The sequence below is a fragment of the Emys orbicularis genome, chromosome 7 (genome assembly GCF_028017835.1).
Source record: "Emys orbicularis isolate rEmyOrb1 chromosome 7, rEmyOrb1.hap1, whole genome shotgun sequence".
In the NCBI taxonomy this organism is placed as follows: Eukaryota; Metazoa; Chordata; order Testudines; family Emydidae; genus Emys; species Emys orbicularis.
The window spans coordinates 5,290,311-5,832,283 of NC_088689.1; the positions used below are offsets into that span (position 1 = coordinate 5,290,311).

Genomic DNA, 541,973 nt, shown 5'->3' on the forward strand with positions numbered 1-541,973 from the left:
GAGGTAGGTCAGACATTTTCCATCCGGTACCTGGCTTGACATGCAAAGGCTTTTGTGTTTGAAACTACTGAGGTCAAAAGGTGAGGTCAGATTTCCACCACACTCTAGTGGGTCAGGAAGGAGACAGAGTCTAAAGATGAGGGAAAGGAAGAATAGGGGCTGCTTCACATCACCAAACTGCTGGGACTGTCAATAGCGCAAGCCAACCTACTATCTACTCAAGTTGGAAATAGACCAGGTTTTGCCATTGCACGAATGTATTAGCAGAATTTGTCCTTACTTTCATGAATACAGTGAGTTCATTAACTGAACAAAAATGCAATGGGTGGGGGGGAAAACAACAACATCAGGGACACGAAATGATCAAAACACTTTATTTTTGTTCTTAGGGCATATAAGAGGAGATGTAAACAAAATACAAAAAAATTATCACAAACCAAATCTTACAATCTGCAAGCATTTGAAGACGGAGTATCCTTTCCCCCACTGGTCCTCAAAATACAGGAAGCCTGCTCGAATTTTAATAAGCAACAACCCTGACCCCTGAAAGTCCCTCAGGGGTTTTGCCAAGTCCTAAAACCAAGGGCTAGATTTCTCTTTTAAAAGAGCACTGCATCTTTGTGATAACATACTTAAAGACAACATAAATATTACAAATATTAAGATATTTAGCACCACCTTTGGTCCAAGCTATCAATGAACTGGGAGATGACCACAAGTACAGTCTACTTAGCAAGCCCTCTCTGCCTGAGACATTAAATATTGTAGTTTCACACTGCAAGAACTTGTAGTAAAACTGAGAAGACAGCCCTAAAACTTTGGAAGTCCCTCACAAGCCTCTGCGGATCATGCACGGGTGTGGAGATGGCTGCTGTTCTGATGAAACGGTGCATGCAAACAACAACGATCACTCAAGACAGTATAAGCAAAGCCTTGGAAGAGTCTGAAGCTTTGTACAATAGGACATGCCCATGGCTCCATGAGTCCTCAAGCTGCTCTAACACTGCAGATGGTCTAAATCGCTCCAAACTTTAGCGGAGAAAGGGCTGGACAACAGCTTCTGTGTGCTGTTTCCCCCTTCCATCAGCATCCTGCCATCCCTCCCAACAGCACAGGTTACTAGATGAGGGAGCCAGAAGCCTGGAAAAGGAGCACAGTTTGGCGCCTTTGGGCAATTCAGAAGATTTAGCCCAGATACTTCAGACAGACATTTGTTTATCAGACATTTATTCCAAACCCTGACTGGACAGTCTTGATAGACACGCAATATGGAGCTGCATGGCTTAGAGTTTTTTCCATCTTTCCACTCAAATCAAATACACAGATGCCAAAGCTGGCACTATCATGGTACAGGACATGATCATGTTGATTTGTGACATTTCTTGGAGGAATCTGGGTCCATAAGCCAGACCGCCATATTTTAGGCTTATCATGGCCAAACAAACATTTTTCAGACTGACTCTTAAATAGAAGTATCTTGATTTTCAAAAGGTTCTGAGCACTTACAGCTCCTGTCCAATGGGCCCTGAGGCTGCTCGGCACCTCTGAAAGATCAAGCTGGTATTATTAGATACTTATATATGGATTTAGGAATCTAAACGTAGGCAACACCAGTCTGAAATTTTTGGCATGTGTATTCACATACACAATAGTTGCCATATGGCATGTTTTGGACTATCTTTGACAGAGAATATGGCTTATAGTCTTCATTTAATAAGTAATGCACATAGAGTTTTAATCGTTAATGAATAAAACACATTTTCACTTGGCTGTTCCAGAAGACACTCTGCTAGAAAAGTGAACACACCAACACTGCTTATCCCAAAAGAACTGCAATAGGAATTGGTCAAGTACTGCTTGGCAAGATGTATTCTGTGAATGTAACAAATCAAAAACCTGATACAAGAAAGGAGGCCAATGTTACAACTAGTGCACATCTTAGTCCCACCACAGGCCAGTGGCACGCCTGAAGATCGGCTGAACCCTGAAGATAGCTGCAAAAATGTTTGGACCTCATAATTCCAATCACAGTTATTATGCTTGATTTGTATCATATCCAGTAAAGAAACGACGAGGAAGCCAGCTCTGGATCAGACAGTTAGGGTGAGCCAGGAAGAATAAAGGCTAAAAAAAAAAAAAAATATCAAGACCACCCGATGGGCATGGACCATACAAGGATCATGTTTTACCAGAGGCAGGGCTATCGCCACCTTGCTCGCAGCCAGAGCAGAACAATGAGACCATCACTATCCCTTCAGTGGGAGTTGACACATGTTCAGAATCGGACCCAGACCAGCAAAATGACTTCTCATTAGAATAGCACACTGGATAAAGCATGCTCGCTGACTGGCCGGCACTAAACCACAGCGGGAAGACACACAACATTTACTTGGGGGGGTGGGGGGGGAAAGAGTCAATTTTTCCACTCTGGATGCAGTCCTTGTTCTTTGCAGGTAAAACAAATTCCTCTTCGCCGATCAAAACTCCGTACTCTATACCAAGGTGTTTAAAAGGCAGACTTGAAGGCTGATCAAATAGGCCTTTAGTTTTCTGTCATTTCAGACAGAGATTGGGAAGGTGTTTCACAGTGACCATTTCAAAAAATCATCATTAGCAAATGGTGACGCCACCTGGGAAGTACATTTAATCACAGAACGTGTGTGTGTGTGTGGGGGGGGGGGGGGTGGGGTGGTGGTGGTGGGGTGTTTTCTGTAAGTCACACAACTGATTTACCAGTTGGGAAATCAATTTAATGGACACAGTGTTGCCAACTGTTTCCACCTGGCAAGTCACTATTGCAGAAGCAGGTCTGCTGCACAAACAGTTCCATCTCTAGCAAGTGATCAAAAGAAAAACAAACACACTGCACTTACCACGTCTAGGTCTAGCTCCACCCCTGCTACAGAACATTATGGGGCAATTGCTGATTCCATTGAAGTCAATATCAAAATACCCATCAGTTCCATAGGATCAAGATGTGGCATTAAGATCAAATATCTACTTAATAGGCATTATTCACCAGCAGGTGAAACTCTGCTGACTACAGTGGAGCTGCGTCAGTGGACCAGCAGTGAATCTGGAATGGTTTCTCCTGTATTTTTCTTCCTCCCTTGGGAATGAACAATAAATACCATCACCGCTTTATTTCACCTCTCCCAAAACAAGCTGAATTAACTCCCGCCTTTATCCTCTCTTTAAAAGTCTCAATTCTTCTCTTTCATTTAGACTGCAACAGAAGCCACATCAGCTTCCAGAAAACTCCAAACAGAACTGTTTTCACATACAAAAAAATAAATCAGCTCTACCACACACACCAGGACCAGCCACACATTTCTCTATCTCTTGCCACCAACATACTCTCAAAGCCTCTCTCTCGCAGATGGTCACATTCCCACCCATCAGTTAATGGAAACCTAGACCAGTACACTGCAGCGTCGAATAGTTATGGTCACATTCAAAACGTCAGCCACCTACAAAATCCACAGCATGGTGTTTACAACCAAGCCCCACACAGTGTTTGGACTTTTATACTTGCTCACATTTTCAAACACTACATTTACATCTGGACTGAACAGGATACGTCAATGCTCAAACTTTGTGCGTAAGTCAATCGGCGCGCTCCCATGTTTAATGTTAGGTATGTGCTTTATGGCCTTGATTTATCAAGGCACTTAGGCACCCAAATCAGAGTCCTGACGTTCAGGACTACTGACCTCCCACAGCTCCTACTGATTTTAATGGGAATGTTGGCTGCTTAGTACTTCTGAAAACAAGGCCACTTATTTAGACACCTAAATATGGATTTAGGGACCCACGTTGAACAATTCTGGCCTAATTCTCAAAGTCCACACAAGCAGGCGATCAGGTTGAGGGTGAGACTCATTTAGGTAGATATGAAATTTCAAATCCTGAGAAGTGGAGGATTATAGGCTTAATCCTCTTCAAAACATTGCCATCTATGGTAACAAACAGATGTTTGCAATTAAACAATTGTAAAATAAGGAGAGAGCATTTTGATGAATGACAAGAAATTAAAGACTGAGCACTTGGATAATCAAGTCATAACAAACAAACAACAAAACTGCAGCTACTCTGTACACAATCCAGGGATCGTGTAACTCTCAATTCAGATTCCCAGAATAGAAAAAAGCAAGTGCAGTGAGAGACAGACCATGCTTCCAAAAATACTCCTTACACCCAAATTCACAAGTATTTCCCCCCCTTTTCAGCATGCTTACCCAGTACCTCATAAAACTGAGAAATCGCCTAGAGAATGGAAACAATTAGTAACTTGGTCCTTTTCTGGGTTTGTCGTTTAATAAGAAAACACACCGGTAATCAATCGTTCCACCAATTGCTTTGTGTTTATTTATTGTTTTTCATTCTCCTTTTTCAACTGCCCCAATTAAGATGTATTTATGAGACAATTAGAGTTCTTTTTTGGTTCAGGAAGATGACTGCTTCTAGAGTGGAAGGAATTGACCCTACTTGAATGTTACGAGTTCTAGATTCAGAACATAATTTGGCACATTTGAAGTTCAAGTTCTGGACTGACACATGGGTATTTGTTCTTGCCGTTTGTTTCCCGGATGACTGCAGAAACAGTACAAGAATAATTTTCAAATAAGAATTTAACTGTTTGCATAGTGAAGGCTGCCAAGTGCTTAGAGTTTATATATTACACTGATCTGTAGAAGTCAAAGGCTTACAGCTACAGATGAAATCATTGGTGGAACCTAAAATTAAAAGTAAATATTAGAAGCTTAAGTTCTAGAGATTTCAAAAAGATTCCCAAATGCCCACTGGTTTTCACAGCCCTTCTTACGGTGGGAGAAGAGAAGCAGCTACCTTTGTAACCAGCTAACTCTCCTGTACCAGAAGAGGAAGACCACAACGTACAAGGTATAAAAGCCTCAGACAGTTCCCAGCAGCGTCCCTAGCAAAGGGCTCTTTCACAACAGTACGAAAAGGGACTGCCGGGTTAAAGATCTGGGAATAGACCATCTTGCCAGCTTGGACCTTCTGATGAACCTCGACATTATCTAGATGCACAAGGCTCCTTGATTAAAACAAATGCAGAACACGTTGGTCTTACCTCAGCGGATCATGAACTTCAGGATAGAGGTTGTCATTTTATCATGCTGTGTGAAACTGAACATTGGGCAGCAATAAATCATACTGTATAACAGAGCAGTGATATATTTAAAAAAAAACAACATAGTGAAAGCACCTGCAGTGTCAAACCCAATAATTTATGGCCTTAAGAAGAAACATCCCTGGTTCAAATTTTCATCTTTATCTAATCGCCTCCCTTTTCCCCCGCCACTACCATTGTCCAGTTACCTCTCTAGTCTCTTAACAAATTATTCTTCTTATTCTCTCCCCACCCCTGCCCTCCACCAACCCTTGTTTTGATTCAGTAACAAACAGGAGTCTCAACACAGGACAGCAGTGGCTTATGCTGCAAAAGGACAGGTCTGTAAAACGCCAGTGTGAAGCTTTAAAACCGTTAATTTATTTAAATTGCACTCTCCAACTAGAATTAAAGCTACCTGAATGCAAGAACAAACTATGAACACCCTGCGTGGGACCAGCCCAACCCTGTGAATCTAAAATGGAAGAGACCAATTTATTCTGCCTATGCCCATGCTGAGCCTGACCCAACAGTCCCCGTGGGAAAATTCCCAATGGACAGGCTTTTTATTTCAACAGTTTTCCTCCAGAAAACAGCAGAACTTGGGCTCCTATAGTGAGGATATTAGTGACAACGATTTCCCAACCTCAACATGCACGCACACACACAATTTACATAAGCCCCTCCAAAAAAAAAATGAGGGATCTAACTTTGTAGCAATTACGGACGCCTGTTTTTACAGAAGTCTCGGCATTTGGTTACAAGTTGGGTCTGAGGAGGTGGAAAAACAGCAACCTGTAGGCCTGATCCCAAGCCTTCTGAAGTCAATGAAAAGACTCCCATGAGCTCCAGTGGACTCTGGATCAGGCCCTCTGTACAGTACTTGATCCGGAGATTATAATTAAACAAAACAAATACTGAGATGTATAGATGGACGACTGAGAGACAAAACACAGGCACTGGGACATGGACGCTAGGGCCATGAAACATTTAAAAGACAAGCTCTCCAAACGTCTGCCTGGTTTATCTCTCTGCTGGCACCAAAAACCTAAAACAAAAATGTACAATAATTTACACAGACACATGTTTGTTTTCAGATCATCCAATCCGTACCTGTTAATTGGTAAAGTTATATACAGTAACCCCTTCTCCAGCAGACAGTCAGTCTCCTGGATTTTTAAGGGGAGATCTGGTTTGCAGGACACCAGTCACTAGCAGCAGAACTCCAGTCGATATTAAAGTGTTAAGTACGACCACCTGTGAAGGGGATCATTGTATGTCATCTTGTTAGCAGTTTTCGAATCAGAGTCTCAATTTTGCTTTGAAGTTCTGGGGAAGAAATTCCCACCAAAAAAGTCAAACAGCAGAGTTACGTTAAGGCTTCGTCCTCAGGGCCTGACTCTTAGTTAGACTGGTTTTATTTCAGGGTAACTGCGTGGGTGTTAGTGGAGTTACTCTTGATGTATGGTAAGTATGAGAGGAGAATCAAGACCTCTCCCCACAAACTGAAATGAGGTTACTCCGTTAAGCTCTTAGTTCCTGCCCTGAAAGGATACCTACAGGATTTTGGAAGTAGATGGTCAGCTGAGCTCAGTTTTGCTGTTTAAATGCAAAGGACTCGCCTACAACATGACCAGCTTCTGAGAAGAGCATAAGTAATAGCAGGGCAGCAGTGAACTGGGGAGGGGGGGTGGGGGGGAGAGAAAGACTAAGCTGTAGTGCAAATCCCCCAAGCATATTAACCTGGGCAACATGAAGTATGTTCAATGAAGTCAGAGCCCGAAGCTCTGGTTTTCGCATTTCATTTGAACATAGTGAAAATAATCCAGTTTTGCAAGGATATGAGATTTTGCAGTTTATTTGAAACTAGAGCTATTTGGGTGAAAATGAGTTCATTTTCCACTCAAAATAGTCCCCCAGATTGAAAACTTGAATTGGAAATTTCAAAAAGGAAGAGTGTCAAAATTTCAGATCCAAAAATTATTAATTTTATTTTTTTCACATCAGAATAGGAAGTCAAAATGCAAACTTTCCTGTTTCAGTGCAACAATCCCACTGTGAAATTTCACAGGTAAGAAGTCACCACAGAGAGAATAGTGAATTATTTTTGGTTTGACAAAAATGAAGGGAGAAGTCACATGGCCCTATTAATAAACACAAAGGACAGGACATGATTGAAACCTAGGCCTAAAGCATGAAGAATTTTATCCCTTTCTAAATTACCATAAATTCTGAAGTTTAGCCTGGGGAATTTGCTGAAAAAAATATGTACTAGAGAAAGAGAAAGATCTGGCATAGATGATACAAGGATGTGTTTAAAGGGTAATACAGGTATCATGCCTAATTAAGGGCACTCTTACATATTCCATCCATTGCTCTTGCAACATGCATGTATAATCCCTGCATTTTTGCTAATAGGTGTTTTGCTTATGAAACAGTCATTCTATAAAAAAACCCAACAGTCAACAATCCATATGTACCCGAGTTGTATTTCCTTCCAACTGACCCCCCCTCCCTTCCGATTCCTCCAAAATTTTCTTGAGTGCATGACTTAAAATTACAGATGTTTCACACTGTGCGCTCTACTCCACGTCCTGGATGAGGGGCCTGTTTATTCTGTGAATATTGCACTTATCCACTCATTGGATTTTTTTTTTTCTTGAGAATGCAGAGTATTTGGGGGGAAAATGTAATAAAAACATTAGTAAGATACAACACAGCAAAATACGAATTATTAACAAGCTGCCTAAAAAGGCCTAAAATTAAACAGTACACATTCTACTCTGTTAATACTAGTAACATAAAAATAATGAATGCTTTACCAAATTCCCTTGTATTTCTCCTAAATGATAAAAGCAGTAACTTTTCTTTTTAACTGAGGAAAGCAATGAATATAGATTACAATAACATATGCTGCATTAGGATCTGAAAGTGATTAAAAACAAATTATATAATGCCTTCGTCAAGAACTAGAGCATTGCTATAGAAGGAATCTTTTGAAGCCCAGATTCTGATTTTAGTTATACCAGTGTAAATATGGAGTAATTCCATTTACACCAGTTCAACTGTGAACAAAGTTTGGCCTTTAGTTATCCAAACCTTGCTAAAAGTCGAACTATGGTACACTTTTTTTTTTTTTTTTTTTTAAGTTGACTTGCAATCAATATGTATCAGTTAAAATACCAGGTAGTGTATATTTAATGTCTTTTGCATTGAGATTGGGTTTTACAAACATCAGTCATTGATGCACATTTTGCAAGGCATAAAGGTTAAGCCAATTAATAGGAACTGCCTTTAAGTGGGTAAGGCTAAAAAGTTAAAAGTTAATTTGGAAAAATTCTTTTGGGGATTAAGAAAGCTTTTCCGGCATTATATAAACCTCAATAACAAACTCAGAAGTGCTCATTATTATTAAAGTTGCAGTATACAGCAAGACAAAAAATTTCACATTTGTAAATTTGGTATCATTGAACTGCATTTTGGACTTTTGCAGGTTCAATTTCCACATTTTACTTTTTGGAAAGCATGGCTGGCTGATCAAAGCAATCATTTAGCCCAATAGAATGGCAGCATGCATCTCCTCCTACCACAAGAGGGCACTCTGACTCCACAAAATACTTCAGTAGCTCTCCAGATTTTTTTTTTTTTTTACTTGCTTTAAGTTTTTTTTTTTTTTTTTTTAAAACACCACGATAGAATTATGTATTTGCTGTTATAAAGTAAGGTTCACACATACATTTAAAAATTGTTCAAAGTCACAGTGTCAGTTTTGGTAAATTCAGTACAAAAAATTAAAGGGCCATGAACTCTTCCTTCATCTTCCCCGAGTCACCCTGCCAATTTTTGTTGTTTTACAATCAAATTTTCCTATTTCTTTGGGCCAGGAAGGGGGGGGGGGGGGAAGGAGCTTCCCTCCTCTGTCACTTTATGAAAGATCTTAACAAGCCGAGGGGGAAATAGCTGGCTACATAGGGAAACAGTGACTGACTACACAAAAAGTGCTGCCATCAAATATAAAACTCGACACATCCTTCTCTAATTTCTTTCAGATCCAGTGTTCTTAAAGTGGGGGAGGGAAGTTTGGCGACAACAGTATGTAGACTAATGTTGTTGCTTTTGTAAAACATCCTTTTAACCTGAAAATTACGACACCACCATCGAATTTAAGTGAAGCCTAGATCTGATCATTCTCGAATAGCGGGTCATCTGGCTCGGATGCTTATGTGGCTCAGATGCATGTCTGAGCCACAAATGCTCTCGTTTAGATTCAAGTGCATTTGTCACTTTCCATTCTGTTGGGCATACGTGGGTGTCGTTTTTATGGGGAGGGGGCTATTACCCAGAATCTGAACTTCTCAACTCTGCCTTCTCCTATGAAATCTGAAAGAAGCTTCACAGGAGTAATCATCAGTTGGGGAGCAGAACAGATGCTGGAGAAATCCCGTGCAAGACACCAGCATTTGCAGGTCCTGATATCGTTCTACACCACAGCCAACTGTGCTGTTGATAACTGGCTGGGCACAATGTACACACAAAGACCAAGACCAAACCAAGTCCCTCAATTAGGGCAGAACAAGCAACTCTGGTTTAAGGTGCAGTGGGAAATATTTAGGGAGGGATGCGACACCATGACTTTAGTTACAAAGTTTAACAATGGCCCCGATTCCAATGGCCTGAGCCTGTGAGTACCACCAGGTCATAGCGGGGTTTGAGCACCTCAGTAATTCCACCACCTCATTCAGGGCCCAGGCTCGTGGAGGTGTTCAAAGCTACCCTGACACCCACGCAGAAAGGGGAAGATTTGGGTTAATGAAATCAATCCAGTCCCAGTGCAGGCTCCAATGGCCTCAGAGGTCTCCTCCCACTCAGAGATTCTTTGCATTGGTGGCCTTTCCCTTGTTGGATACAAGCTGAATATTCCTAAATGGTTTGCTCTCTAATCAGAAATGTCTCTCTCGGCAAGAACTCAAGTCATGCTGTTCTGTATTTTGAGAGTTCAGTGGCTCATTGCAGAAGTATTGGGAGCTGTGTTTTTTGTCTCCTCGGGAGAGGACAGCATGAAAGTGCTGTCAAAACAAAACTTTAGCATATTTTTAAATAATTATAAATTAATTTTAATAAATACATGCTTTTTTTAAAAAATGAACAATTATATACTGCACCTTTAAATAATGCACTTAGTTCGCTGTGTTGACTTCCATTTTGGTTTTTTTATTGTTAAAGTGCATTAATTCAAAATAATGAACCACTTCCGCATCATTATTGTTAAAGTAAATCAAAACAACATTACACAAGTCACTAAGTCACTACTGTTAGTACTGCAATCTAGCAGATAACTATGTATTGCTCTATTTAATACTGTCCAGCAGAAGAATAGAATACTTCTATTATAATCTCACAACAGCTCCAGCAGTCTTTAATGACTGCTACCATATTAGTACAACTAAAAATGGGCAGAAGCATGAGAGATGGGACTGCAGCGCCTCAGACAGACATCCAGTAAGATGTGGTTAACTGGGTATATATATAGTAAAACATAAGGCAGAGAGAGGACTCTACACATTTTGATATGGGCTGTAGTGTAGATACACCTCCCCCTCACGACTTACGTTGGATCCAAGTAGAACACCCTCCCCCACCATTACTTGTGGACATAACGGTTTCCACAGAACTCCATTCGCAGCCTTTGATTGCAACGTAATGGTTTTTCAGCTAGCAAAGGTACGTTAGTCATGTCGACTGTAGGCATCTTTCCCTCAAAGTTTTCGTGGTGATTAGTTAAAAAACCCCAAATCACAAAAAAAAATAAAGACAAGAACAACTTGTAAATTGTGTTTTTTGTTTTGTTTTGGCAGAGAAAACACTCTACAACACACTCAATACTGTGCTATTTTAGGCCCCACCCCAGGTTGGGTTGCAGCTAACTGAATCATCAGACCTTTTATCTTCCCAATGCCAAATGATAATTGGTATGAAGTTTGGCTGGAAAATAAAAGGGCATGTATCATTTTGTGTAATACACCAGCAGTGAAATAATTGATTTTCCCCCTTTAAAACAGGACACAAAAATGCTGCCTCTTATTTAAAGAAACTGGACATTGATCTTCACTTAAATGGTTAACGAGCCCATCAAAAACTGCCAAAAGCAAGACTTCGAGTACAGTATGGATTTATAGTGGCTGATGCTTACAGTACAATAGCTGGCTACCTCAGGAACAAGTCTGTTATCCAAGCCCTTTCCAAATGGTTGATATTCCCCGCCCCGCCACCCATGGGTCACGTTTTAAAGCATTAGAGTTATAAATAACATGAAGGAAAAGTGGGGGTGGGGAGGGGAAGAGGCAGCTTTTTGGTTAGTCACATTGTAGCCTTAATTGCTTTGTTATTAGATCTCTCTGAGCTTGAAAATCCCATACGTTCTTTGCAGTACAAATGTACTTTTTGGATTCAAGTGGGAATCCAATCACAAAATTGACTCCTACTTTAGTTTTCACTTAAAGAAAAAAAAAAAAAAAAGTTTTTTGGTAAACCAATGCACAATTAAAAAAAGATACCCAGAATGCACAGGAAAGACAAAAAAAAAACAACTCCCCCAAAATATACAAATTAAAGATTGTGCAGACTGAATTCCATGGCTTCTCCACCGCCCCCTTTGTAAACACTGATGCTGCAACAGGTTATGGCTGTTTCTAACTTACAGCTTTGTGGGTCCTGTGAATGTGCTCCAATTTGTATCTGATAGTGAAAACAGGAGTAATGCATTTGATTGCTTTTCTTCTTGGAGGCCTCAGAGGCATTTTGAATACTTAAAAATTGTGACAATTTGGAAAAACCCAGCTCAGGAAAGAGAATCAACCTGGATCTCTTGGCAGGAGTCACCACACTGAACTAAACAAGGAGTATTTAAAGTAATCATTGTTCACAAAGTTTTGTCCATAGGTTTGTTTTTGTGGTGTGTTTGCAAGCACCTGGTAGCCCTACAGGCCATAAGAACACCTGGAGTCTCAATTCAAGAGCCTAGAGACAGAACAAAAGGCAGCAAAAAAAACAAAACAAAACCCCCAACGCCTCCTGAACGTCATTTCTGAGGTTTAGTAGTAATGACAAACCGCGGTTGAAGTCAGAGACCAAATCTCTCCACGATGAAAAGGCTCCAACGCTGGAACTGACTGTTGAGAAGAGTGAAAAATCTGAGCTTCTAGAAAGGGCTGGGGTTCTCCTCTGTATTTTAGAATCAAATTCCCATTCACTTTGCACAGTTAAAAGTTGTGAAAAACACATTCAAAACTTCTGGATATTCCATGTGGAGATGAGAGGAAGGAGAGAGGAAGCCGAGATTCTAAAATGTCTAAGTTTGGCACTAAACTCCCCCCAACAATTTCCTCAAGTGGATGCATCAGTTTGTATCTCTCGCAAAGGCACACGTTTGGTTTCCTACCATTAACAGGAAAGATGGGATATCAAACCCTGTTACACACAGATTATTAACAGCTTCCAAAAAAAGGGCATTTGACTATGCTGTATCTTTTTCTTTGCTTCAATTCCTTCAGGCCACGTTAACCCCATAAAGCTCTGCAAACACAGCACAGCTTAATCAGTCAGTCCCTGTGCACGAACTAGAGCAGAGGGGGGAAAATTTTTGTGGGTGTAGCAATTTTTTTTTTCCAGATGTACACAGCAGGAACAGTATAAATTAGGGAATTTAAAGATATTGCAACATTAATTTTTTTTCTCCAAATAATTTGAGGGCACCCAGCCTTTAAATGGTTTCCCACCATCCATGATCTGACAGTACCACCAACCATTTGGGTTTCTTTCCAGGACCTCCATGCAGACACCTTCCTGAAACCCTGCCGTCTCCTCATCCCCCTCATAGTCTGCAATGGAAACGTAGATATCCTTGAGGTTGTTGTGGATGAACTGGGATTTTTCAAGGGGCTTTGGCCGGACAGTGGACACTGGGATTCCATTGCGCTGAGTGGATAGGTTGGAGGTTGTCTCCAATCCCTCTATGCCCGATTGATCAGCCGGCTTTGCCTTCGAGTCACCGGGCTGTGATCGCGCACTGCTGAAAGAGGAATTCCGGCGGACAGCCCTTAGATGGTCTGTAGTAGTTAAGGATTCGTTCCTGCGCAGAGAGCAGGACAGGTTATTATCCTTTGGGGGCGGGGAGACGAACACAGACTGTGGCCTCACTGCTAACTGTCTCACTCCATTCCTCATTTTCACAGCCCCTGAAGTTTTGGAAAAGCCGCCAGGGGGTTTGCTTGGAATGGGGGGCATTGCTCTTTTGCTCTGGTTGATGGTGTTCAAAGCCTGAACTCTTTTCTCTATCTTCTCCAAGCTGTTTGACTTGCTTTCATTTCTTCTGTTCCTGGCCAGCGAGATGTCGGTCTCTGAGGTTTCTCGTTGTTGGTTATCGGCAAGTACCAGGTAATGGGAAGGAGCCCACCCTTCCATATCTCCATACTTCATGTACCACCATCCACTGGCTTGCTTTTCCAACACTTCCACTTCCACTCCTGCTGGGAAGCAGAGTTCAGAATCCTGAACCTTTTGGTAAGAGTCAGAGGTCACATAAAAACATTTTGTGTCATTCTCTTGCTCTGTCTTGGCTGGATGGTTAGAGCAGAAAATGGCATGGGAAGGAGATGTAATGAGATCTGCGGAGCTTCTTCTAAGAGAGTCGTCTTGGCTCTCAGGAGCTATTTGTGGAGGGCTTTCGGACTCTTCACTTCTCGAACCTTGAAGTCCACCTCTGAGCTGCCCAGTTGGCCTCAGCTGACGCCTTAAAGTGCTGATATCCATTTTTTCTTGGCTCTGAGAATCTGCCTTATTGAGGAAGGGTTTAGGTCTAACCATTGGCTTGGCTTTGGTTGAGGGGCTCTGTCCAGGCTCCTTCTTTGCACTTGTTCTTGGCATGCTACGTAAGCCAACATCTGAGGCTGATCTAGGTTTTATCTCATCGTTCTTGGAGTAGTGACATTTTCCAAGATCGGGCTGAAGGCTTTTGTCAGATTTGAGCTTCAGGAGTGATGATTTGGGAGAACTGGAGCATGGAGAGTTTCTTCGGATGAGAGAGAGAGAGGAGCTTTTTTGGGAATCCGAGTCTCCGCTGGATTCTTTACATGATGAAGTGTCCTCCACATAAGGTCTGAATCCCTCATTTTCATAGATGATCTCTTCTTCACGAGCAACATCCTCTGAAGACTCACCAACTCTGAACTTTGCCCTCTGCAGGGATGAGACAGGGGACGGCTTGAGTGGCTGAAACAGACGTTTTTCCAAGGAACTATCATCTCCATGGCTCTCATTCGCCTCAGACTCTGAGTCAAAGCCAAAGGCAGGCACATCGTACTCCGGTTCTTCATATCTGAGCTTTTGTGGGGAGTCCTGGGCTTCTCCTGATGAAACAGTCCCAGGAGCTGTACCTTCTTCTGCGTCTTTTGGTTTACTGGGAGGTGCTGGGGGAGGGATCTTGGGTCGGGTTAGAGTACTGGTTCTTCTGTTTAAATTTGGCTTCTTCCTTTTATCAATGTAAGATGCTGGAGCCCACCCTTCTTTCTCTCCAATCTGTACATACCACCAGCCACCAGAGTTCTTATCAATAACCTAGAGGATGATGATGAACACTGCCATTAGTCTGCAGAGTTAATGGGTTAGGATTTTTTTTTTTTCTTTCAAGCCATTATTTAACATTGGTACAATGCTCTACCATTGCAAAGCATTATTATTTTGTACGGTTGCACCGCTTAGGCTCACCTCTGCCTTTTGTCCTCCACGAAAGCTTATTCCGTCAGAAATACAAGACTGGAATTCTGCAATGGTGTAGTATTCCACTTCCACTGACGGCGGCTCAGGTGGTTTAGGCAACTGGAAGCCCTGTGGCAACAAAGGAAAGTCTTGTTTAGCGAGCAACTAACAATAAAAGGCTGAATGTGTCAGCATGGACAGTTATTTGACATTTTTCCAATGCTGCTGAACAAGTGGCATTCCTTACTCCTAATTTACCTCCTAGTGATAAGCACCAGGCTTTCTATAACAAAAGGTCTGCAGTGTTGTTGTAGCCGTGTTGGTCCCAGGATATTAAAGTGACAAGGTGGCTGAGATAATCTCTTATTGGACGGATTTCTTGAGAGAGAGACAAGCTTCCGACCTTACACACAGAGCTTTTCTTGAGCTCTTCCTCCCGAAGAAGAGCTCTGTGTAAGCTCGGAAGCTTGTTTCTCACCAACAGAAGTTGGTCCAATAAGAGATCTCACCCATCTGGTCTCTAACAAATGGTAACATGTGGGCAAGGCTTAAAAAGGGATAGCTTTCTAAACTATGTACAATTCTAGTACCTCCTTCACTAACTATAATAATCTTGATAATTTGCACTTAAATAGTGCTTTCCATATTCAAAGGGTTTTACATGGGAGTTTCCGTTCTAGTCAGATAGATGGTCCATTTAGCCTGATATTCTGTCTGATGGTGGACAGTACCAGATGGCTTCAGAGGAAATACATATGGGAAATTTTGTGCAACAACAGGCCCAAGATAGAACCTGTTTCCCAGATCTCAAGGACTTTAAGTGATCCAGATTCACTAGAGCTGCACGTAAAAATCTAAAAGCCGGTAATTGCGATTTATTAATGGGAATTAAAAGGAAAAACAAACATACATATCTGTGTCTTTCACCATAAAACCTGAGCACCTGCCACACGTATCCCTTGACTGAAACGGCTCACAACTTCTGGATTTACTTTTGTTTGTAGCGGAGTCTCTCTTGCTCAGAACAGGAGCAATGCTAAAATACCAATGGCAGTTGGATGGATGTCAGAACGGGGGCCCTAGCTCCCGATTTCTTTATGTAACGGAGAACAAGCAATTTTGTTCAAACCCCCATGTTAACCAACCCTAAAAGCATAGACAATTTTACTAGGTTCCTCTCATATTTTAGACTTAAAAAAAGAAACTGGGAAAGATTCCGTTCTCTAAGCATTTATATATCCATGATTAGCTTAGCACTCTATGGAATGACATGACTCATTATTAATGAAGCACAAAAGAGTCCTGATGGAAAAAACCTGAAGGGATTTTTGGTTCTTTAAAGACAAAATCTGCTCCTTGCATTAAAAATGTGACTTACACATACAGGTCTGAATTGTGACAGAGTTATGAAGACAACAGATAGTTGCAGCAAGATTCTGAGCCAGAAAACTGAAGAAAAGAAGCAAAATACTGTACCTTAACGTACTACTCCATTGATTTCTAAACCACCCTCATAGTAAGAAACATGCATCATTTTAACATAACTGCCGGAGGCATTTTGGCCCAAGTATTAACCTTGCCTAGCAATGTTTCAATTCTGCATTTCAGCACTGTGCATGTTAAAATATAGTATAGGATGCAGTATAACAACATGCCTTCAGATTTTAGAATGGTTTGAATTTAAACTGAGCTAATTGGAAACAGCAAACATACTTGATGCTTCACATGTGTTTTGTTAACATGGAGTTAATTAAAGCATTCCTGCCAAAATAAAAACTAATTGAAATAATTAGTGCAAAGGAAACAAAAGTCAGGAGGAAAACAGCATAAATATTAACCATACTGAGCTCTCAGTTAAATAAATGTTCGGAAGAGAAGTTTGAGATCAACACATAGGAAAAAAGAATTGGGAGAGTTGAATTCCGCACATTACACAGTGAATCCAAATTCGCATTGCTCCTGTTCCGAGCAAGAGAGACTCCGCTACAAACAAAAGTATTTGATTGACATAACTTCTGTCGAATGGGGTTACTAGGTCTTCCTCATATTTAGGGGACAGTTCTGCTTTTCATAGGTCTGCCCTGAGTTCTGCAAGTCCAAATAGCAGGACAATTCCCATTTCCCTAGTACCTGTCCTCTCACAAGATACCAAACAGCTTTAAAAATTAAACAGATGCCGCAGCATTACAATGTAGCCACCTCGAAGGTGGGCAGCAGTTTCTAGCTGCTATAGGCATGATGCGCAACACTGCAGGAAAGGTGGAAGGGACAATTTTGGCTAAAAGGTAATTGGGGAAGTCCTTACTCTTTTGAAAGAGCCCTGGGCACTTTAGCATCCAGGTGCAGCAGACAGGATGTTAAGGTTTTACTCCTCCACAGAACTCAATTTATCTACTTTGGAATTATAAAAGGGCAGAGTCAAGACTATGGGTTGCAGGAAGACTAAGCATTTCAATAACGCTCAGACCACCGACCCTTCTCGTGGGGGCGTTGGGGGAGGGAATAAGCTCAGAGAATCAAGGGTTTATTATTGGTCCTCATTGTCATGTGAGATGTTACACTGACATGACATAGCAACTAAAGATGGTCCAACACTTGGCATCCAAACCCCTTTTACATTTAGGCCAATTAGATTCAAAATGTTCCCATCTGAGATTGCTTTCCACAATTTTTTTGTTCATAAGATGAAAAACTAGAAGGAGCCTATATCCTGGTTTCAATGTGTCCAAAGTCTCATGAGATTTCATTCTGAGTTGGTAGAAATCTTATAAGAGCAGCTCTCAAATTTGCACATTTTTCAAAACAAGAGTTTTTGAGACTCGGGTGCTTTGTACCTGAACCCTAGCTGGGTGCTCTGATTAGGGTCTGAACATAGAGTCCTTCATGCGAGCTCATCTCAGGGCATAAAGATGAACAAAAAAGAGGAACATAACAATGCAGTTCTTTTGTCCCATTGGGAAATGCCAGTCCTGGTGACTTGCTAAAAGCCCACTTCACTGGCGTAAGAGGACAAGCCATTCTCCAGTAAGGAAAAATAAATCTATAAATACTATTTGTGCTCTTGTATTTGGAGCCATTCATTGTTGGGGCTGGTCTACACTGGGGGAGGGGGGGGGGGAGAAATCGATCTAAGATACACAACTTCAGCTACGAGAATAGCGTAGCTGAAGTCGACGTATCTTAGATCGACTTACCTCCCTTCCGACTCTCGTCCTGGTGGAGTTCCAGAGTCGACGGGGAGCATGTTCGGGGATCGATTTATCGCGTCTAGACGAGACGTGCTAAAATCGATCCCCGATAGATTGATTACTACCCGCCGATCCGGTGGGTAGTGGAGACGTACCATGTGTCCTTATGCCCTCTTTTAAAAAGGAAAGATTCAAACAGGGCAAGTTTACACAATGCACTCAATATTTTGTGCATGGTTCTGAATTATGCCACAATCCCAGCAAGATGTAGTTGGCTACTGAAAATGTGATGGCTGTTCCTTAAGAACTTTGTTCCCAATTGAACTACATGGCCCCACCACTGTAGTATGTGAGCACTGTTACAATTACCATTATATAGCTTGAGTATCATCCCTTCAAAGGTTGATCCTATTATGCTTAATAATTAATGGTCCAATTGGTCCCAATAGGAGTTATGGGAGCACAGCACCACACAAAGTTGGGCCTTCAACTTTGTACATAAAACACTGAAAGGGCAGTTTTATTCCAAATGAAGAACATATTTTTCCATGGGAAAAGTTACCATGGAAAAATGTTTCCACACAAAGCCCAATATGACTGAATTTATATTAAAAGTTGTTCCTGGGTAAAAAATTGCCCCAAAACAAAAACGGAGAGATTACAAAATTTTTCATAAACAAGGTTTCTCCCACCCTGTCCAGTTTCACACCTCCCTAATTGGAGTTATTTTAAGTGATAGCTGCACTTTAATATTTAAAAATAAAGACAGAAAAATCACACACCCAAGAATAGCGCTTACATGTGAAGCAAGTTTTTTTCAAAACATGCACTGACTCAGATAAATGTCCCCAATGAATATTGAGCAAATTCCAGAATGTGCATTTTATTCTCCATTATATGCAGTGTGTTTAAAAAAAAAAAACTCTTCAGAAGCCCTGTGTAGGGGGAGAGCGGGTTCCTCTAAAGCTTTGTGTCTAGATGACCGTCGCAATAGTTAAGAATTAAAAACAAACAAACAAAAAACACAAACCAGACTGGATTCTCTCCGTGGTGGAGGCCTAGTTCTTAGATTTGGAGAGCCTATGGGGGGAAAAAAAAGTTTTAAAAGTTAATTTTATTTAGCTGGGTAAACTGTGCTAAGCAAAAGCTTTTTGAAGCTGCCAACTGTCCTAGATAGCTAAATTAGTCATTGCTGTTAGAAAGTTCCATTATTTGCAGTGATCAAGGTATTTCCAAGAGTGAGTATAGAAAAGTATAAGGGAGCACTGGAGATTACAGAGGTAACCGTAGCAATTTATTGCCAATATAAATTAGCAAATTTTCAAAGGCCACCACTGTACAATCTTTAAAAAACACTGGGCTGTATTCTCTGCTGAAATAACTCCATTGACTTCACTGGACTTGGGCCAGCAGAGAAATTGGCCCTGTATCTAGTTTTTCCATAGTAAAAGGAATCCCTTAGAACAGTAACATTAACACTGCTGTTTTAGTCCCCACGTATCAAAGCTCTTTGCAAAGGTTGGGCAGTATCATTCCCCCCCCCCCCATCTCACAGAAGCAGCAGCCAAGGCACAATGGTTACGGTGACCTGCCCCAAGAGAACATTAAGCAAAAGAAGGAGTGGGGAACAGAAGCCAGGTGTCCCAACTTCTAGTCATCTGCTCTGGTCACCAGAGTGCTGTTTTAATAGAGGTTTTTATTCAGGGTCTCACTTTAGAACCAACTCTGAGGAAAACCAGTGGACTTGTGTGAACTTCAGAATTGTTTCCTAGGACAAGTTACTGTACCAAGCATAGTCCTGCGGTTGGTGAGATGAAACTGTACTGACGCTGGAGAATGAACACATCTTGGAATCACCGCAAAACTACAAACACGAGTCCTGATCCTACAACTGAATCCCTGTGAGCGGATTACTTTTGCTCGCACACAACCTTGCTGACGTACTCCTCACACTGCACATTAATCCTTGTACAGTTCTGCACTTGCAGCATTATCACTAGCCCAGGGGTTTTCATTCTTGTGCGTTCTGGGGAACATGCATTATCTTATGCTCTTTTATCTCCTATCACTAGGAAGGCAAATAAATTATTCCCTTATAGGACCAACATGAGTGAGCTTCCTGGCTGACAAAGTAACAGATGCTTGTAGACACAGTGCAGTAAGAGGGCAGCCCTTAGAATCATAGAATATCAGGGCTGGAAGGGACCTCAGGAGTCATCCAGTCCAACCCCCTGCTCAAAGCAGGACCAATTCCCAACTAAATCATCCCAGCCAGGGCTTTGTCAAGCCTGACCTTAAAAACCTTTAAGGAAGGAGATTCCACCACCTCCCTAGGTAACCCATTCCAGTGCTTCACCACCCTCCTAGTGAGAAAGTTTTTCCTAATATCCAACCTAAACCTCCCCCACTGCAACTTGAGACCGTTACTCCTTGTTCTGTCATCTGGTACCACTGAGAACAGTCTAGAGCCATCCTCTTTGGAACCCCCTTTCAGGTAGCTGAAAGCAACTATTAAATCCCCCCTTGTTCTTCTCTTCTGCAGACTAAACAATCCCAGTTCCCTCAGCCTCTCCTCATAAGTCATGTGTTCCAGCCCCCTAATCATTTTTGTTGCCCTCCGCTGGACTCTTTCCAATTTGTCCACATCCTTCTTGTAGTGTGGGGCCCAAAACTGGACACAGTACTCCAGATGAGGCCTCACTAATGTCGAATAGAGGGGAATGATCACATCCCTTTATCTGTTGGCAATGCCCCTACTTATACAGCCCAAAATGCCGTTAGCCTTCTTGGCACAAGGGCACACTGTCGACTCATATCCAGCTTCTCGTCCACTGTGACCCCCAGGTCCTTGCTTCAGGGAACATGCTCTATATTGAACTCATGCTCTACAGACTCAGGGTGAGGCTACTCCAGCATGGCCCCTTCAGCAAGCAACATGCCACAGGCCTCCCCACAAAGATAAATCAGGAATTCTTATGAAAATGATGGCAGTCCAGCTATATATTCTGGTCTTACTTATTTGAGCTCTTTGTGGTGCGATCCTCGCTACAGCAGGGGATCCCTGAGCCAGTTTCGAAGCCTGCTTGTCTGAGGTCATCATGGCATTGCCATTAGAGTCATTGCACAAGATGGGCAAGCTAATTTCTTTCTTTGTGATGTGGGATTCCGCCGTTTCGTTTTCCGCTTGGGTTTCCTTGTCGCTGGATGGTTTCTTGTTCAGCAGGTTACTGATCTCCATAATGTTGCCTATAATTTCCACTGGCCCAGTTACGTTCTTTTTCCTAGACGGAAGATCGTCTTTAGCTTTCTTCAGGTAGGATGCTGGGGCCCAGCCTTCTTTACCTAGATGCCTGCGTATATGAAAAGAAAATATCGTTATCACAGACCGGCCTTTGTAGTCCTTCCAGATACAATGGCTAAGGCAAAAAATGACGTAGACAATATCTTAGAACCACAAGTTGGGTTTTGTGTTATGTTTTTGTGGTCTCAACTCATCCACTGTCTATAATTAGTCACCTCACAGTCTACTCAGCTAGCAAGGAACAGTGAAGTATTTTAAACAGAAGAGTTACCTCTTGCTTCAAGGAAAAGTGGTCTCTCCAGATCAGAGAGGAGCTTACTCCTGAGGCATAAGGGAAAATTTAGTAGTAGGTTGGCTGCATGCAGCTTTTACACGAAATGGGATAAAAAGACGATTTTAAGCATGGAAGTGCTGAATACCCACCAGGTTGATGAAAATTCTGAATATACGATCTGTTCTTTCTTCCAAATTGCATCTCTCATGCCCATAATGCAAAGGACAAGTTATCACAATTAAGGGTGGCATTCATCCCAACGCATAGGCCTTCCCTGACCTTGTGCATTCCCTCTGTATTGGGGTATATTTCACTCCCATTTTCTTTATATCCCTGATCCTATGTGAAGCATTTTACAGAATGCCTCCTATCTACAGCAGGTGTGAACCGTGGCCTGCCTTTGTGCCATTGTAAAGGTGGAGCAACTATTTGATTTGAAAAAAATTCAAGCTCAAAACCGAATAAATAAATAAATAAATAAATAAATAAATAAATAAAGGAAGTCTGGGACTATTTGAAGGAGGATTTTAAAAAAAAAAATTTAAATTGAACATAGACCAAATACAAAAAATGATCCAGGAGCATAAAGCTGAACGCTCACACTTTCCCAGGCTGAAGTTTGTCATTCTTCCACAGCTGGTCTTTTGGGAAAGTGGTTTTTCTAACTCCTGCTATTACTGACACTTCATCAGCGATTCCAGATTACAATCAGGCTCCAGGGAGGAATACGTGGATAACGCCGATTTCCCTAGTGAAACCCCAGCTTGCTCCAGAGTAACTCAGTGAACCCCCGCTCTCTTTAATCTCCCAAGGTAGCTGGGGCAGATGCTTGAACTGTAAGTGGGGATGCGGGCACCGTTTAATTCCCGGTGCTCAGGAAATTTGCAGGAAATAAAAGGTTAAAATGGCAGGGCTCTGAGGCTTCTATAACAAATATCGAGATTCACTAGAAAGCAAAAGAAGCGATTGGTAAAATACAAGGATAGTCAAGTAATTCTCCTTCACACAAGTGAGCTTTGACATGAAGAGTCAGATTAGCTCTGAGGTTTCTTTTAGGCTATGCGACTTACTCTGTTCTGATTTACGGAGTCAAAATACTGACGGATATCATTAGGAGTCCTGAGCAGGGATCAAGTGGAGAATGTGTCTTTAAGTAAGGATGGTATCTAAAAAGCTTTACTTGGAACACCCATTACAAAAGCCAGTATTTAGAATATTTAACGCAAGTCTTAGCAGCCTATCCTTAACTGCTGTAGAGGAAGGACAGGAGGGGGAATCTCCCATGTTTAAATCCACCAGCCAGCTTAATCTAAGGTTTCAAAAGACCTGGTTTGGCAAGGGATTGCATCCTCAAAAGAGCAAAGTCAAACAAAGGACTGGTCTCCATATCTGTGGCCCTGAGTCTTTGCAAGTGACCCAATTACTGCTATTCGCCGCAGTATGTCTAGACAAAGTGGCAACGATTACATCCACCTCGCGACAGATACACAATCCGGCTTCTGAATCTTCTCTATACAGAAGTGAAAATCTAGGGCTACGCAATCCAGTCCCTGCTTTCTAACACTTCAGCATGCAGCAATTATGGTCCTTCACTAGGGCCATAGCCAACTACAGCGCACAATTTGGAAACGATCATTGATTTTTGGCACACTGGGCTCCCTGAAGCAACCAGTATTAGAAAACCATACCAGGGATTCTTAGAAGTCTGCAGACTCAACCCAGAGGTAATGGAAATCTTTTTATATGTGAACTGAATACAGCAGGGTTTGAACACACCAGGCACCGTAGGAGGATTCCCATAAAGAGAACGGGAATTCAAGATTTGCCATGTGCCAAATTTGGGTGAGAGTTTTCTCCCTCCCTGCTTTCTCCCCATCACCATCCAGGCCCTGAATAAGAGTAATCCTACTTCATGCCAAGGAGGGCTAGAGGCAGCTCTCTTTGGAGCATGTCTCAACTGGTCTCAGCATGAAAGGAGTATCTCAAATACTGTCCAGGCACCTGCTAAGGTCTCTTGTAAACAGCAAGATGTGGTTACGAGCAACCCTCTCCTCATACTCTCTAGCACAGGGGATCTCAACCTTCCCCCCCCCCCCCCGAGTCACCCCTCCCCCCGCCCCGACATGCTATAAAAACTCCACGGCCCATTTGTGCCACAATAACTGGTTTTCGGCATATAAAAGCCGGGGCCGACATTAGGGCATAGCAAGAAGGGCAATTGTCTGGGGCCCCCATGCCACAAGGCGCCCCGCAAAGCTTCTTTGCTCAGGCTTCGGCCCTGGGTGTTGGGGCTTCAGCTTACTGCCCTGCTTGGCAGACCCCCCTGAAACCTGCTCATGGCCCCCCAGAGGGCCCCGGACCCCTGGTTGAGAACCACTGCTCTAGCACACTTCTGAACTGGAACCCCAAGACCAAAATTGACCGGCACTGGAAAAATCCATATCCAGAGCTAAAACTTTCTGGCTTCGGCCTGTCTTCATAATGAATCTGAACAGTATGGATTTGCATCTGAATTCCACGACTTGGGCCCCTCTCTACTCCCCCCCATAAGTGTTTTGAACAGAAAGCTCCTGGGTAGGGTTATTGCGAGCATACTCTTCCCCCACCCCCCACAATCCTCTGGTATTTTGAAGATTTCAAAATCTCTGGAGTTCCTGTTCTTTGTGGACTATGTATTGTGCTTACTTGGGAATTATGTCAAGCTATACAGTATGTGATCTGATTTCAAACGTATCCTGGAGTAGAACTCACATTACAAATTCAAATAAGAGTACGCACTGCATAGATCTAAGTCCATACAGGACTATAAGAGTTGACATTTTTCAGATCAGAAAGGTAGCACTAATGGATAAAGACTCTGCGCTGGTTTGTTCATTTTTCTATTGATTTTAGATTTTTGGATTGCAAAACGCAATCCATTTGGCTCAGACAGCTTTATGTGACCTTATACCGTTTCAATCTATGGCTGGTCACTGGTTAAGCCACACAAAGCTACTGACCACCTAGCTACTGGCTGCAGGACTGTCTCCCCATTGGATCTACTTGTTATGTTGAGTTAGTGTAACCTAACAAGTAACCGGCACTATCAGGCCAGCAAAAAAACCAAAGTACTTAGCCCAAGTGGTACATATATTTCCCACGAGCACTGGAACAATAAATATTTAGTAGTTCCATCTGAAGATCTCAAAGCGTTTATACTTCGTTAGGGAACACTCGTTCTCCCTATGTCACAGGTAGGGAAACCGAGGAACAGAGATTAAATGTCATAACCAAAGTCATGTAGGAAGATAGGGGAATAAAATCCAGATCACTTGACTCTCATGGTAGGTCTATAACGCAGTCAGGAGGTGTGACGGCAGCACCCATAGATGTACCTGAGCTAGCTTTTCTCCCTGGAAGCATTGCTCGGGGGGGAAAGGCAGCACAGGCTAGCCACTGGAGTACTTACCAAGGGTCCCAGACCAGCTTTTACTTGGGTGCCTAACCCATGATTCCACTCATGCTGCCACAGCTTCATTGCTATTTTTAGCGAGCTAGCTCAGGTATGCCTACCTGTGCTGCAATGGCACCTCCCATTGGAGGCCTCAGGACCGGCTCAAGGCACCAGCAAACCAAGCACGTGCTTGGGGTGGCACAATTCTAGAGGCAGCACTTGCGCTCTCGGAGGTTTTTTTTTTTTTTTTTGGTGCTCGGGGCAGCAAAAAAACCTAGAGCCGGCCCTGCTGGCATACCCTCAGCCCTGGGCCTTTACTTACATTTGCAACCTGTACCAGGTATTTCAAATCTTATCCTGTTTTCCTTCCAATAGCACTTCAGGTTTACAGCAGAGCAAACGCCCTCTCTCTCACAAGAGGTCTAAAATTCATAGTAGTCCAGGAAATCAAGGGCACGCCAACAAAAAAAACCCCTGATCAGCAACTTGTAGGTCAAAAGAAAGTGACAACCCTTATCTGTCAGCATCAGAAGAGCTCCAACACCTTCCAGATGGTAACTGATATAAAGCAGCATCTAAATAGTTGACCGTAACTTCAGCTATTAAGCATGTAATATGATCATGCAGGCAAGAGACACCGATCCACGGCTGAACTCAATAAAGCGGTAATGAAGATTCCAGCTCAGAGTCTTCAACACACACAAGTCTAAGTGCCTCTCAAGTCACAACATGAAACAGGGCAAAGAGAGGAGAAGAAATACAAGTGTTTCAATGCAACAGGGATTAAAATACAATTGTAGGGTTACAGGATTAGGGGCATTGATTTGGCTTCACAGAGTAAAAAACCTTTTTTTGTTTTAATATTACATGAAGAAAAAAGATTCAAGTTATAGGAACGTTAAAAAAAAAAAAAAATCAAAAATGCCTCTGTGTCTGAGCACTGGTTCCCTTAACATCTGCTTTCCAGCTTCAGAGCACTGGAATTACTCCAGAGGGAAGCAAACTTGGGGGGGGGGGGGGGGGGGAAGAGAGAGAGAGAGAAAAGAAAGACAGGAAATGAGGATCAGCACAGGGCCAGGAATTTTGGGAAATTATATATTTAAGGTGGAGCTTGTTAACATCTTTAAGGTAGACCCAATTAAAAATAAAACTCCAGCAACTTGCTAAACTTTAATACACACTTATTCTGTTCCCATATTATCCAATGGAACAGATGAAATGGCAACCGGATTCATACGGACTTCCCCCTCCCTAGCCTTCCCCTCCAAAATACAAAATAAGGAGCATTTCAATTTAAATACCCAAACACTTGGACTGAGGTATTGCTGAATACTAGGGAGGCACTGTTCAAAGCAGCTCTACAAGTATTCTTAAAGGCCTTTAAAATGTTTTAAAATCAATGTACAATGTTGGTGAAGGCTTTCAGTTTAATAATCCTGGACAACAAAGTCCTCTTTAAGCCACAGAATGGGTACAGTATCGGGTAGTGGCAGGGAAAGCTTCGCAATGCGGCTCCAATTAGTGTTTCTCTTGGAAAGGGTACTTCGGTCCTTGGCCTTTGATAGAAGCTACCAAACAAGTTACTAGTTTGGCATTAACTGTGGTGTGGCTACTAAGACCCACCAAATCATTTCAAATTCAGAAATGCTCTGAATCCAAATTGGATCTGCATAATTATGAGGAGACACAGATTACAAAATTTGGGTCATACTGAGCATCCTCAATCCTCACTGAGTCAAGAACATATAAAACCTTCCGGGATTGGGTTTCTGATCCAAAAGTGCAATTAAACCCACTGAAAGATGTTAGCTTGGGCCTAAAGACATTTCTGCTGTAAAAGTTTAAGTAGAGTAACAAGGGGTCTCCTCTTTTTGGCAGAGTTAAGTGTAACAAGAAAAATTTAAGCACAAAACAGATCCAGCTAGCTGCTTGCAGCATTGATATTTATAAAGATGAAAAGAAGCCTACAACAGTAATAAGGAAACATTTAACCAGGAGACTAGTTCTAGTTAACCAGACTAGTTCTGAAATAAATCAAAGATTTTTATAATAATGTTTCCCAACAAGATTGCATGCTTGGTTCTTCAGTCTTCAACTTTGGATTCAAGTCCTGTGAATGATTAATGGGGGGTGGGGGGGAAGAAGTGACCTGACCAAGCCTGGGCATTCCCTGCTCATAATGTCTAGAGCCCATTCACTCCTGCACGACTTTAGTTATTAGCCACCTTGTTAGGAAGATTCAAAGAATCTAATGTGTTTATCATGCATGAAGCACTAAATGTAGTTCCAACTGTGCTTTCTCAATCATGATTCATGTCTCTGCTGCCTTTAGTTATAAACCAAGCAGAATCCAACTAGAAAAGCAAAACAATAAAAACCTATTCTAGATGCAAAAGGATGAACAGGAAGGACATCTTATAGGGCTCATGAATTACAGAATTCTCCTTAAACCACCTTTATACCTCTATTTTCTATTTAATCAATAGAAATGGTCCCAAACACCACTCCCAGGATCTGAACACCCCAAACTTTACAGGAGCACCCGAAGACCCCAGTCATGATTGGGGCACTACAGTACTAGCTACTGTATACACCTACATGAAGAGACCATTCTTGACAAGTATTGGTCCCAATACATTACAGCTCTATACAAGATGTGCCTAGGCTATGGTTGTCTTGTACTCCTTTCAAGGGAGTTTGGCTGTCCTAAGGGGAAAATGCTGTTTTTTTTCAGAACTGCACATCTAATTTGCGTGCGTGATATCTGTATCTGTTTGTGGCATATAGTTTACAGTTGCATGCAATGACTAACTTGCAGAGGCAAATAGCTGAAAATCTGGCCCCGTGTGATATTACTGTTATTATTTGCAGTCTGATGAATGCATCAGTCTCAGAAATGATTTATTCTGCAGCCAGCGGGCTGATCTCCCAAACCCCTAAAAAAAAAAAAAAAAAAAAAAAAAAAATGAACTGCCCCAAGCAACTTGATAGATTACAAACCGCAACCTTCCAGCATTATTTGGTGAATCTGGTTTTACTCCTTTGCAAAGACACACAACTGACTCACACAAAAAAGACTCGATCAGCTGCATGTCCATTAACATGATCACTTGTATTAGATAAGTGCCACTTGCTGACTGGGATATGGGTTTTTAATTTGAAGGAAATCTAAAAGGTAAGAATTTTCTACCAAAATATTGCAGGTCTACAGACTTCACAGTCCATGTTCCATTCCTACAATCAATACCAAATATTGTTTATTGGTCTTCTGTAACTTTCCTTTATATTTCTGCCTAGTGTGCATTCTGGATAATAATGCAGGTTTTCTTCTTTAGACAGAGAATGATACAGGATGCGGATGTGAAGCTAATTATCAGAAGGCCCGAAGATCATAAATGCTGTAATAAATCTGCCTGCAGGAAGCTTTTTACCTTATGTACCACCATCCTTCCAGGTTCTTTTGGATGACCTCCACGGTGACCCCTTTTTCAAACCCAATCTCATCCTTCCCTTGGCTGGTGTACGGTTGGATTGTGACATATTTCTCTTCTGGTAGTGGGACAAAAAAAAGACAAACATCAGTTAGGGGTAGAATTAGTCCAGCTGTTTTTCTGTTCTGCTGCTTTTCAACTGGTTGTGCAGCAGTTACATGGAGCCATTGCAAAGGTGGAGCCCTACTCAGCGGCCCACTAATTAGGCATGCTTACGGCATGACAGATAATTAGTTCCTTGACACGGCCCGGCTGCTGACAAATCACAATGTGCTTCCATGCCAGTAACTATGAGGTCTCAGAGAGGCCTCCTTCAAGTGAGTAAGACAGCGAGAGTAGGATGTCAAGCTGGCCTTAGTTTGCATACAGTAACTTGATGGAATCAGCATGGCTGCCAAAGCAGCCAAGCGTCACTGAGGGACCTAGAGCCAGTTGGCTCTTCCGAGCGTGCATATGGATGCATTGGGTATTGGTATTACAAAAACTCAAGCACTGGCTGCTGAGAGCAACCCGTACTCCTGCCCAACTCAGAGGGACTGACCTATCTGTTCTCACACCTCTGGAAACAATGTGGCTCTACAGGGATAATCATGAAATGGATGTGTGTTTAAAAAAAAAAAAAAAAGCGTAAGCACAGAGTAAAGTTTTTGTACTTTATTACATAGCACCTCCAAGTGCCTCACAAATGTTCGTTAAGCCTCACACCTACGAGAAGTGGGTACGTGTCGTCAACAGAGAAGGGCCAGAGGCAAACCCTTGACCCAAAACACCCACACACTTTTGGAAGTATGGCATAGGATTGGAATGTAGCATCCCCTGCCCGTCTCCAATTATTGCCCCATTCTACACGCGGGAAAACTGATGCACTAGACTGGAGCTGAGTGGCCCAAAGTCACATAGTGAGTGGCAGAGCCAAGAATAGAAACCAAAACAACCTTCATTCTCAGTCCCTTGCTCTACCCACCACATCATGCTGTCACCTTCAGGACACTGAATGCACAGTATTTTCATCAGTCTCATACTCAGCATTTTTGTAAGTTAGTCTCAAAGCCAAACAAATTTCCTATTGCCAGGGACGCTTGCTGAGCATTGGCAGGGATAGGAAATGGTGCCAAAGCATCATGCTGAACCCAGGATAGGATAGGGGTAACTGCATATTTAGTAGCTACTCCTATGAATGACTAAAGGGGAGAACAGCTAGGCTCTAAGGGTATGTCTACACAGCAACTAGACACCCAAGCTGGCACATTGCCAGCTGACTCGGACTCATGGGGCTGTTTCACTGTTGTGTAGACTTCTGGGGGCAGACTGAAGCCCAAGCTCTAGGACCCTGAGGGGTGGGATGGTCCCAGAGCTCAGGCTCCAACCCAAGCCCGGAAGTCTACACAACAGTGAAACAGCCCAATGAGCCCGAGTCAGCTAGCATGGGCCAACCGTGGGTGTCTAGGTGCTGTGTATACACACTAAGGGTGTTCCACGCAGTTCTCTTAACTTGTTAAAATGGTGGCCACTACATTGGAGGGTTAGAAATGGGAAAATGAGTAGGGGTCTCTCTGAAGGAGAGAGGGCAAGAAACTAAGTGAATCCAGAGTTCCTGATCATTGCACAAATGGCAAATGAAAGGAGTGGGGAAAGGGTTGCAGCAGCTTAAGGCAAATGCTCTTTTGAGAGGGAGTCAAATAGAGACACCTCCATCTGTTAAGTTTTGTGACTCAATTATATTTTGTTGCTGAGTGAAGTAAGGAAAATGTAAGGGGGGAAAAAAAATCTTTACTGAGACAAAGAAATACCTCAGAAAGAGAATAATGTTGGCAGAACATCTGATGGCTGCAGAGTCAGAGAAACTGCATCTTTAAAGACAACCTTCCTCGCCTGGGTCCTTCTGATTCCGATGTATTGAACTCTCAAAACCTTCGCTTCCTCAAGAAAAAAAAAAACAAAAAACTTCTGCTCCCAGGGAAGCTGCTTTAGTAATTTATTATGGTAACTCCTACTAAGTGACTCCTAAAGTATCATTCCTAAATAGCACGGTCAGTATATTGTACTTTCCCTGAACAATAACTGGGCTTTAGATTGAGTCTCGCTGCTGCCGTTGCAGCTAATCAATCCAAGAATCAAATCATGGGATGGAGAGAGTTTTCCCCAGATGGCTGTCTGGTCTGTGGAATGGCTTTGGTTACATAGGGAGACAGTTTCAAAAAGCTATACTGCAGAATGAGTGGGTTAAAACTAGCTAATTTTTGAGCTTGGAGGACCATCTGCATCTCCACTTAATGCTTTGATTTCTCGGTGATTAGAACTTGCCTGGAATATATGGTGAAGGCAGGAAGCCAAGTGACTTCAGGCACCTGAACCACTGAACACCATCCCAGAAATATATTGCCTAGGGTATCTTTCTATCATTCTCCTATAAAAGTCACAGCAAAAGAGCTAAACCATGTGTTTACTGGAGATTATAATCATAGGGAGTCTGACATCACCACTAGCCAGTCAAAGCTCCACTTTGTGCATCTCTCCCCCCATGTCGTAAAGCCCCATTATACTAGAGACTACCAGACCACACTCTTGCCACAAGAGTTATGACAAAACCGTTTGTTTATTTTATTCCCCCTACATGTAAACAGCAGTCCCTGCTGTAGCTGGAGGCAATCTTTTTATTTAATTAGCTCTCCATTCTGGGTGTCCCTGCCTTGATTCCTCTTTGTGGTCAGAAGAGTCTGACTCTTTGGAAGTTCGACCCATTATCTTCTGCAGAAGACAAGGAGAAGTGGTCAGAGGAGAGGTGTTCCTACCCAAGTACTTGCGGATATTCCAACTCCCTGATCCAAAGGAACCTGCTGATCGACTACTTTAAGCAGCAATGACCAAATATCACATCAGCCTTTCTAGTGCTGTCAAACCTAGCCATCCACATGGGAATGCAAACCAGGGATGATGGTACTTTGCCATCAGACCGCCATAGCACTTTACAAACCTTAAATCTCCAGGTCTCACCAGGTGAGGCATCATTTACAGGTAGGGAAACGGCAGCAGCAGAAGGGTAACAGTCCCAACAACACTACTAAAATACCCATGTTTAAACATGATTATAGCCTACCTGGGTTATGGCCATGGCTCCTCTTTGCCTAGGACTGTGACTACACTACTTTTCACCATTGCCCTCACAGGTGCAATGACACTGGTGAGAGCTCTAGTACAGACAAGGCTTCAGTGGCTCCCAGTATGTTAACCACCACATTGTCCAACCCCCTCTCAGCTTGGGGGTGATAATGCTGGCGGTGCCTTGTCTATACTAGGACTCCCACTGTTGCTACTGCCAGCGGAGCAGGGAAAGCTTAGAGAAAAGTCTTAGTGTAGGCAAGGCCCACGTGTATAGAACAAGGTCCCATATTAGAAGCTTAGCCTACATGACTCCAGTATCAACACATTCCCCTAACACAGCCATCAAACTCTCTTCCCTTCCTTTAGAGCAGGCAAAAGGAAGCCCTGTTAGAGCACGAAGTGGCCATCACGGTGTTTATTTGTACTGTAGACCAGGCCTATCTGACTTGCCCAAGTAACTGCAGCAGAACGGAGAATAAAACCCAGGCCTACCAACTCCCCGCTTCTGTGCTCATAGCCACGCACCCGGCTTTCCCTTCCTAAAATTCACTGAAAATAACCCTTGCTTGGACCTCCCCCCACCACACACACACACACACACACACACACACACACACACACACACACAAATTGAAGCTTTCCAGTCCCAAAAAACCCTCTGGTGAACATTATCCCTCCACCTCCATTAGTCTTCTATTTTAATGCCCCTTTGAACGGAGTTCTGGCCTCTGGCCCATACCAGAAACTGAAGTCCGGAGAGGCCACAAGAAGGGCAGTCTGCATGGCGTCTCTGGGCCCAGCTTTTCAAGAGGTTTGGATGGTTCAGCTAAGACTCAGGTCTCAGCGCTGAGCATGTGCAATTTTGCGGATTACAAGTTCTACCACCCACATTTTCAGCCTCATTACTTTGCTTTAGGTCATCATTTGAAGAAAGATTCTTCAGAATATATTCCCCACCCCACCCCCCAAACCACAGGTAAATGCTAAGGGGAAAAAAGTCAAGGAAAGTGTTCGAAAAGGAAGAAAGAAGAAAAGTGCTCTCAGAAGGCAGCATGTTGCAAAGGAGTTCAAAATCCATTTAGAAATTAAGGTTCCTATGATGTATGTTTAGCAGATCTATTTTTAAGCCTACAGTTCAAAAACAGGAAGCCATCATTAAAGTTTCCCCTTGCAGAGTGCTTTTTCAGCAAGAATTACAATCATTTCCAAGGTTGCAGACATTTGGTTTCTGTCAGTGGTGAAGGGGCGACCATAAACACACATACATGAGGCTTTTAACCTCAACTGCACTCTTGAAGTATGGGCTCACTTATAACCCGAAAGTCGTTCTGGTTTGCTTCTCCTAAGACTAACCCGAGGAGGAGGAAATGATGTATAAAAAAAAAAAATCAGTTGATTCACATGGACACATTATTTAGGAGAATGATCAGGGAGGCATCCAGTATTCCGAGCTACTGATCAAAACGCTTAAGCTATTGGGCATTTAATGATTGAGGCACTGTGTTACTGGAAAGACAAACATGGATAATCCATTCTCTAGAAGAACAAGCAGGAGCACCCTCTGTACCTCTTGGAATTCCATCACAGTTCTGGACTGTCATTTCATTCAGTTGGAAACTGCAATTCTAGGCAACAGCATAAACCCTTAAGATAGCAAACCACACACCGATCCTCCCACAAGTCTCTTGTGCTTAGATTTTCATCTCCAAGTTGTGGCAATTCCCAGACTCTCTGGTGCAGTGTTTCTCAAATGCGGCTACTATAGCCACATGTGGCCATCGGGGGGGGGGGGGGGGGTTCCTACAGAGAGCCTCCTGGGCAGAGTTGGGGGAGAGGGCAAAACAGCAGCCCCTCTCAGCAGCACCCACGGGCTCCAGGAGAGGGCTTCGCCCCCCCCCCCCCCATCTTTCACCGCAGGACTCCAGGGGTGGGCTTCAGCCCCCTCACCCCTCAACTTCAGTCATGCGCTTCCGTGTGCAGGCTTCAGCGCCCGCCTCCCATCTTCGGGGCTCCAGCAGTGTGCTCTGGGCTTCGGGATCCCCCCGCCCCCTGACTCCAGCCATGGGTCTCCAGCTTTGGGCTCCAACAGGGTTGGCCTTTCTGTGCACAGTGGTCAAGAGGTAGGGAGCAGGGTGAGCGGGGAGGGGCAAGGGGTACCAAAATACAATTGTACATTATTTTTATTACTGAGTCTGTAAAAAACCCTACATAAATAAACTACAATGTTTTGGACAGGTATGTGTGCATATTTTTGTTTTTCCTAAAGTTAAATTAAATAGGAAAATTTGTCAGAGTGGCCACACGCAAGCGTTTGCGGCCACACAGACCCCCTGCTCTAGTGCATCAAGATTTGATCACTATGGGCATGTCTACACTGCAATGTAAGCCCAGGGTTAGTAGAACTTGAGTTAGCAGATGTTAAGTGTTGATGGCTAGAATGATGTTGCCTCAGTAACGTCGTTCTGTGCTTCTTGGAGCTCCAAGGTTATCAGTATTAGCAGATAGTGCTGCATGTTAATTCAGCAGACCTTGATGTTACAGATAAAGAAAGACTTCCTGCAAGGTTCGGTGACAAAAGTAACTCATACAGTTTTATTGTCCTCAAAGCACAGTTGTAGTGCTCTGGCTCCGTGGTTACAGGTACACTAAACACGAGTGCCCAGTAGCAAGGAGGGGCTCAGGCAGCAGCTGGAGTTTCTGCTGTCCCCCAGGCCACACAAAAGGATTGAGGCGGGGTACCACAACATTTATAGACTGAGACAACTGGGAAACACAACTTGCATATTACTGTACGTATTTCAAGACATCTGTTTGTTACACCTCCCCTGGTTCCTGATATCGCGGACAAACCATCTTTATTCATTGTTCGGTCAAACCATCTGATCTTGTACTGGATTGGGGTGTATCTGTACTAGCCTTCTGAAATGTATTATGTAAACATCTAGTGTATTATTTTGCCAAGGCCAGGTCGACTCTGGCCCACAGTCTTTGGTTCAGGCCTCAGGTCCTGCACCAGGCCTGCTCTCTCTACTGCATCCCTCTGCTTTTGGTCTTTTTATGGGGAGGATGTTTACCCATCATCACAGAAAAGCATACTGTATGAACTGAAAATGACTCAGTGGGCTAAATACTGTTTCTTGCCCATTTTGCTTTACCCATGCATACATTCATGCCCTCAGCGTCCAATGGTCTGAACATGGTTTTGCGCAATTTGTGGACAGTTTCCTTTTTCCAATTGTTTTTAAGTCTCCTATTGTGGGCCTGGGAATGCTCCAGGACTTTAGTTGAAAGGTGTAGGTTTAGAGTTGTTCTGAAATACTGGGATAGGTATTATTACAGGAGTAAAACAGGAATTTGGAATAGTGACATTCCACATAAAGCTTTCATATATCAATGTACTTAATTTATTAGTACACGGTACTGTCCATTCATATTAAAGGTTGCCATGATCTGGTAAGTTTTGCTGGGCAGGAGACAGGAGCTACTACCTTATGTTCTATTGGATTGGCCTGAATTATTGTTGCCACACACTGGAGTTGTGATGTCAAAAACATTCTTGGCATAACAAGCTGTATGCAGTGCTTTTTAGGTTTGCATTGCTTTAGGATAACCTACTCAATCTAAAAAAAAAACAACCATGGACAGTAACCAATTGACAGCAATATTTGATAAAGATTCAATATCCGTAATTTGACACTGAACAAAATTGTTTTGAATAAGATGTGCCTTAATTAGGGTGCAGTGTCACTGACCCCAAATTATGACAGTTATTAACAGGAAATTTTTCTGTACAAATGGGAAGCGCTACACTGAGTTGGTCAAACTTTAACACGGGGGGGGGGGGGGGGGATATGAATGCAGAAAACCTTCTCCTTTTATATACACATTACTCATCTCATCCGGACAGTCAAGTTTGGTGGCATATCAAGTTTTCCCACACTGCACCACAAACAAAGGTCGAGAGTGGCCACATTTTGGGAGGGCGCGAGGAAGTCTGGGATATGGGTGGTTGGACTGAGGCCCACATAATGCAGCAGACGCTGGAGCCTGAGGTTGGGACACAGTTCAACAATTCCTAATCTGGGGTTACCAATGAGTGTAGATGCTCAAGCACTAGGTTAACAAACCAGAGTCTGCTGCAGTAGAGAGCTTGGAGCACTGGGGCAGGTGCAAGACTGAGGCCTGAACCAGAGGCTGTGAACGCCAGTACCATCTTCCCCACCTCGGCTCTATGCCTTTTTCATGCTGTCCCCTGCATCTGGAACAGCCTCTCTCCTCCAGGGTGCCAAGCAACACGGCACTTTTCCCAATGCCTCCAGAACAAAAAAATTGCTCACCACCTACCCTGCACTCGTGCTTTGCCAAACAACATTAATTTAGTTCCCAGGACAACAAACTACCCCTTTTCAATTTGAAGAATAATCTCTTAGTACTAACAAGATGTATGCCTGACAGCCGTTGAGCCATGTTCCTCTTAAGCTGCATCCATTCCTTTGTCTTCACTAGAAGCTCTTTGGGGCCAAAGCCTTGTGTCTGACGTGCCATGTATTAAACAATTCCTCTCGTGCCTGCAAGGTGGGCAACTCGCTTTCATATTTATAGATCCACAAACTGAATCCGTGGCAGACCTAGAACTGGAGCTCATGAGTTCCTGGCTCCAAGTTCTAAACTCCTACTGTATCTCCAGAGTTTTAAGAACCAAGTCAGGGAATAATATCCTTTACTTAACTGATGTCTCTCTATGCATCACTGTCATACGGTGACCTGATCCTCACTTGAAATGCTGGAACCAGGAGAGGGGTTGGTTTGGGAATTATCCAATTAAGATTTCAAAGAAAAATGCAAAGGCTCAAATCCTGCATCTTCCAAACCACAGAAGAATTCTCTTTTAAAATAAATACTTTCCCCTCAGTCAGCAGTCTAACTCTCTCTCTCCCTGCGCCCGCCCCTCCTCTTTGTCAGACCTACTTCTGGAAAAAGTCTCTCCTTTCCAGAAGGCAACATTCATTCAAAACGGACTTTTGTGCTGATTATTTTTGATTTTTTTTTTGCCTAACTGCTCCACAATGATCAACAACGCTGCTAATCTGGAGACCAGCCTCCCCTTACCACCTCTGCTTTTCCTTTTGATGACGTCTATTTAACACAGAACGACTAAAAAAAACCCCAACACACAAAACTGGGGAAATAACGAGATTTCTTTTAAATTCTGAACTACTGCACATGGTCTTTCCTCAATAGGCAAAGGGGCAATAAAACGTGACTATTTTCCTTGGATCCCCAGTGAGAAAACAAGAAACTGAGGCCAAAATACTGAAATTGCACTGTGCAAATCTGACTCTTAGTGACTCAAAGCATCCTTATGCAGTGGGCCAGAGAGGCTACATAAAAACCCGAAGGGATCAACCAGGCTTTTTAAGGCAACTCAGGGATAGGTGAACATGCAAAGCGTTTGTTTGGTTCTCAAAAGTACTTATTTACACATGTAGCGAGCTGGAGTGGCCTCCCTCTGACCCAGAGGGGGAGGGACCACTCTGCACCCAGGTGGGCAGAGGCAGGCCAGGCCCGGCCCTCATGCCCGAAGTTGAGAGGGGGGGCAGGAAGTATAGAGGCAGGACCTCCTGCTCAGTTGGGAGGGAGCCAGGGAAGGAGACAGGCCTCTTGCCTGCTGCAGGTCCTGCGACTGAACTGGGTAGCACCCTGCCCCCAGAGGGCAGAGGGGAGCTGCTGAAATTGCCGGCGGCCGAATACCCCGAGGATACAGAGGGCTCTTGGACACCGGAGCAACTTCCCGGATTGTGGTAGGAAGTAGCCCAGGGAAACCAGACGTTAGTTTGCTTTTGCTGTCCGTGCTCAGATCAGCGTGTTGTGGCTGGATCCTTGCTGATCCACTAGCAGAGCCCTCTGCCATTGTAAAGCGCTGGGCTGGGACCGGGTGGATCTGGGTCTCTCTACCCCCTGCAGCTGCCCCACCCCTGGGGCGGCCACCTACCTACCTTAGGCCAAGAGGCCTGTGTTCGTCTGCCATCTGCCTGAGCCAGGAGGCCAGGCAAAGACTGCATATTGCTCTGCCCTGGCTGAGGTCCAGGGCCTCCTAGCCCGCAGTCTTTGATTCACTAACTCCCACTGGTGACTGGGCAGACTCCCCAGTGACCCAATGAGGCAGAGTGGCCTCCCTCCAAGCCAGAGGAGGGGGGGCAACTGCTAACACACTACAAGTCAATACTTTAAAAGTGCAGAACACCGTACAAAACATTAGCAAATCAATCCTCACAACCTGCCTGTAACAAAAATCTACCTGGAGGTTTCGCAGTGAGTCGGTCTGGAACACACTCCTACTAGATGAATAATGGGAGAACCTCTTAACTTCTCAACATAGGACCTATATTACACAGTAGTCCTGATTCCATGTGGGAAGGGAAAGTGTGCAAATGCACACTAGCCTGTTCCTTAAAGTATTATCCCCCTTTAACAGGCCTAGAAAAAGAGTGGTTAACGGACTGCCCCAAAACCGCAGCCAGAGTCAGTGAGACCCAGGATTACAGTCACAAGAAGTCCAAGCTCTGAACTCATTTCAATAGACCACATTGCCTCTTCTCCTCAGTTTCTTGCTTTTTCACCAGTGTCTCCAAACTTTAATCTCCTTTACTGAACAGCCTGACTAGTACAGCTACTCTCCAACCATAGCCTATAGGATTAAGCTCTAAGAACAAAGCAGACTAGGGTTTGGAAGGGACACGTGTTGGAGAAGATCTCTTCCATACACAAGTGGTTCTCAAACATCTTTGATTTGCTTAATTAAAAAAAAACCCAGAATTTAAAGACGTGTGTGTACACACACCATGGGAGCACAATACAGAGCCTGCTCAAATGCAAAGTAAACAGGAAACAGTCAGAGCAATTTTGCATTCACAAATCAGGTTCATTCTGGGGAAGGTTAGCCACATACGGTGATCACCATTAGTGTGGAGTAGATCTGTTACCAAAAAAACAAAAAACAAAAACAAACCCAAACAAACCAACAAACCCAAACAAACCATTCAACCAAGTTAGATTCAGGATTACATTATGGTTCACTGAAAATTCTGTGCACAAAGCTGATAAGGCAATAACTAGCCGACTGTCAAATGTCAGATGTAGAAGAACGGCGGTAGACTGATTTTCACAGTTAACATACACTGAACTGCCACTGCAGAAACTGCTTCTTGTGACGTCACCCTGTAAGCAGTTCCTAATCTGTAGCCTACATAAACAAATATTCTACTCTGACGTCCGGAAGTGTGCCCCCTCTCGGAGGAGGCAGGATGAACATGCATCATTTGCAAACAGATTGTCCTTTTAAATCAGACACTGTGGAAGACATTTTTCTTCTCATCCCCCTATTTTTGATATTGCACCTTCTCTAGTTTTTTTTTTTTAAGCTTTCTAGCTATGAAGTGTAACTCACAATGTAAAGTATAAGCTCTGCAGCTGTGCAAAGAGCATTACCCAACAGATTGCATTAAGCCTGGGCACATCACACACAGTATGTCCACCAACTGTTTTACAAAGAAAGGTCCAGCAACAAATGCTGGTGCTCTCTGCAAGAGCAAATTACAGCTGTCATCTTTGCAGAGGTCTTGGGCTTAGTGAAACGGGTGCGACAAGATATTTTTAAGACATTTACGGTCTTTGATCTTTATTCATGGATCCAGAAACTTCATTAGCAGTCCTCTGTGATATTAAACTTCCTCAACTTGATTCAAAATAGGCATAAGAAACTGGTCATATATTTACCTCGGGGTATTTCCCTTACTACTGGAGGGTCCTTTGCAAGAAAGCTAGATCCTTCTTTAAGAGTTCATCTCTTCCTGCTATTTCTTTCTATCTACTGAAGCATAACTGCTCTTATCACCACAGCATCGGAAAATCATACAAGTTATTTGTATCGTAGTGGCAGCCACAGCATGCCAGGTAGTGGCCACACATACCTGCTCTGAATGGCAGAGGCTCCATCTCTTGAACTAAAGCAGAATCATTTAGCTCTTTGCAATAGCGGGGTTATGACACAACCCTAAGTAATTCTGACCCCATACAGCAGAGGCCAGTAGAACACATACAAACTACACCTCTACCCCGATAGAATGCTGTCCTCGGGAGCCAAAAAATCTTGCCGCGTTATAGGTGAAACCGCAATATATTGAACTTGCTTTGATCCTCCGGAGCGCGCAGCCCCCCCGGAGCGCTGCTTTACCGCATTATATCCGAATTCGTGTTATATCGGGTCGCGTTATATCGGGGTAGAGGTGTACCCAGTGAATTATGATTGTAGGGAACAATCCTGAACTGTTTGGAAGCAAGTTTATATTCGAATTAACTCAAAAATGCTACATTTTCCTTAACTTGTGGCAAAGAGGTACCAAGTAAAATATATAAAAAGTAACTGTCTGCAAATCAGACCTTTATGAGGCCCTATAAAAGCAACAGGTGGAGAGAACGGATGTGAACTGCTGACTTTCTCCTTCAGCTGTTTGATCTGAAACTACCTTAGCTAGGTCAACAGTAGTAGCAGAGCTTGCTACAATCCTCTTAGACCCCCCCCCCCCAGAAGAGGGCAGAACCCATTACAACGCCTTCTTCAAAATATTTTTGCCTTCTGAGTCTAAACAAAGTGGCCAAGGTTTTCAAAAAAAACTAACTAGTGATTTTTGGGTGGACAATCTGTGACCCCTTCAATGGGGCATCATTTTCAGGAAGTGCTGAGCACCCACCATCTGAAAGTCAACCCCCCTTTTCAGGTGTCTCAAGTTAGACACCCAGAAGCTGGAGTATCCAAAAGTCACTAGTCACTTTTGAAAAATCTTGGCCTTTAGAGACAGTCTCCAAATTCAAATCCAGATTCTAGTTTCTAAACGATTACTATATTATAGGTTGGGCTGGTAGAACGGCCTATTTAAGTTTGCCCAACACTTCCCCTTACAGCACCCTGTTTTCAGTTGCTGATTACTTTGCCAAATCATTTCGGCTGAAATTTTCCACACCAGTGGGGTCTCAGGCTGATTTCTTTTTTAAAATATCAGCTAAAACAGTCCAGCTGTTTGCCAGAACAAGGCTAGAGAAAAACACGTTGTTTTGCTTAGGTTAACAAATTCTGGCGACCTTTTCTTTGACTAGAGCTAGCTCCTCAATGCTTTGGTGCAGGGACAGGGAATTTGGAGGGGGTGTGGCTTTTGTGTCAGGTATAGGTCTTTAGCGGTCCCTGTGAAAATCCACCCAGGCGTTGCCAAGTTAAAAGCCTTTGAAAAATTGCGGTTTGCATATGCTCAGCAGAGACATACTTTTCAAGCTAAATTCCTGGGAAACTATAGGTGCACTGAGCATGCGCCAGCCCTGGGCTGAGCTAGATTTTCCCTGCAATTGCAGCACTAACCTGCTGCAGGCTGTGCTGGGTCCAGATCTGGACACCTCAGCTCAGAGCAGAGAGACCGTCTCTCCTGGGTTTTCAGTGAGGAAGCAGCCTGATTCAAATGCAGAGGGAACAAGAGCTGGTCATGGGGAAGGAGGCAGGGGGAGTAGATTAGGACAAGAAGCTGGAGACACCGGGACTGGAGGCTAGCAGGGAGGGGAAGAGGGAAACCAGGAGTTGGGGGAGACTGGGACTGAGAGTTGGGGAATGGTGGCTGAGGGGGGAAATGAGGAAGAGACTGATCAGGCTAGGAGCAGAGGACTGGCTAGACCAGGACAAGGAGCAAGGGGAAAGGAAAGGAAAGGAAAGGAAAGGAAAGGAAAGGAGATTGGGCCTGGAAACCAGTAGGGGACAGGGAAAGGCTGGGCAAAGAGACTAGGATTTGAAAGCTGACATTAGCTAGGGAAGGAGCCTATGACTGGGATGAGGAGCCTTGAGTGGCGAAGAGACAGGACAGGGACAGGTTGGAGGGGATGGGGAAGAGAGGGTCAAGCCTGGTGGGAACGGGCCCCCTTGTGCGTCTGCATTATGTGATCATATAAATTAAAGACGATCATAATGCAGATGCACAAGGGGGCCAAATTAAGATTGCACAGGTACATTAATTTCAGCATTTCCTAATTCTTAGTGCTTGATTTTGCAAACTTAATAGTCTTTTAATGTCATTTTTTGCGTGCAATATAATATATAGGACATGAAATGTATCTTTGTTCAGTTTGAAAACTGCTGTTATTCATGGGAATTCAAGTTTCTTGGTCAGAGAGAGACAGAGAGAGAGGGACTAGAATTATCTAGTAACGGCTATGTACATTCAAACTGAAAACACCCTCTCATTCTCTGCAGCACAGAAATAAGTGTTTTGGTTTCGGCATCTTCATGTCTAGTATGTGCACTTATATTCTTCAGAGGCTTTTCATTGGCTCAGGGACCCCTTTGTTGGGCAAGGAACAAGATCTGGTCTTCTCGTGGTATTTTTGGCTCCTGGATGCTGGAGCTATGATGAAAACAACATGTTTTTGCTTTTGGGAACTACTGAGGGGGCCAAAATAATACAACAATCTGTAACCAACCACACACATTCGGTGACAACTGGGGTTTCCTTCCCTGTATACAGAAACATCCATGTTGCAGTGGAATCTAAAATCACAAGTTTTGCTCTCCCTCTTCTCACCCACTAGCACCTTTAAGAGCATTCATTTATTTTTAATGAAGATAGGGTTTACTTGTGCATAGGTCTGGCTCCATTCCCTTGCAAAGGTCTCCTCCAAGCAAAGAGCAATAATAGAGGAAAGTCACTTTCATTCCTTCCATCCCCCAAGTGCATTGGGTTGACACCAAGAACCTGCTGAGTCAGGACTATCCCACAGAGAGGTAAATTTTTTAATCCACAATTGTGGTTACTTCATCAGCGTCTTGCAGTTCAAGTTCTTAGGAAAAATCCAATCATAATGTCAATGTTAGCATTAGGTTTAAAAAATAAAAAAAAATAAAATAAAAAAAAAGTCTTCAGATCATGGGAAGGCCAATAAATATCATTCCAATCTCTATCTAAACCTTTCCCTAAAAGGGAAGACTGAATCCTTGAGACCAAGTTCTCTTCTCCAATATTTTTTGGGGGAACCTCTATAGAAATGGGTGGTTGAAACTGAAACCACAAAGAGAAAAAACCACCAAAAGGAGGACAGTCTTTGTGGCATTACTGGCCTGACCGGAAACATCAAAAATCTTGCCAGAAAGCTATACATTCTTTAGAGGTCTCAATTTTCTGGATGAAGTTTGAAGACGCATCCAGGTGCTCATCCAAACCCAATCTGATGCTTTTGCAGTTCACACATCCCTGTGTTTCCGGATATTTTCTCCATTTTTCTGATAAGGAACTGTAAAAGTATCACTTCTTTATTTGTTTAAACTTAGAAAAGAGAGTAGAGATGTGCCTGAAGCAAACACCAGATCGGCCTGCTCCCAAATTGGGTGGGGAGTCAGACTCCACGGCCAAGTTTTGCTGTTGGCTCATCTCTGAGTGGGCTGAACCAAACTTTGACTCCAAATACCCTCAAATTCAATACTTTGTGATATTTGAAATCCACATCTGAATTTCGCAGCTCAGGCCTAAGTCTATCACCAAGTAAACAAGATTGGGTCAACCAATGACATGCCAATCATTCCCTTTTGGCATGCTACATGGCAGGAGATGATGAGCAGTAGCAGAAGCTCAGCTTTTGTGCTTTTAAGGGGACTATGCCACAGGAAGCTATTCACCTCGACTCTGCTGCCTGTTGACTATCCCGCCCAGCGTCCATCGCCGGTCCAGGCGTCTCAGGTGAGCCTTGCGTCGCTTAGAAACTAGTTTGGAACATGGATGGAAACATAAAAAAAAGAAAAGAAAAATGATGGAGGGGTGGGGAATAAAAACAACATAATTATGAGAACTGGGCTTGTTAGCAAGAACGGATTAGGTGGAATGCAAAACTCTTGGGTTTTAGTTTATACAATACAGGAAACAAGTTAACTTCTTGAGCCCCAGGAACGTACAGCAACAGAACTGTCATTGCATTTACTAGTAGTCTCTGCTATTGGCTTTTAAAACAAAATTAGAATTTTAGGTTTTTACACCCTGGATTAGATAATGTGTGTCTAGGACTTTGAAAAGCTATTACTGCTGTTTCCTCTACTCAGATGCAAGATCTTTGGGGCCTATGCTGTCTTACTATGTATAAAGTCTGGTACAATGGGGCCTGGACCTTGTCCGGGGCCTGGACCTTGTCCAGGGCTGTGATATATACAGTATTGCATTTAGTAGTAGTATTTTAAAGTAAGTAATTTATATGACCTGTAGGAAGCTATTACCGTATATACTCGATCATAAGCCGGTTCGTTTATAAGCTGACCCCCCCAAGATGGATAAGTAAAAATGGAAAATTTTTATGACCCATTCGTAAGCCGACCCTATAATTCAGGGGTCAGCAAACTTTGGCTCCCGGGCCATCAGGATAAGTTGCTGGGGGGCCGAGATAGTTTGTTTACCTCGAGCGTCCGCAAGCACGGAGGTAAACTTAAGTAAACAAAGTGTCCCGGCGTGTTACCCTGACAGGCCGGGACAGCAACTGGTGGGGAAAAAAAGTTTTGGGGGGTAGGAGGGGAAGAAGCTTGGAGTCAGGGGAGTAACCCCTGTGACGACCCCCCGCCCCTAGCCTGGAACCCCCACACTCTCCCCATCCCATCCCTTCCCACCTTATCTGGGATGGGCCAGGGGAGGATGTCTCTGACCTGGCTGGAGCTGCTCCGGCGGGCCAGACCGGGCGACACGGCCGCAGAATGTTCCAGCGGGCTGGGCGGCACAGCCTACTCTCGGGGTGGGGCTGAGCGGCACAGCTGCAGCCTGCCAGCCCTGGAGCTACAGCTGCTTTAGATGCTGGGGGGAGAGCAGCGTGGCCAGAAATGGAGAGACTCTGGCCCCGCCTCTTCCCTTCTGGCTGTGCTGGCTGTGCTGCCTGTCCTTGCTCCTTCTGTTGCGGGGAGGGGCTGTGTCCCACCTCTCCCTCTCTATACCCATTCATAAGCCGACCCCCTTCTCTGGTGCTTCCCTTTTTGACTAAAAAAATTCGGCTTATGAACGAGTATATACGGTAAGTCCTACTATGCTCTTCATTGTAGTACCTGAGCACTAACATGCTATTACTAGTATACGATTTTTGTATTTATTTTTTTGAGAAAATGCGTTTTCTACTACAAACTGATTTTTTTAAACATACTTTGTCCAGGCAAAATATGGTTTAAAAATCAGGAAGCTTTCCTAAATATTGACTAGAAACGGATAGTTAAAATTAAACTGAAATGGAAAGATCTGAACATTCCCATATTTTGGGGAAGTTCAGCTCCCGATCCACACTCCTTGGGTCAGGCCCATCAATTTATTTTTAGAGCCTCAGTTTTCTACCATTAAAATAATAATCTTTAACTCTCAAATTTCAAGAGGTCAAGAAGTGAACATGACAGAGTTAAGAATTAGTTTCACACTCAGTAACAATAGTTTATGCTTTAAAATTATAACAAAGAAAAAAAGACACTTGTGAAAATGAGATTGTTAAAATAGCTGTGCACAGAGGACACTTCTTGCTTGAAATGCCAGAAAACACAGTTTACCAGGTCACATACATGGGACAGTCCTTCAGTTCACTCTCTTGCTCATGTATTGTGATTTTGATATAGTAACCACTAAACTGGGAAGGCAAGACAAAGGCATACCCTTTGTCTTTCACATAAAGGCTTCCATACTAGTTTGGGCATAATAAAAGGCATTCATTGCTGCTATAAAGAAGGTATGTGAGGTATATTCTATATTCCTTCTTCCAAACATTAAGCTTCGAAACAGCTAATTAAGTGCAAAATACAACAGCATGGATTTACTGACGTTGGGTCAAATTTTTAAAAAGGTGCCTTAAATGACTTAGGAGCCTCAATGACAGTGAATTTCAATGGGACTTCTGAATTATTGATATTTTTACCTAGTATCCAGTAATGCCTATGTTCAGTCAGTCTGGGGACATCCTGTATCAGTAACCAAAACTGAGAGCATGGTTCTCCATGACCATGCTGTAGGGGGGATCAAAATGGGGAGAATGACAGAAAACAGAAGAGAAGAGTGATTTGCTCATGGAAAGCACAGAGATATTAAAAAGGAATAAATAATTAGTAACCTAAGTTTTCAAACAAGCATCTTAGTGACTTCTCCCACGCTGCCCCTCACACTTGGGAGGAGCTCCTTGTAAGCTACTGCAAAGATACCTCATGATCTTGCTTAAAACTTTCCTTTTCCATGATACCAACAAAAAAAAATTAACAGTGAGGCTGCTGGTCTGATGAGTACACAGCCTGTCATGCTGACCAATATTATCTCATTGTTTCCTGTACTCTGCCTTCTGTCTGTATCCACCTGTTGTCTCTGCTCTTAAATTATAAGCTTGAGACAGACCATCTTTTTGTTCTGTGTCTGCACTGTGCCTAGCAGAATATACACCACTAGAGTTCCTAGGTGCTACCTAATACAATTACTACTAATAATCAATATTATCACCCTGAACAGAACTATCCAGAGAGCGGGTGCGCTTATACCACTCCTGTTGGCTTCAGTGGGAGTTTGAGTGCGCAGGGAAGAAGTGGCAGGAAATACAGGCCATTGCATATTCTTGGAATCCTTAGTTCTGGAGCGTTGGCTCCTCTGAGTAATCAGAGGTTTTTCCCACCCCTGTCAGAAGCCAAGTTTGATTCCAGCTGGAATCAAAGAGTTCTAAACCAGGGGGTTTTATGTGAGAAGGAAGAGAGGGACTCAACGGTCTGAATAGGAGAAGGAACTTTTTTTAAAAAAAAAAGTGTTGCAGTTTATAGGCCACAAAGTTTTGGCCAAAAAACTAAATTATGTTACAGGAAAAGGCTTACTTTAACTCTCTTGGGCTTCTGAACAAGGGATTTACAACTCAGGTCCTAGACAGGAGACTAGCGGTCTTCACACCTTGCTCTTAATGTCATTTCCCCCCACCAGTTTAATTTAAGATTATCTAATCTACATTTCCTTGCATAAGGCTTTCATTTGGCTGTAATTATGCTAAAGGATGGAATACTGGAGTACTGCAGGAGGTAAAGTGGTGGTTGGATTATAGTCAAGATAGATCAGAATTAAAAACTAAACCAAGAGTAAACAGAGAGTAGGGCAGTGTTAGAAAGCATTAATCAGAAAGAGAAACACGAGAAAGAGATAACTTAAAGGTTTGGGGGAAAGAACACTCAAGTTACAGTTTTCATTTCTCCAGATACAAACTGAGGGATTTGCTCAGATACTCTACCAGAGAAAGGAATAAATCAAACAAGAGCTCTGCGGACATGCCAGTGAACACAAGAAACTCCCTATTCTATTTAATCCAGCATTCCTGTCAGCAACAGTGGTCCATAGCAGATGCTACATGGAAAGGTATAAAAATCTTTCCACATAACAGAGATATAATCCTGTCCCTTAATGACAATCTTTTTATATCCTGGACCTTGAAGGCCCGTAGTAGAAGTGGGCTCAAACCAAAAATACTAGCTCTGAACAGCCCTGAGCTCTGATGAAGTTTGGTTCCAGTGCTGAATTTTGTTTGCTATAGCTAGGGTAACTGCTGATGTTACTCATCAGTATAAGCATCTAATCATTTAAGAAAAAAGTCTTCCTAAAATATTTGTTTCAATAATATCCTGTGGCTGTAAGTTCCACAGGTTTATCGTCTGTTACATAAACAGACTTACTTTGATCTCTTTTTAAATGTTTTTCTTACATTTCAGGAGAGAAAGACAAAGCTCTGAGAATCAAACTCATTTGCTCTGACTCCAGTTGGAACACTGGCTCTCTCCTGGCTTGGACAAGCCCCTTAGCCTTTTTATATTTTTACTTTATCATCCCTAAATGTGTTGCCTCTCAATTTCATTGGCGGTCCCCTTTTTTGTGCATTATGAAAAAGGGTAAAAGGAAGAGACCACTTTATCTCCTCTACCATTCCTTACTTCATAAGCCCCTAGCATATGCCCTCTTATTTGTCTCTTAACTAAAGCATATGAAACTTTTTACTCTCCCCTATGCTTCTAATCATCATCATGCAGCCATTCTATTATGAGGCAAGGTAAAGAATGGCCTCGATACATAAGAAATAGGAGGAAAATGAAGAACAGAAGTAGTCTGATTATGTGGTTATGACATAAAAGGAAAGAATTATTAAAAATGTAGAGAAAAGGAGAGCTGGGGCACATCAAAGCAACAGCAGAGATAACGTAATATTTGTCATGGGAATTGAAGTGAGACCGAAAAGGCAAAGAATAACGTCTCGAATTTCAGCAGATCCAATTCTGGAAGAAGGCAGAGTGTGTTGAGCATAATTGATGAGAGCAATACAAAGAAGTGAGGGCAGAAAGGGGAAATACAGGAACCTTTCAAAGAAAGTTCTGTGCCTCAGGGTTACATGTCCCATCTGGCAACAACTCTGAAAAGTAATTTGAACAGGGTAATATGGATGAACAAGGACATGTAGAAATTAATCAAGGGTATGAAAGGCTTAAGCAACTACGAGGTCTGAAACATCTAATGTGTCCTAGGAGACAAGGAAACGGGGAGATTTTAGAAGAGACAGACATGAAATGTGTGAACACAACTTCAGTGAAAGCAGCTAGCTCTTGTTTTTTAAAACATTGTGCTGTTCCTGCTGAAGAGAACACATCACACCAGTCTGGTTCATTGACTACCTGTCCACTTTTACGCCCAATTCAAGGTCATAGCCTCTGTCTACGACCCCTTAATGGCCTTGCTTAGACCAAGGAAAGTTGTTACAGGGCCATAGAAGATTGGGATAAACCAGAGTTCTCACCCTTGGGGCACAGTATAAGAATCTATTGTGTGTGTTTGTTCCTAATAGATTGGCAGTCACCCCAAAGCATGTTCAGATAGGAGGTTCAAAGACAGGAATGAGAGCTACACTTCCGTTTTGTTTGTATGTGGACATTTACATAAAGAGCACCCAGGTACTACAGTGATGGATTCTTTAGAATTGAGTAAATCATAATAAAACAGTGTCCTTTGTACACAGTTACTGCATGAATATTCCATTAAGAGGTGGTTAAGTTTTCATAATGGAGTAGGAGGACACGCGTGTAATCATACTATCCCATTTTAGGAGCTTGATTCAAGTATTCCTAGCCAAAATGATGCAGCTAGAATACATGTAAGCCTGCTTCTTACCATGACAAGTGACTCTTCGGCTTTAGTGGAGTGAGACCATTCTAAAACACGATTTACCCTTCCACCCACAGCCACAAACAATGAAATCTAATTCTAATGGCAATTAAAAAAATATATATATATATAAATAACGTAGATGTGCTGAACTTCTGTAGAGAGAGAAAAAGTTATCAAAGGTGAGGAGCAGAATTCACTCTCTTCCTCCTGTTGAGGATCTCTAATAAATATTAGAATTATCTTCAGGAGACTCTTCTCCTCAAACAAAGACACTCACTGTTCTTGATAGAAATTCTTCACTGTGCAAATTTTCTCCCACAATGGCAGAACGTGGATATCCAAGATATGCAAGGACACAGGCTGCTCAGACTGAAGGCCTTGAGTGTCATTTGCTACCATTAACAAATGGCACTCTTTGCTTTTGAATCCCCTGGTGCACTCAGCTAGCCCAATAGGAAGAAATTCAGGCCTGGTACTCAAGTCTGATCTCTTCCATGGCAGTGAATTTGCAGTTACTAGATAGCAAAAGTGACCAGTGAACTGACTTAAGAATCACACTCATGCAGTCACTGCAGTCGTTGGTCTTTGGTAACTTGTTTTCAAAAGAGGTCTGATTTCTGAAATCAAGAGGACTAATTGAAAGATTCCCCTAGATACCAAAGAATTCATACCTTCCCCAGCTTTGGATGTGTTAATTTCTGAATCATCTCTAGTTCCATTTTGGGATTCCAGGTATGTGGCAGGGACCCAGCCCTGTTCCTCTGCTGTGCTCACAAACCACCAACCTGCAAGAGAGAAAGAGAAGTCATCAGCATTGGAAGTAATAGCCCCCTAAACAACTCTGATGCTCAGCAGGATCCCAGCAAACAAAAACAGTTACAGGTCTGCAAGTCAATGATCTGGTGCCGAATTCAGGTGCCCTGCAGCAGTTTAGAAGCAGACATCAATAGCACTATTTAGCATTTCTACTGTACTATCAGACGATTGCACAGAGCTTTCCAGAGGTGCCCATTATTGCCCCCATGCCACGACCACATGGGGAGCCAGTAGCAGAACTCAGATCAGAATTTAGATCTGCCCCCACCACAGTCCCTGTTCCAATAACTAGCATCCCATTAGCAGATTCTTTGATCCAACCACTTAAAACAAGTCTTAGTGACACAGCTCTAGTCAACACATTTTAAAGAGAAAACAGCAGGGGCCACACAAACCCTAGCACCAGAAGGCAAAAAAATGCCCAACAACCTTCAAACAATAAAAATCAAGGAGGAGGAGCTCGGTGGAGCTTGAAAGCGTGTCTCTTTCAGCAACAGAAGTCTGTTCAATGAAAGATGTTACCTCACCCCCATCTGGTCTCTAATAAAAATCAAAGGCAGTAGTTTCTTAATCCTTGCACCAAGGCTTCTGTAAAGTCGCTTCAAAAGGGGATACAAAATATTAATAAACTTAATGTTTCTAGAGCACCTCTCCCCTTAGGATATCAAAACAGTAATTGAATTCTACACCGTGGAGGTATTGTTGAGTAGTTTATGCTATGGAGATGGGGAAAATGGAAGAATAGAGAGGTTAAATATATTTATAACAGTTATGCAATGATTCAGTAGTGATTTCAGTCTGTAAAGCCTCTATTCCAGCCTCCTTCCAACCCCTTTAAGACCCACTTCTACCATGCCGCCTACAGTAAATTGCCAGCTAATAATGGCTAGTTAGAGCCATTTCTCCAATCCCCCACTGGGGATTGGAGAAATCCATTTATTTATACCATAATAAAAAACACAAATATGCATGTCTCTGAACCACACACAGATTAACTGGGTCACTGTCACTATTATCCTTGTCCTCCCTCCCTCCCTCCCCTATTGCCTCTTGTTTTCTTACATCTGCTGTGTATTTGATTACACTGTAAGATCTTTTGGGCAGTGACTATTTTCATAAATATTTTTACAGTGCCTAGTGAAGTGGGGCCTCTGGGTGCTACCCTAAACACAAACTTCTCATGCCCCACTGTAGTCACTAGACAATGCTGCCATCCAAACAAAAACGGTGATATTCATAAGAAAGGGGACTAAATAAATAGATACACCATTCTATAGCAGCTTGTGGTATTAGAACAACTGTTAGTGCAAAGTATTTCAGATATCCTAGTTCTACAGTCTCCAGAGAGGTATGAAGGAAAACACACAGCTACCTTCTGTCTGTCTACCTCCCAACACTTTACAGACCAATGAATTATGTGCATTACGGTAGCTATTAGAGACCCCCATCGATATTGATGCCCCATTGTGCTGGGCGCAGCACACACACACACACACACACACACACACACACACACACAGTGAAGGACAGTCTCTGTCTGCCAGAGCTTACAATCAGAACAGTGGTGGGAACCGCTGGTGGAATGCTTACAACTGAGGTTCCAGGTGTGCACAGCCCATTCAGTGAGGTGCTGCAGGAACAGGTTGAGTTTATGAATAGGACCGTACCAAATTCATGGTCCATTTCAGTCAATTTCACAGTCATAGGATTTTAAAAATCGTTAATTTCACGATTTCAGCAATTTAAGTCTGAAATTTCAGAGTGTTGCAATTTTAGGGGTCCTGACCCAAAAAGGAGTTGTGCAGAGGTCTCAAGGGTATTGGGGGGGAGGGTGCGATACTGCTACCCTTACAGCTGCTGCTGCCTTCAGAGCTGGGCAGCTGGAGAGCGGTGGCTGCTGTCCGGGAGCCCAGCTCTGAAGGCAGAGCCGCTGCCAGCAGCAGCGCAGAAGTAAGGATGGTCCGCTATGGTATTGCCACTCTTACTTCTCCACTGCTGCCTGCAGAGCTGGGCCTTCAGTCAGCAGCCGCCACTCTCTGGCCGCCCAGCTCTGAAGGTAGTGCAGAAGTAAGGGTGGCAATCCTGCGACACCCTCTCCCCCCGCCCCCCAAATAACCTTGCAACCCCCTGCCTCACCCTTTTGTGCCGCCCCCCCCCCCCCCAATTTGAGAAACACTGGTCTCCCCCGTGAAATCTGTATACAGCAAAGCACACAAAAGACCAGATTTCATGGTCTGCGACACATTTTTCAAGGCCGTGAATTTGGCAGGGCCCTACTTATGAAAGAGGCTGCAGAGCCTATTGCCACAAGCCAGCTCATCTAGGACTTCAGTTCTCTCTCTTAACTGAAGCACATTTTCAACGTGGGTGTTAAAACCCCCCAGTGCTGGTTCCAGGTCCAGCTACGATGGAAGATTTCACCAGAAGGATATACAGGTATTAAACCCACTCGTTTCTATTCTATAGGACTGAATACACTATGCACCCCAGGAAACCATATCCACTGGCCAGCCATTCCACAGCTGCGATGTAACACCACTCAGACCTCAGACATGGATTTCCATTTTCTGGCCCAACAGAGATTTGGAAACTTTACTTCACAACATTCATGGTCTGAGTTTAAATTTAGTTCTCCCTTCCCAGCAGGAGGTAGATTTTCCCTGACATGGTGCTCACCCATGGCAGTGGATATAGAGAAGTTAACAGAGCCAAGTAATTTCAAAAACAGACTTTTGTTGTTTGGTTGGTGTGTTTTTTTTTTTTTTTTTTTTAAGCAGTAGCGTATTAACATGGGTAGCATATGAAATGTAACATACATTTATAGTGAACACACACACAATTAGTATGCCAGAAGCTAACAATCAGCTGATACTAATTAGACTGGAAGAGTTTATATAAACCCTTCCTCCAAAGCAGATTAAGAAGATAATTGTGCAAAGGACTAGATTATAACTTTATAATATTATAAATTATAATAGAAGTCAACTTTTGAGTGTGTGCTCTAAACCTTAATACTGATTTAATGAAAGCGTATTTTATATTCCATTTCTTAAAGCTCTGGTTATTTCTCCTCCCCCCACCAGTTTGGCTTAAGTTGCTTCCAGGCTCCACTGCCTCCTAGCACAGCTTGTAAATTCCTTGAGCGAGACCCATGCTGCTGTTAGTGCCCCCAAGAGGAGCTTTCAGATGAAAAGCTGTCATGAAGCACCTGCACCGCTAAGCATCACCCACAATCCCTGGAAGGCCTCCGTAAAACCTGAAATAGAAGATTTGACTCAACATTTATGGAATTGGCTAGTTACATCACAACTTCTTACCCTTCCTCCCCGCCCACTGAGCTCCAACACGACGGATTCATTTTTCTTCAAATATGGTTTGATTTTTAAGTCTCAAATGGAGATTTGCATTAAAAATTAGCAAGGCAACACCATCATATTATCCTGTTAATACATTTACATCAAGCCCCATCTTAAAGCCGGTTAGGTTTCTTACCTCCATTACTCCTGTTGAGAGCTGTTCCAGAACCTCACTCCTCTGATGGTTAGAAACCTTCTTCTAATTTCCAGCCTAAATTTATTTATGGCCATTTTATCCCTATTTGTTCTTGTGCGAACGCTGTCCTTCAAACGTAAATAGCTTTTCTCCTCCCTGATATTTATAGAGAGAAATCCTATTCCCTCTCAGTTTGTTTTACTAAGCTAAACAAGTCAAGTTAAGTCTCTCATAGGACAGGCTTTTCATTTCTCTGATCATCCTAATAGCCCTTCTCTGCCCCTTCTCCAGTCTGAATTAATCTTTCTTGAATTTGGGTGACCAGAATTGTACACACTACTCCAGATGAGGTCTCACCAGGGCCTTGCACAATGGCATTAATACTTCCCTATCTCTACTGGAAATACCTCTCTTGATACCTCCTAGGATTGCATTTGCACCTCCACCCTCCCCCAAGTTGCATCACATTATAGTAGATCACAGGATGACTGAGCTACCACACTCAGGTCATTCTCCTCTGCCATTTCCAATTGAAACCCTCAGCTTATAACAGAAATTGTTGTTGTTAGTCTCTAAGTACACGACCTTACACTTCATACTATTAAATTTCATCTCCCTCATTCACTTGGGGGGAGGGATAGTTCAGTGGTTTGAGCATTGGCCTGCTAAACCCAAGGTTGCGGAGTTCAATCCTTGAGGGTCTATTTAGGGATCTGGGGCAAAATCTGTCAGGGACAGTAGCTGGTCCTGCTGTGAAGGCAGGGGACTGAACTCAATGACCTTTCAAGGTCCCTTCCAGTTCTATATATCTATATACACACACCCCCACCCACCTCTCTCATTTCTATTACTCCAGTCCTCAAAAGGTTATCCAATTCTTCCTGTAGGATATTCTGATCCTCCTCAGTGCGGACAATACTTCATAACTTTGTCTTATCAGCAAGTTTTATTAGAACACTCCTACCTTTTATGCCAAGGTCACTAATGCAAATATGAAATAAGATCCGTTCCAAGGCTGATCCTTGAGGAACTCCATAAGAACATAAGAAAGGCCGTACTGGGTCAGACCAAAGGTCCATCTAGCCCAGTATCTGTCTACCGACAGTGGCCAATGCCAGGTGCCCCGGAGGGAGTGAACCTAACAGGCAATGATCAAGTGATCTCTCTCCTGCCATCCATCTCCATCCTCTGACGAACAGAGGCTAGGGACACCATTCTTACCCATCCTGGCTAATAGCCATTTATGGACTTAGCCACCAGTAACCACCCTCTAGCCCAACAGTTCTCCTTTCAGCATAGCCCACTGTGATCTCCCTTTTAGCCAGTTCCTTACTTACCTTACAATTCTTGTACTAATCCCCATATTCGCTTGTTTAATAAATAATTTCCCAATACTTTACTTAGGTCCAAATAAATGAGATCTAGCATATTTCCCTTGTCTAGTAAATCAGTTTGCTTATCAAAGACAGACATCAGATTAGTCTGACATCTGCCTTTAGTAAGCACATGCTGCATTTTCTCCCATTTTCTTTAATTATTCTTACTGTCAATGTTTGTTCTAAAGCCTGACCTATTATTGAGGTCAGATTAATGGGTCTGGAGGTGCCAAGGTTGATTCCCCCTCCCTTCCTTAAATAGTCAACCTCACTGGCTGCCACACATTGTTCCCCCCATCCATTCACTGTGATGCCGCAACCCTTCGGGAATTCTAGCGGATCGTGGAAAACTAACATCTCTCCCCAGCCACCAGGACTTTAACAACATCCCCCACCACAGCTTGAAGTCACAAACTCTTCTGGACCCACGCGTTTAACCTTTGCCAATGCAACTTCAACCCTGATGAAGCTTGGAAAGCTGAATGGAGTTCACAGGAGTCACAAATAAACATCTCGTGAAAGACCTGACACAGAAGATCCCTGGCTTTGATCTCCCGCCAAGCTCATGGGCAACCCTAAACCGCATCCGTGCAAATCATGGCAGATGCGGATACCTGCTGCACAAATGGAAAATGAAGGACGCTCCAGTGTGCGACTGCGGTCACTCAGGACAGACCATGGAACATAGAGTCAATGCCCAATTCACAAACAGAAAGGAGGCATCACAGCATTACCCTCTGCTACTCCCAACACAATTACCTGGCGTAACCATCGGAATGTAAAATTATAGTTGTTGCCCTACCTCAGCCATACTAAACACAGGCACCATGTTTATGCTATTCTCCAGTCATGTGGTACCACCCTAGATTTGACCGATTTATTAAAAATCATTGCTACTGGACTTGCAATTTCGCATGCCAATTCTTCCAGGATTCTGGGACTGAGATTATCCGGTCCCCCCTGGACTTGAGCACATTAGGCTTGGAGTTTTGCTTCTATCTCAGATGTGATACAGTCTTCACTTCCCTATGCTCATTCCCATTAGCCACCTTGCCTTTGCCCCTCTGCTCTACATCACCACCCTGGTTGAAAAGGGAGGCAACCTCTGCAACTATAGACCACGAGCAAGCCTGCGGCCACTTCTACAACTTCCACTTCAGTTGGAGAGGCACTTCATTGCTCACAAACTGAGAGCTGGCCTGATGATGGCAAGTCCAAGCTAGAACCCCTGTATGTTGCAAATTCCCCTCTAATGTAAGGGCCGACAGACGCTTAACCAGAAGGTAGGCAAAACGCAGACTAGTTTCACAATGCAATCCACAGATGGAGACCACAGGTTCAAGAAGGCAACATTCCATTTAGATAACAGAGCACTGGATGCTAGCACTGAAGTTTCACAGGCCAGAGACCCCTCAGAGAGATTAGGACAGCTGCCATTTGCTCCATTTTGTGCAAATTACATGGGGCTTGCGGGCTATGGGCAAGTAGCCAAGATGGCCCTCAATTGAGCGAAGTCTGGGCTACCATGGTGCAAACTGATATGCTTCCCCCCTACCCTGCCTGTTACAGGAACTGTGCTAAGAGACTTATTTTTCTAAAGCAGAATCAAGTGATGCATTTCTTTTGTGTGTTTTTTCCTCTGTTCAGGAGTTTAGCCTGACTTCACAATTCATTATTAAAACCATTCTACAGGAACATCTGCAGAGAATTATGCTAAGTTATCTCTGTGCGCTGCCAAGACAGTACGAGGCTAGCTCTTGCGCTCACACCATCTGCAAAAATTACACAGTGCATTGTGACTTGGATTAACCCTTACAGGCTCATCCTAATCTCAGACGCTAATCAGAATTTAATGCCAAAGATGGCATAACTCTGAGGTGTGCTCCAATACTTCTTTTTAAATTAATTTTAATAGTTTTGTTCACAAAAGGTAGTGGCTGGAATCCGACATGCATTCACAAACCAAGGACAGAATCAGCAGCAATGCAAGCTTCCCCCACACACTGCTCGTAACAGCATGCCTCAGTCCTGACCCGGGACTGCTTATGTCTTGCAGTAGGTAGGGGATTTTGTCCCCATGCCCATTCAACCCTTTGGTCTGTGCTGAGTCTGCCTACTAGGGTGACCCTGATCGATAACGGTGATGGTGGGTCTTGTGGAATGATTAGAAAATGGAACCAGACAGACAACTCATTTCATCTAGCCACCTAATAGGTCAGGAACGTGGGCTGGATCTGCATTGGTTACTTAGGGATAAAAGCTCCACAATCTATTACCTCAGTCATTCATTCATGGCTACCAACTCACATGTGTTAGGATGGCAACGCATGAAAATTCAGTGTCTCCAAAAATTTGTTTACCATCAATATTAGGAGGATCTATGTTCCCACTCTTACCCCTTCATATAACGCAAGAACGAGGGGTCACCTGATGAAATTAATAGGCAGCAGGTTTAAAACAAACACAAGGAAGTACTTCTTCCCACAACATCGTCAACCTGTGGAACTCATTGCCAGGGGATGTTGTGAAGGCCAAAAGAATAAGTGGGTTAAAAAGAGAATTAGATAGTTCATGGAGGATAGCCATTGATGGATCTATTAGCCACAATGGTCAGGGACGCAACCCCGTACTCTGGGTGTTCCTACACCTCTGATTGCCAGAAGCTGGGAGGAGGATGACAGGGGATGTATCACTTGAAATTGCACTGTTGTGTTCATTGCCTATGAAGCACCTGGCACTAACCACTGTCAGACAGACAATGGGCTAGATGGGCTAATAGTCTGATACAACATGGCCATTCCAAAAGTTTAAAAAGGGGGGGGGGGAGAAAGGAAGAGAAAGAAAAAATAAGGAAGTAGGTCATAAAACAAAACACAATAGAATTAAAGGGAAATTAAGGGGGAAAAAAGTTTACTTTTTACATAACATTAACATGTAAAACATTAAAAAAAAACCTATAAGAAAAAATAGCCTGGAAAATCCCTATCTCCATCCCGACCTTTGGATGGGAGGATTTAAAGACCCAATCCATTTCCAACACCATCTCCCCTTTGGATACTACAGGTCTCACCCACTGAATGAAAAAAAAAAATTGGCAAGTTTAAGGCCCACTGTGGTGATGGATTCTCTCGTCTCTTCGGCGGATGAATGTTCAGTTAGTATTGACAAATTCTGGGTTTATTTGTTTTTATGGCTTCTCACATTGGAAGTGAGTTCACTCCTGGATTTGCAGATGCAGTTACAAGTGTAGTAGTTACGGGAAGGGCTTGAGGTGTTAGCCTTAGGATGTGCTCTCTTCTCCTGCAAAAAGACCTTACAAGCCACTCCTCAAAAGTGGATGCAGCCTCATGGCACAGACTTCTCCATCTGGGTCTGTCCAGTGCAACATGTTCCCAGGTTTCAATGTCTAGCACATTTTGAGGTTGGCTTTCAAAGTGTCTTTGTATATCAGAATGGGTCAACCCTTAAAGCAGGTTCCCTTGCTCAGTTAGCTATAGAATGCTGCTTTCGGTATATGGGAAGCCTCTATGCAGACCAGGTGTCTGACCTGGTAAAGTGGAGCCCTGATTAGCCAAGGATTTCGCAGGCAATTTTGACACTGACTAAAATTCACTCACTAGTATTCTTTCTTTGAGAGAGTGGTATGTTTTTAGAATTTGACACAGTAAACAATAATTATACCCCAAAGGGGGCTGGCCAACATATTTTAAAAAGAAGCACGAATCTCACCTACAGGAGCGAGTTACATGTATTCTTCTAGTCAACGCTACTTTAAAAAACAAAACCCAGAAGTTTTGGGAACAAGGTATGTGCTAGAGCAGCAAACTGAAACATTTGACACATGACTTGCATTTAGGAAACTGCTCCCTTTACAATAGGTTCTGCTGACCTAGACCATGTTATACAGGATCAACTGTTCTTAAGTTATTTCTTATTAGAGGCAATCAGGACTCTTCAAAACCTGGCATGCAGGCCTTCTCTTCTGACTCAGACATTTTCCTTCAAAGATGCAGGGTTTCATTCAAGGCTGAGAATGACTTGACCAATCTTAAGAGTGTTTTCGGGATAATGATAATTCCAAGATACATATAGTTATTTCAGATACTTCTCTTCCTTAAAAGAAAGTATTAGAGAACTGTTATAGAACTTCAGAAAAAGGAGCGACGTAGAAGGGAACAGATGAAGATTCACTGGTTTGGCACACAGATCTAGCCTAAACTCTCAGGGCAATCCCTTCAGAGAATATGCAGGAGCAACAGAGGGTGTGGAAGTCATGAGCATCAGAAATGGGAAGTAGAGAGAGTTCAGCAGCATTAAATCCACTCTCACACCCACTTCTTAGTAATCTAATCTTTGTACATTGATGGAAATTTCCATGATCTCTGCTAGCTAAATTCTGCTAATAAGGGGACTGTCAATCCAGCAGCTTTCATCAGCATTAAAACTAATACAACATATAAAACAATGTTTTTAAAGTGACACTTTCTCCTTAGGATTTTGCCCAATCAACCCAATTATTAAGCAGACGGATCTCCATTTTTTAAAATGGTGTTTGGTGCAAGAGCACTTTTAAAACAAGGAGCTGGCTGCGGTAATTTAGGAGCAGAGGCTGGACCACGAGTCACTGTGCAGAGGAGGTGTCTAGCCCTAGAATAAATTATTCAACTTAGTGAAATAGTAAAGGCGGCTTTCATCTCTGAAATACACACCACCACTTCACAGGCTGCACTCACTGCAGACTTGGTTATGGCCAACTTTGAGATAAGAAGCTTTTTTTTTTTTTTTTTTTTTTTTTTTTAAATAGAAGGAAAAGTTCTAACACCGGGGTGGGAGGGAAGACACAAGCAATGCTTTAGCCACAGGGGGAGTACTTAAATATCAGCCACAGGGATGCACAACTGTTTACATCCCCATAATCAACCCCAGAAATCCAAGATTCAGCTCCATGCCATCAGTCAAGCTCAACTGTGCTCCAGGACCCTTTGTGCCAATTCCCAAAGCATTGGTGTCAAGTGCTTAGCCCTACTACAGTTCTTTCCATCCTGGGATCGCAAAATGTTTCAGAAACGTTGATTACAGACTCACAACACCCTTGTCTATCACCATCTCCATTTTCCACATGAGGAAATAAAATTTTGCCCAAGCTGACGCAGCAAGTCAGGGTCAGAGCTGGGATTAGAACCCCTGACACCTTGTGTTCAACTCACTAGCCCATGCTACCAGTGAGTCCCCATGATGTTTCGAAGGTTGTGCTGGCTCATATGGCATTTCATAGGCGGTTCCCCATGGATCACAACAGGTTACAGGGTGCTGCTGGTATGAGAGACGGCAGGGGTAGGGAGTGGGAACATCTCTCTCCTCTCCTCCCCCTCGCCGCCACCACCACCACAAGAAACCGCTAACCCCACTGGGAATCATAACTGACAGGTCAAGAAACCTTGAGCTGCTGCCACTACACCGACAATAATGGGTGGGAATGACAGGACAATTACAGGGAATTTTAGAGGGGGCAGGGGAAAACAAATAATCAATCAGAGGGCTCATATCTGTTTTGAATGTAGCCAAAGTATTCTTTTTGGATATCACCACCACCACCACCACCACCACCAGCAGTATTGCCATTTGAAAAGTAGGCTACAAGTCTCCAGAGCACAGCTTTGCAGACCGGTACCTACCGGGTAGTCATGTTATACAGTTTCCCCAGTTACAGGACAGTGTTTTTTCACCTGGCAGCAGCCAAGGTCGCTTACATCTTGACCAAGCCTTCTATACACACATTGCTCTTTACAGAGCAGAGATAGGTGCTCCCAGGACATCCTATGAGCCGGTTATGCACACAGTGAAGAAATCACATCCATGAAAAACAGATGGAGAAGCACAACCCTGCTCTTTGCCATAAAGTTCAACAAACAGACATTCAGCGGGAGGATCTGCAATGTAGCAGGAACATTAGCCTGAAAGCATCCAACCCTCACAGAACACCCTCAGCAGGAAACACACGCAGAGTCCTCTTTGAAATATTGTTTTCTCTCTCTCTCTTTAGGGAGTATTCAAAAACAAAGCTGTGTTTTAACACAGAGCAGAGTCTAAAGCAACTTTGCTTAATTTGGTGATGGAAGCAGTGTTTAAAAAAGGGGGGTTTTGGAGAGGGGGAGTCTTGGGAGGGCTGGTTTTGCTAGGTTTGCTTGTTTTGATTGCCAGTGAATGTTTTGCTTTATGGAGCTGTTAACTGTTAAAAAAGGTGGAATGAAAGGCCAAGAGCGGAGATCAGGGTCTATGGTTCTCCAGCAACAGAGAGGGAACTGCATTCCTTACTCTGCTTTAGGGGTTACTGAGGTAGTGAACAGCAGCAAGGGAAAAGTCAGAATCCTGAACTCAGGGCATTACGGGTAGGAGAACAAGACATGGTGTTTTAAAAAATGTTTTAAAAGCCTCTTAGATGTTTGGTTCCAGATTCGGGATCTTAATCCCTCCGCCTCCCCACTCATTTGTCCTCTTGCTGCACCTCCACTGCCCACATGCACCAGGGCCTCTGTTTCCCTTCTGTTACTGTTCTCAGATGTGCCTTCACTACCTCTTACCCTGGCTGTTATAATTCAGCTCTGACATTGACAGCTGAGCTGGTGTGGGAGGTATGCGGTGCATATTTCACCCCGTGAGAGGATGACCACTGCAACGTGAGCTTCCCCTGGAGGAATGCTAGCTGAATTAGCCAGATTGCTTTCAGAGATGCCCAGGACTGCAGAGCCCTGCCCATATACTCTGTGGGTTTTGGCCTAACATCCAGCTTGCTTGGATTTAATTTCTCAGAGCGTTTCAGTACATGTATATTACACTTCTCCCCTTGATATGTATATTTTATCCTACCCCTGTTTTACAGAAACTGAAATTGCAGTTCCTGGTAGTTCTGGAAAATTAAGAGTGCTTTGAATGGGTAGAAATAGAAGAGACTGGATGATATACAACTCTTAACTGCGATAGTTTATGGAGTTACGGCACTAATAAAACAATTAGTCTTGCATCTGAAGGAGCGAGGTTCTTACCCACGAAAGCTTATGCTCCCAATACTTTTGTTAGTCTTAAAGGTGCCACAGGACCCTCTGTTGCTTTTTACAGATTCAGACCCCTCTGATACTTAATAAAACAATGGATGTTTGTGAAAGTATTAAAAACACAGTCCTGGAAATGCTGCAGCGTCATGTTAGAGTCATGTCAAAATAGCCCCAAGCACAATACTTGATGGGTTTGTAATGGTATCAGAAGCCAGAGATGCACTGACAGCCTTATACATATTTTATTAATTTGATGAATCACAGACATAAACAAAGGAACAAAACAGACGCTTATATTCTTCAAAGTAAATCTTACTAGCCATTGACAAATGTGACTGACTGGTGTCTGGGGATTTTAAGTGATAAGAAAAGTTTGTGGATCAAACAATTGGAATGCGAGATGCAACCGAGCCAATTTCCATACATATGAGAATTGGCATGTATTACCACAAGGGTAAAGCTGGTCTGTGGGAGACAGAACTTTCTCAGGGGCAGGTCTGAATCTATGGAATGAACTCTCCCAGGAATTAAGGGCCATCACAAACCACCACATCTCCTGCCCTAAGTGCAAGGCACATTTCTTTGACTTTACTCAAATATATACATGATGCTATGCTAATTTTAAAAACCAACCCCAAATAATCAACCAACCCACCAGAAAAAAAAAACAAAAAAACCCTACCAAAACAAGACACTCCATTACATGTGCTTCTCCCCACAGGCAGCGGATGAGAGGAAAAAAAAAAAATCTGTCGCATATTTGGCCACATTATTTAAACGCACTCCTGGAAAGCACTCAAATTCTACAGCAAGAGTGCAGTACAAGAACCTATACAGAATAGAAGACCGCACAGTCCTTACATACACCAGACCTGTACACCTTGCCGCCACTAAAAAAGACAAGTCAGTGCACTGCCCACTATACGAATTGCTTTTGCCAAGACTGGCTTGCAAGCCTGATTAATCCCAGTTCCTAGCAAAATGAAAACCAAGGCTTTCCTTCAGACCAAGCCTGTACGCTGGGCTCCCTAAGCCAGCGGCACAGTGAAGCACCACTGGCCAGCTTGTGCAAGGCCAACTGCCAAAAGACATGGGTCTGACTTCCAAGGTCTAGCCAGCACTGCAAAGAGGGCTGTATAGGCCAGTTGGCTGTATAGGCCAGTTGGCATCAGGTGGTGTCACAACTGGGGTTTTCCCCCCAGTTTTCCAAAGGCTCCAGGCATCTCTCAATACCCTCTGGGGGGAAAAAACAAAACAAAAAAAAACTGTTCTTTGGACACTAAATATTCTTGAAATTAAAAAGAAAAAAGAAAAAAAAGCCAAACCCATTTGTATGACACAGGCTACATTCCACATAACCCAAGTCATCTTCAAGGAGCAGATCACTGCCTTTGCTTGCTCCAGGAACAAAAGAAACGAAGAAAATGAGTGTTTTAGTCATAAAGGAAATAGCCTATCCATCATGGCATGCACAGAGCTATCTTTAGGCAGGCACGCTACAATGTGTGAGCAGGCTGGCTTCAGCCTGCTGCCCATGAATGGCAAGTATTGTACAATATTTGTAGTAAATAAGATCCATTCATAGCAAAATGATTTTCTGGAAATACTGTACATGTCCTTGTATATTTGCCAGCTAAGTCCTCACAGGCAGTACCCGGTACCATGGACAAATCCAACGTAGTCACTCTGGATGAGATATTCCTGTTTGTTGGCCATTAAGGGGGGGAAACGCGTTCTTTCCAAAGAGGTCACTGAAAATAGTAGCACTCCAGTAGCTAATGAGGCAAGTGTACCAGGTACTGTACATCAGGCAACCACGCACCTTCTATGCTGCTATACGTCAGAGGTAGAGTACATCCCATAGGATACCCAGGGGTTCTCAAACTTCATTGCACCGTGACTCCCTTCTGACAAAGTCACTACATGACCCACCGGAGGGGGTGGGGGGAGAAGGAGAGCCCATACCCCCGGCGACCTTTTTAAAATGGGGTCAACCCCACTTTGGGGTCTCGATCCACAGTTTGAAAACCACTGGGATACACAGCGGGGGAAGGAGCAAGAGTACACATGTAGTTGGGCAGTACGAGAGAAATTAATCAGCTGACAGGAGTCATTTCCCTCCCCCTTGATTAGAGCTCTCCGACAATGTACTTTTTGTCCAATTTGACTGGAGCTGGGACTCTTGAACCCTGAACTCAAACTCTAGCTTGTCACATGGTCCCACCATTCTCTTCATAATCCACTATCTTCTACAATGGATTTTGAAATGACAGATTCACATGCACCTTTCAGAATGGTTATAGTAGCAGTCAGTAAAATTAAGAAGGCTAGATAGCACAAACTGATTTCACGCATGCACAAGCTTTTCACTGGTGGAGACCTGGGTTGGACCAAACTTGAAATAAGTCTAATGGTCTCAGTTCTTTTTTTCCAAATTTGTCTTTGCTCTGAAGAGGCCCCATGAGTAAAACCACAGGGGATGCTGGCTGCAGATCACATTTTATGTGCACAGGTAAAGTGTTATGGGGAAGTTTGCAGAGCACTTTCCCTGTGCTATCCTTGGCTAGAGCCAAGTTCCTTCTGTCTCCTACTTCCAGAAAACTAAAATATATTTTTTGTTTGCTGTATGTATAAGTGTTTTTGCCAATAGGTTGATCTTGCTTGAACTGGAGAACTACACAATAATTTCCCCCCTCAGACAGCACTGCATTTCTCTTCTAGGTTGTGTATTTACAAAAATACACACATTTTTAAAGTGTGTTCTATGCCGAAGTGGCTCTGCTGAAGTGGGATTATGGAGTTCCATATCTATTACATCTCAACGATTTCCAGATCAAACGTGCTCAGCTCACATTATTCCTCCCCCACCTGCCAGTCCTACAGCTTTATCTAGGATCTGAGAATCAAGCTTGGTCCTTTCCCTCTCAAACACCACCAGTAATAACTATCCATATGTCCAAATTAGGCTATTGACAACATCTGTGTAGCACTACTGCCTTTGACAGGTTTAACTGGTACAACAAAGGGGAGGAGGAAAGCAATGCAAGCTCTCCCTTGCCTCATGGCCACACTGTACTGCTAGCTTGTCCCCACAGCTAACCTGGAAGCACCATTTCCAAGGATGTAAGCAGTTCATTCTTCATACTCATTCATTCCTTAACCCATGTGAGATTGTCAAAGTGACGATCAGTGTCAGCTGTAAAGGTTTCAAAGCCATAGGCATAAGCATCTGCTAGCAACACAGCAAGGAGGAGGGATAGCTCAGTGGTTTGAGCATTGGCCTGCTAAACCCAGGGTTGTGAGTTCAATCCTTGAGGGGGCCACTTAAGGATCTAGGGCAAAATCAGTACTTGGTCCTGCTAGTGAAGGCAGGGGGCTAGACTCAAGAACCTTTCAGGGTCCCTTCCAGTTCTATGAGATAGGTAAATCTCCATTATAATAAAAAAAAACTAGGGAAGGAACTACAGACATCAGTTCAGAGGAGGGAAAATAAACCAAGCCTCCATCACATGATCTAATGAAGGCTTTCCATCAGTCATCAGTAGTAGTTGGGCTTTTATGGTTTCTGTAGGACACAGCAAGCAAAAAGAGGGTAATAGTCAAAACGCAGAAAAGTTATTTCCTTGCATTGATAGATTAATCTGAAAGCAAACATACATTCCATGTTCTAACCTTCATTAGGAAAACATAAAACTTTTAAACAAGGCTTGCAGTAATCTCATCTAAGGATTACAAACTACTTCCTAATGGTTAAAAAAAAGCTACACAGACCCCAGAGCCAGCTGATAAGAAACAGCCCTCATTTACTGTATTAAATAACTGGTATTTACTTCCTGTATACGTTGACACAATCACTCCAGTTGTAGTCTCGTTTAAAAAAAACCCAGCAAGTGATGTACCATGGGTTAGTTAATGGCAAATAAAAATGCAGACTATGTAAAGTGCTTTGAGATCTTTGGATGAAGCATCCTACCAAAGTGCAAACCTCAAGCACCCCAGGGAGGGAGGGAGATAAGGAGTATATTGGGATCCCACGCCTTCCCACGAAAGTGCAGCCTTAAGGTGGATTGAGGGTGCTTTATAAACAGAGCAAAGCAACATTATACAAAAAACAGTTTAAGTCAGGAAATGAGGAATGTAACATACAACTGCAATAAGGTAAAACTTAAGGAGGAAGGATGCAATTAACCCAATTGGGAACGTGGCTGAACACTGGACATACACTCTCTCTCTCTCTCTTAATGGCCACAAGCTGCTGAGGTCTTGGATTTTCCTTCCCTCTCAAAAGATGGTGGCTGGTAGCATCCCAGAGCACTACCAGCTCTGAAGTATAATTTTAATGCAGACTTGGACAGATGGCCACCTACCAAATCCCTGTTCCTACTTCCTGAAGTGTTTGGCTGTTCCTTGAAGATCTCCCATCCAAATATAGCTCCTGCACCACCCTGCTTAGCTAGCAAGATTACAAATCCATGTGGTATGTTACCACAAACACTGAAGTAAACCTAATTGAATGGTCGGCTTTTCCTCTAACTCCACTTCATTGCTTTTCTTCTCAGCTCCATTCCAATCATGTTCTCCAGGGGCCTTGGTGAGCCTTGTCTCCAAGAGCTGACTACACAAAGTAGGAAGTGACAGCTTAGGAAATGAGTGCCAGAGTGATGACTAGCAGCCTACAGAACAGCCAGCAAGTTAGCAAATACTAATTAATGAACTGGGCTGTGCTGAACAAAGACATACGTAGGGAGTATAATATGGCCATGCCCAAAACAGCTTAAAAACCCAATTCCATTTTTTTCAGACCATTTTCTAAATTTAAGAATACAGCCAGATACTATAGTTGGAGATGGGCACAATCCAAAATCATGTTGCTGAACGTCCCTGAATTGTGGGCAAGTGGCGATCCAAACTCTGTGGCATGTGCTTTATCTAACAGTCTGAATTTTTAGGGTTCCCAGCATAGAAGTGTCCTGTGAATAGCACATATTACAAAAGCTATAGCAGCGGGGTGTGTCTGCAAGTTGAGATAAATAAAAACCAATAGAGAAAGAAGGGGAAAAAAAGGGCAAGAAGAAATGGTAAGACTGATGAAAAAAGGAAGATTTCTGTGTTACCTGTAGCTTTACATTCTAGGACTTTCCAGGTCAGACAGCCTTTACAATGGGATGTAAAAAGCGGTAAATGAGCCCGACGAAGGGAAGATTCAAATTTACACGGGTACGATTGAAAAAGCCTGTAAGGTTTGCTGGGGTACCCTGTTCCACAGCACCCTTCAACCTATACTGCATCAACAGCGGGGAGGGCGTTGACTCTAGTGTTTGAAAAAGGGTGAATGGAAGACCCTGTAATAACTTTTCGAGCCTCCTAACAAGAAGTGTGTGATCTCTCGATCCCCAAAGTCACTGCCCTTTTCACAGAGGGCACTGTATTTAAATGAGCTGTACCTGAGGCTTTGAATGCCTCTGCTACATACATCTTTTTTCCTGAAGGCTCCGATTACACATAAAACTTACGCATTCTTTTACTTCATTAGGATTTTGGATTAAACCAAAAAGGTCAACTATACCAATTTCTACTATGAAGAAGACTGACATTGGGGATGGAGGCCTGATTATTTCACAGTACTCCCATGTTTGACAGAACATGTAAGTAAGGTTTCATCGAGAGCATGCCAAACTCCAAAATCCTCTTGGACAAGAAGGTGCTGAGTAGGCAAGATACTTTCACTACGAGAAGATGACACCTATGAACTTTGAAGCTGAATGGGGCTGGTCATAGGGTAGCTGGTCTGTGGATATACTGAGCCCAGCTCCCCTGGACTGGAGCAGGTAAGCCTAATCCAGCTAATTAAAGAGGGCTGGGTTACACCTAGGCCTGTAAAGGGTTACTAGTAGGCAGCTGGGAAGAAAGGACTGAGGCAGGCTGAGCTCTGGGCAGCAAAGGCCTCACTGGAGTGGAACTAACTCCTGTAGCGAGTCCCTGGAGCAACCCTTCGGCTGTTTGTTTTTTTTAAAACCCACCAATAGGCTTCAGAGATCTTCTGGAATTTAGAAGTGGGGTAAATCACATCTCTCAGGATTCTGGTTTCAGCCATCTGCAGATTCTGGAATGTACCACTGAGTCACATTTTCTTTGCAACCAGAGGCAAATAATTATTTTTAAAAATTGAAGTTTTAGGTTTCTTAGAAACTGAAGGACTGATAGCATGTTATTTGGTGAAGAGTGCTATCACTATTCCTAGCATTCATTATTTTGTCTTCCCATTATGAACTAAGATTTCAGTGGGCTCATCCATGTAGAATCTAGTAGGCTTTGAGAAGGTTTCTTCCACAAAGCCACAGTGATGCAGTAATTTTTTGTTATACCTGCTCCACATCCTCACAAACTGAGTGCAATAGCCTGGCCTTTCAGAAACACTTATTGTAGCAATCAACCTTACGTGCAATAAGTCAATATTTAAACATTCCAGTTTTCTTGCTGCCTCGCCACATTTGATCAATCAAGAAGCCTGAATTGGTAGTAAGCAACCACAGAATGTTTGCTGGCAGTGATCTGCTAGGCTGATATTCTGGTGCTAAACAGAGGTTAGTGAGACAAATTAATGAAACGTGGCACCGATATGCTGCCAATCTCCATGCATTTCACAGAGCGGAGACAAGATAAATATCACCAGGGGGCTTTATTTATTCCTTTTCATTAGGAATAAATCATCCATGACATGGGGGCAAGAGTAACAGTGCTTGAATGAATAATAAAAAAAGTTTACAAGCTGCCGATCACACACATGCAATATATAATATAGCAGACAGCATAGCAAGGCGAGTCTAAACATTAGAAGAGATGGCCTAGAGGCACCAAGTTTATTCTTTTAAGAGGGAGTCACTTCAAATGAATTCTCTGGGGTGGGGTGATGGTGGTGAAGATTGTGTTTGTGAAAGTGGGGAACTAAGAGCATCACCTCCTCCCCTTTCACCTGATACACATTGAGGTCAGTGGAACAGGGGATTAGGCAGAGCTGGATTTGGCCATGTTTCCAAACCCACACTCCTTACCTGCACCACCTGCTTCTATTCCAATCCTGGGCCTGCCACCTCCACCTCTAAAATGCACCTCAAATTCTGACAGGCAGCTAGGGTTGCCAATTTTGGTTGGACATATTCCTGGAGGTTTAATCAGATAATCTAATTAAAGATTAATCTTTAATTCCTGGAGACTCCAGGAAAACCCCAGAGGGTTGGCAACCCTATATGCAGCACCCCATTGGTATTCAGCTTCTAGGCCTTTACTGAGCAGCAAATGGGAACTGTGCCAAGTTGGGTGTGAATTTTCCCCTTCGTTTGAATACATGTGCACTGTGGGAGTAGAATGAAGCCACCAGATTCAGGTCACTAGTTGTGAGATAGTCAGTGTTTGAAATCAGATAATCCAATATTTTCTTCCAATTCACAGGCTACATGTAGTCCGATGAACAGACAGCCATCTCCCCTAGAAGTATCGAGTATGTGGAGGGAATTAACAGATGCCTGTATTCTTTAAGTTATACGGGAACAATGGCATTTGACTGGCTGAATTTCAGAGTAGAATCCATTGAAAACAGACAGTTCCCTCCGCCCCCTGCACTTCTCTCCACATGAGGAGGAGGAGGAGGATGGGTCTTGTGGTTAGAACACTGGAGTTCTGGGTTCAATTCTCAGCTCTGCCATAAACCGCCTGTGTGACTTCAGGCGGGTCACTTAATCTGTTTCAGTGCCCCTCCCCTTCCCCCAGAGGTGGGGGGAAAAAAAAAAAAAAAAAAAGGTAATACTTCCATCTCCAGTCTTGTCTATTTAGATTTTAAAGCTCTCTGGGGGCAAAGCCTAATATCACTGCTTGCCTCTCACACACAAACCACAGAAACACTGTTCTGGCAATTTAAAACAAAAACGACATCTGACTTGTAAATAAGGAATTTGAATAGGTCTACTTGATACAACTGTAATTAAAACCCAAGAGCTCCCAAAGTCTACTCAAATGCACATCATAAATGGGGAAGTGTCTGGAAGTTTGTTCCAAAAAACAAAAACAAACAGAACACAGTATTTACTTTCCTATTGAAAAAAACAGCCTTACAGGAGAGGTCCCTTTACCTTGGGACTGCAGGATGTGCACAACAATGCATTTCTATGAGAGCCAAGTGGAACTAGAATCTACTACATCATTAGCACCTGGTTTGAAATGGCTGTAGTCAACTAAAGTGTGATCTCCAATTACTCAACTTGCTGGAGGTGTGTACAAGGATTAGTCAGTGGGGACAAATCAAACAGATGAGGACCAACAAAGACATTGCACTAGGGGAGGGAGATGTCTCTTTAGGTATCAGTCATGGCAGATGAGACATGTTGAGGCTGCTGGCTAGACAGACACTGTAGTTCTCTCTGGGTCGGAGGCTGACCAAACGTATCACATGCTGCCAAGTATCACCACATGGGATCGCTCTAAGTTCTAGCTTGGTGAAGGTAGTCATGGAAAGACTGCTGACAAGAGACTCCCACGGCTGGGGAGGTGTTATTTCCACCTCTAACCTACACTGGGGCTCCAGCAAGGATCGGACAAATGCTTTAATTTTCATCAGAATACCACAGGAGCATCACCAGCAAACAGGCTCTGAAGGGAGTCACTTCATGGGTGGATTGACCAGGTACCCTTTTTAGGAACTACTGCTTTCAGGGCTTCACAGGTCCCTCCTTTCCCTGATAAGGCAGGCCCTACCAAATTCACAGCCATGTAAAACATGTCATGGACTGTGAAATCTGGTCTTGTGTGTGCTTTTACCATATACTATACAGATTTCATGGGGGAGACTGGCGTTTCTCAAACTGGGGGTCCTGACCCAAAAGGGTGTTGCAGGGGGGTTGCAAGCTTATTTTAGTGGGGTCATGGTATTGCCACCCTTACTTCTGCACTGCCTTCAGAGCTGGGAGTGGTGGCTGCTGACTGAGGGCCCACCTCTCCAGGCAGCAGCGCAGAAGTAAGGGTGGCAATACCATACCGGGCCATCCTTACTTCTGCTGCTGGCAGTGGCTCTGCCTTCAGAACTGGGCTCCTGGCCAGCAGCCGCCGCTCTCCAGCTGCCCAGCTCTGAAGGCAGCGCCACCGCCAGGAGCAGTGCAGAAGTAAGAGTAGCAGTATCGCAACCCCTCCACCCACCCCTCCCTGCCACCACTGCACAACTCCTTTTGGGGGGAGGATCCCTACAATTACAACACTGTGAAATGGACCAAAATGGACCACGAATTTCATAGGGCCCTACTGATAAGTGAAGCTGTAACCACTTGGTGTGGAGGGGAAGGAGTCCGGCACAACCCAGGTTTATGGTCTACTGCAGTGTTTCTCAACTACCATTCCATGGACTGGTACCAGTCCCCATGATCTCCCGGACACAGTTTAGGAAGGCAGCAAGCCGGTCCCCAGTATCAAAAAGGTTGAGAAACACTGGTTCTAGTGGACAGAGCACTGGACTTGGACTCAGACCTGAATTCTAGTCCTATCTCTGTCACTGGCCTGTTCGCAGGTCATGTGCCCCCTGTGCCTCAGTTTCCCCCCCCTCCCCCATATCTATAAAACAGGGAGGATACTGACCTTTATAAAGCACTACTGTAAAGAGATATACTGATGACTATATAAGAACTGTGATAATAATACAATACCTAGCTATCACCCCTGGCATTTGCTGGCAATATCATTATCCTTGCTGTTAGCACTAGCAAATGCCAGTGGGGAATTTCACTCAAAATGGTTGCTTTGAATAGGATTTGATTGACAACAGTACTTTAAGCAGACCAGTCTCGATTCATGATAGTTGCTATACAACTGGGGGGAGGGATAGCTCAGTGGTTTGAGCATTGGCCTGCTAAACCCAGGGTTGTGAGTTCAATCCTTGAGGGGGCCACTTAGGGATCTGGGGCAAAAATCAGTACTTGGTCCTACTAGTGAAGGCAGGGGGCTGGACTCGATGACCTTTCAAGGTCCCTTCCAGTTCTAGGAGATGGGATATCTCCATTAATTTAATTTAAACTGTTTCTTAGGTTTTCCCTGGTCAGTCACCTTGAAGTCATTTACCGTTTGGCTAAAATATGTTCTCACTCCTGAAAAATCAAATATAGATGAAGCTTTGAAATTGGAACAGCAAAATCTGAATTTTTGCATTTAACTTAGCACTCATGAATTTACTATCCAGCCTAAAAAGTGAAAGGCCAAACACACTCGCTATAGCCAGGAAGGTCCTGTACACTTCCCCCCATTCACTTATACCCTTATTCTGCAATGTCACCAGCTATTCAAACTCTCACCCTCTCAAATGAAGGTAACAGCTGTACCAATTTCTATGGCAGTTGGGTGATGGGAATGAATGTCCAGAAACTAGAATCAACTGGAAAAAATATTTTCTAGTGGTAAGAGTATTCACTGTTTCTAAGAACCACCCCACTAGAGGCAAGACCAGATTCTGAGCTGAGCCAGAGTTGACAGAGTTACTCCAGATGCAGACCAATATAATCAAGATCCAAATCTGCACCATAAAAGCAGAAGTTTGCCAGTCTACCAAAACCAGCTGCCTCTTCCCACCTCTCAAAGACTTCATGATGAGGAGTTGTAGTGATTACTAAAATTTCATTATTTTTAATCATACAAGAACATAAGAATGGCTGTACTGGGTCAGACCAAAGGTCCATCTAGCCCAGTATCCTGTCTACCAACAGTGGCCAATGCCAGGTGCCCCAGAGGGAGTAACCCAACAGGCAATGATCAAGTGATCTCTTTACTGCCACCCATCTCCACCCTCTGACAAACAGAGGCTAGGGACACCCTTCCTTACCCATCCTGGCTAATATCCATTAACGGAATTAACCTCCATGAATTTATCCAGTTCTTTTAAACGCTGTTATAGTCCTAGCCTTCACAACCTCCTCAGGCAAGGAGTTCCACAAGTTGACTGTGTGCAGTGTGAAGAAGAACTTCCTTTTATTTGTTTTAAACCTGCTGCCCATTAATTTCATTTGGTGGCCCCTAGTTCTTGTATTATGGGAACAAGTAAATTACTTTTCCTTATTTACTTTCTCTACATCACTCATGATTTTATATACCTCTATCATATCCCCTCTTAGTCTCCTCTTTTCCAAGCTGAAAAGTCCTAGCCTCTTTAATCTCTCCTCATATGGGACCCGTTCTAAATCCCTAATCATTTTAGTTGCCCTTCTCTGAACCTTTTCTAATGCCAGTATAAGTTAAGCAATTAAAATAAGCAGTCCATTTCGTGATGATTATCCTTGCTTTGTTCATCAACTGGCTGATTTGCCATGGGTCTCCCAGTCACTAATTTGCACCAGTGAGATTCTACAGTATTGTGTAAAGTGATGAAGGCTTTATTGCACGAATTTGGGATGGCCACTGTAATGGGACAGTCACCTCTGGAGCGCCTCACTCCATCACATTCCTTTTTTGTCCCTGGTGCACCCTGCAGGCTGACAGCCAACTTGGCAGTCTTCAGTGACCTGTGGCCAAGTCAGAGTCCAAATGAACCCCTTCTGGGGTATGAAAGAGTCCAACAAATAAGCAGTCTATTTCCCCTCACTAGGGTCTTCAGCCCCAGCTCCAGGGCCTTTCAATTCAGGCCTTGGGGCAGGCTCCAAAAAAAGACCTGCCCCTTCTTGGGGTTTATGCCACGTTACCTGTGGCTGGTAGGGGAGCCTGAACCTGCCCATTGCTCTGGGTTTAACCCAGGGACCATACGCACAGCAGCCATATACTGCCTTTCCCTGGGCCTCTTCCTACCAGGGTCCTTTTATCTCCAACACCACCCTGGGGTCAGCATCCTCAGGTTCTTCTCCATCTCCGGGCCCAAGGAGCACCCATCTTTACTCTTCTGGTACCAGCCAGGAACTGACTGGCTAAGGCCCTGCAGTCCCTTTTATCAGAGCCTGCTGGGCTCTGAGTGGCTGCTTCTGTAGGCAGGCCCCGAGGACCCACCTTCACTGCTCCTATACTGTTACTTGGCTGCTTCCTACGGCGGGGTACAGCAGGACTGTGGGGCCTCCTGTAGGGAGCTGCATAGGCTAGGTACAACCTGTCACAGCCCCATGTACATTTGAGTACAACTGATGGCAGGGGACAACCCCTACAGAAAGATTAGAGAAAAATTAATTTTCATCTAAATTTTCCCAACCAGCTCTTGTGATGAGCAAGTTATCCATGTACTCCCAAGTTGTTGTTGTCGTCTTTTTTTTTTTTTTTTTTTTTTTTTTAAAGCAGCACATCTGTCTTTTCAGGAAACTATATACCCCCTTTTGTATTTAATTCCAGGATTAGGAGCCCCTGTTCTGCTAGCACCCAGATTTGTTAGCCATCTGGGCCTGTCTGAAATGATGGGTGGTTGAGCTCAGATAATGGATGTCACCCAACAAAATTTTTTTTAAATATATTTATTTATTTATTTTTGGCGGGGAGGTGGAGAAGATTCATAGGAGTTTAAAGCCCTAAGGGACCATTAAATCTAGTCTGATCTCCTGGATATCATACGCCATTACATTTCATCCAGTTATCCTTTGTACATTAACCATAGGAACAAATCACGCTCACTGTTTAAAAAAAACAAAAAAAACAAAAACAAAAAACCCGCACCTTGTTACTAATTTGAATTTGTTGATCTTCAGCTTCCAGTCAGATTCTTGTTATGCCTTTCTCCACTAATTAAAGAGCCCTTTAGTATCTGAAATTTTCTTCCCATTAAGGTACTTACACAATGTAATCAAGAGTGGGAAGAGGGAAGATTGTGGCAACATTGCAACAGAAATTTAAGTTATGGGAAGAGTTCAGCTTTTGGTCTTTATGTAAAAACACCTAGGGTGGAAGACAGGAATGGTTACAATTAAATAAATATCATAGCTTATTCAGAGAATAAATTTCCCAACGATTCAAAGCACCAAAACACAAACACCCTCTAATATCTAGACAGCCTCCTAAAACATGTATATTCATCATGTAAATGACATGAAGGTGGACAGATCCAGAACTTTATAACTCCTTGTAAATCTAACGGTTGCATTAAGACATTCCACATCCTCAAACTCTTTATTTAGCTACATTTATAATTTTGTTTTTCCAATTTTTGCCTCAGTTCCCATTCTGAAGACACTTTTGGGGGCTGGGGGGGCAACTTTTTCCCAGTAATCTCAAAAGACTTCACCCACCCCCAACTGTGCTCTATCCACCTATCTAGATAATTCTAGAATCCTCACCATTACAGTATCTGAAGTACAAATGAACACCCAACCAAAATCTCAAACTTGAACATCACTAAAACTTTGGTGGGAGGACAAACAGATCCCCATTTTGAAACTACCTCTTCCCGGTAAGATAGGGTGTTTTACTTCAGAATTCTGGCTCATCCTGAAATTTTATGATCTGCTGATCCAAACTATGTTGTTTGCCGCATCTGTAATCTGAGAGAATGAACAGTTTTCGGCTTAAAAAAAAAAAAAAAAAAAAAAAAAGTGGGAGGGGTCATGGGGAAATAGCAGAGATACTCTTCACAGTGGAAAGGTGAAAAAAGTATCTAATCAGCTTGCTTAGTTTGCACTATTTGCATTTGGTTTCTTTAATCCCTAGCCTCCGGGAAGATGACGGTCACTGGATACTTCCCAACGTTAGGGACATTAGAGTTCAGTTATTACAGGACACTCGCTGATACAGCCCACTGCTCGGCATTGGGGGTCTAGAGAATTACTTCTGTTAGTTCAGTTCACTCAGACATTCTGGTCAGTTTACTGTGATTCCAGGGTGTTTGTTTTGCTCCGATAGTCTAGTTCTGCATCAGTTCATTCTAGGATTGAAGAGATGCTGCACACAACTCCTGTCTTTGCTGTACATACATCCCCACAGCCCTCGCCTTCCATTAAGGAGCAGAATCAGCTCACGGCTGCCTGTTATGCCTCCTGTACCAATGAGGCCCCTTATAATCAAAGGTCAGGAGAGGGAATTCACTCTCAAAAGGAAGGCAGGTGTTTCCATTACTGGCCTTCCCTCTCCTTCAGGAGTCAGCTCGAATTTCCATTAAGGGTTCTCTCTTCACTCCACCAATGTACAGTTTTGCTGAAGCAGTACCCTCCAAGGCTACCCTAGCCGCCCACTCTGTAGTCTCTTATAGGGAGGCCACATTTGGGGCCCAAATCACTAGATGGTGCCCCTTTAAATAACAGGATTGATAATTAAGGCTCATTCTAGAAACATCCCTGATCAGGGAGGGGGACTTAATAGGGTAACAACCCATCCCTAAATTGGGCAGGACAGTCTCAAACTGTACATTTCGAGTCCCGGTCCTGGGCTGAATGACTCTGGGACAGCATTGGTCCTCGATTCCCTGCAGCACCACTCTGCACCTGCCTGAGGCTCAGGTGTGACATCAGCCTCTTCCTGGTATGTGTGGTGGTGGTGGGAGTGGGAGGGGCTGAGGTGGGCATTTGCCACCACGAGGTCCCACCCCTGGCCAGAATCCTGAGGCGGGCAGTAGTAAGAGCCGTCCAGGGAGTTCAGGCCACTGGTGGGCAGCCCCAGAGTCCTGGACCCTCCACCTGCACTGGGGGGCAGGGACATGGGCAGCTCTTGGGATCAGCAGCCCCCCCCACCCAGAGAGTTGGAGGGTCCGGGACTCCCCACAGCAGCTCAGAGTCCCTAGGAGAGTGTCTTACCACTGCCCAGCTCTGGCTTCTGGCCTGGCCAGGGGGTGAGGCTCCTGCATGTGTTCCGTTTTTGCATTTTGAAAAGGTGGTGACTCTAGGACTTAAGCGCTTTCCTGAACTGATGCCAGAAGATGAGCAAATCCACATTCTAGATTTCAGAGAAAGAAATCACTCCCTAGATCACCATGAAATTGTCGGACCACCAATGAGTCCATCAGATTTCTGTTCTCACCTCCTGACGGAGCTGGAAAGAGGAAGTAAACATGTCTCGGTCAGTCAGTACTTATTTATGGAATGCATTTTCAACCCAGTTTGCAAATTTTCTGAGATACAGCTGGAAAAGCATAATGGTTGCACCAGGTGATGTCTTTGAAATTAACGATGAAGATGCTGATAAAGGAAGTCAAAAATCCAGCATCAGCTCTTCTTAGAGTAGCTAAATGGCTGGCAAGGGGGAGAGCAGGAGACAAGAGGAGTTCAAGGGTTATTTAATTCTTTGGATTAGACAATTGAAAAAAGTGAATTAGTCCTTTGTACTGACGGTCACTTTTGAAGAAAGTGACAAGGTCAGCAGTGGCGCCCTCTGGAGTGCTGTGCTCATGTGTCGGTATACTAATTGCCGTTGGCCCTTCTGTCCTCTCAGTTCCTTCTTGCTGGCAACTCCGACAGAGGGGGGCAGAAGGGCGGGTAATGGAATGGACATGAGCAACACCTTTCAAAGAGCAATAGTTCCCCAAGGTAGGTAACCGTTTTTTCTTTGAGTGCTTGCTTATGTCGATTCCATTCTACCCGACTCACAAGCAGTATCCATGGAGGCTCAAAGTTCACGGTCGTGCGGCTTACAACACTGCTCCACCGAAGCCAACATCGTCTTGGGCCTGCTGGGTAATTAACTTACTAACGAACACTACTTAACACTGACTTACTAGCTACTGTAAGCAAACAACTATGTACAAGGCAAACAACGGAGAGTCAGAGAGAACTGCTAGTCACTTGCAAGGCAAGGAGAAGGCGCTCCAACCAACCGTCACGGGCGCTAAGAAAGAACGGAGAGGGTGTAGGGCCAGCGGAGCCTGATATACCGACACATGAGCGCGGCACTCCAAAGGGTGCCACTGCCCACCCTACAGATACCACTAAGGCAAAAATCTGATGACTGTGCATGTGGGCGTGTGCACACATCTAGAATGGAACTGACACGAGCAAGCACTTGAAAAAGGAAAAACGGATCTACAAAATATTTCTAGGTTTAAAAAACTGGTTTTCCATAATTTTTCCCCTTGATAGGCCAAACATCTGGTGTGATAAAGTTCGCGAGGGTGGCTACTTCTATGTACTAGCCTGTTACTCCCAAATTTCAAGAGTGAGATCAAGCCCTCGTTAGACGTTACGGATTGTGGGGATCTCCAGTATCGGGCTTAATGGATATATCTGTCCCCATAAAAAGCCACCATGAAACTTAACATGATTATTTCACGTGAGTCCCTCAGGACCAAATTAGCAGGGGCCAACTGCATTGCAGGAATGAAACACTGATATGCCTGTTTCCACATATTGCTAATGTAACGCAGAAGAGTAACTGGGCAGCTACAAAATAACGCAGAGTCACATGGAGTCTGAAGACAATTATTTCTGCCGTTTATCTCCTCTGCAGGGTTGTTGAAGGATCCTTCAGCATTGCTATGGCAGGAAGGCTGCTGCAAAAAGCTACCGCTTGCTTTTTGTGGTGAAGGTGGCGAGATTGAGACTCCTCATTTCTCCTAGCAGAGTTCCAGAGCTGAGGCACCACAGAAAGCAGTTTGCAAAGTGCCCTGGGCTACAAATACCTGGCTTTAATCAACACTATTAGTCCCATGAGCAAGAAAAAAACCTCACTCCGAAAAAGTAACAGGCTTCTTATTGCCCGATAAGAGTATTGATTTAAAAAGGGGTTCATTTTAAGTAGACTTGACCCAAGAAAGTACTCTGTTTCTAAAACACACAAGGAAACCACTGCATCTTTAAGAAGGGAAACTAGCTAACTGAACTTTGGTTTGACGCCTATGAATTCAGAATATTCTGTCACAACGATATCCTGCTGCCAAGACATACTCCAGTTCCAAGTGCAGGCCTAACTCAGTCCAAACCAAACACATGCATGGCTAGAAACTCTCTCTCTCTCTCTCTCTCTCTAGATTAGACTGCTCTTCTAAATACAGATATACTAAATGCATTTGGGGCACCCCCATTTATATTAAGGGCACATTCCTTGGCCACTCAAGTCTATTCAACACTGCTTTAAGAAGCCAATCATAGTTCCTGTGCTCTTAAGAAGAGGACTCTAAACTGGCAGATAAAAGCCATAGGCCTGAGACAGTTATAAACGAAGATTCTGCAAGCGTGCCGATATTCTCACTCACAGAATCCAAATTCCAACAGGATTAACACACTGACTGCCTCATTGCTCTGAATCTGTAGGAGACCCACAGCAAGAGGCTGGTTTACAGAAACTGAACCACAAACAGAATATTCTCTGCATCAGATTCATTTACATTTTTAGCTCTCTATTTGGGATTTGATTTAAAGAAAATAGTTCTGCTCGAAGTAGGATAGTAAAGTCCTCTTGCATCTTAGAACAGGTTGCTGTCTCTTCAGAAAAACAACTTGCTTTCTGAATATCTGAATGCAACTTCTGTATAACAACAACAATGGATGTATTCTGCAGACGGCACAACTATAGAATATTTGGGAGGGAGTCACTGAAACAAGAATATATGTCATGTTTCCAACAGAGGTATAGTGGTAGCATAATTTGTATAACCAGCCTGAAATGCACCACAGTATTTAACTGTCAATACATAATGAATCAGGTAATGTCCACTGACGCGTGATATTCCTTAGGTAGAGGCCAAAATGATTTAGCAGTAGTGTAATGTAGGGACTAATGCATTTTTCATCTGAGAATGTCAAAGTGATTTACAAATAATTACAGTTCATAACACCCTCTGCTCAAGGCAGGAGCATCTCTTATAAACACCTATCTTCTAGGTGGATTAATTAATTTTAAAATTAGGCAGCTGCACAACAGGAGTGTCACCTAAGGCTCACAAATACAAACAAAAACTCAGGCATGGACAAGTTGAAGTAATTTGCCAAGTGGACCCAGTGGAAGAGTAGGAACAGACTGCAGAAGTGCTTTCCATCCCACTTAGGTGATGTGCCAGACCCGCCCTGATACAGTCTGGTCTAAATTAACAAGGGTAAACTCTTTCTGGCGCCTTTCCTCCCCACCTTATGCTATCCCTCCCACACTGACACCTCGGAATGGTCTCAGATTTCCAAACCAAAGAAGATCACTGGATTTCCCATTTATGCATATCCAAAGGGGAACAAAGGATGCTGAAGAATTCAGTCAGACTACATGCCTGGATTAATCTCTCCTACTATTGTCTATAATTTTCCTTGACAACTTTGAGTCTTTCAAATTTACAGTCATTCCCAGCAAAAAAAAAAAAAAAAAAAAAAAAAAAAAGTCCATCCTCAAATAAACCAGCACCATTTTCCCCCCTGAAAGCAAGAAAAAAAAAAAAAAAAACAGAGAGCACACAGATGTTTGGCATGTACGTCAAAAGCTAGAATAGTCAGTACAAAAACCCCTCACCATGGCAGGAGCTCTCTAAAGACTAACAGTGCATATGATTTTGTGTACAAATAAAGGTTGGTTCCAAATGGGTGCACCATGTACCAAATGAGCTGAAAAGGCAATAAAACCTGCACCACAGGGAATTGTATCACTATTTCATTATTGTACTGGGACTATAGTTCAGGAGATTGAAACGGGATATGGAGCCTTTTACTTCTAGGTGACTGGCTTGAATCTGGCCTAGGCAGGTAGAGTAATTCAAATAGGAGAGCTGTTTAATTGCCTGTGTGAAACAAGTTGGTCTCAACCCAGCTCCACCTAGCAGACAGGCGTACACCCTGTTTAATACATTTGGCAAAGCTGTACTTCCCTTCCCCACCCCACTGGAACACACTCTGCATTGGTTGGCTGCTGCATTTCACTGGCGACTGACTCACATTTAGTGAAACGCTTTGGGATCCTTCAGGAAGAAAGGCAAAGGAGAACTGCAGGACATTGAAATAAAAGACAAAATTCATGGCTTCAGCACATACTCTTCTTCAGAAAAATAAAGGAGGACTGATATGTGGGAGCACATTCCATCTCCCAAGAACTTTTCCATTAGGAATCCGGGTTGCTCCTTCCTGACTGCGTGGCTCAATAGCACAAACGTATGTTCCTTCCATGGTGCTGGTGCCACAAACTCTGCAGCAGTTTAAGTGGCAACTGCTAAAACCACCAAGCTTTGAATTAAAAGAAGAGGACCTTTAGTTTGCTCTTAAGGTTCATGGCAAACCACTGAAAGGCAAGTGAGCTCCTGTGATCTAGTAGAAACGCAAGCAGACACCCCCCCATGGCAAGTTCTGAAAAGTGCATCTTGAATAAAAGGTAGAATCTGGTTCACATTACAAGAGGAAATTCTATCATGTCAAACATTATGGCCTGCTCTACACCTAAAGCTTAGGTTGCCCTAGCTACATTGCTCAGAGGTGAGAAGAAAAATTGGTTATATTAGCACTTGGTATTAAACAGGTAAAAATATCACATTGCTTAGGATTTCCTCTGTTATGTATCTGCAGCCTACACAGCTGCTCACCTGGAGGTTGATCTAAGTTTTCAACATTCAGATAAAGTTTTTGATTTGAAAAAATATCCTTGCTGCCTTCTAAACTCAAGAGTAAAACTTCAAAACCAGAGTATTTCAATAAGCTTACATGCAGAATTTCATAAGGTAGTTTGGATATGTACCACAGGAAGATAAGTGAATGTGAAAAATATTGTCAATAAAAGGGTTACCCTACCTAGGATCATTCAGTCATTCCTTATAATCAATCACGCTCCAGCCTGCAGATGAGATTATAGCCAGCTTTGATGTACAAGTTTCAGTGGGAAGAGGCTACATTCTAGGTGAAGAAAAAAAAAAAAAAGGGGCCCAAGATGCAAGGAATTGTAGCAGCATTGGGGGGTTGGGGGGGGGGGGGGGGAAATGTAGGAATAGCTGCTTATTGGGAATATATGCACTGAGGACCCAGCCACTGCCACAGGCTGGAGGAGGAGGGGCAGAACGGAACAGTGTATCCTGCTGCAAGGTGTGTGTGGGAATATATTACTTCTGCACACAGCATACCAGAGCTGGTAGGAGTGGAGGTGGGATTTTTATGTTTTTGAAGTGGTCATTTTTCAAAAGCTTTATGGAAGAAGTAGGTTTTCAGGAGGGATTTGGAGGAGGGGAAGGGATGATGGTGAAGCTTATCTGAAATATGTGTATGCTTTATAAAAGTGTTTCATCATGAAAGATGAAACCACATGCAACTATTCAGACTTGCTAATATTTGCTTATGCCGTATGCTCTGCCAAAGGACTCAGATACAGCCATGCGTTCAATTGCTTAAACTAGTTCTACAGAAACCTAACGGTTGCAACCTCTATGAATCAAGTGATTTTGAATGCAATGAATTCGGGGGGGAAGAGGAAATCAAACTGGCAAGGACAGACATGAACCAAAATCACCCCCTCACATTTTGGAAGATTTGGATCTGTATCTAATGCCTCATCTTGGACCCAGCTGTAGCTCTTAAATGTGGTTCAGGTGCCATATAGATATTTACAGCTTATTCCTATAAATGCTATACGAATGTGAATCTTCAGCGAGATGCTGCGAAAGAGATTAAGTGATGGCTGAAGTAAATGTTGAATCTCGTCTATTTAGTGGATCACCTCCCATTTGATCCTCCTTTAAACAAGCAGGGGCGTGGAGGAGGAAATTTAGTGCCCGATTGAGAGCCTTATCTATTAGGCTTCTTTGATAATCCCAATTTTAAAAAGGTATTGAAAACTGGGGGCCTAACTCTTAGGCTCTTTGGAAACATCAGCCTGAAGTCCTCCACCTATTCTGAGAACAAATACACCAACAGAAGCAAGTCAAGTTCCCCATACCACCCCATCAATGCTTCAAGTCAGGTGAACAGATCATAGCTAGGGTGAATGGCAAATTTGGTCTCCATGATAACATCATAGGCCTCTCCACCAAGACTAGCAACTTTGGTACCAATTATGATGCGGAAGGAGGGAACACCTTGACATGCACTTCTCTTCCACAAGCCAAAGTCGTCAGTAAGTGTACATCACCAAGTAGAACAGGGCCCTGATGTGGTTGAGACCACAAGGTATTCCCCCAGTCTACAATATAAAGAATAACCATGACCAGATAGAAAGAAATTCTCATTACACTTGACCTATTGCACAACTGTATTACAATTAAATTCCATTAGCTTTAAAGAATGAATGAATAAAATAGCCACTTTAAAAACAAGTAAGTTTGCCCAACACAATTTTAGATGTTAGAAGTTGTAGGTGTCTGCACAAGTTCCTTATGCCCCTTTCCAGGAGCAGGCAAGCATTCTGCCTTTACCGGAGACAGTAAACACAGAAACAAAAAACATGGGATATACATGAAAATATACTGCCACCAAGAATGACCGAATCAGTACATTCATCTTACTAGGTACACAAACAAGCCAGTACCTCAGTCCTACAAACTGGCAAGTTTTCCTCTGAAGTAGAACATAGCCCCAAGGTAGCTTGTCATCGGCTCTAGGGTCCTACTGATTAAAGTTTGATGTCCAACTATTAGTGGATGAGAAGGTAAAACTGAAGCAGACAACAAGAACCTCCAACTAGAGACTGTCATTGGCTCCGAGATACAAAAGGACACAATGGACCATCCCAGTTACAGGCTCAGATAGAAAGTTGCTGGCTTGAAGCCTGCACTGATGCCCTGGTACTTCAAAAGCAGTTCTTATCTGCCAGCGTACTAAATTTTGACTACGCTGCTACGGCATCTCTTCGGAGCCAAACACACAAACACTTTTATATTTGTGACAGAATTTATGATTTCTTAACTCTTGCTTGGCACTTAAGAAAGCAGATTTCATTTCTGCAAGTGTCCAAAAATGACAGTTTCCAAGCCCTCCAAACCAACAGGGAGAAGAGATTAGCCTAGGAGGAGAGGCCCCTGTTCAGCACTGTCTTGTTGGGTCTGTCAACTGGAGGGTTTCCTTAAACATAATGAGCCTCTTTCGAGCCATCCATAAACTCGTCCATTTCTAGTCACACGTGCATGTTGCTTTATGCTGTCTCCTAGTAATGTCAGCGAAGTGTTTCTTTTCGATAAGCACCATGTTGTGTTAACGAACATCCAGAGGCTAATGCGAGGCATGAGCCAGTGACAATGAGCACAATGTACTATGCTTCTTGGGAAACTTGAGCTTCCAATTTTGGTTGGAATGTAAACAGCGTTGTAACTTTGCATGTCACTAGAGACAGATGAAAAGGAGGAGACATGGAGCCAAATCTGGCTCCCAGTTACAGAAACCTAAATCCAAGATGATTTGTTGACTTCAGTGGAGTTCTGATCTACACTCAGTTTGGCCTGTGGTACCTGCCCCACCAACTTTACATTAACGAGCTGTGTGTTAAGAAGGGAAGAGACAAAGGAAGGGGTAGAGGAAAGAGGAATGAGAAACTTAAAATAAAGAACCATAATTCATTATATTCTGATTTTCCCCCAAACTAGGAAGACTAAGGGCAGGTCTACACTTACTTCCTGGTCCAGCCGTAAGCAATCGATCTATCGCGTCTTGTCTAGACACGATAAATCGATCCCGGAAGTGCTCACCGTCGACGCCGGTACTCCAGCTCGGCGAGAGGAGTACGCGGCATCGACGGGAGAGCCTGCCTGCAGCGTCTGGACCCGCGGTAAGTTCGAACTAAGGTACTTCGAATTCAGCTACGTTAATTTGCGTACCTTAGTTCGAAGTGGGGGGTTAGCGTGGACCAGGCCTAACAAAAGCAAGAGAGGAATAGGCACAGGAGCAGAAGTAAATGGGATTATTAAAACAACAACAAAAAACACCTAGGTAGAAAGAGTGGGTTTCAACCACCATAAGCATGTGTCATAAAAAGGCCTGTTTTAATGTGCTTTTGCTTTTAAATGCACGAAGGTGCTATGCACAACATGCTTTGGAAATGTTCTCAAAGGTGCTCATCAGCACCTTTTGTTCCCATTGAGCTCAGATAGCATTTCTGAGGCCTTTGCACTTTGATATATATATATATATATATATATATTTATTTTATATTTTTTTTAAATCCATGCCTGACAGTGTCAGTTAAGATCTCAGAAAGAAAGGAAGACAGTTGTCCATCCCAACTGCTCCTTTGTTTTCTCTAACTTGCCCAGAGTTAGTCATATGTGCACAGGACAACAAAGAAAAGTAGCAGCACAGGAGGGGAAGTGAATGGGTTATTTCCATCTAGATAGTTACAAAACCTCCAAGGCCTCTCCAGACACTCCTCCTATTATAGTGACCAACCATCACTAAACTACTGAGGAAGGTGTTTGAGTTAAGGCACAAGTCGGCCTAGAGCACGCAAGCTATTCAACACTGCTACTTACAAAGATTCTCACTTCCCCCTTTATCCTCAATCCCACTTTCCCTTCAGCCCATTTCACTTTTACTTTACAAAGTCAGAGATAAGTAATTCTGACCTCTGTACTTGCCTCCTACTAAGTCCTATGTACTAGAGTTGCAAAATTTGCTCTCTTAAGTGGAGACAGTTTAGCCAATGTATGTCAATGCTTAGCTGTAGCAATTCAGCCTCTCTCCTGCCAATTCACTGGTAAGACAAAACACTAACAAAGTTCCAGTGGACAAACTGGCTCCAGAATTAGACCTTATAAGTGCAAGCATAGTCCATACACTCAAGACTAGTCAGAGCTTTGGAACAGCTAAGAGAAAAAAGCCTACAATTTCCCATAGTCCGAGATGACTGAGGCAAACTTCCAGTCCTATCCAATTTACAACCTTGGTTACATTTAGAACTAAAAAATAAATAGAGCCACATTTCATTAGAGACACCAGGTCTTGCAAGCTGAGAAGTCTTCAGTGATGACCATAGCTGATCTGAGAAGCAAGCACTCATCAGTCTCACAGGGAATTCTTAGCCATGCAGAGGTTATGGCAGACACTGGAGAAACACACGTTATTTAATAAATCTGCCATCAATATTAGCTAAGCTTGGAAAACTTAAAGCTGACCGGTCTTCCAAACCAAAAATTTACTGTATGATCAGTGAAACGGATTGGAGAGGACACTAGGGCTTTAAGCAACAGCTTGTTGTGACAAGGGTAGAGGAGGAGGTTGCATTGCTGTAAAAGCCCCTGGAAAAAACGTTACAGCTGACTCAGCCAAAATTCCCATGAGGGAGCACATCCTGAAAGCTGTAGTCATGCCAGCCTTTTGCAGGGCATAGCATGGTTTCCACTAGCTGATCTGGTGGGTGAGCAGGACCACGGCTGTGTCTTCAGCTCACCATGTGCTCTGTGGGCAATCAAGTGCCACCACTAACCTTATATACTGCTTTGCAACATTGGGTGCATCTGGTGCAGGAACACATGAGAAAGGCTCTGTGGTCCACTCAGTCCTGGCCTCTTTGCTAACACTTGCAAAGTAAGGTGCCAAATGTGGTGCTGGTTTCTGTGATGTAGATAATAATCCACTAGGAACCAGCCTGAGAGCAGTAATTTATTTCCCCACAAAGGCCACTCACAACATAGTTTCAAACCAGTGTCTGCGAAGTATCCTATGAACTATCCCTAGAGTCATCTAGTCTCTTAATCCCCACCCTTCTCCCCACAGACAGCATTCTCACGGTGAGAGGAAGGGATGGGTTGCAAGGGAGATCCTTTGGGGGGTAAAAAATTTCCTTCATGTGGCTGGTCCTCAAACCTGGAAGTTTTGGCGGAGGAGAAAAACAAAAATATCCTCGCCAGCTTCCAACTGAGCAGAACATCTCACACCAAGCCCTGGCTGCCCATTTGTCATTTTTAAAAACAAAAATCACAAGCTAAAAAACACACACTTGACGCCTAAAACACACCAAGATGTCTGGAATCGCTGGCTGTGTAATTTAACTTGTTGTTAAGGAAAATGGTTGCCTGCTGCTTTTGCTCCTCCCAAATTTGATAAACATTCCCACGAGCACTTGGCAGTCTTATTTGTCTACTAAATGGGGGAGTGGGTAGGAATGGGGTGGAGTAACTGTTCTGTTTTGTGTATGTATGTGTGTGGAGGGGGGGGGGGGGGAGGGTATTTTATGCTTTCATGTTACAAAGTTTATTGCCAAAAATAGTCACACACTTACTCTAAACATTCTGCCCCCTTCCCCAGTTTCCTTGTAGTCATTGTTCTACATGTTCTGTTTGCTATTAGATCTCCCTCCCTCAGTACATTCCCATTAATGTTAGTAAACTTGAGCTCTGCATTTCCCCCCCCTCCTGCTGTCTGCAAAACTGAAGAGACAGGTCCCAGAGGGATTATCAGTCTCGCTTTCCTGACATGCGCACAGGTTCACCTTCACTCCCGTGAGTCAGTCTGCATGGTGGATCTCCTCACCAACTGAAATGCAGACTTCAAAAATAAATGGATTAGTCACTAGTTTAATCCTAGGGTTTCAAATTCATCCTGCCTACCCTCCAGAGGTAATCCAGTCACCTTGAATCAGTGCAATGAGGAGACATCAGCTCAGTCCATCTGTGCACCCCAGATCAGATGAGGAGTCTCCAAGGACCATCCAGGTACTACACAAAGCAGCGTTGGCAATTCAGTGCAGCATTCCTGCCCCCAAACCCTAAGCCAAAAGTCCAGCATGGTAGTGAATAGCACCTCCATCATTCGGGTGCCACCTTTTTGGTGGAGTTGTAAGGTAAATGTCTACCAGCAGAACTTGTGGTTTTTAAAAGACTCCCATGGCACTTTTTATAAAGATGGGGTATTTTCCCCAGTGTTCTATGCAGTTTATTGTTCACACCTAATTTCTGTCTGCTTTCCTAATTTTGCCATGCAGTTTCAATGCACTCTGGTATTTATACTTAGTCTTCCTGTCTCTAAACTTGTGAATAAAGTTGCTATCCACGCTTTAAAAGCCACTGCTTATCATCCCACAGGTGACTGCATTTCACCGGTAGGTAAGGACACCTATGCATCTATATTGTTTGAAATTCTATAGAGGGCTTCAAGGCTGTGACAAGCTGAACAGAGTATCAAATCATTTGAAGGACAACAATGGTATTCAAAGCAGATCACTCTGTCTTACCAGGAGGTAGTTGTACACCTATAGCGAGTGAATTCATACACAACACAAATGAAGCATAGGAAGTGTGTGTCACTATTACCAAGAAATTAAGAACTCTCCCAATGCAATTATAGCCCATTTGAAGTTGGGGCCTCATAGGTGAAGTTTTCAGATGATGTGTCATAGTACCAAGATACAAAAAAGCTGTCCAGGCAATGAAAGCAGTAAAGAGAAACCAGCCAGTATAATAGAGAACCAAGGCAGCCATTTCCATAATAAACATGAGCCAGAATCACTTTAGTTAACACAACCATGATCCAAAACTTTTCTACCAAAAGAAAAAGTAAGGTCTTTACAATCAATCAAGAACACTAGGAAGTTCAAGGTTCTAACCTCAGACAAAAAAAAAAAAAAAAAAAAAAAAAAAAGACGCCTTAAATCTCTTAAGTCACACCCCCAACTCTGATTATTCTATGAATTTAATAAGCAAGGTGATTACTTTTACAGGTTTTGCTTCATTTGTGAAGGGCTGAGTAATTGGGTTGTGGGGAAACTGAATATGAAAGGGGAAAAAAAAAAAAAAAGGAATTTCTGGTTGTAACTGAAACTTGTCTGTTAACAATTATTCCTTCCAACTTACTGCCAAGATAATATTAGAAACTGCTTATTTTCTGTACAGCTTGGGGAAAAACAGTCACCCTATGCTTTATTAATCTTGTCCTCAATTGACACAACAAATACGCACCATCAGTCTTTTGTTTGGATAATTTTTAGGCCAGTTTTTCAAACTATCAAACAAAACAAAACTTGCATGTGTAATCAGAATAATCACTTTTCTGATTAATAGAACAAAAGGCAGAAAATGTTAGATTGCCTATGAGAATCTCTGATTTAACAACCTCACTGACTTGCATCAAAAGCTTAAAAAAAAAAAAACCCCACAAACACAAGACCAGGGAAACAATGGTTTTTCAGCTGCTGTAACTCCAGAAATCTAATCTCCCCAATGAAATTACAGAACTGACTGGAAGTCCTTAATATCCTCTGATCTTCTTGGAGCTAGTCAGTTTCTTGCAGCATTGCTGAGCTGGTGACCTATTTGGCGGATATAGGAAACCCAATCAAAGTGTTCTAATATGAAAAGCACATTTTCCTTGGAATCATTTTGCTTTGGGAGGTTTCATGGTTCCAAAATTGGCAGTGTCTGTATAAATAGAGGAGGTAACGAGTAAAGGTCCAACAAGGGATGCTATGTGCAATTATTTTTCCTTTTAGGTTACCATCCTGGGCCATGAGCAAGAATGCTTAGTGAAAGCTGCGTGCCTTGTCTAACTACCTACCTACTTGGCCATGAGGGCAACACAGTCTAGAATGGAGACTGTTAGAAGGTTGGGAAGCAAGGAGAGAACTTAAAAGCAAGATGTGGAATACCTAGTTAAGAAGTCATCTCGCTGCATGAATCTTAGAAGACAACAGGATAAATGAGAACTTAACATGTCTGTGTTCTAGACTGCACGTGGGAGGTATTGTTACTTGCTATGCTAAGTGAGATAAAAGGGTGTGTACGTACTAACAATGCTGCAGTGTCTTTACTAAATGCGATCATTGAGAGGTTTTAAAAAGTGAGGCAACAATGGCCAACCTCTACTAAACGTGTCTACCGGTTTAATCATTGGTAGGTAAAAGCCACCTGTGCATATATATATTGTTTACAATTCTCTAGGGAGCTTCAAGGCTAGGGCAAACTCTTCCTATTAAAGGCTTTAGATATAATCAAATGTCAATAATTTTTGTTCTCACGGTGCCTACAAAATGACAATGTTTTAAGATTTTTGGCTCTTCGTGGAAGGAGTGGGGGGAAAAATCTTGTACAGACTTAAGTGTCCAGACAATAAGTTACTGTAGGCCATGCTGTACAAGGCCTGAAAGGCCAGGAAACAGATACAGAAAATCCTACAGGGTGCCTACTGCTGAGTTGTTTCTCCTAAAGCTTCCCTTAAGAAGGTAGGAAAGTATTATGGAAAGAATCTCAGCCTGTGGACCCAGGGAATCCACAAGGAACTCTTCAACACTGCAGATGCCAGAACCTCCATGCCCGGAAGTGGGCCTACACCCTTCACATTGCACTGTGATGCCGCCCACTAATAGCATCAAAAATAGAAGTTGGAGGGGACGTTGGGGGAGTTCCATCCTCATTTGGCAGCCACAAAGTCACTGCTGGGAAATCCATGAAGTCTTATGGGGAACAAGCAGCTCCCAGGCGCCAATTCCCTCCTGCCCCTCACTCACACCACCAAAAAAATGCAAGCCGCTCTGACCGTGCAGATGGGCTTCTGAGAGGAGTTGTACCACACCGAGTTCCAATCCCCACTCCTGCAGAATTACAGCACTTCAGGCATTAATTCCATTATCCTCCTGTTACACAGCTGGGAGTGAAGCAAAGGAAGGGCCCTATTCATGGGACTGGAGTCTCAGGCACCTATTGAGTACAGGGGGGAGGGGGGGGAGAGACCAAAAAAACCTAACAAACACTAAAAAATTTGGTGTTCAATACACTTGGTGGCTTGCCACTAACAACAGCCCTCTTCATCCAGCTTGGTAGGGCGTGCCCCACAGAAAGAGCTGAAGTCAGCTGAAACAGAGACAAACACATTCAAAAGTCAAAATGTTTGACTTTAAATGCCTCCATAACGAGATACAATTTGTATTCTGCACAAGCCAAGAGAGCAACACACAAGACCATCAATACGACACTGGCAGTTTTTTTTTTAAAAAAAAAACTCATCTCCAGAATGAGCTTCCTGTTTAAAAAACGTTCTTAATGAAGCAATGGAACTAAAGCGGAGGAGAGTAGCGATAAGTAGGATTTCCTGAGAGACGCCAATGCTTTAGAACTTCGAGATCCCATCACCTCTTCTTCCATACCTCTATATTTTTGCCTCCCTTTAATTTTGTTGGATAAGCAGATAGGAGTTAAATTACGTGGGAAACAGTCACTAGCTTCCCTACCATAGGCAGAGCTTACCCAAGGAATCCAAGAAAAAAACCACATTAATAATCAAACATTAGTAAGGCTAGCTGTTCTGCAGAGATGCACCGAGGCCGATCTAAATGGGTTATGCATCATTCTGCATGGACCAACTCAAGCACCAAGCAGGACCCACGTCACTTTAACCATCATTCTGATGAACTGCTTAAACTATGACCATTTCTGCTAGTGCAGAGCATGCAACCAGGCAGTCCTGGGGGACGTGTTCCTGGTAAAAATATTTGCAGTGCATAATAGTGATATCAGATAGTTACAAATGGTTATTAGAAGTTGATTAAACACCAAGGAGTGAGAGGAACTATGCACCACAATTCAAGGTAGCATGACTAGGACTTATGGGACTCAACCCATCAAAGAAAAAAATTAGGTCAAAGTCACTGGAATACAGAAAAGCCTCCCAAGGGAAGAGAGGGGAACCACACAGCACTGGTCACTTAAAGTTTGCACACTGTCTTATCCTGTCTATTTGTAGAGACAATCCATCACTGGCAGGGGAACAGACAAATCTCATGGTCACCAACATGAGAGTCCATTGTAACTCTTAAATCCTAAGATTCCATATTGTTCCATCTGACAGATGACATTAATCCAAGTATTTTAATTGATAAAAAATTGTAGGGCAAGAAGAACAATGTCTGCTCTATTTGGGATAGACGGGAGAAAGCTTTTTTGTGTCATACCCCACTGCTCTAAGATTCCTGTTTTGTCCTCCTCCTGTGCATTCCCTTCAGATCTTTGAATAAAAGAGCCATGCTCAAAAAACCTTCAGTTCTTGAGGGTGTTACGCCAAGATGAAAAATATCACAAGACTGTTGCACAACGAGACACCATGACACATTCAAAATGAACGACTATCTTGCATCACACTGGTTTGTCTTTTGCAATTTTGGTAGTACTTTAAAGGTCGAACTGAGATCAAGGACTCATTTTGCAAGGCACCATAGAAACACCAAAATAAAAAAATATCACAAGACTATTGCACAACAGTGGACCACCATAACACATTACATTCTGAATGTTCATTGTGTACCACACTTGTTTACCATTTGTCATATGGTAGCACCAGCTGAGATCAGGGCCTTATGGTAGGCGTTATAGAAACATACAGGAAGAGTTTCGGCCCCAAAGATTTACAGTCTAAGTAGACAAGACAAAGGAAGCATTGTTATTCCCATTTTACAGATGAGGAACCAAAGCACAGAGAGATTAAATAGCTTGACAACGGTCACAGAGGATGTCTGTGGCAGAGGTAGGAATTGAATCTAGGTTTTAGTGCCTTAACCATGATATTATCCTGGCTAAACTTAAGTGGTCAAACAAATTCCCCAAATATACACCAACTAAAATAAATGGTTGGAAGAGAAAGGGTTAACCTCTTCCGTTGCATATTTTGTAGACTTTCACCCCACTGCTTCCAGCTTAAGTCATAGCCATTAGACAGCCTCTCTCCCACTCCCGAATAATGGCGCAGAGGAGAGAGGGATTGATTATTTCCTCCTTCTGACCAGCCAATTTCTAGTGTGCACATAAAGATCTCCTCCTCCTGATTCAGTGCTTTTCAAATAGGCTGCTGTAGCAGCATGAGGCCAGTTTCAAGATCCTCTCCAGTGTGGCAAACAGAGCATGAGACAGACACTAAGCAGCACTGAGTGTACTTTGGCTAAACACAGCCTAGACAGCTATAACAACTGATGATGTCCAGAGAATCCATGTCCTCTAGCTGCTGGGTGCCAGAGCATTTAAAGAAAATGGAGGCAGATCTGCCTTCACTGCTTAGGGCTGGAAGTCATCCCAGATTTGCCAGCAATGTTGCCATTTTGAGGGCGAATTCAATCAGCCTAGCTCGAACAACATCAGAATGGTCCTACAATATCTTAGAGCCTATGCAATATCATACCATGAGGCTTTTGTCTTGCAAGACATTAAAGGTGTTGATCCTTGTTAAACTACCTGGTTTAGCCAAGCAGAGGCAGCCATAACGCAGACACGTCTTTCATTTACTCAAAAACTAGATCCCTCCTAACTCCACACTGTCCATAACTTTATTCTGACAAGGAGTTAGCAATTCATGCCCACTGAGAGAACATATTTGCAACAGGTCCAGGTCATTCATCCCAAATACTGAAGTGTATTCTTTATCTTCCCCTTTAGTAGAGGGGCTGGACAACATCTCTAAGGAGTTAAATGAAATCTTAGCCATTTACGCAAACCTGCACTTCAGGTGGGGGGATCTCTAGTGGTGCTGAAGAAGGGGCCGGAAAGTCTACATACATTGAAGCACTTCTTGTTCTTATTTTTAAAGAGGCAGATTATTAAATTATATTTCAGTAACACTTAAAGGACATAACTGAGAGCCCCATTGTGTTAGGCACTTTACACATAGTCCTAATCCTGAAAAGTGTACTGTCCTTTCTACTATCTAAATAGGCCAGGCAGGCAACAGAGGGAGGACAAATGGATGCACAGAGAAGTGAAGTGACTTGCCCAAATTTTAACACAGCAGGTAAGTTGGGACTAGAAACCAAGGCTACATCTACACTACAGGGGGGGGGGGGGGTCGATTTAAGATACGCAAATTCAGCTACGCGAATAGCGTAGCTGAATTCGACGTATCAGATCCGACTTACCCTGTTGTGAGGACGGCGGCAAAATCGACTGCCGCGGCTCCCAGTCGACGGCGCTTACTCCCACCTCCGCTGGTGGAGTAAGCGTGTCGATTCGGGGATCGATTGTCGCGTCCTGATGAGACGCGATAAGTCGATCCCCAAGAGATCGATTTCTACCCGCCGATTCAGGCGGGTAGTGTAGACCTAGCCCAAGTCTCAAGTCCCAGTCCAGGAGCACGTCCACTCAACCATACCATCTCTCATGAAATGTGGACTGGAGAGTAAGCAGAGAACCAGGGACCCCGATTTCCAGAAGAATATGCAATTGCACTTGAAACAGTGTTTGCGGTCTCACACACACTCAGTAATTCTGCATGCAAATGTATTACACACACAACTGGCGGATGTGCAATTAATTTCATAAGAAACTGTGGTAACTGCATTTGCGAGTTTGCGTGCTGCTGCACAACAGAGTTTTCCCAAAAATCCAGCGCTGCACCCAATTTACTTCAACAAAACAACAAACAGGTTACTTCTCTACATAAATTGAAGAAACATTCTGGCTCTTTGCTTACTGTTCTCCAGTACTGTATTACACTGCAAGCTTGAAGACAGATGTTTGCTAGCGTCTACACAGCACTATCGGGTGCACGGCCCAACTTGTGTTAGTTGCATGGTTTCCCTGGTCTGTCTAGTCCTCACCCATTTCCTTCTCCTCCGTTTTGAAGATGTAAGGTTGGGGTGAAAAACAGGAGTACAGGACACAGAATTTTAGGGATGCTAACCATAGCAAGTTATGAGGCAGGATCTGCAAGAGGAGTGCAAGAATGTACAGCCCACCAAAAGAGGGAGGTTGTTCCAGGAGCAAAGGAGAATGTGAAAGTGACAGGAATCTTCCCTGGTAAAGGCAGGACCTTTGGATACAAGATCTACAGGTCAGCAGAAGCCCAGGCACAACAGTGATTATGAACAGGAGGGGGTGGAGCCTTGCCTGACTGTTCCTTGCTCCATATTCTATTCCTAGGGGCCAATCTGCCCTGTGCACAGATCATGGAATCACAGAAGATTAGGGTTGGAAGAGACCTCAGGAGATCTAGTCTAGCCCCCACAGATGGGATGCACTGTGCCCAGGAGCGGCGCCAGGATTTTTGCTGCCCTGGACGGCAGTGCTCCTCTTCAGAGCATTCGGCGGCGTGGGTCCTTCTGTTCCGCGTCTTCGGGGCGCTTCGGCGGCAGGTCCCGGAGTGAGTGAAGGACCTGCCGCCGAAGCGCCCCGAAGACGGAGCGGAAGGACCCCCGCCGCCGAATTGCCGCTGAGGATGGCAAAATGCCGCCCCCCAAATCCTGCCGCCCTAGGCGACTGCCTAGTGGAAGCGCCGGCCTTGACTGTGCCACATAGACAGGAATAAACAAGACCAAAAAAAACGCCAACACCCCCCCCCCCCCCAAGACTATTCTAGACAGCAGTGTGGGGGTTGTGGGGAAGGGAGAACAAGGAGACAGAAGGTCTCAGTCAGGGGAGGCAAAGTTTTGGTGGAGGCAGGCTCTGTTTAGTCTTAAATGGACCCCTCCTTTATCTTTGTATAGTTTTCCTAATTAAGCCTGCATCCATCAAGAAGCACAAGTGAACCTGCACAATGATAAAGTAGAGCATATTCCCAGGTATACATAAAATCCATTAACATTGTAGGGGACAACCATTAAGTCTTGGAATTCCTAGATTAGAAAGCCATTTGGAACAGACATTTACTGAGATAAAAACACACTCCAAAACGTAACTTCATATTGCCACAAGGTAATCTCAGCAAGCTACAAGAAAAGAGCAATTTCCCTTGCCAAAAAACTCCCTTGGGTCCCGATAAAATTACACTAGCCATAATAGGTTTATTTTACATATTGTGTGTAATATAATATTGGAAATAGGTCTGCAGTTATGTAATTGCAAAGGAAACAGCTATGGGCTTGTTCAGGCCAGCTAAAAATGCCATCCCATGTTTCTACCACCACAAAAGTAAATCCCAATGGATTATGTATAAAGAGCCCTCAATCCCACCCCTCTGATCAGGAGAGAAGAGGAGGAAGAGCAGTATGAAAGGCGGTTGATAGTACAGTTATACTTAACGGTCTGTCAGGGTTTCCATTACAAATAGCATTGCCACAATTTAGAACTTGACCATTTCAAGCCACATCCAAACAAAACTTGGCAAGAATAAAGTCAGCACAAGTCCAATTTCCCCCCCCTCCTTCCTTTCTTTAAACAAAAGTTCTACATATACTGATTCGGTCATTTGTACTGTGACGACTGGCAAACAGCAGAAAATTTGCTGCACGGGTTTTTTGGAGTAGTTAATTTAAACACCACACAGACCAAAAAAAAAAAATATGCAGCCTATCACAGAGCTCAATTTTGAACAACAACATTCTGCAGGAAGATTTTTACTAACATGCAGACTCAAAACATTTAACAGATGCAATAATGAGATGGAAGAGACAGTACCTAGGAAAAAGCTGTAACTCCAATGAAGATTGATTTTGAATGTAAAGTGCTGTAATTTTCTTTATGCACCTATGGTGAATGATAGAAAGGAAATAACTGCACATATCAAGGGGAGACTATACCCCAAATATACACATGGGGTAGGATAGCTTCCATTACACTGAAACCCAGAGGTCAGAGGAAGGTCTCAAGACAGATTTTTTTATGAACCCCAGGTGGGCATTTACTTTAAGTACCCCAATGTCCATAAAAGTGGACACTGACAGCTGCAGTGATACTCAGCATGAAGTGACCCACAGGCTTGATATAACATGGCTGGAAGGGTCTCAAAATGTGTCTCATTGACCTTGCATCAACAGTGTGAAAGGGGTTTTCAGGTTTACGACCTGGACATCTCTTGAACTTGCACTGGGCACAGCAATGAAGACGTTCTCTTACCAGACACTATATTTTACTATGGTTGATAAAAAGCAAAATTAAATATTAGGTATGGGCCCTAACCAAAATTATGGGTGTGGATGTGCCTAAACTTTGGGAAAGTTAAATTGCAAAAAGTTTGGATTCAAATTCCATCACTGGTCTATGGAAAAAAATGTTGCTTTGAATGTTGTCTTTGACTATTTAAGTGCAACACATGATTACTCAGTGATGGTAGCCTTCCAATGGCCCTCAACTCTGCTGAGGTACCAAAGTAGTTTAGCATACACTATCCAGCATTGATTATTTGATGTGCTGAGTACGTTCAATGCCCATTAGTTCCAATAATAATGGAGGGCACTCGGCAAAACTTACAGAATCTCACAGGTTTAGGCCCAGAGTTCTCATCCTTGATTGTTACCTTGTGGCGTGAAAGTTGTAGTATTCTCAGATCACAAGAGAAAGCTTTCTAAAGGCAGAGTGGTTATCAAGGTCTACTACACAGACGCATTGAAACGTTAGATGCCAAATCCCAATGGCCAAGAGATTGTAATTAGAACTCATTAAAATTGCCACATTCTGTTTTCAGTTCACCTGATGGTTGCAAAGTATTGCTAACCTCGCCAGAAGGGTACAAATAATACAGAATGTGGTAGCCCTAATTCAGGCTCTAGAAGAGTGGTCTCCAACCTTTTTATGCCCAAGATCACTTTTTGAAGTGAAGTGCTGCCCAGCGGGAGACCACACCTAAGCCCCTCCTGGAGCCAGCACCCCAAACCTCCCTCCTGCACCCCATCCCCCTTCCCACGCTGTGAACCCCTCAGCCCAGAGCCCCACCCCACCCCCGAGGCCACACCCCTTCCAAGGCCCTGCCCACCTCTCTGTTGCTTGCTCTCCCCCACCCTCACCAGACTGGGGAAGGGGTTTGGGCTCTGGGCTGAGGGGTTCACAGCGTGGGAAGGGGGTTGGGGTGCAGGAGGGAGGTTCGGGGTGCTGGCTCCAGGAGGGGCTTAGGTGTGGTCTCCCGCTGGGCAGCACTTCGCTTCGCTGCACCACCACCAACCAAGGTAAGGCAGGCTCCCTGGCAGTTCCCTGAAGGGACCAATATGCCCCCCCCCCCCCCGGGAAGAGAAAATGTGGCTCTGTGCAATGTCCCTCTCTGCAGGCACTGCCTCCAAAGCTTCCATTGGCCACAGTTCGCCGTAGCTGGCCAATGGGAGCTTTGGGGGCGGTGCCTGCAGAGAGGGGCAGTGCGCAGAGCCACATGTCCCCCCACCAGGGATAGCGGGGGCGCGCTGGCCACTTCCAGGAGCAGCGTGGGGCTGCGGCAGGCAGGGAGCCTGCCTCAGCAGCAGGCAGCCCCGCTGCACCACCAGAGATTGCAATCGACTGGGAGAGTCCCCATGATCGATGGATTGGTGACCACTGCAAGAAGGTAGCTTTGCTATGACCGCTGGCAAAGGACAATTAAAAGCCGAAGCTCAGCCAAAGATAAAATGGACAACACCATATATAAAAAGCTCTACTTCAGAACGTTGGCATGCAAGATACAGACCCATTCAGCTAAGAGAGCTGCCTTGGGCTTTTTACTAAGGGAACAAATAGTTCGTTTTACAAAGCTGCTCTCTTTCTGAGGGGAAAAAGCCATGCAACACTTGATATTTCTGTGTGGTATCAACACAATCTTATTGGGACTATTTTGATTACTGTGATTTAAAGAAAAAAAAAATCTAACTACCTATGCATTTCATAGCCAGCTTTCCTAAAACACCACTAAGGGTACGTCTTCACTACCCGCCATATCGGCGGGTAGCAATCGATTTATCCGGGATCGATATATCGCGTCTCGTTAAGACGCGATATATCCATCCCCGAACGCGCTCACCGTCGACTCCGGAACTCCACCAGAGCGAGCGGCGGTAGCGCAGTCGACGGGGGAGCCGCGGCCATCGATCCCGCGCCGTCTGGACCCCAGGTAATTCGATCCAAGATACTTTGACTTCAGCTACGCGAATAGCGTAGCTGAAGTTGCATATCTTGGATCGATCCCCCCCCCCCCCAGTGTAGACCAGCCCTTAAACAGAGCCAGACGTGTACTGTATGGGATTTTACAAACTACATTAACAGTCTTTCGTCAAAGGTAGTAGGAAAGCAGTAAGGATGTCTAATGAACAAGATGCTCAGTCCGATAAAAGTTTGAACCACACAGTTAACCACTATCCAAACTGTTTGTGCATGTGGGTTGTTCAAAACTAACATCACTTCAAGTTACATTCAGACTGGTTTACTAGGCTTTCACCTGGACCAGAGGGAGAGAAGTGAACCTACCTGATGCAATCAGGGTCTGAATGAATCCAATTTGATTCTATTTTCCACACATTTACCAAAGGCACATACCTATGGATTGCACCTTTTTAAAATAAGGTTCAAGAATACACAAACCCAAAGAAAACTGGAATCACACTGTCCTGAAGAAAATAATCCATATACCAACTAGTGATGGACAAGAGGTTTTAGTTTGGATTTGACTTTAGTTTATCTATAGGCCACAACTCACCAGAATTTCTGGGGGGGAGGAGGGGGAGAAACAGGGGAAGGAGGTTGTTTTGAGTTTGAAAGAAGTCTCTCCATTTATTTTGTTGGCTGCTTTTCTTTTTTGTGCGCAACTTCTCAGCTTTGTATTTTCACCCAACTCAGAAAACACAAGATTCCCTGGAAAAAGCCATTCCTGTGGTATTTCCAACCTGGCCCAAGTCAGGAATTGCTGAAAAGTTTGAGATGAATTTTGTTCTTGGGAAAGCTGCAGCCCAATTTCTCAGCCAGGGATTTAGTCGAACATCCAGACCTAATGATGCTTGCCCACCACTAATCATCAACTACCTCTGTTCTTCAGGAGAGTGACTATAAAACTACTTGAGTGTTTCTCCGTCTTTTTAGGTCAGTGACCGAGGACCCCTTTATTCAAAGTCAAAACCCTTTACGTCTCCCTTACACATACTATAAAAGTAAAAGTCAAAAATGTATCAACACTAAGCCTCTAAAAGTTATGTGTGGGTTTTGAGACGTTGACATGGAATATTTGACTATGAAGAGTAAGAGTGTGCAGGGAATAGGGGAGAGGGAGAGGGATTTTCCTTGCTTTAGATTTTTTTCTTCCCTAAATTACAAAGTGTTTGGCTCCTGGCAAACCCCTCCCTGCCCAATTGGCTTTCATGACCCTCATGGGGGTAATGACCCACCGGACTATTCTATTGGACTTTACAGATGATTCTTTAAGAAGGGACTTTAACCCTATTCCCTGTGATTTTATTTCAGTGAGTAAATGGAGCAGGATATGGCTCTAAAAAGGCACCTTTTCATAGGAGTTGCTTTTCTGACCATATAATCTCACTTAACACTGACATTCCATCTTCGCAACAACCATGATCTTTAATACCATATGAACTGAGTTTCCTCGGCACAACAGGGAAGGCTGAATTGGAATTCCCTTGTTTTTCTTGCTTAAAACCAGACACCCTTGAATTGCTGAACAGTCCAAATCTCCTTGGTGGTTATTTTTGGAATCCAAAATAGAGGAGAATGTATCATGAAGGTGAAGGAGAGCTGCCACAATAAGGGGTCTACATACTGCCCTTAGGATGCACATGGGTAACTCCCATCACCACTGGCTGGGAGCTAGTGCATTGGATAATTAACAGAACCCCTATCTTAACACAATCAGCACAGTGGCTATTTTATGGCATTTTTCCCTCCTTCACCCATAATCACCTCTTAATAAGTAGATATGTGCTCCTTATTAGTGCCTCCTTATTAGTTTTGCAAAAACACATAGTATTGTATACCCAAAAGACCATATGGCTTCACTAGCAAGCGTTTGCATATTTTCCAAACACACACTACACCTTTAACACCGCTCTAGTCACCTGGCAGGCTAACAGTTCCTCGAGTGCATCACTTGCACACAGACTCAGATTATTAGCTTTCCGTAAAATTGTGGAACTGCTGCCCAGTGAAAATATTAGCGTTCGGGACGTACAGAACTCACTCCAAACCAATCCGGAGGCTACTTTGAAAGGGTGGATGTTTGACACAGATCAGGACATCTCTCTGTTAAAGCCCGATCCTCAGAAAAGCGGAGCATCCACAACTCCCACTATAGGCAATGGGAGTTGCTGGTGTTCATCTCTGAAGATTAGGACCTTGGTCTGTGAACATACCTAGAAGTCTGCAATGGCTCCTCTGGGTAAGACATGAGAAAATAGGTCTTTGAACTCAAAATCTTAGGCAACCGTTTTGTTTTGATGTGTGAGGAGGGGCCAGGGGAGAGGGGGCATGTGCAGAAACAAGCAAATGGGCATGAGGCTAGCCAACAGTTAACCTTTTCAGCGCTACATAAGTACACAGGCTTCTGAAGCATTTCATTCAACTGTCTGAAAACAGACTTCCAGGAGGCAAAGCCACTGCACATCAACCTTTGACCAAATCACTTACCATTCGGAAAATGAAATTTTGGCAACTGGTTATTCTAGGAGCAGCATAAGAAGGGAATTTTAGCCTACATTGCTAGCAGGGAGGCTCCCATTCTTTGCCTGAAAAAGGCCACACCAATACTTTTGCAAGTAGCAATTTTAAAGTTTTATTGAATCTATGTAGTCTCTCATCCCTTTTACGTTTTGGGCCAACGGTTGAGCTGTCAAGCCAAGTCTTCATCCCAGAATAAGTTTTAACAGCCGTGTATAAATCCCCCCAAAACAGTTGTTAGTAATGGAAATGCTGACAAACCCTTTAAAAAAAAAAAAAAAAAGTGACAGCGGCGCAACGTATTATTCTAAGAAGCAGTGGAACCTTCTCTCCTCCCGCCTTAGTTTTCTGTTAATGTACATTGGCTAATTAACAAACAAGCTTACGAGACATTCTTACAGCAGAAGGCAACATTTTGGCCCCCAGCCCAAACCAACAGGGGGAAACTTCAACATCCTCAGCCAGACAGTACCAGATGGAGCTAATGTATAGTTACATGAAATGATGAGAGAACGAAGGAAGGGAATGAACCACCAAACTATTAGAGAGAAAAAAAAATAGGTACAAGTGTCTCACCGCTTTCGTTTTTCTCTATTACGTCCACGACTTCCCCAGCCTGAAGGCTGATCTCCGAGTTCTCCTGTTTCTCATAGCTGGACACCACCACATATTGCTCCAGGATCATGGGTTCAGAACTAGCATCAGCACCTGGGGAAGGGAAAAAGCAAGCTGTAAGCCAGCTTCCAGCCATGGCTCCTCGAGAGCGACCTCCGTCCATCCAATTCATGATAGGCCAATTTGTCACCGCCGTCAAGCCAATCAGAACAAAACCTTGGCTCGCAGCATATCCCCAAATGGCTGGCCATATAGAAACAGCTTCCTCTGGCCCACAACCCAGCAGCACAGAGGAACATTAGAGATGAAGAAAAAAAAAGTTTTAAGCATAGTGAATTAATCAAAGTTTCATGACGGATTCTGAAAATAAACCTCTTCCCAACATGGTTGCCACAATCCTTGTCCCCATTCAGATAGAAAAATCCCGGGTAGAAGCAGCATAAATCCACAGCAGAGCTATTCCCCCCCCAGGAAACAAAAAGAAAAAATAAACAGTTCTCCCCTCGGAGGCTCAGCTCCTTCTCCACTCTTGAAGGCTTGAGCTGCAAGTCAAGAGGGGGCTGCGGATGCCAATCATATTCATGTGCACTGCAGCCCTTAAATAGAAACACATGAGCAGAACTGAGTAAGGGAAGGGGTGGAGGAAGGGAGAGAGCGAGGGGAGGGCACACACACAGAGAGAGAGAGACTGTTTACTTGAAACAGAAGAAAAGTTACAGAGCCAGATTCTTATTAACACAGCCTCCCCCCCCCCCCCCCGCCAGCCTTTTCCAAGCATTTTGCACAGTCGTGCAAAAAAACAAAAAACCCACAAGAACCCTCCAATTATAAGAGATGCAGAACTCCACATACTGCCTTGTACGAGATGAACAGCGGAAATCTTTACACAGTCTGATTCTCTCTCCCTTCCAATGTTTGTTTATTTTTTAAAGAAGTTTGCAAGCTAGCATGAAATGCTTTAATTATTTCATCTTCTCCATGCTGGACTTTTCAACTATCAGGAGATATTTCTTCCCTATTCCTGCACATTCCCTCCCTCCCTGCCCCCCACCCCCAAACACACCAGCATCCCTCTGATTGGTTTCTTTTGGTTTTCTGAATAATGCAAATCATATGTTTTCAAGCCAAACTACAAGACAGGAGAGTTCCACCGCCAGGGATGGAGGGAGAGCTCTCTGCCATGTAGCGAGCTGCAGGAGACGCAAGAATCTCCTTAATTCATCACTCAACTGCAACATCGACAAAGCGCACAGGGCCACGCCACCGCCGAACAGACAGACACAGAAAGGCCACACACACACACACACACACACACACACACACACACACACACCCCACTGCAGAGAGAAAGGCTATGAAGGCAATTTTAAGCCAACAGTTCCCGTTTTAATTTAAAAAACAGAAAAAAAGAGAAGGATGCTATCCTTTTGATGTAGATCTCCTTCTAAACAAAGCATCAAGGATCACCTTGTTTAGACACACTAAACCAGGGATTCTCAAACTTCATTGCACCACGACCCCCTTCTGACAACAAAAATTACTACATGACCCGGGGAGGTCGGGGGGGGGGGGGGGAAAGAGGACAAAGCCAAAGGGCTTCAGCCACAGGTTGGAGGGCCTGTAACCTGAGCCCCACTACCCAGGGCGGAAGCCCTCTGTCTTCGGCTTCAGCCCTGGGCAGTGGGGCTCTGGCTTCCGCTTTGTTCCTAGCAAGTCTAATGCCAGCCCTGGAGACTCCTTAAAATGGGGTCGCGACCCACTTTGGGGTCTTGACCCACAGTTTGAGAACTGCTGCACTAGCCATATGAAACATTTGACAAAGCTGCAATAGATTGGAGTCCTAATGGGTTAAGCACTCTATGTAGCGGGGATTCCTGGTGTAATCTAAAGAAACAAGACAGGCAAAAGGTGAGGTGGGAAAGTGAGGCAAAAGAACTCTCCCAAGGTCATACAATGGGTCAGTGGCAGGATCGAGATAGCATCTGGGACCTCGAGTCCCAGTTCAATGCCCTATCCACCAAACCAGGTAATCAATGGAATATTTAATTATTTAAATCATTACAACCAGGAGGATCACGATCAGCATGGTTCTTACAGTGCCTGCACATCCATCTTTGTTTAGTATGTAAATTGATTCTACAGACAAAGTTAGGCCTAAAAATTTCCCTTTCCTTTTTTCTGGCAGGTACCTAGTGCCTCATTCAAATGCCATTAGTCCAGGCTTTTCCTGAAACAATACTGATTGCCTCTCTTTGGCCCAGGTTTAAGAGGTTCAGAATAAAATTCCTTAAGTGTGTCCAGCTAAACTACTCACACAGAGTACACACACATATACAGAGTCCCGGAGCAATTTTTCAGTATATTTTTTTTTAAAAGATTTCGTTTTCTTGCCAGTGAATTTTCTGCTCACAAAAGCAATGAGTGGAGTATCATCAAGAACAGGATGATTGACTCCTGATGTGCCTATCAATATGTAGGGCAAAAAGCTGTGTGATCATAGGGGACTTCAATTTGAAAGACATGCAACACGAGACCTCCAGTGTAAGTATTAACACATCCTTGGAATGTCTAAATATTAGATAGGACACTTTTTTTTTTTAAGTTAGGAAAAGTGTTGCAGCCAACATGGGGGAATTCTATACTAGACCTGTCTTGACAGATCTAGAGGAACTGACCAGAGAACTGAAAGTTAACGGTAACATAGGTATAAGTGATCATGACTGCAAATTTATAAATGTGATCAGAACAGAACAGAGTTCAGACCAGTGATTATATGGTTTTTATTTATATACTGTGACAGACCCAGACCAGTGGGGTACAGGAGTCTGGTAGAGGGCAAATATACCGGTCACTGAATGAGTAGTTTTCTGTTCCCTGAGTGACCAGAGCAGGGGCTGCACTAGAGTAATCAGGAACCTGCTAGAACCAGTTAAGGCAGGCAAGCTAATTAGGACACCTGGAGCCAATTAAGAAGACGCTTCTAGAATCAATTAAGGCAGGCTAATTAGGGCACCTGGGTTTTAAAAGGAGCTCACTTCAGTTTGTGGTGGGAGTGTGAGGAGCTGGGAGCAAGAGGTGCAAGGAGCTGAGAGGGTGTGCTGCTGGAGGACTGAGGAGCACAAGCGTTATCAGACACCAGGAGGAAGGTCCTGTGGTGAGAATAAGGAAGGTGTTTGGAGGAGGCCATGGGGAAGTAGCCCAGGGAGTTGTAGCTGTCATGCAGCTGTTACAGGAGGCACTATAGACAGCTGCAGTCCACAGGGCCCTGGGCTGGAACCCGGAGTAGAGGGCGGGCCTGGGTTCCCCCCAAACCTCCCAATTGACCTGGATTGTGGGTTCTTCCAGAGGGGAAGGTCTCTGGGCTGTTCCCCAACCCACATGGTGAATCTCTGAGGCAAGAAAATTCGCCAATAAGCACAGGACCCACCAAGATAGAGGAGGAACTTTGTCACAATATATAGATTTATTTTACACACACACACACACACACACACACACACACACACACACACACAGCTTTAAAAGGGGCATTGTCACAAAACTGAAAGCCGTTAAGAGTCAAATCATCTGGGAGGAAGAATTTAAATCAGAAAAATGTGAATGATAATTGGGAATTATTTAACAACACTTTACTAGATGCTGTAACAACCACAATCCCACACTTGAGGAAGGCGGCGGTGACCCTACTGGTTTAAAAAACAAAAACAAAAAAACCACACACACAACAACCTAGTTTAGAGGGGAAGTAAAGGCATCTATAAAAATATATATAACTAATGAGGGGAAAAAAGGGAAGTTAATAGTAATGAATATAAATCAGAAGTTAGGAACTTTGATAAGGAAAGCAAAGGGACACAGATATCTATCACCATCAGAGTTAAGGACAATAAGAAGGGAGGTTTTTTGTTTTTAAGTAGAACAACAACAAAAAGACCCTCAACAATGGTACTGCTTCATTACCGGCAGAAATTGCAGTATTTCCGATAAGAACAAAGTAAAAAAGATATTCAATAAGTACTTCTGTATTGGGGGGGAGGGGAGGCTGATGTAGTCGTACCATATGATGACACTCCTTCCATTCCATTAGTATCTTGGGGGTGGGGGGAAGGAGGGTTAAAACAGCAGCAGTTGAAGTTAGACATTATTTAAAATCAGCATAAGAGTTTTAAAAGGATGAGGAGCTCACTGGACCATTAATCTTAATTTTCAATAAGTCCTGGAACAGTGGAGAAGTTCCAGAAGACTGGAAGAAAGCTAATATTGTGCCAAATTTTTTAAAAAAGGAGTAAATGGGATGACCTGAATAATTATAGGCCTGTCAGTCTGACACTGGTCCCAGGCAAGATAATGGAGTGACTATGTGGGACTCTATTAATAAAGAATTAAAGGAGCATAATATAAATTAGTGAGAATCAACATGGGTTTATGGAAAATAGATTTTGTTAAACTAAAACTAACTTGATATTTTTTGATGAACTTACAAGTTTGGTTGATAAAAGTAACAGTGTTGACGGAATGTATTTATTCCTGTAAGGTACTGGACTTGGTACTATTCCATGACATTTTTATTTTTATTAACAATCTAGAAAGATAAAACATGGCACACATTAAAATGCATTAAAAGCTGACTGATAGGTCTCAAAATGTAATTGTAAAAGGGTAATAGGCCTCATGCGGATGTGTTTCTACTGGGGTCCTGCAGTGATTGGTTCTTGGCCCTATGCTATTTAAACATTTTATGGTTTTGTGCAAGTCATTAATAAAATAAATTAAAAAAAAAAACAAAACCACACACCACAGATAAAGTTTGCAGATAATAAAATATCAGGGGAAGTGGTAAATACTGAAAACAGATCACTCATTCAGAGTGATCTGGACTGGGCACAAGCACACTGTTTTAATATGCCTAAATGTAAATGCATACAACTATGATCAAAGAATGTAGGCCATATTCACAGGATGGGCAACTATCCTGGGAAGCAGTGACTCTGAAAAAGATTTGGGGGTCCTGCTGGATAATCAGCTTAACACTCACTCCCAGTGCAACAGTGGAGCCAACAAAGCCAATGCGATCCCGGGATGCATAAATGGGGAAATCTCAAATAGGAGCAGAGAGGCTCTGTATTTGGCAATGGTGTAACCACTGCTGGAATGCTATGTCCAGTTCAGGCATCCACAATTGAAGAAGGATGCTGATAAATTGGATAGGGTTGAGAGAGCGAGAGAGAGAGAGAGAGAGAGAGAGAGAGAGAGAAACCATGAGAACAATTAAAGATTTAGAAAACTTGCCTTATAATAGGTTACGTAGACGCAAGGAGCTCAGTCTAACACGGGGTCGGCAACCTGTGGCACGCAAGCCGATTTTTACTGGCATGCTACTGTCAGCCGGGGTCCCAGCCACCGGCCCCGCTCAGCCCGCTGCCGGCCTGAGTGAACTGAACCCCCTGCCGGCAGCGGCTGAGTGGGGCCGGCGGCTGGGTCCCCGGCTGACAGGAGCCGGCGGATGGAACCCCAGACCAGCAGCAGGATGAGCGGCTCAGCCCACTGCCGGTCTGAAGTTCCGGCTGCCAGCCCCTTGCCAGCTAGGGTCCCGGCCACCGGCCCCGCTCAGCCTGCTGCCAGCTAGGGTCCCAGCCACCAGCCCCACTCACCTCGCTACTGGTCTGGGGTTCCAGCTGCCTGGCCCCCTGCCAGGCAGAGTCCGTGCCTCCAGCCCTGCTCAGCCCTCCTGCCAGCCAGGGGTACCGGCAGCCAGACCAGTGTACCGGCAACCAGACCAGGGCTCTGCTCCTGGCCTGGTCCCAGCGCTCTGCAACCCTTATAAAAAAATTACACTACAATTCGCTTAAAAACTTCATATATTACAGTAATCGTTAAAACATGTATAATGTTAATACATAGGTTTGATGAAACAAAAGTAGTTGTACTTATGTGCCTGTGCTTAATTTGTGTTTTTGATTTACCTGCTTAAAAAAAAAAAAATCAAATCTCATGTCTTGCACCCCCCCCCCCAAGGGGTGCATGCACCCCAGGTTAAGAACCACTGCACTAAACTGATTTCTACATTTTAATTTAATTTTAAATGAAGCTTCTTAAACATTTTAAAAACCTTGTTTACTTTACATACAACTGTAGTTTAGTTATACATTATAGGCTTAGAGAGACATCTTTTAAAAAAAAATGTTAAAATGTATTACCGGCACGTGAAACCTTAAATTAGAGTGTATGCATCCGAAGAAGTGGGTTGTAGCCCACGAAAGCTTATGCTCTAATAAATTTGTTAGTCTCTAAGGTGCCACAAGTACTCCTGTTATTTTAGTGTATAAATGAAGACTCGGCACACCACTTCTGAAAGGTTGCTGACCCCTGGTCTAACACAAAGATGATGATTGGGGGGGAGGGGGGGGGCGGGAACGGGACGGACGACTTGATTAGTCTATAAGTACATACATGAGGAACAAATATAGTTAATAGGCTCTTCAGTCTAGCGGAGAACAGTATAAAACAATCCAATGGCTATACACTGAAGCTAGACATATTCAGACTGGAAATAAGGTGTAAATTTTTAATGGTGAGAGTAATCAATCATTGGAACTGCTTACCAAGAATCAGGGTCGATTCTCCATCACTGACCACTTTAAATCAAGATGGTTTTCTAAAAGATCTGTTCTAGGCATTATTTTGGGGAAGTTCTATGGCCTCTGTTATACAGGAGGTTAGATTAGATTATTACAGGGGTCCCTTCTGGCCTTGGAATCTATGAAGTCCAGTGCAGGTAAGTGCTATGCAAAATTTAATGCCATGTACCTCAGACCAGATTTGCAACACTGCCTGCTATTCTAATCCTAGGCCCACACACACAGTGTGCCAACTCTATCCTGACTGAAAGTAACCTCCACTAACCCAGCTCAAGGCTCTCCTGGAAGAGTGTCCATCAACTGTGCGGACATGTGCCTAATTCCATGGTAGTTTTCTAACATGAAGCAATAGCCACAGGGGACTAGGATGAGATCACAAAACAAACAAACAAAGTCACTTACAATTAGGGTGACCAGACAGCAAGTGTGAAAAATCAGGACGGGGTGGGGGGGGGTAATTGGCACCTATATCAGAAAGGCCCAAAAATCAGGACTGTCCCTAGAAAATCAGGACATCTGGTCACCCTGCTTACAATCTAGTCAATATCAGAAACTTGGTAGCCTCTCAGATATTAGAGGCTACTGCAGGACTGTGCTTTGGTAGGAAAGTTACAAGAATAGTAGAAAAAAAAAAAGTACAATATTTACTCAAGCTACACCATATTTACTTCAAAACAAGTAGTTCTGTTTAAGCAAGTTTAGTGCAGATAAAAGCCTGGGACACAGAAGTAATCAAATTTACAGAGCATCAATACATGCTTCCCCACACCATGACTTCCTAAAAGGCCTCTATACAGTCAGGGCGGGACTGATTTTGCCATCAGTCAGGCTACCTCACATGAGTAAAAGCCATCAGATCACAAGGCACAACTGTTAACTGAGAAAATATGGGTTCTCTAACCAGAATCGCAAGTCACCACTGATACAACATTTATACATGCACCTACATGTGCAAATTATGAATAATTTTGAGGGCGCAATCTGCGTGGGAAAGTAGTGATTTGATCAGACAGGGGTAGTATTTTTACAGTTCTTGGTGTCAGCCATAGGATGACAGTAGTGGATTTTTCTGGACAGTGACTTCCTTTAGATCATGAACAGCACAGCTCTGTACAGGAACGACTTTTCTTTCTTAAAGTATTTTGGCAAATTTAACAAACAATAGAAATTACCAGTTCTGGGGGAGGTAGGGATGGACAGGGAGTCAGATAAAGCAGAGACCCACGTCCACTTTGTATTTCTCCAGACCGGAAATTTTGAGTTAAAAACAAAAGTCCAACACAATCTTGGGTCCAGTGGCAGGAATGGTAGCCATTATGACAACCATCCGTGCTGGATACAAACACAACAGGGCTGCTCCAGGTTATGATGTACATTGGCAAACACCCACATATTATTCATGGACATTTTAGCCAGAAGACAGATTCCAGAGGAGGAGCTTTGCCAACTGAATTGAAAGAAGTGTCACTTCATGAAGCAGCATTTAGAGGCCTCTTCCTTAACTCCAGATCCAGAAGTCAGATATGGCTACAACAGTTAAGCCTTGGATATGCAACACCTGGACTTCCTCCAATCACAGGTTTGAAACCTGGTAGTTCATCCTTCTAAGGTAGATACCGTAAGCCAAGCCCTAAGTAGTTGTTTTCATGCGGATCCATCTTAGGGCTTGTGCATACAGTCCTGGCACAGAGCGCTAGTGGGGTACGATTTGTAAAGAATTCTAACATGTGGTGCCCTAACTTGCCTGCTAAAAAGATACCAAATTCACAATGCTTTACAAATCACACCCTCTGGTGCACTTTGCTGCACTGTGCAGACAAGCCCTTAGTACAGCGATTGGCGCAATACAAGAAGTTGATAAAAAGAGGAGACTTAAAACAGGCCTGTTTAAAAAAAAAAAAAAAAAAAAAGTGCTATGGGACCTCTAATGAGGGTGATGGATCCCACATCTCTATGTCCTTGGACAAAAATTTCCTCCTCCCTCTACTGTTGCGTAGAGAATCAGCTGCTGCCCTCCAACCCAGAAGTGGATGCATTTCAAGACATGTTTCATTTACATCCAGCCTGCAGAAGGCCAAGTGGATTCAACTTTTTGACTTCAACGGGAGAGAAAAAGAGTACTCAGCACCTTGCAGGCCTGGGCCCATTGTTTGTACTCTGGGACTCCTCCACAAGAGGCTATGTAAGAAATATTTCCCTCAGTAACATTTACAAGGGGGGGCTAAAGAGGCGAGGCAGCCCGTTCCCAGAACCAGAGCCGGAGATGCTTTCTCGGTAGTAAAAGCCACAGCCAGCTTACATGCCTTCTTCCTGTATGTCAAAAGACCCAATGGTTCCCTCCCCAGATGCCAAAGCCTCGGATACTCCCCACCCCATAACAGCTTCTACCGAGCAGTCGTGCATAGTCTGTGCAAAAAACTGTAGCACGCTGAAAATTTAAGATCTGAGGGAGTGTAAAATGATTTGAAACCAACAGCAAGATAAGTAACTTTGCACAGAGAATGCACTATTTATTAGACTGGATCGGCAATGGTGTATAATTCCAGCGTCCATGCGCACAGGTTTAGATCTGGACTTGCCACACAGGCCCTAGCGCCTCATGAGAATCACAGGTTGACTGTCCAACCATTCAGTTTAAATTCTTCACCTCTGTAGCCCCACTTAATCTAGTTTGTCAAATGCAGGAGAACACCACTGCTAAATCACTAACAACTGGCAAGCAGGGGGAAAGAAACTCAGAATCTGCTTGATGAACCAAGACATTGTTTCCACCTTCACAAACTCCTTTGATCCCAGCCTGCAGGCCCCCCCCCATAGCAGGATGCATAGTTCAGAACAGCAGTGCAGAGTTTGCTTGCCTGTGAGGTTATTTTCATCTTGTGTCCGTTCCTGGTTAAAATCCTGAGGATGCCTGTTCTCTCCATAGGGCTCAGCTTTACAATCCATCCTGGGATACTGAGGTGAGGGTGGGGTGAAGTCACCCTCCAGGGACTGGGTAATAGTCTCATCAGAGCGTGTCTGTACCACTCTTTCAAACAGATGGCTGGCTGCTAAACGACATATCCCCAACCTGTCCCCCAGCCCAAGCAGGAGAGCATAGTTACCTCTGCAGCTCTCAGCGACAGAGAGACCTACTACTGACCTCAAGTCTCCTAGAGAACAATGCAGGCCAGTAGTACCAAGCCAGTTCTTCCTCTGCGGTGATGCAATAGCTAACATACTATGGTCTGCAATGGCCAATCATTTAAGCCATCAACAGGACACAAGGTTGTCTGGATATGGAAATGTGAGAACCCTGATCTTTGCCAAAGTATTTTGCTATCAGGCCTATAAAATGTGTCAGCTCTTTTAATCCATACCACGCATGGTTTTCATAATGCCCTTTTATGATCATCACGTACCAAGTGTTTACAGATTCCAACTATAAGAATTAATATAAAGCTGAGCAGTAAAATCTTTCAAGAGAAGCCAAACAGAAATGGTCAGTGAGCACTCTCTAAACAGGATTTTTACTGGAAGTAGCTGGTAGTGTTGCTATTTTAGGGGTCTCACTGGCCCTACTGGATACAACTGTCATTTAATCCAGGTGTTCTCAACCTTTTCCCCTTTCTGAGGCCTCCCTGAACATGCTAGAAAAACTCCACAGCCCACCTGTGTCACAACTGTTTTTCTGCATATAAAAGCCAGGGCCGGCCTTAGGGGGTAGTAAGCAGGACAACTGCCTGGGCCCCCACACCAGGAGCCCCCACGAAACTACATTGCTCCGGCTTTGGTTTCAGCCCCGGGTGGAGGTGCTCAGGGCCCCAGGCTTCAGCCCCATGCAGTGGGGATTCCGCTTTCTGCCTTAGTCCCCAGTGAATCTAACACTGGCCCTGCTTGGCAGACCCCCTGAAACCTGCTTGTGGACCACCGATTGACCCCATGCACATTTTCTGCAAGGTATCTGGTAGTATATACACAATGGGTGCCATTAAAAAGGTCACTAGTTTCCACATTAAGAGTTGGATCTTGGTGCTTACCCATACTGAGCAAGCAGTAACTTTGGTGTCTCCGATCCAGCATCGTGGCGACTTAATAAACTTGGAACTTTTTTTTAAAAAGGTAACCCCTTCAGCATCTTTGGAAACAGTTGCAGGAGGAGTCACACACACACACACACACACACACGAAACAGGAACTGGGTTGTCATAGGGGTTTCTTTAACTCTATTCCTCAGTGTGTTTGTGTATATAGATAATATTATAATTATATTATATTATATATGGGGGGAGGGAGTTCAGACATAATTTATTTCAAAATAGCTGGCAGAAAGTACCAAATAATTGAAACGGGTATGATTATGTAGTGTTACTTTGGCAAATAAAATTTGCCCAGTTTTAAAAATTCTGCACACAATATTTTAATTTTTTGGTGGAGAATGCCCTCGGGAGTCATTCGCAGGTCAGGATTACCACCAAGCCACTGTTGGAAGTTGTACACCCCCATCACAGGAGGGGCACCGTCTAGAAAGACAACTGGGTAGATAAGTTTGGTGTTGGGTTTTTTCTTCCTGGCATAGTTATATGGGCCACACAAAACGTTCATTTCTTTCACAGGTGTTCTCCTAAAAGGCCCCACCATGTACACTGCCCCCATCAGAATATAGGACTTGTTTACCCAGGCAATGCTATAGCAGAATAATTATTCCACTACAGTTATGGCAGTCAATTTTCCCAAGTAGACAAGCTCTATTAGGTATAAAATCCTAGAGGAGATAAGCGATGAAAGTGGAAAAAGCATCTAACCAAAGCCAGGGAAGGAGACATTTAAAAGAAAGCATAACACTTTACAGCGGTTGGAACTAAGTAAGCAGGACAGACCATCTCCAGCAGTAAAAACTAACAGTACCTTCATCTCACAGCTTTGGAGTCTGGGACCTGAGCTACAGCAGCAATATTTTGATCAGCAAAGCCAGATAATGGTATTAGTGATTCTATACCGAACAGAGCCATTTGCTGTGATATTCTGGTAGGAGACTGGAAGTTGTCTGGTACGGGCATGCGGAGAGAGGGGAGAAGTTTAGGATACCGCATACTGCGGCGCAGTGTGGAAAGATCTCTGTAAATACAGGGAGCATTAAACACTTTTCCTAATTTTAGATTTTAATAAGTTACCCAATATTAAACACAAATTTTCTTAGTAAAATGGGTCCTGAGCCATAAAGTTTAGGGCCAGATCAACAGTTCAGGATCCTTATTAGAGAGAGTGTTTTGGATTTGGGCCTGGGCCCCTTTTCAATTGTTTAGTAACAAAACAACAACCTTCTCCAATTGTTTAATTGGTTCCATCTATCAAGCAAATTATTTATAGAACATTATTTCTGGGGCATCTTTTGTGATCTCAGCCAAACAATTGAATATAGACGGAGATATTTTTGATTCCTAGAAGATAGATTCAGAATACAGGTGACTTTACCCCACCACTGCAATATACGAATGGCAGAGACACCGGAAGCGAAAGCGTTCCACATAAGCACGGGGTTTGGACTCATGTGTTCGCGTCTAACTCTTAAAAAGAGAGAGATACAGCCAGCGCAACTTGAACGGAAAACCTGATGGATTCGACTAATGACTGTAGAACATACAGTCTCAACTTAAAGCTTCCAACACGACTTCCTGAATCGTTTTAACTGCCAGTCCCCCCGTGATAAATAAGCCATCTCACACGCACACACTCCCCTGCCCCAATCAAAAAGCACGACAGTGTGCACACAGAGGACTGCACAGTGAAGTTTAGAACAAAGAGGCTATAACCACAGACAGCAGTGCCACCTCACCCTCCTCTCCCATATCCAACACCTTGCCTAGGAACAGTGTCCACTCTTCCCTGCTGTCCCTTTGGATACTGATGCAGCAATCTGGTAGAGTTACTACAGCCCGGAGCTGTCTCATCTCCCTCTGGGACCCTTTTTGTGTCTGCTATGGAGCAGCTGCAGGGATACCAAGCCAAATGCTGCATGTGCCGCTGGGGAGAAGGGCCAGCCTGGAGTCTCCTCTAATCTGTCCTTGAGGGATATACCTAGCCCCCAGCATATGGGACGTGCAGAACGGATAAGCTGGTCAATTTTAGAAGTTCTGCAAAAGTGACAAATCAGGATATTCCTTCAAAAATTTAGGACAGGCAGCCCTAAGGCAGGTGGCGAGAAGAACAGTGCACGGAGGCGAAGGAGAGAGCATATGGTGTAACTATGCAGAGCTAGCCAGATTCAACCCTGGGGTAGCTTCATTAAAGTCAGTGAAGTTACACAAGGATTGAACTTGGCCTCGTTGCCATCTGCACCGATTTCTTCCTCAAACAAACACTCAGTTTCTTTCCTTTCCTCCTTTATGCTTTTTGCAGCATTTTCCAATAAAGTCTTTACAGGAATGAAAAAAAAAGTTAAATATTGCCCTTTGCCAAGATTAGCTTGTTAGTTTTGGGACTTTATTTTTATCTGCTGGTTTCTAAGACAGAGCCAAGAAAAATTAGAGGCGGGGGTGGGGGGTGAAGGGGGAAAAGGGCTAGATTTGCCTTCCCCCCCACCCCTTCTTGGAAAGTTGGCTCACACTTTATGGAGTCCAAATGACTAGGTTACAGGTAGAAAAAGTTAAGAAAACTTTCCTTAAGTATTTTGCACACAGATGTGCTAAACCACTTGGACGTCATTCAAGCAGCTGCCAGACAGGGTCTCCCACCAGCTTAAAATCACCTAAGTACTTAGGCATTTGCCCTAATTCTGTTTGCTGCAGCAATGTGTTCATATTGGATTCCTTAGAGCAGTGTTTTCTGAAGTGGGGGAGTGGGGGAAAATGGAAGATCTATAGTTAAAAGCCATCTTAGAAAAGCAGCTGGCAGGGTATAAGGGAAGGAAGGGTTACAATTAGTTTCTTGCTCCTGAATGGAGGTGGGAAATGTTGCTTTCAAGTATAAGGTCTGATTGGGGGTAGGGGGGCTGGTGTCAGACACACACAACTCCCAGTGACTCCACAGGAGCAAAGAGTGCTCAGCACCTCTCAGGATGTGGCTCATAGTCGGCATCCAACTAAAAAGAAATGTTTTGTTTCCAGAGTTAAATCTGGATCCGGTGTCCCAAAAGGAATGGAATACATTTCATGGTGGAGAGTGCTCTAGAATTTCAATGCAAGGGTCTTGACTACAAAGAGCAGAGGGTTAGAAAGCATCAGGGATGTAAGAGATGCATGTGCTTCCTCTGCCCATGCACCATGTAATGTATTGCAGAGTGAGTGCCGTACCAGGCAATGCAGTGAATCACTCACATCTGCTCCCTAGTAGACCCAAGTTCATAAAACCACACCCACCTCCTTCCCTTTTCGGTCAGCCCAGAAGACCTGGCATCTAGTTTACTGCTTTGAAGGTAGCTACATAGAACGTTCGGTAGGGTTTTATCCAGTCTAGTTTTAAACTATACCAACCTAAGGGGTTTCCCCCACCTCTTTCATCTCATTCTCACTGGGTACACCTACATGGAGAGAAGACTGCTGCAGCTGGCCTGGGTCAGCTGACTCAGGCTCGTGGTGCTAAAACTTGCTGTCTAGACGGTACAGGCGTGGGTTGGAGCCTGAGCTCTGGGACCCTCTACAAACTCAAGCCAGCTGACCCAGGCCAACCACAGGTTTATTCCTGGGTAGACATGTCCGTGGAGTCTTGTTTTCTCACTCCCATTTTCCCCATGTAGCTCTTCTAAAAGTTTACTCTTAATTTCATTCTGTTGTTCCTAGTTAGACACCTTCCATCAGCATACATGTACTAGGGGCAGGGGTGCAAGGTGGTGGGTACAAGTGGCTACATGTAATTTACCCAGATTAGTCAATCCCTGGGTGAGCATAGGAGTTAATTTGCCTCAATTTGGGATTCTATGGGGGCCAAAAGCAAGTGCAGTCCACACTGAAGTCAGTGGCAGCTTAACTGAAGGTGAATTTGGCTCTAGGAGCAATGGCAAAAATCAAAACAGATACAGGAGGGCCTTCCAATCCATTAATTGCGTTTCCTGTAACAGCCTCCTCCCCTCTCCACCCCAGTTACGCTGCATACGTTTCCCACACACTGAATGCAAGTGATACTACTTTGTCACTTGCACCCAACATGCACATCACACCATTGTTTATACCAGTGCTGAATCTGGCCTGGAGACCTGCAGGATCTATACTGGTTTTTAGACTGTACTTACCCAAAGGTTGTCTTTTTTTTTGGCACAGTCAGATGCTGAGATGGATACCTTATTTTGTGTGCACATATCAACAAGGGAGATATTGGGGAGGGGGGGAGGGAGGGGGGAGAAAAAAAGGTTGCAATGACTGGGTTTGTTTTCTATTAAGTGCTGACAAAGATAAATTGGTCTCAAGAATCCCATTTTTTCCCCCCCCCCGGTAAAGACCCCTGCCTTCGGATATGCACGTGGTTTTCAACACAAGCCACGTGAGAGCATCTGTGGGTAGAATTTGGCCTCTACTAGTTTGCAGATTTTCATCTCTCTAGAAAACCCACCTCAGTTGGCCTGGTACCCGCAGACAGACAAACACACACAAAAAACACGTCTTCCTGCTCAGTGAGATAAGTAAAGGAGATGCTTTCATTTTTAGGCCACCACATTATCTTCCTTCAAGCCCCTCCTTGAAGTCTAGCTAGGCTGTGATGCCTCCAGAAGACTGCCATGTGATCATGGCTAGGCAGGGGGTGAGCAGCAACTCCAACTACGGATTGTAGCTAGATGAAGCTAAACTACGCACAGAATTAGTCCATAGGACCAAATCCTATTACTATTAATTCACTTCCCCCCCGCCACGCCCCGCATTTGCCTTGTGCACCTGTTCTCTCTGGTCTTTGAGAATGTAGGCTGTTTGAGATAGGAATGGTATTTACTACATTTGTAAAGTAAATAGCATAGTGAATGCATTACTTGGTTGAGGCCTCCAGGTACTACCTAGAACATGAATAGATTAGTCCAGGCCTGCACAACAATATGTGGCCCGGGGGCCGCATGCGGCCCGCGTGGGCTCACTGTGCGGCCCGCGGGGGTTGAGTAGGTGGGCTCACTGTGCTGCCCGCGGGGGGGGGGTGAGTAGGCAAGCGGCGGGTGAGGGAGGGGGGCTGAGTAGGCGAGCGGGCGGGCAGTGGCGGGGAGTGAGTAGGCGAGCCGGGGGGTGGGGGGCTCAGGAGGCGAGCGGGGGGGCAGTGGCAGGGGGGCAGGTGAGCCGATGGCAGGGGGCGAGTGGGCGGGCAGTGGTAGGGGGTAAGTAGGCGAGCCGGTAGGGGTGGGGGTGGGGCTGAGGAGGCGAGCGGGCAGTGGCGGGGGGGCAGGTGAGCCGGCGAGCCAGAGGGGTCGGGGGCTGAGCAGGTGAGCGGCGAATCAGTGGCTGACCTGTTCTACTGATCTAGTCTGGCTCCCATCCCCTCTCCCAGTGCCGGCTCCAGGCACCAGCAAAACAAGCAGGTGCTTGGGGCGGCACATCTCTAGGGATGGCATTCTGGAGCTGGCCATCATAGGCGCTGACTCTGGGGCATGGGGAAAAAGTGCCCCCACCGCCCCAGCTCGCCTCCGCTCCGCCTGCTCCCCTAAGTGCGCCGCCGCCGCTCTGCTTCTCCCCCCTCCCTTCATCCCAGGCTTGCCTGTTTCGCGCAGCAAGGCTGGGAGGGAGGAGAAGCCGAGCAGCAGGGCGCTCGGGGGAGGCGGCGGAGGTGAGCTGGAGCGGGGAGCGGTTCCTCTATCCCCCCATTACTTCCTGCGCACCCCCACCCTAGCTCACCTCCGCTCCGCCTGCTCCCCTGATTGCGCCACTTCTCCGCCCTCCCTCCCAGGCTTGCCGCATGCGAAACCGCTATTTTGCGCAGCAAGGCTGGGAGGGAGGGAGGGAGGGAGGGAGGAGAAGCCGAGCGGCGGGCACTCAGGGGAGGCGACGGTGGTGGAGCTGGAGCAGGGAGCGGTTCCTCTATCCCCCCGTTACTTCCTGCGCCCCCCCACCCTAGCTCACCTCCGCTCCGCCTGCTCCCCTGAACACGCCGCTGCTCTGCTTCTCCGCCCTCCCTCGCCTGAGAGGGAGGGGGAAGAAGCGGAGCGGAAGCACACCCGGGGGATCAGGCGGAGCGGAGGTGAGCTAGGGCGGGAGGTCGTGGGGGGCCCGCAGGAAGCAATGGGGGGAATGCAGCACGCCAGGGGAGGAGGCGGGGCTGGGGATTTGGGGAAGGGGTTCGGAAGAGGTGGAGTTGGAGCGGGGCTGGGGGTAGGGGGGCACAAAAAAAAGGGGGGGCGGCCAAAATTTTTTTTGCTTGGGGCAGCAAAAAACTCTAGAGCCGGTCCTGCCCTCTCCAAGGGTTGCAGCTGTCTGGAGGCGCCTGCCTTCCACGCCTTCCTCATTCACACTTCATTCATTCAACAGGGCAATTGATTACAAAGTGGGGGGGAAGATCTTATTCTACTTCTAGCAAAAAGACATTTTTCTTTTACCTTAATTATACTACCTTAGGGGCCCGCTATAACATATTACCGAGGTTCAATACTGCTGTTTCGGTGGGGCGGCGCTGGGGAAGGAAGGTTTGTTTCCACGGGGCAGGTGGTGCTAGGGTGTGGGGGGGTGTTTCGGCGGCACTGGGGGGGTTGTTTCCATGGGGCGGGCGGCGCTGGGGGAGGTGTTGTGTTTCAGGGGGGCTGGGTGGTGCTGGGGGGGGTTGGCGGCGCTCGGGGGGGTTTTGGCCCTCAGCTGTTTTCTTTGGAATAATATGGCCCTCGCCGCTTTACGAGTTGTGCAGGCCTGGATTAGTCTATAGTAGCAAAGGAAAGAATATTAAAATGGGTTAGTGTCCAATGCTTGGCTAAAAGCTGAGTACTCCTGGAGGATGGCAGAGTGAAGAGATGCACATGACCAGGAGAGGAAGTATGGCAGGGATGCAACAATCTGACCAAATACCACTTAGGCAACCTAAGTCCAACTTGCATGAAGTGGAGCCGTTGTCAAGACTCTGCATTGACCAGGATGGGGCTTGCATCTGAGCAAGATGGAGTGCCATGATAGTCCGGGACCTATGATCTTTGTGCACTACAATGCCATGGGCTCAGGGGGCCATACCTGTCATGCTCTACAAACTTGTAGCGCTCCCCAAATAGCCACCTTGTTCAGAAGACACTCAGGGGGGAGAGAGAAGGGGGGTTTAAAAGTCAGAGGAGAAGCACAGAAATACGGATATCGTGAACGGATCTGTACAACAGGTGGTTCTGCACAGTTACCCCTTTAAGGCCATTTGCCAAGTTCATCTGTTTTTTGTTTTTGGGGGTTTTTTTGGGGGGGGGAGGGGAAGAATACTTTAGTGTTCTTAGTGAGGGGATAAAATGCAATGCCAACTGCTTAACCCTTGTGAGCAACTCTACAAGAAACAGGTTAGTAAATAGATTTTGGTTTCAAGCTTCCAAGAGGCTTCTATTAAGGAATGTTTGAATGACTGGACATGAGGGAAATCCTTAATCCAGTTCACAAGCCAAAATGTTTTTCTTTTCCCTGCAGTGATGTACCAATCTCCAGTAATGCACATATTTCACAGTTTCCATCCTCAGTCGTCACTTTGGAGGCCACCTGTTTGTTATCCAACAGACCATGCTCACAGAGCCCACTGTCATAGCATCCAGTTGGCTACCAGTCAGAGGGGCTTCGAAGTGTAAGTTTCCCTTTCAACTAAGTTTGTTAAATCAAGTAGGTCAACCTCGTCGGGGGTGGGGTGGGGAGGAGACAACTCCACTCCTGCAATAACTCCCCCAGGTCTTAAGGGGGGGAGGAGGAAGGGGAAGAGTCCTTTCTGAGCATGGCTAGGGCAAACACCAAACAATTAAGCTTTTATACAGAGGAGTAAGTGGCAAAATCCCTAACATAATTTTGGCAGATTAGAAGGGTGTGTGTGTGTGTGTGTGTGTGTGTGTGTGTGTGTGTGTGTGTGTGTGTGTGTGTGTGTGTGAGAATCAAACTAGATCAATGAATGCAAGATTTACATGAGAAGTGCTGCAGAGAACCTCTCCAGGAAAAAAGTTCTCATCTGTGGAATAAAGCCTCTTATAAAATTACTTTTACTGACCTCAGTGAGACAAACTTCTAGCTGCTCCACAGACACATGGTATGAAACCCTAGATTGGAGGAATAAAATGTATTGTTTTTGGCCAAGGCTTGGAGTTTTTTAAACTAGTTGATGGAAGAAGACCAACCGTTTTGTGAAGAATTATTTAATTCATTATAAATATTAAAGGAGCAGAGGTTTTGTGGGGAGAGAATTCATATTTAAGAATGTAAAACATTCTAATGCAAGGACCCGTTATGAACAATGAAAACCATCAGTGTTAGCATTATTTTAATAGAGTCATACCCATTGTGCTGAAGTCCATCCATGCAGGGTCGAGACCTGCTCCATTTGCCCCTTAAGATAATACATGCTAGAATGAATCAGTCTTTGCCGTGTCTTCTCTAGCATTCCCCTGTGATTCTTGCCCTTTTCCTTTTGTTTGTGAAGGCAAAAAGAGCATTGCTTCTGGGAATCTACACCAATGCAAGCATTTGCCTGGTCTATGGAAACTAACGACTGGTAGAGGATTGCATTAGATGCTTAGACCTTCTCTCACTAATGAGAAACTCTGCTTTTCATTTTAGACATATAAGGCACTTCCTCCCAGCCTTTGGCCTTATGAGAAAGTGCAAAGTGTCCTCCTCACTTGAGAATTATGCAGCAAAGAGGAGTTTGAGAGATGCCATATTCTTCTGTATTAGAAAATACCTACATTAACACATCTTTCACTTGCTGCAGAGGAGTAGGAGAGCATTTCCATATAGAACACACTTCACAATGGAAGGAGGCCTGCTTTGAGCTCCATCCACCTGTACTGTCCTTTTCTCCTGAACATCTGTCTAACCACATTCCCAGGTATAGCTTCTAACTCTGCTTCTGGAAGCCCATTCCCCAGGTTAGTTATCTGCTACATGAAGACATTTCTCATGAACTCCGTTACCGTGTGGTCTAGCTGTTTGACCAGGGGAGCGAGTAACAGTTAACCCCCACAAATTCCCAAGCCAAGACGAACAGGCACTTTGTGGTGTTTTTCATCCATTTGCACAGCTGTCTCCCACGAACATTATGGTTTCAAAGTGTGATGCCACCCAACCACCCAGTGGATTTCCCCCAGAGTTGGGGACATTGGATTCAGATATAAACATTCCCAGAGTTGAGATTCAGGTCTAGTACAGTTTCACAGGGCATTCCTGTGAAGTCTACTGTGCTCTTGGTCTTGCAGCGTGTAGTGCACAATAGCCATTTCACAGCACCAATACAATTGGAATGGTGCAGCTTAAGGGGGGGGGGGGAAGAAGGGGAAGAGACAATTTCTGAGTGCACCCGACCCCCAATGTACTTTGTCGACTTCACCTCTTCCTTCCCCAGTGCTAGTCACATGAGTGCACTAGAGTCAGACTCCCATCCCCTGGCAGTGACAATATCACCTTTAAGGGTTAGAGCCCATAATGAGCCACATTTTCTTTTTGAGGTCTATATATTTGAGAAGTTGATATACAGGTAGGTTGTAAAGCCTAGGAACTTAGAAGGTTAGACCATAGTAAGATGGCCTCCCTCCACTTCACACACAAAAAGCCCGAAAATACATTGTCTGAACTAAGCACTGATTTTAAAATGGTATTTTCTTGCAGTGGCATGCTGAATACTAACAAAGAGTTAACCAAAAATACACACACACACACGTACCTGTAACATCCTTCCTTGGCGTCTCAGAGAAACTGGACATCCAAACTTTAAAGTCCAAGAAGAGGGCAGCAGTAAAATAAAAAGAGTAATTAGAAAAACAAGCAAGCAGTTTCATAGCTCTGCAGAAGAAGAAGAAGAGTTAAAATAGCTTTGAAAAAGAAAGGTTAAAAACAGTCTGAGAAGAGAAGCTGATGGTGATTAAGCTATTATCAGAGTCACAGCAATTCATAGGTTTAGGCGAATTACTGAAATTTAGAAAGTTTCACATCTGACCAGTATGAACACATGACTAGATCCACACAAGTCAAAAAAGATTCACATGCAAACTTTCCCGTTCATTCCAAATATTGAGATCCAGGCATAATGACACTGTGGGAAACCCCAGTTGAGTTACATGGAGTGTAAGTCAGGGAACGTCTTGACCCATTAGGTCTCAGTCCTCCTGCAAAAGAAAGGTAACTCATGCTCCATGGAAAGAGTTTAAACAGCCTAAAGAAAGATGCATTTCAAGCAGGCATTGAACAAAAGCATCAAGCATTAGTGAGTGAATTTACAGTAAAAGCGCAGTAAATAGGCAAAAAGATTGTCTGGCAACAAGGTCAGATTTATGCCCTATTCAGAGGGAAGAAATATTGGGTTTTAGGATGCTGGAAGCAGTCAGTCTTTTTCAAATATGCCTTTTTGGGTTGAGGACATTGGAAGTTTATTTTTAAAATCAGCAGATCTACTCCTTGACCAGACATTTGTTTAAGCCAGTTTGAGTGTAGACACTGACAGCCAGAACTAGCATCTCAGACAGAAACACTGCCCCCATTGGAGGTAGGCAGGAAGAGCAGATAGCTTTGAGAAAAATTTCTTGATATAATGAACCAAATTCATACATGATTTCTTAAAATAAGATCTTGCGAGCGACTTAACATGACTTATAATAGTTCCAGAACGCCACACAAAGTAATATGTGGAATTCCTTGTGTTATATTCTGGCACACGATGTAATGCTAAGAACGGTTTTGCTGCTATGAGACTGATGGAGCCAAGACACCACTTGAAGGAGACAAAAGCCAATACACATTAGGGGATTTATTTGCGACTGGTTGTTATTTGGAGTCACAGGATAATAATATTCTTTGAACAGGCCTTTGGTCCCTAGTCTGTGCTGGCAATTCACCAGTTACACAATGCAAAGCGGAAGAAGTCCCTTTCAGTGGGTTCTCCAACTGAAAATATAAAGTCAAAAACATCGCCTAATTAATACATTGCTTTTCCATAGCACTAAGGATCTCTAAAGCTCAGAATGCCCACTGAGGTAGGTAGATTAGCCTCACGGTGTGGAGAGACACTAGAGCATAGAGCGGTTTATGGAAATTACTAGGATCAACAGGTTTTCAGCAGAGGCCCACTGACTCTGGAACTCACTTTCCCATTTGACCCAACAGAACAAGAGCCTACCCTTCACAGCAGCTTGTGATGCCTTTAGAGACCACAAGACTCCACTAGACTGGAGGGAGATTCTGGATTTGCCATGGATTCTTTGAGTGGCTGTGACAAGCCATGTTGCGGCTCAGTGCCTCAGTTTCCCCCATTTATAAAATGGAAGTAACAATACTTCCCAACTCAAAGTGCTTTAAGATCTACAAATGAGAGGTGCTATTGAGTGTAACAACTAAATACCAGCAGCATATTCAAGCTTTTGCCTGTGGATGGTGATGTGTGGGTGTGAGAGAGAGATGGAGAGTCTTAATTACTAGTTTGTGCATATACATCCAGTGACGTTAAGATGCCTAGATACATAAAAACTTATTACCATATGCAGATTACTCTGGATAGACAGACACAGGTGACAGAATTCTAAGTAAAGCAACAAAATTATTTCATCCAAAAGAGAGGCAGGGGAGGGCAGAAGAGAAGGGGAATTTCAAACAAAGTTTGCACTGAGCCAAGCCGACACTGGAAACTAAAACAGCTGAAGATGAAAAATATTTGGAATAAGGAAACGTCTATCATGGCCTTACAGTTATACTGGAGCTACGTGCTCCAGCAGAGTGAACTTAATGGGAGCCACTTGGTGGCTCTTATACATGAGCCCCACCAGTTCAGAAGTCACTGTTGGTACTTAACCCAGCTTTTCATGCAGTTGGGGAGCACCTGGTGCTTATTTGATGTAGGATCTTTTTAGACTAAAGCAACTTTTCCCTCTTGGCTCCAGCAGCTGATCCAAGACTGAAGACAAGAGAGAATTTAAAGGAGTAGTTGGGTTTCTTGGATTCCCACGCATAAAAAAAGTTTAAAAAAAGGATGAGCTCTGTCATGCAAGAGAAGCACTGGATAGCAGTTAGAAATAAATGAGAGCACTGCTGAAGAAGACAACTAGCATATTTCAGCTGCTCCGGCACAACACATCTGCTTAACATTAAACTGCCTTCTTGGGGATTTTTTTTTTTTTTTTTAATTCCAAGACGCTGAAGGCTCTAATTGCTCCCAGCTTCTAAACCTCCCCCAACAAATAACAAAAATACCCAAGACCGCAGTGATGCATGCAGCCTCACAAGGAGAGTGTTTGGGGGGAGGAGGGCAGAGGCTGGAGAGTTCTGCAACTGTGCCAGCAAAACAAAAGTCATAACGAACAGCCCAGGGTTTCCCCTTTAGGGCAGAGTTTTACTGGAATTCTGCACCGGGCTTGGTGTCAATTTCAAATGAGACTGGTAATGGTAAATGAACAACCCCCTAACTTTCTTCCCTCTGCTTCCCCTCTGTTACGTTGCTGAAAGGCCAGTTAGGCACCAATGACTTAGAGAACCATCATTTGGAAGCGAAGTTAAAGTTGCCTGCTAATGCAATCCACTCCTAATATATTTGGGGCCTGATCCTGTTCCCATCCAATTCCTTGGGATTTTTACTGCAATTTCAAATGGGGTCAGGCCTTTAAAAAATAAAAAAATTATGGAGTTGGTTTCCTCAAGAACAAAGCAATGGAGCGGAGTGGCTTGTGAGTAGCATTAGGAAAGGCTCCCCTTCAGTTCAGGGATGAATTTCACAGAACCAGCAGTGAAACAGGAGAGGCACGTCTCTGCTGGAAACAGCTACTGACCTCCAGTCCGATTCAGATCGCTGCCTTGGTCTACAGGCAGGTCAGCGCTGCCTTCTCAGGTGGAGACTAAAGGAGTGGGGGGAGGAGAGAGAAGATACTTTATAAGATTTAATTAAACTAGTTGCCATGGCAGATTGAAAGACAGAAGCAGATTTTATTGCAAGTTCACCAAGAAGCCTTCTTGATGCCTTTAAGACAGGCTTTTCTGGTGTTCCTCCTACTAGTGGTGGTGATGGAGAAGTGGGCTGTGACTCCTGGGTTGTGACACTAAGTTTACAATACACCTCTACCTTGATATAATGCTGTCCTCGGGAGACAAAAAAATCTTACCGCATTATAGGTGAAACCGCGTTGTATCGAACTTGATTTGATCTGCCAGAGCGCACAGCCCCGCCGCCCTGGAGCGCTGCTTCACCGCGTTCTCCAAATTTGTGTTATATCGGGTGGGGTTATATCGAGGTAGAGGTGTATACAGCCCCACCTTTCTCATTTCAATAGAACTAGTCTGTTAGCTCTGTCTTGCCAGGTGTAGTCAAAGAAATTAATGCTACATTCACATGGCTTTTTGCAAAAGCCAGATAATATCTGAAGCATTAGAGAGGGGCCTAATTGCAGGGCTTAGAGACAGACCTGATCTTTCCCATCATTGCTTGTTCCCGTTTGTATTGCAGTAGCATCTAGGAGCCCTAGTTGTGGACCAGGGACATGTTGCACTAGCAACTAGGCCCTGTCCAGATAGATTTAAAAAGAGAGACAAGCCATCCCCCAAAGACCTTACAACCTAATCTGGAGACTTCTACCTTGTTTGGCACACAGTGGAAGGCAACAGATTTTGATTGCTCTGGAGGAAACATAAGGCCACCCATTAGTAGACCCAGAGCTCCTGTAGGGAGTCTCCCATCTCATTCATGACCTTTCAGCTGAACTACAAAGAATGCCAATTCAAAGGAAGATGGTGGAACGTCTGCTCTCCCTTTCCCGGAACAAAGCTGAGGTTGAGAGCATCTCACACGGCAAAGTCTCTTTGAAGCAGCACCTAAAATCTCCAAAGAGGAGCCCCAACCAATCATCTGTTGCTGGATGGATAGCAGCCATGTCAGACGACCATTGGCAGGGATAAAAGGTGAGGAAGACAGGAGTAATCTCAGGGTGCATTTTGAGAGTCAATCCACTGAAGTACTAAACAGAAAGCAACAGGTGGAATAAGGAAACTCATTTGCACTCCTTTTCCTGCTCATCATTAGCTGTTCCAGGGTTTCTTTGTTGTTGCTGCTGCTGACAGCACGAACAGCAGTGCTCAATGTGCAGCATACCATCACTATAATTTTCCTGTACTGCATTTCAACAAGAGTCCGATTGCCAGAGATCTTCACATTAAAGGGGCTATTGTCCTTTTGACACTGGAGCTGAAAAGGTAAATCCCCTACATGTCACTGGAGGTTAAAGACCTCTGCACATGCAAAATTAATAGACTAGAAGTGCCCATCATGAAGCCCTGCCCCCAAAAAACAACACCAGCAGGGAATATTAGGGCCAACTTGCCATTGGCAAGTTGCACACCCAAAGCCAGGCAGGGGAAGAATGAGCAGGAGTATCCCCCGTTGAGTAAGTACGTACAAGCACATTTAAGGGCAAGTGCTGGCATTTGAAAATGGAGAAGGGGCAAGCTCTCCACCAGTTCCTAGCAAATGGTGTGTTCTAAGGGGGCCTAAACCTGCTCCCATTGAAATCAGGGATGAGAAATTACTGGACTTCAGGTCAATAATAGATGATCAGACCATGGGGCAATAGCATCCCAGTTGCAAGTACATCCATTCATTCCAATACCATGTACATTCCCAGCATCCCTCCTACACACACCCCCATCATTGTTAGTTTGTGGAAATATGTTGATAAACCAAAAAATGGCTCAAAAACCGCCCTGCACAATAAGGTTGTACACAGGCCATTAATGTTATGTACCACTTGAGCCAGGGAAGCTTCATTGGTGGTCTAGCAGCTGGCAAGGATCCTTAATAGGCCTGCAACTGATCCAAACCTGGCCACTCCTTCGGCTTGGTCACCTCTTTTTACAATAGAGAAGTGTGTTATCAGATACCACTAGAGGAACAAAAGAAGTCAGCAAAAACTGACCAAAGCTATTAAGATGGACTAATTTTCAGGAAACTATTACATTAGACACTCACAGCAGGGAGAAGAGAAAAATCAAGGTCAGGAGAGAACTGTTAAAAATCTGAACTTTGTAGCTCAGGCCCATTTCTACTCAAGTTGGGCTTGGTATACCCACTTTCAGTTATAAAGTCTAACCTCAATAGAGCAGCTCATGGCCAGCTTCACCCTGGTGTCCATATTTTCAGCAATTATTATTGTTTGTCTCAAAGCTGATCACAAAATGTTATAGAAGCCCTGTTACATGGGCACTAAGGTGGACTCTCTTGCAGGGACTGAAACCCAGGTCTACATAATGTCAAGACAGGGGGATTAAGGACAAGCAACAACAACAACAAAAGATTTAATCTGATTTTGAATCTACTTGAACACTATGGGTTTGGGAGTTTTACTCTTAGTCAAGTGTCATTAGGGTTGTACTCTACTTGAGAGATGGGGAAAAACAAAACAAACAAAAAAAGCAGGAGAAAAGCTAGGAATGTAGGGGTTTAAAAACCAAAAAACACACCATGTTGACCAAACTAATTACATCATTTATATCACATTAACCAATGAGATCTCATTTTTTTGAGCAGAGACCTACACCAGACAAGTTTTCTACCATCTTTGTTCAGTGTTTGCAGTGTCCTGGTCCCCAGCTGGAGCTCCTGCTACTACAGCACAAATAAATGTGTCTTTTCTTTTTTAAATACACCATCTTCCATTAGGGTGACAAATGAATTTTCCTTGCCATGTGGTAGAGCCAATGCATTGCATTTAGTCCCTTCTGCTGCACCTACAATGGCAACGCAAGTGTTTAAAAGCCATCCTTAGTGTATGTTTTTAGAGAGCTTCTTTAAAATGGGGCATTCAACTTCCAGCAGGTGTGAGAGACTAAAGGCAGATCTACACAGCACACGCAAACTCAGCCAGAGCCAATACCTAAAAAAGCGGCATGGCCAGGCTGTTGCCCCTGCTACTACCCCCAGGCTGCTATTTTTAGGTTCCAGCTTGAATGGGCGGGTGCATGTACGTCTATCCAAGCTGGAATGACACTTCCCGGCTGCTGTGTAGACATAGCCATATGCTTTTGTTTTGTAGGGTTTCAGAATTCTCTTGCGTCCTGTTTTAATGAAACAAGAGAGTCTAGTATCCAAATATAAATAAAATTTAAAAAAGGGATGTGGGGGGAATACAGTGCTTTAAAGCACATATGGCCCCCTCCCAAAAAAAAAACAAAAAAGGGACAGGATCCAATACCCCCCTCCCCCAAAAAACCCCAACCACATTTAAATAAAGGAAAGGCCTACTGATGGCTATTCTAGCCTTCCAGCTGTAATCTTCTGAAGAACAGAACCCCGTAGTCCTATGCCAATACTCAGACTCTGAACACTAACAAACTACTGATACACCATATCACTAATCAATTACTCACATTTTGAATTGAGACAATCTTGCTGACGTTTCAGCAGGCAAACCTTGGTCAAAGGAGTATTTTACATTACTCGTTACAGGATGCTTCATTTTGATCTTATTTACTGAGTTTAGCCTCATCTCAAATAGCCTGTGCTGGGATCATTTGTTACTCTGGTCTGCAAGTGTCTTTTGTTCTTAAAATACAATATAGATTTTGTTGCAAGAAGCGAGACCAGAACTCCCAACAAATAGGATTATTTGTATTGTCCAGCCAAGAGCGCATCTGTCCTCCTCAAACAGTAGCCTGCTATCCTGTAAAACACTGGTTCAACCCCACCCCCACATCTGATTGCAGACCAGTTTCAAATAACTTCCACTTGCCACGTAAACTGAACTGCCTAGCGTATATTAGACCCACACACAAACCACTTGGAAAATATTCACATCTGGCTTTCACATGACCAAAGCGTGCCTCGGAAATTCATCTGTGTAGCAAACTCTTACAAGGGAGAAACTCGCAACCAAAAAAATCCCTACCAGAGAGTCTAAACGAAGACAGAGCAAGAGCAGATCATGTGCTCTACATACTGTAGAAAAGGAAGCACAGCCCTAGTTTAACATCTGTATTTTAGTGACCATGTTCAGTTACTGTCTTTACTGAGAAACCAAGCTGCACATTAAAGGAAATTAAGACCTAAACATTTGCTTTTACGCTTGATTTGCATTATGCACTTTGTGTGTAATCCTAAAGAAAGCATCCTAATCCAATTTGAGAAAATGGAAAATCGGCAGGATTATTTTGTTTTTGTCTGATCACCTTAAATCACAAGTAGCTGTCTGACAACAGTGAGTATGGGGGCTCCACTTGCCATATGGTTGATGTATTATGCTAGTGTGGGTTCATATTCAAGGGCATTGATAATGTTGCCATTTTAGGGTCCAAGTGGTGACACCGATTTTTAAAAAGAGAATCTGGATAACTTTATGGCCATCAGTAACATTTACAGCTATGCAAGCTAAGCGGAAATATTAATCTGGGCAAATGCCCATTACTTGCCATGGATGAGAAGGCAATGCCAGCTCTCCAGCTTTGCACAACAGAGCAGGTGTATTTGGAGAGGTTTTTAGGTCTCCCTCTGGAGAGCTAGATATTGAAAACTGCAGAAAGATGGAGTACAAGGGCCAATGTTCTGATCGGGGGCAGTAACCCTTGCATTATGAAAAGGTGCAAACACTAAGGGTGTCTACACTGCAAAGACGGTGACCCATGGAAGTGAGTCTCAGAACCCAGTTCAATTGACTTGGGCTCCTGCTACAGGGCTAAAAATAGCAGTGTAGATGTTTGGGCCTGAGCTTTGGCTCTGAAACCCAGTATGGGAGGAGGTGGGTCTCAGAGCCCAGGCTCCAGGCTAAGCCCAAACATCTACCCGGCTACTTTGAGCCTATAGCGCAAGCCTGTGTCAGTCGACCTGGACACTCACTGGAGCAGGCTTTTTTGGTAGTGTAGACATATCCATAGACAGACAAGCCAACCTTATTTTCCACTGCCCCTAGAATGAACAGCCACACTTTACACTCTCCCAGCTCAGACCCAGCACAGTCTGGATTCAGGCTAGGTCATGGGGTAAGAACAGCTTTAGTGCCACTGATAGGTGAGCTCTTGTTGTCAGTGGATAGAGGACAGACATCCATGCTCCTCCTCCTCCTGGGTCATTCTGCAGCATTTGACACTGATGAGCATGAGACATTGCTGTCTCAACATGAGGCAGGGGCCCAGGGGAATGGACTCAAGAGAGACCATGAAAATGGTCCTTCCTGGAGGGAATATACCCAAAGAGTAGCAATGGGAAGCTACACCTGTGCCACTACACCTCCCTCACCCCCAACTTGTGAAGTTCCACAAGGATCCATTCTCTTTGGTCCTATTCAGCATCTATATAGAGCCATTAGTTGAACTGGTAAGCAGACAAGGACCTCAAATGCCAGCAATAGGCAGATGACACACAGCTTTACCTGTCCTTCACCTTATACACAACCAAGATGAACCCATGTTTGGGGGAGATCAGCTCATGGATGAGCAACAGGTTGAATCTGAGCTAGACAGAGGTGATACTGGTGGGCAAGGAAAGCACTATGAAGAATTTCACAGCCACAGTGCAGTCTCCTTCAGTGGGTGTGTCCTTCCAACAACTAGTCAATCTGTCTAGCGTTTGAGAGCGTGCCTGGATTTCTCATTAGCAATGCTGTCTGCTATCTAACCTGGCAGACAATGACCCAATCTCTGTTGCATATACACCTTTGACACCTCCCATCTGGACTAAAGCAAAGAAAGCTTAATGCTCGCATGTATATCAGCTCTTAGGAAATTCCAGCTAGTACAGAAGGATATAGTACTTCTCAGTAACATGGGCAACTGCAAGCACATCAAACCTGCCCTCGTCTATGGGAAGTCAACGTAGCGAGAAGAGAGTCAAGATCAAGGTTTTAGTCCTTATCCTAAAGGAACTGGGGGCATGTCTACATAGCCCACAGCGGGGAGCGTCCCAGCCCAGGTCAATAGACTCGGAGTCATGGTACTGCACTAAGAACAGCTGCATAGACATTGCATCTCAAGAGACGTGGACTTCAGAACTATTTTTAGTGCAATAGCGCAACCCCAAGTCTGCCAACCCAGGCTGGGAGGCTTACTGCTGCTGGCTGTGCAGATGTACCCTGAGTGGCTTGGGCCCAGGAGACCCGAAGAAAAATCTAAAGCTCCAAGATGGAGTCAGTGGTCGAGAATTCTGCTCTTCTGGTGCTCATCTGTGCAGGAGGCAGGACTTTCCAAGACTGTGGAACAAACTTCCACAGGAAAGAAGAGCCATCATGAGCCTCAGCACTTTCTGCTCCAAATGTTTGGCACACTTCAATACACACAGAACAGTGCAGACAAGAGAGAAAAAAAAAATCTGATCCCACTCTCACAAATTCTCCATGGGGAGAGGATCAGAGAAACAAGAAGTCACGTGACGGACGTTAGTCACATGAACAAGAGCGCTGTGTGGCTCAAAAGCTCATCTCTCCCACCAACAGAAGTTAGTCCAATAAGAGTTATTACCTCACACACCTTGTCTCTCTAATATCCTGGGACTGACATGACTACAACTGTAGTGCGTACAGACATTAGTCACATCTCTCGATGGTCAGCAGGAAGGCACTCAAGATACCATGTAAGAACTTATGTTATAAGAACTTGCTACTGTTGTCTCCACTAGTTTATATAGGATTCCTAAGGGAGCACCATGGACAAGTTGTCATGAAGTTGAAAGTTTCCTTTTGCAACAGATCCATGGAGTTTGAGGCTCTCTGCAACAGTGTCTGTCTCATTGGTATCCAAGCCCCAAGTCTGTGCTCCATGATTCCTTCATCCCACTCAACACCCACCTTTTCACTCCTCATACAGTAGAAGGACTAGCTGCAAAAAAGCTTGGTTGCCTAGAATTGTTCTCTTTACTGTGCACAGTTCAGTCAATGGGGACAGACATTTACCTTGTCTTAGTCCCCAACTCCTCCCATAGTGAAGTGGAAAAACCCATGAAGTAAGGGCCACCCAGGAGAAGACAGTGATCCTGTATATTCAGCAGGCCAGACTGTCAGGAGCAATCTAAAGTGGCATGAAATAAAAGAGATCGTAGCAGTGCCTGTGTTTTCAGTAGCCTCAGGCAGATGGCCAAAACATCTCATTTAACCAAGTAGTTTAAAATCTGGTATATAAGAAGGATCAATTTCCGTGCACCGAATTACTGCAGACAGGACTCTGAATGTGTCAGTTTGCTTAAGTAGATCCACATCTCCACTAAACAGTAACAATGCAAATCACACACGGCGTGCACCACGACTGAATAGCCTGCCCAAAATTCTTCCTCCGAAAGCCACAATGCTCCAACATTGCAAACTCAGACTTAGCAGGGCACTCACTGTAAATTGTGGAAGGAGGGTCACTCACTGTACTCCTCAGAAAGTTTGTACTGCAGGATAGGAAACCAAGGGCCTGAAGACAATGTTTGAGCATTGTTCTATAGAGGATCTGCCCTGGCCAGGACAGCTACACCAGAAACTGGAAGAACAAGTTGAACTTAAAACACACAAACTCACCAGCTGAGGAAGGATCCTATTCTGTTAAAGGTTCTCCGAGATCAAAAATTTTTCTGTGATTAACAAAGGTCTTAGAGACCCTCAAAAGTATTGGATTGACAGGGTGCATGAAACTCTTGCGGATTTCAATGGAAGTTAAGCACTTAAATCCAGTTGAGATCTGAGCCTCCGTGTTTGATGCCAATAGATGCGGAGACGGGCCAAGCACCCTCCAGTCCCATTGGCAATCACCATCTTGCAGTACCAGGCAGATATTGTTCATCTCAACTAGTTTTTGTATGTTGCTGTTTTATCTGGCACTGGTTGTGCACACTTTCAAATCCCTTCTCTCATTAATTCCTTGCCTCCCCCACTATTTTTAAAATAAAGAGAAACACTTGGACAAAAATATTCTGGCAGCGCCTGCTGGATTTTGTTTTTAATTCCATACAGTGATTACAATGGCTACACATAGCCAAGGAGCTAATCCTAGGATAAATTATTTCTTCACATTCAAAATTACTGTAACAAGTCAGATCAACAATTGAAGAGCAAGTTAGGAAATTCCATTTGACAAGACTGAGCAGCCCATCTACCCTCACTGACCCAGACCAAATGGCACACCATGAAGTCCAGCCCACCATCTCTCTTTCTACCTTGCTTTCCCACAACATAGGGAAGACAGGCAGTCATTGTGCACAAGTGATTTATGGAGACACAAAGGTGAGCATGTGCTTCAGGCAGGGCCCCCAGAGGATTCAGGGGGCCTGGGGCAAAGCAATTTCGGGGGCCCTTTCCATAAAAAAAAAAAAAAGCTGCAATACTCTAGTAACATGCATTTGGAAATGTAAAAAATAACCAGTGAAATACATTCAAAAATTAATTTTTAATAATTTGAAAATACACAAAATACATTTTGGGGGGAGGGATAGCTCAGTGGTTTGAGCATTGGCCTGCTAAACCCAGGGTTGTGAGTTCAATCCTTGAGGGGGCCACTTGGGGATCTGGGGCAAAATCAGTACTTGGTCCTGCTAGTGAAGGCAGGGGGCTGGACTCGATGACCTTTCAAGGTCCCTTCCAGTTCTAGGAGATGGGATATCTCCATTAATTATTAATTATTATTATTATACATTTAAAAACATTAAATGCTTTAATGGTATGTATACATTTGCAATTACATAATGGGCTGTCGCTGGGTGCTGGTTGGTGCCAATGGGCTGTCTCTGCCTGGGGGTGGTGCTGCTGTTGCCCAGGGCTGGGTGGGGAGCTGGGGCTCTGGTTTGGGGGGGTGCCCAGCTCACAGGGGCTGGGCTCAGAGCTGGGGGTCAGGGGAGTGCCTGGCTCAGAGGGGCTGGGCTTGGAGCTAGGGGTCAGGGCTGGGGGGGAGGAGAAGAGTCAGGGGGGTGCCCGGCTCAGAGGGGCTTACCATGCTGCTTACTCCTGCCTCCCCTCTCTCCCACAGCCTCAGCACGCCGCGTCCAGGAGCGGCCCTGGACAGCACTGCAGCAGCGTGGCTCCACAGAACCTGAGCTCCCGCCGCTCGGCCCAGAGCTCGGAGCCCCACCCCCTTACTACGCGGCTCCCAGCGGGAGGAGCTCAGGCTACGCCGCTGCAGTGCTGTCTAGGGCCACTCCTGGACGTGGTGCGCTGAGGCACTGAGGGATGGGGGAAGGCGGAGGCGGGGGGGGAAGCCTCTGACATTCTCGTGGGGGCCCCTGCGGGACCTGGGGCAAATTGTCCCACTTCCCCCCCCCCCCCCCGGGCAGCCCTGGATTTAGGGTGCAGTGATCCATGTCAGACTGCAGAAGCCTTGGAGAGATTAAAACACAAAGCCAGAGCTACACTGACTCATCCTCAAGCAGATTTCAACAGCCTACAAAATATTTTCTATTTTTGCTGTTTGTGTTTCAATTCTCAAATTCACCTGTTTAGCCTAAAACACTCCTCTCCAATGGGAGAGGTTCCCCCCCACCCCCAAGTAGGGGAGGGGAAGTGAGACAGCGAAAGGAGGTTGACTAGCAGAGCAAAACAGAAGGCAGGTCTACACTTCAAATGCTGCAGCTGTAGCACTAAAGGGAAGAGATTACCTATGCCGATGGAAGAGCTTCTCCCATTGGCAAAAGTACTCCACCTCCGAGAGGTGGTAGCTATATAGGCGAGAAAATTCTCCTGTTGATTTAGCACCGTCTACACTGGGGGTTACGTCAGTTTAACTGCATTGCTCGGGAAGTGGATTTTTCAAACACATTGCTCAAGGGATTATACCAACCTAATTTCCTAGTGTAGACTTGGCCTTCACTTTTGCTTTTAAGCAAAAACAAAACAAAAACACAACTTCTTTAACTCCCTCTTTCTCCTCCCATGTCAGATTTTAGTCGTGAGCCTCAATTTTTAACCTATCATTTACAAAGGAAATTAAAACATCTACCTCTTAATCAAATGCAGATGATTCTTGGTCTAGAGTTATTCACTGGCAGGGCTGACCATCCTGATGGGAAGACCTAAATGTACTAAATCCCAGACCCAGGGAAGACTTAATTATCTGTGTTTCATCCACTCTAATTAAAGAGCCCCATCTGAAAGTTTGAGAAACCTAAGATGCTATTTAGCAAGTGTTAGCCTACACCTTTATTGCTGTCCTAACTGGGACAGCTCTAAATGATCTCTGTAGAACAATGAACTATGATGAGATAATCCTATTAGTAATAGTCCTAAGTGCTAGCCCTGTTCAAGATCCTATCAAGGGAGCAGCACCCTTAAGAACAAAGGAAGGTGGGCATCAGTTTATATTGACAGGTTTCAGAGTAGCAGCCCTGTTAGTCTGTATTCGCAAAAAGAACAGGACAGGAGTACTTGTTTTTTCTCTTAATTATTAGTCTCTTAGAGTTGGTAGGGCAACTCCCACCTTTTCATGTTCTCTGTATGTATATCTATATGTTCCATTCTATACATCCGATGAAGTGGGCTGTAGCCCACGAAAGCTTATGCTCAAATAAATTGGTTAGTCTAAGGTGCCACAAGTACTCTAGTTTATATTGAGATTACATTTCTACAAACGAATCATTCCCAGGTAAAGATCACAAGGATAGCAAGCTAGGGCTAGACTTTCAACTTCAGCTCTAAACAAACAGGTTTCCACTATATGAGGCAAAAAGGGGAGCTCCGGTGTAACAAAACCCTGATCCCTACTGCGTGTCAGCTATTATGTATGGACTATAGGACAACTTCACTCACACACAGCCATCTCGGTCCCTTTGTGGATCTTTGGTTTGTAACGGCGATGAAGGATTAAGCACAGAAATGTTTGCTACTACCATCATATTCATCTCCCAAAGCCCTCAAAGAGAACAATTCAAATAGGAGTCAAGAAAATAAACCTTTCATTAAAGAGAGATTTTAATAGAACAGAAGATGCAGAGACGGGGTGTGTGAGAGAGAGGAATGGAAGTTATACCTATTACCCCTAACAGGAAGAAGTTATCCTGAGATGAGAGTTTCATTAAAAAAATTAGAGAAACTCAATTCTAGTGGAGCTAGTGCTTAACTGTCAGCACGTGACTAACAGCAAGTGCCAGTTGAGAAACACCAGAGGTTAGATTAAGTAGGGTTACCATATTTCAGCAAGCAAAAAAAGAGGACGGGAGGAGCCCCGCCCTAGCCCCGCCCCCGTCCTGCCCTAGCCCTGCCCCTACCCCTCCCACTTCCCGCCCCCCTCAGAACCCCCAACCCTCCCCCCCGCTCCTTGTCCCCTGACTGCCCCCTCCTGGGACCCCTGCCCCTAACTGTCCCCCAGGACTCCACCCCCTACCTAAGCCTCCCTGCCTCTTGTCCCCTGACTGCCCCCTCCTGAGACCCTCCCCCCATCCTAACTGGCCCCCTAGGACCCTACCCCCTACCTGTACCCTGACTGCCCCAACCCTTATCCACACCCCCACCCCCAGACAGACCCCTGGGACTCCCACGCCCCATCCAACCACTCCCCACCCCCTGACAGCCCCCCCCCCCCAGAATTCCCAACCCATCTAAACCCCTCTGCTCCCTGTCCCCTGACTGCTCCAATCCCTCTCCCCACCCCTGCCCCCTGACAGCCCCGCCCCCAGAACTCCCACCCCCCCCCCCGCTCCTTGTCCCCTGACTGCCCCCTCCTGGGACCCCTGCTCCTAACTGCCCTCCAGAACCCCACCCCCTACCTAAGCCTCCCTGTTCCTTATCCCCTAACTGCCCCCTCCTAAGACCCCCCCCCCCAACTGCACCCCAGGACCCTACACGTACCCCGACTGCCCAAAACCTTCTCCACCCCCCCCCCCCGTCTCGACTGCCCCCTCCAAAATCTCCCTGCCCCTTCTCCGACCCCCTGGCCCCCTTGTTGTTGGCCTTCGCCTAACGTCTCTGTGAACTTGCTCAGGAATGACCTGAGCCGTTTGTCCCGGCACGCTGGGCAGCAGTGGAGGAGGAGCTCCAGACTGCCGGAGGCGATCTGCGAATGCAGGGAGGGAGTGATCTCAGCTGCAGGGGAAGCGGAGGAGGGGCTCTCTCTGGCTGTCGGAGCCCCATGTAAGTGGCACCATCCAGCCGGCTGCCCTGTTAGCCGCGCGCGCGCTGTGCACGGGGGGGGGGAGAGAGAGGAAGGTCCGGACATTTACAAATTCCCCCCGGGACGCTATTTTTAGCTCAAAAAGCCAGACATGTCCGGGGGAATCCGGACGAATGGTAACCCTAGATTAAGTCCATAGAACACGTATACCGGGGTGGCCAAACTTACTGACCCACCAAGTTGCATACGACAATCTTCAGAAGGCTGAGAGCTGGGGCGCACTTGACAGGGCTTGGTGTTTCAGCCCCGCTCCTGCTGAAGCCCCGAACCCTGGTAGACACGCCCTGTGGGACTGAAGCCCCGAGACCTCCGCCACCCCACTGGGTAGAAGCCCTACCCCACCACCCTGCTGCAAGGAGAGGTCCCGAGCTTCCTTCCTCCTCTCCCTGCTCACCCCAGTCTGTGTGTGTGTGTGTGTGTGTACACACTTGGAGGAGGAAAATAGTGACAGTAAGGTTCTTAGGCTCCCATCCACAAATCTAGATCAGAAATTCCACACACAAAAAACAAACAAGTGTTATACTTATTTCATTAGTTTTTCAAGTAGACACCTCATTTCAAGTAACTGGGGTAAAATGCTCACAGCTATTGTTTTCGAGCCATCTGCAGCCAGGTGAATAAACATCAGGACTAACTTACAACCATTTAAAAATTAAAAGAATGAGGAGTACTTGTGGCACCTTAGAAACTAACAAATTTATTTGAGCATAAGCTTCCGTGGGCTAAAACCCACTTCATCGGATACATGCATTTTTTCATGTTCTCGGTGTGTGTGGGTATATCTTCCCACTGTATACATCTGATTGAGTGGGCTGTAGCCCACGAAAGCTTATGCTCAAATAAATTTGTGGCACCTTAGAAACTAACGAGTACTCCTCATTCTTTTTGCTGATACAGACTAACCAGGCTACCACTCTGAAACCTGTCACCATTAAAAATTAAAGGAAATTTAGAACACTCATGATTTAAATTGGGTTTTTTAAATTCACATCAGAAGTTCTATTTACATGTGGATAGTCTTAAATTGCTAGAGCGGATGTTAAATACTTGTTTCTTTCATTTCCTAATTGTGAATAAAGTTTATATAGCGAGTTATTCTACTAAAGTTTCACACTTGAAATGCTCATCTGTACTGAAAGAAGTCCAAAGTCTCAATGCCCTTATTGTAACACCATCAGAAACTGACAGACAAATTTATAAGCAAATTGCTATATTCGCAGCCAACACCCATCTCATCCTAAAGAAAGGATTTTAAAAAACAAACAGTCTGCCTTCCAAAAACAAACTTACTCTGCTTTCTTGTGAGCTTTATCCTCAAACAAAACAAAACACAACACGACTTTGCATGACTGATGCAACCATAAATATTTGTCACCCCTAATTTAAGTGACATCTTGAAGCATCATACTGTGATAGAAATGAACCCTAGAAAAACAGGCTGCGTTCAAGCCTACTGTGTGACACCAGACAGCTAGGACTAATTGCTGAGCAAGCAGCAGGTTAACCAACTACACTTTCAGGGAATTTGCCAAAGTTTTATGGCCAAATGGAGTCTTCATTATGGAACGACTTGGGGGTTCATGCCAGCTTTCTCTTGCCCCTAGCCTCCGATTATGCCAGGACCCAGATGCTTTTGTCAGATCTGCCCAAGCCTCATAACAGCTTCTGGCATGAGGCAAGCAAGAGGAAAAGGGCAGGACCATCTTACCCTAGGAATCTCACATTTCTTTTGGCCAACCACACAACAGAATAGCTCCTCTTAGCTTACTCACCACCATAGGAAACGGATGTGCCCTACAAATGCTTTAAATCACTTTAACCCTTAGCGTACTGGCTCATCCTAAGCAGTTCCACAGTGCACAGATGGGAAGTTGCAAGGTTTGGATAATGTGTTTACACACACCAATTTAGGTTATGCTGTGTGCAGCTAGCCAGTAACAGATTTAAAATGCGATCCTTACTTGGATTCAGAAAAAAAAAGCTAAACGGGACACCTGCACAGAACCTGAGCCTGTTTGAATGATAATGGAGGTCAGCTGCTTTTCTCATATGCTTGGGCATATGGAAATTTGGATGTGCAAAGAAATTCCTTCCCCTTTTGCCTCACGGGACCTTGGGTGAGACCTAATAGGGATCATCCATTATAAACACATGGGATGTGCCCACCTGATCCATTCCTTGAAGCTGCATTGGAGCCCCATGGGATGTGCCCACCTGATCCATTCCTTGAAGCTGCATTGGAGCCCCCTAGGCACCAATTGATGACAGTCCTTCAAGGCTGCTATTAGTTTAGTGACAGCTAATTCCTCCCAACCAAACAGTTCAGAAGCAACTTATTGCACCTGAGATGCCACAAATCCCAAATAAGAGCAAAGGTGACTAGTTTAGGTCTGGATCAGCAGTTCTCAAACTGTGGGTCAGGACCCCAAAGTGGGTCACCAGGACTGGCTTAGACTTGCTGGGGCCTGGGGCCAAAGCCAAAATCTGAGCCCCACCGCCCAGGGCGGAAGCCCAAGCCCCACTGCCTGAGGTCGAAGTCAAACCCTGAGGGCTTCAGCCCCGGACATGGGGCTCAAGTTGCAGGCCCTGAAGCCCTTGGGCTTTGATTTTGGCCTCCCCTCCCAGGGCAGTGGGGCTCAAGCTTTGGCTTTGCCTATCCCTGCTCCCAGGGAGATGGGGCCTTAGGCAGGCTCAGGCGTCGGTCCCCACTCCTGGGGTCCTATAGTAATTTGTGTTGTCAGAAGGGGGTCAGAGTGCAATGAAGTTTGCATGATCCAGACCAGGGGGTTCTCAATCAGATTCATGCAGGCAGATCTGTGCAGAACCGTAATGACTTCAGCGGCATTCCATCCACGCAGACTGGATGGCAGGATTGGAGCATATGTAATTGGACTCTTTCGGGCAGGGCCTGCCTTTTTGTTCTGTCTTTATATAGTGTCTAGCACAATGGGGTTCTGGTCTTGGACACAGGTCCCTAGGTGCTTACATAATACAGAAAGACACACACACCCCCTCAAAAAGCAGACAGCATCAACATAAGACTCACTTTCTTGTTCTCCCGTACCAGTGCAAAGAAGCTGTATGTCAGTTCAGAACACCACAAAGCCAGTGTCTGAAAATTTTAAGAGTTGGGAAAACATTCATTAAGTTCTGAACTCATCCAATCTCCCTCCCCCGAAAAAGTCTAGGCTGATCTGGGGGTCTGAATAATGAGCATATGTTTGAAAAATAAGAAGGCAGTCAGTGGTCTTCCAAGGCATTCATAGAATTCCTATTGTGTCTTCCATACTTGTATTAGTGCTCCAAATGCAACAGTTGCAGAATTCCAGCGGGACCACACTGCGCATAAGTTAACATTCATGGCTAAAAGCCTTTTTACAGCACACCATCCAGTCAAGCCTCAAGACTTGTTTACTGTTCAGTTTTTGCTGGAGGGCTGTTTATATATTTTTTTACTTCATGTTGAGGGAGGGATATGGTTTTTTTGCACTTATTTGGAAGAGCTGCTTTTTAAACGCATGTTTTTAAGCGGTTTTGTCATCTTAAAAAGAATTCGGCCACACGTGCAATAAAAACAATTTTTGTCTGTCCTATTATCTGTTCAAATGTTGTCATAAAGTGTACCTTAAGAAAGGATACAATTGCAAGCTAATCAGTTCTCTCACGAGGTGCATCTTTCAGCCAGTTCATGAGATTACTTGTGTTAGCTCAAGTGGCCACAAGTTGTAATATTCAGTCTCCGTTCCATAATATTTAACTCTGAAAATACAGTTCACCAGTTTATTTGTTTTAAGGTGGTGAGGGACAAAGGTTAGAGAGTGAAAATGTCCTTGACTTCGTAAAGAGATTTAATGTTGAGACAAACTATAAAAAACAAAACCTTCAAAAGACACCTCCACCCCCCCCCCAGTTATTTTTAATTATTCGTTATTTTGAGGATACTATATTCAGACTGAGTCTGGTGATCATAGTTTATTTATAATTAAGTCAACATGTCAGAGTGGGTTTGTAGGAGCATTTTACCTCATGTTGTTGTTCTTAATATGAAGAACCCAATTTATTCCAAATGCCAAGAAAGTTAAACCAGTTTGTTCTAACAGATTTGCACAGTATCAGTCCAAATGCAGTACATTAAACTGATGCCACATGAGCACCCAGATCTCTTACCCCTTAAGAGAGCAGGCACTGGGAGAGCTGTCTGGACAGTGCTCTCAGCCACTTGGAAAGGGGGAAAATAGAGCATTTTTATGCTGCCCTTGGCCACAGACATTTGCCAGAAAGTGTCACCTCCTCAACTAAGGTATAGCAATAAAAAGGGAATCCCAGAACATTGCAAATCCTGACATCAAAAAGCATCAACCAATATCATATACCAAAATCAATAGCAGACATTGAAGCAAAGGGCCAACAAACGATGTTATCGCATAGGAAACAAGTACCAAAAGGTGGGAGCTGGGTACTGAGAGTGGGAGAAGGTGGAACACACAGACACAGAATTCAAAGCTCTGACCTGACAGGGACTCAGGAGAGCGTCAACTCATTGGCATCTTATTTGTGGCATCCCAAAGAAGGGTAAAGTGGAAACGGTAGTTGAAGTTACAGGATACATTGGTCCTACTGCTCTGTTGCCTTTTTGAGCTCACAGGGACCAGCCCGGACCTCCATTCCCTAACTACCTACCCAATTCTTAGTAAGGAGGAGTATCATCATTCCCTTTGTATAATCTGGTAAACTGAGGCAGAGGGTCAAACACCTCCCTAGTGTAAGTAATGACAAAATTACACCGAGGGGGATTGCAGCTCAAGGAATAGAGGCCTAGATCAGTGGTTTTCAACTTTGTACCCGAATGGAGTTGCAGACCACTTTGGAAATCTTAGACAGTCTGCAGATCTCCAGGGGTCCATCGACCATAGGTTGAAAGCCACTGGCCTCAAACAAAGATATTTAGGAACCTAATTCCAATTGATTTCAATGGGAGTTAGGCGCCAGACCTAAGTGACGTGCTTGAGGTCGCACAGCAAGTCAGTGTGACATTTAGAACAGAAACAAATAGTCAGACTGCTAAGCCGCGAAACCTCAAGGTTAGGAATCTAGAACTCCTGGCTTCTGCCACTAATAGATGTATCAAGGACTCACTTTAAAAATAAAAACAAAGCCTCTGCAAAGTCTAATTGTTCACAGACGTGCTTTAATTGGGGCTTTTTAAGACACGGCCCTTTTCCAGTGTTCAAAACACAAGCTGCAGTTGCTCTTTAGTTCACAAAGAAGTGTTCACTTTAACTGAATATGGATAACGTAGCCCTAGCCAACAGTGCAAACACCTATGAAATGAAGGTGGCACAGCAATGCTTGCCCCAGACTCCTCGTTTGTCCTTTTCTGTTGATACAGAGGCTTGCTGAGGGCTTTTAAACAACTTCTTAATTGTGACTTTTTTTTGAAGAGACATGTAGGTTTTGTAAGACAAGCTTGTGAACAAGGAAGCTCAAAGAAGTGTTTCCTTGGTTAACAAGCAATGGAAATGTTGATCGTAAACAATTCTTTTGCAAGATTGGCAACCCAAACACTGCAGCACTGGGTTAGGGCACGAAGTGAAACAGACTGGCTAAAGAAAATAATTCCCTCCAATCTACGATAAATGCAATGTGAAGCAACAGCAAAAAGTGACCAGTAAATTGCATATGTTCTAATAATCGAAGATGTAAAAAAAAATTAAACCTGGAATTTTAACCTGAGTGTCACTTTTGGGGGGGTTGGGAAAGGGAGAGAAACAAAAACAAAAACACCACCGCATGTCCTGGAGTGCCTTAATCTTTGCCATATACATTTATGTTTTATGGAAGTCTGAAAAAGAACAGAGTTACAAGATAAAGTCTGTATCTTAACATATCATCTAGTGATCTAGACATGGGCCGGTGAGCTAGGAATGCAAGGTTTGAATCCCAGTTTTAACACTAACTAGAGGGGGAAATCCAAGACTACCAATAAAGGGAGAATGCCATTTACTAACCTACTTTCTAAGGTGTTAAGAGAATTGACTGGCCCACTTAAATCACATAGTTAATTGTTGCTAAAAGGGGCATTGGAGGTGTTGAATGTAATAAGCCTTTATTCTAGAGTGGGAGAGGTTTTCAGATACAATATAACCCAGATATTTTTTGTAGAGTTTTGATAAAAAACTGCCACACACGCTATGATTTATGACAGCAAGCCAGTACCTCATTGGTTCCACCGTAACCATGAGATATCACTTAATTCCCTAGCAGGGTTTTCTAAATAATACGGCCATTCTAGGCCTGTGTAGGCAACAGGCTGGCAGTTTCATACAGCACTATCAGTGAATCCATAGGACAGCAGAGCCAGATGGCAGCAGCCCATTAGTGTATTAGTTTACTGCAGAAGTGCAGCATAAATCATTCATAATTTAACTGACCAATCAATCCAAGCAATGTCGTTCTCCAAGAGGAGTGTGACCTTTTTTACTCCCATGGGATCTGCATGGTAGGTAGGGAACTCGGAACTACCATAATACCACTTGAAGAAAAAGAGCCACACCCAGACCAACATTTCCAGAAATGGCTATTGATTTGGGGTGCCTACTTTGAGATCTATTACTGAAAATATCAAGTGTAATGTAGTACACGCAGAACTCCCTGCAGGTGCTCAGAAGCTCCAAAGCCAGGCCTACCACTTCCAGTTTAGGGCAATCGAACTGAGTAACCCATAATCATAGGTCACTTTTGAAAAAGTGTCTGGAAAAAAATATCACTGCAGGTCCTAAGGGAGGGAGAAAAAGAGGATTGGATTTATATTAGGTTAGATAATATCTTTTATTAGACCAGTTTCTGTTGGCAAAAAAGAAGTTTTCCAGCTCTTCCTCAGGTCATTTATAGGGTCAGACTGGAATTACAAAAGGTAACAGCAGCTAGGATACAAAACAGACACCCCAACCAGAGCCTCAGAGCCAGTCTACACCCCAAAGCTTGGGACAAAGAGTACCTCACACTGAGGTACTCACAAGGCAAGACTATTTCAAGCACAACACAGGATCCCTTAGGAGAGGCAACTTGGCAGGGCGGGTGGCCACAAAATAAGGCTCAAACTGAAAGAGAACAGTATCTCTACTCCCCCATAAAGAAACCTGACAGCGCTTGGATCATGCACAAGTACAAATCGATCAGAAAGAGGACTTAAATTTAAGGCAGCTGCCTTCTTGGACTGGAGAAAGAGCTATATAAGTGCAATGAGCAGGGGGCTAGTCATTTTTGTTTCAAAGGCAGTTTAATATAAAGACAGTTTTCTCTCTGCACAGCTATAGTCTGTTTGATGCCTCTGTCTCCCACCGTCTTGAGCAGGAAAGAGTCAAATCACCACACAATTTCATGCAACAGGAGGTACATGGAAGGTTCTTAAAAATCTCTCTACACAGCCATGCATTATATGGAGAATCTGGTCTCTTACCTGATTTTCTTTTTGAGGAGCCATAGTCCCTGAAAAATAGGCAACAACAGATCGACATGGTTAGTGTTTGAAATGCGGGGAAAGAAAAGGGTGTTTCCCAGACTCCCACCCATAGACTCAAGGACTCATCCTCTGCTTTCCCTCCTTTAAACTGGAGGCTAAGGCTGCAAGGCATTTGACACACACAGACTTATACACCCTGATCAGCAGCAGCTCCTCAGCGGCAGTAGCAGCAGCTGGTGCTTCTGCTGCACTAGGGGGGCCAATGGGCCATGTGATCCAAGACAGAGCAAACCATCTACAACCAGCAAAGCAGGGGAGAAGAGTGTCATTTTCCCTCCTTTAAATCAAGCTATTTAATGCCCAGTTGCTGAATTAACCCATTACATTCCCTTGCAGAGGTAAAAGCAAGTCAAACGCTTTCTGCAAAGGTGTGGTTGCTATAGGCATATCTTGCATTGCCCACAGTCCCTTCATTTCAAATGCTAATTAACAGCTGCATAAACCCCAGCCCCTTCTGGTTATCTCTGTCAAACACTTGTCTTCTCTTTAAGAGGAAAACTTAGTTCCTTTTTTGTTGTTTTCAGGATAGAGAATGTGGCTTTTCTTCTGGATCTACAGATCAAAGGAAGCTGGTGCCTTTGCTTACAGTATAATATGTGAAAGTGCTAGATGTTGCTATCACAGAAAAGAGGAAGAAAGTGCTGAACAGAGCTGGGAGAAATTGGAAAAAAATGTTTTAGAATAATTAGAATGAGGGTGGAAAATATTTTACTATGGTAATTACTTCTTCCCACTCTCCCAGTGTCCTCTCTGTATCTGTCTCTTAAACCCTGACCATGAAACGGGATGTGTAGTCAGGATCCAGGGGTTGCCTGCTACAGATGCCACTAGAGGATTGAGGTTGTGACGTTGTGCAGTCTACATGGTTTTATAAAAACATGATAATAAGTGAATATAATGTAACTGGGATAGTTTTATAAAAAATTTGATAATAAGTGACTATAATGCAAATGGGATATGCTTTGTGCAAAAGGTCTCTTGTAAGGTATCATTACAAAGCTCATAAGCTACTGAGTGTGATCATCCTATTTGTAGAAATGTACCACTCTTGTATCTAAAACTAGAAATATAAAATGTAACTCTGAGGGCCTATTGTAATTATGTAAAGTGTGGGCCATTAATGATGGTTTGGAATCTTGATGACTCCCATTGTCTGCAGATGGCTGTTTACCTGTGAGTCTCCCTGTATATGTGTGTGCTGGCAAGTGAGTAATGAAGTCTTGCAGTGACATGTGATCATGTCACCTGAACTGGAATCCATCTTTAACCTGGTGCTTTTCCAGTGAGGGGAGGGGGTGGAAACCCAGAGGGACAAAGGGTTCCCGCCTTATGCAAAAGATATATAAAGGGGTGGAAGAGAACAGAGAGGGAGAGGAGCCATCATGGAGAATCCCCTAGCTAACACCTAAGCTGGAACAAGAGCTGTACCAGGGGAAAGAATTGTGCCCAGGCCTGGAAGGTGTCCAGTCTGAGAAAAACTTACTGAAGCATCTCTGAGGGTGAGATTATCTGTATTTAGTTTGATTAGGCATAGATTTGCGCATTTTATTTTATTTTGCTTGTGACTTACTTTGTTCTGTCTGTTACTACTTGGAACCACTTAAATCCTACTGTCTGTATTTAATAAAATCACTTTTTATTTAGTAACTTACTCAGAGTGTGTATTAATACCTGAGGGAGCAAACAACTGTGCATATCTCTCTATCAGTGTTATAGAGGGCGAACAATTTATGAGTTTGCCCTGCATAAGCTTTATGCAGGGTAAAACGGATTTATCTGGGTTTAGACCCCATTGGGAGTTGGGCATCTGAGTGCTAAAGACAAGCACACTCCTGTGAGCTGTTTTTAGGTAAACTTGCAGCTTTGGGACAAGTGATTCAGACCCTGGGTCTGTGTTGAAGTGGACTGGAGTGTCTAATTCAGCAAGACAGGGTGCTGGAGTCCTGAGCTGGCAGGGAAAACAGAAGCAGGGGTAGTCTTTGCACATTGGGTGGCAGCTCCCAAGGGGGTTTCTGTGATCCAACCCGTCACAGAGGTCTTTGTCAATTCTTTGGGCCGCGACTGCCTTGTTCGTTGTCTCTTGTACAGCACTGTGTATTCTATGGGGACATTAAAAAAGCTGGGAAACACCAAGTATCCCAACGCCGATTATGCAAAGTTCAGAATATTTGGGAGATAATCTGAAATGTGGCATGCTCCCTAAAATCAGAAATGTGCATAGAAATGAATTTGGTTTTCCCAAAGGTTTTGGATCCACCCCCATGACATTTGGATAGCCAGGATTTACTTCCGGTGAAGAAGAAGAAAAATCCCAGTTTCTTTTTGGATCCCTTCAAATTTTCCAGTCTCACGTATTTCTATAAGACACAGTTTTCTCATGAGTCACTTTTGCAATTGTTTTGAGGCGAAGCCCCTACCGTTCATAAACAAACTGGTTTTTGCCCAGAAGCAACATTGTTTTTTGCCTACTGTCACAGGGATATACTGTGGGGCGGCGGCTGGAGCACTATATACTTCATCTGTTCTGGGCTGCCCACTAAGGCACGTGCCAACCCAAGCCTGCCTTTATTCAGTGACCTTTTTAGCCTACCAGCTACGAAAATGATGCTTAAAATTTTTGATTGGCTCTAGTTTTCAAGATATGCTATTGGGTCAGTATATACGACCCTTGACTTGGGAATGGCGGAGGATAAGTGAGTTATAAAGGGAAGGGATCTCAATTTAAACCAGAAATGACTAAAATACATCTTTGACTGGATCTATGAATAAATCTATGACTGGGTTTGGACAGTACTTGCTTTTTAGGCAAAACAATGAATGATGCAATCTGAAGCTGGTATTGCGTCATACATGATATGAATTGCATCATGTTATTCCTAGAAGTCATGGATGATGCAATCATAACGAAGCTTACATCACTCTGCTGAACAAATTGCCCTATATCAGCTCTAGAAATCATAGAGTGTCGTGCTCTCTTATTTGTCAGTGTTTGATTTTGCAAAGGGACACATTTCTGTTTAGCCAAAGTGAGCAGAGATGCCTCGTACTTGTGTGAACAGTGCAGATAACTTCTGCTATGTTTGTGGTGAAGTGACTTTTGCATCACAAAAGCGCAGTATAACCACTATGGTTAAGAAAGCCTATCACCTTTATTTTGGCTGCAAAATTAGACCAGCATTGTCAAGGAGTGCCCGCTAACCAAATTCAGCAGTGGGCTCCGAGAGCTCCACTTGGCCACTAGGAATGCTATTGCTTGGCTCGGCGAATATGCAAACGCTAAATAAATACACTCCCTGGGAAGTTGTGGGCAGCTCCTATAAGTTAGAGTTACTCTTGGGCCACCACTGTACTCCGTTCTCGGTGTGCAAAGCTGATGACTGCCGTGCAGGCACTGACTCAGAGCTTCCTCAGAGTTACACAGGGAAGTCTCCACAGCACAAACCAAACAGCCAGGCTCACAAGCAGAGAGTTTTAACAGATTCACACTCTGTGGCTTGAGCACAGAGGGGGGCACAGGACACAAAGGATGGGGTTGCACAAAATGTTTACACATTTTTCATGAGTCATTAACTAGAACAGGGGTCGGCAACGTTCGGCACGCGGCTCGCCAGGGTAAGCACCCTGGCGGGCCGGGCCAGTTTTATTTACCTGCTGACGCGGCAGGTTCGGCCGATCGCGGCCCCCACTGGCCGCGGTTCGCCGTCCCGGGCCAATGGGGGCGGCGAGAAGCCGCGGCCAGCACATCGCTCGCCCGCGCCGCTTCTCGCCGCCCCCATTGGCCCGGGACGGCAAACCGCGGCCAGTGGGGGCCGCGATCGGCCAAACCTGCCGCGTCAGCAGGTAAATAAAACTGGCCCGGCCCGCCAGGGTGCTTACCCTGGCGAGCCGCGTGCCGAACGTTGCCCACCCCTGAACTAGAAGGTGAAAATATCTGAATTCCAAGTATCTTTCCTTTTGGTTCTGAAAGTTTTGCCCACCTCGAGTCCGGAATCCTTGGTTCTGAATGGTATAGTCCATATATGCCATATATCCCACCCCTAACCCCAGGAATTCCCACAAGTGCCCATTGTCCTACTGTGGGGCAGTGGCACTACGCACTCCATCTATCCTGGGGTCCAGATTAGCTCCAGGGGAAGCTGTGGACAGCAGCTGTCAATTAGAGTTCCTTTTGGGCCACCACTGCACCCTGTTCTTCTAAGCTGCATCCCCTGAGCTGTGCCAATGAGGAGCTTCAGACGCAGACCCTGTATGGATCTCTTGGAGGGACTTTCATACTGGAGGCAGATTTGCAGGAAGGGTGGCCAGCACATCCCTCAGCCAGTGCCACTTCCCGCAGCCCCCATTGGCCTGGAGCGGCGAACCGCAGCCAATGGGAGCCGCGATCGGCCGAACCTGCGGACGCGGCAGGTAAACAAACCGGCCTGGCCCACCAAGGGCTTTCCCTGAACAAGCGGCGGCCCTAGTTTGAGAACCACTGGTCTACACAGTTATTCTTGGAGTGCTAGCACAAGCCCCGTTAGCCCAAGTCTAGTGACCCAGGGTGGGCAGCTCACTGCTGAGGGCTGTGTAGACATACCCTTGGAATCAGTAAAAGAAGGCACAGCTTCTATTCATTTAGTACAGATTTGTGACCCTGATGTTATTCCACGACCAGAGAAAATAGCATCCGTAAAGTGTGAGGTGCAGGGAATAGTTGCCATAATTAAGAACGTAAGAATGCCCATGCCATGGTCCATCTAGGCCAGTATCCTGTCTTCTGACAGTGGCCAGTGCCAGATGCTTCAGAGGGAATGAACAGAACAGTTGAGTTATCGAGTGATCCATCCCATTGTCCAGTCCCAGCCTCTGGTAGTCAGCGATTTAGTGACACCCAGAGCATGGGGTTGCATCCCTGACCGTCTTGGCTAATAGCCATTGATGGACCTATCCTCAATGAACTTATCTCCCAGTTATACTTCTGGCCTTCACAACATCCCCTGGCAGGGTGACTGTGCGTTGAAGCAGTAGTTCCTTATGTTAGTTTTAAACCTGCTGCCTATTAATTTCATCGGGGGACACCTAGTTCTTGTGTTAGGTGAAGGAGTAAATAACACTTCCTTATTCACTTTCTCCACACCAGTTATGATTTTCTAGACCTCTATCATATCCCCGCCCCTTAGTTGTCTCTTTTCTAAAATGAACAGTTCTAGTCTTTTTAATCTCTCCGTGTTTGGAAGCTGTTCCATACCCCTAATAATTTTGGTTGCCTTTCTTTGTACCTTTTTGAATTCTAATATATCTTTTTTGAGATGGGGTGACCAGAACTGCACTCAGTATTCAAGGTGTGGGCATATCATGAATTTATATACGGGCATTATTATATTTTTTGTCGTATTATCTATCCCTTTCCTAATAGCTCCTAATTCACTATGAGTATTGCTGTGGGAAGTGACAGACCAGGTATTTCATCAGCAGAAACAGAAGCTACTGGGAAAGTAAACAATCTTCCAATCCATTTAGCGGTGTTTGTCATCTCTATTTCCAAAGGAGGTGAAACAGTGGCAGACACCAAGTGGAGGAAGTTAATCTGTAGCTTCCAGAGCATTTAATACATGAATACATAAATTAAAATCAGTTCGCATTTGCTGGCTTTTGCCAAGGCTTGTTTAAATATGTTGTAGGCCTCTATGTTCCCATGCTCCTCAATTCCTATGAGTCTTTGAGGCTATGGGGAGTCACTGGCACTATAGGATGGATGTCATTTCAAATAAACCACTCCAACTATCATACAATTTCCTATGAACTGGCAGACCGCCAAAACCACTGAGCTCCATTCAGTAACTTAGTAACAGGAACAATAACTTCCCCCTTCTGAAGGTTGAGATGGTGTGCATATTGGATTACCAACGATTGTTGCAGTTCTTAGAACCATTTGCTCAATGCTATTGACATCAGATTCTGACATTTAAAAAAAACACAATACACCAAAATACCTCTCTCCCACTCTTTACAGTGTCACCATCTTCGCCTTAAGAACGTGCCTTAAAACTTGAGCTGTTCCTTACTGATTTTATTCAAGAGCCAAACTGACATTCACTCTGGGGCTTTTTAGACAAAGCATGATTCCAAATCCACTGCCCCTAGGACTACCACTAGATACTGACTGTATTATAGTCACACGTAGGAGTCCTTGTTACAATCAGGGCTCCACTGTCACATAAGAACGTCTCAATTTTTGCTTTACTTTAATCCAGTGGCTCTCACACTTTTGTACTGGTGACCCCTTTCACATAGCAAGCCTCTGAGTGTGACCCCCCCCCCCATATAAATTAAAAACACTTTTTTATGTATTTAACACCATTATAAATGCTGGAGACAAAACGGGGTTTGGGGTGGAGACTGACAGCTCGCAACCCCCCATGTTATCACCTCATGACCCCCTGAAGGGTCCCAACCCCCAGTTTGAGAACCCCTGCTTTAATCCTTGCCCAGTTGGAATTTCAATGAGAGAATGGGGTAAAGCTCATAACCGTCCTGCTCTGAAAGCAAAGGTCCTACCTATCCCTTCAGCTAAAGAGGGATTTCCATTAGCTTTTAGAGGTAGACAGTTTATGATACACAGTTGAGCAATTCAAATTCTGTCCATCAGGTGGTGGAGCGCACTCTGACACATTTCGCCTCTCTCGGTTCGTTACGCTATTTTGTACCTCAAGATACAGAGTTAACAAATCATAAAGAGCACATTTGAACGCTTCCCCCTCTCCCCAAGACAAATAAACAGATGAAGGCTTTTTTTTTTAAAGCATCTTATTCATTTCTTGATATAAATTGTTGCATTGTGGACCCTCTTGAACATGAATCTGCCCTTTCTGAACAGAGGTCCAGCTTTCAGTAGTCTCAGAATGGCCCCCATTGTGATGATATTGAGACGTCTAAGAGTCCAGAATTCCTTGCCGCAAGCAAAAAAGTACTTGAGGGGGGAGAAAAAGTCTGGTGACCTGACTTCAGACACAGGGATTTCTTGTTGGCCTGAAATCCTCATTTGCCGCTAAGAGTGTTAAGGCAACATTGTGTAATCAGCTTCATAAGAGAAAGGAGGCACCACTGAAGAGGTGATCTTGCCTTTCTGTCATCTCTCTGTTATCTTCATAGTGTTACTCAAATGCTGGCATGGGACAAACTAGCACAGGCTTATTTACCACACATTTTTGGCATGGCTACAAGTGGTTTCTGACTCTGTAGTATCACAGTTGTTGCTCCATTACGCTCACTGGGACAAATTTGACTCCAGCCTTACTCATTGAAGCCAACAGGGTGAAATCAACCCAAGTTCTGCCCATGAAAGGCTAATTACAAACTTGGGGACCAACTGTACCTCCAAGATAACACATGGATCAGGGGAGCCTCCAAACATGGCTACCCCTCTCTCACTCAGAAGAGGAGGAAAGGGGCTCCGACACCCCTGCGGCAGTGTACTCTCTACCTCAGTGGCTCTCAACCTTTCTCGACTACTGTACCCCTTTCAGGAGTCTCATTTGTCTTGTGTACCCCCAAGTCAGGGCCAGCTCCAGGCACCAGCCCACCAAGCATGTGCTTGGGGCGGCGCCTGGAGGGGGGCGGTGTGGCGGGGCCCTGGCCGGGCTCGCCGCCCTCCCCCCGACGCTCCGGCCGGTCGGGGAGAGCGGGGCCCCGGCCGGGCTCTCCGCCCTCCTCCCGGCGCTCTGGCCGCCAGGGAGAGCAGAGCCCCGGCTGGGCTCTCCACCCTCCTCCCGGCGCTCTGGCCGCCGGGGAGAGCGGAGAGCCCCGGCCGGGCTCGCCGCCCTCCTCCCGGCGCTCTGGACGCCGGGGGCTCTCCGCCCTCCCCCTGGTGCTCTGGCCGCCGGGGAGAGCGGAGAGCCCCGCCCAGGCTCTCCGCCCTGCTCCCGGCGCTCTGGCCGCTGGGGGCTCTCCGCCCTCCCCCCGGCGCTCTGGCCGCCGGGGAGAGCGGAGAGCCCCGGCCGGGCTCTCCGCCCTCCCCCCGGCGCTCCGGCCAGTCGGGGATTGCGGGCCCACGGCCGGGCTCGGCGCCCTCCCCTGCCACGCTGGGGGGGCGGGAGGGGGGCGGCGGGTGGCTTTTTTGCCTAGGGCGGCAAAAAAGCCAGAGCTGGCCCTGCCCCAAGTTTCACCTCACTTAAAAACTACTTGGATACAAAATCAGACATAAAAATACAAAAATGTCACAGGATGCTATTCCTGAAAAATTGCTGATTTTCTCATTGTTACCATATATTTGTAAAATAAACCAATAGGAATATAATTATTATACTTACATTTCAGTGTATAGTATATAGAGCAGTATAAACAAGTCATTGTATGAAATTTTAGTTTGTACTGACTTCACTAGTGCTTTTTATGCAGCCTGTTGTAAAACTAGGCAAATATCGACATGAGTGGATGTACCCCCTGAAAGACCTCTGCGTACCCCCAAAGGGTATGTGTACCCCAGGTTGAGAACCATGGCTCTTTCCTCCAGATCCTCCAGGTCCAGGGATCTGTATGTAAGTGGTAGTTTGTGGCAAGTGACACACATTGTCCCCCTCCTCTCCCAGTTCTGAGGGGATCCCCAGATCAGCCACCAACGGTGGGACCTTGCCTGTACTTCCAGGAGCAAGAGTCAGGGGAAGCAGGGGTCACAGAGAGGCAAACAGCCACAGGTTTGAGGGATGGCTGCTACAAGTGTGTGTGTGTGTGTGTGCGAACCCTTCCTCCCCCATCCCCAAAAGAACTAGGAAACCTCAGAGATTTCCTACAACAAATGCTTCCACGGTGGGGGTGAGACTGGGTTCTGGGTAAGCACTTCATGATTTAGCCCAGTATGAAGAAATTCAGAACGGCCACTTGCTCTACTTATTTTCATTTTATTTTATTAAGATCAAGTGACTCTCCTGGAGGAAGACTTGGTATTAAGTGCTCAGCGTTCCGCACAGATATATGGCACTGGGGCACAGTGAAAGAGCCCGGCCTCACAAGCCATCCCAGCCAGCAGTGAGAGAGGGCTCTGTAGAACCAGGAGGCTTTGGGAATATTGTGACAGTCAATTAAAGCCATGTGATCCCTCTCCTGTACGGGTCACCCAGCACTAGGAAATACAACATGGATATTTACAGCAGGCTTTTTCCTGGAGAGAGGCAGTACAAAAACAAGGTCTTGCCTAAGAATCACATCCCCATCTGTTTCTGCTTTGCCCTGTTTATCCCATCCCATGGTGAGTTTCTCCACAGGAGATCAAAACGTATTTACCTCACCAAGGGCCCCACTTCTGCAAGGTATTGAGTGCCTCCTGAAAGCCGACCTCCCAGCTGTCCCTTATGAGAGCGCCAAATTTACCTCCGTCCCACAGTGGGCAAGGACGTGTTGCTTTATTACTGTAAATTATTTATAGCAGAAATACTAAATGTTAAAAACAAGGCCATGACATTAATCATTGTAATGCTCCCAAAGCTGCTGCTTTTCCAGTTGTGCCCTTCACTTGGGGTCTTCAATATTTGAACAAATGCACACACATGCACACAGTCTATATAAAAATATGCAACTTATTACTATTAAAAACGACTTCCTGGATGTTAGAGAGACAAGGTGGGGGAGGTGATATCTTTTATTGGACCAATTTCTGTTGGTGAGAGAGATGAGCTTTTAAGCTTACACAGCGCTCTTCTTAAAGCTTGTCTCTCTCATTAACAGAAGTTGGTCCACTAAAAGACAGTACCTCACCCACCTTGTCTCTCTCTAATATCCTGGAACCAACACAGCTACAAGACCACTGCATACATTACTGGATGTTAGCACGGTAAATTAACGTGGAACTTTATAAATAACTTTGGCCAATAACCTCTCATAGAAATCTTAATAATCTGGTTAAAAAAAAAGTAATAGGGCAGCAAGTTTTTGAATTTTTTGCTTGATTTTCATTTGGTCTTTTTTGATTTCACAAGTTTGCAGCTGGCATTCTAGTTATGGTATAATGACCTGGGGGCCGCTTGTAGAACTTAAGGCTCTAAACTGTGAGCCTCCAGGGTGGCGACGTTAAGAAGAAAATTTGGATTTGATTAGGAGTTGAAAATGTGGTCCCGGAGCCCTGCCCTGCCATTTTGAAACAGAAGTGTTTGAATCAGCAGAATCATTATATGGGGCCAGTATATCTGCAGTCTCAGGAGTAGGGTTGCCAGGCGTCTGGTTTTCGACCGGAATGCCTGGTCGAAAAGGGACCCTGGGGGCTCCGGTCAACTAAAAGTCCAGCTGGCCGCAGTGGCCGGCTTTGCACGGCTCCCGGAAGTGGCCAGCATGTCCTGTCAGCTCCTTGGTGCAGGGGTGGCCAGAGGGGCTCTGTGCACTGCAAAAACGGTAGCCAATTGGAGCTGCAGGGGTAGTGCCTGCAGACGGGGGCAACGCAGCTTCCCTGGCCGCCCCTGCGTCTAGGAGCCAGAGGGACATGCCAGCCACTTCCGGGAGCCACTTCCTGAGGTAAGTGCTGCCTGGAGCCCACAACCCAAACCGCCTCCCACTCCCCAACCCCCCACCCCAGCCCTGAGTCCCCTTCCGCACCCAAACTCCCTCCTGCACCCTACAGCCCAACCCCATGCCCCAGCCCTGAGCCCTCTCCCGCACCCAAACTCCCTCCCAGAGCCTGCACCCCACACCCGCTCCCGCACCCCAACCCCCTGCCCCAGCCCTGAGCCCCCTCCCGCACTCCAAACTCCTCAGCTGCGGCCCAGAGCTGCTTCTTGCGCCCCAAACCCCATCCCTGCACCCCCTCATCCCCAGCCCCACCCCAGAGCCCAAACCACCAGATGAGGCCTCACCCCCTCCCGCACCCCAACCCCCTGCCCCAGCCCGGTTAAATTGAGCAAGTGAGCGAGGGTGGGGGAGAGCGAGCAATGGAGGGAGAGGGGATGCAGTGAGCAGGGGCGGAGCCTCAAAGAAGGGGGGAGGACAAGGGTGTTCAGTTTTCTGCAATCAGAAAGTTGACAACCTTACTCAGGAGCAAATCTGATGTGAACTGAGCATGCTCTGAGTGGCTGCTGTCCCTTTGCTGCTGCAGCCGCTCAGCAGCACCCCGGCTTGTTATCTTCCAGGTGGTTTCTTTGTATTTAAATGGGATGTTCTTGATTTGTTATTTAAATTAGAGTGGGTCTATTTAAACAATGAAATCTGAATTTAATACAAAATATGTTAGGCCTAAATGTAGTGTAATCTCTTAGAACGTTTACATAAAAAAGAAATATGCTGAATCCATGAGCCTCTGTCAAAAATGTTGAGTTAAAGGCTGCTTTTCTATATATAAAGAAAGAACTGGGAAAAATATCTAATTTTTGAGGTCAAGCTTTCTAAATATGGCACAATAGGTCATGTACTGTATTAAAGGCTTATTTTGTTTAATGAAATTTTTTTTACATGCTTTTTGTGTGTTTCGTTAAATTCCAGTTACCATTCTAATTCAATCTGATACAAATCATAAGCAAAAAGTTAATTATCTAGTAAATAAGCAATATATCATTCACCACTTTCTAACATCCTAAAAATGCTTAACTACTTAATAGGAATCTGAAAATATTAAGCTATATAATTGCTTAAATAAATGTATACAGTTATAGCATACCCGCCTAGGTAGCAAAAGTATGTACCAAATCTAGTGTAAAGGCTCTATTTAGTTATAAATCAAGAAGCTTTAATGATTATATTAGCGGATGTGAATGCACCTTTCTTTAGAAAATAACGGAAGTACAAATGAAAAAGTTGATTAAAACTGATGATTAAAATCACTCATATAAATCGCCTTGATTAAAATCAATCGCCCCTGAAGGGAGGAGATTAGTTCTGCATGCTCAACTGCCTGCTTCCCTGTGTTTGCTCCAGTTATAGCAGGACAGAAGCTGGAATTAGCTTTGCCTGAGATTAGAGGAGGATCTAGCAAAAGATAATTCCCTCCCCAAAACAGCCACCCAGGGAGGCCCAGGAGGGGGGAAGGAGGAGAAGCTGTGAAATAGTGACAGCTTCCTGATTCTCTGCCCCAGCCCAGTGTAGAGCAGCCTAGGGGCTGTTCTACTTTGCACAAACAGGCTATTGCCTACAAAGCACCACGCCAGCTGGGGACAGCCAGAGTCCAACCTGCTCCAGTCATGCCTGACCCACCCCCTGCACCATGTTCTGTGGGCAGGCGGGCATAGGCGCAGTGGGGAGGCAGGCATAGCGACTCACCCACTCCAGAGCAATCCTCAGCAGGCTTGTGTTCTCTTTGCACTGCCTCAGGCAGCACAGCACAAAAAACAGGGCAGGAATCTGCCCTCGAGTACTGATTGTGGCATCCTGACCTTTCCTGAAGAAATACGTTCATCCCTCAAGCAGAGCCCAGAGATGGTGCTGCTGGGATTACAAAAAAAGGTCCATTGAAATGTCATGGAAATGACACCCCGAGGAGTGAGTCGGTCATGGGATACATAGGCATAGGTCCTCAGGCTGAAAAAATCAGGCATTGCTGGGTTAGAACAACCTACATTATTCCTCGTGCTTAAGTTGTTCTCTTTGTTGGGTAGATTCTTGCTTAAGTTCACCTATTGTTAGATTTTTGGGATGACTGTAAAAGCCACTGTTGAATTTCAACTATATATAACCAGGCCATAATGAAAAGCCTATAAAGGTCTTTGATCAAACCTTAATGGGACTTACAAAGAGGAGAACCTATAGTGCTCTGGGGGAAAGGTTTCCTCATCTTGCCTCCTTTAGAGAGACTCCATGAGCCCTTAAAAGCAATTTAAGCCTGATTTATGTTAGCTAAGTGATTTTTCTGCATGTACAAACTACAGGAGAAGGGCTCTCATCTCAAAATGCTACTGTACTTCGGAAATTACCAACAAATGCTATAATGCCCTCAGTGCCTTTGACTTCCTCAGTGCAGTGGAAACTAGCAATTTAAGTAAATACTTCACCATTCCCGATTGTCCCATACGCCACATCCAGCATCCGACAGGATACAAGCTATATGGTATATTTTCCTAATGGATACTGAGTCTCTTCTGTCCATTTAAGCTGAAATATGTATTTATATTTTGAAAGATGTACAAGCGAGCAAACACCCAGTTTGTTAAGAAAGAGGCATCATTTAGAAAAGGTCTGTATGGACTCAACAACTATCAGTGCACATTCAACAAAAGTGAGTCACTTTATCACCATTTTATTGATGGGGAGATTAAAACATGTTAAGTGATTGGGCCAAGGTCACACAGCAAGCCAGAGGCAGAGCCAGGAAGCCAGATCTCATGAATGCCGACTCTGTACTTTAACCTGCATTTAGTCAAATGCATAGAGCAGGGGATGTCAAAAGGCAAATCAGCTCAGGCCCCACCTTCCATTGTGCGAGAGGCAACATTCACATAGGAGTTCTCAAACTGGGGGTCAGGACCCCTCAAGGGGTCGTGAGGTTATTACATGGGGGGTCGCGAGCTGTCAGCCTCCACCCCAAACCCCGCTTTGCCTCCAGCATTTATAATGGTGTTAAATATATAAAAAAGTGTTTTTAATTTATAAGGGGGTCGCACTCAGAGGCTAGCTATGTGAAAGGGGTGACCAGTACAAAAGTTTGAGAACCACTGACATAGATCAACTATTAATGAAATACTAGGATACTAAGCCGCACAAACATTAGGGCAGGCTGGAAAAAGGCAGGTATTTTCTGTGCAAAATGTCAAAAGAAATGAAAAAAATCAGTTTCATTCCAAAAGTTTTGCAGGAATTTTCAGGTGTTCAATTAAATGAAAACCAAAAAATCTCAATTTTATTTCCCACTCTCCTTTTCTCCTCTTCCTTCTACCTTCTACGGTGGAAACAAGAAAGAGGGGATTAACCCCCCCAAAACACCGGAATGCTTTTCGGGCCGGCCAGCAGGTTCAACAGCACAAGGAGTTCACTGCTCCCCCCTCACACACTTAGGCCATGTCTACACTGGTGGCAGTGTGTCGGGTATGTGTAGCTACAGGCCGCAATGAAAGGCAGGCTGCATCCACACCGTGGTGTGTAGCTATACACGGTTGTGAACGGTTCTGGCAGCTGGGAGGCAGCAGGAAACGACACTGCAGTACGGATGTGGGAAGCATTGCCTGGGTGTGTAGACAGCCACAAAAGGTACATAGCCTGGGGGTTCAGGTCTGTACTCTACTCTACTCTCCTAAGCCATGTTTCACCATCTACACTGCTGCTTATACTCCTGCAGACGTACCTTTAGCCCCAGAGCTGCCTTCGGGCTGCTGCGTGTGGGGCATTTGTCACCAGTGGCAAGCCCCTAGAGGGCAGGTATAGGGGAGGCAGGAGCCCGTCTCTCGCTCCGTGCAGGGCCAGGACAACTGGGGAAACTGAGGCAGCCAGTGGCGAGAATCAGGGGCAGCCGGAGCTGGGGGAGGAGGAACATGGGGCAGTCTGACTGTGAGAGGCAGAGGTGAGCAGGCTGTTGAGAAGCGGTGGGAGCCTGGAGCCCTGGGGGCCCATTTGGGTGCGATCCTGAAACAGCATCACCCCTTCTGCCCCTGCTTCTCCATAAACCCCCAACCTCCTTGAGCCTCCCTTCCCCCCACTCCTTCCCCCTCACATCCCTGCCTGCAAGGCCCCGAGGCTACCAGGTGCCATGGCCAACTCCTGTGTGCCGCCTCCTCCCTGGCGGCTGGCCCCACAGGCAGCCCATCTCCCTGCACTCAGTGGCACCACAGGGGCCCGTGGTGCCAGAGAGGAGTCACTGCAAGGGAAAGCCTGTGGCCCTGTGAGATGAATAGCTGGTGCTGGGATGAGCACGTGGGGGAATCTCAGCAGGAATCCCAGGCTGCCACTTTTAAAGACTATAAATGAACAAAGTAACAGAAGAGTGATTGGCCTTTCCAGACACTGTCCAGGCCTCATGAGTCTGAGAAAGCCCGGCAAAGCGGAGAAAATGCTATGTACTGTGTCACACGATTTTAAATTGCCTCATGGTGACATATCGTATGGTGTCTGGCAGGGTGGTTTGGGTTTCTTCTCAGGCCTTTTAAGGGTAAGTCTGCACAGGGATAAAAGCCCCACAGCACGGCCGCGGATGACCTGGGTCAGCTAAGCCGGGCTGGCGGGGCTTGGGCTGCAGGGCTACAAATTGCTGTGTAGCCATTCAGGATTGGGCTGGAGTCTAAGCTGTGGGTCCCTCCACCCTCACAGGGTCCTAGACTACCTCAAACTCAAACTCAAACATCTACACAGCAGGTTTTTAGCCCCGGAGCCCGGCGAGCCTGAGTTAACGGACCTAGGCCAGCCGTGGGTTTCTGATCCCTGGGTAGATGTACCCTTATTAACACGTTGCTTACACTTCTCTCTCTCTCACTGCTCCTGCTTTGTTATTGACCACATTATGTGCAACAGAAGCTGCACCTTGAGAGAGTAGGGGTGCAGACAGCAGATGGCCGTTGTGTGAGTACAGATTTCAGGCTGCTAAATACCTCCACTGCCCTGACTGGTTTGATGCTCTCTTTTAGTGGCAGATCCTGCCTCTCACAAATGAAACCACATCAGGTGCATTTTTGAAAATCAGCTGTTGTCTATGCAGCCCTGAGAGAGGTAAATGATCTTCCAAGATATGTAGAAATTCATTGCGTGCATTGAAGGCAGGATCAAGCTCATTGTACGAATTCTGATTTCTTCATTCAGTGACTACAGTCCTTCTTTTCTTCATTACATCTGACCACCCTATCAAATCTGATCTTCCGTTGTCAGGATAACAAAACCCAGCACACAGTAAACAGTAATTTCCTATGTCTATTTATCTCAGCAGCATGTCCTGAGTTAACCGGCGGGCAATATCAAATACCCTTGCATTTGATTATAAAAGCTACACAGCTCCTCTATCAGACAACAGTTTTATTAGCCATGACATTGCTATCGGCTTGCTTCTACAAAGTAAAGTGCAGAAGGACCCTTCAGTTTATTACTCAGAGTAATAAATAACAGTGCAAGAAATTTATCACAAGTTCATGAACTCTGGAAGTTTTTTTTTAAAATCACTATTCTTCGAACCAAGCTTTGCCAATAACAGCAAAACTTTAAAATATATCAGAGCATCCAGTAAATTGTGCTGGATTGCCAGCTACCTTCGGCTGTCTCTGGACTGATTACAGACTGGCGGCACACAGCATGCAGACTTAAAAACATCCTCTTTGGTTCTAACACCAGCAGAGCAAAGACCGAAATTGCCTGGAGGAGCCTTCGCAAATACTGTATCATATTGGGATGCGGGAGCTGGTTTAAAATTCTCAGTCATAAACCCTTACTAACCCAGGTAATTACACAGTACAATTTCCTAAGCCTAAAATCTCTCAAATTGTGGAACACTTTTTAAGGCAGAGTTGCTCTGTTACCCTGTCTCCTTCTAGCCCCACCAATTAGGATCTCACAATCTCCCTGCAGTGAATATAGATCTAATTTATGCAAAACTGTAATATCACCCGTGGCTGTGACTGCATTGTTTTTCCCCGCCACTTATACGAATGCCCTGTGTGAAGGACTTCACATTTATTAAGATCAAATCTTGTTTCTTTGGGACTCCACTGTCCTAATTTCTCCAGATTACTTTACAGTTGGTTTCTATCCTTCTGTACCGGTATATTTCCTACCACTACATTTTCGCAGTCATCAGAAAATGTGATCAAAAAAAGAAACACCTGACAATGAAGAAATCAGCAGGCAGACAGGGGCATTACTTAAAGCTGGATAGATTAAAAACAAGCAAAGACACCTACCGAAGTCGCACTGGATTGGCAGAAGGGGACAGTGCTTGCATCAAGCGTCACTGTGCCGAAAGGAGCATCATGGATCACCTAGAAATCCACTGCAGTTTCAGACCCACTGATTTAGGGCATTTTTCAGAATGCCCCATGAATGGTGGTGCTACCTTTGGGTGAACAGGTATGCAATCAAAGGGACCTGTCCTAATTCTTTGTCTCACACAAGAAATGGTGTCGAAAAATATAGATTATACTAGGTCAGTTCATCTGAACTGTGGCCTCATTCTCTGCGATAGAACCAAAGACAGCACCCTAACTGGCATGTCTCAGTTTGGGTTGGTATATGGTGCCTGTACGAATGGACGCTCGGAAATGGGTCCAGACAATGATGCTGATGTTGACAGCTAGCAATGTAGAAAAGTAAGATCATAGAATCATAGACTATCAGGGTTGGAAGGGACCTCAGGAGGTCATCTAGTCCAACCCCCTGCTCAAAGCAGGACCAACCCCAACTAAATCATCCCAGCCAGGGCTTTGTCAAGCCTGACCTTAAAAACCTCTAAGGAAGGAGATTCCACCACCTCCCTAGGGAACCCATTCCAGTGCTTCACCACCCTCCTAGTGAAATAGTGTTTCCTAATATCCAACCTAGACCTCCCCCACTGCAACTTGAGACCATTGCTCCTTGTTCTGTCATCTGGTACCACTGAGAACAGTCTAGATCCATCCTCTTTGGAACCCCCTTTCAGGTAGTTGAAAGCAGCTATCAAATCCCCCCTCATTCTTCTCTTCTGCAGACTAAACAATCCCAGTACCCTCAGCCTCTCCTCATAAGTCATGTGCTCCAGCCCCCTAATCATTTTTGTTGCCCTCCGCTGGACTCTTTTCAATTTTTCCACATCCTTCTTGTAGTGTGGGGCCCAAAACTGGACACAGAACCCTAGATGAGGCCTCACCAATGTCAAATAGAGGGGAATGATCACGTCCCTCGATCTGCTGGCAATGCCCCTACTTATACAGCCCAGGATGATTGTTATCATTCACTTAGCAGCCTATGCTAGTATCTTCTGTTACGAAGTGTGACCTCCTCACCCCAATGGAAAGTCTCAAAGGGACTGTAATTAAGAATTAGAAAATCACACCAATCAAAATAATATACTTAGCCAGACCTGGAAACACACCAAATGGTGCGGAGAGACCGTTTCGACACTCTCCAGCATTATATACAATCTGTACTATCACGGAATATACGACCAGGGATACACAAATCTTTCTGACCACACAGAATAATTTTCCCTTTCAGACAGACAAGCTGAGCTTTGACACAAATACTTATGATGACCTGGGAGCATCTGAAATGTAATGAAGTTGGACCCGAAAGAAAGTTCCAGAACAGGGGCTATCTCACTCTAAATGCACCCTGCAATTTCAGCTACTATAATTTTTGGCAGCTAGAATTAATGTTAGATAGGATCAGCACTTCGGATCAGCAGTCAGTCACAAGCCTGCCGCTGATGTAGTTGAACTCTGCCTCCCATCTCCACTGAAGCTCATTGCAATTCGCCTTTTATAACACATACCTCACTATAGAGCACAAAACCATGCCGCAGGGCTAGTTAATGGACTTAGCTTGGGCCCTCACTCCGCATGCCAGGGGTTCAGAAGAGCACCCCAGGCTGTATGTCACTCTTAAGCAACTTCCTCTGGCCAGCTGAGGAAGCTCCTTGATGAGCTTCAGTGGAAGCCAGGCCCAACGTCTCTGTGTCGGAACGATGTAATTTGCCTGACTTTCTTCATCTGTATGATGAATTGCAGGTGCAAATCTGAGCTTGTGCACCTCTATCTGATTTATACAGAACACTCAGACACAAACGTTGCGGGCACAACATGGGCTAATAAAAGGGAGGCCGCCTGTCTGAAAACGTAGCTGGGATGGGTTGTATAAACTCCACACTGGACAGGAGAGAGTTAAGGATCAACTCTGGGCTCAGGAGGCCCTGCCACTCCGCCCAGGCTGAGCATGCTTGGGATGGAGGTGGGGTTTAAAAGGCAGCCAGACAGCTCAGTCGGGGCTGGCATACCAGGGAGAAGGACGTGCTCTGGGAGCTCCAGGAGAGACATAGATGGATCTCGCACCAAGCAAGGGAACAGATTTCAAAGTAGCAGCCGTGTTAGTCTGTATCTGCAAAAAGAACGAAGCTTATGCTGAAATAAATTTGTTAGTCTCTAAGGTGCCACAAGTACTCCCGTTCTTTTTTCAAGGGAACAGAGGAGCTGTGGCACTGGAGATTGGGACCAGGGAAGGAAACCCGGAAGGCAGAGCTCCCCAGGGACGGCCAACTGGGATGCAGAGGGAGGTAGAAGTGACCCAGGGAGTCTGATTTGAGGCTGACGCAAGGCACCGTGGCGTGAGCAAAGCCAAACCAGCCTCCCAAGGCCCTGGGTCAGAGCCTGGTGGAGTGAGAGGGCCCGGGCTCCTCTACCCCACCTGGGAACTGCACCCACTCGGTGAAGTTGCTGCCCGTGAACTGCACCCAGTTCATGGGCGCACTTGGGGGAGGGGGCAGAACTGGACAGGAAGAGGCGGGGCGGGGGCAGAGCGGGGGTGGGAAGAGGCAGAGTGCCGTGGGGCCTTCGAGAAAGGGGTGGAGTGGGGGCGGGCCCTGGGCCAGAGCAGGTGTTGAGCACCCCCGGGGAAAGGAAAAAGCTAGCATATGTGGTGCACAGAAGACAAAAAGCAACATACTTCTATACAGTAGCCACATCTACCTAGTGCAGAGGTCCCCAAACTTAGGGGGCATGGAGGAATGTTCGAGGGGGCATGGCAGGGCCTGAGCCAGTCCCCATCGGGGGCGGGGAAGAAATGCCACACAGCCCAGCTCTGCTCCCAGCTCTGCTCCCAGCTCTGCTCTGGCCCTGCCCCCACCCGCGGACCCGGCTGCATGCCCAGCCTTGGCCCCCGACTACGGCCCAGCCACAGCTCTGTACCTGGTCCCGGCCCGAGACCTACCCCCAGCCTCAGCTCCATTCCCAGCCCCGCTCCTGGCCCCAGCCCTGCCCCCAGCTGCGGCCCCAGCCTCGGCCCCCTTACCCCTGTCCGCATCCCTTGACACCCTCCCCCCGGGAGCCGTGACCCCACTACCGGGGGACCCTGAAAAATTTGGGGACCACTGACCTACTGGGCAAACTCAAATCCCTAATATAAACACCCCACAAATTTTGGGGAACCCAAATTTGGATCCAGATTTAGATGCAATTCACGTCCCTCTGCAGTGAAAGAATGAAGTGATCCAATTCCTTCTGTATAAATCCCTGAGCAATTCTTAATGCTTATTACTTTTCATTCCCATCAGGCCTTGGAACACATTTTTTCCAATGCCAATTTCTTAGTCTGTGTCCTGGTTTCATAAAAATGTACAGGAAGGCTGGCAGAATCTAATTACTCCCATCCAGTTGGCCGGCTAAGGAAGAAGACATTTTAATTAAGCTAAAAAGAAAAGTTATGAGTCTCCCCATTCCTTCAAAATGAGCTTTGATTCAGCAGGTATCTGAGGCCGGGAACACAAAGAGGGTCTTTCTGTCTGTTAAGGCGAAATGAGCATTTGCAGTTTGTAACTGATGCAATTGTTCACATTATCATTTATCTTATCGGACGTGGGTGAGGGGAAAAATGTAGTCAATTGCAGGAATTACAGCACCCCCTCCCCTTTTCTTTTAAGCTGTCACTCTCTCTGTAACTCACAACACTAGAATGTTGATGAGGTCTCTTTGATCCCACGGACTGTGGTTCATTTCTCTGCACTTTTTCCTTCCATTGTTACCCAAAATGCCAGAAGCTGGATCAGAGACAACAGTACCATATCTTTCCCTTAGAATCTGCCACGTTACCATTCTGACATTACCACTGCATGTGAACCTCGGGGTTAAATTCTGTGCTCAGTTACACCGCTGTAAATCCAGAGTAACTCCACTGAAATTCATGCTACTCTGGATTAACTCTGGTACAATGGAGAGCAGAATTTGGGCATATCAGCCCTGAGAAATCTATCCTACAACGGGGTTAAAACTCAGAGCACAAAGCACGTCATGCTGCCAATAAGCGGGTTATCAGCACTCTGTCTATATTCATTCCTCAGACTGAAGCTACTTCCCTATATGTACTGTACCGAGTGCTACAACATCTATATTTGGCAGTGCTGTGTCACTGTAAGCGTCTTGGTTACCACCCTGCCCAATGTACTTGAACTCTGGTTCCCACGTCCACTGAAGCTCAATGCAATTCTCCTTTAATAACACATACCTCACTACAGCACACAAAACCATACAGCAGGCCCAGTTAATGGACTTAGCTTGGCCCCTCTCTCCTCATGCCAACCTTCAGAAGAGCACCTCATGCTATATGTCACTCTTAAGCAACTTCCTCTGGCCAGCTCACGAACGCTACTGATGAGCTCCAGTGTGAGCCATGGCCTGCTTCTCTCTGTCGGAAGAATGGGAGATAGGCAGGGAATGCACAAAAATGCTTGCTTGGCTCTCAGGAAAAGGAAGAGACAGTGGGCTTGACCCAGCAGATCCCATCAATTTCAATGGGAGCTCAGGGCACTCAGCACCTCACAGAACTGTGCCTAGAGTATGCAAATGCGCATGTGAACTCCCACGCATCTTGAAACGTCGCTACCTGTCAAATTGAAAGCACCGCTGGTCACTAAATGAATGTTCTTGACTGCGTAAAAAGCAAACCCGGCCCGAGTGGCCGAACTAAGGCAACAAGAAATCTCACTCCTCCGTTTCATCCATCTTAAAAAAAACAACAACCAAAAAACGCAAGCCCGGCTGTGCATCTCATCCATTAGCAGTGTCTGGGGAGTTCCACAGAGCCTCATCTCGCAATTAGATAAAAGCTCTTCCCTCCTAAATCACTGTCCAGATGAAATCCGACGGCTGGAACACTGAACTGAGCATACATTAGAGGCCAGGGCACAGCTCCGAGTGTCAGTAATTTATGTCTCTTTTGTTTATCCTGAAAAATGTGAGCTTTTACATTAGGGGATGTGCTGCTTCATTTATTTACCATAACCAACGACTCACCAAGAGCCTCTCCTCAATGAGGACATGGGGCAGTGAAGGGGCTCCAGAGAGTTTTACCTGCCTAAAGCATTTTGATAACAGCACAATTAAAATATTGAGCCAGATACCTACATGCACCAGACCTGTACTTGGCACATCTGGGGAGGTGCAGGGGACAGGTCTTAGGCGACTTCTATCCTCCCAGATCCTGAGGGTGTTGCAGGCCAGGCCAGCCCATACTGCAAACTAGAGCAGTCTCAGGGCTACTCTAACTTGCACCAGTATATAACAGCTCCCACGGAGTATGTCATACTTTAGCCTGCCCCCTTCCCCCTCCCCCCTCCTTAGCCTGCCCATTCCCCTGCGTAGAATCTGGGTGTCCCACAAGGGAAGGGAGAGAGAAGATCCATGCACAGAGGGTCCCGGTAGCAAGCAGGGTTGTGGGAAGAGGCTCACAATCGTCCTCTGCAATAACTAATAATAAAATGAAAATACAGTTTGAATAAAAGAAAGTATAGCTGCAAATGTAAATGTGTTTCCGAACATAGCTCTGTCAGTGCTTCCAGTCAGGGAGTTGGGCAGATGCACCTCAGGAACCAGATACCTGTCCAATTGGCAGGGTTATTATTAGCTGTACCCATTTCAAAGCCATGCAGCTCTCTAATACCAATCTATCTAAGATGCTTATCCGGCCCCCACTACCGTGGTATCTGAGCACCTCACAACATAATGTATTTATCCTCCTAACACTCCTGAGAGGCAGGGTAGGGCTATTATCCCCATTGCACAGATGAGGAACTGAGGCACGGAGATTAAGTGACTTGCCCAAGGTCACACGGGAAGTCTGTGGCAGAACAGGGAATTGGAACCATGTCTCCTGAGTCCCAGAGTAGCATCCTGACCACTTCTTCTCATGAGCCATTAGGTAATTAAAAATACATATTAACTTCCTCCAAGAAGAGCATCACAGCTCTCTGAGCCAGCAGAATAGAGTGGTGTGTGCGAGCAAACACGCTGAGAGTATGAAAATCTTCTGTAACTTGGAGAAAATGCCTTCCAAATTCCAGTTTAGAAAGCAGAAGCTTTTCTTCAGAGCAGTGGAGACCAAACACATTCAGTCTCAGTGGCTTGGAGCAGGAGACAGAGCCTGTTTAAAGAGGAAGGGGTCCTTTTCTAGTGCTTTTTTTCCTACCCTGTTTAAAAAAGATAATTCTTTTACATTCACCCGTAGCTTATCTCTGGATCCCCTCAAGGCAATGCCAGGTCTATTTTAGAGGGTGTGAGCATCAAAGGCACATTTACAGTGAAAGACACTGTGAACAAAGCACAACGGGTTTTGGTGTCTGCAATTTCAAGTGCCGATTTAGCGAATGTTACAATAACAAGAACAAGACTAATGATCTGATGGCTCGTCAGAGATGTTAGTAGGTCAGCTATAACAAGGATGTTACATCTGCAGGACCCAGACTTTCAAGCACAGCTCTGTTTGCGTTTCTTCTGGGCTTTGATCCTCACCAGCCATAAGTCAGATCTAGCCTCCCAAATGCCAGCCTCATGCTGTGGGTTTTCTGCAGACACACTTTAAGCCTTTCTGGTAATAAGGCTGCCTCTGAAATATGGATGTTCTGTTCTAGCTCCCATCAGAGTCCATTAAAAAACACTCAGCTAGGTGCTTTATCAGGAAACAAGTCCAGGAGAGACGCAGCGTTCAGCCCAGATCAGGATTTTCTAAACAGCTGGTAAAGAATGAGGATGGCTAAGTAAACTGATATTTAACCAACTGTTGGGGAGATTGTCTCATTAAAGAGGAGCGGAGTGAGCTCATCTCTTGCCTTCTGTTATATTTCAGCTGAAGTATGCAAGCAGGCACTTGCATTACATTGGATTCTGCATTTAAGCAAACTAACGATGTCAACACTCCATCATCTGGTTGCTTTTTTCTCTTCTTCCCGGACTCCTTCCTGATACTCTCTCTAGTGTTCTCAAGTATGTCTCATACTCACTCGCTCCTGATCTAGTCAGTTAACATTAGATACTAGAGCTGAGTGTAGAATTAGTCACAAATTATTTTATTGACAAATTTAGCCTCTTTTCTGTCCAGCGAACAGTTTGGAAATGTCTTGAATAGTCTCATTATTTGAAATTCTTTGCCAAATAATTTGGCCTGTGGACTGTCCACAAGCATCGAGCTGTGAGTAATTGATATTCAAAACTGGAGCTCTGTTGGGTAGTTCTGATAGGACACATGCATAGGTCACATGCAGCGTTGCCTCTTCTCATGGTTTTATTGCAAGGTGTTTTTTCAAAAAGCCTCAGCTTGTGGAGTCACGTGATTCCATGAAACTCTCTGCTTCTATTTCAAAAGAAATATAACTTTCTAGCCCGCATGATTGTGGAGAAAAGCCTGAAAACATGAACCCTGATGGCTCAAAAACCAGCAGACACATTAACAGCACCCAGAATTGGATCTGTGACTGCATGGATTCCTGCAGAGACGGTCATTTCATCCTATGGAATGGTGGAGTGGGGACCACGTTGCAGCTCTGTATTGCAACCCTGAATGTTCTTGGCAATTGGGAAGTGAATCCCCCCCCCCCCCCCCCCGCAGCCCAAATATGGCCCTATGCATAGGATATTTATGTGTACAGTGGGGGGCTGGCTCTGTACTCAGAAAGGCATTTACGCCATAGAACTGAGGGTGCAGCTACTGTTCTGGAGGATTTAGCTCTCTAACTGATACATTTAGAGGCAACAGCAAAGCTACATCAAAGGCAGCTTGTTTCATTAGTACTGCTGTTTAAATGATGTTATGTGAGCCCAGCAGTGTGGCAGCTGAGCACACGACATACATTGAAATCAAACTGCTCGCAAATGAGGACAGCACAAACACTCACGGTCAGCCCACCCCCATGTTCCTTCCACCCCAACTCACCGGAAGGAAAAGCTTCCTTAGTGACAGCCCAGATTTTAAACTGTACTTGACCAAAAGCTATGCTTCTCACCAACCTGCTAACGGTCAGTGAAATAGGGTCCTGAGGGAATATCCGGGTGAGAGTTTCTCAACCAGGAAACCTCCTCCACTGACAATGCTCCACCTCCGCTCCTCCAGAGTTCAGGTCTAGGCAAGAGCACTAAGCTATGGCAGAGGCCATGAGGACGTCAGAGAGTTTGGAACGTTTTTGTTCTGCGTTTCCAGCAGGGTGATTCAGCGGTAGCCAGGTTTGCCTGCAGTGGAACTTGTGATTAGAACAAGACTCTAAACTAACGAGATTCAATGGAGACAGCTGGAGAAGCCAAGCCATCCGGTTTATTTAGCATCTGTTGTGCTGGCGTACCGTACATACTTCCCAACTGTCCAGCTCTGCGTCTGTAATTTCTGACCAAAGCCATGTGGATCCTATCTTCATAGGGATATTTGTCTTTCCCTTCCTTCTGCAAGAAGTTAAAGAGCAGCTGATGCCTCGAGGAAAACAGCCTAGTTAGAAACAGAGTTGCTGCTTCTATAGCCTGCATTTCCATACTGTTCTTCCCCCGGCTCTTTATTAATAAGGGCACCTGCATGAAAACAGGCTCTTTGTTGCTCTAGAACTGATCTGCTCCTTGCAGCTCATTCCCCATCCCCAGTTAAGGACATCACGGATTGCAAAATCAGAGGACGGGGACTCCACGTGAGATTTTTGAAAGTCCCAAAGTGCCTGAGGGACCCACGAGTCCCACTGAGAGTCGTTTTCAATGGGACCTCTGCTCCCACCCTCAAACAATAATCCTGTTTTCATGCAAATATCCCTCACAGTAAAGCACGTGGGGAGGAACATACTGAAACTATAACGCAGAGGTGCGGAGGAGGAGGGGGGGTTCTAAATGGAATTATTGCAAAGACTTCCCAGAGGAAGCAGCAGCTTCTTCCAGTGCACTACACTCTGTGAAGTGACAAGGAGACCTGGGACTTCTCTTTCAGGGACTTCAGCGGTGTCTGCACTTCTATTTTCAGCTGTGCTTGACAACTGGTGAGAAACACCCGACTCCCCTCCCAGTTTTGGACGATGTTGTCCTGTTGCTGTCTGCGGGGGTGGCTGTGCTAAACACCCTTTTTAACAGTGTGTGGCTGACGCCTGCAGTGGCCATTTTAAAAAAAAATCAACAGATGATTAACATGCTTATCCTTGTCCCTAACAGTAGCCAGCCACTGACTCCTGCCCCCCTTTGTCTTGCATAACTAATCCAGTTCAGGGAGATCTGGCATCAGTTTATTTTCCATTTAACATACCACCACCGAACATCATGCGGTCTCTCACTGTCTGCAACATGCAGTCTCTCAGATCAGCGGATCATCAACAACACAAGGGTGCCTATTCGCTGATTCCAGTGGCGGCTGGTATATTGTCTATACTAACAAGGCAACAGTTCTCAACCCTGGTATGAGAGGTGGAGCAGGGATGGTTGCCGTGTCGTCCAAGGCAGCCAGTTTCTTAGCACAGACATAGAACTGTAGAAATGTAGGACTGGAAGGGGCCTCAAGAGGTCATCTAGTCCAGTGGTTCTCAACCCGGGGCCCCCTGGGGGTCTCGAACAGGTTTCAGGGGGGGCCACCAAGCCGGTCCAGTGTTAGACTCCCAGGGGCCCAGGCAGAAAGCTTAAGCCCCACCGTGGGGCTGAAGTCTGGGGCCCCAAGCCCCGCCACCCAGGGCTGAAGCCAAAGCCTGAGCAATATAACTCCATGGGGGGCCTCCCTGGCATGGGGTGCCAGGCAGTTGCCTTGCTTGCTACCCCCTAATGCCGGCCTTGGCTTTTATATGCAGAAAACCAGTTATTGTGGCACGGGTGGGCCGTGGAGTTTTTATAGTATGTGGGGGGAGCCTCAGAAAGAAAAAGGTTGAGAATCCCTGTTCTAGTCCATCCGCCATTGCTGAGACAGGACATGGCCTTCCAGACCAATTGTACGCAGTTTAAGAGTCCCTACGAAATACTGACTGTCACCTCGCCAGTCACAATAGCAAACGGATCCTTCTTCTGAGCACCGTTCCCCCCTTCTCAAATGAGAAGCCAAATCCTCATATTCCGAGCAGAGATGGGCCCAAAGCAAAACTCCGGGGATGTCAGCCACTGCAGCGCTGGTCTAGCCCTAATTCAAATACCACTGCATGGATACTGCCAATAATACTGCGTAACAGAGGTAACAGGGCTGGCCATTAAAATTAATAGTGTTAAATCATTCCTGCTGCAAACCATTGACTTCAACAGAATTACACCAGGGATGAATTTGACTCCACTATTTTTATTCTTCTTGAGTTTTGAGAAAAATAATCTACTTTCCAGACCCATATGCTTAGTTTATGCTCACGTCTGTCTGCCAATGTCATCTAATCTAATCTCATGCCTGTCTGTCTATCTAATCTATCCTATTGTCTCTCTCTTAGTGGCATTACAAAATGCTCCTCTTTACTGTTCAAACAGTTCCAAGAACTGCTCACCATTATGTTTTTCCCTATAGCAAGAGCAACCATGTACTTCCAGCCTGGATAACCCATTTTGTATCAGGAATACAATAAACAAATAAAAGCAAGAAAGAACAAAAATAAGGTCCCCGGGAGAGAGCGGAGTGTGTGTGTGTGTGTGTGTGTGTGTGCACGCACACAATCATCTTCCCTGTAATGGGCTGCAGCTGAACAAAACATAGCAGCTGCCTCTGCAGCAGAGGTGAACTGTCTCCATTTAAAGGTGCAGGACACAGAAAGCAAGCCATGATGGATACATGTTACGTACCTGTCATCGGAAGCACTTGTTTTAGCTCAGGCAGGGCATAGGAGCAGAGATAGGCGGGGAAACCCTTATAAAAATATAGAAGATAAGCTCAAAGGCTTTAGCCCCCTTACGGAACATGATTACACTCCTATCTACACTACAAATTAGAACCATGTGTTGCAGCCAGAACTCATTCCCCAGCTGTAACTCTGATGTAATTGCAAGGAGCACAGTAACCTTAAAAACCCATAAATCCAGACCAGAGCCTAGATAATAAAGTAGATTATTTAGCAGGCAGCGAATTACTGGTTCTGATGTTTTATACTTGCCAAAAATAGAGATAGGCACAAGAGACAAAATATGAATCCAGATCTCTAACCTGCCCAGAATTCAGCTGTGTTCAGATCAGGGGAGCTGATTTGATCCATTCCATGGAGCGCTAACTGTGAAGTCCAGAACCACATATGCATTTGGATTCTTTACTCCCCAGCCCCAAAGTTCCAGTGGATTCCATTCTGGGGTTTTAGTCCAGACCATTAAACAGACAGGGTCCCATTCAAGAAATACAGATCCTGATCTAGTTTCAGACTCTAATCCTCTGAAAGTTTGGAAGGTGTTTAGATCTGGGATTTTGGCATCTATAGATCTCAGAAGAGGCTGCTGATTTCTCAGGGTGGAGAACAGAGGTGATCAATGTTATTTCCCTTCACCCTAAATGCATGGCTGACACTCACCAATTTTCAACACAACCAGCCATGTCTTAGCTAAACGATCCAGCCTTGAGGGAGCTACGAACTAGTCTTACTGCAAACTCAGCCACTAGGCAACAGGCACCATCGGACTGACACAGCCTGCTGGTATGCCTCAAAGCAATGGAAGAAATGCTGCCTGACAGCTGGTTTCTGTCTCTCCTGCTTTGGCCCACATCACCTCCCTGCTCGAATCTTTTACAGCCGCAGCCAGACATATACCAACAATGTATCAGGATGAGTAACTGGCTGAAAACAAAAATAGAGAGCAATCAGGAGCTCCAGCAAGATGCATGTAAATCTACTAAAAGTGGCATGTTTCCACAATAAACAATCCGCTATCGCTTTGCTCTGTTCCCACTTAGCGGTCTGTTGAGAGAAAGAAAGAAAAGAGGCCAGTTTGCAGGGCTCTGAATTTAACGTGTCACAATAAAATTGGGTCCAAAAGCTCGCACGCCCTCTGGTGGGCAGAATTTCTGCACACCGAGATATCGGTGTTTTATACAAGCCGCTCAGAACAGGAGCTCTGGGGCACAATGGCTCTGCATCCCGCTTTTTAACTGAGGTCCAGTTTTTAGCATTATCATTAGTCTTTACTTGTACGGTGGTAGTGCCTGGGAATCCCAGTCCTGGATCAGGAGCCCATTGTGTTAGGTGCTGTGATTTTACTGTGAATCTCAGGATACTTGGTGTTGTTCTTAAAGTCCCAGCTCCTAGATTGTGAGATTACGTGCCATTCTCAGTTCTCATTTGCAGAAAGTACATGCCTAGCCCTCCCGGTTGCAGAGTAAATCATGGAAATGTGATGTGAGGGACCCAGGCCTGCAGGTCCCTGGGCAGGGCTCAGATGACAGCCACTATGCAGCAGCTGGCCTAAATGACTGGAGAACGGGGCCAGCAAAGCTCTAGCCTGCAAAGGGCCCCTCCCACAAAGCTTCTGATTGGCTGGGAAGCTTTATTTAACCCAGAAAGAGGCCTGGGAAGTTGTCCGAGCAACTAGAGGAATCTTTGGCTGGCTGCTATCATGGACCTGCCTGTTCCTGCCCTCCTTATCCCCATCTGTTCCTTGTTCCTGCCTCACTCCAGGTCCCTGATCCTACACCTACCTGGCTCTGGCCCTAACCTTCAGCTTGGCACCTGACTCTGATCCTAGCTCTGGTTCCAGGCTTCTGACTAACCATTAGGCCTGACCGCCCGTGCCCTTCTCCCTACATGTGACCCCTAAAGGCTCAAAAATCAGAAGGCAAAATAAGAAGGAAGTAATGTTTATTATCATTTTAAAATCTCATGATTTTTAAGGCAATCTCATGATTTTTGAATGCTAGGGGCTGGCAGTACTATAAGCCGCCCAACGCCCCTGTCCATATTTTACAAAGGGAGACATTGAAACACAGAGTGATTCAATATCTGCAGCAGAGTCAGGATTAGAACTCAGAGCCTTCCTGGCCCATAGCTCAACCTGCTAGGCTCTGGTACCTATCCAATTTGGCCCCTTCTAACTTTTTAGCAATTCTTCTAACCAATTAGGTACATGGATGCTTGAGCAATGACCCTACCAATCTCATAACTAATGTGCAGCCCAGGTCAGCAGAAAGTTCTGTTAAATAGCCTGCTTTCCCTCAATTAAATCTTCAGTAATGACAATCATCAAAGGACCAATTCAAGATTCCTATTTTTGTCTATGCCACTTTAGAGAGAACTGGGGCAAAAAGAGCTCCCATATCTTGTAAAGCTATCAATCAATTCAGCTTTTTGGTTCTCCATTGATCTCTATGTAGAACAAGCCTTTTGATGTCTTATTCATACTTTCATTTCCTTATTCTATATTAAAAAGGGATATGAAAATGATGACATTTTAAAAGTGTATATATAATTATTAGCACTCATACTACAGCACCCATACACAGATCATGAAAACTGATCTATGTCAATTCAAGTTCTCCTCTTTTGCTTTAAATTAAGTAGGTCAGACAGATGCTGCAGAAAAAGGAAGTGAATTCTGATGTAGAAAAAGAGACTAAGGCCTGGTCTACACTATGACTTTAATTCGGATTTAGCTGCTTTAATTCGAATTAACGCTTGACCCGTCCACACAACGAAGCCATTTAATTCGAATTAAAGAGCCCTTTAATTCGATTTCTGTACTCCTCCTCGACGAGAGGAGTAGCGTCAAAATCGGTATTGTTAATCCGAATTAAGGTTAGTGTGGCCGCAATTCGATGTTATTGGCAATTCAATGTTATTGGCTACCCACAATGCAACGCTCTGGAAATCGATGCTACTACGGTAGCTTGGACGCACACTACCGAATTAATGGTGCCTAGTGTGGCCGAATACATTCGAATTTATAAAATCGGTTTCCTAAATTCGAATTATATAAATTCGGATTAATCCCGTAGTGTAGACATACCCTAACTAAACTTTTCGGAAAGCACTGGCTACTAGACAGAGTCAGAGAGATTAAAAGCTATGGACAATTCTATAGCTCATACAGTACCAGGCCAAATTTCATTTGGGATTGTAGTGCGGGTGTAATTGACAATAGAGTTTGGCCCAGCGAAGCAAAGGAAATTGAGACAGTGGTAAACTCAGTGATGGTCTTACTTTTGTGAAAAACTCAGCCTCAGATATACCGTCTAAAACACACATACAAGATTCACAATGCATGCATAAGGTTTATTCAAAGCTGCCACCCCTAGCAATGCACTTGTTGTCCTTGGCCAGCTGCAGTTGCTGATTTTCTGAATTTTATAGGACATATCAGAAGTGCTGAAAGGGACAAAAATAAAAACAAATCCGAAGAGACCAGCACCTTGGGCAGAGGTTCAGTATCTAGATGGGAAAGGACTTAAGTGCTCTGCAAATACCACAGGCACAAAAGTCAGATTCCCAGCCTGGGCAGAAAACTTCACTTCAATAAATCCAGAAGCAATCAAGCTAGGCACATGTCCTTCAAAGCTGACAATGAAGAAACGAAGGGCCTGTGTCGCTGACTGAAGTGGAAGTGGTGGGTTCCCAGCACCTCGCAGGATCAGGCCACATTTAAGTAACTGGATCAAAATTCCCAGCTCTCCCCAGGCAATATTTGATCTTTTGGGGATTATAGCCGCTGGCATAAATTAGAGCAGTCCCCAGGTTGCTGTAACCTAGGTTGGGTCAGAGAATCAGGGAGCCATGACTGGTGATTGGTTCTCAGCTTCTTCTCAGTTTTTCCTTTCCTAGGCTGCTTTGGGTGGCTGTGGAGGGGGGTGGAGGTAGGTGCTCCATAAGCTCAGGCACAGGAGGTCTAGGAACAACTAACCTGCTCTCCCTGAGGCTTCCACAGCCTGGCTGAGAAGCAATCAATGAGCAAAGTTACTCTCCTCCCTCCTCTGCAATGCAGCAGGCAACCAGCAGGGGCGCTGTTGTAGAGCTGCATCAAGGAAGGAAGAGCAGCCTCTCAGAGTGCTGCTGGCTCATACAGAAGCTGCTCTGGGTACTGCCGGGGAAGAGGTGTGAGGCAGCGCCCCCTACAGCAAATAGACTGATTCAAAACACTGCAGTTTAAAAAACTGCAAGATGTGGCTCAGGGAACACATTTTCAACTCAGAATCATATACACATTTTCTTCTTAACACAGCAGCCCCCCAGGACCACAGATCAGAGAGCCACAGCCAGGATACCACCAGAACGGATCATATCAAGCAATCAGAGATAATCAAAAACAGCCCCAAAAAATTAGGGTAGATAAACATGCCTCCCACTAGGTGGCTTTCAGTCTTCTCCTTAGTTCGCTCATTTAGACCCCGATCCTGCAATCAGATCTACACAGGCGTCACCTGAAAATCGGTATGCAGATGTTTGTTCTTTCTGAGCAAACGTATAGGATGATTTTGATCAGAAATGCCTTCATGCTGTGCAGGCTTTTGAGCACTTGGTGGTTAAAAATCCAGCCCCGGTGATGAAGGGGAGCAGAGAAGCATGGCTTTCATTTCTAAAGAGCTAGTCAAAAGTCTTGACCTATAGTGCAAAGGAAAGTGGACCTGTGCTCTCCATTTCCTCTTCTGTTTGGTTTATCTCTAGAACCTTTAGCCATTGTCCTCAGAGCATGTTAACATGTTTGTGGTATCAGAGTGGGCTAAACAGAGCACAAAATTATGCTCTGGGAGGATGATGCTCTTGGATTTGCAACTAAGCCCGAGGTTACCATGCCTAACCTTCTTTCCATTATTAATACGTTTGGACTCCTCTCGGGATATAAAATGAATTGGGGTAAATCAGAAATATCTGGCATTAACAAACAGGCCCACAAAGGGTCTTTTCTCCAATTGGGACTTTCAAGGGCAATCCTCTTATATTAAATATTTAGGAACACTGATTCCCCAAAATATTCAAGACTTCCCTAAGATAAATATAGAATCAATTATTGCCAAATTGGCAAACCATCTGGGGAGGTGGAGTTCACTAACCCTCAGTCTGGGTAAAATTAACATACTGAAAGTGAATGTCCGTCCCAGGATTTTGTATGTCCTGAGGGGTCTCCCTATTTCTATTTCTCAAATTTATTTTAAGAAATTCAATAATATTTTCAGAATGTTCCGTTGGGTCACTGGCAAGAAACCTAGCTTGGCTCTGAACAAATTACAGCTCCCCCTAGCTCTGGGAGGATTTTGTTTTCCTAACCTGGAAAATTATCATCTCTCTTTTTTGTTAAGCCAGGCATTATTGTGGCTATTAGTAAGGTTATTTTTTAGTCACAGGTATTTTTAGTCAAAGTCATGGACAGGTCACAGGCAGTAAACAAAAATTCACGGCCCATGGGCGCTGGGAGGTGGTGTCCCGGGACCCCGGCTGGTGCTTGGAGTGGGCGGGCGAGGATGCGTGGCATGGGCCCCCCACTGGTGCTGGGGGGGGAGGGCGGGCAGTGGTCTGTGGCCCAGTACTGGACCCCCACTGGTGCTGAGGGGGGGTGGGAAGCGGCGCGCAGCCCGGGACCCCCGCTGGTGCTGGGGGGCTAGGTTGGGGGGGCTGGCAGGCTCCCTACCCGGCTCCGACTGGCATGTCCCTGTAGTTCCTAGGGGGAGGGGTGGCCAGGGGGGCACAGCACACTGCTCCCACCACAAGCACGGGCTCCGCAGCTCCCATTGGCTGGGAACCACAGCCAATGGGAGATGCGGGGGCGGCGCCTGCGGGCAGCGTGCGGAGCCTCCCTGGCCACTCCATCTAGGGGCTGCAGGGACATGCCAGTGGAAGGTACCCCCCTCAACCCCCGGTAAGCGCCGCCACACATCCCAACCCCCTGCCCCAGCCCTGAGTCCCCTCCCACACACACAAACTGCTGCTGCTGGCCCTGGCAGCCCCTGAGCCAGCACTGGCCAATGCAGAAGTCATGGAGGTCACAGAAAGTCATAGAATCCATGACTTCCGTAACCTCCGTGACAGACACACAGGCTTAGATATGAAACCACCTTGGTTTCAGACTGAACAAGGATGGGTATACCTTCTCCTCCTTTCAGGCATGATTTGGGAGTGTCCTGGTACCAGGAATTTCTGGTATGAGGAGGGTCAAATGACCAATTAGATACTGGATGCTAAGTTGGAGCCTTTCCCCTTAAAATTCATTCTTGAATATATTCCTGATACCTCGAGATTAGCTACTAACAAGGCAGTGTGGTTCCAATATGCAGTTTTGGTCATTAAAAAATTAATCCTGCAAAAATGGAAAAGTCGATCCCCACCAAACATTGATGTCTGGCTGGGTGATATGGCTGAGTCCTTGCAGCTAATGAACGACTGGGCATTCTGCAGAAAATGAATGCCCAAAATATTAAAAGCAAGTTGGGCTGACTTTTTAGAGGTCTATGATTAACGTAGACTCTGAAGATAAGATATGTCAGTTCCCCTGCCCTCCCTTTACCTTAACACTGTTTCTTTACTTTGTGTATTATGATGAATCTGGTATTTTGGTATTGTAGTTGTATTTGGAAAAAATAATAAAAACGTATGAATATTATATCAAAGGAAAGTGGACCTGGTGCTCCCCAGTAAGCTCTCTGAATATTTTGCTACATCTTTGATTCACTGCAGCTTCTGGACATATTTCAGCACAACTGGCATCCTCTGCTCGGACAAAGCAAAGAGGCAGGTGGTGGTTTTCAGAGCTGTGTGGGCAAAAGCAAACATCCAGACAAAGAGCTGAGAACTGCCAGCACCTAACAGGATCAAGCATGAAATTTGGTTCCAACAAGAGCTGTCAGACTCTTGGTTTCACAGCTAAAATTCAAGCAAGCAAACACCTCTCCACACCCGGAAATTCTGAAGCTCTGTCCTGGGGGAAAAGTGGCTGAGAAAACAGGCTACAAAGGCCAGATAATAACTTCCACTAATCCATTTACAAGAATCCAGGCTAGTGAAGGGGGATGGAGGAGAGGTTTGTGATCAATACAGCTCTTCAATGTTGGGGAGACCTTTTTAGTCCAGTGTTGATTATGGAAAAGAAAAACAGAGTGTTCTAACCAATCCATACACCTATGCATTTTTAATTACGGATCCAAGTACTGTTATTTATAGTATAAAATTAATCTACAAGACGGTATGTCCACTTCCTTCCCCCACCTTCTGTTGGTCACATTTTTGATGCAATTGGTATTAAATAAAAATAATTTTAAAAAAAGGATGTCATAACAGAAATAGGAAAAAAGGGACTATTACCTAATAAGAGGCCTCGAGGCAAAGCTCTTTGACATCTGTTTATAGCAAAACGTCACAGCTCTACCGCTCTTGCCTAGAGGAGTTCCCTGACTCTATGAACTGGGTGCCTAGAGAAAAGGTCAGCTGACACTGATGAGAAGGGCAAGCGAGTGAGATGTGGGGGATGTTGGAAGAAAGCAGAGTTGAAAATATTCATGTTGATGAAGTGGGAATTTTCAATAATATTTTTATCAGGCCCATGTGTGCCTCAGTTTCCCTCTGTACTTCGTATGGCTACCCAGTGGCTGCAAAAGGGCTAAAAACCGCCCATGCCAGTGCAATCAGCCAGCCCACCTGTGATGGAATCCATTTTTGTCCCTCTCTATCAGTCCCAGAGAAGAGCTGCTCAGTCTCTTCAAAAGCCAACTTTTATCCCCCCCCCCCCCCTGCTGAGTTCACATGCTCCACCTGCCGGAGTTTCCCGAGGATTGGTGTCAGGTGTTGGGGCTCCCACTGTCTTTCCAGATCCTTCATTGAATGGGTCCATTTCAGCCAGTCCTTTAACAACCCAATCTTACCACCCCAGACAGCTACATGACACACACACACACCTCATGTCTCCTGCTCTGCCCCAGTCAGCAAGATTTGTCAAGAACAAATCATGCCAAACCAACTTAATTTCCTTCTTTGATAGGATTACTGACCTAGTGGATGGGGGGGAAGCAGTAGACGTGATATACCTTGATTTTAGTAAGGCTTTTGACACAGTTCCATTTGATACTTTCATAAGAAAACTAGGGAAATATGGTCTAGGTGAACTTACTATAAAATGGATGCACGACTGGTTGAAAGACCATATTCAAAGAGTATGATTTACTGTCGAATTGGGAGGGTGTATCTAGTGGGATCCCGCAGGAGTCAGTCCTGGGTTCAGTACTATTCCATATTTTCATTAATTACTTGGATAATGGAGCACAGAGTGTTTATAAAATTTGCAGATGACACCAAGCTGGGAGGGGTTGCAAGCACTTTGGAGAACAGGTTTAAAATTCAAAATGACCGTGACAAATTGGAGAAGTGGTCTAAATTCAACAAGATGAAATTCAATATAGACAAGTGCAAAGTACTTAAATTAGGAAAGAAAAATCAAATGCACAGCTACAAAATAGGGAATAACTGTCTATGTGGTAGTACTGTTGAAAAGGATATGGGGGCTATAGAGGACCATAAACTGAATATGATCTGTCAATGTGATGCAGCTGCAAAAAAGGTTACTATGATTCTGGGGTGTACTATAAAAAGTGTTGAATGTAAGACACAGGAAGTAACTGTCCCACTCTACTTGGCATTGGTGAGGCCCCAGGTGGCGTACTGTGTCCAATTCTGGGCACCACAATTTAGGAAAGATGTGGACAAATAACAGAGAATACAGAGGAGAGCAACAAAAACGATAACAGGGTTGGAAAACCTGACCTATGAGGAAAGATAAAAAACTGGGCATGGTTAGTCTTGAGAAAAGAAGACTGAGGGGGGACCTGATAACAGTCTTCCAATATGTTAAGGGCTGTTATAAAAAGGACAGTGATCGATTGTTCTCCATGTTCACTGAAGACAAGACAAGAAGTAACGGGCTTAATCTGCATCAAAGGAGATTTAGGTTACATATTAGGAGAAACTTTCTAATTATAAGGGTAGTTAAGCTCTGGAAAAGGCTTCCAAGGCAGGTCGTGGAGTCCCCATCATTGGAAGCTTTTAAAAACAAGTTGGACAAACATCAGGGATGGTCTAGGTTTACTTGCTCCTGCCACAGCACAAGGGGCTGGACTTGATGACTTCTCGAGGTCCCTTCCAGCCTGACGTTTCTATGATTAATATTGACACAAGTCAAGGCATTTTTCCCAGATCAGCCTTTTTGCATTTCTTAACCTGGAAAGTGATGTAACACAACCTCTTACCACAAGGTGGTGCTAGACGACTATAGATCCCCCAATAATAGCCTCTGTCACATGAGCTTCCAAATGACAACAAAGGGGATACAAAAAGTATAGCTCAAGATACAATCTAACAGGCTGTCAATGCCACATGTAAAAAAATGGGAATAGATTAACATTCACCACCAAGCTTGCTACAAAGGTAAAGTACGATGTTGAAAACAAAGCTTTTGCATTTTGTTTGACATTTCTATAAATGGCTCACGTTGCAGATTATCTGTGGAATTCTACAGTTTTTCATGGGTTTTGTTTATTTGATTGTTTTGGCAAAAATCAGAATATCAAGGATCTGGTGGTGATTATTTATTTGTGCTGTGATGGCCTATAGGAACCCCAGTCCTGGATCAGGACCCCGTTGTGCTTAGATGCTGTACACACAGACCAAAATGGCAATCCCTGCCCCACAGAGTTTATGAAACGGGGATAGATTTCCTGAGAAATTTTACATGAAATCTTCCTCACTTCCACAAAGTTTTCCAAAGCCCTCTGCTAAGTTTGGAATGTGCTGTGGACAGGCTGAGCCAGGTAACTCCTATTCAAGTCAGTAGGTAAAATTCATGAATGGCTTAAGTCCCATTTCAGCCCACAGGCCTGCAAAGGTTTTCTTCTAGCCCTCTGTGCAGTGAGGGACTCATGCAGCTTAAACCCTGCCTAATGCTTTGAAAATGCAGCCCTTTGTGCTAGTCCCAGCAAGGGAAGAACTGGATGTTACGAGTCAAAAGGCTGCTCCCCCAGAAAAGTGCTCAGCAAAACATAACGCAGATGGGCTAAAATATTTAGGTCAGGATGTTAACATTTCTCAGCACTGGGGAGTGGAAAGACAATGAAAATGGGGACATCTTGAAAGCTTGTGTGACACAGTGGGAAAGCGTGTTGTATCCCCTCTAGTGGCCAGTCCGCCTAAGAAGACAAGAGCCTACTGTCGCTACTAGTTAACGGAGGTACTCCTTTAGTTCAAGTAGTAGAGATTTGTGCTGCAGTGTGGAAGGTCCCACCTTCAACCCCTGTTGATCACCCATATGAGGGGGTTATTGTAGTTTCATGTAAATAGTTAGTAGTAGCAAATATTGACCCCTAATTGAAGGGCTTTTACCCAACTTTTCTCAGTGAGACTCACACTTTTGGGGCACTTATGGATTCCCAACTGCTCTGAGTCCTCGGTGGATGACCCTATCATTTCTCTAGACCTCACCAGACTGACCTAGGCCTCTGCCACCTCCAGACCAGATTACTGCCAGGCAGTCTGTGCGGGGCTGCCTGCTCGGACGGCAGCTACAGCTGAGACCGCATGCAAAGGTCCATTTCTTTGTTACGCATGAGGAGCACAGGGCCCCATAGCCTGCACTGGCTTTGATGGTCAAAGTTGGTGTGGCTTGCATTGTAGCTACTAGCGAGACAGTCCCTTTCCTTCGCGATTGCTGGGATGAGTGGGTACTCTCTGTATCCAAGGCTCTAGGTCTGAATGTGTCTGAGAGCTGGTGGCTGGGCATCTTTGGGGGGAAAGACTCCTCCTTTCTGGGTTCTTGTACCAAAGTCTAGTGGGCCCTAGCTCCGTAGCTGCCTGAGGGGCTGTCACCGAGCCGGGTTTGTAGCTGAGGCTTAGGTTTCTGGACATCGTTGTTTCAATGAATGTGCTTTTGTTTTCTATTCCTACATGGTCCGGGAGCTCTCCCTGCATTTGCTCTGCTGGAACCTCCCGGGTGAGGCGGCTGATGCCCAAACCCAAGCCTCGGTTGTTCTTTTAGAAAGAACAGAGCACAAGCCCACGTGTGCCCAGGCGAGGCATTCGGCATTCCTGGGCCATCCCAGCATGACGCTTGCCACAGTAGGAGTCACTGTGCAAGCGCCACTGCTCCCACCCAGCCTGGCGCTAGGCTGCCTCGCTCTCTCATGTGACTTTTAAGGCATTTTCCTCAGGGCTGCCAACCCACGGGATCTCTGTGTTCAGGGACGCTCCGGCATCTGCAGGCAAAGCTGGCAAGTGGTCAAGTCAGGCTGTAAACCGCCCACTGGTGTGTCACTGGAGCCCCAGTGCAGAACACAAGCTGTACCCGGGGCTAGGCAGAGGACGGCTGGAAGCAGGGCGGATGGAGTCCTCCCCTGCTGCTCCTTTAAGTGCTGCACTTGTTTGCTTTTGATCAGAATCAGCCCTGTGTTTGGCTTCAGAGGAGGAAACAGGTTCTTGTCACTTTCTCCCCACCCCTCGCTCCCATTTCAGGTGTGTCTGTGGGGGACTAAAGTTTGCAGCCCTGGGGTTTGTAAAGGAAAGGAGTAAGCAGGGAATGGGTTTCCACTCTTCTTCTTCTGAATAGCTGGGAGATAGCTGCAGCGGGAACCCCTGGCCAAAATTCACTTGGAAGAGGTTTAAATAGTCATGTGCAGGAGCCACTGGACCCAACTTGGCTGCGAGGATCCACAGCCCCAGGGAAATGATCCGCGTCTCCCATTCAGATTCAGATCCTTTACAGTCCCTTTCCCGTTTGTTCCTTGCAGGAGCATGCAAAGAGCCCCTGCCTTCCAACTGCACACGGCTGCTGGGTGAAATGGTTTCCCGTTCCAACATCCCATTCCAGAAACAATAGACGCTGTTTCGTGCCGGGGTGCAGGGAAAGGAAATCAGGTGGTTTGCACTGACAGAAGGCAGTCTCACTTTACCATCCTTCCCCCCCACCCACTCTGTATTGGGGCTGCTAAATATTCTGCACAACTAGCAACACATGTTATGCAGAAACACACTGTATATCATAGAAGATCAGGGTTGGAAGGGACCTCAGGAGGTCATCTAGTCCAACCCCCTGCTCAAAGCAGAACCAACCCCAACTAAATCATCCCAGCCAGGGCTTTGTCAAGATGGGCCTTAAAAACCTCTAAGGATGGAGATTCCACCACCTCCCTAGGGAACCCATTCCAGTGCTTCACCACCCTCCTAGTGAAATAGTGTTTCCTAATATCCAACCTAGACCTCCCCCACTGCAACTTGAGACCATTGCTTCTTGTTCTGTCATCTGCCACCACTGAGAAAAACTGACCTCCATCATCTTTGGAACCCCCCTTAAGGTAGTTGAAGGCTGCTATCAAATCCCACCTCACTCTTCTCTTCTGCAGACTAAATAACCACAGTTCCCTCAGCCTCTCCTCGTAAGTCATGTGTCCCAGCCCCCTAATCATTTTCACTGCCCTCCGCTTGACTGTCTCCAATTTGTCCACATCCCTTCTGTAGTGGGGGGACCAAAACTGGATGCAATACTCCAGGTGTGGCCTCACCAGTGCCGAATAGCGGGGAATAATCATTTCCCTCGATCTGCTAGCAGTGCTCCTACTAATACAGCCCAATAATCCATTGGCCTTCTTGGCAACAAGGGCACACTGCTGACTTGTATCCAGTTTCTTGTCCACTGTAATCCCCACATTCTTTTCTGCAGAACTGCCGCTTAGCCAGTCGGTCCCCAGTCTGTAGCTGTGCATGGGATTCTTCTTTCCTAAGTGCAGGACTCTGCACTTGTCCTTGTTGAACCTCCTCAGATTTCTTTTGGCCCAATCCTCCAATTTGTCTAGGTCACTCTGGACTCTAACCCTACCCTATCTAGTCAGGATCATTAGATGTTTCTCATGTTCCTAAATGTTTGACTTTCCAGGCTTGGGAAAAGTTCAGCTGACTAAATGGGTCGCCTTAAAAGCTGCTTAAAAGCAATGGGATAATCCATCCTGTTTTGATCCCCACTCCCTCTCCAAAGCTCTTCTTAAACTGTAACAGGTGTCATCCTCCCAGCCTCCGCTACCTGCATGTCTAAAGCTGAGATTGCACATCTGCACTTTAATGCAACAGCAGATTATACAAGACACACAGAGGATCACACATGTGCCTATCACATGCAGAGACTGGAGGTCAGAAGTTGGAGATTTTCACTGTCTGCCTATTAAATATTTCACTCAAAAGGCCAGATGCCATTTCATGTGTCCCGGTTGCTCCTATGTTTGTCAGATCCCACCTATCTGTAGGAGAAAGAAATCCACAACACACCCACCCTTCAGCCCCACTGCTATTCCTCTCCCTCCAGCCCAGTCCTCCTCACAGGGTCCTGAGATTACAGAGGGGGTCCTATCCTGCAGAGTTAGCTGACCCCTGTTTCTCTGCTCCACCAACCTAGGGCCATTAATGCACTATTTTTATCCCCTCCATATGAAGAAGTGTAAGGGGTCTTATAACTTTTGGACGGCTGGAGACCTGCAGCTGCACACAGGCAGGGGGCTAGGTGGAGGCCGCAGCATCGCTTTGAATGGAAACAGTGGACTGAAACATGGCTGGGTTGAGCGAGGGATGGGGAGGGGGACGCTTTCTGAGCTGCACAGTCAGCACTTTGTAATGTTTCTGTTTAGCGAGGAGCTCTGCACAGGCAGGTTCAAACTCTTCCTGCAGGTCAAAGCAACTACCAAAAAAAGTGTGTCAGTGGAAAACAGGATGCACAGAGCAACACTGAGCTAAGCTGAATAATAAGCCAGCCCTACCTACTGCTCCAGGGAGTCCAAAGACGTAGGGAGGAATTTATCCCTGGGGTCACTCCCCTGACATCAACAGAGCTACCTCCAGGATGAGTCTGTCCCAGAACTTACACAACTCCCCTGAGATGGTTGACTTCATCACCCTGAGAACCTCGCAGCAAGAAGGGAGAGTCAAAGCAATTTGTTGTAAGATCTACTCTGAGGTCCAGGCTCTGTTGATACCAATTGTGGGTGAAATTCACCACTGTGCAGAGGAAGCACAAGGCCAATGCACCTCAGAAGTCCCAGTTATATCCTCCTGATGTCCCTCTTTGAGAACTTAAGGAGTGCACAGTGTTTCTGCTGGCTTTGCCCAGGGGTGGACCTCAGATTCCTACTTTACTGAACTCCAACCAGCAATGCAGAACTGAGTCTGCCAATGCCTCGTCTGCGCTAGCCAATCAGAACCAGAATAACGCACCTGGTGGTGCACATCCAGCTCATGTTGATCTATCTAATGGACAGCAATAAGCTCAGGTCAAATAGAGGAGTCAGAAGTGAAAGGACTCTTAGCACTAACTGTTGGCATATAAGAGACCCTGTGTATTTATGTTTTAGAGGTATACCGTGGGCACTGAAAACCCGCCCACCCCCCACTAAATCCAGTGGGCACTGGTTTGAAAGATTCTACCAGTTTTAATGAAATCCCCCATTTGAGAGATCAGGAACCCACAGTCTTGTTTAGACCAATGGCACCTTTTAAGGGGACCTACCCAAGTGTATATAAGCTAAGCCTGTGCCAATGTGCTAGATCCACCAGTCTAGTCTGGGAAGCATAGTGGTTAGAGCAGGAAATGGGGACTAGAGATTCCAAGGTTCTACTCCAAGCTCTGAAACTGACCCACTGTATCACCTCAAAAAGGCCAAACTGTCCTGGCTGAGATTGTGCCTCCTTTTGGAAAACCCAGTGCAAAGGCCAGGAAACTCAGTGAGTTCCCCTTACCGCGTTCCCTCAGCATTCTTCCAATCCGGAGCCGGATTTGCCCTCTGCAAATGAGCACGGTGTTTGGCTACAAGGATCTCCAGAATTTCAGGGGAATTAAATGAAGCCAGGGCATCCATCTTATTGCAGGCTTGTGCCTCCATTCTGGCTTCACAGCCTGTAGGGGCTATACTGCTGGGAGTCGTAGGTCCTCTACGGCTCCCACACACCCCTTCTAAGGGAGTTTCATAGCACAAAGGGATTCTGCAAATAAATTAATCCAAACTAAGGGAACAAATGTCAACGTGCTTCTCCACATACTCACTTGCAGCCCTCCTCTTCTCTCTCAACCCAAAGATCCAGGACCCCATGAGGAGCTCCCTACAGAGACGGATCACTAGAGTTTTTAAACCAATTTTTTTTCATCCAAATTGAAAAAATCAAATTTGTCATTGTTCTTCATTTTTTCTCCTTTCTGCCTTCCCGCTTCTCTGAGACAAATTGATAAAAAGAGGGAAAAGGGAAGAAAAGAAGGGGGGAAGGAAACATGAAAAAATGAAAAAACAAAATTTTCAAAAACAAATGTTGGATAATTTTTCCTGAAAACCAAAAATTGTTCCTTTTCAATAACCGTCGAACAAAACTGCGTGAAATTTTTCTTAATTAAAAAAATTTAACCATTTTTTGTCTACATGCACAAATCACCCAGGCTCACTCTACTGCTCTGTGTACTCACCTCTAAACTGGGAAGGAAAGGTATTTATTTCCCAGGGGGGTTTCACTAAGCATTTTGAGATTTGATAACAATACTTTGCCTCTTCATCCAAGCACTATTCAGATAGTGAATTATGAAACCTTACAACCCCCAGATGAGTTACAGTGAGTGCTATTGTAACTCATGCTGGCTTGATGTGGTGCTCTGTCCCCCTCTAGGGGCACCTACAGATTAATGAGTCTGCTACAGCCTTTGCTAAAATCCATGTGGCTTTCAGCTCATGTATTTAGCTTCAGAGGTCCCATGTTTGATCCCACCCACCAATGACTGGGATCTGTCAGTTTAATAATTTTTTTAATTAATGGAGATATTCTATCTCCTAGAACTGGAAGGGACCTTGAAAGATCATTGAGTCCAGCCCCCTGCCTTCACTAGCAAGACCAAGTACTGATTTTGCCCCAGATCCCTAAGTGGCCCCCTCAAGGATTGAACTCACAACCCTGGGTTTAGCAGGCCAATGCTCAAACCACTGAGCTATCCCTCCCCCTCAGTGTTACACTATCATCCGTGTTTCCCAAATGGCATCACTTAGGTGCTCACAGATTCTAAGTCCAGGAGGGACCATTATGATCTAGGCTGACCTCCTGTATGGTACAGGCCATAGAACTTCCCCAACGTTACACAATTGCTATACAGTGTAAGGAATTATATGAGTGCAACTATGCTTGTTATCATTATGAATGCTCCCAGATTAGATTGTGGTGTTGCCATAACCGATTATAATACGCACCTTAATTTCAGCCAATGCTCTTACTGAAGGATGGTATGTAGACTGAATAGGAGAGGAAGGAAAGCATACAGTGCATTTTACACTTAAAGCAACATGAGCTTCAACTGCCAACTGCAAAAGCAGTTTCCCCCCACCCCCATTTCTTTATTTGTTAGTTATCTGTGCACCAGCCTGACATTTGATCCACTACAGCAAGTGTATCTGATGCAGGTCTAGATAGTCAGTCAGTCCACCCCCGCTGTCCCCTTCATCAGCCATGGAAACTTTCAGCAAACAAACATGGAGCTAAGTTTTGCCCTGACTGCACCCCTTGCAATGTCAGCTGGCCTGACTCTGATCTCCTGGCCATCCTGGGTTAGGCAAGCATCAACCTGAGATTCCTGCTTTTAAACTGAACTTGGTTTTATTATCTGCTCTGACTCCCCTGTCCCCCCATCTCCATCTGTCCTTTTCATCCACTTGTTGTGCCCACATGAAATCCCAGTGACTTCAACAGGTCTCCACATGAGTGCAGCAGTCAGTCTGCATGTTGTACATTGTGAGATTGGCCCATACGTGGTGTGCTCTTTGGGGCAGGGAGTGCCTCCTTTGTTGATTGTCTATGTGGTCCCTAGCACAATGGAGCCCTGATCACGGTAAGTCCTTTAAGTCAATGGAGTTGCTCCACACCGGTATGAGATCAGAATCTTAGGCCACGTCTACACTACCCGCCGGATTGGCGGGTAGTAATCGATCTATTGGGGATCGATTTATTGCGTCTCGTCTAGACGCGATAAATCGATCCCCGAATCAACGCCCGTACTCCACCTCGGCAGGAGGAGTAAGCGGAGTCGACGGGGGAGCTGCGGCGGTCGACTTGCCGCCGTGAGGACGGCCAGGTAAGTTGAACTAAGATACTTCAACTTTAGCGTAGCTGAAGTTGCGTATCTTAGATCAATCCCACCCCCTAGTGCAGACCAGCCCTTACCTTAAAGGCATCATAAGGGGATATAAATGAGGGCAGAACCTGGCCCTTTATACGGGAGTTTCAGAAAGGGAAGAGCTTCACTGCTAGGAATTCTGGACTGAATCTGAACCGTGTAATTCTTAATTCCACCCACATCAAATGTTAGAGCAAACGGCATTTCAACAACAAAATGCTCGGTGCCACCAACAGCTTTAAAGCACAACCAGGAAGCTCATCCCTAAAGCACCAACAATTTCTGCCTTATTTCTAATGATTCCCTTGGAGGCTCTTGTGTATCTCAGCTAAACGCAGTAACACAGAATTACACTTATTCAGACCATATGTATAAGTGCAGCAAGAGCCCGTAAAAGCTTAACCAGCACAATAAACATTTGGAAAAGCACAGTGACCAGATTTATGGTCCTTGGAAACCTACCAACATGACCCACCAGGATTAGATGCTTAGGTTTTTTGATGTAAGCAAAAAGTAAATAAATAACTCCCCCCTCCCTTCCTCTCTGCAAAGGACCCCCAAAGCCCAATCCTGCATTGGAATATCACGTTTTTTCCATCTTTTCTGATTCCCCAAATGTGCTAGTTGAAATTGTGCACACAGAGCAGATCCTGGCAAGCAGGAATTTATTTAGCGCCCAGGACTCCAAACCCACATCCCAGAACATACAATAAAACAAAGGGGAAAAAAGAAAGAAAAATAAGAGGGTTTGACCCTTAATTTCCACTAAAGGAAGGATTAACCTTGCTGCAGAAAGGGAGCTGGACTCTGCCAAATTCAAGCTGATTTTCAGCGCTAGTTCACCAGCATAAGAGCAAAGGGGTAACTTCAATGCCACATACTGAAATGGAGTTCAGGGTGATGGTGGGACGGGGTGGCTGCAAAATCATGTTATTCCATCCCTGAGAAGCTGGAGTTGTTAAATCTTGAATGTTTATTTAAACAAAGCAATTTTGGGTTAACAGGACAACTATGGAGTGGTGAGAAACAAAAGTTACTGTCATTCCCCACGCAGAAGACACTGATTCCCAATCATTCCCCAGATTACTCAAGCATTTGCTCACCCACTTTTCTTCTCCTTTATATTTCATAAAAGTTGTGAGGAATAATAAAAATAGTTCACACTTATACAGCACCTTACAGCTGAGGAAAGTGCTTCACAAATGGGAATTAATACAGCCCACAGCATCCCTGTGAAGCATGTATTTATGATCCCCCTAACAAAGGGGGAAAACTCAGACACAGATGGGTTGAGCGATATACTCTGGGTCACACAAGCAGATCACTGGCTGTGCTGAAAATGGAACCCAGGAGTCCTGGCTTCCCATCTCTTGTTCTAACCACACTTCTCCGTTAAAAGTGTCTGGGGCTGAACCTTCTCTATAGATGTTAAATGAAAGATGCACAAGAGGAGGGCATCTGAGACTGCTTTTAAGAGATTTGCCTCATTCATTGAGACAAAAGAGATGGAGTAACTGAGTGTTCAGGTCTGAGGGAGTGCCTCACCGCCCACACATACCCACCCTGAAAATGTTTTTACAAGTTTAAGACAAGCCACTACATAAAGTTACACAAAAGGAAGACTTAAGTATGACGACAGCTTTACTTACATGAGGCTCAGTGCATGAAGCGGCCCTCGTTGTTAAAGAACCAGCTCAGAAGCACAGCGCTGCTTTGCTTATTAAAATACACAAAAAGGCTATTTGTGTTTATTCGCTGTTTGGGGAGGTGGGCCGTGCATTTCAGCAGAGAACAAAGGCTACATGCAACATTTCGTTCTCCCTCCCACTTCTATTTTTCAGAATCAGGGACAGATTTACATAGACAAGGCTTGGAATCAGAGCCAGTGATAACAGCTGAAGACAAAGTGGGTCCTGTGGGAGTAATGGATGCAATGAAGTAAGGATTAGGAATGTGTGGAAAACCTAGCACACCAGAGAAAAGCCTTACCAAATCTTAAGGGGGAGGCCGGCAAGGTGAAGATCTGCCAGAAGCAGATGTGTTCGTGTTTACAAATCACCAGGCATGACAAAGTTAGAGATGGGGAGCACAGAGTTTTGGGAGTAGGGAGGAAGAGAAGAAAGCAATGTGTATTTTCCATACCTGTAAGGAGTCCCACATCTAAAACCAGCCAGCTAACTACAGATGAACCTGACCATTAGGTCAGGGGATCCAAACCACACCTCTGCCTTCTATTGCTAGTCAACATGTAGCCACCTCCCACACAGTCCCCTCATGGCCAAAGATGTCTCTGCAGCCCTCCACCTCTGTTTCCCCTCTTCAGGGCCCCTTAAGCACATCACACACAAACTCTTCTTAAGTTTAGCAAAAAATCTCCCTGGGGTTGGATTTATTAACATAACAAAATACTCAACATAAACGTTCTCAACTCCCCCATCAAGTCGCTGCTCTCACTCTTCCTGCTGGAGGTCTCCCGGCCTTCCTTGCCTGCAGCCTCTTCCCTGAAAACTAAGGATTCCCTGCTAGAGCCTACTTGCTCCCAACAGCCATGCCCTCTGCTTAGTCCTCCCTGAGCATTCCCCCCGCTTTGCTCTGTAAGGGAAATCACCTGACTCCTACTCAGGTGTGTCTACTTAGTAACTAAGGTTAGCCTGCCCCAGGACTCTAGCCCTTAAAGGAGCAAGCCATTGTTGTGTTATAAGATTCAACCCAAATCTCCACATCCAAACCACAGAAACCTGAGGATCTGAAAATTGCAGCTCAGGGACAAAAGTTAATTGCAATTAAGAAGCTCATCAGTCATGGACATAATGAATAAGTTATCATAGAATCATAGAATATCAGGGTTGGAAGGGACCTCAGGAGGACATCTAGTCCAACCCCCTGCTCAAAGCAGGACCAAGCCCAACTAAATCATCCCAGCCAGGGCTTCGTCAAGCCTGACCTTAAAAACCTCTAAGGAGGGAGATTCCACAGTTATCTGGGAAGATTCCAAGGTTATCTGGGAAGGCAGCAGAAGCAGAATGCAAATAAGCTCAAGAGAGACCTAGAACTGACTCGGGAGAATGACCTGGAGATGGAATGTTCTGGTGGAAAAGCAGGAAGTTGGGCTTAGTCGGGATGGCCCTGGTTAATTTCTTACGTTCTTATAAACCTTACAAACTACTTAAGCACTATGAGGAGCTAGAATCTGCACTCAGAACCATACATACTTATTTTTGTGAGCTGAAATACATAGCTTAGGCTCCGTAACAATCTTAATCTCCCAAAGTGCACTGCACTCCAGGTACATGTCCAGCATGTTTCGGGTGCTGGCATATCATAAAGGAAAAGTGGATTGGCCACATGGGGGAAATTCCGATTTCTCCTATGCAGCTGATTGAAGTTCATCTCAGGAGAGTAAACTAACCGCAACTTCAGGTGAGGTAGTTTGCACGTTTACAGTTTTGTGGGACGAGTAACGTATAGGGTAATATATATCTGTTAATGTAAAGGTCCTCCTGTGAACATCTGCACTCAAGAAGTGTGTGTTTATTTGGAAGAAAGGTGGATTAGTGGTAAAGCAGAAGACTTAGGGGACTCCTGAGTTCTAGTCCCATGCTGACCTTGGATAAGATACTGAAACTCTCTGTACATCACTTTGCCCAACTACCAAATGCTCAAAAAATTAAGGTTAACTTGATCCTCTCCTATGGCTGTGACACCAGTATATGGAGAGCTCTGTATCAGGGAGCAAACCATTTAGCCCTGAGTGCTATTTAACCTGACCACTTACATGGATAACTAATTCAAACAAAGGAAAGTAAGTTTAACAGCCCTAATCTGATGTAACTAGTAGTCAATATTCCTACGTTCTATTCCTAGCTCTGCCAATGACTTGCTCTCTGACCTTTGGTAAGTCACTTTACATCCCAGGGCTTGTGCTTCCCCACCTGTAAAATGGAAATAATACTCCACTATCTCAGAGGCAGGCTAGGAGTATTAATTCATATTTGTCATTCATATTTGTAAAGTGCTTTGAGATCCTTGGATGGAAGGGCAGTGGAGTATTAGTATTATTATTGCTATTGCATGAGTCATATAATACTTCCTTTTCAGTTTTATTCTCAGGAACAATCCCTGGGAAGATTTTGGTTCCACATAAGAACAACAAAAAAATGTTTTTTTGGCAGCTGGTGGCAAGAATAATCCTGTTCCCATATGTTTTGTGCTATTTAAAGGGAAACTGTACCTATTTTAGAAAGAACAGCTCTCTGCACTTTCAAAAGACAAGTGTTTGGTATCTGTCATCATGAAGAAACTCAGAAAGATACACTGGACTTCATTTTACAGTATCCTTGGACATTTCTGAGTTATGGCAAATTGCGGGTGAGGCGTTCCTTTCAGATGGCTCACAAAACCATCGATGACAAAACACAACAAAATCCCTTAGGAGTAAGCAACAGGATTTGTAATGACTTTCAAGTATAGCACGTTCATTGCAGGGCGTGTGGTTGCAGAAGGAGTGAGTCAGAGCAGAATTTCAACTATAGGGGGCAGTGTTTTGCGCCATGTTCCACTTACGTCAGACAAGCTTTTGAGGCTGTGATTGTATGGAGAGTGTTTGATGCTGCGTGCTCATAATAAGTGAAGGAATAACATTCTAATCAGAGGAGAGGATTTTTAAGAAGTAACTGGGGTTGCCACTGCACTAATAACATTTGGCTCTGTATAATGAGCAACAATTGATGGTTGTGGATTTTAAGCAAATGAAATGCATCTTAAATGTGATGTAGGAACCCAATTCAAACTCAATTCTACATCACTTGTATCTTGTGCAATCCCTGTTGACTAAAATGAGATTGCATAGACGTAGATGATGGTGAAATCTGGCCTACAAAGGATTTCTACAAACTATAGAGAAGGTTCAGTTCTACAGTAACACCAGGAGGCGGGGTGGGGTGGGGGAAGGGAATGAGGTGTACGTTTAACAAACAAATCAAAACCTTTTCTCCCTGATACTTGGTGAATGCCTACAGCATATGGTCTGGAGAAGGTAGACTGGGAACTTCTTTTCTCCCAGTTTCATCGTTCAATTCAACGGACAGGTAGCATATTCAGTACTGACAAAAGCAAATACTTTTTCACACGGTGCATAATTAAACTGTGGAACCCATCACCACAACAGGTTACTGAGGCCAACACCTTATGAAGATTCAAATAGGGATTTGATGTTCATATGTTTAACAAGATTAATTAGGGTTATAATTATTATTTAATTGCAGTAGCACCTAAGGGCCCCAGTCATGGGCCAGGACCCTACTGTGCTAGGCTCTGTTCAAACACAGGACAAAAAGACGGTCCCAGCCCTAAGATACTTACAATCTAAGCTTAAAACAAGAGCCGACAGGTGGATACAGACAGGGGAACACAAGGAAATGAGATGATACCAGTCTGCATGATGGGATTCTCAGTACACTGGTCGCCTGACCGTTCTCGAGTTTTGTGTAGGCATCACGTCAAAGGAAAGTTTGAAGGGGGGATTTGAAAGACAAACACGAGTTACTTTTGAGAATGTCTATGGGGAATTCATCCCAACCACGAGGGACAGCCTGGGAGAGAGCATCTAGGTGCTTGTCTGAAAATGTAACAAGTGGGCGAGGAAGGTTGGCATCATGAGCCAATCAGAGGTAGGAGTCAACATCTTGAATGAAAGAGGATAGGGAGGGTGGGGATAGGCTGAGAAAAACCTTGGAAATGAAGACAAGCACTATAACAGTTAATGCTAACATGGAAGGCAGATAAAATCTCGTGTTTCATGGCTTAAACCTGTCTCTAACGCATAGGGCTCAGAATGAGACCCTCATGAGGGTTAGATTATCCCACATTTCCCAGCTGTGAGGTTTCTTGCACCTTCCGATAAAGCATCTTGAAGCTATTCACTGTAGGAGGAGTCTGAACTAGATGGATCATGAGTCTGATCCAGTCTGACAATTTCTGTGTGGGTTCTCACAACAAAAATTTTGGTGGCCTCAGAGTGCGGCCACCAACTCTCGCTGGTGGCTGCTCTGATACATTTTCCTAAAATAATTATCTGTAGGAAAAACAAATAAATATGCACATATACATGTCCAAATCATTGTCATTTATTTATGTAGGGGTTTTTTTTTTGAAGACTCAATAATAAAAATAATGCACAGTTGTATTTTGGTGCCCCTGGCCCCCAGTAGATCCCCCTAGTCCCCACTGCATCCCCTGGCCTCCCATTGCCCCTTGGGGCCCCACTGCTTTTCCCCCATTGCCCCGAGCTCTCTTATGCAGCCTCACACCCCAGGCTCACTCCACACCTTGCCTCTTGATCATGGTAAGGCCGGCCCTCCTGAAGTCCCGCCACGCTGGACTGAAGCCTGGAGTGGGAGCTCCATGGCTGAGCAGAAGGGAACCGGGGGGGCTGAAGGCCAGAGCCCTGCCACCCGGGGAGCTGAAGCCCAGGGTCCCACTGCTAGAGCCCCAAGGCTGAAGGGGGGGAAGCTGAAGTGGATTAGGGGGGCGGAAACCAGCCTCTGGCTGAAACTGGGGGGGCAGGGGAAGTAGGGTACAGCCTGCCCCCAGAGCCTCTGGCTAAATCAGGGGAGGGGAGCTGAAGCCCTCCCCTGGAGCCCCTGGGTGCTGCAGGGAGGGGCCACTGCTTTGCCCCCTCCCCCATCTCTGTCCAGGAGGCTGTTGTGGCCGCAGGAAAACCCCCGGTGGCTGCATTTGAGGAACACTCATCTACAAACAGACTGGGTGAGACGAGATTGGTGTAATTTGAAATATGTATCAGTGTCTATATATTTGTATGTATCTATCTACTTATAGCTGTACCTATATAACAGGGAGTAAACCACCACTCACACTAAGCCAAGATTTTGACATCTCTTGCATCCTGCATGATGCAACAACAGGGTTTTCAGTGGCATGAAACTGAGATGTTATCTACGGGGACCCCTGAAGAATTTAGAAGCCCAAGTTCATTGAAATTCAATGGGTCTTGTGCTCTTATATCCCTGAGGTACTTTTGAAAATCTCCCCCATTCTAGTTTACAGTGTTGTTTTAGGTGTGTTGGTCCCAGGATATCAGAAAGACAAGGTGGGTCAGGTAACTACCTTTTATTGGACCAACTTCTGTTGGGGAGAGAGACAAGCTTTCGAGCTACACAGAGCTCTTCTTCAGGGCTGGGAAAGGTACTCAGGCCTGGTCTACACCAGGAAATTAGGTCAGTTTAACTAGGTTGCTCAGGGGTGTGAAAAATCCACACCCCTGAGCAATGCAGTTAAACTGACCTAAACCCGGGTGTAGACAGGTCTCCTGTCAACCTAGCTACTGCCTCTTGGGGAAGTGGAGTACCTACACCGGCAACAGGACTCCTCCTGTCGGCGTAGGTAGAGTCTACACGGAAGCGCTACAGTGGTGCTGTCATAGTGGTTTATCTGTAGACATACCCTCAGAGTGTCACAACTAAACAACAGGTGGAACAGATTGTTTAGCATAAGTAGTAACTCATATTCTACAAGATCATTCAATGTGAAGTGGCCCGTTAACACCTCTCCAGTCACAGGACAAAAAAGGGGGGCTGGTGGGTTACAGATTGTTGTAATAAGCCCTAAATCCAGTGTCTTTTTAAGACCATGATTTTTAGAGTCAAGCAGAATTCTGAATTTAAGCTCCCAGGGTCTCGTTAGAAGGCGTTGTGTAGGTTTCTTTTGGAGATGAGGACGGAGAGGTCAGCTACAGAGTGACTGCTTTGTGAGACGTGTTCGCCCATGGGCGACAGGTTGTTTTTGTCTTTTATCATTTGCCTGTGTGAATTCATTCGAGAGCGCGGTGACTGTCTGGTTTCACCCATGGGGTTGTTACTGGGCACTTAGTGCCCTGGACGAGGTACACCACATGTTGAGATAGGCATGTGTAGGACCCAGGGATCTTAGCAGGTTTGTTGTGGAGGGGAAACAGCCCCTCCTGGTTGCTGTGGGCTGCTGTGGCACCAGGCCATGAGACTTTCTCCAGTTGTGCTCTCAGTGCTCCCGCTGCTGGCACCCAGGCAGGTGGAACAGAAGGAGGAAGCTGCATGGCTGGAATGCAGAGAGGTGAGAATTGGGGGCGGTGAGGGGAATGACATTGGCAAAGGAGGTTGCAGGAGCCAGAGTGTGGGGGGAAGCCAAAGCATGGGGGGAAGCGGAGGGGTAGGGTTGGGCAGAAGAGGAAGGGAGGTGGCTGGGGGGGCACATAGGCACAAACAAGGGAGGGAAGGAGCCAGGTGATGGGGGTGTTGGATAGTAGTTGGGGAGGGTGGGGAGAAGGAGCCAGGCAATGTGGGTGTTGGATAGTAGCTGGGGATGGGGGTGGGGAAGCAGGAGCCATGATATGGGGGTGTTGGCTAGTAGCTGGGAGGGCAGGGGTCAGGAGCCAGGCGATGGGGATGTTGGACAGTAGTTGGGGGGGGCGCAGGAGCCAGGCAATTGGGGTGTTGGATAGTAGCTGGGGATGGGGGGGCCAGGACCCTGGGCGTGTGCATAGGAAGACGAGGGGGGTGGGAGGCGCAGGAACACGGACAACCTTAATTCTGGCATTTCCTAACTTTTGAGTACTTGACTTTGAAACCTTAACTTTCTTTTAGCGCAGGCTTCCAGAGGTGATCGAGATATACACCCAACACACCAAACAGACAGAGACACAGATGAATACAAGCCACAAAGTTCGGACCCGGATCCGAATTCCCCCCAAATTTGGATGTGGTTTGATCTGGGCTCATCTCAAACTCACACCCGAAATCTGGATGATGAACTCGTAAAGAGATTGATTGGTGTTAACATGTGCTGGTGGCATCTGTTCGAGTTACTCCCTCTAATGAGAACAACGATGGGCTGGAAATCTACACCGCCAGTATACTGGGTAGATCTGTCCCACACAAAACAGGTCAGTTGGGACCTGTTAACCAAACCATCCCTTGTTGTTTCATTCACTTTCAAGAGATAATGACAGGGTTTTTTGGGGTGTCCTAAATAAAACAAAAGAGCTTTGCACGAGGGTAAATACAGAAGAGTAAACGTGCTTTAGTTTGTCTATAATATTAACAGGGTGATTATGTAATTTCTTTGGCTCATAGATGGAAAGACTCTAGTTCTAGGACTGGATGGGATTTTCCTTGAAGTCATCCCTGAACTGTATGAGTTATTTTCCTGGCTCTCCCCAAAACAACGTGGTTTGCTTTCTGAAAAGCTAATGTCCAACTGTTGAAATGTTTTGCCAACCAAAACATTGTGGCCTTATCCTGTTTTAATAATCTAAGACATCAATCTCACCCTCAACAGTCGTTTGATGTATTCTGTACTCGGCTGAAATAACCCCTTCAGACTTCACTTAGCTTGCATTCTGATTGAAAACTAGTGCCATGCATCAGGCCGACAGCGTTCTCTGTGAAAAATTTAACAGTGCATGTGGTAACATATATTTATTTCCACGTATTGGGGAGCGAGCAACCACATATTCCAGCCTTTTTTCTTTTTTCCCATTGCTCAGAGATGGGCCTGAGGCCAAAACAGAGCTGCTAAGCTTGTTTTCTATTTAAAGCGTTCATTTTTATTAATAACCCTTTACAGCCTACACACCAGCACCGCGGGAGTTGCATTTCCGTGTTATGTCATCATGAACCATTATGTATTTAATTCCTGTACCCACAAACCCACATGGACGTCATTAAACACGTCCCATACAGTATTAAAACTGTGTTCTATAAAGTGCAATTAAAAAAATAAGATCTATGAAGTGTAGAGCTTTTCCCCCTAAGGTCATGGGAAAATGAAGAAGTAGGCAAGTGAGAGGAGACTGTGGGGCAGTGGGTTAGCTCACCAACTTTCCCTGTCTGGGGATCTACATTCTAGTCCTCCTTATGTCACAAATGAAGATTAATTACCCTATAAATGCTTCAAAGCAGATGTAACAAATCTGTGTTTTGTGGACAACAGAGCTCGTTGCTATATAAATCACACATGGAGTATTGGGACAAGAACCTTGGTCCTTCTATTCCAATCAATAAATAAGGCCTCTACCACTCTTCCCATTAATGGAAGTCTCTAATAGTGGGAAATAATAGCAGGCTTCTTACCCTTTCTAAGGGCCAGCTACTTAGAGAGCACCATCAGACACCCAAGTCCAGTACACTGTGCAGGGACCTTGCCTTGTAGAGTGCCAAGCGCAATGTCAGTGTTAGATTATGGAGAAGGCTTTAACAATGGTTTCCAACGCAATGCTAAACATGCCCTTGGCTGTGCTTGCAGCTAAACTTCCTTCGGCACTCATTATCAGCAATGGGTGAGTTTCATAGTGCAGACAAGGGTTGAGATGAAGGTTATGAACTGTTACAGTACTGTAGCATTCCCATGGGAAAAACCCCCAGCATCCTCCCCTTTCCTAGCCACTAGGGAGGGATTGGCTTCTCATCTGGGTTTGACCCTAATCAGTAGGCTCCAGCCACCTGTTTTATTGGTCTTTGTCTCTTACGTTTAGTCCTTTGGCTGTTAGTGTCTGGTACATTTTTTTAAGTCACCTGTGTGGGCGATTGGGCGCAAGGGGCTGTGTGTGAGGATGAGAGGGAAAGAGGAAGAAATGGATGGAATTAATTAGAAAAAAAGATTTACAGAAATCCTGGAGAGGAGAAGAAAGGAGAGAGGAAATCCTGGGGGAGAAGGCAGAGAACACATTCTGAGGGAAGAAACAGATAGTTGATGGGGTGGAAGGAAAGAGAACACAGCAGACATTGAAGACAATGCAGAAAAACATACTTCATTACCAATGATAACACCAGAAAAAGGGGAAGGGGAAGAATTTAAAACAAGAACAAGAGAGATGGAGTCAGTTACATTTTAAAAATGTATATGGGAAGTTATTTGACAAAGTGTTACAGGTAAACACAATACATAATACACAGAACGTAGCTGTTGTAGTCCTTTGTATTTTAAAGTGTGAAGGGGCATGTGCTACTGAGGACAGTAACCAGCACAGGGCGTTTTCAGTATGGCTAGTAGGCTTGGTCATTGGGACTAGGGATGCCAAGTACATTTCTCAAGCTCCCCACCCCCACACTCACACAAGGGGGATAGAATATTTAATCATTTTGGTGGTAGAGTTTCTCAGGCTAGGTCTACACTACGGCGGGGGGGGGGAGGGGTCGACCTAAGATACGCAACTTCAGCTACGTGAATAGCGTAGCTGAAGTTGCGTATTTTAGGTCGACTTACCTGGCTGTGAGGACAGCGGCGAGTCGACCGCTCCCACGCCGCCGTCAACTCCGCTTCCGCTTCTTGCCGCGGTGGATTTCCCGAGTCGACGGCAGAGATCGATTTTATCGCGTCTTCACTAGACGCGATAAGTCGATCCCCAATAGATCGATTGCTACCCGCCGATCCGGCGGGTAGTGAAGACGTGCCCTCAGACTTGTTTTGTGGTTACAAGGATTTTTTTTCAAGGCAGGGCCAAATGTTTGTATATCAAGAGTATATACCATCAAGTTGCCCAGCTATTGTCATAAACTTTTCCAGGTCTTCTAGAAAGCTGTCACTTACCTCTTGCCTAACTAATTATTTCAGCCATAAGGTTTTATTTATCATTAAGCAGGTTTCCTACACAGTGGCTTTATAATCCCAGTTAATCTTGCTACAGTAGAGAAAAAGAAAAGGAATAAACATATATATAATTAAAATTATCTAATTGTGTGTAGTTTCATAAATATTCAGCAATTCTTTAACCTGATTTAGGTTCATTTGCCACTGTCCTTTCATTGTTACTTTTGAAGCCATAGTGATGTATGTACCTGTTTGATCATCGAATTCTCTCTGAATGTGTTGCAAGTGCTAGTTAAAACAAATGTACTAAAGGGCATTGGTAAGTGATGGTATCCGACAGGATCTGATACCGAATACGGGCACGGTAATTGGTGCTGATTGGTTTCGTGCTTATTATTTTGCTTCAGTGAGCCTGTGTTCTCTTCCTGTCAAGATCATTAAATGAAGATATTTATGCTGTCGCCATTATACAGTTATGAAAAGCGTGCATGATTTTTAAAGGTCACCTCAAAAGATTTTTTTTTAATTGGGTTTGTGCCCTTTTGGGCTTTTTTATGATGTATTAAGAAGGCCCGAAAAGTTTTTTCACAAAAGTTTTTTTTCCATGCTTGTCTTTAAAAAAAATCTGTAGATTTATCAGGAGTGTTGAGTTTGTGCTTCCCTGGTTTTATTGCAGGGCCATTTGGGGTTTCCCCTAAAATAGGCATTACAGTAGCAATCCCCAAACTTTTGAGGGTCGTGCCCCCCCCCGCCCCTGTTCGCGGCTCCCTGGACCCAGGGCTGTAGGCTCCTGGGGGCGGGATGCAGACAAGGGTAAGGGGACTAAGGCTGGGGCCACAGCTGGGGGTGGAGCTGGGAGCAGGGCCGCGGCCAGGACCGATGTTGGCAGCAGGAGCAGGAGCGGTACCACACCTGGGCTGCGGTGTGGGCTGGCAGCTGTGCCCGTGGCCAGGTGTGGCTCTGCTCCCAGCCCCACCCCCTAACTCGGACTGGGAATGGAGCTGCAGCCAGCAGCCGAGGCTGGGGTTGGGGCCTGGAGCAGAGCCATGCCAAGGCTGGGGATGGGGCCAGGCATGGGGCTGGGAGCTGGGTACGTGTCTGGGGGCAGGACCGGAGCAGAGCTGGAAGCAGGGAGGGGCTGGATGGCGCTTCCTCCCCACCACCAGTGGGGGCTGGCCCGGGCCCCACCACACCCCTCGAGACGTTCCTCCACACACATACACACCCCGAGCACCTGCTGTACCCTCAGGCCACCCCCCTCCCCAAGATTTAGTCAGGGGTATATAGTACAAGTCATGGACTGGTCACGGGCTGTGAATTTCTGTTTACTGCCCGTGACCTATCCATGACTTTTACTAAAAATACCCGTGTAGCCTTAGTAAGTTACACATTTAACTTATGCAGTTTTTTGTGTGTGAAACATCGTATTTAAGTTTATTTTAAGTGAAAATAAAGTCCAAGGTTTTTCTGAGCACATATTAAGCTGGGCAAAGAACTGTCAAAAAGCAGCATTTGTTTGTTAGAGCCAAAAATTCTCCACTCTCTGATATTATTTATTCTGTCAGGGGCTAGGGTATATTTGAGCAGTAGGTTGAAGCTCATGAATTTTATGTTCTCACAAAAAAACCCAAACCCTTGCTTCTCATCAAACTGCAAGGCTGGAGATTTCCACCAATGGGGATGCTGAACAATTGTGACAATGCTGCAGTGAAAACAGTCACAAGAAGGCAAATGAAAAAAATTAAGTTAAGAAAGTAATAATTACATACACTGGGGACCGTCATGCCTCAAAGTGAAGGGGGGAGGGGAAAGATCCTTATGATGTTCACTTCATCCCTTGCCTAATAACCCACAGGCACCTAACTTTCAAAGTATCACATTTTTCATACTGTGGAAGCATCACAAAGCATCCTTCATCAGCGTGGCCCTTTGGCAGCTCTCCTCCTCCAAATGCAAATGCTACATCTGGAAAAGGCAAGAATCCTCTCTCTCAAGCCTGAAAGCCTCCTTTTATCTCCTCCCCTCAGCAGAACTCCCTCTTCTTTCAACCACTCATTCTAACATACTACTTCATTGAATGGATTCAAGGTTTTCTCCTCAGCTACTCAGTATCTGCCTCGTCTTAAAGCTGCAGCACACACCTTCAGAGCCCGTGCTCTCTAATTCATTCTTGGCTAAACATCTCTAAAACAAAGTTACCGGTACCATCAATTTCCATGTGAACAATGGATATGGATGGGCACTAGACAATGAAGGTTAACAGAGTCGCTTGTAAGGGCTGGAAGGAATTGTCTGTCATTGGCTGGTATTGCCTGTACATCCCACCCGCGCCTTGCTCCTCTCACTCTCAGAGCTGACACTACTGCATCATGAACATTAATAACATGGTTACTGTGTACACCACAGAGGCTTGCTCTGTGCATTGTGAGGACCAGGGAAACAATAGATGCTTTTCTGCTGATCTCCTGCTGGAAACATAAAGCCGTTTGCAGGGATGCGAATCAGCCTCCTGGTTTTATCCCCAGTATCCTCCAGAGCCCTTAACTGTAAAGATGGGTTTCATTGTGAAGGAACTAAAGATATTGGCCCTGATTCAGCAAGGCACTTAAGCCACGTGTGTAACTCGCCAACGGGAATATTAAAGTCACACATGTGCTGAAGTACTTTGCTGAATTGGGGCCAGAAAGGGAAATCTTTGTGCCTGATTTTTCCCTTTCTTTATTTTTAAGCCATACTGCTGCACCCCTCAGCTCATACATCAAATGGAAGCGAAGTACAGCACATTGGTCCACAGTAAGAAGTCAACATGTCTCCACATTTATTGTACCATGGCATCTGAGACAGTTCCCTGCTCTTGCAATAGGAGATAAATGCAGTATCTCAGGTATCACTGTGGTAGCTGTGGATAAATGTAGACTTTTAAAATGATAACCGCTCCATCTTCTTATTTATTTTTATTATTAAATATTTATACAATGCCATAAACTCGTACTGCATGTTAAACACACAGGGCTACATGGTCATGGTACAGTTCTTACTTGTGTTGATGAGCCCTTCAGTGAGGCTCATCTAAGCAAATAACATTTGCACAGAGCTGCCCCAAAGAATATATTATCTAAGATAGGCAGGACAAGATGTGCAGAACCACAGTTCCAGGAAGGGAAGGTGAGGGATGCTTATCACTGAGAAGGTAGGAAGGATGGATTCCTGGAAGAAATGGGCTTCAAGGAAGAATGTATAGGAAGAGAGAATCATAGAATCATAGAATATCAGGGCTGGAACGGACCTCAGGAGGTCATCTAGTCCAACCCCCTGCTCAAAGTCGGACCAAATCCCCAACTAAATCATCCCAGCCAGGGCTTTGTCAAGCCTGACCTTGAGAGGAGGGAGGATGCTGGGCAGATCGGTGTGTATGTTAGACATAGGGAATGGCATGATGGAAAGGATTAAAGCTGAGAGCAGGAGAAAGAGGAAGGGATTGGTATGGCAAGAGCAGTGAGAGCTTCTGGGAAAGGAGAGGAGTCTGGAGAGGAAGGCAGAAGTGAGGTTATGTAGTTTCTTGAAGGAGATTGCCAGGAGCAGATGAAAGGATTCAAGGAGAGAGTGGCATGGCTGGAGAAGAGGATGGAAGAGTGTTTCAGGTAGATTGGAAAGGTGAGGGTGGAAAGCAGAAGGTTACGATCATCACTGTGAGAGATGGACAAGGCAAGGCCAAGGGTTCTGGCATGGGAACTGGGAGGGCAGTATGGATTTTGGTTATGAGAAAAAGGAAGAAGCAAGAGGATTTAGCTGCGGGAGAGAGACTGACAAACGTGGAGACTGGATTCTTGGTGTATCCCCAGAGCATGTTCAGCAGGAAGCAATAGTTCAAGCTCTTCCCCCAGGCTGCCCCAATTAGTCTCAGCCCCTTCCCTTGAGGAATCATCTGCAGGGTTGTGGAGTGCTTCAGACTCTTTGGGCCTACTCACTCTCTGGCCTCTCTGCTAAGCAGAGCCGATAAAAAAGTCCAAATTTTGATTTTTCATCAAAAATTTCTTTCAACAAAAAACATGAAATAAATTTTTTGCAAAACATTTTCCTGAAGAAAATCGCCCCGTTTTTTGACCGGATTTAAAGCTGGTGCACACTGTTCAAATGTCAATGGAAAAAACAGGATGAACTTCACCAAGAAAATTCCCATTTTTCAACCAGTTCTACCACTGAGGCTCCCAACAAGAGAGAGAATGTTGGTGATGATCCAGGCACCAGAAACAGGACTGAGACCAGCAACTCCTTTGACATGGGACACTGAGGATGGTAACATTTGGTCACTGCTGACCTGAGCTGAATTCAAACCAGTGACAGGCTCCATACCTCCTGAGTCAGCCAGGCCCCCAGTGCATGATTGGGTGCACTTAAAGTTAACAACTCTCTACTTTAGCTTGTCCCTTCCCAGTCTCTGCAATGGGTTTCTTTTCATAAAGCAACATGGACTTGTTTTCAGGTCCCAACACCCGCCATTTCTATATGTTTTATTTTAACGCACTAGATAGCTCAGGTTACCAGTGATATTTTGCGGTGGTTCCCAAATGAGCCTTAACTGCTCAGATTTTTCAAAACCCACAAGCCCCTAATTGAAAGCAAATGTAATCGGACATATACAATACTCTGAGGTTCACCACAGTGCTCTGCAGTCAGCGTTACTGGAGAGGTTATTAAAACTTCTTGGAGTTGGGACACAAATACAGCTTGCAAGATTCTAGCAAGGACCCAGAATTTATTAGGTTAGGCTAAAACATTGCAAAGTCACGGTCAATCCTCTGTTCAGAATACATCTAAGTTCTGTTTAAAAGAACATCCTTCCTGAGCTTAGCCCAATTGCTTTACGAGCAGTGACTGAAAAACAAGACGGGAATTCTACTTTCTAAGGGACTAATTCTGTTGTTATTCCCTACCTCACAGTGTTGTGAGGACAAAGGCATTGAAGACTGTAAAGCACTTTGATCTACTGATGACAAGTACTATATAAGAGGAGGTATTATTGTTGTTATTACACCAGGGAAAGGCGGAATAGGCCCTCTGATTTCAACTGAGTTATTCCAGATTTGCACCAGTGTAACGGAAAGGATAAAATAGCCCTAAAGATGTAGAGTAGCCTTCAGCCCAGACATAGAGTCACAGCCAGAGATAAGCAGCAGCAGATCCATTCCATAAGCCTCCTGAGCAAAAATGCTAGAATTTTCTAAAAGCATTTTAATTGAATTCCCACTGGCACTTGAACCTGCACTTAAAAGCAGGTCTAGGGTTATCTATGAAATTTCAATTAAATCAGAAGCTTTGATAATTTGATAACTCACCCCATAGTCTGGAGTCAAAACAGGCTGTTATTTGATCTCTGTTTGTGTTTCGGGGGACAGCACGCATGAAAGACGGCCGTGCAGACGAGTCAAAAGATGGATGGTGTGGCAGCTATTTCACCAATAGATCTTCAGCATGTCTCCTACAGCCCAGACAGTGGTTATCTACCAACCGTTTGGGGTCTGTTATCTTTTGCATACAGTATTCTGTAAGTCCCTTAGCAGGCACCCCATTATCTTGAGAGAGACAGAAAGGCGGAGAAGCTACAGCACTATGTCAGATGCACGCACGACTAAAGAAACTGCTGCTCTGTGCCAATGTCTCTTGTGGGGGACAACAGCCTTTTCTTCTCCTAAGTGCTGAAAGCAAAATGAAAATAAATTGAACCCCAGGTTGAAATACAAAATAGCTTAAAAATGGAGAGCCCAATCCAACCTGTGCAAAAGTCAATGAGAATCATCTTTCCATTAACTTCAGTGGGATCGATGGATAAGGTCCTAAGTGTGAAACATACAGATGGTCAAATACACTAACATCACTGTGGCTGTGTCAGCAAAAATAGCTAACTGACTTAAATCACAAGCTGTAACTCTGACCAGACGGCTGACGAAGGGGCCTTGCCTTGCCTTAAACTTCATTCAGTGCTCTTCACACCTAGTGCATCTTCTTCTCTCTTTGAAGGGAACTGCTGAGGGCTAAATGTTATGCAGGAGGAAGCTCAGATTCCAAGAGGCCAGGTGCATTCATACAGTATAATCTACACAGGCCTGATGCAAAGCCCTTTGAAGTCAATGGGAGTATTTACGTTGATTCCAATGGGTTTTGACTCAGGTCCTCTCTCTATTGGATTATATATTTTATATATGTATATACTCCAGCATAGAAACACCATGAGGTGTAACAGTTAAGGCTGCCCAAGCGTTAAAAAAATAGGAAATCCCTAGCTAAGTAATACCAGACATGCTACCCAGCAATAAATCAACAACAGCTTAAAGAATATACAATCTTCATCTGACTCCATTCAACACGTGGGTCATCCATCACAGTCATAAGCAAACGCCCCACTGAAAATGTCTGTCCACAGCCCCCGCTCTTCCAAAAGTGGGAAATGAGCTTCACTCAACAATATTCCAGTAACATTCATTTAGATATGGAAATGGCAAATTGGTTTCTTCTCCATTAAACAATGCATTAGTAACCTGACCTGCCAGGTCTTGTTTTTCAAAAAAGCAGGGAATAAATAGCAGCAAGAGCTGTTTAGGTTGAACATTAGGAAAAACTTCCTACCTGTTAAGGTGGCTAAGCACTGGAATAAATTGCCCAGGGAAGTTGTGGAATCTATGTCATTGTCTAACCTGCTCTTAAAAATCTCCAAACACCTGTCAGGGATGGGCAAACTTTTTGGCCTAAGGCCACATCGTGTTTCTGAAATTGTATGGAGGGCCGGTTAGGGGAGGCTGTGCCTCCCCAAATAGCCAAGCGTGGCCCGGCCCCCGCCCCCTATCCGACCCGCCCTGCTTCTCACCCCCTGACAGCCCCCCCGGGACTCCTGCCCCATCCAACCTCCTCTGTTCCCTGTCCCCCGACAGTCCCCTGGGAACCCCTGCCCCATCCACCCCTCCCTGTCCCCTGGCCGCCCACCGCCGCCCCATCCAACCCTCCCTCTCCTTCCTGATTGCCCCCCCGGGACCCCTGCCCCCATTCAACCCCCCTGTTCTCCGCCCTCTGACTGCTCCAACCCCTATCCACACCCCTGCCCCCTGACTACCACCCCAAACTCCCCTGCCCTCTATCCAACCCCCCTGCTCCCTGCCCCCTTACCGCGCTGCCTGGAGCACCGGTGGCTGGCGGCGCTACAGCCATGCCGCCCAGAGCACCAGGACAGGCAGACGCGCCGCCCAGCTGGAGCCAGCCAGGCCACCGCGCAGCTCAGAGCACCGGGTCAGGCCACAGCTTTGCAGCTGCACTGCCCAGCAAGAGCTCGCAGCCCCACCGCCCAGAGCATTGCGCCGGCGGCGCAGTGAGCTGAGGCTGCGGGGGAGGGGGCTAGCCTCCCGGGCCAGGAGCTATGGGGCTGGGCAGGAGGGTCACGCGGGCTGGATGTGGCCCACGTGCCGTAGTTTGCCCACCTCTGGTCTACATATTACTTAGTCCTGCCATGAGTGCAGGGGACTGGACTAGATGACCTCTCGAGGTCCCTTTCAGTCTATGATTCTATGATTCTATGGGCGGGGGGCGGGGGGGGGGGGGAGGCTGGTAAATCAATGACATTAAATGCTGCTACGTTCCTGAAAGAAAAATTCAACCTACCACCTCCTGCCTGGCAGATCATGAATTAATGCGTGACGTGATCTATCTAACACAGACAGGAAATGCAACGGGTGTAATTAACACCCTAGCAAAGGTTCACCTAGCTACACAAAGTCAGATCTGGCTAGGAAGTCCCCATCACTCTCACTTCCCCTCCATTCCAGGCTTATCCTAAAGTGTAAGGAAAAATAACTGGCACTTCTCTAAAGCCTTCCATCCAAAGATCGCTAAGTGCTTTATCAATAGTAATTGATTAAGCCCTCTCAATACCCTCTGCTCCACGTAAGAATTATTGTCCCTGTTCCTGTGTTTTAACTATAGGGCCCTTGAAATACACCTAACATTGTTCTCCTGCTGTTCAGTTCTCCCACTATCAACCTGTTTCAATGACTTTTAGGAGGTTTTAGAAGACCTTGCAGCCTGTTTTAGCTGGATAAAATATTTCAGGAAGTGTTGGTTTGAGGGTAATGAATGCCAGACATGTTTCTCAATGTGAAAACCTGTTTGGGTGGTTTTGCACCTTGATTTTGATGAGCTTTGAATCCAGCTATTTTAGTTCCTTTCCTGTCCTCATTATCCCACATTTTCTCTATTGCTTGCTCAATTAATTCTACCCTTTGCATTCTCACCTGATTTCAGATACAAAGAGAACTGACAGAACATACTCTCTTGACAGGTTTTAGAGGTAATATTTCTTCCAGGATTAGCAGATAATTTTTAACAAGTATTATGATTGCTAAGCTCTAGATTTACATTGCAGCATAGCACCTTGTATATAAGGATCAGAAAGCACTTTGCAAATATGACTCAAGCCTCAGAACGCCCCGTGAAACGGTATAATGACATTTATATTACGAATGGGTAAAAAGAGGCAAGAAGGGGTTAAGTGGCTTGCTTTAGCCACTCAGCTACACATGAATTCTGAAGTTAAGCACAAAGTACAACTATTACACTATCACTTTATATTCTAGGGAAAGGCATCGGCAGAGTATCAGCACTGATTGTTTCTTTAAGGATATACTAAAAATCTGTTGGACGGGGAAAAGCCACTTGAACCAACAAGCCTATTCTTCACTGAAACTCCACTTCTCTGCTTTCTCACTGGACCTCTTCAATCCCCACCTCCACACAAAAAACCAAGTTGTCTCAAACTCATTTATACTCATAAATGTTATGGATTTACTAACCTCCATACTATTGTTATGTTTGGGTCACACAACATACCCAGCAGGCCAGTTTGCAGCACTACTGATGAGGGATAAACATATCTGAGCCAGATTCTGATCTCAGTTACTCCGTGCCTTCAGATTTACTCCAGTATAACTGAGAGCAGAGTCCATCTTGTGGCCATTTATAGCAAGCCAGACCTAAGCAACCCTAATCCATTGCCGAAAACAATGCAGGATAAAGCGACTCGAAGCTGGGTTGTTGGATTTTTGCATGTCGATACCAAGAATGCCCTCCAGAAGACATGCTATTTCATAACAGCACTGGAATATGAGCAGTGATGGTGAGTGGAGTAGTCTGGGTGTTCTTTGTGGGATGTCGTTCTATTCTTTGAGTGAAGCAGTTCTGCCTAAATTCCCAAGTTATATCAACAGGCACAGACATTAAGGAATTCAGCCTTAAGAAGGCCCTGTGAGATAGATAAGAATTATGCTCCCCAATTGATAGTTGGGGAAACTGAGGCATGGAGCTGTGAAATGACTTGCTGAAGGTCACACTGAGTGAGTGGCACAGCTTGAAAGGGACTCTAGTGGTGAAATCCTGGCCCCAGTGAAGACCACGGCAAAACTCCCACTGACTTCAGTGGGGCCAGTTTCACCCCAGATCTCTCAGCTCCCAGTCCTAAGTATCAAGCATAAAAATTATCCTTGCTCCCCTATACACTTACACTATACCTTCTTCTGGGACAATCATGTCTTTGCTATGAAAGCACGAGCAGATCTGCATGCAATATTCAAGATGTGGTGTAACCACTTGGTTGTACAATAACAGTCAGAGGTGCTGGAACAATTTGTATAGTGCAGGTGCTGAGAGCCCTTGAACCAAACTGTAAACTCTGTTTATAATGGAAACCACTTCAAGCCAGGGGCTGCGGTAGCCCCCCAGCACCCCTAGTTCCAGCACCTATGAGAACAGTGATAATGTCTGCTATTCCTCTCTTGATACAGTCACTTATCCAATTGACCTTTCTCTCTCCCTACCCGCCTCCCCCCACTTTTTTGGTTGTTTTGGGGTTTTTTGCTGTTGTTGTACCTATTCCATTTATTTTGTGTCCTCGTTTCTTCCAGGTTTATTATTTGATGTTTATCTACATTTGATTCCATTTTTCATTTACTGGCCCAGTAACTAAAAGATTCAAATCTTCTCTCAGCATAAGTTGCATTATTTGCTAATACCACCAATCCTGCAGTCAGCAGCAAACTTCAACATCTTATATTGGATGTTCTAATCCAAATCATTTATACACTGTGAACAAGGTAGTAAATCCCATGTGAAACCAACACTGAAGAGCCCCTGTAAGACATTGGCTATTTCCTTTTTTTTTTTTAATCAAAGAGACACTGTCATCCCCTGCACTGTGTTAATTTACTTTAGATAATCTTCTAAGTGAAACCCTATCAAAGATCTTGAAACTATGAGTTGGTAAAAGACTAAATACACTATTTTCAAGTATCTTACTGTGCTTCTGAGACCCAGCTACCAGGTTTCAGGTAAGAGAGAGTGATCTTCTAGTCTTGAGGTCATGTAGATCAGAAGGGTATTAACCACGTTTTAATTCTGCAGCTCTGGAATGCCTGACTTCTCAACCATCCAAGTGTCACTGAATTATCATCTTATCTGATGATGGGTAAAATTTTCAAAAGCACCTAATTGACTTAGAAACCTAAATCCTATTTTCAAAAGTGAATTAGGCACTCAGATTTTTAAAGGTATTTAGCATTTAAAGACGCTTACATAACTTTAAAAATCTGGCCTTGAGGAGTCTATATCTCATTGAAAGTCTTTGGGATTTAGGTGCCTATGTAATTTAGGTGCTTTTGAAAATTTTAACCTAAGGGTCAGATTTTTAAGGGTATATAGGTGCCTAACTCCCACTGGAATCAATGGAAGTTAGGCACCTAAATAGCTTTACAAATCTGGCCTGATGTCACTTCTGAAAATGGGATTTAGGCTGCTATGATACTTAGACCCTTTTGAAAATCGCACCTTATGATTTTATCTTTATAGAAATTTAAATCAGTTTGTTCTGTATTGTATTTTATGATCAACACCATACAAATAAAAATGTAAGTTATTATCATGACGACTGCTGAATCTTATAAGTGGAACGAATTTCCCTAATATAATACGTAGTCCTACTTTGAGTGTAGGGAACTGGAGTAGAAAACCTCCCAAGGTCCCTTTCTTCCAACACTTCTATGATTCTCTGAATATAAAGATATGTGTTACACACCCGTAATGCATTTCGGCTAGGTGCACAGCTTAAAAATAACTGACATAGTGATACTACCGTATAAATTCCAATAAAATGAGAATGCTAACTGCGGAAAATATTGCATTATGCACTACAAACAAAAGTTGAAATGGCAGGCTTTTGCATAGCACATCTGTACAGAGACACAAGCATTGAATATTTCAGGAAACATAGTTGTAAAGGGGTCAAATGAATGACAACGCATTAGCATAATACACTGATAATAGAACAGAGAAATGTGTTTTATAACATTAAAACTTGCAGCAAAAGTATTATAATCATTCTGTGTTTAAGGGTCACTATTTACTAGCATCCAGTTCTTGTTACACTACAAATCAGGCTCCATCATTGCTACAAAAACAATCATATTTAAACACAACCTTAGACCATGGTTATGCACAGGAAAAAATATGTTATATTATTGAATTGTGCTTTAACATTGCTGTACACCTCTAAGTTAAAACACGGCTCCTTAACATGGTTACTGTAATGTCTTGGCAATATACCCTCTATATTCCTGACCAGAACTTTGTGACAACCAAAGAATAGATTGCCCATGGAGAATCCATCCTGGATTTTACACTGAGCTTACTATATACAGGCATTGGACTTTGGGAGTTTGAATGCTGCATTATGCAATGCAGACATGATCAATAAAAGCTCATGATTATATACCTCACCATTGTGCCTCGGTACTTTATTACATGAACTTTAGTTATTGAGTATGTTATATACTTCAACCCTCCCTTAAAATTATATTGTCTACTACTTAATATGTTCCAAGCTCTCCTGGATTTGTGTACTGTTTGTAAAACCCTTTACTATTATCAAAAGATTCTTAGATAAGAAACTTTGCTATAAGTGCAAAATATTATTTTTTTATTATTGTTGTTGTTGCTGTTATAGGTGGGCCAAAATAGAGAGCTGTAATTCAAGGCTATTAGAATTTCTGGGCTGGAGTATGTTTTTCAGAAGTGAATTCCCAGATCTGAACCTGCCCTCTTTGTTGAATCCAAACCAGAACGGTTTGAACTCTCCTGTGAACCGCATGTTCAAGTTGGCAGAAAACTCACAAAAGTAGCTGATCATATGTGATTCCTACCATGCAAGACGGCAGAATTATTGCAAGGTCATTTGCTCTCTTCAGACCTCTGTTATTTTGGGTACAAAAATCTCTTGGAGATGTTGTTCTTGTCTAGTATGGACCCTTGCCTAAATTCAGCTTTGAACTCAAATTGCAAAACCTAGCCTAAAATTAATCCATTTCTGGATTAGTTATTTATCATCATCAGCTGAAGTGGTATTCAGATGAGCAGCATTTCATTCATTTAGGATGGTGGAAAAACAAATATGTGCCTTCCTCTTTAATACAAAATAAATCCTACAGTAATGATTCAAAACTCTACAATTTATTGGGCACAGCCATTTGCACACCTAAATATCTGCTACATCTGCTTTTGCAGGTGCAGCAAAAGTTCCAAATATGTAAGTTTGCCAAATATATACATTTCAAATCTAAATAGTTATAACGGTCTCCTTCTTTCCTTATCTGCCAAAAACTACAGTTCAAAGGTCACTCCCCCCATGCAACAGTCCATGTGGTAGTAGCAAACCCTAATGCTTTGTAAGGCATGTTGGGAATGCAGCTCTAGGCTCTGCTTTATGTGTTAGTGCTATCATCAGCACTTGCAAGAGTGAAGGCTACTAAGGACCCGTTTTCACTACAGGTATCATCCTGGTAGAGGGGGCGTTGTTACAGCACTATTCAGCTTTGCAGTGTAGATGGAACCTTAATTGTGTTCTGTTACAGAACACAAGGAAGACCCCGTCTATACTGCAGAAAGGAACCCTGTTGTAAACAGGCCCCTTGACTCCGTTATAACATTAGCGCTGATGGGTCCTAATTGAATTTGATGGGATGGCACCCTGGGGCCTATGCTGTCCTGTTCCAATACTATCCCTATGGCACTTTCCAAGCCATTTGCCTTTAAGCTTCATAGAAGTTTTCAGAAGTATGGCAGGGGGTCAAGAGAGCTGATGGAGATACCTTATTCCACGGACACAGGGCTCAAAAACCTTGGGAGGTGACCCAAAAGGTGGAACAGTAAAACTAAACAGGGAGCTCGGGTCAAACTGCTTCATGCAAAGGGTAATGGGCCTGACTGTCTCAGAGTTGCTTAGCACCAGCATCTATCATTGTCTGCAGTAGGATTTCCAGGTGCTCAGCACTTCTGAAAATCAAATCAAATAAACATCATTATACTGCGTACCACAGGAGTGTGCGGCTCATTGCAGCTGACTGCCCCAGGGAGCTTGTAAACCAAAGGAGACATAACCCAGAAAGGGAAGGCAATAAACAAGGGGGTGAAGGAATGTCAGAATAAGAGTTCTGAGGAGAGATCGGGAAACAGGCATGTTGGGCAACATTTTCAAAAGCACCTAAGTAATGTAAGAGACTAAGGTGAAATCCAGATGCCATTTAAGTCAATGGAGCGACAGAAGAGATTAGTGGCAATTTTTTCCAAAACACCTACTTAGGAGTGTCTTAGAAGCCTGAGTTATAGTCTCAAAAGTGACTTAAGGCCAGAATAAAGGTATTTAGGCACCTGACTTGCATTTAAATCAATGGAGTTAGGCACCTAAATAATTTTAAAAGGCTGGCCCTTGAACACCACGTCATGCCTAAGTCTCATTGAATGAGGCAGGGGTAGTGTGGACAAAACAGTATGTGATCACGAAATAAAAGACTGTATCGTGATGCACAGCATATTCAAGGGGGATTAATTCAGGTTGCACAGACACCCCTAATTCTGGCATTTCCAACCTTTCGAGTACTTGACTTGACTCTTATTCTTTTAGCATTGTTTTTTGTGTGTAGTTTACATATAAATTAAAATTGTGACCAGTATCTCCATTGAAGACCAGAGGAAGTAACTGAAGAAAAAAAAAAAGAATTATTATATTAGGGTCCGAATCCTGCCCTCCTTTACACCCATGTAACCCCAATGACCTGACTGGGGTTTATGAGTGTAATTGGGAGTAGAATCTAACTCCAAGAGCCCAGGTGGTGCCCCACCTTGTTTCTGCAGAAGACAATTGAAGGGCATGATACAGGAGCAGGAGGAGAGGATAAATCCGGGATTTTTTACTGTTCTTTCTGTTCTTTTGCACACCGACGGCTCAGGGTCAAGTTCTCCACGGAGATGCCCTTTGCGTAGATCCTACACAGCATTCCTGCAAGCCATAGACCTCCTTCCCTTCCCCTTCACTCAACAAAGAAAAATACCAAGCTGTTTCCATTGGCTTCTCCATTGTGGTTTTGTAGGGGCTAACCTTCAATTTCAACAATACATCTTTTGTGAGGAGCTCCCAGCAGAAACCTTAGACAACTTCCCTAAGATCTGTTTGCTTACAGAAGACGAGGTAGGATTTATTTAAACCTGGCTAGATTAATGTCTTGCAGACATTAGCAAAATGAGATTTAATCAGGCTTTTCTCTATACTTTCCAATGAAACAAATCACATTCATTATCACGTCGGAATAAGATACAAGTACTGAGCTGTGAAACTTTAGTCTTTTGTCCTGGGGAGAGTGGAAGGAGGTTGAAAGAAAATGGGATCAAAGATAACAGCTAGGACTGTCTGAACATTCAGACTGGCAAAGGCTGTAGAAGAGCCGTAGGAAGGGAGGAAGGACTGTGCAGTGCTTTGAGGGCTATCCTGGAACTTGGAAGACCAGGGTTTAATCCTTGCTCTACCATAGGCATCCTGTGTGACCTTGAACAAGTAAATTACCTTTTACAAATGGAGAACTGATGCACAGAGAGACTAATAGCACTGCCTTCCCTTGTAGGGAAACATTAAAGACTGTGGGGCACTCTGATGCGGACTATATCAGTACCTCAAGTAGGCAGGGGTGTGGTCTAATCATTAAAATTAGGATTCCTGGGTTCTATTTCAAGCTGTCATTGGCTTCCTCTGTGATCCTAAGCAACTTACTTCTCTTCTCTGTGCCTCAGTTTCTCTACCTGTAAAATGGGGACAACATTTTCCAGCCTTCTAGAGATGTTTTAGAGTTAATTAATGTTTGTAAAGCCCATTCAGGTTCTTGGATGAATGTTGTGACAGACAGTAAATTCCAAGTGCAATGAGCCCTTAACGCGGACATATCCTCCTACTTTTTAAAATAACTTAGCAGTGCAGAGCTAAGCAGTGAACATACAATCATGGCTTTTTTAACAGTCGCCCCAGAAATTCTCCTGAAGAGGCCTAGCTGAAAAGACAGGTTTACTCTTTTTGTAGATCTCAGATTATAAATCTGAAGAAAAAGAAAAGACTATGCAAGGTTAGTGTGAGTGCAAATTCTAGCATTTCCCTACGCAGGCACAGTTGTGTGCATACAAACGGAGACATTGTTTTGAAGATGAGGCCCTTAAAGTACAAATCTCCCACTCTTCGACACTGGGCTGGGAACTGTGGGCCTGAACAAAAGCCTAGTGGAGCTGATGCAAAAACTCCCATTGACCTGAGTCGGCTTTGGATCAGGCTCCACATTGGTTGAACTGGTTTAAAACCCAAATGGCTCTAAACATGTTTTGGCCCTATCTGCAATGGCCATGCAAACAGTGTTGAAACCAAATTAGCCCGGCACGGTTTACAATCAATGCAGCACACAGGTTTGAGGCCCAGTGTGGATGGGGTCAAGATGTTTTTAGCAGGCAAATATCACAAGTAATACAAAGTGTGGGTGTGTTGGGGCAGTGAGAACAGGGGAAGAGGAAATATCAGCTAAAGCAGCAGCATTGTTAGTAAATATAATTGTCAATTTTTTTTCAGGAGGAATTAGCATCTCTTTAAATAAAATGTACACCTCTACCCCGATATAACGCGACCCGATATAACATGAATTCGGATATAGCGTGGTAAAGCAGCGCTCCAGGGGGGCGGGGCTGCACGCTCCGGCAGATCAAAGCAAGTTCAATATAACGCGGTTTCACCTATAACGTGGTAAGATTTTTTGGCTCCCGAGGACAGCGTTATATTGGGGTAGAGGTGTACTAGTTCTCAGATCCTTGGCCAGGTCTCTGTTTGAATCAATCTATCCATCCCAAGGTAAAAGCTACGACTCTGTTTTATCTCTAACCAAAGCTTTGCCCTCAACCTTTGCTTTGGCTTCCTGCTTCCAGCAAATAAACTCTCCAGAGACAATTTTGGTTCAGGATCATACTCCAGTAAAAAAACGAAATATCTTCAGGAAGGAGTACAGTTAAAGAGGCAGCTGCTAATAATGAGACAATCTCTAAGTGGCAGGATTTCCATCTGCTGCTGAGACAATGCTTTCAGGAGCTTAATGACTCCTTAGTGATAACAGGCAAGTTAAAACCAACAAACTGGGAAAAGTTCTCTCATTAGAATTATCAGCAAGAAACAATGAAAAAGTGGGCAGGGAGCTTCCTGAAGAATGGAGACAAGACTTGTGTTTGGGAGTGTTTGAATCCCCCCCACACACACACTCTGGCTTATTTTTACCTAATTACAAGGCCATTTCCCAGGTAGCATCTGAAAGCTTAGAAAGCTGTTCTCACATCCATTGGAGGTAATAAACCAGAATGACCTTCAGCTTCCTTCCGTGCAAACAAAAGCACCGTGTGGCGCTGGAAATCAAATATGACACTTACTCTTTCGGAGGGTTAATGTCCTCTGGTCGAGCCTCAAAGAACCTAAAGACTTCATCACACTGTGAAATGTGAGGAGGAAGTCTGACCAGTGCCTGTAAAAGAAAGGAGGGAGGGGAGAGGAAAGTGTTTAGAGAAATCAAGCTTAGAAACAGGTCCTTAAATATACAACCAAGAGGCAAGAAAAGGAACAATGCAAAATTCTGGATTGTGTCAGCAGAATGATGTTAGAAGAGCAGAGGAAATAAACAAGAAAAGCATCATGCCAGGGTGCTTCCCTGAAAAGAAAAGTTGTGGCATGTGTTAGTGCAAATGGGTTATGCTGTGTGCCTGAACAAGCAGAGGGGCTTGGGGATGGCTGGTTTGGTTTTGGACACATGGGGCAAAATTCCATTTTAGCTATTCCTGTGCAAGTCCATCTTACTTATAGTGTAAACTCTTCAGGGCAGGGACCGTCTCTTTGTTGTGTTTGCACAGTGCCTAGCACAATGGGGCCATGGCTACTAAGTATAAATACATAATAAAATAATAAATACGTAAACTACAAATTCAAAACTCACTAATATCGTGGAGTAATTTGCTCCATAAACCCTCTCATTTATGGAGTGAATGCAGGACTTGCCAATGAGTTTCCTTGCAAGTTAACAGGAAAAAAAGTGATTAATTGGTTGGAAAGACAGGCAGAGAGGATTTTTCACAACCTGCAATGTATCATGGACAAGTACAGTATAGGGTAGCCGTGTTAGTCTGGATCTGTAAAAAGCGACAGAATCCTGTGGCACCTTATAGACTAACAGATGTATTGGAGCAATAGCTTTCATGGGTGAATAATGCACTCTGTAAAGTACCGATATGCAGTGCGCATTACACTCAACAATAATAAATGCAATTTGTGGGATAACATCAATTATTTTTAAGTCTATTGAAAACTAAGCATTCAAATAGATAAGACAAGCACATCACGTAAAGGCCAAAAATGTCTTAGGTATTTGCTCTCTAGGTTCCATGGCTTGGTTCTCTCAGAGAAGGTCAAATATTCATCTAAAATGTGAGAGGCAGCAGAGAAGAAAGAATCAGATCAGTGCTCTGATTTGCACATGATTCAGAGATTTACAGAGGGAAGTGAACAGCATAAGGGGAAGAGAGGGCTGGGATTAACCCTCTCCTTTGCTAAGGCATGTTGGAAGTAGGCTACGTGAACAGTTAAATATAGACAAAGCTTCTTAGAGGCATTGTAAACCTGTTCAACAGAATGAGTCTGTCTGGCTCTTAAGTCAGTTGAAAATAGGGCAAAAGACCTGAACTTCCTTCCAGACAATCTTGAAAGACAGATGAAAAATCGCACTAGTACTAACTCATGGATATGGCTGGGCGAACTGGGCTTGACTAACCCCGTGATAGATCTGATTGATCTTAGTCAGACACACATCTGAAACAAAAAGCCACGGTGGTGCGATTCAGTTAACTGCGTTGTTCTACGTCTAACCAAACTTCTAGAAGCACTGGAATTTGTTTCCATATAATTGCAGTGGGGGAGGAACAGCAGAAAATTTAAAACGTAATGACTTAATACTGCATTTCTGTCCCCTGAATTCTCCAGCTACAGTACATGTATCCCTGACTTGAAGAGGTCTGAAATTCAAATTCAAGGGCTTCTTAAGAGTCTAGGGTTTTGCTTTATTCTACTTGAGGCACATTACAGGTAGGGGAATTATATTAGACTTCAGTGAGTTTGTGAACCAAGTGACACTGGCCTTCGGTGAAATGCAGAGGAGTGCCAAACAGTGAGGAAGCAATGCTGGGCTGCCCAAACTGGAAACGGCATAGCTGCTGCAGTGCTGAGAACATGACATCGAGCACAGATCATTCTCTCAATATATCACATAGAGAACTGAAAAGAAACAAATGGAAAACGAAATGCTTTGTCTTGGAATAAAGATGCCCTAATCTCGGCTGTTGCACAATTAATAATTGATGTCTTGTTTTAAACTAAAAGAAATAAAGTTGTGTGAGTTTTGTCCTCATTGCGTATAAACACACACATACATATGGCAAATCAGAACCATTATCCAGAAGACACAATTCCGGCCCAGGAATAGCAGTAACTGTAGAAATTTGAAATTGGATTCTACCCAAGGGGGGAGGGGAGAAGCATAAGAGTAAGAGAAACGTCATTGGATTTCACAACACAATGAACATAATGAAGACACAAACACAAGGTTAAAGCACATTTCATTCAGCTTCAGCCTTCAAGCAGAAGGAGAGGTGACTTGATCTAGTGGACTGAGAAAGGGAATGGAGCCCTGAGAGCTTGTGCTGTCTCTGCCACTGACTCCCTTTTGACTCTGGGCAAGTCACTTAACCTCTTTAGACCAAATTCAGAGGAGATAGGTAAACTAGCTACCCATATCTGGAATAGGGAAAGAAACCCCTATTTTGCTGGGGTGCTGAAAGACTTAGTTATTTAATGTCTGTTCTGTGTTTCGAAAAACTATTGTTGTTTATGGGCTTGACCTTGCGACCACTGGAGTCAATGGTGCAGCTTCCAGAGACTTCAGTATTGCAGGACTGAGCATGGTAAGCACTAAGTATCATTAACAATAAACATAAATCCCCAAGTGTCACTTGGCCCTGCAAGTCTAGAGTGGCTCCTTCCTGAGGCGACTGTCAGAGAGGACAACATTTTGTCCACACACCCCTCCCACAGGGCCATAGCAACAAAGAACGTGGCCCCCTCCGAACGGTGTTCCCTTCCGAACATATGTCCGGGCGGGGCCCCTTACAATGCAGAAACTGGAATGCGGTATTTATTTTATTTTGCCACTTTTAGGGGCCCCCTTCCTTGCGGGGCCCCCTCCGGTCGGAGGGTATGGAGGGCGCTCGCTACGCCTCTGCCCTCCCAATCAGGAAAAGGCTAATGATGGCCTTTGGGCTGAACCGGTTCTGAACAGACACACCAACAGAGCCTGCTCCATTTGGAGCAAATGAGCTGAAAAGGGAGGGTGTGTCACAGGAAGGGGTGGCAACCAGGAGAAGAGATACTGTGCACCAGAGGCAGCTGACTCCTGTAACACAGCCACTGAGAGGAGGCCAGTTTGCGAACCTCTGCTGCCCACAAGGACTCATCAGACCACATACAAGCTGGCGGGTTTGAAGATAAGCCCTGACCTGGGATCAAGCCATACCCCATCTTCATAAACAAGCCAGATCTTTACACACTCTTTTGAAACACTTGGAGACCAAGTGCCCCCATCATAAGAAGGATTTTGAGGGGGGCAGAATTTATGAAAATGCCCAATGTAACCTAAAGAGAGCCCAGCCTATCACAGAGTGCCTAACATAAGGAACCTACATAAGTGGCCTTCACTTGAATGGGAGCTATTCATGGAAATAGGAGCATGTGGTGGATTTTCAAATGGGCTAAGTGACTTAGGAGCACAAGGCCCATTGACTTTCAATAGGATTTGTGCTCAAGTCATTTAGGCGCTTCTGAAAATCTCACTCCCAAATTTATGTCCCTATTTTGGGAAATCTTGGGTCATCCACAAAGAAAACCATTGGCTCTACCTAGTTTAATATGTGGAGATATACACCTATCTCATAGAGCAGGAAGGGACCCTGAAAGGTCATTGAGTCCAGCCCCCTGCTTTCACTAGCAGGACCAAGTACTGATTTTGCCCCAGATCCCTAAGTGGCCCTCCCAAGGACTGAACTCACAACCCTGGGTTTAGTAGGCCAATGTTCAAACCACTGAGCTATCCCTCCCCCCATTTAGGTGGGACATTTCAAAAGCACCTCAATGACTCTGGAGCACAAGCCCCACTGAAAGTCAGTTTTTGTTAGTTTTTTAAACTACAGCTCTGACTCTGTACTTGTTTTAACACCCAAAACTCCTACAGAAATCAATAGGATTTGGGGATGCACAGAGGCTGTAGGATCCGGATCCACGTAATATCTCCTAGAAGACACTGCTGCTGGGAAAACTCTGTGTAGACGGGGCTGCTGGGGCCTGGGAGGCTACTGCAGCACTAACCACACATTGTTCTGCCCCTTACAGAGCTCCCTTAGGCAACCATACAATGCACCAACCATTAGCTACACAAGTCTAATGAGATTCAAGACAGTTAACAAAGAGCAACAGTTTGAGGAAGAGAATAAGTCCCAGGGCAAAGATACAACAGAGCAAAGGAAGGACTGCAGGACAGGGTCAAGGAAAGGAGGGAGTTCAAGATAGGGAAAGAAAGAGAGGAAAACAGATGGCAAGGGAATGAAAACAATTGGGAAGGGGCAAGGGGTTGGAAATGGGGGCAAAATACATCATTAGAAGCAGCAATCATCCCAAAGTGGTAAAGGATTTGCACAGGAAAGATGAAAGATAAAAACGCTAACACATGGAATTCAGTTTTTCACGCTTGCAGAATATTATCAGCAATGACATGTTTATCCGTGCCGAGTATTGAAAGCAGTAATGAGCAACTCATACCTCACGCACACAGCCATATGCCTTCAGAAAAAGGTGTTTATGGCTTTATTTCAACATGCAATTTTCTCGGTAGAATGCGGTTTCCAGAGAAAACTCACAGAACAATGGCCAATATCAGAAAGCGTATTAGAAGTGATGCAACATCTGCCAGTTCATATCCAGTCAATCTTCAGTTATAAAGGCTTTTGGCAAATGTTAATATTTACATGGTGCCATCCGTGTGCATGGTGCTGTATGTTAGATGGAGTGTGTAAAACAAAGAACAGATCCAGGCCCACAGGAGCTTATTGTCCGCCAGCACAGAAAGTGCAATTCAACATAATGCAAAACCACAAACAGACCACAGAATGGAGAGTGTGTGTTACGGACAGAACGTGTCTGTATGTGTGTGAGCATGAGCGTGGTTTTGTATACATATCTGCATATGTGTATGTATAGACACATATACTTACAAATATACACACAGATGTGTTTTACAGACATTGGTATACAGATGTGTGCATGTATGTATATACATGTATGTATACAAATGCATATTATAGGTGCAGCTGGTAGTGCTGCATATAGTTAAGGCTGTTTGGCACTTCCCATTATAAGAGCCTGTTTTCAATTTCTTACAATTTTTCAGTCTTGAATTATTCAGGCTGAAATTTTCCATGCTGGGTGTCTGCCTTAGGCTGAAATTTTCTGGAAAGTTTCAGGGAAAATGGTTCAGCTGTTTCTCCGAATGAGGTAGAGGTTTTGCCATGATAAAAAAAAATTGCTTACCACTGTTTCACTAAGAACTTCTAGCGCCCCCATGCTTTGGAGCAGGGGCTTGAAATTTGGCAAGGTGGTTGTCCTTGTGTCAGGAATGTGCCTTTTGCATCCCTGTGAAAATTCACCCAAATGTGTCCAAGCTACATGCCTCTGAAAAACTGCCATTTGCACATGCTCAGTAGAGACTTCTTAAAGGTTGGCAGCTAAATTCTCCAGTGATTCCATCTGCACTGAGCATGCTCCATCCTTGCAGAGTTCCTAAATGCCAAATGTACTGCGTATGCGCCATCCCCATAAAGCAACTGAGCACACTCCTCCAATCTGGCACTCCAGGGGACTGATCAGGACTTTCCTTGAAATTGCTGCTCCTGGCTGCCAGGGGCTGCTGAACTCAGAGAAAAACTGTGCTTTCAATACTCCCCCTGCTGGTTTCCAGGCAGCATGGAGTGGAAGCTACTGGGCTTGAATGAAGAAGGGACAAGGGCTGGATTGAATTACTTTGTTAGCTCAAATGGCAGATATCTGTGCTGTGGATCTAATGGTTCCAACTCAAATGATGACCCACGTGAGTGTCAATATGATTCCATACAATTACGTTTGTTTTTTCAGTTTGCTTTTTTAAAAGCTGAGAAAATCACACACAATAAAATTACATGAAAAGAACATTAAAATAGCAAAGTCAAGGACTCTTATGGTATGTATATTTATAAAGACAGTAGAAGACCTAGTCTAAATTTTCTGATTTTTTTTTTTTAATTTTGACAAAAATTTAAGATAAATTTTGACTTTTTTCATGAAAATGTGACACATTTTTGATCAGCTCTAATTATTATTAATTTTTCATTTGGTGCTCATTTGGCTCTGTAGTAGACACAAACAGAAAGACTCATATGTGTAAGTCTTGGCAGAATAATGGCCTTAAAGACTGACATAGAGCAGAGAGGATCGACTGGGAAATCTAGAGGAAGGTAATTTTCTTTTTTTAATTATGATCTCACAACATGTGGATAATGTGCAACAAGCAAGATCAAATTTTTCTCACTTGGAGCTGCCAGTATTCAGCCCCTCTGAAATCACCCACTTTTATTTAGGTGTGAAAATACGAGATTTAAGTCCTTAATTTAGGAAAGTACTTAATGCTTACTTAAACCCATTCCTAGTCAGGTCGGCACTGAAGCACGTACTTTTTAAGCACATGCTTAAGTCAATGTGATTTATGTACGTGCTTAAGTGCTGTCCTGAACAAGAATGCTTTCCTACATTGGCAACTCCAAGTCTGAAAATGTTGGTCTGAGTTTTTCAGAGGGGGTTGAACAAGAAGAGCATGGTGGTTTTGTGAACCACAACTCAGAGGTCATTCCATGCATAAGGCACAGTATGTATTGGACACATGCTTACCAAGAGATGTATTTTGGCCATCAAAGTTTAGAAGTCCTATTAAATAAAATGCTCCTCCCTCCCCCGGCAGAGCAAGAATATGAAGTTGCTCTTTATTTTAAATTGGCAAAGAATCTTAGATGCAAGAAGGAAACTGGTTCAAATGAGCCCAGAGGAGCACAATTCACACTAAAGTAACTGAAAGTCTATGGTTAAGAGTGAAATCATCCAGAGATATCAATTCCAGTGGGCAACAAATATTTACAGGCAGAGTTTGCCTAGTCTGTTAGATTACTTTCTAAATTAACCAGCAATACATTCAGAGTGCTGCAGTTTATGTTCATAGATGAGAAAAAGCACTGAAAATATTTCCCTCTGCCCCTCTCCCCTTTTCACTGCTTCTTAAATGCTTCTTACTGCTGTGCCAAATATTGGCCTAATTATCACAGTGCAGCTATTTCCCTGAGCTGTAATAAAACAGTGAAATATCCAGAGTCCTTGGGAGGTCTCCTTGGTAGTGGGCAGTGTGGGAGTCCAGTGTTCTCAAGTTCAGAAGGTACGCACTCTTGGGGGCTGACATAGTACATTTTACAGACCTCCCTGTGCTGCAGCGGCTCCACACAAATGCTCAGACATGCTTTGTCTGGCTTTCATTGTTTCTGTGTCTGTTGAAAAAAATCAGACCCCACATCTCAAACGTGCAAACCCTCCCGCCCGGAGAGAGACAGCTTGCAAACTCAAATGATAAAAAAAGAAGAAGAAGCTGTAGCATTCTTATCACGCATTTGCCAGGGCCTTTCTGAACTTCTGCTTTCCAGGACAGGTGATATGGAGGAGTAAAGCTCATCTGGCAACAATCAGCCTGAACTCTGGGTTTGAGCCTGCCATCCTTACTCACGCTAGAGGTGCTACTGATTTCAGTGATGCTGCAGCTGCAAGCAGCTGTCATAGAGGCAGGCCTTTGTCTTATTTATTGATTTTAATACCCTGGGTCAAAAGTCCTCCACGACAGCTTCACGCAATCGCAACCCTAAATCATCACCTTTCAAGGCTCAATATTCAGTTGCATCCTAATTTTTAGTTCACAAAAGGTGAACTTCATCCCTGTCTGTGCCTCACTTGAATTCCATTTAAGCTATTTTGGGGGCTAATGTGGGACTGAAGTGGTGCATAATTGATGAACACTTCTCCGTGTTTTATGTTATTGCGGTGTAGTTTGGGATAACTGTTTTAAAATCAATACATGCAGTGAGAAAGGAAGAAAGATATAAAGGAGTTAACACTTCTGAAGTTGTGGGGCTAGATCCTAATTTCACTGAAGTCTGTGGAAAACATATGTAGCAATAATTGCTGCTCGGGAGGAAACAGTTAATATTAGTTAATACTGTTTTATCCACAACCTCTTTCCCCTTCCCTGTATCAACTACTTTTCCTGGTTGTTATGCTCCTCATTCACAGCCGCCTAACATTCCTGGTCAATTTCATACTGGGGGGAATTCAAAGATTGGGCGAACATCCAGGATTACACAGATCATATACAATGGATTCAGAAACCCCTTACACTGATCTATAGCAAAAACCCCAGAAAATACTCCTGATGTCTAGGTCTTAATAAGAACCAGGCATGAAATACTGCCCCCATTGAAGTCAGTGGCAACATTCTCATTGATTTCTAAGGGGCCAGGATTTTACCCCAGCTAGGACCTAACAAGAATCTCTCCTTCCCTCCCCAAACCTTTGTCCAAAAACTCTAATGAACTTTTGAGGCTCAAAATGTTTGCTTTTCATTATTATTTTCAAACACCTCTGGACTTCCATGGTCTGGAAGTGGAAGCTGTGGAACAACATAAGACAGCCATTCCTTGTATGAAGGAGGAAATTTGAAAAGAAAGCCGTTCTTGTGAGCTTTGCAGACTCAAAAAGTTCGGCAAAGGTGCTGGTTAAAATCTGTAAAGCCCTATGTGGTCTGGCACCCAGTTACTTCCTTAGGCCTCTATCCCTATGTCCTGCTGTGAGATTCATGAACCACGGTGTTGCTGTCCTGCCAGCCGACAGACAGACTAACCACTGTGTCACTCTTGCTACCAGTGACAGGGGTAGAAGGTTCTAATGCAAGTGGCAGAGTTGATCTGGCTTAGCCTACGACTGGGTCTGGTGATCTTCTGGGCAGGGTATAAGAGGAACATTTTTGATCAAGCTTTTCTGTGACCTGCAGATCATTTTTGCAGCAGGCTCTGCATATTTTAATGAATTTTGGTCATTTTTAGATTAATGTAAAAGACTGAGGCAAAGAGCACCATTAATCAATCAATACGTTAAACGAATAGCCTCTCTTTGGAGAAGCATCCAAGCTTCCCCAAACTGAGCCATAGCTGGATATTTGCCCATTAGTGATTCAAATCTGTTCTAGCATTAATGAGAAGCCTGATGGAAATGAAGGAGGTTCATTGTGCTCAGCTAAAAGCTAGTGACAGTCTGAACGGACTTCTCCATTAGAGAACATACATAATGACAAGGATGGCTAGTGGTGGTGATAGCAATTCAGTTCTAATGATAACTGCAACAACGGTTGCTGTAATATACTCCTCAGACATGACCGATGATGTAACCCTAACCCGGTACTGGTCTGTCTGCTTCTCAGACAATGGCGGCCCAGATAACCAGCTTCCAGTTCATCAAGGTCAGAGGTCATGTCTGCACTCCCCAGCGTAAACTACTGCCTTCATCATGGCATGCCTGTTTGGTGAACCCGTGACATTATTTCTTACTGCACGTGTCTCATGCAGTTCCTTTCTGAACAAATAATGCCAGGAATACAGTACAAGCACACATTTTTAAAGATAGCTATTAGGCCATTATTAGTCAGACACTGCATTAATTGTTGCATAAAAAGCCTGATCTCATGAGATAAGACTTTTTTCACAGTTTTCTGGACCGGATGATTCAGATGACAAGGACTTCAATAAAGCAGAATGTCTGCTCCCTTTCCACATGCCTCAGGCTCTATGGTCTCCAGTGATCTGCACCCAATTTGGATAAGCAAATATCTGACAGGAAACATTTTTGAGAATATATATTTTTCTCCTCCACCTGTCCATCTAGTTTTCTTAAAAGGGAAAAAAAATCACAGGAAATAAAAGAGGAAGTCTGGGGATTAGATTATGCACTTTGGTTGACATGGCTGATCCCACCTTAAAACCAGCACACCAGTCTTGCTCTGGAATACCTTTTAATTTAGTGTCAGAAGATTAATTATCAACAAATCGCAAAATCAGGATGGACGAGGCAGATTTGGTCACCAAACCCACCCTCAACTTGCCAATGCACTGTTCCTCCCTGCAATGTATTTTCCAGGGCTTCACTCAGTATTGGAAACACTGTCAAAAAAATAGTAAATCATTTATCTCTAGCTTCATGCAAAGCAAAACCTGGTCTAATTGGAATATTATTGAACAGGTGGGCAGGTATGACTTATCAAATGCCATATTTACTACTCTGCTCCAGCCTCTGAATCACCCATGAGGTACACTAGGACAACCCCAGGATTCAACTCCAGTGGATTTAATTGCTAACTACATCTCTTTGAAATGCTCTAACAGGTTCACGGCTTATACCATTGGCTAGGAGTATCTGTGCCTGTCATGGGCCTGTTTCAGCCTGGCCACATATGGCTGCATCTTTTAGCTTAAGTGTCCTCAAGAGCACTATCTTCAACTCTTCTGAGCTCCCTGGGCTGCGTTACCACTGACTGTAACTGTAAAACACAAGAGGATTCCTAGTGCAGGAATTCTACCAGGACCAGACAGGCAGAGGAATTTTGTCTGGCAGAACCAGAGCTCAGACCAGAGTTTGAGGCTAAGATGAAGAGCGCTGACACCGCTAGTTGGGCACAGAATCCCTTATCTGATAGTAAGATTCTCGACACGGAAGGTATGTAGGAGTTAAAGGTCTTCTGCAACACTGGAGACTATGCTGGTAAAAGAAGCTCCCTGGAGCAAAACTCTCCCATCTTTGGCACTATTCTACAGTAGTTTTGTCTGAGGAGCCTGTAGGTCAAAGGGATCCTCTGTGCTCAAGTACACTGCCACTCCTCCCCCCGCCCCTTACTTGCTGACATTTTAGGAAGGGCAATTCTCAGCTCACCTTTCTCCTCTCCTTTTTCACTTCCCGATTTTTTCAAGCAGACCCTTCCTGGGGACAGGCTCTGCAAGTCTGATGTAGCCAGTTCAAACTCTCTAATGGCAACAGCGGGAGATTTCCAGCGCTGCACTGGCTGCTAGCCATGGATATCTTTGATTGATCACCTGGCAGAGTTTTCCATCCGTAACCCGCCGATACTCATTCTTCTGTGAAGATAAAGTTCTTACCCTGCAATATTCGTCAATGGGCTTCAGTCTCTTCACAGCTACATCTCGAATATGACTCCTCCGGAACAGGATTTTACCTGCAAAGGGAACACATAAAAAGAGGGGTTTAGGAACGTGGGTGGCACTATGGTATAATATGATAGCATGGAGTGGAACAATGGTCTAGTGCCCCATGCAGAAGACAAGGAGTGAGAATATTTGGGTTCAGTTCTGGGCTCAGCCACAAATCTGCTGTGCTGACCTCGGCTAAGGCCAAGTCTACACTACAAACTTACATCAGTATAACTATGTCACTCAGGGGTGTGAAAAATCCAGTTACACCGACCTAATCTCCGGTGTAGACGGCGCTATGTCTATGGGAGAGCGTCTTCTGTCGACATAGCTACCGCCTCTTGCAGAGGTGGATTAACTACGCCAATGGGAGAAACTCTTCCGTCAGCGTAGGAGCATCTTCACTAAAGTGCTAAAGTGAAAATGCCACAAATATTCCTTTCTAAGCCTCCTCAGAGAGTCACAATTGGTCTCTGCTTCCCCCTTTGCTCCAGGGAAGAAGTAAGCTGCTCCAGCTGTATACCTGGTACGAGCACGACTTAGTTCCCCCTCTGCAACAGCTCAGCGGTGCGGGCCAGCGCAGTGGGTGAGAGCAGGGCAGCAGTGGCGGATTAACGCACAGGCTTGTGTAGAAGTGGGGGGGGGGGCTGTGGCCCTGCCCATTGCGGCCCTGCCCCCTGGCCAGGCCAGAAGCCAGAGCCGGGCCATGGTAAGAGCTGCCCAGGGAGCTTGGGCTGCTGTGGGGAGCCCTGGACCCTCCACCTGCCCTTGGCTGGGGGCCGAGGGGCAGCATTATCACCTTATCAGCTCTCCCGCTGAGAAGTGCAGCCCCCGCTGTCACTGATCCACGCCTGCCCGAGGCTACTACGCCCATTTAAAAAGTGGGGGGCATGGCCCCTGTGGCTCCCCGAGTTCCAGCATCCCTGGACCACCAGGGTGTGTGTGGGGCAAATGTTCTTTGTGCCCAGGGCCCCAATAAATCTTAATCTGCCTCTGCACTCTCACCCACCTATTCTCTGCCTACAGCAGCTACTCTCCCCTCTACACAGACTGCAAATGCAGGTAACTCGTGCAGAGATCTATAGAGAGCAATCAAATAGTAACTCAACAGGCAAGTGGTACGTTCAGCTGTATCTTCTATCATCTCAGCCATGACACTGTATTATTTTTCTTTTTAAGTGAAAAAAAATCATAATCCTGATGTTTGTAGTGGACGAAACTTCTGCAAGCAAGTGAAGCTTAAATAAATTGCTGGGTCTTGTGTTAAACTGATAAAACCAGAATTTATCGAGATGCTCTAGGAAAATGAGTTTCCCACAGAAAAAGATGTCATGGAGTTGGTATTTTTTGGCTTGAAAGGTATATATTTTCACATCCTTTTTTGGTGGCTTTCTTCCTTTTTTCTCTCATGTTGAATTTTTTTTTAAACACATTGAGACAAGAATAAATTATACGTTCTCCTTGTGGTAGAACATATTTAGTCCACGAAGCTTCCATGTAAGACATAAACTGGTCTTTTCACCAACCTCTTTTGCAAACTTATTCCCACTGGACAATGAAGAAATGAAGGACAGTGGTTCACAGATGATAGGATATGGAAAATGAGGAGGAAAGGGAATCTGATCCAAAACCTAAATTCCAGAATTTCCTTTGGCCAAGCTTATAGCGCCTCTGAGAAGTTGAACAGGACCATGTACCTTAACAATTGGGAGGAGCTAAAATTCATGAGGATGCTCCCACTTTTTCCCTGCTTCCTCCCAAACTATCAGTCTCAACGACCTTAACAGCATGGTTAGTTTTGTTCCAGCCAAGGAAAGGTGGATGCCTCACCCCCCAAGAACTAAAAACACATGGTTCTCATTAATCTTGACACATCTTGCAGGGGAAAATTGTTATTTAATCATGTACGTGTCCACCCCATGAGATTCTGCCGTTCTAGGATGACACCGTGGCACACTTTATGATGCAATGCCATGCTATAACAAGGCCCAAAGGACACTGGAGAATCTTCACTCACCCTGAAAGCTAACTTTGCCAATGCGAAGTCATTTAGCAAAATAATTATTCTGCTGGCATGTGGGGTCCTATGTTGTGTCCTTTGCCCTATCACTGACTTGCTGTGTGACACCAAGCAAATCACAACCTTATTGTGTTTCAGTTATCCCATCTGTAAAATGGGAACAACAACATGTATTTGCGAGACTTTGTTATTAGAAAACCCTCCATGAGGCTCAAATGAAAGATGCCAAAGGGTGAAATTATTATATCTCCTTTTTTTTTTAAACTAATAATGGAGAATAAAATAGCTCCTTTCACAGCATTATAAAAGCGTTGGTGTGGGCAAACTTTTCATTTCTTTGTGAATTTTATAAATGTGCTGTAAAAAGTAAGCAAAGCTCCAGCTTTCCTGTTTTCAGTCCAAGCCACAAACTGAAAGCCAGACTGGTGACCATATAAAAATATAAAGGAACCAAAGACTTAAACACATTAAAGATCTCTTGTAAATGTAATTCAGCTTTGCTAAAAGAGTTTACAGGGACGCCCGGTCACTGCCAACATCTTCAAAGTAATGTAATAAATGAAAGACTGGAGCATAAGAAACAAGATAAATATAATAAGGAAGGTTATATTAAACACAGAGTACAAAAAAGACCCCCAAGATATGATGAGTCTTAATTCATTCCTTAAATGGAGATGGAAAACGTCAAGATGATCGCAGTGCTAATATGAAACAAACCCCAGAAGGTGCTTTCATTTTTTTACCCGGGTTCTCTCTATGCAGAATGTGCCATTAGAAAACACCAATATTAGTAGTTAGCAAAGGTTAGAAGTGGGTTATAGGCCTGCCTTCCTCGTTACCCACTACCAAGAGAGTATGAGGATAGGAATATTGGGTTATGGAGCATTCTGAATGGTACTAGCATCACGGACGGCTATGCTGTGCCTTTCAGTACAGTAGCCATGCTAGGGAAGGGAGCAGAAGAGACAGGGATCTCAGCAAGGTTGACCAACCACTCAGACCCCGAATTCAGAGGTGTGAAGTGGCTGAGAATGTGGGCTTCTAACCCCAAAGATCCTGGGAATCCTTGGGGAAAGGGAGGCCCCGCTCTGAGGATGCAGAGGCATCTCTAGGGAGAAGCACCTTCTGCAGGTGCCTTGCCAGCCCCTCTTCTTCAGGTAGAATGCTCTCCTTTCCAGTGAGAGTTAATGGTGTTTTCCCTGTTCCTCCCCCCTTGCACCTTGACCCTCATTCCCAAGATTCTGGGGACCCATGAGGTCAGAGAAGGGGAGAATGATGCAGCAGAGCTGGAACCTTCCCCCTTCAGTGCACCCCAAGAGCAGGTACAGTGGATCTATGCTCACGGAACCAGTGGGGATGTTCTGGCCCTAAGACAGGCATGGCCCATCTAATGAAGAGGCTTGACTCGGGTGACAATTCTGGTAATCCGGTTGTCACATGGACAAATAAGCAGCAAACAGAAAGGTGAGCAATAGGGCCAGGCAAAGCCCTAGGAGGCTGGTGAGTCCCAAGGCAGGACTGAGGGCCATGGATAAGCCGCTAGCAAACTGCCAGGGGCATGAGGCGACTTTTGTTAGGAGGTGATGGACAGAGGAGTTTGGTCATATGCAAGTCACTTATTTTTTGGTCGTTTTCAGCATCTGTAAATAAAGCCTCAGCTTATATGCGAGTACATACGGTATATATTTCCTCTCAATGAGGAACAGAATTTTACTGCAGCTCTTCTAAATCTGTCTACAGGAATCACACCCCCATTTTACAGAATGCTAAACAGCTTATGACTCTTACTACAGCCCTGCTAGGCAGCGAATGATAGGCCTGTCTCCATCTCAGATGGTAGCTTAGAAGCTGACTGTGCTGTACTGGGCAAGTATTTCATTCACAGATGTCCCAGACTTGGACAGGACCCTGGAAGATCTGGAAGATGCATTAAAATTGACGTCCGATTGGGACGATGGGGAAACCGGGGGGGATATGTCATTTGCAGGCCCCGTACAGCTGCAGCAGTTCAGTGTTAGGCCTGGATTGCTTGGCGCAGACATTTCAGTAAAGAAACAGAGTCCTCAGAACGGTCTGACGTGTATGAAGGACAAAATTTAAGGTTTGTGTTAGGATTTCTGAACATTTGTTGTTATCATCATTGTCGGAGAATAATAGTTCTCACTTTTTGTTTGGGTACAGCAAGTCAGATACTTTATTAACTCTCACAATTGCAGTTCCTTCCTGTCAGTTCTTTCTCTGCTTCCACATCATTAAAGAAACAACATGGATATCACCTCCTTGGGGGTATGATATGTAATGAGTTCTTGATTCTAAAGACACCGCACAACCACAGACACCCTAGGAAGTTACATCAACACACTCTACGTTAAAGGAAGATTATTTAGGTTGCAAAGTCAAGCACACAAAAGTTACGAAATGCCAGGTTTATGGTTGCACATGTAACCTTGAGTATTCTCCTCCTGGGCATGTGTAGTCTTTAATTACATGGTTTTTTCCACAGGACCTCTGCCCTATTCGGTGAACCACATGGATGTTCAAGGAGACACAAGAAAAGCTGGCATTTCCTGACTTGTACAACCTTAATAATGTTCTTTTAATACAGTTTTTGCCCTGTGTAACATTGTACTTTGGGTATCATGGACTTTCATACACTCCGTGTAAATCAGTGGCAGATGGCGGACCAGAAACAGACAGGCTAGGGCCCCGAGGCTTTCATAGGCGTCCATATGGCTCTGCTCTGATTGGTAATGTAACAATACTAAAGTAAGTGGCAGCAATACTAAAGAAAAGCCAACATGATGTCTATGCAACCCCAGGAGTACACGGTCCATTTGCTTATCACACTGGACCAGTCCACATTAGGATGAGATTTAATGTTCCATTTACTGGTTCCCATAGTTGGAAAGTTAAACACTTCTGGCCCAGCTCCATCACTTAGTAGCACTGTGGAGACTAGCATGGAGAGGGAATCCACAGTATATCAAAACCAGAAAGGCAGGGCTAAGCGAGAAAGGAAGCATTTCAGCCCAAAACAACTTACAAGAGCTGCTGAAAAATAGATCCCAGACATTGCTGTTTAAATAGGAAATGTACAGTATGCAGCCCCTACTATTGCAATGAATCCCACCCAGCTAGCATGCTGTCACACCACAACTGCAACAAAAAAAAGATGCAAAATGCCTGGAGATTTTCACATACCTCCAAGAGAAATGTTTTTTCAATCACTTTTCCCCCTGGGAGATAAATATAAATCCGCAATCTAGCTGATGCCACTAACCCCTGCTATATAGTTTTATACTGTATACGGCTTATAGAGTTTGACGTTCCTATTATATTATTGAAGGTACTTTTGCCACAACTTTTGATGATAGATCTAAGGACACTGATTGTTCCATGCAAGGAACTTTTTCATGATGGCACCTTCACAAGGGAGGGAGTAGTTAGGCCCAGCGCACTATCTATCGAACACAAAGGAAACTAGTGCTTACTCTGTGTTGTATGTGTCCCTTTTTAGCCTAAGCAGAGCCACAAGACTTCAGAGAATCTTATATGAAACTTACCATTCAATAAATATGTATCCTAAGCAACTAGTGTGATATTTAGGGATATGTTAAAAATAATGTAATATTTCATCTGATTTATGCTTAAAATAACTTGGGCTGCAGCCAACCTCAGAATCTGAAGCTTTAGAGGTCAAGTCTGTTGCTGCCTCCTAAAAGCATCCAATACACCTTGCTTTTGTTCTTTCTTTCTCTCTCTCACACACGCACGCCCACACACACAGGCGCGCGCTGTTGGTCCTTTCTTTCTTTTACCTCTCTGAGGAGTTGGGAGATAAAATGTTTCAGTATGATGCATTCAATCTAAGGTCATCTTCTCAGAGTGAATTCATTCAATATGGTCTATCCACGTCTCTTCTCAGTTACATTGCAGCAGTGGAAATGAGACAAAAATGTGGCCCTAACATTGGCACAGCATCTCTTTCTTAGCTTCACAGCTTCCCCCGTGGTAACTGAAACCTTCTTTGGGACTAACGTATTTTATTTTTATGAAGGCTCTTATTCCATCTATATCTGTTTTCATTATGTTTATGCACTGAAGAAACACAGATGTGCAACTGGTTTTGAGACACAAACTTCCTTTACACCCCCTCACCCTTTTCAAACCATGACATTCCCCCTAAAGCCCTGCAGGCAAACACTCAAGCATCTGTTCCCAACTGGCCATTAAGTAAGCAGAGCGTTTCAACCCACAATGGCATCCTTGAGATGAAAAAGACACGGAGGAGGTAACGTTTTGGGGGCAGAAGAGTGATTTCACGCTTCTCATGGAAGCACATGCTGTTGTCAGTGAGATGCATAGAGGGAGGCAGCCACTAATCTTGCAATCCAGATACAGCATCGTCTCACTTTTACATGACACATCCTGGCCTCAGTGGATTTCACTGATGACTTCCTGGAGTCGAACAACCAGTGTTGGGGTCCCAACAGGGACAGCATTCAGTCCTGACAAAGAAAGGAGGGGAGGAAGTTTCACATATGTCCTGCTGGTGGAAGGGGGGGAAAAAAACGGTAGGAACATCTCATGGAGTCAGAGTTGTTGGCTAAGCTCAGCTGTCAAAACTGTTGCAGCTGATAAGTGCTTTCAACAGTCAGTGGGAATTACTAGTGAGGGTGATAGCAGGCTATGAAGACAGTTTGGGCAGCCAAAAAAACAGCGTCAACACAGCACAAACAATAATAATCCTAGAGCTAGATAGAGCACGTCAGAATCAGTCTGTCTGTGCACGTAGATCCTGCTTCCACAGCACGCAAGCTGCAACGTCAAAGCAAATAATTGAGAAGTCCTAAATAAAGCATGGGAAACACAGAGTGTAAGTTGATTATAAAAAAACATGCCCCGTAGAGAAACCTCCCTCTGCTAAAAGGGAATATATTCTCCAATGGGCAATTAAAATGGAGAGCCAGAGAAAGCAGGGAAGCGTGGCTGAGTGATCTGAGTGCAGGACTGAGGGCAAGGACCTCCTGAGCTCCAAGTTCTACACTGACCCCACTTTGTTGGATAGAGAGAGCCAGTTACAAGAGGGAGAGATAGGTCAGTAGTTTGAGCATTGGCTTACTAATCCCAGGGTTGTGAGTTCAGCCCTTGAGGGGGCCATTTAGGGGAGCTGGGGTAAAAAAAATAGTTGGGGATTAGTCCTGCTTTGAGCAGGGGGTTGGACTAGATGAGGTCCCTTCTAGCCCTGATATTCTATGATGTTTAGCCTCTCTGGATGTCAGGCTCAGCTCTATAATGATTTAGTTATTGTCTGTATGGTGCTTTGTAATGGTTAGCCACTCATTATTCATTTTAGAATTTCTCTAACTGGCATCACCCAAAGAACCACACATTTCTGGAAACTCCTCTAGTCATGACTCCAGCTACAACTCTTTGCCATCCCTCCAAAGCAATAGCCTCTCCATATCAGGAACGGTGGTGAAGACAAATAACACAGAGCACAAGTCAGACCTGTGTGTGGTATAAAGCTCCCCTTGGCACTCCACTGCTGCAGGGCTGCTCCCTGCATGCTGGCCCCTACATTAACTCCACATCACCAGGGAACCATTCTTTCGCTAGGGTGATCCTCCCTGGGATAGTTCCGCAGCTTCGCTGCCAGGATATGCTGCAGTGGAAGAAAGCATCCACTCCACACCAGAGGAGCTCAACTTTCACATGGTCACAAGTCCCCAGATTCCTTCACGAGAGCCGAAGCAGCTCATCACACAAGGGAGCCCAAAGGATGCAGAAATATTCACTTTCTTAAGGCTGACGGTAACATGACTAGAGTTTTCTTCTGTCGAGTTCTTTTGTGTGGGGGCCTGGGCAATTCTATGCTCTGCTCAACATCAGGAACATCATCTCTTCCTCATTCTCCCTCACACATAAACACGCATGCACACACGCAAGCTTTTCTTAAGAGGCTCCAAGGACATCTGCCCAATCGCAAATAAACTACCTTAAAGACAAAGGAAAACTACTTTCAAGACAAGGCTGCTAGGCATAAGGACAATTGCAACGTGAGGGGAAAGGGGAGACAAGTTGGGCAATTTCAGGCCTTAATGAAATACTTTTCCTGCATGTGCGTCTCTCCTAAGAAACCTATTTATTTCCTTCACTAATACTCACTACTTAATAAGAGGCTGAATTCTGGAGCTTTCCCACTCCGGTCCAAAGGGAAGGTGCACATTGCATTGCAGCCAGCGCCTCCTCTGACATTCTCTAAAACAATCCATTTCCAAATGTCAAGGCACGGTAGATTAACATGTGGAAATCACTGGGGTTTAAAACCCAGTCATGCTAGCAAGATCTAATCATGAACACCACAGGGGAAAATGTCTTTGAATGTGTCCTACCACATGCTGAAAGAACCAGCTTCTCTCCTTTGTCAGGTCATATGAAAGTCCTGCTTTCATCCATATGCCATGGTTACTATTACACAATCAGTATTTGCCAACAGGTACCACAATAGTGGCATCTGAGATACTGCAGCTTTTCCTCTACTAAGAACAGGAAATGCCCACAGTGTGGTTCCTGATAGTAAGTGCTGACTTTCTAATGAGGACCAGAACACTCATCAATTGTCTTCAAAGCTTCTGTTAGGCACACTGAGCTCTTTGTCATTATGCTACATCTAACTACGAACCAAGTACCATCACGCTCATTTGGGGCTTGATCCAAAGCCCATTTAAGTCAATGGGAGCCTTTCCATTGACTTGATGGCATGGTCCATCAGGTCCTCGATGAGTCCAAGCTGCATCTATTGAAGTGCAGACCCAGTAGCCTGACGGGACCAGACCTATACAAATATTATCATTGGATAGGGTGTTCTTCCCACTGCCTGTGTGTCTCATCCCCTTCAGATTTACCATCAACAATGAAGTCAGTCTGACACTACAAGTCAGAGACACTACCTCATAGTCAATGGGTCAGTGCCAACAAGGCTGTCAAAGAGTCTTTGAGCAATGTCCACTGAGGTTGATGGCCCCTGTGGCAAGGTCACTGAGTGGAGACTGGTTTGGTTAACAGCATCTTTTCCAGTGTAGTTTGGCAATGGTACATGCATAGTAAAATTCTGGCCACATCCTTTGGCAAGATTGGCAATAATGCAGCTAAAGAGACTCCACCCTAGAGTTGGTTGAGCACAGGAGGTGTGAGTAATAATATTTCCATTCCCAAGGCATAGATCTTAAAGTACTTTACTAATGTAGTTCAGTCTCACAACAACCCAGGGTTGGGGGAAATATCCTTAAAGATGTATTACAGGTGGGAACTGAGGGGCAGGGACGTGGAGTAACTTTGTAAGGTTACAAAATGAGTAAATAGCAGGGCTCGGAATAGAACCCGGGATTCTCAACACCAGTCCTTCACTCTATCCCTAGACCACGGGGCCTGTCTGAAGGAGAAAGAAACACTGTGCAGATCTACATTGGCATTCAGTTCATGAAGAAAAGACCCTTCTTTTTAGTAATAGTTTTACTCTAATCAAAAGCAAGCTCTCCGATTTTTGCCATAAATTAGGCTGGATCATCCTCTAGGGAAGAGCAAAATTAGGTCATCTGTGAGGCACATGTGCTAAGATAAATCCAATTCAGCAGCAATATTGGCAGCAGTGTAGCTCCTCAGAGCAGTTATGGTATTTGGGAGGTGGCAATTACAGCATGAATTTAAACAAACAAACAACTGGGTAGCAAGCATAACTGGACGCCTGTGCTCGTCAAGCCCTGGAAATCAATAAAAAGCGAGGAGTTTGAGCTGTGCAAATATCCATACAAAGCAGTGTCCAGAAATGTAAATGCCGTGCGCTTTATGAGACAGAGGTCTCTATTTTTTCTCTTAAAGGAAAGTGCTGTCCCCAGAGCATCTTCCACATTAAGCCTCTGATCATGGCCAAGCCTGAGTTTCAGAGCAGCTAGGAAGATCTGTGAGCAAACTATTAATCAGTTCACCTACTACTGCCAACTAAGACGAAATCTGGGGACCATTGCTGGAACAACGCACTTTGTGTCTATGTTACTGCCTCTGACGCCAGAGATCAGCTTGCGATCAGTTTAAAATCTCAGTCAAACTGCACCATTCCCAATTTACGGTGGCCAGATTTTTGGACTAATAACATGCCTCATATGCATGGGATTTCATACATTAAAAAGGCAGCTCTCTTAGGGGTTGATCCTAAGAGATCAATAGCAAAGCTGTTATTGATGTCAATGGTGCAGGATCAAGCACCTAATGTTTGAAGCTTGGGCAGCAACTTCCTGTGTGCCTGGACAGTGCCCTACCCACTGTGGGTGATAGCGGGATACAAATAATCGCTAAGAATATTGCCTGTGGCTGAGGGAAGGTGGGGGTTTGTGTGGGAACTCAGCGCGGGTGGATGTTGCGTGTGGATTTTTACTGGGTGCATGTGGGAGGATAGGACAGCTGGATTGGTGTGGAATTGAGGGGGCTTGTCACTGCAGTGGGGGTTCAGGCAGAGCCCATCAATGTGGGGCAAGCCTGTGAAAAATTCCCACAATTAATCTAAATGCATTTTATTCTTTTATTAGTCAACAGTTCTATTAACAGCTCTGCCAAGACATCAAGGAACTATCTGAGCCCTACATTGACTATCCACTCTATCTAGGTTTTCATACTGTACCTTCCATTGTGGTATCTGATCATGGTACTTAATGGGATACCACAGCCAGTACCAATAAAACCCTCCTAATCTCTCCGAAAATAACTCTTCTGTAAAATGCATGGCCTATACAGAATCCACGATGGGGTGGGAGCAGTATAAAGATTTCATAGGTACATGTTTGGGATGATCAGCATAACTCACTCATGGCTTCTTCATGCATGAAGTAACACAGACATCCTTAACTAATGCCGACAAAACCTTCCCACCACCAGTTACATGACTGTCAATGGGCATTGCATATGCTCAGCACCTCTGAAAATCAGGCTTTGCCTCTAGGTGCCTTTGGATTCAGTTAGGTGCCTAACTTTAAAGAGTGAGAGCTTTGCAGGACAGGGTGCCTAATCTAGGGTGAAATACCTGGAGGTGCTGAGCACCCTCAACTCCCATTGACTTCAGTATCTCACAGGATCAGGCCCTTAGGTTGTAAGCTTCTTGGAGCAGGGAATCATCACTTAATGTATGTTAAGTGTATTGACAACTATTGTGCTGTCCGATTAACCAAGAATTAATCATTAACCATGCAGACTCTTGGCTAAAGAAAATTCCTTCAGATCTACATTTTCTCTGGACTGAAATATAAACCCTTTCACTTGCAATAAGGAACAAATGCAGTTGATCTAAAAAGAAGTCCCTGGATTTGCTCAGAAAGGCAGTAGGTTCTAGCAGAGTGGGGGGAACAACGCACTTTCTGTGCCCAGTTTCTGTTCCCAGTTCTGCTGCTGACCTGCTCACTAACCTTCGGCAAGCTGCCCAGTACTTCTGAGTGCCTCTATTTTTGGGTGTCCAGCTTCTGACAACTAGAGGGTTTGAGCACCCACAACTCCGGCTGGAGTCAATGGGATCTGTGGGTGCTCAGTGCCTCAAAGTCAGGCCACAAGTAACTCAAGATGGGTACCCAAAAACTGATGGAGCCCAAATTATTGGACAATTGTGAAATGGCTGTGTCTATCGCTCTGTGTCTCAGCTTTCTTACCTGTAAAATGGGGATAACAATGCTTACTGGCCTTTGAGAAACACTTTGAGACCTGTACTAGGATGAACTATCCCAGTGTTACGTGCCATCTACATAAGCACTTGTCCATACAAACAATTTGCAGCAAGCTGGGGTGTAAAGCTTCCCTGTACTAACCTGCCACACACTAGCTGTCCGTGTGGACCCGGCTGCCAGACACTAGAAGTTCCCCAGTGCTCTTTAATCTACTTCTGTTTCAGAAGGCAGTAGAACAAAGTGCACTATGGAACTTTTAGTGCGTGGCAGCACAGTTCACAGGGATTATTTGGCCATGTCTACACTACACAACTATGTTGACCTAATTTATGTCAGCTTACAGCCACCACAGTTATTAAATCGCTTGTGTGTGCACACAGTTGGCTCCTAGTGTCAGCGGTGAGCATCTTCACCAGCAGCGCTTGTATCGATCATATTGTCAGCATGGGGCAGGTGGGACGGCTCCATGAAGTCTTGTAACAGTTGATGTAAGCAACCTAATGTCATCGACCATGACTCTACCCCGCTTGGGGAGGTGGTGTAGACTGGCACTTACATAGTCAGGAGCCAAACTGAAGTGAAGACACTTCCACAGCTAGGTCAACGCAAAGCATCTTACATTGATCTAACGGTGTAGTGTGGTCTGGGTGCACAGCACGCTTATGTGGGGTGGATTTATACACCAGCCTGCCAGGAACTAAGTGTTCATATTGACAAGCCCTAAGAAATAGTGCCCTTCAGATGTGAGTCCCTTTTAATCTTCTGAAGTGCTGCTGTTAGCAGGAGCCTCCTGGGTGTTTTCCAGATTGTTAAAGTTTGCCGTCTCTGATAGAGCCACTTCGCTGACAGAGTAGGAGCTGTACATGATTAACAAAGTGCCAATGTTAGACCAAATAAGTCCACCCCAAATTGCACTGTCACATTTCAACAGCCTTTCCCACTGGAAGTCAAAGAATAAAAAGGCTCATTCAGGGATTAGCATTCTGACCAATTACTCCCCCCTCAAAAGGAAAAGGGCCTTGAGCAAAGGTGACAGGGGGACTCTCGACCTATAGACTCTTTTGTCTTCCTTTCATGTTTAATACGTCCTTTTCACTGCCTGAGGAGGAAAAAAAAAGAAAAGGACTGTAAACAGATGCGTTTTTGTTAAGGTTTGGGGTTTTTATAAGGGTTGCTGCTGCCAGTGTGATAACAAAAAATCTCTGTTCTCAAAACTAAAAGAAAAATCTCATTGAAATTAAGAGGACCAAATATCAGAATTAGGAAGGAGAGCTAATAATTCCCCTTGAGTATCTTGATTAATTACATCTGAAGCACCGATGCAGGGCACAGAGCAGCCAAACTGGACAGGCTGCTAACAAAATACACACCCAAACAAGCCAAGCCTTCTCTCCCAGCATCACCACACAGGAAAAGCAGCTCCCCAAACGCTGTTTGTCTTTGTGTCCTGGCGTGCTGTGCCGTGCAGCGTTGGCCATAGTTTATAAAATCCTAACACCAGGGACCTCACATAACTCTCGGGGTGGTCAAGGCCGTAGACTTGTAGTCTCCAGGTAGAACCCCACTAGTGGATGTATGCCATCACCTCCAGGGCCACACAGAACAATGCCTCTTGGAGACAGACTCTCACCCTCGTCCACGCATTCCGGTGTTATAATTCAAGAAAATGCTCATGTCAGTGTTGACAATATTATACTAAAAAGAGACACGAGTTATTATGTATTATATTATTGTCAGAGATGACCCATAACTCTTGATGGTGGTGGGGGGCACAATTTAAAGGGGGGAGGGACATGACAGCCCCATGCTTTGCCTTTGGACCTTTTCCCACTCCCCCTGCGCCTCTCCCGTCTGCTCCAAGCCGGCACCACCTTGCCCCCACTCCACTCACAGCTCCTTCCCCACTCATGTCTCCGATCGCCTCCCCACGGCGGGCACAGTGTGGGCTGGAGTGGGCTCTGGACACCTACTGCCAAGCATTGTTAAGTGCAGCTGCGGGTGAGGAAGGGACAGAACTCAGAGGTCTTTCCGGCGCCCCCTCTGGCAGAGCTAGGCTGCCAGTCCTGTCTCTATTCCCAGCTCTGGGCACCTCCTAGTGGGGCTCAGCGGGAGTGCTAGGTCCCAGTGCCTTCCCAGGCATGTCCCCTTCAGCCGCGCTCAGTCCGACTCCCACCCTGGCAGAAGTGGGGGGATGTGGTGGAAAAAATGACAGAATGACTCTGTTACTATAGTCAGCAAAACACAGTGAATCTAACTCCCTCCAACAGTTACACCCCTCCAACATCACTGAATTCAGTGGGGTTCGATAAGTGCACCCACAGGCAAAATGTAGCCCTATGTCTGGTTATTATTGTTATTTATATTTGTATTCTATTCTGGTAGCACCTGAAGACCCCCACCAGGGTGGAAGCCCCTTTGTGCTAGGAACTGTACACACAGAGTCCCTGCTCTGAAGACCTCACAATATAAAAGGCAAGACAGACTAACAGACGTAGAGAAACACCAAAAGAGTAACTTGACCCATAGTATGAACTTTGCAAATTACAGTGAAATGTCTCCCCATTCATATACAAGTTCCACGCTGCCTCTGTGTCCACCTGCCAGTTCTTTGTTCAGTCAGTCTCCTCCTGCATTTCCTTGCCACAGGAAAACAGTCGCCTAATTCTGAGACACGCAACCAAAGAACAACTCCCCACTACATCACAGTGCCAAAAGCGTCCCTGGGTCCGTGCTGGATCAAGCAGTGGATGGAGGCTGTAGTCCCCCCCTTCACAAATACTCGGACAGGGCTCAGACTTCACTTAACCCTCACAGCATGTTGTGTAACTTCACAGTCCCGATCTGATTTGAAAGTGCAATTCAGGCTCCTCGGTCTCTTAATTAGCGGAAACGTCCGTGCCTATCACCCTAGAGTCATTGCAGCAAGGGTGGCAGAGGAGTGAAGCTGCTAATTCTACTGACAGAAAATATCTGGAGTCTGAAAGGGGTCAGCTTTCGCAGCGCCCCCTAAGAGCTTTACCAGGTATGTGGGTAGAACACGTTCCCACCAATTCACTGCCAGATCGAGGTGGTGGCCTTCAGTAACCTGTTGTATGAACAGAGAATCCCAGACCAGGTGACTTCAGCTGGATGTTGGGTCTCATTAGATACCTGGGCAAAGCAGTGATTTTGAGTGATGCATACCCTGCGCGTGACAGGCCAAGGACAAAACGCTCTTTTTAGTGTGTTTGGGGTGGGGTTCAGACAGTCAGGGTTTGCCCTGGTGTAGCTACCACTATACTATGCCCCAGTATAGATGGGCTGCATCAGTGAAAAAAGAAATGCTTGCATTATTGCCACATAGCCTAGTTCCAACTGTTGTGACTGCAGCAGCTGGTGCGATGGGAATCCCCTTCTTGTATGGGTATGCCTGGGGGTGATGTACCCTGTGGTTCCCCTCAACAATACCCCCACCAGCTGCTCTAGCGGTGCACGAGGAGAAGGGAGGCAGAGCCAAGCTGCTGTTGCTGGACTGAGAAGATGCCCTGTAGGCCCTGCTGCCTGCTTCTCTTCTTGCCTGGGCCTGCTAGCCCAGCCCCAGCTTCGAGTCTAAAGAGCTGGCACTGGGAAGGATCTTGGAGCTTTATTCCTGCACCAACCAGGCAAGGGAGACCTGCTCCTCCAACAGCACTACAGGAGACACGTACACCCTACGGGGACCCATTCCTCCACTGCCCACTTCTCTAGGGGACCCACCAACCAACCACCAGGCAGCCCAGGGCTGCCGTGTGACTGATGCTTCTGCTGTGAGAGCTGCTAGTTTGGGACCCACCTCGAGAAGTCTCCGGGCAGCACAGGAAGGTGGAAGCCGGGTGGATCCTGAGCGCCCGGAGCAGGAGGGTGAGTGGGGGAAGAGTGAGAAATCAATGGATATTTTGCATTGAGGAAAGAGTATTCTACCCAGGAAGCATCACATGTATCAGTGACTGAGACAGATTATTTTCGAGGAGCTCTTCATTAACATATGGGCAGGTCATCGCTGCAGCCTATCTTACGCTTGGCCTGGAGCTAAATGAACCCACTCACCGCTATGAAGCAGCAGTAATTACACTGCACTTTTGTGGGGGGCAGAAGGGGAAAGAGGGTTTCAAGCACCTGATAGCAGGATGCTATCCTGTTATATCAAGCTTTTTTATTTTGGGGGTGTGGTATGGAGGGAGAATCCATGCTGCTATTAAAACCCCATTCAACACTTTCATAATGAAAAGGAGTCCATTGTACCTATGGTACTTATACAGCTCCCCATCACCACAGTGTCCAAGCACCTTGCAATTGTTATTGTACTTTTTCTCACAACAACCCTGTGAGGCAGGGCTATTATCTCCATTTACAGATGGGGAACTGAGGCACAGGGAGGTTAAGTGACTTGACACGGTCACACAGGTAGCCTGTGGCAGCACAAGGAATTGAACCCAGATCTTCTGAGTACCAAGCTAGCGTCCTAACTGCTGGACCCTTTTTCCACCACATTTTTCCCCTGGGCCCAAGGCACAACATTCAGATCCAGATTACAAATGCTCCCAAGTTGGAGGCTGGTCATTTCCAGGATTTCAGTTAAGCTCACTGGCAAGATTCAGGTTTAGGCTGAGATTTCAAATCCCTCCCCTCAAGAGTCCAGGGATGCTCAGACCCATCTTTACTGAAGCCCAAGGAGAATGGCTTCTGTTTGTAATCATATTCCATTTTTAGTGCTGCCTGGAAAACAGGCAAGGAAAAGGCTCAGGGAGGGAAGGAAAAGCAAGCTGGAAAATAACACTTCAACCAGCATCAAAGATAAACAAGGTGTTTCTGAAGAGCCAGAGGTCGCCGCATTGCAGCTAAAGAGACCGTGTGCCCCTTAGCTTTCAGTGGGAAGTAGAACACGAGGCCACTCAGTGTTTCTTTAAGGTCTGCAAAGACTAAAGAAAAACAGAACCATTTCTGGAACCAGTAAAGCAGCCTTCTCCAGTAATCGTATGACTGGAAACTATGATTCCCCTGAGTCAGGCACCCGAAGGAACTGAGTAACATTCATTAGTCAGTGACTTTATAGTTATTATTTGGGACTGTCAACTTCTGGGCAGGATTTAGACTGAAAGGATATTCAGGGGCCAGGTACTTAGAGGCCATGTCGCTATTTATAGTTGAATGGAATTTAGTCTAACCCCACCTAACATTTTTCCACGATTTGCAAATTTTTTAAAAAATCACTTTTTTTCTCTGCACAGAAACAAGAGTGGGTCCCTTCTTGTGTGTGAAACACTGCAGGATTAGAGCATTTATTGGAAAGTGGGAGGGGGGAGAGCGAATGTCTTTTTCTAACTAATGGGGTGTAGGGAGCAGGGTGATGGTGAAAAGGATAAGGCAATTCTGCAGGCCCAATCCCAAAGGCATATTCCATGACGGACTGCATCACCTAAGGCCAGAGGCACAAAATGCTGAGGCCTGGGGTTTTCATTTACTTCTTTATTCTAAGGATTTTCCTGGCAGTTCACTGGTTTCTACCTGTGCCAGCACAGTACAGCATTTTTTCGGTAAGCGGATGAGTTGTCAGAATGAGAGCAAAGTTAAAATGGTCATATTTTCAAAAGTGACTAGTGATTTGGGGTTCCTCCATTTTTGGGGTGATGAACCTGAGACACTTTAAGAGGCCTAATTTTCAGAAACCGTGGAGCACCTGCTCTCTGAAAACCGAACGCTTCCTCTTCCACTTATACTTCCTCACTGTTCAAGCTGCGAGGGAATGTGCTAGGTGCTTCCAAGCCAAGTAACGACTTCAGGGCCTGATTCACCATTGTGTTACTCCCACTTCATGCTGTGTAACTCATTGGTTAGCCAAATGCAACACCCAACTGGAGAAATGCTAGTGTTGACTCTCCTTACCCCTAAAAGTTTTGCATCTAAATTCAACATAACACGAGGGAGGGTCATAGATGGAGGGGAAAGACAGAGAGAAGGGAGAGAATGACTAGGTGATAATAATGGTATCATGGGATTACTCAAGTAAGCACCTGATCCAATGTCTACTGAAATCCAAGGGAGTCATTCCACTGACTTCAATGGAAGTCAGGCTCTTACTTGTGCAACACATCTTGATAGTTCCCTAAAAAAGTACTGTTCAGATTACTATTCCTTCCCTTTCTTTCACATAAATGACAGACAGCTAGAAGGGAGAGGGATAGCTCAGTGGTTTAAGCATTGGTCTGCTAAACCCAGGATTGTGAGCTCAATCCTTGAGGGAGCCACTTAGGGATCTGGGGCAAAAATCAGTAGTTGGTCCCCCTAGTAAAGGCAGGGGGCTGGACTCAATGACCGTTCAGGGTCCCTTCCAGCTCTATGAGATAGGTATATCTCCATGTATTTTTAACTGAAACCACGTTTGCTCCCTAACCATCTCATGGATAAGAACATAAAAACGGCCATACTGGGTCAGACCAATGGCCTGTCTAGCCCAGTATCCTGTCTTCCGACAGTGGACAAAGCCATGTGCCCCAGAAGCAATGAACAGAACAGGTAATCATGAAGTGATCCATCCCCTGTCGCCCATTCCCAGCTTTTGGCAAACAGAGGCTAGGGACACCATCCCTGCCCATCCTGGCTAATAGCCATTGATGGACCTATCTCCATGAATTTATCTAGTTCTTTTTTTAACCCTGTTATGGTCTTGGCCTTCACAACATCCTCTGGCAAAGAGTTCCACAGATTGACAGTGAATTGTGTGAAGAAATACTTCCTTTTGTTTGTTTTAAACCTGCTGCCTATTAATTTCATTTGGTGACCCCTAGTTCTTGTGTTATGAGAAGGAGTAAAAAACACTTTCTTATTTATTTTCTCCACACCAGTCATGATTTCATAGACCTCTGTCATATCCCCCCTTAGTCATCTCTTTTCCAAGCTGAAAAGTCCCAGTCTTATTAATCTCTCCTCATATTGAAGCTGTTTCATACCCCTAATCATTTTAGTTGCCCTTCTTGGTACTTTTTCCAATTCCAATATATCTTTTTTGTGATGGGGTGACCACATCTGTACACAGTATTCAAGAGGTGGGCGTACCATGGATTTATATAGAGGCAATATGATATTTTCTGTTTTATTAATTATTTCTTAATAATAAATAACAATAATAATAATATTTCTTTTGTAATGCTTCACAACATTCTGTTTGTTTTTTTGACGCTGCTGCACATTGAGTGGATGTTTTCAGAGAACTATCTACAATGACTCTAAGATCTCTTTCTTGAATGGTAACAGCTAATTTAGACCCCATCATTTTATCTGTATAGTTGGGATTATGTTTTCCAATGTGCATTACTTTGCATTTATCAACATTAAATTTCATCTGCCATTTTGTTGCCCAGTCACCCAGTTTTGTGAGATCCCTTTGCAACTCTTTGCAGTCTGCTTTGGACTTAACGATCTTGAGCAGTTTTGTATCATCTGCAAATTTTGCCATCTCCCTGTTTACCCCCTTTTCCAGATCATTTATGAATATGTTTGAATAGCACTAGTCCCAGTACAGACCCCTGGGGGACACCACTATTTACCTCTCCATTCTGAAAACTGACCATTTATTCCTACCCTTTGTTTCCTGTCTTTTTACCAGTTGCTGATACATGAGAGGACCTTCCCTTTATCCCATGACAGCTTACTTTACTTAAGAGCCTTTGGTGAGGGACTTTGTCAAAGGCTTTCTAAAAATCTAAGTCCACTATATCCACTGGATCCCCCTTGTCCACATGCTTTTTGACCCCCCTCAAAGAATTTTAGTAGATTGGTGAGGCATGATTTCCCTTTATAAAAATCATGTTGACTCTTCCACAACAAATCATGCTCATCTATGTGGCTGATAATTCTGCTCTTTACTATACTTTCAAACAGTTTGCCCGAAACTGAAGTTAGGCTTACCGGCCCATAATTGCCGGGATCACCTCTGGAGCTTTTTTTAAAAATTGGCGTCACATTAGCTATCATCCAGTCATTTGGTACAGAAGCTGATTTAAATGATTGGTTACAGACTACAGTTAGTAGTTCAGCAATTTCACATTTGAGTTCCTTCATAACTCTTTGGTGAATACCATCTGATCCTGGTGATTTATTACTGTTTAATTTATCAATTTGTTCCAACACTTCCTCTAATGACACTTCAATCTGGGCCAGTTCCTCAGATCTGTCACCTAAAAAGAATGGCTCAGGTTTTGGGAATCTCCCTTATATCCTCAGCTGTGATGACTAATGCAAAGAATTCATTTAGTTTCTCTGCAATGGCCTTGTTGTCCTTGAGTGCTCCTTTAGAATTTAGGATGTAAATTCTCAGTGCTATTTCCCCAGAGGGATCAGTGAATTAGTCTTATTCGCAGGTGATTTCTTCTGTGGCTCTGAGAATTCTCTGATTTTGTTTTAGCTGACATGTTAATTTAGTTTGTTTTAACTGATGAGTTTTATTAATGTACTTTCATGTGCCAACAGGCTATGACAAATGAATTTGATACCTTTAAAAACTGAATTACCAGTACATTCAGCTTTAGTACTGAAGAAAGGAGGTGGCTGTAACAATCATTTCAAACAATATCCATAAGGAGGATCTAATGTTTCTCAGATATTTTTGAAGTCATACAGATCATAAAGAGATCAAACTCCTGCAGGTGAACTTTGCATATAGCTAGAAAGCCTGGGTGTGACTCATCAGGGTCATTTCTGAGTCAGCTCAATAGCTCTAGAATCAGGCTATTCCCCGGAGGGAACCAACATGAGTGCAGAATCTGCAAATACACCCGCAGCCTGCTGAGGCCTTTAAAAATCCTCTGGGGAACCCCGGAAACCTTCTTCGGTGATAGGCAGGAAGGAACATTCTTCCTTGAGTCCTTACGTACGTCATAGTGTGTTAAGAACACAGAATGGGGAGTGCGACATTTCCATATTAAACAGAAGTTTCTGAGAGATGAATCTAGCCCTAGTACCAGTATAAATGAAGAGTAACTTGACTGATTTCAATGGAGTTACTTTGGTAGAAACAAGAGCAGAGTCTGGCTCTGTGTTTCTATGGAACAAAGAGATTACAATCAGTGTGTGCAAATAAAAATGGAGATTCGAGGGAAAAAGACACAATATTTTACTAGTGGGATGTTGATTTTCTTGAGACTAGTAAATAACTGCATCCCTTCTCTTATATTCATAATTAACACAGCCAAGAGAATGGGTACAATTTTCAAAAGTGCCTAAATTACTTCATCAGAACTTTTAAAATTGGGAGTTGGGGTCATAACACAAAGGCACCTTCAAAAATTTACCCAATCGTTTTTAAATCAGCTTTGTAAAATAGTCCTGGGAAATGTAATAGACCAAGCACAAAACCGACTTGCCTCCCTTTAGCAATTTGAGAATTGGGATTAGGATATGTACTCAAATAATAATTACTCAGCCTGGGCAAGGAGAATTTTGCCAGACTGCTTCCTCCTCTAATATTCTAGAAGAGAAGCCAGTGTAATCCAGTGATCCCTTAATACTTAAGTTCCTACTCCCTACTCCATCAATATTGCACTAGCTTCGGATAAGCAGACAGTACAAAGGGTTACAATGGAGGAGGAGCCTATGGTCAGAGCTGCTACTTGAAGTCCAGGGAGGACAGTCTTCCGCCCTGTTCCTCCATACATCTGGTGTTCCACATAGCCACATCTGGCTTTGCTTGAAGAAGTCCCAACATTACTCAAGCTCTTTTATTATGCATTTATTACAGCATTTATCTGGAGGGAGTATACAGATGCAATTTCTCTCCAGGAGACTGTCAAAGCTGCTGCCTGGATCAACCAGTACGGGGCATTAGTAACATGGGAAGCCATCCCCAAAACTATGAACTACTGGTTCATAACACATGAGTGCCGGTAGCAGTGTCAGGCAGATCAACTGGATTCCTAAAATCTCACATCATAGTGCACGCCCTAATCCAGGAGGCTAGATAACATTCCCCTTCTCCAGCTTCTCCTGCAGTCCTCCACATCTGGTATAGCTCCATGGACCTCTTATTTCATATTCACTGTCTTTATATATGCACTCAAAGCTTTTATTTTGGCCACCATCATTCAAGCGGAGGGAGATTAACTGTGCCTTCCTCTCCTTGGAGTACCATTGCTGACATTCTTTCACTGCAAGGAGGGATCTTTGACAAGATCTACCCCCGTCCCCTCAATCCACCCTCTCCTTCCATCTAGGGAGACTGAGCATGCTGCATCTGCAGCAATCGCAGCCCCAATGGCCATAGCTGCAAGAACGGTTTCCCCTTTTGCAATACAATAACTGAACCCTGCAGTAATTAAACAGTAGAAGAAAGTCCTGCTCCAACTTCAAAACATTTAGCCAGAAAGGAGGGGCGGGGGAGAAGGAGAGGAAAGCCACCCCATTTTGGATGGTCTAATTCCCTGCATTTGTTTAATTAAAACAGGATAACAACAGGTTTCTACCCCAGCAGTTTCTAAGGGAAACAAAATCACTCTACATGCTCGGGGAAATAAAAAAGAGGGAGGAAAACAAATAAGAGTCCTGCCAACTCCAGGGCTTAATGAAAGATTAAAATTGAGGAGCTTTTTAACAATGGAAGCAAAGCAGGTTTTGGATGGCTTCTACAGCTGGAAACCCTCTCTCATTCTGATCCATACGGAGTGTATGGCACAGAGGAGGTCTTTAAAAGGGGAGAGTGTGTTGGCCCGGGTAAGCAGAAACTTTCACTCAGAGGTATGGACTGGTTTGTTATTCAGAGTTGCCAGAGGTGATATTGTTATCTGCTGACACCAAAAGAACGGAACAAAGTCATACATTTCTTTGCAGGAGAAGTAGCCTCAAAGAAGTCTAACCTGATGATTACTGCTCACTTCCAGAGAAATGGAGATCTACTTGATGATGAATGGTATAACCCACGAGAGAACTCCTCTTCTCTACCAAAAAGCACCTGCTCAAGCAGAACATGTGAACAGGTTGATCAAGGAATCTCTACAGCCAGCAGGCCTTCATTTAACCCTTGGAAAGCAGCCATACAGGAATGACTGTGTGCCTAAAGGAGAACACCACACGAGCTGTTCTGGAGCCAAGATAAATTAATAACAGAGAAAAATTAAAACAAATAGTGTAGGAACAATAGATGGAGAAGGAGCATGGAGCTAAAGCACATTCCTTTTGAGCAGGGGAAAGTGTCTGAATGAGTTTTCCATTCCATGCACACCCAGGACTGTTCAGGACGCCTCCCTATGATCGTGGAGGACAGGCCTGAAGTCGGGGATGAATGGAACATTTCTAAACTGGAGAAACCCTGCTGTGAGGCGGGTTGGTATTATCCTCATTTTGTAAAGGGGGGAAACGAGGCTCAGACATGTATTGACTTGCTCAAGGTCTCACAGTCAGTAAGTGGCTGAGCTGAGATTAGAACCCACATCTCAACCCCCAAGTCTTGAGCAGAAGGCAAACAGAAGGATAGCTGATCTGGGTGAGAAGAAACAGCAACAAGGGGGAAGGCTCTGTGGCAGTTGTTGGGGTCGGGGGGGTTGGTTGAGGTGAGGAGAAGCAGCAGGAAGGCAGAGAGCAGACCCCAGTCCCCTCTCCTGGTTAGGGGGCTGAGTGGGGAAGGTGAGTTGGCTCTCTGGGGATCCGGCAGCAGGAGGCAGCCTAAGAGATTGGTGAGGAGCAGAGAGCTCAGCACGGGAGCAGGCTGTAGCAGCAGAACCTGCACAGACCTTACAGGTAAAGGGCAGAGACTGTGGGGTGCACCACAGGGAAAGTAGCCTGTACAACACCCGGATGAGAGCATGGAGAGAACCCTAACAAGGCAACGGACTGTGAACTGAAATGCCTGCAGCATTTGCCTCTCAGTTGTGGTACACCTGGCACGCTAGCAGATAACCACAGCACTCGATGACCCTCCAAGCCCCCTGGGTGGGGACAACCACACCTTATACTTAAAAACACTAGCGAGAGCTTGAAGGAGGAGTCTAGTGAGAAGAGAGGACTGCAAGATGGAGTCTGTGTTACTCCACGTATTACTGCATGCTGTTCATTCTGCCTGACCACAGACAAAATGCAAGGGAAGTGCTGTGAGGGATGCTGCCTAGAGATGGCAGACACACCGAGCCCTATGCCAACGTTGCTCTGGCACAGAACTTGTGTAACCCATACACCTCCTGGCCAATCGCTCTCCCGTTGACTCCTGTACTCCACCTGATTGAGAAGAGTAAGGGGAGTTGATGGGAGAGCGTCTCCCGTCGATATCGCATAGCGTGGACCCCACGGTAAGTAGATCTAAGCTACGTCGATTTGAGTCATGCTATTCACGTAACTCAAATTGCATAGCTTAGATCGACTTTTCCCTTTAGTGTAGACAAGGCCACAGTGTTTTCAATGGGATTACTCATGTGTTTAAGTATCTGCACAATAGGGGCCCTAGTTTGCGCCGAAGGAGTGTCTTTTTTCTACAGTAATCTGAGTGGTACTTGAAACACCTAATAATAAAACAGCAGCAGTGGTCTGGGCAGAGCAGAGTGGATTAAAATCAAAAGTGTTCTGCATATCAGTAATTTAGGAAAATTCCCGAATGGCATCTGTGCAGTCAGGGAATCTAAAACATCCACAAACACAGGCTTCTAATATAAACATGCAAACACAAGCGTAGTCATATCTAGACCTTGCTGAGCCTATACTTCCACTGAGATGTATTGCACCAAACTAAGAACCAGATTCTGAGGTCAATTACACTGCTGTGTATCTGGTGACACTCCACTAAAGTCAGAAGTGTTATTCCAGATTGACAAAAGTGTAACTGAGATCAGAGTTGACAACTGACAAAGACTAAAGGGAGCTATAGTCGAATGTTATTATTGTAAAGTATTCAGCCAGATTCAACTACAGTATGTGACATGGTGAGATTTCATTTCAAGGTGAGATTGAATAGTATCAACCACTGTATTGAGCATAACCACTTACATACCATTAGAGGAGGAGTCTAATTTAATTAATATCAAAGACAATGTATTAGTTTAATATTGATTTCAGGAGGAAAAAAGGATGTGACATTCTCTCACCCTGACAGATGAATTCAAATCATTGCTATATCATACCTTTGCAGTTTCAAGTGAGACAGGGTAAAGCTCATCAACCTATGTAACTAACTCTGATTATTAAAAAGAAATAATGTAAAAAGAATCTCATTTATTTTTCATTGTTAATCATATTTGTTTGTATTTTGTGCCTTCCTTTCAGCCTGGACTAGGATAAGAAAAAGTCACCTTCACTTTTGTTAATTTCTACTGAGTTTCACTTGAAGGTTCTAATGCTCTAGCACAATGTTGCAATGTTTGTACTGCAAATATTTCAGGGAAATATTTTTGTGTGTAAAAACAATGTTCTCCACTGATATTAAAAATCATGGAAGCATTTCAATTGGTCTTAGGATCTGGTAAATGCTTGATTTTACAAAACAATTTTGGACCAAATTTAACATGACTGTATCATCTTAAAATATTTAATCCAAATCAAAGGCTTTGATTTACAGGCTCTGTAAAATCTTTCCCTGAAGTCCAAGAAACCTTGACATATTTTCACTAACGTGCTTTCCTTTTCTTCTTAACTTGGGCCCCTTTCCAAGAAAAAGGTGTCACTGAACAGTGATGGGATTTAATTTCCAATAGCAGACACAACCCGCAACACAAAATCCCTTGTATTTAATCACCAAATGATGCTTTAGTTAGTATTTCTTGGGGAACAGACTTGAACCAATTTGCTCCTGATAAAAAGAAAGTATCTAGTCCTGAGGTATCTCTGTTGCCACATCAAGCATTTGCAGACTTCTACGCTCTATTTTAACCTTCCAGCTTTTATAGACCCATTTTAGTGGCTGTTTGGGAAAATTGAGGGTGTCCAGACACACCAAGGGAATTTTGGTTTTGTTTTTAATGACAATATGTATCACATCTTATAGTAAGTCCACAAATCGCTGATATTTCACATCACCGAGATCTCCTGTACCTCACTATGCTGTGGATATGCAGTTTAGACAGCACAGCTATGGGTACAAACATAGACAAATTGGAACTCGGTGTAAATGCACCACAGTCTTCTCTCCACCCACTGAGTACACACAGGAGAGACTTAAATGCTGCCCAAAAGTTTAGATGCTATGTCAAATGTACACACCGTCTGCATGGCACTGCACCAGATACCATGGTTGATGCGGGCTAATGAAACGACAGAGAAGCATTTATAGACCAAAAGCTTTAATTCGCCCTCTCTTTGACAGAGCTGGAAAAATTAAAAAATTTTCTAGGGCAAGCAAGCAAATAAATAAATAAAGGAAATGGGAGACAGGATTATGTTGAACAATTGCATGATTGAATGAAAATCTTTGCACTTACCAAGGGTCTCTCTGAACTCCATCTAGTAAGCTACCTATTCATACTAAATCTGCAGTTCACACTAGCTTTCATTTTTAGGGCTTACTGGGGAGGGGAAGATGGCTGCTGTCCACGGACACTGCATGGCCATGCTGTCTGAAGCCACATTAACATGGAAGCTTTTCACCTTCATGTCGTGGAATCCACTTCTTGAGGACATTCTGGGGTAGGGTGGGGGATCGGCCAGAGAGACGACTCTGGCAGCATGGCTTTATTGAAGCTTGTAGCATGATGGTCCAAAGACCAACTGGCCTAGTGATCAGGCTGTGGTCCTACAATTTCAACTGGCCTAGTCATCCCAGATGCGGCCCCAGCTGTGACCTCATTACTTCTGTGTGTTCCAACTGCTCCTCCCCAGAGGTTGTCCCTATGGAGGAGGGGAGGGAGAGAGACAAGGTAGGGGAACCCAGGCAGCATCTTTCTCTAAGCTACTCGTGTCCTTTTAAACTATTCCTCCACTGGGAACGTGCCCTGCCCCCGCTACGGGGCAGGGCCTCCCTAGCCCCGTATTGCTCTACTCCCAACCGTGGGTCAGTTTGGGGCCTGTAGACCCCATCACACAGCTGCAATACCAGCGAGGTAGGAAAGAACCGTGCGGGCAGAAAACCCCTGTAGAGGCACAAAAGAACCCCTGGCGCAACACTCCCACCCCATCGTGCGCACTTGGGGGGGGCGTAGGTGCAACCATAAACATCCCTTCCCCTCCCAATAGGAACAATGCCAGGGACACACTATGAGATGAACTCTCCTCTGGGTTACTTTCATGTAGGGGACAACCTGCCCTATATTACAAGCACAGCTGGTCAGAAAAATTTGACCCAAACCAGAAACAATGCATCATTTCTGTCCCATGTCCCAGCTGGCTCCTTTAGAGCATGACTTTGATTCTTCAGACCCTCAGGGAAGCGGAGAAAAAGTGGGGAAGCTGGGGTGGGAGAACCACGGGACACTTTCCCTGTAAACAGAGACCTCCTGCTAGGAAAGGACTGTCCTGTGATAGCCTCGGTTGTTCTCCATGAAGCCTGACAGCTCCAGAGTTAATCCCTGGCAAATTGGAGGAGGAGGGGGTGACATTGTACTAAAGTAAATATTTATGTAGCTGGGGCCTTCCTTCCCTTCCTCTCCCCATCCCGCTTCTTTCCCTTTCTTAAAATGTCATAGATCAGCTGTTTTCATAATTGTTCAGGAAATAAACTCCCTGCTAGCTGGCAGCTTAACACTCTACGCAATATCTTACTGTGACTGCACCATTCTCCACTCCTTATTGCTCCCCAACGCACCCATTCCCTTCTCCCCCCTCCCCCCCCCACACCCCCACAGTGGTCTGTCACCTGAGAGGATGGACTTGACTGGAAAGGAACTCACAAAGGGCTGAATCTCAAAAGGGTCAATGAGTGGCACAGTGTGATATGACACTCACAAGTCCTTCCGGTAGGTCTGATTTAGGAACCGGTGTTCCCTTGCTCTATATGCCTCATCTGATCGCAGTCCTCAAAGAGAGTTTTCTTTGCAAGTATAGAGCCTGCTAACAGACCCCTCAGCAGCATACCACAGCCTCCTCTCTTTACTGATGGCAGAGTCAGGAAATTCAGGTATTTTTCAAGTGTGTATCTTTTCCTCTGTTCTTTTGATAAAGGCTGGTTCTGTGGAGATGTAGCTAAAACGATTGTTATCCACAGGAGAGTTCTCTGGGCAAGAGGAAGTCTGACATACACAAATCTGAATACACTGCATTATGCTGGAGATCAGACTAGATGATGACAATGATCCCTTCTGGCCTAAATATCTACAAATCTAACAAAATAGTATAAATACACCACTGGCGACAGTCCTGCCCTGGCAGGAAGCTGCATCAGATGCTCCAACGGGTCTCTCCTAGCTCTGGATTTTGGCCCTGTGATGGAGTACACAAACATTGGAGAAGAAGGGGTTAAGGAGCTGCTTTGGGCCCAGGTGGCCCCAGCCTGGTGCACCTGCAAAGTCTGCACAAGGTGGAGGTGGAGCTTAAAAAGGAAAGCAGAGCAGCATAGTGGCAGGCAGGCAGGGGAGGGAGCTGACCTGTGCGCTCAACTCCTGGGAAGGAGCACCCCAGGAGATTTTGCTGCCTGCTTAGACCCCCCCCCACCAAGCCCTATCCCCCCACACTCAGACCCCACCACCACCTTCACCTGGGCCCCCTGCAGAGTCCCATTGCCCCTGCACCCAGAACCCCACAACAAGCCCCTGTGCATCCAGATCCCCCCCACACCCAGACCCCCCACTGAGCCGCCCGCACCCAGATTGCCCCACACAGAACCCTGTCACCCCACACCTGGATCCCTCCACACTAAGCCCCTCCACACTTGGATCCTGCCGGGCTGAGCCTGCCTACCCACACCTGGTATGGCGGGGCAGGGTCCCGGGATGTTTCTGGGGCAGGCCTGGCCCTTGTGCTGTGTCAGGGTGAAGTGCAGCCTCACTCCCGAGTCCCTGTCCCAGGAGAGAGGGGAGCTGCAGGATGATCTTCCACCTCCATGCAGCCAGTGGCCTGTGCTCCCCACTGCCATGCTGCAGCTCCCACATTTATTTACTGACAAATAAAATTTGCAGAATTTTAAAACATTGTGCACAGAATTTTTAATTTTTTGGTGCAGACTAAAATGAGCACACGAAATAAACCTGTGGTATTGCAATGGGACTCAGCACATTGACTCCTCTTTCCATACCATTTCCCCATATGGATCTGCACCTGACGGACTGTGGCAAAAGGTTCGTCTGGAGGAGAGATTTGAACCCAGAGATGAAGATAAACCCTTCCATAAAACCACCGGTCTGAGGGTTTCATGCACGCACTCATAGCCTGGCTGCACACCACCCACTTTAGATTAGACTTTCAGAGGGATTTTTAGAAAATAATGATAGCAGTAGATGGGCTGCCTGGGGAAGTGATGATCCTGATGCAGCTCAGACTGCTTTTCAAGTCTATAATCTTGTTTACGTACCGCCTTTAAACCTATGAATCAAAATTCAACCCCATTTCTAAGTTAAAAAATAGGCGGATTTCCCTAAGCAATCCGCCAACTTGAGCAAATTAGACATCTCTCCCCTTGCCTTTTCAGTCCTGAATCTAATTCATTGGAAACATTACGAAAATCCTTATTAGTTTCTGTATTTTTTTTAAAAGATCTTTTTATTGTCTATTTTCCCTTAAAACTATGGCTTGGCAATCACAAAACTGTGAGCATGAGACCCAAACGGTACAGCAAAGACACGTATCCTGTTCAGTGTCTGCACACCCACCAGATCTCAACCTGTGTATAAAGGGCAGGTGCAAACCCAAAGAAAATATTCTAAGGTCACTGCTCTTCCAGCAAAACTGTTATTACCGGACTTCACCTGCCCCTCTGTAGCACTGTAAGAGAAAATGTCAATTGCTGAAAAATGTGGTTCAGACCTGTGGCATATGACATTTAAGGGCTTGTCTACACAAACATTTATTTCTTGGCAAGTTGCGGTGTGAATTTACCCCATACTAGCCTGCCACTGACTAAGTATCCGTGTGGACCTTGCTGATGTGCACTGACAGTTTGTTAATGCACTTTGATCTAGTCCACATTAAAACAGGACCAGATCAAAGCGCATTAAGAATTTGTTAGTGCCCAGCTGGAGGGTCCACATGGACAGCTAGTCCACAGCATCCTAGTTCAGGGTAGATTCACACCCCAGCCTGCCACTAACTCATTGTTTGTGTGGAGAAATCCATAGCTAGTACCATGGCCGCACATTTAAGGGAGGTGCAGTGGATTATAAATAAATCTTTCTCCCCTTCTTCCCCAAAACCAAATGTAAACATATAGCACTGAACAGAATATTGTCAATTGGACCCTCCATAAAGCTGTTCTCTTTAGCCTAAAACGATAAACCCACTCTGCTCTGCTGTCTTGATGATCAATGAATTTGAAATGTGTCTCAAAAAAGAGGATTAGAGGAAGTCCTGAAGTCTGAAAGTTAAACACAATGGAAAAGCCGGAGGGGATCAGACTATTACAGGTTTGCAAGGATTTAAATGGAGATGTAGGCCCAGAGCCTCAGCTGGTATTAATCGGCAGCAGAACTCCCCTGATTTCATGGAGCTGCGCTGGGTGAGCCCAGCTGAGGAACTGGGTCAAATAGTGCAGGTTTTTTAAAACAGGAATGACTAATGGATAAAATCTGAAAACTTCAATAAACCATTTTAACAATTAGGCCCTGCTCCAGCAATTGGTTGCATGTGAGCAGACTGTGGGACTGGCAGAGAGCCCCGCTGACTGCAACCGAGCTCCATGTGGGCACAGCAGCCTCCCCGCCTGCCACACATGGCAGGATCTCAGCCTTAAACAATAAACAAACTCTCTTATCAATTCCTTCGCTGTGAATCTACTTCTCAGTCCAAGTCCTTACAACATTTAAAGCCACTGAAAGATTTTACTATGCTTTTGAACCAGGATCGGTATGCAAAGGGGAATACTCTCTTCTGTTATTCCATTACATGGTACTAATGAGGATTCAGGTTGCTGAGACACAATCCTTTCCTTCAGAGAGAAGGAGCTGCCGTCTGAAAGCTATTTTTGCAGGTCCCTCAATAAGTTGCCAAAGGCATCACATGACCCTACATGCACAATAACTTTGTCTTCCAACTATAAAGGACTCAAGATCTAAAAATACTTCCGCTAAGTCTGGAATGAGTGAATTTTTTTTCTTTTCAGATCAGCAATTCCACAGTCTGCTTCACTAAATAATGGTCATTTCCTCCCAGCATTCTTTGCTTTGCCTTCAAGCTCAGAAGGGACAGGAAATCCATTCTACTCTCATTAGAGAAAACAGGAGATGAATTTTCCACAATAGTTTCTTAACAAGGAAGAAAATTCTACTTTATCAACCAACAGGTACTTCTAAAACTGCCGCTCACCAGAGGGCGAAGAGAACATCACACTTCATTAGACCATAAGAAAACTAGCGCTTGAACTTTCCCAATATCTAGCAGGCCTTTCTAATATAGAACAACACTATAACTAATATTAGCAATATAAGGCTTAGAAAGAACGGAACCATGAAACCGATACACACATATTGTCAGTGGAAGCAGAACGTACACATTAAAGGATGCTATTTAGGTTGATTTAGGCCCATATGTTATTTTAAAAACACACATACACAAACAAACACACAGAAGATATGACCAAATCTAACTTCAATAGCCATTTTATGGTGTTTTTTTATAACTTTACATTTCAATTAAAACAATTTTTTTTCCAGTGGCTTAAAAATTCCTCTGCAGTGTTTGGAACACTCTGCTAGTCTAAGGTGCCACAAGAATTCCTCCTTGTTTCTGCTAGTGCATGAGGACCAGGAAGTGAAAGTGAGTTTAAACAGAAGTGAAACTAACTAATCTATTTTCATTATGCAGACTCAGTGAAATGCAAAAAAGTAAACGATCAATGGGAACAGCAAATCAGATTTTTAAAAAAATACTTTTAGTTTATCAAATAATCCAGGGTTTTATTATTAAAACAAATAAAGAAATATATTTATTTTTAAATGTTAACCTGACATTGACCTTTTAAGTTAAGAAAAGAACCTTTAATAAGACAGCTCAATTGAGTCTTCTTTTGTAATTTCTAAGGGTCCTTTTCATTCAAAACTCCCACTGAAAGCATTGGGCATTTTGCTTCAGTAAGGTGTGAAGAAGGAATGCAGAAAATGCTTCCAAGGCAATGCAGACACTCAACTTCAGCAACGTTTAACAAATTATAAAAGGGCAGATTCTAATTTTAAAGGATTTACTCCTGAGTTACATCAGCATGAGATCAGAATATGGCCCACAGCAACCAAACATCACCGTAATTCTAGCCATTAGGATAACCTCATGTCATTTCTATTTATGTATGAAAATACCATCTCAAGCAGTCTGAAAATAATGCTCCATCTTCTCTCACCCTGCATAAAAATAACAGGACTGTGTCACTTAATAAGTAACAGAGAGAAAACGGCTGGTGTTCACCGTGTATTAAATCCTGCTGCAGCTGCAAACCTGTTCAAGTTCTTCACCTCAGCTTCCTCTTCCCCATAGAAAAGCCATTATTGAAAGAAAACATGTATAGCCACCTGGGATGCAGTTCATTGGCAGATCTACTTTTCTGCTGCAGCCTGCAAGTGAGGAGCTGAAACTGAGTCAAGAAAAGTTCTCACACAATATTTATTAGTGGTTATTCAAGCTACCTTTGCATTGTTCAAAACAGGGAGTTACCAGACTTTGCTGCAAACATACTCCGCCTATGCCATCATTCACCCGATCCAACTATTTGGGCGGGTGCAAGTCAACAGCTCATTTGTTGCTACAGTCACACCTTTCTCTGCTCTCCCAGGCATGAGCCTTCTGAATCATGTAGTGTAACTGAGCTGTAGTTTTTTTGCTTCCCTCCCATGGGACTTGGGCGTTAACCGAACTGGTTATTAAACAACAGGTTAAGTGCATTTCACTGTGGAAACAATAAGTAGAGAGGGGAAGAAGGGGAAAAGACTGGGATTTTCAATGGAGCCTAAGGGATTTAGGAGCCCATCACACAATGGTACTTAATGGTAGATGGGTGTCTAACTCCATTGGCCTCTGTTGACAATCCCAGCCCTGGCCCTTAGGGTACGTCTATACTTACCTCCGGGTCCGGCGGTAAGCAATTGATCTTCTGGGATCGATTTATCGCGTCTTGTCTAGACGCGATAAATCGATCCCGGATCGATCCCGGAAGTGCTCGCCGTCGACGCCGGTACTCCTGCTCCGCGAGAGGAGTACGCAGCATCGACGGGGGAGCCTGCCTGCCGCGTGTGGACCCGCGGTAAGTTCGAACTAAGATACTTCTCTTCAGCTATGTTATTCACGTAGCTGAAGTTGCGTATCTTAGTTCGAAGTGGGGGGTTAGTGTGGACCAGCCCTTAGTGTCTTCTCCATGGCTATTCCCATGTAGAGACCAGAAAACTCTCCAAGTCTGCTTTGGAGTTTTCAATGCATCCCGTGAGGGGGGACTTGGGGTTGGGGAAGACTTCCCTGTAGAAGTGCAGGGGGTTGGACTCCCCAGACCAGCAGATTGGGATGGCCCATTCTTCACACTGCACATCCCTTTCCTTTGCGCAGTACCAGTCTGCCAATTAGTGATGGGAAGCTCTCAACGTTCAGAGGTTCAAACCTGACACGCATCTGAACTTTCGAAGTATAGGGTCCCCCTCTGTGACACAGAGATCGCTTACCAAAGAATGCCCTGTACTTTGCAAACCGCTTTCACCTCACCCGGACATGCTCACGACACCAAACATATGTCGTGCAGGATATTTATTCATAAAGAGTAACACGTAAGGGATCTACAGAAAGCTTGTAACTTGCCAAGACTCATGTTCCTCTGCAATGGACTGAACTTTGGGGGGGGCAGGGAGAGGGGGACCTGCTTTAATCAATAGGAAAGTGTAGACCTTTTTTTCCCCCCATATTATAAACATTTGTTTCCACCACTCTCTCTTGTTTCTAGTTAAATCTTTATTTTTTCTTAAATAAATCTCCTTTTGTTTTATTGTAAGAGCTCACAAGTGCTGTGTGTTATACAGTTTAAGGTAAAACTGGTAAACTGAGGTACACTGCTCCCTTGGGGGAGAGGATCTGAGATTTCTCTGAGTGGCCAGTGTTAGGGGCTGGATGTCACAGGGGAATGATTCAAAGGCACTCAGGAACTGGGATGCACCTATTGTTAGCCCGCCTGGCAAAGGCAAGGCTGGCATAGCCCAGAGGAGAGTGCCTGAGCAGCTGAAGGGCTTGTAGTGTCAGCTCCCTGACACCCAGCTACCACAAGAAAGACGCCCTCTGGCAGTAGGCAGGGGATAACAAGAGGACTCTCAGTCCTGGGTATCCTGAGAAGTGTCACACCTTCCCTCCTACAATCCTATGGGATCTTCCTCTTCCTGCAAAATCCTCCCCAAAACAGGCATGCAAATACCAGGAGCCGGGCATCCTACTGCTCCTCTGGTCCAGCTTAGCATGCCTGTATGGGGCTTCCCTGTCACTTGTGCCCCAAAATGAGCACTCCCGATTTCAGAAGTCTCGCGTGGGCTGTGATTGTGGTACAGTGCACTTTCAGGTACAAGCAATGAGGAGAAAGCCCTAGACACACCTGTCAGATTGAGCCTGGGTCTTGGTACTTTCAAGGATGAGTCAAGACACTAATCCTTAGGCACAGCTTTTCCTGAGTTGTGGATTTGAGCCGGCACCAGCTGCAGGTGATCCTGATTAACAAGGTGGGGAGGAGCACTGGGGTCTCTTCCCAGGTAACTGATGTGGCACCTGAGAAACAAATCTAAAAATAAACAAGCAGAGGCATAGTTGCAGTGGAACTAGAAGAAGCGTGGCTGGGTCCTGCCGCCCAGCAATGAGAAATAGATGCACCTATTCATATCTATCTATACTGTTTAGTTATGGCTAGCTAGGGTCAGATTCTGTCCCCTCTTACACCCATACATCCCTAATTAAATCACTACGATCACTGGATATGCAAGAGGCCAGAAAATGGCCTGGTGAATTTAATGTTATGGAGTGACTGGTTCCTGGGGATGCACAGATCTGGGATTTTAGTTGGGGGCCTCCCGCCTCAATTTTAAGAGAAGTGCTGACAAAGAAACATCTTCTTGGCCACACTGTTTTAGTGATTCTCCTCCCTTTAGCGGGAGGAGTAAAAGAGGACAGCGAAGGGACAAAATGCCTCTTTGATGCAGACTCCACCTCAGAATAGCAGGGAGCTGTGGAGGGGAAGACTGGAACCTAATTGATATGCGGGTGTATCCTGAATTGCCACCTCGCCTACGTTGTTGGGTCCAGCCTGCTTCCGAGCCGCCATGGCTCCCTGTGATATTCAGCAAGGTGGGAGGGAGTCAACTTCCCAACAGCGGGGAGGAATCTGGGAATTAAAAAGCCAGTCCCCCTTGGCTGCGTGTTTTCCTTTGCACAGAGCAAGGAATGCGAAGGGGAGGAAGAGGAAGGGTGGGGAGGGCCACCTCCCTTTTGGCAAGGCTTACACAAACAACCTCTACATGTCTCTGCAGGGCTCAAGTGTCACACAGGAGGGTTCAGGGCTCATTTGAAGCCCGGGCTCAACTTTTTCTTGTGGGAATCGGTGCAAGATACAGAGAGTCTCAAACTGGAGTGTGGGCTCAGCGTCTGAGTACCCATAAAGCTTGAGGGTGTGAGCCCATCTCTAGTCCGGGATGTGGCACATCTGAAAGACAAGCCATCTTCTTTACTGATGGCATGGGGATCTGTAACTGAATAGCCAGAGCGATCAAATTATCCCCCATATTCATGCCCTACGGCATCTTTCAAGGCCTCTGGAAAGCACAGTGGAACATGTGTGAACAAATGGAGCTGACTTCTGTCCGTCCAGGTTCTTACACTTTCTCTGACTGGTGCTTACGCTTATTGTCTACAGCAATGGAAATCTCCATGATTCATCTAGCCTTTGGGGCCACTGCTGCTGGAGTTGACACTGAACAATATGGTCCCTTTCTGCATGCATTCACCACTGCCTTCGACAGGCGCCTGACAGACCCGCCCTTGCCTTCCAAAAGCTGAGCAAAAGGAGCGGCTCTTGTAGCTGATCATCTTTCTGGAGCCAAGTTTCCTTGGGTTGACGTGATTTATGCTGAGATCTGTGTTTCTGGAACCGGGGATCACAAGCTTGCAAACCATTACCTTTTCTGTGTGTTGCAGTAACGACAGGAGTATGTGACTTAGGGCTTGTCTATGCTTACTATGCTGCCGCTGCGGACCTGTAGCACTTAGTGAAGAAGCTCTCCCGTTGGCGTAGGTACTCCACTTCCCCGACAGGTAGTAGTTATGTTGCCAGGAGAAGCCCTCCCACTGATATAGCGCTGTCTACAGTGGGGGTTAGCTCGGTGTAACTGCATTGCTCTGGGGTATGGATTTTCCACAGCCCGGAGCGATGTAGTTGTACTGACATAAGTCTGTAGTGTAGATCAGGGCATAAAGGCAGCATATTTTGAACACCGGCTGACATAGACATTAATGAATGCTGTTATAATGGGCTTGTCCACAATCCCCTCACTAGAGCTGATCAACATTTTTCATTTGAAATTTCTTTTAAATGAAAACCATCTTTTTTTCCATGAAAAGTTTTCATTTTTTTCTCTCTCTCTCTTTTTTTTAAGTTTTCCAGCTTTTCTATAAAAAAAATCAAAAAGTGGAAGTTTTCCCTGTCCTCTTATCCCCGTACACACACAGTTGCTCTCATATTCCCCCCGCACCCTTTTTCCAGTGGTGAAATGGGAAAATAGGGTGCAAAGGAGACAACAGGAAAAATATACACCAAAAAAAATTTGATTTTTTTTTTTAAACTTTCAGGATATTTTGAGAAATAACCATACGATTTTCCTGACAGCTCTACCAATGGCAGTTTTGCCATGGACTTCTGTGGACCCCTTATGAACAAAAAGCAGCATCTGTACCACCCCTGGCTGATCATCAATGGAATCAGTGCCGGAAAGCATTTGCCTGGAGAGTTTGGTGTACGGGAGCAGGGGGAGAACTGAAAATTAAAAGAAAAAATGGAGGGGGGGGAAATCAAACTCCAGTCCCCAGTGAACCCAATTCAGACATTCCCAGGCTGACAGAATTCAGAACTCTGTGACACATTGCATGCAGTTCAACAAACCAGCTATGATCAGCAGCCATTCCATCACCCTCCTCTGGCAGGAACCAAACCCACAGCAAAAGGATGCTGTCCGAACAACAAAGACTAATTGCAATCTGTACAGACAAAGGGACGGGGAGCAGAATACAACAGACAAGCAAACTGACTGGAGTGGCAATAGGTTTTTTTTTCCTGTCTGTAAATTGAAATAAATAATTCTTATCCCCATTTCACAGATGAGTAAACTGAGGCACAAGGTGATTATGTGACTTGCTTGAGATCAAACAGCATGTCAGAGGCAGAGTCAGGAATTTATTGGTATTATTATTTTTACAGTATTCAAATACAGGCGGGCACAATCTACAAGCAGATAACTACTGTCCCTTCCCCAAGCTAATGTTAGAAGTGATACGATGAGTGAAGGTAACAAATAGTAGTGAGGACATGGATGAGGAACAATAATGATACTGCAATAAAAACACAGTGATGAGGAGTCCTGACCTGCAGTCTTCGCCTCTAACCACTAAAGAAAAGTCATTCCCAAATCTGGAAATAGAACTCAGGAGCCCTGACTCTTAATTCCCTGCTCTAGCCACTAGAAAATATTTCATAACACCAGCACGCAGTAATCAGCAGTCCTGCTTTCCAGCCCCCTACTCCTACGGCCCACTGCCTCCCAGAATAGAGCCCAAACTCACTCCCCCCAGCTCCGACCACTAGAGTACACTCCCTTCTAGAGCTGAAAACGGAATCCAAGATTCCTGACTCCCATTCCCGTGTTCTAGCCACTAAAGGATATTCCTTAATTCTAGCCCGGTTGCTACAGCAGGTGATTCACATAAATGCAATCTACCCATCCACTTCAGCCTTAATCATCAACTACTCTGCCTGTTCTGCTGTCACTAGTAATAAAATGGCTAAGTGTGACCCAGTGAGTCAGTCTCTTACGAGCCTTTTTCCACTGGAAAGTGACCTAGAAAAGGGGTCCCTTTATTCTTTGCACCTGAAATCATATAGTTATTGGGAGAAGGCACAACCACATTACTCGTGGTTTCGGGTTTTTACATCCAGGAATATTTGTGCTGTCATATGCTCCATTCTTTCTTATAGGGCCTGATTTGGAGCTATGCCAAGGACCCTCAAACTACAAACCGGAGCTTAGGGCACTCAACACCATGCAGAAAGAAGCACTCTGCACCACGCATGATCAGGCCCATAATAAACAAAGGGGATCGTGATGCCCTTGTAAAAGCAGGTTTTAAATACAAGCCTCTTCCGTGCCTGCTTTTTAATTAGGACAGCTGATAGCCAGGTATTTGTTTCAATAACCAGCCGCTTTGGCTGTAGAAATACCATGTGTATTCTAATTACAGCAGCTCGTTTATTTAACATAGTTTGACGTTGTTTGACATTTAGTGGAGTCACTCTTCAGAGCAGCTTGTTCCCTTACAAAGCTTCGGCACTGGTAAATCAAAGAACGGATCAGCAGCAGCTAAAAAAGGAGGAGGGGGCGAACTGACATTGAAAGCAGAACGGACATAGCAGCTCCTTGTTTAACAAACTACGGCAGAAGCATCTTCGAGTCTGGCAGCATCTCCATGTGGGACACCAAGTCAGAATGAGTTTGTTTTCCTGATCTGATTTTTTTTCGCCCTTAGGGAAATACAACAATATCCTACCCTAGAGTCCTTGGAGGGTGGAAGGGTTAATGCTGTCGTATGACGGATAGGTTGGTCTCTACTCCTCTGTAAGGGTCACCCGTCAATATCTCACCACCACCACCAAGGAATGGAGGCAAATTTTGGGAATCGGCGAAGTGCCTATCTAGACTTCTTTGAGGGCAAAGCACAATAAATTGGTCAATGCCTGTTGAATTACAGGATGAATAACTGACCTGCAGAGACAGATGTTAACATCTGTGTCAGCTTGGAGCATGAACATTAATAATTCTCCCATATAGAGCATTTTTCATCTGCAGATCCCACAACACGTTAGAGTAGGAGGGAAGGGTAAGCATGATTAACCATGTTTTACCACTGGGGGAATGGAGAGATAATGTGACATTCCCAGCAAGTCAGTGGCACAGCGGGGGATAGAACCCAGATCCCTGACTCCGCAGTGCTGTGCTGTAACCAGAAAACAACACTGCCTCCATCTGGCTGCAAAAGGTCTGTAGGAAAGAGATGTGTTGTGTGAGGAAAGCCGGTGCTGCCTTGAACACACTGCAGCTTTTCAGAAGGTCTGTGGAGGGTGCTGTCAGGCTGTGACTCCGGCGTTCACGGCATATGCATTTGCACTGTACTATTTTAAGGCCCTGCTTCCCTGCAAACCACTCAGCTCTTCTCCCTGAACAACTGCAGCAGCTGCTCTGCCTCAAATTGCATCAGTGCCTGCAATGTGTTCCTAGATAGGCCTGACCCTCCCACTACGACTCTGATTTAACTTCACTTTATCGCCCCTCAGGGAAGACATGGGATCCCATTTTTATAGCTAAAGGCAGAGTTAACCTTTTAATGGGCTTAGCCCCCTCCACTTTTGTGAAATTCAATGCAGCCAGCCAGACTTCCAACCAACAGCCAAAGCCATCTAGTCAAACAATAGAAAGCTGGTCTGGAACGTGCACTTCAACAGCAAACTGTGTCCTGGACCTTGTCTTCCAGGTGCCATCCTGATCATTCCCCTGTGACCTCGGCTGGAAGTGGTTGTATGAAAGTATGTGAAATTACTCTAATGAGAGGCTATCTGTCATGCTCCTTACTCTTTCACTGAGCTGTAGAAGTGATAGTGTGTCAGGGCAAACGGGATATTTACTGGCCAGTATCTCAGAAATTCTCACGCACGTAACCTTTTGTCTATTTCCTTGATCTCTTAGTGGGGAGTGGAAACCATAATTATTTATTCTTTGTTAAGGAGCACAGGTGCACTCAGAACTGTATGAGACAAAGAAAGATAAGGTCCGTTGGCCCAGAGAAACTATGGGCTAGATTCTGTTCTCCCTACTCAGGCTGAATAGTTCTTAACTTCACTAAGAGTCCCGCTAGGGTGACCACCTTTTCAAAATGCAAAAATGGAACATCTGCAGGAGTCCTGCCCCCTGCTCCTCCTCTTGCTCCTGAGGCCCCGCCCCCTGGCCAGGCCGGAGCTGCCCAGGGAGCCTGGGCCACTATGGGGAGTCCCAGACCCTCCACCTGCCCTGGGCGGGGGGCCAGAGTGCACAAGAGCATCCATTGGCCCATGTCCCTGCCCCCTTGGGCTTCCTGGGCAGCTTTTACTAATGCCCAGCTCTGGTTTCTGGCCTGGCCAGGGCCTCAGGGGGAAGAGGAGGAGCAGGGGGCAGGGCCTTATGGTGTGGGGGGGGGGCACTAAAACCCACCTCAGCCTCCACCACCACTGGGAAGAGGCTGGCGCCGCCCCTGAGCCTCAGGCAGGCGTGGAGCAGTGCCGCAGGGAATCAGGGAGAAATGCTGTCCCAGTCATTCAGCCCAGCCCTGGGACTTGAAATGTACAGTTTGGGACTGTCCTGAACAACTAGGGACGACGGGTCACCCTAAGTCCCGCAGAAGTCAATGGAGCTACATGTGGTGTTCAGTGCTGCCCAGCGTGAGTAAAGAGTTAGGAAACTGGGCCTAAATGGACACCAGGAGCTGCGTCAGGAGAACTAGATGACGGTGGCCATCCCGTGGAGGCAATGTTTCCTGGCATTATGGGTTTGCATTTGTGAGCCTCGTGGAAGCGGGCATTTGAATGAAGGGAGGGTGGATACCTGGCACCAATGGATGGGGGGGGGAGAGTCCAGCGATATGGGGAAGTGTGAAGGTCGGGAGAGCAGGTGAGCAGCAGGCAAGGTCAGGAGAAGGACATGCAGGGAGTCGGGAGCTGGACTCTGTTAATGGAGCAAAGGGGGACTATGAGCTGAAACAAAAGCAGAGAGGTAGAGGGAGGCGCTATCATTTCGTGTCTCTGTCTCTTCTAAGCTTTCCTGAGAGCAGCAGGAAATGTCACTTTTGCCCTGTTTTCAAATAAGCCTCTTTGAACACACGAGGCCCAGTTTGCCCTCTGTTGGGGATGCACAGCTCCCTTTGGCTTCAGTGGGAGCTTCACGGGTATGTCTGCAGGCTGAACTGGGCCTACCCTGTAGAAATATGAACATGCAGTTGCATTTGGTTTTGCCCATACATGTTGTAGACCAGGGGTAGGCAACCTATGGCACACATGCCAAAGGCGGCACGTGAGCTGATTTTCAGTGGCACTCACACTCCCCGGGTCCTAGCCACCAGTCCGGGGGGCTCTGCATTTTAATTTAATTGTAAATGAAGCTTCTTAAACATTTTAAAAACCTTATTTACTTGACATACAACAATAGTTTAGTTATATATTATAGACTTCTAGAAAGAGACCTTCTAAAAACGTTCAAATGTATGACTGGCACGTGAAACCTTAAATTAGAGTGAATAAATGAAGACTCGGCACACCACTTCTAAAAGGTTGCCGACCCCTGCTGTATACGCTTTTCCACATTGGATTCACCTTGATCCTGGTGCTGTAAGCCATTCTCACGCTATGGTTCTCCTTGGTTCAGGCTCTCTCTTGCATTGCATACAATCGGTGTTCCCCACATTCACACCACCGTAGCCCCTGACTAGTCCTTCAGAATGAAAGAACATGGGATTTAGACTTCTTGTATTTTATTCCGTAAGGGCCAGAAAAGGGACTGTGTAAAAATGGCACCTTCTTACCTAACAACTCAGCTCCCTGAATGTGCCTATTCGGGATAGCATCTGTTTGCTTTACCAACTCATATACGCTTTTTCTTCTTTCTTCACCTGCTGTCACTGCCTATTCCACTATGGGAAAGGGAGGTGGATCCTATCCTGGCTTCTGCATCATCATCAGAATTGTCAACTAAGTTCCAGGTGCAAAACCTTTATTACCTTTGATGATCAGAGTCGGCCAGTGCATAGCAGGACTTTAGGATCTACCTAGTCTGCTCAGAACTTCTCTAAATATAGGACGTCAGTGACATTGTCCAGTGGGCCTTACTATTAGAAAATGCTTCGTAAGGTCTAACATAATTTTTTTCTTAATTCATTAAAAACTTGTTATGTTCATTCTCTTTTCCCTCCATAAAATATTCCCTTATCTAGTATTTACAGAGAGTCAACACATCCCCGTCCCTGTAGCAGCTTGTGATAGGAGAGAGGCCATCTGTAATGAATATAAAGAGCTTTCTTTATTGAGGCTGCTGGACACAAACAGACGCGTGGTTCACTCCGAGTCCCAGCATGGCTAACGCAGCCTGTGATTCGTTAGTGTCACCATAAGCTGTGTGCCTACATCCTAGCCTGGACTCAGCAGTCGTGGAATGTGTTGCTGACTCCTTACATTGCCCTGTTCAAGTCCATCATCAAGGCATTACCTGGTAGAAAGGGGATGATCCTCTGCTTGGGGTCTTTCTGGCCTCCTTCAATGGGGAATTTATCCAGAAGCTGCATCTGCAACAGAAACAGAAATACATTTAGATGGTACATAGGGACACTCTGTCCTTCCCCCTCCCAGTCTCCTCTAACTGCAGGGATTATTTCTCGGAACGTCTGTGGTTTTACAGAGGATTGATAAATGAGAGAAACGGCCAGAATGAGTGACAGTGTCCGAGTGAGACTGTATCATAAGGTACAGTCACTCCAATAAACGGATGGTAGGTTCCTTTGTACGCACTGGGACAGGGCCGAGGCAAATATCCGAATCTGGCCTTTCTGCAGTTCTAAAATTAGGTACTCATCCTTCATTACAAAACAAATGCCTTGTCTCCAATCCCCGTTCTGCTCCCTGATTGGTGAGGATGAAGGCTCCACCTGCCCTCTAGGACAGACCACCCACCTGGCTAGAACTGCTGCTCAGAAATAAGACCAGAGATTATTTTAATAAAACACTGAATCTGTCTTCTTGTTGGCAGAACTATTCCCACTGGGTTTGTTCCCTTAGACAGAGCACTCCTGCTTTCCCAGGGACAGATACACTGGGCAGAGGAGTTTCCAGCCCTTCTGGAAATGTTTTCCACTTCACTGTAATCCCTGTGACAACAAGTGAGATAGCAGGAGAGAAACAACTGTAGGGAAGGTGAATGCAGAGAATCATCAATGCCCTGCTTGCAAACACATGAAAAAGAATACTACAAAGGGGGACAAGCACAGAATGTATACAAGGAAATATGATGCAAATGCACATAGGGTGACGTTCACCCCTGAGCACATGGCCTGTGGACGCCTGAAGTCTCACTTATGGTCTACTTTCAGAGTACTTTCTCTCTGAACAGAGATTAATTTCACCCATAGAGAACATTTACAGCAAACTAAGACATTAACCCAGCAGATCCCCAACTCATCCATGTTATTATTATTAATCATGCTTATTACAGTAGTGCCTGAGGACCAACCGATGGCTCCATGGGACTGGTGTTGTACAAACACAGTCCCTGAGCCAAAGCACTTGAAGGCACTAAATCTGCATCATATGGAGCAGATTGCAATCAAGCCACCCCTTCACTATAAAAGCATGGGCTGTAGAGACTCCATGTTGCAGTACTGGAGCTTTCCAATGGCTTTCCACTCAGATCAAGATAAAGCAATAAATGCTGGGACCTGTGATCTCCAGGTAATACACGTCCATTTTAATGATGGGGATCGGGTTCATGACTGACTCCGAGGGGAGAGCACCAAGCAACAGGTCTTGCAGCACTTCACTGTTCCATGGAGAACCCCCAGGAACGGTCTGCCACACGGATTAACCTAGACCCAGTCCAGGACTATACGAGATCTGACAAAGGAGGAAGGTTGCATTAACTTTTCTGAAAGTCCCATGCCTACCAACCATCTGGTGTGTCCTCAACTTTAACTCAGTCTGTGATGACGTCAGAATACATACACTAAGCTATACAGTCTTTTTAATCTTCTCCCAGATTTGGGGCTCACAAAGAAACCCCCATTGGGTCCCCCATTCGACACAAACCCCCTAAAAGCTTGGGCTAGGGGAAATACCTTGCAAACCTTGTATGAGCCTCTCATTTCACCTGAACTGAATCTACTGTCATACAGATCAACAAAAATATTTACAATGGCAGTGACAGCTAGACTCCGGGGATCTAATTAGCACTTAATATAAAAAGGATACATGTCCAACCAGCTAGGGTATGGGAGCCAGTAACATTTGCTACCTGAACAGATTTCCTTTTTAAAAAAAAATCCCAAAAGCTTTGCAAACACAGCCAAAAAAAAGAAGCAGCTTTTTTTACACAGATTCCCTCTCTTCTTCTACCGCACAGAACATCTTCAGCATTCTAAGCACATGGCACAGCAAAAGAGTAGAAGGAACATCTGTGCAGGAGAAAAAAATAAAAGATCCTACATTTCCCCAACAGTGAGCCAACCTTGTGAATAAATAGTTTGTGGCTTTAGGGATTGTTAGATAACTTGCTTTTCTACCGATGGAGAAGGATTTTTTGTTGTTGGAAATTTTGTTTTCTCCTAGGTAGAAGTCAGGGTGCCTGGGGTCGGACATGAGTAGAAATTTCATTTAAAGGGGGAGAGGGGGCAGCGGGAAAAGCCACTGTATAACTTACAGTTTTGCTGTCACTACACTTTTAACCAGGAAGATGATTCTTATTTTACTCCAGAGTGACTGACTCAAGCTGGAGCTGATACAAACTCCCAGGGTTATTCTTGGAGTTAAATTAGCTTGGCTAATGCCGGCCTTTTTAACCACATCAAGAAGGTCACAAAGTGTATAATTTAGCACTATTTATCCAAAGGGCGGATATCAGCAAAATAGATACAATAAACTACAGCTGGAGAGTCTGGCTAAACTTTCCTAATCAACATTTTCCTCCCAAGCTCTTGCTTCTGCCAGGAGAGCTCTTTCTAACAAAGATGTGACTGGACAGGGATGGATTTACGCACAAGACGGCTGCTGGGGGCTCTGCGCTTGTGGGGGCGCTTCCACACATGCAGCAACTTGGTGTGTGTTGCAAACATACCCCTACCACTTGAGGGGAAAAGGGAAGTAACTAATGGTCAACCCATTGCTCTCATTCATGCATGCGGAAGTACACATGGTAAGGCTTCTGTGCTGCTAAATATTAATGAGATGGTGGGAAACCAACAATGCAATGGTAGAAGCTAAGAGAGCGTTTATGATCCCTGCACTGCAGGAAACTCACTCAGGACATTAAAAAAAGAAGGTTACTCACATGTAACTGGAGGTTCTTCGAGATGTGTGGTCCCTATCTGTATTTCACTGAGGGTTTACACATGTGCACCATGTGTCCAGAGCTGGAGAATTTGAAAATAGTAGTGTCCATTGGTCCATGCATGTGCTCTTGCTTCGCCCCATGGTTCTGTCTGAGGCAATAAAGGGTGGGGCGGACTGACCACGCCTTCAGTTCCTTCTCCACTGCAAATCGAACAGATCTGCAGCAGAGGGGAAGGAGGGCAGGACCACACACATCTCAAAGAACCTCCAGTTACACGTAAGTAACCTCTTCTTCTTCAAGTGATGGTCCCTATTGTATTCCGCTGAGGGTTATTAACAAGCAGTACCTAATTCAGAGGAGGGTGCCAGGAAGAGTATGGAATGGTTGAATGAAGAAACAAAGCCTCCAGCGCAAAATCCTCCACCAAGGCGTAACGTGAAACAAAGGTATGCACCGAACTCCACTTGGCTGCCCTACATATGCCTGGAAGCGGTACATTGTGAAGTATGGCCGCAGTGGATGCTTGTGCTCCTGTGGAATGGGGTCTCACTCCAAGGAGTGGAGGCAGTCCTGACAAGCGATAGCAGAGTGTAATGCACCCCGAAATCCACTAGGAGATCCTTTGTGTGGAGATTGCCTGCTCCTTAACCCTCTCAGTTATATGATAAACAATCTAGGGGACTTCCTGATTGGTCTCCTCCTCTGCAAGGCCCTGCAGACATCAAGGGAGTGAAAGGCGCCACTCTTCCGCTGAGGCGTGCGGCTTCGGAAAGAAAGCAGCGTATGGGTTGGTTGAGATGAAAGTAGGATACAACCTTTGGTAGAAACTTGGGGTGCAGGTGCAGGGAGACTTTGTCCTTCTGGAACGTGGTGAAGGGGAGGTCTGCCATAATGGCCCACAATTAACCTACTCTTCTTGCAGAAAAGTAATAGCCTTTAGGAAGGCGACCTTCATGGAAAGGAGGAACAGAGAGCATGAAGCCAGTGGCTCAAAGTGCACTTTTGTTAATGCTGAGAGAACGAGATTGACATCCCACTGGGGGGCAATAGGTTGTGAGTGGGAAAGTCCTGAGGAGACCTTTCCAAAACCTAGTAGTTAATCGATGTGTAAATATGGAGTGCCCTTCCATGGGGGGGGGGAGGGGTGTCTTGTCTTTAAGGACAGTAGGTAGTCCAAAAAAAGGGGAACGTCCACTTCCTCAGGGGCAAATCCCTTCTACTGTGCCCAGGAGGCGAAGCGTTTCCACTTGGCCCAACAGGAACACCTTGTGGACTCTTTTCTGCTGCTCGAAAGGATGTCTTGTACTGCCGACGAACATTCCCATTCTAGAGAAGATGCCCATCCAAATACTAAGCTCTGAGGTGAAGCATCTGTAGGTTGGAATGTCTGATTCTACCGTTGTGTTGCGTAAGCAACTCCGAGAAAGAGGGTAGGGGAATCAGGTGAATGGGCCAACATGTGGAGAAGGTTGGGAAACCAAAATTGGAGAGGCCAGAACAGGACTATCAGGATGATGATGACCCTCCCCCATCTGATCTTGTGGGGGACTCATGGAAGGAAAGGAAGGCATACTTGATCTGGTTCGACCAGCAGAGGATGAGGGCATTGCCTTGAGAGTGGATCCCGATACCCCGCCATGAGCAGTATGTATTGTATTTGTTGTTGACGTGAGAGGCAAAGTGGTCCCCGGTTAGAGTCCCCCATTGACTGAAAATGTCATTGACTACGGTGTCGTGAAGTTCCCATGCATGATTGGCCATGAATTTCCTGCTGAGAGAGTATGCAATCACATTCTGACTCCCCAGAAGATGGGCTGCCGACAACAGGATCTTGTGGACAATGCACCAGTCCTACAGATGGACTGCTTCCACACAGAGCACAGTCGACCTTGTGACCCCTTGTTTGTTGATGTAATAAACGGTGGTGATGTTGTTGGACACGATGAGAACATGATGGGAGAGAATAGATGGGAGAAATGCTCAACACTCTCCATACCGTCTGAAACTCTAGAATGTTGATGTGCATTCTGGATTCTCAAGGAGTCCAAGTGTCTTGCGTCATGAGCTTGCCCACATGGGCACCCCATCTGGCAAGTGATATGTCCGTGATGATCGTTCTGTCCAGGGAGGACGGGAGGAAAGGCATCCTGGCACAGACCTGCCTCAGGTCCATCCACCACTGGAGGAACGAGAGCACTGCGGGGGATATTGTCAGCAGAAGGTCCATGGTATGTTGCATGGGTGAATTGACTCTCTGGAGCCATATTTGTAAAGAGTGAAGGCAGAGACAGGCGAAGGCAGTGAGGTATGTGCAGGCCGCCATGTGGCGAAGCAGGGATAGGCAAGTCCTGACCAGAAGAGGAGGACTGTAGGCTACTCAGGTGATGAGTCCCTGCAGAGTCTGGAACCTCTTGGTAGGTATTCCCATGCTGAGACTGTGTTGATCAAGGCCTCTATGAAATCCAGGGACTTGCTCAGTCCATAGTATGGGATTAACCCCTTCCAGCCCAGTGTGGGACAGGTATACCCCATCACACCTTCCCAAACAAGACATGAGAAGGCTGGGCTCTCCAACTTAAGAAGCGCCTCCTGGAGGTTTTCATGAGGCCCCAGTCGGATCTGGGCCAGGGAAAACCACCACCCCCTGTACACTGGCCTGAGACAGCCAGGAGTGTGCCTCTGGCTTCAGAGATCACGTCTGGCTCTGCCAATACAGCCACTACCGACCCTGTGCTGGGGCCTAGTCGGGAAACAAGGAAGCATGCACTTCAGCATGGCAGTAAGTCTACCTCCAAATTGAAGAAGGATGTTGCCCTCTCCACGAATTCCAGCCACAGGGAGACAGAGCATTCCAAGATGCACAGATAGGAGCAGAAACCCCGCAGACCGGCAGACTGGGTACTGAGCCACGCATGCCCTTAATGTCGGCTTCCCTTAAGCCTCTGCTCCAGTTCTGGCTACGCGACAGCACCAGAGCCACATGAACTCTTCGCTCTAGGGGAACTAAGATCTCCACACCTTCCTCTACCATCTGTGCCTAACGAGGTACCATCTCCAACCCAGGACTTACTTCAGGTGAATCACGTTTCAACGCATCCCCCTATGGTCATACGGTTCCACCAGTTCCCCGGTACCACCACTGTACCCAGGAATTGAGTGTTTCTCATCGGAGGATTCCGAATCCGATGGAGCACAAGGACAGGACCACCCATTCCCTACCACCGCTATGGATACCCTAAGCGACCACAAACTTCTTGGCATCACTGTCGTCTTCCCCAGCAGGGCAGCCACTGGTATCCCATTCCATGGGGCTCTCCATAGCATCTGTCAGATCTGTCCTGGATGAAACGTGGGCTTCTCCCAAGCAGTACAGGCAGCGTTGGCGCTCGTTGCTGATCTGCATAGTCCAATACTGTGCGTGGGTATTTGGGGGGGAGGAGTCAGAAAACAGACTCCCCCAAAGTCTTAATTTTTCTAAAAACTACTAGTAAAGCTAAACTATGTAAAAAATACAGTAAAAGACAAGAAAAAAATGTATAATTCTAAACCTTTTTTTCCCTCCCCCTGACAGTGCCTCAGAGACGAGAGGATACGAGTAGCTATGACTTGGACCATGTGGTGATGAGAAGGAACTGGAGACGTGCTCAGTCCGCCCCATCCTTTATTGCAGAGGTGGGCAAACTTTTTGGCCCGAGGACCACATCGGGGAATAAAATTGAATGGCGGGCCATGAATGATCACAAAATTGGGGTTGGGATGCAGGAGGGGGTGCGGGCTCTGGGGTGAAGCTGGGAATGAGGAGTTTGGGGTGTAGAAGGGTGCTCTGGGCTGGGACTGAGGGGTTTGGAGGCTGGGAGGGGGATCAGGGCTGGGGCAGGGGTGCGGGAAGGGGTTTAGGTTCTGGCTAGGGGTGCAGGCTCTGGGGTGGGGCTGGGGATGAGAGGTTTGGGGTGCTCCAGGCTGGGATCAAGGGGTTTGGAGAGCGGGAGGGGGATAAGGGCTGGGGCAGGGGGTTGGGGCGCAGGGAGAGGCTCAGGGGTGCAGGCTCCAAGCGACGCTTACCTTAAGCGTGGTGTGGCCCCATACCCAGTGCCCCGGCCGGAGCGGGGCCGAGCCGCGTGGTGCGGCCCACGGGCCAGCTTAAAACAGCTTGTGGGCCGAAACCGGCCTGCAGGTCATAGTTTGCCCATCCCTGCTTTATTGCGTCGGATGAAACCACGAGGCAAAGCAAGGGCACGCGCACAGACCAACGGACACTACTACTTTCAAATTCTCTGGCTCCTGACACAAGGCACACGTGTGTAAACCCTTGGTGGAATACAATAGGTACCATCACTCGAAGAAGAACTTGGCAGCTCGGCCCACCTCTAACAAAAATTAAACCAAATATGGAACTATACAAAGAGACAAAGGATAGATTCTAATACACCGAGCTCAGGGCTGTGAGCCAGGAACTTCTAGTTCCAGTCAGAGCACGCTGCCCCTGAACTGATTAGTGGCCATAAACAAATAAATCCCTCTCTTTCTCAAGTCCCCCATCTGTAGAATGGGGATAGTAGTGCTTGATTCGCTAGCTTTTGGGGGGTGGGGGGGGTTGGCTTAATTAAATGTCTGCAGAGAGTTTTGAAGATGAGAATTACTAGACACATGGCAAGTGTTCTCATACTATAGGAAATTATTATTCTTACACATTTAAACATGGCAGATGCAAAAATACTCCCCCTGAAGGCTCTCACTTGAACAATACACATTGCTATTTTCCTTCAAAATGGGTGAACTTCACAAATGTCCTCTTGTTCTCATTAATGCAATTTAATTTTGCAACACGTCACACTGTGTCAGAAAGTACATTAGTGGGAGCAAAGGCAATGTCATAAGGACACAGGGTGAGAGAAAGAGGGGAGTGGAGACTGGAAGAGACAAAAGGTTGGCATTAGGTCTGGAACCAGTTGTAGGCAGCATGGAACAGGTGAGTCTGAGCTGCATTTTTTGGAAAACAATCAGGAATCAATCAGGGAGGTGTCCTAGGCTGGAGTTGCTCATAGTCACATCATTTTATTAGCATTAGCAATGAATGGGTCTGTACCTAGAGCACGGATTATGATCCCATTGCTGCACCTCCAGCTATGACCAATGAGATGTGCAAAGAGAAGTCTGTGAGCATGACATCTGGGTGGGGGATCCGTTTGGAAACAGGGAGTGTATGTGGAAAGTGGGAAATGAGCATATGGAATCATGCTGAACAAACACACGCAACTTCTGCCTTTTGATATAACAGATGTAGGGCCACAAATAATTCACCACCAAAACCACCCACTCCAGGCTTCACCTCTCCGAGTTATTTTGAGTGCCCAGATGGACTTCCTATACAAGCACTGCTCATCAGCATTGTGGTTTACACTGGGCAATCTCAGCATTGCAGCTGTGCTAAAAGGTATTTAGATGGAAAGCCTACAAACAGCGTGGTCCAGATTATGAACCTGTGACTCACAATGGCAAGCATCAGGGGGTAGCCGTGTTAGTCTGTATCTACAAAAACAACAAGGAGTCCGGTGGCACCTTAAAGACTAACAGATTTATTTGGGCATAACCTTTTGTGGGTAAAAACCTCACTTCTTCAGATGCATAGAGTGAAAGTTACAGATGCAGGCATTCTATACTGACACATGGAGAGCAGGGAGTTACTTCGCAAGTGGAGAACCAGTGTTGACAGGGCCAATTCAATCAGGGTGGATGTAGTCCACTCCCAATAATAGATGAGGAGGTGTCAATACCAGGAGAGGAAAAGCTGCTTCTGCTTCTGCTTCCCAAAAAGAATGACCTTTTCCATGCAGCTTATGGCCAGTAAATTAAGACACCCACGTGACCAATTATTATAGCACCTGCCTTCTTGCTGGTTTCTTTACACCTGGAATGGATGCAGCTTTACTTACAGTTCAGATAGCATAAAGACTACCCAGCAGGCTATGGTACCACCTAGTTTTAATGCCTACCAACACTAAGTGATTCTTTCACACAAATCAGTTCCTTTTCAGCAAATTATAAAACAGCCACCGGTGAAAAGAAACGCAGACACAATTCGAGCCTGTCGTAAAGCAATGCAGAGGCACTCTCACATTGCAGAATACTGTGCTTTTTAAGATTAGGCATGAAAAATAACCAGTTTAAGAAATTAAAACCATGGCCACTAGATTGAAAGAAGCAGATTTCTGGCACGCCCCAATTTATTGTATACTGTATTTTCCTCTCTACGGGATGCAAACTGGTTTTGTGCATTCAGATGAGGCAATAACATTTCACCTCCAACTCTACTGAAGGCATCAAGAAAACAAGGGACTTCAGGACTCAGTTATACCCAGGCCAGCATGGGTCCACAAGCTGAAGAGAAGAGGGCTCCGGACTACTTCCCCAGCTTATACCCATGTATGGGACAGGCATGATGGCAACCCTTTACAGTGCTTCTGCCATAACAAGTCCTACTAGAGGGAAGGTCCCATCCCCTTCTGTGGAGACCAATGAAGTTGTCATCACACTAGGGCACAGGTCGCTACCTGCGGCTCCGGAGTCGCATGCGGCTCTTTGGCTGCCCCCTTGCGGGCAGCCGTTTTTTGAGGGGGTGCGAGGTGGCTGCTGGCACATCTCTGCACGCCTCTGCTGTTCCCGGCCAATGGGAGCTGTGAGGACGGTGCTGGGGGCGGGGGCACCGCATGGAGCCACCTTACCCACCCCCACCAGGGGTGTGCACAGACATACCAGCAGCCAGCCGCTTCCAGGAGCAGCGTGGGGCCAGGGTAGGCAGGCAGCCTGCTGCGCCACTGGCCGGGAGCTGCCTGTGGTAAGCGCCTCCTGGCCAGAGCCTGCACCTTGCACCCCAACCCCCTGCCCCAGGTCAGAACCCCTTCCTGGACCCAAACTCTCTCCCAGACCCTGCACCCCCTCCTGCACCCCAATCCCCTGCTTTGTAATCAAGGAAGACTGGCACCCTGCAGAGAGGTGGGAGGTTTGCATGCAGGGGATTCGGAATCTGATACAAAGCCAGGCTGAGGTTCTCATAAGCACACAATCCACCGCAGCACGGGTGTAGTTACTGTGTCGTTTCGGGTACGCAATGCTCCTGGCACCCCGTGATTCAGAAGGGCAGAGACCACTCAGCCCCCAGGGAGCACACACATATTGTACAGTGACCTCGCATTACTGTGACTCCCTGCCAGGATACTGGCCTTATTCAGTGCCTCACTTGAGGGACTGTCACGTCACTGCAGGCCCTGCAGCAAATGCATTTGAACAAACCCAAATCTGAATGCAAGTATTTGCAGGAGAGATGGGTCCAAACTTATTTGTATGTCAGTAACATCAGTAGGCCCCAACTCAGATCAGGGCCCCATTATGCTAGGTACTGTACAAACACAGGGGGTGCTTACATTGCAATCAGAAGTGTGATTGCAGCTCTGCTAGCTTTAATCTAGCTACCCTGGCTAAAGATATCAGTGAAGATGCAGCAGCGTGGACCCAGCATGGTTTAACACCGTGGCCACATACCCAGGCTGTGGGCAGTCTAGTACAGTCCTCGCTGAAGCACCTAGATGCTATTGGTGAGTAGTAATAACTTTAATATGTTCAACTATTATTAGTTGATCAATTCTAACTCTACGAGTAGCTTTGCGTGTGATGCGGCTCTCGAAATATTTCAGTCAAAGACAAAAACATAAAAATGGCTCCTCTTCTTTGAAAGGTTGCCGACCCCTGCACTAGGGGGACGGAGAGAACACACACACACACACGACACCTTGTGATGGGGTAGCACAGCGGCCCCACTTCCCCTCCATTCCTACCTGAGTCACAATGAAAACACACACATAATGCCCCCAGAAGCTCTGGCTGAGGTGGTGTATCTCCACACCACCCACTACAGCAGATTACATGCTACAATGGAGCTTTAAGATTATAACTTATTGAACAACACAACAGCACTGATTTTCAGGGGGTTATTTTTACATTATCTCATTTGTTTCTTCCTTAGCCCAAAGAGTTTTTGCCACTTATTCACATTCTCTCCTGCTGTCCCAGGTCCAGAATGATGTCTGCTTTGAAAGGCCGGGCCAGCATTAGCTTCCTGCTTCCCAAATCCTTATTTAAAAAGAAGTTGTTCATTAAAAACCTCCATCTGCATACAGAAGGACTGGAAGCAGGGATATATGGAAACAGACACCCGGAGTTGTGCATGGATTCTTGCATCAGATAGATATTGTAAATTATACTTGGGCATCCTATGTCATTGAATTAATAAACATAAGGGCTGGAGATGAGCATGTCTGGCCAGTAGTACTAAACTGTATTCTGAAAAAGGCAACCATACATCTAGAAGCTTGATAATTAAGGTCCAGGGCTAACAAATGAAGAAGGGTGGATAAGACATCAGGCTGGTAGTCAAGAGACTTGGGTTGAATTCTACCCTCTATCACAGGTTTGCTGTTTTCAGAGTAGCAGCCGTGTTAGTCTGTATCCGCAAAAAGAACAGGAGTACTTGTGGCACCTTAGAGACTAACAAATTTATTAGAGCATAAGCTTTCGTGGGCTACAACCCACTTCTTCGGATGCATATAGAGTGAAACATATATTGAGGAGATATATATACACACATACAGAGAGCATGAACAGGTGGGAGTTGTCTTACCAACTCTGAGAGGCCAATTAAGTAAGAGAAAAAAAAACTTTTGAAGTGATAATCAAGATAGCTCATTACAGACAGTTTGATAAGAAGCAAGTGTGAAAATACTTACAAGGGGAGATAGATTCAATGTTTGTAATGGCTCAGCCATTCCCAGTCCTTATTTAATCGTGAGTTGATTGTGTCTAGTTTGCATATCAATTCCAGCTCAGCAGTCTCTCGTTGGAGTCTGTTTTTGAAGTTTTTCTGTTTTAAGATAGCCACCCGCAGGTCTGTCATAGAATGGCCAGACAGGTTCAAGTGTTCTCCCACTGGTTTTTGAGTATTATGATTCCTGATGTCAGATTTGTGTCCATTAATTCTTTTGCGTAGAGACTGTCCGGTTTGGCCAATGTACATGGCAGAGGGGCATTGCTGGCACATGATGGCATATATCACATTGGTAGATGTGCAGGTGAACGAGCCCCTGATGGTATGGCTGATGTGATTAGGCCCTATGATGATGTCACTTGAATAGATATGTGGACAGAGTTGGCATCGGGCTTTGTTACAAGGATAGGTTCCTGGGTCAGTGTTTTTGTTCAGTGATGTGTGGTTGCTGGTGAGTATTTGCTTTAGGTTGGGGGGTTGTCTGTAAGCGAGGACAGGTCTGTCTCCCAAGATCTGTGAGAGTAAAGGATCATCTTTCAGGATAGGTTGTAGATCTCTGATGATGCGCTGGAGAGGTTTTAGTTGGGGGCTGAAGGTGACAGCTAGTGGTGTTCTGTTATTTTCTTTGTTGGCCCTGTCTTGTAGGAGATGACTTCTGGGTACTCGTCTGGCTTTGTGACCTTGAGGAAGTCTATGACCTTTCTGTGTCTCAGGTTGCTCATCTGTAAAATGGAGATAACACTACTCTCCACTAGCAGGGTGTTGTGAGAAGTAATTAGGGTTTGTAAAACACTTTGAGCCTGATTCTGTGCTGTCTCATGCCACTGTAGATCAGGAGTAGGCCATTGAAGTCAATGGAGTTATACCAGGGATTCTCAAACTGGGGGTCGGGACTACTTAGGGGGTCGCAAGGTTATTACATGGGGGGTCGCAAGCTGTCAGCCTCCACCCCAAACCCCGCTTTGCATCCAGCATTTATAATGGTGTTAAATATATAAAAAAGTGTTTTTAATTTATAAAGGAGAGTCGCACTCAGAGGCGTATTATATGAAAGGGGTCGCCAGTACAAAAGTTTGAGAACCACTGATTTACACTAATGTATAACTTTTGTCAGAAAAGCAGAAGGGTCAAGTATTATGTTTACTCCTTAGATTCTCATATCCTCCATGGGCTTCTATATCAGTCGTATGTCTCAAATTCTGGTTAACCAAAGTGTACGAGGGTCTTTTAGCTTCCCACAATTTCTTATAGAAGGTAGTTCTCAGATGTTTTCTTAGAGATTGCCTTGTGGACCCCCTCACAATCACGTAACATAACAGGAAAATGTTTAATGTACTCTTAGCTTGTTAATACAATTTAGCAGCTGGAAAAAATGAGGAGGAGCCAGGACCATGTGGCCAGCCAGCTCTTCATAGATCACTGACCCCACCAACATGCTCAAAAGAGATCCATTCATTAGTCCCAATTATGGGCCAGATCCTTAGCCAGAGTAAATCAGCATAGCTCCAGTGACTTCAGTGGAACTACCCTGACTTACACCAGCTGAGGATCCAGCCCTCTGACTTCAGTGGGAGCGGCACAAGTGTGATGAAGGGCAGAACTGGTCCCATTGGCTAGATACTGATGTCAGTAGATTTTCGCTAGATTTGCACCTCATGGGATCCAATTCTGCTCTCCCTCTCAATTCCCCTCTCAACAATAACAAGGAACCAATCTATTCTCACTGCCGCCAGACATGGGGATGTTTGGCTAACTCCCGCCAGTGTAAAATCTGCAGAAACACAGGACTTCCCAAACACACCATGAATTACCTAATGTTTGAAAGATGCTTTGAGATCTTTGGATGAAAGAAACCTGGCACAGACTAGTGGTCCTTCCATGCTGCTGTTCTGCTTCCACCAGTGGCCGATACCTGATGCTACAGATACTCCACCTCTTCCAAATGTAGTATCCGGATATACAACACTAAACTCAGGGGTCATTGTAACACGCAGCCACGTGACAGCAGTTCTTCTCTTAGAATAGAAGAAACAGAGGGCTAGAAGGGACCTCAATCAGTCATCAAGTCCAGCCCCCTGCACTGAGGCAGGACCAAGTAAACCAGACCATCCCTGACCAGTGTTTGTCCAACCTGTTTTTAAAAACCTCCAATGACGGGGATTCCAGAACCTCCTTCAGAAGCCTATTCCAGAGTTTAACTACTCTTAGAGTTACATTAGATACACCTCTACCTCAATATAACGTGACCCGATATAACACGAATTCGGATATAACGCGGTAAAGCAGTGCTCCGGGGGGGCGGGGCTGCGCACTCCGGCGGATCAAAGCAAGTTCGATATAACGCGGTTTCACCTATAACACGGTAAGATTTTTTGGCTCCCGAGGACAGCGTTATATCGAGATAGAGGTATATTAGGAAAAACTTTCTAAATCTCCCTTGTTGCAGATCACGCCCATTACTTCTTGTCCTACCATCAGTGGACATGGAGAACGATTGATCACCATCCTCTTTGTAACAGCCCTTTACATATTTGAAGACTGTTATCAGGTCCCCCCTCAGTCTTCTTTTCTCAAGAAGAAACATACCCAGTTTTTTTTTAACCTTTCCTCATAGGTGAGGTTTTCTAAACCTTAGATCATTTTCTGCTCTCCTCTGGACTCTCTCCAATTCATTCCCATCATTCTAAAATGTGGTGCCCAGAATTGGACACAGTACTCCAGGGGAAGCCACGCCAGCGACAAGCAGAGCAAGACAATTACCTCCCGTGTCTTATATATGACACTCTTGTTAACGCATAAAGGCTAATATTATCCGAGGGGGTAAGCTCAGCAAGAATCCCTGAGAAGCAGCAGCAACTGGTTTCCCTTTAAAAAAAAAAAAATCTTTTAAGCAAAAACCTTCAGGGTTTCCAGCTGACATGACCAAAGATTACAGTATTAGGATATGTTCTGAATTAAATATAGTGTGATTCACGAGAAACAGTCAAACAAAAGCAGGGAAATCCATGTAAAATAAAAAGAACAGCCACGTAAAGGATGGGGTAATCCCCAAAGGGATTTTTAGGTCTGAAAATTTTCCACAGAAATCTTGGAACTCTTACAAGCGATACAGCATCAAAGTGAAATGGTTGGGTCCCCCCCCCCATAATCCATCAAAAAAGAGCCCACTAAGAAGGCCCGTTTCCCAGCTAAAATGATTTTTCATCTTTCATATAGAAATGCTAATTTTTCTTAAGTTCTAGGAAGCAACTGCAGTACTTGTGGCTCAACCAGCTTGTAAGACATTTGGAGATGCTGGTTAAATATGAAGGATGCATTTGGTCCATCTGTCAGTGACTTCGCAGGACAGAAGCACTGTACTTTCACCAAGCAGCTAGTGAGTGTCCCATGAACGTAGCTTAGCATCCCCGGCACACAGTGAGCCCTGTGTGACCTAAACAGTCACAATAATTACAGTTTGGGCAAAAACTATTTCATGCTTTTTCCATCAAAGGTCCTCATTATTATAACATTTGAGCACCTCACAATCTTTGATGAATTTATCTTCACCCTTGTCACATAGGGAAGTGCTGCTATCCCTGTTTTACAGGTGAGGTACAGAGAGACTAAGTGACTTGCCCAAGATCAGGCAGGACATCTGTGGTGGAGCCAGGAATGAACTCAGCTATCCCAAGTCTCAGGCTAGAATCCTAACCACTGGACCATCCTTTCCCAGTCTCTTTTAAAGATGAACTGGATTCCTGTCACTATTTCTAGAGTATAAGTCTTAAGGTAGAAAGAGACACGCCTAGGGTCTTCTACACGGGGCCAAAAGGAGGTTGGAGTAAATGGGGAAGTCACCAGCACAAATGCAGCTGTGACATAAACCATGCAAACCATGCCGTAAATAACACATTAATAAATAGGCGAGTGTTAAAATGGGCACAACTAGCAAAAGATGATAACTAAGGCTACAAGTCAGTCGTGGAGGTCACGGATTCCGTGATTTTACGAGACCTCCATGACTTCCTGAAAATTCCAATAATTCAGCCCCCGGCGGCAGGACTCTAGCTTGAGCCCCACGGCGCCAGGGCTCTGGTTTCAATAAATCCGTGATTTACTGTTTATTGCCCACGTCCTGTCAGTGACTTTTAATAAAAATACCCGTGCCAAAATCGTAGCCTTACCTATAACTTCCATCAATTGGCATTCAGTGCATGAGAAAATTGAACAGAACCCACATCAAGAAGGCAGAAGGAGTATGAGGTGTAGGAGAAAAAGCAACTACTGGGAGTGTGTAAGATAAAGGAGTTCATTACACACACACTATGCTACATTCGTACCATCCCCTACTCTCCAGGGGTGCCAAACTGATGAACAGGCACAACTCCCATTGACTTCAGGGGAAGTCGCATCAGTTTGTGGCAGGGTTGAATCTGGACATTCGCTACATCAAGTCAGTTCAAGTTACAATCACTGGGCTCGGATCTTTTTCTCGCTTACACTGCTGTAAATCGGGGTAACGCCGCTGAAGTCAACTGGTTTTACCCCTTATGGAATCGTGCCTGCTTGTTCATCCAATGACTGTCATACCGGAACAGAGTTACACAGAGGCCAGGTCTACACTAACCCCCAAATTCGAACTAAGGTACGCAACTTCAGCTACGTGAATAACGTAGCTGAAGTCGACATACCTTAGTTCGAACTTACCGCGGTTCAGACGCGGTCCACACGCGGCAGGCAGGCTCCCCGTCGACTCCGCGGTACTCCTCTCGCCGAGCTGGAGTACCGCAGTCGACGGCGAGCGCTTCCGGGATCGATTTATCGCATCCAGACCAGACGCGATAAATCGAACCCGGAACTTCGATTGCCAGCTGTCGAACTACCGCGGTAGTGTAGACCTGGCCAGAGTTACTATCCTGTGACCAATTTGCACCTAATGTGTAACTTACACCTCCATTTATGACACTGCATAATTTGACTTAAAGCACAAACTTTGCTCTCATGTACACCCTTGTAAATCCAGACCAACTCCATAGATTTCAATCCAGTTACTTTGCATTTACACTACCGTGACAGCAAAATTTGGCCCAGATCGTCCAAGGATAAGCCTTTGCTCAAGACTGGTCACCTTCCCATTATGCCTTGTGTAATTTGTAAACAAATTCAAGTGAATTGAAAGGGGCTGGATTAATAGCAGTGGAAACTGATGTCATCTTTTTAACCCCTCAGGTAGGTACAGCATGGAAACAGCAGATGTTAGTTTCTTGGGGTTCTTCAGCTACCTGCCTTCACTAGGAAGCTTCAGATGGCACCGCAAGGTACAAAAGTACAGCATGGAAAATGCAGCATACAAATGGGAGTATGGAGAAAGGCATTACAGCAAGCTTCCTTATGCTGGTCCAACAGCCATCTCCTTCCTCTCTGCTCTGGAGTTCTGAGTCTTCTATAATGAAAAGAGACCAACAACCCCCAGTTCAAGATGGCCAACTTCATCATAGGCTGTAGGATTTGATTAATCTAATCTAATATCTATTGGGAAATGGTTTGCATCTCTTTATTCCCATGAAGATCATGGGATTTGAACGGTAACCATTGACCCTGAAAATAAGCACTAAGGGACGGATGCTGCTCCACTGAAAGTAAACAATAAAACTCCTCTAGACTTCAATGGAAGCAGGATTGGGGCTCAAAGACCTCATGAAGGGGCTTCAGCACTTAGGAGCCTATATCTCATTGAAAGTTGGTAGGGCTTAGGTGCCTAGGTACATTAGAAAATTTGACCCTACATATTTTTAAAATTCCTAACTTTTTAACCAACCTATTAAAACATGAGCATAGCACCCCTGAGCCTCAGGATTATTATTATTGTTAGTGTTAATAAATAATTTGTTAGGGGAGCACCCAAAGCCCTCAATTGGAAACAAGGCCCCATTGGGCGGGACACTGTACAAACACAGAAAACAAGACAGTCCCTGCCTCAAAGAACTTACAATTGAAAGAGAGACAAGAAGTTCAAAAACCCTAACCGAGCAGAGGCTCATTTTACAGAGAAGATGCTTTGATTTCCATCCCAGGCCATATTCCTCCCTATGGGGCGTGATGCAAAGAAAGCCCATTGAGGTCAATGGGAGTTCACTGCCTCCAACAAGCTTTGGACTGGGTCCTTGGAAAATCTGTGGGAGCACTGAAAAGACAGCTTGCAGCTGGAAGTCAGGGGCCAAAAGGTGTGTCTTACAAACGGGGTGGAGGTGTTTAATAACATATTTGCCGTTATCATAAATTACACTCCAAACATTCAATTTAGCCTGATTTTCGGGTTTGTTTTTGTCCAGGTCTTTTCCTAACGTCAGAATGTTCAGGTGAGCTGTTTAAAAAAAAGTACCTATTTAAGAGAGCATCTCACAAAGGGGCTACACTAAACTGCACTGAAGTGTTATGATGGAATGACTCCTCCAACGCCAATGAGGTCACCCCAGAGTAAAACTGGTTTCATGTGGTGGAGAATCAAACCCCAAATATATAGCGAGGGCCTGGTGCTTACCTCCCACCCATTTTATAATGGTGTAACTCTGCTGATTTCAATGGAGTTAGGCCTGGACTACACACAAAATTAAACCAGGTTAGCAGAAACTGATTTTTTTTAAACCAGTGCAAAACTCTAGTGTGAACATGCTAAAACACTCGATTTAAACCTGGTTTATATCCCCATTGCCAAAATCAATTCCTTACCCTACTAAGCTACATCAATATAACCTATTCTTAACAAGGTTTAAGAGTGATCACACAGGGGTTAGCAGTGGTTGAACTAAATCCGTTAAAAACACACATTTAGTTAAACTGCTGCAAGTTCATGTGGGGATAAGGCCCTACTCCTGATTCACACTGCTATCAATAGGATTAGAATCCGGCTCTGAATGGGTGAACGTTAATGAGTGAACGTTTTCACAATCTACAAATCCGCAACAGCCTGTTAGCTTGACTTGGGACGTGGCTACACTTACATTTTATAGTGCTCTAACTTGCTGGCTCTGAGGGGTGAAAAATCACCCCCCTGAGCGCAGCAAGTCTGAGCGCTTTAAAGCGCTAGTGTAGACAGGCTCTGAGCGCTGGGAGCCATGCTCCCGGAACTCAGAGCTATTCCCCTCGTGAAGGTGGATTACCAGGAGTGCTGGGAGAGCTCTCTCCCAGCACTCGCGCATGACCACACTCGCACTTCAAAGCACTGCCATGGGAGCGTTCCCGCGGCAGCGCTTTGAAGTTTCCAGTGTAGACGTACCCTTGATATATGCCCCACTGAAACCACAGCTAACTTTAAACTGACATTGAAAACAGAAAACAACAGCTTAAAAACACAATGGCACATTTTACTTTGGCAACTCCAACTGAAATGGTATCTGTCAGCTTCCTAGGATGCTGATCATAGCTGTGGGGGGTTAGACTGCCCAACTAAGTGTGACTCTGAAAAAAACATGCCTGCCAAAGAAAATATAGCTGTGCATTTTAACTACGTACTCCAGAGAGTTACCTTCCCCGCACCCGCTTAAAAAAATCTTAAAATGTTTTGCCTGAGGGCCTTGTTCCAAACATATACATCTCCTGGCTTTGGGGTAATTCAGAGAGGAGTTCAGACAAAGAATCTTATCACTCGAATGGAGAGATGCAGCTGCACATGTAACCGATATTCTGCTCTGGGCCTTATGGGAGTTTTATAAAGCAGCCAGCAGGGTGATCATTTTTAAAAAGATTTTAGTTCCAGCTGCAAGTCTTTATCCCCCCAGTTTTAGGTGTGTTGCTGGCTTGTATGTGTTTTGTTCTGTGCAGAACTGACATCACTTGCTTAATAGGCTTGGGAGAACTCCTGAGGTTTTTTTAACTTTTACAGCACTGACAGATGGGCAGCCAGAGTCATTGGGGCTGCCAGGTGGGGAAGGAAGTTGACAGCAGACTGAATTTCAAGGTCCCACACTAAGTTTTATCTGCAGTGAGAGCACTTGCAAATTGGAACGTAACAATGAATACACGCTCACTCAGCAATTGTCACTTTTCTAGGTTCATTTTTGTCACCCATCGCCATGGTCTACTAGCACCTACGCACATTTCTAACCGCAGTCTCATCTATTCTGAGGGTTGATGTTCAGTGGTAATAATAAGAACAAAATCATATTGGAAACCAGTCCAGTTTTCTGTTGCTGATCAAGTGCATTCACTGTGACTACTTGTGTTTGAGTATACCCAAATTATGCAGCTAACATAAAAGGAAAATTATATCTTATTATTGGCATGATTATCAAACATAGGCTTCTTAGCAGGATGTCCAAATCCCAAATTGGTTTGCTCAAATCACTGCCTCAACCCTACAGAACGGGTATTTATGTGCAATATTGAGTTCTGAGGTCTGTTCAACAAGGTGCTCGGGTTTGAAATCTGGGCTCCACAAATTGGTAGTCAGGATGTAGGACTCTGTAAGGAAGTACAAAGCTATTCTGCTGACTCAGCCTGGCAGACAAACCAGGACAGTCTCATTAGATCTACACAGGAGCATTAATAGCTGAGTGTCTCTCCGAAGCAAGAAAGTGCTGAAGGGAGGGACAACATGTCCTGCTGGGAAAACCTTAACCGGCCCCCCTTAGAAAGGAGACAAGGAGAAAAACATAAGGCTTCTAAGAACAGTCCTGCCTTGGAGCTGTGTTACTTTATTTGAGAATGAAGGCAAACCTTGGAAAGTGGGTGAGTTTGGACAACAGCCATTGTATATGTGCTGTCAGGAGCAGGGTGGTCATAGCAACTGTTTACAGGGCGTCTGTGTTAAACTATACATGCTCCTCCACTACTCCAGAGCTTTCATTCAGAAGAGGGCCTTTCCTCCCGGGACACATTGCTAGTGGACCAGATGGTGTATGGTATCAATTACAGTCCGGGTGTATTGGCTGAATATTAAAAGCATTGATGGCGGTCTATGATAAAGACGTTATAGGTTTTTAGCCAGCTGGCTTTTAAGTCGCCAAGTCTTAAGTCAAGAAATATTGTCATCACTGTGAGTTTTCCAACCTTTCACTAAGATTTGGGTGGGACGAGCTGCATACATAGGGATAAATCACCATGAGCCGTAACCTCATCTGGTGTAAAAGGGCATGGTGCCAATGAAATCCATGCAGCTGCACCAGCCCTTTACACCAACTGAGGATCTGGTCCCATGTCTTCTCTGGTTTTGTTCCAGCCAGTTTCACTCAATGATGTTCCTAGAGAGATCTCACTTGCTACCCAATGGTTGAACCTTTGTCCTTTGTGACTAGTTGAATCAAATAGAGGAGGTACAAGGTGGTGAGAGTGCGGATAAATCAGGACTAAAACGTCAGCTGTCTTCCACAAGAACAGCACAGGCCACTAGGAAAACGTAACACTGTGTGGGTGTTTTACCAAGGATGCACTGGATGATGCCAACAATCCAGCTGCAAAATTATCTTGCTTAATTAGGTTCTTCTTTGGGGCAAACTTGGCTCAAGTAACTAAATATATTACGTACCCACACATATATAATATAAAAATGCTCAGCCAGTTGCAGGTGACTCAAACCCTAGATCTCTGGCTGGCCTGAGGTGTTTCTTCCCCACATCATCACATGCACTATAACCTTGTATGTTCAGGAAGAGAGGAGGAAAACCTGTTGAGAGTGGGGGAGGGGGGTGTTTTTAAAAAACCCTAAATTTTCAACAGGTGCAGTGACGTGATTAAGTCTGCTTCCAAATATCGGTTTTCTGTAGAGCCTGAGTGACATGATGTAGATATGACGTGGGGTGGGAGTCTTTGAAATCTCACCCTTACTTTGAGCCTGGTAGATTAGTATCAATATGCAAAAGGATTTGGGGTGGGAAGATGCTCCTACTTCCAACACAGGCAGCAACAGCCAGATGGTGGAGAGAAGGGGCACTGCTTTGCTTTCTATCCCAGAGAGTGAGAGCACCTCTGGGAAATCTAGACTAGCAGGGGATTAACTCATTATCACCATGGTTTAAAAAACAAAACAAAAACCCAACCCATAGGCTTGAAAATAAAAAACAAACCATGGCCCATCCCTATCTATCGGGCTAATTAAGCAAACTGCCGGACGATTTCTCTTTTAGCTAGACTGCTATTCTGCGTACAGAGGAGTTTGGTCTTGAGTCTGAGAACACGATTTAAAAACCGATGCTTTCAACGAGAGATGGGTTGAAAATGGAACCGTTTATTTATAGCTCTTCCAAATTTCAGTGGAGGAGGAGGAGGGAGGGTTCTGATTTTAATTCCCTAGATCTGAACCTGTCCCTACAATTATTGCTTCCAGCTCTGATCCACACGAAAGGAATCAGTTTATAAGATCCATCCGTGGTAAGGTAAGATACCCATCCCCATAGCATCTGCACATCTCACAATCATTAATGTATTTATCCTCACCACACCCCTGTGAGGGCAGTGCTACTGTCCCCATTGTACAGATGGGGAACGGAGGCACTGAGAGATTAAGTGACTTGCCCAAGGTCAGACAGGAAGGCTCTAGCAGTGGGGAGAGCTGGGTTTGGTTCTTGAGTCCCAGTCTTCTGCTTTAACCACAAGAGATACAGGAAGGAAGGACGATCTATTCTTCTCCGATGGCCCCAGAGAGATTTAATCACCCTAAGAAAACAAGAGCAATGTACACTATACCAACAAGCCACTAGTCTTGGGGTTGAACTATTTGGTTTGCCTCAGATGTGAGCATTCCTGGTCTTGAGAAGAAGAGCCTTGTGATTTCCTGGGTTTCACCGCACTGACGCCTAGAATTTGATCCCAACCTGCCTGATCTGTTCCTGTTGGCAGCGCTCCGTACTATTGACACAAAGGGGGAGAGAGGGTATTGTCTAGCAGCTACAGCAAGGGACTGGGAGTCACTAATCCTGAGTTCTTCTCCCAAATCTACCAATGATGATTATTGGGTAGTCCCTTCACATCTCTGTCCCTCACCCTGCGCCATCAGTAAAATGCGGAGGATAATAATACTGCTTCCCTAACTCAGAAGGGTGTTGCTAGGCTGAATTCATCTGCATGTGTTCAGACGGAAGTCGCCTTTAAAAAAACAAAGTGATTCATTTACCCTAAGTTCTTCCGGGCAGGACTGGCTCTTCCTATGAGTTTGTACAATGCCTGGCCCCAATCGTCACTGGAGCCTGGAGGCCCTAATGTAATATAAATAAAATAATATAATAACTATTACCAAAGAAAGACAGACTCCTACCCTTAATTCACGCAGTCTCCTGGCTTGTTTGAGGTCAATTATTTAAAAAAAAAAATAAAGTAAGAAAACAAACTGTCTTTTGTAAGATGTACTTCACTCTGACATGGAAACTACACAGCTCCTAGCATCAAGAGACATGCAGCAGAGGGAGCCCTGGAGTATTAATTAAATGCGATTGTTCGGTGTGGCTAATTTCCACAATCTAACCCCATTCCCCCAGAAATCATTCTCAGAACCAAGACAGCCCAATCTGAGGAGCCCTCTGGAAGGTGTTCACCATGGCCTTCATTCTGAACCCAAAATCAAATATAGCATATCACAGCAAATACTTCACTGGGGTGTTTCTCCTCCCCACCCCCCGCTCTCCTATTTGTTGCTACTTAAATGGAATAGCAGGTGTTCAGACCACAAGCTCAGCACTGTCTAAGCCTGTGGGATGACTGAAAACCCTTGGAATGTCTTTCTGGAGTGCTGCATCTTCCCAGCGACCTGACTCAAAGAGGAAAACCAGATTAGACATGAGAGGGGTGGATAAAGCTCTGGCTGCAGACTCCGTTATCAGAGGGCGCTTCCGAAGCCCTGGACCCCTGTGTGAGCATGACTGTCAGGCTTCTGGTGGAGACCTTGGCTCCCTTTGTCCCACCCAGAGATGTTACGGAGGTCGTATGTGTTGGGGGGACCTGGTTATAAAACATTAGATCCTCAGTATGGTTAAACATGGCTCAGTTTTCCAGCATAGGCTTTGTTTTTACTGACACAAAGATGTCTTTTTACAGCAAGATAACGAACACACTAGTTATTTCACTGTAAGGTCCTATAGGGAAACAAGACACCTGTATTGTTTACTGCAAGGTAGGTAGGCGGGGTCAGCTATGCTGCCCCACCGGTGGTTGTTCTGGCCTGGTTTACCTTGCGGTAAAACTAAAATGCCTTGTCTCCACTCTGATTTTACTGTGGAATAGCTAATGCGCATTAGTTATCCTGCAGTAAAACATACACTCCTTTTTTCCAGTGACGATATAGCCAGAGATGGGATTTAGCAGAGTTCCCAAACTGTGCTGAAGTAACACTAAAATCCAGGGGTCAGATCCTGTGCTAGGTCTCCAGGAGATGTAGCATGTAAAGGCACATCCCAGGAGAATCGGGGCCTTCCTGATTCTGGGCAGCTGCAGGGTGCAATACAGCTTTCCTTCCCTTAGCGTAATTCAAAGAGCCTGGAGCAGTGGTTCTCAAACCTGTGGCCCAATCAGCACACAGCTGCGGCCCATGTGACATCTTCAGGGCCATACAGGGAGTATGTATAGTGTGTGGATGTGGCCCACATAACACTTAGAGAGCCACATATGCGGCCCACAATGGTAAATAGGTTGAGAACCACTGGCCAGGAGGCTGCTCAAAGTTACAGCAGCCATTCTGCTGATGCTGATGTCTTGCAGTGCAAGACAGAATGGCTGAGGCACAGGATGGCAACCGTAAACATTCAAAAACCATGAGATCGGCTGAAAAATCCTCAGATTTTAAAAATGTAATGTTGGTTTCTTTTTAATTTCCCTTCTGGAGCTTGAGTCTTTAGGAGTTGCAGTTTCGAGCTTATCTCTGCAGCCATAAAGGCTAGAATCTTCCTCTTTGTTAAAAGGAAAGCTGAGATTCACACATAAACACAACTCCAGAAGCTGCAGCTATAAGGAAAACAGCAAATATCGCAAGATGGGTGATTAACTGAGGTTTGGTCCCATCCAGATTGCAAGGCAAAAGAGAGTTTTTGCTTGTGTCTGAAGAATACAGAGTTGCAACCAGATCTTCTAACAGCGACGGAATTACAGTACAGAAGGGACCTACGTGATTAACACACACTACACACACACGCATGCAGGAAGCTTTCTGTTGAAGGAAGATGAATGGGGGTTGTGATACTAAGTCAGACTGCACTGTATCAAAGCACCGTGCATGATGTAGGGGGAGAGGGTCGGTGACCTGGCTGTGGACAGAGCCTCTTGATTTTCCTCTCCTCTGACTTTAATTAAGCTCTTTATTGTAAGCAAAGGAATGCTGAGAAACAGAGGGGGCAGCACTGGATAAAGGCGTTTGAGCCCAGTCCAGCAAAGATGCTAGTTTTATTGACAAGGATAAAATATCTTCTCTGATTTCAGGGAAAAAGCAAAACCCAATACCCTCCCCATTCCAAATGAGCTGTTTCACCAGACTGTCTGCTCTGTGTGTACAAAAAGGCCTCTCCCATATCAAGGCAAGTGTGGACAACACAAATATTCAGTTAATAATTAACAGTGAAATCCACGAGGTGTGGCAACTCAAACTGAATCGTAGGTGGAGACTAGGGAATGGATGCAGCCTAGTGCAAGAACCAGGAACTTTATGACTGTGTCTGAGCGTGCAACGCATCAGCCCATATTTAATTGATGTTCTCAGCTGATGTTACAAAGCAAACGCAGTGCCTGTAATGGGAACCCAGAGAGCTGTTTTGTAAGAGCAGCTCAAGCCTTGGGTTGTGGCTCGTGCACTGTACTTCAGAGCACTAACCTGTTAAACAGATAATTTGGGTGCACCAGTGCTCCACCTTCCTTGTTCCTGTATCAGACCTTCAGTTCAAAGGGATTTCACACTGCAACTCTGCATGCATATCTCTGGGCAAAATGTTACTGGTTGAAACCAGTCTGTTCTTTTAGTAAGTGTGTTAAAATGGGTTTTACTGTACATCCTCCTAGTAGCTCTGAAGTTTCCCTTTCCAAGTCATGCTTGGCCTGGGGGACCAGAGATCAGAAATCAAATTAATCTGGAGATTAACGCTGTTTCATTAGCAGTAGGTAATGCGGCAGGCAGGCAGTGTTGTGGGAAGGAGAGCTTCACAGAGCATCCCTAAAGGCCAGTGTTACATGCTCCAAGATCCTCATGTCCTACCAAACTATATCCCTCCTGAAACACGACCCTCTGTTACACTTATCATCCTATAAAGACAGCATCACCTCGTTTTCTATAAAAGCACAAGGATCCTTCCCTGGCTTTTTTCTGTTCTGTGTCAGCAAGCACAGCTCCATCTCTTTCCCAGAAGATGCAACAGCACGCACGTCATTGTAAGATAGCTTGTAATAGAGATGAGACACTGTTCATTGGTAATGAAAACAAAGGGGATTCTTGACTGAGGCTGCTGGACTCAGACAGACCCTGTGATTCTCACTGACTCTCTAGATCCCTAGAGTAACACACCCTGTGATGCCTAGTGTCATCAAAGAGAATCTCCCTAAATCTAGGCCTGGACTACGCAATCTATAATTGCGGTGCTGACGACACTACACTCCTGACTCAGTGCAACCCAATGTGTCCTCAACCTGTCTTGCCACAATGCAATATCGACCCTTCTTGGTGTGTAAATTCCATTTTCAGTTTCACACCTGATCATGAGCAGCTAATTCTTTTTTCCCCTGTGAAAAGCTTGGTTCAGTGACAAACATGCGAGTCCAATTCCACCACCCAGGGCAGAGAATCTCTCTCTGAGCTTTTCCTCACCTGCAGCCCTAAGACAGGAATTTTTGCACAGCCCCAAAAGCTTCAGCCCTGACTCTGTTGAAAGGAAAAAGCAAAGTTTATTTCTGCCACACAGTGACTTTGGCAAACCAGAATGACTTTCTGCAAGGAATTCCAGGATTCAGCTGTTTAAAGGCGGAGATGAACTACTGTGAGGGCTTTGCAACTGAACATCCCAAACCAGGCACCAACTGGTGCATCACTGTACAAAGCTAGAATTAAACTAGGAAACAACTCCTCCATTCCCTACACATTAAGGGCCAAACTCAGCTCCCAAGAGCAAAACTCCCACTGAATTCAAAGGAGCCAGTATTTAGCCCCAAGAAAGAAATGCATTATTTATATTTCTGCGGAGTACTTCATTTTTCTTGGGTCACTAACTGCTGAGGTTTTGTTTATTCATCAAACCTTTTTAAAAGGACTCTGAAAACAGAAAAAGGCGAAGTGGTCAGAAAGGTTTGGCTTTACTACTTTACAGCAGCAGCACTGGGCTCTTTCCGAGCACTTTTCATCCAAAGACTTCAGAGAGTTTTATAGACATTCATGAACGCACCTGCTCATGTCACTGGGGCAGTCGTGTCCCCATTTTAAAGCTCTGTCACCTTCTACTTCTCTAGAAAAAGTCCCTGAAGTCAGTCTGTGAAACTTATTTTGAGGTGAGAGTTACGCTGGATTTGAAACCAGCTTTCCAAAGGTGAAAGGCAAGTATATTAACTTACTGTGCTTCCTATATCATCCAGCACACACCTGCCCTGGCTTGCAGCCAATCAAAGGAAGTTCCACTTGCTGAATAACTACTTGATCAAACCTTAAAATTCACAGGGCCCTCGCTCTACTTTTAATTGCAGTTAGCAAACGTCTCTCCTAGAATAGGTGTAGCAAAGAAAACTCATTTTAAAATACTCTCCACCTTCTGTTCCACCCCCTCATTCATTGACAATCTTCTCTGTGTAAGCCCCTAAAACCTGCAAGATCAAAATCCATCCTTATTTAAAAATAAAACGACAGCGTTCGACAATAGTGGTCCAATGGTGGTCCAACAGGTGCAATAATGCAAGTACTGTAGAATACTGTAGTCTATATATTTTTGTTGGAAGGCACTACTGATAAAAATCAATGAAGCAAAAGGCAAAAGACAGCTAGAAACCCTAAATAATATATTTGTTACATGAGTAGATGAAACACCCGCCAGCACTCTGGGCAACATTTTGCTCACAAAGGACTCTGGCAGACAGACCCACAAACACCAGAGAATCTTATTACTATCTGAAAATGCATCGATTGCACCTCTGCTGCTTACACGGCCTACAAGAGTGGGTTTAGCTTTCAAACTCCACTTCCCCCAATGTGCAAAGGCCACAAGAGTCCTATGTGAGAGCCATGGCTGAGTTGTCAGAGTCAGAGACAAGCCACACGATAAAAGATATCGTGAAATGATCTGCTCCAGCAGAGCTGGTAACAAGGAAATACACACTATCAGATATAATTCAGTAAGATGCATCACTAAACTCACCTTAGCCCTATGGAAGAACTTCTTCCCCTTAATCATTTTCCTTAATCCTTTCCAGCTTGGTATTGACTTGGGGTTTTTATTTTCTTCCCAGTCGGTTCTTTTCCTCTCTCTCATTCACACACATTCCTTTCATGGTTTACCCTTAAGCATATCATCCACCTGGCTGAAGGCAGCAGCTCTGCAGGTCACACTGGTTTTCCCAACACACCCTTATCAACGAAGTGCAACAAAAACAAGGTGCATGCTACATTGCCTTTACCAGCTTGGCTGTCCGCTTGATCCACAAGCCTGTGGCTCAGTTTGAGTTTGTGTGTGAGGCAGAGGGAGATGGACTGGAGTTTACTCTTGGTTACACCTGATGTAAATTGTGTAAAGTCACTAACTTCCATGGATTGACAACAAAGTATCAAAGAACAGACTTTGACCCAGTGTTGTTTTAACACTGCGAAATGTGCAGAGATTGTTTTAAATACATGGATCCTTTTTGCATTCTCTGGTTAGTTCCTTTGTTATTTTGCCAACCAAAGCTTTGTCAGCACTGGGAATTGGCCACAACTTCAGCCTAGGAAGACAGTAGACAGGCAAAGCTGCTCTTGACACCAAAGGGGCTTACTCCTGCTTAAAACCATGGTGAGATCTACTGGTGTAAACCACCGCTTTCCTTGTCTGCACTTGTGCAGCTACGTTGGTGCCTGGCCATTGATCGGGGCAGATTCCCAATGGAGACAAGATTTTGCCAAAATTCCACTGAAAAGCATAATCTTCCACCCCTCCTTCACTCCACCACTTCTGCAGTCCACCTAGGGTCCCCTCGCACTACTATACACAGGAACCCATTTACATGTGAGAGCAGAAGGGAGAGAGCTGCTCCTTATTTTTACCTTGTTCCCAAACGTGGCGCCCTAGGGCCAAACTGTGAGCCCTTCTGAGCACCAGCAAGTCCTGCTGAAGTCGATAGGAGCTGCAGGGGCACAGGATCTCTCAGGATTTGGGCCTGGGGATTAACCAGTGCTGGAGCATGCTTTGGGAACACCGCAGAACCATGGCATGGTCCCATTATACTGCAAGAACGAACCATGTAAGTCTACCAGGCTGCAGCCAGATCCCCACCATGAATGTCACCACAGAGCAGGCAGGCCCTAACCACCAACGTCCTCTGACCAGCAGCACTGGTGGCAAGTGCTTCAGAAATTGAACTCAAAACCACAATTGCCTAAGGAGGTTTGTGTTTCCCTCCCAGGAACCTCTCTCTTGAGCCTGGCTTAGTTTGAAACCATTGCCCAGCCCCAGTTACCAGCACTGCAGTTTTCTCTCTCCTTGCATGACTAAGAACAAAGGAACACAAGAGATCTGTCTTAAGTCGCTGCACTTCTTGCTGTCTCTCTGGCCATGTAAACATCAACGGTTTATCCGCCTTGATGATACATCTGCCGCATTGCTCCTGGTCAGGAAAAAGCAGAAACTAATCCAGTGTCCTGCTGCTGGGCTCAGGCAAACACTTCAATACTGTGAAACTAAGGGTCATTCTGCCCTGTGTGGGGAAAAACTGCCCTGGAGAAAGCAAACCCCACAAGTTTCATCTAGCAGCATTTCCAACCTGTCGTCATTCCAATAGGGAAGTAAAGCCCCACAATTCCTCAAAACACTCTCCAGCACTTCTGCACTGTTCCCCAGGTACCCAGCCGCCTTCGCAACACAGTTCCAAACAGTGCTATGCTACGTTGCCATGACTTCTTCACCAGTGATTGATCTAGAGTCTCTAGGGGGGCAAAGAGGCAAACCCCAGCGGATAATTCTCCAATGGAAATCCTCACGAGTTTGTGGGTACAGGAAGGGAGGAATGTGTCTTAACCCGGCATCATGGTCCAGTGTATGTGGTGGGGGAGGGAGTCAGGGAAGAATTCACACTCCTACATCCCAGGTGCTTTACCGAAAATAAAGCGTAATTACTCAGGTTTCATGCAGGTGAAGGGAACAACCCCCAGCTCTTAAGAGTTAGACCCACAGCGGACAAAACACTAGGAGACAGACCGACATTCCTAAAGCAGCTAATGCTATGTAAAATCCAGAGCTGGAAGAAACACTCTGTGATCATTTTGTTTATCCTCTAGGCTAACCCCTGACGACAGCAGAGTAAGGATCTACAGTTCCTTCTAGGCCCAGCCGTTAAACATCTGATACTGTAAGAGTGCAGAGCTGGTGGGGAAACAGCGATGGCAGAGCCCAGCATAGCCTTTCCATTCTAGCTGGGGCAATTTTCTATTTACACGTCATGTAAATAAACTCCCCGTTACCCTTCCAGGGCGAGTTAGGACATTTGTAAAAACCACCAGCTTCTCTCATCCTGAGCCAAGGGATGTGAGCGTAATGGGCAGTTTTCATCTCGGTCTCTATACACTTAATGAAAATGAAGGGTCGTAGTCCTGGCACAAAAGCAGAATTGTGTTTCAGGGGCGGGGGTGTGAACTCCATGTTATTTTCCAGCAGTATAAATAACTGAAAGCTAAATAGGATTGCCAGAGTGCAGGGCGGGTACGGGGTGTGTGCGGGTGTCTGTATTGCAGCAGAGATGGCTGAGCTCTGGGGAATTGGTGCTTCTGTGCTGAGGGGCAACAGAAGCATCCCAGTCAGGATTTAAATTTTCATAGAGCTCAAGAGGGGACGTGGGAGGAAGAAAAGCCTAGTCTAAATGTCTTGTTCAAAGGAAAAACAAGGGATGAATAAACAGCATCCTTAGAGCTCATCACCTGAGTGTGAACGTCACATCAATGTTGTCTTTCCCACTCTTCCCTGGGATCCAGTCACAACACAACAGTCCTGCAGGAACTGAGTTTACCCAACTGGGCTCCCAATGGTCCCACAGGCATACAAAAACCAGAACAAGGTGAACAAATAGCTGAGTCCCATCTACACTGCAAGACCTGCAAAAGGTGTTAACATAACCCAGTCACTGTCCAACACTTAACAGTTGGAAACAAAGTTCGGGGTTTGGTATACAGAGACGACAGCCTGCTTAGTACCATGGCAAACACACCATTAAAAATCCTTTTAACCTTTCATTAAAGAAACAGAAAAGAAGGAAAAACAGTTAAAGCATTTGAAATGTAAAGTATTAAGGCTTTTATGTTAAAAACATGTTTTGTTCCCTTTCCCAGGAGAGAGTCTTTAGACTGTTTGACAGTCGCTCAGATGGTATTGAAGAAGGCAACAATGGTCCTTTTGGGTAAAAGAGAAGAAGTTAGTTGGATGAGCTGGAGCTGTTGTTGCTGCTGCTGTTGTTAAAGTCCAATCCCATTTAGTCTCAGGTGGTGCTTGGGATTCAGCTGGCGCCGACAGAGGTGGTGATGTGATCTGGATTCCTCTCTCTGGCCTGAGTTGATCAGGGCATCTCTCAGGATTAGGACAAAGAAGGGCCGGGGTCCCAGGAGACAGTGGGGGTGGAAGCCATGATGGTGAAGCTCGCTCTACTAACCTCCATCTGTTCTTCTCTCTTTGTTTTAAGAGCCCCAAAAGGGAGTGATGTATGGAATAGCCCATCCCCTCATTAGTGTGTCCACCAATCAGGCTCAGTATTCGACACACTAATTTTGGTTCATTAATTTCCAGTTTCGTATCTTCTGTTTTTACCAAGTTTGATTTTAACACTGTCCTTAAGTTACGTCAGTAGGCCTTGTTGTTTAGACTCAGTATTTGTGTCCCTTTTGTACCACTTCCCTTCAACATTTGTTATTATAATTTATTGTAATATCGTATGAACTTTCACTCACTTTTCACCATTGATCTTACAATTCAGGTACATTTTTAGGTCCAATAATTATGACAATCAAATTGTGCTTCAATATTTTGGGGGGACTAACTTGATGTAACCAGGTCTCCCAACACAGTAATAATGAAGGAGTCGATAGTATAATGAAGAAAGTTTAGATGGAACCTTAAAATACTCCACTGAAGAAAGACCTGATCTGTCCTGGCTTTTAGCCCATTTAGTGGTGATTTTGTAGAATGCTACATTTACAACATGAGACTATGACGTAGCCAGAGGGTAGGTGGACAGAGGTATACCAAAAAATATGGTTCATAAGAGCTGAGATTTTCACTAGTGCTTTTACATTTCCCTTAGCAAGCCAATTTATTAGGCATTTACATTTGTGAAGTATTTAATAAAAAATAGTAGCAGCAACTACAATAAAAATAGGTCCAGATCTTCAACTGGTATAAATCAACTCAGCTCCAATGAATTCAATTAATCTGGAAGAGGGGATTTGCATTATTAGAAGCATTTCCTTTCACTGTTAATGGATTTTAGTGCACTATTATAGTTGGATGCATCAGGGCAAGGGTTTTGCAAGTATCTGTATAGCACCTAACACAAAGTGGCTCTGGTCGGTGACTGAGGCCTCTGGTGATACTGTAACACAAGCAATACTACTAGAAATGTACTTTAAAATAGGTAATTTATCTAACCAAACCAAATAGAGCTGGGTGAATAATTCATAACAAATAATCCAATTAATTTTGCCACATTTTGTGTTTGCAAAATATTAACAGATCACGATACAGCTTGGAAATTATTCCATGAATAAATTTCTGCAAAGAATTCTTGGTTTGTGTATTTTGCATGGAGAGTTCATTGAGTGTCTGATGCTGCATATTCAAGCTGGTGTCACTGGATGCATGGTTTACAGGGTAATATATCTGTCCCCAATGGGATGAGTTTAACTCTTTAGAATCAGGGTTCTGGTTCTGAAAAGTCACAATTCATAAACTGTAAAATCTGCTTTTCACTAACATTCTGCAGTATTTTCTTAAACTTTTCTAGCTGGGCACATGTGTATGGGTGAACTCTCGTTCACTGGGGAATTCACACACAAAGGGGCACAAATGCCGGAGAAGCAAATTCATTTACAGATTGCAAAGAATATTCACATAAGATTTCTTCAGCTTTCGCTCAGTTGTAAAAATAAATACTTTCTTCTGCACATGTAAACATTTGCTAACGTGGTGTCATACCACAGTGTTCTCATCTGAACTAGAGAAGGAATCTGAGCCAGAAGCTGGCATCACATTTGAATTTTCTCAAGAGTTCGGGGCTGTTCAGATCTAGAAACTTTGGTTCCGGCTCATCTCTAATTCTAATAAAGTAAAACAAAACTCACTGCTCTCTTTTTAAGCAATGGAAGTTAATTGCTCCAGACCTCTGCCAGTAGCTTGCAGTTCACAGCATAAGGTGTTTCTAAAGCACTAGCCTTATTAAATATCATAGAGCGCAGGATTGTTTATGTTTGAAATGGCCAGATCCCCATTAGCAAATTGCAAGTGGTACCAGGATGTAGTGTTGTTTGCATTGTGCTGTTTAAAGTTTGCATCACAATGTCCTGCTGTAAAGCAGGCCAACTGCTCTTTGTTATTATTACCTCATTTCTGAGATTTCCCCTTATTGTATCTGGCAGATCTTCAACTGGAGAAAGCCCCAAACTGAGCTGCCTTATCTGCAAGTGCTGGATGCGAGCAGCTAATCAGGAAATTTGCCACAGTCCATGTATATTACACAGATTTCACATCCCAGAGGGATTTCTTTTTATGAGTTCTCACTCTCCTGCATGAAATCCGAACTACTTTGTAATCCAACACCCTAATGTACCTTCCCTCCGATCCCTCAGGGCCTTGATCCAATGAGCGAATTTGGCAGCCACCAACTTCCAAGCATGATCAAACACTTTGGAGATGGACTTCATCCTCTCGCCCTGGAAGATGAGATTTCCAGAGCCCTGCCCTAGCACATTAAAACAGGATCCAGGCCGTATGAAATTAAACAGAGGAAACGTCAAACCTGAATGCTAAAACTGGCAGCAATTGCCTAACACTTGTCTACCTAAGACTTCGCAGCTGGCACTGTGTTACGCACCAGTCAACTGGCACTAAAACCCAGATGCTGCTACTTCAAAAGCACAAGTTCCTCCCACAAAGGAGACTCTCTTTTAATTGTTAGCAGTAGAGGGCCAATGACACACAGATGAGTCACTCTGATTTGACCCACTAGTGGTTAATGGTGTACACAAGCACGCACACACACTTTTAATTATAAGCATGTAACTCGATCTCCTTCAATTTTTACAACTTACATTTTATCACAAAATGAAGACTGTAAAGAAATGTTTTCACTGCCAGGAAATTTACACACACATTATATACCGAAATTGTCACCTAATAGGTGGCACAAGGCTATGTGTATTTAAAAGATACAGCAAAGAGGCAAACTATCTCTTCACGATATTCCCTAGAAAAATCCTCACCCATCTAACTAAATATTGAATCAGCAGATTAATTAGCGCTTGCTTTACTACTGTGATTAAGCGACCGTACACAGGGTGTCTACAAATTAAATGCTAAGAAAAACCACCAGTATTGAATGTTAAGGTTGCAAAAGGCAATGAATTGATTATGGGAGCTGGTTAATTTCCTTCTCAAGTCTAACAAGTCGCAGTGATCACTGGCTTTGCAAAATAAAGATACTTAAGGCCACTCAGATTTTCAGACAGCTCTATAGTGCAGCACAAGAAAGTAATGCCAATGCAGGAATTCAATGCTGTTTGTAGAGTGTCATAGATTCGTAGATGCTAAGGCCAGAAGGGATCACTGTGATCATCTGTCTGACTTGCATACACAGGCCATAGAACTTCCCCAAAATAATTCATTTAAACTAGAGCAGATCTTTTAGAAAAACATTGAATCTTGATTTTAAAATTGCCAGTGGTGGAGAATGACCACAACCCTTGGTAAGTTGTGCCAATGGTTACTTACCCTCCCTCTTAAAAACGTACGCCTTATTTCCTGTCTGAGTTTGTGCAGCTTCAACTTCCAACCATTGGATCTTGTCGTACCTTTGTCTGCTAGATATCTATGCTGTGTTTTGTTCTGCGTTACATCCCCAGCTTTCCTTAAATGTTGGCTTTGCATTTAATTTTGAGGGAAAAGGAGAAAGTTAGAGACGCCAAATTCATTCTCCAGCTTCCTGGCCTGATATGATTATTGTGGGACAAGATAACAACAAAAGGAAGAAGTTTAATGGAACGTGATAAAGTGCTTATATATTATTGATTCAAAACACAGGAGTGTTCCAGGGTAAGTGAGACAGGTTCACTTGCCATTACTAGTGGTGTATTGCACTAGCTAGTGATGGTGTGCAAACCGCGGACTGGGGCGTTGGCCGTGGACGGGGACATCGGCCTTGAGAGCTAATTCCCAGAGTGACCAGGAGGAGGTGCCAATGCAGTGGTGAGTGGAGCAACCCGTGACACCTAGTCACATGGAAACATCGTGCCTGTACCTTTGTTACCACACATAGTGCACTTTCCCAGAGGTGATGTGGTGATGACTCCATGGCCAAACATGATTTCATGCTCATTAGTGGAGGTGGAACTTATTGTCTTCTGCTCTGAAAGCACAAGCCCCTACCCCCCCGAGCTAAAGGAGAATCTCCCTTAGCTGTAGCAGAATTAGGGTTCCCCTACAAGCCACCGAGGGTGTGGCACAGAACTCTGATCTGCAGCTCCTCTCGCTCCAGGTCCCACAGCATCTTCTTTGTGACTCAGCCCTCTGGCCAAGTCACTCAGCATTCCTCCTCCCAGGGGACAGTCCATCGGCAGTTCTAGGCAGTCTTCCCATTCGCTGCCTCAGTTCTACGTCACACCCTCAATGGCTGGTAGGGGAACCCAGGCCGCCCTCTTCTCTGGGCTCCAGCCTACAGACCCTCAGCTCAGCAGTTCCGGGCTTCCTCTCTCTGCCCTCACTGCTCCTTCCCTGGACTGCTTCCTACTCTCTTCTTCCCCTTCTCTCTCTGGAAGTACCTGCTCCAAACCTTTCTCCCTCTTCCCAGGGAGTGACTGCTCTCTGCCTTCCTGTAGCCTTTCCCAGAAGCCCAGTCTGTAGCTTGCTACCCTGCTTTATAGGCCCTGCCTGTTCTTCCACAGATGAGCCTCTCTCTAATTAGCTGCCTCCAGCCTCCAGCTCCTGTTTGCAGCCTAATTAGCTGATTGGGCCCACTTGGCCCAATTCCGCTCTTGCAGGGCTAGTGTGGGGCTCTCACCCCATCACACTATGCATTCCCGAGGAAATTAATTCTTTTGGATCAGCAGGTTGAGCCAGAGCCCCCATACCAGCAGCAAAGTCAGCTCCTGGAGAGGGAGATCTAGCAACATTCAGCAGCCCAGTTGGAATGGCGACATGACTACTTGTGGGCTGGGAACGTTGAGCCATTTTTAGCTGACCTACAGCAGCAAAATCCCTCGAGCCAGCCCCACTACTCGATGATCTTCCTGTGCAACATGCGTTGCAGTAATACCCAAGAAGACAAGCAAAGGACACAAGGAGGGGAACGCCCTTGGTTACGTGTGTTAGGGTGATCCCTTTCACAATCCTAGGTTACATGAGGTTTTCATGGGATCCACCGTCTATTGTAGCGTGGGAGGCACTTTGCCATTTTCCCATCACAGCCCTAGTCTTTGTTTGACGTGGAGTCTCTTCAGGAACAAAAAGTGGAAACTGAACAGATTGTTTTCCAAGTGGACATTTACATTTAAATAATGATGGAAATAGGAATTATAAACAACTCCATTTATTCAATGAAGATAAAGACGTTGCCCCAGGCAGCTGTTATCTAAAGCATCAGAAGGAAAATCAGTATTAAAATAATGATTAAATCAGTTACAACAAACCACTTCCTGGCTCAATAATCACTCCAGCCATTTATTTTTTCCCAGGGGCCTCTCGGTTCTCCTTTGTATTCCCCACCATGCAAACGCCTAGTGTTGGGCTGAAGTGACTTGACACAGTTCTATATAAGATGTAGCCGATAATGCTCCTGACTTGGCTACATTGGATCATTTAAAAACTATTCAAGACTCCCAGCCAGAGCTGGAGTGTAGAATCCACTACACAGCTGCCAGTGTAACACCGACAGACAGACCCCGGTCGTCGGCAGGAGGGATCGAACCTGGGACCTCTGGAGCTTAGTGCATGAGCTTCTACAGCATGAACTAAAAGTCAACTGGCTGTTAGCTAATCCTGTAGAGCAAATTCATTAATCTCTCTTTCTAAGTGGTCTCAGTGCCACTAGATGTGACAAAACACCACACCCAGGAGGTGTATAGGTTACTCTACCCTTTCTGAATTGTAGAGGGCTCATGTAACACTGGGGCAGTTTTGTGCTTGTACCTAGAATTTGATTTTCTGAATCACCCTTAAAATGTTCTACCTCTGACTTCCCTATGTGCAAATCTTGGCTCGCAGACGCTGACAAACGGTCAGTGTTTACTAAGAAAGAGGATGCTATTTCACCCCGAGAGCCCTGCACTGACCTCTCAGGAAAGACAGGTTGAGGGAGCAATATTCTGATTTCCTCTGGATTTTCACAGGCTTGATTCAATTTCAATCCTATTTTTAAGGCAGCTGCTTTCAAACCAAATTCTAACGTCCAGTTGCTAGAGTATCTCCTTCTCTCTAGACTCCCTTTAATAGAAATGGGCCTGAACCAAATCCTTGGATCTGAACTTCATGGGTGCCATGCGGTATGGAATCAGGATCCCGGTCTGGTTCTGAATTACGTAGCAGTTCCCCATCTCAATTATGGGGCGAAATAAGACTCAGAATCCCAGCCCCCATACTTGGGGGAAGTTCTGGTCCAATCTTTGTGGCTCAGGACCATCTCTGTTCAAGACAGCGGCGATAACCTCGAACAGGGGAACATGCGCAGTGACACGGCACAGCTTCGAGTGCTGGGTCCTGAGTAACCACTGCTTACTCAGCGAACTGGGTGGGTCCCTAATTTTAAACACTCTTTTCTCTTCCGTCATCCTCCTTCACCCCAGCTCCATCCCTGCTGAGGTACTCCCTCACTTTCCATCCACCTCTTTCCCCTCTCCTCTGCCTCACCACTCTTGCAGCCAGCGCTCCTCCTCCCCTCTCCACATGCGCCAACACACATACACAAACACTCTCTCTCTCTCTCTCTCTCACCTGAATAGCCCTCAAAAATAACAGGAGTACTTGTGGCACCTTAGAGACTAACAAATTTATTAGAGCATAAGCTTTCTGAGACACACACACTCAGCTATGCAGAGACTTCTGATCCCTGCCCATCCTATGGGCTAGGAACTCCTCTCATACATTGCTCCCAAACTTCTGATTACAACAGGGACGAGCTACATCATGCACTAAACTACGTCAGCTGCTCTCCTCTCCTGTCTCTACCTTCACCAACATCAGGAGCTGGACAAACAGGTATTGGTGACCTAGATGGCTGTTTTGCACAACAGAAGGCTGGAAAGGAATCTAATTGAGTTAAAGCATCTTTAACTTGCAATAAAAGGTCATTTGTTTACAGGCAGCACTGTTTACAAACTTGAAAATACATCTCCATCCATTCCTGTTCTTTGCAGTAAAAAAAAAAAAGGTTTTCCTCCATTGTGGCTGATGAGGTTTGAAATTAACTTTTGGCTTTTTTTTTTTTTAGCTCCTTGTCTGTTTCTCTGCATCACTGATGACTTCAGCACAGGTCTGAGCTTGTCAATTAACTACTGCCGCAGAACCAACAAAGGAAGGTCTACCACACAAAGGATTGTTTTTAGGTAGGTCCTACACAAATAATAATAATTGAGATAGATTATACTGTAATGAAAGAGCTAGAGACTATGTACACAACTGCCCTCTATAGGGTGGAATCAGCACTGTTCCACTGTATTTCATACAAGCTGTACTGTTAACAGCCAATGCAGATTCTCTTTAGAAGAAATGGGTTCTTTTAAAGCAGGAGGATCTTGTTTCTAATCCCACTGTCTCCATAAAATTTGGAATCACCATGGCACACTGCATAGTTATAACCACTAAGTCCTAGATGGCTGTGGATTTATTACAATAATTTATACATTTTGTGGTGACAGAAAGGTGACTGTTTATATAAAGAAGCTCACTGCAGACCAGGGATCAGGGAATGGCTGGCGCTCTGCTGATGAATCACTGTCTAGGTAAAAAGAACAGAGTTACAGTTTGCAATTATAGTTTTTATGGGTAAGTTTTTGTTTAATGTAATCTTTAGTGCTCAGTTACTCTATTATTGCTCTATAAACAATCAGGATGATCCTAGGAATAATAAATGAAGTTCCTGATGTTTCATATTCAGCCTGAAAACAACTAAAGTGCTTCCATCTTGCTAATAAAATTCTTTGTTTTTTTTAAATGTTCTAAGTAGCCAGTGAGTTGGCTCTCTGTGCCACTTTAGGAAAACCGGCTTATATCAGCAGGACTGAATCTAGCAGATATTTTCTGCAAACTGATCTGCAGAGTGAATGCTTGAATAAAGATTTGTTTGTTTGTCTTTTCAAAATTCTGACATTTCAGATGTCTCTTTGTGGCCAAAAAATGTCAACATGGGGTAATTGTGCTGGGAAATTTCATTCTGCCTACCTAACATTCCTTCTGCGCCTTCAGTTGGCATTTTATTCTTCTTCATTTCACAACAATTGAGGATGTGTAGTGTAACTGCATGCTGTTCAAAATGGCTGCTGTGTTTCACCATCCCAGAGGGGGCCGCATTTCAATACTGCGAGAAAGGATTCTTATATATAGGGCAAAAACTCTGACCTCCAGTGGACACTGTCAGGTCCTAGTGAAATTAATGGAAAGTCCAGACATTTGAGAGCAGAATTTGATCCTTCTGTCCAGATTCTGATCTGGTCTTACCCTGATATAACTCCACTGACCGCAGAAGGCAACAGATCCCATTTACACATGTGAGATCAGAACAGAGCCTGTAGGCTCACTGGGCCAAATTCATAGGTGACGTGTAAGAGGGTTTTTTATGAGACCTGCTGGTATGTGGTTGGGGGTGTAAGGGAGTCTGAACTGGTGTAACTTGCACATGGAACGGGCTGTAAGAAGATGAGTTATGCCAGCTTAGACTCACCTCTGAATAGCAATTTCCCCATTTGCAAAACTCGCTTAATAATAACTCCCAATCTAACATGGGTGTTAGGAGGGTTAGTTAATTGCAGGCTCCAGTTCTCCACTGCCTTGGAGCTTGTATAATCATTCGCACCCCTGCGTAGTGTCAAGTGCACCCAGATCAGAATTTCCCACTCACTTCCAGCATGAGCAGCATTTTATACCCATTTTGCACGATGATCACACCAGATATAAGGCCATGAAGAATCAGGCTCCGGGTCTTATAAAGCTCTTTGAATACATTAAGCGCTGTAGAAACGCCAGGTATTATAATTACTACGAAAAGCTCATTTGGCCAACATTAGGGGAGTGCAGCATGGGTGAACTACTAACACATGCCCATATCCTATTACAATGACTAGCGAATCAATTTGCAATGCTGGGAGACCTTGGATGGATTCTAATTACTCACGTTCCAGGTGAAAGGTTAGGGCTTGCTACAAACAGATGTCTTTATCCTTTTGGAGGGGCCTACCCCGTATCAGGTACTGGGGCTGTTAAGTGTGAACTTCACCCAGAAGAAAATGAAATCTGATGAAAGACCCTAGCTATACCACAGTCAACTCACTTCAGTCCAGTCCACGTCTAATCTGCTCAGAGTGGTGCTTTGCTGGTGGGTCATTTCTCCGTTGAAGTTGAATGCTCACTTCTTGCCTCCCCAAAGCAGTTAGATTTTAGAACTACAAACAAGGGGAAGCCCTTGGAAATCCACACGGATCGCTGATGCACATGTTCTAATGCAGCCTAAAGACAGACGCCCTCGCCTCTGGCCTTTTCCTTCTGTTCTGCTATTTGAGCTGTTCTGCTGGTATTCATTTCCCCCAGCCCGTGCACAAAAGGCCATATGTAGCTTGGAGTAAGCAGAAGAATCTCCCATGGAAGTGACTGGACCAAATTCAGCAGTGATGGAAATCATGGTGCCAAGACTGAGTGTGAAACAGATGTATGTTATTTTAAGGATATCTTGCATGGATTTGATAGTCAGTGGGTGTGCAAGAAACTCCAAAGGGGCTAAAGGGGGCATATCACTAACCAAATGTGTACAAGAAAAGCAGAAGTGCACGCCTCGCACCATCCCAAACACGGGTGGGACCAAACCCATCGCTCATATAAGTGGAGAGGGGCTTGCGCTGAAATCAGTAGGAATTGCACAGAGTCCCCACAGAATACTACGCCGTACTGAGCAGTACCTAGTAAGTTACACCCATTTTGCTCACACACTGACTGCCAACCCATAGAAGTTAATGCCACTTTCACATTAACTCATACCTGATTCTCCGCTGCCTTTCACCTTGCAGAATAGCCCTTCCCACCCAAGCAGAGTCAATGTCAAGGGGGGTAAAAATGCCACTGTACTGGAATGGTAGCATTTGTGCAGCAATTGACTTCTGTGCAAAGTGGGTGTCCAAAGCTACCATTCCGATATAGTAGCATTTTTAGCCCCTATTTTGTATTTGCACAAGTGTAAGTGACTCCACAGAGTGGAAGGCAACAGATAATGAGACAAGACAAGTACTTGATAGCACCACTTAATGTTGAGTTAATCAATACTGCTGATCCCATTTACTGAAATTTCAACCCCAGCACATTTTCTGCTGCCATGATTTGATCCATGTCACCACTGGATGGGACTCTGTCACCAATTAAATCAGGAGATTACGGCATCGTTTAATTTAAACCCCACTTTATAAATCTCCAGCCCTCAGCTGGAAGTGTGGGAGGAGAAGTTATTTTATCAAGCATCACAGAACAGGTACCAGTTTAAATGACATTCACCCACTCTCCAATTCCATTCAGCAATCTCCAGCTCTTAAATTGCACAGAAAGTATAAACATGTCTGGCCCCTCATTCAGATCACTTACACCCGAACAAATCTGGAGTAACTCCCCTGAAGTTACCTGGGATTTGCATCAGTGGAAGAGAACTGGGTCTGACTCTTCGCACCTGCAGGGCTGAAGAAGAGGGTTTGCTAGAAAGCATTTAGGAGAAATAGTATCTACCACCTCCCAGTCGTTGCCAATGGAGATTGCAGCTGGAAAAGGGTGGGCTTTTTAAAAGAAACAAAAAATCGTAGCAACAAAATTAATTATTTGTATTCCTTTTTCTCCTCCTCCAGGCAGCCCTGCTGGCTGCCCCTCGAGGGCTATCAGGTATCACTGTCAACATCAGCCCTTGCAGCTTTGATTAAGTCATTACAAGCCTTTCTTGTTATTCTACGTCCATTCAGAAGCAAAAAGAAACACCTATAGGTGCACAGCAAAGTCCAGAAGTGCAGACACGATGGGACAACCTTGCCTGTCAGAAAACTCCAGCTGTTTGGGACACATACGGTGCCTCTGAGTCAGCTTGCATTAGACCACTGAGTGCACGCTTGATTTTCTGTTTATAGTGAAGTAGGGACTATGCAGGGAGGAGTAAATGGACTTGCTTATGCAAAACAGTGTTACCATGCTCAGCAAGCACATAATAAAATCTTCCCAGTGCAGGGATCAGCCCAGCCCTGTGGCCCTGAGTGTGGAGTCTGACTTCTCCCCGACTTTCCACCTTGGTCGGCCTCCTAGACACCCCCCAGGGCCTGGGCAAAGGGAAAGGGATGCTGGAGTTATTGCCTTGCTCATCATGAACCAGATAGTGTTTCCCTACAGCCTGCCCTGTGGTCCAGACCAAAACACCTGAGCTTTGCTTTGGGAACTGGGGATTGATTCCTACAGTTGGAGTTTGCAGCTCAGGCCCAGATGTCATTTTAATCCCCTCCTCGCTCCAGGAAAGCTGCTGAAACTTGTTTCAAGTTTAAAATCTTGCTCATCACTTCTGAGGATCCTATCATCTGTTTATTTAATTGACGTGGCCGCTGGGAGCCCCAGTCATGGACCAGAATGCCATTGCACTAGGCACTGTACAAATATGGAACAAAAGAGACAGTCCGTGCCCCAAAGAGCTTATTGTCCCATCTCAACAGCACCACGTTCCTCCCTATCAGGTGAACCCCGCAACCTTTGAGGGGAACTCAAAGGTCCACTAGGCAGCAGAACCACTGCTATTACACTCTGCAGGGGGAGCAACGCTGGGGGATCGGTGTGCTATGAAGCACCACACTGTGGCGTCTCTCTCCGCAGCAGCAGCGTGGAGAGGGGTAGGCATGGAGAGCGGAGCTTGCAAACTACAGGAAGGCACTAACCAAAAAGTATTTCCCAGGGCAGTTACAACAGGCCGAAGTAGCAGCCCTGCTCTGCATAGGTGTAAGTGACTCCACAAAGGGTGGCCATGGGGTGGCTACATGGGGGGGGGAGAGGGGAGGGGAGGGGAGGGAGTCCCTGGGCTGGGGGCAACTTGCATTCCTCATCCCAAATGTAATTCACACGCTCAAAGCCTCTTTATTTGCATGCTGTGCTGATGATATGGATTTTTGCCCTCTCTTAGGGGAGTCGCCACAGATGAAGCGAGGAGCTAGTGGCTGTGAGGGGGCATCCCATGAAACCCCACTATTGTCTTTGACCTTCTAACTCCCCTCTCTGACCCACTGCAGAAGCTCCAAGGGAGCTGATTTCATATTTTAAATCCCTGACGCTGAGCTGTTCATAGAATGATAATTAAAGATGTTAAAAGGGAAGTGAGTGCAGTGCATGCCTCTTTGCTGATGGAATTAGTAATGTCCATCTTCACCAGGAGCCCAGCATAATTCATATGAATAAAATAACAATAATACTCTGCACTCCAGTAGTGCTTTTAACCCACCGATCTCAAAGCACCCTACAATAGCATGCATGCATCATTGCCCCCGTTTTGCAGACGGGGAAACCGAGGCACAGAGAAGTGAGTGACTTGCCCTGAGAGTCGCTAGCTGATTTGGGATGAGGATCCTGGTCACCTGACTTCAAACCCTGTGCTCTAATCACTGGAGATGCTGTCTTTCCTTCCTACTTAAGGAAGGCTGCAAATTTCTTTGTACACTGGTGCCCTTCCAATTGGCACAAAGGGCGACTCCTGAAATCCCTGGGAGGGAAAAGGGTTAAATAAGGGAATTTCATTCCTTTCTTGTAATATTTTCTAGTGGGGGGGAGCCGTGTTGTACAAGCAGGAGTTTTTTCACTGGCGCTAGGCACTTGCACTTATCAATGGGACCTTTCAGGACTCACTCTCCCTGATTGAGACATCATTTCCTGTCCAACACACTAACCCCATTGATAACTTCAGCTTGATGGGAACTTTTCAAACCCACCAGGAAAGGCTAGGAGACCCAGAAGAATATATACATGAAAACAGAACTGTAGCTTAAAAAAAAAAAAAAGAAAGAAAGAAAGAAACAACCGCTTTGGCCATGACCCTTACTCCAATACAAATACACACAGAAAGCTGCACATCAGTGAACAAGCACAACATCAGCCACAGAGAAACACTTGGGACTTATTGTCTATGGCTTTGGTACTGACCAGTCTACGCACTTCAACCCAGTTGATGGGTGGGGTGAGACGTGGGAATGCAAAAGGAAACATAGGAAAGATGATGAATGTTCCCTTTTCTGCCTTCATTCCATTTCATTTCATCCGTACCACAAACTAGGGATTTGGGTCAGGGGACTCGCTAGGTAGAGGTCAAGCTTTTGGTTGAAGAAACTAAAGCACTATAGCCTGCATTTTTCAGATGTGACTAATGATTTGGGGTGCCCAAGTACAGACACGTCAAAGGGAGCTGATTCTGAAAATCAGGCCTCTTTAAGGGATCTCATGTTGGCCACCCAAAAATCAAGGAACCTGTTTCTTGCAGGTTCAGCATGACAAACAGGTTTGATATCATTGATCGTGACACGGCTTTGAAGTTTGCGGCTGGCTGTGCACATCCATGACTCTAGCCAGAAGGGACTTTCTTAGTATTCTAAACACACACAGGCCCAAACCGCAAGCTTCAGAAACAGATCAACATTTTCCCAACATTCAACAGTGCTTGGATAGAGGGTTGGAGCTCTGAGCTCTCTACGAGTATGACAGAGCAATCAGTGCACTTCAGAGTGATTTTATAACCCCAGCCAATTATGTTCTAGCTGCCCAGAAAGATAGCAGTGGGTCTGGATTATTGCTAATTAGGATACCAAGCAGAAGCCCTCTCACTCTTCCAACAGCCTAGGAACAGCAGAGCAAATAATTTAATCACTGGAGCCAATGCTGAATTTTGTAATTTGGGAAAACACACAAGTAACTGTAAAGCAAAGTTCATTTTCATACCAACACGGGCTGCTGCTGGAGAGACAATGATGAAATGGCACAGAGCACATCGAAATACATAGACATGAATACGGTGAGGAGGCATGTTCTAGTGTTTAAAGCAGAGGACTGGGGCCTGGTCTACACTTCAAAGTTAGGTCTACGTATCTACATTACTCAGGGCTGTGAAAAATTTCACGCCCTCTGCAATGTAGTTAGGCTGACCTAAGCCCTGATGTAGACACCTCAATGGAAGAATTCTTCATCTCTCAGAGTGCTGAATTTACCACAGTGACGGAAGAACCCTTCTGTCGCTGTAGTAAGTGTCTACCCTACAGCAGCAGAGTTTCAGCTGTGCCACAGTAGCATTTCTCCATACCGTGGAAGTCAGCACTCCTGGCTTTTGTTCCTATCTCTGGAAGGGGAGGGTGGGTTATTGGTTAGAACAGGGGACTGGGAGTCAGGACACGCGTTCTATTCCCACCTCTACCATTGACTCATTGTGTGACCTCAAGCAAGTCACTTCTGAAAAACAGGCCCTAGGTGTTTGAAGTTAGGCACTCAAAACTAGAAGCCATTCTTGACAAATCTGGGTCTTAACCTCTCAATGGCTCAATTAACCCTTCTGTAAAACAGGCAGGCTAATACTGGATTTACCTATCTCACATCCTGTGAAGAGTCTGCAAAGTGCTTTGAGATCATTTGATGCAACAGGCTATATAAGTGCAAAGTCTTATTTAATGCTATTATGATGGTGTGGAAATGTACAAACCAATACAAGGAATATTTCCAGTAAGTAAAATGAACTGTTACCTGCAGGTCAAAGAATTTGCTGTATCTCCGGTAGATGATCTGGGAAGTTGAGTCAGACCATGTTACGTTTATGATATATACCTGTTCGGGGGAAGAAAAAAAATGTCAACACAGTGCCTGAGGAGCCCTAAAGCATTGGCTGCAGTTCAAAGGCAGAAAAGTCAGGACCAATGTGTGTGTCTATATAAGGAGATGATTTCCAATCTTTAATAAGTTTGACAGTCTAATCCCACTCAGTCCCACGTGCACACTAGAAGAAACACAGCACCAAACTCAAAGTTAGTTTAAATTAAAGCTGTAGTTCTGTCCTGAACTCACCCTGGGCTTCCATAGGCTTCTCAGGAGAATGCCCAATGTTACACAGCATAGAGCAAGGTCTTCCACCAATCCACGCTAGTAACTCCGATTGACATTACTTTGCCTGGGTTTAAAGCTTTATTAAAATATTAGCACACTCCTTCCATCCCCCTCTGCCCCAAATCTATAGGGGCACCGGGCACATGCTGCTGGTGGGATTGACCAGGGGCCAGGAGAGCTGCTACATTCCACCTCATGTCCCCATTTGAAGCACGTGAGGAGCCATGCTTGAGTCACCTGCCACACTTTCCTTGCACACCTTGGAAATGAAGGTTTGTGCAGAGAAAATAGTGGCAGCCTGGCTCCAGAGGCAGTCTTGCTCCCACAGAGGTGGGGAGGACAGCTAACCGTGGAGGGACCGGCACATCCCAGGCCTGCTGCTTTCCCCCAAAACCAGGGATCTGCAGACTACTTCCCATATCTCCTTCACAGGCAGCCCAAGACTTTCTCCCTGGAGAAGCATTTTGGTACTGCAGGACATTTTGATTAAAAAACTAGAACAATATAAAATTAATATGGCAGATATTAAACGGATTATAAACTGACTAGCTGCTAGGTCACAAAATATAAATATAAAAGGGGAATCCTCATTCAGTGGGCCTGTTTCCAGTGGGGTCCTGCAGGGATCAGTTCTTGGTCCCCAGTTGTTTAACATTTTTATCAATAACCCGGAAGAAAATATAAAATCATCACTGATAAAAAAGTCTGCAGATAACACACTCATTAGGGGAGTGGTAAATAATGAAGAGGACAAGTCACTGTCACTGATTCAGAGTGATCTGGATCACATGGTAAACTGGACAACAGAAAACAATGTGTGTTTTAATACGGCTAAATATAAATGTATATACCTAGGAACAAAGAACGCAGGCCGTGCTTACACAATGGGGGACTTTACCCTGGGAAGCAATTATTCTGAAAAAGATATGGGCGTTATGGCGCATAATCAGCTGAACATAAGCTCCCAGGGTGATGCTGTGGCCAAAACAGCTAGTGCCATCCTGGGATGTATAAACAGGGGAATCTCAAGCAGGAATAGAGAGGTTATTTTATCTCTGTATTTGGCACTGGTGTGACCACTACTGGAATCCTGTATCCAGTTCTGGTGCCCACAATTCAAGGATGTTGATAAATCAGAGAGAGTTCAGAGAAAAGCCACAAGACTGATTAAAAGATTAGAAAATATGCCTTACAGTGATTGCGCTTCTTGAGTCTATTTAAGCTTAACAAAAACACGGTTACAGGATGTCTTGATTACAGTCTCTAAGGCTACGTCTACCCTGCACACTTTACAATGGTGCGGCTGTGTCACTGTGGCTGCACTGTGTGGCCGCTCTTTATCCTGGTGACAAATAAAACCACCTCCAATGACGGGCGTTAGCTTTGTCGCCAGGAGTGCAGCTCCTACCAACGAAGCGCTGTCCACACCGGCACTTTTCGTTGTTAAAACTTTTGTAGTTCGGAGGGGTGGGGGGAGCGTTTTTGCATGCCCTTGAGCGATGAAAGTTTTTATGACAAAAGTGCCAGTGTAGACAAAGCCAAAGTATCTTCATGGGGAACCAATATTTAATAATGGGCTCTTCAATCTATCAAAGAAAGGTCTAATAGCTGGAAATTGAAGCTAGACAAATTCAGACTGGAAATAAGGTGTATGTTTTTGACAGTGAGGGTAATTAACCATTGGAACAATTTACCATGGGTCATGGTGGACTCTCCATCACTGGCCATTTTAAATCAAGATGGGATGTTTTTCTAAAAGATCTACATGTACTCTAAGAATTATTTGGGGGAAATTCTGTGCCCTGTGTTACAGAGGGGTCACACTAGAGGAGGTCACACTCCCTCTGGGACACCTGGCATTAGTCACTGTCGGAAGACAGGATACTGGGCTGGATGGACCTTTGGTCTGACCCAGTACGGCCGTTCTTATGTTAGATATCACAGTGATCCCTTCTGACTGTGCAATCTATGAAAGGAATCTCCACCAGACTCATTTTAGGGAGTTGCAACTGTACAAACCCTGCAGGCTAGAGCACCCAGTACAGCCCCAGATCAGCCTCATGTGATACAGTTCAACTGTATAGTACATTATACACTGGGAGATGGATTCACCACTGCCTTGTACCTTCAGATATCTTTTACACCTGTAAAACAGCCAGATGGGAATGGCAGCGTTTTGCACCTAGTTAACACCAGTGAAAGTGATGCCACAAGATGCAAGACCCTGTGTAAGTCACCCCTGAGTAGGGGCCCTCCCAGCATGGAGTATATGTTCACTGCCCTGGGCTACTTTCTACCATTTGGGGCGTGGCCCCTAGGGTCCAAGTTCCTGTTGTGCCTTGTCTTCTACCAGTGCCCTCTCGTGGACACTGCATTGCGTCCTGCTGCTGTCGCCCCACATTCCTCCGGGCGGGGAAGTCATCAGTTTGGCCGAGTCGGAACACCAACAAGGTTTCCATGCTCTGGTCACCAGGGTTCCTCTCAGGCTGGGTGCTCCGAGGCCTCTTTCTCTGTCTCCTTTGCCAGGAAGACACTGCTTGGTTTCTGGTGGCTGCCTCAGTCAGCAGGCTAGTGCTCCTTCCCTCAGGCAAGGCGAGAGCTAGCTCCTGCCTCTTTGCTGGTCAGCCCCACCTTTTCTCTCCTCTCCAGGCCTGGCATTGGCTGCAGATATAACGGGGCAGGGCTAGTTGGGCCCCAAGGTCCTCCTTAACCCCGTTCCTCTGGTTCACCACAACATGGTTAAAAAAATTATTTCCTGACTTGTCACGTCCTTGCCTCCAGCCGCACAAATATAGAAAAAAAATGGACCCCAGTGTAACTGAATGCAGAGTGTGGCCCACTACTGTGTCTTTAAAGTAAATGTCAAACTTCATCTACCAACACAAGATAAGGATCTGGTAGAGGAAATGGAAGGAGCAGGACTGCATCTCCTCCTATCTCGCAGCCCAAATACTTAGCAGCAGGAACTCTTGCTTTTTCAGTCTGTGCAAGTGTGAGGTTCTGTATCTCCAGAGATCGTGGCTGGATAAGCATCGCTCCCTGCCTCTGGCTACATCAGGCTGCCTTGCAAAGGTCTGTCGGTAGATAATTGCCTTTATGCTTTTTAAAAGATAAGGGGTACTGCATTCAGCTCCCTGGAGAGGCCTCAGAGAAAAGGCGGAACAAAGGATCATAGTGGGATATTTTTTTTCCCTTTCTTCTTTCCTGATGGGAGGGGGAGCCTTCAGATGTCTTCTTAACCAAGGATCCCCATCTGTTATTACCATGTTCAACTCCCATGTCAGGTTGGACACGGTACCAAGTGAAAAAGGCTGACGGCAGATCCCTACAAGGTCGTGCAGTCTCTCTCCCCTAGAGGGGAAAGATGGTCCAGTGATAAGGCACTAGTCTAAGACCCAGGAGATCTGTCACAGGTTTCCTGAGTGCAAATGACTCAGCCTCTGTATCCCTCAGCTCCCAATCTGTACAATGGGAATAATAGCACAGCCCTGCCTCATGGGGATTGTTGGGGGAATAAATACGTTAAGGAGTATGAGGTACTCAGACATGACAGTGATGAGGACCATCTAAGGACCTTAGATTGACAGACAAACCACCAGAGCATGGGCATCGTGAGGGGCGTATTTGCCAGGTTTAAAGCCAAAGCTGCACAAAAACAAATTTTTCCACAAGATTCTTGTGCAAAAATGTTTGTCACTTCATTCCAGGGCATTTTGCAACCCAGAAATTTAGTTTTTCATCGAGTTTCTACAAAAAGGCCACTTTTGGAAAACGTTCAATGGGAATGGCTACAAATAGAAAACACACAAGGTTCAGAATTGTACTTGGTGGGTGCAAGCTGATTTGTATTCTTAATTGGGGTCCTCAAAAATGGATAATATAGGAGTGAAATAGGCCTAGTTAAATACAAAAAAAACCACTAAGTGAGATTTCCTAACTCTCTTTTTGCAAGTTTGTACCTTTCTCAAAAGTTGAACACAACATGCAAATACCATAAATCTCAAGGTTTTTTAAATGTCATTTCATTTTCCTAAGGCCTCTACTTAGAACTCACAATAAATGTGGGTTTTAGCTTTTACTTGTTATTTGTTTTTACAAATCTATTCTATCAAGTTCTATTCTGCTTTGGTCTTCATACTGCCCTGATCACCGTGATATCTGAGCGCCGCTCAGCAAAGCATTGAGTGAGTGACTAACATGATCAAACCTAGTTTGTTATCTTTCTCATCCTCTCTCAAGGGGGAGAAATTTTGTCTGCAGTGGAACGTTTTGTTACGGTTACGTTTATTTGTTTGTTTATAAATGCGTCCACCCCTACACTGGGTTTATGTTAGAGAAGGCAGGTCAGAGAAGTACACCTTGCACTGGGTAAGTCTGTGGTACATTCCACAGTCTGGGACCCGCCCCTGAGAAAGCTCTGTCTCCTGCACAGATAAGCTTCACCCTTGTGCTATGAAGTTCCATTGTCCCTGAGGGGTGGAGTTGTTGGCCACCATCCTTATCCCAAAACTTTAGGCTCTTTTAGATATCCTGGGCCCAGACCATGGAACACCTTGAAGAGAAGGACTGAGACACTAGGTTTAACTGGATATTCTATGAGAAGACTGTAGAAAACAGAGGACATGTTTGATCTGTTTACAGTAACTTGGGAGATACACTGCTGCGGTACTGCCTAGGGACCCCACTTGAGATCAGGGCCCCATCGTGCTAGCTGCTGTGTAGGTGTAGTCCCTGCCCTGAAAAGCTTATATGTTGAAATCCCAGCCCCAGTGGGAGGAAAACTTCAGTGAAGGCAGGATTTCATTAATAGTCTTTAAAATGGAAATTAAATCTTTTGAATTTCAAAGTCTCTGGAAGTCTAGCAGGCTTGTTTTGTTTTATTCTATTGCACTGGTAGATCCTAGCAGGTGGGTAAGAAAAGCACCTTAAATAATCATGCTGGCTTCCAATTAGCTAGAAATACACGGGATCTAATTCTGCTGTCTGTGACAGACAGGTGTAAATCTGGAATGACTATTGATTTTTTGCTTGTCTGCGTAAATTAAATTTCTCTTGGGAAACCACTGTTTAAAATAATGGGGAAAAGATGTTTGCTGGAACTCAGTAAAACCTCAGACTTTAAAAGGCCATTCTAGAGGTTTCAAAAGCCTCATATATCACCTTCCCCCTTTCACAGGAATCTCAGCTTACCATTTATCCAGCCCTAGCGGCCTTGGATTTACCAACAACCTTTGCATGAAAGGCAGGCTCTACTCCCGTTACTTATTCCCCAGCTCACCTCATAATTTTCTGCTAGGGTCTTTAAAATTGGATGCTGTGAAAATGATTAATGATATCCCAGAGGAAAGTGACTTCAGGTGAAGAATAAGAAAGAGCTCCTTGGGAGCCTGAGTCCATGCAAATGCAATTGCAATAGAGACACAATGGGATGGCACATGTGCCTGACAAATATGGAGAACTGTCCTTTATTCAAACATTCTGAAGGCAGGCAGGGCAGGAATCAGACCGAGCTGCTGTGGAGAAATTTGAGAGCCAGCACTTGTGCATCTCGCACCATCTCTCTGATATTTCACTATCCAGCCAGCTCACAAGAACGGAGCAGAAAAGAGAAACTGCAAATAGGCCCACGGCTTTGCTACTGTAAGGGTACGTAACAGAGAAGTTTGGAATTTCTGAAACGCTTCAGTCCGCAATGTGGGAAGCAAACTGATTTTTCAAGGTTGGGAAGCCAGTATATAGTTTTTACAATGGTGACTAAAATTTTGAGCCAGTCAGTTTTGATGTGCCTTAAGCCTTTAGCACAGATGTAGAATACAGATGCTCCCCGGGTTACGCAAACCCGACTTACGGAAATCCAGACTTACGGAAACAGTTCCGTAAGTTCCGTACGCTTTTTTTTGGGGGGGGAGCGGCATAATTGTCGGAAATACGTTCCCGACTTACGCAAAATTCGACTTACGCAGGCGTTCCGGAATGCTTGAGTAAGTTGGGGAGCTTCCATATGCCTTTTGCACCTACATGTACACTGCATGCAAGAAAACCTACGTGTTAGAAGCATAGGGTTAGAAGGTACCACAAGGGTCATTTTCTTATTTACTACCCCCAAAAAAAGGTTACATTCCACATAAAAAAATCTGTTAAAAGAACTTTATTAAGGTTGCCAAGTCAAGCACTCAAAAGATAGGAAATGCCAGAATTAAGTTTCCTTGTGCAACTTTAGTTCAACCCTACTGTGCGCATGCATTTTGATACAGTCTTTGATTACGTGAACCCCTAGTATTTTATTCACAGGACCCCTGCTTCATTCAGTGCCCAGGATGCCCCTGCTGTAGGGATGAATCAGGGTTGTGTAGTGACAGAGACTGTTGTCTGATGGGCCCGTCTCATTTGGTACAGAAGTTGGAAGGTGTGTAGTGAATGAACCACGGGATTGCAGGAAGGGACAGGATGGCATCCTGGTTAAGGCAGTTGAATGCCGTCCTGGAGAACTGGATTCCATCCCTACAGAGTTCCTGTGCAATGCTAGGCCACTTATTTAAACCAAACTTTTCACAGGTTTTCACTAATTCTATGTTCTTCACATGCACAAAGGGGCCAAATTAAGGTTGCACAGGTCCAGCCTCCCTTCCCCACCTGGCTCCCCGCGCCAGCCTTCCTACCCAACCAATTCCAGCTTCCCCACCTAACCAGTCCCCTTCCACCCACATCCCGTCACAGTTTTTCCCCTCCCTTCTTCCCCCTCCCTCACTCCTTGTCCCAATCTACTCCCTGATCTGGCTTTTGTCCCTGCTGCATTCGAACCAGGCAGCTTTCCCCTCCACACTGCCTAGAAGTCTGAGGGGTCACTGAGAACACAGGAGAGACAGGCTTGTGCCCTCGGCTCCAGTGCTCAGCCCCACCCCAGCTCACAGCGGCTGGGAGCAGCTATTACAGTGGAAGTCAGGCTTCACCCTATAGCCCTGGGCTGGAGCAGGCTCAGTCACACTGTGGGGATGGTGCATACAGTCCTGTCACACACAGGAGCTATAAGCAACTGAAAACAGGGTCTTATAATAAATAGGAAGTGTTGGGCAACCTTAATAGCATGCAGTGCTACCAGCCCTGCCTATAATATGCTCTTCAAGGCAGGAACTGTGTCATCCTAGTGCAGGGGTCGGCAACCTTTGGCACGCAGCTTGCCAGGGTAAGCACCCTGGCGGGCCAGGCCAGTTGGGCCGCGGTTCGCCGCTCCAGGCCAATGGAGGCTGCGGGAAGCGGCGCGGGCCAAGGGATGTGCTCGCCGCCGCCTCCTGCTGTCCCAAATTTGTCCGTCACTCTCTCCCTATTTGACACAATCTGTGAAGCAGTGTGCTCCCTGTGCTCTGACAACATATAACACAGATTCCCGCCCCATACCAGACAGGGATGGCACAGAGTCATCTCCTGTTCATGAGCATACAGCAGGAAGCATGTTGTAGAAGTCCGGAGTGAATACATCACAAGTTGCATGCACAGGTATGAGGCGACACTTGTCAACTGTAATGATGCCTGTTTCAATCCACTTGTTGTTATCTATGTGTTCCATTTTGGGAAAGTAATGAACAGTAAGGACCAAAACCTCTGTATCAGGTGACATAATTATGGTTCCTTTGGCACCAAGAGCCAAAAGCCACATTGGCACATACAGCATGCAGAAGGATCCTAGTGTCTGCTTCCTCTTGAGTACTATATAAGTCTTGGGCTTCTTCAGCACCTCTACTGGTGGTGGACTTTGCCACAGTACCATTGGAAAAGCCTCCAGCAAGAAGCAGTGGTTGTGTTGGATGTGCTCCTACGCTCTCAGGTGCATCTTGAACCATATATTCACAGAGGAATTTTATAAGTGACTGCTTGTTGGATGCCAAAATAAGTATATTAAGCAATGTTTGCTGCCTACAAAGAGCAATAAGGAGGAAAGGTGATTTCCTACAGTGTAAGTAAAGTATACATTCAACTATCACTGGCCTGGTTCTAACTTTACTATCAAACGTCGTGTTTTGGATGGAAAATATCCAACTCTCCCCGGCACAAATCCACAGAGTAACCTGATGTGACATCTTCAGCTTTCACGCTACTGCTTTTTCTATCAGCTGTTCAGAAGATGATACTTTGGTGACAGTGGGATTGGAGTGGTTTATGAGTGACTGGGATAGATAGCATGATGGGACCAAGATGAGAGCCCTTTGGAAGCTGAAATTAACTTTTAGTACAACTAATGATGCTAAATATTCACTACGGATAATCTTCTGGACACGAAAGCAAAGCTATGATACACGGACTATGCAGGAAGTATCTAAATAGTTCTATCAAGTTTTTCATTGCCTTGTAGCAAGTTATCTGGGGCCAAATTCTGTGCTGACTTGCCCTTCAAGTTCCTTTTAAAATCAATGGGGGCCACACCACATGTAAAACAACATATTAACTGGCCCCCTGTACACAGCAGCTAAGATGGGTTAATAAAGCTGTATCATTTGGCTCAGAGCAGTGTTCTATAACTTCTCGCGGAGAGAAGTACCTCTATGCATAATAAAAGTGTGAACTGGAGGAAGTGTGGGCTAACAATAGAAGCAAGGGCTGAATCCCACCTCTGCCACAGATTTCCTATATGATTTTGGGCAATGCACTCAGGGTCAGTTGCTGTTCCCACTGAAAAAGTCACTCAGAGTTTTGCCAATGACTTCAGCTGGAGCAGGACTAATCTCTCCTGGGATGGGGAGATTAGTTCTTACACCTGCTGAAGGTTATTCCATACCTGCCGAGGACAGAGCTTCTTGCAGCTTCCTCTGAAGCAGTAGGTACTGGCCACTGTCAGAAACAGGGCGATAGGCTAGTTGGACAGGCTAGACCAGCGTTTCTCAAACTGGGGTCGCAAGGCTATTGGGGCGGGGGTGGTGTGCACAAAAATATTGCTGGGGGCAAGAGGAGGGAGGGTACAGCAGCCACCACTCTCCAGCCATCCAGCTCTGAAGGCAACACCGCCGCCAGCATCAGCACAGAAGTAAAGGTGGCAATACCATGAATATGCTCCTATGAGTATGTACAGTAATTTGCTATCACTTTTTGGGGGAGGGGGGTCATCGCAGCCTGAAATATTTGCAAAGGGGGGCTCAGCAAAAAAAAAAAGTTTGAGAACCCCTGGTCTAGATGGCCTGATGCAGCATGGCAATCCCATATTCTTGTGTGTTGACAGACATAATTAAGGTCTGTGGTGTGCTTTGAGATCCCTGGCAGAAAGATGTTATATACGTGCATGTAGACATTATAATACAGCTGGCATTTGTACAGGTAGCCACCTTCTTGCTCACATCATTGCCACAAAAGTGACAATCTCTAGCACCAATGAGATGGGATAAGAGGGTATATGGTAGTTCCCATCCTGTCTTACAGCCGGTTTAATCAACACAAGACAAACCTTTTTTTTACTACAGAGCTCTTCTTGCCAATTGCTGGACCAGTATTAAGAGCAGGATGGAAATTTCTGATGCTGGACCTCATTAAAGCTGCCACTAGCTTTGTACATTAGCCCAACAGCACAAGTTTTACCATCACACACCATTAACCGTGCAATGCTGCCTCACTGCATTACCCAAACCCTCCTGACTTTTGGGAAGTTTGTATCAGGATCCAAATCTCATAGGGTGGACCCATCCCCCTCCCCTCCCCTCTCTCTCTCTCTCTCTCTCTCTCTAATGGACTCAAATTGGGACATCTGAATGCCCCCAGGGCCAGATTACAACAATCAGGAACCCTAGTCATACCATGACATGGGTCGTCCTGTGCCTCCATCCCCATGCAATCTAGTATTGCCAATTTTGGTTGGATGTATTCCTGGAGGTTTCATCACATCACATCACATAATGCTGGAGACTCGCAATCCTAGCAATGTCCCAGCTGCACACTGGGATTGGTGGAAGCAAGGAGGCCCCTCTTCCCTCCCAGAGAGGCAAGGGAAGCAGCATGGGGCCCCTCTTTCCCACAGGAAAGACAGCAGGAGTTTGGCTCCCTACCTTCCCCCCCCACACCCCCCAGAAGAGGCAGTTGGCAGCAAGGGAGACCACAGTATTTATCTCAAAAGCCAGAGTATCTGTTTGAATAGATAGGCAAGACCCACTACACTACTCTACTCCCCTCCGGCCACATATAGAGTCCCTGCAAGGGTGTGATGGTAGGGGATGCTAGAGTAGCGGTGCTTGGAGTTAACACCCCACTGAGATGCATGGGGCAGGTCAGACCTCTCAAGGCTATTGTTTCAGCTACACGTGGGTCAGATTTTCAAGCTTTTATCTACAACCGTATTGGCTGAAAGCTTACTTTTTTTTTTTTTTAAGATTAGATTCTGGTGGAATCGCGTGACTGCCGCAGCTAGGAACCTAGGCGAGTGCCTTTGACTGAATCCGTCTCTGAACACCTCCAAACTTTTAGCAAGTTCACATTCTCATCCAAAGTGCACAGCTCAGACCCATCTCCAGCTTGCTAACAATCTAAGAGTACATCTACACAGCCCACAGCAGCAAGCCTCTCAGCCCAGGTCGACAGATTTGGGCTCACAGGGCTTGCGATATCATGCTAAAAATAGCTGTGTAGACATTGTGGCTCAGGCTGGAGGTTGGGTTCTGAAGCTGGGGGGTGGCGTGCTTCAGATCCGGAGCTACAACTTCAAAGCACTGTCTACACAGCTGTGTTTAGCGTAGCAACATGAGCTCCGGGAACCCGAGACTGTCAACCCAGGCTGGGAGGTTGGCTGCAGCAGGCTGTACAGATATACCCTCAAAAGCCCCAAAAAGTATTTTGGGACCTGTGAAATACCCACAGATGTGAAATCAGCCTGTGAAAACTGAGACAGTCCCAGAACCAGGGGCGATTGCATGGCTGGTGCCATGAAATGAGGTCACTTTTCAGCAAGATCGTCACTGAGGGGCCGCAGCTCGGCAACGCCAGTGCTGATGAAAGACGATTTTCAAACACAGTCCGTAACACGTGGGGTTAGGAGCGGTTCTCTCCATTTGAGTTTGAAGAATGGTGAGCTGAGACATAGATACAGCCTTGAAGGAACAACCAGAGCACCCCAAACGATGACAAATGGAGAGAATTTCTGCTGGGCTACTCATTCGATTGTTACGTTGTTTTAAACGCGTCCGATGTGCACAGGCTAAAGCAGACTCTGCCCAGGTGCAGATTGTCTGGCTTTTTGATGAAACAGATGTCGTTTCACAGACATCTCTCTATCCAGCTTGAGTTTCCATTACCAACTGGGGAAATGTAACCGAGAAGCAGCCCATGACGACCCATGGGTCTGACGGATAAACGTTGCACACGTCTAGCTTTTTAAACGGCAGCAGCGATGCCGTGGGACTGGAAAGAAGGAATCTGATGGCAACAGAACACTCTTTCCTTTATGGTATGTGGACGGCTGCCCCAGAGGCAAACCACTTGAGTGAGGGCATCTACACAGCGGGCCAGATTCTCAGACAAATGGTTGTGCAAACGGGCACAACTCCATTGACCTCCATGACCTTTTTTTCTATTTCTCAAGTGGGGTAGGGTGCGTCTCAAAAACCAGAAGTGTTTGGCCACTAGAGCTTGCAGTTTAATTAAACATACAAAAGACATTTTCCCACCCACTATATTCCTTCATGCAGTGTGTTTTTACTCTTAACAGTGATGCTATAGGATTAGCTTCTGTTGGTGAGACAGGCAAGTTTTCCAGCTGCACAGAGCTCTTCTTCAGGTCTGGGAAAGGGAGTCAGAGTGTCACAGCTAAATACAAGATCAAAAGGACTCTTTACCACAAGGAGTTGGCACTTATTCTGAGAGACCATTCAAGGTGAAGTGGCCTGTTAACACCCTGTAGTCATAGGACAAAAAGGGGGGCTGGTGGGTTACAGATTCTTGTAATAAGTCATAAATCCAGGGTCTTCATTAAGACCATGATTTTTCATGTCTGTTTTGCAAACAGGCTCTAGATTCCTTAATAGAAGATAGAGACCCTGTGTCCAGAAGTGAACTTCACCCCACATGCACCCAGATTTCAGCCGTCCCCCTATGCATCACAGTGAAACCTTGTAATTTACTTATCTACTATGTCACCACAGGACATTGCTACTAAAAAGCACAAGAAGTGAGTCCCAGGTAGTAATCAGAGTGGGAAGAATAACAGGAGTACTTGTGGCACCTTAGAGACTAACAAATTTATTAGAGCATAAGCTTTCGTGGGCTACAACCCACTTCTTCGGATGCATAGTGGGAAGCTACCTCAGCCATATTTATTTATTTACATACCAATGATAGCCATAGCAACAAAACACTATTTGCAAAAGGGATGCAAAATAAGATTGCATAAGCACAGTGGGGTTGCATTAAATACCAGCTGGTAACCTACTCAACCCGGTAACTTCCATGCACCAGTGCTCCCAAAATCACACCCCAGACCAGCAGCTCTAAGGCCAGGTCTACACTACAGACCTATATCACTATGTTACTCAGGGGTGTAAAAAATCCACACCCCTGAGTAATGTATGCCAACCGAACGCACCGTGTAGACAGCGCTACATAGCTACCGCCTCTCGGGGAGGTGGATTAATTTTGCTGACGGGAGAGGCTCTCCCATCAGCATAAGAACATCTTCACTTAAGCGCTGCAGCTGGGCAGATGCAGCGTTTTAAGTGTAGACCTGCCCTTAGTTAGCCCCCTTTACAGCCTCTGGGTATTGGAAGAAAGCCACTTACAGTTAGACAGTTATCAGCCCAGGTTGGAGAAATGGAGTGATTTGCTACTGTTTCTCACACCTGCAGCTCTGCCACATGCCACCTTTTTAGGACTGAGCCCCTGGCTTGGGTTTATTAAATCACGGTATTTAAAGGAGCTCACACCACAGTGAGCATTAACAGTATAATGGATGGAATGCGTGAGGAACCCAGTATTTGTATGTGTGTATATGAGTAGGGTATAATGTTTGTGTGTGCATAGGAAGGGCATGGTGTGTGGGATTGGGAGGAAATCAGACAGGGTATAGTACTGATTTGTATTTCCGTTGGGTGGTAGTGTGTGTGTGTTCAATTGTAGTTACTTGGTCATGACTCAGGGAACTGTTTGTTTGGCCGAAATATTATGAGATCTGATCTTCTGCCATTATGAATGGCTATACCACGAGAAGAGGCATTTTTCAGCCCCATCCTTAGCCCCTGGAGCATTAAAAAAGCCAGTTAAATACAAACACAAATACCAATACCAAGACTGTATGTTTATTTGGCTTTCTGTGGAACCTGGATGCTCAGCCTCAGTAATTAATGCCTGGCTCCAGTTCCGAAAAGGAATCAGAGCAGAGGTAGGAAGAGGTTGCATCTTCAAACAAACAAGAATCTAATTACGCTTGTGAGGCACAGACCTTTCAATAAAGTTGTTGGCTTAACACCACCTTCTACCTGGTTCCCCGCTGGGGCTGTTTGAGTTCTAAAGTATTTTGATACAGTGATTGTGTTTCTTCAACCAGTGGGTGGTCAACACAGCCAGCAGTCTGAGAGTTGCAAGAATTCCTCACAAATGCAAAAGCAGAGAGGTTTCGCCCCAAGAAAATAGCGTCAAAATGATCTGGCAATTAAATGCAACTTGCTCGGGTGACTTTAATTTGGAGGGCTTGCCGCCACACAAAAGTTGTACCAATGTAACTACATTGTTTTAGAAACTTATAGTTAAATCAATGCTCAAACTGAGTGCAGACAAGCTCTGAGACCGTAGCTAAGTACATAAATCCACAGTGCGAACTTTGGAGAAATGTACTAGCAGTGCTGTTATTCGGGATGAGTTCTAGGAAGCAAATGCCTATTGATCTCTCATGCCCCTAACTCTTCCTGAACATTGATCCTGGGGGTTATAAGAATCCCTTCTTCTTATTTTAAAAAAAAAGTGAGAGTTTCATTTTCCCATCACTATTCAATATGCAGGAAAAATATCCATGACAATTTCTGAGAGCTGTGTGCATGCATCCATAGGGAAAGTAGGGATGAGATTTTCACACTCAATATTGGCCTAAATCTGCTTCCTCTGACATCAACTGACTTTTTATAGGAACAATTAGCCCAATTTTGAGCACTTTTGAAACCCCACCTTAGATCACAATTAACTGCCTTAAACCCCTAACCATTCAAAAGAGCGCCACAGACACTCAAACCACATTGAAGTCAATAGGATAGCCAGCCTCTTTGGGCTAAATTCAGCTGGTAAAATTGGGTGCAGCTCCACCGACTTCCATCAGTTTCCAATTGACTTCTATCTGGGACTGGGCCAATGCCCATTGGAGTCAATGAAAAGATTCTCATTGACTTCAACACGTGGTGAATTAGGCCCCATGGAAACAGATGCAGTCACTAAAGTGTCAGAAAGATATTATTGACAAATCAGAGGAAATTCAGAACAGAGCAACAAAACTGATTATTGGGCAGGAGGGCCTGACTTGATTTAAGGGACGATTACAAGAACTGTAAGTGACATTCTGCACACATGAGCGGTAGAAACAATGAGATAAACTGAGCAAAAGAAAATTTAGACCAAATATCCACACACACAAAAAAGGCCATAACAGCCAAAGACTCTCTCAGTGGAAGTCCCAAGATTTCTCTGTCCCATCCAATTTTAAATGACTCAGGCATCTGTTATCAGGGAAATGGATGATGTGTCAACTTCTTATGCACCAGATCTGCTCTCACTCTGTATTCAAAGTCAGATCTGCAGGCTTTACTAACCAAAAAAAGCCCTTGGGGAGTGAGCTTGATTCTTTTTTGGCTTATGCATTATTTAAGAATTGTTAAATAAATTCTATGGCAGGACAAACTTCTGCCCTCAGTTGCACAGATATTGTAAACCTGGAGTCACCCTATAGACTTAAGAGAAAAATTGGGCCAGCAATGTTACATAGATGGAACCAAGGGCAGATGTGGCCTGTAGAATCGTTATTGCTGGTGATGACGTGTCACCCATGGTGTGAGACATTCAGACCCCAGGGCTTGCTGGGGGGAACCCCACAATTTTTTACCTGTAAATGGATTAATGTTTAATCTGGAAATTATGGAGGCACATGTAACATGTAACCCCACACAATGCCATTTTTACAGTCACTTCTCAGTGGAAGTATTCAAATTGTTCCACTTTTCCCACATTTCTCCCATTACCTTGCTCCCTGTTCTGAGATTTAGGGCCTATCCATACTAGGGATATTTGTACCTGGGTAGCTACACCAGTACAGAGCCCCAGGGTATATACACTGTACTGGTGTAAGGGTTTGTCTATACAGCAAATTACTGTGCAGCAAGCCAGGGTGTGAATCTACAGTGCACCAGCTTGCCATGCAATAACATCCCATGTGGACATTGTTACAGCACACTGAAAATCCAGGAGTGTTGTTGCAGTGTCCACTCTGGATGTTACTACACAGCAAACTGGTGTGAAGTAGGTTCACACCCTGGCTTGCCACGCAATTAGGGTGACCAGATGTCCCGATTTTATAGGGACAGTCCCGATATTTGGGATTTTGTCTTATATAGGCTCCTATTACCCCCCACTCCCTGTCCCGATTTTTCACACTTGCTGTCTGGTCACCCTACACGCAATAGCTTGCCATATTGACAAGCCCTAAGCCGGGGCTTGCAACCATTTGAAAACAGGATATACTGTACTACAACCCTGTGAGCCCCGCTTTTCACCACTGGGGGGTTTGCACTGTGTCGATGCATAAGTGTAGCTGCACCAGTACAAGTTTTCCCACAATAGGCAGGCCCAGCGTTTCCACATGTAAAGATATGCTGATAAACCCAACCCTATTTTCCGGGCTTATCCCTTTTGGTAATTCTTGTTCTGCATCAACACTTGGATGCAGTTTATATTAACATGCTTTGATTTCTAACCTTGTGAGTGACCCCGAGATGTAGTGCGGGAGCAGCAAAGCCAGGGCCTGGGAAAGGGAGCAAAACTCCTTGAGGCCCTTACAGAACAATGACAGGTCTCCGGGGATGTTCCTATTCCAAATCATGGAAATTCTTCAGGCGGTGCCCTACAGAATGGTGGGATCTCTTCTTCCTCCGCCCCCTTTGGAGTAGAGGAGACAGGAAAGTTCATGTAAACTAAGAGGCCCCCAGATTCACAAAGCCTGAACTGGTGGCTGCAGTCCTTTATTTGTGATCAACAGTACATGAAGGAAAACTTCAGCAAGTCTGATGATTTCTATATTGGTTATGTGGTTATGTCTCTGGTGGGAGCGAAGAGGATAAAAGCATATACAAAATTTATTTGGACAAAACTGGCCTACTATCTTTCACATAACTCCAAACTCTAATATGAGTTAGAAAGATGGGAATTTTGCACTTTATTTCAAAAGTTATTAGAATTTGGGAGAGTTTAAAACTAGCTTTATCTTCAAATTGAAAACTGTATCAGGAAATTTACAGCATCTTAGATCTTTGGTTAAAATCTCTCTCTCTGCATGCATATGGATAATAGTTTCTGTCAAACTGCAGGGCAAGATTGACAATGTGGAGCTAAATTAGGAAAAGCCAGCCTATATCCAGAAGGATATAATGCTAGCTACTATGGGCCTAATCCAAAGTCTTTTGAAATCAGTGGGAAGTCTGATCCAAAGCACTGAAGTCAATGGAAAGACTGCCATTAACTTCAATGGGCTTTGTTTTAATGAGTTTTGGATCAGGCCCATGAGCAAAATGCTAGGAGAAACGCATCATCTGTGATTGTCCAAGGTTCAAAGACTTTTGGGCTGACATTAGAAAACTGATGCAAGAGTTAGGTGAGAGATAGATCGGTTAGACCTCCGTGATTATGGTGTTAAACTTATTTTTAAAAGACAGGATTTAATACACATTTTGTCTGTGGAATATGAAACGTGTCTGCATAGGCAATTCCTGAAACCTGCAGCTACAAAGCTCTGAACTCTCTGTATCATTCTGTTTCTTTGGTAAGTCAAATTATCATCTCTGTGCTCTCATTTCCTCCTACTCTTCTCCCAACCATCAATCATCTTGACATACTCTTTCCTTTCCCTCCTTCTCCTACTCTTGGTTTCCTGGCTGCTAACATGCTGCCCGCCACGTTCAGAACATTCTCTCCCAATCCTCAGCATCTAAATATCTTCTGTCTCCTTCTGCTCATGGCCAAGGTGCCATGGAAACCTAAGGAAATGGATATCGCCTGTTCCTCTTCAGAGGCACTGTTCCGTTCCACTCACAGAGACAGTATTGTAACGTATGCAACACTGGCCACTTCTGGAATTAGCAGCACAGGGGCTGTACACACACTTGAGCCGCGCTAATGGAGGCTCTCCTTTAGCTCAAATGGCAGCAGGGACCTGCACTTTGGAGCAGAAGGACCTGAATTTTATCCTCAGCATCAACTGGAAGTTTCAAATTGGCAGGGTTTGCAGCACACTGACCAATGCGATGTCCAAGGTGGCTACAGATTTGAAACAATATCTCTGGGTCCAAACAGATATCCTAGTGGAATGTATTAAAGCAGAGTTTATAGTGTTGTTATATTGCCTCTCCAGATAACGATTCCCCCCTTACAGCCTTCACATATCAGCAATCATGCAAATGCAGGTAACAGACTCGGTTACAGTTAGTTCAAGTTAGTTGTCACAGTGTCACCAAGGATACAAATTACCTAAGAGTCACTTAAATTTTATTTAATTTCCTTCCCACTTGTAGCAGCAATTAGACGACTTCCCATCCTTAGCTTAGAGTTACCGGCACGCTTCAAGAGAAGAATGCAGAACTGTATTCTTTGGGAGCCGGTCTCACAATTGTTAACTCTCAGCTGCCAGTTAGATTAGGATCAGTGGCACTGGGCTACTCTTAAGTAAATATTTAGGCAGGAGGCACTGACTACACATGCTACACAAAGTCTTTGCTTTCTCCTACAAGTTCAATAGTGGCACTTAGACTAGTTGCAGGGTAATTAGTTAATAGGCAGACTCTACTTTAAAGACTAAGGACCAGATCCTCAAAGATTAGTTAGGTGTCTAAAGACGCAGAGGTGCCTAGCACAATTTTCAAAAGCACCCAGGCACCTACCTCCCAATGGGAAAAACCCACTAGAGGATCTCTGCTTCTTTAGGTACCTCAACACCTTTACAAATCTGGCCCTAAGTGAGACGAATGAGGTGAAATGTTTCTCCAATACTCCTGTGCTTCTATTGCAGCAGTTCACATTTAGCAACTGAAACAATAGTAATACATTGCACTTCTCCAGCACCATTCTGAGAAGTGCTCAAAGCTCATTACTAACAGTCACGAATTAACCCTCTCAGCCTCTTGTTAGATAGGTAGGGTATTAGCATCCACATTTTGTAGAGGAGAAAATTGAGGAAGAGACAGATTAAGTGTTTTAGCCAAAATCACACAGAAAATATGATGTAGAGTCAGAGATTGAACCCAGGTGTTCTGAGTCATTCTAGTCTTGGCTTTATCACATGAATATCATCCTCCCTCTTCAATGAACCTTGGAGTTAATTTTTCCAAGCATTGCACTGGTGTTTGGTCATGCAATTTTGATTAAACTCTTAAGGGAGTCAAGGAGAGAAAGGCCTTTTATACTGATACCCTTTAGCACCACTTCGATAACTTACCACAGCAATCCGCTTCCAGTTTGCCTATCAGTCTAACCCAGGCCAGCCACGAGCCACATAAAAAGAGCGTTACTCATTTTCAGGAAGCAAAATTTGTTTCTGCAAGTCAGCAGTGGTCACCTTGAAGCAAACCTTTTATATTATGTGTCCTATTGAAACCAGAAATAAAATATGAATCAGCAAAACAACGATAAGCATTTACATTCCTGCAAGATTCACTGTCTAAGGGCCTTTGGAACATTAAACAAACCCCTTCCTGTGTATCCTCTAACCAGAATGCTCTCTGACTCTTAGCCACTTCAATGGATTTACAAACATTTCACTTTGAGAATCACAATTATAGCTGGCTTCATTGACCACCCAGTTAAACAAAACCTTGAGATATTCTATAATGGTTACTTAGGACACAGATTTGCCTATTGGAGATTAGAAGTGAAATTTTCAAAAGTGCCTAAGAGATTTAGGAACCTACATTCCATTTCCAAAAGTGATTTAGCTACTTAGGAGCCTACATCTTGTTGACAGTCTGGGGAATTTAAGCTCCTAAGGGCCAATGTTACCTTTTAAAATGAGCTTTATCCTAGATATCAAGTGCATTTTTACAGTCATTCACAACCCCACCAACCTACTAATAACCCTCCCCCCGAAGGCAGTATTATTATTTACCTACGCACCAGATGGGCCTAGGCCCCAACAAGAAACAACATTCTCCAGACTGAGACCCAGGACTTGATTCTCCACTGCTCTGCGCAAAGCTCTGCTCTGTTGAGGGGTAATGGAGAGGGCAGGGTTATCCAGCCCTGGCTCAACCTAAACTTGGAGAAGTAGAGAATCTAGCCCAGAGTCCCAGGAATAGGGTAGACAGAAAATTAAAATAAAATGCTTCCATTCTGATTTGACCTGGCCCCGTTTGTTTCACAGCCGCTCTCCAGCCACCAGGATGTTTTGTCCAACACATTCCTATGCACAAATACTTGGTGCCTTGGACATCAATATTTACTGCTTGGGATGGCAGTACTAGACAGCCTGCAGGTTGATTGGACTAGGAAAACAACATTTTTATTCTGACCCCAGGGCAGCAAACAGGTTACTCCAACTGTTACCTGAAGGCCTGACTGTGAGACTCACATACCTACTGCCCCTGTTATCAACAACTACTTGCGCTGTAATGCTTTTCCTGAGCATTTGTTTTTATGAGCAGATTCATCTGTTATGTCAGTATCATACTTTAAATCAACCCAGCTGTTTCTTTTTGCAATCCCCATTCAATCCATGCACGCTGCTTCCTACTCACAGGCACAAGCCCGGGCTGCATTGAAAGCTACCAGCAATTATTACGAACTAAAAAACAAAAAAAGACGACTCCAGAGAGGAATGTTTGCAGTACCTAATGCAATGCCCCTGCAGCGATTAGCTTATCAGGTAAGAAATCAGGGTGGTTCTAAAGCTTTGGACTGGAAGGCAACAAGCTGAGCTCAGAGAGGAGACTTTCGCAGATAAAGGAGTTATCAGTTTGCCTGCACACCTACAGCCCTCTGCAATCAGGGAGAAGTCAATCCCAGGCCACATGGCCCAGGGCTAAACTGCCAAGGAAAAGATGGGGAAAAAGTGGTTCGGGGAGAGCCAAGCTAACCAGCCACTCCCCACAGCCCTCTTTACGCAAGCAGTACTGCACAACAGGGTGTGAGCTGAGCTCTAATCATTTACACCATGTGTGCATGGCACGAGGCAGCAGGTTGAGTGCCATTAAGCACGAGGTGTGAATTACAACATCATAACTCACAGCCCGGAGTCCCTTATTTCAATTAGCAAACGGCTCTGAGCAGACCCGCTCAAGAATTTGTAATTCTCCTCCCCGCACCAAACTCTTAAATACAGATATGTCCAAACCTCACTCATTTCATGAGCAGTGAGTAGAGCTATCAGGGCTGTGCCTTCCTTAGAGATTTAGTAAAAAGTAATATAATTATCTGCAAACACAATCCATTTCCTACCTTGGAAGGACACAAAAGACCCGATCCAAAGACCTGATTCCTGACATCAACAGGAATCTTTCCATTGTCTTCAATGGACGTTGGATCAGGCTCACAGCACGGCGGGTTTCAGCTGTAGCACGGAAGGTGTTGAAGTACACCCCGCTGGCTGAGACCCTGAGAGCCCAGGGCTACGAGGTCCAGATACACGCCCTGATCGTGGGAGCCCTGGGCTCGTGGGACCCCCACAACGAGCCGGTTCTGAGAGCGTGCGGAGTCGGTCGACGCTACGCCCGGCTCATGAGACAGCTCATGGTGTCTGACACCATCAGGTGGTCCAGAGACATTTATACGGAACACATCACAGGACACCGCCAATACCACACTGAGTAACTGAGACCGCCGACCAGGGAAATAACCCACTTCCTTCCCTGACGAACTAAGGGACGCACCCCACCCATGTACTTATCCGCTACACCGATACTGACTTGGACTCCTTATACATTCCATGGGTGGTGTACCCGAGCCCACTTATCCACTGACACTTTAAAAACCCTTGCACCCCAATCTGGGTCTATGCCGGTTATGCGATATGTATGTATCTCTTCATCCTTGCAACCGAAACCGGTAACCCCCCATAACCCAAGATGTACAGTACCTTCCCTCTTAACTTGTGTATATTTCATTTTAAACATTAACTTTAATAAAAATTTTCTTTCCTTCCTCCTTTGCCGTGGCTGCTGTGCTTACTCCTTATCAGGAGTGGCTGGGGTCTCTTACATTTCACTGTCACTTAAAGCTAAATGGGGGAACTGTACAAATACTCCAGATTCAGAACTTGATCAGGCAAAACTCCCACTGAAGATAAGAGTCCTGTTGAAGTCAAGGAGAGTTTTGCTTGAGCAAAGATTGCTGGATCAGACTCATGGCAGGTCACCAGCCGGATAGGCTGTCATAGTTTTAATGGAGCAATTTACACCAGTTTAGGATCTGTGCCTTAGCTCCCTACGTCACAGAAAACACTTGAAAGCAGCTACACCACTGCTGAAGTGCAATAGAGCCAAATGCTAGTCACAGCCAACTCACTGGGAGATTTGCCATTCACTTTAGTGGGGTGAGGATTTGGCCCAAACTTAGGGAGACCAGATGTCCCGATTTTGTAGGGACAGTCCCGATTTTGGGGTCTTTTTCTTATATAGGCTCTTATATATTACTCCCCCCACCCCCTGTCCCGACGTTTCACATTTGCTGTCTGGTCACCCTACCCAAACTGCAGAAAGAACCTAGCTTGCAAGCTCAGCTGCCTGCAAAGTGCTATTACTCACATGAGGCTTAGGTACAAAGAGAGGAAAATGCCGAGCTCCTTCTCAACTTGGTTGTGGCATTATACACCACTTTGAAGGCAGCCAGGGTTGCTTTCAAGTTTGCACTTAAAAAAGCAAAATTGGGACCACTGGAAAGTCAACCAAATCCTACTGTAAGCAGAAGTTTCTGAGTAAGGGCTTTTCTACACTGGCACTTTACAGCGCGGCAACTTTCTCGCTCAGGGGTGTGGGAAAAACACACCCCTGAGCACAGCAAGTTTCAGCGCTGTAAAGCACCAGTATAGACAGTGCTGGGAGCCACGCCCCCCGTGGAGGTGGTTCTGCCACGACTACACAAGCCACGTTAAAGCGCTGCTGCGGCTTTAACATTGCCAGTGTAGACTAGACCTAAGCCTACCACAAACAAGAATCAGGCCTGGTTTGGAGAAGCTGCTGACGTTCTCATTTGGGGGAATGAACAGACTTTGAAAGACCCAGAAGCAGACAGAACTAAAGTAGGAATTATTCCAGACGGGAAAGCTGCCGTTTTTGGATCCAAAGAGGCACTATTATACTCAAATAGTCCCTTTTTTCTGTTGACCATCCAAACTGCTCTTGAATGCAAGAGAAAGAAGCCAATTAGAGAACTGCTTCATGATATAAAAGGGGATAACCCCAGCCCTGCTCCTGTGGGACAGCTGTGCACACTGCAAAACCCAGCACCATAACGGATGTCCTCCAGGAGAATCTCAAAAAGGCCAAGGACTGAATGTGTTCAGAGACTGAACTACCTACTCACCCCTAAATGGAAGTGCAGCATAGCAAAGTTTACATTGGCGCATCCCACGATGTCCCCAGAGTTGACAATGGGGCATCTTTCAAAAGCACTAAAGTATATATTTAAAAGACACTTCCATGGCTACTAAAGGTGGATGTGACCTTTGCAACAAAGCCTAAACGTTTCCAGTTCTTCATGTTTACAAAAAGATCTCCACAGCAACCATCCATTTTTTCTACACTAATATGCAACATGCTTTGCCTTGGCCACACAAATATCATCTGCTAGTCTTCCCGACGGTGGAGTCTGCCTGGAACATACAAAGCAGAGACCCTGCATGTGCTTAATTCTGCTCCATCCAAGCAAAGATAAACATCTTGAACAAAACCACCCATCAACATCACAGTAACAGCAGCAGTTTGAGGCCCCAATTCACCAAGGCACTTAAGCACGTGCTTAACTTTAAGCACATGTCTAAATCCCATTGACTTCAGTGGGATTTAAGTACTTTGCTGAACTGGGGCCTGAGTGACCTTCAGAATTCTCCTCTTTTCACAGGCCCTAAATACAAAGAAGTGGCCACTCACACTCCAGCCCTTGTAAATGTGACAGTTGGTTTTGAGAGCTCTGAGGAGAACCCCACCACTTGAAAGAAGTACCTGCCTATCAGAGATTATTATGGCCATTCTTGCCCAATGATCTAAGAAGGAGCTTAAAATATGTTGAACTAGTTTGGCTCCCTGCTGCCTATTGCTGAAATATGGAAAAGCCGCCTCCAAGGCACAAATTACAACCTACAGACCTGGGAAACCAGCAGCAATTGCACTTGTCCTTGGACAGTAACACCGGCCAGGCCACTTAGAATCCTGTCTACCCTCTGACCAACGTGAGACCTTCTCTTTAACTTGAAAACTGACTCCAACACATCGTTGAATTGCAAATCTCTCCGACAGGGAAAATTAGCCAAGCATGATTTAAAAGTGAGGTCTGCAGCTAGGGATCTGAGCCAAAGGCTGCATCTGGCCACAATACTGAAAGTCAGTTCATAGAATCATAGTTCCCCAGCTAATAATCTCAGTCTCCAGCGAGGTGTGACATAAAAACACAACCCCAGGAATACCATTGCTGGGTTACTTTCGTTTTATTTTTTTGCTCAAAGGGCACCTGATGTCCAAGGCTTGGGTTTTACCCCTTGCTCCAGTAGAATTGGCACAAGGATCTCCACTTCCGAGGCAGGGAGCAGAACGCAGATACAGCCAGTTCAAGCATAGCTCCTAACGTTTTTCCAACCATTGTACATATGAGCCAATCCCCCGTCCTCTCTCCCCAGGGCAGTTGCAGTTATGGTACTCACCCTGCAACTGAGCGGGAAGGGAAGGCTGTTTCCAATACTGCTGCTCCAAAATCAGCAGCTGTGACGTCACTGAGCATGATACAGCCGGAGCCTCCATTAGGGAGCCAAAAGCATCTCCCCCACACATATACAAACACTCCAGCCTAACGTGTCAAGGTCTAGAGCAGTGGTTTTCAACCTTTTTTCATTGGTGGACCACTACAAAACTTTGAATGCAGGTGCAGACTTCTTTGGAAATCTTAGTCTTTGGAAAACATAGTCTGGGGATCCCAGGGGTCTGCGGACCACAGGTTGAAAACCACTGGTCTAGAGAATGCCAGCAAATGCAACAGCTTGTAGGTCTATTCATAAAGCCAATTCACATAAGGCTTCCTGAACTTCCATTGCCTTGAAATGACATTTCAAGCCAGCTCTGGCAATGCAAATGCTGAATTCAATTGCAGTGCTTAGAGCAGAAGGGAAGTGATCCTCATTCTTCTAAAGACTTGTCTTCTACACTCCTGGCCCGGTCTACACCAAGCTTATTGCTCTTTATAAATTTCCCACTTTTTGTGTAGACCTTAGTTTCTTTTTGGAGGTCTCTAATCCAAGCCCTCAGGCCCCACCTTGCTTAAATTATTAGATCAAAACCTAAAAGATTGTGGCAAACAGCAATGAGTAACAATATGCTCGCGATGTAAAGCTGTTGCTGGTCGATTTCAGTAGTAACTTGTCTTTGGGATGAAAAATGAAACCTTTAAGGGATCAGCGAAGGCCGACAACTCCTCAGTCTTCTCTAAGCAGAGGAGAAAAAGAAGGAAATGTCCAGAGAAAGCTCAGGATCTCGTGGCACGAAGCACCTAAATTTGGAACATGCCACCAAAATGTTTCTCTTTTACCCCTTGTAATATTCCTTTGGGAGCTGGAACACTCTGTAGCTGAAAAGGAGATTAACTTCTGCAACATCCAGAGATCCCAATCGGGGTGAGGGCAGGGGGTGGGGAAAAGCGGAGATCTACAAAAAAAAAAAAGTTTTTGACGGGCTCTTAAAACGTAAAATAGAAAGTCAAACTGTGAGAACTCTCTTGAACAGGCTCCCTCCCATCTGGAACATCAGCATTCGCCCTCAGAACTTGGGGCAGGTAAACCTGAAAGCACCAGATATGAAGATGTTCACCTGGCAAAGCAGGGGTGGGAGGCCGGGATTATTTGGCTATGGGGGAAAAAAAGGGAGCATTTTTATACAAAGTTAGTTTACTGTCTTAGGCTGTAGCCAGTGCTCTCTCACTGCCAACTGGCTACTATTTTCCTATTCACTACAGAATACTTATTTGATTTGCAAGATATTATTTTAAGGCATGATGTCCTCTTGGAATGTACTCTGATACACTGAATTCCTTTTAAACTAATCATTTTTACTCCCCTGATCATTAGCAGCACCTGGAATTAGTTAGGTGCTGTTTGCAGAATCCAGCCAGGATTCAGTGCCTGCTCAGCAGAGCTAAGCATTCTCCACTCAGTACCTGTTGCACACACAATCCCAGCAGCGTTCTGCTTCAGAGGCAGTGCGTTGAGAATCAGGGCTCTAGCTGGGCTGTCAAGGTCTGACAGCAGGGGCTAGACTGTGTCCTTCAGAAGCACATAGGTTTATGAAAGGGATGGAGAGGCACCGAACCAGTAGCAGAATGCCAAGCAGGCAGAATGCCTTTGCAGTACTAGTGGGAGCATGCTGAGGAGCAGCTCCTACACCTCCTTTCTGCGGAGGCCTGATGCACTCCCCACTGCATCAGCCCTGGCCCACCAGCCAGTATAGGGTGGGTAAGACCATGTCCCCATTCTGCCATGCCCCACTGGGGGCACAAGTATAGCTCTTAGTGGGTGTGATGTCTCCCGCCGGTGGCTGGCTCCTAGAAGGGTAACCTGGCCGCTCTGGGAGTTGCTCCTTTGGTAGGAGCTTTTGATTTCAGTGCCGAAGGTCCCAACTTGAAGCCCCGCTTGTGAAAGTGGTGTTTGTATGGAAGAAGCCATCCTTCGTTACCCAGAGAAAAGGGAGGGCTTCCTGCACTCTTTTCACCTCCGCCCACCCACGCAGGGGTGACCATCTATTGACACTCCATCTCCCAGATACTGCATCATTCTTCAGCTGGCACAGAAGCATCACTGATGAACTTCTGAGGCAGCCTTTCAAATAATTTTGAAATACAAACGCTACAGAGTGATCTTGATTTATTGCGGGAAGCTCTTATAGAAACACGGCAGAATAGCAGCACATCACGTTTAATAAATCTGCTCCTCTAAACAGGGCTCCCAAGGCAGGATTAACATGCAGCAGCTTGTTTGTGGCACGCTTGAATCCTCTGTGATATAAAAAGACTGTTGACCTGTATGGCATGTTGAGCTATCAGCTGAATCACGCACGAGGATCTTGTTCCTAAAACATTCTCTCTCTAGCTTCCCACCCCATGCGCGCACGCGCGCGCACACACACACACTCTCTCTCTCTCTCTCTACTACTACAAACCCACCATGGACAGAACAAGTGTAATAACAGATGCTTTAAAATGTCAACTCCAAAGGTAACCACGGTTGATAGTCAGAGATGCAGTGCCTCATTTAAAAATCAAAGGGAAAAGGATCAGCTTTCTACATCCCGTGCCCCGTAGTCACCTTTTCCTTGATCACAGCCATTCAGTAAGGAAGAAACTGAGTATGGTGTAACAAACAGTGTTTGTGTGTCAGGGGTTAAAGCATGGGGGATGGTAAGGCCCGTCTGCAAAAGCAGCCTCAAGAAGAAACTGTCACGCAGTCTGCACCACCAGGATTACAGAAAATGCCCTCAGCAGTTGCCAGAGTGAAAACTTTAAAAGAAAATGGCAACAATCTGAAGATTCTGGAGTATCAAACTGCTTTAAATTTGTTCCCGTTGGGGTTGATAGAATACAAAGTGAAGCCCTGGAGTTCTGCCAGCCAGTCAATATTTTTACGACTATCAAAGCAAACGTTAAAAACAAAACAAAACTTAAGGCTCAAATTCAGTGCTGAGTTAATGTAGCTCCACTGAAATCAATGGAGTGATACTAGGCCTGAATTTGGTCCTAACTCCTATGGTCTGATCATGGGCATTTAAAACTGTATTTGGTTTAACAGAGAAGTCACATCGGCCTAAAACCCATGGGACAGATTCTGAATTACACTGGTGTAAATCCTGATAGTCATTGGAGGGACTCTGGATTTTCCATTACAAAGTGTATAAATAAATACCACTATACAAAACCTATAAACTATAACAGTATATAGACACCAGCAAATCCTGTGTAACCTTCACAGTGTGCATTACTCACCCAAACAACTGCATGATCTCAGGGTCTTAACACTCACTCTCTCTGCACATCATCTCCTTCTCTTCTCTTAACCTGGTACCCATCCTGCAAATGCTACCAACCGTAGTGCTTACTACCAGGAGTACTCGCCATTCAAGTGACTAGAAATATGCCTGTATGCAGTGTTGTTGCAGCCATGTCAGTCCCAGGATATTAGACAGACAAGGTGGGTGGGGTGATATCTTTGGCCTAGTAGTAGTACCAACAAGGCAGCTTATGTCAACCGAACTCTGCAAGCGTCTACACTGAAATGTAGCTCCCACCAGTGTAATTTGCCCACTACACCGACTTAATAACTCCACTGCTGGGAGAAGCATAGCACTTAGGTTGATGTAGTTAGGTCGACGTAGCGTCAGTGTAGACACTGTGTTGCTTACATCGACTGTTGCCTTTCAGAAGCCATCCCACAATATCCCACACTGACAGCTGCATCGGTGCAAGTGCTCCGGGTGAGGACGCGACCCGCCGACACAAGGACCGTAACGTGGACATGGAAAAGCAATGTAATTACTGTGGCGGCTGTACGTCAATGTAACTTAACTCAACTTAATTTTGTAGTGTAGACTTGCCCTTTTATTGGACCAACTTCTGTTGGGAAGAGAGACAAGTTTTCGAGCTACACAGAGTTCTTCAGCTCTGGGAAAGGGACTCAGCTAAGTCACGGTTAGAGTGGCACAGCTAACTACAAGACCAAACAGGCAGAATATGTGCTAACTACTTTTGATAAACTATCAGTTTGATCTTGTGTTTAGCTGTGATGCTTGGAGTACCTTTCCCAGATCTGAAGAAGAGCTCTGTGCAGCTCAAAAGCTTGTCTCTCTCACCAACAGAAGTTGGTCCAATAAAAGATATTACCTCACCCACCTTGTGTCTCTAGAAGTATTCCTGGCAGTAAGCACTACACCCCGTAGTAAGGCCTGGTCTACATTAAACAAAATAAAATCAACCTAGCTATGTGACTCAGGGCTGTGAAAAATTTCATGCCATGTGCGATGTGGTTGTCAACTTAGCCTCACTTACATTGGGAGTTAGGTCGACAGAATTCCTCCGCCAACCTATCTACTGCCTCTTGGCGAGAGGGATTAACTACAGTGATGGAAAAAACCCTTCCACCGACGTAGGAAGCATCTACACTATGATGGTACAGCGGCCCAGCTGCAGCGCCGTATCTGTGGTTGTAGTGGCTGTAGCGTAGACCTACTCTAAGTGTTTGGAGGAGTGGGCTCTCAGATTGCAAATACTTGGTAACACAACACTTAGTACATGTGATGTCTCCCTCTAGTGATTGGCTCCAGAAAAAGCAACAGCTTTATTTGTCACATAAATTGCCCTGCACCTATATACTGTGTTGTGTACATGGCAGAACTGATACCAGAATCTCATTCAGTATTTTCTGTCTATCCAGGTTCTGATATGGACAGTTAATGAGACCTCACTGGTGCTGAGGAGGTTCTAATGTAGGGTAAGCACTTTAAACATTTGCAGGCAGCAGAGGGTCCTTTACAGCTAGACTATGGTGAATAATGCAACAGCAGTCCCTTATCAATAAGTGAGACCAAGGGCACCAGAACAGGGGGCCATGGCCCTCCCACTTTTTACCGGCCATAAGGGCGAGCGATTGAGGGGAAGGGGTAGAGAGGAGCGAGCAGGGGGCAGGGTCTTGGGGGAAGAGGCGGCGTGGGAGCAGGGCCTCAGGGGAAGGGGCAGGGCGAGGGTGGGGCCATGGTTTTGGGTGCCTGTGGCCCCTCCACTTTTAGGGACCTTCTGCCACTCCTGAGTGAGGCTGGTATGGAAGACCAGACTTTAGGTCAGCAGCGGATGTTGCTTGGCCACAGAGTGGTGGCAGCCATTAACTTGGCTGCATCAGATTAGTAATAACCCTGTGGTACTTTTAAATGCCTGGTGGAATAAAGCCATACAATGTGGCCACGGACATTCGGTGCTATGGACTCTTGCTGTCTAAGCGTGTTGTTGTTTTGGTTTAGAGCACGACTGGTTTCTGCAATGCCAATGTAGTTATTGAGCGTCCCAACTTTCTGCTACCTTAAGTCAGCACAGAGAATGGGGAACCACCACTGTTCTCCAGTTAGGAGAAAGCTGGCATGCTGAGCTACTACAAGGCAGCGGAGTGCAAAAGAACCATGTGCCCCTTTCACATTCACTCTGATAAGCCAGAAGGGAAGCAATAGCAAGCACACAAGTCATTGGAAAGGAATTTGTATGCTGGTGGTTTGTCGTGTGGTCCACACTGCCTGTCAGCATCAGAATAACTCCTGACAGTTTCTCAGTGATTTCACCACCACAGAACATGGCGAAAGCACCGGTCTGTTTCATACCATTCATGTCTCTCCTCCAGCGCTATATAACTGGGGTGATTTACACAGGGTTTCACCCCGAGATTTAAGTGCACCCCCCCCCCCATGTTACAGGTACAGCTGATCAAAAACTGGGGATAATTTCCTGGTTTTGTTGATGTTTTCAATTTTTGCACTCAATGAAAATTTTTCATTTCAAATCGAACGAAATCAAAATGAAAAAACTTTTTTGTGGGGGGATAGGTTGGTTTTTTTCCCTTCCTGTTTTCTAATGGGGGTTGGAGGGAAGGAAACAACAACTCAAAAAATGTTCATTTTGATTCCATTCAAACTGCAATTAATTTTTTTCAGTTTGAATTGTTTCATCAAAAAATTGGAAACATTTTGAACAACGTGTAAGTGTTCTGATAGGTTCTAACTAGAGAGAGCTGCAACCACATATGGGGAACGAGGTATAACACATAGTGTACACTAGTTTAAACACACTATCATCTTGCAGTGTAGTTTCCCAGATGAAGAAAATGCACTGTAACTTACTAGCTTTATCAAGGTTCTAGCAAAGGGGTGAGCAAACTATAGCCCACGGGATTGCACCCCCGTGGCGCCGCGGGCCCCGCGCCGCTCCCGGAAGTGGCCAGCACCACGTCCCTACGGCCCCTGGGGAAGGGGGGGCAGAGGGTTCCGCACGCTGCCCTCGTCTGCAGGCACCGCCCCCGCAGCTCCCATTGGCTGGGAACGGGGAACCGCGGCCAATGGGAGCTTTGGGGGAGGTACCCGCAGGCGAGGGCAGCGCGCGGAGCCCTCTGCGCCCCCCCCTTAGCTCCACTGCGCACCGCTGCCACCCCGGAGCTGCTCAACTCCTATTGACTTTAATCAGAGTCAAAGGAAACTCAGAGTATTTCATTATCAAGCTCAAACCTGACAGACAGACTGATCCCAAACAACATTTCTAGATTCTGTAATTTGGCCAAGCTGTGTATTTTGCTCTAAAAAAAAAAAACCAGTGCCTCTGACAGGCAGAGCTCCTATTAATTGTTCTTTTGTTCTGCTTTATCACTTTCTGCCTGAATTCTTCACAGATAATTGAAGCATAAAAATGCTTTTCCTCCACCTTCTTAAATTGAATTCTCCATCCCTTTATGTTGGGCTTGAGCGGGACAGGACTGCAAGCATCTCACATGGTGTTATACCACATATGAAGCAACTTATCCCCATGTGACAGGAAGTAAACTGATGTAACCCCATTAAAACAGAGTTTAAAACAACATAATATAGGGAATTAAAAAAGGAACTTGTTGCACAGTCTGGGAGTTAATTAACCGAGCAGGTGACTTGCAGCAGTCCATTTATGTACTAGGGCCTTAGTTAGACAGAGTTTCCCAAATAACTCATAAATAATTTGGGGGGTGGCAGCAAAAACAGATCTAAGCTGATAGTTAAGCTTAGAGGTTTTCATGCAGGTCCCCACATCTGTACCCTAGAGTTCAGAGTGGGGAAGGAACCTTGACAGGGAGGGAAAGGGCCCAATCCTGAAGGCTTATATGGAGACTGCAAAAGACCTAGATATTTTAATCCCAGGACACATTTTGTTTCTTGTAAGCCACAAGAATCCCCCTCTTCACCCCCCAACTCTTGAAACCCAGTGTCACTCTTATTCGTCCAGTTAAAGAAAACTGGATGGGGCTAATATCTAAGCCTGTAGACTCCACTATTTAATTATGTAAAACCTTTCATCCACAGAGCTAAAAGCTTCTCATAAAAGTGGATAAGTGTTATCATCCCCAATGTACAGTGGGGAAACTGAGGCAGAGGGGAAGTCAGTGGCCTGATTTCAGTGGGGCTAAACACCAGCAGCTGTCAACCATTTCAATGAGAGCTGCAGCTGCCCAGCAGCTCAGAAAAAAACAGGCTGTAAGTGATCTGCCCAGAGTCATATGGGATGTCTGTGACAGACACAAGAATAGAACCCCTGTCTCCTGACTGGCCATCTCCTGCCCTAGCCACAAGACTATCCTTTCCCCTCCGTAATTGTTCCTGTTGCGGGCACAGTTATAAACAACTCTAACTTTTCCAAGGGAGGACGTGCATCTGGCTGCTATAATTAGTTTATTGAAACTTCTAATAAGTCAAGCTTCCATATGCAAGCTTTTCCTTAAATCATTCTCCCTACTGCTTTATACAGTCAACAAGGAGGAGCTTGGGCAAGCTACAAGCCTGTTAATTGCGGAGGCATTTGAGGCTCATTAGCGTCAGTTACATCACTTTATACTGTCAGCCTCCAAAGAGAGCCCAGATTTCAAGTAGAGGAACATCTGTCCTGTCTGGGGCTACCTGTTTCCAGGCTTCTGGCCTTCAAACAATTCCCCTCAATCGCTCCAAACTCACCATCAGATACAAGCTCCCCATAGACGGGGACATACTCAACTCAAAGCAGCACCAGATCCTGCCAGAACAGATGCAAAACCTGCAGACATATCTCCACGGCTACAATGATCAATACCCCTCACAACACAACTTTCCAAATTCATGGTCCTACACATGCCTATCACAACATGTGGTGTACCTCATCCAATCCATCAAATGCCCCAATAACAACTATGTGGGTGAAACCAGACAATCCCTACACTTTCGAATGATCTCTCACAGAAAAATGATAAACGACAAAAACACCCCATCACCTGTGAGTGAACACTTTTCACAAAGCCATCACCCTACAGCTGACCTCTCAGTCCTCATCCTCAAAGGAAATCTGTACAACACCTTCCAAAGATAAGCCTGGGAGCTTAAATGCATAACTTTGCTAGATACTAAAAATCATGGACTCAACAGGAACACTGGTTTTATGGCTCATTATAACAATTTGTAACACACATCCCTGCCTGTTACCCTTAACTACCCTCTTCAGACCCCTTATGTATAACAATCTAACCCTCAATTGCCCATTTCGTTTCCAGTGCCTTCCTATAACACCTGTTACCTCTTCTGCTTATCAATCTGCCCCCAATTTCAGTATTTAGCTCAGACTCTCCAATTTCCTTCTGCAGACCTGAAAAAGTCTGTGTAGTTCGAAAGCTCCTACCTTCCACCAACAGAAGTGAGTCTGATAAAAGATATTACCTCATCCACCTTGTCTAACTCTCTGAACACAGCCAAGATTTTCCAAATTAGCTACTGATGTTGGGTACCCAACCCGAGACACCATGAACCTGGCTTTCCACAAAAGTTGAGCACTCACAGCTGGATATGAGTCAACAGTGTGCCCTTGTTGCCAAGAAGGCTAATGGCATTTTGGGCTGTATAAGTAGGGGCATTGCCAGCAGATCAAGGGACGTGATCATTCCTCTCTATTCGACATTGGTGAGGCCTCATCTGGAGTACTGTGTCCAGTTTTGGGCCCCACACTACAAGAAGGATGTGGAAAAATTGGAAAGAGTCCAGCAGAGGGCAACAAAAATGATTAGGGGGCTGGAACACATGACTTAAGAGGAGAGGCTGAGGGAACTGGGATTGTTTAGTCTGCAGAAGAGAAGAATGAGGGGGGATTTGATAGCTGCTTTCAACTACCTGAAAGGGGGTTCCAAAGAGGATGGATCTAGACTGTTCTCAGTGGTACCAGATGACAGAACAAGGAGTAATGGTCTCAAGTTGCAGTGGGGGAGGTTTAGGTTGGATATTAGGAAAAACTTTTTTACTAGGAGGGTGGTGAAGCACTGGAATGGGTTACCTAGGGAGGTGGTGGAATCTCCTTCCTTAGAGGTTTTTAAGGTCAGGCTTGACAAAGCCTTGGCTGGGATGATTTAGTTGGGAATTGGTCCTGCTTTGAGCAGGGAGTTAGACTAGATGATCTCCTGAGGTCCCTTCCAACCCCGATATTCTATATTTCTATGAACTTCAGCTGAAGACACTGGGAGCAGCAGGTGCTCAGAACTTCTCAAAAATCAGGCCTGAAGTTTCTCAAGTCCAGCCCCCAAAACTGGGGATGCACAGAATTAGTGCCCACATTTGACGATGTGGCTGCTTAGCATTAGGCTCTCGGACTGAAATTCTGTGCTGCGCTGGTGGGAGGTGCAGCACAGAAGATGCAACCCAAGGGAATCATAGAATATCAGGGTTGGAAGGGACCTCAGGAGGTCATCTAGTCCAACCCCCTGCTCAAAGCAGGACCAACCCCAACTAAATCATCCCAGCCAGGGCTGGAACAGGTGGGGGACAACTTGGCTTTCAGACACCTGTGTCCCTTTGGGGTTTGGGAACAGAGCAGCAATCAGCCACAGCCCAGAATCCCCCATAGTGCTCTGCACCATGGCCCTACCTTCTGCCCCAGGGCTTGTGAGGGAGCAGCACGGGCTAAGTGGCCTTTCATTTTGCCTGCACTGGGAGCATTCTGCCCCGGCCCCATTCTGACAGGGGCCAGGTCAGAGGGACAGTCTCTGTCTTTCCTTATTTCAGACTTCAGCATCTAGAATGGGGGATCCTACAATTTACCCAGCTGGCAGAGAGGGGAAGGAGGTGTGAGGATTAATTAGCTGGTGTTCTGACAGTGCTCTGGAGACAAGAAGGGCCCTATTATTAAGGCTACGTTTTAGTCACAGGTATTTTTAGTAAAAGTCATGGACAGGTCAAGGGCAGTAAACAAAAATTAATGGCCCGTTACCTGTCCATGACTTGTACTATATACCCTGGCCCTGACTAAATCTGGGGGGGAGGGAGAAGGGTGCCGCAAGTGCTCAGGGGGCCAGCCCGGGACCCCTGCTGGTGCGGGGGGAGAGTTGGCAGTGCGTAGCTCAGGACTCCCGCTGCTGCTGCTGGGGGGAGGGCATTGGCGGAGCTGGCAGGCTCCCTACCCAGCTCCTTGCAGCTCCCCCGAAGCAGCGACATGTCCTTCCCTCAGCTCCTAGCTCCACGTGCTGCCCCTGCCCCAAGCGCCGACTCGGCAGCTCCCATTGGCTGGAAACCGCAGCCAATGGGAGCTGCAGGGGCGGTGCCTACAGCCAGAGGCAGCGCACGGAGTTGGGAGCTGAGGGAGGGCTATGTCGCCACCTCCTGGGAGCCCCACCGAGGAAAACTTCACCCAGAACCCTCACCCGCACCCCAACCCCCAGCGCCGAGCCCTCTCCCACACCCAAATTCCTGCTGCTGCTGGGGGGGTGGAGGCACGAGACTACCCCAGCATCAGCTGGTGCGGCTGGCCCAGGGGCTGCCCGAACTGCTCAGGCGGCCACACCGGCCGCTGCAGAAGTCCCGGAATCTGTGATTTCTGTGACCTCAATGACAAACTCGCAGCCTTAGCTATTATCACTATGTATTATCATTAGGGATAGCTCAGTGGTTTGAGCATTGGCCTGCTAAACCCAGGGTTGTGAGCTCAATCCTTGAGGAGACCACTTAGGAATCTGGGGCAAAATCAGTACTTGGTCCTGCTAGTGAATGCAGGGGGCTGGACTCGATGACCTTTCAAGGTCCCTTCCAGTTCTAGGAGATAGGATATCTCCATTTATTTATTAGTAAGAAATTAAACAGTACATTTAAACAATGGTAAAAGTTTCCCACTTTAGGATAACTCCTAGATGAAAAGAGAGTGTGACGCTGCACTCTATATGATTTTATAAAAATATGCTAATGAGTAAATATAATGTAACTGGAATATGCTTCGTGCAAAAGGTCTCTTGTAAGGTATCATTACAAAGCTTATAATCTACTGAGTGTGGTCATCCTATTTGTATAAATGTATCACTCTTGTATCTGAAACTAGAAATATGAAATATAACTCTGAGGGCCTATTGTAATTATGCAAAGTGTGGGCCATTAATGGTTGTTTGGAATCTTGATGGCTCCCATCAACCAGGACATTTGACTGTGGATGGCTCTGTTTGCAGGCAAGCCTTCCTGCAAGTCAGGCTGGGAGGAATGAAGGCTTGAAGTCTTACAATGACATGTGATCATGTCACCTGTACTGGAATCCATCTTTAACCCAGTGTCTTTCCATTGAGAAGGAGGGGGTGGGAACCCAGAGAGGGACAAAGGATTCCCGCCTTATGCAAAAGATATATAAATGGGTGGAACAGAACAAAGTGGAGAGCCATCATGAAGAATCCCCTAGCTACCACCTGAGCTGGAACAAGAGCTGTACCAGGGGAAAGAATTGTGCCCAGGCCTGGAAGGTGTCCAGTCTGAGGAAAAAAACTTACTGAAGCATCTCTAAGGGTGAGATTATCTGTATTCAGTATGATTAGACATAGATTTGCGTGTTTTATTTTATTTTGCTTGGTGACTTACTTTGTTCTGGCTGTTACTATTTGGAACCACTTAAATCCTACTTTCTGTATTTAATAAAATCACTTTTTACTTATTAATTAACTCAGAGTATGTGTTAATACCTGGGTGGGCAAACAGCTGTGCATCTCTCTCTATCAGTGTTATAGAGGGCGAACAATTTATGAGTTTACCCTGTATAAGCTTTATACAGTGTAAAACGGATTTATTTGGGTTTAGACCCCATTGGGAGTTGGGCATCTGAGTGTTAAAGACAAGAACACTTCTTTAGCTGCTTTCAGTTAAGTCTGCAGCTTTGGGGCAAGTAATTCAGACCTTGGGTCTTTGTTGGAGCAGACGGGCGTGTCTGGCTCAGCAAGACAGGGTGCTGGGGTCCCGAGCTGGCAGGGAAAGCCAGGGGCAGAAGTAGTCTTGGCACATCAGGTGGCAGCTCCCAAGGGGGGTTCTGTGATCCAACTCGTCACAGAGAGATGTTGCAATTTCAGCAGGCAAAAGCATGGAATTTCTCTTTTAATTACCAATGGAAACACAGTCAGTTCAGTTAACACTATCTTAATAGCTTTCTGCCCTTTGATGCCTTGATCACATCTTTTGAACACCACACTTGAAGCTTAACACTGCAGAGAGCACTTATTTTCATAATGAAAGGGAAATATTTTTCTCTGTCCATAATATTTAGTTATCCTGATAGGCTGCATTGACTGAGCTTTTTATGTTGTGTTTTCAAGTTAATGTTGATTTTAAAGGAGGCCTTAAGGTAACACATAGTGTATATCTCAAAGATAAATATTGTAATCAGTGTGTATTTGAGTGTGTGGATAGCACTCTTTGAACTGTTAGCAACCCGTTTCTAATTAAATAGATACAAAGACAAACACACAGACCTTTCTTTTCCTAAAGGCATGAAGAGGTACATTAATCTTTTTCCATTTTAATTTCATATGAAAAATGTTCTAGCTCAAACACATATTAAATCTTTGTTTAGCGTGACAATGGATCCAGTGCTGTACAATACACAAAACCAAAGAACGTCTCTGTTTTTAGATTTTAAAAGAGAGACATGGAGAAGAGACAGTGGAAAATCCAGAGGTGGGTTAAGTTTTTGAAAACTATTAATATCACAATGATGTTTTATGAGTGTCTCAACTATCTATAGAAAGTATAATGATATGGTCACTTGTAATAAATTATTCAGACTCTAGGAGTATGTTTATAATGTAATAAAAAGCATGTGGCAACAAGTCTCAGAGCATGGATCAGCTGACTCTGGCTCTGGGACTTGGGCTGCCGGGATATAAAATTGTAGTGTCGATGTTTGGGCTCAGGCTAGACCTGGGGCTCTGAGACAGAGCCCAAATGTCTACACTACAATTTCATAGCCCCACAGCCCGAGCCCCACAAACCCGAGTCACCAGACCCGGGCCAGCCAGGTCTTTTATTGCAATGTAGACATATCCTAGAAGACTCTATGTGTTGTATAGAATTCCTGACCGGGTGCAGTCCCTGGCAAACAAAAGAGACAAAGCTGGAACTTAAGCTGTGTGGAAGGCTGTTGTCTGTTAAAGTAGATGTTTTCTTTAATAAACACCTCCCATTTAAGAAAGACTTGGGCTACATTTACACTATAGCTGTGCTGCTGTAGCGCTTGTGAGGGAGACGCTCTAAGCCAACAGAGAGCTCTCTTGTTGGCTTAATCACTCCTGTCTCCACGAGAGGCAGTAGCTACGTCGGCAGGAGAAGCTCTCCCGCCAACATAGCGCTGTCTACACTTGCGCTTAGGTCAGTATAACCTATGTCGCTCAGAAGTGTACATTATAAATTACATTGAAGTAACCTACAGCGTAGACAAGGTCTGATTCTATATCCTGACAATGTGATCAGACACAGGACCTCATCTGAATCTTTGGGGGGGGGAGGTTAAAGGACATTAATATGTGGAAAAGCTGTTGCCAGAATGTTATTGATATGGCCAGGAAATTTGGAGCTACTGCAGAAACTCTACCTGAAATAGGGTGACCAGATCACTGACAGGAAATATCAGGACGCGGGGGGGGGGGGGGGGGGGGGGGGGGGGCGAGGGGGAAGCAAAAAAAAAAAGCTGTTTTGCAGGTGCCGGGGGAATTAGCAGGCCCCGGCCACGCCGGTGCCGCTGCCCCCCCAGGGCCCCGGACACATGCGGCACGTCCCGCCGCCCTGCGGGGAAGGAGCCACTGGAGCGAGAGGCGCAGGGCTCCAGACCCTGGCAGCGGTGGCGGAGAGCGGCTCAGGGCCGCGCGAGTGGGCACGTAAAGTTTATCGGCTGGGGGGGGACCCCGGCCGACTCCTCGCCCTGCCCTGTAGGGGGGTAGCGTCCCCACCCCGCGCCAGCATGTTTTGCCGGGCGCCGCAGGCCAGGTAAGGAGCCAAGTCCCCCCCTCCCCCCTCGTCCTGGCTCCTCAGCTGAGCGGCATTCCTCCTCCCTCCCTCCCAGGCTTGCAGCTGGAATGCGGCGCAAGCCTGGAGGACGGGGGTGGTGGCCGGCTTCCAGTTCCTGGAGCTGGTGAGTAGGGGCACCGGGCGGGCAAGGGGGCTGCTCCCCCAGGAGGGCGACGGGGGGCTCAGCTGAGGAGCCAGGACGAGGGGGACTCGGCTCCTTACCTGGCCTCCGGAGGCTGGCGCGACATGCTGGTGCGGGGCGGGGACGCTACCCCCCTACAGGGGCGAGGAGCTGGCCGGGGTCCCCCCAAGCCGATAAACTTTACATGGCCACTGGTGCGGCCCCAAGCCGCTCTCCCCCGCTGCTGCCGGGGTCCGGAGCCCCGCCGTCTACCTCCTGGGGGAGCAGCCCCCTTGCCAGCCCCCCTGCCCGCCCAGTGCCCCTACTCACCAGCTCCAGGAACTGGAAGCCGGCCACCACCCCCTCCGTCCCAGGCTTGCGCCGCCATTACAGCAGCAAGCCTGGGAGGGAGGAGGAATGCCACATGCATGGGGAAGAGGCGGGGCCAGGGCGGGGATTTGGGGAGGGAGCCAATGGGGGAAGGAGGAGGCGGAGTTAGGGGGGTGGGGGGCGAGAGCCCTTCCGGGAGGGCAAAATTGCTTGTTTGTCCAGTGTCCCGACTGCGCATCGGTCGGGACGCGGGACAAACAAGCAAATATTGGGACAGTCCCGATAAAATCGGGACGTCTGGTCACCCTAACCTGAAATCCTCTCCCTACTTACAATCAATCCCCAAACTGGGTCTTGATTTTACAGTTTGCACTTTCCTCTTTCCAAATGGAAAGAAATTACATTTTGTCTAGTCTGTGTTACAAAACTTAGCAGACAGTTTGATAAGAAGTGTGAGAATACTTACAAGGGGAGATAGATTCAATGTTTATAATGGCTCAGCCATTCCCAGTCCTTATTCAATCCTGAGTTGATCGTATTTTATATAGGAGACCGTACAACCATGATATTTATGTGCCCAACAACCATTAGGCAATGGATATACCCACAGAGGGCTAGACTCTCAGGCAGTGTCTACACAACAAGTGCTACAGCTCCACAGTTGCAACACTGCAGCTACGCTGCTGTAGCACTGTAATGTAGATGCTTCCTACATCGACGGAAGGGGTTTTTTCCATCAATGCCGTTAATCCACCTCTCCGAAAGGCAGTAATTAGATCGACAGAAGAATTCTTCCATCAACCTAGCTGCGTCTACAGTGGGGGTAGGTCGACCTCACTATGGCAAATGCTCAGGGTGTGAAATTTTTCACAGCCCTGAGCAATGCACCTAGGCCGATCTAATTTTAGAACATAAGAACATAAGAATGGCCATACTGGGTCAGACCAAAGGTCCATCCAGCCCAGTATCCTGTCTACCGACAGCGGCCAATGCCAGCTGTCCCAGAGGGAGTGAACCTAACAGGTAATGATCAAGTGATCTCTCTCCTGCCATCCATCTCCACCCTCTGACAAACAGAGGCTAGGGACACCATTCCTTACCCATCCTGGCTAATAGCCATTAATGGAATTAACCTCCATGAATTTATCCAGTTCTCTTTTAAACCCTGTTATAGTCCTAGCCTTCACAACCTCCTCAGGCAAGGAGTTCCACAGATTGACTGTACGCTGTGTGAAGAAGAACTTCCTTTTATTTGTTTTAAACCTGCTGCCCATTAATTTCATTTGGTGGCCCCTAGTTCTTATATTATGGGAACAAGTAAATAACGTTTCCTTATTCACTTTCTCCACATCACTCATGATTTTATATATCTGTAGCATATCCCCCCTTAGTCTCCTCTTTTCCAAGCTGAAAAGTCCAAGCCTCTTTAATCTCTCCTCATATGGGACCCGTTCCAAACCCCTAATCATTTTAGTTGCCCTTCTCTGAACCTTTTCTAATGCCAGTATATCTTTTTTGAGATGAGGAGACCACAGCTGTACGCAGTATTCAAGATGTGGGCGTACCATGGATTTATACAAGGACAATAAAATATTCTCCGTCTTATTCTCTATCCCTTTTTTAATGATTCCCAACATCCTGTTTGCTCTTCTGACTGCTGCTGCACACTGCGTGGACGTCTTCAGAGAACTATCCACGATGATTCCAAGATCTTTTTCCTGATTAGTTGTAGCTAAATTAGCCCCCATCATATTGTTCATATTGTATGTATAGTTGGGGTTGTTTTTTCCAATGTGCATTACTTTACATTTATCCACATTAAATTTCACTTGCCATTTTGTTGCCCAATCACTTAGTTTTGTAAGATCTTTTTGAAGTTCTTCGCAGTCTGCTTTGGTCTTAACTATCTTGAGCAGTTTAGTATCATCTGCAAACTTTGCCACCTCACTTTTTACCCCTTTCTCCAGATCATTTATGAATAAGTTGACTAGGATTGGTCCTAGGACTGACCCTTGGGGAACACCACTAGTTACCCCTCTCCATTCTGAAAATTTCCCATTTATTCCTACCCTTTGTTCCCTGTCTTTTAACCAGTTCTCAATCCATGAAAGGATCTTCCCTCTTATCCCATGACCACTTAATTTATGTAAGAGCCTTTGGTGAGGGACCTTGTCAAAGGCTTTCTGGAAATCTAAGTACACTATGTACATTTTAGGCGTAGACCAGGCCTCAGTCTTCTTTCTTTCCTTTTGGATTTAATTTAGTTTTATTTTTTTAATCCTATTTTTCCTTTCTCCTCTTCCCTCTTTCATTGCATTCCTTCTTCCCTCCATCTATTTGCCCCACTGTGGATCGACCTCAGAGAGATACCACTTCTGGGGAAAGTGTTCACCTGCCCTCCTAAAAACTGCTGTTGTTATAACTAAGAACACTGGCCGAGTTCCACCGCAGGGGTGACCGCACTGCCCTGAGGTGGGGAGGACGGTGAGTGATCCCTCCATATTCCATTGTGCAAACGGGCTTCTCCTTCTGGAGGAAAGATGCCATATAAAGACGATATGGTATAAGACCAGGCAGCAACCCAGTTTAATGCAGTCACCCCCACCATGCCCCAGTATGGCCTACTTGGATTGCCACTCCAAGCACAGTGGGGAAAACAGAATCTGCTACTCCACCTGCTTTTTCACTTATGAGCAGGTAGGCTGGAAGTAGGTAGAGAGGGCTAGGGAATAGCTCCAGCCCCCAACGCACCAGCCAGCAGTGCTGGCAGAGCACAGAAGGAAGTTGTGACGCACTCCATATGTTTTATGGAAATATACTAATGAGTGTGAGTATAATGTAACTGGAATATGCTTCATGCAAAAGGTCTCTTGTAAGGTATCATTACAAAGTTTATAATCTACTGAGTGTGTTCATCCTATTTGTATGTATGTATCATTCTTGTATCTAAAACTAGAAATATGAAGTATAACTCTGAGGTCCTATTGTAATATGCAACGTGTGGGACATTAATGGTGGTTTAGAATCTTGATGGCTCCCATTGACTAGAACAACTGGTTGTAAATGGCTCTGTTTACTTGCAAGCCTTCCTGCATTCGTGAGAGTCAGGACAGGAAGAATGGAGGCTTGGGGTCTCACAGGACATGTGACCATGTCACCTGGTACTGGAATCCATCTTAAACCTGGTGCTTTTCCATTTAGAAGGAGGGATGGGGACCCAGAGAGTCAAAAGATTCCCACCTTGTGCCAAAGCTATAAAAGGGGGTGGAACAGAACAAAGGGGGCTGCCAGTCATGAGAAATCCCCTAGTTACCACCTGAGCTGGAACTAACAAGGACTGTACCAGAGGAAAGGATTGGGCCCAGACTAGGAAGAAGTCTAGTCTGTGAAAGAAGCTTATTGGAACATCTATAAGGGTGAGATTTACGTGTATTTAGTTTCTTAATGTATTAGTCTTAGACTTGTGTGTTTTGTTTTATTTTGCTTGGTAACTTACTGTGTTCTGACTGTTATTACTTGGACCCACTTAAATGCTACTTTTTATACTTAATAAAATCACTTTTGTTTATTAATTAACCCGGAGTAAGTGATTAATACCTGGGTAGCAAACAGCTGTGCATATCTCTCTATCAGTGCTATAGAGGGTGAACAATTTATGAGGTTACTCTGTATAAGCTTTATACAGAGTACAACAGATTTATTTGGAGTTTGGATCCCACTGGGAGCTGGGCGACTGGGTACTGGAGACCGGAGTACTTACTGAGCTGTTTTCAGTTAAGTCTGCAGCTTTGGGGGCGTGGTTCAGACCCTGGGTCTGTGTTGCAGCAGGCTAGCGTGTCTGGCTCAACAAGACAGGGTTCTGGAGTCCCAAGCTGGCAAAGAAAACGGGCTCAGAGATAGTTTCAGCACATCAGGTGACAGTCCCAAGGGGGTCTCTGTGACCAAACCCATCACAGAGGAAGTATTCCCCATATTGTAAAGAGGTGGTGCAAAGTATTCCTCTCCTGCAGAGGATGAGCATGAAGGGAAGGAATCGTGACTGTCATATTGCTAGTGAAAATTAGTGGCTGCATTCCACCCCAGAGGTAGCTGCACTGCAGGGAGAAGTCAAGCAATTCCCAAGTCACAGTTTCTTCCCATGGCTCCCCTGAAGTTAGTCCAGCTGTATGCCCCCTCTTTCACAAGGCACTGAGTGAAAGAGTGCCTTTCCAGAGTATCCAGCCCTTACTTATTACATAGGAATGGGTCCTTCCCAAACAGCAGATCCAAACAACCCCCCAAGTTTGAGGGGGGAAAACAAAAACCTAGCTCTAGATCTGAATCCTGTGGCCTGGACCAGCCAGCTAGGCATCCCAGCACAGCATCAATGTGCTGCTCTCTAGAGCACAAAACTGACTTACTGACTGGGGAGGGTCTTTACTCTCCCTCGGTGATGCTTCAGCTGAACGGCGGAGGGAATTCTGGGGGTTTAGACCCAGCACACGCGGTGGTCATGCCCTCTAAAAGAACAGCAGAAACAAACCTTGGGCACCCCACAAAGCTCTATAAAAACAACTTTGTTTTAGTTACTCTCCCAGCATTTCACTCTGGTAACACTCCCCAAACAGGAAACATTTGCCAGGATAGCTGTGTCACTTTTATCACCATCACTCTGAGCTGGCTCTAGCAATCTAAACATTAGGATGGATTCTGAAACTTATTAAAAACTCTCATTAAAAAGAAAACTACATTTTTAGCAACTACAAGATAAGATACACAGATAGAGAAGATGGGGGGAGGTTAGAGTATTCTTCGGAATATTAACATCTTTTTAAATGAAGCAGAAAATAAATAAAGGCACTCTTGGTGCTGCTGGAATTTGGGTTAATAGGAATAGTATGTATAGGTTGTCCGCCTTTTCTCCTACCCCGCGGGAGTATAGTAATTCCTCACTTAATGCTGGCCTGGTTAAAGTTGTTTCATTGTTATGTCGTTGATCTATTAGAGGACATACTCATTTAAAGTTGCACAATGTTTGCTTATAACGTTGTTTGGCTGTGGGGGCTGGGAACCAAGGTGGGCTGGCAGCCCCCCCATCAGCTCCCCTCCACACACATCCCAGCGCCTCCCGCCTTCCGGCAGCCCCGAGGATCAGCAACTCCCCCCTCCCTCCCCACGCCTCCCGCCTGCAGCGATCAGCTGTTTTGCAGTGTTCGGGAGGCTCTGGGAGAGGGCAGGAGTGAGGACGCGGCACGCTTGGGGGGAGGGGGTGGAGCAGGGGCGCGAAGAGGCAGGGTGGGGTGGAGCGGGGGCAGGCTTGGGCAGAGCTGGGGGTTGAGCACCCCCCAGCACTTTGGAAAGAAGAGCAAGAGGAGCAGCTGGACGATCCATCCTCTTTCACCCTCTGACTCCACCACCTCAACCCAGCTTCACAATCATCATTGCTGAGTAGAGAGAATGAGGGGGGATTTGATAGCTGCTTTCAACTATCTGAAAGGGGGCTCCAAAGGGGATGGATCTAGACTGTTCTCAGTGGTACCAGATGACAGAACAAGGAGTAACAGTCTCAAGTTGCAGTGGGGGAGGTCTAGGTTGGATATTAGGAAAAGCTTTTTCACTAGGAGGGTGGTGAAGTACTGGAATGGGTTACCTAGGGAGGTGGTGGAATCTCCTTCCTTAGAGGTTTTTAAGGTCAGGCTTGACAAAGCCCTAGCTAGGATCATCTAGTTGGGGGTTGGTCCTGCTTTGAGCAGGGGGTTGGACTAGATGACCTCCTGAGGTCCCTTCCAACCCTGATAGTCTATGATTCTATGAGTACAGTATTACATTGTTTGTTTAAAACTTATACTGTATATGTATATAATGTCTTTTGTCTGGTGAAAAAAATTTCCTTGGAACCTAACCCCTCCCCCCATTTACATGAATTCTTATGGGAAAATTGGATTTGCTTAACATCGCTTCACTTAAAGTTGAAATTTTTCAAGACAGATGACTACAACATTAAACAAGAAGTTACTGTAACAACAAATAATAAAATACCAGCTGTTTGAAATACAGAACCACATTCAATCTAATGAGGAGTTGCAGTTCAACTGAGGGATGAAATGGAGTTAGTAAATGTAATAACAGCCCTTAGCACATTTTTCTTCTCTAGATTTCAAAGCAATTTAAGGGTATGTCTCATTAGTTCCCTTTTTACACAGAGAATAAACTAAGGTCCCAAAAGGTTAAGTGACTTGCCTAAGGTCACACAGTGAGGCGAGGGCAGCTGGGAACAGAACCCAGGTCTCTGGACTCCCCAGCTCAATCACTATGGGGTGGGAGAAAAAGCTTTAAATGTGTTTTATTTTGTTTTTACATTGGGAAGGGAATAAATTAGGTTGATTTCAAGGTGGGAGCAAATACCATTCCCTGGGGCCCAGCACAGCAAATGACCATGGCAACAGTCAGTGTTTATTTTGCAGGGAGATTGAAGTAGAATATTTTGTCTGGAGCAGGAATTATTGTGACAGGTCATTATTCAGACATTAGGAACCTCAGTCCTTCTGTCCACAGGACCCCAATGGAAATTTTGCATGCAAAAGAGCTGCAGGACATGGAGAAGAGTTTGTATTTTTCTCACCCGTACCTTTAAATGCACAAGAAAGGCTGGTTAGTCAAAAACATCTTCAAAGAGTGCAAAGGAAATATTTTCTGTGATTAATTCTCTTAGTTTTATGCACCCTGTGCTTTTGTATAGGCCTTTTAAGTGTTATAACAAAGTAAGTTTTATGGCCGGAGTTAGACTGGTTAACTTTGGCCTTCATTTTTCTAAAATAAATTACAGCTGGTGACAATCACCTCAACTCCTGCCACTAACCCTCATCTGCCAGTGAGGCAACTATTAAGTAGCCACAGGATAAGAGGAAAGGTCCTCTCGTGGATCAGTAACTGGTTAAAAGACAGGAAGCAAAGGGTAGGAATAAATGGTCAGTTTTCACAATGGAGAGAGGAGAACAGCGGGGTCCCCCATAGATGTCTACTGGGACCTGTGTTGTTCAACATATTCATTAATGATCTGGAAAAGGGGGAGAACAGTGAAGTGGCAAAGTTAGCAAATGAAACACAATTACTCAAGGTAGTGAAGTCCAAAGCAGCCTGTAAGGAGATACAACGGGATCTCACAAAACTGGGTGACTGGGCAACACAATGGCAGTTGAACTTCAACATTGATAAGCGTAAAGTAATGTACATTGGAAAAAATAATCCCAACTGTACATATATAATGACGGGTTCTAAATTGACTGTCATTATTTACCACCCAAAACAGAGATTTTGGAGTCACCACGGATAGTAAGCAGGAGCAATCAAAAAGGCCAACAGTGTGTTAGGAACTATTAGGAAACGGATAAAAATAAGATGGAAAATATCATCATGCCACTATATAAATCCATGGTGCGCCCACACCTTGAATACTGTGTGCAGTTCTGGTCACCCTACCTCAAAGAGGATATAGTGGAATTGGAAAAGGTTCAGAGAAGGGCAACAAAGATGATCAAGGCAGGGTATGGAATGGCTTCCGTATGAGGAGAGACTAAAAAGACTATGGCCGTTCATCTTAGAAAAGAGGTGACTAAAGATGAATATGATAAAAGTTCTATAAAAACATGAATGGTGTGGAGAAAGTGAATAGTAACGTGTTATTTACCCTTTTACACAATACAAAAACCAGGAGTCACCCAATGACATTAATAGGCAGCAGTTTTAATACAAACAAGAGGAAGTACTTTTTCACACAATGCAAAACTAACCTGTGGAATTCGTTGCCATGGGATGTTGTGATGTCCAAAAGTATAACTGGGTAAGTTTATGAAAGATAGGTCCATCAATGGCTATTAGACAAAATGGTCAGGGACACAAGCCCGTGCTAAGGGCGATCTTATATAAACCTGAGTACCAGAAGTCGGGAGTGAAAGACAGGAGTGGATCACTCCCAAATTCCCCTGTTCAGTACACTCCCCCTTAAGCGCTGGTACAGGCCACTGTTGGAGAGAAGATACTGGGCAAGATGGACCATGGTCTGACCCAATGTGGCAGCTCTTCTGTTCTAACACTGCCTCAGAAACCAGGCCCAGTATCTTGAGTGTGCTACCATAAATATTGTCTTACCCTACAGTGTAATGGTTTGTTTCCTTGCCTTCATAGCTGTGGCATCACCAGGGTGGTTTGAACTGGGAGCCAGAGGTAACTGATGTGCTTATAATTGCATCAGTGTGTCTTGGCTAAGTCTATTTTTAGGAACCTTAAAAGTGTCTGGTTTCCAGACAGTGGGTGCCCAGCACTTTCTGCAAATTCATGCCCCTTTAAGGTGTCTTAAACTAGACATCCAAAAATCCCTAACCATTTTTGAAAATCTTGGCCCCTATTTCCTAGCTTTGCCATCAACTTGCTTGTGAAACCTTGGGCAAGTCATTTCATCTCTCCGTGCCTCAGTTTTCTCATCTGTAAAATGGGGGAAGTGACCCCCCTGCTTCACAGGGGTGTTCTGAGGCTTACTCATGTTCGCAAGGCACTTTGCGAGAGTAGACGAGGGGTTTTTAAAAGTGCAAAATATTGCTGCATTCTTCATAGTGCTATAAAAATGTAACCAAAAGTATTATCCTCATTTTTTAGCATTTCAGCATGCTCTTCTTTTGTATCGAACACCAAGGTAGACGTAAGTGCCTGTTGTCTTCTGTCCTAACTGAATTCCTTATAAAAAGGAGCTGCCTTCCCCGTGTTAGTCACCAAACACGCACACTTTTCACAGCGGGCATGTCAGGCGGCCATGGATGCTGCAACTGGGAGCCAGACCCATCACATGTGGTGGCACTTCAATTTCCTTTGATGCCTCATGCTCCAAACACACTGAGGATCCTAAGGACGGTTACTGTGGCTCATCTCTCTGGTGCTTTCGCATGATGCGCATGTGGCTACATACCTGTGAGACTGCTCTAATGCTTGTAGAGGAGCTCTGAGGTCCTCTACAAGCGAGAGGCACAATGTAAGTGCAAATTATTGTTATTATTATAATACGCATGCAAGTCCAGAGCTCAGGACACTACCAAATCTAGCATCAAAATCAGATTAAATGACCTCACTTTATTAAAAACATATGAATGGTAAGTTACTATCTCATTTTACTCTGTTAACTATTAGCTGCTGCCATATAACATTCTGTTAGCACTTCTCTAACATAGTTATGTGAAATGTATAAATGCTTTGAATCTCTCTCTCACACACACATGAACACTTTGCCAAACATCTACAAGCCTTGCCCTCAATTAAAGATGCATGACGCAGCCTGTGAGAACTTAAAGGGATACCAGATGACAGCTGTTTAGATTGTCAGCGTCAGAAGAGGTCTTTTGGAGTGGAGGCTGGACACGTGTTTCCTTTAAAGCCATCAGCACGGTATCCTCCTTGAAGGAGACACTGACAATCTCAACCAGCCAGGGACTCAGTATGGCCATCAATTTCAATAGGAGCAGGAGTAGGCCTTGGGTTTCCATGACCTCACAGCATGGTTTGGCATCGTGGGGGACTGAAATCCTGAGGTTTGTCACAGACCCCTTAAGAAGCAACTGCCAAAAACAATTAAAAAAGAGAAAACAGTTAAATTAAAAGGAAAGTGACTTTAAAAGAGAGCGCTTTTGAAACTCCAAAGCACCAGGCTGGGGCCATTAGCTACACAAACTGGTCAATGAAGAAGCTGGTTTGTATCACCACGGTTATCTCTCCTGATTTGCAAGTGACGTGGTGAGCTGAGATTCAGCCTTTATGTGCCCGCCAGCATTCAGGGCTCCAAATTACACTGGCTCCCTTTCCCTCTGCTCCAGACTCTGGAAAACTCTCTTGTTATCTTTGGCCTTTGTCCCCCTAAAAACTTTTTCAAAGAGCCAATCTGGAAATACTTATTGTTATTGCATCCGAAACAAAAACCGCAGGCTGCCTCCCTCCCCAGCTCTGCTACCTCCCCTTTCACAGAACCAGGGTGAGCTTTCTGTGCATTACCTCCCATTGGTGCAGATTTGCTGAAGTAAAGTGCTCTATAAACTCTGCAGAATGTCTGTACCGGGCTGATGGCTCTCTTTTAAGGTACCGTGCCTGTTCCCTACCAAAAAGCCAACCAACGAGCGGATTATCTGTATGTTTAGAATATTAAATAGACACCATCTGCTTAAGTAACTGAATAAGATTAGAGACTCATTAAATGTAATGTGGGAACGTCACAAGATCTATTTGCTCCTCTACCCTTTTGCAAGCCTGTAGCATCATTCAAGGCTTCAAGCCTAGCTTCTGCGAGACAACCCTAAAGGAGTATTATGTTATAATGGAGGCATTCACTCATCTCTTCTTTGCAATAAATGTCTACCCATCTCTAGGCACCAAGTGTTTTCAAAGGGCTGATGCCAGGGATAGTCAGGAGTCACGCCAGGCTAAAGCATCCCACGCTTATGTTGAGTGGTACCTTACTTGGCAAATAGTCCCGCTGCACTCATCCGAGTAAGGGTGGCTCAATCTGGCTCCTTGTGACCTTGAACAAATTTGAATTATTCTGTGCCTATATCCCCCTCTTTAAAATGGGCATATGGTAATGCTTATTATACACTGGCTTAGCTGAAAGCTGGGATCCAACAGGATGACTGCCTCTTCACAGAAGTTGATCCAGTAAAAGGTATTACCTCACTCACTTTGTCTCTTCAATCCATGTAATAATATCCCAGCTGAGGCATGTATTAGCATTATGAAGCCCCTTCTCCACCCAGATTGCTACACAAACCTACTTACTATTTTATACACACACACACAGGCAGTGTTGCCAACTCTAGTGACTTATCATGAGTCTCCAGATGTTTGGTGTTTTACTTAAAGCCCCAGCTTCTGGAGTCAGGTGATCGTAGGAGAATCTCCACTTTCATTTTTAAAAATGAAGTAAGTTTCTAGCGCTCATGTTTGTGGAGAAAAAGCTTGAAAACGTGACCTGAGTGCATCCTAAAGGCTCAGAAACCAGTAGGCAGATATATAATTTTAAAAACTCTCAATTTTTAAAATAATTTCATAGCTTTTTGGAACCTGGCTCATAATTTTTGAACACTTGGGGCTGGCAATACTGAACGTGCATCAACTAATCTGTGATACTTTTGCTAGTTTGTGATGGGTGTATAGCCTTAAAAAATAAAAATCCAAGTGATGGATGTTAAATATTTTGGTTGTATTGCAGCCATCATTATTATTAATTTTCTGAATTGCAGTAGCACCAATCAATAGGTGCCCTGGCCAGATCGGGACCCTATTGTGGAAGGTGCTGTACAAACACATTTCCTCGCCCCAAGGAATTTACAATCTGTAAGATAAGAGATGACAGGTGAGAGCACAAGGGAACTGAGACAATTATGAACAATGTGATAAGCAGTAGTCAGAGCACAGGCTGTGAATCCTCTCTCACTCTCTTCCTTACCCCCTACCCCCAACCCCAGTCCTATGATGAAATGACTTCCAGGGAGGCTCAAACCGTAACAAGCTCCTTCCACCAGCCCTAGCCCATCCAGTTATTTTGTGCAGGCTCCCTACCAGCAGATATTTTGCTAGGCGCTCTTATTTACCCGCCTTATAAAGAGGAGCTGAGGCTTAAAGGTGTTTTGGGATCCGTGGATGAAAGGCACCAGATAAGTTCAAAGCATGCACATGTATTATTAGTAATACCAGCCGCTAGACCTGTACAAAAATAAATTGCCACTTGACCCGAGGCTGGGAAGCAGAAGTTCTCCAGCTGCCAAGACCTAGATGTATGGCATTGGCCTGTAAATGTGCGATAGTGTCCCAAAGTGAGAGGTACTATGTAGCAGAGGTGGGAGCTGGAAGTGATAATGCGAGGTTCACTTCCTTAATGTGTTTAATGTTTCTTCTAACCTTAGCTGTTCATGACTCTACAGCTCTAATATTAGCAACCTGCAGTGGGTTTAGGGGGTTTGGTTGGCATGATACAGTTGAGGAATATGCTGGGAAGGCACCAATTTCATCTCACTCCATATAGCACCCGCTTATGCCATAATTCCTGCCCTGTGGCCAAGAGCTTGACTCTTGCTTCTCCATTAGCCTCTTATGCCTAGGAGGGAGGAATACTGGATCTGCACACAAATTAGGGTCCCCTCCTTCACCACACCCAGCTGGCAGGAGTCTTCCTGCCTCCAGGCTACCTGGCTAAATTAAGAGATAATTTTGGACAGAGCTCAAAGTCAACAGAAATGGATCACAATATTCTGGCTCCAGGAGACACTATAATCTAAGGCCATGTCTACACTACCACTTATGATGGCAAAACTTACGTCACTCGGAGGTGTGAAAAAAACAACAACTCTGAACAACGTAAGTTTCACCAGCGTAAGCGGCAGTATGCGCAGCGTTATGATGGCGGGAGACGCTCTCCTGCCGGCACAGAGCAGCTACACAGGCGATCTTGCAACTGCATAGGTACAGCTGTGCCACTGTAAGCTCGCTAGTGTAGACATGGCCTGAGTGTCGTTTTGTTCTGTTTTTTAAATGATCCATTCCTGGACATTAAGATTGCAATTAAAACCTTTGCAATGCAACCTGATGCAGTGGTGCCTTCTTAGGTTTACAGACAGCCTAAAACAATAGTTCTAAAAAAGGTCTGAAGGACCCAACTCCAGTTTCTGTGTTAACTCTGAAACCTGTTATCTTAATTGTTAATTTGGCTACTGATCTTTTCAACAGAAACATCCACCTAATGTGCTTCTGTGTGGCATGATATTAAGAGAAGCTAGAGAAGGGGGAAAACCTATTAGACTACTTGATCCATCCACTCGGGTCACTGAAAGATTGTTCCCTATAATCTGTTTTCCAGAGCTTTGTCCAGTATTGATTTAGATGTCACAAGCAATTTAATTTCTACTCTTTCTCTTGGGAGACAATTCCACAGCCTAATACATCCCCAGAAAAGACTAAGGTTTCAAGTGAAGAAGCTGCCACAGCAGTAGATGCAAAATAGAAATATCTTGGCATTTTTTATGAGACATGAACCTGGGCTGCAAATCCCACCTCCATGAAGGAACGTTTGGATCTGAGGCTTCGTTTTGCTACATTTAGAGTTGGAGGGCGGGTGCAATGTTTCGGTATGGATCTAAACCTCCACAAAGCTTGGGCATTTTCTACTCTAAGGTTTTAGTTCCGGCCCATCTCTCTCTCTTTTTATTTAAGAAGAAAATTTCTAATAGCAACAATTTATTAGCACACAAAGTTTTCAGACCCAGGTGCCTCGAATTAGGCACCTGAATAAGAGTGGCCTGAATTTAGAAGGGCTGAGCATCCACAAATTCCACTAAAGTCAATGGGAGCTGCAGCTCGGAGAATCAGAGCACTTTTGCCTGGGGATTCAGGACCCTATCTTTACGCACTGACAACACTGGCCATGGTTTCTAGAACCTCTTCAAAGTTTTCCCATGAGGCTGCACTGGGCTTTTGACCGGCACTTTGCGCAAGACACAGACCATATTGAGAAGAAAAAGCCTGGGAATTCAGATAATGGCCTGCAATGAATGGGCATTCACTGACTCCAGCGCTGCTGACTTGGCTTGAAACCTGGCTTCTGATAAAACCATGACGTGCTACTAAGTTTACTAGGAGGGAAATCCAAAGGGTTGGAAATGGGCCTGTGAAAAAAGTGACTTCACAGCTTTCTGACAGGCCAACAAATTAAAGACTATTGTCACTGGGGCAGGGCCAGGCTCTCCGGGAGTCCATCCAGGAGTTTGAGGTCACCGAGAGACTCACGAGTACGTCAGCTAGAGTACATTGCCATGTCATCTTGGTCACCCTGCATTCACCCTGCGGGACCTTTTGTTTAACCCTTTGCTACCCAGTTGTGTAATAGGAATCTGGCGCAATTCTGCTGCAGTTTCCCATTTACTTAGAAATACGCCTGCGGTGAAGAGAAACTGCACAGGCCAGGATATTCGGGGTGGATTACAGAGTTTTTCCCATCTTTGGGTTACCTGTTCTAGGCTAGCTCCCTGTCAACAATGACCAACAACCATTGCTGTCTAAGGCGGTTTGGTATCTTGTATGAACGGAGCTGATGGGTCTTCACCCAGTTCCTAGAGGACAGGTGAAAATCCACCAATATAGCTGTCACTAACTGGCTGCTTGGTTAGCAACCTCAGCCAAGGACTGAATGGGTAACATCTCCTTCCCAACCTTGGTTTGTACACTGGCTGTTTGGGACAGAGTGTCTCTCTTTGTACCTGTCTAAAATGCAGATGACTACAGTCGCTGACGTGGAGTTGTCCATGGCAGAGTCCACGCACTGAAATGGAAGTTCCAGACCAATATGCCATTAAAGCAGCATCAGGGCTAGCAAACAACTGCTGCAATACAAATAACAAACCATTCTCCTTCTTGGGGTGGTTTCACAGGGACAGACACACACAGATGCACAGGCAGGGGTGGCTCTAGGCACCAGCAAAGCAAGCACGTGCTTGGGGCAGCCCATTTGCAGGGGCAGCAGGGATCCAGCCTGGGAGCTGAGAACCAACAGGGGGCCCTGGGAGCTGTAGTTCCTTGGTTAGCTCCCTGCCTATAGAGCCAGCCCTGGAGCAGGGAAAGAACTACATTTCCCAGCATTCCCTTGGCCACTACCAACAGGAAAGAGGGGGAGGGAGTGAAGAAGCTGAGACCTCATGCTGCAGCCTGCTGTGAATGGAGAGCTGCACTGTGAGTAGGGATTCCATATTTTAACATTCAAAAAATAGGACAGTCCACGGGGAGGGAGGGTAGCCCCACCCTGCCACCATCCACTCCCTCCGACTGCCCCCCACAGAAACCCCAACCCATCCAACCCCCCTGCTCACCCCCTCCCGGGACCCCTGCCCCTAACTGCCCACCAGGACCCCACCCCCTATCTAAGCCCCACTGGTCCTTGTCCCCTGATTGTCCCCTCCTGAGACCCCCCCAACTGCCCCCCAGGACCCCACCCCCTATCTAAGAGTTGCTGCTCCTTGTCCCCTGATTGCCCCCTCCCAGGACCCCTGCCCCTAACTGCCCCTTGGGACCCCACCCCCTATCTAAGTCTCCCTTCTCCTTGTCCCCAACTGCCCCCTCCTGAGACCCCCCTCAACTTCCCCCCTAGCACCCCACCCCCTACCTGTCCCCTGACAAACCCCTAGGACTCCCATGCCTATCCAACTGCTGCCTGTCCCCTGACTGCCACCCCAAACCCCGACCCATCCAACCCCCCCTGTTCCCTGTCCCTTGACTGCCCCCCCGGAACCCCCTACCCCTTCTCCAACCCCCCAGCCCCCTTACCGTGTCACTCAGACCAGCGTGTCTGGCTCCGCGCAGCACCAGACACGCTGCTGCATACATGCTGCCGTGCTCCCCTGTGGAGCCACAGCCCCCCCCCCCCCAGCACCTGCCTTCCAGATTTGAACACCTCAAAATTCAGGTGTGCTCAAGCTCAATTTGGGCAGCTGTTACTTCATTTCTCCCAAATCAAATATACTGATCCACTGTAACTTGCTGTAGAAAAAGTAGGATAAAATTGAGCAAGAAATGCTTCCCAGTGGTTATTAGGACTGGAATTGCTATTTTCAACAGCCATTGCCTTTTTTTGTTTGTTTGGTTGTTTGTTTAAAAGGAAGACAGTGATATTGCATTAGCAAATTCCCCATAGAAAGAAAGAGTGGAACAAAAGAATAATAAAGGCACCTCAACTTTTCATCATTTATGTAGGACAGTCTTATAATATGCATCCAGATATCCTCTAATCACACAAGCTGAAAATTGTTCCACTTTACTGCAGTTCTGTAACCATATGGGAACCAATCCTGTCTGTGTTCTGTGTACATCTAAAATTCCTGCTGAGTGACCTGCCCTGGGAGCGAGTTACCAGTGACCCAGGGCTGCGGCGGAAGGAGGGTGCAGGTGTGGGGGGGAGAGCCCAGGGCTGGGGCGGCAGGAGGTGTGCGTGTGGGGCAATAGAGGGGGTGGAAGGGGAGAGCCCAGAGCTGGGGCGGCAGGGGGTGTGTGTGTGGGGGAGAGCCCAGGGCTGGGACAGCAGGGGGGTGCGGCGAGGAGCCCAGGGCTGGGACGGGGGGCAGCCAAATTTTTTTTTGCTTGGGGCGGCAAAAAACCTAGAGCCGGCCCTGTGCACAGGACAGGGTGCAGGTGGGTACAGAGAGAACTCCACACTCCAGTGGTTTCTATCCAGCACTAAATTCACTCTAAATTTAGTATAGATGGTGAAGAGTGGAATATTAATATGTATCTTCACAAATCAAGCATGTAAAATGCTGAAATTAAAGTCCCCTCTATACATCTCAGAAATGAGTTGAAAGTCAACTATCCAAAACTATCCACAGTGTATTACATTTGTACTACCAAGTAGGCAGAATCTAAAGAAAAATTAAACAAAGTATTTTCTATAGCAATGATGGTTTGGGGATCACCTTAAGTATCCAAAATGAAGACATTCTGGAGGTTCAGTACCTCAAACTGCTTTGGAAATAGCAAGATTTCCTCCACAGTAAAATAACCCGTCTTAACATGGGGAAAACATTGTGTGTTGTCCTTATACTATGACTTTTTTCCCTCCAGCATTAGGGAGAAATCACTAATGCGTCTGCCACACCATTTTAAGGAGTAGAACTGGAACTCAGGAGACCTAGGTTCTATTCCTGGCTCTGCCACTGGTCTGCTGAGTGAACTTCTGAAAGTCACTTCACCACTTAATGCCTCAGTTTTCCCATCTGTAAAATGGGGATAATGATACTGATTTCCTTTGTAAAGCACTTGGAGATCTACTGATGAAGAGTGCTATATAAGAGTTAGGTAACATTATTATTAAAGGGTCTATTATTTGTTTTTTAATCCAACTCATACAAAGAAATTGAATATAGGCCAACACCCCTGACAAAAACCCATCAGCCTGCTGAGCCTACACATGAACTACTGGTGGTATGATACCGTGGTTACAGACAGAGTTTTATTCAAAGATGCCATGAGCCGGGAACATGTTTTAATCAGAATATAAAGCACATATTGACTCCTACCAAAGTCATACAGCTTTGCAGATGCTCCACACCTCTCAAAATCAGGCTGTCATAGGGTAGCTGGTCCTATGGATAGACAGAGCCCAGCTCCCCTGGACTGATGTGAAAGAAATCTGATGAGGTTCAACAAGGACAAGTACGGAGTCCTGCACTTAGGACGGAAGAATCCCATGCACTGCTACAGGCTGGGGACCGACTGGCTAAGCGGCAGTTCTGGAGAAAAGGACATGGGGATTACAGTGGACGAGAAACTGGATATGAGTCAACAGTGTGCCCTTGTTGCCAAGAAGGCTAATGGCATATTGGGCTGCATTAGTAGGAGCATTGCCAGCAGATCAAGGGAAGCGATTATTCCCCTCTATTCAGCACTGGTGAGGCCACATCTGGAGTATTGCATCCAGTTTTGGGCCCCCCACTACAGAAAGGATGTGGACAAATTGGGGAGAGTCCAGGAGGAGGGCAACAAAAATGGTTAGGAGGCTAAGGCACATGACTTACAAGGAGAGGCTGAGGGAACTGGGCTTATTTAGTCTTCAGAAGAGAAGAGTGAGGGGGGATTTGATAGCAGCCTTCAACTACCTGAAGGGGGGTTCCAAAGAGGATGGAGCTCGGCTGTTCTCAGTGGTGGCAGCTGACAGAACAAGGAGCAATGGTTTCAAGTTGCAGAGAGGGAGGTCTAGGTTGGATATTAGGAAACACTATTTCACTAGGAGGGTGGTGAAGCACAGGAATGGGTTACCTAGGGAGGTGGTGGAATCTCCATCTTTAGAGGTTTTTAAGGCCCGTCTTGACAAAGCCCTGGCTGGGATGATTTAGTTGGTGCTGGTCCTGCTTTGAGCAGGGGGTTGGACTAGATGACCTCCTGAGGTCTCTTCCAACCCTAATCTTCTATGATTCTATGACTGGAGCAGATGAGCCCAATTCAGCTAATTAAAGGGGGCTGGGCTACATCTAGGCCTGTAAAGGGCTGCTAGTAGGCAGCTGGGAAGAAAGGACTGAGGCAGGCTGAGCCCTGGTCAGCAGAGGTCACACTGGAGTGGAGCTAACTCCTCTGGTGAGTCCCTGGAGCAAGGAGTCCCGGGGCTGAAGGATGTAAGCCTACAGCTCCAAGAGGGGAGCAGAGCTGGAGGAGACAGGAAAACTGCCAGGAGCTGGAGAGCCTGAGACCCCTGGGAGGGTAGTCCTGAAGCCTGGTGCCAGGTATTGACTTAAGAAACAACCAGAACGCAGTCTTAACAATGGTTAAGAAAGAATAAACCTCCTTGACTGGGATTGGCCCTGGCAGCACATGTTAGGACACGATCTGCAGTGTCTCTTCCCCCCCTCCACCCCCCCAGTGACACAGGCGCTAAGGCTTTATGAATGACAGAACAGAGTGGCCGGGTGAATTGATATTAGGACCAGGAATTCCTATGTTTCTAATCCCAGCTCCACCTACTGTGAAATCACAGGATAATTGCTCAACAACCCCTTGTGCCTCAGTTTACTCATTTGTAAAATGAGGTTGACCCCGACCTACTTACCCAAGAGAGCTGGGGGGGGTTCAGCAATGTGTCAGGCACTTTGAATATGAGAAGGGGTGTATGGGTATTATTATTATTATTATTACTGTCAAACAACTGAGTTGGTACTGCACGTTATCAGTTGCTTTTTAACCCTCCCTACCTCAGCCACCGCTATATTTTTTAAAACAACATACTATATTAGAAATGAGGCTGGGCCTCTCTTGGTCTACTCTGTTCACAGGTCCGCACACACTCACAGAAGGTTTCCTTCCACAGCTTCTGGGTTTCCTCTTTCCTGCTCTCAGGAGCTAGCTCAAGAGTTCATTTTAATCCTTTCGGGGAAAGGTTGAACTCTGCTCCCTTGGTATCCTGCTGTTAATTGATTTATCTCGTTAGACTGACCTCACACTTGGTAAAGCAACCCCCATCCTTTCATGTATTTATACCCGCTCCTGTATTTTTCACTTCGTGCATCTGGTGAAGTGGGTTCTAGCCCACAAAAGCTTATGCCCAAATACATTTGTTAGTCTCTAAGGTGCCACAAGGACTCCTCGTTGTTTTTGCTCAGTAAAGGGGAAGTGAAGGGGAAGAAGATCATTTAACTGCTCTGCTCTTCCTGTGGCTTCCCTCCAGGAAAATACTTAGCAAGTTCTTGTTTGTTTATTAGTTCCAAGTGATTTTAATGCTGAGGAAAGTTGCTAGACTGATAGCCCTGGGCGACTACAGGACTCCACTTATCACAGCACTATCAGCGACTGTGCACGCTTTCCTATCTCAACCTAGTGCTGGAAAGCCTGATGGACTACCTCTTGCAGGAAGAGAGCCCAACATGAAAGCATCTGCTCCAGTAGTAACTGGACTGAGACCCTCAGCTTGTGTCACTTGAGGCCAGACAGCTGTCAATGGCAGACAGAACTTGTCACCAATCTGGGCAAAATCTGGGGAGTATGCATAAATCCCCTTCATGCCCCCCTGCCAATTCTCCAGCTACCAGACCTGGGGGAGAGCTCCAGACCTCTGCCTTGCAGCAGGGTGCTGGGGTAGCAGCTTCTGCCCAGCTGGGAGCTGGGGTCTTAGGGCTTCAGCCCTGTGGAGCCCACCTGCCGGGGCTTGGGGCTTCAGCAGGAGCAGGGCTGAAGCCCTGAGCCCTGTGAGGTGCCTCCTGCGGGGCTGAAACCCCGAGCTCTGGCAGGTGTGCTCCAGCTCTTGAATTTCTGAAGATGTTCGTATGCGGCTCGGAGGGTCAGCAAGCTTGGCCACCCCTGCTCTAGTGTTGTTAAATAGTTTCCATGCAGCTTGCAGGCATTTCACTGCTGTGACTGTTCCTTTTAATTTCCATTTACCTAGCTTCCTCATTTTTGTTTAGTTCCCTTTTTTTGAAGTAAAATGCTACTGTGGTGGTGAGTTTTGTTTTTTGTTTTTGGTATTCCCCCCGACCCGCCCCCCAGCAATTATATCAAATTTAATTATATTATGGTTGCTATTACTGAGCAGTTCAGCTATATTCACCTCTTGGACCAGATCCTGTACGGCACTTAGGACTAAATCAAAAGTTGCCTCTCCTCTTGTGGGTTCCAGGACTAGCTGCTCCAAGAAACAAGTCCTTGATTATAACTTACAAAACTCATTTCTCCTGTGATGAACAGAAAAGACAAGTCTATAACAGCTATTAGTAAATTGGTCAATGTCCTGAGGTCTACACAGTGCGAGTGTAGACACCGCATTATCTAGGTTGACAATAACAGTCCTCCCGCAGATATTCCACAACGCCCAACACTGACCGCTCTGGTCACAATTGTGAACTCCACTGCCCAGGGGTCACAGATGCACTCAGTCTTCTTCAACCCTTTAAAGCTCCATGAATGTTTGAAATTGGCATATACACTAACCTGTGTGTGTTAAACGAGGGATGCTATTAAGTAGTGGAGACTTTGTTTTAAAAAGTTTTATAAAAGCCAGTATTAGGTTACTGTGCAGGACTCTGTGTGCTTCATGAACTATTTCTACTGCATGCCCAAGGCAAAAAGGTATCGGTTTTATTTACAACATGGTACCACTTGACTATACTATACAAAGCTCTCAAGTGCCTTCCAGCATCCCTACTCTTCCCTGAGAACTGCTCCCTATTGTGCTAGCAGGCACTGACTCAGGGGAAGTGACATAAAAAAGGCAGATAAAAAGATGTACAGTAGAAAGTGTCCAGCTGTTTCCTCCCAAATGACTAAATGAGAGAGCTGGTATGTCACTTCCCGCTGCAGGTAGAGTCACATTGAATCCTTCTTCCTGTTTAATTCTTATGAAATGGGAAGTGGCTTTTAGGAAGACAATGACCTAATCCAAGGGCTCGTAACTTTTCTAGTTGTGTATTTTAATCCATTACCAGACGCTTTAACCAGTAGCCAGACTGTCTTCCAATGTAAGGGACAGAGACAGCAGATTTGAGTTCTATTACCAGCTTCCCCCACTGAGTCACTGAGCTTGGGGAGTTAGCCTTTTTCTCTTCAATTGCCCCATCTGTAAGAGAAGCATAATACAGACCTAGCTCCCAGCAGGGATGCTGTGACCGTGATTAAGGCTCTGATCCTGCGAGCTGCTTCACACATGGACCCTTACACAGTTCCTATGAAGTCAGGGAGGTTTGATGCAGGTGCAGGAGCTCGCCTGCGGAGGGCAGCTTACAGGACCCAAGTGTTTGTACAGCACCTTTAAGTGTAGGTAACATTTTCAGAAGTGCCGGTGTGCCTTAGCAGCCTAAAGCCTTTTCTACATGTACAAGATGCATCCATTTAACTTAAAATTTTAAGCGACTAACTGTGGGGGCCATGATCCTCCCACTTTTTGAAAGTGGATGGGCCTGGCCCGTCCACTTTTCACCATGGGCCCCGCCCACTGCCCCTCCTCTTTCCTCCCGCCCCCCCCAAGGCCTCGTCCCCCCCAGCCAGCAGCTGGAGCATGGGCAGCTGTGGGGATCCCCCCCCACCAAGAGCAGCCCTCCGCTCTTACCATGGACAGGCTGGAACTCTTCAGCCCCGCCGCCAGGCCGGAAGCCGGTTTGAGGTAAGAACCACCCGGGCAGCTGTGGAGAGCTGCAGACCCTCCACCTGCCTTCGGCAGGGTTCTGGATGGGGGGGGGGGGGGAGAGAAACACACATGGGCCAGGGGCTGCTTTTGGGGGGGCCCCCCAGCTCCAGACAGGTGAGCGGGGCCAGGGAGCCCGGGTCCCTCCCAGCTTTGCCAGGGCCCGGGGAGGAGGGGCAGGGGCAAGGAAATGGTTTTGGGAAGGCTCCACCACCCCTGCCTCCAGCACCTGTCCCACAATGCCCAACACTGACCGTTCTGGTCACAATTGTGAACTCCACTGCCTGGGGGTCACTGAGAGCAGAAGCCTCCCCTCACCCTTTAAAGACCTTTCATGAATTTTTGAAATGCCTTTTCCCGATTGCCCAGCTTTGTGAACACACCTAGTAAATTTCCATGTTTGTGTGCAACTGCCCAGTTCACCGTGCCAGCTTCACGCTCCAGGCACTCTCCAGCCTGGAGGAGACAGGATATATTGGCTCTCTGGGAAGTGCGAGGAGAAGAGGCTGTGAGGCACAGCTACAGACCAGCCCTAGAAATGTGGATATCTACGAGCAGATTGCACAGGGGTATTCAGGAGAAGGGGTACGAGAAGGATGAGCAGCAATGCCACAGGCAGACCAGAAGCCCAGGGAGGCAGAGAGCCAATCCAGTGCCAAGCCACAGACCTGCCACTTTTACAAAGAGCTGTACACCATATTTGGTGGAGACCCCACCACCCTGCGGACCACTGTGGATACTCCGAGGACCCCGGCCGTAAATAGCGAGGAGGAGGGACTTGCAACTGGGGGGGTCCAGCTATGCTGAGAGCCATGGCCTGTTTGAGACTCCATGGCAGTCCAGTCAGTCCCAGCAGTCAAGCACAGGGAAGCCCAGTGCAGAGGAAAGAGCCTCAGTTAAGTGTGTAAATGTATTTCCCATTACAATGATATACCGATGGTGCGCCCTCAGCCATAGTTTTAACAGCCCTTGTGTTTGGCTGTTCCAACTCAGCAGACAGCCACTCCACCTCCATCCTGGGGGCAGCTTTCTCCCCCGCTTTGCCTTACAGATAATATGCAGGAAACAGCATGCAGCTATAACCATTCAGATATTTTCCTCACAGAGACCCAGTCTTGTGAGTAAACAACACCAGCGTCCCTTCAATCTACCAAAAGCACATTCAACTGACATTCCGCACCAGCTGAGCCAGTAGTTGACTCTTTCCTTGGTGCTGTCGAGGAGGCTGACGTACAGCTTCATAAGCCATGGGCGCAAGGGTCAGGCTGGATTCCCCAGGATCACTACTGGCATTTCAACATTGCCAATGATAAGCCACTGGTCAGGAAATAGTGTCCCTGCTTGCAGCTTTCTGACCAGTCCTGCGTTCTTGAAGATACAAGCATCATGCACTTTCCCTGACCAGCCAACATTGATGTTTGTGACATGTCCCCAGTGACCCACCAATGCTTGCATAACCTTGCAAAAGCAGTTCTTTTTATTGATATACTCTGGGACAAGGTGGGTTGATGCCAAAATAGGGATGTGCATAGCATCTATCACTCCAACTCAGTTTGGGAACCCCACTGCTGTAGATCCACCCACTATACCTTGCACATTCCCAAGAGTCCCAGTCCTTCATAGCAGGAGAAAATTAATCGCCCTGCACATTTGCATGACAGTGGCCCCAGAGCGGATTTTCCAACTCCAGAATGGTTTCCCACTGACTGCTAGCAATCCAGCAATACAAGTGTCTACAGTGCGATCACCTCTAGCTTCTCCACTGACAGCGCATCTCTCATTCTTGTATCCCTGCACTGGAGGGCTGGGGCAAGCGTGGTGCACAGATCCAGGAACATGGCCTTTCACATTCAAAAGTTCTGAAGCCACTTCTCATCGTCCCACACCTGAATTAAGATATGATCCCACCAGACAGTGCCTATTTCTGAGACCCAGAAGCAGTGCTCCACCAACCACCTTGAATTGGTTTTCGCTATGGCCCACAGCAATCTGTCCTCCATGAAATGGTCATGTTCCCCGCTGATGCGGTTTCTTACAGCTCTGCAAATACTGGAGGATCGTGCGTCCTGTGCTTGCAATGTTCATGACAATAGTGCAGAGCTGTGCAGGTTCCAGGCCTCTGTCAGAGCTGGCTAGCAGTGCAGAGGGCCACGAGGGATTTTCTTTTTTTTTTTAAATGTGTGAAAGTTATGGGATATGGCGGACACTATGGGATGGAGAAAATTGCATGGTGGGAACTTGACTCCTTGTTCCCAGTTGCCCCGGGTGACTTATTTCTGCCCCAGCAGGCATTGCCAAAACTTTCCAAAAGACAGTGCACTGGATGGTGGTGAGTGGCAAACGAAGCTACCTACCCATGATGTACCGCACTGTGCATCAACACAAGCTCTCCCGGTGAGTACATATAGCACCAACGCAAGGAATCAACTATGCATGTGGATGAGTGATATACTAACTGTGGCAGCTTTATGCCAGTGTAACTTGCGTCAGCCAAAATTTGTAGTGTAGACATGGCCCCAGATCACCCACACCAGCTTAACTAAATGGAGTTGAAATCACACCTTCAGTTAAACTAGTGCAACTTTCTTGTGTAGACAAGACCTACGTCTCTTTGAAAGCAGGCAGGACTCAGGCTCCTAAGTCACTTTTGAAAATGCTACCCCATGTCTAAGACACTGCTAACAATTAACTCAGTTAAAAGCAGGAATACTTCTTTAGATATAAAGGGATATTCCTGTCTGAGAAGCAGCTCTGAATCACTGACCTTGTGGGGTTTCATGTTTGTTAGCCTCCCCCTAACTCCAGAGCAGATTTGTCCATTTTAGAAAGAGGAAAAAAAAAAAAAAAAAAAAAGCAACCGCTTGCAATTTCCAGCCCTGCAAACTCAACCTGGCATCTGAAAGTCAGGGTAAGCCCTTTTTAACCCATAAATAACCAGCCACTAGGGTGACCAGACAGCAAATGTGAAAAATCGGGACAGAGGGTGGGGGGTAATAGGCGCCTATATAAAAAAAAGACCCCAAAATCGGGACTGTCCCTATAAAATCGGGACATCTGGTCACCCTACCAGCCACACATTGTCATACCTGTGCAGCCCCCCCGAAGACAGAGGGCAAAATACAATCCTGCAGCTGGAATTTTGTTAACTATTCCATTGATGCATAAGCCAGAACGGAATCCAGCTCCCACTCCCATGTTAGCTCTATAGGGCTAACAGGAATAGCAAGGATCTTTGTCATTAAAGCAAGTAGATAGGACTTTGAATACACAAGGCGAGCAGATCTGGCAAGTAAGTTGGTGAAATTTTAGTCAGTCAGTTTTTCAGAAATGCCCACATTTTACAATAATTAGTTTGACCTGCACAAACTTGCTTGTGACATTGAGCCAAATCCTACCCTTCCTTCACAGAAGAAGCAATCAAAGAGTTGAACATCTGAATAGAAACACTTATTCCCTTACTACATTAAGAGATTAATAATCACCATGCATTGGCTGACAATCATGTTCAAACAGCTCGGGTGAAGTGGTTACAGCTTCTATTTACAGGAATTCATGCAAGATCTATAGTGTGAATCATATGGAGATCACATTAGGACATAATTACTCTGGCAAGGAATTATAGATAATATGTGACTCAGATGGCTGGAGCCAGCAGCACTTTTTTAACTGTTTCAATTGCAGAGAAGGTCTAACCAGTTCTGTCTGATGTCACACGCATTTTACCTTTTCTCACCCTGTGTGCTGTACTGTAACCAAGCACCACTGTCACAGGAAACCAAGAGACGCTGTAAGAGAATTTGTACCAATGTGTGTGTCCATTACTTTGGGATCTCAGCATAAGCACTCAAGAGAGTACAGTGATGACAGTAGGATAATACATATCATCACCATACATCTGGTCAACTGTGGAAGAGAAGGCAGCTGACATAATGGTGAGGCCATTAATTTGAGGATATGGGAAACAATAGGGATACGAAATACTTGCACTTATCGAGGCCTTGTCTATCCTACAAAGGCTTTGCTGGAAGAGCTGTACCAGAATAGTTATTCTGGCAGTGGAGACATGGTGAACGCCAACAGATGTTTCTTTCAGCAATGTAACACCACCTCTACAATGACATTAGCTATGCCAACAGAAGCATTCTTCTGTCGGCATAGCTGCATCTACACTGGGGTTTTTGCCAGCATAGCTATGTCAGCTAGGGGGATGTGATTCTGCCCTTCCCCCACACACACACACTTCTGACCAACACAGCTATGCCAACAAAACTCTGGTGTAGACCTGGCCTGATATCGGATGCGAAGTTGGAAATGGATGGAGAAGATAACTTCCTCTCATCTCCTGTAACAGCAAGAGATTCCAAATCTAAGCATGCCAAATAAGCAGAAAGGCCTGTATGGTAGCTAGGTAAGGATGCATGAGAGCAAGCTCTGTACTTAAGGCGACCTGCAGGGAAGAGAAGCTGTGCCCTTTTTTTGCTGTTTTATGGATATATACAGCAAAACTGGCTGTTTTTGTTTTTTTAATATAATAGAGATACATTAGAAATTCTGGTCTTGTCTTCCCTGGATGGCTCTATGGTGACTGGAGAAATAGGGAAATTGCCCTGAAAGTGTCAAGAGGAGAAGAGATTTTAAATAGTTGTATAAAATGTAAGGTCAACTCTACCTGTGAAAACAGATTCAAAATCGGAAGATTGGCAGGGTTGTGAATAAGGAACAGGTTTTGTTTCAAACTGTAAATGATGCTCTAGGTTTTAGATCTTTCACATATATCCTGTTAGTTATAAAGAATAAAAATAAACCTTTGTAGGTAATTTTTTAGGGACCAAGAAGTTATGATTTTATTTATCTTGCATCTTTTGTAAGTTCATATAGTGTTTTATTTATAGAGTTACTAAAAACTTCTACATAGAGATCACAACACAGCAATAAATTTCAGCCACCTCTGAGGAGACACACAGCAGCCATATAACAGTCAGTCACAACCACATTACACAGGAATTGAAGAACAACTCCTTATCCAACATGAAGTAATGGAGGAATAAGTAGACAGAGTGCCATTGCTCAAGTGGCAATCTAACAGGACATCAGGGTTAACACCTCCACTCTTAGAAAGCATACACAGGACCTATAATTACTTAGGCTGGGATCTTTAGCAAGAGTACAGCCCAGAGGGGATGTGGCTGCAGGCTAACTGCTCAGAATGCTTAAACACCAAAGTAAACTATGCCTGGGGCTTTGCCCTGGTTTTTGAGCTGGACCCACAGGGCTACAACTACACTGCATGCTAAGAAGTGTGATGACTGATTCGTCTTCTATAACATAAAATCAACTCTTCTAGGAAAGTCCACTAAACGAGTGTTGGTTTTGAGAAGAACATGCAAAAAAGGGTTATGTAACTAAAACCCAGACAAAGCTAGAGAATTCAAAAGCCTTGTCTAATTGATGTGTATGTTTCAACCACAGGGCACAGAGGCACCAAGGAAGCCTACTCTATTGCATGCCATCAGCACCTTTAGGCAACACCTCCACACAACAGGGACGGACATACTGTAGTACTGGTATCTTGGGAGGGTTTGCAGCAATCCCTGTCTGATGTTTCTCCATTTAGCAGTGAGGTGTGAAGACAGAAGGTGAAGCAGACATGAAAAGGAAACAAGTGTTGAGTCTGCCTTGATAACTTGGCAAATACACGTTTCAAAACGCAAAGTCTTCTTAAAATTTACAAGACCAAGGAGCAAAATGCTCACTTGATGCCTCAGCACCTCCTCCTTGGCTAACTCCAGAAACCTACAGCAGCCGTGTCCTGCTCTGCTCCCCACTGGACCAGAGCAAGCACTACACAATTTACTGAATTGGATCAGGGTTTAATAGGGGAGTTAAGGGACCCCTTGCATGCTGAACTGGAACTTTGCTGAGCAAGTAGGGCAAGTCCACCTTAACAATAAAAGGAAACAAACAAACAAAAAAGAAGCAACATCAACACAATCTATTTGGGGTGATGAAAAACTAGTGGGGGGGAAATTACAGTGAAATCTCTATGACAGTCCACACTTATTAAGCTTCGACGTAGCAGCCCTGTTAGTCTGTACTAAGAGGACTCCTCCCCCCCTCCTCCTCCTCTATATATAGTGTATGAACTTATCAAGTACAGTTCTCCTCCTCCTTTCACAGAAGGTCACCTCCATTAAACAGTCTCTTTCTATCTTATGGCACCTTAGAGACTACCAAATTTATTAGAGCATAAGCTTTCGTGGGCTACAACCCACTTCTTCGGTAGCCCACGAAAGCTTATGCTCTAATAAATTTGTTAGTCTCTAAGGTGCCACAAGTACTCCTGTTCTTTTTGCGGATACAGACTAACACGGCTGCTACTCTGAAATCTTTCTATCTTACTTACTTGTATGGCCACCCATTATCATAGTAGCTAAAAGAAGAACAGGAGTACTTGTGGCACCTTAGAGACTAACAAATTTATTAGAGCATAAACATAGTAGCTAAGCATCTTACAATCTTGTGTGTATTTAGCCTCACAACCCTCCTCTGAGGTAGATCAGTGCTATCATCCCCATTGTGCAGATGGGGAACTGGTACACAGAGAGGCTAAGTGACTTGCTTAAGGTCACACAGGAAATCTGGCGCAAAGCAGGGAACTGAACCTGGATTTCCCAGGTTAGCACTCCACCCACTGGAAAAGCATCTGTCCTAAGCAAGCTCTAGAGATAAAGTGGTTTCACAATACTCCAGCAATATATAAGAAAACTATCAACTACAAAATTGGGAGAACTATTTTGGAATATATTCAACTGCACGGACTTTAAAGGGGCTCCTCTAAAAAGACACCATGACTTGAATATACTAAAAATGCAAATTTTTACCCTCCTATGATCTAGGGAGCAGATGGAAAGATATTACTCCCCACCGGAGTTCAGCTCAAGATGCAGTTATGGTGAGCGACTTGCAGGTCCACCCATTAGAACTGTAAATCTAACAGATTGCAAATGTTTGATTTTGTGTATTAGCAAATTCCACTGCAGTGGGGTTTTTTGGGGGAGGGGGCGGTTGCTTTTGGCATGGAAAAGTATTTTGTAGAGATTTACTGGGGCACATACAGAAAACAATCCAGCCGATATCACTTTACCGATATGCTCTTGAAAACACTGCAAATATCTGTTGAATGATGGGGCAATAAATGACTCTTAACACATTTGCTCTTATAATAGGATTTACCCCTGCTACAGCATGCAACATGAATCAGAGGGTAAGCATGTCAACTTGTCTGTACTCACATAGTGCTTAGAAGGGTTTCTCCTTTTCTCCACATCCACCACATTTGCGTCCAGCACGCTGTAGGATAGCATCTTCACACACAAAAACCAGGAAAAGCAAACAGGGCCCAGCTGTATCCTTGTATTATTATTATTATTCTTTCAAATCAGATCCTCACCGTCCAGAGGATTTCCTAGGAAGCTGGGAACCTGTGTCCTGCAGAATAAGAATTTTTTAAATGTCCTAAACAAAACAAAAAAAAAAAAAAACGGGAGGAGGGGGGCGTGGATCAACGTCCAAAAATCTTTTCCTCCCCTAGATTTCACCCCCTCTTGGTAGGTTTATTTCCAAGACTTATCCCTCTTTGGGTGGAAATCGCTAATAGTTAGGAGGGAGATGACAACGAACACTGTCCAGATTTTTCCCTCCGCGAAAAAAAAAGGGGTGGGAAGAAGAGTGTTTTCAATTGCTTCCAAGAGCTGGAATAGATTTCCCCTGGGGAGTGGGAGGTAACACACAGAGTCAGTGTCCAGGTTGCTGTCCTCTACGCGGGGGGAGTGTGGCGGGTGGTCTCCAGCTGGCTCTGCCTTGAGGGTATATTGGGGGCTCCGCAGCCCCCGGGGAGTTAGCTCCCTTTTGCAGGATGCCCCCTTGTGTCTGTCTCTCCCCCTGCCTGCCCTGCAGCGGCCGCTGCTTTGTATCGCCTGCGCCCCCGCTCCGCAGCCCCGGCCCCGCGCAGGCTGCCCCCGGCCCCTCCAGCAGCAGCGGCAGCCCCCGGTGGAAGGAAGCGCGGCGCGAGCGGGGCAGGGATGGAGCTGCTCCCCGGGGCGCAGCGGCAGGCAGGCAGGCGTGCGCGGCTCCCTTCCCCACCGCGCTCCCTCCGGGGCTCGCTCGCTCGCTCCCTGCCGGGCCGCTGCCACCGAGCGCTCGGCTCTGTCTGCGGCCGGAGAGCGCGGCCGGGCAGGGAGAGGGGCCGGCGGGCGAGGGGAGGGGCTGGGCAGGAGGGGAGGGGCTGGCCGCTGCCAGGCGGCAGGGGAGGGGTCAGGTTCCCAGGCAGAGCTATGGGGGGAGGGGTCTGGGGGGTCGCCCAGCCCGAGCTCCAGCCAGCCAAGGTATAGGATCAGCAGGCACAGGGGTCTCCCCCAGAGGCCCCATGGGACAGCTGGCCCCATGGGACAGCGCTGGTTGCCAGCGCTCTAGGCAACCAGCAGTAGAGGCCCCCCCAGAGACAGCAGGAGGGCTGGGGTCTCCCTCGCACACCCAGGAACCAGGTGTTGTCCAAGACACCCCATATGCATTTAAATTTATTATTATTTTTAAATCCTAGTCAAAGCGGCGGGGAAAGGCTGGTCCAGCTGGGGATTGGCTATGTGTTTTCCCTTGGAGCTGTAACAGTGCTCAGATCCCAGGGGACAGGCACAATAGCTATAACCCATAAAGCCCCATAATACCCCGCTGCGGGAGGCTTAGCAAAGGGAGACGGAGTAGGGACCAGTACTTAGAGCAGTGGCCTGGAAAGCAGAACTGATGGTTTCTGTTCCCACTTCTGGCCACTGATCCACTGTGTGACGTTGGGTATGTTGCTTCCCCGTTGGGAGCCTCAGTTTACACAATACGTAAAATTGAAACAACATTTACCCTCCTCATAAGGCTGCCATGAAATCTCATTATAAGGACACTGCCTTCTCTCTGTAGTTAATATTGCAGCAGGCTTTCCATTATGAGACTTTAAGAAGTTGGAGGGAGCAAAAATAGATCTTGTTCATTTAGCATTACAGTAGTGCACAGGGGCCACACTGAGAAAGGAGTCCCATTTTGCTAGGCACATTACAAACCCAGACTAAGGGAGCTTACAGTCTAAACAGAGAAGGGAAATAGTCTTACGGACAGGTTTCAGGGGGTGGGGAATGGAGGCCCAAACAGATGAAGGGTAGGATTTTCAACAGCTCTCAATGGTTCCCTACTGCTTTTGGAAATTCACCCCAAATGACTTGTCCACAAGTGTCATCTGTGACTTTGGGCAACCTGAGTATAGACCAACTCCATGTCACAGTCAAGAGCTACAAGTGCAAAACCACCCTTCCTCCTTCAGACAGAATTGTTGCACTGGCCCCAGGCTGACCTGCATAGATCTGATCTATGGTTACAGGAGATAGGACAAAAATTGAAGGGACATCAAGCAAGCCTGTTTCTCCAACTTCCTGAAAACCCATATTGGTTACATTTTTTGTTTGAGGTCTAACATTCCCTTCCCCCAGTCACATTTAAAAGCCAGCTTGCCCTAGAAATTTCAGAATGCTTTTATTCACAAGAACTTCACAAGATCTAATGCATATGATTACTTTGGAGACAGTCACCTCAAAAAAGGAAGTTATAAATACTCCGGCTGCCTTTAGCTATCTTTATAGAGTTCATTAGTCCATTGCCAAATTCATTAGTCACCAAAGGTTTTTTTACCCCTGCACAGACTGGACTTATACAACATGAATACCCCAGATCTTAAAAAAAAAAAAAAAAAAACCACACAGACCAAGAAAGCACCCAGACCAAGGTGGAAAAAAACCCTTTATGAAGATAGAATTATGTATCGACTTCTTTATAAAAGCTTTACGATAGGCTTAAGGTTGTAAAGGTGCACCTTTAAAACGGTACACTTTTGTACATGATTAGAATATAAAAAATGAACATGTTAGCATAATGGCATTACAAAGCAATAGATATTCAAAATCCTGGAAATTCAAAGCAAAGGGTTAAAGTTTAATAAAGTGTGGAAGTCAATTCATACTAGGTTTTAAGGCAGACCCTGTATCATTTCCGACAGCATCAGTGGATGCAGATCAGTAACCCTGCAGTCTCTGGCTGTGGCCAGGTGGGGACAAGGCCTGTATAATGACATCTCTTTTGCCCACACAAAGAACTAACAACTAAATAATACCTAGCTCTTACACAGCACTTTTCATCAGTAGGTCACAAGCCACTCTGCAAAAGGAGGTCAGGACCGTTATCCTCATTTTACAGCTGGGGAAACTGAAGCACCAAAAAGGGAAGTTACTTGCCCAGGTCACTCAGCAGGCCAGGGGAAGAGCTGGAAATAGATCCCAGGTCCCCTGAGTCCCAGTCCAGTGCTCCATCCACTAGGCTACACTGCCTAAAAGAGAGCTGGTCTTATCCAGGCTTTAAGAACATCTCTCAGATTTGGGCTCCTTAAGCCATTATTATTTTGTATTGCAGCAGCCAATGAGAAACCACTATCAGGAGCAGGGCCTGACTGTGCTAGGTCACACACACCTAGTAAGTTACAGTCCCTGCCCCAAAGATCTTCCAGTCTCAGTAGAAAAAGTGAAAATAATGGGTGTAAGCAAACATACAGCGGCTGCTTGACTCTGCTGGGGTGAAGCAGGAATCCAACCCTTCCCCCAATCCCAACTGCACAGGTGAATTAGGTACCTCACAGAGGTGGAAGGTGTGTTTGGTTTTTACCTCCCTGTGGAGCAGCAGATATCATCTGCTTCCAGACAAAGTATATCAGACCAGATGGGCCAGCAGAAAATGCTATGATCCCAACAGCATATATTTGCTATTGCCCTTAGCTGTGTGGGGTTGCCACTAGATTCCACCTGGGAAGGAAACTCTGGGCCTAATTGCACCCATGAGATCAATGCACAGCAGTAGGCCAGAAGGGAAACATGGCTTCCCAACATGTTAATTTGATCTCATTTCACCTTATTGGCTCCCCCCCCCCCCCCCCATTTAATTCCACTCACTCTTACCTCCTTCTCCTCCTGCTTTCACAAGACAACCCATCTCTAATCCTCCTTGTACTTGACAAGGCATGGATAGCAATTATTTACATTAGAAACCATTTCTGTTTAGTCTAGCCAAAGAGCCCCTTGTGTGTAGAGCAAACAAAGAAAATTCTTCTATGAAGATGTAAATATCATTCAAATAATCCATTGATAAGCATAGCAATGGCCAGGCACATTGTTATCTATCTGGGTCTTGGTCACATTCTTTTTACACAACACAGTTATTTAAAAAAAAAGTCCCCCCCCCCCCCAAAAAAGCAAACAAACAAAAAACCACCACACAGATTCCTAACTGGAGCGGGTCAAAAATGATTTCCAACAAATTTGACTTCCCCTCCCCCCCCCCCCCCCCAAAAAAGTCAATTTTGTCAAAAGTTCAAACTTTAGTTAACAAAAAAAAAAGTTCTCAGTAACTATTTGTCACAAAAAATATTTTCCCAACCCCCTCTGTTGCTAACCCTTGGCCGTCCCTCTTGTTAATTTGCATTTCCTCACCTTCCTGCTGCTTTTCTAGCCCTTCTTCCCAGTGATATTTTATTGACATGTGGCCAACGCTGGCACTGGCAGTTTGGGGTAAACCTGTGAAATGATTGTGCTCCCCGGCCTGCTTTTCTTTCTCCTGTTACCCAGCCCTTCCACAGTTCCCAGTCCATCAATACCCAGTTTCCTCCTCTGCTCTAGTCCCCTTTCCTGCACTCTCCTCTATTGTCTCATTCGTTAACACTCTCCACCATGCTCTATGCCCTACCTATTTTATGAAACATGATTGTTTCACTGTTAGCTTGTCCTCCCCTTGCCAAGGCTGTAAGCTGTTTAGGACAAGAACTGTTTTTCAGTTGCATGCATGTACAGCATCTAGCACAGGGGTTCTCAAACTGGGGGTCGGGACCTGTCACCCTCCACCCCAAACCCCGCTTTGCCTCCAGCATTTATAATGGTGTTAAATTATAAAAAAGTGTTTTTGATGTATAAGGGGGGGTCGCACTCAGAGGCTTGCTGTGTGAAAGGGGTCACCAGTACAAAAGTTTGAGAACCCCTGACCTAGCACAATGGGAGCCTGATCCCAGACTGGGACCTCTAGGCACAATGGTATTATAAAGGATAATAAAAGAATTATAACCCCCTTGCCCTTTTTGGGGCTTGTGAAAAGCAGCTCTCTCATATCAGTCAGCAGCACAGAAAATGAAAGTGAACTTGCCTGCCTATCCTGTATGTGTAAGCGGGTGAATGGTCCCGCTATGGTCCCAGGGAACTTTCCTGGCTTCTGCACTACCCCGGTGAAATGGGCTAGCGGAAGGATCTGAGTTCTTGCTCCCACTTCCTTTACCCAGAGGCCTCCCTGCCCTCAAGGACTCCCCTTCCACTCTCCTGTCTGGCAGAGTCCTCGTAACCCCAACAGGGCTGGGCCCAGGATTCCTGGGGGGCTCGACCCCCAACCTTGCTGTTGTCACCTAGGTCAGGGGCTAGGGTGTCCCCACTCCGGGGTACTCTCTCCGCACTGGATGCTTTCCTGACCCACTGATCATTACATACAATTTAAAGCAATACAGTTTATTTAATTAACAATTAGTTTAAAAAAGAATAAGGAAAAATGGGAAAGGTTAAAGGAAAACACGTCACCCTGCTCTGTGGCCGGGAACATCACAAACTGTCTCTGGAACGTCAGGGCACTTCACAGTCTGTTCCTTGTAGGTCCCAGGCTCCTTCTCAGGCCCTGGCTGTGCTGCAGAGACGCTGCGGGTCGGACACTTGCTCGGGCGGTGGCCACACGCTCTCAGGCTCTAGGTGGCAGGACCTTTCTTCCCAGCGTCGCCCCTGCCCTGTCAGGGTTACGATCCCCTCCGAGTCTGGCCTGCAGAGCCTCTTGGCTGAGGCGTCTCCCTGTGCTGGGCCCACTGCCCAGGGTCCCCCTCGCTCTCCCCAGCTGCTCACCGCACCCGGCTCCGGACTGCTCCAGCCCCGGCTCCAGCCCCAGCTCCACTCTGCCTCAGCACGGCTGCAGCTGCTGCTCTGCCTCCAGCTCCCTGGGCTGCTTCTCTGGCTCTGGTTGCTACAGCTCTGCCCCCAGGACAGGTCGGCTCTGTGGGCTGCTTCTGTGACTCTGCTCCCAGCTCTGACCTGCTTCCTGGGCTGCTTGTCTGGCCCCTCTGGCTCTGTGGCTGCAGCTCTGCTCCCAGGGCAGCTCTGCTCTCTCTGGGCTGTGCTCTGGCTTTGGGGCTGCAGCTCTGCTCCCAGCAGCTTAGCTCGGGCCCCTGCTCTCTCCTTAGCTCAGCCCCACTCTGTCTGACCCAGGCCATTCCAGCTCACATGGAGGATGGGACCCCCCTGCCCTCCTGACTCCCTGATTAGCCTGCCCGCCCTGTCAATCAGGCTGACCTGGAGCATTGGCCTCTCCCCATTGTTCCTGGGGACTGTCAGTCTCAGGGTCCTGATTTCCCATCGACCCTTCCCCTTTTAGTGCTGGGAGCTAGCAACCAAAACACCCCCACTGAATGTTAGGGTATGTCTACACTACAAAATTAGGTCGAATTTATAGAAGCCGGTTTTATAGAAATCGGTTGTATACAGCCGATTGTGTGTGTCCCCACATAAAATGCTCTAAGTGCTCTAGTCTTCGGACCGCGTCCACAGTACCGAGGCTAGCGTCGACTTCCGGAGCATTGCACTATGGGTAGCTATCCCACAGTTCCCGCAGTCTCCGCCGCCCATTGGAATTCTGGGTTGAGATCCCAATGCCCGAATGATGCAAAACAGTGTCGCGGGGGGTTCTGGGTACATGTCGTCAGGCTCTTCCCCCTCCGTCAGAGCAACGGCAGACAATAGATTCGCGCCTTTTTACCTGGGTTACCTGTGCAGACAACATACCACGGCAAGCATGGAGCCCGCTCAGCTCAGCTCACCGTCACCATATGTCATCCGGGTGCTGGCAGACGTGGGACTGCATTGCTACACAGCAGCAGCAGCTAACTGCCTTTTGGTGGTAGACAGTGCAGCATAACTGGTAGCCTTCATCAGCGATCTGGGTGCTGGCAGCCGTAGGGCTGCATTGCACCAGCCCCTTGCCTTTTGGCAGTAGATAGTTTATTATGACTGGTATCCGTTGTCATCATACTGCAGTGGCTGTTGATCATGGGCACCTGGGCAGACATGCTCAGTCCTATTGAACTGTCTTGACGATGATAGCTATCAGTCGTAGTATGCTATTTTCTGCCAAGCGCCCAGTATTTTCTGCTAAGCACCCAGAAGAGGCCGAGGGCGATCTGGGTGCTGGCAGACGTGGGGCTGCATTGCTACACAGCAGCAGCCCCTTGCCTTTTGGCAGTAGATAGTATATTACGACTGGTATCCATCGTCGTCGTACTGCAGTGGCTATCAGTCTTAGTACACTAACTGCCAAGCGCCCAGTATTTGCTGCCAAGCACCCAAAAGATGCCGAGGGCTATCAGTCATGCTGCACCGTCGTCTGCCAGCTTAAGATGTGAAAAATAGATTTGTTCTGTATTCATTTGCTTCCCCCTCCCTCCGTGAAATCAACGGCCCGCTAAACCCAGGGTTTTGAGTTCAATCTTTGGGGGGGCATTCTGTGTGACAGTTGTTTGTGTTTCTCCCTGATGCACAGCCACCTTTGTTGATTTTAATTCCCTGTACCTGTACGCCATGTCGTCACTCGCCCCTCCCTCCCTCCCTCCTTCCCCTGGTCCGTCAGATACTAGTTTCGCGCCTTTTTTCAGACCAGACGCCATAGCTAGCACTGGGATCATGGAGCCCGCTCAGATCACCGCGGCAATTATGAGCACTATGAACACCACGCGCATTGTCCTGGAGTATATGCAGAGCCAGAACATGCCAAAGCAAAACCAGGACCAGCCGAGGAGGCGATTGCAGCGCGGCGACGAGAGTGATGAGGAAATTGACATGGACATAGACCTCTCACAAGGCACAGGCCCCAGCAATGTGGAAATCATGGTGTTACTGGGGCAGGTTCATGCCGTGGAACGCCGATTCTGGGCCCGGGAAACAAGCACAGACTGGTGGGACCGCATCGTGCTGCAGGTGTGGGACGATTCCCAGTGGCTGCGAAACTTTCGCATGCGTAAGGGCACTTTCATGGAATTTTGTGACTTGCTTTCCCCTGCCCTGAAGCGCCAGAATACCAGGATGAGAGCAGCCCTCACAGTTGAGAAGCGAGTGGCGATAGCCCTGTGGAAGCTTGCAACGCCAGACAGCTACCGGTCAGTCGGGAATCAATTTGGAGTGGGCAAATCTACTGTAGGGGCTGCTGTGATCCAAGTTGCCAGGGCAATGAAAGACCTGGTGATATCAAGGGTAGTGACTCTGGGAAACATGCAGGCCATAGTGGATGGCTTTGCTGCAATGGGATTCCCAAACTGTGGTGGGGCCATAGACGGAACCCATATCCCTATCTTGGCACCGGAGCACCAAGCCACCGAGTACATAAACCGCAAGGGGTACTTTTCTATGCTGCTGCAAGCCCTGGTGGATCACAAGGGATGTTTCACCAACATCAACGTGGGATGGCCGGGAAAGGTACATGATGCTCGCGTCTTCAGGCACTCTGCTCAGTTTCGAAAGCTGGAGGAAGGGACTTTCTTCCCGGATCAGAAAATAACCGTTGGGGATGTTGAAATGCCTATCGTGATCCTTGGGGACCCAGCCTACCCCTTAATGCCATGGCTCATGAAGCCGTACACAGGCAGCCTGGACAGGAGTCAGGACCTGTTCAACTACAGGCTGAGCAAGTGCCGAATGGTGGTGGAATGTGCATTTGGACGTTTAAAAGCGCGCTGGCGCAGCTTACTGACTCGCTCAGACCTCAGCGAAAAGAATATCCCCATTGTTATTGCTGCTTGCTGTGCGCTCCACAATATCTGTAAGAGTAAGGGGGAGACATTTATGGCGCGGTGGGAGGTTGAGGCAAATCGCCTGGCCGCTGATTACGCGCAGCCAGACACCAGGGCGGTTAGAGGAGCACAGCAGGGCGCAGTGCGCATCAGAGAAGCTTTGAAAACGAGTTTTGTGACTGGCCAGGCTACGGTGTGAAACTTGTTTGTTTCTCCTTGATGAACCCTCCCCCCCCCCCCCCCCGGTTCACTCTACTTCCCTGTAAGCCAACCACCCCACCCTCCCCTCCCCCCTTCGAGCACCGCTTGCAGAGGCAATAAAGTCATTGTTACTTCACATTCATGCATTCTTTATTAATTCATCACACAACTAGGGGGATAATTGCCAAGGTAGCCCGGGATGGGTGGGGGAGGAGGGAAGGAAAAGGACACACTGCAGTTTAAAACTTTAACTCTTATTGAAGGCCAGCCTTCTGATGCTAGGGCAATCATCTGGGGTGGAGTGACTGGGTGGCCGGAGGCCCCCCCACCGTGTTCTTGGGCGTCTGGGTGAGGAGGCTATGGAACTTGGGGAGGAGGGCTGTTGGTTACACAGGGGCTGTAGCGGCGGTCTCTGCTCCTGCTGCCTTTCCTGCAGCTCAACCATACGCTGGAGCATATCAGTTTGATGCTCCAGCAGCCGGAGCATCGACTCTTGCCTTCTGTCTGCAAGCTGACGCCACCTATCATCTTCAGCCCGCAACTTGCTCTGTTCATCCCGCGATTCAGCCCGCCACCTCTCCTCTCGTTCATATTGTGCTTTTCTGTAATCAGTCATTGACTGCCTCCACGAATTCTGCTGTCTCTGTCAGCGTGGGAGGACATCTGGAGTTCCGTGAACATATCATCCCGCGTCCTCCGTTTTCTCTTTCTAATCTTCACTAGCCTCTGTGAAGGAGAAACATTTGCAGCTGGTGGAGGAGAAGGGAGAGGTGGTTAAAAAAGACACATTTTAGAGAACAATGGGTACACTCTTTCACGTTAAATTTTGCTGTTCACATTACACAGCACATGTGCTTTCGTTACAAGGTCGCATTTTTCCTCTTATATTGAGGGCCTGCCGGTTTGGTGTGAGAGATCACTCACGCAGTGCCAGGCCACAGATTTTGGCTTGCAGGCAGCCATGGTAAGACACAGTCTTTTGGCTTTTTTAACCTTCTTAACATGTGGGAATGGTTTCAAACAGTAGCGCTCTCATTTCGCATACCAAGCACCCGTTGGGTTGGCCATTTAAAATGGGTTTGCAATGTAAAAGGAGGGGCTGCGGTTTCAGGGTTAACATGCAGCACAAACCCAACTAACTCCCCTCCCCCACACACCCAATTCTCTGGGATGATCACTTCACCCCTCCCCCCCACCGCGTGGCTAACAGCGGGGAATATTTCTGTTCAGCAGAGCAGGAAGGGGCACCTCTGAATGTCCCCTTAATAAAATCGCCCCATTTCAACCAGGTGACCGTGAATGATATCACTCTCCTGAGGATAAGAAAGAGCGATAAGGAATGGATGTTGTCTGCATGCCAGCAAACACCGGGACCATACGCTGCCATGCTTTGTTATGCAATGATTCCAGACTACGTGCTACTGGCCTGGCGTGGTAAAGTGTCCTACCATGGCGGACGGGATAAGGCAGCCCTCCCCAGAAACCTTTTGCAAAGGCTTTGGGAGTACATCCAGGAGAGTTTTCTGGAGATGTCCCTGGAGGATTTCCGCTCCATCCCCATACACGTTAACAGACTTTTCCAGTAGCTGTACTGGCCGTGATTGCCAGGGCAAATTAATCATTAATCATTAAACACGCTTGCTTTTAAACCATGTGTAATATTTACAAAGGTACACTCACCAGAGGTCCCCTGTGTGCCCTCAGGGGATGGGAGCACGCCTTGGGTGAGTTCGGGGGTTACTGGTTCCAGGTTCAGGGTGATAAACATATCCTGGCTGTTGGGGAAACCGGTTTCTCCTCTTCCTTGCTGCTGTGAGCTATCTACATTATCTCCATCCTCATCTTCCTCGTACCCCGAACCCGCTTCCCTGTGTGTTTCTCCAGTGAGGGAGTCATAGCACACGGTTGGGGTAGTGGTGGCTGCACCCCCTAGAATGGCATGCAGCTCCGCGTAGAAGCGGCATGTTTGCGGCTCTGCCCCGGACCTTCCGTTTGCTTCTCTGGCTTTGTGGTAGGCTTGCCTTAGCTCCTTAATTTTCACGTGGCACTGCTGTGCGTCCCTGTTATGGCCTCTGTCCTTCATGGCCTTGGAGACCTTTTCTAATATTTTGCCATTTCATTTACTGCTACGGAGTTCAGCTAGCACTGATTCATCTCCCCATATGGCGAGCAGATCCCGTACCTCCCGTTCTGTCCATGCTGGAGCTCTTTTGCGATCCTGGGACTCCATCACGGTTACCTGTGCTGATGAGCTCTGCGTGGTCACCTGTGCTCTCCACGCTGAGCAAACAGGAAATGAAATTCAAACGTTCGCGGGGCTTTTCCTGTCTACCTGGTCAGTGCATCTGAGTTGAGAGTGCTGTCCAGAGTGGTCACAATGAAGCACTGTGGGATAGCTCCCGGAGGCCAATAACGTCGAATTCCGTCCACACTACCCCAATTCCGACCCGCTAAGGCCGATTTTATCGCTAATCCCCTCGTCGGAGGTGGAGTAAAGAAACCGGTTTAAAGGGCCCTTTAAGTCGAAAGAAAGGGCTTCGTCGTGTGAACGTGTCCAGGCTTAATTCGGTTTAATGCTGCTAAAGTCGACCTAAACTCGTAGTGTAGACCAGGCCTTAGTAAGGGGATAACAGTCCCCTTACATATGCTTGGGACCCAAGGAGAGACTGGGACACAGGAGAGAAGGAAGAGGAGTTATAGGGCTAGGAGCTTGACTGACTTGCTTGGACAGTCAACTCCGAATCCTGAGCTGTCACCGTATATCTAGGACCATCCAGACATGCGCACCTAGGCCAAACCAGCACGTTTACAGCGTCCAGGGCCGGCTCCAGTCACCAGACGAGAAAGCACGTGCCTGGGGCGGCACATTGTAAGGGGCAGCATTCTGGCCAATTTTGGGGCGGCCAGCCCAGCCCTGCAGGGGCACGAACTAGCGATCCCCACCGCTCACCGTGCCGCTGGGCTCCCCGGGACGCGCCACTCCCCGCCGCCTGCACCGGCCTCCGCCTCCCGCGCCGCTCTGAGCCCGGCCCGGCCGAGCCACCTTTAAAGGAGCGGCTGAGCCAGCACCTCCTGCAGCCCCTGGGCACTGGAAGGAGGGTTCTGCGGCGGCCCGGTGGGCAGCGGTGGCAGGGACAGTTCTGCGGTGGCCCGGTGGGCACCGGAGGGAGGGTTCTGCGGCGGCCCGGCAGGCAGCGGAGGGGCGGGCCCCACTGATCCCGGCGCCGTTTGCACTGTGCCGAGCCCCGCTGCAATGCCAGCCCCACGCAGAGGTCGCAGACCCCAGCCAGCGCTGCCTGTGTTGGCCCCCTCGGAGCCTGCCCGGCCGGGAGAGGCACCCCAAGGCCGGAGCGGGGAGCCCCTCGCCCGGCTGCGAGCGGGCTGCAGCGCCTGGCTGCCCATGGGCGGAGGGAGCGGGCGGGTGCCGCCCTTCACCCCCCTCCGAGCTGCCTTGACCACCCTCCACGCACTCCCTGCGGCTGCTGGTTTTTTGTTTTTGTTTTTTGCTTTGGCAGTCCGGCCACCGTTGTTTTTTTTTTTTTTTTTTGCCTGGGGCGGCAAAAAAGCTAGAGCCGGCCCTGACAGTGTCACCAATTCCTGGGATTTTATCATAAGTTTATGATATTTGGTGTTTATCTTAAAGCCCTAGCTACTAGAGTCCTGTGATTAAGCTAGAAAATGTGACCAAAGTGCACATTAAAGGCTTAAAAAACAAAACAAAACAAAAAAACCCAAACCCCACACACCACAGAAGGCAATACAAAAAGAACCCAATTAAAAAAACAACCAACCAACCCTTGATTTTTAAGCCACTCTCATGGGGTCTTGGGGACATCTGGGGTTGGTAACAATGGAAGGGATTTGGCTTCCAGCAGCATCACGAGGACACATCAACTCTTAGTTATTCTCTAGAGGGTAGGATAGAAAAAAACCCTCCATTTTGCTCGTCAGTAAGGGGAGCTCAGATGCCATGAAGCATCTGACTCCATAGAGGGCCCCCCACAAACAGCTGTCATAGTTACCATAAGCACTGGTCAGAAAAAGAAGCCAGTCCCTGAGGAGGGGATGGAGCATGGGCAGGAAGAGAAGGAGCGAGAGCAGGGCCTCGGGGGAAGAGAAGGAGCAGGAGCGGGGCGTCAGGGCGAAGCGGGGTGGAGCACCCACCAGGACAGTCAACCCCTGTGTGTATATGTACCCAGCATGTTCTCTGTTCAGCATCGTAACTGTCTGCTCAGGGGAATCAACTGCTGCTGGAATGCCCCCCTCCCCCACCTCATGGCACCTGCTTCTATTGCCTTTCACCAAACTGAAAGTAGCTCTATGAAAGTTGCCAATATTGGGTGCAGGTCATCCCTCTGAAATCCATGCCATGACACCAGTTGCAATGCAGCCCAGATAATAAAATGAGGAGCATGGCTTCCCGGAACTACGTGGATTGTAGAAATTCCTGGGTTTAGATCTTTCCACCCATAATCCCCAGTGAGTGCAGACAGGTTCTCCCACAACACCCCGTGAATGTAGTCCTAGAGTGGTGTGGTTTGCAGTCATGCTATGAACCATGGGATACCTTCTTCCAGAAGTCATTGCATCTAACGTGAGTCACGTGCAGTGCAGTGCTGTGCAGGGCGTGACAGCATCCTGTGAAACACAATTGTTAGTTTACAGTGTGGTCACATCAGCCTGAATCAAGAAAAGTTAATTGAAATGGACTCAATTGGTGTGAGCCTATAGTGTAGCCACACACTAATATTATTAAACCTAGAGAGGGTCTGAAGAGGCAGGATTCATACCAGGATTAGGTTATGTCTACACTACAGCCTATGTTGGCAAAACTTATGTCGCTCAGGGGTGTGAATATTCCACCTCCCTGAGTGACATTAGTTCCACCGACTTAAGCGTTCACGTGCACAGTGTTATGTTGGCGGGAGAGCTTCTCCCACTGACATAGCTTATGCCGCTCACAGAGGTGGTTTTATTATGCCCACAGGAGAGCTCTCTCCAGTCGGCATAGAGCGTCTCCACTACTCGTGCTGCAGCAGCGCAGCCATACCAGCACCGCTGCACTTATAGACATGGCCATAGGCTGGGGTTCAAGTCTGAGACAGCATGAGCTGGCATAAATCCCCCACGCCCCAGGCAATTCAGAGCCAATATAACTGTGGGAGAGCGAGCTGGATTCTGCTCTGATTATAGCTAGATTCTGATCCCAGAATCTTTTTGTGTTATGGTCTCAGAGGAGGAACGGGGCTTGGTTTTTCAGATTTCAGGAAGAGCTGTAGTGCTGGCAGTTTAAAAACAAAGAAAAGAAAAAAGGAGTTTGATGTGTAAATTAAAAGCATGTGACCAGGAAACCAGTGAGAAAATAAACACGAGACAGACTTCTTTTTGTTACACATTTTTAATTCCACTTATTATGCACAGCATATTGCAGCACGTAAGGGAAGTTCCCCTGCATAATGGCTAGTCTTGCCTACCCTATCAGGGATACTAGACACAACAGAGCAGGTTAAGGACAGCACTTCAGCCTTAATTTTGATTTTCCCTGACTTCTTTTTGCCAGAGCTGGACACCTAGGTCTGATCTTGGTAAATGCCTAATGGCCACATGTTCCATTAACCAGGATGCGATTTAAAGACGCTCTACCTCAGGAGTATGAAGAGCACCTATTAGGATCCGTCCTTGGGGGCAACATTTCAGTGCTGTGCATGGCTGATTAGCCACACGACTCATTATTGGCAATAGCAGTTGCATGCATAATCCCCCAGGCATGGTGCTAGAGATATGCTCCTTAGGGTTTTTTGGCTCTGATATACAATAACACAACACAGAGCCTTTGTTATGTTCCCAGCTCAGCTACTGTATTAATAAACCACGACTTCTTAAAAAGGCCACTTTCTGTGTGGTTCTTCTGCCGTGTTACAAAAAAAGGTCTCTCTATATACATCACAAAAGTTGCAGAGTCGTTATCATTCAAACCTCAAATTCTGAAACACAAAACAAAACTCCACCTTTCTGCATTAACTGCATCCCATACTTCTTGGGAGATTCCTTAATTTCAAAACAAGGCTCGCTGTGGGGATTAAAAGGCCCAGCTAATGTGGATACCGGGCATGTCAGGTCAGGAGTGGTTCTGAGAGGAAAGCCCATGAATAGCTGGCTTTCCCACGCCCACCGTGAACGTGGCAGCATGCACCCAGCAGCCTCCCCACCAAAGAGCTCTGCTTTAGCAACACCAGGTAGAACACACCATCAGCTCACATGCATCGATTTAATAGAGTGGTTGTGAACTGAAGTAACCATTCTCCTAGCTTGCAGTGCCAGTGCTTTGTCAATGACTTAGAGAAGCCTTTACTTACATTATAACAGAGCAGCTTCATCCATCGTACTTAAATTATAGATTAACATCGTATGAAGCAGCTATCTCAGAGCTTAACCTCTTTACTACTTAAGCTATTTTCCAGACCTCATGTTTTATTATACCAGAGCCTGGATATTTCAAGCCTCCTAAATGCATGTTCCCTTTGGGATAAAGGTAGCAAGTTGAATATTAAATATTCTAAGTACGCTCTGTATTTTCCCCATTGTTATCAAGGTTTTGAGCGTACCTAGTGACATGGGAAAAAATACTTCTCTTCCTCAAACATTAAGCAAAGGGCAATTTTAAATGAGGCAGCTGCAGTTTAGCATATTGATTTGGAGTCTGAGAGTCAGGACCCATGGAGCCTATTCTCCACTTTACTACTGACTAACTATTTGACCTCAGCCAAGTCACTTAACCTCTCTGTCCCTCAGTTTCCTCATCTGTAAAATGGGGACAGTGATACCCACCTCCTTTGTAAAGTGCTTTGAAATCCAGTGGTGAAAAGAGCAACGTGTTATTAATCCATATTTATTATTACAACAAAATCTATTAACATTTTCCTTGCTGTGTATTTTCTTCTAATTTTGCCTCTGTATGTCTGAATATTGATTCATCTTAACAGCTTTTTAGCTTCCAGATGTGTATTTTTAATTCCTGTATGTCTTTCCTTGTGCCTTATTCTTATTAATTTACACTCTGACATCTAATAGTAATTGTTTTTTTGTATGCCCTGGAGAAGTTCAAATACCCTAGCTACCAATACCCAAAATATTATAATATGTAGAGGGTGAACTGTGAATAGTAAAATGTATAATTTAAAACCTTATGAAAAGTTTATTAAGGAAACTACAGCAGGATTTTAAATGACAATAATCACAAGCACACAGCTATAAGGGAGTCCCATTGCCTGTAATACGTATTACTCAGCACTGGAGAGCGCTAGTATTTTCCCAATCGTATGCTGGAGGTAATCTGCTGTCTGTAGAGTCTGGTGATCTTCAACGTCACATGTTTCTTAAAGGAACATGTTTTTAGTTCCCAGAGGAGGATCTCAAGCTGACTCCAGCTTGCATCCACAGTGACACTGTCTGGCTAGATGCACGTAAGCATGCTCTGCTCCCTGAGCAAGTGACCTTTTGTATTTTCAGTTGCCCTCCCCGGTAGTCAGCCCATGAAGAGGACCAGTATCCCTAGTTCAGAATTTGCCATGCATTAACGGAGACCATTGGAAAATGCAATTCCCACCAGGCTGGTCTGGAAAATTAAATTGCAGGACATGTATTGTTTGAAAAAAGAAGTGTGATCACACAGAAGTGGAAATCTCATGGAAAGCAAAGCACTGGACTCTTTCTAGCAGTCCCAGTTGAAGATGCCCTGTCTCACCTGGAGACAGTACCACTGATTGCCAAACTGCCCTGGTTTATTTGATTCACACATATGGACATCATGGAGCCAGGCTCTTTCTCAGTGGTGGCAGATGACAGAACAAGGACCAATGGTCTCAAGTTGCAGTGGCAGAGGTCTAGGTTGGATATTAGGAAACACTATTTCACTAGGAGGGTGGTGAAGCACTGGAATGGGTTCCCTAGGGAGGTGGTGGAATCTCCATCCTTAGAGGTTTTTAAGGCCCGGCTTCACAAAGCCCTGGCTGGGATGATTTAGTTGGGATTAGTCCTGCTTTGAGCAGGGGGTTGGACTAGATGACCTCCTGAGGTCTCTTCCAACCCTAATCTTCTATGATTCTATGATCAGAGTTATGGTCTAAGCCATGGCCCACGTACGGTGACCAGACGTCCTGATAAAATCAGGACTGTCCCGATATTTAGTTGTTTGTCCCGCGTCCCGACCGATGTACGGTCGGGATGCCATTTGTCCTGATATTTTGGCTCGGGGTTGGAGGAGTACACTGGTGAGCGCTCACCTGGGGTCCTGGCGGTGCTTATTTGGGGCAGCTCCCAGGAAACGGTGGGCAGCAGGACCCTGCAGCCCCTAGGCACAGGGGTGGCCGGGGGTGGTCTCCGCGTGCTGCACCTACCACAAGTGCTGGCTCCATTGCAGCCAATGGGAGCTGCGGGCACGGACAGGGTGCAGACCCCCCCGGCTGCCCCTGACCCTGGGGCGCTGCATGCTACTCATGCCCCCAAGTCCCACCCCCACAGCTTCCAGTGCTTGTGGCAGGCGCAGCACGTGGAGTGGAGATCCTGCTGGCCGGCGCTGACCTTAGGAGCCAGACGGGGCTGCGGTGGGAGTGGGGGCCGTGTACCCCTGTGGCGGGGCTGCGTCCAGGGCCGGGGCCCTGCGCCCTCGATGGGGCTGCGGCGGGAGTGGGGGCCATGTACCCCTGCGGCGGGGCTGCGGCTGAAACTGGGGCTCTGCGCCCCCAACCTGTGGCAGGAGCGGGGGCCGTGCGCCCCCAACCCACAGCTTCCTCAGGCTTTGTATGCCACTTCCCCCATGGCTCCAGCGGGGGGGGGAGGGGGAGCCTGTGGCTCCCCCCCCGCCATGTGTCCCAATATTTTGTTCTTGTCATCTGGTCACCCTAGGCCCACGGGTGGCAACAGCGATGCCACCCAAAAGACTTTGTTCCAAAACTGTAGACCTCTGAACTAGAGGACACTTTCTCTCTATCACTATATGCTGGGCTTTTAGTTGTGGGCATGCTGCCAGTAAGCATTGGTATACAGACACTTAGGCTATGTCTACACTAGCACTTTTGTCAGTAAATCTTTTGTCGGTCAGGGGTGTGGAAAAAACACACCCCTCAGCGACGTAAGTTTCACCGACAGAAGCGCCGGTGTGGATAGCGCTATGGTGGTGGGAGACCATAGCGCTTGGGGGGAGGGATAGCTCAGTGGTTTGAGCATTGGCCTGCTAAACCCAGGGTTGTGAGCTCAATCCTTGAGGGGGCCATTTGGGGCAAAAATCGGTCTGGGGATTAGCCCTGCTTTGAGCAGGGGGTTGGACTAGATGACCTCCTGAGGGTCCCTTCCAACCCTGAGATTCTATGATTCTATGACAGTCTCTCACTGACAGAGCTACTGTCACCTGGGAGAGCTCTCTCCCGTTGGCAATAGAGCAGCTACACGGGAGACCTTACAGCCGCGCAGCTGCATGGTACATCTGTGCTGCTGTAAGTCCCTAGTGTAGACATAGCCTTAGTAATACATTATGAATCATGTTGAGCTCTTTCCATATTGCATAGGTTGATGGCAGATGTTCCCTTTAGTGCTCTGTTTCCATCATTCAGTGATCAAACATTTTTCTTCCCCTAGAGGTGTTATGTCCACAAAACGCACCTGTTAAGGTTTATATTTAAAGCCTCAGGTTGCACGCAAGGCAGCAACGCCAAACTGGCATCTGGCACTGAATCCATCCAAGGAACGTGCCTGTGCAATTTTTATTTCTTCAGAACAGAGGACAGACTTGCACAACCCCCTAAACTAGCATTTCTTTACAAACTGCATCCCAAAATGATTAACTTTTGAATTAACTGATAATAGCAAGGGGAGAGAGAAATTAAGAAGTACAGTCCTGACTGGCCCTTTAAAAGTCCGCCTGGGGATTGCCTGCCCTACTTCTTTAACTTCTTTTAAAAAAAAGAGATGCACCCTGCAGGACAGGAGAAACAGTAAAAGGGCAGGACTGTATATGCAAAGGGAAGGGAGGGGGGAAGAAGTGTCACATTGTATTATATAATTTACCCAATGGTTTATGATAAACTTTGCATTACTCCAATCTCTTTCACTCCTTATTTTGTTTGCTGCCTTCCTAATTGGAGAAGATAAAAGAATGCAACCACCATTGCATTTAGCATCTACTACTTGTTTCAGATGCCTGAAACCTTGTTAGCTACTTATTTGCAATAAGCCAGATACTGACCAAGGCTAAGGTCTGGTCTATGTTGCAGACCTATAAGTGGTATAACTATGTCGCTCAGGGGTGTGAAAAATCCACATCCCTGAGCGACATAGTTATACTGACCTAACCCCTTGTGTAGACAGCGCTATGTCATCAGGAGAGCTTCTCCTGCCAACATAGCTACTGCCTCTTGGGGAGGTGGATTAACTACGGTGATGGGAGAGCTCTCTCCCATCAGCAAAGAGTGTCTTCATTAAAGCGCTTCAGCGGTGCAGTTGCACCCAGGCAGTGTTTTAAATGTTGACTTGCTGTAAGTAGTGTCTGTTTGCTCCTGTCTGTGTTTCTGAGGATAGTCTTCCTTTAGGACGTTCCAACAAGAATTCCTATTGCTATCACTTTCCTCCTGTGATGAATGTCCCTAGTTATTGGCTTTGTAGAAATGCCTGAGAGACACAGTCTTCAACCAGGGCCCCATTGTGCTAGGTGCTGTACAAACACAGAGCAAAAAGATGCTTCCCACCCCAAAGGGCTTACAAGCTAAGTATAAGACAAGAGACAACAGATGGATACAGACAGACAGGAGAATATGAGGAAACAATGAGACAATATTGGTCAGTATGACAGGCAGAGGGCTCAGCACCCCAGCTGTCAAGTTTTTTATAGGCATCACAGCAATGGAGAATTACACACAGAAGGGGCCTGAATGATTTAATGTGGGCAGGGGGCTGGAGAAAGACAATTCCAAACACTCCTCACCCCAAGACAGAACACAATTAAAGTATGCATGTTCAGGAAACAAGGGGGCCGATCTAGGCTTACATGACCCTATCATTGAGAGAGGCATTTGTGGACGTCTGTCCTCCTCTTTTACTTCAGTGTTCTTCATTTCCTTTTAGCAGGATCTTTGCCATGAGGAGGAACTTCCAATTCAGCAAGTAACTGAAGTATGTGCCTAATGTTAAGGAATAGGCTTTACTGGCGCTAAGCATGTTGTTAATTACCTTGCTGAATCAGTGCCTCAAAGGTAACAGCAGGGCTCCCCTCCCCGCTCCCCTTTATATCACGTTAATTAAAAATGGATGAGAAAAAAAAACAACACCACCACTAAATCCTCTAAAGCACATGGATGGCTCAGTCCCACCCACCCACCTACCGTGGAAGCTATACAAGTGCCCTAGCAAGTTTGCAGACCCATAAACAGATCGCTCCCATAAGCCTGACTGAGCTGGCACGGTGGTGCAGTTCATGTTCTTGGAAGGGGAGCACCCATTTTTCTACTAAATAATCACAAAAAGCAAGCCAGGGCAAGAGCTGGATCCAAGCATTTGCAAAGCTTGTTGTGCCATCTTAATTGGCACCATGCTGCTCAGTGCGTCTGTGTTTGCAGAAAATAATTCCTCTAAATGTTTTCCTTTACTAGAAAATTCCTTAATTCCTGGCTGTATCCTACTTGCTAGTCTATATGGATCTTCTGAAGTTAGGCTCATCTCAACCTGTATTTTATTGTTACTAGACCAGCATAGTCTTTACACTACACATTACATATATAATTACAGGTGTAACCGGTAGCACCATTTATTATTAAGGTTGCCTGACACTCCCCATTATAAGACCCTGTTTTCAGTTGCTTATAGAACTTTGCCAAATTTTAATTGTTTGGGCTGAAATCTCCCATGCTGGGTGTCTGCCTTAGGCTATTATTATTATTGACATTTCAGTCCCGTTCTGCCATTTCTAAGAATGGGACTAGAGAAAAATGTTTTTTTGCTGGTGCTAAATTCTGGTGATTTTTCTTTGTGAAGTTCTAGAACCCCATGCTTCGGCACAGGGATTTAAAATTTGGCAGGGCAGTGGTCTTTGTGTCAGGAATGTGCCTTTACCATCCCTGTGAAAATCTGCCCAAAGTTGCCAGATTTATAAGCCTCTGAAAAACTGCAGATTGCACTTATGCAGAAGAGACTTCCTAGAGTTTCACAGCTAAAAGTCTCTGAAGATTCCATCCACCTGAAGCACCATCCAGCCTTGGGCTGCAGGAACTGAGGAGGACTGTCCCTGTAATTGCATTTTTGGACTGCTGCAGGCTGAATTAAGGCCAGGCAGCCCAATTGAAAGCAGAGGCACCTGTCGCTCCAGTGTTCTCACAATCACCAGCTACTGCCAAGGCACTGAGGAAGCTGGCCTGTTTGAATTCTGAGGGGACAAGAGCCAGACCTGGGGCAGAGAGCGGATTGGGATGGGTGGGAGGGAGACTGGGAATTAGAAGCAGGCAAGGAGAATGGGACAGTGAACCAGTGCTACAGGAAAAAGGAAGACCGGGGTGGGGGTGAGGGGAGGAGAGAACTAGGACTGGTTGGGCAAAGAGTCTGGGACAAGGGACTTGGAGGGGGAAACAGACTTAAATGAAAAGCCTGAGGAGTGGAAACTGGGATGGCATAGGCAAGGAGACTAGCCAAAACAGGAATGGGACAGGGTGGAAGGGGTAGAGAAGAAGGGGATCAAGCTTGGGGGAAAGTGGGCACACAAAAAAAATCTATACCGACTGAAACACACTTCCCTCTGAAGCCTAGAATGGAACTCAAGGTTCAGGAGTCTCACCCTTCCTCTACTCTCAGCAAATATCTGTGAAATGCAGTTGGAAAGTGTCTCATCCCCCCTGGTAGTGCTGGTCCAAAGAGAGGATAACAACCTACTACTGCTATCAGTTATTCCCTTACCTGAAGTGGCAGATCTACAGGCTTGAACCCTGCGCATGACCCATCTGAGTGTCAATATGATGCTACAGAATGGAATTTTTGTCCTCCCCCCACATGTGCTTTTTTAAAAAGATTGGGAATTATACCAAAAATTATATTAAAAGATTAATGTTACAAAGTCAAGCATTCAAAAGTTACGAAATGCCAGAATAATGGGTGTTGCTGGATTTCCTAATTACTGGATGATGTGTTTTTGGGTGTAATATGTAAAGACAAGGTCCCTGCCTCAAGGAAATTGATAATCCAACTAAGAGGCTGGAGAGTGAAGCCATTTAGAACTCTGCCTGCCTCCAATTTATAATAAATTATTCTTCATTATTTGTATTACACCAATGCCCAAGAGCCACAGCAGAGATTGGGGTCCCATTGTGCTAGGCACGGTACAAGCAAAGCAACACAAAGGCTGTAGCTACAACACACAGTTTACAGTAGCGCGGCTGCACTGATGCAGCCAACATAGCGCTGTCCACACCAGCGCTTAGGTTGGTGTAATTTAAGTCGCTCAGGGTGGTGGCTTAGTCACACCCCATAGCAACACAATGTATACTGACGTAAACTGTAGTGTGTACATAGCCAAACACAACACTCTGAAGGGCTTAAACAGACAAGCAAAGACACAGAGAGGGGAAGTGACTTAAATCAGAGAGAGCTGGGATTAGAATCCACATCTTGAGGCAGACAGATTAAGTGTTTTGCCCTAAATCTCACAGGGAGTCTGTGACACAGCCTGGAAGAAACCCAAGGCTCCTGGCTCCCCATCCCATGTTTTAACTACAAGCCCATCCTCCCTCTTCTCTGTATTTATATTTTGGCAAGTTGAGGGTGGATAGTCTGAAGATAAAATTAAGTTATATTTTGGGTTGACAGCCTTCCTTTAGAATATGGAATTGCCTGTACTTTTTTTAAAAATCCTGTTTCTCCCTTATTTTCATAGTCAGATTAATAGCCACTGAACCTAAACCCAGGCAGAGCTAGCAAAATGCCACTTATTACACTCCCCACTGGCCCACTCTGATCACAAAGCACCTAACTCTAATTCCAGGTGCTCTCCTTCTGCCTGACCAAAGGGAGGGGGTTAGTGGCACAGAGGTTTATCCTTTGTTTCCCCTCCAGAAAGGTGGCCAACTTCCATTTCCATGGATACACAAGTCAACAGCTGAATATTTTGAACCCTACTCCTACCCCCTTCCTTAATTTTAATTCCCAGGCAGTTTCCATGGAAATTTGATCACTGGAAAACAAGGTAATAAACGCTGACTGATTTAAAAACCTATTACACTTACCTGGCTTTTGCCAACTTAACTGTTTCTATAGAAACAGGAACTGGCCATCTAGCAGTCCCAGAGTACGAATTCATGCTTGTCAAGTCCACTTAAAGTACCACCTTTGAAACAGCTCCATAGCAGGCTACTAATGACTATGTTGCCTAAAGGGTTTTTAATTGAACAAAAACAAAGAAAAGTGCTTTCACTAAATTCCTCACACCACCACCAGTTAGGCCTAGTCTAAACTTAAGTTTTAATTTTGACAGACTATTTTGGTTTGGGATGCGATTTTTTTTAACCAATGTAGTTATGCCATTAAAAGTCCTAGTGTGGACAGTTATACTAGTATAGTTACTCTTGTTCCTATACAGGAAGGGGAATAAACTATACCTGTATAAGACACCTTTATATTGGTGTAACTGTATCCACACTGGGGGGTTGTTTATTTACACTTTAACTATACCAGTATAATTAAAGCTTTACAACTTCCAGCATAGAAAAGCCCCAATTACATCCCAACCCAGTTGCCTAAACCTCCAGCTTCCCATTACCACCTTCTCCAATGTCTGTACAGACATCTGCAGCACACAGGGGCATTGCTGAATTCAAAAAAATCAGCATAAATACACAATGGATATTATCCTAAATGGATTATTCACATTTACATGTTAAAAAAAAAAACAAACCTCCATTAAAGCTGCTACAGAATTTACATGCCACATTGAACAACTGCAGAGATCAGGTGGAAAGAAGGGGGCCCTACTGTGGACTACGTGGGGCTTTGATAACCATCTGCTTGCTTGACAGGGTGTGGTGCAGATTCATTCATTATGGAATGTAAAGTATATTGAGGTTCCTGGATGGAAGGTATAGCAGGGCAAGTTACTAAAACAAAACCAGAACCAGTGCACCAATGGATCTCGCCCTGAAGTTCATGAAACTTAGGGCTTGTCTGCACGTACAGCGGTGCAGTGGCACCAGAGCAGCTGCACCACTGTAGCACTTTAGTGAAGATGCTACTACGTCCACGGGGGAGAGCTTCTCCCATCGGTGTAGTTAATCCACCTCCCCGAGAGACGGTAGCTATGTCGACGGAAGGACTGCCTACACCAGGGGTGAGGTCAGAACAACTACCTCGTTCAGCTGTGTGAATACTGCACACCCCAAGCTATGTAATTATACCAATATAAATTTGTAGTGTAGACCTGGCCTCAGCTTCTGAGCCCAATCCTTTTTCCCCCTCCCCCCCAAGGCTCAGCTGCTTGCAGAATTCCTCCCCAATGACTGCTCAGCCCACACCCTCAGTTCTCTCTCCCCAGATAACCAATTCCACTTCCCTTTTACCCTGGCAGCGTAGTCCAATACATTTCTCAGCAAGTCAGCAGTACTCATTTAATCCTTTACCAGCAGAATTAACATCTGCTAACACAATGGGATGGTTTCAAAACAAACAAACAAACAAACAAAAAAACAAATGGCCAGCTTAGGTCTCTAAGGGAGAGGTGGCCAGTTACTAGCATTTGTCATGCCTAACACTTGTCCACTAAAAAAAGTAGACTACGGATCCCCATTCACACTCTTCCCAAAAACGACCCCCATTTGCTCTGAAAACTCATTTCACCTAGGCCATTTAATAGCCTAGGTGAAATGGCTATTAAATATTCAGTTACTACTAAGGGGGAATTCAGATTCTAAGCCAGGAACTGACGTCCCTATACCTTCTATTCTTCCATGGGCAGCCTTTATTTTTTTAAACTGAACCTCTTCAAATTGATTAGTATCAGAGCTGAAAACAAACACAAAATGCCCCCTCCCCCTTTGGGGCTTAGATCAGACAAATTTATTTTAGTGGACCAGCTGTAATCAAGCCCGACTTTTTTCCTACTTGATTGAATCATGACCTGGACTCCACTCCCTGCCTTCTTTTATTATAAGAATGTCTCCCGGACAGTTCTAATTCTTTTTGAACCCCCTATCCAATCTCCTTGTGAATAAATACATCCTTTCTGCACCTGTCTGGACACATGCTGAGGTCTGGGGACAGGGTATATAATGTGGAGCAAAAAAACAAGTAGTAATAATGCAAGGAATAGCAACAGCCAACTGGGAAATTGGCAGTCAAGATCCACAGGAGGCAGGGAAATAGATGAAGTAGTGAGTCAAACATAACTTTGCACTCGGGACACATGCACCATCTAAAGCGGATTTTTCTATAGACATCTGAATGCTAATGCCACATGTTTCATCATGCCTTTCTATTTGCCTATATCCCACTTCAGCTACATTTCAAAACGAGGCGTATAATGTAACACCAAACCAAGACACGCACACACCACTTGCTGGCTCTCCAAGTACATATATCTGGTTTATTTTTCTCTGCTATGCTGATCTGCTAAATGGAGCTCTGGGGAGATTGCTATTTCAAGTGGGAGACAGAGGAACAAGGCAAGCAGCACTTTTTACTCATTTCAAGTTAAAGACATATTCCTCCATTAATGGAACAGATTAGTTAGAGCAAGCCTCAAGGAACCAGTCCTGTAGGTTTAAATGCTGAGCAGCACTGGGCGTTGAACCTGGGCATACATATGAGTTTTAATTATTCTTGGCCAGATGTCTTACCCATTGGCTTAGTCAATGCTCGCTTTCTTTCAATGTCATTCCACAAATTTCAGTCCCCATCCAAGCACAAAGAGGTGATACTGGCCTTCCTAACTGTGGCAAGGATGCAGAGCAAGCAAAAAGAGGGGAGATGGGAAGTCAGGGAATTGCACCAGTCTCATGGTTTTGGCATGCTCTTTTCCATGAACTTTTGTTTCATGGATCAGTATTTGTCATGTTGAGAGCTATTTACAAAAAAAATGAAGTAATGGCTGATTTTTTGTGAGAACAGGAGCTTAATTTGGGTCCAAATTAATCAACAAGAACTTACATTAATATCTGGAGGGATCCAAACCCGCTTTACAAGCAATGGGCTAGGCTGTTCCTTATGGGGAGGTAGGAGGAGGTAAGTATGCTCTGAGGAGACATATTACCCTTGCCTCCCAGCTAGCTGCTGCTCCCAAAACCCCCCTTGGGTTGGACATGCAAACGGGGGAAATGCGCATAAGATCATGCTGGCACTGATGGAATGAAGGCTACATACAGTGCATGCAAGGTATCCGAAAGTGCCTTCCACTGGTCTTTACAACACACATTTAAAAAGGGAGACAGATCTACTTAGAGAACATGTATTAGAAAGCACATCAGTCACATGGAGAGAGGTCACAACACTACCGTCTTTAAGCCCAGATGAGACTACTACTATAACCAATGGTCTCGTTAGTAGCAACTTAGGGCTGGTAGAGCATATGCACATAGAGGTGCCATTAGGCTGTACCACTTGGAAGTACTATGGTTGGAGAAAGAGAAGCGTATCAGGAAGAACCGTGATTGTATTCAGAATGTTCACTTCTTCAGGTAGCTTGCACCTAGCAGACTGTGATATTTGGATGCTGTGGGATCAATCCTGTACAACAACTTTCACTGTGTAATGATCCCTGTATATTTTAATTCCTGGAGTAGCAGAAATCAGCATGGGCTTTAAAGCAAAGTGTGAGGCGTGTATTTTTTCAGGGAATCAGAGTCAGATGGAACCAATAGCATTTCTGAGTCAACATTCCACTTTCCTTCTCCAATTTAGCTTCTCAGTGTCATTGTTGAGTCCTTTCTACTCTTTCTGGCAATGTGGTTACTGGGTTAAATTTTGTTCTGCCTGCACCATGCACAAATAGATGTCCTGCATCTTATTTCTTCTTTTCAGAAAGCCATGTAGTATCCTTCCATGGTGCTGACAATATCACTGTTTCTCTCCAGCAGGTTCAGGACATGATGCATCACCATTTCACTTAGATAAGGACTGTAGCTCTGGCGAACACAACACAAGATGTGAAGAAAATGGCAGCCCTTTTCAGCATCTGCAGAAACAAAGGTAAAATGCAGCAAGGGTGGAAAAGACCAGCATAGGTTTCCAGTTGCCTCATATCAACTATCACAAATATAGATCAGTCACGTACACACAAATGCTGTTAGACAAGAGGAGGGCACAGGGGTTAGAGCAGAGGTCATGGACTTTAGAAGGAAGGGGACCAGTTTGCAGTCCTGACATTGGCTAATGTTCCCATTAACTTCACTGAGAAGTGCCAGTGTTAGGGCTAAAAAATAATCACGAAAACATGTTATCGGTTAGACGAGACTGCCAGAGAAGGCAAGGAGCTCAAATACACACGGGCACAGCCTGAACAATGGTAATGAATTTGGGACACCACTCTTTGAGTTGTAAATCTCCATCTACAGTCTCTCAAGCTATTCAGTCCCTCAGTCTGCAGCTCACTCAGAAGAGACCCAGTGGAAATTCTTGTCCACCTTTGACTGGTCTGAGTTTTAAAGCTCTAGTCTAAACCCAGCCAGTAGTGAATGTTTACCCAATGCTGACACCTTGTGGCAAAGGTGTTGCATTACACCTATTTTATACACCAGCAAAACAAATGAATAATTCTACATTTTACAGACTCCTCAGGCAATTGCCTGAATAGAAGGTCACAGATTTTTGTGATCTTGGGTTTTAGTGACTTTCACATTCCATAAAGAGGAGTGAACTGAAAGGCTTTTTACCTACAAAGTTACAAAGTCTGGACTTCTCTTACAACAGTTCATAGATTCCAAGACCAGAAAGAATCACTGATCATCTAGTCTGACCTCCTGTACAACACAGGCCATGGGACGTCCACAAAATAATTCCTAGCCTATAAAGACATCCCTAACTCCTGAATAACATGACATTTGCTGTGCTGCCTTACGGCGAAAGCCTTCCCCTGTATTCAGCCTGGGTAAAGCCAGAGTAAGTGGGCTTTGCTCACCTGGTTCACATGATGCATGGAACAATGGAAGGAGAAGAGTCCCCCTTCCCAAGTGCAGAGCACTGCTTATGGCCTGCAGCAGTGTCTGTGGCTGCTGCATCCTACCCATGGAAGGGGGATTTGACTGGAGGATCCATGAAGCAGGAGCTCTGCTAGCCACACCTGTAACACTTTCCCCACCCCATTTCATTATCTAGTGCTGCAGGATCACAGTGCCTCCCAAAAACTGAACTGAAGCAAGAAAGAGTCCAACAAGTGGAACAGATTTCTCCCTCTTCCTGGGGACATCAGTGGAAATAAGCATTAAAAGAGTGTGCGCGCACACACAGGTATGCATGAGAGTGAGGTTCTGCTCTTCCTGCTATCTCAGTTGTAGCAGAAAAGATGAGGCTAGAGTATTGGGAAACTAACACTTAGTTGGGAAAGCTGTGAGGTCTGTGACTGTTCTTCCCACCTCTAGAAGGAAAGGCCATATAGGTCTTGAGCCACCTGCTGAGAAAGCTCAATTCCCTGCTCTCACAAGTGTGACCTGTGAGACTGACAGTTGCATAGTTAACAGGAGTACTTGTGGCACCTTTGAGTCGGAGACGTCGAAAGTAGGATTCTAGGTCACCGCAGAACTGTATCATGTTCGTGGGTCTGGAGGGACAAAAGGAGAGGCCCCGAGATAGGACAGACTCTTCTGCTGGGCTAAGAGTATAGCTGGAAAGGTTAACAATATTGCTGGGTGGGTTAAGGGAACTACTGTTGTGGCTCCTTGTGGCATGTAGCAGTTTAGATAGTTTAGTGTCCTTTTTCCTTTGTAGAGAGGCAAAGTTTGTCTTGTAAATGGCTTGTCTAGTTTTTGTAAAGTCTGTCCATGAGGAAGTTTGTGTGGAAGGTTGGTTTCTTATGAGAGTATCCAGTTTTGAGAGCTCATTCTTAATCTTTCCCTGTTTGTTGTATAGGATGCTGATCAGGTGGTTTCGCAGTTTCTTTGAGAGTGTGTGACACAGTCTCTCAGCATAGTCTGTGTGATATGTAGATTGTAATGGATTTTTTACCTTTAGTCCTTTTGGTATGATGTCCATCTGCTTTCATTTGGAAAGGAAGATGATGTCTGTCTGTATCTGTACGAGTTTTTTCATGAAGTTGATGGATTTCCACTCCATACGGCTAAATGCAGTGCCTTGCATAATGACAGGTTTCAGAGTAGCAGCCGTGTTAGTCTGTATCCGCAAAAATAACAGGAGTACTTGTGCCACAAGTACTCCTGTTATTTTTGCGGATACAGACTAACACGGCTGCTACTCTGAAAGTTGCATAGTTGCTGTGCAAGATAAGATTGGCCGAAAAGAGCACCTCTTGCCCAATGCATGGAGCGTCTTAACTGGTTTCTTAAAATGGAGCAAACATTGTATGAGTGCAGTACATGGAATACTGAGATAATGTGCTCTTGGTAGCTAGTGTTGCTAAAGAGATGGGTTACTGCACTTTGGATCAGTTGGAGGTTTGTTTTAAGAAGGCCAGAGCACTCATTCCCAAATACAACATGCTACAATGGCCCAGTCTAAGTCACAAAGGTATGACCCAGCTCATCATTCAACAGTAGGCAGAGGGAAGTGACATTTTTGGCAGCCATTGGTCCTTGTATGTGCAGAAGCGTTGAGCAGCCCAGAATCACTCCTGACCATTTGAGGGCAGATTCCCTCTCTAGTGGGAGATGCTGAAATGATCTTCATAAGGTTACCATCTTCCTTCTCACTTCCATCCACACACTGATCTCAGCCAAGCTCTGAGATAGTACTACTGTTGTCTGCCTATCATTGGCAGAGATGAGCGAGGTATAGAGCTGGCAGTTACCTGCCCATCATCAACAATTGATACAGGGATGCCCCAGGTAATTTCATGTAGATATTAGGCAGCATGGGTGATAAAACAGAGCCCTCCCTGGTCCTGATTTCAACCTAGCAGATAAGACCAGGGAAGAAGCTGTCTTAGGAGCCCTCTGTTTTGTCATGCCTTCTGGAGACAAATTCTAAATGACAATTCTAGCTGCCTTTAGGCCATGCTGTCAGTCCCAAGCTGGCCTCTCAAAGGGTGTTTGTTGTGGACTTGGTCATTTGCGACTGCACTTGTTCCAGACCAGGACTGTCTTTTAATTGTATTATAGAATAGTTTTATGGGAACCTCATTTAATCATATTCTAGGACTCATATAGTATAAGAGTTTATTCATTCAGGATGTTGGCTTATACTGTAGTAGCCCACATCATATTTACAAACTGATTGACTGACACAGTTTATCTTAAAAGTTAGCAGAAAGATAACTGTAATTAGCTACCAAAGACTGAATAGACAAAGATTTCCTTTCTTGAAAGAAGCTGTGGGAATTTCTTTCAACTAGTAAGAGTTGTTGAGTTAGTACCTTTCAATTATCTCACCTCAAAGTAGGTTTCCACAGTTCAAAGTGGTTTGTTTGGTTACCCACAACCACCAGAGGGCATATGAGAGCCAGCATAGTGCACAGTACCGCCTTTAAAGTCAACAACAACATTGACCACACATTATTTTATCCATTTTTTGTGGCCACAGGCTATTTCTGCTTTGATCTCCAAGAGAACTTAAGCCTTTCCAGTTGATTGCATGACAATTCTAGATTTTCTTTGACCATATTACACAAACAATCCTACAGAAAGGCAACAGAGTGATAGAAAACAGACCTGAAAATTGTGTCCTTTGCAATACAAAATAATTTACCACAATTCTGAGTCAAAGAAAAAAAATCAAATTAGCCACTGATCAGATTAAGCAGACGTATTTGTTCTGAGACAAGCATCCTGCAGCTGTAATTTCATCAAATCTAAAACTAAGCAGAATCAAGCCTGGTCAGTATGCAGATGAGTGACCTGCCAGGAAAACTCAGGTTCTTCATGAAGCAGAGTTGGTATTTCACTAATTGTCACTCTCTTCTTTGGATGCAGGAGAGAAAGGATGGCGTTGTGGTTAAGGCACTGGAATGAGATTTAGGAGATCCTGGCTCTTCCACTGACTCTGTGATTCTGACCAAGTCACTTAATCTCTCTGTGCCTCGGCTCCCTGTCTGTTCAATGGGGCAGAATACCTCCTAGTCTAGTAGTAATGGGGAGGGGAGCAGGTGCTGCTGAGTAATAGATACTGAACCAAAGGCCCCAAGATACCATTAGGAGCACTAAGAACAGGAGTACTTGTGGCACCTTAGAGACTAACAAATTTATTAGAGCATAAGCTTTCGTGGGCTACAGCCCACTTAAAGGTGCTGTCTTCTGGATAAGATGAAAAATAGAGCCCCTAATAATTTATGGGATATTTGAACATGTCTCTCAGAATTATTAATGAATTCCAGTAGCACCCAAAGTCTCATATCAGGATTGGGGCTCCAGTACACTAGGTGCAGTACATACGTACACACACGTACACACACACACACCCCTCCCCACCCCCCGGAAGAGAGTTCTTGCCTTCAAAAGTTTACATTCAAATTTAAGGCAAGACCGAAGAAGTGAGGGTAGGAGGTGGACAGTACAAGGTAGCTAGCCAGTTGAACTACAATACATGCACAGTGAGATAATGTTACAACACATTTGGAAGTCTTTTTTTAAATAAAAATATCAGCTATTTCAATTGTCCCTCTGTCTAGTCATCCTTAGTTGGCAGATTTCTTGTAGGCATCAGCAGAGATAGGCTACTAGCAGCACTAATGTTGGTGTCCAGGTACATCAGGCAATTATATTCAGACATGCCAAGTTACCCCAGTTATTCTTCTCATTCCCTCCTGGAAAAGCTAGTTTAGTGCTACTAGCACAGAATAGCTGACATGTTCTAGCTAGACAAGGTAGAGGTGAGAAGAGCTCTGTGTAGCTTGAAAGCTTGTACCTTCCACCAAACAGAAGTTGGTCCAATAAAAGATATTACCTCACCTAGCTTGTCCCTCTCCTATGCTGGGACCAACCTATCTACAACACTACAAACAGTGTTTGAGCAGTTTATACCATGCTGTTGTATACTGTGTCCACAAGTGGCTGCATTTCAGCGATGAGTGAGTGATCCCCATGTGTCACATTCTGCCAAGGGTTTTGGAATGAGAGGGGTAAAAAAAGCACTATAGCAAATGTACATTTATCATTAGGACAGGTACCTCAAATCAAACAAGTAATCGCTATGGCAATGACACAATGGATTTGGGAGAAGGGGCAATTTTAAAGGCACATGGTCTGCTAAGAAATTGATTTAATTAGGGTGAAATCGACCCCTATGCACAGGGACCACACATAGTCTATCCATCACTTAAAGCCTATGGTCTATGGATGAAATCCTGGCTCCCCTGTAGTCAATAGAGTTTTTCTATTGACTTTAGTGGAGTCCAGATTTCACCCTATGGTCTTAAATGGGGCGTGGGCCCATGGCATAGGGATCAATTTCACCTACAAATTTCCTAAAAATCTACTCCTTAGAGAAGGCAGCTCAGTCCACACTATCCCTTTTGTGACATCTCCCATACTGACACAGCTGACGAAGTTTGCCTATTTATTCAGCAGTGTAAAGGGGCTGACCTAGCCCCATTTAACTCTGTTCCTTCTGAAACCTCAATCCTCCACTGGATTCAGATCCAAGTCTCCAGCATTCACATTGGCTGCTCATTTCAGAATTGAGGTGCTTTCTCCCTGCTTAGCTTTGTCGCCAGTTCCCATGCTCAAGACAACTCTAGGCCTGCCCTGCACCAGGTTTTTGGCTGCACAAAGAAGAGAGGGAGGATGAGACAGACTTAAGTTCGGGTTCAGGAACAAAGGGAAAGGGCTATTCTAATTGAGTGGCAGGAGGAGATACTGTTGTCTATGATGGGTCAGCACTGGCTCAGAGACCAGACCACACAACTACTTACGCCTGGGTTTTCGACAATCTGCTTTGACAACACCAAGGGTCACGTTGTGTAACTCCTTATCCTGGTCAGTCACCTAGAAGATGCAAGAGAAATTGCTGATTCACAGCAGTCTGTTCTGCAACACATGAACTACGAAGGTACATGCTAGCCTAACTTTACCATGACTGCACCATTGCATTTGTGCTATATACAAAAATAGTCAGTTCCATCTTCAAGTTATTCTTTTTATAAACAAACAATATTAACAACAATTAGGTGAAAGACAGGACATAAGAATCATTCCCAAACGAGGGGGAGCAATGCAGCATGTAAGTGCACTAGTCTGCTATTTCTAGAGCACAGGGTTCCAATCCTACTTCAGCTAACGGGATAGGAGTTTGATAGGTCCCATCCTTTGTTGGACATCACAAAGCCACCATGTAACTAGGCAGCCTAATGAAAGAAGACCGAGGTCTGGAACAGCCTGGGATGCAGCAGGTTAGGACTGAGTCGCATAGGCAAAGCTGGATTTTGTGGAGGGAACATGAGTGCTGGAATGTAGGTGGTACAGCAAGTTTAACGTGCATTGGCAGAGCTGCATGGGAGAGGCTCAGCACTGCAGTAACAGACCATATTGCAGGTCAGGACTGAGGTGCAGTTGCAGAGCTAAAAGGAATGTGTATATGCTGTATGTGGTAGAACTGCAAGTAGAAAACTTACATAGCACCTGTCTCGGCTACTGTTGGCTTTAGCCCCTGCTCTTAGGGTACGTCTACACTTACCGGAGGGTCCGGCGGCAGGCAATCTATGTTCTGGGATCGATTTATCGCGTCTGGTTTAGACGCGATAAATCGATCCCGGAAGTGCTCGCTGTCGACGCCGGTACTCCAGCTCGGCGAGAGGAGTACGCGGCATCGACGGGGGAGCCTGCTTGCCGCGTCTGGACCCGCGGTAAGTTCGGACTAAGGTACTTCGAATTCAGCTACGTTATTAACGTAGCTGAATTTGCGTGCCTTAGTCCGAAGTGGGGGCTTAGTGGGGACCAGGCCTTAGTCTCTCATTCTCATGAGCACTAGAGCTCAAAAATCCAGATTTCTTTGATTTTAAGGTAATGGCTTAAATCCTAATATGAGTCAGCTTTATGCAGCTTATTAGCCTCAACAGTTCTTCTAAGGAGAAAAACATGAGACTCAGCCTCTGCATCTCTGAAAGCCATAACATAAGGCACCTACTGGTATAAAGAAATCACTCAGAGAGACTTGGAAACCCAATGGAGAGGGAGTCAGAGTGCTACCTCTAGGTAAGGAGAGAGCCACTCCTAGCTGTGGACCATAAGAGTGTTGTCGCTTTGCACCTCTCCTCTGGGAACGTGCAGGATGGTCTCACTATGTGGTAACATCTGATAAATGTGTGGGGTTGCAAGGGGTGTCCACTGCAGTTGCTGGTCACCAAGAGGCAGCAGCTGTCTAGCTCTCTCAAACATGGACACAAATAAACTGACAAGATACTGAAGAGGGGAAGAAGCAATGAAGAGAGCTAAAACTTCTGAACATGTAACCAGAACCCCCAGGTCCATCTCACCCTGTTGAAAGGGCCTCTAGGACTATGTGATTCAATCATATTGCAGAGCGCCTCCTGCCTGATGTGACATTCATGATCTCTGGTTACACATCTCCATAACTGCAATTCAGTTCCTTACATGATATACATCCTTGGGGCTATTTGATTTCTGGAAAACCACTCCTTTTTCCTGCAGCACCTTTATTGCCTCCTTGAACGCACTGTGAATCAGTTTGGAGCTGGGTTCACTTTTTGAATCCATCTGGATGGGGAAAAAAACGAACAAACAACATACACACAAGATGTGAAATCCTAGCCCTACTGAAGTCAATGGTGAAATTCCCTTTGATTTCAATAGAGCCAGTATGTCAGCCAGAGTTTTTAGACAGACATCTTCCTGAGTAAAGCCAAGCCAGTTCCTCTAGCTCAAGAGTTCATAAGTTATATCTATTATATGCAATCTAACCAAATTCTCAGGCCAGAAGGGAATCACAGATGTGTGTCCCTGCATGACAGCAGAACCACCCAAGTCACCTATTGCCTTCTTAATTCTTTGCTGAAATGGCACACACAGCCACCTCTTCCTTCCTTTGGAACACTGCAACCCCCAAGGCTGCTATGCTGCTTGCAGATTGGGAGACTGATTGACTGACTAACTTCCTTCCTCCATCTGCGGCCACACGCACACTTAGGTTCTGATTTTGACAGATCGCACAAGTTAGGTAGGAAGGGGCGGGTGGGTTGATCAGTGATTTGCATAGGTGACCTCCAACAAGAATCTGGGGGATGGTGACACTCTTCTCCCTGAGTCAGTCTCCCAAAGAAGGAAGGGAATGGGGGAGGGGTGGGTGGGGAGACGGACTTGTGGAGGGAGAGAAAGGGAGTGATGGAAGGGGTGGAGGAGAGGTTAAGCTGCTGATGTGCTGAGACCACTACCCATCAGACTGACCAATATTGTCTCATTGCTGCCTTGTGCTCCTCCATCTATCTGTTCTCTTGTCTTAAACTTAGAATGTAAGCTTTTTTGAGTAGGAACCATCTTTCTGTTCTGTGTTTGTACAGTGCCTAGCACATTGACCTGGGGTCCGAGGTGATATAGTAATACAAATAATAATAGTAATGAGTGGTATGCAATATTGCCAACCCCAAGCATTCAAAAAAAATCACCAGTCAGCCCCCCCAAAATCATGAGATTTTATAAAAATAAAAATATATTTCTTATTTGCCTTTTTTTAACCTTTAGGATGGCACTCAGGTCACTTTTCAAGATTTTTCTCTACAACCATGGAGAAATTTTTACAAATTAAAAAAAAAAAAAAAAAAGCCATGAAATTGCAAAAACTAAGATTCCCATTCACATGCCTCCAGGAGCTGGGTCTTTAAGGAAGCAAACAAATATCGCAAGAGTTGACAATACAGGTTTTGCAATAGGAGGGAAGCAACATAACAGCCATACTGGGTCAGACCAATGGTCTATCTAGCCCAGTATCCTGTCTTCTGACAGTGGTCAATGCCAGGTGCTTTAGAGGGAATTGAATGATCCATCCCGTTGTCCACTTCCACCTTCTGGTAGTCCGAGGGTGTGGACACCCAGAGCATGGGGTTACATCCTTGACCATCTTGGCTAACAGTCACTGATGGACCTATCATCCATTAACTTATCTAATTCTTTTTTGAATGCTGTTATAGTTTTGGACTTCACAACATATACTGGAAAAGAGTTCTACAGGTTGACTGTACATTGCGTGAGGAAGTACTTCCTTTTATTTGTTTTAAACCTGCTACTTATAATTTCATTGGGGGACTCCTGGTTCTTGCATTATGTGAAAGGGTAAATAACTTCTCCTTATTCACCAGCAAAGGGTAAGAGATGCATACAAGGTGAAGAGAGCTGTGGGGAAGACAGGAGGTGTGTTAAGGGGAGTAATTTTGAGAGGGTTGGGAACAAAGGGCTGTACTGGGGAGAGAAAGAACATGGCAGCAAGAAGAACAAGAAACAGAAGTCAGGGGCTTGTGGAGTGAAGAGGAGACCTGGAATCGAGGGGTCTGTACTGAGAATGCAGAAAGTGATGGGATTTGCAGAGGAAGACGTGGGTAGGGAGTGAAGGGAATATAGTGAGAGTCAGGAAGAGCAGAGCAAGTAAGGGAGTAGGGAGGGCTAAAAGAATGGAAGGACAGTAAGTGGAGTGGAAGGAAATGGAGGATACCAAGTAAGGGAGGGAAAGTAAATGGGGGTAGGAGAGAGGAAAGGGTTGCATAGGAAGGAAAGGGCAAGACCACTACCTACTCTTTTCTGGGAGCACCTCACTTTCCACCCTGCCAAAGAGGAGGTTACTCACCCTGTGCAATAACTGACGTTCTTCGAGATGAGTGTCCCTGTGGGTGCTCCACTCCAGGTGTTGGTGCGTCCCTGCGCCTTTGCTCTGAGATTTTTGTAGCAGTACTCGTACCGGCCACGCATGCGCAGAGCCTGCCCCCCCGCTCTGAGTCTAGCTTAATAGTACGCATGCGCGGCCGGTCTCCTCAGTTCCTTCTCTACAACGGAGGCTACCCCAACTCCGAAGTAGAGGGGAGGAGGGTGGGTAGTGGAGCACCCACAGGGACACTCATCTCGAAGAACGTCAGTTACTGCACAGGGTGAGTAACCTCCTCTTCTTCTTCGAGAGATGTCCCTGTGGGTGCTCCACTCCAGGTGACTTAAAAGCAGTGTGTCTCAAGGAGGTAGGGACTTCGGATCTGATAGGAATGCCGTAGATGGTACAGCTCTGCCCAATCGTGTATCAGAGAGAGGGCCCTGAGTAAGGGCATAGTGTTTAACAAATGTGTGTTCAGAGGACCAAGTGGCTGCTTTACGGATGTCGGCCAGGGGAACTCTGCGTAAGAAAGCCACAGAGGCAGCCAGAGTTCTAGTGGAGTGAGTTCTGATGCCGGCTGGAGCTGTAACCTTCTTCATCTGACAGCACAATCAGATGCACTGAGAAATCCAGTTTGAAAGTCGCTGGGTAGAAATAGGAGTCCCTTTGGAACGCTCTGCGATGGAGACAAAGAGTCTAGAAGAGTTTCTAAAAGGTTTGGTTCTATCCAAATAGAAGGACAAGGCCCTGCGTACATCTAATATATGCATTGTGGCTTCGAACGAGTTCGCATGTGGTTTCGGAAAAAAGGTTGGTAGGTGTATCGGCTCATTAATGTGGAATGAGGAATGCACCTTTGGAAGAAATTTGGGGTGTAATCTGAGGGTAACCTTGTCCTTGAAAAGTAGCGTATATGGTGGGTCTGCCATAAGAGCTGCTATTTCTCCTGCCCGTCTGGCAGAGCTAATTGCCGCTAAAAATGCTGTTTTCATCGAAAGGTGTAAAAGGGAGCACGTGGCTAGGGGTTCAAATGGTTGTTGAGTTAGGCAAGATAGTACTAAGTGAAGGTCCCACGGAATGGTAGGTGGTTTAATGTCTGGGTATAAGGCTTGGAGTCCCTTGAGGAAACGCTTGGTGATTGTATGAGCAAAAACAGAGGTATCATCAATTTTGTCATGAAAGGTTGTAATAGCAGCTAAATGGACTCGGATGGAGCTGAAAGAAAGGCCGGATCGCTTAAGGTCCAATAGGTAGTCAAGCATGAGCGGGAGAGATACCGACGTGGGACAAAGTTGTTTAGCTGAACACCAATGTGTGAATCGTTTCCACTTTCGTAGATAGGTGGTGCGAGTAGATTGTGTTCTGCTGTGTAGGAGCACTCTTTGAACTTGGTCAGAGCAAGCTAGTTCGTTTTGGGAGAACCATGTAGGAACCAGGCTTTGAGGTGAAGCATGGACAGGTTGGGGTGGAGAAATCGGCCATGTTGCTGTGATAGGAGGTTCGGGATGAGAGGCAACGGAATTGGTGGTCGAATCGACATTCTGGTGAGGAACGGAAACCTCGGTTGTCTGGGCCACGACGGGGCAATCAGGATCACCTTGGCACGGTCTGTTCGTATTTTTATCAGGACCCTGTTGAGAACCGGTATCGGGGGAAACGCATACATTAAGTTTCGGTGCCATGGGATCATGAATGCGTCTCCCAGGGAATGTTTGCCCAGTCCCGCTCTGGAGCAAAAGTCGGGACATTTCGTGTTTTTCGCAGTTGCAAAGAGGTCTATGGTTGGGTGACCCCAAATGTGGAATATGTTGTGAATGGTTTTCTTGTCTATCTCCCATTTGTGATTCCAGGGAAAGCGTCTGCTTAGTTCGTCCGCTGTGGTGTTCATCACTCCGGGAAGATAGGCAGCTGATATCCGGATGTTGTTCGCAAGGCACCAATTCCAGAGCTTCATAGCCTCTGTGCAAAGTGAGTGGGAGCGAGCCCCTCCCTGCTTGTTTACGTAGAACATGCATGCAATGTTGTCTGTCATTATGCGTACATGGTGATTCCTGATTAGTGGGAGGAAGTGACGGCACGAATTGCGTATGGCTCGAAGTTCTAGGACATTTATGTGCAGAGAGGTTTCGGTTGAAAACCAAAGCCCCTGGACTGTGTGGTGAGACATGTGTGCACCCCATCCTGTCAGAGATGCATCGGTAGTCAGTATGAGGGATGGAGCTTCCTGAAGAAAGGGGACTCCAGAGCAGAGGTTGGAGTGAACTGTCCACCACAGTAGAGAATCTTTGACTCGGAAAGGTATGGAGAGAGTCTTGTTTAGAGAGTGCACATTCGGTCTGTAAACCGTGCTCAACCACGCTTGGAAGCACCTCGTGTAGAGTCATGCATTTTGGACCATAAAAGTGCACAAGGCCATGTGACCTAGTATTTGTAGACAGTCTCGGGCAGTGACCTGGGGACTGTTGCGAAGTTTTGTGGCCAATAGGCTTATGGAGTTGAAGCGGTCGGGTGGGAGAGATGCCAATCCCGTCCGGGAGTCGAGGTATGCTCCTATGAACTCCAGATGTTGGGTGGGGCATAATGTGGATTTGTTTTTATTTGCAGGCCTAGAGATAGGAAACAATCGATGGTAAGTCACGTGAATCGGAGAGCTTCGTCAAACGTTGAGGCTTTGAGGAGGCAATCGTCGAGGTAAGGAAATATTACGACCCCTTGTTTCCTGAGGTAGACAGTGACTACAGCTAGGATCTTGGAAAATACACGAGGGGCCATGGACAATCCGAAGGGGAGAACCCTGTATTGAAAATGTGTTGAGCCAAGGGTAAAACGTAGGAAGCGTCTGTGGGCCGGGTGTATAGTCACTTGAAAATAGGCGTCCTGTAGGTCAAGGGCTGAAAACCAATCGCCCTGCTCCAGCGCTGAGATTATGGTAGTGAGAGTAACCATCTTGAACTTTTGCTTTTTGACAAATTTGTTGAGCCACCTGAGGTTGAGGATTGGTCGCCATCCCCGTTTTCTTTTCTGTTAAGAAATAATGGGAGTAAAAACCCTTCCCTTTGTGTCATTCGGGCACAATTTCTATTGCTCCCAGTTGAAGGAGATGTTGCACTTCTTGGAGGAGTAGTTGCTCGTGAGAAGGGTCCCTGAAGAGGGACGGGGAGGGTGGATGGGAGGCAAGGAGAGGAAGGGGATGGAGTAGCCAATTGTAACGACCTCTATAACCCACTTGTCGGTGGTAATGTTCTGCCATTGATGGGAGAATTGAGAATGGTCGTAGGCGGTGTCCAAAAATAGGTGTACTGGCTGAAGTGGGAACGCTGTTTTCTAAACCCTCGACCAAGGCTTCAAATTTGTTTATTAGTTGGAGGGGGTTGAGGCGCCCCCGCAGAATTAGGACGACGACGCTGGAATCTCGGTCTCTGGTGTTGCTGTTGTTGTTGTTGCTCCTGTGATCTATGGAAGTGTTGTGTATATGCGGGGTAGCGTGAACGTTGGTAAGGTTGATATCTATATTGTCGCCTTCTGGTCGTAGGTGTCTGGAGACCTAAGGATCGGAGGGTTGCCCTTGAGTCCTTCATTGAATGAAGCACGTCGTTCGTGGTGGAAGCAAAGAGTTTTTCACCATCAAAAGGAAGATCTTCAATGGCACTCTGGACCTCTCGAGGAAAGAAAGAGGAGGAGAGCCATGACCCTCGGCGCATGACCACTGCTGTGGCGGTTGATCTTGCTGCAGTATTGGCTACATTGAGGGCCGCTTGAAGAGCGGTACGTGATATGATTTGTCCCTCGGAAACCAGAGCTGTGAATTGTTGTTTCTTCTGTTCTGGGATGTCATCAATAAAGTCCATGAATTTATTATAGTTTCTGTGGTCATATTTTGCGAGAACTGCAGTATAATTAGCAATACGAAATTGTAACATTGAGGATGCATATACTTTACGACCAAAGAGGTCCAAGCGTTTACTTTCCTTTTTGGCCGGGGTGGAGCGGGAATACTGTTGTTTGGTCCTTTGGTTCGCTGCGTCTACTACCAACGAGTTTGGCGCTGGATGGGTAAAAAGGATTCAGAGCCCTTAGAAGGGATGAAGTACTTCCGGTCCACTTGTTTACAGGTAGGTAGGCTTGTAGCTGGAGTCTGCCAGATGGACTCAGCAGGTTCTAAAAGGGCTACGTTGATTGGTAATGCAACCCTAGAAGAAGAAGAGGGTTGTAGGATGTCTGTTAACTCATGCTGTTGTTCAGGGACTTCCTCCAAGTTAATTCTCAAGTCAATGGCCACTCTTTTTAAAAGGTCTTGGAATTTTGAGAAGTCATCCGATGATGTTGGAGGAGGGGAAGTAAGGCTTCTTCAGGCATAACCTCCGGCTCTACTGGGATAGGAGCAGGACTTGGTTGATCCTGCAAGTGTGACGGTGCTGCCTGGTGTCTTGTGTCATTGGCAGGTTCGTCAGGTGGTGGTGCTAGGCAGGTGTTGCGCCTGGTTGAGGTGGAGTAGCGCATGTGTTCGAGGGTATGGTGCCCATGGGGCCCAATATTGCCATTGTGGTGGGTAGGGCATAGGTGGTGCCATCCAGGGGTTCACGCCCCAGGGGGCAGGATCCTGAGAATAGGATGATGTGATTTTTCTATGACCTCTGTTGACTGGGGTCTGGGGATGTGAGTCTTGATACGGTGAAAAATCCCCCTGTGGTTCAGCTTCCTCCTCACTGGAGGAAGGCTGTTCAGACCCTGACTCAGCCATTGGAGAGAAGCAGGCATTCAGCAGGGGTGACTGCAGGATAGGTGACACAAACAGATCTCTTGCCTGAGTGAATTGCAGTGCTGAGGCTCCTCTTTGAGGTGAAGGCTGTGCAGGAAGAAGTTGCAGAGAGGAAACATTCCTCTGAGCCGGTATTTTGAGCCTGGGCTCACTGCCAGTCAGCTCCGCAGGTGTCGGTGCCGTGGCTGGTGCCGGGAGAGCAACATCAGCCTGCAGGGGGTCAGGCAGGTTGTGGAATGTCGGCACCGCGTCCGTCGCGGTGCTGAACGGTGCCAGAAGAGAGGCAGGCAGCTGGAAGCCGGAAGCCTCGGCACCGGAGCTTCGCGCCGCCGCCGCAGCCTCAGGCGGGTTTCGCGTGGTGCCGGAGGAGCCCGGCTCATCAAATGTGCTCAAGCGGGGGAGCACAGGCAGGGAAACTGTTGATCTGCCTGAAGAGATCTTGTGTCTCATAACCTTCTTTGGTGACGAAAGTTGCCCTTTTTTTGAGCTTCTTTGAGGCGGGGGGGCTGTGGCGGGCAGCGGAGCCAGAATCAGCGCCTGGGTCTGAAACTGGCCCCAGGGATTTCTGAAGGAGGAGCAGTTTGAGTCTAAGCTCCCTGTCCTTCCGTGCCCTGGAGCTAAGTTTGCTGCAGTGGGCACATCTTTGGGGAATGTGGGTCTCCCCCAAACATTTTATGCATTGTGAGTGGCCATCAGACAGAGGGATAGCCTCCTTGCAGGTAGAGCAGCGCTTAAAGCCTGTGGAGCCAGGCATATCCAAAGCAACTGCGGCTGACAGGAACGAATTTTTTTTTTTTTGGTAACAGATAGAAGTGGTAACGAACTATAACTAACAACGAACTAACAACAAACAAACTAACTAGAAGGCAATTGTAACCAGAGGAAAAGATTTCTTAACGAGTCTGCTGAGCTCCGTCTCAGGCCGGGGACGGTAGAGAAGGAACTGAGGAGACCGGCCGCGCATGCGTACTATTAAGCTAGATTCAGAGCGGGGGGGGGCAGGCTCTGCGCATCCGTGGCCGGTACGAGTACTGCTACAAAAATCTCCGAGCAAAGGCGCAGGGACGCACCAACACCTGGAGTGGAGCACCCACAGGGACATCTCTCGAAGAAGAACCCATCATTCCCATCCCTTCTCTCTTTCAGACAACTCCCTTTTATGCAAGCAGTCTGTTTCAATGACCCGTCTCTCACGCCCTTACCGGCTGGAAGCACGGTGTTCACAATGTGGCACCTTTTTTTGGGTGTAGAGAAAAACTTGCTTTGCTTTACAGTGACCCTTCTGGCCAACTGAGGAAGCACCTCAAGGACTTGTCTTCACTACCGGGGTATGTCGATCTAAGTTACGCTACTCCAGCTACGTGAATAATGTAGCTGGAGTCAGTCAACGTAGCTTAGGTCGACTTACCCCGGTGTCTTCACTGTGCTGTGTCGACAGAAGACACTCTCCAATCGACTTCCCTTACTCTTCTCGGAGAGGTGGAGTACCAGGGTCGACTAGAGCGCTCTGCCATCGATTTAGAGGGTCTTCACTGGATCGATTGCAGCAGCATCGATCTCCCTGGTAGTGAAGACAAGCCCTTAGTGGCTTTTTTATCTGAGGTCTGGATGGATGGGTTTGAGACTGAAATAAGGGAGACTGGGCAATTATTAGGTTTCTCACAGGAATGCACAGCCTCCCTACTCTCCCCCCCACACACACACACACCCCTCCACAAAAGGGAAGAAACATTGCCCTTCTAGATGCTGGAATAAACCTTCAACAACAGGAGAAACTGCTAGCAAAGTAATTGCCTCTTGCAAGGTGCTGATCAATTTTTAATGTGAAAGCAATGAATCAGGGAATCAAAGAGAGAGACAAACATCTCCAAAGGAGTGTGATAATTATTCAGTTTGGTCTAATGCTGAGATCCCATCAGAGGGAGATAATTAGGAACATGCTCCGTGTAAGCTGACACATGGCTCAGCTTGGATGGATACTGAAAGAGAATTATTCAGGATGTGTGCTGAGAGATTGATAGAATTGAACAAACAGAAATAGGCTTTGGAATGAAAGAAAAAAAAGCAACAGTTCCTGCTTATCGAAGCCTCTTTGACACACTTTGAACAGGCCTACAACAACAAGTATTCCCTGGGACAGCCGCCCTTCCAGGGGACTCAGTAGGCCTCCTGGAAGGTAGAAGGGCATTGGCACAGAAAATTACAGGGGAACTCAGGAACAGGAAGGAATCAGCCATTTTTCTCTATAAAGTGTCCCAGAATGCATCCCTTCCTCTTCACCCTTGGACTTGGTTCATGGTTTGGTAATTTTCTTCATTACTGCAAACTCCTCCCCTGTTCCGGACCTTCCAGTCCATCTCAGACACCTCTGCCAAAAGCCCCTTTTCATTTGCTTCCCCCAATCCCTTCTTCTGTCTTCCACAAAAAGGGACTTCACTTTCAAAGGAATCCCTAAAACCTCCCTTGCCTGTATCTGTGGCCTCACCTCCTCCAATCCACCACCCAGGTGTCTCTCCTATAGGCTTTCTCCTATTCCAGACTGTGCTTCGTTTCATGCCATTCAGGCTGCTTGGAATAAGCCTCTCAATGCATGTCCAAACCCTTCAGCTCTTGTCCTCCAAAGACACCCCATGCCTATTCCACAAAACATTACAGCTACAGTGACCATACACTTTTTGGTATCGGGATGTATAGTATCCCATTTGTGCCACTGGACTAAGCTCTTATAGGCAGGGATTGAGTTTTCTTTGGTACAAGTGCACCAACTGTACAGCACTATGTGCATGTACGAGGTTATAACAAATAACAAATCAGACAAGGAATCTGTGGGCAGGTAACCCTGCATGATATCACATCCCTGCCCCTCCTCCTGAAGCAGGAGGAAGGCTTGACAATTGGAGAGATAAAAGGTAGCCGATAACATTGTGAAGTCCTGCAAAATGACTCATCTAATAATACTTTATCCCTCTATAGAGCAGCACATCAGAGGATCTCAAGGCATTTTGTGAACATTAGTGATTTACATCCTGATCTACAGCACCTGAAACAGAATCCTATTGACTTCTGTGGGCTTTGGATCAGATTCTTAATCCTCATAGTTTCCACATGAGCGAGGCAAGATTACTGGGCTACATTGTCAAAATGTCTAGATTTTGGGTTCCTCGGTTTTCAGGTGCTCAACTTGAGACATATTAAAAAAAGAGGTCAGATTTCAGAAAAGTGCTAAGAACACAGGGATCTGAAAATCAGGTCCCTTTAGGGTATGTCAAGTTGAGTGCCTAAAAATGGAAGCATCCAAAATCGCCAGTCACTTTTGTTTAGGCCACTATCTCTATTCTACACATGGGAAACAGAGGCAGAGTTTAAATAATGACTTCCCCAGGTCACACATGGAGCTTGTGGCAGAGCCAGCAACAGAATCCAAGTCTGTCAATTCTGTGCTTTAATCATATCCTCCCAGCCTCACATTGCACCACAGGCTGGAGAATAACTGGCTACACAAATTCATCTTATGCCTTTCAAAAAAGCTATCCAAGCAATAACAGGTCAAGGTGTGCAGTGGTGCACGGATTATCCTCTCTGCTTGAGAGGAGTGTTGAAGACACAGCACACCTGGGGGTATTAAGGTATCCTGATATAATGGCATGTGGTATTGTTTGTGTCGACTTCTCTTTGCTTTTCCCACAGTGCTTAAGGCTGGGCTTAGAGCGGGTGACAAGTTCAGTAAGAGAAACTTGGCTTGTCAGGCCTAACGTCATCTTGTTATCATATCTGCACTACTGTCTCAACAGGGGGACATAAATCTATGTCAGGAAGCTGATAGACGAGCACATTAGTATCAAGTGTATGCATAAGGCAGGACACACAAGAAACCCAGGCCTGGAGTAAATATAAACAGCATTTTAAATTCTTTGTTCTAAGTATTTGTCCCTGTTGACCTTGAGGTTATAATCAGACGAAGAAAAATATAAACAGACAGATCTGGAAAGCACAATTCCAAAAGAGCTGTCCAAACTAGTGACATATTACCAAGTGGGATGGTGTTATTAAAATAGCACACTGTACAGCTTCATAATGGAGGAAGTGCAAAGAAAACTGCTTAACTCAGGAAACTAAACCACAGAGTATGATACAACTGCGGCCACTTGGTTGCGAGCCACACCAAGGAGCTATTTATTCCAGTTCAGGAACTGGATGGATAAAGTTGATATATAATTTTCATTCAAAGAAGAACCAAATTCTCGTTCATCTGTCAAACAAAGTAGCACTCTTAGCTGGACTTGGGGTCTTCGTGGACATGCTAAATACTGGGTGACATTTGTCTCTACTTCCTGCTTGTAATCCTCACTGCAGTATTTATCTTGTCTATTTTTGAAACTCACTTTTTCCCTCAACAACTGATGGGGGAAGTGATATAACTCAAACAGAAGGGGCACCGCTTATGGGGGGAAGGTCCCCACGTTTTTTTAAAATAATGTTGTTGCAAGAGCCAATATGAGTATCAGTTTATTAAATAAACACTTTTTTAAACCTAAGCCCTTTCAGTCTTTAAAATTCTAAACATTGCAACCTTGTGCTAGAGAATGAGAATCACCAAAAGAAACCGATTATATATCAAAGTCTAACTGAGTCCTACAGTGTCTAGGTTAAGTGCAAGAAGTAAACAAATATCATTTATCAGGATGTGCTTGGTAGATTTACATTTTGGGCATCTTTGTATAACCCTTTAACTCCATATCCCTATCCCTTCTGTAATCATTTGCACTGGTGCCAAGTTGATGCAAGACATTACAAAAAATAAAAATAAAAATCACTTCTATAGTGGCTTTATAGCCACTTGGCACTAGTGCAAATGGTTGCCAGGGCAATGGAGAGTCAGTCCCATTGGACTTTTTTGTTGAGGATCACTCAGCCCTTTGCAGGTTACAAGAAATGGACACTGTCCAATGACTGAGTAGATGGGCAATCTAATGCTCTTACAAATGGGCATTAGCAGGAGCAGGTCTGAAGATGTGTACATCACAGAACAATTGCAGGTTTTCCTTTTTACAAACAAACACTTTGTAAGGTGGATTAATGGTGAAAGGCATCTGGGAGAAATGCTGTTTTTCAGGAGGAATGACTGGGTATCTGACTCCCTGGGATTTATAAAAGCCACTTGCACCGAGAGCTGCAGCAACAGGGATTTATATTATGACCACCCAGTGCAACTCCTTCACTCCTCCCCCATCAGGACTCGACTATGATGGGCACTGTAAACACACCTTTCCGTACTCTGAATGGCTTTTGTAAACCATTTATCCTGTTCCTTTTACAAATGCTGTGACTTTTCATCCTTAGTCAAAATGATCATTCCTTTCTAGAATCCAGATTGTTATGGACTTTTAGTTTGAATTATTTTTAGCTGGTTTGGAAAAAGTTTATGCCCAATCCTGTGTTTGATGTTCTTGTACTGGTTTCTCTAGCACAGACTGTCAGGCCTCCTGTTAATATTCATTCTTCTTTGCTTTGTTAAAAATACCACAACAAAAGCTCCTTTAATAAAAGAGGAAAAAGAAAATAAATGGTCTCCAGGAAGCAACCACTAGGAAGCAGTTTACAAAACTGTGGGGGGTAGTTTTCGTTATTATTTGAATTCAATGAAGAAGTTTTTTCAGATTTAAATGTCTCTCTACAGTGTTGCAAATCTAAAACCAGAGTATTATGCTAGCACACCAGAACCAGAAAGTGAAACTGATCAATGCAGTTTTCCCTGTCTACGGACAGTGAAATGCAAAAGTGAATCAACTTTACTAATAATCAGTTTAATACTCTCAGCTGTTATTAGTAACACAGCTAAGGATTTAATTATATATGTACATGGGCCAGAACCTCAATTCATGTAAATTAGTATAGCTCCATTAACTTCAATGGAGAGACAGCAATTTACACCAGTTGAAAATCTGGCCTGTGATTTTTATCTCAATATGATAACATTTTCAGCATGTTACACACGCATTTTACCATTTAGCCAGCATCAGAATGAGAACCAGAGACCATACTAGCATATTATTGGAAAGTGTCCCATTTCTCAGTTTCTTTATGTACAGCTGACTCCAATTAGATCTAGGCTTCTGATCTCCGCTCCATCCCACAACCCTGGCCTTGCACAACTGGAGATGTCCAACAAGGAGAATTTGTAATAGGAAGCAGATGTCCACCCACTCCTTTGTGAGTTTAAGCCTATTTTAATATATTGGGCTTCAATCCTCTCCTTGATCAAGTTCAGCACTACCCAGGCATGTCCCACAACTGTTTCACATTTGGGGACAATGTATACCTTCAAGTCAGCTGCACTGCTATGGGTACCCGCATGGCCCCACAGTATGCCAACATTTTTATGGCTGACTTAGAACAACGCTTCCTCAGCTCTCGTCCCCCAACGTCCCTACTCTACTTGCGCTACATTGAGGACATCTTCATCCTCTGGACCCGTGGAAAAGAAGCCCTTGAGGAACTCCACCATGATTTCAACAATTTCCATCCCACCATCAACCTCAGCCTGGACCAGTCCACACAAGAGATCCACTTCCTGGACACTACAGTGCTAATAAGCGATGGTCACATAAACACCACCCTATACCGGAAACCTACTGACCACTATACTTACCTACATGCCTCCAGCTTTCATCCAGACCACACCACACGATCCATTGTCTACAGCCAAGCTCTAAGATACAACTGCATTTGCTCCACCCCCTCAGACAGAGACAGACACCTACAAGATCTCTATCAAGCATTCTTAAAACTACAATACCCACCTGCTGAAGTGAAGAAACAGATTGACAGAGCCAGAAGAGTACCCAGAAGTCACCTACTACAGGGCAGGCCCAACAAAAAAAGTAACAGAATGCCACTAGCCGTCACCTTCAGCCCCCAACTAAAACCTCTCCAGCACATCATCAAAGATCTACAACCTATCCTGAAGGACAATCCCTCACTCTGACAGATCTTGGGAGACAGGCCAGTCCTCGCTTACAGACAGCCCCCCAGCCTGAAGTAAATACTTACCAGCAACCACACACCACATAATAAAAACACTATCCCAGGAACCTATCCTTGCAACAAAGCCCGTTGCCAACTCTGTCCACATATCTATTCAGGGGACACTATCATAGGACCTAATCACATCAGCCACACTATCAGAGGCTCGTTTACCTGCACATCTACCAATGTGATAGATGCCATCATGTGCCAGCAATGCCCCTCTGCCATGTACATTGGCCAAACCGGACAGCCTCTACGCAAAAGAATAAATGGACACAAATCAGATGTCAAGAATTATAACAATCAAAAACAAGTCGGAGAACACTTCAACCTCCCTGGTCACTCAATTATAGACCTAAAAGTCGCAATTATTCAACAAAAAAACTTCAAAAACAGACTCCAACGGGAAACTGCAGAACTAGAATTAATTTGCAAATTGGACACCATTAAATTAGGCTTGAATAAAGACTGGGAGTGGATGAGTCATTACACAAACTAAAAACTATTTCCCCATGTTAATTTCCCCCCTACTGTTACTCACACCTTCTTGTCAACTGTTTGAAATGGGCCATCCTGATTATCACTACAAAGGTTTATAGGTGAAACCGTGTTATATCGAACTTGCTTTGATCCGCCGGAGTGCGCAGCCCCGCCCCCCCGGAGCGCTGCTTTACCGTGTTATATCTGAATTCGTGTTATATCGGGTCGCGTTATATCAGGGTAGAGGTGTATATATCTTCCTACTGTATTTTCCACTGCATACATCTGATGAAGTGGGCTTTAGCCCACGAAAGCTTATGCTCAAATAAATGTGTTAGTCTCTAAAGTGCCACAACTACTCCTCGTTCTTTTTGCTGATACAGACTAACACGGCTACCACTCTGAAACCAGTGCCTTCAAGAGATATCATACATGGTTATTTCCACTGTGTATCTAGTTTTCATAGATCTATGAAAGTTAGAGTTTGAACAGAGCCTTTATTAGATTATGTAGTGCACCCCTGCAGCTAGCATAATATTGTTCCCTACAATAGAGTTTTCCGGCTCTGCTCTCCAGCCCCATTTTAAATGTCTAAAGTTACAGGGCTTCCCAGGTACTGTCAATAATTCATGCCTATAGCTAAAGGTCAGGAATTGGCACCTAAATGTGCAGAAATGGTTGAAAACCCAAAACATTTCCACTTGCACAAATCTGATAGCAAGCATGAGGCACTATTTTCCCTACTCAACACTCAAAAGCCAGCAATTACTGCACTTACCTGCTGAGAGTCAGTCCTGGACACAGGCTGACTGGCCAATGACACCAAATCGTCAACTGTTTCCAGATCCTGTTGGTAAAAAGTCTGAATTCTGTTCTCCAATAAGAAGTCTTTCACTTTCTCGCTCAGCAAGTCAATTGAGCTTCTAAGGTTCAGACCACCTGGGGCACTATAGGGATACAAAGCTTTTGTCACAAAACAAAAAGTACATAGCCAAGTTTTTCAAAAACAGGCACTAGTTCAGAGGGTGGGATTTTCAAATGTGCCTAAGCAGAAGTCAACAGAATCATAGAATATTAGGGTTGGAAGGGACCTCAGGAGGTCATCTAGTCCAACCCCCTGCTCAAAGCAGGACCAATCCCCAGATAGATTTTTGCCTCAGATCCCTAAGTGGCCCCCTCAAGGATTGAGCTTACAACCCTGGGTTTAGCAGGCCAATGCTCAAACCCACTGAGCTATCCCTTCCCCACTGAGCTATCCTTGTGTACTTCATTAGGTGCTCTTGAAAAATCTCACCACTACATCCTTATTTAGGCACCAAAATAAACAGCCTGATTTTCATGTGTGCCAAGTATTCGGCAGCTCCCATAGAAGACAGGCGATATAATAATGTTGTGATTTTAAGGTCTGATCTCTCATGATCTATGGTGTCAAGAAACAAAGATCTCAGACCATTGGAAAGGGGGATTCATAGCTTTCTGATGGAATAAAGCTTCTGATTCTAGTCAATGGAAGCTGCTGGGTGCTCAGCACTTTTGAGATCCAGCTACTTGTTTAGGCGCCCATTGTTGAAAATCTTGACCATTTATATATATGCTCACACAGAGTAGGAAAACCTATCTGACAAATTGTATTCATTTTGCAACTTCCTTCTGCATGCTAACCCATATTTTCCTCACAAGTACTACTAACATCTTAAACTTGGGGGAAGAATTACAAGTTGTCATTTTCCCACTTAACTCTGCTAGAAAAACACTATTTTCTCCTTTACTCTCTCTCCACGCCCAATCCCCAAAACTAAAACGAGGAATGTCTACCCCCAAAGTTACGCAGAGCTGAGGCACAGGATGACATTCATTCCTGGACCAGTGACAGGTCAAAATATCTGCTCTCTTTCAACCCATCAGGGCTAGAAACAGGAGCATACACCAGTTGAGAGAGCTAGGAATCCTCCTTTCTAAAAGCATTACATTTTTGTTGCTAGATAGATGTAGGCGGATCACAAAATATTCATAGAGTTCAAGACCAGAAGGACCATCAAATCACCTCGTCTGACTTCCAGTATATCACAGGCCATTAAGTTTCACCTACTTAGCCCTGTATGGATTCCAGTAACTTGCATCTAGCTAAAGATTATCTTCTAGAAGGGCACCTAGTCTTGACTTGAAGACTTCAAGAGAGATGGAGAATCCATCACGCTCCTTGGTAGTTTGTTCTAATGGTGAATCACCCCTCACAGTTTAAATAAAATAAAAAACCCATCACAGGTAAAAGACCTCCCTATTCCTATCCTTGGCTGTATAGACCGAGGAATAGTGATTAGCTTTTTTGACACAGCATTGCACAGGGAGCAACCCCTCTCCCCCAGGTGTACATGCACCTCTGCCAATAGAAGAGAGCTTGTGGTGTTCAGCTATGCTGGCAGAAGAAATCCTGTCGGCTTACGCTGCGTCTCCAACCATGGGACTCTGCCAGCATAGCTATGCCAGCAAACATCTGAAGTATAGACAAGTCCTGGGTGTGAGTGACACATACACACGCCTCCCCTCTTTCACAATTTCTAAAGAGCTGTAAGTATGTAAATCTATTTATTCATGTCTGAATATCGGTGACATTATAACAGAATTCTTGGAAACCTTCACAATCCATCACTAACTGCAAGCACTCAGCAGCTGAATTTCCAGTGATCTGCCACACACCATCCATCCATCTCCTTGATGCTCATCCCCTACAACAACCCTCCACCATTCCTTCCATAATAACTTTTTCAAGGTTATTTCCATCTCTATGCCTAATATGACCAAAGGACATAAGTTTGCATCTGTTGATTTCCGACACTAGGGTCTGCTTCTCTCCAATAATATTTTGAACACAGGTATTTGTCTTCGTGCAAGAGCCTTTGCCAGCACCACATTTCAAAAGCTGTCAGCATTAAAGCATTAAAGCTTCCCATGATTCACATCCATAAATCTCTATGGAGAAAGTTAGGCTTTTCACCAGTCAGACCTTTATACATTGAGATGCCATATTTTTTCCACACTTAAGGGAGGCCATAGCTTAGCAAGCCAATCCTTAGTTTTCTTCCTTGGAACAGCCTCTCTGGTTGGATATATATGATCTCAGATAATTAAATTAATCTACTGCCTCTACAACTTCTCCGTTAATCATCATGCCCACTTGCATCCTGTTTTTGTTAGCTGTGTCAATGCATATGCATTTTGTTTTCATCACATTCAGGAACAGTACATATTCCTCACTAGCTGTTTTTACAGACTCTCACATTTGCTGTAGTATCACATCAGTGGCTGGAGCAAAGAATGTTGTGTCAAAGGGCTGTACCCTCCAAAGAAATTAGTTCATACTTTTAGGTGTGTATGTGCAGAGGTGGGGTTAATGGGAGATGTCTTCTAATGTTTCCTGTTTTGGTCTCCCACCCCAAAAGATCTTGGCCATGAAAATCTAAAGGGCAGCCTTTTCCAGTGCAAGAGCACGCTGCACAACAGCCTTTGCTTTTAATCTGGTTACCATGACATTCATCTCCACGATGGAGATCCACATTAACTTCTGCTAAGGGGTGTGGGTATTTCACACCTAGCTGGACACCAACATCAGTATCCTGTTTACCTCTGTGCCTCCTCTGGGATTTTGAAAGGCTTATCATAAACTTCTCTATAGAGGCATGGGAGCTCCAACATCCTTGAAATCTGAACCTCACACATAGGATCATCCACTTTATCTGCAAGGATATGGTTGGGGGGGGGGGGGAAACAAAAATTCACAAACATGACCAGGGCTTCAATATTAATTCACTAGATGAGCACAGCTGAGCTGCTACAGTACTACATATACACTGGAACAGCACAAGAGAGTTTCTCATGCCAAACATAGCTGGCACATTTTGTTCTCTGCTATTCTACAATAAAGAAAAAATTTTTTATGTTATTACTTAACCAAAAGGCAACCATAAACCAAGTGCTTTTTATCTTGCAAAAAAGCAAATTATTGTTATGATAGTTTGGGGAATGGATGTGTCCAATTTTGAATTGGTTTTATGAACACTTTGCACTTTTGTTAGTCTCTAAGGTGCCACAAGTACTCCTGTTCTTTTTGCGGATACAGACTAACACGGCTGCTACTCTGAAACCTGTCATTCTGAATTGGATCACCCATTAGATAGCAGGAAGCTGACATGTAGTGAAGAGCTATGTGTGGGAAGGTGTGACAAAGCAATCAAGAGGCCATCAGCATAGAATGACCCTCCCCAGGTGGAACAATGGGTTACTATCTGCAAGGCCTTGCAGGTAGTGTCTGCACAGAAACCTGTTTGGGGAGAAAGGGGAGCTGGATTTCTCCCTAGCCTGAGCACATGGCTTGAAGAGCTGCAGTTTCCTCATTTGCCCATCTGACAGAAGGGCAGAGACTATTTTAAAAGATGTGCTTCTTCAAGTCAAACAGAAGACCCAGAAGCAGAAGCACCGATATAGGAGGAGCCAGGGGGCCATGGCCCTCCCACTTTTAAAAAGCTGGGAGGCCTGGACTATCCACTTTGGTAGCGGTCCCACCTCCCTCCCCCCCCCCCCCCGCCCCAGCCAGGGCAGGAGCTGGAGCCTGGCCGGGGAGCCTGGGAAGCTGTGGGGGCCATGGACCCTCCACCTGCCTCAGGTAGTTGGGGTGGGGGGTGGGGGAGGGTCAAGAGCAGCTCCCGGCCCATGTCCCCATCCCACAGGGCCCCCCCGCCCAGGGCAGGAGGGTCCACCCCACCCCACAGCTGCCCACGTGGCTTTTACCATAGGGGGGCTGCAGCCCCCGCCCCTCCCCCCCAACCAGAGCCAGGTCCAGGTAAGAGCCGTGTGCAGCGCACAGGCAGTTGTAGGGAACCGTGGACCCTCCTGCCCTGGGTCCGTGGCTCCCGGCCTGCTCCGGCTTCTTGCTTTGCTGGGGGCAGGGCCTCAGGCAGAAGAGGAAGAGCGGGGGGCCCTGCCCCCCCCACACTTTTGGGCAGGCTCTGCCACCCTTGCACAGAAGAAGGGACCTCGCCTCCTTAATGGACATGAATCAAATAGAGAGACTCACAGAAAGGGCTGAGATCAGACAGAAAAGGATTGCATTCACTAGCTTGTTTTCCATTTATCTGTAACTCTCTTGTGCTTTCTAAGCGTAAGGAGAGCGAGTATGAGAGTGTGTCAGTCTCAGGGCATGTCTACATTACGATCCAGCAGGGGTCGATTTATCGCGTCTAGTGTAGACGCGATAAATCGACCACCGAGCACTCTTCCGTCGACTCCGGTACTCCACCGGAGCGAGAAGTGTAGGCAGAGTCGACGGGGGAGCGTCAGCCGTCAACTTACTACAGTGAAGACACCGCGGTAAGTAGATCTAAGTACGTCGACTTCAGCTACGTTATTCACGTAGCTAACGTTGCGTAACTTAGATCGATTTCCCCCCCACCCGCTCCCCCAGTTTAGACCAGGCTACGAAATTCCTTTGCTAAGCCTGTGTTTCCACGCTTTACTGCCATGTGGTCCCTGAAGGATGCAGGAAACCAGAGCTCACACTGCCACATGAATTCTGGGGGTGGGGGGGGGAACATGTCTAAACAACTGGGGGGCTCGGGAGGGCTGTGGCACTAGTTCCAGGGTCCAGGCAGCTGGACTTGGTGGGGGTCCCCGCTGTCAAAAAGAGGGACTGAACCCAAGACCCCCAGAACTAGGAACTGTGACCAGTCACTATCCAGACCCAGGTGGTTTCTCAGCACATGGGATTGAGCAGTTGGATCCCATTACAACAAATTAGTGTCAGTCTAGAGAATGAGATTGGACCAGGTTGTGACAACTGTCACCTATTTTTCCAAAGTGATGTGGATCTGGGTGAAATGCAGTGTAAATGATCCACAATTTACATTGCAAGACTTTAGGAAGGTCCTTTCCCTAAGTCAAAGAAAACTGAAGTTGAATACTGAAACCACCGTAACAAAGATCACAGTATCTGGATAGCATCCTTATACACATTATGGTTATTATCTTCAAGAATAAACTGTATGTTGGGGTTTTTTTTAGAACAGTGGCTCTCAACCTTTCCAGACTACTGTACCCCTTTCAGGAGTCTGATTTGTCTTGTGTACCCTGAAATTTCACCCAACTTAAAAACTATTTGCTTACAAAAATCAGATATAAAAATACAAAAGTGCTATTACTGAAAAATTGCTGGCGGTCTCATTTTTATGATATACACCGGACCCTCGCTAGAACGCGCGTCTATATAGCACGAATTTGCATATAACGCGGTTGCGGCCATGGATCCCAAATTTAATTACTTTAATTGCAATTCATTTTAACGCTGTTCCCGCGTTAATGCAGTACCGCGCATGAATCCCAAATCCCGCGTTCTAGCAAGGGTCCGGTGTAATTATATAATAAATCAACTGGAATTCAAATATTGTACTTACTTTTCAGTGTATAGTATATAGAGAAGTATAAAAAAAGTCACTGTCTGTATGAAATTTTAGTTTGTACTGACTGTTAGTGCTTTTAATATAGCCTGTTGTAAAACTAGGCAAATATCTAGATGAGTTGATGTACCCTTGTAAGACCTCTGCGTACCCGATTGAGAACCACTGTTTTAGAACATCTACAAAGAAGAGTCATGTTGTTCAGTGAACCATACCATGGGACTAAGATTATGTTGCTTATTAAAAACACATTCAGTTTGACCCCGAGAATTACAATGCAGAAGTATTAGATCAGAAATCATATCAAACATAGGATGCATGAAATGCTCTGAGATAAAGCTGAAGCGAAGCTAATAACTTAATATCCAGCACTGTGATCTTGTCACAAGTTCACTTAAGTGTTGTGTTGTGGTTATTTAAGAGAAACCGATACTGCTCACAATAGATGGAGGCCTGAATTTCTCGCTGCTCTCTGTAGATTCGGATATGACCTCGGACCCTGACAACATCCCCTATTTCCAGCTTGGTTTTCTGGAGCACCTCTTCCTGGAGCTTCTTCATCTGTTCAACTAGATCACTGCTGCAAGATGTGCCTAGTCCTGATGCAAAAGATGTTGGGAAATCAGAGATAAGTCTTAGAATGATGCTTTCATTGTCACAATTTCAAGGCAGAGTTATCAGAGAAGATCAGCTAAGAGGAGACGGTTACTTAACCTGTGCAGTAGTTGAGGTTCTTCAAGATGCGTGTCCCTGTGGGTGCTCCACTTCAGATGTCAGTGAGTCCCGGCACTGTTGATTTGAGATTTTTGGTAGTAGTGTCCGTCTGGGTCGTGCATGCGCAGTGAGACGTTGGCACCTCATCAAATGCATGCACGACCCGACGCCCTCTGTTCCTTCTCCCCGACGCCCTCTGTTCCTTCTCTACAGTACAGTCCATAGTAAGAACTCCGAAGTAAAGGCGAGGAGAGTGGGTAGTGGAGCACACAGAGGGACACACATATTAAAGAACCTCAGCTACTGCACAGAGTGAGTAATCTTCTCTTCTTCTCCAAGTGCTGTCCCTGTGGGTGCACCACTTCAGGTGACTGAAGAGCAGCGCCCTTGTGTGGATGGAAGGGGCTTCGGAGTTGTATGCACAGTGGAGGCTAGTACCGTGAGACCTAGCATTGTGTCTGAGCTTGAACCTTGAGTAATTGCATAATGGTTCGTAAATGTGTGTTCAGAGGCCCAGGTGGCCGCTCTGCATATGTCTACGACTGGTACGTTATTTAAGAAAGCTATTGAGGTAGACACTGATCTTGTTGAATGGGCGCTGATCCCTGATGGGAGTTCTGTTTTGTGCTGTTGATAACACACATGGATGCAATTAGAACAGGAGTACTTGTGGCACCTTAGAGATTAAGAAGTGGGCTGTAGCCCACGAAAGCTTATGCTCTAATAAATTTGTTAGTCTCTAAGGTGCCACAAGTACTCCTGTTCTTTTTGCGGATACAGACTAACACGGCTGCTACTCTGAAACATGGATGCAATTGGAGATCCATTTCGATTGTCTCTGTGTGGATATTGCAGAGCCCTTGGAACATTGTGTTGTGGAAACAAAAAGTCGGGGGGATTTTCAGAAGGGCTGTGTTCTGTCCAGGTAGAATATTAAGGTGTGCCTGACATCTAAAGTATGTAGGACAGCCTCTTGTGTTTTCCCATGGGGTTTGGGATAAAATTTAGGCAGGTGAATCGGTTGATTGAAGTGTAAAGAGGAATTTTTTTTTTTTCCCCAAAGGGAAAAAGGAGATGGGAAACTATTAACAAACTAAAACTTAAATATCACTAATTAATTCAAATTATTTCTAATTATTTTCCTACGCTGTCATCGACACTGCTACGGAGCTCCATTTCAGGCTGAGAACAGTTGAGAAGGAACTGAGGGGGTGAGGGCGCACGCGTGCTAGATGTAGCTCCAACGGCGCCGCAAGACAATCACTGCGCATGCGCAATCCAGAGGGACACTGCTACTCCGATCAATGGCACCAGGACGCACAGACACGTGAAATGGAGCACCCACAGGGACAGCACTTGAAGAAGAACCTAAGTTTCATGGTGCCATCTTATTAAAGAGGGCAGCATGCTCGGCATCATTGGAGTTCCCAGGCAGCACATCTCTGATGTGTCCGTTTTTAGTTTAAGGCTCTGCATTTACTTATTTGTTTTTTTTAAAAACTATTCAGGTATTGTTCTTCATGGAAAAACACATTTCAATTTCTCACCAGGAACATACCCTGAACTGTGATCAAAAACAAAGATTTTAATTGTAAATTGGGCATCCCTTCCAGACTGTTAGGCTCAGCAAAATCAGCAATGCTGTCATATAGGGGGAGGGATAGCTCAGTGGTTTGAGCATTGGCCTGCTAAACCCAGGATTGTGAGTTCAATCCTTGAGGGGGCCACTTAGGGATCTGGGGAAAAATCAGTACTTGGTCCTGCTAGTGAAGGCAGTGGGCTGGACTCGATGACCTTTCGGGGTCCCTTCCAGTTTGTGACAAAGTTCCTCCTCTATCTTGGTGGGTCCTGCGCTTATTGGCGGATTTTCTTGCCTCAGAGATTCACCATGTGGGTTGGGGAACAGCCCAGAGACCTTCCCCTCTGGAAGAACCCACAGTCCAGGTCAATTGGGAGGTTTGGGGGGAACCCAGGCCTGCCCTCTACTCTGGGTTCCAGCCCAGGGCCCTGTGGACTGCAGCTGTCTATAGTGCCTCCTGTAACAGCTGCATGACAGCTACAACTCCCTGGGCTACCTCCCCATGGCCTCCTCCAAACACCTTCCTTATTCTCACCACAGGACTTTCCTCCTGGTGTCTGATAACGCTTGTGCTCCTCAGTCCTCCAGCAGCACACCCTCTCACTCTCAGCTCCTTGCACCTCTTGCTCCCAGTTCCTCACACTCCCACCACAAACTGAAGTGAGCTTCTTTTAAAACCCAGGTGCCCTAATTAGCCTGCCTTAATTGATTCTAGCAGCTTCTTCTTAATTGGCTCCAGGTGTCCTAATTAGCCTGCCTGCCTTAACTGGTTCTAGCAGGTTCCTGATTACTCTAGTGCAGTCCCTGCTCTGGTCACTCAGGGAACAGAAAACTACTCATCCAGTGACCAGTATATTTGCCCTCTACCAGACTCCTGTACCCCACTGGTCTGGGTCTGTCACACAGTTCTATGAGATAGGAATATCTCCATATAGAAGGGAAAGCCTGAGTCATCTGAGGTAACACAAAAGCAGTCATGTGGTGCCATTTTGTGCCTGTAATGATGTGAATGCATCTTGACAGATCTTCACATTTACGTAACACCTTTGCTTGAGAGTCAAGCTGATTCCTTAATTGTTTGAAACCTAAAGCGTGATCCTGGCAGCTACAATCATGGCTGCAGCAGGCTGGAAAAGAATCTGCCTGTTTCTTCCAACAGATGGTTTTATAAATTATAAGCTATTTTACCAATGGAAAGAGATTATTCAAAGAAAACAGATCATATTCTACAAAAGGGTAGCAGCACCATTTGCTAACCTGCTCAGAATGAACACAGACTAATACACCTTCCAGAAGAAACTTGGTGGCCTTATTGGCGTATTATATTTTGGAAATTAATGCTTTACCTTGATATACTTATTTGGGAGTGACACATGCATTAAAATCAGCTCTGTTAAACACACAGGGCCAAATTATCTACCGGTGTAAATGGGCACAGTTCCACTGACTTCAAAAGTTTTCCACCCATTTACACCAGCAGAGAATTCCCCTCCTCCCCCAACGTATAACTGACCTCAAGGGTGACAGTGTGATATCAGTTATAAATGTGTCTGATCTAGAGCCTCTTGAATTCAGTGCAAGACTTCAATGGACTTTTCCACACCCCTAATCTGAGTGTAAAGCAGTTAAGGGAGTAGCAAGGGGGGAAATGCCTTAGGAAAGAAAGCCAGACATAAGTAAACAATTTCACTACTACTGATCTGCAAGGACTGCATCACCACTTTTTTGCAGATTTGGAACAGTTCAGCTCACTGAACAATTTCCTTCATGTTTTCAGGTGGTTATAGGCTATTTTCAAGGCACTCAATGATGGTCACATACATGTGGGAGCAGGAAAAACAAATATCCACACAAACTGACAAATTGTGGGCACACACATGCATGATGTATCAGAGAAAAAACAGAACAGGCCACAAAAGTCAACTGGTTCGGTTTGGAAATCGCAGCTGTAACAAATGGCAAGTTTCCAAGATATTTTTTTTTACCAGATGAGGTCACACAATGGGCCATAGGAAGAAAATTCTTTGTACTGTCAAACAAACGCTACATCACTCTGATAAGCAGTGGTACTAATGGTCATAGATGCAATGTTATTGTTGGCATCACCATTAGTAACAGCACAAGATGACTGTATAGGGAGAAGCTATGTTACAGGGTAAGCCTCTCAAAGCAGCCCAGGCAATAGGATGTACTTGTAAATATTCTTCGTGCCTGTGAATGCAATTTGCTCTTGTGTTGACTTGATAATTTACCATCCAATCTGAAAAAAAAAAAAACCCACGCAAATGGAAGTGTTATTAAGTCATAGCTGAAAACGGTTATGTACTCATACATTACCTGAGAAAGGCTTTTCTGCTTCCCTGGGATTTTTCCAGCAGATGCAGTTTATGACCCCAGTACTGTCATCCACTGTAAGAGAATTGCAGTAATCAAGGAAACAAGTGGTCTTGGCATTCCAAGAGATCTTAACACACAGCACAGCCCTACTTGTTTTGTCAGTACCCCTTTGGCTCAGCCATAGAAGGACACGTTATTTGCATTATTTTTCTAAATAGTATAATACTTCATCTTATTCTGAATCACGTGCCAAAAGTAGTCCTCAATTTAGACTTTTGCAGCATCCTCTCTCTGCATCTATTGAAAACTGCACTGCAAATGTTAACTCAAATATTTTAAGTAAAATCATAAACACACTGAAACAAAACCCACCTACCATATTCTGCACATCTACGGCCCCTTTCATCTTAGAGTATCTTATATTAATTAGGCCTTACAAGACCCACACGATGTAGGCAAGTATTACTACCCTTTAACATTTAGACTATAAATTCTTTGGGACCGGACCATGTCTTTGGGTGTATGTATGTACAGCACCTAGTACAATCCTGATTCAATGCCTCTAGGTGCTATTGCACTATATTATATATAAAAATGAAGTTAATGGAAGCAGAAAGGGGTTTAAACTAACATTTTCAAAAGTAGCTTCTAATTTTGAGTGGTCAACTCAAGGCAGCTTGGGTCGGATTTTCAGGAGTGCGGAGCGTCCATAAATTATTATCACCGCGCTGCTTGGCACCTCCAGCCCTATATCTCAAGTTGGGCATCCAAAACAATTGAGGCTCTCAAAATCAGAGGCCACTTTGGAGAATGCTGGTTTGACTTATCCAGGGTTACACAGCAAGACAGCCGCAGTCAGAAATAAGCTTTGGGAGTCCTGACTCCCACTCCTCTTCAACTAACCATGATGAAACTAGGTATTCTCTCAGAGACAGCAGAGGACACACCAATGTTCTCAATAAAACTCTTTTTCCCCTGCCCCCATTCCAATTTTTTTTAAAAGGTCAGAAATAGAGCTGTCAGACCTGAGGCAGAAAGATGGTCTTAGAGTTAAGGAATGGTACTGAGATATACAGGATCTGATCCTGCCAAACAGAATTCTACCATGACCTTGGGCAAGTCACTTAGGCCAAGCTTTACAAAGCTGGGTTCCTAGAGTTGGGCTCCTTTATCTATATTTAAGCACAGAAATAAGTGGTCTGATTTACAGACTGCTGAGCACTCACAGCTCCCCCCTGAATTCTAAGTTTTGGCCTTTACCTCTGTGCCTCATTCCCCATCCAAGCCCCATTTGCTGACTGGGGGCAATTTACCCATTTTAAGGTGTGCAGCAAGGCTTAATTCAATGTTTTTAAAGTACTTTAAGGTTCTCAGATGGACTAAGTCACAGAACTGCAAAGTGAAAGAGACGACACTCACAAATGCAGCCATGTATTTAGGGAAGAGATTTTTCAGAAGCACAAATGGTAGTGAAGGCCCTAACTACCACTGACTTTCAAAGAGAATTGGGCATCTAGCTGCCATTTGTGCCTTTGAAAAGTCTCCTCCACCGTTGTTCCAACTGCTCAAATATCTTGGCAAAAGTTGAATGCAAAAAGGTAGGAGGAGAGCAGGCTAGATGATAGCTCTATTCAAACCTGTTGATCTAGCATCCGAGACCTTAAGTCAGCACATTCTCAGGTTCTTTTGTTTTTATTCTTCTGTATCCTGCACTGGTCAGATGTCTTGAGCGATCTTAGACCAATATGTGGAACCCCATTTCCCTTCAAATGTTCTTGCAAACTCAGATCCTTTTATTATTATACTGCAGCAGCATCCAACCATGCCAACTGCTTGCCAAAAACAGAGAAGACAGACAGACAGACAGACAATCTAAACACAGGAGACACTTTAGTATTTGAAGTGATGTCCAATACAAGATCTCATTAGATTTCTGACTTCACTTTCACCACAGATCATCCTTCCACCTCTTATTTTAGGTATTTATATGGTCCCTATTACCATAGCATCTGAGTATTTCACAGTCTTTAATCTCTCCTCACAACACCCCTACGAGGCAGGAAGTGTTATAATCCCCATTTTACAGATGGGGAACAGAGGCACAAGAGATTAAGTGACTCACCCAAACCCATACAGGAAAACTTTGGCGAAGCAGGGAACTGGATGGTGATCTCCCCAGTCCCAGGCATATGCCATAACCACTGTCCCATCCCACCCTTCCTCTCCTCAGGTGCCCCAGCCAACCTGATGTGCCATCACTATTCCAGTGTGCCCTTCTTTACAGCAGAAATTCCAATTTAGTACAAGGGCCTGGCAGGAGAGTTTAAAAAAAAAAAAAAAAAAAAAAAAAAGCTAGGTTAGTGAAAACGTCTGAAGTTTGGGAGAAGTTGGAGTGGAGGGGAGAAGCTCCTTGTGGATGAAGGCAAGGACTGGTGCACTGGGGAAGCATAAATATTCTATTATGAGTGGGGTAGAGAGCAAGTGACTCGTCTCATTGAACAGCAGCCTTTCAGTCAGTAAATAGCATGGGTGGATTCAGAATCCCAATTAGCGTGCCTTTGCAAAACAGGATGGCTAAGGCCCAGTTTTTTAAAGCTATCTGGCACCTAGAGATGCAAATAGGCACCCAGTGGATTTTCAAAAGCTCCTACCCACCTAAATGCCAATGGGAAAATTCCACTAGACACCTATCTGCATTTTTGCACACCTAAATACCTTTAAAACTCTGGCCCTAAGACATGGGGGCAAAAGGGAAAAAAAACTAGAAGGGATCCCTTCAAGCTAGTAAGGAGAAAAGGGAAGTGACTTCCCCTTTGCAGAAGCCATCAGATCTATTTACATTTGATAAGAGTTTTGCATACGAGTTAAGAGCAAGAGTGTATTCCTGGATTCTATTCCCTGCTCTGACTCACCCAAGGCCACACAGCAAATCAATGGTACTTAATCATGCCTCCTCAGCTTCCCCACCTGAAAAACAGGGATAATACTTTCTTGCCTTTTTAAAGTGCTTTGAAATCTTCATCTGAAATGTGTTATAAAACAGTGAAAAATATAATCAAGAAAGAGTGTCTTTTCAAGAACAGACAATGGTCCAAACCAATGAGACAACTTCTAGGTTCTAATGGTTACGAAGGTTGGAATCCAGGAAATGCTAAGAAACAAAAAACTCTTCTTACCTCCATAGTTATAGAAGGCATCTCGTTCTTTTGTTAGAACCACTGTCCCAACAACATCCACCTGTCTTATTGGATGTCCATTATAAAAGAATATACCTGTGGAGAAAGACACAGAATATTTCCGTTAAGTGTGACCGAATACTGCTTGCAGGAGTTCTACATTGGTTAGCCATTCACGTCATTAGAAAGAGGATCCTCTTGTTCTTTTAATGAGTTTTAAAGTTAGCGAATATTTACTTATATCAAAAATATCTGATCGATGAAAATGGGAAAAAATAGTAGTACTAGTTCACTGAGTACACTGAGGCACAGTACTAGTGCCACCCACTTACTATGCTAAAAGGAGATGTCAACAGTTTTGTATTTTGTAGTCAACAGACAATACAGCTCTTCATAATTTGATCCTCTCTCTCCTTTCTTGAATATTTTGACTAGCTGCAAAATAGTTAAATGTGATTTTATTTGTCATCATTAGGCTTCAGAGTAAATGTTCTTTTAAATAAATATGAGCAGTTTATACATCTCCCTGTACTTCTGTTTGAGGCTGTCTACAGATTGAGGCAGAAATCACTGAATCTTTTAAATTTTTAAAACCAAAAGGGCTAAGGAAGGGACCATTTAAAATAGACAAACTTAGATTCTGAAGCACAAGATGCAGGTATCAGGGGAAACTACTAGCTCATTTAACCACTCAACCAGTCCCCCCATAAAATATCCCTTCCAGACTTCATTTCTATGCTTCTATTAAACAGACTTTGATAACGCTATTGAGTATCAAAATATGTCTGAGAAACCTCAAAGCCCTTTTGTCAGCTTCTGCCCAGCATTCACTTAGGAAATACAGAAGCCACTATGACACCCAATACCTTTATCGAGAAACAAAACTAAAAACGCTTAAGTAAACACTCATGCGACATGCCATATATACAACCACAGAATGCATTAGTGCTCATACCATCAGAAAAACACACTATGTAGAAAGGAGAGAAGATAATTCAAGAGATTTAAATAATTTGGACTGCTAATTATTTTAAATGCATATATTACAGTATCTTCAATTTCAAAAGATTGCAGCCCCACTGAGATGCAGACCCATATGATATGGACAGCTGGCAACTAGCATACAACACGCTGAACAAAACTAGGAATTAGAGAGGAAAAGATTTGGCTCAAGACACCAAGACAAATCCCTAACCTTATGAAGGAAGACATGGGATATTTTAATCCACATACAACAGTCAGGAGGTCAGTTTAATGTGTGGAATCAAAACTGATTAAAACCCTAAAATAACCTATTCTACATAGCCAGAGACATAGCCTGAACAGGTCTTCAATAACCTTAAATGGGCCTGGAATTAACTTCTTCACATTTCTGAGTCACAGGCAAGTTTTCAAGGTGATGCACAAGTGTTTAGCCACACAATTTATATGGAAGTTGTGCTGATAAAAGCTCACAACATGCAATGAAGAATTATCCACTGCTGTGATCTCAGAGCTGGGTGCATTTGTTGTGCAGCTGCAGATCAGGGCTAGAGTAGGAAACATTTACAGGACTGACCACTTTCCTTTTGTCTTCTCCCTATGTTTAATCATAAACAACAATTAATGCGTATATAGAAACTCTTCCAAGGATGTCAAGACAGTTTATATACAGTAATTATACCTCACCACCCTTGACATAGACAAGTATTACCACCATTATGTTTCAGCTGCACTGTAAACATCTCAGGGCAGGGACTGTGCCTTGCTTCACTTTTGTACAGTGCAGAGGCAGTCCTCGGTACATTACAGATGGGAACATTGAGGCACAGAATGACTAAGTTGTGCAGCTGGGAATAGATCTGGGAGTCCTGACTCCCAATCCCTATAAGAACATACAGAAAGCCACGTCACTGAGATTTAAACAGCATTTGCCAGCATTTCTTTAAAGGGTGACATACTGGTGTTTTATATTGTTGAGTTATTTAACTAGATGGTTTGAGGAACTAAATCAGGAGTTTCTCCATCTCTAGGTCACTGGTTCAAACTCTGCTCAGAATGGTAGCTATCAAAATCCATTACCAGCTACCAGTCACCCTGTGGCCTGCATGAGGTGAAGGATATTCTCAATCAAGCTCTTAGTAAACAGCTATATACATTTATAATTTTTAAATTCTCCACTACAGTTATTTCTGATATAACTCACATGCTTTATTCTGCAGCATTTGACTTTGTTTCTTGAGGGGAAAGAAGGTAAGGTGAGAAGCAGTGTGAAGGAGACATAAATCTTAGTTGGACACTCGATGTCTCTACACACATGCAGAGAGCAGGTCATGGCAACTCAGAAGGACCCAGAAGTTTCCAGAACAGGGTGTGGCAGTGACTTGATGTGTTCAACAGCTGTTTGGAGGCCGTATATGATGTGTTCACTGTGGGCAACCCAACTGGGTGGGTCACCCTTGGAGAGCTGAGCTGGAGCATGTGTGTGTGTGTGTATGTATGTGGGGGGAGGTTATAAATATAAGAGTTACAGACAGCTCTGTAGACTGTCAGTGGCTGATCTATGCAGGACCAAGAGATGTGTCTGTCTGCTCTGAGAATTGGGTTTCAGTCCCTGCACCTCTTTGGATACAGGCTACAGTCTTCTGTTTCACCACCACCTGAGAGAACCAGTGAGTCAGTAAACCAGAGCCTGGAATGGTGTTGGTTGTGGAGATCCCCTGACAGGATTCTGAAGTGTTTAAAAGGACTGAGATTCTGCCATTTCTCAAGCGCTGAAAAGTCCACGACACACATTCCATACTATCAGAGGGGTAGCCGTGTTAGTCTGGATCTGTAAATGCAGCAAAGAGTCCTGTGGCACCTTATAGACTAACAGACGTATTGGAGCATGAGCTTTCGTGGGTGAATACCCACTTCGTCGGATCACATGCATCCGATGAAGTTGGTATTCACCCACGAAAGCTCATGCTCCAATACGTCTGTTAGTCTATAAGGTGCCACAGGACTCTGCTATTCCATACTATGGTCACACTATAAAGACTGAGAAATCACTCACGATCAGAGGAGACGTGTTTTGATGTGTGTGCACTGAAGTATAGAAAATGATATGCTGAAAACTTGTATTTGAATGTTTGTTACAGAAACAAAAGGGGGAAAGTCAATATATTAAATACCAGTAGATGTACTGTCTAGTAGCTTTGTTTAAAAGTTATGTATAATATCCAAAAACTTATTTACAAGGTTTTGAGTGCACCATGTTTACATTTTCTAAGCAAAACAGAATACTCTTTGAAAATTCCCTGGAAATCATTAGTATCCATTTATTGGGTTTTACATACTATAACCCTAAGATTTAACTCTGTGTAATGCTTTCCGAGAAGTCTTTAAGAGACAGAACTTTGGCCTGTGCTTCTAGAAAAAGTTGCTGAGGTACAGGAAGAAGGGAGTGTATAGTTCTACAGAATATAGCCTGTATACAGAGTTATCTAGTATATAGCCTGGCCATCACCCTGTCCCCATTACAAAGACTGTCTGAACGGAGGTATAATGGATAGGACATACATGTGGAACTGCCCGCTGACATCTTTAGGGTCAGGGATCTTAAAAGTTTTGCTAAAAACTGGAGCCCCGTATCTTTAACTGAGCAGTACAAAATCATAGAAGCATAGAATCTTTAATGACTGCTGTTAGTGAACCTGCTTTTATACTATTCACAGCTTCCCTTTCTGGTTGATAAGGTGCTGTCACACTGCAGAGTCAGTAATCTGGCTAGCTGCACTTTAACACTGAAAAAGAGGCTCATTTCCATGCTGTAATTACATTGTGTTGTTGCATTTGACACCCACTCTCATTTCAAGGCATCTGGGGCATCACAATTGCTGCTTTTATCTGGGTGGTTTTCAGCCTTCATGTCACCATATACAACAGGAGAGAAGCTGGCTGGGTTTACGTTTTCCCCAGTGCTGTTCTAAGGGATTAGTCATGGTTTCCTAGAATCCTAGCAGTTAGACCTGGAAAAAGACTTATTAGATCATTTAGTTCATACTCCCAGTGCCAGGGCAGGATCATTCCATACAGCACATTCTTTAGTGAGCTGTACAATCCCGACATAAATAAATTTGAGTGATGGGCCTTCCGGCCCTTCCCTAGGGAGTCTGTTTCACAATCAAATAGATCTGACTGCAAGGATGTTTTCCCATAAGTTCAGCCTGCGTTTACTTTTTAATTTCCTCCCATTGCTCTTTGTGCCGACCTAAGTCATTCCCAATTATCATTAATGACTGGTTTATAGCCAATTATATACTTAACAGCATCTGGTCTTTAAGAAAACCATTAGAGGGGGGAATTTTGGCAGCAAATGTATACATTGCCCATCCCGTTCCCCCACCAGCCTCCCACCGAACACTTATTTGTGTATGGTTCTATTCCGATGGCATTGAATGTGGGGGAAAAAGACATGCTGGAAGGACCTGGGATGGTTCATATAGTGTGTGTGCACACGCACACCCCCCCACCAAAGAGATGAACAAGAGAATTAGGATTGTTTGTTCCATGACTTTTCATCCTTATATGGCACTGCAAAGTCTGTTAATATACACACACGTACACGCGTGCACACACACACAACTGCAATGACCTTGGTTGTGCAAAGAGACAAATCCACACGAAGTGGGGAAAACTTGCATGCCCCAACTTTAAAAGGGTGGTATCTTTATGAGCACCTTATTTATAAGATTAATGACAAAAATTGTGGCAGATGAGGAATCTCTCTCAAATAAAACCTCATGGCATACAAATGAGAAATATAAGAACATATTTGGGAGAGGAAGAAGTGCTCTAGTTGTCTAGGACGTTAAAAGAAGAGCAAGAGTATGTTTGTTGATGTTCATAAAATGTTTATTCTTCCACTGTGTGCTATTATTAATTGTTTTGCAGAAGCATCTAGAAGCCCCAGTCATGGGCCAGGACCCCACTGTGCTAGGTGATGTACAACACACAGAACAGAGAGAGACAGTCTCTGTATTATTGTTTTTAAATCAAGAAAAGATTAAGTAATTAAAGATGACAGTCTGTCAATTCTTTGAAGGCAAGGACATTCTTTTCATTGATGTGTGCATAGCACCTAGCACAATGGGGCCATTATCTCAGATTTTAAAATACAAGATTAACCATCAGCAGTATCTCCATATTTGGTCACTGCCCCAGGTCAACAGGTTCTTTGAAAACACCCATCATATCTATTTCCACAGAAGTAAATATGCTGGGTCTTGTACACTCCATGTTGTCCCTAAGGGCACAACACTAGATGTCAGGAGAGCATAACAAAGCCAGTTCTTGGCTTCCGGAAGGAGACTAGCGTCATTCCTATTGTCAATGAAAAGTTAATATATTAACAAAAATCAAGAGCAGTGCTTCAAGGGTAAAGCAAGCCAAGGACCTTCTTTTATTCAAGGAGATAAATATATATACCTAGCTTTTCTTGTAGATAAATCTACTCAGGACTAGCTGGTTTTCATGATTAACTCTCTAGGTTTCTTGATGGGTTTTCCTTCCCTTGTCCCTCCCCACAAGAACAGTTTTAAGTCCTGCCCGAAATAGTTTGGGGTACATAGACCCCACTACAGCCTGTTTAGGTTCTTCCTAGTGATAACAGCAACCCAATGTCAGCCCTATGCTGCATTAGAAAATGTATATATGTGGGCGATATTGGCTGGAGCGCCACAGGAAACAGACAGCAAAGCATACAATTTCAAACAATGGTTAGGAAATAAAAGGTGTGGCATAAGAGTCAGCACAGAAACTAGAATGAACCACAAGGCTTTCCAAATACATGAAGTATCCTTCATTCATATTTAGAAACCAAACAGGCAAAGCCCATTCCTATTTCTTACTACCTACGAATGTGCCCAGACAAAAAACACTGCTTTTTTAAAACATTTAAATACAATAAAGTGGCCACCTTTCAACATGAAGGCAATAAAAGAAAAGTCTGGAAATCCTCCATAAACAGTTTTAAATGGTTTGAGGGGGAGAAAGCATAACAATTTTTTTTTTAACAATTAAGCTTTATTAGATCCCAGCAACACACATACAGAGAAAGTTAGTGAAGCCTTTCTGCTCTGCCAAACAAGTCTCTTAATTTTAGAGAGATTGTTTCATACCAGTTAGAACAATGGAGAAGGCATCAGGTCTCCTAAGTTCCATTTCCAGCACTGCCACTACAATTCTACATAAATTAATACACGTTTTTTGGCCTCTGTGTCTCAGCTGTCCTGATGGAGACAATACTGACCTACCTCACAGGAGTGTTGAGGACTCAATCATCAGCATTCAAAAAGACTCTGAGATCCTTGGACAGTCAGTGCTACATAACTAAGACTGCAACTTTGTAAAGCTGATACTGTTCTACAATAACACCCATTACTAATTAAACCCATTACATTTCTATACACACCAAAGAAATCAGACACACATACCTGGAACCTGCTTAGATTCTTTCATTTCCTTTATATCCTTAATGTAGAGTCTTGCAAATGCAGAAAAGACAGGATCCAACCCCCATAACAGGGAAGGCATCTCTGCTTCATACTTCGCAGGGTCGGACTGCATTCAGAAACCAAGTGACCAATTCCCATGAACAAGGACAGACTAGGGATTGCTGATGATCTTTATCTACACAGGTAAAAAGATGCTATTACATACAGCTCTCAGAAATTGATAGTGAGTTTCTGGAAACTGTAGCACAAAACATGGTAAAATATCTGCTGTACTAGCTTACTTGAAGTGAGTGACCAGTAGTAGCAGCAATAGCATTCTGCCATCAACTCCTTCAAATTAAAACACAAATTAAGGGGATTTCCCTACAGAAGTACAATGATAGAAAGATGTCCAAAATATATTTCACTAATAGAGTTGGAGCATCACATGCCTTCTTTTTACCTTTTTTACTTTTCTATTTCTCTTTTTGTTTATGGTTTTCTTCCTCTTCCCCCTCACCCCATAAAAAAGTATCTTCCCCTATTCGTCTACTTGAATATTTTACTGAAAAATTAGCTTATTTTATTGGAACAAAATGAAAGCAGCCACCTCTTCCCCATTTTGTGCCACACAACCTTCAATGCTTCATACTGGTTACCTCCCCTTCCCTTTCATTCTGATTACTGTCTTGTTCTCTTCTCTCACCACCATCATGACTAATTTAGACATCCCACGAGGCAGATAATTTCAAAAAACAGGTGTTCTGCCCAAAAATACCTGCCTGGGGACACCCAGTAGGAATTTTGAGCCTTAACATGCATTTTTGTTAACTTCCCCTTTGCTGGCATTTAACTTGTTCCTGTAAAGTACTCCAGGTTGCCCCAGAGTATGAAAGGAACTGTAAAAAACAGTTCTATTTGTCCCCTTTTGCTGGGGAAGAACAAAAGAGGAATATCACTCTCCTTCAACCTCCCCAATTTTAAGTTCAACAGTCATTCATGCTGGTATAAAGGTGAAGACATTTTTATTGCTCAAGTTCCTCAATGCAGCCACTCCCTTTTGTTTACGCAAAATTAATACCAGTTCGCTGTGCCTGGATTTATTTTTGTTTCCTCCTCCCACAGGCAACTCTACTTTCTTCCATGCTGACCCTTACATATGGAAGGCCTTCCAAAACCTACCCAACCACCCTCTCCTCATCAAACCCCTCCACGAAGTTACTGTCTCCCATGAAACCTACAAAGGTGTGAATTACATCAGGGGTCTTGACCTTTTTCTTTCTTATCCCCCCGCCCCAACATTCTATAAAAACTCCACAGCCCACCCGTGCCACAATTGTTTTTCTGCATATAAAAGCCAGGGCCGGCATTAGGGTGTAGCAAACAGGGCAATTGCTCCCGGCCCCATGCTATAGGAAGTCCCGCAATGCTAAGTTGATTCAGCCCCAGGTGGCAGGGCTTGGGGCCCCGGGCTTCAGCCCCCCATGGTGGGGCTTTGGCTTTCTGCCCTGGGCCCCAGCGAGTCACGCTGGCCCTGCTTGGAGGACTCCCTGAAACCTGCTCACAGCCCCCAGGGAGCCCCAGACCCAGGGTTGAGAACCGCTGAACTACATGATGTTTAGATCAAACCCTACCAAGCAGCATACATGAACTAATTCAGTCACTGTATGATCTTATCAATTTAACTCTGGCCCACCTCACCCGTCCCTGTTCCTCTTTGGAGCTGTGTTCACCATTGCTCATTATGCCTGTATGAACTCTAGATTGTAAGCTTTACAAAGCAAGGTTGTGGGCGAATTGTGTGTTTTGTAGGGTACCTAGCACGCCTGTAGGCATGGCAAAATTATTACTATCAAGAGGTCAAAGCAAGAGATAAGAACAGCCGTCAGAGTTCAAATGCCAGAGCTCAGGATCAAGACAGAGTCAGAGCGAGGAACTGGAGCCAAGGGACAGACCTGGAGTCAGAGAAGGCAGGAGCAGGGTTGTTTCAGAGGCAGGAGTGAGGCTGGGACAGGACTGGAACAAGGCAAGGTGCAGGGCAGGGGCTAGGTTGGAGCAGGATCGAAGCAGGGCTTGGAGTGAGGCAGAGAATTCACAGGCCTGTGCATTGAGCCAGCCAGAAAGCTACTGCCTGGCTTAAGATCTGGCCTGATAGCTTCCTCAGTGAACCAGGCAGCCTAGCTGACTCCTCAGACTGTCAGGAGTCTGAGCAGGTACAGCCGCAGGGCCTTATTCCTGACACCAGATTAGAGTGAGGGGAAGCAGTTCCGCTTAACCCTCTCCCACCCAGAAGGAAGAAGGGTTAAGATATCATGCCTGTCTCATGATGCTATGATATAAACTATTCAATTTTAGGGGCACTTCTTCCCTGGAAAGTAACCTAACACAAGCAGATGGTTTTGGTTCCCTAGGGAAATTTTTCTTTTTGTATAAATCAGTATCTCCCAAACAAAAGTCATCAGGTATATTCCACACATTGAATTCCAGCATCTGTCACAATTTTACAATAGAAGACATTTCTCTGAGCCAAGCCCAAGATGACACTTCTAGACCTAAAAGCAACAAGGGAAGAGTTAGGCAACAAGCAGGTCTGACTACATTTTACTGCATAAATTCACATGTGCTGGGGGTGGAGCAGAAGAAGAAAGTCACCACTGGCACACATGAATCCCTGGGATAATTAATGAAGGACTTTCCATCAGTAGCCCTGGAAATAAGGAAGTATTTATGACTTCAATAGCAATTACTGTATTTTAAGGATGGCCAAACATTCCCAAAAGGTATATAGGCTGGACTGGCACTTTCCTGAAATCCAGGCCCCGTACACAGTTTGCATGAAGTGAAGCAGCTGCCCTCAACTTTTCCTTCTCCCCCATCCAGCAGAGAGAATGATCCAGCATGCATTGCTCTAATTTGAGCAGTTTATCCTGTTAGAGCCTACTTTGGCAATTCTTTGGTCCCCTAGAGATCTAAAGGAGAACACAAGTATACAGGGACCCATGATGCTATACCTCTCCACCCCTGCTGTGACTTCCATTCATCTAGTATCATGGATCTCCACAACAGTTCTGTATTGAATTATCCCTGTCATTCCTTATAAGCACATTGGGAACATACCACCATCTGGGCTTACCTTAAGAAAGGCCTCCCTTTTTCTCTCCTACTCCAAGAGAGGGATGGAAAAGAAACTTTTCAATGCACCTACTGGGCAATATTTTTCATTACTTCACGCACATCTATAATGTCATTCACAAATGTGCTTCCGGCTAGGAGAAGAGAAGAGAAGAAAAAAAAAAAAGGAGTTAAAACAAATGCTGTCTGCCCTACCCATAGGAAACTTGACCCTAGCTCCAAGTACCCTACCCATAGGAACCCTAACCCTAGGGTAGGAACCCCTACCCATAGGATCCCCTAACGCCTAGCTAAAGTACATGGTCTTCCTATGTCTGAAAATTGACACCGGAAGTTTTGACACCTGAGGCAGAGTATTCCAGAGATTTATTAATTAGTAAGTCACCTGGGGAGAAAGTGGAACTTTCCATTATTCTAGTAGTGGCTTTAAACGCCTAATTGGTACTGGTTAATTGTTATCTGGAAGGAAGATAGCAGTTACCCTGTATACTGAAGGTTTAGGGACATAGCAGGTTCCCTGGAGATGTGTAGATATTTGTGCCATTATTGATCACAATGCTAACAGACAATTCTGAGTAGATGCTATGCACACTTAATACTTTAAGTACCAAAATGCTGTGACAATTCTTAGCAATGCAAACACTAGAGCCCCACCAAAAGGTCAGCCCCTCCTGGACTTCATTTCATACACATGGTGTAGACCTTAGGCCAGTGGTCCTCAAACTGTGAGGTGTGTCCCTATAGGTGGGTGTGGAGGAATGTTCGGGGGGGGACGACAGTGGGGTCCAGGCCAACCCCCACAGGGGGCAGGGAAGGAGCGCCACATAGCCCCATTCTGCCCCAAGCTCCGGTCCCAGCCTCAGCCCCTGGCTCTGACCACAGTGCAGCTCCACTCATGGCCCCGATCCTGGGTCCCTGGCTCCAGACGCTGGATCCCACGCGGGTGCGCACAGATTCCATTATGGGTTGGGGGGGCACAACATAAAAAGTTTGGGGATCACTGCCTTAGGGATTTTGCTGCTGCAGTGTTAGAGCTTCAATCCTGCTGGAGGAAGAGAATGGCTTGGATGCATGAGTTTGTTAGATATAAAAAACATTTCTACTCCAGAGATAGATGGTACAGCCACAATAAAAACAAAAACAGGACAGTCTGCTGTTTGGAGCATTGTATCATGATTCATAGATTCCAAGGCCAGAAGAGACCATTGGGATTATCTAGTCTGACTCCCTGTATAACACATGCCATAGAACTCCCAAAATCATTCCTAGAGCAGATCCTCTAGAAAAACATCAAATCTTGATTTTAAAATGGTCAGTGATGGAGAATCCACAACGACCCTGGGTAAACTGTTCCAATGATTAATAACTCTCACTGTTAAAAATTTATTTCCAGTCTGAATTTGTCTAGCTTCAGCTTCAAGCCACTGGATTCCCTCTCTGCTAGACTGAAGAGCCCATTATCAAATATTGGTTCCCCACATACATACTTACAGGTTGTAATCAAGTCATCCCCTAACATTCTCTTTGCTAAGCTAAGCAGATTGAGATCCTTGAGTCTATCACGTTAGGACATGTTTTCTAATCCTTTATCATTCTCCTGGCTTTTCTCTGAACCCCTTTCCAATTTATCAACATCCTTCTTGAATTGTGGGAACCAGAACTGGACACAGTAATTCAGCAGCAGTTGCACCAGTGCCACATACAGAGACAAAATAACTTCTCTATCCCTACTTGAGATTCCCCGGTTTATACTTCTCAGGACTGCATTGGCTCTTTTGACCATAGCATCAAACTGATCAGCAGGGCCTACCAAATAGCTGATCGGTGGGTGGCTGGTTGGTGCAGAGCACCCACTATTATTTTTCCAGGGGTTCTCCAGCCCCAGAACACCCACGCAGTCAGCATCTAGGATAATTATCCAAAACTATATAAGAGTTATTGTTGAGCAAATAACTTTTTGCCATACTACCAGTACCCAGTTCACTGCATGTACAGAATTTCCTGTGAGGTGTTAGTGCATCATCATAGAAAGGGTATTATATGGATTGGAGGAAAAAATAGTCTTGTATCGGATTACCAACCTGATGTTTACGTGTACTCTGTGATGAATAATCTTGTGATTGGGACAGTAATCTGCTAGAGAAACACTTTGTTTACATAATTCTGTGTCATACTGCATTTCTTTTACAATAGAACCCCCAGTGCTGCCAATCCATCTTTGTGAGCAGACCTATATAACGCACACAAGGATCAGAGACATAGGAAAGGCACTATGGAAGTGCAAGATTGGAGGATCTTGAACCATTTTACGAACATTAATTAAGCCTCACGACATCATTTTATTCCCATTTTGCAGATTGTGACTTACCCAAGGGTTACACAGGAAGTGCAAGGTAGAGCAGGGAATAGAACTTAGTTTTTTCAATTCCTTGTCCTCTGCTTTAGTCACAAGGCCATTCTCCTATGTATCAATAAATCAGTAAAAATACCTGGAAGAGAAATAAGTTAGCTCTATAAATTTACTAGACGTTATTGACATCTGCGCATTTACTGTTTATGCAGAATAGCCAGAAGTAATAAGCTATCAGACATTTACTAACTATTGACAGCCTGGCAGAAAGCTCCATTTGCCTTCTGTATCTTAAAAGGTATTTAAGAATCATGCTTAAGACTATTTCTGCTCCTACTAATTCTGTAACCTTTTTGGAGCGAGAGCAGGAGGAGATAATTAATTCTCTATCACTTGCAGTGCTGTTGGAATGAGCGAACGAAAGAACGAAAGAAAGAAAGGCTGCCATTAGGATGGAGGGGAGGGGGAGTTTGTAACGTCATTATTCCCTGAGGAAAAATAGACAAGGCAGAGGATAGCTTTTTTTGGACCAGCGAATTTATTATTTGTAAAGTACCAACTATGTGAAAATTGAGAGCAAGAAGATTCCAGGTTCCTTATAAAGGGATTCCTTGGACATTAAATGATTTGTATTACTGTAGTGCCTAAACATATATTATGCATCATTTATTGATCCAAATGTAACAGGATATTAGCTTCCTCGACAATGTTGTCTGGAAGATAGAGCAAAGAACTGAAAGTCAAGATTCCTTATATTCCCAGCTCTGCCAAGGACTCACTCTGTGACTTAGGCAAGTCGTTTAGCTTCTACATACAGTATTTTAATTTAGCCATCTCTAAAATGAGTATAATACCTATCTGGTTTTAAAGCTTAATTTAATTAGTAACATTGAAATCTTGGGTGGAATTGTCAACCATTAGTTATTCATTAAGACACGGTAAAGGACTTCCATACACCATAGCAAGTTTGTCCTAAATTCTGCAGCAATATTCCCTGGTTTCTGTGGTACTCTGTGCACATGCTGTCCTAGTGAGTTAAAGCAGCAGCTGAATTAAGGTCTAGTCTACAATTCAAAAACTACTCTGCTTAGCAGGGCCGGCTCTAACTTTTTTGCTGCCCCAAGCAGCAAAAAAAAGCGCCGTCCCCCGAGCCCCCGCCGAGCGCCGCGCCGCCGGACCCCCCCCCCCCGAGCCGCCCCCCCACCGAGCGGCCGGAGCCCGCCCCCCCCCCGCCGAGCACCGCGCCGCCGGAGCGCCCCCCCCCCCCCCCCGCGGAATGCCGCGCCGCGCTCCCCCCACCGCCCCTTACCAGGTGCCGCCCCAAGCATGTGCTTGGTTGCCTGGTGCCTGGAGCCGGCCCTGCTGCTTAGGGATTGAGTTACAACAGGGTAGTCTCCTACAGTGTTCAAATACGGTTTGATGTTCAAGTGTGATTTGGTGTTAAAGTATAGGTGAGATGGTACCATGTTTTAACAATGTCTAGGGTTACCATATTTCAAGTTCCCAAAAAAGAAGATGCTGTGGGGTTGGAGTGGGAGCTGAAGGGGGAGTACAGTTGGGGGAGCTGGAGGGGTTACCTGCAGCAGGGGTACTCACTGGAGGGGGGGCAGTGTCACTCTCTGTCGTGATGGTAGGGCAGCTGGCGCAAGCCCAGGATGCAGTAACAGCTGTCAATCAGCGCCTCCCTGCAGGACCCCAGGGCATGGGTGGACAGGATCCAGCAGCTGTTGTGATGGTGAGGAGGGAATGGACCAATCAGTTGCCAATACAGAGGAGGAACCAGTCAGGAAGTGGACCAATCAGGGCTCTTTCTGAGCTGCAGCGTCTGCTCTGAAAAAATCCGGACATTTGAAAAATCCCACCAGGACAGAGGATGGAGTCTCAAAAAAAGAGGCAATGTCCAGGAAAACCCAGACGAATGGTAACCTTAAGTGTTAGACTTTAGTAGAGCTGTTCAACATTTTTTAAACACAGTCCAGTTCCATCTATGCTGCAAGAATAAACCATGTTTTAAACACATCAGGAGTTGGCAGAGTGGCCCTAGTAATCAAGTCTCCCCAAACTGTAGTTGTTGAGTGTAGATAAGAGTTCATTCTAGACAGAATAATCTTTAAGGCCCCAAATCTGCCCCACGCAGGCAGAAAATGTGACTGGAGTCAATGGGGCACCACACAGATGCAGGGATTTGCCCACCCAGAGCTCCTTGCAGGATTGGGGCCTAACTTTGTTTTCACTTAGAGGAGAAATAAAAGTAACTTGATCCTGACCATTTCTAAACCTGAGCATTTGGTTTCCATATGGAAAGCGTTTTCTTGTATTTTTATCACGTCCCTAAATGAAGGCTTATAGCACTTCCTGTCTGAAGACACCTCTTGCAGCAAAAAGATTTTCAGATGCATCTCCAGAAACAAGCCTGTGAAAGCTGAGTGTGAATGGGAAGAATTGCTTTGAGGCTTCCTTCCAGCTCACAGACACACTACTTTCAGTTTTACCTAGGGCAATTCCCTGACCCATTCAGCCATGTGAAAACAAGTTTCTGTTATGCTTCTCAAAGATTAGCTTCTCTCACACTGCTTGTTCTCAGGCTCTGTTAGCCAAGGCTATGAGAAAGATACCAAGAGATTGTTTTGCTGAACTCAGTAAAGTTCATGTGGGATAAATTGTATGAAAGCAGCTCAAACAGCCATAACTCTTTGCAAAACAGATATAATACAAATTGGGATAAAGTCAGCAATTTCCTGTAGCACTTCATTATAGGAAGCCATTGCTGCGCCTCATCACAAACTACTGTACATTTAGGCAGCCTGAGATCAAGGCCCCCCTCCACTTTCTTCTTCAAAACAAAAATATCTGCTATGTTATACAAAGATAAGCAGCTCTGCTCGGTAAAGACAATGTTGTATTTCAGTTAATTGCAGGCCTTCCAAGGCTAGAAAAGTAATAGTCACTGTCAACAAGAGCTTCTGGATCTGTGTAGATTCTTTTGATACGTTTCTTACAGCATGCTGCATTAGTTGTTCTCAAGCTGCAGATGATGGACCTCTGGTAGCATGGCCGGCTCCAGCTTTTTTGCTGCCCCAAGCGGCGAAGCGGGGGGGGGGGGGGGGGAGATAAAGCCGCGATCGGTGGCACTTCGGCAGCAGCTCTACCGCGCCGCTTCATTCTTCGGCGGCAATTCAGCAGCGGGTCCTTCGCTCCGAGAGGGACTGAGGGACCCGCCGCCGAATTGCCGCTGAAGACCCGGACGTGCCGCCCCTTTCCATTGGCCGCCCCAAGCACCTGCTTCCTTTGCTGGTGCTTGGAGCCGGCCCTGTCTGGTAGCCTATGAAGCACTTTCTAATAATCTGGGGACTGGGAGAACTGGCTGGTCACACAGTGCTGGCTCTCCTAACCCCAGCTGCTAAAGTCCAGTTTCTTTCCTAATATTAATTTTTGTGTAAGCAATTGCTGTATTTGCCACATGATGTTCTGATTGAATGTCTCATTGCCCCATCTATATGTTAAAATGTGCAAACTATAAAAAGAGTTGAGAACCCCCACTCCGCAGTATTTGTGTTTCCCCAAATCTAATGTAATTAGCCTGTCTCTAGATTCTGCTAAGGCTTTGCTGACTCTCTCTGCCTTGTAAAGAACATTTTGAGTCCACTAGGATGGCACCAAATGGCATGTAATAAGATTTTCTGAGCGCAAATACCTCCTGGACCATTCCCTACAACAACTTTAATTTGCTCAGATCTCTTGGCAAGTCACTCATTTAGAATACTGATGTTATGGATATGCATGACATTCGTGACTCCCTATTATTGCTTCACATACTTAGAAGCAGGTTTGAAATGTGGTTTGGTTTAATTGTACTTCAGCTTTTGTAAACACCACTCTAAATGTTGCTGAAATTTTATTTTGCATCGTCTCACCACAAACCGCCTCCATGAATTACAACAGATATAACATGTGTAGCTCAATCAAAAGCTGCAGAAATTACTGGATGAAATTATATGGGCTTGTCTTATGCAGATGGTCAGACTAGATGATCCTAATAGTCTCTTCTGGTCTTAATGTATTAATATTGTGGTGATCTGCACTGTAAATTAAAATCCCTTCATTCTGCAAATTAAAGATTCCAAGTCATTTAAGAAAAATCAAAAAGCAGATCCTAGTGTCCAACGGTTTGCAATGAGCTATTGTTGAACACACAACAGCTGCTGTGTTTTGCCTAAACAATCACACTATTAGTATCTATTTCATTACTATGGAAGTTTAAAAATGCTAAATAAAACCATTTTTTATTCTACAATATAATGGTATCTTTGCCTTCAAAAATAAATATTGGAGAATATCTATTATGAAAACTCAAGTAACCCAAGCAACATTCTGCATTTAAAATTATGGTTCTGTATGTGTAATGTATCATTAAACATGCAACCCTAAAATGCCATTTCTATTAAGTCACTTTTCACACACACACACCCCAAAAAAAACAACCAAAAACCCACCTGTATTTTAACGGTTTCCCAATTCTAATTTTGTTCAGACTTTCAACTTCACCTTTGCATTAATTAATATTTAGTGTCATTATTTCCTTTGTGTTACTAACCAAATTTGATTCTACCACATTGCATCTCTTTCCATCTTGTGATTAAAGCACATCTTACTGAAAAACTAATAGTCTTTAGTAATTTATGTGTGTCAAAATGTTCTAGATTTTGGAAATAAATTTTACTGAGAAATGGGTGATTTTTTAAAATGGTATATGTAAAGAATCAGATCACCTTCTAGACCATGTTTACAGCAAAACCTGAACTAGGTTGACTTGCTGGCCTTAATAAAAAAAGATAATTTAAAAATAACCTAGTTACAATAGCGTATCATATTACAAGTTGTTTTATCTTGAGACTCTGCAGCCCATCAGGACATAACAGAACATGTAATCAATTTTGGAAACAAGAACCTGTAGTATGGAGGAGGGAAATCAGATTTGGAACAAGAAAAGCCATGCTTGTAGATATAATATGTTCAGAAATGGTTGTGCCATTGTTGACTGAAAGCAATATTGAGATGCAAAGCAGTCTTTATCCCTTAATAAATTCCTAATCCTAACTATTATGTGACTAGTGAAAATTTTAAAGCCACAAACAAACAAAGCAAATCAGCTTGTGCTCCTGTGCAAGAGGAAAGGTCTAATTACCATTTGGTGGTAAGACAACCGTGGTGTAGCATTTGCAGTGCATGCTTTCATGTGACTGAACTAAGCCTTTTAATACCAATCAGATGGATGGTGCTCTACAAGATTTAAGTACCTTTTCTCATGTTCATATACTGCATAATGAAGTTTTGATCCAATACCCTCAGAAGAGCTACAAGATGCCTTTGATTTAAATAAAAGATAATCTCAATTGATTAAAACTGGTTAAAGGGACTAGAGTATTATTATTCCTTTTGGTAATATTATAGACATTTAATTAAAAATAATTATATGTTATTTCTAAAGAAAATCAGATTACCGATTTACTGGTGTACTTCATTAATGCTGTGAAAGACTTTTATAAGAAGTATTTTAAAATGTTAGTTTAATATATAGGTATATTCCAAAAATAGTGATTAATATTTTTTGAAAGATATACCTATTTAAAACCTACAGGTTCCCCTGGGAACAGTAATTTATTAGAAGTTATGCGCGTTACGCAATTAAGAGATTTACCTAACAGAGATCTACTAAATGCACACTGTAGTCAACATATTCAGACAAAAGCAACAATCTTACAATAGGAAAGTTAGAGGAATATATATTTCCTAATGTAGCCAGTTGTCATAAACCTATTAGTCCACTGGATATCACATTTTGAGCTACACGTGTGTATATGAAAGGGCTTTTATCTGACATACTAATGTTTAAATTTCAAAAAAAGGGAAGTTTGATTATGCAATTGTCAAGCAGTTGATGCATATTCACATTACATCTATGAGGCAATACTTAGTTTATCAATTCTAATAAGCATAGCAGCACAGTTTAGCTGTCATATTGTATGCAGGATCGACTGTCTATTTCAGCATCCCATTCCTGAAGGTGACATTGTAGTTAGCCAGCTAGAAATACCGGGTCAAATATATAACTTCTGTAACAACTCCACTGAAGTCAAGAAGTTAACCAGGAATACATTTGGTCCAATACATTTTGCTGAAGTAGAAAAAAAATCCCTTTTTTCAATGTCAGTTCTTAAATAAAAATCAAATATTTGACAGACATTCAAGGATTTGCATCTTTAAAATTTCCCAACTTTATTCAATGATATTTAATTTCAAATAAAACCAACTGGATAAAGTGTATCATCTAAAGGTTTCTAGGTATGCTGATAATTTAGTAATGTTGACATTTTATTTGTCATTCAGCCTCAAAGTTTAACATCCAACTGAGATGAAGGCAGCTAGCTGTTTGCAGACCCTACACGGCAGCCCTACATCATCAGTTCCACATTGAGAAGGATTTATTCACAGACAGAAGGGCTAGTAATGTTGTTAATCTAAAATTCTGCAGAAAATACCAACTAAGACCCTAGGCTGCTGGTGTGTTGAGCTCACTACCTTGTACTCTACCAGTCTGCATCAATTTGCTGCCTCTTGCCTTACGCTTGGACTGTAAACCCTTGGGGAAGAGACTGTCTTTTTGTTATGTGTATTTACAGCACCTAGCACAATGAGGTCCCAGCCCATGACTAGGGCAATTAGGCCCTACGATAATACAATCAATCAATTTGTAAGCAGGGTCTGCACTTGAGCTCTCCCCTGGTATTTAATGATGAGCTGAGGAAGAAGACTTCATGAACCCACCTTGTTTGCATAGCTATGTCCATTCTGCCTAGGAACGCAGCGTGACGGCAATGTTTTGCTCAAATGATCATTTTTCGCTGGTGTTGGATCACAACTCACCTTGTTATTGGGAGCAAGGCTAATCAGAGAATCCTAGGAATGGAAGGGACCTCCAGAGGTCATCTAGTCCAGTCCCCTGCACTCATGGGAGGGCTAAGTATTAACTAGACCATCCCTGACAGGTGTTTGTCTAACCTGCTCTTAACAATCTCCAACAATGGAGATTCCACAACCTCCCTAGGCAATTTATTCCAGTGCTTAACCCCCCTGACAGTTAGGAAGTTTTTCCTAATGTCCAACCTAAACGGACCTTGCTGCAAGTGTGGTGGAGAGAGAAGGGAAGGGCACATTAAAGGAGCTTTTGGTTGTTGGACTTAAAAACCTGAGGCAAAAGGACACTGTCCAACATACTCTGGGTTGGGTGTTTTGCTCACAGTTTTATGCTTATGAATCCTTCTTGCGGCATTTTCCCAAGTTAATGCCATGAAAGTCCCCCCACCCCAAAATGAGGGTTTCTTTCTACCCTAGATTTAGCAACCACACTCCTTCAATTAACAGCTGAGAGCTTTGCATAAGCACTGCTGAGTCATTCAATACTTCCAGCAAGAAATGGGAAAATGATTTGACATTTGTGACTTTTTTGGGTGGGAGTGGGGCAGAAAAACAGCCTCTCAGGCCTTCCTTATACGTCAAAGAAACTAAAGAGGGTACAAATCCATTTATTTTCTCATATTCAGATCCCCGTTACTGACCTGGGTTTGTGTACATGCACTTTCTGATGATACTAGAAACTCCTCACAGACTTTGCTGTACGGGACTAGCAAGTCAAAAACAAGACAAAGAAGTGCGTTATTTAGGACTGGTAAACAAGTGCCTAGCACACTGTTGGCACTTGTTATGCAAATAAAACTAGAGCCCAGGAGAAGGGGGCAGCATGGTAAAGAGTGTGAAGTTGAGAATAGGGAAGAGGCCTCAAAGGGAGGAGTAAAATGCAGAGATTAAAATGAGCATAGCAAGAAAGCGGAAAAGAGAATGAAATGACAGCAGAGTGAATGGAGGAATTCAAAGAGGAGGGTGACATGGTCAGAGCTGTGGGAGAGGCAGATGGCTGATGATGCAATGGGAAGAGATGAGAAGCAGGGAGGTCAGACAGATGGTTTCGGTAATCAAAGTGAGATAAGAGTAGCTTACGGACAAGGGTAAAGAAAAAGAGTCAAATGACACAGACAAGATAGATATTGGAGAGGTCAATGGAAATAATTTTGGAGATGGCAGGAAAATCAATTTTTAAAAAAAATATTCAGCCATAACAGTTTCTTTCTCCAAACCATCTTCATGCAACTTCCAAATGAACCTGGTAGCTGTGACTGGCCAATCAGAATCCAGGTGTGGTGGGAAAACAGAATAGTCTGGATGGCTGTTGTCATTTTATCACTACCTCACATCCATAAGTGGGAAGCACAGCTCTGGTACCTGCCACCTGTGTTGGGAAGGAGTCAACACAGAGAGAAACTACGAAGCCCAAGATTCTCTTTGAGATCAGTATTACCATCCATCTCCTCAGAAATATTTGGGAGTCCCCTTGTTCTGTCAGTGCTAGCAAATAATTCTGGACTGGTAATAGAACCTTAGGTCATGCATGACATTGTGTTAATACTTAGATTATAAGCTCTTTGGAGCAGGGACTGTCATTTTGTTCTGTGTTGGGACAGCATCTGGCACTATATGACACCGGTCCATGCCAGGGGGTTCCTGAGTACTACTGCAATACAAATAATATTCTTATCACTAATTACGCAATGTCAGCAACTTTCTGGAACTGAAAGGTTTTCCATTCCTCCACAAACAGTTTGATGCCAAGTTCAGCTCCTACGTACCTCTCTGCCCTTGTTTCTTTTTATTCCACTTCCCCAGTCTTCACTGTGCCCTTCTCCCATATTAGCTGTGCCTTATTCCATGCAATCTTCTTCCTAATGTGCCCCCCACCACGTTATCATTTTCTAAGACCCTCCTTAAATAATACTTCTTTCAAGAATATTATAAGTCTTAGCCCTTCCCATAGTAGAGAATAAAACAGATGAGAGACTTAAAAAAAAATGTAACTAACAAGAAGTTGTTGACATTACTGCTCAAGCTGCTTTTCTATCTGAGGTCTGGTCTACACTATAAAATTAGGTCGGCTTAGCTAAATAGCTCAGAGGTTTGAAAAATCCACATCCCTGAGTGGCATACTTAAGCCAATTTAAATCCCTGTGAATTCTTCCATCAACCTACCTACTGCCTCTCGGGGAGTAGGATTACTTACACCGACAGGAGAATCCCTCTCGTCAGCATAGATAATGTCTACACTGAAGCACTATAGCAGCTGCAGCTGTGCCACTGTAGTGTTTCAAGTGTAGACAAGCCCTAAATGGTTGTAAGCTAATATAATCATTGTAATATCTTAGTACTATACCTCATGGACATTCATGAATTTATATTCATCCCTCCGTGAGATAGGAATGCATCATCATCCCCATTTTAGACGGAGAACTGAGGCACAGAGAGATGAAGGGTCTGATCTTTGGAGGTCCTGAGTATCCAGAATGCCCAATCTAAGTCAATGGCAACTAGAGGTGCTTGGCCCATCTGAGAATCAAATGCTACACCGTTTGCCCGATGTCACACAGGAAGTGACCAAGGTGGGAGGCAGAGGTGGGAATCCAGCTCTCTCAAGTCCCCATCCAGTGTCTCAATTCAAGGCCATCCTGCCTCCCCTTGCATCCTACCCATTGTCTAGGATTGTCTGTTTGAATGGGACAGCCAGCTCATCTTCTTCGTGTGTAACACACCAGACACTTTTTGTGTCATATAAACAACAGTAGCATTACAAGAGGATCCCTGATACAGTGAGTGGGGGAGCAGGAGAAGCAAGTAGGGTGCCGTGCCAAACACAGGACGCAATGACATCACACCCTGCTGTGACCCCAAGCGCTAGTCTAGAAACCACTCTGCTCCAGAAACCAACTACAGGGCCAGAGCTTCTGGCACAACCCCCCTCTCCAGCTAAACTGCCCCTGCCCCCCAAAACGTACACCCTCCCACTGGCGCCCTCTCCCCTCACGCCCTGGACCGTGTGCCCTCCCTCAGGGGATGGAGGTGAACCACCCACACCCTGCCCCAACCTCCCAGGCAAGGAACCGGGAGGAAAGGGAACTCCTGTCCCCTGACCACGTCGCTGCCAGGGAGGGGCCAACTGGGGGGGCACGGTCAGGAAAGGGGAGTACACCCGCCCCCCCCCACGCGGGGCAGTCAGAAAGAAGGGCGCCCCCCCCCCCGAGGGAAAAAACACTGTCTTACCCGCCTGAGAGCTCAGCGCGCTCCTATTGGCCCCTCGCGGGCTCTCCGGGATCACGTGGAAGAGGACGTTAACTACCGTTCGGCCGTTTAAGCCGGTCCTCTAACCCCGCCCTTTTCTCCAGCCGGCGAGTAAGCGTGAGGGGAGGGGAAAACGTCTCCGGGCTCGCCTGTCCGTGCGCATGCGCCAAGGGGGGAAGTCGGCGGATGGGGGTGCGCGCGCGCTAGAGCGGTGAGGCCCGGCCGGGCGAGCGCGCCGCGAGAGACGGTTCCGGACATGGGGGCGAGAGGCGCGCGCGAGCGAGTGAGTAAGTGACTGAGGGAGAAGAAGGAGGCCGCCGCGGCTGGAGGAGCCTGACGCTCCGCCCCTCCCCCAGCCGGCCCTGAGCGAGGAGACGCCGGTTGCCGCCCGGAGAGAGAGCGGCCGCCTGGGCTCTGCGCCTGTGAGGAGGAAGCGGGGAGACGCCGTCTCCTGCCCTGGGACCCTGCCGCCCTCCCCGGTGTAACTAGGGGGACCCCGCGCCCCTCAGGGAAAGGAGGTGAATCCCACTCCGGGGAGAGGGGGCCCCAGGTGCCGGCTACCCCCCGCGCCAGCGAGCCGTCTCCAGTGGGGTAGGAGCCTCCACCCAGGATGTGAGTGAGGAAGTTCGTGCTTCGTCCCCACCCAGCCTTGGACGCTGAAGCCTCCGTTCCCGGGGCGAGCAGAGACCCGGGCGCCTGTCGCCGATGTGACGGCCCCGCAGCCGGCTGTTGTCGAATAGCGACTCAGGGAGAGACTTGAGGGGGGGAAATAACGCAGCCCGCTAAGCACCGAGGGGGATCTCCTCCCGCGCCCTGCCTCAGCGCTGCACCACCGGGCCAGGGGCTTTCCACGCGCGGCCGCGTGGGGGGCTCGTGCGGGGCAGCGCACTGGCAAGACACTTCTTAGCTTTTCCCTTGCAGGAGAAGGTGGAGTGAGACCTCGTGAGACGCTGCTCAGAGAGCTGCGGCTGTTCCCACCCTCTGCGGTTTTCTTTTAATTTTGGAACAATTTGGTTTTTTTGAAGGGAGGAAAAAATGTCTTTCTTTAACTTTCGTAAAATCTTTAAGCTCGGTGGCGAGAAGAAAAAGAAACAATATGAGAACGTCAAGAGAGACTTGAATCCGGAGGAGTTCTGGGAGATTATAGGAGAGCTGGGAGATGGTGCTTTTGGTAAAGTGTTCAAGGTAAGAGAGAACTTGACAAGTGGCAACTAAGCCTCATGTGGTATTGTTTCTTGAAACAAGTGCATCGCAAGCTTGCCCTTCTATACAGCCTGTTGTCTGAGGATCTCAAAGCAGCCTTCTAACGTAGGTAAGTATTATGCCCATTTTACACTTTGGGAAACTGAGGCAAATAGGTTGTGTTTTGCCCAGTCACATAGCCAAACATTGACAGCACTGCGCTATCTGAAATTCTTAATCATCACAAAGAATAATAGAAACTGGAGATGGAAAAGTCCTATTAGGTCATCGGCCCGCCCTCTCCTCCAACCCGCCACTGCTGAGTTGTTCCCTGCTCCTGCATTTTTTTCCCTCCAGTGTTTTGTTCAGTCTGGCTCTTAATCTCTCAAGGGATAGGCTTCTCTAGTTAAGCATAAGCTCAGTTTTCTTTCCCTGGCTACTTTATCAAACTTGAAAGTAAAATAGACTTAAATGTCTCTTATAGTAGCATGAGTGCTGATCTTGTGATATTTTTAATGAGTTCATTTGCCTTAATAGAATATCTTGTTCTCTTATCAGATTTAATTAAATGCCCCAGGGCTATCCAGGTTTTTCTTTTTTAAGGATGTGTGTGCTGGCTGTCCTAACTTGTTTCAATGACTTGATATAAAATGTTGAAATATAGCAATATAAGTTACATTTGTATAGGCTATTTACTATCTGAAACTTCACAGAAGAAACCTACATTGTAATAGTTTTAAATTTGTTTCATAAAGACACTATCAAATGTCAAGAAATAAACTCATGCCTTCAAGCATTCTTCTCTGCTGACTTTGGGTTTCACACAGGGTGTCAATGCCTCTAGTTTGTTTTATGGAGTGCATGGTGTTTGATGTTTCTTGATGGCAAGGAGAGAACTGCAGCCTCAAGCTCATTAGGGAACAGATATGATGCAGGAAGGTGATATCTTGAGCAGATTCATGGGACACGGATAAAGTGTAGAAAAAAGGATGATGCATTGTTGCTGGAAAGTAACTGTTTCAGTCAAGAAGTTTTCATGTTTAAAATACTACATTTCAGTGGGAATACAAGATGGTTTACACCAGGGGTTCTCAGCCTTTTTCTTTTTGAGTCCCCCTCCCCCCAGCATGCTATAAAAACTCCACGGCCCAGCTGTGCCACAACAATTGTTTTTCTGTATATAAAAGCCGGGGTTAGGGGGTAGCAAGCAGGGCAATTGCTTGGGGCCCTTTGCCACAGGGGGCCCTGCAAAGCTAAGTTGCTCAGACTTTGCCTTCAGCCCTGGGTGGCGGAGCTTGGAGCCCCAGGCTTCAGCTCCAGGCAGTGGGGCTTTGGCTTTCCACCCTGGGACCCAGCAAGACTAATGCCAGCCCTGCTTGGCGGACCCCTGAAACCTACTCGCGGCCCCCCAAGGGGCCTGGATCCTGGTTGAGAACCACTGGTTTACACAGTTTCCTTTTCCTCCAGCAAATAGCTATTCTGGACAGAAGCAATCCTGGCATTTTCTTATGTTTCTTTTCCAGATTGTTAGAGGGAATAACCCTTTCCATTAACGTTTTTTTAAGTTAAGTAGCATCTGTTGCATGCTTTCCTTTTCACTAGGGCCATGTCTGCGTACAGCGCTGCAGTGACGTAGCTGTACCGATACAGCTGCGCCACTGCAGCGTATCTGTTGAAGAGCTCTCCCGTCAGTGTAAAAAAACTCACCTCCGCGAGTGGCAGAAGGTATGTCGATGGGAGAAACTCTTCCACTGACATGGCACTGTGCACACAAGCGCTTATGTCGCTGTAACTTATGTCGCTCGGGGGCTGTAACATTTACAAACCTGAGCAACATAAGTTTTGCCGACATAATCTGTAGTGTAAGATATAGCCAAACTCAGAAAACTTCTTCTAATTCCAGAGTCTGGTTTTCAGGACTCTTCTATGTAAATAACATCCTTTTAAAGGAACACAGAACTTGATTATTTTATTTTTTTAAAAGCAAAGTTGAGATTTTCAAAGCAGGGATTGGTACATCTTCCAAGAAAATGAATGGATGATGTGTATCTAAATCCTTTAGATTGTTTTGAAAATGTCAATCAAATCTGGGTAAAATCATGTAGTGAGCTCCCCTGAGAGCAGCACCAGTGATCTTGTCATACTAGTGCATGATGCAGAACAGTGAAATTGTGCATTTTGAGTATGAACCAAGTAAACAATAAAAGAGATTTAGCTCCCCCCACAGTAAGTACACATTTTTCAGCAGAAAGTGTGACTTCTAATTTGATGATGTCTCTGCATTCAGAAAACAAAACTTTTAAATGCTGAAGTTGTTCACAATTTTAACAATTTTCAAACTAAAAATATTTTTAAAGACTATTGGTATTTAGATTATAGTATTAAGAATGACACTTGGAATTCCACAGTCTTGTGAGAGCACAAGTAACAAACTTTTTTAGTTGAATGCAAAAATCTGTCAATTTTCACATATTTTAACACTACTGAAAACTCCCTCAATTTTAAAAAATGGAAAGTGGCAGATAACTAGCAGTAGGGTTGCTCATATTTTCTGAGGAGTTCTACTTGTTCCTATTTATAGTTTGAGAGGAAGATGTCTAAACTACACATCCTATATGTATTGTAGCTTGTTCACTGAGGCTGTTACACAGAAACTTCTTAGTTCCAAGTGTTGGAGTACGTCATAATCTTAACTCCTTTACAAATCCTGGCGGTTTCTAAACAGAGACGCATAACATGTTTTGACTAAAATTATTGGAAAGATGTTGAATTATTTCAATAAAGCAGACCTGTTGCCTTTTAAAGACAATTTGTATTTAGTGATTTTATAAAACAACGAATTCATACCAACACATTTTGGAAAAACTACTTCCTCGCCCCCTTCTCCCCCCCCCCCCCCCCGCCTCCAAATTATCTTTTTGAGCATGCCATTCTTTGCTAATGTCATTAATGTGCTTTAGTAGTGTGTGTGTGTGTGTGTGTGTGTATGTGTGTATATATATATATATATATATATATATATATATATATATAACTACATCTTGAATACCAATAAATGGTTAAATTACAAAGCAAGTATAAATAAATCTGCTGAAAAGTGATTAGAGCTAAGCTTTATCTGGCATCCAGAAGGGGGTGGGGCAAATAGAGCTGTTCAGTCACAATTCCATTCTGAAACTAGCAGCCAAACCATGTTAGTTAAGTAGATCCTGGATCTCAAAGCCTTTTACCCAGTGAATCTAAATCAAGCCACCTTTGTTATCTTGCATAAAAGCAGTGAAGAGTACTCAAGTGTCTTCTCATAGAAGTATTAGTTTTTATTCCTTGAGTGAACATAATTTTCATGGATACCTTAATGTCAAAAGCTTAAGGGAAATAACATACTACTTCCACAGCCCAGTTTTCTCTGAATTGGATTTAAGTAGACTAAAACATCTTTTTATGTTAAGACCCTAGGAACCTTTGTGTAAATGTCCGTATTCTCAATGTTTCAGCAGATTTACAATAAAAGAACGCTAAACAAATCAGATTTTGTGTTTCTTGGGTATTTAATGCAAAACAAAGATCAGGTTGCTTACTTGATATAGCTTACATTTATAGAAACATCTTTTAAGTAGTCATAATTCATTTTCAGTTGACAAAATATGCTTAAGCAACCCCCTAAAACAACATTTTTCTTGAACATATTGGTTACTATTGGTCATATGAAATTGACTTGATTAATTTTATTAATATAAATTTATTTAATACAGGATATATTAACCTAACAAAATGTAGTTGAAGTCTTTAGGATATCTAATTTGTGGGTTAAATTTTTTTCTGCTAATGGTATGGTTCTTTTTCTCTTCCTAATCATTTATCTGCTTCCAGTTCAATTCAGTTTTATTAGATTGCATATGACATGTCTCTTGCAAATACAAAAAGAAAAATATACACAATCTAAAACAAAAACATCCATATAATTTAAAATGTCAATCAGAACTGCATAAAAACTCTTCTTTGGTACAATGCTAAAAGACCAAAAATTGCCACCGATGTAATTACTACCAGAGATTGAGAAAATACTTAAAACATCTTTTGAAATGATGTTTTAAAAAAAAAAAAAAGAGAGAGGTAAAATCCACTGTGCTCTCAGAAGCTGAAAAATTCTGTAGTTCAAAAATAATGAGGTAGCTCTTCCAACACTCTAGATTTACATGGGCAAAAATAAAAATGTGAAGGAACTTGTTCATATCTGCCTCTAAGGATAGCAATTTCCATGGTTTGGAATCTTGGTTAAATGAGGATTTGATAACTCATTAAAATAAAAACATGACCATCTTCAAAGTAGAGAACCAAAAGGCAAACTTAGACTCCTGAATCACAGCCAGATCTTCTTTTTGGGTAATATCTTTCACTGTCTGTTGGAGTATTTGATGATGCTGATTAAAATATATTGACAATAGCTGAGTAATATAAAATCTCAAGCTAGCTATAATAAATTGGAGAGTCTTATACCATGGAAACAATTCACAGGTTGTCCCTCCCATCTCCTGAAGGCAAAGATGGGGCAGTCTATAATCTGGAAGAGTACAGCTTAGACCAATATTTAAGAAAAGCAATACAAGCTCTACTATGTACAGCTCTACTAATAAAAACACCTACCATGTCACATAAAAGCAAGGCGGAGGGGGTGAGAAAATGAAGGAATAAAGTTTCTTCAAAAAATTATTTGAATGATCGTTAAGGCCGAAACTTGGCCTCTAAACCAAACTTCGACCCCGCAGAGAATCTGCCTTATTTCAGCATTAAAAATTCTTGGCGCTGTGGCAACTCTGTTCCCCCATTCAAGCAGGTAGAACAGAGCACCCCTTGAGCAGAACTAAGGGCCTTTTGTTTTAAGTCTTTATGATAACGTGACGAATGGCCCAGATGATGAAACTTTATCCCTAAGTAAGTAAAAGCAGAGACTTGTTCTACAAGGTGGCCTTCTATCTTCCACTCAATTTAAAGAGGATTCTTCCTAAATATCATGATGATGGTCTTATTCTAATTGAGAACCAGGTCTCAAAGTGCACTAAAAAGATCTCATAACTGGCAGAGTCCTCTTGAAGTTAGCAATAAAACAACCATGTCATTGGAATATAGTAACAAGAGTTATCCCGGTTCAATAAATAGTACAAATTTTCTGGTCCTGGAAGCATTTGTACTGATCTGCTCATGTCGTCTTAGCCCGGGCAGGCTGAAATGGGCTATCCATGCATTCAGTTCATTAACTTACTGAACTTCTAAATAACATTTAGAAATATCTTTGATACTAGTTAGGTAAAACTTATAAATAGTTCAATTAAAAACTAATATTCCCACTGTAAATCTCTCCCAGCTAGATCAGGGTGGCTACATAACTGGAGACTGCTGCTGGTCTTTCTCATATTATAGGGATGGTTAAGGTTGGATAAGGCTTTTCATTCTAGTTAGTTTTCAGGCACTCAAAACTTCCACCTTTTAGGCAGATTTCCTGCCCCCCGCGTCTCCCCCTCTCTCCCCCCCCCCCCCGTTTGCTGTGTGCTGGGGGGTTAATTGTTTAGGGAGTTTGAACAAAAGCAATTGTTACTTCTGAGTATGAGGAAAGTGGAGGGGAAAAAACTTTCCCTATTGTTTTTATATATTTGAAATTTTTCAGGGAGAATGAAAATCACTTTTTTTGGGGGGGGGGGGGAAATAGTTCTGATGCAAATTCTTTGATTTCATCAAGGTCTGACTCTTTGGAAAATCATTTTGAGGGGTGGTCTACTCACGGTTGTAGCTACAATTTAAATTGGTTTAGAAAGTGATTTGGTTAAATTGGTGATACTCATGTGGTCTCTCGTTTCAGATTAAAAGGCCGTATATTTAATTCAATTCAATAAGGAGTTGTTTTAAACTAAATCAATATAGGGAACTCAAACTGAAATTAAGAGTTACTACATAACAGGTTTCATCAAATCACTTTCTAAACTTATTTATTTAATATGGTGTTCAGATTGTGGGTAAAAAAGCCTTTGGTGTACATAATGTTGTTCGTGGGTTGGTCTTGCTATACTCCTAAAATTCACTGCTAAGGATCCTGTATTTTACGTGTATGCATGACTAATTTAACTGCAAGAATGCCCCACTTAGCCCTCTAAATCAATCAGAAGTGGCCAGGATCCACTTCCAGTTTAATCTGCCAGTTTGGCTTGTGAGAAAAAAATTACTTACCCTTCTGTAAGCTAATGAAGTGTTATGATCTTTCCTAACATCTAGGAAGTGTTTTCCACCCAGGCTCCTCTAGAGGACGCTCTGCCAATAAGTCTACTCCCTACAATCTCTTGGCCTAAGTGCAGTATCCTATTTCCATATACAGTTGTTCATCAGAAAAAGTTGTCTTGCAAATATTTTAATTCTTCAAAAATGTTCATGCTTCTTGTTTTGTCCAGTGTGATAGACCCAGACCAGTTGGGAACAGCAGAGTAGTAGAAGGGAGATATACTGGCCACTGGATAAGCAGTTTTCTGTTCCCTGAGTGACCAGAGCAGGGGCTGCTCCAGGCTAATGAGAACACCTGACTCCAATTAACCTGCTAAGAGTCAGGTGAGGCAGTTAAGCACCTGACTCTAATTAAGGCCCCTCTGATGCTATAAAAGGGCTCACTCCAGTCAGGCCAGAAGAAGCCAGAGGAGAGGAAGTGCGTGTGAGGAACTGGGAGCAAGAGGTGTGCAAGAAGCTGAGAGTGAGTAGGCATACTGCTGGAGGACTGAGAAGTACAAGCGTTATCAGACAATAGGAGGAAGGTCCGGTGGTGAGGACAAAGAAGATGTTGGGAGGAGGCCATGGGGAAGTAGCCCAGGGAGTTGTAGCTGTTGTGCAACTGTACCAGGAGGCACTCTAGACAGCTGCAGTCCACAGGGCCCTGGGCTGGAACCCGGAGTAGAGGGCGGGCCTGGGTTCCCCCCAAACCTCCCAACTCCTGATCAAACATAGGAGGAGTTGACCTGGACAGTAGCTTCTACCAGAGGGGAAGGTCTCTGGATTGTTTCCCGACCCACAGGGTGAATCTGTGAGGCGAGCAAATCCGCCAATAAGTTCAGGACCCACCAAGGTAGAGGAGGAACTTTGTCACACCAGTTATTGTCCTAGGTCTAGGGTGACAAAACTTTGGCTCATGTTAGATGTTCACAGGACCTGTACTGTTTTCTTATCAGAATTCAGAAAATCCAAATCCTGTTTTGCTCTATATGAAGGCAACAAGAGTTTCCCAACTTCATTTTAGCATAGGTATACGAAGTGGTGAAATTTCCTTGGCCTAATAAAGCCCATTCTTCTCTCTACCGTTCTTTTTTGGGTTGAAAGAGAGAGAAAGTTGTCCAGAACAACCACAGTCTCCAATTTTTCCAAATTTTCTACTAAACCTAATCTACACTGGAAACTGTTTGCTGGTACAGTTGTACTGGGAAACCCACCTAATGTAGATGCAGCTTATATTGGCAAAAAGTACTTTTGATGGTATAATTTATACAGTTTCCCCAAGCAAAATAAGCTATACCAGCAAAGGCACTTTTATGCCTCTATACGTGTTACGGTGTTTTGGGGTCCACCAAGACTAGCAAGGGATTCTGTCCCTGGCTGCCCTGTAACCTTGGGTGGGGATCTTTATGCTGTGCAGAAATAGTTCAGATCCTGGACACCGGTAGCAAGCCCACAAACATAAGGTCTCATGCTGGCTCTCACCAGCCTAGTTACTCTTTGCAGGGTGACACTGTGACATTACCTAGGGTACAATCTGGACTGATAGACAACTGTGTCCCCTCAATTCCCCAGTCTGGGGTGCCTTTTACACTACTTTGTTATGAGAGCAATCACTTCTGGTCTGCTCTCACACTGTCTCCAGCATGTAAATCACTCCCAGCTATACTGTGAGGGCTATAGCCAGCCACTCATGAATTACACTGCAGGACAACACCAGCAAACTTCCAGTCCCAAACTTCCCCCCAGAAATGTGCATCTTGTATTGGAGAGCACCCTCCTGGACAATACAAGCTCATATAAAGTCAGTCATTTATTAATAGAAAATGATACGCACAAATCTTGTTATCCCAAATGGAATTTCCCAGACACTTCAACCCAAACACATTGGTGTAGATAAAACAACAAAACAAATGTATTAACTACAGAAAGATAGATTTTAAGTGACTACAAGTAATGAGGTATATAAGTCAGACTTGGTTACAAAGAAATATATAATTTTTTTTTAACCTGCCCCCTCTCTGCTGCCGAGGAGTGGCCACTTAATTAGGTGGTGATCCATTTGATTTTGTTGACACCTGGATGAGGCATTTGTCTAGCCTTTTATCTCTGGTGAACTTATTTGTGACTGACCTCCAGAACATATTGGAACATGTCTTGGTTATATTATACAGTGAAATCTTATGTCTTTACTAGGGCTGTCAAGCGATTAAAAAAATTAATTGTGCAATTAATGATAGAATACCATTTATTTAAATAGGTTTTGGATATTTTCTACATTTTGAAATATATTGATTTCAATTATAACAGAATAAAAAGTGCACAGTGCTTACTTTATATTTTTGTTTTTTACAGTGCAAGTAGTTGTATAAAAAATAATATAGTATTTTTCAATTCACCTAATACAAGTACTATAGTGCAATCTCTTTAGAGACTACAAATCCACTCAGTCCTACTTCTTGTTCAGCCCATCGCTCAGACAAAAAAGTTTGTTTACATTTACGGGAGATAATGCTTCCAGCTTCTTGTTTACAATATTACCTAAAAGTGAGAACAGGAGTTTGCATGGCGTTGTTGTAGCCGACATCGCAAGATATTTATGCGCTAGATGCACTAAAGATTCATATGTCCCTTCGTGCTTCAACCATCATTCCAGAGGACATGCATTTCATGCTGATAATGGGTTCTGCTTGATAACCATCCAAAGCAGTGCGGACTGACGCATGCTCATTTTCATCATCTGAGTCGGATGCCACCAGCAGAAGGTTGATTTTCTTTTTTGGTGGTTCGGGTTCTGTAGTTTCCGCATCGGAGTGTTGCTCTTTTAAGACTTCTAAAACCTGAGAGGGACGAGGTGTAGAGCATGCTTTCAGAAGGCACTTCAGATTCTTAAACTTGGGTTGAGTGATGTAGCTATCTTCAGAAATCTAACATGGGTACCTTCTTTGCGTTTTCTCAAATCTCCAGTGAAAGTGTTCTTAAAACGAACATGTGCTGGGTCATCATCCAAGACTGCTATAACATGAAATATATGGCAGAATGCAGGTAAAACAGAGTAGGAAACATACAATTCTCTCCCAGGGAGTTCAGCCACAAATTTAATTAATGCATTCTTTTTTTAACAAGTGTCATCAGCATGGAAGCATGCCCTTTGGAATGGTGTCCGAAGCACAAGGGGCTACAAAAGTGCCATGCGAGCACCTGTTCTCACTTTCAGGTGACGTAAATACAAAGTGGGCAGCATTATCTTCCATAAATGTAAACAAATTTGTTTCTCTTAGTGATTGGCTGAACAAGAAGTAGGACTGAGTGGACTCGTAGGCTCTAAAGTTTTACATTGTTTTGTTTTTGAGTGCAGTTATGTAACACAAGGTTCTACATTTGTAAGTTGCACTTTCAGGATCCAGATTGCACTACAGTACTTGTATGAGGTGAACTGAAAAATACTATTTCTTTTGTTTGCCATTTTTACAGTGCAAATATTTGTAATAAAAATAACATTATAAAGTGAGTACTCTTTACTTTGTATGCTCTGTTGTAATTGAAATTAATATATTTGAAAATGTAGAAAAACATCCAAAAATATTTAATAAATTTCAATTGGTATTCTATTGTTTAACAGTGAGATTAAAACTGCGATTAATTGACAGCCCTAATCTTTACATAAAATATTGCCACACGTGTTTTACCAGGAAAATAATGATCAGCAAATAATGAGTTTTCAAATGATATCTTACACAGTATGCTTTGTACAATATTTAACATAGTCTTGTAAAAATGGGTCAATATGGGGAACAGACTGTCTCAGACCCCAACAGTGCTTCCAATCCCAAGTCTCCTTAAATAAATCCTTCCTGATTTCTTAAGTACCAGACACTCTGACCTTTCCCCTGGTTCATTACCCCTGAAGACGTGAAGCCAGCCTCCCCAAGTATCAACTTACTTTAGCATACGCACTCAATGCAGTTTGCACACCAGAGACCTGATTGGGGTAAAAATAAAAGTTTATTCAATGAAAAATCTCAGATTAAAAGCTAAAATAGTAAGGGGAAGCAAACATCTACAAGTTACACAGAAAATAAACATAAAAATTCAACTTCAAGTTTTACACTTTCATATTAGATAAAATCCCTTTCCTAATACAAGTTACCTATGGCCTTAAGACATACCCTCTACCTATAGGAGGGATCCAGCATTCACAGACGGGCCTCCTGGCGCGGAGGCTGTCCCTCCAGTTCTGGATAAAAACCTTCAGTACCAACCCTGCTTGTAAAAGCCTGCCCCCCTCCCCCACCCTCTAACCAAGAGTCACCATGGACTTTCAGAGTGGGTAAATTCCCTCTTGATTTGATAGCCTGGATGGTCTCAGTGTCTTCTTATTAATCTGTAATGGTTTATCACTGTCTTTTCCTGAGCCGATGGTTACTTGAATCTGGTTTTGTATAAACACTTGGCTTGGGAGGTGCTCACTGCCCTGCTGTGAGGTGTAGATGAAGTTGTACAGATTATGAGCACAGTTCTCTATATACATGAATACCTATATTCATAAATAGAATCTGTATAAACCTCATAATGACCAAGTTCAGAACATTACAAGCTTTCATAAAAGACTGTACTCAATATACTTTTATAGTACAATAATACAGTATGCAATCAGTTGGCTTAACTGTTCATTTTGGGGGTTTAAAACTTCTGTTCTCCCCTTAGGACCCTGGTTGTCACACCTTTATATACACTAGGGATTTGGCTGGTGTAGAAATGTGAGCGGTGGTGGTGTTTTTTTTGTTTTGTTTTTAAACACAAGTCATCCCCCTAACAGACATTTTCATACTGGCAAAAGTTTCTAGTGTAGATGTGGCACACAGTATTCACTAGCAAATATGTTCTCTCAATAGAGACTTATTGAGATCTATCCCAGGCTGGTCCGGTCCTCAGGTTTTTTGTTTATTGGGACTGAGGTTAAATTAACCTTCCTTTACTGTTTTATTTATATTAGGAAAGTGGCTTCACAGTGAGGGTCTACTTAGCATTATTGTCTCTATCCTAGCATGTAACTTTTGTCTAATACATAAAGGAGAAGTTCTTCTCTTCCTTTTAGTTTCTTTTAGGGTGTATACCCATTTAGTTCCATTTAAATTTTGCATGCTGCCATGTTTTGCATTAATTAAAGTTTCAGCACTGGAAAAAACCTAGTCTGGAGTAAGGGGGTGAGTGGAATTGAATTGGCTAGCAAATCAAAAAATAAGTTTTTGATTGGCTATCATGTGAAATCTGAAATCTGCACAAGGAGTTATAACCGATTGGTCTGCATTTGGTAACCCTGGGGCACAGGAAAAAACAAGCAGGTAGAAAATTCTTCCTTTATCAAATTATTGGTATCTTCCATTCCAATGCAGGTGAATCAGTAATACTGATCAAATGAAGCTAAGTGCACCCAGAGATTTTAGTACACAAAAAATCAGTGGAGGATTTTTGGCAGTCTTGATTCAAAATTGTTTGTATTTATAAAATATTTTGCTCTAATCTGTCTCAACTCATAGCTTCCTGTATAAACTGAAAAAATGCATGTTTTTTCTTTTCATTATCTGAACATAAGGTCTGGAAGGGATAACAGCTTTCTTTGTTGTATTAGACTATTGCATAAATAAATGTTAAATATGTCAGTATGGGGAGCAAATCGTTTAGACTATTAATATATTTGAATATAAGTGAAAAATAGCTTTATTGTAATGGATGTAGGTGTTTACTGTTAGACTGTGTTGGGAATTGCATAAACAGCTAGACCCAAATTAATTTCTCCTTTAAAAAAAATAAATAGTGAAATAATGAAATTGCACTTGTCACAAATTCAGATTGGATTTCCATTTTAGGTACTGTTACTTTTTGTCAGAAATGGGCAATGAGAGGTGGAGTAGAGAAGAAACAAGTCAGGGTACATTTATGCTACAAGCGCTGCAGCTGCACCGCTTTAGTGTAGATCAGGGGTAGGCAACCTATGGCACGCGTGCCGAAGGCGGCACGCGCGTTGATTTTCAGTGGCACTCACACTGCCCGGGTCCTGACCACCGGTCTGGGGGGCTCTGCATTTTAATTTAATTGTAAATGAAGCTTCTTAAACATTTTAAAAACCTTATTTACTTTGCATACAACAATAGTTTAGTTATATATTATAGACTTCTAGAAAGAGACCTTCTAAAAATGTTTAAATGTATTACTGGCATCCGAAAACTTAAATTAGAGTAAGTAAATGAAAACTTGGCACACCACTACTTACTACAGTGATGGCAGGGGTTTTTCCATCGCTGTACTAAATCCACCCCCCCTGAGATAGGTAGCTAGGTTAATGGAAAGAACTGTCGACCTAGTGTAGTCTACAGCAGGGCTTAGGTCAGCATCACTATGCGTCTCATGGGTGTGAATTTTTCACACTTTTGGGCGACCTATCTAGGTTGATCTGCGTTTTAGATGTAGACCACACTTCAGTTTATTTTTACTCAGATGTAACATGAATTCTTCAAATAACAGCATTGTTTACTGTTATTTAATTAAAACACTTACAAACTCATATTCTTTATTTAATCTCTACTTCCTAAGTATACCTCATCATTGCGTTAAGCAGGCCTAAAGAGTTTAAGTCTTCTGGATATGACTTTTGAAACAAAGATGAAAGCTTACCATGTGTAGAAAACGAAGGATTTTTTTAGTCTCACTGATCAGCTTGGTCAGCTGCTCAAAGTCAAAACTATCCTTAATGTTGCAGTGCCCCAGGAAGTATGGAGAAAGAGTGTTAACTTTAGTTTTCACACTATTGTAAATCATTTTATTAAAGAACATGAGACTATCAGGTAAGAATAAGGCAGTCTTTCTCATGATGAAACAGTCTTGTTGCACATAGCTGTGTATGCTTCCTTGTTGCCTCTGTCACTTTGGGGTTTTGAGAGGAAGTGGGTAGAGCAGGAAAAACTTACCTACAACCAGTAAACTATTGTTTGAGAATTTTACTATTTATTTACACCTACTAAAGATGGTCATCTTTCTTCTTTATAAAAGGTTTCTCTTCATCATACCCACACCAATGAAATGTTTTAAATAAGCAAGATGGATAGCACAAGTTGTTTAATGCCCCCTCATTTTCTGTATATCCTTATGTGTCATTTGGTGTATGAGAGTTATGCACTGTGGGTCCTGATCATATGAATAATATGTTGTCTACATTTTACTCTTGAATGCAGTGAGCACACAAGGGCACAGAGGATAAATATAGAATATGTTCATGATCACTCCCTTTCCTTTACCAGGCAGTCATCTTTTCCAAAGCGTGAGCTCAGCTATATAAATTGTTCTGACACTCTAGTTAAGTACCTTATTTGAAATAGGAAACGCTTACTTTAATCTCTGATGAGTTTTCTAGTACTCTGCATCACCTATACTTACAAAATTTCTAATTTTTAAGACCCAGAAATCTATGCATAGTCTATTATAGTTAATCTATCTGTAACATCTTGAACTGTTACTGACATTTTTATTCTCCAGATTGTTTGTGTATACTTTATATAGTAGGACAGATGCAACCATTTAAGGTTGTACAACCGTTTCCATAATAAAGTCCTATTTTCGAGCTGTCATAACTTTGAACAATGTTTAAGCATTACATTTTTCAAGATCTGTTTATGAAGTTGTGTTTTCTTGAATGTTCATCCACTTCTGAGGGAGAAAAGTTCTTGATTTGCTTGCTTTTAACAGGCCTTACATTTAAAGTGGCTAAAATTTTAGAGTTGCATCTTTGGTATGAAAATAGTCCTCAGAGGAGCAATACACATACATTCTAGGTGAAATTGTTTTACATTTGACTAAATTATGAAAATCATACTTGAGAGAATGCTATACATGTGTATATTTGTTTTGGATTATTTAAGTGGTGCACAAGAAAACTTTTTGCCACTCTTCTTTGGTTAGGGAACTGAGGATGGAGTTCCTGATGTGGGAGAGTGAGTTATGTTCATCCAAGACTATACAGATGGCTCCCTTTCAGTGGTAGTTCTGTCTGGGAATCTTAGGCATTCTCTTTGTGGTATGAACATAAGTACGAAAACTTTGTATTGTTCCTCTTTCTCTCAAAAAAGTACTTTATTTTTCATTTTTATTTCCAGTGCAAAAAGAAAATGATTTCCTTTTGTCTGTCTTCCTTCCCACTCTGGTTTCCTTTCTATCCCTATCCAAGGAAGTGGAATCCCTGAAGAGAAGCTGAATCTTCAGTTAGATGCATCTGGAGTTCAGGAAATAATACTACTACTTATCTCTTATATAGCACTTTTCATGAAAGGGACATGAGTGGAAATGCAACAGTTCCCAAAATCCTGAAGTCAGGTGATCCACTTGCCTTTTAAAAGCCTGAATAGAGGTCTACAGTAGGGCATCTGAGCTCTGAGGCGCTGCCCTGGGTCAGTCTTTGGAACAATCTGAGTGTAAATTTTAAAGATGTTTCTGTATTGATGACTTTCATACCTATTATTCCAAACAGTGCTTCATCAGTACTGGTATAGACAAGGTTTAGACCTTTTTACCATTGTCTTTAACCCTACTCAGACCATGATAGTAGAATAACTTTTGCCATATTTACACCAGAGGTTCCACCATTGGTGGAGTGTTAACTATGGAACGCAAGTCATGAAAATTTCTAAGGTAAACAAGGCTTAACTGTTCTCAAGTCTGTGTGGAACTAAAGTCTTGTTTAGGGGACTGTTTAAATATATATTTGTTTGACTTCTTGTTAAGAAAAGACACAAAAGTCCTTTTATTATCAGCTAACCCTAGCTACTCAATGCAGTGACAGTATAGCAATCAAAAAGCCTTAAGTGATTCAAGCAGGAAATGAGTCATAGCCTATGATACATGTTTTGGGAAACCCTGGGTCTTGTAAAGGGCATTCTTGTCCAATGACATTTGTCTTTCTGCAGCCTTGATCAAGGGTGGCTGGTAGCACATAACCAAGTCATACCTGACTCAAGGAATTTATACCCCCTTTTTTTTTTTTAAAAGCCCTGGAGCCTGAAGTATCACCTTTTTAGTATTTTGCCTTAAAAACAACAACAAAACCCCCTAAGTAATGAAATTAAAAATGTATATGGCTAATGCCAGGTTGCACAGTTTTATATGAAGAAATATCAACATTAGTTATATGCGTATTCTTACTTCCCTTTATGCTGGTCTTTCGATAGTCTGTCACATTTCGCCCAACCATTTAAGTACACTTACCATCTTCCAGTAAGAGGTACAACTTTGTGTAGGCCAGTTCATGATATTGTACTGTGTGAATATTACATGGTAAACCATACTTAGATAACTTACTAGAGAGTGAAGTATAGCACAGAGTAAGTGAAAATGTGTTACCATACCAAGCATTTTAATTTAATTCTAAATCCCGAACTCTTTGAATGATTAGATCATCAGTGCTGCTTCACTAATACATGTTGTAGTAGCTCCCTGTGGTAATTTATACAGTTAAATATTTAATACTTGTGAAACTTGCACACAGTTTTGGGATGGTTTACAGAAAAAATCAGTATTCATTTTATTGGTGTAACTATAAATGTTTAACATTCAAGTCCACAGTGTACAAGTGTATCTATTTCCACTCAAATATTTAAGAATGTTTAAAAGAAAGCACATCCAATATATGCTGAAACTATTTAGTGTTGTTTGTATTCTGACCTGCCATAAAACTTAGCTAGACAAGGTTCAGTAAAACAAGGAATCGTAAAATACAAGTGGAAAAGTAGACTTTATTTGTATTGAGCAACAGCTCGAGGTACTGCAGTAACAAATTACTGTTCAGAAATTTGTCTCCAAAGGATAACTAATGTTGAATATGTAGTCACACATACTGACAAAATGCATATATTAGAAAATTTACATAAACCAGAAACATACAAGGATGAGCACTGAAGAATGGTAAATTGCAAGATGCTGTACATGTGCAGTTTCACTTGTACAATACATTATGCTGTGTTGGAAAAATATCATACAACAAACTCTAAACATGTAGACACAAAGTTGCAGCATTAAGATTAAAATTTTCTGATGTATGTTTTTTGTGTGCAGCCTTACTCCTACATTGACAGTTTTTCACATTCCATGTTGCTTATATGTATAAATACATGTATATTTATATAAAACATAGTTCTGAGAACAGTTATTCAGGAGGATCTGGAGAGATCCAGGCTGCTTTCCTTAGGCTGCTCAGTTATATTTTAAAAGCCCATTGTTGTCCTTTCCAATTGTGTAACCATTATTTGAAACAAATATTCAAACCTAGTTCCACTCAAAATCTGGCTACAGGATGGTACTTTACCGGCCTCAGCACATCTTCATACATCATGATAATGTCTGTTTACTTTTGGTGAGTCTAATATTTACCTGTCAAGAAGAAAGTAAACAGAGTGAAATTAAAACATTGTGCTATGATACAGTAACCAAACCAAATTGATAAATTAACTTGCAGTAGCATGCAAAATGTCCCAATCCCTTTTTAAATGCCGAGGAAGTCATAGTCCCACCCCTAAAAACCTCACAATTTTAGAGAGAGACAACAAGCCAATCTTTTATGCAGTTAGTGTTGTCAGTTCTGAAATCTAAAGTACATTAAACTGAACGAGACAGTTTAAAATAAATGGAATTTAATCTTAAAATAACATGTTCTGGTGTCCATTTTGTTCATTTCATATTTCAATAAAAACTTCAATTTTGTTTAAATTAAGCTAATGCAAAGTTCTAAAACAACTGCAAAGCGCAAGAGTAGTCAAAATCAATTGTGTTACTGCCTAGGATCTGCCAGTCTAGAGCTATTAAGTTACTCTGGTGACAAGTTTGTTTCAAGTAGGGCAGGGATTAACTACTGCTTTTCTGTAATGACTATTTTTTAATCCGCCTAGTTTTCTTACAGCTTCATAATGAAGGCAATTGCAGTTGCAACTGCCAACATGTCTCCTTTTATTTCATTCTTCTTGAGCAACAGATGAGCAATTCTTTCTTGGTTGAGGAAAGCAAAATGTCAAATTGTTCTTTACAAAGAGCCCAAAAACTTAATGGTTAAAGGACTGGATCTTGTCTTGAGAAATATTCAGCCAAGCCCTTGACTCTCCCTCTAGCAAGCAGTCTAGTGAGGAAAAGAGCTTTAGCTTTGGCCAGGATACAATAAGCTTGATAAGACTTGGACTGTGCATTAGGTAATTTATTCTTGCTGGGCCCCACATGTCTCCTGATACTCTGAGCACAGAATTATGTTCCAGAATCAAAGCTTTCTTTTAAAAAAATATTTCTTATTTTTTACACAAGTTTGCTAATACATGGTAGCCAACCCAAGGTAAAATCCTAGTGAAGACAAGTCAGTTTGCAGTTTTCACCCAAGTAAGGCCTTGTCTACACTACAGAGCTTTGTTGATGAAAGTCCGCTTTAGTCAACAAAACAGTGCAGGTGTACACACTACAATGCTCCTTCCGCCGACAAAATTATCTTGTTTTGCCAACAAAATAAAACCACCTCAATGAGAGGCATAGAGCTTTTAGCGGCAAAGTTAGATAGAAAAAGTGTCAGTGTAGACACTGCATTTGATTATGTTGCTGTAAATGGCCTCCAGGAGGTGTCTCACAATGCCCGTCCTGACCGCTCTGGTCAGCAGTTTGAACTCTGCTGCCCTGCACTCAGGTGCACAGGCATCCGCCCTTCCCCCTTTAAAGGCCTGGGAATTTTTGAAATTTCGCTTCCTGTTTGCTCGGTGTGGACAGCAAACATTATATCTTCCCAGCTGACCATGGTAGTGCCATGCAGCAAACGCTCTCCTGCTTGGAGCACATCTGAGTTGTTGGATGCAGTCCCAGCTTTGCTCCAGCCATAGGAACTTCAGTACCTATGGTCAGACTTCTCATGGCATGTTGAAGACGGGCTACAAATGGGACATGCATCAGTGCCGTGCGAAGAAAAATGAGCTGAGGCAGGCGTACCAGAAGGCGCTGAAGACTTGCTGCTTCTGTAAGGAGCTAGATGTCATTCTTGGTGGTGACCTCATGAACCCTGTGGATACTTCAGTGTAGCTAGAGAGAGTGGACAGCAGAATCAACCCCAAGGATGAAGTTGTGGATGAGGAGGTAGAATTGGAGGAGGATGTGGAGCACACAGCAGGATTGTCTAGTGGCGCGGCGAGTCAGGATCTCTTTTCCACTCAGGAGGGATCTAACTGGCCCCAGCAGTCCATCTCTGGTGCGCATGATGCAGGAGAAGAGAGCTTTGGTAAGTGATCTTTTTGAGTTGATGCTGCTTGGTTATCTGAGGTAGAGCTGTCCTGTATATTCTAGAAAGGAGGGAAGGGATAGAAATGTACAAGACTAGCTGTGTTTGCATGTGCCACACGTTCCTCTGTGCAGCAAAGCAGTGTGTTAATGCCACCAAGATTTCCTTGGGAATCTTCCAGAGAGATCTCTAGGAAACTTTCCTGGAGGTACTTGCCAATCCTCTGCCGAAGGTTCCTTGTAGGAAACTTTCCTGTGCCAGTTGGCAATCACTTGTACAGGGAGCAAAGCGGCACACAGGCAAGCAGCAAAGGGACTCGGTCTGAAGCTGCACGCATGGAGGAGGTGCACACATGCGTCCTTGCTTACCCTCAGGCGAGAGAGAGATTGGCTTCAATGACCCCCATCGGTGGAAAATGGTGGCAGAATTTACAATATTGTCCCTAGTTGTCTGCAGTGATCCCCTTAAAAAACCACCTAGACAGTTTTCCCCATCTTGAGCACACATCCCCCTGCCCAGGTCGAACTCCCCATGTTTAGGGTGTTCACTGAGCTGTGTGCTTGCCAAGGGACAATGAAAAACTTATATTTAAAAAGAAGTGCATTTTACTACAATTATTCAATGCTGTGCATGCACTAACAATCAGCTTCTGTTTGTTTCTTGTGCTTCTGCAGATGTGGCCTTCAGGAGAACCCCCTACACACTGGTGGAGCTCCTCCACCAGATAAGGAAGCAACCAAGGAAGAGCAAGTTAGGGAGTCCCATTGCTGCAAAATCATCCACTATCTCATTCACATTTCCAAGAGTGTTAGTCCTTCATAGCAGAATACAATTAATGGCCCTGCACGCTTGTGTTAATGCATCCCCAATGGTGGATTTCCCGACTCCAAACTGATTCATGAGTGACCGGTAGCGGTCTGGAGTTGCCAGCTTCCACGCAGCGATCGCATGCTCTTCTCCACCATTTTGGTGTCCTTGCACTGCAGTGCTGGGAAGAGTTCCACACACAGGTCCAGGAAGGTGGGTTTCTGCATCCGAAAGTTCTGCAGCCACTGCTTGTCATCCCAGACCTGCATAACGATGTGATCCCATCACTCAGTGTTTGTTTCCCGAGCCCAAAAGCAACAGTCATCATGTCAGCTGTTCTGTGAATGCCAAAATTAAACTGGTGTTGTTTCTCTCCGTGGCACATAGCAGGTCAGGCACCTCTGATACGTGTTCAGATTGGGTGCTCATGATATACTGCATGACCAGCCACGATGTGTTCATAACAGTGACCACAACAGTAGAGAGCAGTGCAGGATCCATCCTTTGAGACAGAAGGCAGGCTCCCGGTAAACAGCGGCCATTGAAAAATGCAGTGAAACACAGTTGGAAGCCTATGTAGCGATGGGATGGAAAAAAACTGCATCATGGGATTTGGAGCATGCCCCCATGATGCACTGTGATCCACTTTGCCTCCCCACAACTCCTAGCTGCAACAGGTATCAAGTAGCACAGTGGGATGGCTACCCACAGTGCACTGCTCTGTCTGTCGATGTTAGAACACCAACTGTGATCACGCTCTGCCGACAGGAGCGTTGTGTGAACATGCACAAGTGATGTAATTATCCCAGATTTTGATCATTGATGTAACTTGCATCGACAAAACTCTGTATTGGAGACAAGGCCTTAGCTGTTTGAGGTAAAACCTTAGGCCTGCTTATAAGACTGAGGAAAGCCTAGAGTTTACCTCAACTTGCTAACTTGTGTGAAAACAGCAAACGGACTTGCTTTCACTAGGATTGTACCTCTTGTTGGTTACCATGTATTAGCTAACATGATTTAAGAATACACCTTTTTTCCTTGTGAAAATTATCCCCTAAGTCTATAAATACTGTAGCCTGAAACAATAGCTCAGAGATGTGAATTTCTCATTTATCTGAGTAGGGTGGTAACTCTGAAATTTAATAACCATTTAAATGTCAACACTTAACTGTTTCGCTACTGATAAGTTTACTAAAAATATCCATTTTAAGGGGGTATGCTGCCCTAAAGACACTATACCAGCATAGCAGTGTCTTCATTGCCCTCTAGTGTTGATGCAGCCTACACTACTGCTGTGGGAATTCTGTGCCAAAAAATTAAAAATTCTGCACACAGTATTTTCAAATTATGCATATTTTATTTGTCAAAATAACACAATGTAATCACACCAGTTTCAATTATTTTTGGTCATTTATTTCAAAATACCTGTCAGCAAGTATGTCTGTAACAATACAGACAACAAAAAAGATTCAGAAAATGTTTTTTGACAAACAGATTCCTTGCTAGGCATATTAATACAGAACTCTGAGTAATAATTCATTTAAACTACAATACAGAACCATATTTCCCGCACACACCCCCAGAAGCAGTGTAAGAGAGGGAAATAATTTCTGGGAAGGAACCTGGGTGGGAAAAGTATGGACAGGGTTTTGTTTTGTTTTTGGTGGGGGGGGGAGGAGGAGGACTGTTAGGGAGCTTCCCCCATGCAGACCTGGCTATCCCCAGCCTCTCCCATTCAGTCAGGCACTTGTGTCCCTCCACCCCCACTCAGATACCCACTCCTCTCATCCCCATGTGGCCCTGCACCCCCTTGTGTCTCTCTGCCCCCACTCAGACACCCTCTGTCCCTATGTAGCTCTGCACCCTGTCCCCCATCACCATATGGCCCTGTGCCTCCACTCCCATTCCACCCCTCTCCCACTAGCCCTTATGAACCCCTGTCTGACCACCCTCCCCCCCCAGCACCCTAGGCTGTCTTTTTCCCCATAGCCCCCATCTCCTCACCTGGTCTGACAGGCACTGTGAAGAAGGCTCTGCAGGCTCTTTCTCTTCCCTAGCTGGCTGGGAGTGCTGCTGTGTACCACAGCACCCTCTGGTGGGCAAAAGGCAGAATTGCAGTAACTTTTCAGCAGAAGCTTTTTTTCTGCGCAAAAAATTAAAAATATGCACGGCTCATTAATTACGCACACGCGCAGTGGTGCAGAATTCTCCCAGGAGTACTACACTGACAGAGGGGTTTTTCTGTTGGTGTAGGAGCATCACCTCCCCAAACAAGGTTAGCTATGTCGATGGACGCCCTCTTTCAGTCAACGTAGGTGCGTCTACAGAGGGGGTTATGTCAACTTAGCTACATCGGTCGGGTGGGGTTTTTTTCCACACCCTGACCAAAGTGTCTATGCTAATATAACTTTTTTAACATCTTAAACTTCCTCCTATGTCTTCCAGCTAGCTAACTAAATTTCCAGCTTTGCCTGATAACCTTGCTGCTGGAGTTGTGTTGATAGTATAGAAATTTGCTGCATATTGAAAAGATCATTTAATATAAAATATGAGCAGCTGTGTGTTGGTTATTACTCGTTTTCATATTTAATTCAATAAAATTCTGCATTTTTAAATTTCAGTTATATTGCTGGTGAATTTCCAATCTGTGGGCTCAGAAACCATGGAGCATTACCTTAGATCTTCGCTTCAGATTCTACAGAATAGATGAGTTCTTGGTTATAATTAACTCATTGTAAACCAGATCCTTTTCATAGAGTCTCAGTTTGGGCACTCAAATCACTAGTTACTTTTGAAAATCTTGGCCTTATAATTATAGGCACAAACCAAGAAAAACAGAATTAAACAAGGTGGAATTAACATGGAATGGAATGTAGCCATTAGAGCAAGAGCACCTTCTCAGTGTGATGAGTTTTCAGTATTTTATTGAGTAAAGAGACACAAGACCACTCACAAATGTTACTTCGGAGATTATTCCAAGCATATATCCTCTGGCTTCTTTCATTTCAGAGTCTCTTCCCTCTGCTTTTTAAATATGCTACATTAACCTTTGCTCAGAGAATGAAACATTGACAAGATGCCTACGACTCATGACACTAAACCTACTTGTGACAGGATAATACAGACGTTGAGAAATCGTGAAATACAGCTGAAATGCCTTGGGGAGAGGTGTACCCTACTCAGCCAGTTGCAAAGAAAGAGGGTTGTCCTGAGATTGACGTGAAAGTGGAAATACCAAACAAGACAGTCCCTGCCTCAACGAGCTTTCAGTCCAACAAAAACAAGACTCAATGAGTGCAACAGAAGGAATTGGGGAGGAAGGATGAGGAAAACAGTAATGAGCTTCTGCCTGATGAAAGGGAAAAAATATTCCCTCCACACTGGAGGCTCCTGGCTCTTAGCAGGGGTGAGAGGATATAGGCAGTTTTAAGCAAAATGGCAATATAAAAGTCATAATTCTCTTAAAATGAACATTTTTGCAACATTATTAACATTTCGTACACTAGTATGAAACACTTGTGTTAGTTGCTCTTATCGGGCAGGAGTAGTTCTTTATGAGGATGCTTGGTTTTCCGCAGTCCTGAATTCACCATTAACCCACTCAGCAATAAAGGAGTTTTAATGGAAAAGCCATAATAAACAGTGTGATAATGATAGCTCCTCCCCCTTAATAATTATAACAAGTTAGTTACAAAAAGATACAAAACTCCGGAAATAGCTACATATAGTACTTAAAACTATTATAACACCTCAGTTATATCAGAGGAAGGACATCTGTCATGCTTCTGTCATTCATAAACATACAGATAAAATCTCTAATTTAATATAGCTGCAAAGTTTGCATAAGGGCAGCCATTTCCTCCTTGCACATTTTGTCCATAAAGCTTTCCAGAGGGTTTTATATTTTATATTTAACATTTATTTCAAATGATTCCAATATGCTTTATGAACTGATACAAGCTGCCACAGCAATTATTGTGTATACCACTGGTGTGGCTACATTATAAATTAAATTCAGTAGGTATATAACGGTATACTATACCACAACACTACAGAACATATTAAAAGAGGAGTAATTTAGGTAGGCATATTGTAATAAGCCAACCTGTAATTTTGTCAGTATTCCAGGGTTAACCCCCATACAGTTATGAATAATCACATGGTAATCTTTAATGGATACAATTCATGGGTCCATCTCATTTGAAAGACAGCATCTTAAGCATCATATTGCTCCTAAAACCATGCTGTGGTAGTGGTTTTCCTTTGAATCTGAGTGAAGAGTCCACCTTCTGAATCCTGAACGCCATTTTTGCAGCACTAGGTGATCCTCAGAGATCTGTCATCCAAGTGCTGGCTCTTATCAACCCTCTTGTGAGATATGGCAATATCAAAAACTAATGGAGATTCAGTGTAAGCTTCGTAAAAGAATCAAAAGACAAAATCAAAGTGTGTAATTGCTGGAAGTCTTAGCTTTTAATCTAATTTTGCACCTCTTGTTAAATGAACAACAGCATAGAATTGGGCAGAAATATTTATGTTTACATCTTTATTCATAAACTGTAGAAGATCTGTGAAACACTACCTTAAATATATCATATGATTTTCTTTAATTCCTCTTCAATTTTCCATTTGTTTACAGTTGGTTTATATTTTTTAAAAAGCAAATTATTTTAAAAAATTCTAAAGCTTTGTGGAAGGCAGCAATTCAGCAATACCCTCAGAATCAATTAAAATTTTCTTAACGTTTTACTTCTTGTAATATTCTAAGCTTAAATTTCTCCAAAAACGAGTTGATTTAATATTGTAAAGAGAATTATCAATCCGTTTCTAACACTTTTTAGGAAACAAAGACATTTCGGCAATGCCTTTTTTCTTTTGCAAGTTGATAAAAACATACCCTACTTCCTCTTCATTAGCTCAGAAATAAGTATGTTTTTATCTGAACAAAATAGCTTTTCAGCAAATAAAGATAAAGTGCTAAGTATGATGACAAAGAGTATGTACATAACAAACCTCGTAAGAAACCACAAAAGCCAATTTCCACATGGTATTGTCATATTTTATGATTAATATGGAATCTTATTTTACCACTGCTTTCTAACAATATGAAGTAGTTTGTTTTTCATCAAATATCTTTTTGTAAAGTATTGCTAGTCTTAATTTAGCATAAGCATGTCTTTGTAAAAGGAAAAGTATACATTATTTTAACTAGCTATTGCTCACTTTAGCAAGGTAGAAGGCTGCAGTGCTTATACAGTGATGTATCTTATTTCATTTAGTCTTTCAGCTCTAGCCATCTACTTCTGTTTTCACACATCATCTCATAATCCTTTAATCTAGCTCAAATTACAGTATCAAAAAATATTAAACAATTACCCTTCCCCCCCCCAAGTCCCCTTACTTTGAGCTAGCAGTATGTATCTCTTATATAAGCAACTCAATTGAATGACTTGTGCTATACTCCTTTCCCCTCTACATAGGTATCAAAATTTGCCATCTCACTGTTCACCACCTTTTCCAGAACATTAATGTATTAAATATCGCAGTCTTAGTACAGATCATTGAGCACTTGACTGTTATCCTTCTGCGATATTGGAAATATACCATTTAATTCCACTCTGTTTTGTGCCAGCCAGTTTCACGACCATGACAGTATTTTATTCCTTGTCTGTGACTACTTAGTTTCCTTAGTAACTAGGGCTGTCAAACAAATTAAAAAGATTAAAAAACCCCACAGTTAACTGCAATTTTAATCGCACTGTTAATAATACAATACCATTTAAATATTTTTGGATGTTTTCTACATTTTCAAATGTATTGATTTCAATTACAACACAGAATACAAAGTATACAATGCTCACTTGATATTTGCAATACAAAATATTTGCACTGTAAAAAAGATAAAAGAAATAGTATTTTTCAATTCACCTCACACAAGTACTGTAGTGCAATTTCTTTATTGTGAAAGTGCAACTTACAAAAGTAGATTTTTTTGACATAATGCACTCAAAAATAAAGTAATGTAAAACTTTAGAGCCTACAAGTCTCCTCAGTCCTACTTTTTGTTCATCCAATCACTAAGATAAACAAGTTTGTTTACATTTATGGGAGATAATGCTGCCCACTTTTTAGTTATGTCACCTGAAAGTAAGAAGAGGCATTCACATGGCACTGTTGTAGCTGGCGTTGCAAGGTATTTATATGCCAGATATGCTAAACATTTGTATGCCCCTTCATGCTTCGACCATCATTCCAGAGGACATGCTTCCATGCTGATGACAGGTTTTGCTCAATAACAATCCAAAACACTGGAAACTGACACACATTCATTTTCATCATCTGAGTCAGATGCCACCAGCAGAAGGTTGTTTTTCTTTTTTGGTGGTTTGGATTCTGTAGTTTCTGCATCGGAGTGTTGCTCTTCTAAGACTTCTGACAGTATGTTCCACACCTTGTCCCTCTCAGATTTTGGAATGCGCTTCAGAGTCTTAAGCCTGGAATGTTGGCCGAAGCATGAAGGGGCATACGAATGTTTAGCATATCTGGCATGGAAATACTTTGCAACACAGGCTACAAAAGTGCCATGTTAATGCTTGTTTTCACTTTCTGGTGACATTGTAAATAAGAAGCGGGCAGCATTAAGTGTTAGAGCTTTGAAATCGTCATCATATTTGACTGGGTGTCTGAGTGGAGGCCTAACTTCCTGTTTGCAGCAGTTATATGAAAAACATGTCGTTATAAACCAGGAAGGGTCATCAAGACTATGATTATTTTAAAGAGCATCTTCCACATTTACTGCAAAGCAAACAAATGTTTAATTCCAGCCTTAACTAGCAAAAACGTAAAGGTTTTTAAATTCAGCATTACTTTCTAATTCTTAAAAACGAGTCTATTTTGCCTACTTACTCAAATTATTGTTTTTCTGGCAGATTGTTTCAATAGCCAGTGAAGTCATACAGTATCCCACTAGAGAACAGGCAGAAGGAGGGAAAAGGGAGAAGAAAGATTCTCTAGCCTGTATTATCTCAACAGTGTCTGTAGTTGGCAGAGTAAGAGAGCATGGCATAGTTAACCCCTCTACAGTAGCAAACAGCTGGGCAAAGATCTAAATTTCAGAAACCTAATTGCAGAGGGTGCTAAAAAAGATCATGGGGGCGGGGGGACAGTTGAGTCTAGGGATAGTGCTCTGGTACCTTTAGCGTCTCCCTTTCCCTAGAGATGAAAAACTGTATCAGATTCCCCAAAAGCTGGTGACCTGAAGAAGAAAGTCTCTGATATCTTTGAGTCATTATCATAATCCTTAGGACTTGTAATAATTGTAACCGGGATTCCAGGGGAGCCACACTGAGGTCACTCAATTAGCGTGAACTGCAAAGAATGGGGCAGACAATCCCCAAAGCTGGTGGATATTCCAATACTTAGATTTACCAAACCAGCACAAAACCAGAGTTCAAGTTACTTGAAACACAAGGATCTGGGAAAGATCAACATGCAGGGAGATCTGTCAGTACAAACAGAACAAAATGTGGATTTTGTTGCATTTAGACCACTCAGTGATATTCCTATGTTTTGAATTACACCTCTACCTCGATATAACGCTGTCCTCAGGAGCCAAAAAATCTTACCGCGTTATAGGTGAAACCGTGTTATATCGAACTTGCTTTGGTCCGCCGGAGTGCGCATCCCCACCCCCCCGGAGCACTGCTTTACCGCGTTATATCATAATTCGTGTTATATCGGGTCGTGTTATATCGGGGTAGAGGTGTACTATTTGTTTTCAATCACGATGAAGTTGAGCCAGAAAGTGATACTCCTGCTGTTGTAAAACTCAGTGATTCCTGTCAAACTCTTAAGTATAGCTTTATTTGAAAAAAATTCAATTTCAGAAATGCTTTATAGTTCGCATTTTATAATGAATGCAAATTTTAAAAAGTCTTTTGTTATGCATTTCCCTGCGAGTTAGGCAATTTTAGAATTCTTTGTCACAGGCAGATCTACAGATTCTAGACAGTGGGGGTATGTCTACACTGCAATTAAGCACGTGCAACTGGCCCATGTCATCTGACTCAGACTTGTGGGGTTCAGGCTATTGGGCTGTTTAACTGCAGTGTAGACATTCGGGCTTCGGTGGGAGCCTAGGCTCTGTGACCTTGAGGGCTCAAGCCTGAATGTCTACACCACAATTAAACAGCCCCACAGCCTGTCAGCTGACACAGGCCAAACATGAGTGTTTAAATGCAGCGTAGACATACCCTCAAGATCGTGGACTCTGAACTCCAAGGAGATACTGAAGAAAATAAATTTCTGCCCGTTCTGTGAAAATAAATTTTCGGGTAAGTAGACATTTGCATTAATTAAGTATATATTTCATCTTTACTATGCACAGAAAACGTATCAGTCTGGTTTTACTGTGGAATTAGATACCTATTTTATCTTTCATTTATTTTATCTATCATTAATTTATTAATGATACAATACATTGAGTGCAGTTAGAGTACAGGAAGATTTGACTTTTGCTCCTTCTGCAAAACATGAAACCAATACAAACAAATGATAAAATACCTTGGTTTCACCTTTATATTATCAGACATTAGAATATCTACCTCAGTAATTAGTTTTATGTTTTAGAATAACTTCATACAGCTATGAATGTTCTGATATTACTGTGGAAAAACAAAAAGGCAAATGTCAAGACTTTTGTTTTGTTTTTACAGTTCACTTTTGGAAGTGCTACTTGATATATAAATTTATTACATACTTGTTAAGAAAATCATATCCTCAACATAATATAGTAGTCTTATAGAATCATAGAATATCAGGGTTGGAAGGGACCTCAGGAGGTCATCTAGTCCAACCCCCAGTAGTCTTAGCTGATTCATTCAAATTATATTCTAGCATTGCTGCATGTTGATGAATACATATGCTCTGACTAAATATCCATCTTAAATAAGTAATTTTGTTGATGTGGCCCAAAAAAAAAAAAAAAAAGCAAGACTATTTGAAAATAATTAGGACTATTATTTTACTGGTGATATTTTCCCCCCCATAGCTCATATGTATGGAAATGTTTAGTCATTTTATTTTTTGATAGTAGTACACTAGTAAGTGACCATTTCAGTTCACAAATTGAATGAACCACGTTTTTGTGTGCATGTTTATAAACCTATCATTTGTGTGTTTTCCAGTTTTTCCTTTCAATAGAACACCCAATTGAGTTAAGTAGATACTTGTAAATACTGATCTACCTTTTAGTTTTAATACATATTTTACAAAGTAATTGAATAAATCATTGTTGACATTTAAAGGAACACTCTCAACTTGGAAATCATGTTTAAAAATTCTTATCTGTGGGTATTACAAGTAATGTCTAAAATTAGTATAAAAGAGATTAGAGGAAAAACATCTTTTCAAGGAGTTTTTGCGCATTTGTGATGGCACTTTGTGTATAGTCAGTTTCATGGTTTTTCTTCTATTGTCAAGAGAATTGTGCTTCAGTCCTGCAACTACACATTTGTGGGCACGGGGGTTGCTCTGCGTGGATATATTTGCAGCATTGTGGTCTTTGCCAGTTTTCCATGTTGCTTTTGTGGGTCTTTCAGACAGTATTTGGTGAGGGAAACCTTCTTCTTTAAAAAAAAAAAAAAAAAAAAAAAAAAAAAATTAGGGAAACATGATTGTTTTAGAAATTACTTTTTTCTCATTTATTGAAATTGATTAGAATCCAAATTTATGGTGTCACTTCAAAAGATTTTTTTTTAAATTGTATTTGTGTCCATTTATGATGTATATAGACAGACTTAAAGGCTTTTGTTTTACTTTTATGATTGTTTTTGATCTTAGAAATATCAAAATGTCAAGTCTCATCTTCTCTAGTTTTACTGGATTACTTTTTGAGTATGGTGAGCTCTCACGCTTTTACTGAATGTTTAACAAAAACTTCCCTTCTTCCAAATATTTGTTAACAACACCTTTTTAATACCAAAGTTAAAAGCCAAACAAAAACCAGAGTTTTAAACAGTCTAACTACAAATCCTTTCCTCTCTGTTGCTCAGCTTTCTGGGTTTTGTTGCTTGTGATGGCATAATTCCATTAGTTCTCCATTTGCCGGGGGACCTCTCTACACCAAGAACATTTTCTAAAGTTTCCCACCATTGCTGTATGCAGTTCAGCTGCCCCTGTGTTAGCAGTATGCGACAGACTGCCAGAATTTTCAACATCCTATTAAACACCACCAGCAGCAGGTAGACATCTATACTAGAGCTCCCAGTTATGCTAACACTGTTGGAGCTGAACTGTAATTATCAACGGCATGCCATTTTGAGACATTTTTCCTAGGATAGGCAGGTCCATAAAGTTTTACAAGGTCAACAAACTTTAGTTTCCTATCTGAAAAACAGAGAGCTTTTCTTTATAAAAGGCACAATCCTCTACCTCCTATTTTTCCACTTTGTGGTTCCTTTCTTAACACTCCAAGATCCAGTGTAGTTTTAGTTCAGTTAGTAAGATCTAAGATTGTAAACAAGCTTGTAGAGAAGGTTTTTAGCTTAGTGTGTTCTCAGAACAGTTACTTCTAACCTAGCAGGAAGTCAGGAGGAGATATCATCCTCCTTAGTCTATGATTACACTACAGCTTAAATCGACATAAATTGTCACTCGGGTGTGAATTAGCCATCCCCTTGAGCGACATAATTTATGCTGATTTAAGTGCCGGTGTGGACAGTTCTATGTTGGTGGGAGAGCTTCTCCTGCTGCTCACAGGGGCTGGAGTAATTAAGCAGATGGGAGAGCTCTCTCCCGTAGGCTTAGAATAGCTACACTAGAGAGGCAGTACTGTGGCCCATAGAGCATCCCAGGGAAGCTGTCATAACTGAGACAAATCTTTAGTTACTCCCAGTGCTTCTTCAGCCCCAGGAGGATGGCACAAAGGTGGTTTAAAGCCACCTTACCCCACCCTTCATTTGAGATGTAAATTTTATGCTCTTCCTTTTATAGGGAGTACCAACAGTAACTTCCTTGAGAGATAGACAGCATGATGATTCAGAGAATGGAACCAGGAGTCAGGAACTCCTACGTTCTCATCTTATTTCTTCCATTGATTCTCTGTTTCACTAGGAAAGTTATCGAACCTTCCTCTGCCTCAGTTTATCCAGTATATAATATGTATATATTGTCTTCTGTGTGGTATGTTGAGGATTAATTAGTAAATGTTTGTAAAACACGTTGAAGATGGCAAAATGCTATTGTAGTTTTTATAGTAATTATTATGACAGAATCTTGAGGTGAAATAATTGAAGTTTGTCACTATTTTGAATGGGTTCAGTATTGAGAAGTTCCTGTTTTAATGGTGCTGTGACTTCCTTTTACAGGCTCAGAACAAAGAAACCAAAGTCCTTGCTGCAGCAAAGGTGATTGATACGAAATCTGAGGAAGAACTAGAAGATTACATGGTTGAGATTGATATTCTGGCATCCTGTGATCATCCAAATATTGTCAAGCTTCTTGATGCTTTCTACTATGAAAACAATCTTTGGGTAGGTGTTTCCTTTTGTATACCGTTCTCCTATTTATGTAAAAATATTGAACTTTAGGTTTCTCCCCTCTCCCCCCCCCCCACTTAATAATAAGAGACTTTATATCCTTATTCCATCAAATCTTTTCTACATCATTACTAATTATTAGGATAATTATCCACCCCATTTTACAACTAACTTGCAAGTCGCATGATTACTGTGTCAAAATATCTAGCAAATAGGTATGATGAAATTAAGATATACAGAGGCATCTATTCAGCTCTGACTGTAACAGCAGCTCTGGTTCACCCTGTTTTGATTCTAAAACTTGGAATTTGATAGTTTATGTCCATGTATAGAGAGTATTTGGACATTTCTTGTTTGTAACTGCTGGATTCAAGATTTAAGTCCACCAGCACAGTTCAGAAATAGATAACGGCAAGATTTGATAACAGGAAGATTTGATAACGGCAACCACACAATTAAAAATAAAATAAAAATTAGGGCTTATAGAGCCCAATCTTGTGAGATGCTGATTAACCTCAACTTCCACTGGTTTTAGTGGGACTTGAGGGCACTCAGTAACTTCCAGAAAGTGCTTAGCATCTCTCAGAACTGGGCCCACAATTTGCTGACGATCCAGGCCTTTGAATGGACACGTATTGATTTCACAAATACAATGCATGTACTTAGATACTCTGCTAATTATTTTGCAGTGAATTACATGTATATAAATATCAAAGTCATGTGTAATAAGATTATTCCACCTTTGTTCTTTGATATCATCATTATTAAACTGGAATAGGCTTCCAAGGGAGGTTGTGGAATCCCCACCATTGGAGGCTTTTAAGAACAAGTGGCACAGGCACCTGTCAGGAGGGTCTAGGTTCATTTGGTCCTGCCTTAGCATGGTGGCTGGCTCTGTTGACTTCTGAAGGTCCATTTCTAGCCCTACATTTCTATGATTATTTATTAAGAAAGAAGTATACTTGGGTCTGTACAAGGAAGATAATCTTTGCCCTTTGGCGTTTACAGTTTAAATACACACACAACACAAGTTAGACAGAAAATATCCTAGGACACATAAATAAATTTAACTTTGATCACAGCCTTTTAAAAACATTAATGGATGATATCAGTTTTACTAATGTGAATTTGCATGGGAGGGTTTCTTGGAAGAATTTCATGAACAAAGAGTTGAATAGGGAGAAAGTTCCATGTGCAGGGGGGCCATACGAGAGACGAACATCAAAGTGAGTGGATAGGTGGGATTCATTGGCCGAGTGAAGGGGCAAAAGGGTGAGTAGTTTGAAATAAAAGCAGAGACATAGATATGGTGGAGTTGAAGGTGACAGTGAGAAGCCTAAACTTTGTGGTAGGCAAAAGGAAGCCACTGGCAGGAATCAAAAACAGGAGTGATAGAATGGCCAGTGAGGTGATAATCAGATAAGTAATCCTCAAGAAGGATATTATCTATGTTTCTCAAAAAGATTTAAAATGTTTAGTTGTACATTTTTATTAGTTTGAAATGGGATACTGTGCTCCCTATGCTTTTAATTAAGAATAAATGTCTTCAGTCCTATCACCTTTACTTGTTATTTTGTTAGCTCACTCAAGCTAAACAGGAGTCAGCCTTGATTAGTACTTGCATAGGAGACCTCCCTGGATGCTTCAGGAAGTAATATTAGTGATTTGGTATATGGCATTCTTCCCTCTGAGGCCTTGATTCAGGAAAGCAGTTAAGAAGTGCTTAAGTCCATCCCTATTAAGGACAGCACTTACGCATATGCTTAACTTTAAGCATGTGCATAAATACCAATGATGTTAATGGGACCTAACCATATGCTTAAAGTTAAGCACGTGGTTAATTACTGTTTTGAGTAGGAATGCTTGCCTGAAATGCCTTTTATTACTCAACCTATGCCCCAGCAAATTAATGTTTCATCCATTTGTAGTAATTAATAATTATTTTAAAATGCTCAAGTTATGACCAGTTTGTCTTATCAGCTTTTATTCTTTAGTAATCAAATCTGTCTCTCCCATGTAGTAGTAATAAAGTGTGATTTATTTCTCCTCAGATTCATAATCTGGTTTATGAAAATAAGCTTGTATTTTCTTCTCTTATGTTATTTTAGACCTGTGGCCTATAAAGAAAAAAAAGACAAGATTTGGCGTTAAGTTCTCCTGGGTAGCAAACTGTTTAACTGTTAATTTTCTAAAATAAGATAACAATCAGAAATGGGTATTAAAAATGGTTTCTGGCTTCCATCAGTTTTACAAACACCTTTTTCATCAAAAGGACATATACAAAAATGTGTATTAAACTAAATTTTATAGACTATATTATTTTATGTGGAATTTTTCTACAGTGAGTTTTTTGGCATTTTGCCTCATTCACTTGTCTGGTTTGTAAAAACAAAACCCTGCAGATGTGTAAATTGAGTAATGGTATGTGAATGTGGCAGGGGTTTACAAAGGTTCTACATGATATTAGTTCTTCATAATGCTGTTGTGAGGAGCAGTTAGTATAAGTATAGTGTCACATAAGTTGTAAATGAGTATTTAAGTATTTATTTAAGTCATAAATTGAGACTCATTCCTTTTTTAAGAAAAGTGTGTTCTGAGTTAAACATCAAGGTGTTTTCCCAGTGTATGATTGTGAGGAAGTAGTTGTCATATTGAACTTTTTAAATTAAATATTCAACGTTTAAATGAAAAAGAAAACTACTTCAGAATACAAAAAAATGAGATCTCAATGTGCTGAAAGGTACATTGTTTAATAAAAAGTTTTAAAAACTATTGGCTCACCCTTCTTTCCATCATTTTTATTATTTTTGTCCACCTTCTTTTTGTCTCTATAAATCAGCAGGGTTTGTATCCCCAAATAACTGCATTATACTTTTATATAATAAGAGACTTGGAAGCAAGGGTGTGGAATACTCCCAGTGTAACTAGTTATTCTGGGGCCAAGAGACTGTTCTATGGACATGAATAGGAAGAAGGAGAAAAACAAGTCAAAGGGTTTTTGGTTTTCCCTTTAAAAAATGTGACAGGTCTATTTCCTTTGATTTTTGATGTCTTTCCTTTCATGTAAATGTTATACTTTTTCTGTTTCACCTGAAGGGGGAGTGAAGATCAGGCAGCTGTCTCTGGGCTGTTAACAAATGTTTGCATCTGAAGAAGTGAGGTTCTTACCCACGAAAGCTTATGCTCCCAATACTTCTGTTAGTCTTAAAGGTGCCACAGGACCCTCTGTTGCTTTTAACAAATGTTTTGGCTCCTGTACTCAGAATTTTCAAATCAGAAATGACTATATAATGATTATGCAAATCACACACTCAGCCAACCAGATTCCAGTTGACTTTAATCCTTTTATTGTGGAATGTAGATACCTGGATTAACACATTTTGTCTGAGGAATTCCAAGCACTTTGCACACAATTTACTTAAGCCTTGCAGTGCCACTTTCAGTTAGCTAATATCACTGTTCTACAGAGGTTAGATAAGTGATTTATCAAGGTCACACAGCAAGCCAGGGATAAACGAGGAAATAGAACCCAAGCCTCCTGATGCTAAGTCCTGTGGTCTCTGACCTCTAGACAACACTTCCAATTCAGTACATTAGCTTTATTTTTAATACCTGTGTTTTTATTTATACACAGATCCTGATTGAATTTTGTGCAGGTGGAGCAGTAGATGCAGTAATGTTGGGTAAATACAAGTTTTTGTTTTTAATAATAATCTTTATAACAGGTTAAAATAAATATAATTAAATATTTGGAAGGATTTTACTTTTAAAAATTATATACTATTTTGAAATGCAGATATTTTGTTTGTATTTTATGCAGGACTATACTGAACAATACGCATTGTGATGATTTTAAAATATTTATTATATGAGCTTAAAGTAGATATATCTATGTATATAACTCCCTCATCTTAATGCAAAGTAATTTTGTTCTTTTTAAAATAGTCATTATATTTCTCAAAAATCTAAATTATTTTTAAATTAATAATTTAAATTATGCATTAATTTATGCATGTGAGCAACTTTAATCGCATGAGTAGATTATTTATGTGATTAGTTGTCCATGTATTTAAGTCTTTACAGAATCTGGTTCTTTTTTCCATCTTAATCTAATTATGTTTTAAATAATACTTTATATTTCCTTGACCTGAGAGTCATTTTAATGACATTTCCGTATATTAAACAGAAAATTCAAACTAACTTTATAAATAGTTCATAAATGACATGATCCCAGGTGTGAAATCCTGGCTCCATTGGAGTTAATGGGAATTTTGCCATTGACTTCAGTGGGCCAGAATTTTTTGCCTAATGTTTACTTCTAAAACTAAGTTGTCAGATTGACAGTTTTTGCTATGATTTATAATGATCAGTCTGGAAATTTATGTAAAAATAAAAACAAAAATGCAAAAGATGGGATTTTTTTAATATTTGTGTTTGTGTTTCTCTTTCAGAACTTGAGAGGCCATTAACAGAGCCACAGATCAAAGTAGTTTGCAAGCAGACTTTGGAGGCACTGAACTACTTGCATGAAAATAAGATCATTCACAGAGATCTAAAAGCTGGCAATATTCTTTTTACATTAGATGGAGACATTAAACTGGGTAAGGCTCTTGCATGGAAATATACAAGATTTTTTTTTTTAAAAACCAAATCATCTTATGAACTTTTTTGTTTAAATTGTTGTTTGGCACTGTTGAGTATTTGTGTACTTAGATATACATTATAGAAGAATTATAGTTCAACAGACAAGTGATTTTTTGTTATTTTGAAAAATAAGTAAAGCTTGAGTTATCTTATTTATGCTTGGCAAACCTCCCATAGAGTTCAAAGGGAGCAGGAGCAGGCCTGGTACCAATATTGTTACTGAATTGTTTGAAAGTCAGGTTATGCTAGGTGTAAATACTTTTTTATTTATTTATTTATTTATTTATTTATTTATCTATCTATCTATATAATATATATATAATAACAAGAATTTTAGAGTAGGTTTATGGTAGAAACCTCTGCTCTTCCCTTTGCTGAGTTTGGCTATGGAAAACTATATTTAAAATGTGTGAAAATAAGTCTATAATAATTGAATTTCTTTAAATGTCTCCCACTTATATTCTAGATATAGAAAAAATGTGATATGATCACTGTTATTAATATTGGTGTTCCCTTTTCCCTACAGCCTTCTATACCACTGATCACTCCCTCTTCCTTAACTTCAGTGGGAGCTGGAACACACAATTGCTATGAGCTTTGTCATTTTTATTCCTAGCATTCTGTCTGAAGTAATCACCACCACCCAAAATTTTTCTCTCCTGAGAATGCGGATGGTATAGAGAGGAAATCTCCATGAGGATTCCTTCATGAAAGCTCCACGTTGTCCCATTGAGGGATGGAATTTGGTCCCTCCATCTAGGAAATGGCTAAATGGCCCACCTCTAAATCTGGTAGATCCTCAGGGATGCACAGTTGTCCAGATCTATCTTCATGGAGGCCCTCTGCTTTTACACTGGCTTTGGGGCTCCAAGTAGCATTCCTTCACTACTAGCTTAACTTTGAAGTCAATTAAAAAATTCAGAATAGCTAAGCAAGTGCTTTGGTGATTCTGTGCCTCAGTTTTTCATCTGCAAAGTAGGGATGATAATCCTGCCTTCCTATTTGTCTTGTCTGTTAAACTTGTAAGCTTCAAGGCAGGGACTGTCTCTTCCTGTGTATATATACACAGCACCTGGCACAATGGGAACCCAATCTTGATTGTGGCCTCCCACTGTTTCCTTGTACTCCTCTGTCTGTATCTACCTTTTGTCTCTTGTCTTCTACTTAAATTGTAAGCTTCTTAGGGTAAGTAACTTTTTTTTGTTTTGTGTTTATGCAGCCCCTAACACAATGGGGTCCTAGTCCATGACTAGGATTCGTAGGGACTACATTAGTACAAATAAATAAATAAATAATGCTATAATAAAATAATAATTAATACTAAAGCCTGAGGCTGTATTATCTTTTCTAACAAATTTCCACAGGGTCAGAGCTAGGATGAGTGTATGCTTCTGTCTTTGCCCATTTCCCTTGTCCCACGAGATCTCTGCCTCTTCTCAGCCCGGATGTGAAGTTGGGTTATGGTGCTGTAGAGGTAGCTGAGACCCTACTTTGCAGAGAAATCTGAGTGGGGAAGTCCCCTTCATGCGTGGATTCAGTGGATGTAAACTGGCCCTTAACATTCAGACTGGTCAAAGATTTAATTTACTTTACCTTTGAAAAGGAAACAGAGTCTGTGTGTAAGAATGTGTAATCTCTTTCTTGCTGCTTGTGCTATTTGATTTTTTGCTTCTGGTTGTCTTGAATTTAAGTGCAATGCCTCCTGTTTTTTAATAAATAATATGGAATTTCATGTGTGACAATTTTATGAGAAACAATCAAGTTTTAATGTCTAATTTATAGTATCTACAGTCCTTTAATATTTCTGTTTTTATACTGGAATAGGCAGCTGCCTTAATCCTACACTTTTCTGTAAAGAGTAAAATTAGGCTTATCAAGTGTTGAGCCTATCACGTCATTTTATAGAGATTGAAGCAGACAGCATATGGGTATTTTGTCTCTTTGGTCCAATCAGTACACTTTAATTAAGAAGAGTTAGAACATCTGCTATAGTAGGACACACAAAAGTATCTCTTCAAAATAAATATACTTATTTTATAAATGAGACGTCATGCTTGATATGCTATTTGATAAAATTTATTATAGGAAATGCCAGATTTCTAATTTACATTTTACAATCAAAAGTGTACCTACATGCCTTTACTATTAGCCTTTTTCAAAGATTTCATACTGGGGGAACAGGAAAAAGAAAATAAATCCTAGTTTAGGATTTCTGAATTAGTGTAAAAATCAGAGATGTTAATGTTCAAGTTTAGTGTGATAATTTCATAGGCAAAATAAATAATTTCCTAATGGAAAATATTTTATTCCTTTTCTTCTAACAACAAATATTTCTCCTACCGGCCATTATTTCTGTCCCTCACATCCTAATCTCGGCATTAGCCTTTAAAGTGCTTTATTTTTAGCAGGGGAAGGCATTATAGTTTTTTATTAGAGCAGTTAGTGAGCTACAATGCATTACTGATTAATAATACCAACATATTTAAATATTTTGAACTCTCACTTTGGAGTTTTAATATTCATATATGTATACTTTTTGGTCTGAAATATAGCTCAAAATTTCCACCTCTAAATTAGTAATATTTTTACTGTTTGCTTCAAGCGGATTTTGGCGTATCTGCTAAAAACACAAGGACAATACAGAGAAGAGATTCTTTCATTGGTACACCTTACTGGTAAGTGTGCAGTTTTGTTAACTTTTAGCATAAACTAATATTTTAATATCACAGTTGATTATATAGCCTTGCAAAAGAATAATGTAAAGTATGTAAAAGTGTGCCATTTACTTTAAAATATTTAAATTTCATTAATATTTTAATTAAGTCAACAATTTAGAATGTTTTTGACTGCAGATGATAATGCTTCATTCTCTAATTCTATACACCATTCTCTTTTGCAGGATGGCTCCTGAAGTGGTAATGTGTGAGACATCTAAAGACAGGCCTTATGATTATAAGGCTGATGTGTGGTCACTGGGCATCACTTTAATAGAAATGGCTCAAGTAGAACCACCTCATCACGAGTTAAATCCTATGCGCGTGCTGCTGAAAATAGCAAAATCTGACCCACCTACATTGGCACAGCCTTCAAAATGGTTAGTCTTTTAATGCTAACTTTTTTTGCCAAGGGTTTTGGAGATTGACCCTGAGTCTGCCACGATGTAAGCACATTTAACTTCAGGCCCTTGAGTAGTCCTATTAAATTGTATGAACTACTCACATGCATTAAGTACTTATATGTGGCCTTGGAGGATTGGGGCCCATGACTTTACTTTTTGTTATTGCAGTGTCTAGAAACTTTCATATTAAAAAGGCTACAGTATCTTAGTATTTTGATATTGTTGGAAAACAGAGCTTGTTCTTTTTAAACATAAGATTCAGATTCAACATCAAATGTGTACATAAAGATTTTTAACTACCCTTTTTTAAAAAATGTGATATAGAGGGGAAAAAAGCATGAGGAGGATGATCTGCTTTAAAAAAAAGAGAAATGTTGAAGAGTCCTCTTGAGGATTTCATACAGAGAATATACGTTGTTTGAAAAGCGTATGCCATTGCCCACTCAGTCATGACAACAGATTGTTTTCAAATGGTTAGTGCAAAGTATTACTAGGTGAATTTGCAGTTAGGAAGCATTTAAAACCAAGAACCGTAAAATAAAACCTTTCTTTAAAATGGAACTTGATTAGAAAAAATGCCACTCAGGGACTAAAAAAGAACAACAGAAAGGTTAAGTTTGCACTTCACAAGGCAAAATAATGGATAAACGGGTGTTGAATCAAGCCATATCACTTTACACAAAACAATGCGACAGATAAAGCACTGGTTTTTAATATAGTCTAGATTATAAAACTTTATTAAGAGATGTTACAAGGTAAGCAATGTGCTACTTTCACTTTTAAACATTTATTAGATTGGCTATCAGAAGATCAATATGCAGCACCTCATGGGCGTTTCGACTGTAAAACTCATTGGGTTAAATTCATATCCCTGGTATAACTCCATTGATTTCATTCGAGTTATGCCAGTGATTGTAACCAGTTAAGGGGAAACTGTTTGGGTTTTGGTTTTTTCCATTCTCTTGCCTTGTTTTGAATGGGATGGTGAGCAATTGTAATGCAGTCATAAATGGGAAATTGAAAAGAATGTGTCACTATGCAGTTTGTGTAGGAGGAAAGGTAAAGTGGCAATCACTTCTTTGTTTTCTTCTGCAGGTCTTCAGATTTTAAAGATTTTCTAAGGAAATGTTTGGAAAAGAATGTAGATGCCAGATGGAATACTGCTCAGCTTCTGCAGGTAAGAAGAGTTAGCTGCCAACAGGGCTATAGTACTTGGGTTTAATACATCTATTTAGAATCAAGACACTGCTACTCTGAAGTTCTGAATAATTCAAAATTAGATATACTTAATCTGTATTTAACATTATGGGGCAGATCCTCAGCTGGTATAAATCAATGGAGAGACACCAGCTTACACCAGGTGGAAATCTGGCCTACTATTTGTAAATTTTTATATGAAAATAATTCTTGTGTGCATCTATTTATGTTAATTCAGTGCTTCCCCTAAAAAAAAAAAAAATAGCTAGAACTGGAAGGAACCTTGAAAGGTCATCGAGTCCAGCCCCCTGCTTTCACTAGCAGGACCAAGTACTGATTTTGCCCCTGATCCCTAAGTGGCCCCCTCAAGGATTGAACTCACAACCCTGGGTTTAGCAGGCCAATGCTCAAACCACTGAGCTATTCCTCCTCCTAATGTATAAAGTAGTTGTGTTTATATAAGCACTTGATTGCTGACAGATGTTTTAAAAGCTTTAGTCCTCCTCCATCTGCTATAATGCTGTCACTGCAAAAGAGCTAACAGGAGTAGATCTGACTAGATAAATTTGATTCTGTTTAACGTCAGTGCATGTTTACTTGTATCCAAAATACATTTGACATATGCTGAAAGGCTTTAAGAAGCAGGACCAAACAGAGAGAGAATAGTTTATGCAGAAAGAATATGAAGAAGTGGGCTGTAGCCCACGAAAGCTTATGCGCTAATAAATTTGTTAGGCTCTAAGGTGCCACAAGTACTCCTGTTCTTTTTGCGGATACAGACTAACACGGCTGCTACTCTGAAGACAGGTAGTTGTTTTTTCTAAAGGAAAAATACAGAAGAAATTGATTGTCTCACAAATCTTTGGTCCAAAGGCAGCATTGTATTTTTCTAGATTAAGTACTTTTAGATAGTAAATAGAAAATTTATTAGGTGGAAGTTCAGGCATGGAATAAAAAAAATAATGAAGAAGAAAAGCAACCTTTTAAAAACTCTTTCTACTTTTGTTCTTTGGGTTGTTAAGGTCAGTATAACTTTTTTTTAAATTATTTGATGAGCTATCTGTATTTTTGATGAGTTTATTAAACAAATCTCCACATAAATATTTAGATATTGATGTTTTAGATTTTAAAACTTCTAATTTAAAAAATCTACAATAATAAAAAAGGGTATTGGGTAAGTATTACAGTTTAATCCCTTTAATATCTGGGTATAATAGAGACCAAGATATAACCCTAAAAGAATTGCTACTTTTATTCCATTGTTATAAAAAATGAAATGACTGTTTATTTTAAAAGCCAATTTTTTTTTTTTTTTTTTTACAAGCATCCGTTTGTTACTGTCACTTCTAATAAACCAGTCAGAGAGTTGATTGCAGAGGCAAAGGCTGAAGTAACAGAAGAAGTTGAAGATGGTAAAGATGAAGATGAAGAGGAGGAAACAGAAAATTCTCTGGTCAGTTAAAGTATAAATTTATAGATATATATGGGTGCTTATTTTAATTACATTTTGTCTATGAAAAACTTTCTGGCACACTAATTATTTTTGCAACATTTTTAATTTGTACTAAGAATGAATGTGTTTCCCCCCCCCCCCCCCGCCCCCCCAAGTATAGCATGCCTTCAGTGCAAAATACAGAAGTCAGAATTTATAAAAGTCAGATGATCTTAAGCTTCTTCAGGACAGAATAATAAAGAATATTATGTGCATGTATGGTTGTTATGTGTGTACATGTACATATGTAAGGCAAGAAGGTTGCTTAAACCAGGAGTGGACAAACTGGCTCGTGAGCTGAAGCCCCAAGCCCTGTCGGGCGCCTCCCATGGGGCTGAAGCCCCAAGCCCCGGCAGGTACGCCCCCAGCTCTCGAACTTCTGAAGATGGCCATATGCAACTTAGAGGGTCAGTAAGTTTGGCCACCTCTGGTTTAAACAGTCAAAGACTTTTTGTAAAATAATAATACACAAATATTTAAATTCAGGCAAATATGTAAATGTATTAATGTGTAAGTGAACTGTGTATTTGGTATAATAACTAACTCTTGTATGGGTGAAGGTATGACATTTATGTTATAAATTAAGTTTCCTGTGCATTTATAACTCGACTATTTTAAAAAAACAAAAATCTGTCTACAGGACAAACTCTCTAGTGGAGTTATTTTGTGAGAAATTTAGATTTATAAGGATACTTCTGCCCGTCAAATTCAGTCTCTTAAAGGGAAATGAAACCGTAGCTTTAGTACGATAATATACTAATATCTTGTGAATGAAATAGATTCATTTACATTATTTATATGTATCCTATTTAAAAACACATTTGACTTCCAATATACTGAGATTCTAAAATATTTTCATATTTAGAATTATTTTAGATGCATTTTAGCACAAAGAGTGTGTTACTACATGCTTTCTTAGGCAAAAAACTCTCATTGAGGTTTGCCTTAGTAGAAAGAGCAGGATCAGGCCAATATTTGATACAGTAGCTAGGCATAATTTACATAACATTTTAAATTATATACTGTAATCTCCTAATGGCAAATTGTAACAGTTTCATTCACAGATTATGGGGTTCTAGTAGTAGATATAGACAAAGATGTATCATTATCGCTCCGAAGAGTGAAAGAATAATTATGATTTGAGATAATGGTTCATTAATATATTTGTCTGTATCTGTCTTTGTAGAAATATAATAATATTAATTCACAGTCTAGCAACAATTATTGCTAGAGTTATGTTCACATAATTGTTTTGATTAGAACTTCTTGTTACCATCCATTCATAGCTGCTAAAAACTTTTACCTTTTTAACTAAAATTTCTCATGCTTGGTCTCTGCCTGAAGGTGAACTTTTGAAGTTCGTGTAAAAATTGTTCAGCCATTTTTGAGTGAGAAGAGGTTAAAAAATACACTTGTCCAATTTTTATATCTATATACTGATATTATAATATAATATAGCTATATATTTAAAAAACAAAGAAAATGTTACAACCTTCTTAAACATTTGCAAGTTAAAATTTGGCATGGAAATAACCCTCCTGGAGACGTAGTGCCATTGTTGAAAAGAAATTGTTTTTTTTCACATGTGAGTGGAACAAAGCTGGCTACAAACCAAAAAACCTAATCAGATGTATTGCTGCTAATTAGTTGGGACCTCTGGGATGAGATCCTCATCCCCACTCCAGCCTTATTATTCTAAGTAAAAGGGCCATGAAAGCCCCACTTCTGGCTATGGGAGGATTTCCCTGGTACAGGCACGGTGAAAACAGCCATGAGACTGCTTTCTGACTATCCCCTCACAAGCCCTGGCAAAGGGAACGTACTGAGGGCATCTTGGGGCAGCACTCAGATTTGTGGGCAATGCTGTGGTCCATCGGGCAGCCTGGGGAAGCTGCGGTAACTTAGACGTGCCCCCAGGTGTGTTTAATTTATGCTCAGGTCCTCTCCAGTCCCTTGAGTAGCCCAGGATCAGGGGGGGCAAAAAGGTGGCATAAGGCCAAGATTTTTTGTTGTGCCTCTTAGATGTGCACACAGAATCTCACCTCTGTGGCCAGAAGAACCATATAGGGTGTAAAGTGGTGGAGGAAGGGCTTATGAGGACTTTACAAGGTGTGTGGGTGCTGAGGCAAAGGATGTCCAGTGTCCCTCAGGGACTGAGAAAGGGCGCCTGTGAAATTGTAAATTGGTCAGAAGGGCTTTTCTACAGATGTAATAGTTCTGTGATTATGTCTTGTCAAATAGTTTGAGATAATGGAATTTATTTTTCCTGGAAACCAAGCTACATACGTGTAGTATCGTTTCATATACATATCTCTGTGTGCAAGAAATTTTTGTATAATTGTTTTCTACATAAATTAGAAAATAGTAATTTTTTTCTTTTTTAAATACATTTTTAGCAATTACCAACAAACAAGCGTGCCTCCTCTGACCTTAGTATTGCCAGCTCTGAAGAAGATAAACTTTCACAGAATGCCTCGATTCTGGAATCTGTTTCTGAGAAAACAGAAAATAATGCTGCTGAGGAGAAGAACATCAGTGTATTTCCAGATGATAAAACAACTGCTAATGAACCCAAGACAATTAAAGATGTGGAAATTATTGACAATGTGTCTGATACCACTCCTGGAGATATTGTAAATGTGCAGAATGGGTCAGTATTAATTGAGGAAGATGAGCCAGAGAAAACATCAGGAGTTGAAAAGAATACTGGAAAAGCAGAAGTAGTAAATGAAGACACTGGATCACAGACAGAAAGAAAAGAAGTTGATACAGTGACAACATTAGAAACAAACGATAAACACAGTCTGAAAACAGAGGAAAGAAGTGCCATAGAAAATGAAGAGACAGATGAAAATAAACTGAAAATAGCACCTGAAATTGAAGATGCCAGTATTCAAACTATAGAAGTGATATCTAAAGAGACTGGAGAGAAAGAGGAGAAAGAAAGTGGAACAGATAGCCAGGAAAATAAGAGTGAAGGAACAACGACAGAACAAATTACAGAGCAAAAGGATGATGGTAAATCTGAAGAAGTTCAGAAAGATGAGATGACAGGCAGCACTAATGAAACTCTGGTTAAAGGTGCAGAGAAAATGGCTGACAGAGAGCAGGAGCCAATAAAAAATGGAGCTGACAATGCTCAAGAGACAGGCAGCACTAGTGAAAGACAGATCAGTAGTGGAGATAAAATACCCGGGACAGTCCAGAAGCTAATGGAAAGTAGAACTGAGCATGTTCACGAGACAAGTAGCTTTGAAGAAACTCAGATTAAAAGTGGAGATGAAGTGACTGATACAGATCAGAAATTAGTTGAAAGTGAAAATGAAGATGTTCATAAGACAAGCAGCATAGAGGAAACTGAGGTCAAGGATTCAGGAAAAGTGGGTGATATAGACCAGAAGCCAATACAGAGCAAGACTGAGAATATTCATGAGACGAATAGCACTGAGGAAATTCAAGTCGAAAGTGTGGGTAAAGTGATTGAGCCTGACCAAAATTCAAAAACAAATGAACCTGAGGATACCCACGAGAACAACATTCAGATAAATGCAGAGCATTCAGAAGTTCCGTGTGATGCACCACTTAAGAACAAGCTTCAAGATCCTGCAGCTGAACAACCTAATGATTCTGAACTCACTCCAATACCCATTATTAGTGTTAGCACTGAAGAAAATGAGGAAAAAGTTAAAATGGGTAATCAAGCCAGTGCTGAAATATTACAACAGCTAGAACCTGAGACACTAAAGGAAAATGATACAGAATCAGGCACTGGTTCCACAGCTGATAATAATAGCATTGATTTGAACTTGTCCATCTCAAGCTTCCTCACTAAAAACAAGGACACTGGATCAATATCTTTACAAGTAAGTGTAGACAATTAGTTATAATTTTGTATGTAAAATCTTATATAGTAGGACCCTAAGACTTTCTTGGGGAGTTAATAATGCCGAGAAAATCAACCAATCAGAAACTAGCTTAATAATATTGAATCTGTACATTTATAGGAACCATTTTGCTAGGATTGAAGATTGCAAATAGTCAAATACCAGTTGCATCTAAAACTGTTTTCAAAGAAAATATTGGAGTACATGGAATAATGTTGTAACTCTGTGTACATGTGATTAGGCAGCAATTGCAAATGGCCACAAAACTGCCACACATTTCCCTAAATCGTTGTAAAACTATGTTCCAAAATCTAAACTATCAGATCAAAAAATTGTTAATCATTACAGTTGTGAAGATAACCTTCAAAATGTGAACCAATACATTGAGACAGGAAATTCCAAAGAGCCGAAAACTACAGGATGTTTAAGAGGAAGATTTGTCTTGTGGTTAAGGCTTGGGACTAGAACTCAAGATTTCAAGTTCAATTCCTGGCTTTATACATAATTCCTGTTGACCTGGGTAAATCCCTTAACCTCTCCCTGTCATATCTCAGTCTTCTCCATGTATAACTTCTCTCTAACCCATTGTTTGTCCTGACTATTTAGACCAGCGTTTTTCAAAGTTCGGGTCACGACACAATACAGCATGTAAGGCACTGGGTCGCTCTGGTCAGCACCGCCAACTGAGACATTAAAAGTCCCATCGGCGGTGCTGCCCAGCTAAGGCAGGCTAGTGTCTACCTGTTCCGACACTGCGCTGCACCCCAGAAGCGGCCAACAGCAGGTTCGGCTCAAAGGCAGGGGGGCCACGGGGCTCCACGCACTGCCCCTGCCCCGAGCACCAGCTCCGCACTCCCATTGGCCGGTTCCCAACCAATGGGAGCTTGGGGGGCGGTGCCGGGGGGCGAGAGCCGCGCAGAGCTGGACCTGCTGCTGGCCGCTTCAGGCGCAGCGCGGTCTGCGGTGCCAGGACACGCGGGAAGCCTGCCTCCGCACCCTGGCTGCACCGCTGATTGGGAGCTGCCAGAGGTAAGTCCGCAACCTAACCCCATGCCCCAATCTCCAGCCCTGAGTCCCCCCCCAAACCTTGAACCCCTTCCTCCACCCCAAGCCCTTCATCCCTGGCCTTAACCCAGAGCCTGCACCCCCACCCAGAGCCCTGACCCGCTCCTGCAGCCCAACCCCCTGCCCCAGCCCAGAGCTCCCTCCCACGCCCTGAACCCCTCATTCCTGGCCCCACCCCGCAGCCCTCACCCCCGCAGCCCAACCCTATGCCCCAGCCCTGAGCCCCTCCCACACCCCAAACCCCTCATCCCCAGCTCTGTTGGGTCGCGGGCATCAACAATTTTCTTCAACTGGGTCCCCAGAAAAAAAGTTTGAAAACCACTGATTTAGACTGCAAGATCATCAGGTTAGCAATTGTATATTCAGGCTTTTCTACAACAGAAGGTGCTTTACCTATACTGGTATGAATGCAGTTATGCCAGTATAACTGCTTATAGCAATATATCTCATTCCTATTCAGCAAGAGGAACATAAGGCACATTTATACCCGTATAACAGTATCCATGGTATTGGTTTAAAAAAAAAAATCTCCTCCCTTTTATCTCAATGAAGTCATAATTTTGGTACTGTGTAGTAAAGTGTAATAAAATAATAATAAAAGGCTAGGAACTTGTTAGTCACGTGATACTTGAAGTCACGAGGTATTGCTGAATTGAAAGGAGAATTTAATAGATTAATAAAATCGGAAAGTTAATGAAGCACTGTCAAGGCGTGGAATCTGGCAGTAATGTTTGACATTTGATCACCTCACTGATTCACATTAGAAGCAGGTCTTTGTTGAACACAGCTTGAAAAATTTACCAAACACTTAATGGCCAGAGGACTAAGCCTAGGGACAAAAGGCTGGTGGGAGTTGCCACCAAGGTCTAGAGAGGCATTGTCTGTGGAGATTCTCACTCCTCTCCCCCGCTGCTACTGTCAGTAACTGAAGGGAAGAGTATTGGGATTCCTACCAGAGGTGTTGGCCATGGATACTGCCCTTGAGCTCCTTCTTTCATATCCACTACTGGCTTGTAAGTGTCTGACAAATGTGAAACCCTGGTTAAGGGATGAGAACAATTTGCTCTCTCTTTTTCTTCTCCACTCAGGAGCCTCTCCTACTCTACCCCAACGTGTTGTAAGGAAGGGGTCTGCTATATTGCTCCTCCCCTGACCAACAATTTGTGTCCCCTTTTCCCATTACCTGCCTCTGTTTTTGCTGATAAGTTTCCCAGGCAGAAATGTAGGGTGAAATCAGCAAATCTTTATTCAGTTTCACTGCCACTTTTCAGAATCCTGGGGACATCTGTGAAAATGTCTAGTCTAGATGAATTCAAGGGAAAGCAATGGGGAACAACAACGGCAATAGAACTGTTTTCAGACTCAGGAAGATAACACTGCATCAGTTCATGTTGGAAGATTTAAAATATTGTCTAGATAAATGGCAACTTAATTTATAGGAAATAATAATAGCTTAATTTCCCCCTTTGCTGGCTAAGAAAAGTTTAACTTCTTGGCACCAGTAAGAGGACTTTTCAAGCTCTTGTAACTTGAGGACAATTTACTTTGCTGTATTGTATGCAGTTGCTCTCTATTTAGAAACTCAGTAATTTAATTTATCAGATGTAAAAAAGTGTTATTTAGTTGAACACAGAATAACAACATTTTCATTCAGGAAACTAGAAGACACAAGAAAACATTGAAGAAAACTCGCAAATTTGTTGTTGACGGAGTAGAAGTGAGTGTGACAACTTCAAAAATAGTTACAGAAAATGATTCAAAAAGTGAAGAATTGAGATTTCTTCGGTGAGTAAAAAATCTCTAAATGACTTTGGAGACTTTTGGTATTCCTTTTCCTTCCTGAATAACACAGGAAGAATCTTTAATGCAAGAGCGCTCTGGGGTTTGTTTTTATAGTGCACTGGGATTAAATTTAGATCTTCTTGTTAGCAGAAGGAAAAACCGTTTATTTTAAAATAATGATACAAAAATCCAAGTCTAATCTTACATTTCTTTTTTAAAACTGGTATTATTGAGCCCAAATTGTTGATTTTTTTTTAAATTATTTTTATCTTTATTCACTTCCTCTCTTCTTTTGCCCCACCAACACTACTGCTCATTATCAGACGTCAAGAGCTGCGGGAGCTAAGACTTCTTCAAAAAGAAGAGCAGAGAGCTCAACAGCAGCTCAGTAATAAACTCCTACAACAACGAGAACAGATGTTCAGACGCTTTGAACAGGAAATGATGGTAAGTTTGATTTTTTTTTTTTTTTTTTTTTTTTGCACCTACATGATAAAAGGCAGCTTTTTATTGAGTGAATTTAGTGCTCTTAAAAGATGCCATATTGATGGTGTAGGTGAACATGGGTAGCAACAGTCTAGGCTTTTCCTGCTGAGGGTACTGCTCTGTAGTTCAGTGTTCATGTTTATTCAGTCCTTGTTCTCTCTACTTAGAGAGATTTTGACAGGTAGTCTTGTTGATCTCCCAAACTAATCAAAATGCTCGGAAATAGTGCCTCCTAGTCAGCAGAGGGTGATAAAACCAGTTTTTGGGAGGATATCTTCCCCACTCCATTAATTGGTTTGCTCATTCACATACTTCAGTTGTTTTTGTCTCTAGCAAGTGGAGGAACATTTCCTTTACCAGATGTCTGGTTAGTCTGGGCTAAAGCAAAAAGACTAGGCCAGAGATATTCACCAATGTACAGCTGCCTCTGCAGCATGCACTCGAGACCCCAAGAGTATGCAAGCCCCCTCCCTAGCAGCAGGTCAGCCCTTTCGGGAGTGCAGTATGACAAGTTCTACAGGAGCTCTAGGGCCTGGAATTGCTGGTAATGCTAAGTCCTCACACAACCAAAAATTGGAGGATACTTTTGCTTGAATTGTGTGGGAAATGCTAGTTGTGAGGTATCTCAGGAGAGGACCAGCAAGGTAGAAGGCCTATCCTCAGGAAATACCTAGCATATCCTACCTCCTCTGAGGGCACTGCCTTTGGTTTCCCAAAAGATCCTCTTCTCTGGGACCCTCCAGGAATTTCTCTCCTGCTTCTTGGTCCAGAGAGAAGGAACCTTAGCAGCAACAAGCAGGTGCAGTCCTATCCCTGACCATCTCCAAATCAACTCCAGACAGTACTGGGCTCTCCTTCAGCCCAGTTCCTGAGTGACTCATCAGAGGAATAAAATAACAGCTGTTAGCACCCTCTGATCCAGGAGAGTGACTGCAGAAGGTATTCAAACGGTCACTCCAATAATGAAGGTCCTCTAGTCCCCAGGTCCTTCAAAGCTTACTCCTAAGGGAATTCTGCACCAAAATTTTTAAAATTCTGCAAATTATATTTATTAAATTAATGTGGAGGCTCCAGCCTGGCATTGGGGAGCACAGGCCACTGGCTGCACAAAGGTGGGAGATCACTGTGTAACTTCCTCCCTGGGACACAGACTCCGCGGCGAGCCTGCACCCAATACTGACACAGCACAAGGTCTGGGCCTGCCACAGAAACACTCCAGGGTCCTGCCCCTCTGTGTGGGCAGGCAAGCTTAGCAAGGTAGGATCCAAGTGTGGAGGGGCTTAATGTGGGGGGATCCAGGTGTGGGATGAGAGGATTCTGTGTGGGGCAGTCTGGGTGCAGGCGGCTCAGTGGGGGATCCAGTTGCAGGGGGGATCTGGATGCACAGGGGCTTGTTGGAGGGTTCTGTGTGCAATGGTAATGGGACTCTGCAGGGGGGTCCAGGTGAAGGTGGTTGGGCCTCAGCAGCGGGGGAGGAGTCTAGGTGTGGGGGGTATAGAGCTCGGCCTCAGCGGCGGGGGAGGAGTCTAGGTGTGGGGGGGATAGAGTCTAGGTGTGGGGGATTCAGTGGGTGGTCCAGATGCTGGGGGAGTGGGGCTCAGTGGGGTGGGGATCCAGATGCGGCTGGTCGGGGTGGGGATCCGGGTGGCTTGTCGGGGTGGTCCAGGTGCAGGGGGAGTGGGGCTCATCGGGCGAGTTCTGAGTGCGGGGGCGCTGAGGCTTGGTGGGAGGGTCTGGGTATGGGGGGGTCTGGATGCACAGGGTTGGGTGAGTGGGTGAGCAGTTCCATGTACAGGAATCCCTCCCCCTGCAGCTGAAGAGCAATGGGTGCAGGAAGCAGTGGGGTGGTGGGAGTTGGCAGAGCCTGCAGCCGGGGGAGAAATCTGGGGGTGGGTCTGATCCGACCCCAGATGCCATGCAGGGGAAGAGGAAGTCCCGTCCTCCCCAGCCCAGCCGGGACTAGCAGCTGAGCCCGGCACAGGGTAGGAGCCACCAGCCAGGTCTTCCCCAGTCCTGCTTCCTGCCCCACAGTGATTTACCTCTCTGACGGCTGCCCTGGGCACCCAAAACATACTGTTGGGGAGGGTCACATGACCGCTCTTGTGGTTTCCCTTTGCTTCCCAGTCAGAAAGTCATTTTTCTGCGGGGAAGCAAAGAAATCTGCAGGAGACATAAATTCTGCACAGGCGCAGTGGCACAAAATTCCCCCAGGAGTAAAAGCTGCTTCTGTGGGGAATCAAAGGAATCGCCCCATCATATATGCACCAGATTAGCTTTTCCCCCACTACATCTAAATCTTCCTTTGCAACATATCAAAGTAGGCTTGCAGGCAGCCAGAACAGAAGACGCAAAAAGGATTCCCTTTCCCACAGGCAACTCCCCCTACCCCTACAAGCATGAGCATGCTCCATCTTCCTTAAGAAGATAAGTAGCTCCTCCTCCTGCCTCCTACATAGCAGGTCATAGGCCAAGGTAATAGTCACCTTGTAAATACTTACAATAAGATAGATAGCACAGGCCCCCTGCTAGACACACACGATGTTTTGACCTGGAGCTGCTAAATATCCTGTGCTATGCCTCCCATCCTCGCTCTCTCTCATTTTATGCACTTCCATATAAATTATTTCCAGCTTAATGTACTGGCTTTTGGTATGATTTGAGAAGTATTGCCCTCCAGTGGCTGACTGAAGATAAGGAATCTATTATTCACTGAGAGTGATATCTGTTAACTCAAGCATTAGAGGCCTGTATTTTTAGACTGTGATGATTCAGTTCCAGAGGTATGAATGTAAAATTTATATAGTAAATTGTGTCTGTTGTGTAATGCTTAAAGATTCGTAACACAAGAGGTCTCCAGGCATTTTTCAGCACTGGCAAGGCATGCTTTATTCACATTCATTTACATTCATCACAAAAATTCAAAATTTGGTATACCACAATTTGGAGTTCCCTAGCTAAGGTGAGCAAATATCATTGTTTTGACTGGACAGTTCTGCAGAACTTTCAACCCTCCTGAATTTAACTTCCTAGAAAAATATCAGATGAAATGGAATTATTTTACAGAGTAAAAAGCGGCAGTATGATCAAGAGATTGAAAATCTAGAAAAGCAGCAAAAACAGACAATAGAACGTTTGGAACAGGAACACACAAATCGCTTACGAGATGAAGCAAAACGCATCAAAGCAGAACAGGAGAAGGAATTGTCCAAATTCCAGAACATGTTGAAAAACAAAAAAAAAGAGGTAAGACTCATTGATAATTTAGAAAGTAGGGGGCCTGGCCAAAGGCGAGCATGGTTGGACTCCCTTTATCCCTGCCATAATAACTTCTGGGGGCCATTCACAGCCATTGTAATTTTTTTGTTTTATTGCATACAAAACAGCTAACAAACCGTTGAAATATTGACTTCCGCAGAAGTCACTGATTGATTAGCACATTTGTATCTTTCATATAATCTTTAAAATTAATACATTTTAATTTTGGTTGATAGCATTCCACAAAACAAAAAAGCCAAATTTCCCTACATTTGTAATGTTAGAATTTAAAAAACAATAATACAACTTTGGTAACAGTTGAGTCATTATACCTACTGTAAGTTTCCATTTGTTTATTCATTAAGCCCATATTTTATAACTTGTCTGTAAAAGATGTAACCCTGGCAGGAGTTGTCTCTTCTGATTTTTAACTCAATTGGAAAAAAAAAATCAACAGCTGAAAAGTTTTATGACTAATTGCAGATCTAAGTTATATAGTGAAACAAGTGAGTGAAGGATGATGCTGAAAGTCTAAACCAGTGGTTCTCAAACTTTTTCTTCGTGGGCCACTTGAAAATTGCTGAGGATCTGGCAGACCACTTAGTGTTTTTTTACCGCTAGCTAACTATTGTAAAGTGCTTTGGATAAAAGCACTGTATAAAAAGAAGCTTAATAATCAATGTTTTTTTGTTCCACAAATAAAAGCGCACAACTCATATTTTAATATCAGTAGTCTTACCTTTCTAATGCGATGGATGTGCCCTCTCTCCTCCGCCGCGGCAGTCCCCCGAGCTGGGGCTGGAAAGGAGGGGAGTCTCTCCCCCATCACAGCAACCCCCGAGCTGGGGCTGGGAAGAAGGGGGGTCTCTCCCCCGCCCACAGCAGCAACAGAGATGAGGCTGGGAAGGAGGGCCGTCTCTCCGCCGCAGCCCTGGAGCTGGAGAAAGTCACCTCTTTCTCTGGCTGCCGCAGCCCTGCACATCCCAAATTCCCCCTACCCCCTCTTTTCACCCCATAGCCCTCTCCCACCTACCCTCTATTCCCCCCAAGGCCACCACTTCACCTTACATGTGCGTCTTCTCCAGGGACCAGGCACCTAATTAGTGAAGCCATACCTGCGCGGCTCCACTAATTAGGTGGGCGGCCCTTCATTCTCTCGTGTGTGGCCACCCAGGTGCACACCTTAGTGGGAACTATCCGCGGACCACCTGAATGGAGCTCATGGACCACTGGTGGTCCACGGCCCACAGTTTGAGAACCTCTGGTCTAAACTGTTAATTTGCTTGTGTTAGCGCATGACAAAGTGGTGTATTTACATATAGGTTTTTGTATATGAAGGCTGTATTTTATTTTTAAAACAATTGCATAGTTATAGTTCTGCATATAAGTGAATATAATTTATGCAAAAATAAGAGTAGTTATTAGATTAATATTCATTAATCTAAAAATCTATGGTGCACTATCAGAGCTTTTATGCAGAAGGACCCTATAGTATGAACATGTTTAGAAAAATATATATTTTATTTATTTTGAACTGTACACTGGTATGTATTAATCATTTTTTTCTCTTTTGCTGAACTTCTTGCATTTTTGAGTTTCTTTTTACTGGTGATTGGGTCTTATATGGGGAAGCTGGTGGAACTTAATGCTGTATACTGATCTAAAAAAATTTCTTTCTTGGAAACAGGAATAGCATGTGGTGGTTTGGATTTCTGATGGGGCTTCCACTATTAAATAAACATTTGTTCTTGGAGGCATACTTTTTTATTTATGGTTCAGTGAGGAGATTTACAGTTTGGAGGAAAATGCAGTCAGAGCTCTAAAACTATCCATGTTATATTGGAGAGTATGGAAAGTATATAATGTTAAAAACTGGCAATATTTAATCTCCACTAAACAAAATCATCAAATCATCATATTCTTAGCAAGTTGCTTTATCAGATAATATTCAGAAATTAGCTCACCATTTTAAAGTGCACTATACTGAAACACATTTTATACAATTTCGGCCTAACTGTAATGCAGAGTTTTTTAAGAATATAATAATTGGTGGGGGTGGTTGTTTCAAAGGTTTACTTTTTAAAACTGAATACTTACAGCCCTTTTATCTTTAGTGTGCTTATGTGCCTCTTTTATATTTTAAAGCATACTATGTAAGTGTCATTTGTGGTTGAGAATATAGAAATGACATTGTATCAATTTGGATATGAGAGAATGTCAATGAAAGCTGTTTTTCAGTGGAAGTTCCTCTAAACTTCCACTTGTTTCAGATCTGTTACTCTGGGGATAAAAATATTTTATAAAATTTCCTGTACTGTTTAAAGAGACCATTACTATTGCAGGCGGCTTTCTTAATCGATGGCTGTTTAAGTTACTGCATGAAAACACATTAATGAGATAAAGTAATCCATAGGAAGGCATCACTGGTTCTGAGAGCACTTCATTAACATTTGCATGTAAAATCAGATTGGTTTATGGCTCCTTTCTACGCTGCACTTAGACTTGCACAGAGCATGCACTATCTTTTCCCTTTTCACCAAACTAACACCTCTGCATGCTTTCCAGTACCTTAGTGCTTGAACTACACCTCTCATGTTCACAACAAATGCTTGCTGTGGAGAAAAAAATGTTATTTTCCCCACCTTCTGCATGCTTATACACTAGGTTTTTAATGAAGTGGAGAAAGCACCAAAAGAGCTGAGAAAAGAGCTCATGAAACGCAAGAAAGAGGAGCTTGCACAAACCCAGCATGCTCAGGTAACAGCAGCAGCTTCATGCTACTAAAATCCAAAAAGCAGCATTAGTCACACAGCTTAATCATTTCACTTTCTTTTTCAGAGTGACTTTGAAATTTAACTTCTAACCGTTGACAGTTGCTCTGCTCCCTCAAATGCTCCCATAACCCTTTCCATAGAGTACAATGTATAATCAATTATATGCAAACTTATGTTGATATGTTAAAAAAGCTTAACATTCGGAAAGCTGTATTCAAATTAGAAAAATATCTTTATACATCCCGGGAAAACTCATAACATTGCCTTTTCAGCTGATAAGTATCTTGTGTGTCTGCATAATTATAAATGTTAGAGTAGAATGTCAAATATTTTCAGAATATTAAGCATAAAGGAGGAAAATAAGTATATAGAAAGTGTAAAATTAAGAATACTGTTCATGACAGCAGAGCATTTAAAGTAAACTGACTTAATTAAATACCGAAGTGAAATGGAAAGTTGTATGAAAACTTTAGAAGATTGCAAATATAATTCCACACCTTGCACCTTACTGATATTATCTGACAGAGCTGGAAGACAAAAAAAATATTAAATGTGTTCTTCCTTTGTAAGGTTTTGAATGTGCTATTCTACCTCTAGTCAAGGTTATATCATAAAAAGGGTTTTGGGATGAATAACTGAAGTAGGATTTAATTATTGTTTACAGGAGTGGAAAAGGTAGTGATGTGATTGGACTATGTTAATTGTGATTTGACTTTGAGGTGTAGATGTTATATTTTATGGGCATGATGGGTTGAAAACTTTGTTGTACAACTTTAAATAAAGATGGGTGTACACCTGAGCAAAGTTCATAGTAAGTAGAGTTTTAGAACTACAAGTTGTCATACTTCTATCAGTGGATTAATGGGTTTCCACTACAGCAAAAGCTTTGATAAATAATAAGATATCCTGATTAAGTTAAAAGATCCTAATTTTATGTCATCAAAAGGTACTGTAAGCATAAGAACATGTGCAGAAATTTGATTTCAAATCTGTAAACAGATCAGTTACGTACAAGTACCATTTCTACTGTAAATGATTGTTCAAACCATCTTCATATTCTCATGGCTGATGTATAGTAGTTTACCATCTTTGAAAGAAAGGAGTTGTTTTTGTTTACATTTTGACCTGGGAAGTATTGTATTGTATTCTGATCCACAGGGCATTGCTCAGGTTATGATTCAATCTTTTCAATTGTCTTCGTGTACACTCTTCAATGCACAAATGCAGGATGTAAGTCCAAAAATACCAAGAAGGGTTTATTTCCCTAATTTTTTCAACTTTGTGTTCTCTCCTATTTTTTTCTTTGGCTCATATGTGCTGATGAATTTCATTGTCTCAAAAATTGATGAGTTTATAAATTTATAAAATTGTATAGTTTAAAAGTTCAAATTGATGCAGTGATTAACGTTGGACAAAACATTGTGAATTTTCTCTCAGAAACAGAAGTAGTAAATAATTTAATGATTTTATCATTTCAGCACCTGTGAGAAATTGAATGCAGTGACTAAATTTTATGTTGTGTGTGCAGTGAAATTTTTACCTTTGGGAAGTGGCATTTAGTATTTTCTTGCTAAATCGTAGGACAAAAACTTGTAACTACTGTCACAAAGAACTAATGTAACCGCTAAAGAGAAAATTATATTGTGGTCTGCCTCCTACACTAGCCAGCAAAGTTGCCAGTGAAGTTTTTCTCCATAATGTTTATTGCATGTGATGTGATAAAGATTGTGGAAAACATCTTCACTGGCAGCTTGGTTGGATAGTGTAGGAGGTAGACCACAATACACAATCTTCAGTGTGTGTGATGTTTGGTATTGATGTTTGAAGCTGAAAGGACAGAGCTTGTGTTTTTCAGATACATGGCTTAGCTTGCTGTGCTAGCCATTTTAAGAAAACCCTCTTATTTTGACTTCCAGTATAAACAGATCAGAACTATACGTAAGTGATTGAGGGAGGAAAGTCTCTTCCATAATTGCTTTTCTGACCTTGACCACACACTTCTAATGTAATATTTTCCCCAGGGGTTGAAAATGTAAGACAGCATGAAAAAATACCTTGAAAGTCACCTACAGCATGTTTTACACAATGGCACCCCCAGCTATTCGAGTGTACTAAAGCTGAATTTCTAATATATTTCAGTCTTCTTACTCTTTTCATTGAAAAGTAAATAATATGGAACCCTCTAAAACTGTATTGACATCAGTCCATTATTTTGTTTTTAATCTGTATCACTGACCCTATCTCTCTGATAATACCCATAACTAGTATTCTCCCAGCTATTTACCAGCTTGCTCCTCTTCCAATTTTAGACCACCTTCTGCACATCCCATTCACCCGGTACCACAATAGCCTCCAAGTGTACCCACTTCAGTGTACCTGCCCGACCCTGGAGAGATGGTTGTGAAAATTGCAGTTCATTGTCCAATGGCACACACACAAGCCTTACTTACTATTTACTGAACTTCTGTGGGAGAGGAAAATCATGTCTCTCTCAACAGTCATTATCAAGTGTGCCTGTAACAGATTGTTGATTCCAGATTTCACTGTTCACAGCTCTTCTCCATTGAGCTCTGTGAAATATTTGCTGCACTCATCTTACTTTAAAGATCAATAAGATACATGGGCTTGAGCAGCAGCAACAACATTTTATCTCATTTGAGTAGCATCCCAGCTGTCTTCCCATCTCTCTCTTCTCTAGAAATCATCTTAAACTTCATTTCTTCCTGTATGAGAACAAATGCTCCTAGCTTTGCAACTTGGCTCATATCAAAGCTGTCAGCAACCTTTCCATTGACCATATATTGGCTCTTTGTCATACTAAAAATGTCTGCTCTAACCCTCTCGCTATTTGCTAGCATTTGCTAACTACTGTCCTCTATCCATTCAGCCTTTCCACAGCACTGTTCTAGAGAAACTGGTCTTCTCTTACATGTTTCATAGAGTTTAAAGCCAGAAGGGATCATTAGACTATCTAGTCCAGCAGTGGGGAAACTACGGCCCAGGGGCTGCATCCGGCCCTTCAGATGTTTTAATCCGGCCCTGGAGCTCCCGCTGGGGAACAGGGTCTGGGGCTTGGCCCACTCTTGTGCTTCAGCTGGGGAGCGGGGTCAGGGGTTGGCCCCGCTCTGCGCGTGTTGTGGCTCCACATGTCCCCCCTCCGGCTCCTACATGTAGGGGCAGCCAGGGGGCTCCGCACACTGCTCCCACCCCAAGCGCAGCCCCCACAGCTGCCATTGGTCGGGAACCATGGCCAATGGGAGCCACAGGGGCTGCACCTGCAGACGGGGCAACGCGCAGAGCCGCCTGGCCACGCCTCTGTGTAGGAGCCAATGGGGGGAACATGCTGCTGCTTCCGGGAGCTGCTTGAGCTAAGCGCTGCCTGGAGCCTGCACCCCTGCCCCCCTCCCGAGCCCCAACCCCCTGCCCCATCCCTGATCCCTCTCCTGCCCTGCAAACCCCTTGGTCTCAGCCCAAAGCACCCTCCTGTACCCCCAACCCCTCATCCCCACCCCAGAGCCCGGACCCTCAGCCAGAGCCCTCAACCCCCCATCCTAACCCCCTTTCCCAGCCTGGAGCCCTCTCTTGCATCCTGAACTCCTCATTTCTGGCCCCACCGCAGAGCCCTAACCCCTTCCTACCCAGGGCCGGCTCTGGCTTTTTGGCAGCCCCAAGCAAAAAACAAAAACAAAAAACCTGCAGCGCAGCCGGAGTGCGGGTGCAGGGGAACTGGCTAGCGGGGGGGGAGGGGAGGGGGAGCGGGCGGGGGAGAGAGAGAAGGGGGGCGGCCAGGGCAACAGCCGGGCGCTGCCACGCGGCCCCTGCCGCCTGCCGGGAGGGCTCTGCTCCGGTCGGCGGGGAGGGAAGGACGAGGACTGCCCTGCCAGGCATGCTGCAGGGCGCTCCCGTCCTCTGCGCTGCCGCCCCCTACAGGGCGGCCGGAGCAGAACACACACACACACACACACACACACACACACACACACACACACACACACAAAAGCGGCTGTGCCGCCCTAGGATTGGGCAGAATGCTGCCTCGTTCAATCTGCTGCCCCAAGCACCAGCTTGCTCGGCTGGTGCCTGGAGCCAGCCCTGCTCCCACTCCCCAATTCCATGAGCGTTCATGGCCCACCATACAATTTCCATACCCAGATGTGGTCTCTGGCCAAAAAGTTTGCCCACCCCTGATCTAGTCTGACCTCCTATATATCACAGGACACTAAATTCCACACAAATACCCAATGACTTAGACTAGTCTACACTAGAAACTTCAAAGCGCTGCCGCGGGAGTGCTCCCACGGCAGCACTTTGACGTGTGAGTGTGGTCACGCTCCTGGTAATCCACCTCCACGAAGGGAAAAGATCAGAGTTCTGGGAGCAGCGCTCCCAGCGCTCTGAACCTGTCCACACTAGCGCTTTAAAGCGCTCAAACTTGCTGCACTCAGGGGGGTGATTTTTCACCCCCTGAGCCAGCAAGTTAGAGCACTATAAAATGTAAGTGTAAATAAGCCCTTACTTAGACCACAGCTGTCTTCATGCTTAGATGCTTTGCTAAATCAGGCCTTTAGTCTATTTGTATATTGCAAGTGCAGTAAAAATAGTCAAACTTGTTGGACTATTGCAGCAGAAAAGCTTCTTTGATAGCCCCTAAGCAATGCATGTCAATTTTCTGAATTCATGAGCACTAAAACAAGGACACTTCCAACTCACAGTGTAAAAAGGTTACTTATTGCTTTTCATAGAGCCTGTGCTTAACAAAATAATATACACTTTGTAAAGGTAACTTTCAACAACAAAAATATCAGTGACTATTTCAGAACTCTTCATTAAGTTATTGAACTCAACTTTACTAAGACACTTTCACTAACGAGTTTAGAAACATTTTATTGAAAATCTGTCTTATAAGTTTAAAGACAAAATTAACACAATACTAAGGTATGTATTCTCCTTATGTTCTTTTTTGTGTTCCACTAAAAATGTTGATTATGCTGAGATTGTGCCCCTTTCCATGTAACCAGCACAGGTCCATTTTTAAAACACCTTTTTCTTGTTTTGGAAAGTACGTTCAATGTATATCATATTTTACATAAAACTTCTTGTCTTATTTTGTAAGGCAAAGGTGTGCGTGCATGCTTGCCTGTATGTGTAGCTATATAAAAATGATGAGTCAACTGTAGAGTGTGGATAGATGATAGTGAACTGTGTAATGTCTGTTTTATTTTGACTAAATAACTTAGACGTAGCCATGCAAAGTGTGCACACAAATAGGCTTTGAATAATAATCCCAAACAAATGACGACTGTTACACTCTTTACTACAGGTGACTTTATTGTATCAGAGTTTTTCTGGGTTGTTTGTGTGTGTGCATGGGGGCGGGGGTGGGGGGTTCCAACTTTGCAAATAAATATTTTTGTTATTTCTACAAATTAGGTTCCTAGTCCTGCAGCTTGTTCTGCACGGGAGGACCTTTGCACCTTAGGGAGTGGCACTCCATGCAGGGCTCTACCCACATGGAGCAAATTGCAGGACTGGGGCCTATATCAATATGACTTTCTCAGTTTTTATTCCCCAGTGATATAAATAAATATACACATATGAAAAGTAATTATTTTATTTAAAAGTTATTTGAATAAATTATGTGCAGATAGTTTCTATTAGTTTATGAAGGCTTGTTAGCTCTACGCATTGCCAAATAAAGAGTAGCTAACAACATAATGATTGTACTTGGCTTTGAGTGAACATGGGTTCAGTTTTTAGCACATGGTTGGTTTTCCTTTATTGGCTACTGCAGGGCTTCTTCAATCCCATGCAGCTGCTGTCACGTTTGGTTACGTTATGTGGCCCTTCCAAAATGTAGAGCCTAGGTAGGAGGGATCTTCAAACACTGATCCCACAGTTACATAAGCCGCATATTTTTCTCCTCTTTAAATTCTTCCCATGGAAGACTGCTCCTTATTAGTAGGACTTAATACCAGCCCTTCCATGCATCTTGCATGACAGTACCATTAGCCAACCAAGGTCAGGAGCCAAGGCTTTCTTTTCATAAGTTTCCCACCTAAATTGGGCAGGCGACACCACCAGGGTGGTATAATAAAGTTACTGGTGTTGACACGTTATTTAAGCAAGAGTAGTAGCTCCTGCTGGTTCAGGGAATAAAAGGTTTAGTTTTTGACCTCTTTTGCACTGCTGTAGATGCAGTTTCCACCCACTTCCAGACCAGTTGCTAATTTAATTTGAGAAAATGTAAATTATTTTTTCTAATCAAACTCATATTACATTTTACTCTCATCATAGAAATAACTGCAGATTTTGGTTAGTTCATTGCTTTCTCTCTTATTTCTAAAAGTGTAATTAAATATTCTGTACCCTTTTCTTTTACTGGATATCCCCAAAAGTGGATAATTTTATAGCAGATGTATTTGTAGGCCAAATTTTCATAAATGTGTTTAGTTTGCAATCTAATCAAGGGAACAAAGAGAATTGTTCTGGGAATCTTATTAAAAATTTAGTATGAATAGAATAAAGCAACTTAATCTATTTTCCCTGGTTTTAATAGGAACAAGAATTTGTGCAGAAGCAGCAACAAGAATTGGATGCATCTCTAAAGAAAATCATCCAGCAGCAAAAAACAGAACTAGCCAATATTGAACGAGACTGCCTGAATAACAAGCAGCAGCTTATGAGAGGTATCCATCATCAAATTTCTCCTTTAAAATTAGATTTTCTTCTGTTTTATATGCAACTTTTCATCTCAAAGAGAGCTGCTAGAGGAATAGTAAAGTCTGACTTAAATCTGTAAAATCAAGGACATCCAGAGTTAAAATTGAAACTGTAGTTAAAAGCATATCTTTAATATGAAACAGTACTATATTTAAAATGCCTTTGTTCTGCTAGCAGAAAAGTAATGTGTTAAAATAATTCTTTTTTGAGATGTACCTTGCCTTTTCGGACTCAGCCATACCTATTTATTTGCACAGTTTTGGTCACATAATTTTGAATTTTACTTATAACTCTATAAAGAAAAAAATTTACTCAAGACATTTCCAGGTAACGCTTTTCTTATATTATTTCTTAAATACAATGAATACAGTATTCATTGACTACTGCATACAGATGTGGTCTCCTCATCTCAAAAAAGATATACTGCCATTAGAAAAGGTTCAGAGAAGGGCAACTAAAATTATTAGGGGTTTGGAACGCACCCCATATGAAGAGAGATTAAAGAGGCTAGGACTTTTCAGCTTGGAAAAGAGGAGACTAAGGGCTTGTCTACATTACCGGCTGGATCGACGGGCAGCGATCGATCCAGCGGGGGTCGATTTATCGCATCTAGTCTAGACGCGATAAATTGACCGCCGAGCGCTCTCCCATCGACTCCGGTACTCCAGCAGGGCGAGAGGCGCAGGTGGAGTCGACGGGGGAGCGTCAGCCATTGATTTACCGCAGTGAAGACACCACTTAAATCTAAGTATGTTATTCACATAGCTGAAGTTGTGTAACTTGGATTGATCTCCCTCCCTTAGTGTAGACCAGGCCTAAGGGGGGATATGATAGAGGTATATAAAATCATGAGTGGTGTGGAAAAAGTGAATAAGGAAAAGTTATTTCCTTGTTCCCATAATATAAGAACTAGGGGCCACCAAATTAAATTAATGGGCAGCAGGTTTAAAACAAATAAAAGGAAGCTCTTCTTCACACAGCGCACAGTCAACCTTTGGAACTCCTTGCCTGAGGAGGTTGTGAAGGCTAGGACTATAACAGGATTTAAAAGAGAACTAGATAAATTCATGGAGATTAAGTCCATTAATGGCTATTAGCCAGGATGGGTAAGGAATGGTGTCCCTAGCCTCTGTTTGTCAGAGGGTGGAGATGGATGGCAGGAGAGAGATCACTTGATCAGTAGCTGTTAGGTTCACTCCCTCTGGGGCACCTGGCATTGGCCACTGTCAGCAGACAGGATACTGGGCTGGATGGACCTTTGGCCTGACCCAGTATGGCCATTCTTATGTTCTTTAAATTGTAACTATTGATCATTTTATTAGATATGGTGGTGTGGTATATATCTATATTAATGGCTTCTTACAAATATGTTTTTATAATTTCTTTTAAATTAAAATATCCCTGTAATTTTAAATATATATGTGTAGATTAGAAAATATTATGTAGTACTTTCTGGAACAAACTTCCTCCTCCTCCTCCAGCTCGTGAAGCTGCAATCTGGGAGCTAGAAGAGCGACATTTACAGGAAAAACACCAGCTTCTCAAACAGCAACTCAAAGATCAGTACTTCATGCAGAGACACCAGCTTCTTAAGAGGCATGAAAAAGTTAGTGCTGAGTTTGTCACTTTCCTCTATATTACAACCTTCAGTGGTATATTAAAATATCTTGTGATCTATACTACTAGTTTACTTGTCTACAACAACTTGGTTCATTCAACTTATGTAGCTTCTTTCTTGCTATATAAATCTCTCTTCTCTTTATTTTGTTGCTTCAGTCAGTACATTGAGACACTTTGTCAAAGTTGTTTGACATGTTTGGTAATTAACACATTATTTATATTTCAAGCACTCAAAGTAAGCCAGGTTCCTCGCAATTAGGAGAGAGATATTCCTTATCCAGAAAGATTACAATCTAAATTTAAGACCAGATGTAACATGTGAGAACAGTAAACGATTAGGGAGCATAAAAGGGAGCACTGGGGTTACAAATATAGAAACTTATCTTCCAAAAATACATGTTTACATCTTTTCTTATGTGATCAGTCCCATCCATTTGCATAATCATTTGTAGTATCGGGCCTATAAAGTAATGGGTTCAAGATACGTCTTATGTCAAATTTAGCCCAAAAGTTAGATTTAAAAAAACAAGCTTTTAAAAATCAAAAACCAATAGAAATATTACCATTAGTGGGTTCTTGTTAGTCTTGGTGTTTTATTCCAATAGAAGCAGGTGCTTTAAACAAATAGTTCTCTGCAGTGTTTAGAGTCCAATGACTCCAGCATTGTGTTACTGCAAGAGAACCTGAAAGTGCTATTGACCATATTCTGAGCTACATTGCACTGGTGTAAGTCCAGAGTAATTACACTAAAGTTAGCGTTTTAATAACCTATGGTATTTTTAACATAGGTAAAGAGGTCTTCTTTAAAAATATTTAACATCAATGTCCCTATAAGGCCCCAAGTTCAGCAAACTACTATAAGTAGGGCCCTACCAAATTCATGGCCATGAAAAACGCATCACAGACTGTGAAATTTGGTCTTTTGTGTACTTTTACCCTATCCTTCAGAGCTGGGCAGCTGGACAGCAGCTGCTGCTGTCCAGCTGCCCAGCTCTGAAGGCAGCGCTGCCACCACCAGCAGCATGGAAGTAAGGGTGGCAATACTGATGCCACCATACCATGCTGCCCTTACCTCTGCGCTGCTGCTGGTGGGGGCGCAGCCTTCAAAGCTGGGTGCCAGGCCAGCAGCCACAGCTCTCCGGCCACTCAGCTCTGAAGGTAGGGTGGTAATACCGTGACACACACACACACACACACACACACACACACACACACACACACACACACACACACACACACACACACACACACCTACCTTTACAACCCCCTTTTTGGTTGGGACCCCCAGTTTGAGAAATGCGGAGTCTTAAGGACTTTACATGTTCATATTTTGCTGTTTTAAAAATACATGTTCATGGTTGTTAAAACACCATGAAATTTAAGATTTAAATATCTGAAACCATGAATTTCAAGATTTTTCAAATGCTGTGATGGTGAAATTTACAAAAATGGACTATGAATTTGGTAGGGCCCTAAATATAAGCATGTGTTTCAGTCTGTCCATATTCAGCAATGAACTTGAGTATATGCTTGACTTAAATGGATTGGGACCTGATCCAAAGCTTTTTGGAATCAATGGAAAGACACCCTTGGCTTCACTGGGCTTTGAATCAGACCCCTGCAGAAATGGGATGGACGTTAGCACATGTTTAAGTGCTTTGCTAAATTGAGGCCTAAATGTTTAAACATATGTTAGTCATATAGCAATATTACAAACAATCTTTTTGTTCAAAATCTTTTTAGGAAACAGAACAGATGCAACGATATAATCAACGGCTTATTGAAGAGTTAAAGAACAGACAAACTCAGGAAAGAGCAAGACTGCCCAAAATCCAGCGAAGTGAAGCAAAGACTCGAATGGCTATGTTTAAGAAGAGTTTAAGAATTAACTCATCAGGCACTCCAGAACAGGATCGTGAGAAGATTAAACAGGTGACTAACAAACATCTGTAGTTTAAAATATCTGAAAGTGCTTGAGTTGTGAAGTTTTGAAGTATAGTTATATGTATTCAGTTGTATTTTAAAAGGCATCAGTTTGAAGGCCTAGAGATATTACTCTGTACTGCTGCATGACTGCCCGAGTCAGTCTTTTATGTATGTCAGAAGTGAACAAGGGCTTGAAATTCTGTGAAAGAAGTAATTTGGCCTCAGGATGTTATGAACTTTATATTGCTTAGTATTCACTTTCACAGACAACTTTTGGAATATAATTTTATTGAGTTTCAAAGAGAGTACCATCCAGTCCTCTGTGCAGGTTTGATGGCCACAACTAAATTTGGAATATATATCTAAAATCATCCCACTGTAAAATGGAGTCTGGATTGTTTATCATGGAACTCTACCTACTGGGTCAATCTGGAGCAGCCATTTCTACTTGCGTTTAAGAGAAGTATTTGCAGTTGCTCTTAATCCTTCTCCAAATTTGTTTGTACAAATCAGTTTGTTGTGTGCCCCAATAGTTTTTGATATTTCCAACTTGTGTGCATATTATAAGGCGGGGTCGGCAACCTTTGGCATGCGGCTCGCCAGGGTAAGCACCCTGGTAGGCTGGGCCGGTTTGTTTACCTGCCACGTCCGCAGGTTCGGCCGATCCCGGCTCCCACTGGCCGTGGTTCGCCGTCCCAGGCCAATGAGGACTGTGGGAAGCGGCGCGGGCCGAGGGATGTGCTGGCCGCCGCTTCCCGCCACCCCCATTGGCCTGGAGCGGCGAACCGCGGCCAGTGGGAGCCGCGATCGGCCAAACCTGCGGACGTGGCAGGTAAACAAACAGGCCCGGCCCGCCAGGGTGCCAAAGGTTGCCGACCCCTGTTATAAGGTTAGCTGAAATGCCTGCTGCAGATTAGATTACTTCTCCAGTTGAGTATAATCAAAGACATTTAAATTGTTCTGATTTTTGGCAGCCTGTTTTTGATGCAATCATCTATATATCTTCTAATTCTTGATTAGGAATGATGTTGATTGTTATTTTTACAGAGACCCCCAAATTAGTAGGCACTCTGCAGTACTAGTAAAATATAGTTCTTGCCTTGAAGATCATACCAGATAATTTTAGGTACCAACCGTCCAGAGACTTAACACATGCTTAACTTTACATACAGTAAGTGATCCCATTGAAGTCAATGTGACTACTGGGTATGTAAAGTTAAGCACATGCATACATTTTTGAAGAATTGGGGCCTTAGGTTTGATGCAATGAGTGAAAGTATATTAGGTGAGAGGGAAGGATTACTCATTTATGGCTTATGCATGTATTGAATGTTTAATTATTTTTTTAAAATATAGAGCCAGATTCTAAACTGGTGCAAATCCGTTTGCTCCATTAACGTCAACAGAGCTTTGTTGATTTACACTAGATGAGTTTGGGCCCATAATAACTATAATTGACATATTTTAAGGGCCTCATGGAAGAAGTGAGTTTTAGGGAGGGATCTGAACAAAGATGGAGAAGTGACATGACAGAGAAGAGATGGCGGGGAAGAGCCTGCCTTGGATAAGAGTATATTGGAAAATTCAAGCAGTGAGAATTAGGAAATTGCACTGATGACTTTAATCTTGTTATGTTGTTCTGTCGAGTTATACTGTAAATCCATTATGTTCTTCACAACCCTGGAAAAGTCATTTGTAATATATACCTGCATTGGGTACTACAGTATAAATCACTTACTCTTTGTTTTTAATTTTAGTTCGCTACTCAAGAAGAAAAGAGGCAGAAAAATGAGAGGTTGGCTCAGCATCAAAAACATGAAAATCAAATGCGGGACCTTCAGTTGCAGTGTGAAGCAAACATCAGAGAACTGCACCAATTACAGGTTAAACATATAGGGCATAAAATAAGCAGTGTATGAAGAGAGTCAAGTTAATCAATACAAACTGAGCAAAATCTGAATTTATTGATTAGGAAAATGTTTTAATGATGTTTTTCTTACATAATTACCCATCCATATAGAAATTAATGCGATCCCTTTCTAAGGGATACAGCATATTGTACTCTTGATTCATATCCATAACTCAGTTAATGATAGAGATTTTACACACACACACACACACACACACACACACACACACACACACACACACACACACACACACACACACACACACACACACACACACACACACACACCCCACCCACCCCGTAAGGGAATCTTACCTTTTAGAGTGCTTACCAATCTTTGTTGTAACTGCTACTTTCCTTTGGCAACATTTCTTTTGACTGTTTTTTGTTTTTGTTTTTAATCAGTATTCAAAACAGAAAGGCAGCTCCATCTTCTGTTAGTTGAATTTTCAGTTGCTCTGAGTGATGTCAGTACCTCACCATAAGAGCAGGTCTATAGTTCTACATGCAATGAGGTCTGTCTTGCAAAGGGCAGGTTGCTGATTACATCTGCCGTTCTGGAACATAACTACGTTTTCAGTAATACAGGCCTCGATTTTTGGTCCTTTCATGACATGTATGTTGTAAAACCAACTGCTGCACACCATGAGTCAGATCCTGTTCCCCATTAAGTCTGTTTTCTTCTGCTCCAGTGACATAAGGCAGATTTAAAGCAGGAGTTAAGTGACCAGCCGATTATTCCCCTTGCAGTGGGAAATCCCCCAGTGGCATAGAGCCAAGGAAGCTGGTGCTACACCACTCTCTTTCATAGCACCCTGTGGAAATGGGTATGGCCACAGCACTGATGTGCTTCAATGAGCCCCCACTGTAGGAACAGACCATTTGGGGGCCATTTCAGCTGCCTTAAGGCTGCTCTGAGCTGTAGCAGGGGATAATTTGGCCCCCAGCTGGCTTCAGGAGCAAGATGATGATGATTTGTTGCTCTTTACCTCTTTATCGTGGTGATCTGAGGCTCCCTCCATAAAGACATATCCCCTTTGACTTGTCAGTCAGCCTCAACTACTGGAATCAAGGGCTAAATGGTTGCAAGCATAACTTTCTAACGTAATAGGCTCTTAAATTGAATCCTACAAAACTGCCTTGACTAGACAGAGCATGCAGTGCATGACACTGAATAGATTAGCCAATAACACACATACAGTGTTGAGTGACATTATCTTCTACACCACTGAAACACATTTCACAATATTTCTGATTATGCCATATTTTATAACACAAAACCATTGGTTCTGTTGGAAACATCAGCTCTTGATAAGAGTGCGTTACGTTATAATAATTCACATCACATTATACAGTGTAAACTGATTTAAAATAATTAGGACAACATATGTTACTGTACAAATGGTTGATTGTCTAATCTGAATTAGTTTTATTTAAGGATTATCTGTCTTATTTTCAGAATGAAAAATGCCATCTACTGGTTGAACATGAGACTCAGAAACTAAAAGAGTTAGATGAAGAGCATAGCCTAGAACTGAAGGAATGGCGAGAGAAACTAAGACCAAGAAAAAAGGTAACCCAGGACAGTTTATAAGCAAAAGGCGGGTCCAGAAGATAAATAATGCATCAGACTCTGAAACTGAATGGTTACAAATTGGACAGTACAAAAAAAATTCATCCCAGGAAAATAGTGAAACTGATGTACAAAAAATTCAGCAGAGCATCACCTTATCTAGAAGCCACAATAGATACAAGGGAGGCAGACAGGAGAGGCTTGCAAGTTATCAACCTTTTAACATCTCCTAGAGTGTGTGCGCGTGCATATGCATGTATGTAAAAAATAAATTGGACCCTTAAACATAGCTATAGCTATGGGCAAACTGTCCTACAGATGCAGACCAACCTAAGTGGTAGACGATAAAGCCTCTGAATGCTCAGTTTGATATTAGTGCATGATTTTTTCTGGTTTGTTGCATGAAGGTTGGGCAAATAACACGTTGGTATAGTGGATTTCTTTGTACTTCACCATATACACCTTTGTTAATCTGTTGTTTTTAGACACTGGAAGAGGAATTTGCTAGGAAACTTCAAGAACAGGAAGTTTTCTTTAAAATGACTGGAGAGTCTGAATGCCTTAACCCTTCAACACAGAGCCGGATTTCCAAATTCTATCCAATCCCTAGCCTGCACTCCACTGGATCGTAACTCTAGGAACTTCTGTAGATTTTCCTATTTGGAATTCTCATATCTTCAGCTTCTGCCGTGGTAGAATCTACAAATTACATCAGAGGACCTCAATGCTTTTAAGTTTCAGTGGAGACAATCAATAGTATCATTGTCAAGATTTTTCCTTTTTGTTTCTGACTGGGGAAAACTAAATAGAAGAACAGACATTGGTCTGTAATGGTAATATGATGTCATCCTTCAGATGTTTCAAGAAGAATTTTTTTTTTATGAATCAGTCTCAGAAAATGTTATCTACTATTTTGACATTAAGAAAATAAGCTTAAAATATTAGATATAATCATAAAGGTCACAAAAAAGAAACTGTTACACAAATCATCATGTAAACGATATAATATTATTACTTCTTTTTTTAACTGTCTGATTTCTCCACCACAGAATTTCACAACTGAAACTGCTGAAAAGAGGTTAAAAGTTTTGTGTCATTGAGCAAGTCATTCATAACTAGGGCAGAAACTATTTCTTCAAAACATACTGTTGAATTATAAGAAAAAGAGTCTTATGCTCAACATATTTAGTTACAGCATATGCCTTTAAAAGTTTTTAAAAAACCCTCTGGCATCATAACTAAAGCAACCAAACCTCCATTACATGTTTTGTCCATTAAAATCCATGATGAAATGGGGTGCTAGTTTCATTAATCCAGTGCCTGAAACACTTAAATATATTAATCTTTGCAATAGGATAGACTTTTATTGTTATTAAAAAACCTTCTTAGCATTGATGTTACTGTAAAAAAAAATCTTGCTGCTACTGCCATTTTTGTCATAAGTCCTCACCCTAAAATATTTTGCACTAAAATATGTAAAGGTGAAAAACTGCTAACTTTAAAATGCACGTTATTATTTTCCTTACACATTAGAGGTGTTTACTTCTACAAACTGAAATAAAAACTGTAGAATGTATTTTCAGAACATAATGTGCACTTTGCACATTGTTTCTCTAACATACTTGGACTGGGTAGGTGGATCCTTCTGTTCTTACCAAAGTCTGTTCATTTGAAACTCCAGAGAAGTGGAAGTGGCTGGTCATATTTATAAACTAATTGCCGAAATCTGATCTGAATAGAAGTGTTTTGAAATTTTTGTTTTAGTCAATTTATTTCATGGAAGGATTTAAGTTGAATATGTAGACAAACTACTTTAAAA

The 541,973-nt window shown here is 44.4% G+C and overlaps 3 protein-coding genes across 9 annotated transcripts; 1 reads left to right on the forward strand and 2 right to left on the reverse strand.

The window, feature by feature from the left end:
- Window positions 1–12,853: 12,853 nt before the first annotated feature.
- On the reverse strand, window positions 12,854–385,275 carry SH3PXD2A (SH3 and PX domains 2A). 4 transcript variants are annotated; one of them, XM_065407839.1, is made up of 15 exons: window positions 385,204–385,275; window positions 317,041–317,121; window positions 271,102–271,177; window positions 228,764–228,840; window positions 217,781–217,872; window positions 144,483–144,511; window positions 121,665–121,709; window positions 101,227–101,358; window positions 49,549–49,662; window positions 43,381–43,464; window positions 28,515–28,632; window positions 21,091–21,425; window positions 19,106–19,155; window positions 14,897–15,016; window positions 12,854–14,746 (listed from the first exon to the last, which is right to left on the reverse strand). In XM_065407839.1, exons 1-15 carry the CDS (start codon window positions 385,273–385,275, stop codon window positions 12,854–12,856), a joined length of 3,318 nt encoding a protein of 1,105 aa, XP_065263911.1. The 4 variants fall into 4 exon arrangements, with proteins under 4 accessions (XP_065263911.1, XP_065263912.1, XP_065263913.1 ...); XM_065407840.1 differs by lacking the exon at window positions 43,381–43,464; XM_065407841.1 differs by lacking the exons at window positions 121,665–121,709; window positions 217,781–217,872; window positions 228,764–228,840; ... (1 more) ...; window positions 317,041–317,121; window positions 385,204–385,275 and having other exon boundaries at window positions 144,483–144,828.
- A 26,809-nt stretch (window positions 385,276–412,084) lies between these two features.
- Window positions 412,085–455,084, reverse strand: STN1 (STN1 subunit of CST complex). 2 transcript variants are annotated; one of them, XM_065407112.1, is made up of 10 exons: window positions 454,952–455,084; window positions 448,494–448,589; window positions 445,318–445,389; window positions 442,758–442,769; window positions 441,128–441,286; window positions 437,864–437,975; window positions 435,020–435,188; window positions 419,762–419,884; window positions 418,084–418,156; window positions 412,085–412,242 (listed from the first exon to the last, which is right to left on the reverse strand). In XM_065407112.1, the coding sequence occupies exons 1-10, from the start codon at window positions 455,082–455,084 to the stop codon at window positions 412,085–412,087; spliced, it is 1,107 nt and encodes a 368-aa protein (XP_065263184.1). The 2 variants fall into 2 exon arrangements, with proteins under 2 accessions (XP_065263184.1, XP_065263183.1); XM_065407111.1 differs by lacking the exon at window positions 442,758–442,769.
- A 16,464-nt stretch (window positions 455,085–471,548) lies between these two features.
- On the forward strand, window positions 471,549–540,786 carry SLK (STE20 like kinase). Of its 3 annotated transcripts, XM_065407421.1 has the most exons (20): window positions 471,549–471,839; window positions 502,539–502,703; window positions 506,344–506,392; window positions 507,161–507,310; window positions 509,956–510,028; window positions 510,253–510,447; window positions 511,567–511,648; window positions 512,993–513,121; window positions 515,557–516,276; window positions 516,400–517,023; window positions 519,764–519,894; window positions 520,215–520,338; window positions 523,441–523,620; window positions 526,297–526,389; window positions 532,963–533,092; window positions 534,608–534,732; window positions 536,490–536,678; window positions 538,430–538,555; window positions 540,041–540,154; window positions 540,640–540,786. In XM_065407421.1, exons 1-20 carry the CDS (start codon window positions 471,690–471,692, stop codon window positions 540,784–540,786), a joined length of 3,696 nt encoding a protein of 1,231 aa, XP_065263493.1. In that variant the 5' UTR covers window positions 471,549–471,689. The 3 variants fall into 3 exon arrangements, with proteins under 3 accessions (XP_065263493.1, XP_065263492.1, XP_065263494.1); XM_065407420.1 differs by having other exon boundaries at window positions 515,557–517,023; XM_065407422.1 differs by lacking the exon at window positions 526,297–526,389.
- Window positions 540,787–541,973: the final 1,187 nt, after the last annotated feature.

What these genes read in the sequence shown, in the direction of transcription:
- SH3PXD2A (XM_065407839.1), bottom strand. Translation starts at nt 385,275, where the DNA reads ATGCTATCCTACAGCGTGCTGGACGCAAATGTGGTGGATGTGGAGAAA. An exon ending in GAAACCCTTCTAAGCACTAT is followed by an intron (nt 317,122 to 385,203) that starts GTGAGTACAGAC and finishes TCCCCCGAACAG; the next exon opens with GTATATATCATAAACGTAAC. An exon ending in GACATTAACCCTCCGAAAGA is followed by an intron (nt 144,512 to 217,780) that starts GTAAGTGTCATA and finishes CCTATTTTTCAG; the next exon opens with GGACTATGGCTCCTCAAAAA.
- SLK (XM_065407420.1), top strand. Translation starts at nt 471,690, where the DNA reads ATGTCTTTCTTTAACTTTCGTAAAATCTTTAAGCTCGGTGGCGAGAAG. An exon ending in AGATGGAGACATTAAACTGG is followed by an intron (nt 507,311 to 509,955) that starts GTAAGGCTCTTG and finishes GTTTGCTTCAAG; the next exon opens with CGGATTTTGGCGTATCTGCT. An exon ending in GAGAACTGCACCAATTACAG is followed by an intron (nt 538,556 to 540,040) that starts GTTAAACATATA and finishes TCTTATTTTCAG; the next exon opens with AATGAAAAATGCCATCTACT.
- STN1 (XM_065407112.1), bottom strand. Translation starts at nt 455,084, where the DNA reads ATGCAGTCCGACCCTGCGAAGTATGAAGCAGAGATGCCTTCCCTGTTA. An exon ending in GCCCCAAGGATGTATATCAT is followed by an intron (nt 418,157 to 419,761) that starts GTAAGGAACTGA and finishes TGCATCTTCTAG; the next exon opens with GTGACTGACCAGGATAAGGA. An exon ending in AGATTGTCGAAAACCCAGGC is followed by an intron (nt 412,243 to 418,083) that starts GTAAGTAGTTGT and finishes TTGTTTCTGCAG; the next exon opens with ATGCTGAAAAGGGCTGCCAT.